Source organism: Schistocerca piceifrons, chromosome X (genome assembly GCF_021461385.2).
Source record: "Schistocerca piceifrons isolate TAMUIC-IGC-003096 chromosome X, iqSchPice1.1, whole genome shotgun sequence".
NCBI classification, from domain to species: domain Eukaryota; kingdom Metazoa; phylum Arthropoda; class Insecta; order Orthoptera; family Acrididae; genus Schistocerca; species Schistocerca piceifrons.
The window spans coordinates 94,200,406-94,777,121 of record NC_060149.1 but is presented as its reverse complement, the minus strand read 5'-3'; the positions used below and the strand labels follow the sequence as shown (position 1 = coordinate 94,777,121).

Here is a 576,716-nt window from a genome sequence, read left to right as displayed (position 1 = left end):
ATGCCCACTATACGCCCTCGCTCAAAGTCCGTCAACTGCACATACGGTTCACGTCCACGCTGTCGCGGCATGCTACCAGTGTTAAAGACTGCGATGGAGCTCCGTTGCCACGGCAAACTGGCTGACTCTGACGGCGGCGGTGCACAAATGCTGCGCAGCTAGCGCCATTCGACGGCCAACACCGCGGTTCCTGGTGTGTCCGCTGTGCCGTGCGTGTGATCATTGCTTGTACAGCCCTCTCGCAGTGTCCGGAGCAAGTATGGTGGGTCTGACACACCGGTGTCAATGTGTTCTTTTTTCCATTTCCAGGAGTGTATATGAAATCATTGCCGGATACAGCAATTAACAATGACGAATTTACTATCTTTGGATAGAAGGTCAATTTACGGGATAACGTTAGATCGTGATGGAGTGATCACTGGCTTAACAGGATGTAAAGTGAATACCTTTTAAATTCAAGTAGCGCAATTAGACTATTATATCAAGCCTGTTTGTCTTAAATTATGAACGTAAATTTCCTAATTAAACCAAGTCCATCTTCGTTTCAAGACCTTAAATTCCCATATCATTTGTATTTACGTCATCAGCAGCCTGGGTTTCATCTTTTAGAAATATATAAATAATTTTTTCAGCAATTAAAATACGAGTGTTATTCTGTATCGTTCGGAATAATACGAATATAGTATTAACAGTTTTATAATAAAGAATACACTGGTACTATTAATAAAATTTACGGAATCCAATTTCTGAATTTATTGAAAGCTAATAAAATAAGCCTCTTTCTTACCTTCACATAATTCTTGAACTTAACAATACATGGCTTCGCACGTCACATGAGCGAAATTTTTGGTACTGCTTTTGGATAATTTGAATATATATATAGAACTTGTACATAAATCTCGACGTACAAGCTGTGAAATTAACTGTCGATCTCTTCAAGAATTTGCAGAAACTTGAAGTGTCTTCCAGTGTACACAACAGATTCTTTGAGTAGTTATTCCGAGCATCAAAACTCACTCTGTCTACCATTTTCTCCTTCTTCCTTGTTTTCCGGGTTAATCACCAGAACTGCTTACGCGGGAGCACCTGAAGCTGTGGTTTTCGATGACCTGTTGAGATATAGGTCCAATTAGAAGTAGATTTACGGGCCAGAACAGCTTACTGAACATATAATTTTTTTAATTCTTTTAATTGTCCTTCGTACTTTAGTAATCAGAGCTCCTGCAACTGCCTCGTGGTCGCTGCTACCAGATTCGATGTGATCGTCCTCAAAGGGGTCAGGTTAATTTTTTGCTATCTAATATATTTCTCTCATGAATATACCGAGCGAGGTGGCGCAGTGAGCACACTGGACTCGCATTCGGGAGGACGACGGTTCAAACCCGTCTCCGGCCATCCTCATTTAGGTTCTCCGTGATTTCCCTAAATCGTTTCAGGCAAATGCCGGGATGGTTCCTTCGAAAGGGCAAGCTCGATTTCCTTCCCCATCCCTCTTTAATTCGATCTTGTGCTCCGTCTCTAATGACCTCGTTGTCGACCGGACGTTAATCACTAATCTCCTTCCCCTCTTTCATGAACAGTATTCCGGACCATGTGTTCTAGGTAGTTTCCAGAGAATGCATTTAATAATGTTTCACAGGGTGTCTTGTCACGCCCATCACAAACAAAACCTTAATCATCCCAACTAATTGTTGGATAATCACTTGTGGCTGCGCACCAGCTGTCTGCGTAACCACGGTAATGAATCACAACAGGTGTCGGACGGTCGTCGCTACCAAAAGTATTCTATACATGATCTCGTAGTGTGTTGTTCCACTGCACAGAGAAAGTGCAGGCCTTTAAATATTGGAGCGCTTGGTGATATGAACAGCGGAATGTAGCAGTGGTTCAATGCCAATTAAAGCAAATTCGATTCTTGCGGATGTGATGTGCCTTTATTAACCAAAGATCCATAAAAATCGAAATTGTTGCTAACTGGATGTGCTCTGCAAAGTCTATAATCTTAGAACTTTATCGAAATTAAAATTAAATTATTCACAAAAGCACGTCTGACACCACCGATGTAGCGTCTTGAAGTGCCCTCGATTCACATCACTAATGTTCCACAACCTCAAGCATCGTCAAGCTTCGTGTCTATTCATAGCTAGACGCAATCACTGTAAGGCGTTTTCCTATTTATAAGGCGTTGTCCAATGGAACACCGAACACTCGCCACAACGGGACCATGGAATTGTTCCATCCAAAAGTAATCGTCACACGCGTTAAGACATTTATCTCACTGGGAGACGAGACGATCAGTTCCTGTTTCGTAGAACGCGCTCGGCCGCTGACGGATGCACAAGCATATCTGCTCTTGCATTTCCCCTTCCGATTGAACCCTACCTCCACGCATGTCTATCTTCAGGTCGCCAAAGATGTGAAAATCACATGGTGAAAGATCCGAGCTGTATGGAGAATGCCGTAGTGTTTCCCAATCAAACCGTAGAAACATAGGCTTCGTCCGATTGGCAGTATCGGGGCAGGCGTTACCGTGCAATAAGATGATTCCATCCGACCGCGTTCCTGGGCGTTTTGACTTCACTACTCCTCGCAGTTTCTGCGCAGTGTCTTCATAGCGTTGTGCGTTGATTGTGATTCCACGCTCGAAGAACTCGACGAGAGGAGGGCCCCTGCAGTCGAAGAAGAAGTTCATCATGACCTTATCCTGTGTCACCATTTTAAGCCCGAGGGCAAACGACGAAGCCAGCAGCTGTAGCATTGACATATATCGTCTTCAGTACACTAACATGGACTGAATCAGTGCCATCTTTCTCAAGAGTTCTTAATACAGGTTTTGATGAAAATTATTCACAGCAGGTGTCGATCTCTAAGTGCTAATCCAAACTAAGTGCTCCGTTCTGTAGTTTCTTTCACGACTTCAAATGGTCCATTATGTTTGAACTAATTTTCACTGTTTGTTTCGTGGAAAACACTAGCTTATTTTGATATAATTCTTTTAGATGATTTACTGACAGCAGTGCCCTTCGGAAGTTCCAACCATTTCCTATTTTTCGGGTCACAAAAGAATTCCTTGGTAAAACAAAAAAAAAAAAAACAAAAAAAAAAAAGCTCACGTTCTTTTGAGGTGATCTACTCGTGCAGTCAGTTCTCGAGATCGTTAAAAGACACTGCTTCAGAAAGGCCATGCTGCAAAAACCGAAACAAATAATAATCGGAAGGGACGATGTCTGGAGAACACGTCGGCTGGGGTAACACATCACATCGAAGTCCATTCCAGGTTTCCTTCACTCGGTTACAACATCTGGTTTGGAATAGTCAAGACGCAAACTATCGTTGACGTGACTCTGAACGTATTTCGGGCGCTTGTCTTTGCTTGCACGATTCCGATTAAGTAATTAGGCTTCGTAGTGTTCAGTATCGGTCTCGGAAACCGACATACGGCCGGGAGAGCGGTGTGCTGATCACATGCCCCTCCATTTCCTCATCCAGTGACGCCTATGGCCTGAGGATGACACGGCGGCAGGTCGGTACCGGTGGGCCTTCTTGTCCTGTTCGGGAGGAGTTTAGTTTAGTTTTAGCATTCAGCATCGACCGTTTGATCCGCTTGCAGCAGCACTTGGTACACCACAAACTCCAGGGCATATTATGTCACTCACCTCAAAATCATTGTATCTGAATCGTCGAAACCAATGTCTGTACTTCATTTCCCACAGAGAAATTCTCCAGACACTTCCGCAAGCAACCGATGACTTTCCACTGGAGATTTATTGAGAAAACAGCAGATGAGTAACATCTCTCATAAATACTCTCTTGTAGGTATAAAACCTGATATATTCAAGGCAATAAATAAGTATGTTCACTTCACTTCACTGCGCACGAAAGTCACACACAGTACGGAAAGCCATAATGTTTCTATTGTTTAACATGTCTCATGTCGCTATCCGCTATAGACTGAGGTGGGGTAGTATTACCTAAACAAGGCATAAAAGCAGTGCATTGACAGATCTGTCATTTGTACTCAGGTGATTCATGTGATGGATTTCCAACGTGATTATGGCTGCACGACAGGAATTAACAGACATATGTGACATTCCATTTCGAAAATCTTTAGGGAATCCAGTATTCCGCGATCCACGGCGTCAACAGTGTGCCGAGAATACCGAATTTCAGGCATTACCTCTCACCATGGGCAATGCAGTAGCCGACGGCCTTCACTTAATGACCGAGAGCAGCTGCGTTTGCGTAGAGTTGTCAGTGCTAACAAACAAGCAGAACTGCGTGATGTAACCGCAGAAATTAATATGCGACGTACGACGAACGTATCCGTTAGGACTGCGCCTTGAAATTTGGCGTTAATGGGCTATGGCAGCAAACGACCGACACGATTGTCTTTGCTAACACCACGGCATCGCCTGCAGCGCTTCTCCTGGGCTCCTGACTATCCGTTAGACACTAGACGACTAGGAAACGGTGGCCTGATCAGTTGAGTCCCGATTTAGAATGGTAACAGCTGATGGTAGGGCTCGAGAGTGGCGCAGTCCGCACGAAGTCATGACCCCAAGTTGTTCAAACGTGTTCAAATGTGTGTGAATTCCTAAGGGACCAAACTGCTGACATCATCGGTCTCTAGACTGCACACTACTTAAAATAGCTTATGATAAGAACAACACACACACACCTATGACCGAGGGAGGACTCGAACCTCCGGTGGGAGGGGCCGCGCCATCTGTGACATGGCGCCTCTAACCGCGCGGGGGCACTAGGGGCGGTCTCCAAGTTGTCAACAAGGTCCGTGCAGACTGGCAGTGGCTCCGTAACGGCATCGGCTGCGTTTGCATTGAATGTACTGGGTGCGCTTGATGTCCGGCTACTTGGTGACCGTTTGCAGCCATTCATGCATGTCATGTTCCCAAACAACGATGGAATTCTAATGTTACAGGACAACAATTGTTCGCGATTGGTTTGAAGAATACTGTGGACATGTCGAGTGAATGCTTTGGCCACTCCATTGCCCGACATGTATCCCATCGAAGATTTGTGGGATATAATCGATATGTCAGTTCTTGAACAGAATCCTGCACCGGAAACACTTTCGTAGTTATGGATGACTATAGAGTCAGCATGGCTCAATATTTCTGCAGGGGCTTCCAACGACTTCTTGAGTCCATAACACGTCGAGCTGCTGCACAACGCTAGAAAAAAGGAGGTCCGACACGATATTAGGAGGTATTCCATGGCTTTTGTTCCTCAATGTACTGCACTTGTACAACTACTGCCTCACTGTGTCACAGCGAGAATTAATTCAAGCTTCCAATCTATTCACTCCTAAGCCAGCTTGTTCCCTTGCCTGATAAAAATCCAATTTTTTTATATGCATAGGTGATTATTTCAGGCTTGGTGATTATATGCATAGGTGATTACAGGCCCATATCGTTAGCGTCGACATGCAGCAGGATTTTGGAACATATATTGTGTTCGAACATTATAAATTGCCTCGAAGAAAACGGTCTATTGACACACAGTCAACATGGGTTTAGAAAACATCGTTCCTGTGAAACACAACTAGCTCTTTACTCACATGAAGTGTTGAGCGCTATTGACAAGGGATTTCAGATCGATACCGTATTTCTGGATTTCCGCAAGGCGTTTGACACTGTACCACACAAGCGGCTCGTAGTGGAATTGCGTGCTTATAGAATATCGTCTCAGTTATGTGACTGGATTTGTGATTTCCTTTCAGACAGGTCACAGTTCGCAGTAACTGACGGAAAGTCATCGAGTAAAACAGAAGTGATTTCTGGCGTTCCCCTAGGCAGTGTTACAGGCCCTTTGCTGTTCCTTATCTATACAAACGATTTGGGAAACAATCTGAGCAGCCGTCTTCGGTTTTTTGCAGAAGACGCTGTCGTTTATCGACTAATAGTCACCAGAAAATTAAAACAAACTGCAAAACGATTTAGAAAAGATATCTGAATGGTGCGAAAATTGGCAGTTGACCCTAAATAACGAAAAGTGTGAGGTCACCCACCATGAGTGCTTAAAGGAACGCGTTAAACTTCGGTTACACGACAAATCAGTCTAATCTAAAAACCGTAAATTCAACTAAATACCTAGGTATTACAATTACGAACAACTTAAATTGGAAGCAACACACAGAAAATGTTGTGGGGAAGGCTAACCAAAGACCTGGCAGGACACTTAGAAAATGTAACAGACCTACTAAGGAGACTGCCTACACTACGCTTGTCCGTCTTCTTTTAGAATACTGCTGCACGGTATGGGATCCTAACCAGATAGGACTGACGGAGTACATCGAAAAAGTTCAAAGAAAGGCAGCACGTTTTGAATTATCACGAAATATGGGAGAGGGTGCCACAGAAATGATAGAGGATTCGGGCTGGAAATCATTAAAGGAAAGGCGTTTTTCGTTGCTACGGAATCTTTTCATTAAATTCCAATCACAAACTTTCTCCTCCGAACGCGAAAATATTTTGTTGACACCGACTACATAGGGAGGAACGATCACCACGATAAAATGAGGGAAATCAGAGCTCGCACGGAAGAATATAGGTGTTCATTCTTTTCGCGCACTATACGCGATTGGAATAATAGAGGATTGTGAAGGTGGTTCGATGAACCCTCTACCAGGCACTTGAATGTGATTTGCAGAGTATCCATGCAGATGTAGATCTAGATGTACACACTACACGTAGTAGACTGATAGGTTAAAATGTCTCTAAGCTCTATGGGACTTAATATCTGAAGTCATCAGTCTCCTAGACTTAGAACTATTTAAAGGTAACCAGCCTAAGGACATCACACACATCCATGCCCGAGGCTGGATTCGAACCTGCGACCGTAGCAGCACCGCGGTTCCGGACTTGAGCGCTTAGAACCGCTCGGTTACTGAATGATAGGTCTTCACTTTGTTTTGGATTAATACGTACAGCAGCGTTTCAGGTTTGGAGAATTGTCTTCTATGTGCAAGATCCTTTTGTCACACATTGCCTTCAGTTTTGGCCTCTTCTTTTGAAAACCACTTTTGGGTACCTTCCTTTCCTTCATACCTCTAATGGATTTACACACAGCGTCTGGCATACTTCTGGAATATCATGATCAGCTATTGCTTTACCTCTTGAACTATAAAACATTTAAATAAATCTTCGAATACTTGGATAATTGTGACTTTGTTGTTAGTTACTGTGCCATATTAACTGATTAAATGTGGTGTCTGCCTAATATAAAAGTCTATTTCTGTTTCTTCACACTTTGTTGCTTACAAACTTTTCATTGCCAAATTTCCATCGAGTGAGATGGCGCAGTGATTAGGACACTGGACTCCCATTCGGAAGGACGACCGTTCAAACACGAGTCCGGCCATCCTGATTTATATCTTCTGTGATTTCCCTAAGTCACTTCAGGCAAATATCAGGTGGTTCCTTTGAAAGGGCACGGCTGACTTCCTTCCCCATCCTTCCCTAATCCAATGGGACCGATGATCTCGCTGTTTGGTCCCCGCCCCCAAGTCAACCAACCAACCAAATTTCCAGTGTAATTTATCGCATTTTCTTTGAGACATTTCTGAATAATTTTGTTTCATTTAGCATATTCTACCAAGTTTCTATAATCGTTTACTTTGAATCCTTGCCTTCTCATTAACACCTGATGTGCTAAACTACCGATTTTCTTTCCCTTTGCTATCTACGTATCTACAACTTTTTCTGCCCAGAAAGGTGCTTTTGTTAAATAATTACTTGTTTCGTCTATGTCTGTGTGATATTCATTTTATCAGCAGCAAAACGTTTTGTTTAATTTAATCTGGTGTACTTTCCCTATTCTGAAATAAGTGGGTAAGTTTGGGGAAGAAAATCGGCCTTGACCTAATGAAAAGGATCGCCCCAGAAGGTATCCGAAAAGATCTAGGAAAACTTCTAAAAACCGAAATCTCGGTGGATAGAAGGGTATTTGATCTTAGTTCTTCTCGAAAACTAAGCCACAGTCTTTTAACCGAGACGCCATTTCGCTCAGTATATTTGATTCCAAATAAGCACTGTAGCTGCAGACAGCTACCAGTTTCGTAAATGAACTGCATGATTTTTTGCCACGCTTCAGCGTGGCTCCCTTAGCTCGAGTTCAATGGCTATGGCCACAGCGAAGGGAAGCGCTGAAGCTCATGTGTAATTTAATTCGCACTGCCTTCGCCATAGCCGGCTCGCTACACTGCTATAACTAATCACGCTTGTGATGTCCGCAGCTCCTGGTCTAGTCGCTAGCGTTACTGCCTCTGTATCACGGGGTGCCGGGTTCGATTCCCAGCCTGGTTGGGGATTTCCTCTGCCCGGCGACTGGGTTTTGTGTTATCCTCATCATTTCATCATCATTCGTGACAGTTGCAAGACTGGATTGATTTAAAAATTTGAATGTGTTAAAATTGGGACTTTGTACGGGCGGTGATGACCGCGCAGTTGAGCTTGAGCGCCCCGCAAACCAAACATCATAATCATCAACGCTTGTGATACTGACTGCTGTTGGTTTAACGTCGTGCAGGTAGTGTCCAGAATTGCGGAGATTCGTCATGGAGAATGGCAGCGCTTAAAATGTCGAAACGAACGGGTGGAAGACTAAAATGCTGTTCTGTCCAAGTCGAGAAGAGCACCTATCGTCGTGTGCTTTACAGCGTCCTACCGTTTCCTGCGAGGAGTTTGAGTATCTTTAGACCACACTGGACATTAAAGTAAAGGCGCGCCGCCAAGAAAAAGGGTGGATTCTGGGTCACACCGTACTACACACACTAGTGCTACCCAAGCTACAAAGATCCCAAAATTATCAGAGCGGTACCACTGAACAGATATCACTTATAAAAATCATTATATTTTAGTGCAACAAAGATGAGATATTCGAACGAAAACCTCAGTTTTAGGACCGACCTCTCATAATCTCGAAATTTCTCAGTTAAAAGCGCATTGAGTGCCGTGGGAAGTAAAGTTTCTGATTATATTTTCTGGCCGAGCCTGTTTAGAACCATGGACCAACTGTGACGAAACAGCTTTTGTGTAACCTGGAGTATTGGCTGTGTGCCGGAAAAGGAAAGAAGAAACATCAGGCTCCAACCCAACTGTCGCTGACGAAGTCGCTACAGACGGAACACAATCTCGGACTGGGGAAAGGCGGGAAGGTTCATAGGCCTAAACAATCCGGCATTTGCCTTACTCGACGTACGGAACCACGGAGAACTTAAATCTGGATGCCCAAACGAGGAACTGTAGCCCGGTCATTCTGTTCAATCTCGTTAGCTGCTGTGCTACCTCCCTCAGATGAGACAACGCAGATGGCTGTACAGGGGTGACAGACTCGTTTTGTAAAACAGTGCTTCTCCTTTTATCTCCCATTGTTATATTTCTCTGTTGGTTCTTGTAAATGTGTAGTTTTCGTCTTCCTCTGCAGCTTTTACCTACTTTTATAATTTCAAACATCTTTCGCAATTTTATGTTTAATAACGCGTTTTATAGACCGATCAATTTTACGAGAAGTGTCTCGAATTCGTTGTCTTGCTTCAGTTATCAAGCACAACGTCAGAAATGTTTCTCTGGCGCCATTCCTGATGTCAAACAGATTGTCATCTAACAGATCTCCAATATTCTTTTCAGTTGTTCTGTCGATTTTTCTTGTCAGCAATTTAGACGTTTGAAGTGCTAAACTAATTTTGCGATAGTTCCCTATTTATCAAGCTTGTTATTTTTGAAATTGAGTGGATGTTATGTTTCCGAAATTTCGATATGTTTCTCCAATCTCATACATCCTACACACTGACTTGAATAATCGTAGCCACTTCCCCAAATCATTGCAAAATTCCGAAGGAATGTTACCTGTACCATGTACCTTGTTTGATCGCTAACCTTGTAAAGCTGCATCTTCTATGTCTTCCGAATGGACACCAATTTCTTCTTTCATCAGGTTAGCACTCAGTTCCTCCCCCTCATAAAGGCCCGCAGTGTACTGTTTCTTACTGTCCTCTCTCTCCTCTGTCTTTAAAAGTAAAATTATTTTTATGTGTGCTCCAATCTCTCTTATTTTAGATTTATGGTTTTTCCGCCAGTTATATACCAGAGGAAACTACATACCGAGGTGACAAAAGTTATGGCATACCTGCTAAAATCGTGTCTGATCTCCTTTTTGTCCAGCTTCACGCAGCAACTCGACGTAACGTGGACTAAACAAGTTGTTTGAAGTCCCCGGCCACACAATTCACTCGAAGTATCCAGATGTTCTTCAGACCAATCACTAACAACTGTGGCTCGGTGACATTGTCATCCATAAAAATCCTATCTTTGTTTGGGGACATGACGTCCATGAATGGCCGCAAATGGTCTTAACGTAGCCGAACACAACCATTTCCAGTTCAGGAGCGCTTCGGTTGGACCAGAGGACGCAATACATTCCATGTAAACACAGCCCACAGCATTATGGAGCAACCACCAGCTTGCACAGTGCCTTGTTGACAACCTGGGTACATGGATTCGTGAGGCCTGCCCCACTCTCGAACCCTACTCTCAGCTCTTACCAACTGAAATCTGGACTCTTCCGACCAGGCTACAGTTTCCTCGTGTGGTGTCTAACCGATACGGTCAGGAGCCCGGGAGAGGCACTACAAGCGATGCCGTGGTGTTAGCAAAGACACTCGAGTCGATCGTCTGCTGCCATAGCCTATCAATGCCGAATTTAGCCGCACTCTCCTAACGGATACATTCGTCTTACGTCCCTTATTGATTACTGCGGCTACTTCTCGCAGTGCTGCTTGTTTGTTAGCACCTACAACTCTAAGCAAACGCAGCTGCTCTCGGTCGTTAAGTGAAGGCCGTCGGCCACTGCGTCGTCCGTGGTGAGAGGTAATGCCTGATAACTGGTATTCTCGGCACACTGTTGACACTGTGGATCGCGTAATATTGAATTCCCTAACGATTTTCGTTGTGGAATGTCCCATATGTCTAGCTCCAATTAAAATTCTGCGTTCAAAGTCTTAATTCCTGTCGTGGGGCCATAATCATGTCAGAAACTTTTCCACACGAGTCATCTGAGTACAAAAACAGCTCCCCCAATGCACTACCCTCTTATACCTTGTGTATGTGATAATACCGCTATCTGAACATATCGCTATCCCATGATTTTTGTTACCTCAGCGTCTGTTGCTTGGCTCTTCTGCAGGACTCTCAGTACTTTAACAGTCAACCTCGCTGTGATACACAGCGGCTCTTAGTTGTCGTCTACCACCGGAAATGGACGAGCATGTCAGTGACGTTTCCGCACTTAGAAACCATCCCGCTCTGAAGCACACCCATCTTCTTCATATATTCCCTGTTTCCTCTATAAATGCTACAACGGAAGTGTCCCAAGCTGACGAGCACTCAACATTCGGGCACAATTACGCGCCAGAAGATTTCTCTGTGTTAAGAACAACATGTTGTATTTGTATTTGCTAGGAATTCTACAGTCCAGTCACAAAGCTAGTATGGTATTGCGTACGCTCTTATATTTTTCATTTGGTGACAGTGCACAGTTCTTTCGAACGCCTTTCGGAAGTCAATAACACAGCAGCAACCAGAGCGCTAATGTCTACTTCCTTCTGAGTCTCACAGACGAATGGAACGAGATGGGTTCCACAAGACTGACGTTATCCGTATAGTCTGTAATACCTCACCACCTGGCACTCAGAACGAAATGGCGCCACTTACCCACATCTGGACATAGACATTCCAAAAGGCCAGACATGTACGGTTTAAATGAGGTGTTCACTTCGCTCTGAAAGGATTTTCACATTTAAATGTTAACTGGCAGCAGAGAGACGCAACAGAGTCTTAAGTGCTTGGGGACACTTGAGAAAAGCACATGCTTTCCTGTTACAAACAAGGGAGTTTTTTATTATGTCACAGCTTTCTTAACAACTTAGAAATGCAGGAGAATACTTGAAGCATTCCGATTTAAAGCCAGAATGAGGAACATCGGAGAGTGGCACAGGACATGCCAAGTTACACGCCAGGCATCGCAAGACTGGAAATTTGGCCACCCTGTATGAAGACAGGGAGGTGTGGCTAGACAATGCTGATATTTCATTGGGTGAGGTTACAAATTCAGCCTTACAATGGGGTAGACGATACAAGGGAATATTCAGTGCACTGGAGGACAGAGCAGAGGATCAATGAACATAACTCTGAGGAGGGCAGCCCCAAAGAGACAGGAGAGCAAAAAGTCAGTTACAAAAGAGACAGGTAGTGAGACGGCCAGTGAGTGAAGGTCGATCGAAAACTGAGAGGTGTCTGAGAAGAAATGATTTTCGTGCTTTTTTGCAAAAACAAGTCTAACTTTGCCTTCTGGAGGCATACAGCCTCTGTTGAGTCCGTTTCAAGACGTTGAGTGGGGTCTCTGAATTCATTGTGACCTTGTGACGTACACATCTTCCATTAATTGACAAATGGACTTTCTTGTGGTCCGGTACTTGAATCTTTAGGTATTTGACTGTCTTCTCCTTGTCTAACTTCACCTTCAAAATATTTCATTGACCCCAACTCAGCGAGTTAGTCACATCGCACAACAGCCGGCAAGCACGAGGGCAATAACACTGTGCAGATTAATGGGCTATGCTCTACCTTGAGAAGGATTAGGGAGGAAGAGCAGGGTTAAGCTGCCCAGGTCTTCGCCTCAGAGCTGCGAAACTTGGAAGAAAAATACAGCCATCCGTCAACGAGCAAAAACACAACACGAGAGATCAACAACTTATGCTGACATCATATCATGCGTCCATGCTTGTAAGTGGTGAGATGAAATGGTTAATTCCCCCTCCCACTTACCGAGTTACTGAGCTGTGTATATGCCCAGTCAAACTGGCCCTGAGATGTAATTTACATTGTTGATCTGCTTATTTCAAGCTACTTATAATTTTTCAAATGAATTAAATGATTACATTTTGGCGCTCAGGGTGGGGTAACCTCCTTTTCAATATATAAATGAATATAATTCGCTATGAGTTCTATGGTTGTGTGCATCTGTTCGATGACCAGTATTGAAAATGAGAATGCCTTGAGCATCTTTGCAGACACGTTTCTTCGTCCACTAACCTAAAACAGACTGCTGCTGGAAGACGACAAGTTATTCCACATACACCAATGGCCATAAAAATTGCTACACCAAGAAGAAATGCAGATGATAAACGGGTATCCACTGGACAAATATATTATACTAGAACTGACATGTGATTACATTTTCACGCAATTTGGGTGCATAGATCCTGGAAAAACAATACTCAGAACAACCACCTCAGGCCGTAATAACGGCCTTGATACGCCTGGGCATTGAGTCAAACAGAGCTTGGATGGCGTGTACAGGTACAGCTGCCCATGCCGCTTCAACACGATACCACAGTTCATCAAGAATAGTGACTGGCGTCTTGTGGTGAGCCAGTTGCTCAGCCGCCATTGACCAGACGTTTTCAGTCGGTGAGAGATCTGGAGAATGTGCTGGCCAGGGCAGCAATCGAACATTTTCTGTATCCAGAAAGGCAGGTACAGGACCTGCAACATGCGGTCGTGAATTATCCTGCTGAAGTGTAGGGTTTCGCAGGGATCGAATGAAGGGTAGAGCCGCGGGTCGTAACACATCTGAAATGTAACGTTCACTGTTCAAAGTGTCGTCAACGCGAACAAGAAGTGACCGACACGTGTATCCAATGGCACCGCATACCATCACGCCAGGTGATACGCCAGTATGGCGAAGACGGATACACGCTTCCAATGTGCGTTCACCGCGATGTCGCCAAACACGAGTGCGACCATCATGATGCTGTAAACAGAACCTGGATTCCTCCGAAAAAACGACGTTTTGCCATTCGTGCACCCAGGTACGTCGTTGAGTACACCATTGCAGGCGCTCCTGTCTGTGATGCAGCGTCAAGGGTAACCGCAGCCATGGTCTCCGAGCTGATAATCCATGCTATTGAAAACGTGCAGATGGTTGTTGTCTTGCAAACGTCCCCATCTGTTGACTCAGGAATCGAGACGTGGCTGCACGATCCGTTACAGCAATGCGCATAAGATGCCTGTCATCTCGACTGCTAGTGATACGAGGCCGTTGGGATCCAGCGCGGCGTTCCGTATTACCCTCCTAAACCCACTGATTCCATATTCTGCTAACAGTCATTGGATCTCGACCAAAGGGAGCAGCAATGTCGCGATACGATAAACCGCAATCGCGATAGGCTACAATCCGACCTTTATCAAAGTCGGAAACGTGATGGTACGCATTTCTCCTCCTTACACTAGGCATCACAACAACGTTTCACCAGGCAACGCCGGTCAACTGCTGTTTGTGTATGAGAAATCGGTTGGAAACTTTCCTTATGTCGGCACATTGTTGGTGTTGTCACCGGCGCCAACCTTGTGTGATTGCTCTGAAAAGCTAATCATTCGCATATCACAGCACCTTCTTCCTGTCAGTTCAATTTCGCGTCTGTAGCATGTCATCTTCGTGGTGTAGCAATTTTAATGGCCAGTAGTGTACTTTATACAGTTTAGTATAGCTATCGCATCAATTCCAGTCTTCTTACGTTTGTCGAATGTTGTAGTTGATATCTTATACCATGGTCACATATCTCTTTATCTGCATTTTGTTGCTCATGCTATAACTGTAAAATGAGCCAGGAGCACACCATGTGAAAAGGGAGAGAACCACTGTCCAGACTAGTTAAAAAAAATGGTTCAAATGGCTCTGAGCACTATGGGACTTAACTTCTGAGGTCATCAGTCCCCTAGAACTTAGAACTACTTAAACCTACCTAACCTAAGGACATCACACACATCCATGCCCGACGCAGGATTCGAACCTGCGACCGTAGCGGTCACGCGGTTCCAGACTGTATCGCCTAGAACCGCTCGGCCACTCCGGCCGGCCAGGCTAGTTCACGACTAATCATTATATAGGAAACTACTTTACTATCATTGAGTTCGTTCACATTTAGCACAACTATTAATTCATTATGGCACACGGTGCTCTTTTGTGATGGGAATACCCACACTTAAAAAATGTGTGTGAAATCTTATGGGACTTAACTGCTCAGGTCATCAGTCCCTAGGGTTACACACTACTTAACCTAAATTATCCTAAGGACAAACACACACACCCATGCCCGACGGAGGACTCGAATCTCCGCCGGGACTAGCCGCACCGTCCATGACTGCAGCGCCCCAGACCGTTCGGCTAATCCCTCGCGGCACCCACACTTAGACGGTAGGCTTATGGTTTCATGATTATGAACAGAACTGTCTGGGCAATGACAACTGAAATTTTTCCTACTACCCACTAGATACGAGCTAATATACTGTGCCATTAATATCTCCAATTTTTTAAAGAAATTGTAGTACATAGGATGTGGATAGATAGCTATGGTGCGGTCGGAAGAGGTCGGAGGAGTCACATCCGTTCTTCTAGTTGTCAGAATTGGCGGGAGTTTGATGTGTTGCCAAGGGCTACGAGAGCCAGTCGCGAGGAGAACGTGACTACATCAAGGCAGATGGCGTGCATGTGAACTCCTTAATACTCCCACAAGCTACAGCGGTGACAAGTACACGCTCTCATTTGGTACCGCGGCCTGTCATCGACGCACACCACTCTGGTTCCGTGGCATCTAATGCGTCTATCTCGTGGTCCACGGCGGAGACCAAGCTGTGTCACGAGGATGCCAGCAACTGCTGCCCCAGCACTACCAAGGCCTCGCGTGGTAGTCATACCTCGGCAGCGGCCTGGTATTATGCTGCTGGCAGGGCAGTGTCGTGCCCAGGTGAGGCGCCTGTCGGGTAGCTGGCAGTTGCCCCGTGGCTGTGTGACTTCGTTCCTCAGCCCATGCGGCGGCAGCACGACTCCCGGCAGGTGGTCCTTACGGGATGGCGGAAGGGTGATAGCGACCTCGTGCCTGAAGCGAACACACCGCGGACGCCGAGTCGAAGTCCATCTGTCTCAACCTGCCCACTCTCACTGGACGGCCAGCTTTTCTATACGACAGGTCAGGTCTTGTTGCCACTAAGACCATGCGCGCGGCCAGTCATCTGGCACCGAAACGTCTTTTGTAAGTAGGCTGTTTATGTTTTCTTATTGGCGCTCTGTGTGAGAATCACTGGCTGTGCTGTGTGCAGTCTGTGGCTGGTTTGCATTGTTGTCTGCCATTGTAGTGTTGGGCAGCGGCAGCTGGATGTGAACAGCGCGTAGCGTTGCGCAGTTGGAGGTGAGCCGCCAGCAGTGGTGGATGTGGAAAGAGAAATGGCGGAGTTTTGATATTTGTAAGAATGGATGTTATGAACTCCTATATATATTATGACTTTTGATGATATTAAGGTAAATACATTGTTTGTTCTCTATTAAAATCTTTCATTTGCTAACTATGCCTATCAGTAGTTAGTGCCTTCCGTAGTTTGAATCTTTTATTTAGCTGGCAGTAGTGGCGCTTGCTGTATTGCAGTAGCTTGAGTAATGAAGATTTTTGTGAGGTAAGTGATTTGTGAAACGTATAGGTTAATGTTAGTCAGGGCCATTCTTTTGTAGGGATTTTTGAAAGTCAGATTGCGTTGCGCTAAAAATATTGTATGTCAGTTTAAGCACAGTCATGTATAAATTGTTCTAAGGGGACGTTTCATATGTCGTCCCTTAGCCGAGGATACCTCACTGGAATCTTCTCATTTTTTTCTTGTAGTTTGTGTAATTAGTGTAGCTTTTGTTTATTGCTAGCGCGTAATTATATAGAGAATTTCCATTGTAGTTGTAGTTTTTCATTGTTGTACAATAAAACATTTGTGGCATGCATGTAGATTTGCACCAAGTATTTCGCAACTGCGCTTGCAATTAAGTAGACATTATTTCCATTGCTATGTTATTTTATTTTGCTCTTCAAATTGTGCTTTTCTGTGTTATCGTGTGAAATATTGTGATAATTATGGCGTGTGAAAAACGTAATACTAGGCTCCAAAGTAAACTGAGAAATGACAGTGAAGACGAAAGCAGTGTGTTAGCGCCACCGAGTAATGAATTAACTGATAATCAAAGTAGTAATTTGGTAACTGTGCATAGGGAAATGGAGCGGGCGTCAAATAATGGTGTAGACAGTGAAACAGGTAGTGAACAGGGAAGCGTTATCGATCGATCGGTCGGCAACAGCTCGCCTCAGGAATCGGAAATGACAGAACACAATATTGCAAATACTGTAGACTCAGGTTTTGGGTTCTCACCGTTTTCTCAAATGAGTCAAGAAACATTTTCTGCTTGTCAAAATGTGAATGTTGCCGGTGCAACTTCACTGCCGAAAAGCACTGAGGAACATGTTTCAGACACCAGTGCATTGTTATTACAGTTAATGCAACAAATGGGACAAAGGCTACAAAAATTAGACACAATGGAACATAATCTTCGAAAGTTAGACACAATGGAACAAAATCTTCAAAAGTTAGACACAATGGAACAAAATCAGAGACAAACACAGCAACAGTTAGACATAATGGAACAAAATCAGAGACAAACACAGCAAAAGCTTCAAAAGTTAGACACGATGGAACAAAACCAGAGACAAACACAGCAACAGCTTCAAAAGTTAGACTCATTGGAACAAACTCTTGAACAAACACGTGAAGATTTAACTACTGAGTTACATAACATTGAATCGAAATGACAAAAAGTCTGTAATGACGTAAAAACTCAAATTTGTGAGCATTTTCAACCTATTTTTTCGCGGCATGAAAATGCATTACAGAATCACGAAGCAGCCATAAAAGAACTGTAAACTATTGTTCATGAAAATCATGAGACCTTGCAAGCTAAATTTGACTCAGTTGCATCTACCGATTCGGTTACGCAAATTGCAAAAACTCAGGAAAACTTAAAGGACACAGTAGATACTCTGAAACTTGTTTCAGAAAAACACACTGAGGAAATAAGTACACTATCGGAGAAAGTAGCCGAACTTTCGGATCAATTCACTAATTTATCTACAAAGGTAGATGATGATCTGAATGATACAAGACCCGTAGCCTTCACTGACACAGAAGAGTATGAACAAATTATAAAATTCAAACAAAATCAAAATCAAATTAATACGCAATACAAAAGAGAAATCCGGGAAGTACAAGATCAGTTGGCACAAGTAATACAAAAATTTCATATTTCAGAGGACACTCGCGCTCCAACACGGGAAGAGGAACTTAGAAATACGGAAAAGCCACAAAATAATAACACAGGGCATTTCGGAAATTATGAAAGAAATTGGCAAGGTGCACCGAATTTTGAGATGGAACCGCCGACACGACCTAACAATGACCGATATGCTACTCGCCGACACGATGATTTTGACTATAAGCTGTTCATTACTACACGTAAATTCAAAACATTTAAGAATTCTGGCAACGACATTCATCCACAAGCGTGGCTTCATAAATTCTCTCATTGTTTTCCTCCCAACTGGTCATTGGAGCACAGGTTAGAATTTATGTGTGGCTACTTAGAGAATGAACCAGCTGTAAGAATGCGATCGGTCATTCACGATTGCCACAGTGAAGGAGAATTTTACCATGCCTCCCTCTCAGCATATTGGTCTCAAGCCACACAAGACCGAGTAAAACATGGCATCATAATGATGAAACATTTCGAACAATCTGAATTCTCCAGTCTTGTGAAATATTTTGAAGACATGTTGCATAGGAGTCAGTACCTGTCAAACCCATACAACCCCTCAGACCTCATCCGCATTTGCTTAATCAAATTACCTGAACATTTACGACACATTATTTTGGCAGGACGTTGCAAAGACGACATTGAAGCTTTTCAGGGACTCTTACAAGAATTAGAAATTGACACAGGCAGTCACCGGATGCGAAAACAGGAAAACAATCACTACAGGTCACATACGTCACAATTCCCCGATGACAGAAACAATAACTGGATGCGACAAGGCTATTCTCACAACAAAAATCGTGACCAAAATAGACACCACCCATATGACAACCACTGGCAGAGTAATACTAGTTACAGAGAAAGATCGCATTTCCATAGTAATGAATATGACAGAGATTACCATAGAAACAGACAATATGGGAACAAAAACAATTATTATCAAGGGAGACAGAATAACTTCAGACGCAACAGTTCAGCGCACAGTTACGATTCCGGGAGAAATTCTCCACCACATGACCGGCAGAAAGAAACTACAGGAACTACCGACATGACGACAGACGATGTGATCGTAACGACAGACCTGAATTGCATCAGAACTGGCGGGATTCAAACAGAGCAGGGCCCTCTCGAGGAGGTGAATTTGTAGAAGTTAGGTCTCCAAATCCCAATAACGACGCGCGCCAACAAAGAGACAGTAGGCAATGACTCACACCGCTGGCAGCCACAAAACGTACTTATGAAACTGACGACGCAACTGCCGTAGCTAGCAATTACGTAAAAATGGAAGACATTAGGGACATCTTACTCCAGGAACACGACGTAAAACATAACAACATTGCATATCCTGTGATTCACATTACTGTAAATGACGTAAAATTTATGGCAGTACTTGACTCTGGCAGTCCCATTGTGGTATCACCGCCAGACACCACACTTGCTAGGTGGTAGATTAAATCGGCCGCGGTCCATTTAGTACATGTCGGACCCGCGTGTCGCCACTGTGTGATCGCAGACCTAGCGCCACCACAAGGCAGGTCTCGTGATACGAACAAGCACTCGCCCCAGTTGTACGGACGACCTAGCTAGCGACTAGATGTACGAAGCCTTTCTCTCTCATTAGCCGAGAGACAGAATAGCCTTCAGCTAAGTTAATGGCTACGAACTAGCAAAGCGCCATTAGCCTTACAGTGATTGTAATTAAAGTCTCCTGTGTATAGTCAAGAGCGATGTACCACAATGATTGATTAAAGATAAGTATTAATCCAGCTACGTACTTTTCTTCATAGCATTAATTACGTAGCCTGTTCCAGTACTTCACGCCCGTCTGCGTTAGTCTAGCGTGCATTTTCAGCCACCTCGATCTACAAGGTGTTGGCCCAGCGGCCGACACATCACCCATTTCAGTAATTAGTGAAACAGCTTTTAGCAAATGCAACAAATCGAACGACTTGTTGTTTTAACAATATGGAAAAGAGAATTAGAAGAGTCTTGTCTATTTGTAAACTTTGTCAAAAGGCGAAACCATCTACTATCTCCCATCGTGCTCCGCTGTTTCCTATCATTCCTTCTAAATTAAAAGAATTTGCTGCTGTTGATCTCTTGGGACCGCTTGTCAGAACATCTAATGGATTTTCGTACGTTCTAGTCGCTGTTGAACTTAGTTCAAAATTTGTTTCTTTCACTCCGTTACGTAAAGCCACTGGACGGTCTGTATCCAATGCCTTTGTTAAAAATTTCTTACGTGAAGTTGGACACGTTAGCAAAGTCATTTCAGATAACGGACCTCAATTCAGATCTGCTGTTTGGTCACGCATGCTTCGGAATCATAAAATGAAACCTGTTTTTATTTCATTGTACTCACCACATTGTAACCCGTCTGAATGGATTATGAAAGAAAACAATAAGCTTTGCAGACTTTATTGTCACAGAAAGCATCAGCATTGGGACAGATATTTACACTTATTTCAAAATGTGCTGAATGAAATGCCTCATGATTCCACTGCTTTACCGCCCACTCTTGTACTAAAGAATGAAAACCACCGAACAGAATCAGAGAGCTTGTACCTTTCCCGAATACACGTAAACTTCGACACAAAGACATAATTGATTTGGCTCTTAAAAATATAAAATCTGCAGCAGACAAAAGGAGAAAACTACACGGTAAAGCAAATGCAAAGAAACTGTATATTGGTTAGAAAGTTCTCATTAAAGCTCATTCATTGTCACATAAGAAGAAACACTTGAGTCACAAATTCTTTCTAGTTTACAATGGACCTTATAGAATCCGACGTATACCACATGATAATTGCGTTGAAGCTGAAACTCTGCGTACTAGGAAGAGTAAAGGTTTACACCACATTTCACATGTAAAACCGTTTATTGAAAGATAATCTGCTTTTTAACTTTGTCTTTGCCATATAACTTTTCACTTTACATTGCTAGTATGCTTTGTCAGACTTAGACTCTGTTAACATACAACAATGTTTGAAGTTAAATATCCAGTCAAGAACCAAGAGAACTTATTTAAACAAAAATTACGAATGCATTGTTATAGTGAACAGACGATGCAATGTTGTTATTTGTACATTCTTGCTTGTTAGTTGTACGATTACGTAACGACTATAAGGCTTACATACTTAGAACATTTACCAGTACTGCTAATGAGATTTTAATGCAAGATTTTGGTTTACTTGAAAATACATTCTGGATTTAAAGTACTTTCTGTGAGACACCAGATGACACATTGGTTAGTTTATGTGACAGCTACACGATTTTATCACGACGCTACTAATGAGTGACAATTTACAATGTTGCTTTTGCAGTGTTTCTGTTTTATATCTGCACAGTTTTCTGTATTATTCTGGAAAGTAAAGCATGTTTTAGTAGTAACTTCTGTGGTATAGCTACAATGAGACAGCCTTTTCTGTAGCACAACAATACGTTACAGCACAGTAATTTCTTCATCACAACAATAAGCGTAATAACTAAGATATCTATACGCAAAGCATTTCACTTTTGTTTATCATGAGGTAAGTACATTGGCTTCTGCAGAACTTAGCTTTCGAAGGACAATAACTACGACACTTCCACAGAGATTATCTTACAGCAAGACGCACATTTAGCGCTACAGGACACGTATTTGAGTGATTAATTTTGCACTTAAATCATTTATTTTTAAAGATATTTGAAGCACAATGATACAAAGGTTTTCCGTGACACATTTCATTCCATTGCTGTAATCTGTAACACCTGAGAGTATTATTCATTAATCCTCAGGGGGGTACATGCCTACTTTGTGTACCATGTGTTTGGCAAGCACAAGGAGCCCTAGCTAATATGGTATTTACTTATACAAATTTACACATCGGTACCATATTTCTCTAACACACAAATTACACAGCTATCTGATCATTTAACTGAGAGATAAAGTTTTTTTATTACATCAGTGACACATGTTTACGCAATTACACAGTTGGATAACTTCACACTTATGAAACTGTATTTTGTCTGTACTTTGTGAACTGTTCATATTTTTTCGGAACCATTGTGATACTATGAGAGCTTTGAATGATGTATTTGGTATGGGATCACGATTTTTAAAGTACGTTTGAGGTAGATGACACTATTGAAATGTGCAGAGAATTTTTCTAGGTTTTGAAATTACTGGAGGAAGCTACGACGATTTTGAGATTGGACTGAGGTGTTATGATGTTATTTTTACGACGACGATGTGTATTATGCTGTTGAGGTATGTTTATGATCAATAAGCTGATGCTATATGAGGAATTTGATTATGCTATGTATTTATTATGATGAAATATTGAAGTGTCGTCGCAAGATTGACGTGTCGACGAATATATATATGTGTAATAACGTAACGAGTAATGAATACTGATTAGGGACTCTGACTTATGGAAAAGGATGTTGGAAACCAAGAATCATACTTTAGAATTATGAATTGTGTGTACATGTGTGAATCATGTGTGAATGTATCACAATGCCACTGAAAATTTTTTGGACACTGTTATATTCATAGGATTTTGTTTCTACACATTTGCAACGCAAATTCTTGACCTGTGAAATATTTTTATATGAGACTGTCACTGTAGCGGAAACTGGTGTCGTAAATATTTCGGTAAGAAAGTTAAGCGACCACCTGCACGTAATGCGTCGTGGGCACCCAGCTGGGCGACAGTCGCCTGAAAAAAAAAGCCATTAGCGTGTGCCTTTCAGAGGTACAGGTGGAAAAAAAAGGGAGGCCATTATCCTCGGTATTGACATTCCTTTGTAGAAAGCATCGCAAATACGACACGCTCATAACTTGGAAACATTCTTACATCTGCACACCTGATTAGGGCAAGTGTCTATCTACGAGAATTGAGAGAATTTCTACTAACTTATGAAATGCCTCATGACTACTGAATGATTATTTTATGCTTTACTTTGTACATAGTTGCTTATTTCATTTGATATCTGGTTTCCAGCTGTCTTGCAGCATTGGTTTCATAAAATGAAATTAAATGCATTTGCTAATGCGAACACTTTCTGTCAACAGATCTATTAAATAATTATTTTATGACCCACATTCTTCGAAAAAGGAGCTCTTGGAATGGAAAGAACAATAAGAAGGGACTAATAACAGTAACTGCATATATCATTTTCTTTTCAAGTACTTGGTAACTTTTTTGGTAGAATAACTTCTTGTGGTGCACCACTTTAATTACATAGACATTAAGATGTGAATATACATTTCCCTTGTCTGCATTGTTGTCTTTAGTGTAATATTTTTTTCTGCTTGAGCTTTGTCATGTTTAGATATAATTTATTACCTTTGCTTCTGCTGTTTGCCAGGCATAGTGCTACTGAATTTTAATTTGTGTTACTCTGCTAAGCCAGTTTACTACTGATTGCTGCTCATTGCCTTATATTAGTTGTAATTTATGCTGCTTGCTTCGCCATTTGTATTTTTGATTATTGCTGTTTGTGTTAATTGTTTTGTGCTGCTGCATTGCCTCATCCCTTAGTTCAGCATCTGAGCTCAGTAGATTTAAGTTAGCTTAAGAGGGGGTAGACTACATAGGAAACTGACTATGGACAATAGGAAAAAATGCATTGAGAAGTTATACGAAAAAACGTACAGAAAGCAGGTATAGATAGGACTTTTGGGAATAATGATGAACCAAGGGAGATCTCCATGCAAAATACTGCAGTAAAACAAACCCAGTCCTTTCCTTTTGTATTATTTTGCTATGTGTGTATGTACCATTGTGTATTTGTCTTTTTCCTGTCTTTAAGTGTTTAGCTAATAAGATTTATGTTGTAGAATTTTTCTAATACTATGTCATTTACTTTGTAAAGATGTTTAGACATTACTTGTTCTGTTTTGTTTTAATGCTCATGTGTGAAGTTGATGTTTCGAAAGTTATTCAGACCTTTTATGTATGTACTCATGTCACAATTCCTGTAACACTGATGTATATGTTATTTCGATTCTCTTGTAAAGCTTGTACTACAGATGTTATCTGTATTGTTATGTTCTTTAATGATGTATTTTGTACCTTTGTAATTGTATTCTTACGTTATAAAATTGTAATTGACACCAGTTCATCAAATTCAGTAACTTGTAAGTTAAATTTCACTGCACACGTTTCTGTTGGTCATAGTATATGGACAATATGTGAGAAGTAGGGACTGATAGTGTTTGCACATGTGTTAATGATTCAGCAAGGGACTGGATAACAGCATTGCTGGTTCTAAGGACAATTCCAAAAATTTCGTGAGTGGACATGTGGTGGTTTATGGACTTGCTATATTCTCCACAAGACTCTTCGATGGTGATTGTGCACCTGCACATTTGCAACAGATGGCTGCTGGCAGTCTCTACAAGGACTACAGGGGGTCTGCATCTTTGATGACCCACCAATACCATTATTTCTACAAGGACTACAGTGAGTCTGCATCTTTGATGGCCCACAAATACCATTATTTCTACAAGGACTGCAGTGAGTCTGCACCTATGGTGGCCCACCAATACCGTAATCTCTACCAGGACTACAGTGGGTCTACTCTGTGATGAACTACCTACCAATATTCTTCAAAACTTCGACTGATTCTGCGGTGGGTTTGCTCTGTTGTGGCCCATTACCTGTCTGCATGTCAAGAGTCAGCACTGTCTTTTCGTTGGAAGGACAACACTACTTCTTCAAGACTGCTTGGAAATCCACTACTTCTGTGTGCATTTTCTTTTGTTGCTCACTTAGACTTTGAGAAAAACACTGCAATGTTACTGTGATGAATGATCAGGACTGTCTTTATGGACTGTGAGAAAATTTTAGCTTTTGACCAACATTGTATGAATAAGTGTGTGCATTTGATATCTTTGTTATTGTAATTATGAAAAATTTTACCAAATCATTGTTGGCCACTGCCCAAAACAATTTGTAAAATTTTTTTTGGGGAGCATGGGGGCTATGTAAGTAGGCTGTTTATGTTTTCTTATTGGCAACGTTACATAGCGCTCTGTGTGAGAATCACTGGCTGTGCTGTGTGCAGTCTGTGGCTGGTTTGCATTGTTGTCTGCCATTGTAGTGTTGGGCAGCGGCAGCTGGATGTGAACAGCGCGTAGCGTTGCGCAGTTGGAGGTGAGCCGCCAGCAGTGGTGGATGTGGAGAGAGAAATGGCGCAGTTTTGATATTTGTAAGAATGGATGTTATGAACTCCTATGTATACTACGACTTTTGATGATATTAAGGTAAATACATTGTTTGTTCTCTATTAAAATCTTTCATTTGCTAACTATGCCTATCAGTGGTTAGTGCCTTCCGTAGTTTGAATCTTTTATTTAGCTGGCAGTAGTTTGCGAAATACATGTTGATTTTTATAGAGGAGATCTTCATTTTCCAAAAACGTCATAATTCTTTAACATAAAACATGTTCCATAATTCTACAACAGATTGACGACAACGATATAGGTCTACAATTGTGTGGATCTGTCTTACGGCGCCAGCCAGCGTGGCCGAGCGGTTCTAGGCGCTTCAGTCTGGAACCGCGCGACCGCTACGGTCGTAGATTCGAATCCTGCCTCGGGCATGGATGTGTGTGATGTCCTTAGGTTAGTTATGTTTAAGTACTTCTAAGTTCTAGGGGACTGATGACCTCAGATTTTAAGTCCCATAGTGCTCAGAGCCATTTGTCTTACGGCCTTTCTTAGAAACCGGAATGACATGCACTTTTTTCCAGTCGTTAGGTACCTTCCTTTGCTCAAACGATTTACGATAAATTACAGCTACAAATATAAAACCAAAATTAAAAATTAAAAAAAACACTGTCACAAAAACGCATCTAAAAATTAAAAATAATATGTATTGCGCCTTTGAGTTTAGTATAAGTAATAATATTTTGATCCAAGAGTCGTCCCGTCGGTATACCGCTGAGTAAAGGCGTAAGAAAAAGAAGTTAACAGCAAGGTATCCTTTCTAATACAGCATACTTTCATTATTGCTGGGTATAAGCCTCTTCCGTTTGGCGTCATCTCTTCCAGGACTGCGCGGCCCTCATCCACAGCTCAAAATAACTAACGAATTTGTAATTACTCATTATATAAAACATGAAAACTATACCGTCTTTAATTAGCCTAACATTGTTATGCAGTATAGTTACCTATTTATTTTATATTACATTTTTCCGTAATAACGTACGAATTTAGTTTCATGAATAAATCTTCCTTACGATACTTACGTCCTGCAATGGTTTGGTGACAGCATGCTAACTCAGGCTTCGTCAAACTGCGAGCGCGAGTCGCGAATTTTTCGGAGTAAATTAATTAAGACTTAAACTCAACGATTAGAGATTGTTGTTTTGATATTTACCTACGTTGCCTAGGTAGCTTACTAGTATTTGAATTTTATACATCACCATTTTTAGAAGTATTCTGTTATTATTTTATTTACTTAGCGGTTCTCCGGCGTGACGCCGCTAGGCTTTAAGTATTGCTAATTACACTTTAAGGGGCAGAACATATTACATATTTACGTTTTAGAGGTTTTTTGTCTTTTTTTTATTTCCAGTTTAAGTTTTATTTCAAGCTTTTTAAACTTTATATTTTACTAGTAGACACGGTACGATCGGCACTCTATCCCCACATTCACACAAATATTTTGCAGGACGAAACACGAATTTGTGTTGCGAGATCTTTTTTTTATCCGCCATTTGCGTGTTTTCAATTTTAATTCACGCATATATTCATTGACTACATTTTAGTATATACACTGAAACGCCAAAGAAACTGGTTAGGCATGTGTATTCAAATATAGAGATATGTAAACAGGCAGAATACGATGCTGCGGTCGGCAACACTTATATAAGACAACAAGTGACTGACGCAGGTTTTACATCGGTTACTGCTGCTACAAAGGCAGATGATCCAGATGTAAGTGAGTTTGAACGTGGTGTTATAGTAGGCGCGCGAGCGATGGGACACAGAATCGCTGAGGTTACGATGAAGTGGGGATTTTCCCGTACTGTGAATATCAGGAATCAGGTAAAACGTCAAATCTCGGACATCGCTGCAACCGGAAAAAGATCCTGCAAGAACGGGAGCAACGACGACTGAAAAGAATCGTACAACGTGACGGAAGTGCAACCTTTCCTCGAATTACTGCAGATTACAGTGCTGAGCCATCATTAAGTGTCAGCATGCAAACCATTCAACGAAACATCATTGATATGGGCTTTCGGAACCGAAGCCCCACTCGTGTACCCTTGATGACTGCACGATATACAGCTTTACTACTCGCCTGGGCCCGTCAACAGCGACATTGGACTGTTGATGAGTGGAAACATGTTGCCTGGTCGGACGAGTCTCGTTTCACATTGTATCGAGTGGATGGACGTGTACGGGTATGGAGACAACCTCATCAATTCATGGATCCTGCATGTCAGCAGGGGACTGTTCAAGCTGGTAGAGGCTCTGTAATGGTTTGGAGCGTGTGCAGTTGGAGTGATATGGGTCCCCTGATACGTCTAGATACGAGTTTGACAAGTGAGACGTACGTAAGAACCTTGTTTGATCACCTGCTTCAATTCATGTCCATTGTGCATTCCGACGGTCTTGGGCAATTCCAGAGGGACAATGCGACATCCCACATGTTCAGAATTGTTACAGAGTGGCTCCAGGAACACTCTTCTTAGTCTAAACACTTCCGCTGTCCACCAGACTCCCCAGATATGAACATTGTTGAGCATATCTTGGATGACTTGCAACGTGCTGGTCAGAAGACACCTCCACCGCGTCGTACTCTTACGGATTTATGGACAGCCCTGGAGAATTCATGGTGTCAATTCCCTCCAGCACTACTTCAGACATTGGTCGAGTCCATTCCACGTCGTGTTGGAGTAATTCTGCGTGCTCGCGGGTGCCCTACACGACATTAGGCTGGTACACCAGTTTCTTTGAATCTTCATTGCATTTATTTAACAACGGTATCGTAAGAAATAAGCAGCCGCTATAATTATAAATCAAATAGGAAGAAAGTCTCCTGTCACTGTGTTCTGTTGCAATAGGCTGCCTAGATTATTAGGGCAAAATCTTTTGGTTTAGTACTGAACTTTAGACCTCAAAACTTACTACAAAAAGATCTTTTACAGTTGCGTCACAATCGCTCTTAATGTGTTTTGTAGGTGCTGAAACTGGCGACTTCATTATTGTTGGTCAACCGTAAAAGATAAACATATGTCTTCACGGATTTTTTTAGATCTTGTTGAGAGCTACAGTCTGGTATTACGTAACTTGATGTACATAATATGGCGGAAAACATTTTTACTTAATTTACCTGATGAAATTTAAACGCCTGAACAGGCTTTCATGCTACAATTTCCGATTAAATCAGCTTTCCAATAATAAGACAAAGACTCCATTAAAATCGGGCCTTTCGTTTGGGAGTTACGACGCCACAGACAGATTCATAGATACAGATACACACGTTAAACTTTTAACACCCCTCTGTTTGCGTTGGGAGTCAATGAAATCAGTTTAATAAGGGTCGCCAGCTTCGCTTTGACAGTCGATACAGGGGTAAATTAATCACAACCCCAAAGTCGATAATTAAAAGCTACTTTCAGGAAAAGAGTCCGAGATCCGACCACTGGACTGTAATATAAGAGTATTCACCGATAACAATTCAACACACCGCATGCGACTGGGTACTAGCAGCTCCCGCCGATAACCACAACAAAAAAACAGGAACACAGTTATGTCAGTAGGGAAAGAAGTACTTAAAACTCACTCTCAAACTGGCGTGGAAGGAAATGAAATTTATTGGTATCAATTAACTGTAATAAAGTCTGTCACTTTTATCCAACAATACATCCAGATAGCTAATGTCGCCACGCTCTGCTCAGAGGCCTTCTTTTACCGCCGGCCGGAGTGGCCGAGCGGTTCTAGGCGCTACAGTCTGGAACCGCGTGACCGCTACGGTCGCAGGTTCGAATCCTGCCTCGGGCATGGATGTGTGTGATGTCCTTAGGTTAGTTAGGTTTAAGTAGTTCTAAGTTCTAGGGGACTGATGACCTCAGAAGTTAAGTCCCATAGTGCTCAGAGCCATTTGAACCTTCTTTTACCGAACACGTCTACTCATTATTCCGCAACACTCAAAGAAAAAAACAGTAAAGCGGTATGTGAAATACCACGCTCATTGCCGGAAGCACACTTCCATACTGCATTGCGTATCTTGGTTGATCGCGAAGGATCACCAAGTCCCGATCTCTGATGTACACAATGGAAAACACTAGCTGTGCCCAAGAGGAATAAGGACTTCGCCCCATGAGGGCTGCCGGCAAATCCTCGATTTCGCGAGCTCCAGACCGCTCCAAGAAATAATTTAATGTTCAGGCCTTCCAGTCAATCCGAAACAGGAGAATTCTCATTGGCTATTTCCTGCTCCTGCTCACATCGCTTCTGGAAGCTGCTGCCTCGTTGCAGGACTTTAAAACTGTTCTGAATGTTGGAAACACACGCTGTCATGGGGAAATTCCTCTTCCTGTATGTCAGCCTATTCGGTTCTGACCGGAACCCATTTAGGAGGATTAGAAAACATCCAGCTCACCTTCTTCACCCCGAACAAAAACCCCTTCCCTTGCTGCTGGAAACTGACAGAGGCCAGTATAAAATTAGACAAGGCTAGCACACATGGGCGACAAGGAAATGATTTGCTACACATGTAAGTACGCTGTTTAGGTTTTTATATTGGTAACGCCACGTAGCGCTCTGTATGAAAATCACTGGCTGTGCTGTGTGCAGTCTGTGGTTGGGTGGCATTGTTGTAATATTCGCTATTGTAGTGTTGGGCAGCTGGATGTTAACAGCGCGTAGCGTTGCGCAGTTGGAGGTGAGCCGCCAGCAGTGGTGGATGTGGGGAGAGAGATGGCGGAGTTTTGAAATTTGTAAGACTGGATGTCATGAACTGCTATATACACTCCTGGAAATGGAAAAAAGAACACATTGACACCGGTGTGTCAGACCCACCATACTTGCTCCGGACACTGCGAGAGGGCTGTACAAGCAATGATCACACGCACGGCACAGTGGACACACCAGGAACCGCGGTGTTGGCCGTCGAATGGCGCTAGCTGCGCAGCATTTGTGCGCCGCCGCCGTCAGTGTCAGCCAGTATGCCGTGGCATACGGAGCTCCATCGCAGTCTTTAACACTGGTAGCATGCCGCGACAGCGTGGACGTGAACCGTATGTGCAGTTGACGGACTTTGAGCGAGGGCGTATAGTGGGCATGCGGGAGGCCGGGTGGACGTACCGCCGAATTGCTCAACACGTGGGGCGTGAGGTCTCCACAGTACATCGATGTTGTCGCCAGTGGTCGGCGGAAGGTGCACGTGCCCGTCGACCAGGGACCGGACCGCAGCGACGCACGGATGCACGCCAAGACCGTAGGATCCTACGCAGTGCCGTAGGGGACCGCACCGCCACTTCCCAGCAAATTAGGGACACTGTTGCTCCTGGGGTATCGGCGAGGACCATTCGCAACCGTCTCCATGAAGCTGGGCTACGGTCCCGCACACCGTTAGGCCGTCTTCCGCTCACGCCCCAACATCGTGCAGCCCGCCTCCAGTGGTGTCGCGACAGGCGTGAATGGAGGGACGAATGGAGACGTGTCGTCTTCAGCGATGAGAGTCGCTTCTGCCTTGGTGCCAATGATGGTCGTATGCGTGTTTGGCGCCGTGCAGGTGAGCGCCACAATCAGGACTGCATACGACCGAGGCACACAGGGCCAACACCCGGCATCATGGTGTGGGGAGCGATCTCCTGCACTGGCCGTACACCACTGGTGATCGTCGAGGGGACACTGAATAGTGCACGGTACATCCAAACCGTCATAGAACCCATCGTTCTACCATTCCTAGACCGGCAAGGGAACTTGCTGTTCCAACAGGACAATGCACGTCCGCATGTATCCCGTGCCACCCAACGTGCTCTAGAAGGTGTAAGTCAACTACCCTGGCCAGCAAGATCTCCGGATCTGTCCCCCATTGAGCATGTTTGGGACTGGATGAAGCGTCGTCTCATGCGGTCTGCACGTCCAGCACGAACGCTGGTCCAACTGAGGCGCCAGGTGGAAATGGCATGGCAAGCCGTTCCACAGGACTACATCCAGCATCTCTACGATCGTCTCCATGGGAGAATAGCAGCCTGCATTGCTGCGAAAGGTGGATATACACTGTACTAGTGCCGACATTGTGCATGCTCTGTTGCCTGTGTCTATGTGCCTGTGGTTCTGCCAGTGTGATCATGTGATGTATCTGACCCCAGGAATGTGTCAATAAAGTTCCCCTTCCTGGGACAATGAATTCACGGTGTTCTTATTTCAATTTCCAGGAGTGTACATTAAAACAGGTATGGCACGCATGTAAATTTGCACCAAGTATTTCGCAGCTGCGCTTCCAATTAACTAGATATTATTTTCAGTGCTATGTTAATGTGTTCTCTTATTTTTGCTCTTCAAATTGTGTTGTCGTATGAAATATTGTGACAATAATGCCGTGTGAAAAACATAATACTAGGCTCCAAAGTAAACTGAGAAATGAAAGTGAAGACGAAAGCAGTATGTTAGCGCCACCATGTAATGAATTAACTAATGTTCAAAGTAGTAATTTGGTAACTGTGCATAGGGAAATGGAGCGAGCTGCAAATAATGGTGTACACAGTGAAACAATTAGTGAACAGGGAAGCATTATCGATCGATCGGTCGGCAACAGCTCGCCTCACGATTCCGAAATGACAGGACACAATCTTGCAAATACTGTACATTCAGGTTTTGCGTCCTCACCGTTTTCTCAAATAAATCAAGACACATTTTCTCCTTTTCAAAATGCGAATATTGCCGGTTCAAATGCACTGCCGAATAGCACTGAGGAACATGTTTCAGACACCAGTGCACTGTTATTACAGTTAATGCAACAAATGGGACAAAGGCTACAAAAGTTAGACACAACGCTTGAACAAAATCAGAAAGAAATGGGAGAAAATCTTCAAAAGTTAGACACAACGCAACGAAATCTTCTAAAGTTAGACACAATGGAACGACAACAGAGACAAACACAGCAACAGTTCGACACAACGGAACAAAATCTTCAAACGTTGGACACAATGGAACAAAATCTTCGGAAGTTAGACACCACACTTGAACAAACACGTGAATATTTAACTACTGAGTTACATAACATTGAATCAAAATGTCAAAATGTCTGTAATGACGTAAAAACACAAATCTGTGAGCATTTCCAACCTATTTTTTCGCGTCATGAAAATGCATTACAGAATCACGAAGCAGCCATAAAAGAACTGCAAACTATTGTTCATGAAAATCACGACACCTTGGAAGCTAAAATTGACTCAGTTGCATCTACCGATTCGGTTATGCAACTTGCAAAAACTCAGGAAAACTTAAAGGATACAGTAGATACGATTTCAACACAAATGGACACTCTGAAACTTGGTTCAGAAAAACACACAGAGGAAATAATTTCACTAACGGATAAAGTAGCCGAACTTTCAGATCAGTTCACTAACTTATCTACAAAGGTAGATGATGATCTGAATGACACAAGACCTGTAGCCTTCACGGACACTGAAGAGTATGAACAAATTAGAAAATTCAAACAAAATCAAAATCAAATCAATACACAGTACAAAAGAGAAATCCGGGAAGTACAAGATCAGTTGGCACAAGAAATACAAGAATTACATATTTCAGAGGACACTCGCGCTCCAGTACGGGAAGAGGGACATAGAAATACTTAACAACCACAAAATAATAACACAGGACACATCGGAAATTATGAAAGAAATTGGCAAGGCGCATTGGATTTTGAGATGGAACCGCCGAAACGAAGTAACAATGAGCGATGTGCGACTCGCCGACACGATGATTTTGACTATAAGCTGTTCATTACTACACGTAAATTCAAAACATTTAAGCATTCTGACAACGACATTCATCCACAAGCATGGCTTCATCAATTCTCTCATTGTTTTCCTCCCAACTGGTCATTGGAGCACATGTTAGAATTTATGTGTGGCTACTTGGAAAATGAACCAGCTGTAAGAATGCGATCGGTCATTCACGATTGTCACAGTGAAGGAGAATTTTATCATGCCTTCCTCTCAGCGTATTGGTCTCAAGCTACACAAGACCGAGTAAAACGTAGCATCACAATGATGAAAAGTTTCGAACAATCTGAATTTTCCAGTCTTATGAAATTTTTTGAAGACATGTTGCATAAGAATCAGTGTCTTTCAAACCCATACAGCCCCTCAGAACTCATCCGCATTTGCTTAATCAAATTGCCTGAACATTTACGACATATTATTTTAGCAGGACGTTGCAAAGACGACATTGAAGCTTTTCAGGGACTCTTACAAGAACTGGAAATTGACACTGACAATCGCGGAACGCGAAAACAGGAGCAGAACAATTACAGGTCACATCTGTCACAATTCCGCGATGACAGAAATAATACACGACAAGGCTATTCTTACAACGTAAATCGTGACCAAAACAGACACCACCCATATGACAACCGTTGGCACAGTAGTAATAATTACAGGGAAAGATCACCTCTCCGCGGTAATGACTATCACAAAGACAATCAGAGAAACAGACAATATGGGAACCAAAATAATTATTATCAAGGGAGACAGAATAACTTTAGATGCAACGGCCCAGAGCACAGCTACGATTCAGGGAGAAATTCTCCACCACGGGACCCACAAGAAAGAAACTATGGAATCTACCGACATGACGACAGACGATATGATCGTAATGACAGACCTGAATTGCATCAGAACTGGCGGGATTCAAACAGAGCAGGGCCCTCTCGACAAGGTGAATTTGTAGAAGTTAGGTCTCCAAATCCCAATAACAACGCGCGCCAACAAAGACACAGCAGGCAATGACTCATACCGCTGGCAGCCACAAAACGTACTTATGAAACTGACGACGCAGCTGCCGTAGCTAGTAATTACGTAAAAATGGAAGACATTAGGGACATCTTACTCCAGGAACACGACGTAAAATATAACAACATTGCATATCCTGTGATTCACATTACTGTAAATGACGTAAAATTTACGGCAGTACTTGACTCTAGCAGTCCCATTTCAGTAATTAGTGAAACAGCCTTTAGCAAATGCAACAAATCGAACAATTGTCCCACACTTCCGTTACGTAAGATTAAATTACAAGGTGCAATCTTTGGAAGAAGTGTAGATGTACGCCAACAAACCAACTTAGAATTCTTTTGTCAAAGCCACAGCTTCTCTATGAACTTTCTTATTGTTCCATTATTGTCGACGGAAATTATACTGGGAGTAGACTTTTTGAATGAATACAAAGCAATCATAAACTTTCACGATGCTGAAATAAGTTTAGAGAAAGAAGGTAAGCCAATAGCTTTGAAATTTGAAGATTGGCTCTCAAACCATGACGAGGAAATTAATCGGCTTTACCTTCTGTTAGACAACAGTTCGGAATTTTCTACGGAACTAGACACTAACAATCACTCTGCAAGTACTGACAGGGATGATATCGACGGCATATTTGAAAATAATAAGTTAATTCAGAATAAAACTCAAACAATTGATAGTTGTAATGACAGTGATAGGCAGGACCTTTTTGAGATTTTACAAGCACATTCCACAGTTTTTACTCACAACACAGGAACAATCAAGGGATTTCAATACCAATTTCGTGTTCGTGAGCATACTAAATTTTGTGTTAGACCATACGAAATTCCAGCACATTATAGGGACCTCGTTAGAACAGAAATACAATCTATGCTTGACGAGGGCATTATTGAGCCTGCAGTAAGCTCATACAACAATCCATTACATGTTGTTGAGAAGAAAAATGGATCGATCAGGCTTGTCTTAGATTCGAGACAAATCAATACTATCATTATTCCTGAAACAGACAGGCCGCAAACGTTGGAAGAACTTCTTCAAACTTTTAATGGTGCAAATGTGTTGTCTTCCATTGATCTCAGATCCAACTTTCAGCAGATCGAACTTCATCCAGAATGTAGAAAATATACAGCTTTCCTTTGTTTCGGCGTTTGTTATCAGTTTCGGAAACTTCCTTTTGGTTTGAACATTTCTTCGGCAGCATTCATTCGCGGGCTAAATTCCATATTACCTGAGTTCTTAAAACGTCACATCATCTTATATGTGGACGATATTCTGATAGCAGAAGCCTCATGGGAACAACATAATCGCATCCTCAACAGTTTGTTACGTGTTTTTGCAGAATCTGGAATTACAGTTAACTCGGAAAAGTCTGAATTCGATAGGACAAAGGTGAAGTTTTTGGGACATATTATTTCATCTGAAGGCATTCAGCCGGATCCTGAAAAGTTAGAAGCAATCAGAGCCATTCCAGTTCCATCAACAAAAAGTCAAGTCCGCAGTTTTCTAGGTCTCGTAAATTTTTACCGTCGTTTTCTGAATATGCAAATTCTAGTTACACCAAAACTTTGTTCTCTCACTGGAAAAAATACTATTTGGAACTGGGACGAAGAAGCACAGTTGGAATTCAATCCTTTGAAAGAATCGCTACTTAACGCGCCAATACTAGCTCATCCAGATCTGTCACAAGATTTCTGCCTTAGCACGGATTCTTCTGAAGTCGGTCTTGGTGCCCATTTATTTCAAGAAGCCACAGAAAATGACACTACTGTTCAGCAAACCATTGCTTTTGCTAGCCGAGTGCTAACAAAATCTGAAAAAAATTATTCCGTTATTGAATTAGAAGCTTTAGCTATCGTTTGGGCATTTTACAAATTCCGTTTCTTTCTTTCTGGTAAGCACGTAAAAGTATACAGTGATCGTCGTGCATTACAATTTCTTACGTCTTCAAAATTAAATCATGACAGGTTAAAACGTTGGGCATTGTTTCTCCAAGAATTCCACTTCACAATAGTCTACATTCCCGGCAAGGAGAACATTGTTGCGGACGCACTGTCACGCGTACCGGCTGGGCTTGAGAAAAGTAACACAGAAGGCAACCTCGAGAAAAATTTCAGTATTCTTTACATTCAGAAAGTCGCCTTTGAAAACTTCATCACCACATCTTTAAAGGACATTGCTCATGAACAAGATAAAGATCCGATTTGGAAAGACATCAAAAGTAAATGGCATGAAAAGACACACACTAAGATTCGGCATTATTATCTTGTTAGAGACAACATACTCTTCAAACGTTGCACTGTTGATGACAAGCTATGGGTACTTTGCATTCCAGACGATTTTGTTAATAAGCTCATTTGGTACATTCATTTCAGCTACGCACATTTTGGTCCACGTAAATGTTATCATATTCTTCGAACGACTTGTTATTTTAACATTATGGAAAAGAGAATTCGAAGAGTCTTGTCTATTTGTAAACTTTGTCAAAAGGCGAAACCATCTACTATGTCACATCGTGCTCCATTGTTTCCTATCATTCCTTCTAAATTAAAAGAATTTGCTGCTGTTGATCTCTCGGGACCCCTTGTCAGAACATCGAATGGATTTTCGTACGTTCTAGTCACTGTTGAACTTACTTCAAAATTTGTTTCTTTCACTCCGTTACGTAAAGCCACTGGACGGTCTGTATCCAACGCCTTTGTTGAACATTTCTTACGTGAAGTTGGACACGTTAGCAAAGTCATTTCAGATAACGGACCTCAATTCAGATCTGCTGTTTGGTCACGCATGCTTCGGAATCATAAAATGAAACCTGTTTTTATTTCATTGTACTCACCACAATGTAACCCCTCCGAACGGATAATGAAAGAAATCAATAAGCTTTGCAGACTTTATTGTCACAGAAAGCATCAGCATTGGGACAGATATTTACACTTATTTCAAAACGTGCTGAATGAAATGCCTCATGATTCCACTGCTTTACCACCTACTCTTGTACTGAAGAATGAAAACCACCGAACAGAATCAGAGAGCTTGTACCTTTCCCGAATACACGTAAACTTCGACACAAAGACATAATTGATTTGGCTCTTAAAAATATAAAATCTGCAGCAGGCAAAAGGAGAAAACTACACGGTAAAGCAAATGCAAAGAAATTATATATTGGTCAGAAAGTTCTCATTAAAGCTCATAAGAAGAAACACTTGAGTCACAAATTCTTTCTAGTTTACAATGGACCTTACAGAATCCGACGTATAGCACATGATAATTGCGTTGAAGGTGAAACTCTGCGTACTGGGAAGAGTAAAGGTTTACACCACATTTCACATGTAAAACCGTTTATTGAAAGATAATCTGCTTTTTAACTTTGTCTTTGCCATATAACTTTTCACTTTACATTACTAGTATGCTTTGTCAGACTTAGAATCTGTTAACATGCAACAGTGTTTGAAGTTAAATATCCAGTCAAGAACCAAGAGAACTTATTTAAACAGAAATTACGAATGCATTGTTATTGTGAAGAGACGACACAGTGTTATTGTGTGTGTACATTCTTGCTTGTTAGTTGCATGATTACGTAACGACTATAAGGCTCACATACTTAGAACATATACCGTCACTGCTAATGAGATTTTCATGCAACATTTTGGTTTACTTGAAAAGACATTCTTTATTTGAAGTACTTTCTGTGGGATTAAAAATGACTTAGCATTTGGGTTCTTTGACAGCTACACAATTATATCACGACGCTACTAATGTGTGACACAATTTACATTGTTGCTTTTGTGCTGTATCTCCTTTATATCTGCACAGTTTTTCTGAATTCTTCTGGAAAGTAAAACATGTTTAATAGTAACTTTGTGGTATAGCTACAAGGAGACAGCCTTTTCTGTAGCACAACAATATGTTACAGCACAGTACTTTCTTCATCATGGCAATAAGCGTAATAACTAAAATATCTATAGCAAAGCATTTCACTTTTGTTTATCATGAGGTAAGTACATTGACTTCTGCAGAACTTAGCTTTCGGAGGACGATAACTACGACACTTCCACAGAGATTATCTTACAACAAGACGCACAGTTTAGCGCTACAGTACACGTATTTGAGTGATTAATTTTGTACTTAAAACATTTATTTTTAAAGATATTTGAAGTACAATGATACAAAGGTTTTCCGTGATACATTTCATTCTATTGCTGTAATCTGTAACACCTGAGGGTATAATTAAATTAATCTTCAGTGGGGTACACGCTTACTTTGTGTGCCATGTGCTTGGCAAGCACAAGGAGCCCTAGCTAATATCGTATTTGCTTATACCGCTTTACACATTGGTACCATATTTCTCTAACACATAAATTACACAGCTATCTGATTATTTGACACAGAAACAAACATCTTTTTACTACATCAGTGACAGATGTTTACGTAATTGCACAGTTGGATAACTTCACATTTATAAAATTGTATTTTGTCTATACTTTGGGAACCATTCATATTTTTTTGGAACCATTGTGATACTATGAGAGCTTTGAATGATGTATTTGGCATGGGATCATGATTTTTAAAGTACGTTTGAGGTAGATGACACTATTGAAATGAGCAGAGAATTTTCTTTAGGTTTTGATATTATTGGAGGAAGCTACGACGATTTTGAGATTTGACTGAGGTGTTATGATGTTATTATTACGATGACAATGTGTATTATGCTGTTGAGGTATGTTTATGATCAATAAGCTGATGCTATATGAGGAATTTGATTATGCGACGTATTTGTTATGATGAAATATTGAATAAGTGTCGACGAATATGTATATGTGTAATAAGGTAAGGAATAATGAGTAGTGGTTAGGGACTCTGGTTTGTGAAAAAGGTTATTGGAAACCAAGAATCGCATTTTAAGAGTTATGAAATGTATGTAAATGCGTGAATGTATTACAATGCCAGCAAAAAGTTTTTGGACACTGTTATATTTATAGGATTTTGTTTCTACACATTCGTAATGCAAATTCTTGACCTCTGAAACTTTTTTTATATGAGACTGTCACTGTAGCGCAAACTGCTGTCGTAAATATTTCGGTAAGGAAGCTAAGTGACCCAGGTGGCGCCCAGGTGTGCCAGTTGCCTGGAGAAAAAGCCATTAGTGTGTGCCTTTCAGAGGCACAGGTGGAAAAAAAGGAGGCCTTATCCTCGCTATTGACATTCCTTTGTAGAAAGCATCGCAAATACGACACGCTCATTACTTGGAAAGATACTTACATCTGCACACCTGATGACAAGCATCTTTCTACGAAAGTTGAGAGAATTTCTACTAACTTATGAAATGTCACATGACTATTGAATGATATTTTTATGCTTTGCTTTTCATAGTTGCTTATTTCATTTGATATCTAGTTTCCAGCTGCGTTGCAGCATTGGTTTTATAAAATAAACTTAAATGCATTTGCTAATGCGAAGACTTTCTGTCAACAGATCTATTAAATAATTATTTTATGATCCACATTCTTCGAAAAAGGAGCTCTTGGAATGGAAAGAACAATAAGAAGGGACTAATAACAGTAACTGCATATATAATTTTCTTTTCAAGTTTTTGGTAATTTTTTGTAGAATTAGTTTTTGTGGTGCACCATTTTGATTACGTAGACATTAAGATGTGATTATACATTTCCCTTATCTGCATTGTTGTCTTTAGTGTGCTATTTTTTCTGCTTGAGCTTTGTCATGTTTAGGTATAAGTTATTTCATTTGCTGCTGCTGTTTGCCAGATATAATGTTACTGAATTTGACTTTGTATTACTCTATTAAGCCAGTTTTACTACGGATTTATTTTTCTTGTTTGCTGCACATTGCCTTATATTAGTTGTAATATTGCAATTGCTTTGCTAATTTATTTATACTGCAGCTTGCTTTGCCAATTTGAATTTTTTGTCATTGCTGTTTGTGTTAATTGTTTTGTGCTGCTGCATTGCCTCATCCCTTAGTTTAGCATCTGAGCTCAGTAGATTTAAGTTAGCTTAAGAGGGGGTAGGCTATATAAGAAACTAACTATGATGAATTGGAAGAAATGCATTGAGAAGCTATAAGAAAATGGTTTCGCCAAAAAAGTAGTGCACAGTGGAGAAAAACTATTTTTGAAAGAGGATGTGAACAGAATACAGAAAGCATGCTTGGATAGAATTGTTTTTGGTGGAAACAAATGTTGAAATAAGACGAAAGACCTATGGAATGAAGTTTTGGGTTGGACTGCAGTACCAAATGTTACACTGAAAACAAACCCTGTCCTTTTCTCCTGTGTTATTCTGCTATGTGTTTATGTACCCTTGTGTATTTGTCTTTTTCCTGTCTTTATGTGTTTAGCTAATAACATTTATGTTGTAGAATTATTCAAATACTATGTTATTTTCTTTGTAAAGATGTTTAGACATTATTTATTCTGTTCTGTTTTAATGCTCATGTGTGAAGTTGATGTTTCGGATGTTATTCTGATCTTTTATGTATGTACTTATATCATAATTCCTGTAACACTGCTGTATATGTTATTTCGATTCTTTTGTAAAGCCCGTATTGCTACAAATGTTATCTGTATTGTTATGTTCTTTAATGATGTATTTTTTTACCTTTTCGATTCTTTTGTAAAGCCCATATTGCTACAAATGTTATCTGTATTGTTATGTTCTTTAATGATGTATTTTGTACCTTTATTATTGTATTCTCATGTTATAAAATTGTAATTGACACCAGTTCATCAAATTAAGTAACTTGTAAGCATTTATTTCGCTGCACATATTTCTGTTGGTCATAGTATATGCACAATATGTGAAAAAAAGAGGACTGTTAGTGTTTTCACATGTGTTAATAACTCAGCAAGGGACTGGATAACAGCGTTGCTGGTTCTAAGGACAATTCCAAAAACTTTGTGAGTGCACAAGTGGTGGTTATGGACTTGCCATATTATCCGCAAGACTCTTCAATGGTGATTGTGCACCTGCACAGTCACAACAGTTGGCTGCTGGCCATCTCTACAAGGACTACAGTGGGTCTGCATATTTGATGACCCACCAATACCATTATTTCTACAAGGACTGCAGTGGGTCTGCACCTCTGGTGGCCCACCAATACCGTAATCTCTACCAGGACTACAGTGGGTCTGCTCTGTGATGACCTACCTACCAATATTCTTCAAAACTTCGAATGACTCTGCTGTGGGTTTGCTCTGTTGTGGCCAGTTACCTGTCAGCATGTCAAGAGTCAGCACTGTCTTTCCTTTGGAAGGACAACACTACTTCTTCAAGACTGCATGGAAATCCACTACTTCCGTGTACATTGTCTTTTACTGCTCAGACTTTGAGGAAATAAACGGCAGTTTTACTGTGATGAATGATCAGGACTGTCTTTATGGACTGTGAGAAAATTTTAGCTTTTGACCAACACTGTATTAATAAGTGTGTGCATTTGATATCTTTCTTACTGTAATTATGAAAAATTTTTTCAAATCTGTGTTGGCCAGTGCCCAAAACAATTTGAAAATTTTTTTGTGGGGAGAATGGGGGCTATGTAAGTAGGCTGTTTAGGTTTTCTTATTGGTAACGCCACGTAGCGCTCTGTATGAAAATCACTGGCTGTGCTGTGTGCAGTCTGTGGCTGGTTGGCATTGTTGCAATACTCGCCATTGTAGTGTTGGGCAGCGGCAGCTAGCTGTTAACAGCGCGTAGCGTTGAGCAGTTGGAGGTGAGCCGCCAGCAGTGGTGGATGTGGGGAGAGAGATGGCGGAGTTTTGAAATTTGCAAGACTGGATGTCATGAACTGCTATGTATATTATGAGTTTTCAACACTATTAAGGTAAATACATTGTTTGTTCTCTATTAAAATCTTTCATTTGCTAACTATGCCTATCAGTAGTTAGTGCCTTCTGTAGTTTGAATCTTTTATTTAGCTGGCAGTAGTGGCGCTCGCTGTATTGCAGTAGCTTGAGTAATGAAGATTTTTTGTGAGGTAAGTGATTTGTGAAAGGTATAGGTTAATGTCAGTCAGGGCCATTCTTTTGTAGGGATTATTGAAAGTCAGATTGCGTTGCGCTAAAAAATATTGTGTGTCACTTTAAGCACAGTCTTGTATAATTGTTCAAAGGGGACGTTTCACACAACCTGACCATTCGCTTGGAATGATCTACGAAACTATGGAAAATCCAAATCAGGATGACTGGAATAGGTAACTATGCCTTGTGTATTGCGACAGCGAATAGAGTTCTTCTGAGACAAAATCCTTCAACCTTATGTTAAAAATATGCGGTTAATGAGTCAACACATTTAATTATTTTGGAATAGCGTCGAAATACTAAAAAGTATCGATATCTTTTTGTTGTAATGGACAATCCCGTAGGTGCAGTTTTTCGTTTCAGATATAACCAGAACCACACATTAGCTACTTCTATAATTTTAACCATACTAACGCATATAGGAATATTTTACTGTTAAAACTGTCAAATGACTTCGGATTAACGATGCCACATTCTTCTCCAACTTCACTAGTGCGTAAACATGCAGACTGTCAAAATATAGTGATGCCTCAAAGCGTGCAAGCTCAGTATCACATGCAGGGTGTCCCAGGTGGAGTGAAGTCTAGCAAACACGAGATCTAGGAAGCATACCTTTAGAACTATGAGCATTTGTTCATCTTCACTACTGTGAAACATATTTATTCCACTGAGGAACTACTTATAGCACTTACGATGTCAACTTGTAAACTTTGGAGCCCATATTTATTAGACTTTCTTGCTTCGAATGATCATTCCTGCCATTCCCCTGAATACTGACCATTCTTCTTGGGACTCCCTGTACATGAAAACTCTGGACACACGAGCTGTGGAAATTTCCGGCTTCCGCTCGGCTCGGAAGCAACGTGAGCGCCCGCAGTGGTAAGCCGCGCAGCCACGTGCCCGGCGAAGTTCGCCAGACCCTCAAGTGTTCGCTAAGTGGATCAATTGTGGAAAGTCAGAGGCATCACCCATTTCTCCTGCCGAGGAATCCCTAGCTCAGGTTCAAACGAATACGAGAAACTAGCAGACCGACCCTATAATCACAATTTTGCACATAAATTTCTCACTCGTAGAAATGGAAACATTTTCTAAAGATTAGATTTCCGTAGAGCTGTCTCCATGAGCAACGCTACCGACGGTACGTTTAACTGATCTTCCTTCCTTCCTTTTACATAGCGAGTGATCATGTCGACAGGGCATCAACAGTTCACTGTCAGATTAAATATCTCAGTAACTGTTGAAAGACGCTATTACTACATGAAATACAATTGTGACATTTGCGGTAGATGTGCTTTTAATGGTATTTAAGGGAAAATGATACTATTTCAGAAGGCAATTGTGTGGAAAATTTCGAATTTTCCGTGCGAGTGTGGGTACGCTGCCTGAAATTGCCACTTGCAGATAGAAATGCCCGTCCAAATTTGAAACAACAGTCTAGCATTTACAACTGTCACGTCTCAATCTACCGAGATTATAGTTTATAGCTCATTGTCTCCATTAATACCGCAAGAACCGTATTCGAGATTGGTACAGTTCCTAGCATACACTTTACTTCCGAACGTGGGTTTTAGTGAATCTTGATGAGGTGGAAACCGTTTCTTAGTAAGTAGTAGTCCTACAACAATAACACAAAGAATTTCAAATTACATCGATGTTCCAGATACAGTTGTATGACGAAAAGTAGGGAAGACAGCTTTTCGCCATATCTTTATGGACACGATGAATTTTCACAACTGGAATTTTATCGAAAGTAGACTGCTAACCAATTCATACTGTTCAGTGTTGAAAATACATTCGCGTGTGACACAGATCGGTATTCTAGCGGAAAATCACACACCATAATGCGGACGTAGTTACAACATCGCTTTGTAACGGAATCGTCAGGAAGGCATTGTTATCGCACAGTAAGATTGTTGACATGCAAGGGTTGGGATAAAAATACGGAGACATCAAAACCACAACACATTATCAAGCCTAATACGGTGTAGGGACCCGCTAGTATTCAAAATGCTAGCAGTCGTCTCGAAATTGAAAATAGATGTCCTATACGGTTTTCAAGGGAATCTTATGTCATTCTTCCTGCAAAACAGTGGCTAGTTCAGGTAACGACAGTGGAAGTGGTTACCCATGACGCAGCGTTCTCTCCAAAGTAGGCCACAGAGTCACAAAACCAGTCCTTGACTATGCTACCTGTGTGAACAGGGACCCTGTCGTCTCTGGAGACAGCATTACCATTGGAGTACAAACACTGTACCTTGGTATGGACTTTATGAGCCAAATGGCAAATGGTCACAGTTTGAAACAAGACTTTTCGTACCAAATGAGATTGCTTCCATTACTCCATAGCGCCATGGCTCGACACCATATCTTTCTGTTACGGGCATTTGCATCACTGTAGAGTGGTTTTGTAATTCCCCCCCCCCCCCCCCCCCTGCAATTCCCTGCTTCTGGGATTCCCTTCGTGTTGTTTTGCTGCTGTCAGGATTCGCGAGTGCGACATTCAGGTACGCTATGACTTACAATTTGTACAGAAACCAGATGGCAGTTGTAAGAGTCGAGGGGCATGAAAGGGAAGCACTGGTTGGGAAGGGAGTGAGACAGGGTTGTAGCCTATCCCCGATGTTACTCAATCTGTATATTGAGCAAGCAGCAAAGGAAACAAAAGAAAAATTCGGAGTAGGAATTAAAATCCATGGAGAAGAAATAAAAACTTTGAGGTTCGCCGATGACGTAATTCTATCAGAGACAGCAAAGGACCTGGAAGAGCAGATGAACGGACTAGACAGTGTCTTGAAAGAAGGATATAAGATGAACATCAACAAAAGCAAAACGAGGATAATGGAATGTAGTCGGATTAAATCGGGTGATGCTGAGGGAATTAGATTTGGAAATGAGATGCTTAAAGTAGCAAATGAGTTTTGCTATTTGGGGAGCAAACTAACTGTGGATGGTCGGAGTAGAGGAGAAATAAAATGTAGACTGGCAATGGCAAGGAAAAAGTTTCTGAAGAAGAGAAATTTGTTAACATCGAGTATAGATTTATGTGTCAGGAAGTCATTTCTGAAAGTATTTGTATGGAGTGTAGCCATGTATGGAAGTGAAACGTGGACGATAAATAGTTTAGACAAGAAGAGAATAGAAGCTTTCGAAATGTGGTGCTACAGAAGGATGCTGAATATTAGATGGGTAGATCACATAACTAATGATGAGGTATTTAATAGAATTGGAGAGAAGAGAAATTTGTGGTACAACTTGGCTAGAAGAAGGGATCGCTTGGTAGCACATGTTCTGAGGCATCAAGGGATCTCCAATTTATTATTGGAGGGCAGCGCAGAGGGTAAAATTCGTAGAGGGAGACCCAGAGATGAATACACTAAACAGATTCAGAATGATGTGAGTTGCAGTAGGCTGTTTTTTGTATGAATATGTTGAGATTTCAGAGATCCACTCACTTTAGATATTTAACCCTGTTTGTCCACCATGTTATCAGTGGTGCTAACTGCGCTGAATTTGCTGTGAGCTTCAAACAGACCAACAACAAACGAAAGCGAGAATACAACGCTCATGTAACTTAGTTTAAAATCTAAACCAGCATGCAGGTGAAACAGTGCTTTGCAATTGGCCTTCTACTTCGGACTTATCGTATGTAGCTTGGTTAGAGCTCAGACACCATGGTTGTGAAACTGTTAGAACCCTTGTTATTTCTGTCATTGCCAAAAAGTTTGTCTTCAAAATTGATACAACGCCTTCATCTGGATGTGCTAATGTGTGTGAGCTGCATCATCTCCCATGTTTTGCTGTGGGAACAGTCTTTTAGAACTCATCCAAGAATAGTTGATGAAATCTGTAGGGTCGTGGTTACAATTTTAGTCATTAAATTAACAGACGACAAACCACTTCTTTTTCTAGTCATTATTGGATCATCCTTCCCTTCTTCTTGTCAGTGATCTCCATATATTCCTTTTCATGCCAATTCTGCAGATAACCACCTCATTCCTTATCTTATGAGTCCACCCAATTTTCACCACTGTTCTGTAGCACCACATCCCTTATGCTTTGATTCTCTTCTCTTCCAATTTTCCCACAGTCCATATTTCACTACCACATTCTCAGAAATTTCTTCCTCAAACTAAGGCCTATATTTGATACTAGTAGAGTTCTCTTGGCCATGTATGCCCATCTTGCCAGTGCTCCTCAGCTTTTCACGTCGTCCTGGCTCCATCTGTCATGGATTATTTGAAGAGTATGGGGAAATGTAATGGTAACCCACATTAGCTATGAATAGAGATATTCAAGAAGCTTGCACAGGATAGAGTAGCATGGAGAGCTGCATCAAAGCAGTCCTTAGACTGAAGACCACAACAACAACTACATGACTTTAGCAGCTGCCGTCGTCTTATATTTCGTAACAATCCTCTTCAGTGGATGGCACTATTACCCAACACATATTTTCGTTCGAGCTGTTACTTAGCTGATGATGTTTCTCCCTGTATGCGGTATAAATCGTAGGTACCGTGTCTCTTGAAACACTAAATACGTCGGCTAGCTCGGTTTCGGTAGCACCCACTATAGGAGCACCAACAATTTGAACATGTTCGAAATTACTGAGCTCCGACATATTGTACCCACAACAACACAGAACACTGTTCTGACCACGACTGAGGTAGGTGGTAAGTTCCTATGGGACCAAACTGCTGAGGTCATCGGTCCCTAGGCTTACACACTACTTAATCTAACTTAAACTAACTTACGCAAAGGACAACACACACACTCAGGCCCAAGGGAGGACTCGAACCTCCGACGGGAGGAGCCGCGCGAACCGCGGCAAGATGCCTAAGACCGCATGGCTATCCCGCGCGGCCCACGACTGACACTGGCAATATATTGAGGACATTGCTAAGGTACCATTCGTGATCAAACATATCAGCGCAATCTGGAGGCTTGTTTAGCATCTGCATTTGTGTTCAAGCATGCATTTTTTGCGATGGATCCATAGTTTTGTCCAACATCTGTATAATATGTTTATATTTCATGCCTGTGATAATGAATTTAGTCATGATATCGAGACTGATTATTTATGAACTAATGTGGTGAGGTTATTTGAATTTCAAGCAAAGTATGAACTATGGTCGTTATACTGCAGTACCCGTCGTATGTAAACTTGGAAGGAAATAAATACATACTCACTGTTCACGAAATAAGTGAAATCTCACAAACTAATTTGAATCCGACATGAATACGACCAGTAATCTGGCAATACGATTTTAATATGAATGTGGAATTTTATTTCAAGCAGTAAGAGTGTTTTATGTAGCACCCAGCTATTAGTTAAGGATACTCAAAGGTGTTGTTAATTTCAGAATGACGAGGATTAATACTCTGTTTGGGTGTTCACAATTTTTTGTGAGAGACTATTGCATTGTAATGAACTACGCATTAATCTGGAATAAAGACTCCAGTCTCCCTTATATTCCTTATTCATGTAGATATCTATGAAATATACTCGCAGCTGTGAATGTGAGCAATTATCAGCTGTGTGAGGGAATGACTATAAAGAAAATTTGTGCCGGACCGGGTTTTGAATGCGAATTGCCCGCTTTACGCGAGCGGTTGTCTTAACAGCTTTGGCTATCTGTGTACGACTCACTGCTAGATCCAGACTTCCATATGTAGTCCTTCCTGCGTCACAACTTGTACTCGTACTCACAGTATGTAGTTTCCGTTCAGGGGAGGACATTTTAACTGGAAATTGCTGCCTGGTGTCGGTGGATGAATATGATATTGCAGTGACTATGTTGTCAAGAAGAGCGATGCAGTGTTCCTTCGGACATATGCAATATCGGTTGTAGATATCGTCTTGCCGTGCTGAATTTCAGGGCGCTTTTAGTGGCTGCTAATGTTGGCAGCGCTTCGTCAAGCAGAGCGCAGCAACATCTTTAACCGCGTTGAACTATTAGACGAGAGGTATACTGCTAACTCAAACTTGCGCGATATTAACTCTTTCAAATTCGGAAACTCTATGAACAAGATTGATAACACTAATAAAACCGATAAATAAATAGTTACCATTCACTTCTTCATAGAAGCAGGTAAGAAATCTGCTAAACTAAGCGATGAAAACGAAGCAGGTACTACTACTGCCGCGCGGAGTGGCCGCGAAGTTTGAGGCGCCATGTCACGAATTGCGCGACCCCTCCCACTTTAGGTTCGAGTCCTCCTCGGGTATGGGTATATATATATATATATATATATATATATATATATATATATATGTGTGTGTGTGTGTGTGTGTTGTTCCTAGAAGAAGTTAGTTTAAATTAGTGTAAATAGTCTGTAAGTCTAGGGACCGATGACTCAGGAATTCACACACATTTGCACTCTTTTTTTTTTCTTTTACTACCACTACTACTGCTGCTGATGCTGCTGCTACTGCTCTGCTCTCATAGATAATCACTTTCTTGGCCGTACTGTCGTAGCAAGTATCTTACAAACCTCACAAACAGAAACTCCCTACAAACTGAGTTGTCACTATTACTGGTAGAGGTTCTTTCGATAACGAAACAGGGCTTATTCTTTCAGCATGACGGAACTCCTGCATATTCTACTCTTCATCAGAAATTCCTTCGGAATCAGCCATACAGGTCTCGTTAATTATTCGCGAGGACTGCAGTCAGACTGTCTGTGAGTATGAATGGATAGAAGCGTCTACGGACAGGAAGTAAAAGCATAAAAACAAGACGTTCGCCTTATGAACGATGGCACGATAAGATGTCATTATAACAGTTCACATATGGCAGACTCGAAAGGATTCTAGAAGTTAGTGGTATGGTTTTCCTACATTTTATGTAATCTGTAACCTACTACTCGCATGTTTCTGTTTCAATAAATCCCTTCAGTAGATTATTTCCGTGTTCCTATCCATTTTGGGAGATTTCTTTCAGGTACAACACTCAAACAACTGCCACAGCACATCCACTGAAAACTGGGCCTACGTGTGGGGTTGGGTTGTTTGGGGAAGGAGACCAGGCAGCGAGGTCATCGGTCTCGTCGGATTAGGCAAGGACGGGGAAGGAAGTCGGCCGTGCCCTTTGAAGGGAACCATCCCGGCATTTGCCTGGAGCGATTTAGGGAAATTACGGAAAACCTAAATCAGGATAGCAGGGCCTATATGTGTATGTAAATTTAATAAATAGAAATTACCCTCGTAACAGATGGATCGTGCTGAAATTGACGTCTGAATGACGTGAACTCCGTTATAACCTCCCTTAATCTTTCCCTCTTTCTTCCCTGAGGAAGGAGCTAACAGTTACGAACGTTGATACAGTTTTTGTACTTTGCTGCCTATCGGTACTACCTGGAATTTCGTCTAATGAAGGTAACAACTGTCTACCCATTCTGCCTCCCTTTAATTTTATAGGAAGACAGAATAATTTTACTCATACGTTACTTTACGCTTTTTAGAAATTAGAAGTGCCTTGCGCCATTTTCCAGTCACATGGAATTCCTGCTGGATGAGTGATCGCCTTACGTATTCTTCAACGCTTACATCAGTACTAACATGGATGCCATCTGGTGTGGGATAAAGCAGGATAACACAGGTGAATGAAAATACCTGCAACATGAGGACATCACGTGTTTGTACCGAAACCGCTCTGGTATGCAGTTTAAAGTAATTAAGGTTCTTAGCAGCAGGAGAGGGTACTCTAGCGAGCAAGCTGAGCCTCGTCAAAGGGCAGAAACCAGCAGGCACCAACGTATCTTCATTGGTGTACAGAGGCAGCTCTCATCACGAGAGACTGGCGTGGAAATTACATCAGATCAAACTTACGACCACTGAATGCACCCACTCCGCAGTATGCAAAACTAGATCACCTTATTTATAAATTTCCATAACCTTACATGACATTTAAAACACGCAGATCACTTATGTTTTAGGTCAGCAACAAAATTTCGTGTTAACGAAATGGTATGGTGAACTGAGGTATCTAGTACTGAACCATTAAATTTAAGTATATTTATTAAGTTGGTTGAACTTCGTGACTGAACAACAGATAGAAAACATAACTGACTGATTTACAATTGTTAACGCAGCGAAAGCGATAGGCTTTATAACGTAATGTGTTATGAGAAGCAGTTCGTTTAGTTGTCGGTACATAGTATTTGATATCTTTTTGATCTGCATTTTTTTTTTGAGCTTCCCTTATTAACGTGGCCAACTGGTTCAAAAGCTCTCTGATTAAATTTTTATCTAGTGTGTGTCGCTAGTATGTACCAGCGCAGTAAGGGAGAGAAGATACTGCAGCCAATAGGAAGCAAGCTAACAGACGTAGCGGATGGGAATCGTAGTAATCTAGAATTCGATGTTGAGACTCTGGGAGACATGGTGTTTAGACTCGAAAGAGACAGGACCTCTGTCTTCAGGATTCGAGAATTTGAAGTTGGTGTTGAACTTGATTTCTGCGAGCAAGTGGCCGCGTAGCACAAGCGTTGGGATAAACACCATCTGATCAAAATATCTGGACACCGAAACGTAATGTGGAATTGACCACTCGATGTCGAAAGATCCGTACCTAAAGACTGGAAAAACTGCACAGATCACACCAGTACTTAAGATAGGAAACAGGAATAATCCGCTGAATTGCAGACCCATATCACTAACGTCGATTTATAGTATGATTTTGGAAATATACTGTGTTCCAACATTATGAATTATCTCGAAGAAAACGATTTTTGGCTAATAGTCATCACAGATTCAGAAAAAAAACGTGCCTGTGAAATTCAACTAGGACTTCATTCTCACGAAGTAATAGAGATATTCGAATTATTTCACTTCGTTTGGTAGTCAGGGATGGTCATGCTAATTCTCTTGGGAATAATTTCATGTGAAGATTTAGTATCATTCTGGAGATTTTTGATAAGAATATTTAGTTATAAGTGAACTAGGCTCCATCTGTAGAGTAGACCAAAAAGACTTTGGCTTCCCATGTGGGTAGTGTAGTGGATTCATTCTCATTGTATAGGGTGCATCCATTAAACGAAATTTAGAGAGGAGCGAGACTGAATTTTAGATCGTTCATGAGTTTTTGGAACTTGGCAGCCTTGTGCAGCCACACTGCCACGTGGCCAATGGTAGAGCCTAATCCCATTCTTTGTTAAGTTGTTGTAAATGTATGCATCATCAGTGCGTGAGTCATGTGTGACATGCAAGCCAAATTCCTGTTGGTGTTTTCTGTCGTAAGTCGATGGCTTTTCACTGTGGTGATTTGGGTTTCTAAACAACGTCTGAGCAGAGTAAAGTGTATCACATCTTTACAATCAGTAAGTAGACTGATTGTGGTGTCACCGCCAGACACCACACTAGCTAGGTGGTAGCCTTTAAATCGGCCGCGGTCCGTTAGTATACGTCGGACCCGCGTGTCGCCACTATCAGTGATTGCAGACCGAGCGCTGCCACACGGCAGGTCTAGTCTCGAGATACTCCCTGGCACTCGCCCCAGATATACAGCCGACTTTGCTAGCGATGGTTCACTGTCTACTTACGCTCTCATTTGCAGAGACGACAGTTTGGCATAGCCTTCAGCTATGTCATTTGCTACGACCTAGCAAGGCGCCATATTCAGTTACTATGTATCCTGAACAGATAATGTTGCGAATCATGTACCGTCAAGAGCGACGTTCATCATTAATGGATTGAAGTTAAGTATGAAACTAATTCCGTCCGCTTTCTGAATTATAATTCCTTGTCATGTTCCAGACCTCACGTCAGTATAGTTCTTCCCTCCTCACGCCAGTCTCCGTGAGCTAAAAAGCGTGCATTTCGGCCTCCTCTAGTAACATGGTGTTGGCTCTGCTGCCAACACTACACTGATCTCATTCTGTAGTATGGAACAAGTATTTGCTTAGCCAGCTTATTTTTGTTTTTCAAGATTTGAGTACTTTAGAGAACTATCGTGGTTTATGGAACTTGACCACTTTTAGTTCGTCCCTCCATTAATTTTACTCACATGTGCTAACGCCTACAGCGTTCGTAGATCGTTTGTGCGCTTTAGTATATTTCTATTAATTTTGTCATAGCTAAAACCAAGGTTTTTCTTAGTACGTATTGTCCCATGTGCGAGGCCGTGTTGATAAGCCCACGTCCTATCTCACATCACTAGAATAGATATTCTCTACTGAGTAGCCACTGGGTTTTGTGGCAGTTTTGGTAGTAATAACACGGGGTTTATCTCGGTGTGTTGTGGTCTGAGCGAGAGTACGAGTGCTGGATTTGTTTTCCAAATTCCTGTTCCACTTGGTTATCCCAACCACCCCACATCATTGGTCCCATTTGGTGCACTGATGTATTTCATTGAACCATCGTGTAAAATAGATAACTACACCAACGTATTATTTTTAGAATACTGTTGTTTTGTCTGTATCTTGGTTCAAATGGCTCTGAGCACTATGGGACTTAACTTCTGAGGTCATCAGTCCCCTAGAACTTAGAACTACTTAAACCTAAATAACCTAAGGATATCACACACATCCATGCCCGAGGCAGGATTCGAACCTGCGACCGTAGCGGTCGCGCGGTTCCAGACTGTAGCGCCTAGAACCGCTTGGCCACCCCGGCCGGCCTGTCTGTATCTGGTATACGCTCAACCAAATTGTTTAACAAACCTTTCGGACCATGCGTTGAAGAGTGCACTATGTTATCAAAAGTATCCGGACACCTGGCTGAAAATGACTTACAAGTTCGTGGCGCCCTCCATCGGTAATGCTGGAATTCAATATGGTGTTGGCCCACCCTTAGCCTTGATGACAGCTTCCACTCTCGCAGGCATACGTTCAATCAGGTGCTGGAAGGTTTCTTGTGGAATGGCAGCCCATTCTTCACGGAGTTCTGCACTGAGGAGAGGTATCCATGTCAGTCGGTGAGGCCTGTCACGAAGTCGGCGTTCCAAAACATCCCAAAGGTATTCTACAGGATTCAGGCCAGGACTCCGTGCAGGCCAGTCCATTAAAGGGATGTTACTGTCGTGTAACCGTTCGGCAACAGGCCGTGCATTATGAACAGGTACTCCATCGTGTTGAAAGATGCAGTCGCCATCCCCGAACTGATCTTCAAATGTGGGAAGCAAGTAGGTGCTTAAAACATTAATGTAGGCCTGTGCTGTGATGGCGCCACGCAAAACAAGGGGTGCAAACCTCCTCAATGAAAAACATGACCACATCATAACAGCACCGCCTCCGAATTTTACTGTTGGCATTACACACTACACACGCTGACAGGTGACGTTTACCGGGCATTCGCCATACCCACAACCACGGTACACATCGCCATATTATGTACCGTGATTCAACACTCTACACAATGTTTTTCCACTGTTCAATCGTCCTATGTTTACGCTCCTTACACCAACCGAGGCGTCGTTTGGCATTTTACCGGCGTGATGGCTCGACCACGAAATCCAACTTTTCTGACCTTCCGCCTAACTGTCAGAGTACTTGCTGTGGATCCTGATGCAGTTAGGAATTCCTGTGTGATTGTCTGGATAGATGTTTGTCTAATATACATTTACGACCCTCTTCAACTGTTGGCGGTCTCTGTCAGTCAACAGACGAGCTCGGCCTGTACGCTTTTGTGTGTACGTGTCCCTTCATGTTTCCACATCACTATCACATCGGAAACAATGAACCTAGAGATGTTTAGCAGTCTGGAAATCTACGGGCGTACGACGTATGACAAAAGTGACACCCAATCACCTGACCACGCTCGAAGTCCGCGAATTCCGCGGAGCGCCCATTCTGCTCTCTCACGATGTCTAATAAGTACTGAGGTTGCTGAGATGGAGTACCTTGCAGTAGGTGGCAGCACAATGCACCTAATATGGAAATCGTATGTTTCTGTGGGTGTCCGGATAGTTTTGATTACATAGTGTAATTCATGATTTCGCCGGCCGCTGTGGGCGAGCGGTTCTAGGCGCTTCAGTCCGGAACCGCGCTGCTGCTTCGGTCGCAGATTCGAATCCTGCCTCTGGCATGGATGTGTGTGATGTCCTTAGGTTAGTTAGGTTTAAGTAGTTCTAAGTCTAGGGGACTGATGACCTCTGATGTTAAGTCCCATAGAGCTTAGAGCCATTTGAACCATTTGAATTCATGACTTCTGTCTTGCAATCCCATCCCCCAACTGTAGTATGTTTGTGGAAGAGGGAGTTGAAAACCTCATTAATGAATTTAGACGTTCTATTCTGTCTCCTCGATTAACATGTTAAATGTAAAAGGTAGCTATACTTTTGCTGAACCCTTTTAAGTAATTGTCAAATGCAACCAACGGGTCGGCCTATGGTTAAACTCTAAAGGAAAGGAGGTCTCCGCAAACTGAAGTAACTATTTTTATGTATCCTCCATTTAATAGTAATATTAAAGGGATACATTTCACGGTTGCAACATATTTCTACGCGACGACCAAGTGGATGTTTGCAATTGAACTCACAAAAAACTGGCCACCATTCATATCACAGACATCCTGCGACTAGAGTTCCCATACTTCCTGAGAGTTAAGCACAACAGCTACGTATGACTGGTGTGTAATTTGGTATCATGACAAGGTTGTGGAATAAACTGCGAAAATATACCTTTACAAGATGTCCTTTGAAGCCATCACCCAGCTGAGATAGTTCCCGTCTAGCGAAGGTCACCTGGGAAAAGTACAAAAAAGTTTCTAAAGATTTAGAATGGAAAAATGATGATGTTATTTTTCATTCTGCCAGAGTGTATATTATATTGAGGAGATACAGTTCGTGCACTCCATTTAAGCCAGTCAGGCTGGTAAGAAATGAGATTGTTATATTGATGATCGCAGTTTGTGGTAGCACAAGGAGAAGCTCTGTGAAACAGTCCACTCACACAATGGCCATTTGGATCTAAAAATGCATTTAAACTGAGTTTTACTTTACTAGTCACACTTCCTTAGTCCTCCCTTAGCTTCTTATAAAACTGAGTGAATGAAAGAGTGATTATTTGGGTTGTAGAAAAGATAGGACTAACCATAGGTGAGTGGAGGGTAGTGGTTTTGCGAAGAGTAGTCTGTGGGCAAGTTTGAGTAAAGAGGTTTGCAGAGGTTTTCACAAAGTACCGCAAGTTTAAAGGGCATCAGGCAGCTCAGCAAATGGGAGACTTCTTCCCCCCAGCGGCTCAAACTGGAAGACTTTGGTCCCTGGTTGTGCCATTTTTAGGCACTATGTAGTTGGAGAGCCAAGACTGCGGAGGTCTTCACGCCGGGCGTACTAGCATGGTGAGAAAACTAGATAAAATGTACTCTGTTACCCAGGACCACGCTCAAAACGCTTGAGTTAAAGGCAACTTAGATAGGAAAATGTTCGAAAACTATGTCATTTTCGTGTTTTGGACAATTTAGATGATCGTAATTGCTTAGGTACGGCAGTTAGGGTGTGTACAGAAAGAAAGCGGGCTACCTGCGCAAGGGGGCCCACCGCGAAATGCTTGACCCAGCGAACCGGGTGGCAGCACCGATCGGCTCGGCCCCGCCCCTGCCAGCGAACTGGAATGAAGGAGACATTCATCGCCCGCTTTCGGTGCGCCGGTTGGCGACGCTCTGGGCTGACTGAATCAAGGCACACGCCCTGCAATTTTTTCAAACGGTTTTTTTGAAACTAATTGGTATAAAAATTGATTTTCACGTTACTTATAGCTTCATATGTCATCTCCATGGTGGAGTGCCCAAAATTTCGACAATGGTTAACGTCTTGTGATATTCTCATCGAAGTAAGACGCTGCGAGAAATTCGAAAAAAATTGCAATGAAAAGTATGGGTCGCTATGAATTTTCGTTTAGTGCATTTTATTCCATATACTGCCGAGAACGAAATTTAGCCATGACATTGAATTTTTCTTTAGACTTGGGAGGAGGTCTCTATCTGTCTCCAGTCTCAGGTAAATGGAATTTATGTAGGACGTACACTTCCGAGCGGACGCCCTTAAGAATGAAATATTCATAACATACTTCATATCTCCTAAACCGCTGGAGATATCGATGCAAGATTGTGGCAAGTAATACCACGCAAAGAGGAGAGTATTTTGCTATACGGTTAACATACGGAAATTTCTTATCTACGGCGATATAGCAAAAGCTATGGATTTTATTTTATTTTGTCAATCCATAATTTTAATGTTTTAAGAGTCTTCGACAGCTTTTGAAAAGAGAACTTTCTACTACGGAAATAAACGTGAAATTTATTCTCTTATACTACAATAAATTGACAAAAAGGCTTCCTGGAAGGTATTGACCGCCCTGGTCGTCTATTGCTTCTTTAATAAGACATTTTGTTTCAAGATTCTGTCGCAGTAGCTATCGCAAGGTGAGTTTGTTGAATTTATACTGTCTTGAAAAAAAAAAAAAAAAAGGAAAATTAAACTCGTCAAAAAGAAAAATGTATGCGTCACTCATAACTCATGAAGGTTCTTCAAATGAGAAACGGTTAACAATGCAGATGAAACTAAATCTCCAATTCTGTTGCAGTTTTGGCGAAATCCTGTAACCCACTGTATTTTTAATAGTGAACAATTGGAATGGAAACTTACGAAGGGAACTCTCCCTGTTTTCCAACACATAAATATGAAAATAAATCAAGTAAATAGCGCACCACATTTCTGTTCCTATTTCCATTTAGAGCGAACTGGTGAACTTCTCTACCATAATTATCTTTTAATGTATTGAAGATAGATTGTATATATGTATAATTTATTTTAAACTTAATGAGTAAGTAATGGTTCACAAAGAAATGACTATCGCGTTTTTGTAACATTCTTATCCACAGATATACAGGCAGGAAATTTTTTATTTCTAATAAATTAATACTTCATTTTTACTGCAGAGTAGAACTGACCAAATAAGACTATTCCGTTACACTGAATCTGTGAACATATTGACGACTAGCAGAACCTTGCCAATATTCGTCGAAGTCAGTATCACTGAGGAAATAAAAAATATTTGTAGCAATAGGATTCACTCCTCACTCAGTACAGGGATAGGAACGGATAGATTGTATGGTATGTGTAGTACTTTCTCATATGTCAGATATAACTGTGATGTAAAAAGAAAATCCTTTGGTAAGTTTCAGTACCAGCTGTTCATTATTGAAGATACACCACGTTACAATATTCCCCTGAAATTGCAACAGAACTGGCGAATTACTGTCATCTGAATGGTTAAACTTTCCGAGCCAAAAGTCGCCATTCATCACGCTTTTTGGTAAGAGAGAAGGTTAACAAATCAGGCTAAAACGAATTGTTCCCTTTGTTGCAGTCTGAGAGTAATCTTGTAACTCGTTGTCTTTCTAATAAGGAACGGGAATTACCAAAACTTAGCAAATTATTTTCTGTCTGCATCTTAAACATGCTGAAAAAGTGTTTTATTGAGTGAGGAACTGAGGACAAATCAGGTCAACAACTTACCAAGAAGTACACCCTCGATAAGGAAATAAACGTGTAATTTCTTCACTTATGTTGTTGCAAAAATCCATACAAAACTCGTTTCGCCATCTATCGATAGCCCTTCAAAATTACATTCTTTCATTTTCTTTATCAACCGCTTGAGACTACTCATTAAGGTTATAATAGATTAAAAATACATATAATCTATCATAATCGCAACCATAGGTGCGTACAGGCTACCGGCTTTCTTTCTGTTCTTGCACGTAAGAGCTCTCAGCGTGGCACGTTTGTGTTTGCAAATCAGTAGTTAAAACTTCTTCAGTTAAGAGAGCGGATAAAATGCTTTATTTCTGTGTATGTCTTTATAAATTTTGTTTGGTTCTGATGATCTTTGCCGGCCCGAGTGGCCGTGCGGTTCTAGGCGCTACAGTCTGGAGCCGAGCGACTATTCCGGTCGCAGGTTCGAATCCTGCTTCTGGCATGGATGTGTGTGATGTCCATAGGTTAGTTAGGTTTAATTAGTTCTAAGTTCTAGGCGACTGATGACCTCAGAAGTTAAGTCGCATAGTGCTCAGAGCCATTTGAACCATTTTGATGATCTTTTCTTGGTGTGATAGTGCTGAGTGTACTTTGCACTGAACACACAAAGGGGCCTTAAGCTATAAAATTTGAAAGTTTTATCAGCTATTACCCACGACTAATAATTTTTGTTTGTATCAGAAGGTTAATCAGAACCGTTTAAAGGGATCAATTTTGACATTTCGTGTGTTGTTATTGTGATTCCGCAATGAATAACGGTTTTGCACCCTTGTTGGTAAATGGAGACAAACTGTATAGAAACGCCGTAAATGTATAAGAGCGTTTGCTGGAACAGTTACTGGGTGGGATATAACCTGACGTAACATAATTTTCCGGCATTACTTTGCTAATTTGAGATTAATTTCTTTCTAAATGCTTTACAACCACGTGTTTCGTGCCAAGTTTGGAAGCCAGTTTGTGGGGCAGCGGCGCCGTCTGTTTTTTACGAGAGCCTGAAAACTATTTTTGTGGTCAGCCAGAAAGCGATGGCGAACATACTGACCATAGTTTCCGGTATGCAAGTCCACATTCTTCTTTTGTTCACTGAAAGATATGTTCCTACTCTCCATTTACTCAAAAGGACCAGGAACTATGATTATAAATGAAAGTTTTGAGTTTTAACTGATCGATATATTTTATAGACTTTCACACGTGCAACATAGTAATATTCCTGATAATAAAAATAATAGTAATAATAATAATATAATAATAATAATAATGTCTTTGAAAGACAACCTATACGGTAAGTTCCCAATAAATGGTCTTTTGCCTTGATTTTTAATAATCTAAATTAATTGCTCTCCACAAAAGTGGAAAATAATGTCACTACTGGCCACGCGGTTTTGTTATCATTACGGGCGGCACATAAACAGTTTCTTCCGCGAAATCTAAGAGTATCCAGGACGGCGTACAGTCCTCGCGAGTTCACTTCCAATTTGTACCGAAAACAAGCGTTTAGTTGCAGCCTGGCTGTGACGTCACACGAGGCAGCGCGTAAGCCGTCGTTTGACGCGGACCGTATGGTAGCTGGATGTGAAGTGAAGTGTCGCTGCCTCTCAGGCCGTATTTATGCACTGAAGAGCCAAGGAAACTGGTACACCTGCCTAATATCGTGTAGGCCCCCTGCGAGTGCGCAGAAGTGACATGGACTCGACTGATGTCTGAAGAGTAGTGCTGGAAGGAATTGACACCATGGATCCTGCAGGGATGTCCAAAACCCGTAAGTGCATGAGGAGGTGGAAATCTCTTCTGAACAACACGTTCCAAGGCATCCCAGATATGCTCTAATGTTTGTGACTGGGGTGTTTGGTGGCCAGCGGAAGTGTTTAAAGTAAGAAGAGTATTCCCGGAGCCACTCTGTAGCAATTCTGAACGAGCGGGGTGCCGCATTGTACTGCTGGAATTGCCCAAGTCCGTCGGAATGCACAATGGACATGAATGGATGCATGTGATCGGACAGGCTGCTTACGTATGTGTCACCTGTTAGAGTTGTATCTAGACGTGTCAGTGGTCCCATAACACTCCAACTGTACACGTCACACACAATTACAGAGCCTTCACCAGCTTGAACAGTCCCCTGCCGACATGCAGGGTCCACGGATTCGTGAGGTTGTCTCCATACCCGTACATGTCCATACGCTCGATACAATTTGAAATGAGACTCGTCCGACCAGGCAACATGGTTCCTGTGATCAACAGTCCAGTGTCGGTGTTGATGGGCCCAGGCGAGTCGTAAAGCTTTGTATCGTGCAGTCATCGAGGGTACACGAGTGGGGCTTCCGTTCCGGAAGCACATATCAATGATGTTTCGTTGAATGGTTCGCATGCTGACACTTATTGACGGCTCAGAACTGAAATCTGCAGCAATATGCGGAAGGGTTGCACTTCTGTCACGTTGTGCGATCCGCTTCAGTCGTCGTTGGTCCCGATCTTGAATTATCTTTTTCCGACCGCAGTGATGGCGGAGATTTGATGTTTTACTTGATTCCTTATATTTATGATACACACGTGAAGTGGTCGTACGGGAAAATCCCCACTTCATCGTTACCTCGGAGATGCTGTGTCCCATCGCTCTTGTGCCGACTGTAACACCCCGTTCAAACTCACTTAAATCTTGATCATCTGCCATTGTAGCAATAGTAACCGATTTAACAACTGCGCCAGACACATATTGTCTTAAATAGGCGTTGCCAACCGCGGCGCCGTATTCTACCTGTTTACATATCTCTGTATTCAAATACACCAGCCGGAGTGGCCGAGCGGTTCTAGGCGCTTCAGTCCAGAGCTGCGCTGCTGCTGCGGTCGCAGGTTCGAATCCTGCCTCGGGCATGGATGTGTGTGATGTCCTTAGGTTAGTTAGGTTTAAGTAGTTCTAAGTTCTAGGGGACTGATGACCTCAGCTGTTAAGTCCCACCGGCCGCGGTGGTCGTGCGGTTCTAGGCGCTCCAGTCCGGAGCCGCGCTGCTGCTACGGTCGCAGGTTCGAATCCTGCCTCGTGCATGGATGTGTGTGATGTCCTTAGGTTAGTTAGGTTTAATTAGTTCTAAGTTCTAGGGGACTGATGACCACAGCCGTTGAGTCCCATAGTGCTCAGAGCCATTTTTTTGTTAAGTCCCATAGTGCTCCGAGCCATTTGAACCATTTTTTTTTTTTTTTGGTATTCCAATACGCATGCCTATACCAGTTTCTTTGGCGCAACAGTGTACATGGGCGCAGCGGACGGCCGAAGCGAACACCTGCAGTTATCCGGTCTACGGCGCGGTAGTAGCCTCTAAACGGCCGTTTTCTCGGACACACAATATTTTATAACACTGTTGTGTATTAATTTAGAATCTTTGTAATTTTTGAATGAATGAAGTTAGTTGGCTATCATCACAGAAAAAGTTATAGCTCGACTGCATTTAAACTTTGCCGGCTAGAATTTTTAGAACGGAACTGACAGTAGAACATTACCTCTGAACTACATCTTTAAGAGACCTTGTACTGATTGTTAATTACATCAAGGTCTTTAAACTTTTTATAGCTGTATTATTTACGGGGTTCATCAGGTGCTGTAATTAGAACTTTCTATCCCTTAATTTAAGTGATACGTAATCTATTACACATAGGGATGTTTTTGTCCCAAATTTAATTTTCAGTAAATTACTTGAAAAATATTAGAGGTTGCTTAATGTTTTTATATTGAATTGAAGTTTCATATGAATTTTCATCTTTCTAAGTCTAATATTTAGTGCCTTCAATTTTTCGTAAAAATGTGGATCCTGACTAAAATATTATTCCTATCAATTTGAGACTTGTAACAGTTTATTTTGACATACATTTGCCCATTCTGACCAATTTTTGGATTTCTAGCTTTATTATTTAGAGCCACTTTTTTTTCTTAAAACGATGTATTTAGGCAGAGATATTAATATGATCACTCTTAGATTTGACAGTTTAAACATTAATTACTGAAGCATATGTTGACAGAATTTGGAAAAGCTTCTTTAATTTTTAATTTCACTCTTAAATTATGGCGGTTGCGTTATGATGACGTAGCGCTGTAAGCAGTGAACTGGGGTAAGTCCCGGCACACTCGACCGCCTCTGTATCCCTTAAATGATACAGCGCTCGTTTCGCCACATGTTCTCAGTAGTTACTAATCGTTAGTGTGTGTTCTTTACTAATGTTCAGTCATTGCTAGTTAAAATAGCAGCCCAGCGCACTACTACACTCCTTCGTCCCAATTTGCATGTGTGCGAAGTACTCACCACGTATGTGATTATTGACGAACTTCATTCGCAGCAAATGTCCCCAGGAAGCCGGTAATGAGCGATCCAGTGGTCCTATTCTCATAACCGGTGAATGCTGTTATTCGCATCCTGAAACACCGAATATGTCTGCACTGACACGAAGCGCCTGCGACTCTCTTTCTCTTCTACATCGATGGGCTTCCTGTGAATTATACAACTCTCCGTCCTCCTGCCACCGGCGCTTGCATCCTGCAGGTTCACTATAATTCGTATCCTCTTGCTTCTCTTTCTTATGGCGTTTGTCAAACTGTGTTCACTATTGGAAACCCACGATTGCTTTCAGATTTCTACGGTTTACTTTGCTCTGAACTTCTTTAAAGCGAAAAAGTGAACGTACTTCTTCACTGTCCACCATGGGCAAAGGTTGTGTTCGGTCTGACGGAGTGTCATGGTTTAATGCAATCTGTTCCACGGCGACTGCCAACTCGTCCACGTTCTACACCACCTTATTCACTACGTTTTGTGTCATCGGAGAAGTCTCACTTGTTTATACACTCTATCCTGGAAACTGCTACGCAAAGGGACATAGAAGAGATAATGAACAACAAAACGGTGCAAGAGACACTGATTTGTTAACAGCCTATGAGAAAGGGACCTTTAATGATACTGTACGAATCCCAGAGGATACAGATGCAAAGACACTAAAAGATACAATATACATGAAAAATATTGAACATGAACGAAGGAAAGCTTCGAAAGTAGCTTTACGGCATGATTCAGGACACGATCAGTGGGAAGACAAGTGGGCCATCAAGTTATTGAAGTGAACCCTGAGGTTAGAACAGCTCTCGTGAAGCGGCAAAAATATATTTTATGTCTCGTTCGGTTTCAGTGAAAGAATAGAGTAGTGAGGCAGTGCATTTAATGCCAAGACCTTGGTCACTTGACAAAAAGTAATTTGCAGACATTGTGGGGAGGAAGGCCGTATGAGAAAAGACTGCAGTAAAATTCAGAACTACGTGGTATAACAGAGAAGTGAGGTCAGAGGCGGATATAGGAGTGACATATGACATAGGTGATCAGGATATAGTGACACATCCTGAGGAATACACTGCGCTGCTTACAGAAGTAAAAGACGATTCACCAATGCAGGACGTGAATCTGCAACAAAAACAGTACGTGAATCAGAGGCAGTTCGTAAAGGAAACAAACGCTCACTACAAAGAAGTAAACAATAAAACACAAACCAGAACGGATTTACGGAAGCGTAGCGAACGTTATGCCGCTCACTAGGCTTCAAGAGCCGATGACGCTTACAACAGCGTTAGGACATCTACTAAGGAATAAGCATCCAAAAGAGGAGTATATTACTTTTCCTCTGCGTGATTTCCTAGATATAATCCATCTCAAAGTGAACATTCTGCCAACAGAAGTGGAAAAGCTGGAGAAGCTACTGAAAAACTACTGTGCAAAAGATAACAAGATCAGAGACTGCTACACGGGATGAGCCCCCGCCAGTAAGGTTTTAGAAGAGCCAAGTCCACTGAAGTCGCAATTAATAAGGCGATTTCGCTATCGACAGATACTCATTGTACAGTCAGACAGAAAAACTGACCGCCGGCCGGTCGCCACAGAGACAAAGTCCGAGTGGCCAATAAAGTGGCCAATAAAACCGACCGCCTCTGACAACGCCAAGTCCGGCAATCTGCACAATCTGGTAACTCTGTAAGATGCGGAAGTGTCAGGAGGAAGTTTTTCAAATGGCTCTGAGCACTATGGGACTCAACTGCTGAGGTCATTAGTCCCCTAGAACTTAGAACTAGTTAAACCTAACTAACCTAAGGACATCACAAACATCCATGCCCGAGGCAGGATTCGAACCTGCGACCGTAGCGGTCTTGCGGTTCCAGACTGCAGCGCCTTTAACCGCACGGCCACTTTGGCCGGCTCAGGAGGAAGTGTTGTCTACTTCCGTGATGTTGTTATGTTGTGTGAGTCAGTGGTCTACTGGTGCCGGTACAGTACCTCAGCGTGTTCGGTCAGAGAGCTGGTTGGCCTCTGTAATAAAAAACCTGAATGGAAGGACCAACATACGAACTTGGCCGGATGTCATGTGACGTCCGCACTGACCAAACACAACTAACAAAATCAAAAAAAAAAAAAAAAAAAAAAAACAAGGTGGTAAACATCGTGCTTTCTAACTTCATAGTCACGTGTTCGCTTCCAAGGGTGTCTCCCTTTTGTTTTTTACCATATTTCGGCCCTTGTGTAAAGTTACGAGTCTGAGTGAACATCGAAGATGATTCGCTTCACATTCTACCCACCAGTAATAACAAATACTTCCAGAAACAATTCCGCAGGACAGCTCGTGGCTGCGTCGCGATGAGAACAGCTTAAGCTCGAGCGTTTGCTCGCGCTGCAGCGGCTACCGGCCACCGGCCAGACGCCACCTGCCGCCTGAAATCGGGCGCCGCTCAGGTGAACGCGGCGCGACGCTGTCAGTGTGTGTATCAACTGTCATTTTCGAATTTGAAGCTCTAGTTATAATCTTGCAGTTTAGCACTGGATTTTGCATACTTGAAAATCATGAACTACAGTTAAGCGTTGCAAAACTGGGTCACAAGTGAAAAAAGGTGTAACATCTGCAACCCAATATTTACTTTTGGCATATTAGAGGGGTGAATGCAGAGGAGACAGCTCGGAAGATTTGAACTGTGTGTGGAGCGAGTGCTTTTGGAAAAAATACGCCAGAAAAAGATATTCTTGTTTCAACAAAGATCGTTCTGGCATGAATGATTTTCCATATTAACAAAGTCTCGGCTACTGATATAAGTGATGGATTACCATTTAACCGTCATGTGACATTCGAATTCAACTGACAAGGGTCATAAATCTGGTGTAGGAGTACTGCATGCTCTAATTCTAAACAACAAAAATCATCGGATTGACTATTATTGCAATTTTGCTTGGACGTTATCAGGTCGCTCATTGAACGTTCCTATGCAATACTGTTACTGGTGTTATGATGCCTTTATCGTTAACTTCCTAAGAATAAATGAAAGGCTGAGCCCTACCAAAGGACGAAAACTGGAGCAAAGAGTAGTGTGAACATAATATTTTCCTTCTGATAGCTCCAAAAGTGTGTTTTGCACTACGAATTCGTCCCCAAGGGTGTGTCCATCACAGCTGGAATTTGTTGCCGTCAATTGAGACACCTTTCGGTCACAATGTAAGAAAATCGACCGACAAACTACATGACGTGTGCTGCTGCATGATAACGCACTCTGTTGATTTAAGAAACAAAACTACCCAGGAGACTGATAGGGAAGTCATCTCTCAGGCACTTGTATTGGTAGGGAAGTGATCTCTAAGGCGCTTGTCTCTCTGATCGTATACTCGTAAACTTTTACCTTTCCCACTCTTGATCCGCCAACCATCAAGGCAATTCATTTCTAGTCGATAATGCTCTTCAAACTACGTTGGTTTAATGACATCGTTAGAACCAGTAGGTTTCTACAGGTGTAGAATTTGTAAACTACTTTAGCACTGTAAACAGTCTTCACGGGTTTGCCACCGGATCACGCTGTGCAAATTCCACAATATTTCCTCGGAGCAACTGTCCGACATCTTCAGGTGGTTCAACCTTGTTCGTGGCGAGGTACGACTGACGGTATCCGCTCACCGCCGCCCCGTTTTTAGGACACGCGCGAGGAGAATGCGCGGCCGCGGAAATCGAGCATGCGTAATGATTTGCCATATTCAAACTCCCTCTGACGAAAATCGCAGAGCGGCTCTCCCGCGCGTGCGCTGTACCCTGCGTTTGTCAACAGTGCGACCAGACTTAACACACCAGCGACCGTACTAGGCCAGTGTTATGATGGGCCTGTTATCGAAGAATGTTGATTTCGCGTCGTGATTTAATAGCAGCCAATGCAGGGTTCCAGGCTGTACGCAGTTGAAATCCCGTATCTTTGTTGATGAGATTATCGGTTGTACGGATATGTTGTTTGTTGTTGTGGTCTTCAGTCCTGAGACTGGTTTGATGCAGCTCTCCATGCTACTCTGTCCTGTGCTAGCTTCTTCATCTCCCAGTACCTACTGCAACCTACGTCCTTCTGAGTCTGCTTAGTGTGTTCATCTCTTGGTCTCCCTCTACGATTTTTACCCTCCACGCTACCCTCCAATACTAAATTGGTGATCCCTTGATGCCTCAGAACATGTCCTACCAACCGATCCCTTCTTCTAGTCAAGTTGTGCCACAAATCTCTCTTCTCCCCAATTCTTTTCAATACCTCTTCATTAGTTATGTGATCTACCCATCTAATATTCAGCATTCTTCTGCAGCATCACATTTCGAAAGCTTGTATTCTCTTCTTCTCCAAACTGTTTATCGTCCATGTTTCACTTCCATGCGTGGCTACACGCCATACAAATACTTTCAGAAACGACTTCCTGACACTTAAATCTATACTCGATGTTAACAAATTTCTCTTCTTCAGAAACGCTTTCCTTGCCATTGCCAGTCTACATTTTATATCCTCTCTACTTCGACCATCATCAGTTATTTTGCTCCCCGAATAGCAAAACTCCTTTACTACTTTAAGCGCCTCATTTTCTAATCTAATTCCCGCAGCATCACCCGATTTAATTCGGCTACATTCCATTATCCTCCTTTTGCTTTTGTTGATGTTCATCTTATATTCTCCCTTCAAGACACTGTCCATTCCGTTCAGCTACTCTTCCAGGTCCTTTGCTGTCTCTGACAGAATTACGATGTCATCGGCGAACCTCAAAGTTTTTATTTCTTCTCCATGGATTTAATACCTACTCCGAATTTTTCTTTTGTTTCCTTTACTGCTTGTTCAATATACAGATTGAATAACATCGTGGAGAGGCTACAACCCTGTCTCACTCCCTTCCCAACCTTTGCTTCCCTTTCATGTCCCTCGACTCTTATAACTGCCATCTGGTTTCTGTACAAATTGTAAATAGCCTTTCGCTCCCTGTATTTTACCCCTGCGACCTTCAGAATTTGAAACAGAGTATTCCAGTCAACATTGTCAAAAGCTTTCTCTAAGTCTACAAATGCTAGAAACGTAGGTTTACCTTTCCTTAATCTATCTTCTCAGATAAGTCGTAGGGTCAGTATTGCCTCACATGTTCCAATATTTCTGCATAGACCCTCTATATACTCCTTCCACCTTTCTGCTTTCCCATCTTTGCTTAGAACTGGTTTTCCATCTGAGCTCTTCATATTCATACAAATGGTTCTCTTTTCTCCAAAGGTCTCTTTAATTTTCCTGTAGGCAGTATCTATCTTACCCCTAGTGAGATAAGCCTCTATATCCTTACATTTGTCCTCTAGCCATCCCTGCTTAGGCATTTTGCACTTCCTGTCGATCTCATTTTTAGACATTTGTATTCCTTTTTGCCTGCTTCATTCACTGCAATTTGATATTTTCTCCTATCATCAATTAAATTCAATATTTCTTCTGTTACGCAAGGATTTCTATTAGCCCTCGTCTTTTTACCTACTTGATCCTCTGCTGCCTTCACTACTTCATCCCTCAAAGCTACCCATTCTTCTTCTACTGTATTTCTTTCTCCCATTCCTGTCAATTGTTCCCATATGCTCTCCCTGAAACTCTGTACAGCCTCTGGTTTAGTCAGTTTATCCAGGTCTCCTTAAATCTCCTATGTATTGCTTCCTTAATGATGCAGTCCCAGAAAGATGATGACGGGGATAAAACTTCCGTCTTTTCGTAAATCATACGATGTCCTGTATTCAGGCAGTGTTCCGCAGTTGCCGACTTTTCCGGTTGACGCTGGCGTGTATGACGCTGATGTTAATCGCAGCGTTCTTGTACGGTACGGCATGTCTGGCCTATATACGCTGCCCACACTGACAAGGAATCTTGTACACACTACATTTCCCCAGTCCAAGGTCATCCTTAACCGAACCCAACAGGTTTCGCAGTTTTGCAGATGATTGAAAAACACACTTAATTCCGTACCTTCCGAGGACTCTTCCGGTTCTTAACGACATGGCACCAAAACACGGCAAAAAGGCCAAAGTGGTGGGGGTCTTCGTATCTTCATTCTGCTCCATAGATTGAACTCGCCTGGGCCTGAATGCATTACGTATGTGTCTCTCATAATAACCGTTTTGTCGGAACACAGTCTTCAAATGTTGTATTTCACTCGACAGGTTCTCGGGATCAGATACCACGTGTGCTCTGTGAACTAACGCACGTAATGCACTACCGCATTGTGCAGGATGATGGTAGCTTGTGGCCTGCAGATATAGATCTGTATGTGTTGGCTTGCGGTAGACGCTGTGTCCCAGGGTTCCATCTGCTTTCCTTCGTACCAAGACATCAAGAAAAGGTCAAGTACCATCTTTTTCCACTTCTATTGTGGAGTTTATACTCGGATGGAGCGAATTCAGATGCTGAAGAAACGTAGGCAGAGTATCAAGTCCATGTGGCCACACCACAAATGTATCATCCACATACCGCAGAAAACAAGAGGGTTTGAGAGTGGCTGACTATAGTGCTTTTTCTTCAAAGTCCTCCATAAAATAATTGGCCACCACGGGAGACAGAGGGCTTCCCATGGCGACACCGTCCACTTGTTCAAAATACTGGTCTTGAAATAAGAAGTATGTTGAAGTAAGCACGTGTTTGAATAATGCTATTATGTCCTCCTCAAACTTGTTGCTAATGAGCTCCAAAGAGTCCTGCAAGGGCACCTTTGTAAATAAAGACACAACATTGAACTTACTAACAGATCCGATGATTGCAATCTAAGGGTTTTCAGGCGACCTATGAAATCTTCAGAGTTTCGAATGTGATGGTCGCACTTGCCTACGAGAGGTCCCAATAGTGATGTCAGGTATTTGTCAACAAAATAAGTAGGTGCTCCTATGTTACTTACAATGGGACGGAGAGACACCCCATTCTTATCGATCTTGGGTAGGCATTTAGCATTGTCAGATTGTTTTAGATATTGTGAAAGAATATACTGTTGTCGATTAACTTCTCTTTAAGATTACGCTTGTGTCCAATAAACTAATGGAAAACGCGACTAAAATATTCACTGTACTGATATAAATTAAATTCAACTTACTACAGAGACATCATGACGGCAGTCTATCTTAATAAAGCATTAAGTGTCTATAAGACGATTGCGCCTATTTCAACACGAATTAATAGGATATTGCCGACTTTTGATTTTCAAAAGGTCTGTATTTACTTCACGTCCTGTATCACACTCAAGTGTTATGAAAATGTAAAGGTTTATAGATAAAATTATGTATTTACAACAACAAAAAACATGTCGGCGGAAAATAAAAGTGGCATTATGAATTTTGCAGTACGATAAAGGTTTTGCTCTGGCACTAAGGGGTACTGAAAGTAGCAAGACGAATTTTGCTCGAGCGTTGTCTCACGATTACCTTATTGAGTTTCTATCTGCCTGCTTGTAGCTCCGCTACAAAACAATTTAAAATATGGTTTTCAGCGGGTCTCGAAAGCAGTTTGCACCTCGTATGCAAGCACGTTACCTTTTTTATTTGTTCGCTTTCGTTCGTTGTTCGTTGCATCTGCTCGGGGCAGACGTCGTAAGACAGCCATTTAAGTTCGTTGTTGATCGAGTAACTCAGTTTTTTTTATTACTGAGGGCAGCTAACCCTCTGACCGAACACGCTGAGCTACCGTGCCGGCTTCGGAGCTAGCGAGGAGGTGCAGAGTCTGTGTCTTACTTATTGGCACAGTAGGCGCTATGACAGATAAACCGCAACAAAAGAGACGAGAGTAGTTGTATTTCCCGTTTGGAACGATATTCGTTGACTCAAAAGAATTAACTGATATCCTCATATCACATCTCAAGAGAAAATCATTCACATTATTCAACTGAAATGACACGATAATATCAAGTGAATTTAGTCGGATAGTTCTGTGCCATCAAGGAAGTAACTCGTCGGTCACAGAGTTGCCAAACATATACTGCGTTGTTGCCGAATTTCAGTTATACTACTAGGAAGGATACCAGCTGACGTGTTCTGTGAGTGACCTCGGAAGTGACTATAGCTTTCTCTCAAAGGTGTGGGTGACAAAGGCCGGAAGACCCTCATTATTTGTCAATGAGTCTTATTCACATTTCTGTAACAAGGCTTAGGGGATAGAGTGTAATTACTTGTAATACACCGATGCACTGAGTGCAATGAGTGCAAATGAAACGTCATAAATTAATAACTGCGACAATTTTTGTGTTTTACTGTCTTAATCGGACCGAAACCGTGAAAGCGTGTCCACCAGACGCGATTCTCAATTTTGGGTGCTTCTCCAGTGGTTCAGTTAGCAAAGTATGTTTGTTATTATCATTTGGATCACTGTCATTGGCACACCCGCCAGAAGACAGGCATGGCCTGGCTTCTTGTTGTCAGATTTTCTGACGGATATTCTGCAGTTGCTCGAAACTTGAAGACTTAAAGATGAATTCGAATAATCCATATGACGAAAATCTGATGTTTCTATTCTTCCAGCTCTAACATTCAAAAAATAGTTACAATAATCTGCAGAAAAGCGCCTGTCAACCAACAATTAATAATTAAGTCGTAATTAGTGAAATCTGATAAACTCCATCTGTCATTTGATAATTGTGAAAAACTACTTTTTTCGTATGTACAGCACCACAGTATGAACTCAAGGGATTCGTTGGATCCCTATACTTGATTTCGTTGTGATCGTTTTCAATGGTAGTAGAGGAGAAGCAAAACTATTTGACTGGAAATATTATTTTCCAGTGGGGTTTGAATCTTTGGCTACAGTTGCAGTAGCACATCCAGTGAGGTATCAAGAATGTGATCATTCACTCATTGCTGTAGTCTAGGCTAGGGTAGAAAGAAGCAGGTTACCCACGAAATAAACGATGGGAGGCACTGTAATTAACGTATAAAGTAACCATCTCGCAAACGTAAATTTTCCAAATAGCTATCACATATTAAACATAAATTGTTCAGAAAATAACAACTCTATCTAGTGAGATAAGTAGGTTAATGCAGCTCCAGTCCGTCACTATCTCTGAGTTGCCAAACATTATCCGAATAGCACTTAAGACATAAGTGTGTGTGTGTGTGTGTGTGTGTGTGTGTGTGTGGTGTCTGTTCTTTCGGACATGTCTGAAAGAACAGACACTACGAACCGAAACAGACAGCCTTGTTAATTAATTAAATATCGAAGAACAGGTGTCCAGGCTGTCACAGGGTGTTATAATCAGCTACGGCGGCAGATGGAAATTTGTGCCTGACCGGGTTCGAACCCAGATTCGTGGTGCCTTTTGTTTCGGATATGTCCGAAAGAGAAAACACCACGCATATATGCATATACAGGGTGTTTCAGAAGGAATAGTAGACATTTTAGTACGTGGTAGTATAGACGAATCACATTAAAAATTCTATATAAATGTGTCCACTTTTTATTGAGTACAGAGATACAGCTGTTAGTAACCAACCCTAACAAACTCAAAGCGAAGTAAAATGACTTTCAAAGTGGATTTTCAAAAATTCCCCCATCAACCTCGATGCGCTTTTGACTTCTCTTGATAACACCACGTGTAGCTCTTCTAAGGTCGTCTTTGTGTTCTTTTATAAGGGCTGTACTGTTTATAATCCGAACGATCAAATCGGCTCGTGGGTTTACTTTTCTTTTAGACTTCGCCTTTCAACCATCCCCACAGGCAAAAATCCAAAGGGAGAAGATCCGGGGACCTTGGTGGCCAAGGAAAGTGCCCACATCTACTGATCCATATTCCAGGATATGTTAGCTGTGGATGATGTGTCACCTGACGACTAAAATGTGCAAGACCCCGTCATGCTGGAGGGACATACGCATACTTGTAGCCAAAGGAACCTCTTCCAATAGTGCTGGAAGCTCATTCAAGGAAGTGTAGAAAACGGAGTCCTGTAAGGACCAACAAACAAAGCAAAAATGCATTGAAACCAGCTGTATGAACTCAATAAAAATTAGACACATGTTATATGGCATTTTTTCTGCAATTTGTCTATACTACCACCTCCTACAATATTTACTATTCCTCCTGAAACATCATGTATGATTATTCACATCTCGACGGGCCATCGAAAGTTTCCAGTGTTAGACTCACGGCATCGTCCGAACCCTCGCGGGAAAACAGTGTAGCTGCCAGCGAGAGGGATAATGGACGGAGGGGGGGGGGGGAGGAGGTGTGCCATATCACGTATGTGATATGCGGCAAAGATGGGAATTTGCATCTGACACGGAGCGTGTGTAGATAGGTCCTGCAGGAGAGTTAGCCATTGAGTCACGATAGTGCAATGGGCAGCGCGTCTGCCTAATAAGCAGGAGTTGCAGTTTCGAACCCCGGTCGGATACAAATTCTGATCCGTCGCCGTTGCTGTATTTCAACGCCCTGTGACAGTGTGGACGTCTGTCCTTCGATATTTAAAATGCAATTGTTTTTTGAGGCAATACAGGTGATTTGCGAACATTTGTCTTGTCACCAATGTAACGTGACTTCAACGGCATTCAGTCCTTAGGCATTGCTTAGTGATGGCGCGGACCCAAGTGATATACATGCAAATCAGATTGCAGCCCATATTTAGTCAAATAACGAATGGTCAGTGTACAAGCATTTACGAACAGTAGAAGCAGGATTCCAGCGAGATGGTCACTTAACCAAGTGCAACCTGTGTAGTGAGTCATTTCAGCTGCATAGCCGACGGTAATATTTGTCAAGCAATTCACTGCAGAATAAATGTAACACCCGCACGATGATCTCTGTAGTCATCCTGTATCATTAGCAGCTCGCGAATGGAGTACTATGTCCGTTAAACCAGATTACTCAACCCGATGCCAAATAAAGAGAAGCGACGACGCCACCACACTGTCTTTACTAAGGTAGTCAGCGCTAGATTATATGTGCCATTATTAACGTTACTGTAAGCAGTTTGACAGCATAACACCACCACATCCACTGACAGCCTGTATCACTATCATCACACAGTTGTTACAGTGATTACAAGTTGCTGATATTTGTGAAGAACAGCGGAAAGCGCCTCATGAATGTGAAGTTCCACTTGCATTACGCCTAGGACAGAGAGAATCCTAAATAAGAGTAAGAGGCTATCCAGAGAAGGGAATAGTTCACTTATTGTCTCGAGTTCTTGCAGTTTGATATTAATGTAGCTCCCGATGGTTTCACACTAACGGGTTCTTTTGTCTATCGGAATACTCATGTCGTAATTATCGAGTTTAATTGCTCAGCTACCGTAATAACACCTCATTTTGGATTGAATAAGATCGGAAAGTGACGCTAATTTGACGTTTCCGTCCGTCTCCTTACGACTTACTGAATGAAGTCTGAAGTGCACTCACAGTTGTGTTGCCTGCAGCATGAATTCTGTTAAGTGTTGTGGCAGCTGGCAGTCATTGCTTAATACAGACATGTGCAAATATCTTCACTGCTCCAGGGGAACTCGTCTGTGTTGCATTTTTTCCATACCATAATTAGCACAGTAATATAAGGCTCATTCTGCTGAAGAACTTCATACCAGCAAATCCTTAAATAAGAATCTGCGAGCGGTAATAATGCAAGAAAGGAAACAAACTGTTGGACAAAAGACTGGAGAGCTCCCTGCTAGCCGGCCGCGGTGGTCTCGCGGTTCTAGGCACGCAGTCCGGAACCGTGTGACTGCTACGGTCGCAGGTTCGAATCCTGCCCCGGGCATGGATGTGTGTGATGTCCTTAGGTTAGTTAAGTTTAAGTAGTTCTAAGTTCTAGGGGACTGATGACCACAGCTGTTAAGTCCCATAGTGCTCAGAGCCATTTGAACCATTTTTTTGAGCTCCCTGCTTTTGCGTTTACGATAGGGCCTACGATAAGAATCTGGTGTCATATTATACTTCAGCCATTGTCTGGTGGACACCTTGAGCATCGGGCAGCACTTCAGCAACGTGTCACTATAGCAAGCAATTCCACCTAGCACTGTTGTGTCTTAAAGTCCACACGTCCATGGTCACTTCCACCAATGCAATGTACATTCTTGGGCAATATTTCATTCGATAGCCTCTGATCTCGGTTATCTTCTCTCCATATGCAGACTATGTTGTCTATCCTGGATGCTGCATGCTGATTTAGGATTGTACTTCACGTGAAATGTAGTTTTCTTCGAGAATGTTCATAATTCCACGTTCAGGCGCTGTATGCAGTATTGTAAGGGCTTAATCTATGTTGATCATATGTTTGTTCTCACTTGAATATTTGCTAAAGGTAGAGGTACTGCTCTCTGTCTGTTTGATACGTTCTTTCAGTCTGTCACTGAAAGCCCGCCCATTTCTTCCAACATAACAATTTATGCATGTGCCACATTCTATTCTGTATACACCCGATCTTGCAAAGTGGTTGGTTCTACCAGTGCTGTGCCTGATTATCTTACCTAACGTATTGTTTGTGTGAAAACTGATCGCTACATTAGTTTTCTTGAACAGCTGTCCGATTTTCTTCGAGATTGCAACTAAGTATGGTAATTTGGTAAACTTAGTATTTTTACATTTAGCACTTTCTTTTCTAGCGTAATATCATCAGTTATATCTGCACTGTCTTTTTTAGCTTTCCGCCCACATGACGAAATTATACTATAACGACGAAGTGTTAAGTACAAACAGACCAAATTTACCAAATTACCACACTTAGGTACAGTCTCGGATAAAATCAGACAATTATCCAAGAAAAACAACGTACGAATAAATTTTCACACAAACAACACATTAGGTAAGAAAATCAGAACATTCTCGAAGTAATAGAAATTTACAACTACGTTAAAAATCATCCTGACGACTAACTTAATGATCCAACTGACTTAAAAAACAGAAGATTTTTAGACAATTGCCAATCTATCTCACGAGCAAATGACGGAAAGTAACATAGAGTAAGGACACATAGCTTTTCCCATCTGATGTGAGTTTACTGTCTTAACATTTTGAGCAGAAATGTGTGTACCCTGATTTCATAACATGTATGATGCTTACGACGCTTTTGTTTGGTAACATGGAAGAATCATATGCGTTACCACTTTTTATTTTACTTAGTTTTAGAATCTCTTATCTTAAGTGATGTATTTTTCCAGCTCTTCATAAATGCTATGTAACAAGTTTTATCCGTGCTACCGAAGTTTCCTATTGTAATGCAAGTTTAATACATGATAACGAGGGAGGATCAAGTACCCTCTCATACATTTTACTTTTGTAAATTAATTTTATCCTCTACCTTTCATTTTATCCTTAGAGTGTCGATCGTCGTGCCTAATCTATTTGAGCAGTAAATTATATAATTACTAATTACTTTTTACACTTTTATCGAAAGGATTTTAAGCATTCTGGAATTTATTGTCACAAGTACATATGGTTTTACATGTCTAAATTTCCAACATTCTTGTTTTGTAAGCATACGTATGCTGTATTTCCGAGGTAGAGTCTTGTGACGTATTGTCCACATTTGTTGTGTTGTGCTGTGCTGTTGGCTGCATCAATGGCGAGAATTCTGCGTCTTCTATGTTTTATCATCAGTTGCAATGCATACGCAAAACGAGGTAATATGTCAGAGTTCTATTTCCATATTCTGTGTGAGTACCCAAGTCAGTGTGGGACATATGAACGGATAACAATGTAGGTTTACGCTACTCTGTTACAAATAAATTTTCTTATCCTGTCCCCTTGCACCCTAACACTATATCATCACCTAGAAAGCTGTATGTTGTCAACAGATGTAAAAATATGTAACGATATGAACCTTATAGCTGTTATCGCTGAAATGTACCATCTATAATTAGTGCACCGACACTCTGACTTGTGAATGTATTTTCGCACCAACGGCCTTACTAAACACGTAAACAGTCCGTTAGAACATTTGAACATTACTAATATTTCACATAATTTACATCATTTCACTATGCACAGAGCTTCACACTCATCTAACGTTACTTTATTTCTACAGTAAAAATGTTTGTTTTTGACGATGGCAAGTATGTGTATCGGAGGATTTTAGTCTGACATGTACTGAAACAAAATGTAAGTGATGCGTTATTTTCACTGTTTTTGTAATATTCTGCTGTCTGCATGACATGTTTGCGTAGTCCTCCGATCCCTTCTGGGAATTATAAATTTCTTCAGTTGGTTCATACGAATGGACAAGCTAACCGTCCCACATTTATGCCGATTAATAGGAAAGTGAACGTCTTGGAGATGGCATGAAAGAGCACAGCACGAGTTTGACGAGCTCAAAAGAGCACCGTCAGACGCTCCTTTGCTCATTCAGCTGGACCTGAATACAGATTTCTGCATGTCTTTCGACAGTTCTCGGAATAGAATTGCTGTGACCACATTTCAAGAGACTGAGAAAAATGGCAGAATTATCCCACAACCAGTGGCGTTTTCAAGCAGAGTGTTGGACAAGGCAAAAGATCAACAGAGATCAAAGCGCTCACCATAGTGTGGGGCCTTGCCAAATTTTGTTATCTTTTCGGAATACCATAGAGCGTAACAATTTTTGCTGTCAGCAAAACTTACGCACCAATGGCTTTTGAGATGTGTGTTTTATATGGAGTCACTCAGATTTCGAACTGTGTGTATCCCTGTGTATATCGCTCCCAATGTTTTACCGCCTAATCTCGTGAGGCTCTTACGAGGAACGACGGAGAAATTGAAGAGAATCCGTGCGATATAATGTATATGAAGAATGTAAACTTTGAAAACTATGTTGGTGCAGCTTTAAACAATATATGCAGATAGCAAGAAATTGACGAAAACCTGAAAATTACATGGGCAAGAATGGAGGATATCAGTGAGAAACAGTTGAGCATATACGATATGCTAAGGAACGAGGTGCTATGTTTTCGACGTCACGTAGATAGTGCCCAATGGTTAATGTGTATCCCGGACGAAATGGTTAATAAACTCACATGGTACACTCACTTGTGTTAGGGTAACCTTGTGGTGCGAAAATGCTGTATGAAGCTACGTGAATCCAATACAGTATGGACGGCAGGGTACAAAAAGTGCTCATAAGTAGTAAAACATATCAGAGGGCTAAACACTCCGCATGTTTAGTCGAGCACCCATGTGCCCCATTACTCCAACAAAGCTAAAAAAAACCAGGTGTCACGAATCTTCTAGGCCCTTTCCTCGAGTCGAGTAATGGGTACCGATATGTACTACTGCTCACTGAACTCGTGTAAAAATACGCAATGTTTACGCCATTGCGAAGCGCGACAGCGAAGGCGGTTGCCAGTGCAATTCAAATATATTTTTTGAGAGACGTCGGCAAGAATGAGAAAATTATTTCTGATAACGGCTCGCAGTACAGATCAAGAGTGGTTGACAATCCTTAGAAGAAGAAAAATAAATTAAATTTTTTTCCACACTGGCACCGAGTCTCAAGTCTGGCGCAGCATGTAATCGAGGAGCTAGTCAAGTTTTGTAGAATATATTGCCACAGTCAACGTCGCAAACGCTACATACATCTAAGTGACTTTGAAAATATGTTAAATGAGAGGCTGTACGGTGCCACAGGCCTCTGTCCTACAGTGGCACTAAAAAATATGCCATCAGCTGATAGGATTAGGAATTAGCAGATTTCCCACACAAAACAAGAGCTAGGCACAAGGAGGTCTTCAGACTATCTATCGAAAACACAAAGAAGGAAGCATGATGGAGAAAATGCGACCATAATGGAGAAATCAGGAAATTATATCTCCAGATTGGTGATAAGAACTTAATTAAGATGCATAAATTGTCGAATGAGAGCCGTTTCATATGCAGAAAATTCTTTAACATGTATTAAAAACCGTATAGAGTTAAACATGTAGCACACCTCAGTGGAGTCAATGTTGAAACAATCTGAATGGACAAATCCAAGGGAGTTCACAATGTATCGAACATTAAGCTATGGAACGAGTAAAAGGTAAAATGACAACTATAAGTAAGGTAAAACTATCCGTTCCTCATACTGAATAGATGGTGTTTAGTAATGTTGGTCGATGACTGAAGGAGTATAAGTGGATCTGTATTGTATCTATTAGATTTTGTTGCTCTGTGGGAGTTGTACACTGCAAGAGAGTGAAAATAGCTGGATAGGTACCGCATAAGTAGTTAGTCTGAGAAGAGGAACTCAGTGGTGTTAGAGGAGATTTGTAGGTTAGGCATTGGAGACACCACTACTGAAGTTACGCTGAGAGAGTGGTGTGAGTGTGTGTGTGTGTGTGTGTGTGTGTTTTAGTCGGTGGCCGATGGCGTCGAAAGTTTTTTCTTTATGATGTTGCGGTATGTAAATATGTTACAGGAGACTCAGAGTAAGACCAAACAGGAAGTATTTAGTACTTGTGTTATCATGATTATACTGAGATAATGAGCTTTACTTTACATGTTTGTGATAACTATGCCCTAAGGAAGGATTTAAATTTTGTAGTGTGCTTTGGTTTAAAACTAATCTCTGCAAAATTTTTGTTGGCAGAAAATTGTGAACTGAGATGTGGGGGATGTGCATAAGTAAGAGCTCTCATTTTAGGATGAGAGAGCGTTCAGTTTCGACGAGATTTATAGGAGATGCACAATTTCTGCTCATCGTCTAACTTATATTCCACTTTATATCATTTGTTACCAAATACAGGTATTCGTATGAGAATGACGCGCATAAAATTGAGGACTGGTAAAGCTGATCTGATGTTTCCTTTGCATTTACTTTATGCTGCTGGTAGTACAGATATCTATCGTGACATTTTATGATAAAGCCTTATTAAGATCCTACACTTGCTAAGTAACAGTTTGCTATAAATTTTTCGATGTGATAAGGTTTGAAGGGACAGTTGAGGCGTCCATAACATATGATGATGGCTGGACTACAGCACGTTAACGATTAATGATGTTGGCTTCTCCTTTTTTTAGGATAAAAATTAAGGATATGTTAGAGTGATAATGTAGTGGTGACGGGGTAACAAATAAAACCAGACATCACATACCTATTCCAGCAGCTACCCAGTCGTTACGTTCTTCTAAAGTAACAAGGAACACCTCACATATTTGTAAGTGAGGAATGAATCAATTTTATGAGGCTGAAATTTTACATTCTGAATGGCTACATGAGTAATTCTGATTGATAATTTACGTACGATCATATCAGCATTAAGATTTATTAGAATTAGACACATCCTCCGTCAACCTGTGTAAAGTGAATCAGGAGGAGCACTCTGTGAGAGTATAATCAAACGAGTAATTATTTTATTTGTATAAAAAATAGATTTAATAAAGAAATTATTTTGTGCTCGGAGATATATGAGAGGCTTCACGAGTACTTTTAATAATGTGTAGTTGTCTGCATTTTATAACCAAGCGTTGGAGAGGAGAAAGACAGGACGGTCAGACTTGAGCGACGGGTGGCGGTAACAGACGGCAACGCCGCAGCCATACCATTCTCGGTGTCTGCATTACGGCTCAAGATGAGCAGCCAGGGCATCCTGCAGTGGCCACCCGCTTCCCCCTTCCGACAACAGCACTGCGGCTTAGCCGAGGGGCGCAAAGCCCGAGCTGCGGCAGTGACATCAGAGCGGGCACGCCTAGTCAATGGCGGCACGCCCCTTTCCACGCCAGCGCTCAGGCGTCACAACAAGGGAGCGCTCCACAGCGGCACGCCCCCTTGCTGCGTCCGCGACACAGCAAACACGGCGGTACTGAGCGGCGACCTATACAAGCGCGCGAAGCCAACATAGTGATCCAGAATGAGAAGAGGCGTCGTAAGTAGTACCTACATCACGGTACTCATATGAACTTTAGTTGCCATATTGATTGAGAGACAGGAACAGGGGGTGGTTGATGAATGTTTTGATCGCTACAAGAGCAGGCCTGAAGGTGAGCCACATTCATTACTGGAATGTATAGCACAGGCAACGGTCTTGCCGGAGTGGATACACCGGTTCCCGTCAGATCACCGAAGTTAATCATTGCCAGCATGGTAGCTCAGCGTGTTCGGTCAGAGGTTAGCTGCCCTTTGCAATTAAAAAAAACTGAGTGAACGGATCAACGAAGAGCCTGTACGAGTGTCATCAGACGTCCGCCACGGACGAATTCAACGAACAACAAGAACAAAATGAGATCAACAAAAATTTAAAAAAAGTGGTCAGCGTGACAGAATGTCAATCCTAAGGGCCCGGGTTCGATTCCCGGCTGGGTCGGAGATTTTCCCCATTCAAGGACTGGGTGTTGTGTTGTCCTAATCATCATCATTTCACCCCCATCGACGTGCAAGTCGCCGAAGTGCCGTCAAATCGAAAGACTTGCGCCCGGCGAAAGGTCTATCCAACGGGAGGCCCTAGTCGCACGACATTTACATTTATATAGCATTTGTTGCGACAAACATGGCAAGGAGATACTATTGGTCATTCTAACTGCAAGCTAAATGATGAGTTGGAATGTCTTGTACTTATACACGGACGGGAAAAAATTACAACACCAAAAAGGAATTGTGTGACAATCAAAAGTCGTTAGGCGTGTTTCTAAATTTGGAAGATGGTATCTATTAAAATTTCGCACCAGTCACTTAAGAGTGGCGCTATTAGCGCCACTAAAAGGAAGCAAATCAGGTTTGTTTTAAATATACGTTGCAACGGTCGTGATCGTTAGTTAGCTTTGAGATTAGAAGTGGTGAATTGATGTTAGTCAAGATCGCCTTTAAAACGATAAAGATGCTGTCACCAACACCTCACTGAGTTTGAACGAGGTCACGTAATAGGGTTACAAAAATCTGGATGTTCCTTCTGCGATATTACAGAAAGACTTGACAGAAATATAGCCACTGTATATGACTGCTGGCAGCGGTGGTCACGAGGAAGTATGGCCGCAAGAAGACCAGGCTCCGGACGGCCATTGACACTACCGAGAGAGAAAATCATCGTGTTTGGCATATGGCTCTGGTACATCACAATGCATCTGCTGCAGCAATTTGAGCAGCAGTTGGCACCACAGTGACACAACGAACTGTTATAGATCGATTATTTCAAGGACAGCTCCGAGCCATCGCCCTGTAGCGTGCATTCCACTGACCCCAAACCACCGCCATTTGCGACTTCATTGGTCTCAAGCCAGAACTCATTGAAGGGCAGGGAGGAGGTCTGTTGCGTTTTCTGGTGCAATCTGGTTCTGCCTCGGTGCCAGTGATGGCCAGGTGTTGGTCAGAAGGAGGCCAGTTGAGGGAACCAACCTGTCAGTGAGGTAGACACACTGCACCGACACCTTGAGTTATGGTCTGGGGTACGATTTCGTACGACAGCAGAAGCACTCTAGTGTTCACCCCACGCACACTGACTGGAAATTTGTACTTCAATCTGATGATTCCACCTGTTGTGCTGCCATTCATGAATGCCATTCCAGGGTGTGTTTTCAAAGAGGATAGCGCTCGCCGACATACTGCTTTTGTAAACCAACATGCTCTACATAGTGTAGACATGTAGTCTTGGTCTGATCTGGTGAAGACCTGTCTTCAATGGAGCATATATGAGATATCATTGGACGACAACTCCAGCGTCATCCACGAACAACATTAATCGTCCCTGTATTGACCGACCAGGTGCAACAGGCGTGAAACTCTGTCCTACAAAGTGACATACCGCAGCTGCACAACACAGTTCATGCACGTTAGCATGCTTGGATTCAACATTCTGGCGGTTACACCTGTTATTAATGGACCAACATTTCTCATTTGCAATGGTTTATCTCCCGCTTTCATTAACTTTTGAACTTGCAATGTTAGTCACTTAAATATATTACCTAAACAAATGTAATCCCGAAATTTCATTACTCTACACTGATTATTTTTTTGGTGTCACCAATTTTTTTCCGTCAGCGTAGTTGCACCCTAGGTCGTGATGGGCTCCTCTGAATTTATCCATGACGCCGAATAGGTAATGGTCTAGGTCATGATGAAGTCACTTGAATCCTCTGCGATCCATGACAATGAACCCATTTAAATTGATCCATTATGGGAAACAGTTGATGCATAGGTCATGATGAACTCACTTAAATCAACGGTGACCCGTGACAGTGTACATGTTTCGTTTTGCTTCAAATACACATGTCCATGTGTACCTGACCTGAGTGCTATTGGTTGTGGTACAGCAACATAATTGTTCGATCAAGCTCTTGTAACATTGCCTTGTGCCATAAAGACGATGATACACAGCTACGTTGCTGTGGATTGTAGTTTGCAAAGTTTTCGGTTTGTCACTTGATGGACTAGTGTGACGATATGGAGGAGGAAGGAATAACAGCACAATGATGACGAATAAAGGTGGCCTTGCACAGGCGCGGAGACTGTACAATCGGCGGAATCGGAGAAAAAATTGAAACCATGGAGAAGACTAACGTCGATTACATCAAGATAGGGTCACCTCAACGTTTCTTGGCAAGGATGTCCTCCCCAACTGATCGCCTAGAAGGTGATTCAGAATCAGCGCTTTCTGTGTGAAAATTTGGGAGTAGTAAATTGTGAAACTGTGGAGCTATGTATTTAGTGTGTTGTGTTTTGAGTGAAAAGCTGTCACGACTGTAATACGCGTTTTATATTACTTTCTTTGCGCCAGTAGGCTTATTGTTATAACATGATTTAGTGGCTTGAAGTGTCATTCTCTTGCTTGCTTGTTTATTTATTTCATTTCCATATTGATGTTTGAATCTGTACTGTTTTTTTTTTTTGCCATACTGCTATAATTAGCTTCCAATAGTTATTCAATTAATTGTCTGTACCCGAAATGATGTTGCTTCACTAATGAACAATTGTAAAGTACATTTCTTATATCGAATTTACCTCTAGGGAAAAGTACTATGGAATAGTTCTAATGTTGTACTACTTTTATATTTAAGTTTTGTGTTGAACCAGAATATTCTCTACAAGGCTAGTAACGTGTAATATTGTTGACAGATCAGTGGACCGGTCTATTCCTTCGTAATGCACTTCTGATTTTTGTATTGAACATTACTGTAAAATGTAAATGTCTTCACTCATTCGTTTGTGCCAGTTCCTCTTTGACAATTATTATATTGTTGGTGTTGACAATATATTTTTGTTAATAACTCATGTATTCTTGCTTTAACATGTAAATTAATACACTATTCACAGTTCTTCAGTGCTTGTTACTGTTCTACGTTACACTCACTACTCAGATTATCATGTCGGTTACTTTGTGGATGTTCGTCTGATATTTTTCTTTGGTGGAAATATTTGTGTTAGTTGTTCATTGATGCTATATCATGCTGCCTTTCGAAATGCCTCCATCTCAGTGCCGTATAGGCTGGTATTATGCTACCAGTAACAATGTATATGTTGATCATGTCTTCATTGTCTTTGTTGTTGCAGTGATATTCACTCATGCATTTGGCACAATATTCATAATGATTCTTGTGTTAATAAAGTTGTACTGAGGTACCGCGGAGATTAGTGGACTCCTTCACGTTATTTCAATTAAGAAAATTACTAGGACTGTCATTGCAAGGGAAACACAGGCCGTACAGCATTTAAAAAACAGTTAGGCGGAGAGTGATGAAGAGGTACTGTTTGCAGGCTCCATTTAAGGTCTTCAGGCTGATAATATACGAGTTTTTCATACTGATCATCGCAGTTTGTGGTAGCACAAGGAGAAGCCACGTGCAATAATTCGCTCACACCGTGATTATTTGGATCTAAAAATGCATTTAAACTGTCTTTTATTTCACTAGTCACACTTCCTTAGCTCTCTTTTTACCTTCTCATGAAACTGAGTGAATGAAAGTGTGAGTATTTGAATTGTAGAAAAGATAGGACTAAGCGGATATGAGTAGAGGACGGTGGTTTTGGGGAGAGAACTCTGTGGGCAAGGTTGAGCAAAGAGGTTTGCAAAGCTTTTCTCAGTGTATCGATAGTTTAAAGGGTGTTGTCTTTCAAAGGTTCTACATATTTTAAATAAATTTTGATTTAAATTGCCAACTATTGACTAGTAGTGATTATTACATATTTTGCACAACTCTGATGGATAAATATCAGTTTCATTCTTACACAAGAGAGATATAGTATGAAACTTCCTGGCAGATTAAAACTGTGTGCCGGACCGAGACTCGAACTCGGTCCGGCACACAGTTTTAATCAGCCAGGAAGTTTCATATCAGCGCACACTCCGCTGTAGAGTGAAAATTTCATTCGAGATATAGTATGTTCAACACCCACATCTTGCCTTGATACCTCTTTCATACCTGACCACATGGTTTTAATTTTGTTCTAAGAACTTTCTGTTCTCTTTATGTGATGCAATGTTTTACCCTGTGTAATGAAATTCCTCAGCACTTTGCAGTATTGTATGTAGTAAAATTATGTTACTGGGCTCCGACTGTCCTTCCTATTATTATACCTCCTACTTGATACTGTAATGTCATTAGTTATCCAAATCGGTTGGTTATGAGTACTAAATACGTGTCTCCACGTTTTTAGTGGAAAGTAGCTATTTACAAAAGTGATGAAGCTTTGACAAAAGTATTGTATTTGTCATTTAAGTCGTGTATATTATAGACTTTCTTTCCGAGTTATCCCTTGGAGATTAGCTTTAAATGTGTGCGTTGTAAGTGCACTCACACCTCAAAATCTGTTGTTTACTACTTTGGGGTATGACTGTCCCATGATTCCTTCCAGTACTTCTGCCTGTGCATCATGGTCTGACAGACCTTTACTAATTTTTCTCACACTGTGTCTATGATCGAGGTGCTGTTTCCCTGAACTCTAGCTGGAAGGTGTACTGTCTGTACTAGGCTGCAAGATTCCGGTAAATACGTTAACATTATTTCCACTGGAGAATGGGGTAGGAAGTTTACATTGAAATCGCCACACAAATCCACAACACGTCTTTAGTAAGAACTGATCTTAGTAGTGTCAAATCTGGAGGGGAAGACCCTATATTTTGAACCGATGGATTTGTAGAAGAAAAGCTTTTTTCCCTGAAATTTCTAGTTCTCCTGCACACCTTTCAAATATTTGCTCTTCACAAAGGTTTTGATACATTTACTCGTGCTTATACAGGAATCAGGTAAGATGTACCTCTCCAAAGGAAGTCTTAGCATTTTTTTCGCTCTTAAGTTATACTCTGAGATACAAATATTGTCAGTGTCAATCTCTATTATCATTTCATCTACTTTGCCTTTAATTGCTCCAATATTTGCTTGAAATAGGCTTACTGCGCCAAAGTATCTACATCTTACATTTATTGAACTACTTTTCAGCGTTAAAGGAACGTTCCTCAAGCATGGATACGCCTGCCTGTCTTCATCCTAGGAAGACCTAGTCCTTCTACACGTTATCAACGAACTTTAGCCTTGAGTCGTCCGTCCTCGGTAGCTGAGTGGTCAGCGCGACAGAATGTCGATCCTAAGGCCCCGGGTTCGATTCCCAGCTTTGTCGGAGATTTTCTCCGCTCAGAAACTGGGTGTTGTGTTGTCCTAATCATCATCATTTCACCCCCATCGACGCCCAAATCGCCGAAGTGGCGTGTAATCGAAAGACTTGCACCCGGCGAACAGTCTATCCGACGGCTGGCCCTAGTCACACGACATTTACAAAAAATGGTTCAAATGGCTCTGAGCACTATGGGACTTAACCTCTGAGGTCATCAGTCCCCTAGAACTTAGAACTACTTAAACCTAACTAACCTAAGGACATCACACACATCCATGCCCGAGGCAGGATTGGAACCTGCGACCGTAGCGTTCGTGCGGTTCCAGACTGAAGCGCCTAGAACCGCTCGGCCACTCCGGCCGGCCGACATTTACATTTATAGCCTTGAGTCAGCCCAGATCCTCTTACTATTGTGTCCCGTATAAGCTTCACCAAGCACCCCTCCTTAACCCTATAAAGATATAGGCCGTGTCTAGTATAGTAGGACGTATGAATACTCTGAACTAGTACCAACGAAATGAGCGCCTTGTTAGCAGTCATCAGTGCCCTCTCAAGTTCCATATTGACGTGCGGCACGGCACTGTCAAGATGTGGTTGACCGTAACGACGGAACAGCTATACAAAACGAATATCAGTAGTCGCAGTTTCAATAGCAATCTAGTCCAAGTCACGGCCTGTGTGATAAGCCCAGTCCGTACCCAGACTATTCTCAGCGCCCACCTCACCCCATCGCTTCCCCTCGCCACTATAGTGACCCGAACAACTTTAGTAAAATCCTTACTCACAGCCATTACGTGTTGGATCACCTTATTAAGCCCAATACCTGTTGTAAAACTGCTGGTGACTTGGTATACGCTTTCGCACGACGCTCCCGATAAACCGTTGCTGGCCATTCGCCTTCCTTACAACTGAACGTATGTGTTCGATCCATTTCATGCTTTTTCGCACTTTATTGCAACTTTATCACTTGCTTATTTAATCCACGTGAAATAGGCGAGCATTATACCATTAATACTACATTCGTACGTTACAAGAATGTTTTCCCTATGAATTAACTCACATTTATCTACATTTAAAGAAAGATAAAATTCATCCTACCGAATATAATTTTTGTACCATACTGTAAAGCCTCCTCAAGATATTTATTAGAGCTCAGTTAAGTGCATTTCTGACAACATGCAGATGTTTTCTGCTGGAATCATTCCACAGTGGAGATTCTGTGAGTATAAAGGTGACATGACTGTTGAGATCCACTGGTTAAGGCAAAATTAACAGCAGTTACTGTATCCTACGTCTACTGATCACCTTTTGCAGAAGACTTCCGCTGTAGACAGCTTCCGCCCCCAGGAACGTAATAATTCTTAGACAGGTGATAGGCCCCGAATTTTACCGACGCACTGCTGCCCAGAAGCAAGAAAGCTTGCGCGATGTCGCTTTACAGAGACGAGCTCTCAACCCTGTTATATGCTTGTGAAGGAAATGACGTTTTTACGGAGGTGTGACTCCGGTACGTAATATGGCAGACAGATACGAGTGTGGAGACCTGCTGGAAACCTGGAGAAAGAAACTGAACGTTGTCTTGTTGTCACATTCAGATGCAGTGAAAGTGTTCAATCTGTGGGTCTTTCATCGTGTCTGTACTCTTAGCTATCTCTAACAGAATATGCCACAATAAACGCAAGTGTATATGGAAATATTTTAAACAATGATATATGTTGTAGCCACACTACATGGCCAAAGCAGGATACTGACAACAAACAGCGAAGGTGCTGCTGATGTCAGTGTAAACAGACACGCCACTCCCAACTTCTCATCAGTCACGCGTACCTATCAGCACAGCAACTGAAGTGACTATAATCCTGTTTCCAAAAATCACACATTTATTTAATGAAACACGAATATGAACTTGAGCATATCGTTGTACAACATTTCTAGCCTGGGACAGTCTTGTTCTGAGGCTAACTCTAATTGTTTCACAATACAGTCCTCTATTTGTTTCGCGTGATGAGTGACGTTGAATATAGTTCCGTGCTGTTACACACCCCTGCAGCCGGCCCTAACAGGTTGCTGGTGGACTAGCTTCTCCTGGGCTTGGAAGTTGCCCATTCACCCTTAGTGCATGGAGCGAAGTCTGTCTGGCAGAGGTTGCGACTTGGTCTCACAACAGAATACACTGTGTTGACAAAAGCCATGGGACAGCAGTATGCACATACACAGATAACGGTAATATCGCGTACAAAAGATATAAAAGGGCAGTGCATTGGCGGAGCTGTTAATTGTATTCAGGTGATTCGTGTGAAAAGTTTACGATGTGATTATACCCACACGGCAGGAACTGACAGACTTTGAACCTGGAATGGTAATTGGAGCTAGATACTTGGGACATTCCATTTCGGAAATCATTTGCGAATTCAATATTCCGAGATCCACAGTGTCAAGAGCGTGCCGAGAACACCAAATTTCAGGGATTATCTCTCACCAAGGACAACGCAATGGCCGACGGTCTTCAGTTGACGACCGAGAGCAGCGGTGTTTGCGTAGAGTTTTCAGTGCAAACAGACAAGCAACACTGCGTGAAAACCGCAGAAATCAATGTCGGACGTACGACGAACATATCCGTCAGGACAGTGTGGCGAAATTTGACGTTAATGGGCCCTTTGCTAACACAGCACGACATCGCCTGCAGCGCCTCCCCTGGGCACGTGACTATATCGGCTGCACACCAGACGACTGGAAAACCGCGGCCTGGTCACATGAGACCCGATATCAGTTGGTAAGAGATGAAAGTAGGGTTCGAGAGTGCCGCAGACCTCACGAAACCACGGACCCAACAAGGCACTGTGCAAGCTGGTGGTGGCTCCATGACGATGTGGGTTGTCTTTACGTGGAATGGATTGGGTCCTCTGGGCCAACTGAACCGATGATCGACTGGAAATAGTTGTTCGGCTAATAGGAGACCACCTGCAGCCATTCATGGATTTCATGTTTCCAAACAAAGATAGGATTTTTATGGATGACAATGGCCATGTCACCGGGCCACAATTGTTCGCGATTGGTTTTAAGACCATTCTGAACAGTTCGAGCGAGTTGTTTGGCCACCCAGATCGCTCGACATGAATCCCACCGGACATTTCTGGGACGTCATCGAATGGTCAGCTCATGCAGAAAATCCTGCACTGGCAATACTTTTGCAATTACGGATATGGACGGCTATAGGGGCATCATGGCTGATTATTTCTATGTGTGGGGTGGTGGTGGGTTTTCCTCTCCTCCACCCCTTTTTCCCTCATCTGTCCCCCCCCCCTCCCGTCACCACTCTGCCCTTGAATGTGGTGCGTCATCTTCGTGCCGACATTTTAGTGCTGTGAGTGAGTATTCAGTGTTGTGCGTCTTTTCCGAAGTGTTGCGAACGGAAATCATACTGTCGCTGGGTGTGATTTTTTTCTATCTTCTATCTCTTGCGAACAGAAACCAGGCTGTCGCCGTGTTTTTTAATTGTCTGTCTACTATTTTACCCGTCTGCTTCCTGTACTTTATTAGCATCACCAACCCTTTGTTTTATGTTTTAACTTTACACAATTTTCCGCCGTTTTACAATTTAGGTCACCGTTTTATCGCCTGCTTTTATTGTTTCTTATCTTCTTATGTTTTAAAAGTTCTGTAGGCTGAAGAGCAGCGTACTAAGCTGCTTCAATGAAGGAAACAGAAAAAAATATGCGGAGGCATGGGGCAAAATTTTTGTTTCATCGAACAGTATTTTATGTTTGTTCGTGAGGCTGTGCTCCGCAATTGCCGATTTCTCCAGTCCCCCATTTTCAATATAACGTTGCTGCTCTGCACAGCGGTCGGAAACGGCACGAATGGTCTCATCTATATAACTGCTTCCACACTCACAAGGGGTCTTATAAATTCCAGGGACCCTGAGGCCGAGACTCTCCTTAACAGGGCGCATAAATTCTTTAATTTTCTTAGGAGGACGAAAAATCGGTCTTATACCCCCGTCTACCCAGGACTCCTCCTATTTTGCTGGATATAGCGCTACAAAAAGAAAGAACCGCAATCGGTGTTCCATCCTGTGAGCGTGCAGCATTTTGATGTTTCGTTTTCTTGGAGAACGCTGCCTTTCTATCGCGTGCACGATAGACATTCTTTCGGAACACGTACTTCGGATGGTTAATTTCGGACTTCAAGTGGTCCTCGTCAGAAACAGATTTTGCTCTATATACCAATGTGTTTAAAACTGCTCCCTTCTGAACAGGGTGGTGAAAACTCTGTGCATTAAGGTATAAATCGATATGCGTCGGCTTACGGTACACAGAGTGGCCGAGACGCCCGTCCGCCTGTCGTTGTACTAAAACGTCTAAGAGTGGCAATCTTCCTTCCTTCTCCGTCGCAACAGTGAACTGGATGTTCAGATGTATGCTGTTCATGTGTTCCGTGTTGTTCGAGAGCTTCTGCGTCGTGTGGCCAGAACATAATTGTATCGTCAACATAATGATAAAACAAAGATGGACGGAGGGGAGCCGAATTTTATGCACGTTCCTCAAAATTCTCCATAAAAAAGTTAGCCAGTGATGGAGACAACGGAGAACCCATCGCCATTCAGTCCGTCATTTCACAAAATTTATTACTATACAAGAAGTAGGTAGTCGTCATCACAAGCCAGAACAATTTTATAATTTCAGGAGGAAAAAGATCAGCCAGCATTCTCAATGTGTCCTCCACGGGAACCTTTGTGAACAGCGATACCACATCCAGGTTGACTAAAATGTCATTTGGACCAAGTCTAATCTGTTTGATTTTCTCAAAGAACATCTGGGAGCTTTTTATGTGACGTTCGCAGCAGCCGACTATAGGAGTCATCAACTTTGTTAGGTATTTGGCCAGCTTGTAGGTAGGAGAACCAATTCAGTGACAAGAAGTCTCAAGGGGACATTAGCATTGTGGATCTTCGGTAGTCCGTAAAACCTGAGAAGTCTAGGAGCTCGGACTCTGAGATTCTTCGTAACATCATCTGGCAGACTGGAATTGTTCAGTAACTCCATGGTTTTTCTGCTGTACGTCAAAGTTGGGTCCTGTTTAAGACATTTGTACATACTGTCCTCCAACAGTGATGTCATTTTGATATGATATTCGGTGGTATTAAGTACGTCAGTGGCATTTCCTTTGTCAGCTGGTAATACGATAAGATCTTCATCTCTCCAAAGTAAACGGAGACCCTTACTCTCTTCTCTACTGATATTACATCTGGGAGGCTTAGCTGAGGCCAAAAAGCGAGTGGTAATAAGTCTCATTTCGTCGGCGTCGTCCTGTGCAAGATGCCGCACCGCCTGTTCTACTCCACTGATAAGATCCACGATGGGTATAGTACATGGTGTGGAAGCAAAACTCAAACCTTTATTAATGGCCGAGATGGCTCCTATGCCCAGGTTCTTGTCCGACAGCTTGACGACAGTGCATGCTGTTTCACACGATGACTCCAATCTTTGCCTAGCTGCAAGACGCTCAAATTTCTTGCTTGTTTAGGCGATGCATTATTAAGATGAGCTCTTTGATAAGCAGCCGTCGTCATATCGACCCACTCCAAGTCCAACGGCCAGAGGTCCGTAGATAACATTTTTTTATGTGGTACGTTACAGTACAGCATCATTGGTCGTTGGTGGTTTAACTGGGTTGGTGAGGCAGTAAATTCATTCACGGGGCAATGGCGCTGCGTCACTGTAATACACTTTTGGAGGTGTGGCGGTGAGGCTTGGAGTCCCGTACCACCCTCGAACGGTGACAGTACTACACCAGTCAGGCAGGGTAGCAAAGTAGTGGACATAGAATGGGGGACTAGTCCTGCCAAAGGATGCATCCGTGGTGGGCCTGCCAGGCCAATCATTAGCCGTGGTCGGAATCCGATTCCTCTAGGATGGTTAGAGGAACCGGATGTCGATGCCAGCGGCCTGGAAGTGTGGCCCCAATGTGGCGTAACCCATGGGCAGCGTCCCGCAGCGCATCCACTTTCTCATAGAGCCGCCACACGTTGTTGCGTATAGTCGTCTTCAGGGGGACGATATCGCAATTCTCGTGAGTGGCGGGGTGTGCAGGATCCACTTGAGAACCTTCTTCTGCAGGTGCTGCAACGTCCGCATCCTGGTGACACTAATTGTGGCCCATGCAGCGGAGCTCTACGCGAGGGCTAGCAAGATAACTGCTCGGTAGATGCGGAGTTTTGTATGCAGGGTAAGTTCACTACTGCGGAAGATTGGGTACAAAGCCCTGGTCAGCTTTTGCCCCTTGTTGGTGACATACTCCGCATGACAGTGGAAGAGCAACTTGTGGTCCATCCGGACCCCGAGATAGGTGGTTGTCGGGGACCAGGGCATCTGCACACCTGCAATTGAAATATTGCAGCGGAGGACTGGGCGCTGTTTAGAGAAATAGACGGCCATAGCTTTGGTGGCATTGAGGGCTATTTTGTTTGTCCAGCACCAGGTGATGGTGGCTCCACCTGTTGTTGGAGGCAGACCATGACGGCATCAGTAATATGACAGTGGTATATAGTGCTGTGTCGTCAGCATATTGTGCCAGGTGGCACTTGAGGAGGACCGGCATATCATTCACATAGATATTAAAAAGAATGGGAGACAATACCTATCCTTGTGGAGTGCCCACCGACAATTGGCGAATGCTGGAACGCATACCCCATTGAGCCACTAGGAAAGTGCTACCACAGAGAAAGTCATCCATGATCTTGACATATACATCTGGGATAGGGGTCTGCGCCAGCATCTTGTGTACTAGGTTGTCTTGCCAGATCTTGTTGTAGGCGTTCTGCAAGTCCAGAAAAACGGCAGCTGCCGACTTGGTTGTGTTGAAGCCTTTGTTGACGTGTTCAGTGATTCGTAGGCCTGAAGTTCGACAGAGAGGTGCGAAGTAAATTCGAACTGTTGAGATCGGATCGTCGCAGCCGCCGCCAGATGATTGGAAAGTCGGTGGAGGATCACAGATTCAAGGACCTTTGCCACAGTGTTTAGGAGACTGATGAGCCTGTTGTTGGTGGGGACTGTAGCGTCCTCGTACCGTTTGGGGATCGCAATCAGCTTGGTTTGTTTCCACTGATGGGGGAAAGGGTCAGACATGAGACAACAGTTTAAAATCTTGGTGAACAAGATGAAAGGCGTGCAGGGAAGGTGGCAAAGATGTTCATTTAAAATTCCGTCCAATGCAGGGGCCGACCATCTATGTTTTCGTCGTAGGATACGCTGAATTTCTGCCATGAACGTAAGGAGGGGGTAGACTGGGGTAGGTGGTTTCAGAAAGTGGCAACAGCTGTCAGGACATCATGTTCGTCCTGTAGTTTGTCCGGAGAAAGGTCCTGGACAAGGGGGTGATTTTGGGCCACGAACGCATCCGCCAGAATTTCCTCAATTTGGAGGGTATCATACGACAAGCCTGCTGCTGTGCGAATAGGACGGGCAGTCATCAGCATAGAACGCCGCAGGGCGCGAAGGACAGCCCAGTCAGACTTATGGTGGAGGAGGAAAGTGGACATCCTGTCCTCCCATTGATCGGACCTCCAGCCACTGGCAGAATTCGCACTGGAGGCGTCTCATTTGGCGTTTGTCCCAAGGATCACGAAATTGCTTCCACTGCCAGCGCTAGTGGCTCTTTTGCACCTTCAGCTCCCGTAACAGGAGAGGTAAATCGTCCAGGGGGGTTAAGGCCCGAGGTACAGAGGATCTGGAGAGTTTCACTGCTTTCTGTATTTTGGCGGTAAGGTAATCCATGGCATGGACTATATTGGCCAGAGCTGTCAAGTCGAAGTCATGTCGAGTGGTGTATTAAGCACCCTGGCAAACTTGTCCCAATTGGTGAGAACCACAGTGGAATGAACATCAAATGAAAGGGCAGCATCAGTGAGGCGCAGGAGGACTGGGTCACGGTCAGAGGCCAGTTCATGGAGAACTTCCAGTGAAAACTGAGTGGCGATGTTTTTGAAGATGGCCACATCCAGAACGTCTGGTTGTCAGTTAGAACGGACTGGGATATGGGCAGGTTCGTGGGGGCCCTAGACTGATAGTGCTAAAGTATCTTCCAGGTAAAGGAAGAGCTGGCATTTGGGGTTAGAGACCCAAGAATGCCAAGCTGGGTGGTTGGCAATGAGATCCACCCCAACGATGAGCCTGTCAAAGGACGTCAGTGTGCACAGGTCCACTTCCAGCAGTGGCTTGTTTGGGCTCAAATACGCTGCTGGAGACGATAACCGTGAGGCCTCTGCGTGTTCCATTGGCTGGAGAGGTCTCTTGGGTATGGACAAGAGCTTTGTTGAGGAACACCGCTGTGCCGCCACCACAGTGGTTGAGGCAGTCATAGCTGTAACACACCATGTTGCGAAGGCGGAAATCATCCGTTGGTTTGAGGTGTTTCTGTGACCAGTAAAACATCCACACGATGGTCATGGAGGAAGGCGTTCAACTCTGTCTTCATCCCTTTTATGCCATTGGCATTAAAATGCAGGTAACAAGATCCCAAGGGGGCAGGTGGTGGCGTGGTGGTTGATTCGCCATTACAACAATATTTGACTAAGCCCTTTCACTAGGGTGATGACCTTGGAGAGCCTGTCCTCCTACCGACGGATTTAGTGTGCAGTGTCACGAATAACAGCCCAGATGTGGGGTTTCATGAAGGAGGTGACCTGGAGGATTTCCCACATGTCCTCCCGAAAGGACGCATAACTGTCCACCACTGGGGAAGGGTCCCAGGTGGGCTGCCTGCTCCTGCAGCGGGCAGTGGCGGGTGGAACGATAGGCAGAGTGAGGGTAGGGGCAGAGGGCCAGGATGTGGTCACAAGTAGACTGGAGGGGGCTGCATCTGGCTCCTGTAGTCGGTGAGAAGTGGAAGCCATCATGGAAGACGGACAATGAGGAGGAGACCAGGCTGCAGCAGCAAAGGATGTCAAGGTAGTCTGGGCAGAAGGGGGCACAGATGCCACAGAACCATCTGGTGCCGCAGTGGCTGGTACCAGAGCAGCTGCTGAGGGCAGCACACCAGGGTGGCCCCACAAAACAGGTAAGTTGGTGGTGTCCCATTGCAGTGGGGAGGTCGATTTGCTGTTGTTTTCCTTTTGGGAGGACGTGAAGACTTCAGTGCCTTCTGGTAAACAGGGCAACCCTCCAGGATGACATGTGATGGAGATCATGGGCCGACCCCGAACACCTGGCGCAGGTAGTTTTCTCCAGGGCAGGGAACGTGCAGTTCTTCACTAAATGTGGGCCAGCACACTTTACACACCGCAACGACAGAGAGCAGTAATTCCCAGTATGTCGTAAACGTTGGCATTTGCTATAGATGACTGGCCTGTTGCAGCCCTCGTACTATTCAATCCGGACCTTTGTGTACAGAAGGTATTGGTTTTGGTAAATCCGCTCTATGTCCCCCCGTTGGGAAAGGGAGACGACGTAGATAGGGCAGGTGATCAACGTCTGGGTCTCAGGATCCCTCTTGCTATACTGGTGGACAAAATGGTCTTCGAAACGGAGCCAAAGCAGTGCCTCCTTGACCAGCTCTGCTTTAACGTCTGGTGGCAAGTCCTTTACGACGATTTTGGTTCGGCGATTACCCAACGTATGGTGAGTAAAGTAAGGCATCGCCTATGATTTGTCAAAGTTGCGAATGGTAAGAGAGTCATCCCTACTGTCGAGTAGGTATTTCACGTGATCTTTTTGGTAAACACCTCGTAATTGGCCGAAAATGACTGCTCAGTGTTCAGTTTTGTATAATTTGTGACAGTATATGCCACAATATGAGGTATCTTCTCTTTCTTCAGAGCGCTCTTGAGAAGGAGGGTCGGGAGCAGGAAATATTTTCTCATCCACAGGACCATCCGGTGCGGCGTCCCCAGGGCAGGGGGTATCGGAGCACAATACGCCGTCGCCATGGCTCGCGAAGGTTAGGGAGCGCCTGGAGCGACGTCCTGAGGACTTTCCGACTGGGTCAAGGTGCCCAGAAGACTCGCCGCGGTGGCGGGACAACGTAGGGAGAGGTGCACCCATAGGTACGGCCGGGGGTGGTGGTCAGACACAGCCGAGGCGTTCGCCGCCTCACTACGAGAAAAATCAGTTGCTAAGCGGTCAGGTGAGTCGTCGGACGACGATGACACGGAAGAACGGTTCCTGACACGGGACAGTGGACAGTCGCCACGGTGATCACTGTGATCGGTTTCGGTGCCGGTGGTATCCGCCGGCGATTTGTGGCGATTGGCGCGATTCAAGCAACCCTTCGCCCGCTACGAGGTGGGCGGAACATCAGGCGCGACTGGAAACCGGGGTGAGCCGCGTTTCCGACGCGATTCACCCTGAGGGGCGGCAGTGGAGGAGTCGGAGAAACGAGAAGATCGCTCCACAGACTCCTCCATGGTAGACATGGATCCACCTGACGTAGCCAGGGGCCCAGCGCGAGAGGGCTACGAACACCAAAAACTTCCCAGCTATTCTGGGGCAAAAACTACGAAATACCAACGCCGAAAACGCAGGTAAACAACGCTGATATATGGTGAGAAGTAGAACGATACGACACGGAAACGCACTCGTACAAGGAAACACTTCCACCGATCCAACCTGTAGCACGTGTAGATAACAAAAGATGGCAACTATATAAACTTCGTGCATTAAAATCCAGTTCGTACCTTGTGTGTCGTAACCCTTCTTCGACGATCGCCCGACTTGTCTTCTGTAATATATTCTTCATTCCAGCGTACTTGATATGGTGTTCAACCACAGCAACTTAGGTACAATCTCCTTATCGCGACAGAGTTGTAGAAATGCCAAACTACTCCGCAGCTGTGCATATTTGACGCACAGCTTCTCTAGCTGACGAACCTTCCAAGGTTTACGTTCCAACGGAATCGGTGGCCCCACCAGCGCACACACTGACACCGTCTGCGACAGCAGTACATAATCGCCGACCAATCACAAGCTGACCAATCAGAAACCGTCCATGGGTTATAAAAGGCCACCACAGCAGCAGTGAAGACAGTCAGTTACTCCTGACGATGACGATGGAGGCTTTTGTCGGAAGCTTGAGATTTTATCCCGAATTGACGAGGCAAGAAAACTGAGAATGTGTTAGGAATAATCAAGTAAACCGTCGCCAGCCTAATTAGGCAAAATTGTACACGTATTGACATGGTTAATAAAGAATGTTAACTACTGGGGTTGAATTTAGTTGATACTGAACATCTCTTTTGTAGATAAGATCCAAGACAGTAGCACAGTTTTGCAACTAATGTACCAGTGATTTGACTTGAACTACTCAGGAGTTTTAATGCGTTTAGTCAACAACTGGATCTCAATAACACTCACTATCTGTAAATTACAGTAGAAAGGTAATGATAATTATGGGTAAATTATTACTGATGGTGGAGAACTACTGACATGCACAGGAGATTCTTTTGCCTTTTCAATTATAGGACGTTACTACTTTGAAATAGTTATTTAGTAATCATATTTTTGTACTGATTATTATTTGCATTCTCAAAGGCCATTCATTTCCTAATATTATTTATGTCAAGTGGGAAGTATGAAACCTGGATCTAGTATAGTTTGAATGTTTGTAGTCAGTTGCACATTACTGATTGCTGTTACTGTAATATGACAATTAAATCTGGCTCAACTATCAGTGTGGAATCCCAGAAACTAATCTATGGGTAGACTCACATCGAGGCTGAACACTTCAGTCACAACGCACTATAGGAAACATTGTTAATTACGTAACACATGAAATTGTAAACACTATTATTTCAATAAGAAAATTCTTTGATTGAATACATTAAATTTTCTCTTAGTACTTGCACTTTGATGAAACTTTAACTGTTCATTTATGAAACCTACGTGAAGTATTTCAAAACTGACACTCACTAAACAATTATGTACTTTACAACTGCACAAAGGTTATTGGTTCTTGTTAAGGAAGATAACTGCTATTCAGCTGAGTAAACTATGATAGTCGGATTTATCGTGGCACTTTGGATAGGACCCTGTCTAGGTAAACGACTATGGGTAAAATAATGTGGCTCGACACAAAGTTTAAACACAAAATTATTGTTGAAAGCGAAACCATATAACTGGTCCAGGCAATTATCCAGTACTCAGCTATTAATCTGGAATGAAGTTGGTGGCAGCGTCGATCCCCTGTGCTGTTCAAAAAAGGCGGCAAAAGTATCCATCGGACTCCCTGTGTAACAAGCTCTGAAAATTCTATTCTTAGCGTCGGATTTTCATAGTACAGAGGTAGCCAAAGCATACCATGATTAATAAGCCGAATTACTTCCGCTTCCGAGGCTATATTATATAATCTTGCAATTCTTCTCGCCTCCTTCAGTCCACAAGATGCGTACCCATCGCCTGCTAGCTACTACTTGCAGTTCGGTCACCAGATCCAACTTTCCTATTACCGCCTAGCTGGTTCCGTTGCAGAGAGACTAAGATTTAAATGATTACAAACCTACTTTCCCTATGCATGAACCAGTATTACAATTAAAGTTTTAACTTTTACATTCTTTTACAGCACATTACTTTTGAAATTACATTAATTAGAATTACATAATATATCATAAATAATGAATAAAACATTTACATCGATGTTACATCACGGAACATAACTATACAGAAGTCACATTAAGTAAAAACAGACAGAGAAGTTAGATAAGACCAGTATAGGTAATACTGATGATAGTGTTGCATATGCCCCATGTTTCAGTGATGTTTTCTTTTAGGGATTCATCAGTGAAACATCCATAACACTTTCAATAGTGTTAGTTGAAGAAAACTTGAAAACACATCACAACAGTATTCGCTCTACGTAAACAGTGATACAAAGAATACCATTTTACCTCATTCACATAAGAACAACATTAGTTGCATTACACACAACATTTCACCGTGGAAAATAAGTTCTGTATTACAAAGAGCAGTGAATAACGATGGGTAAACCAACATGAGAATGACACATATATAAGAGAACGCATAATACATAAAAACAGGGGATTAATTATGACAAAACCTTTATACAAGCATTATTTAAATATTGTTCTGTATTTACAGTTTTTTTACTACAAACTTTAAACGGTTCTGAAACCTCTTGGCAGATTGAAACTGTGTGACGGGCCGAGACTCTAACTCGGGACCTTTGCCTTTCGTGGGAAGTGCTCTGCCATCTAAGCCACCTAGCGGTTCGTTTGTTTTCCTTTAAAAGAAATATTTGCTTTTAAACTTTTATTATTTTCAAGCTACTACTAACGATTTTACTTTTACTTTGTGTGCATGAAAAACAATTAGAAAAAAGCTATCACTTGCACTAGATAAGAGTTTCTGGCTGCGTTAATCCTCATGCAGTTTAACAAAACAACACAACACTTTTTACAATAAGCATAGATTTTCTCACTGTCCCTTCATTATTTACAAACCTTGTTTACCATTTGACTGCCCACTGAGATTTTTTGGCAATCCTTTAGAGACACCCTTTCCTGCTCTGTTTACTTAGCAAGAAATTATGCTGCATATTTCACAGATTGGCAGTCCATTTTATTGAGCTACAACTCATTATGCAATACAACCTTTTAGCATGTGGTTACACTGTTTTGGAATGTCCATTTCAATCTATACACAGTCAGTGTTAAGAATCTGCAACTTATAGACATATATTAGAAAAACTATAACAGTAAATCTTCATAACGTTTGCAAAACATATTTTGTAAACAAAATAAACATATTATAATATAATAGGCCTACATGTTACTCATTACATGTTTTAAAACAGTGCTCCTTTTTATTCTGTTCTGCGAACATATGGTTTCAAGTTCGCTATGTTACGAACATGTGGGCTTCTTTGATTTTGGATATACTAAATAGTATGCGTCAGTGTGATGAGTTCCTTGCACTTCAAATGGGTCGTTGGAAATAATTTTGGAAGTATATCTGCTCCACATCCTCTAATTATGGTGGCAGCGTGTGCTACTGTACACAGTATGATTTCATTTTCCTAATTGTGCCACAACAAGCCTTAAAGAGGTCTAATTTCATCGTAAGAGATGTTTTCTATTTGCACAGTGTCTATATCATTGGGTTAGCCGGCCGCGGTGGTCTCGCGGTTCTAGGCGCGCAGTCCGGAACCGCGCGACTGCTACGGTCGCAGGTTCAAATCCTGCCTCGGGCATGGATTTGTGTGATGTCCTTAGGTTTGTTAGGTTTAATTAGTTCTAAGTTCTAGGGGACTGATGACCACAGCTGTTAAGTCCCATAGTGCTCAGAGCCATGTGAACCATTTGAACCATTGGGTTTCTTTGGTTTTGGGATTTCAAAGTCTTTTGCGACTTGAAGCCGTTTTTGATAATATGTCATCGTCTGGTGGTTCTTTCTTTCTCGGTTCTGTTTTTCCCTCTGGTTCTTGTTTTGAAGTTTCTTTGTCTGGTGATACAAAACAACATTTCGTCACGCCTTCCTCGATTTCTGTCACTACAATATTTTCTTCATCTGAAGTGTCTTCTATATGTGATCATTCTAACAGTGACGCTTTTCTTAGACAGTTGTTAATTTCCTCATCTGATCTTTTGTCGGTTCTTAAATACTCTCGATCACGGTTTCCTCCCAATATTATTAGTTATTTTTCTTTCCCAGCAGGCTCTTCGGCTGAAGTGTCACATCGGCTCTAATGGAGTCTACCTTTACCTCGTATTTTTTGTAGTCTTCGTGAACTTCAGTTACTCGTAAACAGTCGTCTGTACTTACTTCTTCCGATCTACTGATTACAGTTTGTTCTGCTGGCGATTCCTTATCGCTGAGGATTTCATCTACTTCCGTTCTCCTCATCGCGACCGTATTTCTATTCTTGCCTTTGATCTCAGTATTACAGGCAGCTCGCATACTTTGTGCGGCGCTATTGTCCTCACTATTTTCACGGTCTTTACTAATTGCTGCTCGCGAACTTTGAGCGGTGCTAAATATTTCCATTTCCTTCTTGCTATCGAACCACATCCTATACTGGACTTCCCTTTTTCTCCCTTACTACTCCCTAAGCTTTTGGCCACATAATTCCTTTTGAAATACTCCCACTCGCACTGCTTTAGCCCCTGGTACGGATAATCGATCTGTTCACACCAACTAGTAATGCCTGACGACTCATTTTCGCAAATTTTGTCCGTATTCAAATTGTTCACGTTTTTTCTTGCTCCGGTGCCGTTATCTGCCGAAGCAGGTTCAATGCAATCTACTGTGCTGTTCTCATTCTGTTCTACTACCGTAACTACAGCTTCCATACGAACAGCTGATACATCTGATGTATTCTTCGCTAGCCGTCTCTCTGTCTGCACGTTGGTGTAAGTTTCATCGCCTGCCTTCCCTGACTTATTCATGAGCACACCTGTCACTTTGCTTGCAGCGACCAGCGATCTCTCTCGAGTTAAGATTCATTACTTCTACGCCGGCATTGTTTCTTACGTTTGGGCCGTGAAAACCTATCCGTGTTAGTTTGGGCCATAACATACGAGGTCTTCATTTATTCGCGTTATTGCTATCGTGGTAATTTCAAGGTGCAAATCCCCTTCCGCGAACGGCTGAAGCACTTTGACCTCTGCCCCTATCTCATTGAACAACATTAACACGACATCTGTCGCCGTCATTTTGTTCACGGTCACTGTGATTAACCCTACTTTTATTATTATGGCGATAATCACGATTACCTTGACAATGATCTTCGACTCTACTATTTCCAAAAACGCAGTAAAGCCTTTATGATTGCTTCCTACGTATGTCTTCGAATCCACTGGCAGCTTTTTCCACAGCTACCAAATAATCTCGGACTCGGATCGTCTACTTCTTCGAGTGTGTCAATTTTCGGTACCAGGATTCACAGAAATCTTCCTAGAGTTTCTGTCCCTATTGTCATATAATCTAGCCATTATGAATTATCGCATAAACAGTCTTGTTTTCGTCCTGACCACCATTCATTGGTAAACTTTTGTTTGAATTCGTTAAACGTCATGGAATCTGTGTCCAAATTTACTCCCCATCGTTTAGCATCACCTGCTAATGCACTGATAACTACATTAATAGTATCCTGCTCCGTCAAATATTAAGGAAGAATCCTTTTGCAATTTTTCGGAAAATCCAATGAGTGCCAGCCAGCATGTATTTTGACAGGATAAAAGCGTTCTTCGCCCCCTAACAGTTGTTATGAGGTATCCAATCATTGACACAACTGTACTTGTCTCTTATTTTCTTTTCAAGGTCACAGATATTGTCATGAATTTTTGAAGTGTTTTGGTTACACTGCTGTTTGCAAATATTTACCTGTTTGCTTATTTCTCAGCATAAACCACTGTGTCTCGAATGTGAGATTTCATTTCTACATTCGTCACCAATTTCGATTTTCAGACCGAAAACTTTTTCGTCGACTTTCGTTACTACTAAAGACCCTAACGTTTCTTGCAACTTTACGATTTCTAAACCGAACCTTTCGTTTATATCAGTGATCTGCCCTCCATAGTGGTCACATTGGCATTTATGGCATTTATTTCAAGTTTCATGTCTTTGATTGCAGTACTCAAAACACCTACTTTCTGGTCTACTTTTTTGATCTGTTTTTTTATCTTTATGCCCTGTGTTTTCATTTGATTCTCAAGGTTATTATTTTGTGCCTTCAGCTGGTTATTAAGGTTACTAACTTGTGTTTTGAGATGACTGTCAAGGTTACTAACTTGTGCCTTAATTTGACTGTTAATGCTACTGATTTATGTAGACAAAACCTATAACAGGCCGTTCATGCTTAATGGTTTTTCACTATCCTGCTCTACTGCATCCTCATGCTCTGATTCTATATCATGTGATTCTATTGTTTCTTTCTCTGTTTGCGGAGTACTGAACATATCAATCGATTTATTTACGTAATCATTATCTTCCTGTAAGTTTCCTCATTCGTTCCGTTCTTTTATTCCTGTTTTATTTGTGACGGCCTCATCCTATGAATCTGATCATTTACGTACGCGTGGTATTTCGCGTAAGCATCGCTTTGTGACGCTACCTGTGTTTTCATTTCGGTAGCAGCTATCTGGCTCCATGATGTTTCTCGGTACGCCCCGTGCTATCTCGTTCTGTTCACTTTGATCTACTATTTTTGTTTCCATTTAATACTGACTATGAATGACAGTTTATTTTCTAAACTCCCGTAATATATATTATTACTTGCTTAATTGAATTTACTGCAAGTTCGTGCCGCTGGACATTTAGTGCTCGTAATAAGTTTTTTTCGCGCTAAGTACATATGGAATGGTCTGTATTTCACTGCAGCTTCCCAGTTTTTGTTGGTTGTTAATTGTTGTGACTCGAAATTCTCGAAAGTATCAAAGTGTTCTTACCGAAGCGTGCGTCGTTAGTCAGTTGTGTTTTTCGTGTATTCTCGTAAGTATCTGCGCAATTGTGTTTTTCACGGACGCGTCGGCGGACGAGTGAAGGCGATTGCAAGCTGCTATCGGTTCCGTATCTGATGATGACATGGCTCACGTCACGGGTATAGCGTCGGACACTATCCTGGATGACACTGTACTGAAACTACAGCATGAAACCGCGAAACAAAGGCTGAAGGCTAGGTCTATAACAGACACAAAAGCTGAACACCGGGTGGCGAAGTACGACGACTACCGACGTCATCGGAAAGAGCCTTTAGAAGAAATACGTCGTAGCCAATAACTGCTTCAGGAGGATACAGGCGATGATTCTGAGGAAAAACTGTCGTCTGACTGTAGCTAAGGAGCGACAGCAACAGGTCCTCATAGGACAATAAATACGGATGGTGACTCTATGGAATACCAACCTGTTTTTGACACCGTGTCTAACAAGGGGTTTCAACCAGTTCAACGCAGGAAGACCCTCCACTGCAGTGCTGCTCAGACACTGGAACGAGCTGCGCAACCGACCCTTGTCACTACAAAAACATATGACGCCCTAACTGGAGCGGCGGTGCAGGATCCCACGACCGCCAATCCGGTGCCCCGACTTACGTCGGTCCCAAAAGCGCCGAAGATACCATCCATAGTGATTTACAACTGTGTCAACCATGTTAAGCTTTGCCGCGACGTTAAGGAACAGATTTCTGGTGGTTTACAAACTGCATACACGGGAGATGGTGTAAAATATACGTGACACTCTCGAGGATTATCAGAAGGTGTTCGACTTTTCCAAGAATCAACAGTTACCATTCTATACGCACCAGGATGTCAACAACAGGGATATGAAGGTAGTAGTCAAAGATTTGCCGCCATCAGTTATTGCAGAGTTGCGGAGGAAGTGCACAAAGATCTACAAGAGCAAGGCTTTTCCGTAAGGATGTACACCAATTCAAGCGTAATAAGCAGGGAAGCTCCACACACTGCCAGTGTACGCTGTGACACTACCAAAGGGGGATGAATCTGATACCACCTATGGACTGCGCCATGTGCTGTAGACGAAAGTGCGGGTGGAGGATTACCGGTCCCGCAACGAACTGTCCCAGTATAAACGTTGTCAACATTGGACGCAGACATCTAATTACTCTTGGCTACCGGCACACTGTGTTAAATGTGGCGCCATGCACCCTACTACTGAATGCACAATACCTCCAGGCTCACCTCCTAAATTCGCGGATTTCCAGGGCCCGCATGCAACTTCTTGGAAGGGCTGTAACGAATTTAAAACAGCTCTCAAGAAGTTCCACATATCAACCTCATGTCCCGCAAAACCACAGAGGGAACGTCCAACTGTTCCTCACGGTGTGAAACCCGTAATGGCCCACACGACTGGCCTGCCTGCTCAAAAAGCGCCCTCTCCATCAGCAGAGGACCAGATGTGGACTGTAACTATAACACGGGAGGGACGAACGTTTGCTTCAGCAATGCAGGGTCTACAGCCTGACACTGGTCGTTCAACATCGAGGGCGTCTCGGGACAAAGATGCGAATGCTACACTTACAGAGATGACAACTGCTCTCAAATTTCTTAGCAGCCAGAAATATCTATACAAACTCATCAATGCCGGGAAAATGATGTTGGCAGCTAAAGACAAGCTGTCTATAATAGTTATACTGGTGGAAACACTGGCTCAACTTGAGGAGTCAGATTAACATCGTGGCCACACATGCAACGGATCTTTTCATCTCTCTATGGAATGCTAATGGAGTTCGCAATAACAAACATGAACTACCGAAACGTCCCCTTAGAAAAATTATAAATGAATGTGCTTAAACTGATACACAATATTTTTAGCGCAACGCAACCTGACTTTCAATACTCCCTACAAAAGAATGGCCCTGACTAACAATAACCTATACCTTTCATGAATCACTTACCTCACAAAAATCTTCGTTACTCGAACTACTGCAAAACAGCGAGCGCCAATACCGCCAGCTAAATAAAAGATTCTAACTACTGAAGGCACTAACTACTGATAGCCATACTAAGCAAATGAAAGATTTTGATAGAGAACAAACAACGTATTTACCTTAATAGTGTTCAAAAGTCATTATATATATATATATATATATATATATATATATATATATATATATATCAGTCCTATCAGTTCATGATATCCAGTATTACAAATTTACTCTTTCTGGCGGACACACGTCCAGATCGTCCGCTCTCAAAATTCTGCCATCTCGCTCCCCACATCCACCACTGCTCGCGGCTCACCTCCAACTGCCCAACGCTACGCGCTGTTCACGTCCAACTGCCCAACACTACAATAGCGACTATTTCAACAATGCCACCCAGCCACAGACTGCACACAGCACAGCCAGTGATTTTCATACAGAGCGCTACGTGGCGTTACCAATATAAAAACCTAAACAGCCTACTAACACTACAAGGATGAGATTTTCACTCTAGAGCGGAGTGTGCGCTGATATGAAACTTCCTGGCAGATTGAAACTGTGTGCCGGACCGAGACTCGAACTCGGAACCTTTGCCTTTCGCGGACAAGTGCTCAACCAACTGAGCTACCCTAGCACCACTCACGCCCTGTCCCCGCAGCTTTACTTCTGCCAGTACCTCGTCTCCTACCTTCCAAACTTTACAGAAGCTCTCCTGCGAACCTTGGTAGAGCACTTGCCCGCGAAAGGCGAAGGTCCCGAGTTCGAGTCTCGGTCCGGCTCACAGTTTTAATCTGCCAGGAAGTTTCATTATGGCGCACACTCCACTGCAAGTGAAAATCTCATTCTGGAAATATCCTCCAGGCTGTCTCCACAATATCCTTTCTTTCAGGAGTGCCAGTTCTGCGAAGTTCGCAGGGCCCAGGCGAGTCCTAAAGCTTTGTGTTATGCAAGTCATCAAGGGTACACGAGTATGCCTTCGCCTCCGGAAGACCATCTTGATGATGTTGCGATGAATGGTTCGCACGCTCACACTTCTTGATGGCCCAGCATTGAAATCTGCAGCAATTTGCGGAAGAGCTGCACTTCTGTCACGCTGAATGATTCTCTTCAGTCGTTGTTGGTCCCGTTCTTGCAGAATCTTTTTCCGGCCACAGCGAGATCTGGTGTTTTACTGGATTCCTGATATTCACGGTACACTCTTGAAATGGTCGCACGGGAAAATCCCCACTTCATCGCTACCTCGGAGATGCTGTGTTCCATCGCTCGTGCGCCGACTGTAACACCACGTTCAAGCTCAATTAAATCTTGATAACCTTCCATTATAACAGCAGTAACCAATCTAACAACCGCGCCAGACATTTGTTGTCTTATATAGGCGTTGCCAACCTCAGCACCGCATTTTGCCTGTTTACATACCTCTGTATTTGAATACGCATGTCTATAGGCCGGCCACGGTGGTCTCGCGGTTCTAGGCGCGCAGTCCGGAACCGTGCGACTGCTACGGTCGCGGGTTCGAATCCTGCCTCGGGCATGGCTGTGTGTGATGTCCTTAGGTTAGTTAGGTTTAAGTAGTTCTAAGTTCTAGGGGACTGATGACCACAGCAGTTGAGTCCCATAGTGCTCAGAGCCATTTGAACCATGCCTATACCAGTTTCTCTGGTGCTTCAGTGTAGAAGCAGCTCATAAACCGACGACAACCTCGCACAACAAAGTAGACAGTCTGCGTAACTCGGTGTATCCCATAAGAACTCTGGGCAGGACAATACGACTCCCATGGCATCGGTATAAGATACCACGTTCGTTGCTACTATGACGTCCTAACGCGTTCCAAGAACACGTGGTATCTTACGGACCGATATACAGGCCCTAAGAAGTTGACCCCAAACGTTTGTTCATAATAAAGTGAACCTGAGCACCTAATTACCTTCCACCATGAAGTCTGTATCATCGTCGATGGTGACACTTCGATTTACATGGTATCATTAAAAAGAAAAAAAAGAAAGAAAAGAAAAAGATTCACTGCATGACAATACCAGCTACTATTAAATAAGTATTATGCCGATAATGTTATGTCTGTGAAAGAATTTGAGAAAATACTACTGTGATCGTGCGTAATAGAAATATATCGGACTAATTTTGTTTCCCTAAAGATTCCTGTTGGAATGAAGCAATGGCAAAACAAACCGGAATCGAACCAAGGTTCTATTAGTAACCAATTAAACCGTAACTGCGTAAATGGAAACGGCCGCCAGCCTAATTAGGCAAAGCTGTACCACATACTAGCATGATTCATAAAGGAAGTTAACTATCGGGATGCACTGTACTTGATACTAGACTTCTGTTTTGTTGATAAGATACAAGAGAGCAGCACAATTTAGCAAGTAATGTACCAGTGATTTGACTTGAACTACACAAGAGGTGTTTTATTCCCTTTAGTCAACAACTGGCTCTCAGTAGCACTTAATAATTGTAAATTACAGTAGGAAGCTAATGATAATTATAGGTAAATTATTACTAATGGTGGAACGCTACTGACGTGAACAAGGCGTCCTTTGTCAGTTTAATCATAGGAAATTATTACTGTTGAAATAGTTATGAAGTAATAGTATTTTTGTACTGACTATTTATATGCATTCTCAAGGGACATTCACTTTCTAATATTATTTAGCTCAAGTGAGACATGTGATACTTAGATCTAGTATACTTTGAATGTTTGTAGCAAGTTGCTCATGACTAGTTGCTGTTATTGTAATATGACATTTATAGTATCTCAACTATTAGCACGGAGACCCAGAAACTAATCTATTAGTAGACGCCCATCGTGAAGTACTTCAAAATTTATGCCCGCTAAATAATTATGTACTTTACAATTCCACAAAGTTTATTAACGTCTGTTAAGGGATATAATTGCTTTTCAGTTCAGTACAATGGGATACTCGGATTTATCGTAGCACTTGGGATAGGACCATGTCTAGGTAAACGACTAAGGGTAAAATATGGATGCTCGAGTCGAAGTTTACAAAACACAAAATTATCATTGAAAATGAAACCACATATGTACCGCGTAAACGGATAACACTGTTTCCTGCTTCGTAGTGAAACACACGAGAGGAACGCCGCTAATAGCTAGAAACAAGCTGTTCTTAACGTTATTCACAGCATGACACAGCAAAATCAGGCCTGACGTTTTTCGACAATTGTACAGTACTCAACTGATAATTTGAGGTGAAACTAGTTTCAGCGTCGATCCCCTGTTCTATTCAAAAAAGGCGGCAAATGTATTCATGGTCCTTCATGTGTAACAACTTCTGAAAATTCTCTTCTTAGCGTCGGATTTTCATAGCGCAGAGCAAAGAAAAGTGCACCATGAATAATAAGCCGAATTACCACCGCACCCGAGACTATGTTATACAATCTTGCAGTTCTTTTGGCCTCTTTCTGTTCAAAAGATGTTCACTCGTTGCTGCTAGCCACCGACTGATACACTACTGGCCATTAAAATTGTCCATATGCTCTTACTTTGTTCATTAAACGACTGTGGGGAACTGTATCAAACGCCTTGCGGAAGTCAAGAAACACGGCATCTACCTGTGAACCCGTGTCTATGGCCCTCCGAGTCTCGTGGACGAATAGCGCGAGCTGGGTTTCACACGACCGTCTTTTTCGAAACCCATGCTGATTCCTACAGAGTAGATTTCTAGTCTCCAGAAAAGTCATTATACTCGAACATAATACGTGTTCCAAAATTCTACAACTGATCGACGTTAGAGATATAGGTCTATAGTTCTGCACATCTGTTCGACTTCCCTTCTTGAAAACGGGGATGACCTGTGCCCTTTTCCAATCCTTTGGAACGCTACGCTCTTCTAGAGACCTACGGTACACCGCTGCGACAAGGGGGGCAAGTTCCTTCGCGTACTCTGTGTAAAATCGAACTGGTATCCCATCAGGTCCAGCGGCCTTTCCTCTTTTGAGCGATTTTAATTGTTTCTCTATCCCTCTGTCATCTATTTCGATATCTACCATTTTGTCATCTGTGCGACAATCTAGAGAAGGAACTACAGTGCAGTCTTCCTCTGTGAAACAGCTTTAGAAAAAGACATTTAGTATATCGACCTTTAGTCTGTCATCCTCTGTTTCAGTACCATTTTGGTCACAGAGTGTCTGGACATTTTGTTTTGATTCACCTACCGCTTTGACATAAGACCAAAATTTCTTAGGATTCTCTGCCAAGTCAGTACATAAAATTTTACTTTCGAATTCATTGAACGCCTCTCGCATAGACCTCCTCACACTACATTTCGCTTCGCGTAATTTTTGTTTGTCTGCAAGGCTTTGGCTATGTTTATGTTTGTTGTGAAGTTCCCTTTGCTTCCGTAGCAGTTTTATAACTCGGTTGTTGTACCACGGTGGCTCTTTTCCATCTCTTACGATCTTGCTTGGCACATACTCATTTAACGCATATTGAACGATGGTTTTGAACATTGTCCACTGATCCTCAACACTATCTATACTTGAGACAAAACTTTTGTGTTGAGCCGTCAGGTATTCTGTAATCTGCTTTTTGTCACTTTTGCTAAACAGAAAAATCTTCCTACCTTTTCTAATATTTCTATTTACTGCTGAAATCATCGATGCAGTAACCGCTTTATGATCGCTGATTCCCTGTTCTGCGTTAACTGTTTCAAATAGTTCGGGTCTGTTTGTCACCAGAAGGTCTAATATGTTATCGCCACGAGTCGGTTCTCTGTTTAACTGCTCAAGGTAGTTTTCACATAAAGCATTTAAAAAAATTTCACTGGATTCTTTGTCCCTGCCACCCGTTATGAACGTTTGAGTCTCCCAGTCTATATCCGGCAAATTAAAATCTCCACCCAGAACTATAACATGGTGGGGAAATCTACTCGAAATATTTTCCAAATCATCCTTCAGGTGCTCAGCCACAACAGCTGCTGAGCCAGGGGGCCTATAGAGACAGCCCATTACCATGTCTGAACCTGCTTTAACCGTGACCTTCACCCAAATTATTTCACATTTCGGATCTCCGTCAATTTCCTTCGATACTATTGCACTTCTTATCGCTATTAACACGCCTCCCCCTTCACTGTCCAGCCTGTCTCTGCGGTATACATTCCAATCTGAGTTCAGGATTTCATTACTGTTTACGTCTGGTTTCAGCCAACTTTCTGTCCCTAGTACTATATGGGCATTGTGACCGTTTATTAATGAGAGCAGTTCTGGGACCTTTCTATAGACGCTCCTGCAGTTTACTATTAGCACATTAATATTGTTATTCCCTGTTGCATTTTGCCTACTCCTACCTCGCCGCGTCTCAGGAGGCGCCTTGTCGGGCCTCGGGAGGGAATTCTCTAACCTAAAATACCCACATGTGCACTCCACGCGTACTGCGCTACCCTTGTAGCCGATTCCGGCGTGTAGTGCACGCCTGACCTATTCAGGGGGACCCTACATTTCTCCACCCGATAGCGGAGGTCGAGAAATTTGCACCCCAGATCTCCGCAGAATCGTCTGATCCTCTGGTTTAAGCCTTCTACTCGGCTCCAAACCAGAGGACCGCGATCGGTTCTGGGAACGATACTACAAATAGTTGCTCAGATTCCACCCCGCGAGCGAGGCTTTCCGCCTTCACCAATTCCGCCAACCGCCTGTACGAACTGAGGATGACCTCTGAACCCAGACGGCAGGAGTCATTGGTGCCGACATGAGCAACAATTTGCATTCGGGTGCACCCAGTGCTCTCTATCGCCGCCGGCAGGGCCTCCTCCACATCTCGGATGAGACCCCCCGGCAAGCAGACTGAGTAAACACTGGCCTTCTTCCCCGACCTTTCCGCTATTTCCCTAAGGGGCTCCATCACCCGCCTAACGTTGGAGCTCCCAATAACTAATAAAACCCTCCCCCCGGTGCCTGCTCGGACCTTGCTGAAGGAGCGGCCACATGTCCACTCACAGGCAGAGCGGGCGATGCCACACGGCCAGCCTCCACATTTACCCTCCGCCTCGTGCGCCGCGAACGCCGCTGAACCCGCCACTCCCCTTGGGGAGAGGGTGGCCCAACCGTGCCCGGTACCCGCGAAGATGTCTCGACAACAGGGACAGTGGGTGAAGCATGTAACCCCTGGGGTGTACCATGCGACGCACCAGACTCCCCACTGCCGCTGAACTCCGAGGCAGCAGCCTGAAGACGGCTGACCGCGGTCATCAACACGTTCAGATGTTCGCGAACCGTGGCCAGCTCCTCCTGCGTCCGTACACAGCAGTCACACATCCTATCCATCCTAAGAAATCAATTTACTGTAGAGAGTTAATCAACTTTTAACTAGACTGCTAATTCACTAAAGGCGGCTGATTGTTGACTAAACTGTGGTTGCTGGGCACTTCTTGTAGTAAACAATGAAAATTGGAAAAAAAATGGTTCAAATGGCTCTGAGCACTGTGGGACTTAACTTCTGAGGTCATCAGTCCCCTAGAACTTAAAACTACTTAAACCTAACTAACCTAAGGACATCACACACATCCATTCCCAAGCCAGGATTCAAACCTGCGACCGTAGCGGTCACGCAGTTCCAGACTGAAGCGCCTAGAACCGCTCGGCCATGAAAATAGCACTACCTGTCTCTGGACTGTATTGAAAACAAACACTAGCACTACTGGCACCATGGTTGACGAAGGGGACTTTCTCTGACTATTAAAAATAAAGACGAAATCTATGGAACACTATTACTAGCACTCGACAATTAAAGCTTCCTAAAAGCAAAAACACACGGAATAAGAAGTGACAAGTAAGAAAAATACAGTTAATACTTAAATTAAGGTAGCTCGCTGCACAGCAGACGTGAAGCAGACGCAGTTACGACGATGTTCCACGATCATTCCTCTCTTTCCAGTACTTTCTTGTTATGGCCACGAAACACTGGAACTATACTTCAGAATTGTTAGCACAAGTGATTTACATAAAACGTTTCAAACTCCGCCCATCTGGAGCTCCATCATACATAAAAACCACCCGTTTCTTGCTCTTAACCATCTGTTATATCATCACAACACTTTCCTATTTACTATAAATCGATAAGGGGTGCTAACCCCCTCGACATTCGCGCATCTCGAGAAATCTTGTGCTGTTGGATGGGTCTGGGACAGCAATTATGGACTCGGTTCGCTCTGTTCCTTCACGAGACGTGAAATGTAGCCGACTTCTGGTCAGCTGAAAATTAAATCGGTGAAAGTGTTGCATGTAGGGTTGGCCGAAGACAATGCAAGGAGATCTTCCAATCTCCAACTTTATCCTAAGAATGCGAGATTACTCTGTGACTCCCATCCACACATGGATAGGTGACCAATCGTAATCTTAAATTCTGCACTATGATCGAAGTGCTAGAAATATGTAGATAATCTAACCGCACCGTTATAGGACACTGTCTGGTATACTTTGATGTATATGTCTAAGAATTAACCATTAATGGATGTACTGCACAGTCATCTATCTACATTTGCGGTCTAGTAAATGGCAGTCACAAAGCAGTGTAGGAGTGGTTTAGTGATGATACAGCAACTGGGAAGCATGCTGCCATGTCATTGTTTGGCATTGAAATTACGGAGAAACTGATAAAATTTCTAAAATTGATCGCACTATCAACTGTGGTGCTTATTACAGTACATCATGCCATATTGTCGGTGTGTATTCCATCCCATCTGTCCACTGGTAAGCTGTTGATTATCACATAATGAGTGACTGACACCACCTGTTTGAGATGGAGAGAGTCTTGGTGGGAACAACACATTCCAGGGATAGCCAGCACCAAAACCGTGATCACATGCTTAGCTGTAATATGAGGAATCAGTGCTCGGGCTCTCTTCAAAACAGAACAGCGAGACATCTAATACTAGGTTGCTGTGGAAGATGAGATTAAATGTGGAGGTCATCACCTTTGGAGAATTGTTTGTAAATGCTCCTCAATGCTGAAAACTCTTCCAATTTCCATATGTTGCGATGCCTTCCATATTTCTGTGAATAAGAAACACCATCTCTGTCTTTTATTTCAACCATCGTGTGTGTTTTGAGAGCAGCATAGTTTACACCATGCCATGTCAAGCTTTCTGTGAGAGCCAATGAATCGAAACGTGTTGATGTCGGTCTAGCATCTGACACAGGCCTCCAAGAAATGGTAGGAAAACAAAATGTATGGTTGTGTACACAGCTCTAGTCATACACAACTTGGGTGTGGTACGGCAAAAAGCAATGTATCAAACTGCTTATGAAACAAAACAAGAACTCTCTCCTTGTGAGTGATAATCGATATGGTCTTCCTCCAGTACAGGTGACAGAACTTTATACAGGTCCGCGGGAGCAGGTTCGATCACTGGTCGCCTGCTCCAGTGGACCAGTTCATGTACACTCCTGGAAATTGAAATAAGAACACCGTGAATTCATTGTCCCAGGAAGGGGAAACTTTATTGACACATTCCTGGGGTCAGATACATCACATGATCACACTGACAGAACCACAGGCACATAGACACAGGCAACAGAGCATGCACAATGTCGGCACTAGTACACTGTATATCCACCTTTCGCAGCAATGCAGGCTGCTATTCTCCCATGGAGACGATCGTAGAGATGCTGGATGTAGTCCTGTGGAACGGCTTGCCATGCCATTTCCACCTGGCGCCTCAGTTGGACCAGCGTTCGTGCTGGACGTGCAGACCGCGTGAGACGACGCTTCATCCAGTCCCAAACATGCTCAATGGGGGACAGATCCGGAGATTTTGCTGGCCAGGGTAGTTGACTTACACCTTCTAGAGCACGTTGGGTGGCACGGGATACATGCGGACGTGCATTGTCCTGTTGGAACAGCAAGTTCCCTTGCCGGTCTAGGAATGGTAGAACGATGGGTTCGACGACGGTTTGGATGTACCGTGCACTATTCAGTGTCCCCTCGACGATCACCAGTGGTGTACGGCCAGTGTAGGAGATCGCTCCCCACACCATGATGCCGGGTGTTGGCCCTGTGTGCCTCGGTCGTATGCAGTCCTGATTGTGGCGCTCACCTGCACGGCGCCAAACACGCATACGACCATCATTGGCACCAAGGCAGAAGCGACTCTCATCGCTGAAGACGACACGTCTCCATTCGTCCCTCCATTCACGCCTGTCGCGACACCACTGGAGGCGGGCTGCACGATGTTGGGGCGTGAGCGGAAGACGGCCTAACGGTGTGCGGGACCGTAGCCCAGCTTCATGGAGACGGTTGCGAATGGTCCTCGCCGATACCCCAGGAGCAACAGTGTCCCTAATTTGCTGGGAAGTGGCGGTGCGGTCCCCTACGGCACTGCGTAGGATCCTACGGTCTTGGCGTGCATCCGTGCGTCGCTGCGGTCCGGTCCCAGGTCGACGGGCACGTGCACCTTCCGCCGACCACTGGCGACAACATCGATGTACTGTGGAGACCTCACGCCCCACGTGTTGAGCAATTCGGCGGTACGTCCACCCGGCCTCCCGCATGCCCACTATACGCCCTCGCTCAAAGTCCGTCAACTGCACATACGGTTCACGTCCACGCTGTCGCGGCATGCTACCAGTGTTAAAGACTGCGATGGAGCTCCGTATGCCACGGCAAACTGGCTGACACTGACGGCGGCGGTGCACAAATGCTGCGCAGCTAGCGCCATTCGACGGCCAACACCGCGGTTCCTGGTGTGTCCGCTGTGCCGTGCGTGTGATCATTGCTTGTACAGCCCTCTCGCAGTGTCCGGAGCAAGTATGGTGGGTCTGACACACCGGTGTCAATGTGTTCTTTTTTCCATTTCCAGGAGTGTATATTTATGTGATAACCACATATGGTCGATATCAACACGCAGACTGTATTTGTTTCCCAATGTATCTGAAGGAAGAGACGTGGTAAAATCTTATTTAGTTCTTTACAAAATGACGTTGGTGAAGTTTTCATAGTTCGTAGTTTTACTCTGTTGGATGTTACAAAAGTAATAAGGGATGAGAGAGAGAGAGAGAGAGAGAGAGAGAGAGACACTGTTCTGTCAATGAAGACTCAGATGCCACTACACTGTCGTATTTCTAGTGTGACAATCAGAGGAAGATGATCAAGGAGATTAGGACATGTATAGAGTGATATTTATAGATCGTCATTTGATATCGATTAATTGTAGGTGTTATGCTTCTGAATTTCGTGGTTCAGTCTGCGTATACTCTTCATGGTTGTGAATTTCCTCCTGCACGTTAGTTTGCTGTTTTTCTCATTGTGATAGATATTGAGAGAATTATCAGGTGTCTGTAACTTGGTGGAGGACATCTATTACTTAACGAAATCAGCTGGATTCTAATACACTATTGGCCATTAAAATTGTTACACCAAGAAGAAATGCAGATGATAAACTGGTATTCATTGGACAAATATATTACACTAGAACTGACATGTGATTACATTTTCACGCAATTTGGGTGCATACATCCTGAGAAATCAGTACCCAGAACAACCACCTCTGGCCTTAATAACGGCCTCGATACGCTTGGGCATTGAGTCAAACAGGGCTTGGATGGCGTGTACAGGTACAGCTGCCCATGCAGCTTCAACACGATACCACAGTTCATCAAGAGTAGTGACTGGCGTATTGTGACGAGCCAGTTGCTCGGCCACCATTGACCAGACGTTTTCAATTGGTGAAAGAACTAGAGAATGTGCTGGTCAGGGCAGCAGTCGAACATTTTCTGCATCCAGAAAGGCATGTACAGGACCTGCAACATGCGGTCATGCATTATCCTGCTGAAATGTAGGGTTTCGCAGGGATCGAATGAAGGGTAGAGCCACGGGTCGTAACACATCTGAAATGTAACGTCCACTGTTCAAAGTGCCGTCAATGCGAACAAGAGGTGACCGAGACGTGCAACCAATGGCACCCCATACCATCACGCTGGGTGATACGCCAGTATGGCGACGACGAATGCACGCTTCCAATGTGCGTTCACCGCGATGTAGCCAAACACGGATGCGACCATCATGATGCTGTAAACAGAACCTCGATTCATCCGAAAAAATTACGTTTTGCCATTCGTGCACCCAGGTTTGTCGTTGAGTACACCATCGCCGGCACTCCTGTCTATGATGCAGCGTCAAGGGTAACCGCAGCCATGGTCTCCGAGCTGATAGTCCATGCTGCTGCAAACGTCGTCGAACTGTTCGTGCAGATGGTTGTTGTCTTGTAAACGTCCCCATCTGTTGACTCAGGGATCGAGACGTGGCTGCACGATCCGTTACAGCCATGCGGATAAGAAGCCTGTCATCTCGATTGCTAGTGATACGAGGCCGTTGGGATCCAGCACGGCGTCCCGTATTACCCTCCTGAACCCACCGATTCCATATTCTGCTAACAGTCATTGGATCTCGACCAACGCGAGCAGCAATGTCGCGATACGATAAACCTCAATCGCAATAGGCTACAATCAGACCTTTATCAAAGTCGGAGGGGGGCAGTGCACAAATGGTTTAATTCATACTTAACTGGAAGAATGCAGAAAGTTGAAATAAGTAGTTCATGTAATGTTAAAACAACAGCTGATTCCTCAAACTGGGGGGCTATCAAGTACGGGGTCCCACAGGGTTCGGTCTTAGGTCCTTTGCTGTTATTGATATACATTAATGACTTACCATTCCACATTGATGAAGGTGCAAAGTTAGTTCTTTTTGCTGATGATACAAGTATAGTAATAATATCCAAAAACCAAGAACTAAGTGATGTAATTGTAAATGATGTTTTTCACAAAATTATTAAGTGGTTCTCAGCAAACGGACTCTCTTTAAATTTTGATAAAACACAGTATATACAGTTCCGTACAGTAAATGCCACAACTCCAGTAATAAGTATAGACTTTGAACAGAAGTCTGTAGCTAAGGTAGGATTTTTAAAATTTTTAGGTGTGTCCATAGATGAGAGGTTAAACTGGAAGCAACACATTGATGGTCTGCTGAAACGTCTGAGTTCAGCTACGTATGCTATTAGGGTTATTGCAAATTTTGGTGATAAGAATCTCAGTAAATTAGCTTACTATGCCTACTTTCATTCACTGCTTTCGTATGGCATCATATTCTGGGGTAAATCATCGTTGAGTAGAAAAGTATTCATTGCTCAAAAACGTGTAATCAGAATAATTGCTGGAGCCCACCCACAGTCATCCTGCAGACATCTATTTAAGGATTTAGGGAACCTCACAGTAACCTCAGAGTATATATATTCACTTATGAAATTTGTTGTTAATAATCCAACCCAGTTCAAAAGTAATAGCAGTGTGAATAGCTATAACACCAGGAGAAAGGATGATCTTCACTATGCAGGGTTAAATCTGACTTTGGCACAGAAAGGGGTAAATTATGCTGCCACAAAAGTCTTTGGTCACCTATCAAACAGCATCAAAAGCCTGACAGATAGCCAACCAATATTTAAAAATAAATTAAAAGAATTTCTAGATGACAACTCCTTCTACTCATTGGCTGAATTTTTAGATATAAAAGGAAGGAAGGAAAAACACCAACTTAAACATTAGTGTCATGCAATATTTTGTGTAATTTAATATCTTGTACAGACATCTTTTATTAACCTGACACGTTCCACATCATTACGAAGTGTCGTATTCATGATCTATGGAACAAGTATTAATCTAATCTAATCTAATCTAATCTAATCGGAAACGTGATGGTACCAATTTCTGTTCCTTACACGACGCTAAACAACAACGTTTCACCAGGCAACACCGGTCAACTGCTGTTTGTGTATGAGAAATCGGTTGGAAACTTTCCTCATGTCAGCACGTTGTAGGTGTCGCCACCGGCGCCAACCTTGTGTGAATGCTCTGAAAAGTTAATCAATTGCATATAACAGCATCTTCTTCCTGTCGGTTAAATTTCGCGTATGTAGCACATCATCTTCGTGGTGTAGCAATTTAATAGCCAGTAGTGTACTATATATCAACGACTGGAGAATACGGCAGTTAATCAATAGTCTAACGAAAGGGGCTTGAGAGGTGAGCTCTACTCCTTTCTTCTAAGTATAGTGAGAATACATATTATAACTCTCACATACGTCTCATGAGGTGACTGCAATGAGAATATTAGGGGCTAATACGAAGGTTTCTCCAAACAGACAATCAGCAGCTCAAGTTCTGTCTTTTTTTTACTCGGTAAATAAAGGACGACATTCTTCCATGAGTTTTGTGAGCCTACTAATGGATGGAGTGACATCTTAATAGATAGTCTAAATTTACATTTAGGTGTCTATGCTTGCTTCGGAAGCCATCGTACGGTGTGTGGTGGAGGGTATCCCATACCACTACTGGTCATTTCCTTTCCTATTCCAGTCACAAATAGAGTGAGGGAGAAAAAGTCTGTCTATATCTCTCTGTATGAGCGTTAATTTCTCGTATCTTATGTTTGTGGTCCGTAGGTGAAATGCATGTTGGTGACAGTAGAATATTTCTGCAGTCAGCTTCAAATGTCGGATCTCAATAATGTTCCTTGAAAACAACATCGCATTCCCTGCAGGGATTCCCATTTGAGTTCTCAAGGCATTTGCCCGCTTATTTACAGAAGGGATAAAGGGACGCATATTGTTCAACATCCTGATATTTACCCCAGCGGCATTTAAATGGCCAGTCCCTCTGAGAAGCATAGGAAAACTTTCTCGAGTCTGGAATCATTAACAGCTTGCTGGCACGGTGAGCAGTGGGTTGTTGGCCGGGAGCAGTACAATCCTGACACGTGGATGGAGGCACGCAAACCGATGGCCATGGTGGCAGGTTTTTTCATGCAATCCAGTGGCGAAGGCGGCGCGGGCGGGAAGGGTGGCGGGGAGAAGAAGAGAGTGAAACATCCTACTGCTCTCACAGACCGACAGGTTTTAGCAGGTTTAGCTCAGGAGTAGTATACCAGAATTCTAAGTGACTTAATTCCACCAGTATGACAAGGCAACCAAGACAAAGAACACAATTAGCACGGATGTCTTCAGCTATTTGACCACAGTTACCACCCATTTTGGTATCACGGGAAGTGACTATACAGGGTGTTACAAAAAGGTACGGCCAAACTTTCAGGAAACATTCCTCACACACAAATAAAGAAAAGATGTTATGTGGACATGTGTCCGGAAACCCTTAATTTCCATGTTAGAGCTTATTTTAGTTTCGTTAGTATGTACTGTACTTCCTCGATTCACCTCCAGTTGGCCCAATTGAAGGAAGGTAGTGTTGAATTCGGTGCTTGTGTTGACATGCGACTCATTGCTCTACAGCAAGCACATCAGTACGCAGCATCAACAGGTTAGTGTTCATCACGAACGTGGTTTTGCAGTCAGTGCAATGTTTACAAATGCGGAGTTGGCAGATGCCCATTTGATGTATGGATTAGCATGGGGCAATTGCCGTGGCGCGGTACGTTTGTATCGAGACAGATTTCCAGAACGAAGGTGTCCCGACGGGAAGACGTTCGAAGCAATTGATCGGCGTCTTAGGGAGCACGGAACATTCCAGCCTATGACTCGTGACTGGGGAAGACCTAGAACGACGAGGACACCTGCAATGGACGAGGCAATTCTTCGTGCAGTTGACGATAACCCTAATGTCAGCGTCAGAGAACTTGCTGCTGTATAAGGTAACGTTGACCACGTCGCTGTATGGAGAGTGCTACGGGAGAACCAGTTGTTTCCGTACCACGTACAGCGTGTGCAGGCACTATCAGCAGCTGATTGGCTTCCACGGGTACACTTCTGCGAATCGTTCATCCAACTATGTGCCAATCCTCATTTCAGTGCAAATGTTCTCTTTACGAATGAGGCTTCATTCCAACGTGATCAAATTGTAAATTTTCACAATCAACATGTGTGGGCTGACGAGAATCCGCACGCAATTGTGCAATCACGTCATCAACACAGATTTTCTGTGAACGTTTGGACAGGCATTGTTGGTGATGTCTTGATTGGGTCCCATGTTCTCCCACCTACGCTCAATGGAGCACGTTATCATGATTTCATACGGGATACTCTACCTGTGCTGCTAGAACATGTGCCTTTACAAGTACGACACAACACGTGGTTCATGCACGATGGAGCTCCTGCACATTTCAGTCGAAGGGTTCGTACGCTTCTCAACAACAGATTCGGTGACCGATGGATTGGTAGAGGCGGACCAATTCCATGGCCTCTACGCTCTCCTGACCTCAACCCTCTTGACTTTCATTTATGGGGACATTTGAAAGCTCTTGTCTATGCAACCCCGGTACCAAATGTAGAGACTCTTCGTGCTCGTATTGTGGACGGCTGTGGTACAATACGCCATTCCCCAGGGCTGCATCAGTGCATCAGGGATTCCATGCGACGGAGAGTGGATGCATGTATCCTCGCTAACGGAGGACATTTTGAACATTTCCTGTAACAAAGTGTTTGAAGTCACGCTGGTACGTTCTGTTGCTGTGTGTTTCCATTCCATGATTAATGTGATTTGAAGAGAAGTAATAAAATGAGCTCTAGCATGGAAAGTAAGCGTTTCCGGACACATGTCCACATAACATATTTTCTTTCTTTGTGTGTGAGGAATGTTTCCTGAAAGTTTGGCCGTACCTTTTTGAAACACCCTGTATAGCCTGTGGCAAGCCTCCAGAGACGTCACGGAAGCTTCTATCAGTTACTTGGGGAGTGTAATCTGACAGCAGGAAAAAGTTACTCGCCATGCAATGGGACTCTCACCATCAACTTAATTAATTGGCCTATTAATTTGATATCAATGAGGTGTCGCTAGGTGGGAGGCAGCGAGCGTGAGAGTACCACGAATATGATTCCAGAGTTGGAGCGATAATCAGGTGTTTTGTCTTTGCTACGAGATCTTTTAACGAAATTTCAATCTCTAACCCACACAGGGAGAGGTGACTATCGTAATAAAATCAGCTATATTACCGCATTTGTAAAGTCATCGTAGTATGAACCTGATATTTGCAACTTCTCTGTGCTGTTACCTTGAGAGAATTTATGTGATGAAACATTTGTTTACTTTAAGAGAGTTTGAAAGCGAGGAGGCATCGTGTGACAGAGGTAAAGCATGTTCTTAGCACTCCGTCATGTGCCAAATATGAATTTAATATTCTAGTCCTGTGATGCAGGACGTAGCAGTTCTTAAGCTGATAAGAAAAGATATTTTTGTACCTGATGACAGAATTCTTAGAGGAAATGTAACCTAAGCCATAGTGTTGTACAGGATTTTCACAAGTAACGATACTTCAGCGATGTGAAAACGCGTGTATGGTCATGTCTTCTGTCTTCAAAAATAGCTCCCCCAAAAGGGAGGAATCTAGATTTCACGTGAGAAATTCGAGGTGTATTGACAAAACAACTTTCCCATTTTGGATTTTGTAAATTGAGGAGTCTATGTCAGAGTAGGGCTGGAGTTACTCCCAGTCAAGCAGCATTCTGACAGTCAGAGATTGGAGTGGTCACGAGGGGGTCGGGCAACCAGAAGTTGAGGCTTATGCTCATTGCGAGCAGCGGTTTCTCGGCTGGCCAGCTCTTTAATTACACAATACACTCGGTATATGGTGCTGGACTAGACTGGAGGTGACTGGTCAGTTTTTTTCCCTCTTGAGACACTGTGTTCAGGTAAGACAATGAGCACCACATTTGTAAAAAATATCGTACAATATATTTCTCATGGTTTCGTTAGTATGTGACATGTCACTCGTAAATAGGTTTAAGTGTGCTTCATTCCCAAATGATGTTCCCACAGGAGTCCTGTGTATAGGGGCAGGGAGTTACGCACACTGAGACAGTGGGTCACTGTCCTAATATTATAACACATCCTTATGTTTCACCCAGGAGCAATTCACTTGTAGACCTGCAAAAAGCTACTCACCTGTCCTTCAATGATAGCTTGCTGTCCTATTATTATTACCCATCCTTCCTATAGAGGGATATTGGCTCGACTGGTTGGAGCAACTGTCTAGTGCTAGACCAGGGCTTCCTAACCTTTACAGCTGGCGGACCCCTTCTTCAGTCGATAATCCATGGCGGACCCCTAGTCAGTCAAGACCACAGTAACTTTAAATTTCAGAGCGAAACCCATAGGAACTGAAAGCTTCTTAATGCAAGTGCCATGTTCCCAATGACCTCCCCCCCCCTCCCCCCCAAAGTATCAATTGTCTTTGGTTTAGAGATGAATGAAAACAACTTGAAATTAACGGTCCAGTTTGAATTCCCACTGTATCCAGACACTTACTAGCGGATTTACTCCCTTTCTTCAACACACTATAGCCTGATTAAAATACTTAGTAATTGACATTTCACATGCTGGAGCTGCCTTCCTCCAAGAGCAATCAACGTCACGTCCAAACTGTTCGCTGTTGACAAGCTGCCGTTTGTGGTCTGTTCACTTCCACTGTTTGGCTACTGTTGTGTAAGGACCATGCATACTTCGTAACAGTCGCGCGCGCGCGCGCGCGCGCGTGTGTGTGTGTGTGTGGTTTTTCGTGAAACCCAAAGAAAAATGTTCAAATGTATGTAAAGCCTATGCGACTTAACTGCTGAGGTCATCAGTCCCTAGTCTTACACACTATTAACCTAAGTTTAACTTCCGTTAAGGACAACACACACACACACACACACACACACACACACACACACACACACACACACACACACACACATGCCCGAGGGAGGACTCGAACCTCTGGCGGGAACGGTCGCATAGTCCACGACGACATGGCGCCTTAGACTGCACAGCCATTCTGCGCGGCTGTGAAGAAAAGAGGCAGACCCATGACTGAGGATTCAAACACATCACGAAAGAAAAGAGGCCAAGGAATTGCCTTTAAAGGACTATTATGACACTTCCTGGCAGATTAAAACTGTGTGCCCGACCGAGACTCGAACTCGAGTCTCGGTCGGGCACACAGTTTTAATCTGCCAGGAAGTTTCATATGAGCGCACACTCCGCTGCAGAGTGAAAATCTCATTCTGGGACTATTGTGACATTTATTGTGCAATGTGTGGGAATACATTTACCCAGTTTACATGCGTTGCCAAAACCGGATTTCGTAAGCCGATGTCTCAGTTCCGCTTTTGGTTGGTCAGGTAAACACTTTAAAATCGATTCTGGAAATCTGCTTTTATAAAGCCGTTTTCGAGTTCCACAATCGATTTTCGTGCCCATGTAAACAGCTCGGAAAGTCTAGTTATTTTTACGTCTTTGCGTATCTACTGAATGGTAGCTGTCAGTCCATAACCGGCAGCTAGCAGGCGGCGTTGCAACAGTGTACTGTCAGTTGGTAGCTGGCAACTGGCAGGCAGCGTGGCAACAGTTTAGCCACAGCTGACAACTTCAACTACTACTTGGACACTATATCTTGGCAGTCAGCCTCGACTGTAAACAAATTAGGAAAACAAACAAACAGACTCTCTTATTTCTATATAAGAATACAAAGTGTTTCACAGAACGTAAGACTTTTTTCTCAAAGGAAACAATTCTGGCAGAAGAGGTTTACCTTTTACAAGGTGGCACGTGAAAAGTCCTCATTTGTTTACGCTCGCAGCCAGTTGCCACAATATAGTGTCAGAGTAATACCAAGTAATTGTAATTGAAGTAGAGGCAGGCCATACTTTTAACTGAGAGGACGGAATATATTATAAAGAAAAGAAATTAGCTTTAGAGCTCATTTTAATTTTCGTAACAAAAATATCAGTCCCAACAGAATTCAATTAATAATTATTTTGTAAATGATAGAAGACAGAAACAAAATTCCTACAGAGTTATAGTTCAGGAGCGTTCACTGAGCATCTACGAAGAAAAATGCTTTCTTCTTTACTATAGATGAGTCTGTAGGACTAATAATGGAATCCTAATGTAATGGTTGAGGGTGCTTCTGCTGACGCAATTTTGAAAAGTTGGGTTCAATTCTTGAGAACTGGAGACAGATGTCTGGTTCCGCATCTAGACAGCTTCGGTATTTAGTTTTGTGGGCAGCATAGATCGAGAATCCAGATTCACACATGTATGTTGTGGCAAACGGAAGAAGTACCCGTTTTGCCTTTTCAACAAGGGGTAGTATTTCTTCTTATCCAAACGGATCCAAAAGTGTGAGTAACCGTCAATGTCAAAACTTGATTTCATGGCAGTGTCTGTGGCAATTTATATCAACAACTCATATTCATTTGCTGATATAATGTTCGGCTTTTTGGATACAGTGAATGAATTGACCACCCATTCGTATTTCTGCAGCTGTTGGGAAATTACGTTCCAACAATGACATCAAGCTTCGGAGATGTTCCAGGATTTAATGAAACAAATTCTTCCCAAGCGCCAATGTTTTGTTTTTCAAAAACTCCTTGAGAAGAGGAAAACACTCGACCTCCCCCTCCTCGACACTCTCTGCCCAAAAACTGATTTTCCTCTTGAATGCTCGAACTTTGTCGATAGCAGTGACCTTTGTTTCACTTTGCCCTTGGAGTGAAATATTCATTTCGTTAAAAAACAAAGTTCAAATGTGTGTGAAATCTTATGGGACTTAACTGCTCAGGTCATCAGTCCCTAAGCTTACACACTACTTAACCTAAATTATCCTAAGGACAAACACACACACCCATGCCGAGGGAGGACTCGAACCTCTGCTGGGACCAGCCGCACAGTCCATGACTGCAGTGCCTAAGACCGCTCGGCTAATCCCGCGCGGCATTTATTTCGTTCATTTTGGAGAAAATATCTGGCAAATAGGCAAGTATACACTGCAATTTTCGTCATTAATAAGGTCTGCTAATTTGGTGTTATGCTCCAAAAGGAAAGCTAAGACTTCCAATCTTAATTCGTACAACCGAGAGAGTGCATTCCCACGTGAGAGCCATCTCACTTCTGTGTGGATAAGCAGGGAATGATGAAGGCTTCCCATATCTTCACACAGTATTGTGAAAAGTCTTGACTTCAACGGCCTTGATTTTATGTAGTTAATGATTTGAATGGATTCGTCGAAAACTTTCTCGAACGAAACAGGCATTTGTTTCGTAGCTAAAGCGTATCTGTGGAGAGCACAATGACTACTGCTGCAATTCTTGGCGTTTTCTTTTATTTTCGTTATTGCTCCGACTGTAGGACCCGTCATAGCTTTTGCACCATCTGTGCACACATCTATGCAATTAGACCATGAAACTTCGTTAGTCCTTAAAAAATCATCCAATAGACGGAATATTTCAGCACCTGTTATGTTGGCAGGTAGTGGTATGCACAATAAGAGGTCCTCCTCAAAACATCCAGAATAACCATAACGGACAAATGCCAATAAAATCGCTAATCGTGCAACATCAGTGGATTCATCTATGTGCAGAGGAAATGAATTGTGTTGGATGCGAGAAACAAGAGTGTCTTTCACATCATTTGACATGTCAACAATGCGTCTCTTGACAGTATTGTTTGATAATGGCACCGAAGATACAAGCTTTATTGCCTTTCGTCTAGCATGCAAGAAACAATATCATTAACACACGGCTTTATGAGATTTTCTGTAATGGTATGAGCTTTGCCTGTTTCTGCGACTCGATGACTAACCAAGAAAGAAGCTTTTAATGAATTTTCATTAATTGTTTTTGCATGAGTTTTCATACAATGCTGATAAGCAGCTAGTTCAGCACTCTTCCTTTTGAAAAAAATCGATGTCTTTAGCCTGGAAATCCGGGTGAGTACCTTCAAAATGACGGTGCAATTTAACTGTAGCCATTGAACTGTTCGGAAGGACTCGTGCACAAATTACACACTGAGCTTTACCCTCCTTTGTCTCCATAAAGCCCATTTCTGAACAGCTTTCGTTTTACTTACGCTTCTTGGTTATTCCACTTCCACAGGATGTTGAAACCAATGGAGTACTTGCAGCGTTTTCACATAATAAATCCGGCTGTGGAGCATCTTGTGATTGTTCTTCCTTCGGTCGTCCTCCCTTCTCATTCATTTCAACTGGAAACTCCCCTTGTTCTGAAGGCGATAGAGAAACTGCACCCTTCTTCAATGATCCTGACTTCAGCCACCGATCCATGTTAGAAGTAATAAACTGGTCAAAAATCGACTTATGAAATAGGTAGTGCACTGATAAAGCAAGTTTAACATTTAATGATGCCTGGGGCCGCATACGTGCCAGCGAGCGCTGTGATTGGTCGACAAAGCTCGCTCCGCGCATGCGTAAATGGTTTCAGAGTATCTAGCGCCGTGAGCCGGCCCACAACGACCCCCGTATTGTCGCGAAACAGTCGATCAGAGAAGCCACATTCTCCGGCACTGAACTGTGTATGCGTTCTCACTTACGAACCGCAAAGGCTGCTTGGGAATACGACCTAAAGTAAAAGTACACGTTTTTCACACAAAAAATAGTGATGAATTTGATTTTCACATTTTTATTCAATAATTTTACTCATTATTTTACACGATTTGGTGAAAGGTGGCCGCGGACTCCCTAGAAAGAGCCAGCGGACCCCTAAGGGGTCCACGGACCACACGTTGGGAAGCCCTGTGCTAGACTAACAGCGAAAATATCCACTCCACATCCAGCAGGTATTGACGAAACTGGATGGAGCTACAGTCTAGTGCTCGATCAATGGCAGCTACCCCTGCCAAACTCAAATGCTTTAAATAAACAATGTTCTGCACTGTGTACAAAATAAAGACTTATGTCCATCCTACCGGGCACAGACTGAAGCTCGCTCACAAGAGGAGGAGAATAGGGAAAGAGGGTTAATGGTGGATAGGTTATTGGGGAGGTTTAATGGCGTTCTCTGGTAATAGTGTTGCGAACTATCTTAGTTGGTCCCTGAATCTCAAGGTGAACACACAAAATTTGATATTCCCACGAATAAATTTTAATTTCTCGCCAAAATTTCAATTTCCACCATTTCGTCGGGAGGGGAGGGGAAGGGGAAGAAGGGAGGAGTGGGGTGCGGTGGAATGGGGTCGGGTGGGGTGGTGGGGAAGTGAGCCACCTGCCGGCTTAGGAAAACCCATGATGGCATAAGGGATTGGGATAATTAAACGATCAGTTAATTAATTTGCATAATTAATTTGATATCAATTTGTTATGAAAAGTGACGTAGAATACAGTTTGCTCTACTACTTCTAGATTCAATATGAATAACAAAAAATACTTCTTGGATAGGTATAGAAACTGATGTAATGCATTAAAATTTGTGCCCAGGCCAGGGCTTGATCCCAAGTCTCCTGCTTTCTAGGCAGATGAGCCATCCTCTAAACCACTCTGACATTCTTGCTAACACACGTGCGTGGACTGCCCTATTCTGAAGCCCTCCCTAACACAAACTTCAATTCAGACCGCAATCCATCTTGATTTTCCCCATCTTAAATCGTCAGTATTGCCGAGGCTATCCGATATTGGAATAGCACCCCAGCTTTGTGTGCAATGGGCTGCTATTCCGATATTGGTGAGCCTCTCCAATACTGACGATTTAAGATGGGGAAAATCAAGATGGATTGAGGTGTGTATTGAAGTTTGTGTTAGGCAGGGCATTAAACAAGGGTAGTTCATGCAGCTGTGTTAGCCAGAACGCCAGGCTGTTGCAGTGGATAGTACATCCACCTAGTAAACAGTAGACTTGGCACAAATTTTAATTCTTTGCCTCAACTTCTATCCTTATCGGGTGTGTGGCTTGGTGTTAGCATAGTATTCGTTACCGTATAGTGGAATGTTCTTGGGCTGGTTGTACTTCATGTCCCAAGAGGTTGGCAGCTTGAAGATGAAGTCAGTGGTGACACCTCGCGATATGGTGCAGAGAAGGTACTCTATGAGGGCCAGAATATTGGACTCGATAGACGATGTACTCCTTCGACTGCTTATGCTGGCGAACGTTAGTCAGGCGAGTCTGGTGCGCTCGGCGATGACAGCTCCGTACTCAGGAACCGTGGCGAGGCAGCCACAGTGCAACTATTGATGAGCAGCAACAGCAGCTGTTGCTGCTGCTACTACTTCTACTACTACTACTGCTGCTGCTGCTGCATTCGGTGGGGAGAACTTTATACTGAGGAACAGTTAATGGTTTTCAGCTAGCTATGAAGTTACTCTGGTGTGCAACTGTCATAGACTCTTATTTTTGTTGGAGGTTGAAATACAGCTTCACCGGTGGCTCACGGTCTTACTATCTTGATGGATGTGAAAACTGTTCCATTCGGCAGTGATGTACCATACCACCCTCTGACGGTGGAAGTTCAGGGTGCAGGCAATAGGTCACAAAACCACTACATCTGCATCTACATCTACGTTTATACTCCGCAAGCCACCCAGCGGTGTGTGGCGGAGGGTACTTTACGTGCCACTGTCATTACCTCCCTTTCCTGTTCCACTCGCGTATGGTTCGCAGGAAGAACGACTGCCGGAAAGCCTCCGAGTGCGCTCGAATCTCTCTAATTTTACATTCGTGATTTCCTCGGGAGGTATAAGTAGGGGGAAGCAATATATAGGATACCTCATCCAGAAACGCACCCTCTCGAAACCTGGACAGCAAGCTACACCGCGATGCAGAGCGCCTCTCTTGAAGAGTCTGCCACTTGAGTTTGCTAAACATCTCCGTAACGCTATCACGGTTACCAAATAACCCTGTGACGAAACGCGCCGCTCTTCTTTGGATCTTCTCTATCTCCTCTGTCAACTCGACCTGGTACAGATCCCACACTGATGAGCAAATCTCAAGCATAGGTCGAACGAGTGTTTTGTAAGCCACCTCCTTTGTTGATGGACTACATTTTCTTAGGACTCTCTCAATGAATCTCAACCTGGCTCCCGCCTTACCAACAATTAATGTTATATGATCATTCCACTTCAAATCATTCCGTACGCATACTCCCAGATATTTTACAGAACTAACTGCTACCAGTGTTTGTTCCGCTATCATATAATCATACAATAAAGGACCCTTCTTTCTATATATTCGCAATACATTACATTTGTCTATGTTAAGGGTCAGTTGTCACTCCCTGCACCAAGTGCCTATCCGCTGCAGATCTTCCTGCATTTCGCTGCAATTTTCTAATGCTGCAACTTCTCTGTATACTACAGCATCATCCGCGAAAAGCCGCATGGAACTTCCGACACTAACGACAATAGGTATCAGCATTGGTGGATTACGATGGTCCACACCCATCGAGTGGTCAAGGCAATATTAGCGCTGCATGAGTGGCCATAACAAGGCTATGATGGTGAGAGGAACAATTTGTCGGTGCCAGTGCCGGGAAGGTGTAGTGCCGATGTTTTGTAAGCCAGCGACCGTGTCGCGTAGGGCTTCCACTTTGGCATAGAGGCGCCTTGCCTTCTCTTGCATGGACGTCTTGAAAATGGCCATGTCCGTTTCCTCGTGGAAGGTACTACCCTCATGAGGGGAGGGGCATGCAGACTCCACCGAAGCACCTTATTCTGCTGGCACTGGATGGTCTGCATCTGGGAGGCACTAACTGTAGCCCACGCAGTGGAGCCATATGTTAGGGAAGGGTGGACTACCATCCAGTACAACTGGAGCTTGGTTTCGAGGTTCAGTTCCCTGCTGTTGAACACTGGGTACAACGCTTTTATCAGCTTCAATCATTTTTGGTTTACATATTCTGCATGGCGATGGAAGAGCAGTTTTTTACCCATCTCGACACCTAGGTATTTGGTATCAGGGGACCATGGGACCTAGACGCCTGCAATAGTGATGTTGTGGTGGAGGACGGGCCGCCGTTTAGTAAAGTAGACTACCGTAGTTTTTGCAGCATTGAGGGTAATCTTGTAGGAACGACTACAGGTCACTGTCGCGTCCACCTGCCTCTGGAAACAAGCAAAGAGCTGGTCTGTGTTGCGACCGGTGGTGTAGAGCGCCGTATCATCGTCATACTGCGCCAGGTTACATTGTGGGAGGACTGGCTTATCATTAACATAAGTGTTATAAAGTGTGGGAGTCAACACAGAGACCTGAGGGGTACCCACCGACATGTGACGTAAACTAGAGCATTGACCTTGCTGAGTAACCAAGAAAGTCCTGTCGTGGGTGAAATTATCCAAGATATTTACATAGATGTTGGTGATGGTCGTCTGTGTCAGCATTTTGTACACAAGATTGTCTGGCCAGATCTTGTCATACGCGTTTTGCAGGTCCAGGAAAACCGCTGGTGGAGTTAAAGCCTTTGCTGACATGTTCCATGATCCTAAGGACTTAGAGTTCGGCCTACAGGTGGAAAGCGAATCCAAGCTGCTCCAGACGGATTGTACCAGCCGCCGCCGGTAGCTAGGAAATGTGGTGGAGGATCAGAGATTCTAGAACCTTGGCCATGGTATTCAGAAGGCTAATGGACCTTTTGTTGGTATGGACAGTAGGATCATTCGAGTGCCTGGGGAAGACAATTATTTTGGCCTGCTTCCACTATGGGGGAAAAACGCCAGTTGTGAGACAGCAGTTCAGGATGCTGGTAAATAAGAACAGTGACTTGCGTGGGAGGTGGCGCAGGTTTCCGTTTAAGATACCATCCAAACCTGGAGCCAACTGTCCACGCTTCTGCCGGAGGATCCGTCGGACTTCCGCTGTGGACGTAAGGTGAGGGGCAGTGAGAAGTGGTCTTTGTCTGAAAGCGGCGACAGCCAATAGAATATCGTGTTTATCTTTGAGTTCATCAGGCGTGAGGTCCTGGATGAGCAATTGGTTTTGGGCCTTGAACACATCAGCCAGAGTTTCTACCACACAGAGGGCATCATAGGTTAAGCCATCCACTGTGCGATGAGATGGTTGATCTTCATTGCGGAGTACTGTAGGGCTCGGACAAAAGCCCATTTAGCTTTATGTTGGAGGAGGAAGGCTGACATCCTATCCTTCCATTGTTCTATTTTCCAGCCGGCGAGCCGGTGGCAGAATTCACGCTGGAGATGCTTCGTGCGATGCTTATCCCGAGGACCATGAATCTGCTTCCACCGCCTGTGGTAGCGGTTCTTCTGGATTTCAAGTTCGCACAAGAGGGGAGGCAAGTCATCGAGTGGGGTTAAAGCCCTTGGGATAATGGGAGTAGAGGCCTTCATCGCCTTTTGGATTTTTGTGGTGAGGTAATCAACAGCACTAACCAGATTGGCAGGTGTTGTTAGGTCGAGATGTTGCCGAGTGGCGTTATTAAGGATCTTGGAAAATCTGTCCCCGTCCATGATGGTCAAGATAGAACAGATGTCTAAAGACAGAACGACATCGGTAAGGTGCAGGATCATGAGGTCGTGGTCAGAGGCCAATTGATGGAGTGTTTCCAACAAAAACTGCACCACAATGTTCTTGAAAATGGCCACATCCAAAACGTCCGGCTGGCAGTCAGAGCGGACTGGTATATGGTTGGGAATGTACGGGCCATAGACCGACAGCGCCAGAAGATCTTCTAGGTCAAGGAGGAGTCTTCCTTTGTGATTAGCAATGCGAGAATACCGAGGCAGATGCTTGATATTGAGCTCTGCCCCAACAATAAGTTTGTCAAATGATGTCAAGGTATGGAGATCAGCTTCAAGAAGTGGTAGATTAGCGTTCAAATACGTCGCAGCAAAAGTTATAGCACCAAAGCGGGTAGAAACAGTAAGTGCTGTAACCTCTATATGTTCGAGTGGTTGGAGAACCTCGTGATTTTGGATGAGTGACTTATGCAGAAACACTGCCAAGCCCCCACCTTGCCGCTGGAGTCGACAAGTGCGACAACGAACCATGTTGTGGAGACGAAAACCGTCGGCTGGTTTCAGGTGGGTTTCTCAGACAAGTAAAATGTCCACATGGTGGTTGTAGAGGAAAGCGTTCAGTTCAGTCTTCATATCTTTAAGGCCATTAGCATTAAAAATATAGACAACTTGATCCTGAGGGGGCTGATGGTTGTGTGGTGGGCGATTCGCCATTATAACAAAATCTGGCTGAGCCCTTTAACAAGGGTGATGACCTTAGTGAGCCCGTGCTCCGACCAACTGGTCTTTTGACCATTTTCACGAACGACAGCCCTGATTTGGGGCCACGTGAAAAGAGAGATCAGCTGGAGGATCCATCGCATGTCAACCCCGAAAGAAACATCTGTCCCCATCACTGGAGGAACACCCTGGAAGGGCTGCTTGACCCTGCGATGGGCAGGGGCGTCGTCATGGCTGGTGGAGAAGGCACTTTAGCAGATGGGCAGGAGGAGGCCACAGACAGTCTTTCAGCTTGGTGGGCGTTGGTATGCGTCACAGAAGACAGATGAACAGGGGGAGACTGAGCTGCAGCAGCGAATGTGGTCGTAGGGGATGGAGCTGGAGGGGGCTCCTGTGTAGCAGATGCATCAGGCGCCTGAGCATCAGTGGTGGGATGGTCGTCGGATTTACCCCGTAAGATGGGGAAATGGGTGCGGTCCTGTGATGACGGGGGTGGCCGATTCGTCCTTGGTTTCCTTCGTGGAGGGCGAGAAGACTTCATAGGCTTCTGGTATATAGGACAACCCGTCCAGGAATCCAGATGGTGGGGATCGTGAGAGGTGCCCAAACTGCGGGTACACGCGGGTTTCTCTGAGGCCAGGAGTTTGCAGTCCTCTGACGGATGAGAGCCAGCACACTTGACACACCAAATAGGCAGTAAACAGTAATTGCCAGTGTGGTGTAAGCGTTGACACCTATGGCAGATTGAGGGGCAAGTGTGGCCTTCATATGATTCAATACACACCTTGGTGCACAGGAGAGACTTGATTTGGTAAATGCGTTCGATGTCCTCTCTCCTAATAAGGGAGCCAACATGGGTGGGCATAGGAATTAATTTCCGGGCCTCAGGGCCCCTCTTATTGTATTGGTGGACCAAAGGGTCCGGGAACTTGAGACAGAGTAATTCATCCCTGACATCTGTTTCTGTAACTTCGCAAGGAAGGTCTTTGATGACGATTTTTGTTCTTCTGTCGCCAGAAGCCTGATGAGTGTAGCAGTCCATAGCACTGGACTTCACAAAGTTGAAGACTTGGAGATAATGCTCCATGCTGTCAAGCAGGTACTTGACATGGTCTTTCTGGTATACGGCCCACAGTGGGCCCCAATAAGGCGCTGCAATTCAGTGTTCAGTTTAATGTAGTTTGGGGAATTGTAAACAAAGAAAGGAAGGATCTTCTCCTTATTAGGTGGTGGTGGCAGAGTATTCTGAGAAGTGGGGCTGGGTGGAGGACCCACGCCCTGTTCCATGGCAGCATCAGGTGCTGCTGTGCCAGGTGTAGAGTCAAGCGACGCTGTGTACAGGGTTCACGTGAATCGGTATCGCTCACAGTGGTTATCGGTGACTTGTGGCGGGAGGCACGATGCGTGCGGTCCTTAGCCCGTTGGGTGGTGTCCGTATCAGCGCAGCCGGCAGCTGCCCGGGAGGCCGTCGAGTGGCCGGTGTCACATTGCCGCGAGAAGGGGCGGCGGAAGAGTCCCCTAGTCGCAGATTCCTGTCCTTGGCCCTATTCATGTTTAGCCCCCGCCCGACTGCCGACTGACGTAGTCAGGGCGCTGGCACGCTATAGGCACGAACACCTATCTCCGATATGTACCAGGTACAAAGGGTCGCGTACGAAATAACAACGCTGCCTTACAAGTAGAACGACAAACCAACGTCGACTCAGACACTACAACTACACAACGCTGAGCAACACTCGTGACCGTAGTCGCAAGTAAAACTTTATCGGGGCTCCTACCTGACTGGCTGGTTCAAATGGCTATGAGCACTATGAGACTTAACTTTTGAGGTCATCAGTCCCATAGAACTTAGAACTACGTAAACCTAACTAACCTAAGGACATCACACACATCCATGCCCGAGGCAGGATTCGAGCCTGCGACCGTAGCAGTCGCGCGGTTCCAGACTGTAGCGCCTAGAACCGCTCGACCACTCCGGCCGGCCCTGAGTGGCGTGTCGTAGACTGTCCGAGCCGCGACCTTTATAGCCAGATACCTGAACTAAACGGCCCAGTTTATGGCGGGTCATGGCCCATCAAACATAGGCCGGCGTGAGGTGGAGCGTACACCATTAAGTTAAGTAGTGGTTTTGACTTTGTACGTATGTACTGTTTGTGTTTTCCTTTTCTTTTTCGTTTATAAATGTATAGCTATGGTGTTCTTTTAATCATTGACAAAGATCTTCTTAGACACTTGTGGGTTTTATTGTTCTTCTGAAGAAGGCGTAGTTATCTACGCCGAAACCTGGGTTAACACTTAACACTAGGTGCTTTTTCCGCAATCGAGGCGGGTTTTTAGTTTTGTAATAAATTACAGAAACGGAAGAGGCCTTGTAACAATAATTCCCTGTGTAATGAGATCCCTGCTGTCATCACTTTAAGAGAAATTTTAAAAAAATGTTCAAAATAGCGAGGGCCTTTAAAGAGATTAAACTTTAAACGGAAAGTCTTCTCGTCTTGAGGCGTGCAAGAACACACAACATCCCGTCGTCCCAACGCCCGAGGCTGCGTCCGGTTAGGAAACTTCTGGGACAGATAGCAATCGACATGGTCTATGACCCAGCAGGCAACAGCTAGCCGCTGGACCACCCAGCAAGTTGGCACAGCAACTACGTTTTCAACCGTAGACACACTAGTGTAATGTGCCGACCAGCTAACAAAAGCCCTGAGCATAACCGCTAAAGCCACATTCTGGAACGTCTTCTTGGAAAGTCCACTAGGTACCCTCTCGCCCGCGACAAACCTATTGTCCGTACGTACACTCCACCATGCGGTGGGAAACCTTAACGCTTCGTGACTCCAGGTACAGTCTAATAACGAAACTCGGATTCGATCCCCGTTTCAGTCGGTGGGCGATCACGATTCAGTATTCTCTCTTTGAAGTGTCCTCGGTTTATTTTGTGTAGCTGTAGGTGAATGCTAATTCTGTATGTCATTCTGTGAACGCGCCTATGCCGGAGGAAGCTGCCCTCGGTTAGGCGTACATTGTTCTGTGCTAATTTCATAATATGTCTCTTTTTGCTAGTTTCTAAATCTTTTATTTGTGTTGCGATTTCTACCACCTTCCCCCGTATCTATTCAAATCAGTGGTTCCCTGCGAATAATAACATGAGAACCCGATGGCCTCTCACTAACTGAGTCAAACTATTTTCATTCAGGCCTTCTGGCATACGAAAACCGTGGCAGTCCATTTAGGTGCGGAAGCGCAACTTGGCGACCGTTTTCAGGACCCGTTTCGGGCCCACGTTAACCACAGGGTTCACTGCCATCACAGTGAGCTGCGAATTTTACTGCTCCCTGTTGAAGCGTTTCCTAGAATTCCGGCCCTGTCTGATATCCGAGGAACGTAGCCGCGCTGACAGCATTACACTCCTTCCCGTTGGAATAAACATATCCTTCGACCACGTTTGGCGATTTTGGACAGGCGCTATCGCTGAAGAACTTCGGAGAGAGTGGGAGGGAAGGGGAGGCAGATGAGGGAGAGAGAGAGTCATCGTCTATAGAGAATTAAACTGGTGTCATGAGACAAGGTATAAAGTCTAAGGGGGATAGGCTGGTGCAGCAAGAAGATGCATAGACAGACCAAATACTTTTCTGCCTGCACCGGCCACGCCACAACGGACAAAAACTTGCATGGCGACCGCCAACCGACCAACGGTGGCGTCGAACCACAGCCTCCAGCCACCGCATCTAGATCTGAGGGGAGCACAGCGTCGCGTAGCGATGCCACCACAGTAGCGGCACCTGCAACTGTGGATAGACGACTTAGCCACCGCCACCGCCGTCGTCTCCGACTTCGCTGCTGGAAGCAGAGGAGGCGACGAAACGATTACAACAGTGTTGGTCAGTCACCAGCGATTATAGACCTTGCCACTCCGGCAGATCAAAGTGCTGACGGCATTGCAGGGTTTAATCAATCTCCAACAGTTGTAGAAGGCCTTAGAGTTAAATTTAGGTCATCTCTCTTTCCTGGATTGCCGAAATGCGGCAGCGGAACATTGCAGCACTTCAGACAAGTTTCTGCCATGCTGCCAGAAACGCGGAAGAACAGTGTTTTCAAGAGATTGAGAAATTAGCCAGAAAATCGTAGATGTCCATTCACGCTTGTAAGAAGACCCGGACAACGGCTCTGAAAAGGTTTTCAGGACGTAAGTAACCTGAAGATACTTTTTTGTTGAGCTGAGAAAGAATCCTCAGATGGACTGCCCCTTTTATCACATTAGTATATCGCAGAATAATTACTGATTATTTAAAGAAGCATCCAGTTATTTATGTGTTATTCCAGCGCTGTTATTAAATATTGTATGTACAGTGTAATATCATTGTTCATTTCAGTCGCTTCTGTGCAAATTTAAATCTAGTAAGATTGTATTAAATGATGCAGAATACTGTAAGATTGTCTCCTGAAATTCAGCCATTATCCCGTCCTAGGTCATTCACTGATTCCAGTCTTGTAAGAGATAATGTCCCATTTGGGTTGGTTTTATTTATGGGTGCTAGTAGGCAGTGCACCGAAAACTTCTCGCAAGGTGCGACCAGCGAGAAAAGGTAGTCAGTCGCCCTTAGAGTTGACTACTCTAGTTTGGATAGGACTCGTCCGATGTGTGCGACTGCTGCAGCAGACCAATGTATGTACCCCAAGAACCTGCAGGTTTGTTTTTCTTTTTTTTTTCTTTTTAGCCTGTGAAGTAACTGACGCATCGCAATTGATTTACTAGTTAAGGAAATTTTGACACGAACATTCAAACGTTCACTCGTGTCAGAAGGAGGTTCTTGCTCAACTAACAGTTTCCGAAAACCGTCAGGAAAGAGACAAAACTCTCGTTGCCCCAAGAATCCACTTGCTGTCGCTCCCCAAAAACTTCGACGATCTGTACGAATTTCAGCGTCTCTTGTGTTAGAATCGGCCGTCGCTGAGTCGGCACGCTGAGAGAAAAAATTGAAATTTGTGGTAAGGTCTTATGGGACCAAACTGCTGAGGACATCGTTCCCTAATCTTACACACTACTTAATCTAACTTAAAGCAACTTACGCTAAGGACGACACACACACCCATGCCCGAGAGAGGACTCTGACCTCCGACGGGGAGAGCGGCGCGAACCGTGACAAGACGCCCTGAGACCGCGCGGCTACCCTGCGCGGCAAGCTCAGAGAAAGAGCTTGTATGAACATTTCTTTGTATTCCTCGTCGCACTTGTTACTCATAGAAAGGGTCTACATGCCATTCTGTCACTGAATTGGTAACAATTTTAGGTTCAAATCGCTTCACTATTTGCTATACAAGGGTCAAAGTGTTCACGTTTGCTTATAATAATTTATAAGTAATGCGTTAATGTCCTGCTATGTGTCCTGTCCAGACAGCTCGGAGGATGTACATTGTTTTAGAAAAGTAAGAATTTAGGTTAATTTAGAGACTTTAAGCAGTAAGAGAATAACTAGTGAACCCTCCCAAGTTCCTGGAAGATTATAGCTTAATACTACTTTCAAATTTAATGTGTTTAAATGCGTTTTGCCCGTTTGATCAAAACATTGTATGATTCGAAATCAGAAACATGAATTCATTAGGACCCAGATTGTAGTGTTCATTAGTGAAATACACTCCTGGAAATGGAAAAAAGAACACATTGACACCGGTGTGTAAGACCCACCATACGTGCTCCGGACACTGCGAGAGGGCTGTACAAGCAATGATCACACGCACGGCACAGCGGACACACCAGGAACCGCGGTGTTGGCCGTCGAATGGCGCTAGCTGCGCAGCATTTGTGCACCGCCGCCGTCAGTGTCAGCCAGTTTGCCGTGGCATACGGAGCTCCATCGCAGTCTTTAACACTGGTAGCATGCCGCGACAGCGTGGACGTGAACCGTATGTGCAGTTGACGAACTTTGAGCGAGGGCGTATAGTGGGCATGCGGGAGGCCGGGTGGACGTACCGCCGAATTGCTCAACACGTGGGGCGTGAGGTCTCCACAGTACATCGATGTTGTCGCCAGTGGTCGGCGGAAGGTGCACTTGCCCGTCGACCTGGGACCGGACCGCAGCGACGCACGGATGCACGCCAAGACCGTAGGATCCTACGCAGTGCCGTAGGGGACCGCACCGCCACTTCCCAGCAAATTAGGGACACTGTTGCTCCTGGGGTATCGGCGAGGACCATTCGCAACCGCCTCCATGAAGCTGGGCTACGGTCCCGCACACCGTTAGGCCGTCTTCCGCTCACGCCCCAACATCGTGCAGCCCGCCTCCAGTGGTGTCGCGACAGGCGTGAATGGAGGGACGAATGGAGACGTGTCGTCTTCAGCGATGAGAGTCGCTTCTGCCTTGGTGCCAATGATGGTCGTATGCGTGTTTGGCGCCGTGCAGGTGAGCGCCACACTCAGGACTGCATACGACCGAGGCACACAGGGCCAACACCAGGCATCATGGTGTGGGGAGCGATCTCCTACACTGGCCGTACACCACTGGTGATCGTCGAGGGGACACTGAATAGAGCACGGTACATCCAAACCGTCATCGAACCCATCGTTCTACCATTCCTAGACCGGCAAGGGAACTTGCTGTTCCAACAGGACAATGCACATCCGCATGTATCCCGTGCCACCCAACGTGCTCTAGAAGGTGTAAGTCAACTACCCTGGCCAGCAAGATCTCCGGATCTGTCCCCCACTGAGCATGTTTGGGACTGGATGAAGCGTCGTCTCACGCGGTCTGCACGTCCAGCACGAACGCTGGTCCAACTGAGGCGCCAGGTGGAAATGGCATGGCAAGCCGTTCCACAGGACTACATCCAGTATCTCTACGATCGTCTCCATGGGAGAATAGCAGCCTGCATTGCTGCGAAAGGTGGATATACAGTGTACTAGTGCCGACATTGTGCATGCTCTGTTGCCTGTGTCTATGTGCCTGTGGTTCTGTCAGTGTGATCATGTGATGTATCTGACCCCAGGAATGTGTCAATAAAGTTTCCCCTTCCTGGGACAATGAATTCACGGTGTTCTTATTTCAATTTCCAGGAGTGTAGGTATAATTATATTAATGTGTGAAATTAAGAGCAGTTATTATTATGTAAGTTATGAAATAGTAGCGGAGATAAAGCATCAGCCAGCGACCCATCATTGTCTGCGAGGAATCTAGCTTCACGCAAGAGATTAAGTGAAGACATTAGTCATTACCGATTTGAGGAATGACAGCTCCTGGCGGTAAGAGACAGACGTGGCTGAATTTCAAGCGCAGCTACGTCCAAGGCAGTCTGCTACGAGAGACGTCTTGTTGTATGGTGTCTACTGTTTATAGTTGTGCAGCTGGGCGTCTTCGCATGTCTGCCGATCGCAGGAGGTGGGCCCGCACACAGACAGCCGACCCGTCTCAGTCTCGGCGTGGGGGATGGCTCCGACGTCACTGGGCGATCCCCAGCTGTCGGCTGTCAAAGCAAGCGACTGTCACGCCCACTTCTGCCCCTCTGTGTAGTATTACGCCAAATACATCTATAGGCCACAGTGCTCCCTCTAAGAGAGAACGGAAAGCCATTTCCACCCTACTCCCTCTCACAAACGCTAAATCGCAAGTGATGAGTTGGTGAAATGCCATTTTATCTTTCTTTTCATGAGTCAATTTAATAGTGTTTACCTTGTTTTTGAAGAACTCTTCGGCCTCGACAATAGTCTCACATGTGCTACTCACCATCCATACTTATTAATTTTGAGTGTGTGGGTGGGGGGCGAGATCTTTTGTTAATGACACTCTGTGTTAATTCATGTAATAAAGATGATGCATTGTAGAAAAAATGTTTATTGTTGCTACTTCCAAGTAGCTTTGAAATATGCTTATGATTTTGTTTGTGTTTTGTTTTCAGTGCTCTTGCTAATAAGTGAGAATGAAAAGTACCGATATATCTTTTGTGTTGGTGTAATAATTGTGTTCCTTTCTTCCATTGACTCATTCAAGTCTTAGGTTACATAATTTTACGAAGGGGGGAGGGGGGGATCACTGAATCATAATTAACCGACCTGCCTCAGACTCAAAGTTCTTGAGGGTGGCGGCAGGGGGGGGGGGGGGGCATTGTAATGTAACATACTGTTACGAGCCGTCTCAAGAACGTTACAGGCAGTGATAAGCACCTGGGCGGCCGTGCAAGGCCGGAGACTAAGGATAAGCCAGGATGAGATTTTCACTCTGCAGCGGAGTGTGCGCTGATATGAAACTTCCCGGCAGATTAAAACTGTGTGCCGGACGGAGACTCGAACTCGGGACCTTTGCCTTTCGCGAGCTATCCAAGCACCACTCACGACCCGTCCTCACAGCTTCAATTCTGCCAGTACCTCGTCTCCTACCTTCCAAACTTCACAGAAGATCTTCTGCGAACTTAGCAGAACTAGCGCTCCTGGAAGAAAGGATATTGCGAAGACATGGTTTAACCACAGCCTGGGAGATGTTTCCAGAATGAGATTTTCACTCTGCAGCGGAGTGTGCGCTGATATGGCTGAGCCACAGCCTGGAGGATATTTCCAGAACGAGATTTTCACTCTGTAGCGGAGTGTGCGCTGATTTGAAACTTCTCGAACTCGGGGCCTTTGCATTTCGCGGGCAAGTGCTCTACCAACTAGCCCGCGAAAGGCAAAGGTCTGAGTTCGAGTCACGGTCCGGCACACAATTTTAATCTGCCAGGAAGTTCCAAAGAATGAGTCGAGAGTAATTAATAAATATGAAATCACGTGACAGATTCTGGACCTTTTGACAAGGAATAAACCGCTGGTCTATCCATAATTCACACATCAATTTTATTTCGAAGTATCTGTAGATTCCACTGAGAAATAAAACATCTAAATAATTACAGAAATGAAAGAAACCTTGTAATAGTAATTGCGTGTGCACAGAGGAATCGTTATCCGTAAACAGACCTCGGCTGTCGTCATTTCGAGAGGAATTAATCTATTGTTCGAAATAGTAGTGGCCTTTAAAAAGATTCAGCTTTAAACGGTGAGTCTTTTCTTCTTGAGGCGCGCACGAACACACAACATCCTGCTGCGCCAATGGCCGAGGCTGCGCCAGGTTAGGAAAATTCTGCAACAGACAGGAAGTGGCCAGGTCTGTGGCCCAGCAGGGCAACAGCTAGCCGCTCGATCACCCAGCAAGTTGTCATAGCAACTACTTTTTTCAGATGCAAACACACTAGTGTAAAGTGCCGACCAGCTAACAAAAGCTCTGAGCATAGCCGCTCGAGCCCCATTCTGGAACATCTTCTTGGAAAGTCCACTAGGTGCCGTCTCGCCCGCGACAAACCTGTTGTTCATACGCACGCTCCGCGATGCGACGGAAAAGCTTAACGCTTCGTGACTTCGGGTACAGTCTCATAATAATGCTCGAATTCTATCGGCGTTTCGGTCGTTGGCCGATCACGATTATTTCACGATTCTACGGGAGAGCAGCAGCGCCAGCCATGTGGTAAGGTTCACTGAATTCTCCCCCCCCCCTTTTTTTTTGCTGAAACCTATTTCTCATGATTCAGTATTCTCTCTCTGACGTGTTCACAGTTAAATTTGTGTATCTATAAGTTAATGCTATTTCTATACGTCATTCTGTGTATGTGTCTATGCCAGTGGGGGCTGCCCTCGGTTAGATGTGCATTATTGTGTGATAGTTTCCGAATATACCTCTTTGTGCTAGTTCCCAAATCTTTAATTTGTATGGCGATTACTACCACCTTCCCCAATAACCATTCAAATCAGTGGCTCCCTGAGAGTAGGGTCGTAGTCCACGCTTTTCTGAGGTCTGATACTGGGCAGAATAATAACATGAAATCCCTGCGACCTATCAATATTTATCTTACCCACTAACTGCGGCAAGCTCGTTTCATTCAGGCTGCCTGGGACACGAAAAACGTGGCAGTCAGTTTAGGTGTTGTAGAGCGCTGTTACTGCAATTTTACTGACCAGTAATGTAATTAACTCTCCAGACACGCCCGGCCAACCGAAGGTGTTGAAACGCTGCTGCCGGAATACGGGCAGACGGGCAGACGAACCTGACCCGGATGTAATCCGCCTCGCAGATTAACTACAAGCACTAGTGTGCCAGCTAGCACGGATGTGGTTTTCAGGCTGTTTCCCATATCTTCCAAGGTAAATAAAGGTAAATACCGAGCTGATAACCCCCCCCCCCCCCCCACACACACACACACATCATACTACGTATCTATTTAGAAAACATTCTCACTCTTGAACATTAGGTTTACTCTAGACGCCCACAGATGAGGCACACAGATTCTGTCCGGGTGGGAGGAGAAGGAAGTGGTGACGTCAGGAAGGGCATCCCGCCACCAGATATCGCTAACATTGCCACAACCCGTATAACAATGGCGACCTCGTAGAAGAAATGAGAACAGGCAAATGAAACAGGAGAAGTATGCCTTACACAACATAGTGGGAGGTAAAATTAGACGCCCATTAGGGTGTGTCGTCAGTACAAACGAAGCACTAAATAGAATTGCACAAGGCTAAACGAAGCCGTTGGCTGAAGGGTGACACGGAGTACACTCGTGAAGAACGAAGTCCAGAGTTTAGCGTACTGTAGACGTCGTGGTAATGAGAAACGGGGCACAAGCCACAATTGAACACTGAAGTGACAAAAGTCACAGGATACCTCCTAATATAGTGTCAAAATTCCTTTTGCCTTGCATAGTGCAGCAACTCGCCGGCCGCTGTGGTCGAGCGGTTCTTGGCCCTTCAGTCCGGAACCACACGTCTGCTACGGTCACAGTTTCGAATCCCGCCTCGGGCATGGATGTGTTTGGTGTGTGGTATCCTTAGGTTGGTTAGGTTTAAGTAGTTCTAAGTTTAGGGGACTGATGACCTTAGATGTTAAGTCCCATAGTGCTTAGAGCCATTTCAACCATTTTTTTTGGAGCAACTCGACGTGGCATGGACTGAACGAGTATTTGGAAGTGCTCTGCAGAAATATTGATCCATGCTGCCTCTATAGCCGTGCATAATTCGAAGTGTTGCCGGTACGAGATTTTGCGCACCATCTGATCTCTCGATTATTTCCTATAAATGTTGGGCGATCTGGGTAGGCAAATCATTCGCTCGAATTATCCAGAAAGCTTTTGATACTAATCTCGAACAATTGTTGCCTGTTGACTTGACGCATAGTTATTCATAAAAATTCCATCGATGATTAGGAACTTGAGGTCCATGAATGACTTCAAATGATCTAAAAGGAGTCGAACATAACCATTTTCGCCGGACGGAGTGGCTGAGCGGTTCTAGGCGCTACAGTCTGGAACCGCACGACCGCTCTGGTCGCAGGTTCGAACCCTGCCTCGGGTGTGGATGTGTGCGATGTCCTTAGGTTAGTTAGGTTTAAGTAGTTCTAAGTTCTAGGGGACTGATGAACTCAGCAGTTAAGTCCCATAGTGCTCAGAGCCATTTGAACCATAACCATTTCCACTCAATGATCGGTTCAGTTTGACCAGAGAGCCCATCCCATTCAATGTAAACACAGCCCACTTCATTATGAAGCCACCACCAGCATGCACAGTGGCTTGTTGATAACTTGGGACCATGGTTTCATGGGTGTCTGCGCCACACACTAACACTACATTAGCTGTTAGCAACTGAAATCGGGACTCATCTGACCAGGCCTCGGTTTTCCAGTCGTCTGCAGCCATAGCCCATTAACAAATGGTTCAAATGTCTCTGAGCACTATGGGACTTAACATCTATGGTCATCAGCCCCCTAGAACTTAGAACTACTTAAACCTAACTAACCTAAGGACATCACACAACATCCAGTCATCACGAGGCAGAGAAAGCCCATTAACATCAAATTTCGCCTCACTGACGTAACGGATGCGTTCGTCGTACGTCCCACATTGACTTCTGCCGTGATTTCACACAGTGTCGCCTGTCTGTTAGCACTGACAACTCTACGCAAATGCCGCTGCTCTCGGTCGTTAAGTGAAGACCGTCAGCCACTGCGTTGTCTGTGCTGAGAGGTAGCGCCTGAAAGTTGGTACTCTCGGCACACTCTTGACACTGGGGTATTGAATTCCCTAACGCTTCCAGAAATGGAATGTCCAATGCGTCCTGCTGGTCTGCGTCCAAATTCTGTTAATTCTCGTTGTGCGGCCATAATCACGTCGGAAACTTTTCACACGGATCACCTGAATAGAAATGACAGCTCCGCCAATGCACTATCCTTTTATAACTTGTGTCTGCGGTACTACCCCCATCTGTATATTGCATATCGCTGTCCCATTACTTTGTCACCTTAGTGTAAATTGGCCAAGGTCTTATTTAAGGAACTATCTTCGTCTACTTCCTTTCTGTGCGAACCTCTGTGAAATATATAGCAGAGGTGTCGCATCATGGTACCACACGTTAGCGTTTCTTCCTGTTCCAATCAAGTATGAAGCGTCGGGGCAATGACTGTCTAAATGCATCTTTGAGAGCTATATTTAGTCTTCATGATCGCTATAGTAGGCATGCGTATCGGTCTGAGTAATATCATTAGAATATTCACTTAAATCTCGTTCTTGAAACTTTGCGCGTAGTCCCGCAAGATAATTGGTATCTATCTTAAAGGGCCCGCCAAATCATGTTTTTTAGCGTTTCCATGACGGTCTCCCGTGAGTCAAATAAATCGGTGACCATTTGTGCTGCTCTTCTTTCTATTGATCAGTGTCCTCGGTTAGTCGTATTTGCTACAGATCCTACACACTTGAACACTACTGTAATACGGGACCCACAAGTGTTTCGTAAACAGTCTAATTTGTAGACTGGCTGCGTTTTCCACGTATCCTACCAATGAACCAAAGACTACCACCAGCTTTACCTATGACTGAGCGTAATTGATCATCCTATTTCATGTCGCTACACCTTATTATTCTCAGTCATTTGTAGAAGGTGACACTAGAAGGAAAAATTAGCTTTATTATCCATAAGTAAATCTGTCATTTGCTCAGAAGGAAGGTCAATATGCAGCAACAAAAACGTTTGATCTTTCACCGAGTAACATAAAATGGTGAGAAGCAGCAAAGTAAAATTTAAATCTAATCTAAAATCATTTCTCCTGGATAATTCCTTCTGTTCCTTGGACGCATTACTGTTTAAAACAGTTAGTTGAAAAAAGTTGTATGAGTATCACTAAAAATTAACGTGTTTTTAATGTTACCACTGATCATGTATATATCCTGTAGACTGACACGTTCCACATCATTTCTATAAAATTATCTTTCAAATTATCCATGGAACATGTAACTAACTAAGTGACCATCTATGACTCATTCTCCATCTACATGACTACTCTACAAATTACACTAAAGTACTTGGAAGACGGTTCATAGAAGCATTTTGAGATTATTTCTCCAACGTTCCAATCCTGAATAGCACGTGTAATAAATTAATACCTTCTGCGAGCTCTGATTTCTGTTACTTTAATACGATGGTGATTTCTCCATAAGCAGGTGGGAGTCAACAAAATATTTTCACATTCGGAGGAGAAAGTTAGTGATTGAAATTTCTTGAAAATATCTCGCCGCAATGAGAAACGCTTTTTTTCAATGATTGCCACCCTCGCTTGCATACAATATCCTTAACACTGTCTCCCCTATTTCACGATAATACAAAACGAGGTGCCCTTCTTTGAAATTTCTCGGCGTCCTCCTTTAATACTATCTGGTAAGGATCTCACAGTGCCCGGCAGTACTCCAGTAGAGGGACAAGTGTAGGGTAGGCAGTCGCTTTAGTAGACCCGTTGCATCTTCAAAGTGTTCTGCCAATAAACGCCAGTGTTTGGCTCGTCTTTCCCACCACATTATCTGTATAATCGTTCCAATGTAATTCATTCGTAATTGTTATACCAAGATATTTAGCTGAACTGGCAGCCTATCGATTTTTATAGACACATCAAAAAAAGTTTTGCATTATCCGCGGTTCCGATGGTTCCGAAGCCTGTACAGAAAATTGGAACTGAGATTAACTTAAACATCATTTCCGCCCTTTTTATTCCTCATGAAAACCACACATAGCATGTTGTGTCACCATACAGCGAGACCTTCAGAGATGGTGGTCCAGATTGCTGTACACACTGGTGCCTCTAATACCCAGAAGCACGTCCTCTTGCATTGATGCATGCCTATATTCGTCATGGCATACTATCAACAAGTTCAAGAAGGCACTCTTGGTCCAGATTGTCCCACTCCTCAACAGCGTTTAGGCGTAGATCACTCAGAGTGGTTGGTGTGTCACGTCGTCCATAAACAGCCCTTTTCAATCTATCGCAGGCATGTTCGATAGGGTTCATGTCTGGAGAACATGCTGGCCACTCTAGTCGAGCGATATCGTTACACTGAAGGAAGTCATTCACAAGATGTGCACGATGGGGGTGCGAATTGTCGTCCGTAAAGACGAAAGCCTCGCCAATATGCTGCCGATCTGGTTGCACTAACGGTCGGAGGATGGCATTCATGTATCGTACAGCCGTTACGGCGCCTTCCATGACCACCAGCGGCGTACGTCGGCCTCACATAACGCCACCACAAAACAGCAGGGAACCTCCACCTTGCTGCACTCGCTGGATAGTGTGTGTAAAGCGTTTAGCCTGACCTGGTTGCCTCCAAACGCGTCTCCGACGACTGTCTGGTTGAAGGCATATGTGACACTCATCGATGAAGACAACGTGATGCCAATCCTAAGCGGTCCATTCGGCATGTTGGGCCCATCTGTACCGCGCTGCATGGTGTCGTGGTTGCAAAGATGGACCTCGCCATGCACGTCGGGAGTGAAGTTGAGCATCATGCAGCCTATTGCGCACAGTTTGAGTCGTACACGATGTCCTGTGACTGCACGAAAAGCATTATTCAACATGGTGGCGTTGCTGTCAGGGTTCCTCCGAACCATAATCCGTAGGTAGCGGTAATCTACTGCATTAGTAGCCCTTGGGCGACCTGAACGAGGCATGTCGGCGACAGTTCCTGTCTCTCTGTATCTATGTCCGAACAACATCGCTTTGGTTCACTCCAAGACGCCTTGACACTTCCCTTGTTTAGAACCCTTCCTGGGACAAAGTAACAATGCGGACGCGATCGAACCGCTGTATTGACCGTCTAGGCATGACTGAACTACAGACAACACGAACCGTGTACCTCCTTCCTTGTGGAATGACTGGAACTGATCGGCTGTCGGATCCCTTGCGTCTAATTGGTGCTGTTCATGCATAGTTGTTTACATCTTTGGGCGGGTTTAGTGACATCTCCAAACAGTCAAAGAGACTGTGTTTGTGATACAACATCCCCAGTCAACGTCTACCTTCAGGAGTTCTGGGAACCGGGATGATGCAAAACTTCTTTTGTTGTGTGTATATGTGGTGTCTGTTCTTTCGGTCATGTCAGAAACAACAGACACTACAGACATAATTGAGGCGAGGATGGCTAATGAGCCTTTCAGGTGCAGATGCACACCGCGCTCAAACTCTTACGGGAATAGGCGAAACGTCGCGAATAGTGAGGATAATGGACAGGGGCACTCGTCAGTAGCGTGTGGATAAGGTGAATATTTGGGTCTGACTGCAGGCAAGCTATGGTAGCTGTGCAGTTGCGATGACCACTATGTTCAGATGGCAAAGGGAAAAAAGACAAAAAACAAAAAATAAATAAATAAAAAGAGAGATGGCTTTCTGGTCAGAGCATCTGCCTAGTGAGCAGGAGACCGGGGTTCGAATCACGGTCCGGCACAAATTTATAACTTCCTGCTTGATGTAAATCAATGCCCGCTTGCAGCTAAACGTCGTTAATTCCTTTGTGTCTTCAGATTTTTGCGATTTATCATGTAACTCAAATGTATCTGGATGTAGCCGGCCGAGCTGGCCGAGCGGTTCTAGGCGCTACAGACTCGAACCGCGCGACCGCTACGGTCTCAGGTTCGAATCCTGCCAGGGGCATGGATGTGTGTGATGTCCTTAGGTTAGTTAGGTTTAAGTAGTTCTAAGTTCTAGGGGACTGATGAAAAATGGTGCAAATGGCTCTGAGCACTATGCGACTTAACTTCTGAGGTCATCAGTCGCCTAGAACTTAGAACTAATTAAACCCAACTAACCTAAGGGCATCACACACATCCATGCCCGAGGTAGGATTCGAACCTGCGACCGTACCGGTCACACGGTTCCAGACTGAAGCGCCTTTAACCGCACGGCCACACCGGCCGGCGGGACTGATGACCTCAGAATTTAAGTCTCATAGTGCTCAGAGCCATTTGTATCTGGATGTCCTCACATTTTCCATGATTTAGGGCCAACTGCCACTTTTCGCACCATATAGATAGATATGTTGTCTAAATCATTTTCTAATTTGTATTGATCTTCAAATGATTTTATTAGATGGTAAACGACGGCATCGTCCAAAAGGGTTGCTCAGATTGTCTCCTAAATCGTTTCTATCGATTAGGAACAAGGAAGGGCCTATAACACTTCCTTGTAAAACACCTGATATCACCTGTGTTATACCAGGTGTCTTGCTGTCAGTTTCTATGAACTGTGACCTTTCTGACAGAAAATCACGAATACAGTCGCACAACTGACACGATGCTCCGTAGGCTCGAAATTTAGTTAGAAGCCGCATGTGAGGAACGGTGTCAAAAGCCTTTTGGAAATGTAGAAATATGGAATCATCTTGAGATCCTCTGTCGATATCACTCGTTAGTTCGTGTGAGTAAAGAGCCAGTCGTATTGGTGTCGCAGTCATATGACGCTATATTTATTCGTTCTGTGAAGTGCATAATTTTATACTTTTGAACATTTAAAACAAGTTGCGAATCTATGCACCACTTCGAACTCTTGCCAAGATCTGATTGTATCATCAACATCAGCTACCTATGGAGTTGCCTCAGAAGATTTAGGGAAACCACGAAAAACCCTAATCACGTAAGCTGCGAGGCAATGTGAACTCCGTTTTTATTTAATACTAGGGTCCCACACGCTGCACCATCTCGTTCATTACCGCTGTAGAGTACGCGAAAGAACTTGCCCTCCTTCTAAGAGCCGTGTACCGCAAGTCTCTAGAGGAACGGAAGGTTCCAAATGATTGGAAAAGAGCACATGTAGTTCCATTTTTCGAGAAGGGTCGTCGAGCAGATGCGCAGAACTATAGGCCTATATCTCTGACGTCGATCTGTTGTAGAATTTTAGAACATGTTTTTTGCTCGCGTATCATGTCATTTCTGGAAACCCAAAATCTACTCTGTAGGAATCAACATGGATGTTGTTCTCAATGGAGAGACGTCTACAGACGTTAAAGTAACCTCTGGCGTGCCACAGGGGTGTGTTATGGGACCATTGCTTTTCACAATATATATAAATGACCTAGTAGATAGCGTCGGAAGCTCCATGCGGCTTTTCGCGGATGATGCTGTACTATACAGAGAAGTTGCAGCATTAGAAAATTGCAGCGAAATGCAGGAAGATCTGCAGCGGATAGGCACTTGGTGCAGGGAGTGGCAACTGACCCTTAACATAGACAAATGTGATGTATTGCGAATACATAGTAAGAAGGATCCTTTATATTATGATTATATGGTAGCTTAACAAACACTGGTAGCAGTTAGTTCTGTAAAATATCTGGGAGTATGCGTACGGAACGATTTGAAGTGGAATGATCATATAAAATTCATTGTTGGTGAGGCGGGTGCCAGGTTGAGATTCATTGCGAGAGTCCTTAGAAAATGTAGTCCATCAACAAAGGAGGTGGCTTACAAAACACTCGTTCGACCTATGCTTGAGTTTTGCTCATCAGTGTGGGATCCGTACCAGGTCGGGTTGACAGAGGAGATAGAGAAGATCCAAAGAAGAGCGGCGCGTTTCGTCACAGGGTTATTTGGTAGGCATGATAGCGTTACAGAGATGTTTAGCAATCTCAAGTGGCAGACTCTTCAAGAGAGGCGCTCTGCATCGCGGTGTAGCTTGTTGTCCAGGTTTCGAGAGGGTGCGTTTCTGGATGAGGTATCGAATATATTGCTGCCCCCTACTTATACCTCCCGAGGAGATCACGAATGTAAAATTAGAGAGATTCGAGCGCGCACGGAGGCTTTCCGGCAGTCGTTCTTCCCGCGAACATACGCTACTGGAACAGGAAAGGGAGGTAAGGTTGGTGTTACACTATCAAATTTCTTTGTCAAATATCTTTGTCCAATATCTTTGTCAAAGATATTTGATGGTGTAATAGGGAACATTGTCAAATGTCGTCCAATATTTAATCAAATCTAGGGCCTCGCTGTAGATTTGATCAAAGAAGTCGCTTGTCTTCTGTTCACTGCAATGTGACATGTTACCACATGGAGCGCTAGTATCGCTGCATTCTGTTGTCTGTAGTGTTTTTATAAACATTGTGGGTAAATACAGTTGGTGTGTGCCGACAACTACAAAATTAATAGGGATGTATGAAGCTGATGAGGCGCTTTACAATGTGAGGCACGCTGAATACAAAAATAGATCACGAAAATTGGAGACCTGACCTGACCTAACCTAACCTAACCCTCTCCTGTAGCAAGGAATCGGAGTGTTACAGTGAGCCTGTCTTCTGCAGATGTAGCAGTTCCTAAGTGAGTATTGTGCTTTGTGATATGAGGATACACTTCACTGAGCACATACAGAAATGTATGCTGATCCATTCTTAAGTAATTGATGTGCGACTTGACGTCCTTCACTATAAGCTCACGTAACAAGTTTTGTTGAATGCTTTTATCGTGTCGTCGTAAAACCTACGGCTTCACCCAGCTATGTTTCCTTTTTTTCCCCCCGCCTCTCTTCCGCATATGCACACAGTGCAATTGTGGTACATGCAACTGCTGCGGCTAATAACAAGTTGTTGTTGTCAGCCATCTTGAACTTTGACGAAAAATATGACTGTGTAATATCCCTTCTAGCGCTAAGTCAAAGATCTTTGTCAAATATATTTGACGGAATATTTGATCACATCTTTGATCAAATCTTTGACAAAGAAATTTGATAGTGTAATACCGGCCTAATGACAGTGGCACGTGAAGTGCCCTCCGCCACACACCGTTGAGTGGCTTGCGGAGTATAAATGTAGATGTAGATATAGATGTTGTAGACACGTGTTCGCTCATTTCTGGGAGCACTGGAGCAACGTTCTCATTGCGTCTCCCATTCCAGCTGAGGTGCGTGTATGTAGGGCTCGTTCTTCTCGCAGGATCGATAGTTTATGGAGGAAAAGTGCGTCTTTCCGCGCTGGCGACTTCAGAGACAGTGCGAAGGAAAGCTATAGGCGTGTGTACATAAGCGAGGCCGGGTCTGAGGCAACAACTTTACTGAAATACCCCAAAATAAACGCGCGCCGATCCACGCGCCTCGGCAGCGGCGGCGTTCGCGTCGAGCTGGGGCGGGCCGCGCGCGCTGCGCTGCAGTCTCGCGTCGCGCTATGAATAGCCGCGTGGCTGCGCGCGCGCACCGCGCACCGAATAAATGGCCGCCCGCTTGTTTATTTTTCCGCATTTGTGAGGCGGCGCGCGCCAGTGAATGAGCCAGGTGCGAGCCATGGCGACCGGCACCTCCACCACGATGCTGCGGGCGCGCCGCAAGGACATCAACGTCAAGCCCAACCGCCGGCTAGACCGGCGCTCGTCGCGCGGCATGATCTTCGAGAACGAAGAGCTGCGCCTCCGCACCATCAGCATCAACGCCGAGGTCGAGAAAGGTACGCGGGCGCCGGCGCGCTCCAGCCACCGGCTCCTCACTTCCGTAGTCTCGCCGGGACCAGATGCTTTTGGCGTCGACCCCGTTAAAGCACCGACAGAAGTTTCCTGTCGTCCCTTCCGTTAATTACATACATCCCGTTATTCATCGTGTTGGCGTGACAGCAGTTTACACACTTTGAGAGAGAACAATCTTACAAACACAGACACGGTTTTTCAGATAAACAAAAGTACTAACGAATACTGCACTGGTTGTCTTTCTCTGCTGTGACCATAAGCAATATAAATATCTTTTAATTTCGAGTAACAGATACCACTAGGAGTAAAGTAGAGTATCACTAAATCTGGTATGTAGCTGATGATTAAATAATAGTGTATTTAAGGAAATGAAGTACGTAACTCTACGTATAAGATCACAGCTATTGACAAGATAAGGAAGAGATATTTTCCTAGTCTTCCTACTAATTTCAATAATTTCAAGTTACAGATAGCACTCAGAGTAAACTAACGCAACAATAAATATGACAGGTAGCTGAGGCCTAGCTAATTTTTTTTTTTTTTGAATGAATAGGTTTAAGCAGCTCTACGTAAAAGATCATGACGATTACTAAGATAGGGAACATTTTCTTGAAGAGAGTGAGTTTTTCTCTGTTGGTTAAAGGAATCTTTGAAAAGTATCCCCGATTTTGCTTCGTTCCATGATTTCGTCAAAAAGTATATCAGTATTCGGTTATTTAGCATATTTCGTTAAAATATGTACGCGAAGCAACCTTATGGCGCTTAAAACGCAGATCATCACAGGGAGAAACCGACCTCTTTTTTAAAAGTTTTCTATAATTCTTAACAAAAAAAATCGGTTCTGCCAAATCTTCGCTCAGAAAATACCATTAACACGGCAGTAAAAGACGGAAACAGGAATATTTTGAACATTTCTCATTGCACGATCATGAATGATATATGATCCTTTTATTGTGGAATCATACATTTTTTCTTTGTCTGAGGCGTAATACATTTGTTTCAGCAGATTTGCAACATTTTTGTATTATAAATGAATGAAAATTAAGCTCTGTTAGTACCAGATTTCTTTGTGCACAATCGGGAAAAACTTGTTAAATTTTCTTACTGCGTATCTCGTGCTACAAGACATTAAACACCAAATGTAAGAGTAGTTTATTCTAACGAATTCAGTGTATAATACTCTTAAAATTTACCTAACTGCAGAATAAAGTAAGATGCTACAGAAATTTCTCCGCAGTTAAATAGACAAACGCTACACGTTAAACCATTACATAGTTCCATCGAAAATGTAGAGACTCAGATTCAAAACTTCTTTACTGTATTCAGATATTACCTGCGGCGTCAAGCGTTGTCACATTACCGACAATTTACCCTGTATTTCAAAATAAAGACACAGGCATCAGTGAGTACAGAAATGACTTGTTCTGTACGTAAAATTTTACGTATTAAATGAAGAAACAAGTTCTATTCAGTGTATAAAGTCTTAATAGGCTAATAAAGAACTGTATATAGCAGAGGACAGTTTGAGATATTAATTACTTTGTTAGCAAGCGGTTCTATTTTCACACATAGTAGTAATGCCGTACATAAACTGCACGAGCCCTCACGTTGGGGAATATGAATTTATTCTGAGAGTGGCTTCATTGTTGGAATGACTTCACTGTGATGTACGTAAGACATAGCCTCCGGCAGTGACGTAACAAATCAAAACAGCCGAACGGCTTCCAAACTCTGAAAAGTAGGCCGATAGTCTGTTACAACACAATCGTACTAACAATAAGAATGGCAGGAATAAATTCTCGAGGAAATTGTTTCTCTTCTTAGTATGCTGCTCATTTTTTCCCTTGCGGTTTTGTAGTATCTCTTGTCTTTCCATCTAGCTTCAAGTTTCATTTCATTGGAGAGCAAAAGTCCCATCTGAAAAAGACAAACGTCGATGATTTAAAGTTATAACCACAGCGTTAGTATTAGACAGAAATGCATTTTCACTGTCGCAACGTAAGTCAGTGCTAGCTACTGCATTCTTATGGTGCTACAGACTTCCACAGAAAAGTTGCGATTATTTCGTAGGCATCCGCATATTTAATACCTCTGGAGAAGTAACATATGTCGCCGGCCTACATAGAAGCGTGTGTACGAGAATACACTGACGTTACCACGCCTGCGTCTCCTGGCGGTGTACCACTGCGCGTTCAGCAGTGTACATCTAGACATGTTATAACATGCTCTATAGCACATAAAACGAAAATAAAGATTTTTCTACTTGTTGGCAACCCATGTGTACTCTCAACAAAAATTTAGTTCTGTAATTCCTGTTCATGTATGGGATGTACTACCACAAAATCTCCCTCTGAAAATAATTCCGACTGCCAGTTTTGGAATCTACAGTCTTGCAGCTACTAAAACCTACAAAATATTATCTGCCGCTCTTGTTAGATAGTTCTTGAACAAGATTTTACAAAGCAGTACTCGATATTACGAAGATAGGTTACTAGAATGAGCATGAATAGAGAATTAGCATGAATAGAATTAGCATGAATAGAGAGTAATAAATGCTGATGTATGCGACGTATGAGTACTGAGAGAATTTCTTGAAAACTGTTGCCGTTCGCACTGAGTCAGTTGACTGGAGGGTAAAGATAAGACAAATGAGATGACTTTTTGTTGGTATTCGGAAGCACCATAATTCAAATAATGGTTTATATTTGGTTGGCTTCTCTAAACTTAGCCAGAATGACTTCATACGCAAACTAGTATAATATTCGTTTTATTCTTGACAGCCCTCATCGGTTACTGTATCCTCACAGACACGCTATTGAATTTGATGAAAATTTTATGTTCAGTTTCAGGCTGACATGAATTAATAAGGTAACAGCAGTATACACTACTGGTAAACGAGGTTTTAAACGAAAGATGGTTATAGTTAATGATTCATCGACATCGATTTATGTTAACATTAACTACTGATACTTATGTTCAAACTCAGAAAATTAAGAACTGTGGAAAGAAATTTTGTCAATGAAACAGAAAGAGAGCGGTCAGCGACAACATAATAGAAGGGAAAGCTTGCCAGCTTGCAATGAATGGACACGAGTCGTGCGTATTTATTTCTACAAAATTTCAAAACCTTGAGATCTTTATAGCACCCGAAATATCTGCGCCCACTCGCCCAAGCCGACAGACCATTCTGAAGCAGGTTATATTAATAACAGCGAAAGTATTTCTGTGACCGATACTGCAATACACAATTTCTTTCTCCGATATAACCATTTTATAGGTCCCCATGATACAAAATGAGAAATATTAAGGGTAAATCAATTTAATTGAATAATAAATTTTAATTTATTTGGCTTCTTCCTAGAGGACGCGTGTTCTCATCTAATAACGCGTCGTAAGTTTGTTCCTTCCGGACTATGAGGAAGTTTCCCAAAACCTCTCAGTAAGTAGGTTTATTGCTCCGACACATGCGCCATTAAAACAGTTGTGGGGCACCCCGTTTAATGTTTGTAAACAATCCCGACATACTCCAGCGTAACAGCGGCACGCTACAGTAGCTTCCCACTAAACGAAGAGCACGTGCAGTTTGCTATGCTTCACATTTTATCCTCAGTTAGGAATATACTTTTAACATACATGTACATATACACTTTCTTCAACAGAAATTTTGGAAGAAGTCAGCGAGTGCAGTACCTGAGTGCTTGACACAAGACTCATGTTGTGAAGATTAGAGATGATATTCCAGATCCGTGATTCATATTTAAGCCTTGCAATGTTTTCGTAAAACGCTTACAAAGCAGAAAGTAAGATTAGCGTCTAATGTCATGTCGACGACGAAATCATCAGAGTCGAGCACACCCTCGGATTGGCGAAAGCAAATTGGTCTTATCCTTTTCAAAAGAACCAGCCCGCCATATTCCTGAAGGGATTTGAGGAAGTTTTGATAAACATAACTTCTGATGGCCGGTCGAGGATTTGAACAGCCCTATTCGCCGAATACAAGTCGAGCGTGACAACCGCTGAGCCACGTCGCGCGGTCTAAATAACTTAAGGCTGATGTCACGATGGTCCGTTTGAAAATGAATACCATTATTCTGCCCCATCCTGTGACGGTCCGAACTTGTGTTCAAAAACTCTCCTCCCTCGTCAGGAAGCTAAAATCTAAAATCCCGTCCTTCAATAAAAGTCAGGAGTAGCTATCATCTAAGACAAATGAAACGATTGCTACAGCCGGCTTCCATTAGTAATTTACTCACAAAAGCTGACAATTAAACTAACAAATGGATGACAATGAAAAGACCTGGTGAGGCGGTGAAGCGGTGTGATATTCAACTCACATTTGGAAACAAAATGGTTCCCAGCCCTGTCCTGCAACCCAGATTTAGCTTTTCCATGCCTTCCCTAACTCGACTGATTCGAATGGCTGAATAGTTCCACTGAGAAAGCAATTGCAATTTTCTTTGCTATTATTGTCCAGCCCAAGCTTCTGCTCCCTCTTTACGTTGTCAGCGTATAGTGAACCGTAATCTTCCTTTCCTTCTACATCTACATACATACTCCGCAAGCCACCGTACGGTGCATGGAGGGAGGTACTTTGCACCACTACTAATCATTGGCTTTCCTGTTCCACTCGCGAATGGAGCGAGGGAAAAGCGACGATCTATACCAGTCCATACGAATTCCAATTTCTCTTATCCTGTCTTGGCGGTCCTTACGCGAAATGTACGTTGGCGGCAGTGAATAGTCCTGCAGTCAGCAGCAAATGCCGGCTCTCTAAATTCTATCAATAGTGAACGTAGTCTGCCCGCTGGGGATTCCCGTTTAAGTTCACAAAGCATTCCATAATACTCGCGTCTTGATCGGACCTATTGGTACCAAATCTAGCCAGCATCCAGCCTCTGAATTGCTTCGATGTTTTCCTTCAGTCCTACCTGGTGGGGATCCCAAACACTCTAACAGTACTCAAGAATGGGTCGTAGTAGTTTTGTATTCGCGCTCTCCTTTGTAGATGAGCTACAATTTCCTAAAAGTCTCACAGTAAACCGAAGTCGACAATTCGTCTCCCCTATTATCGTCCTCACGTGCTAGCTCCATTGCAACGTTACGCCTAAATAATTAATCGACGTGATTGCGTCTAGCAGAGCACTACTAATGCTGTATTCGAATATTACTGAGAGTGTTTCTCCCTCTCATCTACATTACCTTAAATTTTTCTACATTTAAAGCAAGCTGCCATTCGTCACACCAACAAGAAATTTTGTCTACGTCAACGTGCATCCTCCTACAGTCACTCATCTTCGACACCTTCCAACATCTAAGTGACATCAGCAAACAGCCGCAGATAGCTGCTCACCCTGTCGTCAGATCATTTATGTATATAGAAAATAATAGCGGCCCTATAACACATCCCTGGAGCACTCCTGGTGGTACCTTCTTCTCTTGTGAACACTCGCCGTAGAGGACAACGTACTAGGTTCCATTACGTAGAAATCATCAAGCCATTCACATACCTGGGAAAGTGCTCGTACCTTCTTCAACAGTTTGCATGGAGCACCGTGCCAAACGCTTTCCGGAAGTCTAGGAATATAGAATCTGCCTGTTGTCCTTCATCCATAGTTCGCAATATACCATGTGAGAGAAGGAAAAGCTTAGTTTCACACGAGTGATGCTTCCTAAATCCGTGCTGACTTGTGGACGGAAGCCTTTCTGTCTCAAGGAAATTTGGTATATTCTAACTGAGAATATATTCAAGAACCCTGCAGCAAACCGATGTTAAGGATACTGGTCTGTAATTTTGCGGATCCGTTCCTCCTACTCCTCTTATGTACATGAGTCACCTACGCTTTTCTCGAACCTCTTGGAACGTTGCACTGAGCGAGAGGTTCGCAATAAATGCAAACTAAGTAAGGGGCCAATGCAGTAGGTCATTCTCTGTAATACGGTATTGGGATTCCATCCGGATTTGGCGACTTACTTGTTTTCAGTTTCCTTCAGTTGCTTCTCTAGACCACGGATGCCTATTAATATGTCCTCCAAACGGGAGTCTGTGTGACGCTGAAACGACGGTATCTTTTATGAGTATATAAGTTCAAAAATGGATCTGAGCACTATGGGACTTAACATCTATGGTTATCAGTCCCCTAGAATTTAGAACTACTTAAACCTAACTAACCTAAGGACAGCACACAACACCCAGTGATCACGAGGCAGAGAAAATCCCTGACCCCGCCGGGAATCGAACCCGGGAACCCGTGCGCGGGAACGCTACCGCACGACCACGAGCTGCGGACGAGAGTATGTAAGTTCGTAAGCTTCCACGGCAGGTGTCATTTTGAGTACAATAATTTTGGGTATTATAATAACCCGGTCCATTACCCAAATTTATTTTACTAAAAAGGACGGTATGTTTCTACGATCCTCCTGTTAGAATGATATCTTAAACGCGAAATTTAAAACTTCAGCTTTCTTTTTGCTGCCGTCTATTGCCACACCAGACTGGTCAACGAGTGACTGGATAGAAGCCTTCGACTCGCTTTTCTCGGTTTTTTTGGCTAAAGTATGACAGTGGAAATTTTTGTATGCTTCGCACCTCGATCTTTTTACAGACACACCAATTTCTACTAACCTTTGTTTGTCATCGTTTGCCTGTACCTTTTTGATCCGAGAGTGCAACCGTCTCTGATACCTCAACATTTTCCAGATTTCGTTATTAAACCAGGTTGGTCTTTTCAATTCAGCATCTACTTGGAAGAGCAGTTGAACGGAATGATGGTGTCTTGAAGGGAGGATATAAGATGAACATCAACAAAAGCAAAACGAGGATAATGGAATGTAGTCGAATTAATTCGGGTGATGTTGAGGGTATTAGATTAGGAAATGAGACACTTAAAGTAGTAAAGGAGTTTTGCTATTTGGGGAGCAAAATAATTGATGATGGTCGAAGTAGAGAGGATATAAAATGTAGACTGACAATGGCAAAGAATGCGTTTCTGAAGAAGAGAAATTTGTTAACATCGAGTATAGATTTAAGTGTCAGGAAGTCATTTCTGAAAGTATTTGTATGGAGTGTAGCCATGTATGGAAGTGAAACATGGACGGTAAATAGTTTGGACAAGAAGAGAATAGAAGCTTTCGAAATGTGGTGCTACAGAAGAATGCTGAAGATTAGATGGGTAGATCACATAACTATGAGGAAGTATTGAATAGGATTGGGGAGAAGAGAAGTTTGTGGCACAACTTGACCAGAAAAAGGGATCGGTTGGTAGGACATGTTCTGAAGCATCAAGGGATCACCAATTTAGTATTGGAGGGCAGCGTGGAGGGTAAAAATCGTAGGGGGAGACCAAGAGATGAATACACTAAGCAGATTCAGAAGAATGTAGGTTGTAGTAAGTACTGGGAGATGAAGAAGCTTGCACAGGATAGAGTAGCATGGAGAGCTGCATCAAACCAGTCTCAGGACTGAAGACAACAACAACAACAACAACAACAATCTACTTACTCGGCACATACCTTTCCAGAACGCGATTTACAATTACTTGAATCTTTTCCTATAATTGCTCCAAGTCCATCATATTGGAACTAAATGATGTCCATTCACTCTCTGCTTATTTGCCGGCCGGGGTGGCCGAGAGGTTCTAGGCGCTACAGTCTGGAACCGCGCGACCGCTACGGTCGCAGGTTCGAATCCTGCCTCGGGCATGGATGTGTGTGATGTCCTTAGGTAGTTAGGTTTAAGTAATTCTACGTTCTAGGGGACTGATGACCTCAGATGTTTAACTCCCATAGTGCTCAGAGCCATTTGAACCATTTTCTAAATTATTACCATCGCGTGTGGACTGTCGAAGTAGCCGCTCAGGACGTCTTTCTTAAAACATGTTCAAAACTACTTCACAGGACAGTCCGTCCCACCTACAGCGAATCCGTAGACTTCCCTGCCTATAGTCGGTAGGTGAAAGTCGCCTCCAACCAACCGAAGCATGATCTGGGTATTTAACTGCAACAGAGCGTAGACTTCCTTTGAATCACTCCTGAACTGTCATGGCGAAATCGGGGAATAGGTGCTCTATGCAAGCTGAAATCTTACTTGACAAGTCAGAGGTTTCGAGTTTTTAATGAAATAATGTGAATGGCATCTTCCATGTACAGAAAGTGCCTCCTTATGTCTCTCTCTCTCTCTCTCTCTCTCTCTCTCTCTCTCTAGTCCTTTCCACACACACACACACACACACACACACACACACACACACACACACACACACACACACATACACACATACACACATACACAAACACCCGCGCGCGTGGGCTTTAATTTACACGTTCGTGGGAAATCGCTTGTAGCAGCCAAACAGATTACGAAACCTTACGCGGTAAAGGTTGTCACAGAGTGACGAGGATGATTTTTCAAAACGATCTTCTGACTTTTTTTAAAGTGGTTTGTATCTTGATTATTTGAGTGACGTGTTTCGCTTGTTTAGCGATACGAAAGAGTTTCAAAGAGCTCTGGTTCCATTCAAAATTCTGAAGTGGAAAACTCAGCGCGCTTTAACCCTCCGTAACGTATACGCTGTACACCACCATCAACGTGAATGTGCATCTATCAAAAGTATTTACGAAGGTGAAAGTCATTATATGTGAAATACTCGATTAAAAATTTACGACACATGAAAATGGTTCGTCGTTTCTTATAGTTGTTCATTATATTGCACATTCGTGAATTTTGTGTTTGCATCGATGAATAGCGGAATTAGAGGCAGCTATGAAGATAGAGCGTTAATGTTTGCCCCACTTCAGTAATGGAATGGTACCAGATCATTATGTCACCGGAAATCATACTTGTCATTAGTAAGTGTCACAAAGAGGTGATTGAGTATGGGATAAACGCACCACAGTAACAAAAACTGCTGTGATTAACAACATGTGAATAATAGGGTCTCGCAGGCTAGCTCAAATAGCAATAGCGGATAGAAGAGCGACAATGACGATCACTAGTAGCTTATGTTATGGACAGCAACAAAACATCATATGATCTGCCATACATTTGAGTGCTGTCTCCTCTTTGTGAAATACAGAGCACATAGCTAAAGGAGTTTTGCGTTAACTGTGCACAAAAATTAGCATGTACCTGGTAACACTGATATCCCCACTCCTGTACTCTCGCACAGGGAATGTTTACGTGAGTCTAAACTACTCAGTCACATGCAGAACTTGTATCCATAGAGAAACACGCAGTAAGCTTCTACGTTCAGACGTTCAGCAAGACATTGTACTGTCTCGTCACCCCTGATTACTCAGAGAGATTCTACACTGACATATGTGTTCTTGGAAATCCATCGGGTTTACGTAGCCTCTGTTTCCTTCGGCACAACGGAGCTACTGTGAAAGATGAGATGTGCGCCTTGGAGCTCTTTCAGACCAACCTCCGGTTGAGTGCCAGTGGAATAGCACGGCTTCCCAACACACCCGGTGGTCTGCGAAACGCACCCCATGACGAATCGACACTAACGAGAACGAAGATGACCACTGCACGTTACCCACCATGTTAACCAGCATCTCTAAGGCACGCTAGTGGGATGGTTCTCCATGAGGAAGAAATTTTCATCCGTTATATTTGACCGGCAAGAGGAAACGAAGTGATCGTGGAAAGTTCGTCATGAGCAGATTGCGCAGCATGTATTACTTAGCGACCTCTACACAGTATCTCGTATAGTGATATGGAACTGAGGTCATTCTGATGGATAAACTAAGTCTAGCCCCCATTTCAAGAAGGGTGGACTATGTACCAGCACCAACACTCAGCCTCTCTAATCCGTCGTCAACGACACAAAGTTAGTGCTACAGTCTGCTTGAATTCATCAGTCACTTGCACGAAGTAGATACATTTGAAACATAAGGTTCAAACTTTTCAAAAGAAAGTTGTCCAGTGCGTGTCAGTAAAGAAACATTTTTCCTATTTGGTGATATCATTGCCAACAACGACATCTGTCATTGAAAATTTTATTAAATGATGCCAGAAAGGTAGATCGGACGAAACCCAGCTGTTAATAAGTGTAATGTACGTCTAAAATTTTTATTACACTTATACACTGTCTAGTCTCATTAATGTGACCACCTGTCAGAAGCCTGAATAACTACTTTTTGTAGCAAGGAAGTGTTGCAAAAGTGTCAATAAGATTCTGGAAGGCACCGACCGGAATGTGGAGTCATTCCGGCTCCAGTACGGTGGTCAGGTTACTTCGCTGAGGATCCATGGCGCGAACAACCCGATAGACATGGTCCCACAGATTCACGATTGGGTTTAAATCCTGGGAGTTCGTTGACCTGGGAAGTACGGTAAACATCCTGGCGCTCTTCGAACCACGTACGTACACGGCAAGGTGTGACACATTGCATTATCCTGCTGGTAGATGCCACTGTGCCGAGGAGAAAAAAAGTGCGTGTAAGGGTGGCTATGGTCCCTAAGAATAGATGCACACTTGTATTGATCTATTGTGTCTTCCAGAATGACGAGATCGCCCAGGGAATGCCACGAAAACATTCCCCAGATCATAATGCTTCCTCTATTGCTGCAGGGTGTTTACTTTCAGACGATTCATGTCATACAGCCCAACGGACATCTGTTCGACGGAGCATTAAACGCGATTCGTGTGAAAAGGCCAGCTGTCGCCACACAGTGGACATCTAGTATCGGTATTGGTGTGCAAATTCCAGCCTTCGTCGCTGATGAACAGCGGTCAACATAGGTGCATGAACCAGGCGTCAGCTGCGGAGGTCAAAACGCAGCAAAGCTCACTGATCGGTCGTTGAGGAGACTATTGACAGTCCCTTGTTTCCTCTGGGCGGTCAGCTGCTCAACAGTTTCACGTCTATTCAACCGTTCACATCGCCGTAGTCTTTGTTCACCCTTGTCATCTATGGCCCTTGGTGCACCACAGTTGCCTCCTCGCCGGTTTTGAATAGCGCCATCTTGCTATGCGCGGTATATTTTAACCATGGCGGCACGCGGTCAGCTTACAAACTTGGCCGTTTCGGAAATACCGCATCCTTGGTTCGAAAGCCAATGATCAAGCTCTTTTTGGATGTCAGATAAATCGCTTCGTTTCCGCAGTGTACGGACTGCACTGTTTTCCGCATTCCCTATGCACGCTTTATACAACCTCCACTGCTGGTGCTGCTACGTGCCACCTCTGACAAGAAGACGGCACGACCGTGGGGTTGGGGATTTGTCCGCAATTTTGTGTGGTGAAAGAGGACCCCTAACACCTCACGTGGTTAAAATATTAGGACGCACTACCCGGAAAATCCCGAGAAAAATCGATCCAGAATTTCTTAGGTGCCTTATGAGTCCTTATGTTAGTCCACTGTCGAGCCGCCGTCTGGCCTACATGGTTAACGCTCCACCCTTACGGCAAAGGTCTCGGGCGATTCCTTCTCCGGAACTTTTTTTTCTTCTGTTTCTTGCAAAATTGCAGCGCACTGTTACAGGAGAATCGTGAAATTAATTCCCAGGAAGATTGTACAAAAATTCATTCTATAATTCACCATCAATTATCGTCACCAATATTCCGAGACATGATTCAATATGCCTGGTTTGCCTCAAAATTGTCAGAAACTCGAAACATTTTCGTAAATGTTAGTGGGGCATGTTTTTGTACAGATTTATTCCAAACGCTCTGTGAATGTAAAAAATCTGCTTTTATATGTTGCGCAAGATGTCGCAAAAATTATTGATTTGTTTGTTTTTACGGTAATTACCACTGCGGCTCTTGTTTATAATTATTATATGTATAAAAATTGGATGTTTTCCAATCGACTTTGTTATTCTGATTAAAAAGGCAATGTTTCTCCTCGTATACTTTACAATGAAAAATGGAAAACCCACCGCCATGAATTGTGTTGTTGGACAAAAAGAAAATAATTTTTATTCAATAATGAAACTAATTTGTTAAAGATAATGTAGGTTTGGGAAACTTTCTGAATAATTGGTGGAATAACCAAAGAAAATAAAGCAGAAGGAAAAAAGTGCCAGAGGAGGAATCGAACACGAGACTTCTGGTGTAAGAATCCGAGCTCTAAACACCTTTTTTTTTTAATCTCATTTTGTTCGTTTTCGTTCATTGTATCTGTTCTGGGCGGACGTCGAAAAACACCCGTTTCAGTTCGTTGTTGATCGATTAACTCAGTTTTATTGTTATTATTATTATTATTGTTACAGAGGGCAGCTAGCCCTCTCACTGAACACGCTGAGCTACCGTGCCGGCGACACCTAGGCCAGGCGGCGGCTCGGCAGTGTACTAACATTTTATACTCATAAGGTACCTAAAAAACTTCGGATCGATTTTTCCCGGAATTTCCCGGGTAGTGAGTCCTAATATTTTAACCACGTGATGTGTTAAGGGTCCTCTTTCACCACACAAAATTGCGGACAAATCCCCGACCCCACGGTCGTGCCGTCTCCTTGTGAGTGGTTATTGCACGTTAACGTCGAAAAGAGGCGGTGCTCACATTAATGTGTATGGACCGCGTCTTTAATTAGAATTTCTCTCTATATAGCTCTTTATCTTGCTGCTTGTTTGAATACAATTGCAAGAAATCACATACGCTTGTTTCTGAATCACAGCATCTATTCCTCTTACTGAGGTTCATTGTCGGAAGATGATCTTCATTAACCTTCGTATTCAAAAGCGGCATCCAGTAGCTCATTTCATGTGAATCTAAAAGAAAGCTTGCTTTACTTAACTGCACATTGACTCGAGTTTGTATCCCTAGACGACAGGAGGAGCGAGTACCAATTTACCCTATTATTTCAAGGTAGGGGTATAAAGAAATCGCGGAAAATCTTTTGAAGATATAACAGACGACAGAGATGCAGAGCCTTAATTTTAAAGAACTGAGTGCTGGCTTTAAAGAAGACGAAGACGCAACAGTCTTGGTGGTGGTGCCAATCCTGTTAGAAACGGGGAAACAGAATGAAGCCATACTCAGCGTAGGCGCAGAATCGATTTCCTGGTACGCCACTACAGCTTGAATTTCATAACATTCTAACACTCTCTTCTTGGCACTACGTCTTTTGCTGTTCACCAAGGACAATCATTGCCATGTATGAAGTGCATTAAAATTGACGTCACATTTGCTCACCTTTATATCAATGGAATTATTCCTTAGTGTTAATCCAATAAGATTTGAATTTGACAATAGACGTTTATAAGCTCTGTAATATTAAACCCGCCTTTGACCTATAAAGAACACCTCATTCACCACTAGGCTCTAAGTTGCTGTCAGAAAATGTTGACGACCAGTTTCAATCGTACAGGTAACATAACATGTCTCTCAGACATACTTAACAAGAATAAGAATATCTCATAAATAACAGAAATACTAGCTGTGAAATTTTTGTATAATCATAAACACTGATAAAAGTTCATACAACATCACACCTTTGATATCTATTTAGCGCCGGTCACAAGTTGTGAACAATAGTGCTCAACACAAACCATTGCCATTACTGTCATCAAGGATCATTTTCTGTACAAGCGCCGGCCGTGGTGGCCGTGCGGTTCTAGGCGCTCCAGTCCGGAGCCACGCTGTTGCTACGGTCGCAGGTTCGAATCCTGCCTCGGGCATGGGTGTATGTGATGTCCTTAGGTTAGTTAGATTTAAGTAGTTCTAAGTTCTAGGGGACTGATGACCACAGCAGTTGAGTCCCATAGTGCTCAGAGCCATTTGAACCATTCTGTACAAGCATACAGGCACTGCAATGAACAGGGTAGTGAATGCCGTATGAGCATCTTGTGTATTCATTTACATATTCTGCATATATTTAATGCAGTGAGTTACATCAAAAAGAGTTCTATTAAAATTATTCCCTGAGGGCTCTTTAAAAATGTAATATTTTCCGACGAATAAAAGCATACTTTCATTGATTTTAATTGAAATGTATTATTACAATGAATTCAGAATCAAACTGGCATTGTCGTACTGATTTCTACGGAGCAGTCTAGCTTGAATGTGGGTGTTTGTATGGCGATCTAGGATACTCATAAAACACGCCTCAAGCTGTGTATGGCGTGTCCAAAAACAAAGAGCCTTTTATGTAGCTGTCGTCGTCCTAACGTGGTGCTGGGCCACCTTTAGCAGCCAAAAGAGCCTGAATTTACAAGATTTGACGCATAAATCTGAATGAAGGTCAATAGAATTTTTTAAAAACTGTTACAGATCTTTGAGCGAAGCTTGAAAAGGTCTCCGAACTCTTAACTGTCTTTTCAGTAGAGTTAAATTTTTTCAGATATTATTACATAATTGATTCTTGGGGCCAGGAAGACTTGTTTTATCTTTAGGGAGTCTCGGATATTTGAGATGATTGAGTGTAGGTATTATCATCATCTTGTGAGATGGAATGCTCGACTGGGAATAATTAGCAACGGCAATGACTGAAAAATAAGAACTCTATTAGTTAGTTTTCCTGTCACTGTGGCACTGAAAACATGATATGACACCCCTATGTACTACAGAACTTTTTTTTTTTTTTTTTTTGAGCGTTTGGTGTCGTTGGCCGGGAGCCCCTTGCGGGGCAGGTCCGGCCGCCTTGGTGCAGGTCTCATTACATTCGACGCCACAACGGGCAACCTGCACGCCGGATGGGGATGAAATGATGATGAAAACAACGGAGAAAATCTCCGACCCAGCCGGGAATCGAACCCGGGCCCGTAGGACGGCAATCCGTCACCCTGACCACTTGTTTTGTTCGTTATTGATCGTTGCGTGTTTGGTCGTTGCGGACGTCGCAAGACATCCTGTTCAAGTTCGGTGGTTGATCCTTCCACTCAGTTTTTTATTACAGAGGTCAACCGGCTCTCTGACCGAACACGCTGAGCTACTGTGCCGGTACCACTCAGCTATCGGGGTGGACAGAACTTTAGCTAAGCTGCACTGATGGAATCCCACAGTATGTATTCTACGTTTCTACGGGTGTTCACTCTATGTACAAAAATACTACATTAGGAACTAGTGTAAAAGTGCGTTTGTTATAACTTTCCCAAGTTTCGTGTTCTTACACTAGTAAAGTCTGTTCTGTGCATGTCTCGAGTTTAAATGAGCTTTGGCAATAGCAGCTCTGCCATGAATGAGGTGTTTATGCAATTGATGTTGCAATTGTTTAGTTGACAATGAGTTCTCAGGATGCGTATTGAACTGAAAGGTCACTTTCATGGCAGTGGTTTTCATTACTTTAGGTAATATTCCTCTTTTAACATCTGCGTTCTCTGGGTAAATTTCGTGTTTCCTGCACTACTATGTTAAATTAAATATACCTCCGAGTGTTATATGCCGTCATGTCACTATATATTGGAGCTATAAGATACGCCGATGGATGACTTCTGCCACCGTCTAATCAACGAAGCGAATACCAACAATTTTCCATCGTTGGAGGTCTTTCTATTCCGATAAGTGCAATGATCAAGACAAAACTACAAGAACGCAAATGAGAGGCAGGACAGTAACCTACCAGACATTTTGTAACACATCAGTGCGTTGCTGTCTGAAATGAAGTGCACGTACCATATACTATGGTTTGCGAAAGAATCTAAGCTCACCGAGCGAGGTGGCGCAGTGGTTAGGACACTGGGCTCGCATTCGGGAGGACGATGGTTCAAACGGCGTCCGGCCATTCTGATTTAGGTTTTCGTAACTTCCCTAAATCGCTTCAGGCAAATGTCAGGATGGTTCCTTTTGAATCGGCACAGCCGACTCCCTTCCACATCCTTCCCTAATCACATGGGACCGATGACCTCGCTGTTTGGTCCCCTTCCCCAAATCAACCAGCCAAACAACCGAAGCTCGAAGGATGCGCAGAGCAGTGTACCAGCAGTATGTTCAAACATGTTCAAATGTGTGATTTCCTGTGGGATCAACCTGCTGAGGTCATCGGTCCCTAGACTTACACCCTTCTTAAACTAACTTATGCTAAGAGCAACACACACAACCATGCCGGAGGGAGGACTCGAACCTCCGGCGGGAGGTGCCGCGCAATCCGAGACATTGCGCCTGTACCCGTGCGGCCACCCCGTGCGACCAGGCAGTATGTGATTAAGTCTATAGAGAGGTAGCAGCCAAGTAGGCCCAGCAGACTTCTCCTATTTGACCGACACTCGTACAAACCCTAGTCGAAGTCAAAGAGCGCAATATCACCTTGTGAGTAACTTCGAACGTGGAACGATGATTGGCTTCCTGGAAATGTGTGTGTCATAAAATGAGATTTCTACTCGTACAAAGAATGCTACAGCGTTGCACGCGCGCACTTGTGTGTGTGTGTGTGTGTGTGTGTGTGTGTGTGTGTGTGTGTGTGTGTGTGTGTGTCAGTGAGAGAGAGAGAGAGAGAGAGAGAGAGTATGCTGGATGGAGCGGGTACGGGACGGCGTAATGCGCAGTAGTGTTTATAATGGTCATCCTTCCTGCATGACCGTAAAGCTCGCATACATCGACGTACGGACTGCTGAATACTACAGACTCTATCCTGGTAGCATATCTGACAGGCAAAATGTCCAGTAAGTACGCAGATCTTAAATTGAAAGGAAGGTCAGCGTTGGCCGTAATATTGATGTTTTATTGATGGCAGAATCGATTTTCAATCACATAGTGATCTTCTACAGTGCTGATATGTCCAAATTAAACTCAGACACTGGTATCAACTTATCAATAACCAAAACTGAGAAGCGATCACAATAACTCCAATTGTGAGTTATTGTGATCGCTTCTCAGTTTTGGTTATTGATAAGTTGATACCAGTGTCTGAGTTTAATTTGGACATATCAGCACTGAAGATGATCACTATGTGATTGAAAATCGATTCTGCCATCAATAAAACATCAATATTACGGCCAACGCTAACCTTCCTTTAATTTAACATATATGGTCTTTGTGCACACAGCACTCCATGGAGTCGCCAATCAATATGCAGATCAGCCGGCCGGGGTGGCCGAGCGGTTCTAGGCGCTACAGTCTGGAACCGCGCGACCGCTACGGTCGCAGGTTCGAATCCTGCCTCGGGCGGGGTTGTGTGTGCTGTCCTTAGGTAAGTTAGGTTTAAGTAGTTCTAAGTTCTAGGGGACTGATGACCTCAGAAGTTACGTCCCATAGTGCTCAGAGCCATTTGAACCAATGTGCAGATCTTTCTAAATTACTGCATGCCAATTTGCCAGTTGGTAAGTCAGGTCTAGGCGAAACCAGGTTAATTGTTGGATGTTTCTACCGGCCATCCGATTTCGCTGTAACATTTCCAGAGTCATTCAAAGAAAGTCTACTGTCAGTAGCGCGTAAATACCCAGATCGTGCAGTACTAGATCGAGGCGACTTTAACTTACCGAGTATAGACTGCGACGTTTATGGATTCATTGCAACAGGGACAGACAGACAGTCTTGTGCAGTACTTTTGGATGCATTTTCCGAAAATTGTCTTGAGCAGCTAGTTCGGCAGCCACACGCAATGGAAATGTCTTAGACCTTGTAGCTACAAGCAGGCCGGATCTTATCGACAGCGTCAGTAAAGAGACGGGGATTAGTGATGAAGATGTCATCATATCGAAGGAAGGAGGGAAGCAAGACAGGGTCGACATCGAGGTCATTAGAGACGGAGCACAAGTTCGGATGGTGTCAAGAATGAGGAAGGAAATCGGCCGTGCCCTTTCGGAGGAACCATCCCAGTGGAACAATTTAGAAAAATCACGGAAAACCTAAATCTGGCTGGCTGGACGCGGGCTTGCACCGTCGCGTCGTCCCTCTGAATGCGAGTCCAATGTGCTAACCACAGCATCATCTCGGTCGGTCATCATAGCGACTATGGCTACAAAAGTTAATAAATCAGTCAAGAAGGCTAGAAGAGTGTTTCTGCTAGAAAGAACAAATAAGTAGTTGTTAGCATCTCATTTAGACAAGAATTGACATCATTTAGTTAGGGTGTGATGGACGTAGAGGACTTATGGATAAGGTTTAAACAGGTTGTGGTTCAAATGGCTCTGAGCACTATGGGACTTAACAGCTGTGGTCATCAGTCCGCTAGAACTTAGAACTACTTAAACCTAACTAACCTAAGGACATCACACACATCGATGCCCGAGGCAGGATTCGAACCTGCGACCGTAGCAGTCGCGCGGTTCCGGACTGCGCGCCTAGAACCGCGAGACCACCGCGGCCGGCTAAACAGGTTGTGCACTGGAGAAGTATGTACCTAGTAAGTTCATCAAGGACAGAAAAGACCCACCGTGGTTCAACAACGAAATTCGGAAAATGCTGAGGAAGCAAACCATGTTGCACACTAAGTTCAAAAAAGAACGCACAAATGAAGATAGGCAAAGGTTAGTAGAGATACGCGATTCAATGAAAAGATCGATGTGGGAAATATAGAACTACTACCACCGTCATACCTTAGCAAAAGACCTTGCAGAAAACCAGAGAAAATTCTACACATATGTTAAACTACCAAGCGCATCCATGGCTTCCATCCAGTCACGACCAGCCTGGTGTGGCAGTAGAGGGTAGCGGACGGCACGGTAATAAGCACCCCTGGCGTAGAGAAACAACTGAAAGAGTTGAAAGCCAATGAGTAGTCAGGTTCGTATGGAATCCCATTTCGGTTTTACAGACAGTACTCCAAGGCATTGGGCCCTTACTTAGCCTGCAATTTGTCGCGAAACTCTCGATCAGCGCAAAATCACAAGTGACTGGAAAAAACGGCATATGACTCCTGTGTATAAGAAGAGCAAAAAAAGAGGGCCGCTAAATCACAGGCCAATATCCTTAACATCTGATTTGCTGCAGAATTCTTGAACATATTCTGAGTTCGAATATAATATATTTTCTTGAGGTCGAAATTCTTAAGTCCATGAATCAGCGCCGTTTCAGAAAGCATCGCTCGCACAAAACTCAGCTTCCCGTTTCCCACATGATGTACTGTGAACTATTCATGATGGGCAACAAATAGATTCCGTATCTCAGGATTTTCAAAACGCATTTGTTACGGTGCCCGAATGCAGACTGATGATGAAGTAGGAGTATATGGAATAGGTTCCCCGATATGTCTGTGGCTCGAAGACTTCTTAAGTGACAGAACCCAGAACGTTGCCCTCGATGGCGAGTGTTCATCAGAGACGACGGTATCGTGACGAGTGTCCCAGTGAAGTGTGATAGGACTGCTGTTATTCTCCATATACATAAATGATCTAGCAGACAAGGTGAGCCGCAATCCGCTGTTGTTTGCTGATGATGCTGTGGTGTAAAGAAAATTGTCGATGTTGAGTGTTTGTCGGAAGATACAAGATGATAGCCAAAAGTTTGTTGTTTGTATGATGAATTGTAGATAGCAGTAAATGTAGTCAATTGTAATGTAATGCGGGTGAATAGGAAAAACAAACTCGTAATGTCCAGATATAGCATTAGTAGTGCTCTGCTTGACACAGTCACGTCGTTTAAATATCTGTGCGTAACGTTGCAAAGCGATATGAAATAGAATAAGCATGTGAGGATTGCGGTGAGGAAGGTGAATGGCCGACATTAGTTTATTGGGAGAATTTTAGGGATGTGTGGTTCATCTGTAAAGGACGCCGCATGTAGGACACTAGTGCGGCCTACTCTTGAGTACTGTTCGAGTGTTTGGGATCTTCGCCAGATCGAATTAAAAGAAGACACCGAAGTAATTCAGTGGCGGGCAGCTTGATTTGTTGCCGGTGGGCGTAAACAAAACTCAGGTATTACGGAGATGCTTCGGAAACTCAAATGGAAATCCCTGCAGGGAAGGTGACGTTCTTTTCGAGGAACAATACAGAGAAAATTTAGAACACTGCCATTTCAATCTGACTGCAGAACGATTCTACATCCGCCAACATACATTTTGTGTAAGGACAGCAAAGATAAGATAAGATAAATTAGAGCTCATATTGAAACATCTAGACAATCGTTTTCCCTCACTCTATTTGCGAGAGGAACAGGAAAGAATAAGAGTAGTACTAGTACAGGGTACCTTCCGCCACGCACTGTACGGTGTCTAGCGGAGTATGTTTGTAGATGTAGATATGTAACCCTAATGCTATCTGATTCATGGTTCAGTCGTTCGTTTGTCGTATAACTTAGGCTTAACCTATGGTACAGCTTCGTCCAACCTATTGGTTCGATGCTGGAGCGGTGACGTTATGTAGACCTATCTGTGTCTACGGTTCGATACAGTATACTGTGATCTAGACTGGTAGCATTATGTCGAATTCCATAGTTCATTTTTCTCAAAGACCTTACGCTGTAATGGACACACTAACGTCGTCATGGGTGTACTGAATGGCAAAGCCTAAGATACTACTCAAACCTGTCCTTCACTAATGGCCGTAGACCACTCGGCTGCTACTATAATGACAGAATGTCGGAGTCGGAATTGTGGAGTGGAATGGTAGATAAATGCCAGATATACTGGTTTGGGGTGCCACTGGAGGCTACATACGATCTCGAGTCTTACATGTGGAGGCAATCTGAACCGTTATACATCAGATAGACATCATAACGCAGCATTGGTGGGTCAGTAGTTTGTGGACAGTAACATTCCTGAAATGGGTGGCCTGCACAGAGTCCCGACCTGAACCAAATGGAACGCGTTTGTAAAGAGTTAGAATGTTGACATGCCTCCAGACCCAGCATCAAACACCACTGCCTTCCCTGCTTTCAGTTCTTGAGGAAGAAACAGATGTCATTCCTGCATAGGCACTGAGACACCTTATTGAAAGTGTCCGCAGCCGAATTCCAGCCCTCATAAAGGCGAACTGTGGACATACCCCATGTTAATGTCCACTAAAAGTGTTGGGGTACTTTTGATCAGACGGTAGAAGACGACTTTATTTAGTCTTTATCAGCAGAGCTCATAAGAAAACATCTTAAGTGCATTAGGTGAACTGTTAGTAACAGACAAGAGTAGGTTGCATTTATAAAATCATGGCTCCATTCGTTCACATATGAGAGAAGAGCATATGGCTCGGTTCAGCTCCAAACGGATACTTGAAATTAAAGATGGAGTGACGTGTACGTGTCAGCTTAAGAACGATTATTGAGTACGCTGGCGGTGGGAAAATGTTACCTACGTAAGTGCCAAACTGCCAGTAGTTTTTGTTAATTGTTAGCTGGAGTCAGTAACTATTAAAGACATAGATCTCAGTGGAAATGTTGTTCGTAAATTGGACATGCCACGGTAATATGCAAACACTATTATATATCACTATTAACAAAATCAATTGTCGTTTTTAATGTGAAATGATAGTTCCAAAACAAACATAAAAGTGTTCATATTTGCCATGTTATTGGCAGAATACATCACTGAGAACATTATTTTATAGTTAAAAGTTTATTCTAGTAAGTTCTCACATAACTTGGAGATGTTGACTCCTAACAAGCTTTCACGCAATCACTGGCCAAGAGGTATTTACTGGGTATTACAGTGATTAGTCAGTCGAAACCTGTACAGCAATTAATCAGTTTACGAGCATTGACTGAAATAAACTTTACATACTCATAGGTGTAAGAACACTTATTCAAATTATGACGTATGTACGAGGTTAATATAAGTCAACAGTCGTTCTTCACACATAAGCTAGCTAAAACATCCGTGTTGCGCTGAGCTTTGTATGATAGTAACTCGTAGTGCTGCGAGCAACGGTAAGTGCGAAGTAATAAGTTACATATCAGTGTCAGATCTTGTAATATTTATGAATTTATTTTTATTTTGGCAGTTGTGTGTTACGTGCGAAATCTGTACTTCAGTGGACACTCGTACAAGATGAAGTGCAAAGTAAATGCAGTGTTCCATAATCAGTCTAATTTATTTGTATAAAAGTATGTCCACATTCAAAGCATAATCTATCTATTCATTTACATTCATGCACATTCAGGCCGCAGGAAGCAACGGAGCTGATGCCGACTGGTAAGTATCAATGAAAAGTATGTGGTAGCGAGTGACTTTAGAAGCGGCAGATGGTTCTTTCCTAACTGTCACTCCCACTATACCAGGCATGCTTCGTACCTTGTAGTGAGTGCAGAAATTTAATATCCGGTACTAGGAGAATAAAGAGGCAGTTCGGTTTTGATTTCAGTTCTCATTTAGAAACGATGCACAGCTCTGTAACGCTTTATCTGTGATACATAACTCATTTGTCACATGTAAAATTCTTCGTGTAAAAATTTCAGCAAAGAATATTGTTTAATTCAGTGGCTGCGTGTAAAAAATGTTTATGTATTCAAACTACCATGTTCGTTTCAGCTTAAGGACAAGAACTTTAATCTCCCTTATTTGTTCTCTGACCCACCAGCAAATGGTTCTTAAAATGATGGAAATATATGAATGAGTATGATGCAAATGGGCTGTCATTAAACTTTAACAAAACACAGTATATCATTTCCATACAGTAAATGGAATGACACCATTAATAAATATAAACTTCGATCAGAAATCGGTAGCTAAGGTAGAATATTCAAAATTTCTAGGTGTATGCATTGATGAGTGGCTGAACGGGAAAAAACACACTGAGGATCTGCTGAAACGTTTGAGTTCAGCTACTTATGCTATTAGGGTCACTGCAAATTTTGGTGATACACATCTGAGTAAATTAGCTTACCACGCCTATTTTCATTCTCTGCTTTCGTATGGCATCATACTCTGGGGTAACTCATCATTGAGTAAAAGAGTGTTCAGAATAATTGCTGGAGCTCATCCAAGATCATCCTGCAGACACTTATTTAAAGAGCTAGGGATCTTCATTGTAGCCTCACAATATATATATTCACTTATGAAAATTGTTATTGACAATCCGAACGAATTCAAAAGTAATAGCAATGTACATGGCTACAGCACTAGGAGAAAGGATGATCTTCACTACTCAAGGTTAAATCTAACTTTGGCTCAGAAGGGGGTAAATTATGCTGCCACAAAAGTATTTGGTCACTAATAGCATCAAAAGTCTGATAGATAGCCATATAGCATTTAAAAGGAAATTAAAAGAATTTCTTAATGGCAACTCCTACTCATTAGATGAATTTTTGGATATAGTAAGTAGGTAATTTCCCTAACCCCCACAAAAAATTAAAATATAAAGTGTCATGTAATATTTTGTGTATTGTGATATCTTGAATAGACACCTTTTATTAACCTGACACGTTCCACATCATTACGAATTGTCGTAGTCATGATCTATGGAACAAGTACCAATCTAATCTAATCTAATGAACCACCTTCAGCTGACATTAAAATTGTTGTTTCGTTGTGGTTTGCTTCAAGGCTAATTTCCAGGGCGATTTTGTACCATTAATCGTGCAGTGCAGCGTTTAATCCCGTCATAGCTCATAGAGAAGCAGTATATATCACAATAGCTGTTTAAAGCCTCTTATTGATAATGTGCAGTAGGCTGACTAAGTAGGACATCAAACTTTAATTGTACATTCATCACCATACAATTGATACTGGCTTCTTCGAGAGGGTCCAGTGCCTAATGCCTCATTCTCTATTTAATAAGGAATGAAGATCCTTCTTATGCAATGATAACCTGGTGCTAGCAGCACAAGATTTAAATTTAATAAAAGAGGATAACATTTAACTTGTGTTAAATATGTAAAAGTTCCCATGAATTGATTTGTGAATGTTTCGGGAACTTGTGTTAAATATGTAAAAGTTCCCATGAATTGATTTGTGAATGTTTCGTTTATTTTGGTACCATGTTTAAACTATAAGTAAGATCTTTTCCTTCTTACGTATACGTATCAAATTGAAAATTATATCAAATGGTAAGATCTGCGGTCCTTTGGAGGTGTAAAAAACTTAAGCTTCCAAGGCAACGCAGTCACATATTTTGATACTCGCAAACTCACTCATCAAAACCTATAGATGAACTACACTATCCAATAGAATCAGGAGAAAACATGCATAACGTCCGGTGTGGTACGTGTGTCTCATTGCTTGGCCTGATCGCTTTCTTTGTAGGCAACAATTAAAGTCATTCGCCTTCTATTGATGTGATGCGCATTACAGTTTCATGTGACCTTTTAGAAGGAAGTGAGTACCGGTGTCCAAGTGATTTCTGGCGAGATACATAGACGGCAGTTGTCATTTATGGACGTTGCATTCAATCAAGCAAATTCAGTAAGACATCTTAATGCAGTGCAAGTGGCACTTTTTGTACCAAAAAGAATGGACTTTCGAACGTTTTGGTGCAGATGCCAATACCTTTCCATGTGTCATCCGTAGGTTGTGGACTCGCTTCATGGGACAGGTCAGTGCGCAAGGCAAGTTGACAATGTTACCGACGCATTAGAAATCTATGTGAAAACCGATATCTGACAGTCTCTGCGTAGAGGCGTCGTACGGATACCGCCAGATCTCAGTAAGACGATCTCAGAAGGGCGGCTGTGTCCGATCAGACTGTAATGAAAAGGTTCCGAGAAAGGACCTTACGACACAGACGTCCTGTTTGAGTACATCGCTTGACATGACAACATCTTGCAGCTCATTCAGTTCTGCTGTCCCCATTCCAAATGGCAACTTCATCACTGAGGAAACGTGTTATTCGCAGACGAGTCCAGATATCCTCAGATGATGGCCGTGTTCGTGTGCGGAGACTCGTGGTGAGCGGTACCTGCCAGATGTTGTCCATCAAATAGACAGATTGCCAAAGTTCTGTGATGTGGGGAGTCTTCAGTACTGACAGTCGTACGTACCTTGTCTTTGTCCATGGTCGCCTTACCGCCAGGCAGTAAATCGAGCACATCCTGTTGGACCGTGCTGCATACGGTGGTGGCCCTGAACTTCTAATACTAGAGATTATGTGGCGAGCGTCACCAGAGATATATTGCGAAGCCTGGACTTTGAAGTAATGGAATGGCCTATGGTGAGTGCCCACCTAAACCCCATCGTGCATATGTCTAACATGCTTGGCTGACGTGCTGGTGGTCGTCCTTTTCCTCAATACACTCTCCAAGAATTCTCATGGGTCCTCATTGAAGAATGGGAATGGATACCACAGGGTGACCTCCGCAGACTTATGCGGAGCATGCCACGTAGATGTCAGACAGTGACAAACGGTTACGGAGGGCATATACGTTATTGAAACTCTCAAAGTCAAATGAAAAGCATCCAGGATGACAGGATGTACGATTGTTTCCACATTGTTTTCGAAGCCTGTCTCACATTTCAGTTTTTGTTTATGTAAACGATCGAGGATGTAATGACGTTTTGTTGTGTACTTTGTTTGTGAAAGATAAAGATATAATTTACTAACACTCCCAGTTCTAAGTTATTGCTCAGTGGAATATTGCAGACGCCCAGTCATCTTCACCTAATTCCTTTGTGCAGTGTATTTACACTACTGGCCATTAAAATTGCTACACCAAGAAGAAATGCAGATGATAGACGGGTATTCCTAGGACAAATATATTACACTAAAACTGACATGTGATTACATTTTTACGCAATTTGGGTGCATAGATACTGAGAAATCAGTACCCAGAATAACCACCTCTGGCCGTGATAACGGCCTTGATACGCCTGGGCGTTGAGTCAAACAGAGCTTGGATGGCGTGTACAGGTACAGCTGCCCATGCAGTTTCAACACGATACCACAGTTCATCAAGAGTAGTGACTGGCGTATTGTGACGAGCCAGTTGCTCACCCATCATTGACCAAACGTTTTCAATTGCTGAGAGATCTGGAGCATGTGCTGGCCAGGGCAGCAGTCGAACATTTTCTGTATCCAGAAAGGCCTGTACAGGACCTGCAACATGCGGTCGTGCGTTATCCTGCTGAAACGTAGGGTTTCGCAGGGATCGAATGAAGGGTAGAGCCACGGGTCGTAACACATCTGAAATGTAACGTCCACTGTTCAAAGTGCCGTCAATGTGAGCAAGAGGTTGATACGGGTGATACGCTAGTATGGCGATGACGAATACACGCTTTCCATGTGCGTTCACCGCGATGTCGCCAAACACAGATGCGACCATCATGATGCTGTAAACAGAACCTGGATTCATCCGAAAAAATGACGTTTTGCCATTCGTGCACCCAAGTTCGTCGTTCAGTACACCATCGCAGGCGCTCCTGACTGTGATGCAGCGTCAAGGGTAACCACAGCCACAGTCTCCGAGCTGATAGTCCATGCTGCTGCAAACGTCGTCGAACTGTTCGTGCAGATGGTTGTTGTCTTGCAAACGTTGACTCAGGGATCGAGACGTGGCTGCACGATCCGTTACAGCCATGCGGATAAGATGCCTGTCATCTCGACTGCTAGTGATACGAGGCCGTTGGGATCCAGCGCGGCGTTCCGTATTACCCTCCTGAACCCACCGATTCCATATTCTGCTAACAGTCGTTGGATCTCGACCAACTCGAGCAGCAATGTCGCAATACTATAAACCGCAGTCGCGATAGGCTACAATCCGACCTTTAACAAAGTCTGAAATGTGATGGTACGCATTTCTCCTCCTTACACGAGGCATCATAACAAAGTTTCACCAGGCAACGTCGGTCAACTGCTGTTTGTGTATGAGAAATCGGTTGGAAACTTTCCTCATGTCAGCATGTTGTAGGCGTCGCCACCGGTGCCAACCTTGTGTGAATGCTCTGAAAAGCTAATCATTTGCATATCACAGCATCTTCTTCCTGTCGGTTAAATTTCGCGTCTGTAGCACGTCATCTTCGTGGTGTAGCAATTTTAATGGCCAGTAGTGTGTATGCCTAATTTCGAACGTTACCCCCAGAGTGCGAGTCCTACTCGCGCTTGTCCATCTTTTCCCTTTACTTAACAGTTATGAACGCTGTAGATCTCCCTTATGATATTTTTCCGTTTCCATTCAATAGAATGCCCCTTACCCACCCGAAGTAACGCATAGATACAGTAATAGCTACCAAAAAACTTTCACACCTAAAGTACGCGACATCTGTGAATAATACCTTTGTACGGATCGCTCCATTGATTTTTGTGAGGATGATGAACTATTTTCGGTTCCCGTGGAAGAGAAAAGATAAGCTCACCGGAAAAAATGTTAGTTCACCCCTTAGAAGAGCGCACTGGTCACTCTGGAGTGCTGTAGACTGTGTAGAACATCAGTCAGGCGGTCGTAATGATTTTCTACTGCTGACGTAAGTCTTGACAGTATATGCCAGACGGTTGTATGGCATCATCACACTAAGGTGGGTCGACAAGAATACGTGACACATTGACAGAAAGAACTACTGCGTTTGGACATCTCCATGACTACACTGTGTTAGAAGTTCCCAATTTGCCACCGTAAGGTGCGTGGCTGAGGGTACCCTATCACACTACTAGTCATTTCCTTCCCGCACCACTCGCAAATAGAACGAGGAAAATACTACTGTCTATATACCGCCGTATGAGCCTTAATTTCCCGTATCTTACATTCGTAGTCCTTACACGAAGTCAGTGTAGGCTGTCCGCGTGTCTACAAAGAAGAGTACTACTCGCAGCCATTTTAAACCGCATAAAGTGTTCCGGGACCGGGAACGAGTGTCACACCTTGTCAGTGACAGTCGGTTTCCAGACATAGGGAAATTTCTCTCTTTTAGCGAATGGAAGTCCATATCGACTCGAACAAACATTGTGAAGGGAACTATATAAAATTGATATCTGGAGTCGGGTACTGCACCAAAGGCTATTACTCACAGTGTCTTTCATGGACCAAACAATGCAAAAACTAGATCGTTGCTGACTGGAGGCGTTTAGTGTGAGCCGACAAGTCGCCGTTTTGCTTTTTTTTTTTTTTTTTTTTCCAAAAGATACAAGATGTCTAGTGCAACGAGCGTTCAGTAAGGCGTTTCATTCATATCGCGCGGACGATTAGTTCTGCCCATAAGAGGTTTTGCGATGCTTGGGAGTGTTTTTCGTACACTCACCCAAGTTACCGTAAAAATGTGTCAGGATCTTTGTAGATATTATCGGTAATAAAGTGTTGCTCTTCCTTCTGCAATTTCATGATGGAACACTTCAATAACGGCCGGTGTGGCCGAGCGGTTCTAGGCCCTTCAGTATGTAGCGGTCGCAGGTTCGAATCCTGCCTCGGGCATGGATGTGTGTGATGTCCTTAGGTTAGTTAGGTTTGAGTAGTTCTAAGGTCTAGGGGACTGATGACCTCAGATGTTAAGTTCCACAGTGCTCAGAGCCATTTGAACTATTTGAACCACGGACCCTGCAACTCAGCAGGAGACTATTCAAGCTGGTGGAGGCTCTGTAATGGTGTGGGGCATGTGCATTTGGAGTGATATGGGACCCCTGGTACATCTAGAAACGACTCCGACAGGTAACACGTACGTAAGCATCGTGCCTGGTCACCTGCACGCATTCCTGTCCATTGTGCATTCCGACGGACTTGGGCAGTTTCAGCAGGACAATGCAACACCACCCCACACGTCCATAATTGCTACAGAGTGGCTCCAGGAACACACTTCTTTTAAACACTTTCGCTGGCCACCAAACTCCCCAGAAATGAACATTATTGAGCATATCTGGGGTGCCTTACAAGGTGATGTTCAGAATAGATCTACACTCCCCACCCCTCCCGTACTCTTACAGATTTATGGACAGCCTGCAGGATTCATGATGTCAATTCCATCCAGCACTCCTTCAGACATTAGTCGAGTCTATAGCACGTCGTGTTGCGGCACTTATGAGTGCTCGTGGAACCCTACACGATATTAGGCAGGTGTACCAGTTTCTTCGGCTCTTCAGTGTATAAATAATTAAATGTTGATGGTTGCTTAGTGAAGTTTTTTCCCTTAAACGAAGTTACAGCTTTATGTACATCCACATCAACATACATACTCTGCAGGTCACAACACGGCGCATGGCGAAGGATACTTTGTACCACTAGTCATTCCCAGGACTGTTCCAATCGCAAATGGAGCGAGGGGAAAATGATCGTTTGATTACCTCCGTACGAGGACTAATTTCTCTTATCTCATCTTCGTGGTCCTTACGTGGAATGTAAGTTAACGGCAGTAGAATCGTTCTGCAGTCAGTTACAAATGCCTTGTCTCTAAGTGGCTCAAAAGCGTATCGCTAAAAGAACGTCGTCCCTTTTGAGTTCAAGAAGCATCTCAGTAACATTAGCGTGATGACAGTACCTGCAGATAACATATCTAGCAGCACGCCTCTGAACTGTTTCGATGTTTTCCGGCCTAGTGGGGATCAAATGGCTCTGAGCACTATGGGACTTAACTGCTGTGGTCATCAGTCCCCTAGAACTTAGAACTACTTAAACCTAACTAACCTAAGGACATCACACACATCCATGCCCGAGGCAGGATCGAACCTGCGACCGTAGCGGTCGCGCGGTTCCAGACTGTAGCGCCTAGAACCGCTCGGCCACTCCGACCGGCCCTAGTGGGGATCCAAAACACTCGAGCAGTAGTCAAGAACGGGTCGTACGCTGTCTTCTTTGTACATGAATAACACTTTCCTAGAATTCTCCCAGAAAACCGAAGTCGTCTATTCGCATTTCGTACAACCGACCTTCCGTTCTCTCGCCCAGAAACGTTACTCCCAGATATTTAACCGACATGATTGTGTCGAGCTGCACACCACTCACACTGTATTCTAACATTACATTGAATTGGTATTAAGGATCGTTTTTACTATTTGTCATTAGTATGTAGGTTTAATAGAGTGTCTTTGTGACTTCTTCAATAGAAAGTCTTTTGTGAATCAACAGAGTAGTTATGGATCACATGTACTGCGCTGTGAAAAGTGTCGTAATATATGAAATGTCATATGTGACAGCCAGACGCAGTCAGTGTGTATGCTCTTGTCGCGTTTTGACGTAGGAAGTGATTTCGCAAAAATTTGAGCTGCCACATGAGAACGAGGAAAATCTACAGTTGAACGAATGTGTATCGTCCTTTCTCAGTTTACCTACTGTGTCTTCCAGTAATTATTACGTTCATAGCATGTACATTCCCTTTTTAACTGTTTTTTATCCCTACATCGTAAATAATGGTGCTAACCGGAAAATATTTCTTACACGCGCAGCAGTAGGTAATATGTTGATGAAAACGTTTACTATGTGGTAAACGTATCTGAAGCCATCTGCAGAATTGCATAGCTGCCCTAAACTGATAAAGGCAATAAAATGGAAACTTTCCAGAACATACGTGTCTAATTGAAGTCCTTCTCTATTATGTTTAACAGAATGTACTTCTAAGTTAAAAACATGAAATAATATGTTTCACTGTGCATAGTAAACCAGGCCTAGCGCGTGCACAGCGAACCACACGCAACACAACAAGAGAACAGTTGAGGAAAGTGGTTGAAATCAAAATAAATTTTGAACAATGCACATTGCTCATCGAGAGAATTCTTCTGGATCATAACTGAAGCGAGCGAGAAATATCGCAAGGAATTCATGGATGTATTTATGAAAAGGATTTACAAGGTAAGCTTTCGAATTCTGTTGCTGCACGTTTTACATCAAACTGCAGTTATATAAAAAAGTTCATTTTCAGAAGTTCTGCTTTATTCTACTGAAATGTTGAATTTGAAGTTTTCGTGACAATATAGATGAACATGGGGTGGTGGTGGTGGTGGTGGTGGTGGTGGTGGTGGTGGTGGTGGTGGTGGTGGTGGTGGTGATGATTATGTGTTTAAAGGAACTGAACTACTGGGTCATCAGTCCCTCCGAACATAGATATCTGACTCATTTAGTGACATGTGATTTTATCAGATACTATGTACCTTATTGCACAGTGATTATGTTTAAAGTTATGAACCTTGATTAATCCAGTCAACTTGTAGGGAAGCACCCTACTCACGCTGTATAAAATTCACATCAGTCTTTCCATTGTGTGTCAGCCTAGCTCTGACGTCATAAATGTTGCGCAATACTTTAAAAATCAAGTAAATAACCTGAAACGTTTCTAGCATGTCAGGAGTAATACTAAATCAATATGTGTTGAATGTCAGTTCAATAACTTTAACCATTTTCGAAATTTGGACGTTTTTCTGTAAAAATCATTGGCGCAACAGAAAAGAGCTAGAGACTTAAAAATTTATATTTAGATTCCTTTTTCATAATAATTTAATAGAAACAGTACTTTGGATCTCACAAATTAAAATTTTAGTAGAAATTCATTATTTTCTGGTTTTTGTCTTAAAAATTAAGGAAGCAAGACAGATTAAGTAGGCTAATAAATAAGGCTAGGATGTTTAAATTTAAGTAGAAGGGAGATCCGCTATAATCATAAAGATGTGAGAAGTTTCAACTCAATAACTATATAACTATAGCGATAGCGTATCTCCAAAGGGCAAGTTCAGAGCTCGTCTACTGCGTGTAGTGTAATTAAATTAATTCTCTCGCCCAAAAGATTTGACTTAGCCACGTCGGACTTTTATTATGATTACTTACCTGTGTGCTGAATGCACATTTAAATTAAGAGCTTCATCGGCCATCAGCAAAGGAAGCGATGATTTATTCAATAACTTAATGTGGTGCATTACTAGCCCAGCGGCTAGTCGGGAGAGCCGATTTGATCAGGCGTTCCCTTAGCGGCCGCGGCTTTATATATAAGAACGCTGCGCGAGGAAGCAAGGCCCCAGTTCTCTCTAAACGCTGAATAGCAGACCATCTGTGTCGGGAGTCGTGTCGCGTCGATATCATTGTTATAAACAGCCTCGGATGCCGTATTAAGTTACTCGGGATACGAGTAACCATGAAATCATTTTCGAGTGAAGTGTTAATTCTGGGATGACTTTAATGATATATCTTCAGTTGCGTATGTCGTATTTTCACGTGCCGTCGTGGGACAAACATTCTACCATTATTTAGCGTGGCGTTTGTTGAACATTATCATCGAATTATGGCGAGCATTCACTTAAACATTTAATTTGGACAGTTATAGTTGCATCAGCGCATTAGACTCTGAACTGCTCTGTTAGTCAGAGTGTGTGGATTCTTTTTTTTTCATCTGTGACTTTCAGAATATAGCGAACGTTTTTTCACGATCGTTTTTGATTATGAATCCCAGACAATCTCCTAATTCCTCAGAGCTATAAGCTGTAGCTATAAGTGTATTTCTCAGATGAAGTGGACACTAGGAATTCTAATTACAGGCTTCACGTTTTGCTAATCACTTTGTGGTTGCCAAAATTGTAGTTAGAGAGCCAGTGTTGAGAACGGCAAAACAGCAGCATAATTAATAGGAACATTTATATAACAATTAATTACACCCGCCGCCCCACATATGCTTAATCGGCCGGGAGACTGCAGTGTTTCTACATTCAAACATTTATACAACAGTAAATTTTCCACCAGCCGCCTCACATATGTTGCTAGTCGGCCGGGAAAAACATTCAACATTTTATATAAACAAATAATAATTCCACCCGCCGCCCCACAAACTATACATCCACAAGTATCACCTTTAATTTCCCATTTTCTTCATACATCTCATTAATTCGTAGCGTTCATTTAACAAACATATTCTGGTTTGAAGAGGAAAAAAGGAACGGTCCGTCATCGTAAACGCTCCTATGCCTCACTCCGCAGTTGTCATTCTGAGCTGGATACTGCTTTAACGAAAGCAAATTACGAGCCGGATTTGTTGATGAAGGTTCTGGAACGGGCCAGCTGTCAAACACGGTTGCGAGGCCGACCTAGCGGATACGCTGGGCTGTGAGCGACGTGCTGGCAGCAGCGGTTGTCAGCAATATTAAACATGTGGTTCACATGCGCGCTGCCCGTGCCACTCATTGCACAAAAATCACTCAACACTCATTTCTTCACCACCAGACGTTAACAGATAACCAAGTGTTACGGTATTACTGAAGCAGTAACCGCTGAAGCAGTAGTTGCTATACCTCCAAAACCTATCTAGAATAAGAAACATGTAAATGTTCTTACTATTTTATTTAAATGAAAATTTCCGCCTGTTTCCAAAATTAAGTAATGATATTTCAACAAAGAATGTATAGGTCCTGAGCTATATCTGTTTCATCTACCTTCGCACTCTATAAACCACTACAAAGTGCTTGGTAGAAAGAATTTTTTTTTTTAAATTATACTATGCACAAAGGTTTCTTCCCGTTCCAAACATGGATGGAAAGTGGGAATAATGAGTGCTCAAATACGTCGGTGCACTCTGTTATTAGTTTAAATGTATCTTAACAGTCTTTAAGAAATGGGCCTGTTAATTCCTTGATTTTCTGCTGAAAATCAATTACAGGAATGTTGTAATTAGGTTTCCGCGAGATATAAGGTGCCTTTCATGTAGCACATACAGGGTGGGGCAGAGGAAAAGCGATTTTGAAAACGCTGTATAAATATTCAATTTGTTTTTCCAGGTTGTATTTTTACCACCTTAAATTAAATAAAAAATGTTTAAGGAAATTAAGTAAATACCTTAAATTAAATAAAAAATGTTTAAGGAAATTAAGTAAATGTAACTAAGTTTTAAAAATAATTCTAGTAATATGACGTCCGTGAAGGTGTAGAGCAACCAGATGAGCATTGAAGTTATTCATCACATTCAACAGAACTGCCAGAGGAATCTGGACCACCTCCTGTCGGATCCACTCTTTAAGTGCTTCCGCTGCTCGATGTGGGTTATCCTGATAAACTTTTCTTTTCAAGTAATCCCACAAGAAAAATTAGCAACACTCATGATTACACCTACCGTGTGGGAAGTTGCCCTGTCTTGTTGAAAAGATCTCTTCATTTACTTCGTACTGAGGAATTTGTGGAGTACAAAAGTTTTCAAACATACCTGCGTAGCTCTGTGAACTCACTGTCACAGCACTGCCTAAAGCATCTTCGAAAATGTAGGGTCCTATGATCCCTGATGAAGACACACCACACCACACAGAAACATTTTGTGGAATGGAGAGGTTTCTGATGCTGTTGTCTAGGGTTCGCTTCACTCCAAGATCTAAAGTCTGCTTGTTGACATAGCAGGAAAAATGGAAAAGGGCCTAGTCACAAATCCACAAACTGTTTACAATGTGTTCGTCCTCAGTAATTAAACTCAAAATTTCTTCCCAGAACCGTCTTCGACTCGCGTAATGTCTTTAAGAGCCTGACCAATTTGGATATGTAGGTGGACATCGTTGTGTAAAATCCGTCTAATCGGTCGTGTAGTGCCACGCCGACTAGCTGAGCGACACGAGTTTCTTTCGATTACAACTCTTCCACGCTTTATGTTTTCAAAAGTCCGGGTGCGCACTGTCTTTGGTTTCCCAAACGTCTTTATCTTCGTTGACGAAGTCTCTTCAAAGTCATTAACGCCCTTTTTTATCGCACAGGCAGAAAGACTCCTTCGATTCCAATTAATTTGAAAATGGGTGTGAAAAACACAACGTGCCTGCACGTAGGAACTACCTTCTTGGTACAACGCTTCACCAGTTCGCGCGACGCTGAGGTGTCTATCATCCCAGTAATACGAAATGCTAACGTACCAGAAACATGGCCCACCATCTTCGGTTAGCAGAGCACGATTTCCGCCCTTTTAAAATCAATCATTTACTCTTGCAAACCCTGTATCATTTTCTGTTTTCAATATTTGTTACATTCTCGCCGAGCGAAGTGCTCATTGGTTATCACATTGGACTCGCATTCGGGAGGACGACAGTCCAAATCCCCGTCCGGCCATCAAGGTTTAGGTTTTCCGTGTATTGGTCCAAATGGCCCTGAGCACTATGGGACTTAACGTCTGAGGTCGTCAGTCCCCTAGAACTTAAAACTACTTAAACCTAACTAACCTAAGGACATCACAGACATCCATGCCCGAGGCAGGATTCAAACATGCGACCGTAGCGGTCGCTCGGTTCCGGACTGTAGAGCCTAGAACCGCTCGGCCACTCCAGCCGGCTTGTCCGTGTATTCCCTAAATCGCTTGAGGCAAATGTTGGGATGGTACCGTTGAAAGGGCACGGACAATCTCCTTTTCCATACCTACCTAATCCGAACATGTGCTCCGTCTGTAATTACCTCGTTGTTGACGGGACGTTAAACTCAAATCTTTTTATTCTCTCACCTCATTTGCGCAGCCCTCGTCTGTAGTCGTTAGATGTCCACTGTTATTCTAACTTCATGTGGTAGAATTCCATTATTACTCGTATTATTTTATTTTTTAAAATTTTTTAAATTTTTTAAATTTATTTATTTATTTATTTTTGTAAGCAACGTCTTTCATAAACAGACTGCAGTTTCTCAGTAGTCTGACAGAATATAGAAGTCTACCACTTACTTTTTTTATATTTAAATACGCTTATGAGAACGTTCGCGTTCTCACGTACACGCAGTTTTATGCCTAGCTATCATATATCTTAACTGATTACAGTTGGGACTCATTACGCTGTGGTGAAAAGTTTCTTTACGTCTGGTAAAAAGTTATACTTTTCTACATTAAGAACTGACGAACTCGGCATAGTCCAACTGACGAGAGAGATGCCGTAAACGGAGTCTATTTGCAGTGGTGGTGAGACGACGGTAGGGTAACGTTTCTGGCGATGGTCTGCTTGAGGTGGCTGCCCGAAGAGAAAGTTGACTTCCGCGTGCTCTTTGGCTGGTTACATCCCCATCTGTTTACAAGGGCCCCTTGCGTGCGAGGCCGTAACTTCAGTCCTTAGTAAGGCTCATTTGAAATTTTTGTGTCAACAATTGTGACAGGAAAAATATTAGCTGTTAATGAATCACCATATGCACCAGGAGGCCGACAGAAAGCGAGTCTCGTGGAAGTGCAGAGATCAACCTTTTATGGGTTAACTCTTGCACTTCACAAAATGGACACCGCTGACGCTCAAGAAATGTTCAAAACAAATCATTAGCTTGGGTCATCTACGCCACAGTGATCACAAAGATACGTATGATCAAGATCGGCGGCGAACTCCTTGGGAGTTACAAACAGTGCAGGATGATCAGCTAGGTATCCACTCTTTAGAAATTCATATTGAATTACATTGGTGTAACGCGGTGATAAGAACTGATGGAATGCGATGGCACACAGCTGAATGAAAAACGTTCTGTCTTGGAGCTTATCGTGAAAGTGACTATCCCTTGAGGCGTCGCTGCTGATGTGCGACGATATGTTTTGTAGGCACGGAAAAAAAACGAACACCCTGGTGGCTGAATTTGTCAAGTGGTTCAAGGTGGTATGAATTGCAATGTCACTCGCTTTTCAGGAGGGATAGTTTGATCTAAGAGAGTATGATTTTTATACATAGACCACAAATGAAGCATAAGCAAATTATTTTGACCAGCTATCGGCCAAAGGTAGTGATCATACCATAGTTGTAGTTCTCTTACACCTATTTCCCCACTCTTGGCCGCGGTGGCCGAGCGGTTCTAGGCTTTTCAGTACGGAACCGCGGGACTGCTACGGTCGCAGCTTCGAATCCTGCCTCGGGCATGGATGTGTGTGATGTTCTTCGGTTAGTTAGGTTTAAGTGGTTCTAAGTTCTAGGGGACTGATGACCACAGATGTTAAGTCCCATAGTGCTCAGAGCCATTTGAACCATTTTCCCCACTCTTGCTTGCTGTGCGTAAATATCCCCTTCTGCCCCAGCAGGGTCACGCACACAAGAAATAATCGTAGGGGGAGAGCACCCCCAACTTCTCGCGGCGCAATAAATAACTTTCCAACCAATTTAACATCCAGATTAACAGTCTGTATAATTGTATACGGATGCGTTAAGGCATTGATGTTAGTTGATCTTGATACAGCAGTCTTGGTTCTTCTGATTTCCATGGTTCTTTTCATATGCATTTCCTCTTCAAACCTCGATTGGCCGGAATTGAAAACAAATTCTTCGCTGAACGATGGGATAAGTTTGTTTATTTCATCTCCAAATTTTCTGGCCGATTCCGGAGTTTGTTGTGCAATGTCCAGTTGACGCTTTGTTTGAAATTTCGTTATCTTACGCCTTCCATTTCTCCAGCACTGTTTGAAATTATGCAACCATCCTCAGCTTCCCTTGAAATCATTGCAATCCACGTCGCGCGCAATTTGATGTGTATAACGTAGTAGGTCACTGTCATGCGCGTCCTGTAAATTATATCGAGCATCCTTGAAACATGCAGACACCAGTGTTTGTAACAAGTGTGCCTTGTCCTCCCCTGAATATCCGTAGTTTTTCGTATGCACTACACGGTCATATTGCTGCAGACTTATTCGAGATCTGTTCATAATTGTCTTTTACTGTTCTACGGATGATCTTCCATATATGTAATTATGTTTAGCACCCGCTCCTTGCGCAACGATTGTCCTTTACTACGTTTCACTGGAGACGGGATTTGTGGCTCCCTGTCCGACATGGATGATGAAATACAAAAATTTAAGCGATTCGCACAAGTTTCAAACAAAGTGGCGCGCGTAATAAAACTCATAAAAACGTGTTTTTTGCACGTAAAATCCGAATGAAGCTAGAGTTTTGAAAGTGAGTTTTCAATTTTATCGTAACAACAATTTTTTTATTTATTTGAGTCACTTTAAACAGTGTCCGCATTAAGTTCACGTAAGAATGAATATTACGCGCTACATTTAGCTCGACTTTAAATCATCGTATCTCGACAACGGATAAAGATTATTGGATAAAAAATTTCATTTACCCATTGGTCTACCTTCATGCATCGTTTGAACCGATTCATCCAAGTTTGAAGTGTAGAGGTGGAGCGCTTCAGACATATCCCAGAAAACTGTGTTTTATGCACGTAAAATCCCAACGAAACAAGATTTTTTTCAAACGCTTAAAACTTAGACTAAGGTCCGATATACTACTGGATGAAATTTGAACCATCAGTCTCACTCCATTTATTTATTTAGGGCTAACTGCTTTTGCGTGTAGCTGCTTTTGTGTGTAATATCTGAACGCTGCACATACAAATGGTGCCACTATCTGACCAATAATTTCAGCCCAATTAAAATCTTTTGCGAAAGGAATTAATCGATTTGCAAAATTTGCCTGGGTGCCAGCTCCGGTTCGTCGTTCGAACCTCCTTTAATATACTGCAACATAGCTGCAGTAAGGTGTATTTTCGAATGGCTACACAAATGCCCGCTGCTCCGAGCTAAACCAAAACCTTTTCACCCCACGTTCCTAGCTCAAACAGGAACTGAATGCCAACAGTGCCACAAACAGAGTTTCTGCGTGCGGCCTTTTCAGACATAATGGTTTACACACCAAAGGGGGTTTGTTGTGGTATTGTTGCCACTACACTGAGGTGGCAAAAATCGTGCGATACCGATATGCACGTACAGGGTGGTCGGAAATTCCTGTCACAGATATCTAGGACTTGTAGAGAGGAGTGAGTACATTGTATTTTGAATAGGAACCCACGTCCGGAAACGTCATCTAACGAGGCTACAGAGCATCAAAGTTATAGGCGCGGGCGTCTGTAAACGTACGTATACAAGGGGTGATTCCGTGATGATGTTACAGACTTTCTAGGATGATGGAGAACGAACGATAAATGTATAAATTTGAAGTAGGATCCCTGTACCGGAAACGAACGAGTCGAAAATCATAAACGAAAACCGTTCTGATACGTCTGACAGTTGAATACATGTACCGGTTCTTGTGTTGCAAAGGGTGTAGGGCTGGTAACTTTCAGTGGTAGCAGTGTGGACAAAAACGAGAAAAAATGTCCAATAAACGTGGGCTTTAAAGTGCGTACCATAACAGCTATGAGCACTTGCTCAGTAGAGGAAATGTGTTTCACATTAGCGAAGATGAAAGAATGGTCATAGCTCCTCAGGTATGCAATTTAGTGCCCACGTTCATCGGACATTTTTTTCTCGTTTTTGTCCACACTACCACCACTGAAAGTTACCAGCCCTACACTCTTCGCAACACAAGAACCGGTACATGTATTCAACTGTCAGAGGTATCAGAACGGTTTTCGTTTATAACTTTCGATTCGTTCGTTTCCGGTACAGGGACCTTACTTCAAATTAATACATTTATCGTTCTCCATCATCCTAGAAAGTCTGTAATATCATCACGGAATCACCCCGTGTATACGTACATTTACAGACGCCCGCGCCTATAACTTCGGCGCTCTGTAGCCTCGCTGGATGACGTTTCCGGACATGGGTTCCTATTCAAAATACAATGTACTCACTCCCCTCTACAAGTCCTAGAAGACTGTAACGGGAATTTCCGACCACCCTGTATACAGATGGTGGTCCAATAAGTATAAAAGGACGGTGCATTGGCGGTACTGTCATTTCTATTCAAGTGATTCATGTGAAAAGGTTTCCGACGTGATTATGGCCCGATGACGGGAATTAACAGACTTAGAACGCGGAATGGTAATTGGAAGTAGAAGCATGGGACACTCCATTTCGGAAATCGTTAGGGAATTCAGTATGCCGAGATCCACAGCGTCAAGAGTGTGCCGAGAATACCAAATTTCAGACATTACCTCTCACCACGGACGAACGCAGTGGCTGACGGCCTTCACTTAACGACCGAGTGCAGCGGCGTTTGCGTAGAGTTGTCAGTGCTAACAGACAAGCAACACTGCGTTAAATAATCGCAGAAATCAACGTGGAGCGTACAATGAACGTATGCGTTAGGACAGTACGGCGAAATTTGTCGTTAATGGGCTATGGCAACATATAACCAACTCTTGTGCCTTTGCTAACAACACAACATTGCCTGCAGCCCATCTCCTAGGGTCAAGAGCCCAGGAGACCGTATCGATTGGACAGTAGATGATTGTAAAACCGTGACTTTGTCAGACGAGTTCTGATTTCAGTTGTTAAGAGCTGATGGTAATGTTCAAGCGAGGTTAATACCTCACGAAGCCATGGGCCCAAATTGGCACCAAGGCATTGTGCAAGCTTGTGGTGGCTCCATAATAGTGTGGGCTATGTTTACATGGATTGGAATGGAATAGGTCATCTGGTCCAACTGAACCGATCATTGACTGAAAATGGCTATGTTCGGCTACTTAGAGACCGTTTTCAGCCATTCATGGACTTCAAGTACCCAAACAACAATGAAATTTTTATGGATGTCAGTGCACCATGTCAGAACATTGTGGACTATTCGGGCAAATGATTTGGCCACCTGGATCGCCCGATATGAGTCCCATCGAACATTTGTAGGACATAATCGAGAGGTCTCTCCGTGCACAAAATCCTGCACCTGCTACACTTTCTCAATTATGGACGGCTATAGAGGCAGCATGGCGCAACATTTCTGCAGCGGACCTCCAACGACTTGTTGAGTCGATGCCACGTCGAGTTGCTGGCCTACGCCGGGCAAAAGAACGTCCGACACGATATTAAGAGGTATTCTATGACTCTTGTCACCTCAATATGTGCCGAAGTGTCTCTTGTTTCACTAGCTTTCCTGGCAACGACCGTTAGGCGGTTCGTGGAAACAGTGGGTGCTGTGGCGTAATGCCGTGCCAGCGCACTGCTGCAGTTCTTCACAGGAATCTGGTACAATTCAACGTATTAAAAAGTTGCGTAATAGATAGACACACAGTTGCAGTAATAGATTATGGATGTAGCAGATGTGATTACAATAAGATTCCAGCATAATAGCAATGTTTCACGTTCCATGAATATCACTTAATAAACTATCCAAATAAGAGCGAAACTTGAGTTTATCCTGGCCTATAAATGGTCAAAAGTTTAGGGCAATACTGGCAGGCGATGTCTTCAACAACCGCCGATACTTCGACAGGTGCACACCCCATCATTTTGAAGGCATAGTTGCAGCCGGGCGCGGTGACCGAGCGGTTCTAGGCCCTTCAGTCCGGAACCGCGCGACTGCTGCGGTCGCAGGTTCGAATCCTGCCTCGGGAATGGACTTGTGTGATGTCCTTAGGTTATTTAGGTTTAAGTAGTTCTAAGTCTAGGAGACTGATGACCTCAGATGTTAAGTCCCGCCGCTGCAGTCTGGAACCGCAAGACCGCTACGGTCGCAGGTTCGAATCCTGCCTCGGGCATGGATGTTTGTGATGTCCTTAGGTTAGTTAGGTTTAACTAGTTCTAAGTTCTAGGGGACTAATGACCTCAGCAGTTGAGTCCCATAGTGCTCAGAGCCATTTTTGTTAAGTCCCATAGTGCTCAGAGCCATTTGAACCATAAGTGCATTCGTGTCTTGAAAATGTCAAAGGGGTGCGCCTGCGGAAATACCGCCGGTTGTCAAAGACGTCACATGGTTGCATTCCCGTAAGTCGTATAAACATACACAGAAAAATTTTCGCGTCACAAACATGACTTGCGCATTTCCAGTTTTTATGATCGTAAACTACAGTCCCAGTACACACCGGATGAAACCTCAACAATTAATCGCAGCTGGAGGTGACAGTTAACATGCATTCTCAGTGCATCTCAGTGGAGCACGGTGTGTCAGCAATTGTGAACGACACATGCGGCTTGTGTCGCTGTTCAGTCCTTCAACGTGCCTCGAAGGATCATTTCAAGCTTAGATCGTGCGCACATAATCACAGCATGGCAAGAAGGGTTCTCACTATGCGTTACTGTCTGTCAATTTGGCGTACAGCAACGTCATTCGAATATTCTGACCCTATCGTGAGTCGCGAAAGTTGAAGATCTGCTTCATAGTGAACGTCCGCGGTAGTTACCTACAAATTATTGCCCGTAGATAGCCCGACTAGAATAAAACAGAACTGCGCACTACCATTTTGGTGACAACTGAGCGACGGGTGGTGGGGGCGGGGAGGGGGGTGTCTGTGTCGTCTCAGAAAGCACAGAACCATCTCCATCACGAACAGTAATACAAGCGTCCAAGGACCGCTGTCTGCGAAAAAATGTGAGCAAGTAAAAATCTCGAATGGAACATGGATCAATATCGTCGAGTTCCCTCCACGGAATAATGCAGCAATTGTCCGGCGCTATTGCGTGTAGAGGCGGCCAGATACCAATGCACAGTCATACACTCCCACAGGTTCAGATGAGGGGCTGCTAGATTTGTCCTGTTCTGGTCCTGTATCATGTACGTGTGTGTGACGCCTATCGTCGCCATAGAGGGTAATTTGAGGGCTGTGGAGCATCGGGAAAGGATTCTCGACCCTATTGTCTTGCCCTACTACCAACAGTTCGCCGACGGTAACAATAACGCAGGAACACATCCAGCCCATCTCGTGAACACCGTCCTCCAGAAGGTGAAATCCGTTGAATGTAACGACTTGTGGTATCATTTGAGGTAAATTCGTCTGGACGCGTCTGAGTTCAGTTGTAACGTCCAGTACGTCGTCGCAGGAGTCCACCTCACAGAGTAAATGATTTCAAGAAGGCCGCTGTCGATAAGACTATGTCGCGACCACGTACCAAGGAAGATAAAAGCTTGTCGTAATGCACAAGGTAGAGAAATATAATATTAAATGCTACCCATCAACACATTCTCATTTCACAGGTATGAACTTTCGAACAGACTATTTTATTTTGGTTATTATTTCGTTTTTACCTCACAGTAATTTTTTTAAAGTTCCATTAGGCTTCTTCATTCCTCCCTCGTGTCATTTGAATCTAAATCAACACATGTTTGCAGATATACAGCTTGTGAAGTACTCCTTGGAACATTTTTTTTTTTTTTTTTATGCAGAGAGAATCTTTATTTCTTGAACCATGTGAGTTTCCCTGTTCCGGTTGTAGAGTCCCACAAACACATTTTATCGAGTTTTAAAGATCATCTTTATTGTTGTGGAGTTTGTGTGCTGTGCTGACAAGAGTCTTATTGTTATAAGCAGAGAAATTGTATCACCAGCAGAACAAGAAGCACACGTGCAGAATAGCAGCAGTACATACTGCCACTGAAAACGTGTCAATAAACGGGCAAAACGCGTCTTGAGAAAGGTAAACTACATTAACTCAGTTGCACAAAAATATCCCAAAAATTATTCCTATAATTTTCACGCCAAATTTGACCCAAGGTCCTCCTTTGCAGCAAATCTTACTTGCTGCTAGATCTCACATTCATTGTAGACCTCAAAATACGGTCACATAGTTGCATTTGCTTTGAGGGTATACAACCCAAACGCTGGCGGTGGAAATGCTTTTTGTCACAATTTGTTGATCGTGGGATTACGGATGCCAATATACATTACATGATGAAATTACTACTGTTAAATCTCGAATTCCTCTGTAATCTTTTACGAACTGACTAAGACTGTTAAGCGTATTACGTCCTTCTAACGTGCCGTTTGACTTTGATCTCGCCTTCTCTTTTAAAACGAACAAACGTACTTTTTTTTATCTTACTCTAGTTATCATACTTTTGACGTAATACATCCGCATGTGAAGAATTGACTCTTGTAATTAGGGAAAAGGTGGTACCAGCTAAGTTTTAATTTCTTAGGAGTGCTGTGTTACTCAGTAGCACAACAATCAGTTTGAAAGCCGCCGTAGGGAAAACAGAGTGTGAAAAGCTTTACTCGGTATGAAGCGTGGCTTTCTCCAGTTCAAAAACACTCATCTTATAGTCCGATATACACGAGTCAGGCACAGGTGCGTTGATATAACTGACATGAGCTCTACCTGTCATCTATAACAGGTGGTGAGACATTTGGCACCATAAGAAGACTGCAACTTTCCTTAGGCGACTACTTAGGCTCTCGACTCTATTTCCTACGTTTCAGAAACTTATCATTTCTGTTGCTGTTATGTTTTGAGAAACTACTGTGCAGCTTAGCTTCGAGTGGCTGCAACAGACACTATTCTGAGAACACCCAAGCACGTGCCCGCGACCAATGCAGGACAGTATTTTAACAACTTGGAACGTTCTTCGCGCACCGGAGTGAGCAGCGCCCTCCCGTATTTTTACTGATGTGTAAAGTTAAAACTATTCCAGGTTATATTCGGCTTAGAATAAGATTTTACGTTAAGAGAGTGAACACTAACACGCTTAACCATGTACGAGTATATAAACCAAGTTTTCAAAACAGTGGAACTAAAACAAGTTTAACATTACTTTATAAATGCGAATATATGCAAGGAACAGATGTAAACACCCCTTTATGAAGCATTTTATACACTGATAGCAAAAGAAAGTGCGTCTAAAATCTTCTGAGAATCAATCGATATCGAAAGAACAAAGTGTTTAAAATGCATAGATGTTCATGCGCTTGGAGACACACAGCAATAACCACCGTAGGGCGTCGAACATTGGAGTTTCTTGTTACGGTCAGCACGTAGTGATTATAACAGTTGTGTCTTAGCACAATTTAACAACTTTTCTTAGAAACTACGAAAAAGTGAAACACGTAGTTTGCGATATATGTGTAAGCAAAGGGAGTGAAAATTGTGACCCGAAAATGTGAACACGAACCGGAAACACTGCATGTTTCATCGACATAAGTGTTTTCCACAAATTGTATTCGGGTTGGGGATTTTCTGCCAGCCGCGGTGGCCGTGCGGTTCTGGCGCTGCAGTCCGGAACCGCGGGACTGCTACGGTCGCAGGATCGAATCTTGCCTCGGGCATGGGTGTGTGTGATGTCCTTAGGTTAGTTAGGTTTAAGTAGTTCTAAGTTCTAGGGGACTTATGACCTAAGATGTTGAGTCCCATAGTGCTCAGAGCCATTTGAACCATTTTTTGGGGATTTTCTCTGCACTGCGACTGGGTCTTTGTGTTGTCCTCATCATTTCATCGTCATCATCATTTGTGACAGTGACTAGATTGGATTCTGAAAAAAAATGGACGGTGTAAAATTGGGACTTCGTTCGGGCGCAGATGACCGTGTAGTTGAGCACCCCACAAACGAAACATCATCATCTAGAAATTGTTGTGCTTGGGTAGCTCAGTGGTAGAGCACTTGCCCGCGAAAGGCAGGGTCCCGAGTTCGAGTCTCGGTCCGGCATACAGTTTTAATCTGCCAGGAAGTTTCATACCAGTGCAAACTCCGCTGCCGGCACGGTAGCTCAGCGTGTTCGATCAGAGAGCTGGTTGGCCTCTGTAATAAATAACTGAGTGGTATGCTCAGGAAACGAACTTTAACGGATGTCATGTGACTTCCGCGACGACCAAACACAACGATCAAAAAAAAAAAAAAAGTTTGTCAATCTTCTGGGCCCGGGTTCGATTCCCGGCTGGGTCGGGGAATTTTCTCCACCCAGGGACTGGGTGTTGTGCTGTCCTCATCATCATCCTATCATCCTCATCGACTGCATGTCACCGCAATGGCGTTAAATTGAAAGACCGGCACCCGGCCAACGGTCTGCCCGACGGGGGGACCTAGCCATACGATTAAATAAATAAGGCTTCTACCGATCTGAAACAGACAACAATTTCCAGAATATTTATGTATGTTACCGTATATTATGTTCAACAGAGATTATTTTGCAGCTAATAATTTCTGGATTTTTAGCTTTCTTCCTTGTACAATACTGTTAACACGACTTTTCATAAGAAATTTATATTTATACTACGACTAACCCAATGAGATAATAGATCGACTACGACTGCTCGTATAGGTACGAAAAGAGGGTCAATATGCCTTCAGGTACCTAGTTTCAACTACTTTTCAACTAACCACTTCCTCCATCTGAAATACATACACACAGATCATTGTATGTAGGAAACGTCTTAGGATTTTTGGTATGTTAGCGAATAAGACAGGTAAATATTTCCTACAAACTCCTTATTACCAATGCATATAAATTTACAGACAGAAAAAAATCTTTCCTTATATTTGTTAGGTGTAGTTTTAATAACGTCGCCGGCCGCGGTGGCCGAGCGGTTCTAGGCGTTTCAGTCCGGAACCGCGCGACTGCTACGGTCGCAGGTTCGAATCCTGCGTCGGGCATGGATGTGTGTGATGTCCTGAGGTTAGTTAGGTTTAAGTAGTTCTAAGTTCTAGGGGACTGATGACCTCAGATGTTAAGTCCCATAGTGCTCAGAGCCATTTTTTTTAATAACGTCAAATTTAATTTTTAACTTGTAACCTAAATCCACATCTGAATCACCAGTTTCTTTCTCCACTGAGTAATTTTAAAAATACGGACAAGGTCCTGTAAAATACTTGTTTTGTGATGTTAATTATTGGTTCTGTTCTTTCCTGCAGTTCTTCTAGGCGAGAGCATTCGCGGATTTCAATTTTTCCTCTTATCTCCCCCATGACGCTACTGTTAAAGCGTTCCATACCTTCCTGTGTGTATGTCGGCAACACTTCTGCTCTATATCTTACTAAATTTCTGTATAGAAGTTTAAGTTTACAACTTCTGCAAACGAGTGTCCATTAAATGTAATTACTCCATCAGTTTTAAACTCGGCAAATGGCTGTTCTGTTGCTAAGTGTACAACATCCAGTTCGCCGCACTTCGATAGAATATCCTTATTTAGCTTATCCGAATGGGAATACAGCTTAATACAGTAAACATTCTCGAGTCCATTGATTTTGGCCAGTACTCAACACGTGACCAGTTTCCATTGCCGTTTACTGTAAATGACAATATTTTATATTCTATCTTTGTAGCCAGATTTCTCCATACAGCATCTTTAAAACCATATGTAAAGCTGGCCTGCAAATCCGTAGTAGCTTCTTCCTTTTCCAGTTGCAGCTTATATTCTTTCTTTATGGCAGTTGTCTTCTCCATATATCCCAGTTTTCTTTGCTTTACTTCGACGTCCTCCGTTTCCAGTTTCCTTTTCCTTGCGCACAACACATTACCTGTACTTAAAGGTGTAATTTCTTTAATGGGGAATGGTTTAAGCCTGTGTGATACATTTACTCTTTTCCTGAGGACTTGTGGAATAACGTTGCTCGTGTCAACCAAGCCCAATTCTGCAATATCTATATTGGACGGTATTGTGGAGAACAATGTTCTAGGCTAAAAAAATAAGTTTCTCCTGTTTTAACATAACACTTCTGTATAATGCTTATATCTACTTTACTGGAATCAAAGTAAAGAATTTATAGGTAGATAATTAAAAATGTATGCAGACCGAACATAGCTGATAAAATTTTCTCGGGCTTGAGTATCTGGAAGAGTTACTTTTACACCTGTCAATTTTCAGGTATTCTTATTACCCCAGTTCACAAACTGCAGAACGTTATTAAATTCAACATAACAGTTATTCTATAAGTTATCTGTTAATGGCCACATGGACGCACCTGGCACAGAGTAAAGTGGAGAACATTGTAAATACTGTTTGTCGGTGTTTAATAGACGTAAATATTCTTGTATTGGATCGAATACACGATCTATTCTGCACCTGTATATTGTAGCCTCCAGCCTGATAATGCCATGCTGCATAGCCAAGGAAGACCTAAAAGTTTCTCATAGTCGCATGTGAGGACACTTCATAAAATCTATAATGTGGCTACTAGTATCTTTGTTCACTCCAGGTCTTGTGATCTGACGTATAAATTTGTTATATATCTTTACTCTACAGCTGAAGCTTAACCACGTTAGACAGTCTATCTCCTGCCATGCAGAAGTTGTGGTTAGATATTAAGTAGTCCCACATTTCCATTTTATTAAAAATTCCGGCAAAGTCTTGCGCTATGTCCAAATCCAAAAGATAATAGTCGTCTACACTTAGGTGTTGCAATTTCCAGGAAGCTCTCCCATTAGAACATCCATTTTAACGTCAGCTAATTCCACTTTATGTCGTATAACCACAGGATTTTTATATTTCCTCGAAATAGTCTCCAGTGCTTGCTTGCCAATTTTTTCCCATATCCCCCTTGCTGTCACACTGTCGTTCTCTGTAGGAGAAAAGACAGCTTCGCCTTAACGCCCTGTCTCGCAGTAACGAAACTTGAGAATTTACTACATAGATAATAATTAAATGAGCCACAAATCTCCTTCTTTAACATTACAAAAAATTCAAATGGCTCTGAGCATTATGGGACTTAGCATCTGAGGTCATCAGTTCCTAGAACTTACAACTACTTAAACCTAACTAACCTAAGGACATCACACATATCCATGCCCAAGGCAGGATTGAGCCTGCGACCGTAGCAGTCGCTCGGTTCCGGACTGAAGCGCCTAGAACCGCTCGGACACAGCGGCCGGTTTTAACATTACAGACCGTCCTCTTTCTAATTATTGTTGACAGTCCACTTAATCACAGATTTTAACTGCAATAATGTTATCACAAAATGGTTCTGTAATAGATGTCAGCACATTTACATTCTTCTTGCTAAGCAGTATTCCATTTTCGGTGTAATTTATGTTGCCTGTGTTAGTAGCCAGACTATCCAGGTTATACTGTAATAACCACAAACCTAAGCGTTGGTCTGTTGGTCTTGTCTTCTTCCTTAATAGCTGAGGGATGTTTAGCACTTAGGAGGAATTAATGTGGACTCTTTCAACTACCACGGAAGACTAATCAGTTGAGACTCTCAGGCCTCCTTTTATACTCCAAAGTCCCAAAGTGGCGACGTCCGCTGTGGACGAGCGGTTCTAGGCGCTTCAGTCCGGAACCGCGCTGCTGCTACGGTCGCAGGTTCGAGTCCTGCCTCAGGCATGGATGTGTGTGATGTCCTTAGGTTAGTTAGGTTTAAGTAGTTCTAAGTCTACAGTACTAATGACCTCAGATGTTAAGTCCCATAGTGCTTAGAGCCATTGGAACCATTTTGAACCCAAAGTGGCGGCACTTCCGGTCACTTGATTTCCTGTCGTACGCTCTGGTTCATATGCACTAATTCGCGTGCAAAGTGTCCGTGGCAGGGAGTAGACTGCCCCTCGCGAGTACCATTCCTATGCCGCACAGCATAGCTATCATGGTCTGGTACAGTGCTACACTATTTCGTCCGTCTGTTGCACTGTACCACCCATCCCGAAACCGTGTCTGGGTGCAGTGTTATACGCAACTGTACGAATACTACGCTGTACCAGCCCATCCAAAGAAATGCGTCCATGTACAGTGCTGTACTATACATTCGGGCTAACGTGCTGGTTCTGTCCCATACACAAGGACGGTACTGCGTGAAGTGATGCTACTCCACGATAACGCCCGCACGCGTTCTGCTAGACTTACAAAAAACACTATACAGGAGTTGGGTTGAGAAGTCATTCCACACCCATGTTATTCACCGGATTTTGGATCCTCAGATTTTTACCTTTTCAGGTTTCTATCGAACAACCTTCCAGGAACTCCTTTCCGGGGTAAAAATGCGCTCAGAACATGGCTCGACGGTTCTTTACGTAAAAACCACGTGAGTTCTACAGTCGGAATCGAAAATCCACACCAGCTGTAGCAGACTGTTATAAATAGTGAAGGAAAATATATTATTGAAGACTAAAGACTGCCTTATGCGTATCTGTTGTGGTCATTAAACTTACGGAATGTGCTCTGAACTTATGGATCAACACAATAAATGCGACGTCGTGCACATAAACAGGCCAAGAGATCCACTTCAAATCAATTAAACTGTTGGCAACAAATCCCTGGGAATCAATAGGTACAGTAAAATACGGCGGCGTGGTGAGAAGTTCAAAAAAATTTCCATTGTGTGTGAAATCTTATGGGACTTAACTGCTAAGGTCATCAGTCCCTAAGCTTACACACTACTTAACCTAAATTACCCTAAGGACAAACACACATCCATGCCCAAGGGAGGACTCCAACCTCCGCCGGGACCAGCCGCACAGTCCATGACTGCAGCACCTGATACCGCTCGGCTAATCCCGCGCGGCGTGGTGAGAAGTAATTCCTCTAAATTTTTAATGTGAAAACTCTTAAACTACATATTTTCAGCCTGACGCCTTGTGTTCACTGTCATCGATCATCCTCTGTACAGTCCCGACTTGTCCCCGGCCGATTTTCATCTCTTTCCAGAACTCAAAAAGCACTACCTAGGACTTCCCTTACACTATGTGATGAAAAGTATCCGGACACCTGGCTGAAAATTACTTACAAGTTCGTGGCGCCCTCCATCGGTAATACTGGAATTCAGTATGATGTTGGCCCACCCTTAGCATTGATGACAGCTTTCACTCTCGCAGACACACGTTCAATCATGTGCTGGAAGGTTTCTTGGGGAACGGCAGCCCATTCTTCACGGAGTGCAGCACTGGGGAGAGGTATCGATGTCGGTCGGTGAGGCCTGGCACGAAGTCGGCGTCCCAAAGCATTCCAAAGGTGTTCTAAAGGATTCAGATCAGGACTCTGTGCAGGCCAGTCCATTACAGGGATGTTATTGTCGTGTAAGCACTCCGCCACAGGCCGTGCATTATCAACAGGTGCTCGATCGTGTTGAAAAATGCAATCGAAATCCCCGAGTTGCTCTTCAACAGTGGGAAGCAAGAAGTTGCTTAAAACATCATGTAGGGCTCTGCTGTGATAGTGCCACACGCCAAACAACAAGGGGTGAAAGCCCCTGCCACGAAAAACACGACCACACCGTAACACCACCGGCTCCGAAATTTACTGTTGGCACTACATACGCTGGCAGGTGACGTTCACCGGGCATTCACCTTACCCACACCCTGCCATCGGATCGCCATATTGTGTACCGTAATTCATCACTCCACACAACGTTTTTCCACTGTTTTCCAATGTTTACGCTCCTTACACGAAGCGAGGCGTCGTTTGGCATTTACCAGCGTGATGTGTGGCTTATGAGCAGCCGTTCGACCATGAAATGCAAGTTTTCTCACCTCCCACCTAACTGTCATAGTACTAGCAGTGGATCCTGATGTAGTTTGGAATTCCTGTGTGATGGTTTAGATAGATGTCTGCCTATTACACATTACGACCCTCTGCAACTCGGCGGTCTCTGTCTGACAACAGACGAGGTCGGCACGTTTCCACTTCACTATCACATCGGAAACAGTAGAACGAGGTGTGTTTAGACGTGAGGAAAACTCTCGTACAGACGTATGACACAAGAGCACCCAATCACCTGACCACGTTCGACGTCCGCGAGTTCCGCAGAGTGCCCCATTCTGCTCCCTCACGATGTCTAACGACTACTGAGGTCGCTGATTACCTGGCAGTAGGTGGCAGCACAATGCACCTAATATGAAAAACGTATATTTTTGAGGTTGTCCGGATACTTTTGATCACATAGTGTTTATAGTGATGAAGCTGTGGAATTTGAGGCGAGGTTGTTGCTCCGTCAACAAATTGAAACATTCTACAGTTGGAATACAAAAGTCGCCAGGGTCACTATGGTGAGAAGTAAGCCGGCCGTGGTGGCCGTGCGGTTCTAGGCGCTCCAGTCCGGAACCGCGCTGCTGCTACGGTCGCAGGTTCGAATCCTGCCTCGGGCATGGGTGTGTGTGATGTCCTTAGGTTAGTTAGGTTTAAGTAGTTCTAAGTTCTAGGGGACTGATGACCACAGCAGTTGAGTCCCATAGTGCTCAGAGCCATTTGAACCATTTGTGAGAAGTAAATATGTAAACATGAAGAATAAAGATGTGGAATGTTAATAACGTTTTATTTTATTTGAAAAGTTTTAAGGGTTTTAGGATGAAAAAGTTGGAGGCATTACTTTTCAGCACGCCGTCATACTTAAGAATAACCTTCAGGAGCGGCCTAATGTTAAATGATCACAGAGAATAAATAGCGTGAAAATGCAAATGTTACACTACTGACCATTAAAATTGCTACACCACGAACATGACGTGCTACAGACGCGAAATTTAACCGAAAGGAAGAAGATGCTGTGATATGCAAATGATCAGCTTTTCAGAGCATTCACACAAGGTTGGCGTCGGTGGCGACACCTACAACGTGCTGACATGAGGAAAGTTTCCAACCGATTTCTCACACACAAACAGCAGTTGACCGGCGTTGCCTGGTGAAACGTTGTTGTGATGCCTCGTGTAAGGAGGAGAAATGCGTTCCATCACGTTTCCGACTTTGATAAAGGTCGGATTGTAGCCTATTGCGATTGTGGTTTATCGTATCGCCACATTGCTGCTCGCGTTGGTCGAGATCCAATGACTGTTAGCAGAATATGGAATCGGTAGGTTCAGGAGGGTAATATGGAACGCCGCGCTGGATCCCAACGGCCTCGTATCACTAGCAGTCGGGATGACAGGCATCTTACCCGCATGGCTGTAACGGATCGTGCAGCCATGTCTCGATCCCTGAGTCAACAGATGGGGACGTTTGCAAGACTACAACCATCTGCACGAACAGTTCGACGACGTTTGCAGCAGCATGGACGGTCAGCTCGGAGACCATGGCTGCGGTTACCCTTGATGCTGCATCACAGACAGGAGCGCCAGCGATGGTGTACTCAACGATGAACCTGGGTGCACGAATGGCAAAACGTCATTTTTTCGGATGAATGCAGGTTCTGTTTACAGCGTCATGATGGTCGCATCCATGTTTGGAGACATCGCGGTGAACGCACACTGGAAGCGTGTATTCGTCATCGCCATACTGGCGTATCACCCGGCGTGATGGTATGGGATGCTACTGGTTACACGTCTCGGTCACCTCTTGTTCGCATTGACGGTACTTTGAACAGTGGACGTTACATTTCAGATGTGTTACGACCCGTGGCTCTACCCTTCTTCGATCCCTGCGAAACCCTACATTTCAGCAGGATAATGCACGACCGCTAGTTGCTGGTCCTGTGCGGGCCTTTCTGGATACAGAAAATGTTCGACTGCTGCTCTGGCCAGCACATTCTCCAGATCTCTTACCAATTGAAAAAGTCTGGTCAGTGGTGGCCGAGCAACTGGCTCGTCACAATACGCCAGTCTCTACTCTTGATGAACTGTGGTATCGTGTTGAAGCTGCATGGGCAGCTGTACCTATACTCTTGATGAACTGTGGTATCGTGTTGAAGCTGCATGGGCAGCTGTACCTATACACGCCATCCAAGTTCTGTTTGACTTAATGCCCAGGCGTATCAAGGCCGTTATTACGCCCAGAGTTGGTTGTTCTGGGTACTGATTTCTCAGGATCTATGCACCCAAACTGCATGAAAATGTAATCACATGTCAGTTCTAGTATAATATACTTGTCCAATGAATACCCGTTTATCATCTGCATTTCATCTTGGTGTAGCAATTTTAATGGCCAGTAGTGTATTTCTCATTATTCTACATGCAATCATGTCCCCTGCATGCAGATTTAATATCTCTCAAAGAGCATCCATCACAGAGTACCACATACACCGTCTATGTTCACCCCTGTAATACTAAATTTCTGCAGGGGTTCTAGCTAATTAAAAAGTAATCACGTAGTCGACTAAGACAACTGATAATTTTGTTGCTTAGCTATACTAAATTTCTGCAGGGGTTCTAGCTAATTAAAAAGTAATCACGTAGTCGACTAAGACAACTGATAATTTTGTTGCTTAGCTACATTTCACAGAATAGTTTAGATTATGACAAAGATCAATCCATAGAAGCAATCTAAACATTTCAGCAATAAAAAAAATAGGAAATGAGTACAACAAATAGCTGATAACTTTAAGTCCGTATCAAGTAATTTCTAGATGAAGACCTATTCTTGTGCACTAAATGTTTATTTAGTTTTGAAGCCAAGTATTTCACATGCTATTAAAGTCTGTAATTTAGTATTAAACTACAGTATTTCGGTCTTTTAAATGTTATGTTCTCCATTCAGATTACAGCCTTATGGAACAACTGACATTACACAAAAACAGAAACTATATATTCATTTCAGTGAACTATGAATAAGCATAGTAGATACATGGAGGGAAGTAACTTGGACATTGACGAACATCAAATTAAAGTGTGTAAAGATTTCAAGTATGTGGTTACTATCCTACTCGTGATGGATGATGTGACAGATATAACCAACAACGAATCAGGTAGGAAAGGGCAGCTATCCAAAAATAAAATCCTGTAGTTTTCCTCACAAAAACGCGTTTAAGGGTTAAAATAAGAGTATTCAAATCCATCGTGGAATCAATAATAAATTGTAGGAGTGAGTGTTGGAAACACACATAAACTAATAAAAAGACTTAAAGCCTTAGAAATAGACCATCGAGAATAGCATGTAGAATTTCCATACTTGGCCGCTTAAGAAATGAGGAAATACAAGAAAGGACACAGACTCATTACAGTATTACAGGCAGAACAGAAGAAAGACAGCTAGAATGGTTAGGGCGTGTGGAAGGAGACTGATAGCCAAAGAGAGCACTTTCATGGAAATTTCCTGGAAGAAAAATGAGAGGAACGCCATGACAATGGCGGATAAGGGGTATCTAAGAAGCGATTGGGAGAGGAGATGTACAAGATGATGAGGAAGACGGCGAGTTTGCGGCGTCTGGCGACAGAGATGCGGGATACATTGACAGTTGTAGGACCCACTCCAAAAGAAGAAGAGGTACATTCATCTTTAAATAATGTTTAATGTAGAGTTCCATGCACCATTCATTATACACGATACTGTGTTGCCCCAAAGTATATAACAGTTCCAGTAAATGATAACTTCAAGGCTAGTCACTAAATGATTAATTGTATATTCGGTAATGTAAATATATACTATAAAAGACTGTATTTAACGGCATATACCTTAGTCAATTAGTGAAGTTATGAAACAACATAACAATTTAGCATTGCAGACATACTCTTTTGTATAGCAAGTGAAAACAAAATTATTTATCATAGTAAAATACGAAGCGCACTAGGCTGTTAATGAGATTACACACTACTTTTCAGTGTACAGGGCTATTACAAATGATTGAAGCGATTTCATAAATTCACTGTAGCTCCATTCATTGACATATGGTCACGACACACTACAGATACGTAGAAAAACTCATAAAGTTTTGTTCGGCTGAAGCCGCACTTCAGGTTTCTGCCGCCAGAGCGCTCGAGAGCGCAGTGAGACAAAATGGCGACAGGAACCGAGAAAGCGTACGTCGTGCTTCAAATGCACTCACATCAGTCAGTCATAACAGTGCAACGACACTTCAGGACGAAGTTCAACAAAGATCCACCAATTGATAACTCCATTCGGCAATGGTATGCGCAGTTTAAAGCTTCTGGATGCCTCTGTAAGGGGAAATCAGCGGGTCGGCCTGCAGTGAGCGAAGAAACGGTTGGACGCGTGCGGGCAAGTTTCACGCGTAGCCCGCGGAAGTCGACGAATAAAGCAAGCAGGGAGCTAAACGTACCACAGCCGACAGTTTGGAAAATCTTACGGAAAAGGCTAAAGCAGAAGCCTTACCGTTTACAATTGCTACAAGCCCTGACACCCGATGACAAAGTCAAACGCTTTGAATTTTCGGCGCGGTTGCAACAGCTCATGGAAGAGGATGCGTTCAGTGCGAAATTTGTTTTCAGTGATGAAGCAACATTTTTTCTTAATGGTGAAGTGAACAGACACAATGTGCGAATCTGGGTGGTAGAGAATCCTCACGCATTCGTGCAGCAAATTCGCAATTCATTAAAAGTTAACATGTCTTGTGCAATCTCACGGTTTAAAGTTTACGGCCCCTTTTTCTTCTGCGAAAAAAAACGTTACAGGACACGTGTATCTGGACATGCTTGAAAATTGGCTCATGCCACAACTGGAGACCGACAGCGCCGACTTCATCTTTCAACAGGATGGTGCTCCACCGCACTTCCATCATGATGTTCAGCATTTCTTAAACAGGAGATTGGAAAACCGATGGATCGGTCGTGGTGGAGATCATGATCAGCAATTCATGTCATGGCCTCCACGCTCTCCTGATTTAACCCCATGCGATTTCTTTCTGTGGGGTTATGTGAAAGGTTCAGTGTTTAAACCTCCTCTACCAAGAAACGTGCCAGAACTGCGAGCTCGCATCGACGATGCTTTAGAACTCATTGATGGGGACATGCTGCGCCGAGTGTGGGAGGAACTTGATTATCGGCTTGATGTCTGCCAAATCACTAAAGGGGCACATATCGAACATTTGTGAATGCCTAAAAAAACTTTTTGAGTTTTTGTATGTGTGTGCAAAGCATTGTGAAAATATCTCAAATAATAAAGTTATTGTAGAGCTGTGAAATCGCTTCAATCATTTGTAATAACCCTGTACATGTACATCTGTTGGTAACAGGGAACATCATAGTACCACTAAACAAAGCCGAACTAAGCTCCATCTGAAGTGGCCTCGGAAGCCCCAACGGTACCGACCGGCCGCCGCATCATCCTCGGCCGATAGGTGTAATTGGTTGTGGATACGGAGAGGCATATGGTCAGCACACCGCTCTCCCGGGCATTGTCAGTTTTCGTGACTGGAGCCGCTACTTCTCCAAGTAGCTCTTCAATTGACCTCACAAGATTTGAGCGCAACCGACTTGCCAGACGTTCATCCATCGAAGTGCTAGCCAAGCCCGACAGCGCCTAACTTTGGTGGTCTGTCGGGAACCGGAGTTAAAACTACGGCAAGGCCGTTGGCACATAATTACAAATCAAATTCGAAAAATATACTAAGGAAAGCCGCTGATCATTGCCATATAGTCGGAAACAGAATACATGGGTGTCCAAGTCATTAATAAAAAATGGTTCAAATGGCTCTGAGCACTATGGGACTCAATATCTGAGGTCATAAGTCCCCTAGACTTAGAACTACTTAAACCTAAGGGCATCACCTACATCCATACCCGAGGCAGGATTCAAAACTGCTACCGTAGCAGCAGCGCGGTTCCGGACTGGAGCGCCTAGAATCGCTCGGCCACCACGGCCGGCCATTAATAAACAAGCTCCTCATAAGTATAAAGGATTGTAAGTTGTAATAGCGTCGTCGTTCAAAGGTAATTACAAATAGTATCTGTCACACAATACATTATGACTTATATTGTTTTCAGCAATTAAAATATTCACCCTGGATGGACTGCGAGGGGAAAAGCAGAAACTATAATTAATATAAAGTGTATGCCATTCTCAGACTCGCTGTAATTATGCTCGTACTTTGATAAGATATAGGTTGTGAATTGGTACTACGAGAAGGTCCCGTTTCTTACTACAAAAAAACACTGTTGCTGTCATTCTACAAGTGAAATACAGGTTCACACGCAAAGAGAACGATTTTCCCTCGACCTGCAGTGTCTATTGGAACTCTGGAATCCCGTTAGGGCTAATCTCCCTGAGACATACCATCGCCACAAAGACTTCTCAGCACTATGTTACCAACTAAGTATATAATACTTCAATGTATTACATTGATCTGTACCTACAGATTGGAAAATAGCACAGGTCGCACCAGTGTTTAAGAAGGGTAGTAGGAGTAATCCATCGAACTACAGACCTCTATCATTGACGTCGGTTTGCAGTAGGGTTTTGGAGCATATACTGTATTCAAACATTATGAATCACCTCGAAGGGAACGATCTGTTGATACGTAATCAGCATGGTTTCAAAAAACATCGTTCTTGTGCAACGCAGCTAGCTCTTTATTCGCACGAAGTAATGGCCGCTATCGACAGGGGATCTCAAGTTGATTCCGTATTTCTAGATTTCCGGAAAGCTTTTGACACCGTTCCTCGCAAGCGACTTTTAATCAAGCTGCGGGCCTATGGAGTATCGTCTCAGTTGTGCGACTGGACTCGTGATTTCCTGTCAGGAAGGTCGCAGTTCGTAGTAATAGACGGCAAATCATCGAGTAAAACTGAAGTGATATCAAGTGTTCCCCAGGGAAGCGTCCTGGGACCTCTGCTCTTCCTGATCTATATAAATGACCTGGGTGACAATCTGAGCAGTTCTCTTAGGCTGTTCGCAGATGATGCTGTACTTTACCGTCTAGTAAGGTCATCTGAAGACCAGTATCAGTTGCAAAGCGATTTAGAAAAGATTGCTGTATGGTGTGGCAGGTGGCAGTTAACGCTAAATAACGAAAAGTGTGAGGTGATCCACATGAGTTCCAAAAGAAATCCGTTGGAATTCGATTACTCGATAAATAGTACAATTCTCAAGGCTGTCAATTCAACTAAGTACCTGGGTGTTAAAATCACGAACAACTTCAGTTGGAAAGACCACATAGATAATATTGTGGTAAGGCGAGCCAAAGGTTGCGTTTCATTGGCAGGACACTTAGAAGATGCAACAAGTCCACTAAAGAGACAGCTTACACTACACTCGTTCGTCCTCTGTTAGAATATTGCTGCGCGGTGTGGGATCCTTACCAGGTGGGATTGACGGAGGACATCGAAAGGGTGCAAGTAAGGGCAGCTCGTTTTGTATTATCGCGTAATAGGGGAGAGAGTGTGGCAGATATGATACGCGAATTGGGATGGAAGTCATTACAGCAAAGACGTTTTTCGTCGCGGCGAGATCTATTTACGAAATTTCAGTTACCAACTTTCTCTTCCGAATGCGAAAATATTTTGTTGAGTCCCACCTACATAGGTAGGAATGATCATCAAAATAAAATAAGAGAAATCAGAGCTCGAACAGAAAGGTTTAGGTGTTCGTTTTTCCCGCGCGCTGCTCGGGAGTGGAATGGTAGAGAGATAGTATGATTGTGGCTCGATGAACCCTCTGCCAGGCACTTAAATGTGAATTGCAGAGTAGTCATGTAGATGTAGATGTAGATGTACAAGCAATGATCTGCAAAGGTATCATATTTCACTGCTAGTTATTCCACAATGAGTTTGTTTCTGCTACTTTCCACACAGTCTTTTCCAGATCCGAGTTCTTTACATCGGATTCTCCCTTCCCATCTTCGCAGAAAGTCTGTATCGTCATCCCGAAACATCGCCCAAACTGTCCATTCTCGTGTTTTGTTCTCTCGGTGTCACCACCGTATATCTTAGTTATTAACGTATAGAGAGAGACAGGAAACATTAAACACACATGCTATATGAAGAAGATTTTAGATCTACACAGGTGCATAATACCGATGAAGCACAGTTTTAGAAAATAAAGTTTGTAATTTCACATGTATAACGTTCTTAAACATTTGGAGGAGACGTGAGACATATTTAGCGGAAACAAAATGATGCTACAGGTTAGTCATGTCTATTAGTTACTTTATTACTGATTTTATTTACTTTTGTTTGACTTTCCCTTCATAAATGTGGTCAAAGGACACAGAATATATGCTCTGATCTAACAAAGACAGGATCGAAAAGATACCGTGACGCATTGCAGAAAGTAATATTGTAACCACGGAGGGGATTTTTTTAGAAATCATGCGTAACTTAATATCTTTCTCTTGGATCATATCCAAACTACTATCTTTTAGATAGAAAGTTCAGCATTTTAATACTCAGTCGTTCTTTGTTGTACAGCAATGTCTAATCCATGATTGTAGCAACTCCCGGGGAATCTGTGACTTTTCGTTAATGTGAAACGCGGTATTGTGTATTCGCTCTCGAGTGTTGGATTATTTGGGAAGCAGAACGCCAGGGAATTTCTTCCCTGCAGGTGTGGCACACGGACAGGCACGTGCGTAAACACACACTCCATAAACAATAACAACACAGCTTTTTCCAGGGCGTCTCGTCTCCGAAAACGAGCCACTACTGCTGTTCAGATTATAAGTGGAGGAAAGTAAGAAAATAAGCGAAGTGAACTTCTTGTCCAGCCTAGCCTTCAGCCCATCTACATCCACATCATACTCCGCAAGCCACCTACGCCACCTACCTGTGTGTGAGGGAGGTTACTTCTGATACCACAAATTGAAGCCCCCTTTCCCCGCTCCCTGTATCATTCGCGGATGGCGCACGAGAAGAATGACTATTAGTAAACCTCTGCATTAGCTCTAATTTCTCGAATTTTCTCGTTGTGTGTGTGGGGGGGGGGGGGGGGTGTAGTACGTCGTACTACTCATCCCGAAACCCCCCCCCCTCGAAAAGCCGGCCCGTGTGGCCGAGCGGTTCTAGGCGCTTCAGTGTGGAACTGAGCGACCGATACGGTCGCAGGTTCTAATCCTGCCTCGGGCATGGATGTGTGTGATGTCCTTAGGCTAGTTAGGTTCAAAAATGGTTCAAATGGCTCTGAGCACTATGCGACTTAACAGCTATGGTCATCAGTCCCCTAGAACTTAGAACTACTTAAACCTAACTAACCGAAGGACATCACACAACACCCAGTCATCACGAGGCAGAGAAAATCCCTGACCCCGCCGGGAATCGAAACCGGGGACCCGGCTCGTTAGGTTTCAGTAGTTCTAAGTTCTAGGGGACTGATGACCTCAGAAATTAAGTCCCATAGTACTCAGAGCCATTTGAACCCCCTCGATATTTCAGTAGTAAACCTTTCCTTAATATGCTTCAGCAGTGGTATCATCAGGAGCTATTTTTAATCAAAATCCATCGTCCTAAGTACTATTACTGCTAACGTGCCTGCTCTACGTTATTTGATCATTTAACTCGGGCACATAAACCTGGGGAGCCCTAGTGACTCACCTTCAGGTTAATAATATTGGGCTCGTGGGTTTGATTTGTAACAAGTACCTTCATATTTGGCAACCTTAAACAGTAGAGGAAAGAAACAGCGAGTTTGCAACAACAATTTACAATATTAAAGGAGTTGCTTATAATGTGCAATGAATGCATTCTGTGTGTCGTCGGCCTAATCATAGGAGGGTGCATAAGAGCTGCCAAAACGCGTCATAGCTACGGGTCTTGTTTCTGTGAAAACGATGTAAGGAGGCAAGTAACTGAGTTCTTATGTGGCGTGGTTTTAGGGGATCATAACTTTGGACGTTCCGCCAAAGACGTTTTACAACAAATTTGCCCTTGCACGCTGTTGATGTTTTCGTAGAATCAAAACGTGCGTTAAGCGCTGAAGCCAGTAATCGCTCTGGAAAGTCTAAGAAATAACCTGAATTGAACGCCAAAGCACGTTGTATAAACTAATCGCAAACACTGATGTTGCGTATTATTGAGTACTTCACATGTGGTGATCCCATAAGAAACGACAGTAAGGTACAGTGGCTTAAATGAAAGGTATTCCTTTAGAGCAGACGGCATCATTTGGCTCGTCCTATTTATTCCGCAACTGAGTACAGAAGAGCTCATTGAAAGTATTTGCAACGTCACCCGTCAGTTTCAAGTTACTATCGGTAGTTACTTCCCTTTATGGAATTATTGAAGTCGGACATTTATGAGATAGGGTCGCACGAAGGTATAAATTCGGAAAACGGAAAATCTCGGCCCACAACGGGGCTAGAACCGGAGAAGCATCTATTCTTCAGAGCGACAATACAAGAAGGCAGCCTCTTAGTGTCGTCAGTTGATCAGCGGAGAATCTCTTTGATTTTCTGCCCTCAAAGCGCCCTGACGCTGTCCAGTCACATGGCTAACGCCGGTAAATAGCATTCAGCAATCTTGGATCAGGCACGTGTACCTGACAGAAACTGAAGTATTTAAATTTTAACGGGACAGAAAGCAAGGCAGGCGTAACGAGCTATACAGAACAATAACGAATGAGCAACGTCGCTTAAGAGTGATACAGACGAGGTGTAACTGGTCCGCCGAGCAGCAGAACAAAGTTCTATGGAGCATTCAAAGAGGCCTGCGTCGACCTGCAGGCTATCTAACGAGCAGTAATAACTAGAGTGCGTTATAACGACTGTGAAATTCGCCTCTGGTATTACCCAGCAAAGGCAAATGAAAACTTGGGCAAAGTGGCAGCATAGCTGTGTTTACGACCAAGAATCAGAGAGACGAGGTGTTAACCACGTGCAGTGTAATATTCTTACAAGTGTAACGGTGCCACACGCTACAAGTCTAGACGTCTTATACAGAGTGATACCGTGATGATGTTAAAAACTTCTAGGGATGATGAAGAAAGATAAATGTATCAATTTCAGGTAAGGGACTCTGGTCCGGAAACGATCAAGGCCAAAGGCAGAAGCGAAAAACGACTCAAGTCTCGCTTCGGCCTCGCGCAGCGCTGAAACTAAGAACCCCTAAACTCTGATCATGACGTACAGAATTCCCGCTGAATACTCCCCAATACCCTCAGATGATTTCCTCTGTCGACGGACTAGTAACGTTGCACGTAAATTGATGTCACAGAGACGGAAAATCCTAAGTCTACGGTAAAGTAATTATGAATTACATGTACCTGCACAAGTTTCACAAGCTGCAAGATTTACAACAGTTGTTCAAAATGGCGTCCGCCAGCATCAATGCAAGTACGGCATCGTCGCACAAAATCCTGTCCTACCCGTTCTAATATCTCCGGTGTCGTTTTAAGTGTCGCAGGTAGCGAGAATTCTTGTCAGGAGATCCACTTCAATCTCGAGAGGCGTGTCGTGCACAATATTTTTCACATGGCACAACAACAAGAAGAAATTAAATGGAATGAGATCAGGTGAACGTGCTGCTCACGAAACATGACCTCCTCTGCCTTTCCAGTTTTCAGGGAATGTCTGATCCAGATGTTCAAGAACCCTCAGTCCAAAGGGAGATGGGGCTCCATCATGTTGGAGCCACATCCGTTAACGAATAATAAGTGGAATACGTTCCAGGAACCTGGTTACACAGACCGCGCCGGCCGGAGTGGCCGAGCGGTTAAAGGCGCTACAGTCTGGAGCCGCACGACCGCTACGGTCGCAGGTTCGAATCCTGCCTCGGGCATGGATGTGTGTGATGTCCTTAGGTTAGTTAGGTTTAAGTAGTTCTAAGTTCTAGGGGACTGATGACCACAGCAGTTGAGTCCCATAGTGCTCAGAGCCATTTGAACCATTTGAACACAGACCGCAGTCTACCACAGTACAGACGTTGTACACCAGGACTGCTCATGTCAGTACACAGTACGCGATCTACATTTGATTAGTTGAGTTATTACCTCTGCCTCTACACCTAAGTGATCGTCGCTATTGCCTGCCCTGCAGCTTAGCAACTCGGCTGCTGTGGCCGAGTGGTTCTAGGCGCTTCAGTCCGGAACCACGTTGCTGCTACGGTCGCAGGTTCGAATCCTACCTCGGGCATGTGTGTGTGTGTGATGTCCTTAGGTTGGTTAGGTTTAAGTAGTTCTAAGTCTAGGGGACTGATGACCTCAGATGTTAAGTCCCATAGTGCTTAGAGCCATTTGAACCATTTTTTGCAGCTTAGCAGTAATGGTACCAGTATATGTATTCAAGTGTCAGAGGTATCAGAAAGATTTTACGCTTATAACTTTCGACACGGTTGTTTCCGGATCAGGGTCCCTTAGCTCGGATTAATAAATATGCCGTTCTCCATAATCCTTGAAATTTTGTAACTTCGTCGCGGAATCGGCCCGTATTTTTACCATCGATGGGCGAAGTATCGATGGTACAGACAATCGACATCGCAAGTTTAGCGTGTCTGCCAACATAGGTGGTAACTATGTCAGACTAGTCGGCCGCCTGTGGTACCACGAAGATGGAAATGTAACCGGCCGTAGAGCAGATTGAAGTTCGATTCTCGGCGAACAGTCAAATCTAGCAGATAATTGCCAGCTACGGTAGGCCATCGTCCGCCACTTTCACTGTCACTGCACACTGTTAACGACATGGCTCCGCTCCTCTGGACTCTGCCGAATTCGGCGTCCCGTCCTGCTGTACTGCCACCGGACTTTGACTTTGTCAGAAGTGTTTGAGTACAGCTGATCGCCTTGAAACAGTTTCTGAGGATATCTCTGGTTCCGTGGCCTACGTCGTGTGGAAGACTCTAAACCTACTCACATTATTATCAAGTGTCACTGATAGCATAATGTGATACACACTGAACTTCTGGAACTTAAAGAGTCAGTTCGTCCTACTTCTTGTGAACTTTAAATTTTCACAGCTACAAGGCTTCAGGGAGTTAAGCTGTGTTAGTGTTTGATGGCCAGTAAAAACTGTAATCAGGAAGGTGTTTGGTGGTTTCCTGCAGGTTGCACAGATACGTAATGCTCAGCGTAGCACAATAATAAAACAATGATCGGTACTTTTGTTTTACAGTACTTTCCGCATACTGTGACAAGGTTATCCACAGCGTAATGGGGTCGAGGAATCCGCTGTTCACTTTAATTCTGCTGTGTCCTCAGGAAAGTACGGAACACAGCCATACATAGAAGAGCACCGAGCTGCCTTCTACTCAGTTGCAACTGAGGTAAGCCTAGCCTCCAGCAGCGTGCACAGCAAGGCAAGAACTATTATACGCTTCCGCCTCACTCAAGTAGTACCCAAACGGATATCCCTCCGCCAAAAGCGGACATAAGCGGGCACACGCCACCACTCGCCGGTCAGTATCGCGTAGTATCCTCAGTATCTCAAGACAGCATCAGTACCCATCTATAGTCGCCACCAAGAAGAACCAAATTGGACATTCTACAAGCGATCGTAGTTATCGTTCACTGGACTCAGGACTAAACCATAGCGAAAGACAGATCAGTGTACGTGAACACTCAGTTATTAACACGCCCTATCTTCGTACTACAGTTAAATTTTATAAATTTTCTATTAATAATTTATTGTAAATTTTTTGTATTGTCTTCATTTTGCCGTAGCTATTGCCAATCCCCATTTGACCCTGTGATGAGGTTGTATAGTTGCTGCGTGCAAGCAAGCCATCTCTTAACAGTCACGGCTTAAGGTGGTAAGGGTTTCTCTTACTGCCACATTTATATGTTTGACACCAAGAGCATTTGGTGAATACAACAAATTCTAGTATTTCGTTTTCTTTCGAAATAATCCAGTGTAGTATGCCGTTTTTGAAAGTGGCGTCTTGTTTGCGCATGACGACTTATTTATTCCAGCACCTCTAAAATCAAATCCCATAAACATTGAATTTTTCTAGTAGCGTCCTTTACAGCCTTGATATCCAGTTACGTGTAACAAAAGCTGCGTTGTTTTCGTAAAATTAGTTTTCCTTTGTTCTGCTCATAAAATCGCATTAATTTCTGCTTAATAACATACCCATATCGGCAGCGTGTAAGTTTCTCTCCATCTCTCTGTTATTAATTTAATTCGCGTACTTCGGCTGCCTGAATTTTTAATAGGCAATTTGACTTGATGGTTACAACAGAATGGAAGGCGAAGCTAAAACAGAATGTATACGAGCCAGTTCCTGAAAGTTCTTAACCGTATGCCTATTGAGACGTCCCCGGTCTACAATTCCAGTAATTACAATCAAAGCCCTCGAAAATACTATCGTCCGCAGCTCGTGGTCGTGCAGTAGCGTTCTCGCTTCCCACGCCCGGGTTCCCGGGTTCGATTCCCGGCGGGGTCAGGGATTTTCTCTGCCTCGTGATGACTGGGTGTTGTGTGCTGTCCTTAGGTTAGTTAGGTTTAAGTAGTTCTAAGTTCTAGGCGACTGATGACCATAGATGTTAAGTCCCATAGTGCTCAGAGCCATTTCAACCATTTTTGAAAATACTACCGTTAACGTTAGGAGGTTAAATGAAGTTTACACTGATTTGACAGTACTCGATTTATTATATTTTGAACACAAGCAAGATTATTCCTACAACCCTAATCACACTCGCTCTGCTACCATATTCATTGACTCAACAGTGTTTCAACCAGCATAGTCGTTGCTAGTAAGTTCTTTACGGTCGGCTTTAATTTAAGTCATTCTGTGACTTTCTAAATAACGTCAATTCCACAAATTAATGACTTTTATACTAGATCGCGTACACTGCGCAAACTCGCGATCCTCCCTTTATGAAGGCTCAGGCGGACTCATTTACATTCCGAAATATCTCAATAATACGTAAATGGCATAACATCACACTACTTCTCCTCCTACGAGCTATTTTACTTTTTTGCGTAATTGCGCGGATCTCGAGCACCCGACACTTGACTGTAGTTTGTCGGCCGGGGTGGCCGAGCGGTTCTAGGCGCTACAGTCTAGGACCGCGCGACCGCTACGGTCTCAGGTTCGAATCCTGCCTTGGGCATGGATGTGTGTGATGTCCTTAGGTTAGTTAGCTTTAAGTAGTTCTAAGTCTAGGGGACTGATGACCTCAGATGTTAAGTCCCATAGTGCTTAGAGCCATTTGAACCATTTGAACTGTAGCTTTTCTCAGGCTCGAATAATTCACTTCCGCGCCAAATCGAACGGCTGACACTAAGACGCATCCTCCTAGCACAGTTGGGCTTCCCCGTCAGCTGACTCGCTGGTATAAAGATGCGTAAAGATAGATGCAATCTGTCTAGGACAGAATCGATATCTATTCCCTCATCTTCTTTGGTGCAGTTACTTGAATTCTACTCCGATAAGCATAGTTATCCCTTCTGCCGCAATTTGCACAGCATCGACTTACTGAAACTTAATATTTGCATCCACGTTCCGTCGCCTTTCCCTTCAGCACTGTTACTCCTGTGCCCTCCTCACACTTAACAAACTTATTAACAGCAAACATTTGCGGCTGCCTGCGAAATCATTTTTCGTTATTACTTTCAGTGCTTCCATTGCAAGGTAACAACGTGCACTACTTTAAACTAGAACGTGGCCGTATCTAGCCACCTGACCAAGTTACTTCCCGAAGCGGTTCTGTACATGGATCTCCTTGTTGAGTAATAATATAATGGTCTGTGTATGTTTTCCAGAATCAAGCACCAATCATTAATTGTTATCGAGGGCAAAATGAACACAGGTGTTTATTAACACAGACCTAAAACGTTATAAACACAATTGAGGTGAATTAATGCTTCAGACCGAATAGCTTATAAACTAGGTCACAACTGTTCACGTTGCTTCAGAAACAATGGAAACGAATTTCATGTTCAGTGTTTCGCAATGAAGTGGAAATTCTTCATCGAAGATCAAACGATATATTCGTAACAACAGGAAATCCTAGTTCAAAATGGTTCAAATGGCTCTGAGCACTATGGGGCTTAACATCTGAGGTCATCAGTCCCCTAGAACTTAGAACTACTTAAACCTAACTAATCTAAGGACATCACACACATCCACGCCCCAGGCAGGATTCGAACCTGCGACCGTAGCGGTCGCGCGGTTCCAGACTGAAGCGCCTAGAACCGCTCGGCCACACCGGCCGGCAGGAAATCCTAGTAAGTTTTTTAGTAACTTTGAAACAAATGGCAACGGATGACGAGAGATCTTCAGTCATACAGTACATCTAAGCATGACCTAGGCTTTGTTAGTAAACTGTGTGATTTTTGAACATCTGGTAGGCCGTAGAAACCAAAGTTTGCATTCCGTAAGCAAAACAATAGTAGCGCAAGGAATAAACACTGAAACGGTTCGAATTTCTTGGGTAAGAATAGCGGTAGGTTTTTCTTGTTTGTCAAAACGTCCTTTCAAAGTTTAACGGTGTCTACATACCAAAACTTGTTGGCGTTCATCACTTTAGCATTATCGCTTTGTAACAACAACAACGCTGTACTATTGTACATATAATAATTTTTTTATTCTGAATTTCGATAAATTAGTGTAATCGATGTTCTGATTTCATTTCTTTTTTTTGTTTCATGTCATTGTGTTAAGAAAACTGTAAACAAATTTCAATGTGAATATTAATGGTTATGTCAAATGTCAAGCAATATTGTAATAGAATTGATAGGTAACAAATGTTGAAACTGTTGTAACATGTTTAAAATTGTAACTGTGCGTGTGGTCCATACGTAGGCAATGTGTTAGAATATGTAGAATGCAAAACCTCGGGTGAATACCCTGTCTGTAAGGGAGCGGTAAAAGGTGGATGGCAGACGAGCACGGGAAAATGCACGCGGGCGCTGCATGGCATAACGGGCTCAGCGGTAGTAGTCGGAGTTGGGCATTGGTCTGAGCAACACGTTCTGGATCGAGGAGGGTCTCCTGGAAGACGTAGTTTCATTGAGCCTCGGATATGCCGTTCCGACGTCTATACAGCATGGCAAAATCCATAGGCACTAAATGGAAAAGTATTGCGACGCTAAGAAGCAAAGTGCCGATACATCAAGAGCCATTGCTGTGGTTGCAAGTGTGCCCTGTGCTTCGCCATCTCGCTGCCCGCCAACCGCCACAAACAGGTTGAAACTTTTAGTACTGTATTCGTGTGGACCAGTGTTACTTTTGTTCCATACTGTTCAATAACAACTTAAATTTTACCAGAACTATCCTATCATTTAATTATCCTCACAACTAACCTAGACAGGGTCCTTTCCAAATGTTGTGCAATCCGAGTGTCCCGAAATGAAGAATTAAAGTTTATGTTAATAATAATTACCTGCAGACCTAGCTATGTTAGAATGATGTTTAAAGAACTTTTTTGTTAATGAACCAATAGACGAATAACAAAGGTCTGACAAAGTTGGAAGATAATTTTGATATTGATTTAGTAATGAAGTTTAATTATTTCGAGACAGATATAATGGTATTTAAATGAGCAGGAAATAAGATAAAAAGAGCAGTAACTCATATATTGGAAATCTTGAGCACACAATGATTTCAGTAATCAAATTTTTTTAATACAGTGATCATAACAGTTTCAGGGTCCCCCCTTTTTTATTCATTTGAATTCTGAAGTGTTCTAATCTGATTTGACCAGCAAAGTTAAAGCCAAAATAAAAACCAAAATTTATCAGTGTTTTACCTTTATCAAAATTGACATTGTGTGTGTGTTTCGAAAGTGCTATTTCTAGGATAACCTATGCCCGATTTTAATCAGATCAATAGACAGTACGAAGTTTTGTAGTAAACATTATAGTGTAATGTTATGTATTTATGGTTCATCCATATTAGTACAGAAAGTGAAATTATCGGTTCAGTAGATTTTCTGGTTCTAAAATTTACCATATTATGCAGTGTTATTACGGGTGGTTTTGCATGAACGTACATCAACTTGTACAGGGAAGAAACTCAGTTAATGCCTAATTAGGCTGGCGACCGTATAATTAACAAATTGGTAGCATCTTCTGTGTTGTTTCTTGTCCGTCCTGACGTGTAGTTGCATTTCGGACTTGCTTGACGTATCATTGTTATTACCGAGTGGGTGTAAGTCTGATTTGCCTCCATTCAGGTACACGCGGTCAATTTCTATACAAAAATCCTTTCTCATAAGGTGAAGCCCGTCAACTTACCATAGTACAGGCTTTAAGGAGTATCGTGTGCCCCGAAAGCGCAGCGTTACAGCTTCTTGGTCACATTGAAATACGAAATTTTGGACCTGGTGTTACACAGGATGTTCAGAACACGATGCATCGAATTGTTACACTCGTAGCACCCTCTCAGAAGAGCAGCTGACAGTTCATTATAAGGCTTTCATGATGCTACGGCAGGATTTCATGCGTTAGGTGACGTTACCGAGTCTTACCACTATTCTCGAATGGTAGCGGAGTACTTCCCGTCGCAGGCAGTATGAGTTATTCGATTCTGGTTCTACTGTGATTTCTTTACACGTCTGGTGTTAAATGGGACGCAGCCAATAATAATCAAGGAGTGGGAAAAACCAGTTACTTTTACCGGAGTTCGGACGGGGAACTCACAATCGATATACGCCGTTTTCCTCCGATGAGTTGACTTACGTGCACATAGTACTTGGGACATCTCACTCTTCGTTCATCACAGTTTCAATTGTGCAGGGTTTCCTTAAATTTAAGTGATATTTTAGCATTCGCGATGATGGTGTTACCATCCGCTGTGCTTGGTTTATGCAAAGTGTTTAAGTTAGTCAGTTTATTATACGATGCCACTTCTCTTAACTACTTCAATTGCCTGGGTAGCTATATCCGATACTAAATTATGCTTACGGACTGTGTCGATAGTGACAGATGCAGAAGAAGTTGGAACCTTTGTGGAGACAGTAGACAGGCTTTTCAGATTTCGCCCTGCGCTGTTAACGGGTCTGCGACGAGCATTTCAGTGTCGCTCTCGCCAACTGACCTCTATCGCCGCTGTGACTTCCGGTATGTTTGGTCTCATCAGTTCGTCTTTACTCAAAGCTGAATGGTGGGCAGCGACTGGGTCGAGAGGTCGGTGATGAAGCCCCTCCGGTGGATGGAAGACCTACGTGGGAGTGATAATTATGCTTGCCAATGGCTCTCGTCCGTTATGTGAAAAAGGCACCGCTGGCAGCTATTGAACGTATTGGAATCTATCTCGTGTAAGGCGGGGTTCGCGATTGCGTGAATGACGTGAGTAGCCAGTTCCCCAGTGTCGAAAAGTAGAGCAAAAGTTCTCATTCCATCTTCTCTCTGTCACGCTTCTTTCGCTTCTCATTTCTCAATCGCTGTCGCCACTTTTATCTCGTCTCTCCTGACTGGTTGTTTTTTATCGCTTCCTCTTTCTGCCCCCCTTTGACCCCTCTACATCGCAGCGACTGCTCATAGTTTTTAAACTGTCTTCCTGTAATTTGTCTTCATTATTGTATTTGTGATGAACGAATATAAACAGTTTTTCTTTTCTATTTGTCACACTAGTTTCTAAATATAAACTGAAACACGTTTGACATTAAACGTCCAGAATGCCTGATAATGTGTAAGAGAGGGGCGTAACGGCTCTAACATTGCCAAGTTAAATAAGAAATTTTGTGATGCATGTTGAAACGTCCCCGTAGAAAAATTTATGTATGACTGTGCTGATAAACCTCTTACATTATTTGCTTTTCAAACAGCTGAGCAAAACTGAACGTACTCAGACATTACTCTCTTTACTTATTCTGATCAACACTAAACTGACACACAATATTTTTAGCGCAACGCAATCTGACTTTTAATAATCCCTACAAAAGAATGGCCCTGACTAACAATAACCTATACCTTTCATAAATCACTTACCTCACAAAAATCTTCGTTACTAAAACTACTGCAACACAGCGAGCGCCAATACTGCCAGCTAAATAAAAGATTCTAACTACTGAAGTCACTAACTACTGATAGGCATAGTTCCCAAATGAAAGATTTTGATAAAGAACAAACAATGTATTTACCTTAACAGTGTTCAAAAATCATTATATATATATATATATATATATATATATATATATATATATATATATATATATATCTCAGCTCATGACATCCAGTCTTACAAATTTACTGTCTCTGATGGACACACGTCCAGATCATCTGCTGTCAAAACTCCGCCATCTCTCTCCCCACATCCACCACTGCTGGCAGCGCTACGTGCTGTTCACATCTAACTGCCCAACACTACAATAGCCAATATTACACAATGCTAACCAGCCACAGACTGCACACAGCACAGCCAGTGATTTTCATACAGAGCACTACGTGGCGTTACCAATATAAAAACCTAAACAGCCTAATTACAATGTCTTCTGATTTCAGAAGCCATCCTCAGGTACTATGGCTGGCTGACTTAAGAGGTGGTAACGACTACCCAGGCTCGCGATGTGAAAGCACAGCTTGGGATATACAGAGTGATCCATTGATAGTGACTGGGCAAAATATCTCACGAAATAAGCATCAAACCATCAAACGAAAAAACTACAAAGAACGAAACGCGTCAAGCTTGAAGGAGGAAACCAGATGGCGCTATGGTTGGCCCGCTAGATGGCGCTGCCATAGGTCAAACGGATATCAACTGCGTTTTTTAAATTAGGAACCCCATTTTTATTACATATTCGTGTAGTACGTAAAGAAATATGAATGTTTTAGTTGGACCACTTTTTTCACTTCGTGATAGATGGCGCTGTGATAGCCACAAACGTATAAGTACGTGGTATCACGTAACATTCCGCCAGCGCGGACGGTATTTGCTTCGTGATACATTACCCATGTTAAAATAGGCCGTTTACCAATTGCGGAAAAGGTCGATATCGTGTTGATATAAATCCCTCCAAATCCTTGAACGCCATGCTCTCCGCCTCGCCTATCGCATCCGTCTCCCCTCCCCCATGCAGATCCTGTACGATCTCATCCCCTTCCCCCACCTCATCCGCTTGTCTCACCCATCCTCTCCCACCCCCGCCCGCTGCCATGCATGTATTCCCACGTCCCACCCGGTCTCCATCTCTCCACCCTCCTTACCCTCTCCCAAGGTGGCTTCCGCCAGCTCCCCCTCCCTGATGATGTCCTCCTCCCCTCCATCTAATCCTCCAATCAGCTTTGATCCTCCTCCCCCACTTCCTGTGTCCTTTCCTTTAGGCACCCTCCCTCCTTTCTCTTTCCTTTTCCCCCGTCCCCTCCCTCCACCCATCTTCCCCTGGGCTTCCCCTCCCCCTTCCTCCCTCCCCCTATCACCCATTCCCCTGGCATCTCTGCTCTCCCCTCTCCCACTCCCCTTCCTCCTCCTCCTCCTCTCTTGGCAGGTCCCCGGACTCGCACACGCTCAGTGAACATTCGCGCGCTGGAGATCTTCGCCATCACTGTCTCGTGTGTGTGCCTTCGTTTGTGTTTAGTGTTTGTTCACCGTCACGCCACCGCTGTTCACGTGTGCCGTCGCCATCATCCATGTTATGTGCGCCGTGTCAACTAGTGTTAGCGATGTTTCTCGTCCAGCATGAACGGCTCCATGTTTTTTTTTGTTTTTTAGTGTCTCCATTTTTTGCCCGCCGTTTTGATTGTATTCTCTGTGCCACCTATATGTACTCCTTATTGTCAAACTCAAGGCTGAAGAGCGGCGTACTGTGCTGCTGACAGCCCGCCTTTGTATAAGGTGTTTAAACTCACAATAAAGAAAAAAAATTGATGTATGGCTATTGTGATCAAAATGCCCAACTGGCGTGTGCTATGTATGCTGCTCGGTATCCTGGACGACATCATCCAAGTGTCCGGACCGTTCGCCGGATAGTTACGTTATTTAAGGAAACAGGAAGCGTTCAGCCACATGTGAAACGTTAACCACGACCTGCAACAAATGATGATGCCCAAGTAGGTGTTTTAGTTGCTGTCGCGGCTAATCCGCATATCAGTAGCAGACAAAATGCGCGAGAATCGGGAATCTCAAAAACGTCGGTGTTGAGAATGCTACATCAACATCGATTGCACCCGTACCATATTTCTATGCACCAGGAATTGGATGGCGACGACTTTGAACGTCGTGTACAGTTCTGTCACAGGGCACAAGAGAAATTACGGGACGATGACAGATTTTCTGCACGCGTTGTATTTAGCGACGAAGCGTCATTCACCGACAGCGGTAACGTAAACCGGCATAATATGCACTATTGGGCAACGGAAAATCCACGATGGCTGCGACAAGTGGAACATCAGCGACCTTGGCGGGTTAATGTATGGTGCTGCATTATTGGAGGAAGGTTAACTGGCCCCCATTTTATCGATGGCAATCTAAAAGATGCAATATATGCTGATTTCCAACGTAATGTTCTACCGATGTTACTACAAAATGTTTTACTGCATAACAGAATGGCGATGTACTTCCAACATGATGGATGTCCGGCACATAGCTCGCGTGCCGTTGAAGCGGTATTGAATAGCATATTTCATGACAGGTGGATTGGTCGTCGAAGTACCATACAATGGCCCGCACGTTCACCATATCTGACTTCCCCGGATTTCTTTCTGTGGGGAAAGTTGAAGGATATTTGCTATCGTGATCCACCAACAACGCCTGACAACATGCGTCAGCGCATTGTCAATGCATGTGCGAACATTACGGAAGGCGAATTACTCGCTGTTGAGAGAAATGTCGTTACACATATTGCCAAACGCATTGAGGTTGACGGACATCATTTTGAGCATTTATTGCATTGATGTGGTATTGTAACAGCATGCGTTCTCAGACATGATAACTTCATAAAGGTACATGTATCATATGGAACAACCGATATAAAAAGTTCAAACGTACCTATGTTCTGTATTTTAATTTAAAAAACCTACCTGTTACCAACTGTTCGTCTAAAATTGTGATCCATATGTTGTGACTATTACAGCGCAGTTTATATCCGTTTGACCTATGGTGGCGCCATCTAGCGAGCCAACCATAGCACATCTGGTGTCCTCATTCAAGCTAGACAAGTTTCGTTCTTTGTAGTTTTTTCGTTTGACCCTTATTTCGTGAGATATTTGGCACGGTCACGATCAATGGACCACCCTCCATAGCAGCGTTTCCAGACTGTATGCAGTCCTCTGTTTCGGATCAGTGCGAATTCTAATACCAGACGCTCCGTCTAATCTGAAACGATCTTTGGCTTAAATTTCTAGACCTGGACTATCAGATGGAGAATTTCAGGGGCTTCCTCTATGTGTCAGATGAGCGCTGCGGCTACTCCGGTAGCAGAGGACACACACGAGGTATTTTAAGTTGGAAAACCACTTCTTTAATGCCGATAATGGCTTGCCGTAATACATGACAGAGCCAAGAGTGGTCCTATTGTTTTCGTTACAAAGGCGAATAAATACTCTCCATCAGATACTGGAGACAGGCTTTGGCTTCCACAGCAGCCAAGGTAGAGTCGGTTACCTTAACCTTCAGGCACGCTCTTAACCCGTTACCGTCGTGAGTCGTACTCGCGGCCTCGGGGGGCAATTGGGACCGGGCGAGGCTGCCGCGGCTCGTCTCCTACGAGTTTCCACTGCGCTCGTGAGACTCGTAAACACTCCAGTGCCTTTCTTACAGGTCTATGACGACGAAAGAAGACTTTCTGCGAATGTTAGCAGACGGTACGTACGTTATGCTAGACAGACTCGGAACAAGCCGGAGTTGTTCCTGCTGAGATGAGTTCAAGGTGCTAGTTACTAATTTTATTACGAATTTGTGTCATTTCGTGTTAGATGAACGAAGTGTCCACGATAATGTTATACGATTTTCCTGAAGTTTACTCTTAGCACCATGTTAAACAAGAGCGTTCAACATTTATTTTCATATCTGTTTGACTTTCTGAATAGTGACTGGTTAAAGCCTGTAGCATTTATCAGTGCGTTCAGTTTATTTGCGAATGTTTTTACGAATATCGACCTTGCGCGCTCGTAACAGATATGCCCTGCAAGTAAGTGAACAAAAAACGCTATGCTGAGATAAAACTTTCGGATTCCATGCTGCTAATTGCTTCCACTTGCTGATCAGAAAAGCTAGCAACACTAAATGTCATTTGATCTGGTACTTACGTCAAGTGTTCGCTTCGTTTGTTTAAGACTTCCTAGGAAATGTATGATCAGTATTTAATAGTAGAAATAAATCAGTGTCCACCAGATATTTTGAATGCGTGATTTAAATTATCACGTCATCACATAAGTTGAGTTAATTAGTGATGCACTTCCCTGGATACATAGTTTTTTGAAGAGCCATCAGCTCCCTTGAATGAAAGTTTATGAAAGAGCCTCTTTCTATTAAACCCCAAATTTCCTTTTTGCTCTAGTGAATTACTAATGTTGTGGTCTGTAATGCAACGTTTCGTTATGTGCTGTGTTTTTATTACGATAACACGACACAATTTAGAAACTGCGCTGTGTTTTTACGAGCCCGATGCCAAATTCATTCAGATTTAATTGAAATCTTTAGAAAACACGGCTAACTCCAGACGGCCATGACGTTGGGCGTGCACATTACAAACTAAAAAAAAAACTGATGCTTTTCTTTCACTCGTAGTGTAATTTCAGTTAACTCGGTTCCAGATAAAACTGAAAAGTTCAGTCACGACCGAAGGCCGCTGTTAAAAAACAATAAAATAAAATAAAATAAAATGGACAATACTTTTTGTGGGCGGAATTAGAAAATGTCTTACTTAGACTTCATCGAGAGTTGAATGTTATTCATAATGTACTGAAGGGACTTTCCACCAGATTCAACTTGGATACATTGTGTGAATAATAATCATAATACTTCATGCTTTACTTTTTGTTGCCTTATAGTTTCCAAAAAAACTGCTATATTATATTAAATAAGAGCTTTATTCGACAGAGCAGATGTTTATCTTATGAAGTTTCGGGATTGCAGCCGGATTATGTTGACTTCTTACCACAATATTTCGGCTGGCAACATCACCGTGAACTAGCAGTCTCCAGTGGCGGACACTCGCCTGAAGATGGCTGGACGGTTGCCAGCAGAAATATTGTGGCAAGACGACGACATGATCCGGTTGCAATCCCCAAACCTCATAGAATACTCAGTACGCCGGAAAAGCTTCAAGAATCACATCAGACGTTTGTTACTGCTGCTTTTAATTTCAGGTGTAGCTGAAAGGGCTAATTGTGGTTCCGTGGGCTACGTTCAGTGCCGAAGAGAAGGATGCAAAGTGTTACTCGCACACAAGGCAAGCACCGAAACCATAAAAAGACATACGTGCAAAAGTGTCACACAGTCGACATATGCAACAGTTCCGAACAGCGATAAAGAGACAATCAGAGACAAGTATGTGCAAATGTGTGCATTGGATCTACAGCCGCTCGACATTGTTTAGTAGGAAAGGGTTTATCAACCTTTAACAAGGACTAATCGATATTGGCGCCAAGGACGTGACAGTGAGAACAAAAGAGATTTTGTCTTCTCCGAGAACTGTCTCTCGACACATACAATATATTGCCGATCAAGAGAGAAACGAGATCTTGGCCCAAGTAAATAAAGCTACTGACCAGAACGAGAGTTCTATGACGTGCGACCTTTGGACTGACAATTATCGCAAAATATATTACCTGAGTATCACATTTAGTATTGTTGCAGACTCTGAGAATAAGTGTGAACTGAGAAACAATATGCCCTCACAGCGTAGTTAGCCGACGTCATAGAAACGAGTAAAAATAATCTTACGGAGGTACATGAAAAATTGTCTGAGATATCTGTCTCCTCTGGAACTAAAGAAAGTGACATTTGTGACGAATCAAGAACATAAAGAAGGCTCTTAAAAACCACAAACGTCTGTCATGCGCCGTACACTGTGTAAACATATCGTTAAGGTACGTACAGGATGACAAGTTCCTTAGTGGAGAATTGCCTCATATTTATGAATCCATCCAGGAAGTTTGTAGAACTGTAGGATACATGAAACGAAACGCTCCAGTTTGCTGACAAGATTAGGAAAAAAAAGAAAAAGTTACATCAAGGTGATGAAACGAGATGGAAGAGCATCTACATGATGTTGCATTCGTTTCATTCACAAGGGAATGAAATTGAGATTTTGCTGTTGGAAAAAAAGCAGGAAATGATACCTTCGTATCAGCCTGATGTAATGGAGGGCGTAATTAAATTATTTTAACCTTGTAAAGGAGCCACAAATGACTTGGAGGATGAAAGAGAGCCAATCCTGCCTTTCGTGGTGTCATGGCCATTTAGTTCATGACATGTCAAACTGAAGATGGAAATACAATAGCTAAATTGCTGAAAGGACATACAGAAACCTACCTAAAAGAGAAAGTCGTTAACGAACTACAGGGTTCTCACTGCATGGCTACAGTTTTTCATTCATATTTCAAGGAGTACTGGGTGATGAAAAGAAAGAAAATGAATCTTTTCGTCAGAATCTGAGTAGTGTAGTCGTGGAATTGGAGAAAGAATTTCTCATTCCCTCTCCCGTAGAGAAGTTTCGAAACTGGCGCCCATGAACTTCGAAACGCAGAGATGAACTTCAGAAATATTTGAACATGGACGCCCCATGTTATTATGCGAAGAAAGTTTTGCGCGGTGTAAGGCCAGTGTTTGGCCTTCCCCAAGCTCTTAGTGGCGAAGGAAATCCTCTGCATTCACTCTTGTAGCACTGCATGCGAAAGAAAGTTAGCCGTGTCGGCTTAATTGTATCCGAGAAGCGCTGCTGTATCGATCCAGAACGTGTCAATGACGTTTTGTTAATTCGTAACGAGAAGAGCGTCAAGGAGATTATTATATGAGGACAATCGTGTCATGCGAGATGGAACACAAATAATCTGTATAAACAGCTCAGATGGCTCTGAGCACTATGGGACTCAACTGCTGAGGTCATTAGTCCCCTAGAACTTAGAACTAGTTAAACCTAACTAACCTAAGGACATCACACACATCCATGCCCGAGGCAGGATTCGAACCTGCGACCGTAGCGGTCTCGCGGTTCCAGACTGCAGCGCCAGAACCGCGCGGCCACTTCGGCCGGCCGTATAAACAGCCTCTACTTGTATAGTATAAATGCAATATACGGGTTTGTATTCAGGAATTTCCGTTACCAATAGATGTTTGCATTCTAGACACATAGATGTTACGTGCTGTGTTACTTTATCTTCAACCTCTACTTCATCTACTGATTCCATTTGACCATCGATTACTCAAGTAGTTTGAATCTTATTTTTTATTTAAGTATAAAGAATCTCATTTCTTCTATTAAAAAATCATGAAATTACTTCATAAATTGAGTTTGACTATAGCAGAGAAAAGCTTTACTTCTTGGCACATGCCCAACGAAAAACTCGAGTGCCTATTTCCTGCTTCTACGATATTTCTGAACAAGATAGCATGAAAATGCAAAGATCAAAATATTGTGAAGATGGAATAATTAATTCATCAAACGTGTACACATCATACGTAGAGCTTTCATCATAGGCCTTTGATTACCACATTTGGCAGATTTCCTTTCCGCTATGACAAGAGTCGCCCCGCTCGTGAGCGCCTGTGCTCGAGCAAAGAGTTCCGATTAATACAGACTACTCTGACGTGGGCTAACGTCATAATGCGCGTGATATAAAATGCTATACAAGGCTTTGTGCGCATATGTTTATATTGAGCTGCGTGATGTGGGAATGCGTTGGATGATGCAATCTGAGGCAACAAGTCTTATGTCGCGTAGGAAGAATATGAAAAAAACTAGAATTTTCGTCAGTAGTGGTAACGCGTCAGAAGAGTCAAGTGGTTTCCCCTGTACCGTTTCCAGTTATTATCGGAAGATGAATGACATGTTGATTGAGTACGTTCAGTCAAATCCGGTGCTGTACAATCGTACAAAACGTGAATATCGTAACCAGCATTCAAGGAAAGAGGCTTTGACGAAATAGGGGAAAAACTCAATATTCCAGGTCAGTGAAAACATTTATTTTTTCCATATATTTTTATTAGTTTCTTCTTTTTCATTATATTTTTTTAGTTTCTTTTTTTCTTACAATTTTCCGTCCAAAGTTTCTATGCAATGAGGATAATTTCACTTCTCATCATAATTCTTGGCGATCTGTTTCCATTCGTCTTTGTTTGGCTCTGGCATGTAAATCGGTTGTAGAGTTTTTCAAATTACCTTGCAACACTCTTCTAACTATTTCTCCAATAGTTGAAAATCTAATCCGAAAAGAAAAATCCAATGTTCTGTAAGAATTTACACTTGCCAAGTACCTGTGAACAGCGAAAAAAACCCAATTATTGAAGTATTACTCTTTACGTTGTCCTTTCGCAAGTAGGCGGCCTTTTATTGTCTTTGGGAGCCAAAGGAGAATAAATGAGTAACTAATAAATAACTAAAGACTAACCTAGAATTATGAACTAATTTCTCTGTCCTAGGTAATGAATGTAAAGACAATTGGAATAAATTACGGAATGCGTACATCCAAGTTAAACACCGTAGAGCTACAAAATCTGGTCAGGCAGCAAAGAGGTTGAGCAAATGGAAATTTGAAGATGAATTGGATATTTGAATCCACTCTCATAACAACAAAAATTCGAGAAAATGCGGAAGACAGCCCCAATAATGAAGATTGTGATGGAACACGGGAAGAGATTGGCTTATGTCCGATTGATGAAACAGACTCACAAGTGATCTCGTCAGAAAGTTCGAAATCCAACCCACCAACAAACGACCTATTGCAAAGTGCAATCCCTACAATAACGGAGGTCATCGACGATCCCACGGCCAATACTTCAAATTCTCCGACAGCTTTTACTCAACCTTCAACGAAGCCCATAAGGCCTTATGTTGGGAAAAAAACGTTTGTTGTCATCCATACAAGAAATGGTTACAATTATGAAAGACAACCAAATCGTGCGCTCCCAAGTACTTTTTCAAAGTGCACCCGCTGCATCATGTAACAACGTGGAAGATGAATGCGACCTTTTTCTCCTCAGCATGGCGAAAAATGTGAAAAAATGCGTTCTGATGAGCAAATCAGAGTGAAGATGGAAGTGAGCAACATTGTTTTGGGGGCACCGTTGCAAGCTGCACGTGGGAGCTCATTTCAGGTCAACCCTGGTTACCACAATACTCTTATTACAAATCCATCATCATTACATCAATCCTCCTCAGCATCATCTCCTCAGCGATCTGAACACAGCTTGGACTGCTCAACGAACTCAACGTTCTCCTACACCTGACAAAAAAAACAGCAAGAAAACTTTACTAATTTGTAATTACTTTTCTAATGTATAACAAAACGAACTTTATTTCCACAAAATCAATAAAAATTCCAAAATGTCACTGTGATAATTTTTCCCTCCCAGATATATAATAAAATAAAGTGTTAGCACTTACCTCAAGCAAACTGCAAGTCGTATCTCAGCTGGAATGCTTTCCCTGAGTTGAGTGGAGCGTTTCTCTATTATCGGACCAACCAAGCTCAGGATATGGTAGAATTCAGTTTTTGTCATTCTGTAATACGACTTAAACCGCTCTTCGCTGTCTATTAGTTGAGTCATTAAATTTTGGAACTCCCGGAATCCGTCTCGATCCATACTGATAAAATGCGCCCATTCTCTAGACGAGCAAATGGATGCAACACATAGAGGAGCAATTTCTTCTTCTTCTTCTTCCAACATGTCAAAACCACGGAGTGCATTCAAGGTTGCAGGTTCAAACAAACTGTCGGGAAATGCAATGCACACGATGTAGTTGTTTCGTGTTCACCGGCCGCGGTGGCTTAGCGGTTCTAGGCGCTTCAGTCCTGAACCGCGCGTCTGCTACGGTCGCAGGTTCGAATCCTGCCTCGGGCATGGATGTGTGTGATGTCCTTAGGTTAGTTAGGTTTAAGTAGTTCTGAGTTCTAGGGGACTGATGACCACAGATGTTAAGTCCCATAGTGCTCAGAGCCATTTCAACCATTTGAACCTCTTCCTTAGTACCCTCTTGACAATAAGAAGACGCTGTGTACAAACGCTTGTGTAATGGATCTAAAAGTAAACCTCTGTTCTCAGTCACAGCAAGACTCCAGTCGTGAGGCGAACGCTGTACACACTTCAGTTTGCCAGCATGCCCCGAAGGATCATTTCCAGCTTTGAAGCTGAGCACATTCTCACGTTACGGCAAGAGGAGTTAGCAGCATGTGAAGTTTCCCACCGAACTGGAGTACACCACACCCACGTTATTCAAACATACGAGCGCTATCGTGAGACACAGTACATTGAAGACCTGCCTCACAATGACCTTCCCTGGGCAACAAAACCAGCTGACGACCGTAACCTTCAAATTTGGCTCGTTGGCATCCCGAAAAGAATTCAACACAACTCCGTGCTGCCGTTTTGGGGTCAACTGGCTTGGCTGTGTCGTCTCAGACAGTACGACACCGCCTTTGCACGATCAATTTTGGCTCTACTCGTCCATTACGAAGGAAGTACAAACTCCGTGGAGTGTGAAGAAGGTGAGCACGGCAACACCTGGAATGGAACCCGTATCAGTGGCGTCGGGTTGTCTTCTCCGACGAGTGCAAGATTTGTGTGACGATTTATGATCGTCTTCGAAGAATATGAAGGCGATCAGATACCATACAGGTCCAAAACATGCAGTAACACGAGTTCCGCAGACAGGTTGGAGACATGTTCAGGGATGTCGGACGAGTTTTATCGCTGTCGAGGTAATATGAAGGCTGTACAGTATCGGCACAGTATCCTAGTCTAACGAGTCTAACCTACATGTGGATGCTGCAAAAGGATAGTAACGACCACATAATACTTCAAGAGTACATCTACATATACATCTACATCTACTTGATTACTGTGCAATTCACATTTAAGTGCCTGGCAGAGGGTTCATCGAGCCACAATCATACTATCTCTCTACCATTCCACTCCCGAACAGCGCGCGGGAAAAACGAACACCTAAACCTTTCTGTTCGGGCTCTGATTTCTCTTATTTTATTTTGATGATCGTTCCTACCTATGTAGGTTGCGCTCAACAAAATATTTTCACATTCGGAAGAGAAAGTTGGTGACTGAAATTTCGTAAATAGATCTCGCCGCGACGAAAAACGTCTTTGCTTTAATGACTTCCATCCCAACTCGCTTATCATATCTGCCACACCCTCTCCCCTATTACGCGATAATACAAAACGAGCTGCCCTTTTTTGCACCCTTTCGATGTCCTCCGTCAATCCCACCTGGTAAGGATCCCACACCGCGCAGCAATATTCCAACAGAGGACGAACGAGTGTAGTGTAAGCTGTCTCTTTAGTGGACTTGATGCATCTTCTAAGTGTCCTGCCAATGAAACGCAACCTTTGGCTCGCCATCCCTACAATATTATCTATGTGGTCTTTCCAACTGAAGCTGTTCGTAATTTTAACAACCAGGTACTTAGTTGAATTGACAGCCTTGAGAATTGCACTATTTATCGAGTAATTGAATTCCAACGGATTTGGAACTCATGTGCATCAACTTTTCGTTATTTAGCGTCAACTGCCACCTGCCACACCATACAGCAATCATTTCTAAACGCTTTGCAACTGATACTGGTCTTCGGATAACCTTACTAGACGGTAAAGTACAGCATCATCTGCGAACAACCTAAGAGAATTTCTCAGATTGTCACCCAGGTCATTTATATAGATCAGGAAGAGCAGAGGTCCCAGGACGCTTCCCTGGGGAACACCTAATATCACTTCAGTTTTACTCGATGATTTGCCGTCTATTACTATGAATTGCGACCTTCCTGACAGGAAATCACGAATCCAGTCGCACAACTGAGACGATACCCCGTAGGCCCGCAGCTTGATTAGAAGTCGCTTGTGAGGAACGGTGTTAAGCCGGCCGCTGTGGTCGAGCGGTTCTAGGCGCTGCAGTCTGGAACCGCGCAACCACTACGGTCGCAGGTTCGAATCCTGCCTCGGGCATGGATGTGTGTGATGTCGTTAGGTTAGTTAGGTTTAAGTAGTTCTAAGTTCTAGGGGACTGATGACCTCAGAAGTTAAGTCCCATAGTGCTCAGAGCCATTTGAACCATGCTGATTACGTATCATTAGATCGTTCCCTTCGAGGTGATTCATAATGTTTGAATACAATATATGCTCCAAAACCCTACTGCAAACCGACGTTAGTGATAGAGGTCTGTAGTTCGATGGATTACTCCTACTACCCTTCTTAAACACTGGTGCGACTTGCGCAATTTTCCAATCTGTAAGTGCAGATCTATTGGTGAGCGAGCGATTGTATATGATTGCTAAGTAGGGAGCTATTGTGTCAGCGTAATCTGAAAAGAACCTAATCGGCATACAATCTGGACCTGAAGACTTGCCCGTATCAAGCGATTTGAGTTGCTTCGCAACCCCTAAGGTATCTACTTCTAAGAAACTCGTGGTAGCAGCTGTTCGTGTTTCAAATTCTGGAATATTCCATTCGTCTTCCCTGGTGAAGGAATTTCGGAAAACTGCGTTCAATAACTCCGCTTTAGTGGCACAGTCGTCGGTAACAGTACCATCGGCACTGCGCAGCGAAGGTATTGACTGCGTCTTGCCGCTTGTGTACTTTACATACGACGAGAATTTCTTTGGATTTTCTACCAAATTTCGAGACAATGTTTCGTTGTGGAACCTATTAAAGGCATCTCGCATTGAAGTCCGTGCCAACGCGCGTCTATAAATCCAGTTGAAAGCTGAAACATGTAGTAGCAATGTCTTAAATTCCGACTGGAATACAGTCGCGAAGACAAAGGTTATAGTATAGCGTTTCTGGCACCTATTGACATTAAGAATCGAAATAGTGGAGTGGTCCATTGAAAGGCTGGAAAACGTCGTGTGATAATTCCTCGATTGTGTAAGAGTGGGAAATCTTTAATCTACCAACTATACACTGAGAGATGCACCCTGTTATAATGGAAGAAAGGTACAAAGATATTTGTGATGTTATAATAAACTTAAGTAGTTATGAATGGTCGTTTCTGGGTCCAGATTGGCTATAACCGGTTTATTATCACTAGATAAGATAAGGATATCCGGTATCAGGTTATCCATTCGGGTTCCTTGGTTCCCCCACTCCCTCTCCCCCTGGGAGCCACTGGGAATTGATCTAGGTCACCCAGGCAATTGCGCTAGTTATAATCAAGGTCATGATGTACCTCTATAGTCGTCACGGGACATAAAAACGGCGGGAACGCCTCTTAGCCAATGAGGATAGAACACTCTCTCCCTCCCCCCCTCCCCTATCTTTTATACCTAGCTCAACACTGTGTGGACCTCTTCATTCGAGATCTGAACATCATGGTGGAGAGGTGCAAGTTTGTTATAAACAATAGCAAGAATTTTCTCAACGTAGCTCAACTGCATGAGCCTAGTCAATTTTTATTATTTAAAATCATTTCTATTAATAATTTGTTCTTTTATTTACAATTGGTTTTTGATGTTATATGAGACACTGTTTTTCTTATACACAATAACTCTGTACAGTTCTTGGTTTTGTATACATTGACATTTTTATTGCTTATATGTACATTAGTTTTATTTGCAAAATTATTTTTTTCTGATGATTGTGAGATACATTTATTTACGCTAACTCTAGCAGAAGTTAAATACATTTCACATTTTGTTTCTATACACACTTTTATGCAATATTTACACCTGTTTTCTGATTGGTTTCTTTTAATATTAACAGTTCTTTTCCTTTTCTGATCATTCTATTAATATTTCCTTAATCAGGTCTTTCCATTTACAATATATACAGTTCTTTCAGTACATCCAATATTTAAACAATGATTTCTATTGGAAACGGAGGCTAGCAGTAGCAAGTGAAGAAAAAACCATACACACGTACCCACATATTATTACATATATTTTTTTTTTTTTTACAAGCACACCTATTGTCGAGGCAATATATACGCAGAGACAGTGTGCAGTGAGATACTCTCTCTCTCTCTCTCTCTCTCTCTCACTCACTCACTCACTCACTCACTCACACACACACACACACACACACACACACACACACACACACACACACACACACACACACACACACACACACCTATGACAAACGGCTTATCAAACTATTCCACACATATGCATCAACTATTTACAAAACCACACACTCAATCGCTCCAGTGAATAGTGTGAGTACCGGAGGGTCTCGATCCCGACCTCATAGATGGACCGTTTATCGTGATGACGGGAAAGCTCTAATTTCAGTTGCAGTCGCATGGCCCTGCGATATAAAGATTACCTGGTGCATCATGTATAAAGCTGCATCAACGCCCTCGAGAAGGTATCTCTTGTAATCTTCGATCGTGAAACCCTTTGAGCCCTGACGATGAATACCCTTAGCCCGACTCTGGGTCGCATCTTCACCTATTCTACACAGTAGGCGTACATCTTGAATCTGAGACCCATAAACTCCACAATCTATGAACCATTCTCCTCGTCTTTTAACAAGTCGATAACCTTCTTGATCTTAGGTGTTATCCCAAAAGGATTACCGGCCGCACAATCGGACGTGTTGAATTGTTCTGCTCATGGTCGTCTTCTTCTTCCGGCTCATCAATTCCCAGGGTGTATAGATGAATCGGATAGTCGGGGTTCTTCCTCTCGAATTTTGGAATATCCCCGAGTTTTACTGAGAATTCGATGTTTTGAACCTTATAATGCCCACAGACATCAGATGCTTTGTATCTTCTCTATCGCTAGCCAGAAGCTACCATGCAAAGCAAAATACATCCCCCTTAGCAGTGTTCTGGACATAAAAGCATATATGTTTAGCGACAATATCTTCCGGAAGTGTTATGTAATTGGACCCCTTATTAAGTGAATCGTAAACATGTGAGTACAATTCAATGCGGAGTACAGGACTGGGTGCCTTACCGGACACCCTTCCCCGCATTACCCAGTACGACGCTCTCACTAAAAGTTACGAATCATTCAGCGATCGACTCATCCTGCGACAGTCTTTCCCAAATTTGGACAATGTTCCTCTCCTCAACAACGCCCTCCTTTTTTTTGCTTTAGGTGGAGGTGTCTGAACTCATAGTACAGAACTGCTTCGTACTTAATAGCGGGATACCGCGGGTCGTTGTGTCATTGACGTATCTTTGATGGGCTCCCCTTCCAAAACAGCTTCACAAGCATAAAGGAAGGCTGCAGGATATCGGTAGCCAGTGTTCGAATTATCATTTGGGCAAGAGTAATGCGGCACCCAAATGCACCAGCGATCACTGAATAGTCCAGTGCGGCTGTAGGACGCACCTGGCAATACTTAGCATGGGTGGGGTGCTGCTATTGCTACACCCAACGCAGTGTCGCAGCGATCTCCGTTGGTGACGCTCGCGAGACGGGCCAGGGCGCGGCCCGTGGTAAACGAACGAGAGTTGTCATCTCGTGCCACGGACTGACCTGGAACGTCGACGGCCAGAGCTGCATCTCAGTTTTCGATGGTGTCGTGTGCTGCTGTTGCATCGTGGTCGGTCCATGGTACATCGTCGCAGACGTCGACGGGGCCGGTTACTGCTACTGTTGCTTCAAGATCGGCGGTGGACACATCATGGCTAGCTGCTGGTACATCGTAGATGGTGTAATTGCTGCAGGAGGGGCAAGGGCGCCACCCAGCATCACCTCACCTGCACAGACAGGAGGAGGAACAAAATTAAGTATCACGTATAATTAAGAAAAATAAATATGTGTGTAGGGATCTATAGTTTTTGAAGTTATTTTAAACATTAGTCAGCGGACTGGGCTGCATTGTGCGCGGCGGTGGGTACATCAGTGGCTGCTGCTGGTATGTCATTGGTGACAATGAGTAATGCCATGAGCCAAGCTGCACGACACGCTGTGGATGCATCCACTTTCCTGACTGCAGCTGCTGCATGGCCAGCTTTGCATACAGACGTTTTTATAGGTGTCTGCACCATCACTGACAGGGTTAGTGCCGACCGCGGTGGCCGTGCGGTTCTAGGCGCTTCAGTCCGGAGCCGCGTGACTGTCACGGTCGCAGGTTCGAGTCCTGCCTCGGGCATAGATGTGTGTGATGTCCTTGGGTTAGTAAGGTTTAAGTAGTTCTAAGTTCTAGGGGATTGATGACCTCAGATGTTAAGTCCCATAGTGCTCAGAGCCATTTGAACCATTTTGACAGGGTTAGTACAACCCCCCACCCAGCTTATCACCTGCACAGACAGGAGGAGGAACAAAATTAAGTATCACGAATAATTTAGAAAAATGAAGTTCGTAAGGGTATATAGTTTTTCTGCTTACATTCAAAATTAGTCAGTGTGCTGGTCTGCATCATCTTGGATGGCGGAGCAGGCTGCAATAACGGAGATGGCGTTCTGGGCTGCTGCACCTCAGACCGTGGCTGCATCATCGTGGACGGGGCTGCAAGTTCACCACCCGGCATCTCCTCATGATCATCAGCACAGACAGAGGAATGAACAATATTATCAGGCATAATTAAATATATATGTAGACACACACTGCGTTTCTACTAATGTTCAAAATTAGCTTCTTCTGAATGGGGCAGTGGGATCTTATTGGCCGTTATCTCCAGCAAAAGCCAGTCAATCGCAACCTGCTCATCGAGTACATCTACAAACAAACGTCACGTTAGTAATACATACACGCAATTATGTTAGAAGAAGAAAACGAAGAAGAAGAAGAATTACTACTCACTGATTGGGTCCTCGATGATCGTCGTCATGTGCCAAGAGGTGATGTTGCAGAAAGGGGTCAATACATCCACTTGTGACTCATTAGCGAGTGTACCTACAAGAAGATAACAACACTTAGTTACGAAATTGTAGCATGCTGCAGGTGACAAACAGGTCAGCAATTTGTCTTATAATCGAAACAAATGGTTGTAGCTTCGCTTTAAGTTGCATTAAGAAGTATCTATTTTTTATTTTTTTATTTTTCGATGGTGACTAGTTTCGGACACCTGAGTCGATTATCACATAATCCTACAAAGAAGACGATAGTTGACATGTCAGTGTTATACAAACGAGGCACATATTCGTAACACAATTATAGTACACTAATATAAGTGTGAGGTATACAAATTTGTCATGGTTCTACTATACAAGTTGCCTTACCAGTTAGATACCGTGCTGAAGTGTGAGAAAAACGGGCGATAGCCCATGTACGGAAACTGCACTTGCAGTAATCAAAGCGGTATATGGCCGACTTAACAACAGCAAATTGCACCACATTGGACGGACATCAGCGAACTGGTTTGCAGAGACACCAGTGGTTACCAGGTAAACTCTAGAGGTCACTGACAGCGGCGAGCGTCGAATATAAAATGTTTGCAGACTAAACAATACATTATTTTTCGTTTTATTAACTTAACATATGTTTTAAAAGCCTATATTGCCAACAACTCTTTTTTTTCTTCTTCTAAGACCACTCATTGATCACCAATGGGTCGAATTATACGAAACTGCTGTGTGTTACGTCATTTATTGACGTCACCTTGAGAACAAACTGTAGTTGCATGAGTCACGCTCAGTAGTAACGCTGTTATGCGCTACACATAATGTGTCCAGTCCCTAAAAAATTACATGTCTGAGCGTTTTCTGGAAGTGACGTCATGTAACGACATAAGGCAGAGCTTTCTGGTGTAATTCGCCCCACTGCAGACCAATGAAAAAACAGAACTAAAGCTTAATTCCACCCTGAACAGGCCATGAAGGCCAAAGGGTACTGACCGGCCGCCGTGTCATCCTTAGACCATATGCATCATAATCGGATGCGGATATGGAGGGGCATGTGGTCAACACACCGCTCTCCCGGCCGAATGTCAGTTTCCGAGACCGGAGCCGATACTTATCAATCAAATAGATCCTCAGTTTGCCTCACAAGGGCTGAATGCATCCCGCTTGCCAACAGCGCTCGGCAGACCGGATGGTCACCCATCCCGACAGCGCTTAACTTTGGTGATCTGACGGGAACTGGTGTTACCACTGCGGCAAGGCCGTTGGCCCTGCAGACAAATGAGTGGTCTTAAAAAAAAAATTTTTGGCATTTTAGTATTTTCAAATCTATATGAAGTTAATAAAAATAAAAATAATGTACTGTTTAGTCAAAAAACATTTTATCTTCGACGCGCGCCGCTGTCAGCGGCCTCTAGAATTTACTTGGTGACCATTTGCGTCTCTGCGCACCAGTTCTCGAATATCCGTCCTATGTGGTGCAATTTTCTGTTATTAAGTCGGCCATATACCGCTTTGATCACTGCAGGGGCAGTTTCTGCACATGAGCTATCGCCTATTTTTCTCACACTTGCACCGCGGCCGGCCGGTGTAGCCGTGCGATTCTAGGCGCTACAGTCTGGAACCGCGTGACCGCTAGGTCGCAGGTTCGAATCCTGCCTCGCGCATGGATGTGTGTGATGTCCTTAGGTTAGTTAGGGTTAAGTAGTTCTGAGTTCTAGGCGACTGATGACCACAGATGTTTAGTCCCATAGTGCTCAGAGCCATTTTGAGCCTTACACCGCGATATGTAACTAGTAAGGCAACTTTTATAACAGAACCATAATAAATTTGTATACCTTACACGTATATCGGTGTACTATAATTGTATTATGAATGTATGCCTCGTTTGTATAAGATTGACATGTCAACTGTAATCTTGTTTGTAGGAAGGTTTGAAAATGGACACAAGTGCCCAAAACTAGTCACGAGGTGGTGTCGCCGCTATCAAGCGAGCCCCACCCACACAAATAGATAACTTCAACTAGCAGCGACTTACGCCGGCCAGGAGCAGGCAGTTATCTGAAATCCACACGTCGTCAGAGCCGTACGACGAACACGATGGTCTTGCCTCTCGGTAGTGACGCGTGGTCGTCCGGAGCTCTGTCTTCTTGAGACCGAACATTTTCGTGACCATCGCTGCCAGCAATCATTTACAGTGTCTACATTCCTGCAAAGTCTTCCTGCAGTACTGCAGAAGGACCATCCAGCTTCTGGTAGCTCTATTGCACCACCTCGTTCAAAGTCAGTGAGGTACTCATAATGGCCTCTTTGTCGCCTTAAAAGCAGTATTGACTAACATCACCTCACCACGTCAAATCTCAAAGGTAACTAACGTTCACGACCGTTGTAGCGAGTATTTAAAGTAAACTTGATTTGCATCCTCGTAGTGGCGCTACTAGCTCCACTCTTATGCGGCTGGCGCGAAATCTGAATAGCCATCAGCCTTCAGATGTACGTAGAAATACGCCTACCAACTTTCGTTTGTGTCACACAACCACTTTTTGGTGTTGCGATTTCTTTGCCGCCAGTGTATATTTATACAGGTTGGACCATTGATCGTGACCGGGCCAAATATCTCACTATATAAGCGCCAGACGAAGAAACTACAAAGTACGAAACTTGTCTAGCTTGAAGGGGGAAACCAGATGGCACTATGGTTGGCCCGCTAGATGGCGCTGCCATAGGTCAAACAAATATCAACTGTGTTTTTTTAAATAGGAACCCCCATTTTTAATTACATATTCGTGTAGTACGTAAAGAAATATGAATGTTTTAGTTGGACCACTTTTTTCGCTTTGTGACAGATGGCGCTGTAATAGTCACAAACATATGGTTCTCAATTTTAGACGAACAGTTGGTAACAGGTAGGTTTTTTTAAATTAAAATACAGAACTTAAGTACGTTTGAACATTTTATTTCGGTTGTTCCAATGTGATACATGTACCTTTGTGAACTTATCATTTCTGAGAACGCATGCTGTTACAGCGTGATTACCTGTAAATACAACATTAATGATATAAATGCTCAAAATGATGTCCGTCAACCTCAATGCGTTTGGCAATACGTCTAACGACATTCCTCTCAACAGCGGTGGTCTAGCGGTTCTAGGCGCTCAGTCCGGAGCCGCGCGACTGCTACGGTCGCAGGTTCGAATCCTTCCTCGGGCATGGATGTGTGTGATGTTCTTAGGTTAGTTAGGTTTAAGTAGTTCTAAGTTCTAGGGGACTGATGACCATAGATGTTGAGTCCCATAGTGCTCAGAGCCATTTTTTTTTCCCTCTCAACAGCGAGTAGTTCACCTTCCGTAATGTTCGCACATGCATTGACAAATCGCTGACGCACGTTGTCAGGCGTTGTCGGTGAATCACGATAGCAAATATCCCTCAACTTTCCCCACAGAAAGAAATCCGGGGACGTTAGATCTGGTGAACGTGCGAGCCATGGGATGGTGCTTCGACGACAAATCCAACTGTCATGAAATATGCTATTCAATACCGCTAAAATACCGCTTCAACCGCACGCGAACTATGTGCCGGACATCCATCATGTTGGAAGTACATCGCCATTCTGTCATGCAGTGAAACATCTTGTAGTAACATCGGTAGAACATTACGTAGGAAATCAGCAAACATTGCACGGTTTAGATTGGCATCGATAAAATGGGGGCCAATTATCCTTCCTCTCACAGTGCCACACCATACATTAACCCTCCAAGGTCGCTGATGTTCCACTTGTCGCAGCCATCGTCGATTTTCCGTTGCCCGTTAGTGCATATTATGCCGGTTTACGTTCCCGCTGTTGGTGAATGACGCTTCGTCGCTAAATAGAACGCGTGCAAAAAATCTGTCATCGTCCCGTAAATTCTCTTGTGCCCAGTGACAGAACTGTACACGACGTTCAAAGTCGTCGCCATGCAATTCCTGGTGCATAGAAATATGATACGGGTGCAATCGATGTTGATGTAGCATTCTCAACACCGACGTTTTTGATATTCCCGATTCTCGCGCAATTTGTCTGCTACTGATGTGCGGATTAGCCGCGACAGCAGCTAAAACACCTACTTGGGCATCATCATTTGTTGCAGGTCGTGGTTGACGTTTCACATGTGGCTGAGCACTTCCTGGTTTCTTAAATAACGTAACTATCCGGCGAACGGTCCGGACACTTGGATGATGTCGTCCAGGATACCGAGCAGCATACATAGCACACGCCCGTTTGGCATTTTGATCACAATAGCTATACATCAACACGATATCGACCTTTTCAGTAATTGGTAAACGGTCCATTTTAAAACGGGTTATGTATCACGAAGCATATACCGTCTGCACTGGCGGAATATTACGTGATACCACGTACTTCTACGTTTGTGACTATTACAGCGCCATCTATCACAAAGCGAAAAAAGTGGTCCAACTAAAACATTCATATTTCTTTACGTGCTACACGAATACGTAATAAAAAAAATGGGGTTTCCTAATTTTAAAAACACAGTTGACATCCGTTTAACCTATGGCAGCGCCATCTAGCGGGCCAACCATAACGCCATCTGGTTTCCCCCTTCAAGATAGACGAGTTTCGTTCTGTGTAGTTTCTTCGTTTGATGCTTGTTTCGTGAGATATTTGGCCCGGTCACTATCAGTGGACCACCCTGTATATGATACATACATTGAAGAAATATATAGCCTGTGTCCATCCAAATATTCATTACGCTATCGCGTAAAAACTTGAATTAAATCAGCCAAGCACTTTCCGACATTTTTTGTAACAACGTTAAACAACGACCTGTCTTTACACTGGGTGTTTCCCCTACAAGTCTTCAGGAGCATTTTCTCTGCTGTGTCAGCCGATATTTGTAATTTCATTCTGACAATGTGTAGCTGGAATGAGCCCAAACAAATGCTGCTCATTAAGTCTCTCATGCGACGGCGAGGCCGGCCGGGGTGACAAGCGGTTCTAGGCGCTACAGTCTGGAACCGCGCGACCGCTACGGTCGCAGGTTCGAATCCTGCCTCTGGCATGGATGTGTGTGACGTCCTTAGGTTAGTTAGGTTTAAGTAGTTCAAAGTTCTAGGGTACTGATGACCTCAGATGTTAAGTCCCATAGTGCTCAGAGCCATTTTTTGCGACGGCCAGTTTAGACGGAAAGCTTCGGTTTGTTTTCCATTTCAAACAAAATGATTTTTAAATCATAATTTTACGTGCCCATTCGTCAGGGCTGTCCCAAGTTAGTCTAATGTGGTATTCGTTTTACTGATGTGTATTAACAGGGACACTGAAACACGAAGAATAACCTAGAACTGCAGCAGCGATGCTGCAGGGCGGTAGCAGTCACAGCGAACTAGTGCGGTGCTGTCACTCTGGAGTACTCATTATGCTTCGTCTTATCGCGCTAGACTAATCTGTGATCTCTCTGTGGAACAGGCACGTAAAATTTCCATTTCAAAATCATTTTCTTTCCAATGGGAAACCAACCGACGCTTTCCGTCGGCGTTAGGCGTCGTATGAAATACGCGTTGAACAGTGTTCGCTTAGGCTGACTCCAGCTACATTTTGCAAAATCGAAACTGCAAATATCTGTTAAAACACCACAGATAATTCGCCTGACGACTTAACTGAGACACGCTGCATAAACTTGACATTCTTTGTGAAAAGTGACATCTAATACTAAGACTTAAATTTTTGGGTGAAGTTTAACCGAAAATTTTAAAACATTTCTAGAATCTGGTAGAAGACGTCATTCATTCATTACTTCATTCATTACCATTTTATGGACTTCATTGAACCACTATAGCCAACTATATACAAATAATTTTTCAGAGTCCTGTCAGCCCAGTACTTCTTCATTCTCTCGGATCTCATCCTTCTTTCCTCATCGGAAATCACCCTTCCTATTGTCTGTTTGTTGATTCTCGTTTGCAGTCTGGTTTGTTTGTCTGTGAGTTTCCTGATATTTTCAATTTTGTTCCTTAGGTCTTCCAGTGTAATCTGTAGCTCATCCATATCTTCCTTGATTTCTGTAATCCACTTAATGTTGCACTTACTATTCCACAATTTTTCTGTTATTCTCCTGAGGATCCTGTTCTCTGGTGTTCTGATTAGATGTCCGAAAAATGAAATGCGTTTCTTCCTGATTGTCCTCATTACCAATTCTATTTCCTTGTAGACTGCCGGCCGGAGTGGCCGTGCGGTTCTAGGCTCTACAGTCTGGAACCGAGCGACCGCTACGCTCGCAGGTTCGAATACTGCCTCGGGCATGGATGTGCGTGATGTCCTTAGGCTACTTAGGTTTAATTAGTTCTAAGTTCTAGGCGACTGATGACCTCAGAAGTTAAGTCGCATAGTGCTCAGAGCCATTTTGAGCCTTGTAGACTGTTTCATTTGTAGCTACTCTTCAGTGTCCATCTTTCTGGTACTATTTGTTAATTCACGTTCTGATGATTCTTCTCTCTACTTTGAGTATTTTGTGCAGTGGTAGTTGTTTTGAAGATGGTTTCAAATGGCTCTAAGCACTATGGGACTTAACATCTGAGGTCATCATTCCCCTAGACTTAGAACTTCTTAAACTTAACTAACCTAAGGACATCACACACATCTATGCCCGAGGCAGGATTCGAACCTACGACCGTAGCGGCTGCGCGGTTCCAGACTGAAGCGCGTAGAACTGCTCGGTCACAGCAGCCGGCAAGATGGTTTCACTTGCGTATGTTATTTCTGATTGAGTAGCTGTTCTGTAATGTTTTAATTTTGTTGCTATTGGCAGGCTCTTTTTGTTGTAGGTGTTCTTGGTGATATATTGTGCTCTAGTCAATTTGTTTTTCTGTTATGCTATGTTGGCTTTTCCTTGAGGTTATATGTTATGATTTCTCCCAGATATTTAAATTTATGTAAAATTTTGATTTCTTGATTTCTTATGGCAATTTTGTCATTAAAAACAAACATTTTTCAGAATTTTAAAATGCAAAGTAACTGACTAGATTACAATAATTTAGAAAGATGGACATAAACTATCAGCCCAACACCCTGCCACCCTCGAATTGCGAAGGTTAATTACTGCTTCCCTACAGTCATTGTTAAACTGTCGACCACCGTTGCTACAACGGTGACTATCGCTGTGTAGATACACCGATGTTTTGCAATGTCACCTTGGGCTTACGAAAACCGAGGGATTATATAGTCGATATGATACAGAGATTTTCGTGCGTAATCACCACCACCACCCTTAGAGAAATGGAAAATGGTAGCAGGCAATACGCAGGCTACTTTTTTAACTTGAAGAGCTGTCTATTACGTAGCTTGAGAAAGAATCACGAAAGTAAGCATCACAGAAATCTATACTAGAATAACATTATGCACTAATTCCACGAATGAGCAGTAACCTCAATTCAGTCCTTTTCCTTGCTTTATGTTCTTCATTTACTACCAGCATAGGATAATACATGAGGTTTTCACTCTCTACAAAACGTGCGTTCAATACGATATGGATACCGGTAGTCAAAGTTCCTCACAAAAAGTTGGGACACTATCGAAAAGTTTGACTACGCTAAAACTAGTTCTAAAGCTGTTCTCACTTATGCTGAATAGTAGGCAGTTTAAGAAAGCTGATATCTGATCGAGCTTCGTGACACAAAACGAAAATGATTACCCCGCCACGCAGAAATGACACAGGTGGTCTGGTACAGTGGTAAGACACTGGAGGACACTGGTTCGAGACCCCAAACGGTCATCCAAGTTTAGGTTTTCCATGATTATGCCATAATCAATTAAGGTGAATGCCGGGATGATTCCTTCAAAAGGACACGACCCATCTCCTTCCCTACCTTTCTCCATAACCGAGCTTGCTCTCCGTAGGTCTCTAATGAACTCGACCGTTTACCGGATGTTAAACCTAATCCTTCGTTTTTCACGGAGTAATGGCGTTACTGAGACCTTACCTTTGACTCTATTAAGTGTGGAAACTTCTAAACCTAGTTTAACGCAAATTTTCGGACGCACTACGCCATTTTCAGTGGCTTCTGCTTTCTTAACTAATGTAACAAAACTGATATTAAAATTATGAATGAAAAAACACACGACACAGGTGCAGTATTCTACAATATTATCTTACAGACAGATTTTCGGCTATTACGATAGCGTCAGGTACAAGGATAAATATGTATGATTGTGAAATTTTTGTTTAGTTACAGATTTTGAAGTAATGGAGCTAGAGAATATCTCAGTTGGTTCCAAAGAGAGCAGTTATTAATGTTTTATTTAGGACGAAAAAGAAATTGAATATTTCAGCAAATATGCGATGTGGAAATACACTGAAGCGCCAAAGAAACTGGTACTTTCATGCGTATTCAAATACAGAGATACGTAAACAGGCAGAATACGGCACTGCGGTCAGCAACGCCTGTATAACAACAAGTGTGCGGCGCAGTCGTTTGATCGGTTACTGTTGCTACAGTGGCAGGTTTTCAAGATTTAAGTGAGTTTGAACGTAGTGTTATAGTCGGTGCACGAGCAATGGGACACAGCATCTCCGAGGTATAGAAGAAGTGGGGATTTTCCCGTACGACCATTTCACGAGTGTATCGTATAAGGAATCCGGTAAAACATCAAAACTCCGACATCGCTGCAGCCGGAAAAAGATCTTGCAAGAACGGGACCAACGACCAGTAAAGAGAATCGTTCAACGTAACAGAAATTGCTGCACATTCCAATGCTGGGCCATTAACACGTATCAGCTTGCGAACCATTTAACGAAACATAATCGATATGAGCTTTCGGAACCGAAGGCCCACTCCTGTGCCCTTGATGACCGCACGACACAAAGCTTTACGTCAACATCGGCATTGGACTGTTGATGACTGGTCGGACGAGTCTAGAGTCAGATTATATCGAGCGAATGGATGTGTAAGGGTTTGGAGACAACCTCATGAATCCATGGACCCTGCATGTCAGTAGGGGACTGTTGAAGCTGGTGAAGGCTCTGTAATGGTGTGGGGCGTGTGCAGTTGGAATGATATGGGACCCCTGATACGCCTAGATACAACTCTGACAGGTGACACGAATGTAAGCATTCCGTCTGACCACCTGCATCCATTCATGTCTATTGTGCATTCCGACGGACTTGAAATTCCAGCAGGACAAAGCAACACCCCACATGTCCAGAATTGCTGCAGAATGGCTCCAGGAGCACTCTTCTGAGGTTAAACGCTTCCGCTGGCCACCAAGTTACCCAGACATGAACATTATTGAGCATATCTGGGATGCCTTGCAACGTGCTGTTCAGATGAGATTTCCACCCCCATGTACTCTTACTGATTTATGGACAACCCTGCAGGATTCATGGGGTCTGTTCGCTCCAGCACTACGTCAGACGTTAGTCGAGTCAATGCCACGTCGTGTTACGGCACTTCTGCGTCTTCGATGGGGCCATACACGATACTTGGCAGGTGTACGAGTTTCTTTGATTGTTCAGTGTATTTAGGTTAGTTAAAATATGACACATTAAATAACGAACTACATGACAAATTACAGTTGTTCAGAGACGATTAGTAATTTAAACAATATACAGTAAAATTTGGTGGCATGTCCAAGGGGATGATTGAACAAGATAATGTCCTTCAAAGATCTAATAAATGAGAATAAACAGGTAAATGAAACAGCAGATAAAAAAAAAAAAACAAATACAAAGTAAAATTTTAACAGTTCGAATGAAGTATAGAATGTGAAATAAAGGAAAGAAGCGGGCATGTTATTCCCTTGGATATTTCACAAACACATACAACCACAGACTGTATATAATACGCATTACCTCTTATCATGCAAACGTACACAAATGTGCATATTTTCCAACTTTTATAAGTAATAAGGTATTCATTGACTAAAGGAAATATGACATCTTAATTCAAGATACTAAGAAGAATGCGAAAAATTACAGTTTGTAAGAAAAAAGTACACAAAAATGAGGAGAAAGTAAAAAACAGCATTACGTTAACAAGGACAGATTGTAGCAGTGATACATAATTCACTGTCATACAAGGTTGGGGAAAAATTTCATATAAAATGAAACTTAAACTACAGAAAACCAACCTAAAAATAGGATTAAGAACTCAAAACACAGTGCAGTCACAAATCAGTCGTAAAATAGAACAATCCTGTAAATTTACACCTTTCGGAGTTTTTAGGTTAAAATGCGACAACTGTGAGAGAATTTGTACCATTTGCTACCATTCTCGTAAGGCTTTCAACGTAACTTTACTGCATTTGATAAGGGTATTCCTTTATCTGTACTTTAATCGAATATCGTATAACCATTTCCAGTTTGATTGTGATTTCCTTTATTAAAGAAACATTATTCTGCATAATTCTCTGTGACTACATCAATTACAGACATTAGAATAGACCCATTGCTATTAAATTAATCATTTGACTTTTATTTTGTATTTCTGTGTATTTTATTAACTGGCAATTCTAGACAATGCCTGTACTATTTGTCTGCAGGGTCACAGCTACGGGTTATTATTTGCAGTAAATTAGCTGCGAGACATGAAAGCAGACGTCCGCGATCGATCTTGTGACTACATCGATCTATTGTTTTGAAACAGTCGTGCATAGGCCAAGTACCTAAAGTATGAGTAACAGCCGATAGAGGCGCAACTGGTTTGCAGGTTTCGGACGCTGTTAGGAGGAGCAACTACTCAACAGTAACCGTTAGGTACCATCGCAAAACCTCCAAGACTGGCTAAGTTTCACGGAAGCTCGAAATTTAGTGCGGACGTCAATGCGAGATGCTTTTAATAATTTCCACAATGATAAATTGTCTCAAAATATGGTAGAAAACCCAAAGAGATTCTGGTCGTATGTAAAGTACACCAGTGGCAAAAAACAGTCAATACAGTCACTGCGCGATAGCGATGGAAATGTTACCGATGATGGTGCCATTAAAGCGGAGTTACTAAATACAGTTTTCCGTAATTCCTTCACGAAAGAAGACTAAGACAATATTCCAGAATTCTAAACCAGAACAGCTGTTAGCATGAGTGACATAAAAGCAGACATCTTAGGTGTTGCGAAACAACTCAAATCACTTAAGAAATGCATGTCTTCCGGTCCAGATGGTATACCAATCAGCTTCCTTTCAGAGTATGCAACACAATAGTGCCTTTCTTAGCGATCATACACAACCGCTCACTTGACGAAAGGTCTGTTCCTAAAGACTGGAAAGTAGCACAGCTCACATCAATATCCAAGAAAGTAAATAGGAGCAACCCATTGAATTACAGACCCATATCACTGACCTCAATTTGCAGTACGATTTTGGGGCGTATACTGTACTCGAACATTGGGAATTACCTTGAAGAAAATGACTTATTGATACATAACCAACACGGAGTCAGAAAATCTCGTTCTTGTGCAACACAGCTAGTAATAAGTACTGTCGACAAGGGATATCAAATTGATTCCATGTTCCTAGATTTCCTGCAGGCTTTTGATACCGTTCCTCAGAAGCGACTATTAATCAAATTGCGTGCATATGGAGTATCGTCTCAGTTGTGTGACTGGATTCGTGATTTCCTCTGAGAGGTCACAGTTCGTAGTGATAGACGGTAAATCATCGGATAGAACAGAAGTGATATATGGCGTTTCGCAAGGTAGTGTCATAGGCCCTATGCTGTTCCTGTTCTTTATAAATGATCTAGGTGATAACCTGAGCAGCTCCCTTAGATTGTTTCCAGATGACGCTGTAATATACCGTCTAGTAAAATTATCAGACGATCAATTCTAATTACAAAATGATCTAGAGAGACTTTCTGCATGGTGCGAAAAGTGGCAATTAGCACTAAACAAAGAAAAGTGCGAGGTCATCCACATGGGTACTAAAAGAAATCCGATAAATTTTGGGTGTACGATAAATCGCACAAATCTAAGGGCTGTCAATTCGACTAAATACCTAGCAATTACAATTATGAGCAACTTAAATTGGAAAGATCACGTAGATAATATTGTGGGGAATGCGAAACAAAGACTGCGCTTTGTTGGCAGAACACTTAGAAGATGCGACAAACCCACTAAAGAGACAGCCTACACCACACTTGTCCGTCCTCTGCTGGAATATTGCTGCGCGGTATGGGATCCTTACCAGGTAGGATTGACGGAGGACATCGAAAAAGTGCAAAGAAGGGAAGCTCGTTTCGTGTTATCACGCAATAGAGGTGAGAGTGTCACTGATATGATACGCGAGTTGGGGTGGCAGTCACTGCAACAAATGCGGTTTTCTTTGTGGAGAGATCTATTTAGGAAATTTCGATCACCAACTTTCTCTTCAGAATGCGAAAATATTTTGTTGACATCCACCTACGTAGGGAGAAATGATCATCGTGATAAAATAAGTGAAATCAGAGCTCTAACGGAAAGATTTGGGTGTTCCTTTTCCCACGCGCCATTCGTGAGTGGAATGGTAGAGAAGTAGTTCGAAAATGGTTCGATGAACCCTCTGTCAGATACTTAAGTGTGAATTGCAGAGTAACCATGTAGTTGTAGATCGCATTCCGACTGCATATGGCATACGCTAGAAAACATTACGTATAAGGTTAGTCACATTACAATAAATTGAAAAATCAGGTATACATAAAACATCACCATAAACACTGTCAGTGACGCAGCATAAGAAATTTGTGTCTCTTGCAACACAGATACCTCCGATGATGGGCTACTCCCTAAACTTGTCCGGTAACATAAAAGTTCTTCTACCAGCTAACAGCTTATGTCAAACAATTAATTATTAATATGACACCTTCACAATTTCTACAAGCTGCAGGGTATCAAATGTACAAGACAACAATTACCGCGCTTGAAAGTAGAACAGTGTGGTAGTTTTGTCAGTATCATTACGTCACATACATTAGGCTTATTTTAGTAGACAAAAGACGTCCCCTAAATTCGGCGATGCGTCGCTACACTGACGTCATGACCAACAATGCACAAACAAACTTCCCTTGTTGCTCAAAGTTAAAGAAGAAAATTACGACTGTTAGAAGCACGCACCACAGCTGTCATCAGGCGCTGGCCGGTGTTTATATGCTTGCTTGCGACGGAAGTCTTAAAATTTTCGAGCTTAGTGACGCTCAGAATTTTCAGCTTTACACAAACACCTGTGGTGCTGATAGCAGCAAGACATCATCTGTGAACTTTCTTACACAGCGAGGTCACGTCTGCGAACTTCGGTGGCGCACTGTCTAACACACTGGAGTCGAATTCACGAGAAGCGGGGCGCAAAGCTCATTCAGGCGTCCATATCTAGATCTTCCGTGGTTTCCCTGAATCATTTCGGGCAAATGTCAGACGGTTCTTCCAACAAGGCCGTGGCCGAAGTTTATATCCCCCCCCCCCCCCCCAATACTTCAAGTGTCTAACGACTTCGCTGTCAATAGCGTTTTGAATTCTAAGCTTTCTCCTTTCCTTCTTTCCATTCTTCATGCAGAAATTTATAACAATGGATTCATTATATGATCAATCTGGGGGCAATCTGCAGTGTATGATTGGTTGTTTTGTTGTTTTGGGGAAGGAGACCAGACAGCGTGGTCATCGGTCTCATCGGTTTAGGGAAGGATGGGGAAGGAAGTCGGCCGTGCCCTTTCAGAGGAACCATCCCGGCATCTGCCTGGAGTGATTTAGGGAAATCACGGAAAACCTAAATCAGGATGGCCGGACGCGGGATTGAACCGTCGTCCTCCCGAATGCGAGTCCAGTGTCTAACCACTGCGCCACCTCGCTCGGTTGCAGTGTATGATAACTGAAGAAAACTTCACAAGCCAAGATTGCTAAAAAAAAAAGCATTTTATTGGAAGATCTGTTTCGACAGAGCTATGCTGTCGTCATCGAATCTTATACTTTGAAATATTACAACATATTGACCATTAGTGTTGCAAGATGCTTTACATTGGATATACACTTCCCTCCATCATGAAGACCACTACACATCGGCATGTCATATGTAAAAGTATTACGAACAAACATAAATATAACTGTATAACGCCGATTACAAGTGTTCATGTTCACCACCAGTTGCAAGTTGCCTTTCCACCAGTTGACATCTGCTGGCGAACATGAAAAGTTGTAATAGGTGCAGTATGCTTATGTTACTGTTTGCACGCTCTGGGGCGCCTTGCAACGGCTCGCGCAACTTCCCCCGTCAGAGGTTCGAGTCCTCTCTCGGGCATGGGTGTGTGTAATGCCTTAGCGTAAGTTAGTTTACGTTAGATTAAGAAGTGTGTAAGCCTAGGGACCGAGGACCTCAGCAGTTTGGTCCCATAGGAACTTACCACCACCATCATCACACAAAATTGTTATACAGGATGGAAAGTATTTAAACTCTGGGAGGTTGTAGAGGACATTAAAACAAATATTTTTCCCTAAAGTCATTTTTTCCTATGAGGAGTATTTAAACCGGTAGAGGAAGATTTCTCTGGCGGCAAATTAATTAAACCAACAAACACTTTTCCATTTTTTTATGACCAAGAGACAACAACTAGGTAGCAAATACGGCCCAATTAAATAGTCCCCAACAACACTGACCCACACATTAATGAAGAACCGCATTTGATGGGCGCTAGTAACTGTGGCGTGTGGGTTATCCTCACTCCAAACATGCGAATTGTGCTTGTTGAAGACTCCATCACCCCCGAACGTTGCTTCATCGGTAAACAACACAGAGGATGGAAATGTAGGATGCATTTCACATTGTTCCAGGTACCACTGCGAAAACTGTGCTCTGGGTGGATAATCAAAAATGGTTCAAATGGCTCTTAGCACTATGGGACTTAACTGCTGTGGTCATCAGTCCCCTAGAACTTAGAACTACTTAAACCTAACTAACCTAAGGACATCACACACATCCATGCCCGAGGCAGGATTCGAACCTGCGACCGGAGCGGTCCCGCGGTTCCAAACTGAAGCGCCTAGACCGCACGGCCACACACGGCCGGCGGTGAATAATCAACTGGTTCTAGGTTGTGGACACGCTGTACGTAAAATGAACGTAACAACTGCTCTCGTCTGATTCGTCCCCATGTTACGTGCAGTTGTACGAGTGCTGATTGAAGTATCCCGCTCCACATGCTGCAAGACAGCTTCCTCAACTTGCAGCGTTCTTACCGTGCGACGGCGTCCCAGTCCAGGTAATCTGCTAAATGACCCGGTCTCACGCAGACGTTGGTACACGGCAGCGAAGGTCGTATGATGCGGGATAGAGCGATTAGGATATTATTGTTGATAAACCCGCTGTGCAGCTTGTCCGTTGTGGTGCGCTACGTAGTACGCACCAACCATATCAGTGTTCTCACTCCAGGTGTATCGCTACATTAGTAAACAGAGACAATGCACTACTGCACTGGTGGACAACAATTGCCTACAACTGAAGTGCGTAATACGCCCTCTAACAACTGAAGATCGTAATACGGCCTCCACTGGTTTAAATAATCCTCATAGGAAAAAATGACATTAGGGAAAAATATTTGTTTTGATGTCCCCTACAACCTCCCAGAGTTTTTCGGTTTAAATACTTTTCACCCTGTATTTGAGATGCCACTGTATAGTAATCTTCATGGTAGTACGAAGCGTATATGCAATGTGAAGTAACTTGCAGCACTAATGGACAATATACTGCAAACATTTTAAAGCATAAGACCCGATTTTGACAGCATGGTTCTGTCGAAACCGCTTACCCAATAATACGCTTTTTAGCGATCTTGACTTGTGAAGCGTTCTTCAGTTATCATCACACTCTGTCATTTGAGTGTTCCTACCATTTGACGGTTACAGCACAGTTTTTTTCGTATACCTGTAGTTCATTTGTGTATTAATGCTATCCGTAGCTGATGATTAATACAGAAATGCATAATGGGAGAAGCAACCGCATGGTGAGGATAAGGAGGAGGCTGGGAGAGTGAGGAATAGCAGGTTAGAGGTGGGAGACGGTAAAGTGCTACTTGTGGGAGCATACAGAGATGTGGTGGAGAGAAGGTAGGACAGCTAGGTGCAGTCGGGAGGTTTGACGGAGGGCAGGGAGGGAAGGGGTTAGCGGAAAAGGAAAGAACTAAAAAGACTGAGTGCATTGGTGGAACAGAGGATTGTGTAGAGCTGGAATGGGGACAGGGAAAGGGCTAGATGGGTAAGGACAATGAATAGCACCGGCTGAGACCAGGAGAGTTACGGGAAAATAGGACATATTGTTGGGCGAGTTTCCACCTGCGCAGTTCAGAAAAGTTGGTGTCTGTGGAAAGGATCCAGATGGTAAAGGCTGTGAAGCAGTCATTGAAATGAAGAACGTGTCTTTGAAATGAAGAACGTGTTGGGCAGCGTGCACAGCAACTAGGTGGTCCAGCTGCTTCTTGACAACAGTTTGTCAGTTGCCGTTCATTTGCACAGATAGCTTGTTGGCTGTCATGCTCACATAGAATGCAGCACAGTGGTTTCAGTTTAGCTTGCAGATCAGATGACTGGTTTCACTGGTAGCCCTGGATCTGATGGGGTAGGTGATGCTTGTGACTGGACTGGAGTAGGTGATGGAGGGAGGATGTATGGGACAGGTCTTGCGTCTAGATCTATTACAGGGATATGAGCATGAGGCTAGGGGTTGGGGGCAGGGGTTGTGTAGGGATTGCATCCTCCATATGTATTCGACAATGTTGATTCCATTGTTCTCCACTGTCACCGCCTGGAATAATTTTTATAGCATAAGGGATATCAAATGCATCACTCTGGCCTCAGCTCTTCCAAAATCTGAAGAGTCCCAGAGGCTTAAATTGTCTCCCTCTACCAGAGGATTAGGTCACATAGGTGTTACAGAACTTCAGATATTTCAAAACAAGTCAAGCAATTCATTACAGCAGATTCCTGTTCTAGACTTGAACGTGCTCAGTTCCATTCCATCAGACATTCACAACTAACTTGGAAGATACACTGTAAATGTGTGGAAAGTGGCTCTACTCAGTGCAGCCCTCTCTACAAAAGCCAGTAGTTCCTGAACGGAAAATATTTGTGCTGGCTAGCAGCAGCACAGTTAATGGTGAGAGAAGTGCAATAACTTTTTGGTCATTCATTAATTCAGCACCAAGTAACTATAACACTATTACACAGCTTTACAATACACTGTCAATAGGCATTTACCAGTCCAGTTTCTTTACCACCAACAGTACATAAATTACTGACAACATTACACTAACAAGTTAAACATTAGGAATATATTTCACGTAGCAGCTCACTTACAACCGCAAATAAGTACTCAATAAACTGAAAATAACTCCACTATACAAACACGTGCTCAGTCAAGTTATTTTGTCGACTTGCGTAAGAGAACTGCACAGGAAACTTTGGGAAGGTATAGTCTGTGAACAGAAAAGGGAGCAGCGGCTATGGTGGGGAAGTTGCCTTTCCCGGAAGAACACTGCAGCAACCACACAGGATGCCTAAGAATCAATTTCCCCTCCAGCAGTGTAGAACAGTGTGCAGAGATTTACGTAGATTTTGTCTATATGCATTACCTTGATTAGTGTTGTTAATAACACGTATCTTCACTCAATGTAAGTTATAACACAATTGTGAAAAATAAACACCCCCAAGGCAGGTCTGCACACTGCATCACTAGTGATTCATAAGGTACCATGTGGAAGGCCTGTATAGATTTGTGAAACACCCTGTAGTTGGTTCTTGTGTCGTATTTGGGTAGATAGAGAGGGGAATCACCTGCTCGTCCATCGGTTTGGAGCCCTCTGAAGGAGGGAAGTGCTACTTACTTTCCCTCGCACTTCTACCCCACAAATCTCCCCTCTCCACCCAGTTACAGCCCCGCAACACAGATCATCCCTTAATATGGCTCTACTGCAGCTAGATGTGGTACACACATTTAATATTCGTTTCTAACCCATTTCATTATGAGATAGACATTAATTTCATGCCCTTAGAACAATATTTTTAATAATCTGATTTTTCCATCCCCTGAAACGCCGTAACTACTCCTCCTAGAGAACAGATGAATAGGGTCGCTTTTTAGGAAATTTAATGTAGTTTGAGTCTATACTGAGAAATATCTTCGCTAGAAGCCGCAATTTTAGAGTTATTCGAGAAAAATATAAAGAAGTGACTCTTAAAACCCAGCCCAACACCCACACCCCACCAGTCAGAATTTTTAGTATGTTGTTCCACTCCCTCCTAGCACTGTTCCAAAATTTGGGACTACCTGATTCCCCCCCTCCCCCCCTTCCCCCTCCCCAAATCGAACTGTTTTGGTCTTCGTTGATTGGGCTAGAATGGGTATAATTCTAGCTGCGATACAGGCCACAAAACAGGAAATAAATTGGCTATGCGACTTTAACAAACGGCAGATTGTGATCGTCTGTCGCCCAGAAACTACGAAGTTGGTCGGTTGTTGGCGTGTTACTGTTACTGCTGTGAGTATGTATGGAAAACGGTTGAGGATGGTGAACCTACGAGTAGCCGGCAAGGTGTTGTGTGTCTACACCTCATCGCTGGAGGAGGAAGTCGGAGCCTTGCCGCTCTGGAAATCAGGATAGACGGCGATCTATGACATATCTGATGACAGAGTTCGATTCTGGTGCAGGCCACCATTCAGCACACGTTACTGAACATTGCGCTCAGCACGAGTACACCCCTACCTGTTTCCATACTAACTACAAGGAAATCGTCAATTACGATTGCAGAGAGCACGGTATCTTCAAGATTAGACAGTGGATCAATGAAAACGTGCCGCCTGGTCGGATAAATCACGTTTCTTGGCACTCCAGCTCGCTGGATATGCCGCCATCCTGGCGAGAGGCTGAGCGAAACGTGCACCGTGCCATGGACGCATGCCGATGAAGGCAGTATTACGTTGTCGGGGACATTCACCTGGGCATCCATGACAACTATGGTATCAGTCGAAGGCACCATGGCATGTGTACTACGAGGACATCATTATGGGCCACCTATATCCTTGCTTGCTTGGTGCGTTCCTCGAAGGCTATGGCATCTTCCAGCAGGGTACCTGACCGAGTCACAACGCCAGAATCGTGGAACAGTGGTATGAGGACCGTGACAGCGATTTCATATCAATATCTCGGTCACCAAATTCGCCCGAACCCAATGTAACACATCTGGGAGGGTATTGGGTACTTCATACCTCCAGTAACCGACCGAGATCTTGTCGATTAGCAGGCCGCGGTGACCGAGATGTTCTAGACGCTTCAGTCCAGAACCGCGCTGCTGCTACGGTCGCAGGTTCGAATCCTGCCTCGAGCATGGATGTGTGTGATGTCCTTAAGATAGTTAGGTTTAATTAGTTCTAAGTTCTAGGGTACTGATGACCTTAGCAGTTAAGTCCTATAGTGCTCAGAGCCATTTGAACCATTTTGACAATTCTCTCTCGTATATCGTGCAAATAGTAAATATTCGCCGAATACGGCATATTCATCTAACGCGCCATTGACATGTAAGCACTATTCGACGGTTCCGCAATGCAACACTAATAGGAACGGTAAGACTAGTATCATCGAATCAAGCGAATGTTGATGATGTATTCCTGCGAAGAACAAGTCAATATGCTTCTCATTTACGGATAATGCCAACAGAATTCAGTGAGAGCTAGAGACTTGTACGCTGAAAGATATCCTCAACGAACTCACCCTACACGTCATACATTTAAATATTAGTATGATAAATCGAGAACAACCAGATCTTTAACGCATCGGAGACATACCTAGCAAAGAAAAGTTACTAACGAGGAAATAGAAATTGGTTCTCTTGCCACTGAGGTTGGAGATCCTTGTGTTAGTTTTCGTCAAATCGCAAGGGAATCTGGCATGAGCCAGAGTAGTGTCGTTCGTGTTCTGCATCGCCATAAATATCCTACTTACCATATCAGTCTCCACCAAGAATTAACTGGTACGGATTGTATGCGTCACATTGAATTCTGCCGATGGGCTCAACTTCAGATCCAGAGGGCTAACACACTTATCAATTCGATTTTATTTACTGGCGAAGCTACATTCACGAACCATGGAAATCTTAATTTGCATAACACGCAGTATTGGGCAACTGAAAATCTATATTGGCTGCGGCAAGCTGCACGCCAAAAGCCGTGGTCGGTGAATGTATGGTATGAGATTCTAGAGGACAGATTTATACGCCCCTATTTCATCGAAGGAAATCTTAATGGCACGAGGTATACCACATTCCTGCAAGAAACATTAGGTCTGTTATTGGAAGAAATACCTTTAGGAAATGGAACAGAATGTGGTATCAACATGATGGGTGCCCGGCACATTTTTCGCTGATGGCTAGAAACGAATTGCAGAGACAATTTCCAAATCGTTGGGTTGGACGCGGAAGAGATGTGTCGTGGCCGGCTCGTTCGTCAGACTTGACGCCTCTCGATTTTTGCTTGTGGGGATTCGTAAAAGACATTGTTTATAAAGACGTTCCAACTGTATCTGAAGATATGTGAGAGAGAATTGTCAGAGCATGTGCTTCGATAAGTGCCGATGTGATAAGTCCATGATAAGAAGATTGCAGTACCGCATTGATACCAATGGTCGTGACTTCTTGTTCGTTGACCTTCAAAGACCTTACTCTTACACATCATTGGATTCGTCTGGATAGCCGCTATCAGATAACAAGTACCAAACTATAGAATCCCATTTGAAAAAACAAAGTTGACCTTCATATCTCTGAAGTGACCCCACCTAGCAACAAAAGATCAACGTCACATTATGGCCCCCGGTGTCCCATGCAACTTTTGTCCCACAGACTTTTCAGCCCCTATCATACTTTCGGAGTTATTCTTGATGGCAATGGTTAGTGACTCATTCTATATATATATAATGTAAACAAAAAATACGGTTTTCTTCAAATTACCGTTTTTCTTGGGCGTGCCTTCCACTATTGCACATTGTTGCGCCCTCTTACTTCACCCCAACTTGTAAAAATGTTCGATCTTTACGTGGACAGGAAGCTCAGTCAAAATATCATCATACACTCTGATCAGCGGTTGTGTCTTAGACGACTGGAGCAAAAATGTGCAATAACACAACAGTAGGAAGTAAAAGGCCATTTCGATCATTAAACACAATGACACGCTGGTAAGTAGGAGGGGACATGGGGCACTGACCAAGTACGGGAGCACTACTAGTCATCGTTGTTCAATGTTGCAGTTCATTGCCGTGTTAATAAAGCCGGTGCAACGTCGGAGTACCTTAGCAACGTGGTCATCGAGATGTGTGAAATGGGAAACCACGCACGGGATAGGTACTAGTCAATAGAGAGTTTCGTGAAAAGTGCCACTGGATCCAAGTGCACTCTCTTTGAAAGAGGATGCCAGGAGGTGGTCGAAGAGTGTCAGGAAAGGTCAGCAACAAGTAGCTACAGACAAAGACGATTGTCATGTTTTGCTTACAGCAGACGGAATAAGTAGCAGAGTGGGAATTAATTGCAGTGAGAATTTCAGAGCAAATACAGGACACAGAATAGCAATGGAAGTGGTGTTTGTGAAGCAGGCCGACAAAACGTTACAATGGGTGGAGGAACATTTGCAGTGTAGACACACTGAATAAGGCCTTGTTTCGTACTCAGATGACACACTTTTATGTCAGGCGTTACAATCAATACGTTTACAACTGAAGTGAAGTGAGTGTGTAACACGAAATAATTCCGTGTTTTCCCTATAAGGTTCGAACATCTTGGTGAAAGTCTAGTGATGTGGATAGTTAATAGAATTGCTGACCGTACAACCACCGAGTGATTGGTCATTGTCATTAGACAGATCGTAGAAGTAGAGACTCTTTCCTTTAATCGACAACATCGTTAATTCCCATACCATCCGATGGGTGGACGACGTGCTTCACGCCGAGAGTATCACACGAGTACTATGATCACCTTATTTTCTTGACATCAGCGCTGTTGAAATTTGTCTAGTATTCGACTGGAAGACGCACTGCAAGAAAACAGCTACTTTCTACAAGCTGCAGAATCTGTTATTAAAGAGCAGTATATTATTCCTTCGGAATCTCAATGAATATCTGTAATATAATCGCGCAACAGTACAGATCGTTCGCGGGGAACAGCACACCGTTTCAGGAAGATAGTACATACAGTTGCTTAAACTATTTAGAACTATTCTACATGGGCAAAGTTTCTCCTTATGCCTTCGTATCATTCGAAGCAAGTATAATTTTTAATTTAATCGTATGGCGAGGGCCCCTCGTCGGGCAGGCCGTTCGCTGGGTGCCGGTCTTTCAATTAGACGCCACTTCGGCTACCTGCAGTCGATGAGGATGGTAGGATGAGGATGAGGGCAGCACAACATCCAGTCCCTGGGCGCAGAAAAATTCCCCGACCCAGCCGGTAATCGAACCAGTGCGCAGAGTATTGACAGTCCGTCACGCTGACCATTCAGCTACCGGACAGCAATTATAATGCACTTACGTTAATGTAATCCAAATCTTTATAACTAATTGTAAAATATATTGCAGTATAGCAATGATATCTGACTGAGTTAAAAGGTACAACCAAATGTTAACGTGCAGTGGTTGCACAAAAATAAAAATAAAAAAAAAATTACCGAAACGCCTTTAGAAATTCGTACATGAACATAAATGGACACTCTAGCTAATCTGCAGGTTGCACTGCTTTATTTGATCACGAACGGCGGCAATTATGGGTCGTGGTCAGAACAGTGCTGTGTGAGTATGTTATGTCAGAGCCATGGGAATACAAACGTGGGCAAATTATTGATGCCCGTACGGTGGGTGCTTTCGCAACCAAAGTAGTAGGAAATGTTGGTGTTTCAAGAGGCACCGTATCGAAGATTTATACCGCATACAGTGAAAGAGGAGAAACATTAACCGCCATGTCACAATGCGGACGAAAGTGTATGTTGAATGATCGTGACAGGATTGTGACGAAAAATAAGAGGATGACAGCTTCAGAAGTCACTACATAACCGACTGTCGAACTCGCGAACGCTGTCGGGACCAAAACAACATGAAGGAAATTCCAGAAGCAGGGAACTCCAGTGTGAGCTGGAACTCCTAACCACTCATCACTGATGCAATGTCCGTAACAGGAAAACTCGTTGCCGAAGCGTAACGCATGCCACATGGGGCAACAGAAGAAAGTAAATTGGTCGAATGAGTCTTGCTTCACACAGTTTCTAACTTCTGGTCCAAGAGGGAAATATAACGAGGGTCCGGCGATGATCTGGGAGGCAATATGATGGTATTACATGGGCCTCATCTTTACGCTGCTAGGTTGCATCATTGCCAAGGATTATGTGACCGGCCGGCCAGAGTGGCTGAGCGGTTCTAGGCGATACAGTCTGGAACCGCGCGACCGCTGCGGTCGCATGTTCGAATCCTGCCTCGGGCATGGATGTGTGTGATGTCCTTAGGTTAGTTAGGTTTAAGTAGTTCTAAGTTCTAGGGGACTGATGACCTCAGCAGTTAAGTCCCATTGTGCTCAGAGCCATTTGAACCATTATGAGACCATTTTGGCTGATCGCGTCCATCCTTTGACATGGTAGTTGTTTCCTAACGGTGATGGTGTCTCCCAAAACGACAGGGTTGCTGTTCAAACAGCTCGCAGCATCCAGTAGTAGTGGTGTGAGCACGAGGATTAATCGTTGTATCTCCCCTAGCCACCGTAGTCAGATCTTAATATTATTGAGCCTCTATGGTCCGCTTTGGGGAGAAGAGTGCGTGATCACTACCCACCTCAATCTTGTTTACATGAGCTTGCTACTGTTTTGCAGGAAGGATGGTATAAGATTCCCTTGAAAACCGTTCAGCACCCGTATTTATTCATTCCTAACATGGTAATGTGTTGTGTTTTTTGATTTTTCCGTATTTTTGTCCAACCCCTGTGTATAAAATGTACACTGACGGAAAAAAATCGGAGCACCCAAATATAATTAATTTAGAGTAATGAAAATTCGGGGTACAATTGTCTAGGTAACATACTTCAGTGATTAACGCTGGAAAACCACAGGTTATTTAAGTGAAAGACACGCCTTTGCAACTGTGAAATGCTGGTAAATTAATAACCGCTGTAACCGCCACAATTTTGAGTGCAAGCATGCAGACGTACACGCATTGTGTTGTACGGTTGCGGGATGTCCGATTTTGGGATATAGTTCCATGCATGTTACTCTTGGATGGTCAATTCGGGGACGGTTAATGCTGTTTGTGGATGAGGCTGGAGTTGTCGTCCGACGACATACCATACTCGTATGTGCACGATTGGAGCTTGGAGACAGGTCTGTTGTCAGTCAGGCCAATGCAACATGTCGACACTCTGTAGAGCATGGTGGGAGAGCGTTACCCTGTTGGGAAGCACCCCCTGGAATGCTGTTCATGAATGGCAGCACAACAAGTCGAATCACACTATTAACGTACAATTTTGCAGTCATGGCGCGTGGGATAATCACTAGGGTGTTTCTGCTGTCACACGAAATCGCACCCCAGACCGTAATTCCAGATGTAGATCCAGTGTGTCTAGCACACGGACTGGTTGGTTGCAGATCCCGATCTGGCCTCCTCATAATCAACACACAGGCATCACTGCCACCGAGGCAAAAGCAGTTTTCCTCAGAAAACACAACAGAACTCCACCATGCCCTCCAATGAGCTCTCGCTTGACCCCACTGAAGTCGCAAATGGCGGTGGCTTGGGCTCAGTGGAATGCACACTGCAGGGCGTCTGGCTCGGAGCTGTCCTTAAGGTATCCGATTTGTAACATTTCTTTGTGTCACTGTGGCGCCGGCTGCTGCTCAAATTGCTGCTGCAGATGCAGTATGCACCACAGCCATGCACCAAACAAGCTGTTCTGGTCTCCCTTCCAGTTAGCGCTACGTGGCTGTCCGGATCCCGGTCTTCTTGCGACCGTACATTTCGTGACCACCGCTGCCAGCAATCATGTACAATGGCTTGATTCCCGTCAAGTCTTTCTGCAGTATTTCAGAAGGAACATCCAGCTTCTCGTGGTCCTATTACACGACCTCATCCAAACTCAGAGACAACCCATCACGTCCAATCTCAAAGCCAACTAACGCTCACGACCGTTACAGCGCGTATTTAAGAGAAACCTCATATGCATCCTCATAGTGCCGCTACTAGTGCACTCCTATACGACTGGCGCGAAGTCTGGATAGACTTCATCTTTCAGATGTAGAAACACGCCTGCCGACTTTCGTTTATGTCGTCAACTCCTTCTTGATGTGATTTTTTTTCCGTCAGTATATTAAAGAATCTTACAATGTACATATAATATTAAGGTTCGGGTTTGATTCCCTTATTGTTTGAACTACTGTAGAAAGGTAATCCATCCCTTCCTTTAACGACTAGTGATACCCACATAGGGTCAGACCGAGACAATTCTGTTCCTTTGTGGCGCTGTAAAGTAAGACAACCTTTCCAATATTCTCGTTACATTCTTGGTAATGACCCCAAGCCAAAATTAAATAAATAATGGTAGAGGAAGTGTTCCTTTATGTCGGTAGGACTTGAAAGCAAATGAAAAAAAACGAGGGTTATAAATATTTTTCGAGACGTGAAGACTATAGCTTCTCTTTCTTTATTGGAATAAGAAGCGAATTTTCTACAGATAAAGAAAATCAATAGGCACTACTGAGTACAAAAGCGTGCTACGCTTCTCATATTGTAAATCACACCGCAGTTAGATGAAACTGTAGTGCTCGTGAAGTAATGGAAACGTAATAATTACATTAAGGCTGACGTTAAGAATTAAAAATATTAAAGTATATATACGGTTATCCCTGGAACGAGCATCGCGACCCAATAGATTTGTTGTGCAAATTAAAGGGGATAGTCTGCCCTTACAAAATGCTTCCATCGTCAGAGTTTATAATCTTCTTTCATTCATACTGACCGAGCGACGTGGCGCAGTGGTTAGCTCGGGAGGACGACGGTTCAAACCTGCGTCCGGAATTCCTGATTTAGGTTTTCCGTGATTTCCTTAAATCGCTTGAGGCAAATGCCGGGATGGTTACTTTGAAAGGGCACGACCGACTTTCTTCCCAATTCTTATCTACTCCGATGGGATCGACGACCTCGCTGTTTGGTCCCCGCCCCAAAATCATCCATCAATCCATTCATAGCCGGCAGGTGTGGCCGAGCGGTTCTAGGCACTTCAGTCTGAAACCGCGCTGCCACTACGGTCGCAGGTTCGAATCCTGCCTCGTCATGGATGTGTGTGATGTCCTCAGGTTAGTTGGGTTTAAGTAGTTCTAAGTTCTAGGGGACTGATGACTTCAGATGTTAAGTCCCATAGTGCTTAGAGCCATTTGAACCAATCCATTCATATTGAGCTGGAGTAATACGCTACTTTGTTGCTATGCCGGCCAGATCATGAATCTCGTAGGTTTCAGACAACCAGTCAAAACTCTACATGAATAGCTTAAAGCATCATTAACCTGGTGTGCACTTACTGACTGGTACCACACAGAGGCTGAGATATTCGCTTTGTGACTAGCACAAGGCACATGTGTGGAGGTGCACCTCAGGTTGCGCCTGACAGTTTGCTACGAACGTTGTTTCCCTTTGATACCTTTTGCTCTGTTTGCTGTATATGTGCCCTGAAATCCAGTGCACGCTCTAGGGTTGCATCCAAATGTTTCGGCGTAAAAAAATGATCCAGCTCATATACGTTCCAATTAATTTTGAGTCTGCTTGCAACCTCCTTCTTAAAAGAGTCACCATTTAGAAAGCATTACAGTTATTTTCATTCTTATTTACAAGTAGTCTTCATGAGCAGGTAGTGTGTCGGACAACATCTACGAAGTGTGCTTGCCGATCTATCAACGGCCCACACCGCACGGTAGCTCGGTACTGTGACATTATGAACTCTCTCTTTCTGAAGCTCTTCCTGCCAAAAAATATCTGGTAATGACATGAATTACTACAAGCTCAGGCTACGATAAAGGTGAAATGAATAAAAATGTTAGTTCATTTCGTTTAGTCTCCACTCCTACAGACGACGTCAGTCCGCACACCAACTGTTGAACTTGAGGTCTCTCCAAGCAGGTGCTCCGAGAATGCCGCGAGAACAGTAGAACGGGACGGACTGCGGTTTATTTTAGCTAGGCACACGATGAAACCGTGAGCGACTCGGCCTATCTCCCTGGAAGTGGTGCAGTTACTGCAGCTTGACAACAAAGTAACTACTCCACGCTCCTCAGAGTGAGGACCAAGACTCTTCTGATATACAATTCTGTTACGACACGCTAAGCATTGTGTAACTTACACCAATGCATTCGGCGTATTAAGAGTGTCACTTGTTGGACAATTGCTCTGTAACAGTTGAAAGCACCCTAATATTTGTTGAATAGGTGTCTGTCTTCTTTGTAAACTGCAACACTGGTTCCCACTTCCTACAGGTACACGAATGATGTTTTGTTATTTGAGCAATGCCTGAAATTCGCTGATTGTAGTCTCCTACCCCTGCCTCTCGTAACCGTATTCTACTCAAACATACTGAAATTCTGGTGAAAATATTCTATTACAGACATGTTCTAGTAAACGTCGGTAATATAGTATGATTTCTGATACTAAAAATGCACATCTTTGACTGCAGTGGTCATAGTACATAATTTAGTTTTCGGTACTTCATATTGCAGAAAAATTCTTCCAGCACATCACAGCTAAATTAATAAAGATTTCCAACCGATTGTCAACGTCCTAATGAAATCCTCGATACTCTGTAACACTCACGTGCTGGTAATGTCAGTGTAATACATCTTTTCACGGTTTTAATCACGATATGTGCTAACTGCTCGTAATTTTCTCGCCTAATTGTCTCGCGCTGAGGCTGAGTGTTGAGCACTCAGTTCGGTACTCATGGTATAAAACTTATCATTCGTGTCACATTTATACACTTAAATAGGCAATATGCAATAAACGATGTATCTGTTTGATCCAGCTAAAATAGAAGACTAACGCTGCGGCAAACGTTAGCTTGCGAGCACGGCGCCACAGGCAGCAGCCAGTCAGCGGAATGTCAACAGACCAGTCGTGTTATTGATAAAATAAGTGCAAGAGAAAAGTCATTATTAAAAACACAGCTCAAAATGTTACATCTATGATTAATTGAGAGCACCTAAATGGTTCAAATGGCTCTGAGCACTATGGGACTCAACTGCTGAGGTCATTAGTCCTCTAGAACTTAGAACTAGTTAAACCTAACTAACCTAAGGACATCACAAACATCCATGCCCGAGGCAGGATTCGAACCTGCGACCGTAGCGGTCTTGCAGTTCCAGACTGCAGCGCCTTTAACCGCACGGCCACTTCGGTCGGCTGAGAGCACCTAATTGTTATTAAAACTGTTAAAGTACAGTAACGATAAAGTGGAGTGAGATTAGGTTAAAAATGTCCTCTACTGGGCTATGAGGTAACGTTATAGTATTGTGAATACCGTAGTTATTAGGCAACATTGGCATGACAAATTATTATATGAAACTTATATTTACCTTAAGACCATCCGAGAGATCAGTCTGTCTTCATTGCTTATCTTGTTGCCTTTAATGTAAAATTATCGCCAGAGTTGGTAGTTGTATTGTGCTTCATCCGTTTCACTTTCTCATTCCATCCTTATCTGGGAGAAATTCCATTATGCCTTTTTCTGGGATTTAATAATTACGCACAAGCTACGAGAACGAAAGCATTCTAATAGACACGGAGAAAAGATGTCGTCCGTACTCTCCCTTTGTTCATGTCGTTCTACTGTTGTATCTGACCTGCGGTTATTTCCAACTCCCGATCACTATAATTAAAGCTGCATCATCTCTTGTTTTGGTCTATTTTTGCCACTGTTTATAACTTTATTTCCGGTTGTCTTATGTTTTTCTCTACTGGTTTTAGTAAAGTAACTCTGCGAGCAGGCCCAGGCGACCATGCGATGTTGACTGGCATCCTCGTAATCGTGTACTGTACGACGTCAAGGTGTTGAACGGAGGGGCATGGAGTCAACACATCGCTTTCCTAGCCATTATCAGCTTTCCAGACCTCCAAGTCTTCATTCCCATTCAAGTAGCTAATCAGTCGGTTCCAGGAGGCTGAGTTCATCCTGTTCCAGCCTCCCACTATGGAAGAAATTGATGCCAGTGCCAGGAACTGAATTCTCATATCTTTCATATTTAATTTACACATCCCTTAACTAATTTCTTTGGCAGAAGACTTCATTTCCCCTACATCGTATAGTGCTCTTTCCTTCCTCTATCCTGTTTAGGAGTTGAGGCGTCTCAAATATTCACTTTTGTTTCTTTGAAGGGATATGTGTACTCTGCTCTCACCGCTCTATAGTTCATGTGGTATATCTTGTATGTTGCTTATTCCGGCGAGGAGGAAAATAGCATAACGCTCTCGAACCGTCGCCTTAATTGCACATTCTAGCGACAATAACAACAACATTGTCTGCAACTGCACAACACACCGTACTCCTGATCACCCAACTATGTGCCCATACTTGTGTAGCAGAATAAACTGAGGTGACAAAAGTCAGGCGATAGCGATGTGCACATATACTCTTGGCGGTAGTATAGCGTACACGAGATATAAAAGGACAGTGCATTGGAGGAGCTATCATTTGTACTCAGGTGATTCATGTGAAAAGGGTCCGACGTGATTATGACCACACGACGAGAATTGACACTTTGAAAGCGGAATGGAAGTTAGAGCTAGAAACATGAGACATGCCATTTCGGAAATCGTTAGGGAATTTAATATTCTGAGATTCACAGTGTCAAGAGTGTGCCGAGAATACTAAATTTCAGGCGTTACCCTTCACCACGGACAACGCTGTGGTCGATGGCCTTCACTTAACGACCGAGTACAGCAGCGTTTGTGTAGAGTTATCAGCGCTAACAGACAAGCAACACCGCGTGAAATAACCACATGGATCATTGCTGGACGTACGACGAACGTAACGGTTAGGACAATGCGGCAAAATTTGGCATTAATGGGCTATGGAAGCAGATGACCGACGCAAATGCCTTTGCTAACAACACGACATCGCCTGCAGCACCTCTCCTGGGCTCGTGACCATGTCGGTTGGACCCTAGATGACTGAGAAACAGTGGCCAGGTCAGAGGAGACCCGATTTCAATTGTTAAGAGTTGATAATAGGATTTGAGTGTGGTGCAGTCCCCACGAAGCCATGGACCCAAGTTGGTGGCTCCATAATAGTGTAGGCTGTGTTTACATCTAATGAACTGGGTCCTCCGATCCAACTGAACGTATCATTGACTACAAATGGATATTTGCGGCTACTTAGAGACCATTTACAGCCATTCATGGACTTCATGTTCCCAAACAACATTGGAAATTTTATTGCTGGCTGTGTGACATGTCACTGGGACACAGTTGTTCGCTATTGGTTTGAAGAACATTCTGGAGAATTCGAGCGAATGATTAGGCCATCCAGATCGCTGGACACGAATTCCACCAAACATTTATGGGACATAATCGCGAGGTCAGTTCGTGCACAAAATCCTTCACCGTTAACACTTTCGCAATTATGGATGGCTACAGACACAGCCCGGCTCAGTATTTCCGCAGGGGCTTTCCAGCGGCTTGTAGAGTCCATGTCACATCGAGATGCTACACTGCGCCAGGGAAAAGAAGGTCGAACACGATATTAGGAGGTACTTCATGACTTTTGCCACCTCAGTGTCTTTCTTCGAGACCGTGTTTTTATTACTACTGGCTCTTCTGTGAGTCAAGTTCTTCCGATTCTCCTTGCTTGTGTAGAAAGTCGTTTAGGTTAGTTACTAAAAAACAAACGCTTACAATTGCAAGTAACAACGGCTGTTTTCACCAGGGCAGAACGATATCAAGAAGCTGAGGCGCGAGAACGAACAGCTGCGGCGGGAGATCTGGGGCCTGCGCGACGAGTACGACCGCCTGGAGCAGCTGCTGGCCAAGCTGCAGCACCACCAGCAGAACTCCGGCTCTGAGGTCAGTCCCACTGTCCACACATATAGGCATAATAGGGTTTCGGCCCTGCAGATAACGAATCTGATATCAAAGTTGAAAAATTCAAAATGGCAGAACCAATATGGCGGACAAAATCGGAAATAAACATGATTATTTTGTAGAAAAATTGGTTCTTGGGACATCAAACCATGGTAATTACCAATTTGTTATACAAACTGTAAAAGTCAAATAAGTAGTCCAATATGACCAATAAAATAGCAAACCGCTGTGTTAGGCCAATTTCCGTACAATTAATATTGTCCTCTTCATAATACAGTGTGAAAAATAATAGCCACACATTCATTTCCCACAAGTCTATCTGCAGATTCTGCATTTTAAATCCTTTTACTTATTTTTTCCCTGAATGGGCTTGAGGATGGAAAGCCTTTTACAACCTAGGAAATGTCCAATTTTCCTGAAGCTGGGAAACTCATTGCACAGTGTGCGATAGCTCAGCTGGACTTAACTTCGACGAGGATGCCCAATCATCCTGCTTTTTGACGTATCGAATAGATCTTCAGATTCTTTCTGGTATCGAGCTCATGACATCTTTTCCGTTTTCTCAACAACAGAAAAGGATACCTTACTATTCAAACAGCTTTCGAACTTCTGTTAAAGTAATTGGCTCCACACACTGCCACCTGATATGTGGCTTTCAGCTTGCTGAAATAATTTGTCTCGTACAGTCAAGCGCTGTAGTGGAACGTCCATTTGTTTCGGTCACGGTCTGTTGCTAACAATCACGTGAAATTTGCTTTACAGGTGACTTCCCAGTAACACGGAAATTTCTTTCTTTGCAACACCGACTGAGATACCGGATGAACTGAAAATTGATATTGACGCGTAGTAGTTACTTCTTATTCTTTTTTTACTGTTTGTACGTAACAGATCTGTAGAAAATACGCTCATGTTGAGACAGTTATGCTCTGAAAGTTGATTAATAACGTATTTGTAGAAATCTGTGCTGAATACAATACTTTTTAAAAATGTTTCACAAAATGCTCAAACGACTAAATACTGCAGCTGCCATTCCAAATGTGACTTTTCACTAGAATAATGTACAAGTGGTTCATAAGGAAAATAATACGTACTTAATCGGCCAAACTGAAATACAATGGAATGTCGAAGACTGTTTCTATGAGCGGGAATTTATAGTGCTAACTTTATTAAGGCCGGAATATGAGCTCACTACCAATTTTATTTTTCTCATTTTCGGCCACTGTGCGCCATAGACACACTCGTGAGTTACGACTGACTGGCTTTCGCCCGCCCAAGTATAGAACTTGGACCGTATGTTGCTAGGCAGTGGAAATCACGGCCACACACTTTCACCTTCGACGTCTCCACAGTGCAACGTTCGTTGCTGCTCGTTGCGTGTGGATCCGTGCAGTAGTTGTACACTACTGGCCATTAAAATTGCTACACCAAGAAAAAATGCAGATGATAAACGGGTATTCATTGGACAAATATATTATACTAGAACTGACACGTGATTACATTTTCACGCAATTTGGGTGCATAGATCCTGAGAAATCAGTACCCAGAACAGCCACCTCTGGCCGTAAGAACGGCCTTGATACGCATGGGCATTGAGTCATACTGAGATTCGATGGCGTGTACACGTACAGCTGCCCATGCAGCTTCAACAAGATACCACAGTGAGACCTGAGTTTCTCCTGGCGTATACAACTTTCAAATAACTTCCGGGAATTCAGCCAGGTAACACTCAGCGACCGCCGATATTTCGGCGGGAGAACACCCCGCCATTTTCAAGGCAAACTGCAACGGACAGGCGGCGTACATGCAAATTTAATACCTCGGTTCTCGGAGAGAAGCAGGAAAGATAACACACACACACACACACACACACACACACACACACACACACACACACACACAACACTAGTGCCACCAAAGATGACCAAAGTCAGAGCTATCGATAGTGAGACTATGAATTCGCAGGTGAGGCAGCATTGACTCTGTTCCTCTGTTTTTTGACAAGGGAGAGAGCCGGATTGCAAACAGAGTTTAAACAGAAACCTCCATCCCTGTTAACGAGGTTGCTCGCTAATTTAATCTCAACTGCCTCCCTAATAACACTGTCCCAATAGCTGGACGTGCATGCCAATATCTCGGTGTTATTATATAACATGGGGTGACCAGTATCCAAGCAATGTTCGGCAATAGCAGATCTATTTGGCTGCTGTAATCGTGTGTGCCGTTTATGCTCAGTACATCTGTCCTCCACGGTCCTGATAGTTTGACCAATATATGCCATGCCGCAGCTACAAGGAGTACGATATACACCCGCCTTACGCAGTCCAAGATCATCCTTAACGGAACTCAAAAGTGCTCTAATTTTAGATGGAGGTCGGAAAACACATTTCACATCGTATTTCCGTAAAATACGACCGATGTTATTGGACGTGTTTCCTACGTAAGGCAAAAAGGCAGTAGACTTAAATGTTGATTCAGAATTATCATCAATCACCCGATGTACAGTTGGTCGATAGCGCAACGCACGTTCAATCTGTCTATCACTATAACCATTTCGACGAAATGTAACTTCAATATGGGACAGCTCAGCTGGCAAAGTCTCAGCGTCAGAAACGACATGTGCCCTGTGTACCAAGGTACGAAGTACCCCTTCACGCTGAGCCGAATGGTGACAACTATTAGCTTGTAAGTACAAGTCGGTGTGAGTACGTTTCCTGTAGACTGCATGTCCCAATGATCCATCATCCTTCCTCCTAACCAACACGTCGAGAAAGGGAAGGCAACCATCCTCTTCCAGTACGGCGATGACGAATACACGCTTCCAATGTGCGTTCACCGCGATGTCGCCAAACACGGATGCGACCATCATGATGCTGTAAACAGAACCTAGATTCATCCGAAAAAATGACGTTTTGCCATTCGTGCACCCAGTTTCGTCGTTGAGTACACCATCGCAGGCGCTCCTGCCTGTGGTGCATTGTCAAGGGTAACCGCAGCCATGGTCTCCGAGCTGATAGTCCATGCTGCTGCAAACGTCGTTGAACTGTTCGTACAGATGGTTGTCTTGCAAACGTCCACATCTGTTGACTCAGGGATCGAGACGTGGCTGCACGATCCGTTACAGCCATGCGGATAAGATGCCTGTCATCTCGACTGCTAGTGATATGAGGCCCTTGGGATGCAGCACGGCGTTCCATATTACCCTCCTGAACTCACCAATTCCATATTCTACTAACAGTCATTGGATATCGACCAACGCGAGCAGCAATGTCGCTATACGATAAACCACAATCGCGATAGGCTACAATCCGATCTTTATCAAAGTCGGAAACGTGATGGTACGCATTTCTCCTCCTTATACGAGGCACCACAACAAGGTTTCACCAGGCAAAGCAGGTCAACTGCTGTTTGTGTATGAGAAATCGGTTGGAAAATTTCCTAATATCAGCACTTTGTAGGTGTCGCCACCGGCGCCAACCTTGTGTGAATGCTCTGAAAAGATAATCATTTGCATATCACAGAATCTTCTTCCTGTCGGTTAAATGTCGCGTCTGTAGCACGTCGTCTTCGTGGTGTAGCAATTTTAATGGCCAGTAGTGTATTAGACAGAGGGGTTATAAGAAATCGCATGAAACCAACGGAAGGAATTACTCCTGAATTCCAAAGTGCAACCAGCAGTCGATCTAAGCACAATGATTATACTTAGGAAGTTAAAAAAAAAAAAAAAAGAGATTAATGCTTGAGCAGCTTCTCATAAGCCAGACATTTCTGCAGTCAGTTTCAAGCAAATCTAGAGGTGGTGTAAAGAGCACCACCACTGGACAACGGTGACTGGAAACGAGTGATCTAGAGTGATGAATCACGCTACAGCCTGTGACAATCTGATGGAAGGATTACGGTTTTGTGAATGACTGGAGAATGTTGCCTGCTACCAGGTGTAGTGCCTACAGTGAAGTACGGAGGAGTTAGCTGAGATATTTATTGACGTCCTGTCACATTGGTCGCCACTGAGATATTACTTCAGGGTGATTACGTCGCAATCACTTTACGATGATACTAGGGAACAGCGGCATACGTAATCTTCTGGCCGATCGTATTTTACGTAGCTCGTTTGCAAAACTCAGTTCCGCTACCTTCTTTCCGTGGGTCGCGCCTAACCACAGATATTCAGGATGGGGCAGATAAAAGTGGCCCGGAGAACAGAGTTCCAGGGTACAAAGAACTACAGCAGAGGAAAGGAAATACAGTACTAACCTGACTATGGCAGGTGTTGAAAGTGGCCATCGCCCATCTCTTGGCACTTTTGGGCTCTGGTCAGCAAGTCGCTGGAACTGCTGCAGTCTCATCCGAAATGTTCTGTTGCAGTTCCTGAAATCTACGAGGGTTGTTGCGGTACACCTTAGACTTGAGGACTCCCCACACAAAGTAATATCACACTGACAGATCGAGTGATATGGGTGGCTAGCTAGGGCCTCGACCAGACTGACCTCTGCTATCAACTCTGTCAGGCGTGAAGACTGTGTGTATGTGCCCAATAGTTCGGACGACTGTATAGGCAGTTGCTCCATCCTATTGGAAGCAACAGTAGGCCTTCTCCTCCTCCGCTAATGCAGCCAGAAATGGTTTCAAAATAATGGCGATGTAACGCATCGAAGGCAGCGTCTAATGAAAAAAGCTGGGACCAATAATGCGGCGTGCAGTCACTGCGCAACAAACCCAATCTTCTGATCGTGCAACGATGTTTCATGGAAGTTATACGGATTCTCGGCTACCCAGAACCTGTGATTCTGTGAGTTGACATAACCACTCAGGTGAAACCACACTCACAAAACTGGTGGCGCTGAGTAGCAACTGCTGGTTTTAATGCATGAACAACAGACACTCGGTAGGGATGCATGTGCAGGTCGAGGTGGACTATTCTTTCGCATGACCAACGCGATATGCCGCTCGCTTGTGACAGGCGTCTCGTTGATTTGGTAGGACTCTAAAGCTATTTCTGGTGAATTGGAGCCACATTTTCTGGTGTGTGCGCACGTTTCGGAATGTTTTTTGACTGGTTCAAAACTGATCCTGTCTGACGCCATTTTCGGACTAAGCATTGCATTGGCACTTTTTGTTGGCACTTCGACACCATTAAACTTCTCAGCAAACAACTGACCGCACCGTTTCCACGACTTTGTTTTCACGTAACTTCCCACAACGGTCACCCACGTCTCCACTGTGAGTACCATCGTCCACTTCGCACCGCACCGCTTCACTCACACCGATACAGCCCGCACTATGGTTTGACCGGTGTTGATCACGTGGCGGGAGTGCAGTTGGTGTATGCATCACAGGGAGTGGCTGCATACATACATTCACGTCCAATAGTATCCACTCATCCGGGGCAATTTTATTTCCTACAGCCTATATTCGAAGATTAGTAGGATTATTATTTAGACAGGTACATACCGCTATAGAGGTCGAATTGTGGGCACAGAACGGTATTCGTTCTTCAGAAATTACCTTCCAAGTATAATTACCTGAGTTGCATCAGAGATTCTCTCTATCACTTTATTTCGGTTACTATGCCGACCAACGACTGCTGTTAAACACCAAGATCAGCGTGTGCAATTATCTATGGCTGGAGTATTAAAAATTCTCAAGTGTGGAAAATTAATATGCGTAAATCTTGATCACTTTAGGTAATTCTTGAATAATAGATAAACCGATTACTTTTCAATGATATATTCTATGCTCGCCGAAATTTTCAGTTCAAATGGTTCAAATGGCTCTGAGCGCTATGAGACTTAACATCTATGGTCATCAGTCCCCTAGAACTTAGAACTACCTAAACCTAACTAACCTAAGGACATCACACAACACCCAGTCATCACGAGGCAGAGAAAATCCCTGACCCCGCCGGGAATGAACCCGGGAACACGGGCGCGGGAAGCGAGAACGCTACCGCACGACCACGAGCTGCGGACGAAATTTTCAGTAATCACAGTTCATAACCATCTTTCATGATTTCGCTAAGTAAGAGATTAAGTTGTAGCTTCCTACAGCGTTGTAATGGATTTTAAATTTTCACTCCTAAAATATCAGCCCTTTTCATGACCTCGAGTCACATTTCAGTATAAATGAATTAGACTCAACATTTTCCAAAAATAATGAATTAAACAATCTCTTATCTTCTTTTACAAAAACGCATTCTGTTTTATTTTTTAACTCTACACTGAGACTACTGCCACGTAAGTAATTTCACACACACATCAGCGAGCGTGGCTGTCGTAGAACTGAACTTACATATTTTATTTTTCGTTTTGAAACATGTTTATACTGTTTAAATAACATATCCCATAGCGCCTCAGGGAATCTTCCTACATTTTCTTGCATACGGTGGCTTCGTCTCTGAAGTTTACGTCCGGTGACGTCAACATTCCGGGCAAGATCGAAGATCCCTCCGGCTGCCGTTGAGCAACTGCGCCTCTCATGAAACATAAGAAACGCACAAATACGCACATTTGTAGTTAAAAAAAATTAACACAATTAGTATAAATATTTTCTTTCTTACATAATACATAAAATTAGTACACTCAGGTGGACACTTACCTTATGTCGTCGCTGCGATAACTCATTGTGTAGAACACCATGTTTTAACTCCTTAATAAAATTATTAACGTGATTAGAATTTCCATTCCGTCTTGGACAATGATCTCTTTGTGTAAAATATCATTTAACCGTCTACGCCTACATCACATTAAAATGTTTGGACTACCTCTAATTTACAGTTTCATCATGTGGAAGCTTCATCTTTTCAGCTGTAGATCAATGGTGTCTAACCATTTCTTTTTATCGGACTTGTTGCTAACATTCCTAATCTCATATTCTCTGAATACGCTAAAAACGAATGTATATATTACGACACGACGAAGATTTGTCGTTTTTTTTATTCTTAAATTAAATGAAAGATAATTTTATCCCATGTTGTTTCATTGCATCTAAGCTAAACAGGTTGCTCTGATCCGTCTTTTTTTTTTTTTTTTTTTCAAAATGGTTCTAATGGCTCTGAGCACTATTGGACTTAACAGCTGAGGTCATCAGTCCCCTAGAACTTAGAACTACTTAAACCAAACTAAACTAAGGACATCACACACATCCATGCCCGAGGCAGGATTCGAACCTGCTACCGTAGGGTCGCGTGGTTCCAGACTGAAGCGCCTAGAACCGCCCGGCCACAACGGCCGGCTGTTAGTCAGAGTAATTACTTTGTTGTGCTGTTTTTATGAAGCACGTATGTGTATGACTCAGTAAAATTACATTAAACTTCATATTGTCATTTCTGTGAAGTAATATTGGGACTTGGATCTATATTCATTCCAGGCTCAACATTCACCTGGCATAAACTAGTATATTTCTTAAACAAATCTTGGTCTTTTGCTTACTGTACCTTATTTAGTTATACAGTTCGGTCAATGGGCTTACTTTTCATTTGTAATCCCTTCCTTAATACAGTTTGCAAAACCGTATCTTACATTATTAATTGATAATGAAATACTGTATATAATTTGTTTCGCAATTCTACCACTATTAGGATGTCAGGCTTTTGAGCTATACGAAAAGTATTTTTGTTGCATTTCTGCTGCCTCATTAAAGCTGTTACGTGTATACTGTTAACTTACACCACAAGCTAGTTGCTCCTCATAACATTTACAGTCAAACAATTTGGTTTCTCGGAAATCGTTGCAAGATGCCTACGGTTTTAGGGGTTAAATTATATGTTTCTATTTTTCACATTCCCATTAGCTTTTTACTTGGTTAGTGGAGTGGGCCATTGAAAATTCTTGATGTACCTTGTGGGCGGGATAACTATATTAATAATTTGGTTAGTAAGCCTCGATATCGTCTTCTCCTTAATGACTACTAATGCTTGCTTCTTTCTGTTTTAACTAATAGCACGTAGGGTCTCTCATTATTCTTGGTGGACTTATCTACCTATGTTACAAGTTTATAGTAAATTAATTTACCACATTTAATTGATCCAGGGTCAATTATTCGACCACTGTTCACACACTTCCTGTCTTAACCTCCTTGCTTCAGCAAGATAGTACTCAAGCGAACCGCTTATCTGCGGCATTCCCACAACTAATATCCATATCAGACCACAGTGACAAACTTTTTCTCCACTTAGCCACTAAAATACATACACTCGTTACCGGAAGGGCCTGATTTTAATTAATCTCTGGATATCTGTAACATAGCGTAATGCTCTTTGGCCATACTATTTGCAAATGAACTAGGTACAACGAGTTACTTTGCTTAAACTAGACTCTATTACTGTAGTTCCACCCCTAGGTTGGGGATCGTACACACAGATAATTCGAATTATCATTAATGAGGGTATTGTCTCCCAGCGAAACTATAAATTATTCCGGTATCTGCATTATCGTCTACTCTTCCTGACGTTACTTTCTTACATTCTTCCCTTGCAGAAGTGGCATTGGCCAAGATTTATCACAATCACAAACTGGCTGACTCGTCCACTTCCTTTACCTCTATGGCCGGCACTGGTAATTTTTTCTTACGTTTTATAAAAACCCGGAAACCTTTTACCTGTTCTCTTTTTCTTCTGATCTGAGATTCTAGATACCACTTCACGTCTCCTTTTCTTTTAGGTTTGTGAAACCCACGATACTTAAATAATTCTTTTTCCTTTTCTTACCATGTTACCATTAGAACTTTAATAGACACAGGCAATATCCTCCTGTTTACACTCAGACCAATACGTTTTTCTAAATAATCTACAAAATTCTTTCCATATAGTAAACTTCTATTTGTGACGCATTTCCCATTTCTCAGCCCCTCTAAGTGTTACATAACAGACTGAATCTTTCTCTCATCATTCTAAGAGCTGAAAAATGTACCCTTAAGTGCCTTTAAAAATACTTTTGGGTGTATTGCATCATCATGATTAAATGTTTCCATATCTTTTGGTATTTTAGTGTTATCTCTAAAACGTAATTCTTTCCACAAACTTTTATCCATTTTATCTGACACAAGGTAACAAGACATATCAAGATTTACGTGCTTCCCTGCTATTTCACTATTACTAATAGTTAAGCTGTCTTTCTTTTCCTTAAGACCTGTGTCCATCTTACCATTACCTGTAGCTAAACGATTATTCATTTCTTGCATATTTCCTGTATCTCATTTCCAGCAGCTAAGCGATTATTCATTTCCCGCAATTTATGACTCACCAAACGATTAACTGCTGATGATAACATAACATATAACCCTGCTAGCTAAGTTTTATAGGGTCTGTTGATGTAGTTTGCCCTCAATAGCAAATTAAACATTGACACCAGAGTACGTACACAATGTAAGGAATATTAATCAACGTTCCAGCTATGAATCTGACTCACCGCATCTATTTATGGTCAACGTTGGGGAGGGTCGTTGCGAGGGCGTCTGTTAGTACTGTTTCTAAGCGGCGATGTGCGTCGACTGCCTTGCTGTACTGCGTCAGCTGCGAGTTTCTCTGCGTCACGATGCGAGTAGTTCTGCGTCAGCGGTAAGTTGCTACGGCACCATCCCGTAGCGTGGGCGACAGGTCGATGTTGCAGAACGCTCGACCCGCCGACCCAGAAACTCCACCAATGCAAAGCAAATCGCTTTCTGCCCCCTTAAAAGGACTCTTCTTGAGCTACCGTTAACTGCTTTCTCTTCGTCTCTTACTAGCCTCACTTTTCTTTCGGGTGTCTTCTTTCTTCAGGATGTGTCTTCCTATTTCGTATGTCTTGGTTTTCGCCAAAGACTTTCTCTTATATCTTTCTGATGCCCACAATTTCCATCGGTTCCAGGGTCATCACTGAGATAATGTGGACGTCCTGTCACACTAGACGCCACTGAGATATTATCTCAAAGCGGTTACGTCGCAATCACTTTATAGAAATAGTAGGGAACGATAGCTTACGTAATCTTCTCGCCAAGCGTATCTTATGTACCTCCTTTGTACAACTAAATTCCGCTACCTTATTTTCAGAGATCACGCCTAACCACACATATACTCACTTTATTTCGGTTGCTCTGCCGACCAACGGTTACTGTTTACAGCGAGTGGAATTATCTCTGACTGGCGTATTAAAAATTCTCAAGCATGGAAGATTAATATGCACAAATCTTGATTACTTTAGATATTTTTTGAATATTAAATAAAACGATTACTTTTCAGTGATATGTCCTATGCTCACCAAAGTTTTCAGTATTCACAATTCATTACCATCTTTCGTGATTTCGCTAAGTCATATTGGTTTTAAATTTTCATTCAGAAGATATTACCCCCCTATTCATGAGCTTTAATCACATTTCAGTATAAATGAATTAGATTCAGCATTCTCGAAAATTAATTAATTCTACAAACTCTTTTATCTTCCGTAAACAGGTTCTGTTTTCTTTCACAGCACTATATACAGACCACTGCTACCTAAGTAGTTTTACACGCATGTATCGGCAAACGTGGCTGTCATAGTACTTAACTTACAACATTTTATTTTTCGTTTTCAAATTCATTTACCCTATTTAAAGAACATAGGCCATAGCCTCTAAAGGAAGGTTCCGGCATCTCCTCGCGCGCGGTGGTCGGGCCTCTGAAGTTCGCGTCAGATGACGTGAGCATTCCAGGCAAGCTTGAAGATCCTTCGGCTGCCACTTAGCTAGTGCGCCCCATAGGAGCCATAAGAAACAAATAAATAAACACTTTTCAGCTCTTAAAAAAATTAACATCATTCGTATAAACACTGTCTTTGTTACGTAACACTTAATAAATTCAGAGGGACATTTAACATGTGTCGTTGCTGCTATAAGTGATACAGCAAAACGCCCTGTATCATTGCATGGTTTTACGGTATTTGAATGTTTTTCTTGGTTAGGGTGTGATCTCCCTATTGTGCTTTAGAAAACGCTAAGTGTGTAAGGATATGAACACATTTTATATTGCGTACAGTAGAGGAAAATTTCGTAGACTATGACTGTTTGTATCAGGATGAGAATGCACTCTGTCATAACGTAGAATCTGTGAGGCAAAGGTTTGGGGACAGTAACATCCCTGAAATGGACAGCCCTTCCCACAATCCAGACCTGAACCCAATGAAAGACCTTTGAGATGAATTAAAGAGTAGACTTTGCTTCATAGCCCAGCATCCAACATCAGTATCTTCTCTTGTTTCGCCGGCCGGAGTGGCCGAGAGGTTCTAGGCGCTTCAGTCGGGAACCGCGCGACCGCTACGTCGCAGGTTCGAATCCTGCCTCGGGCATGGATGTGTGTGATGTCCTTAGGTTAGGTTTAAGTAGTTCTAAGTTCTAGGGGACTGATGACCTCAGATGTTAAGTCCCATAGTGCTCAGAGCCATTTGAACCATTTTCTCTCGTTTCGGTTCTTGAGGAAGAAGTGGCTGCCATTCATCCACAGAGATATACACACCTCACTAAAAGTGCTCCCAGCAGGGCTAAAGCCGCCATAAAGGCGAAGGGTGGACAAACCCCATACTAGTGTCCACTAATAGGTGTCTGGATACTTTTGATCAGATTGTGTATATAACAGGAAACCATTCTATCCGCAATACTGGCCAGAAATGGGGTAAAATCTACTGACATCAGCAACTTCGGCGATGGGCACTTTTTATTGCACAACGCCTCAGGACGAGCTACTTTGAACAGACGAAATTGGTCGGCTGTTTGCGTTCCACTGCCGTAGGGATGCATAGAAAGTAGTTGAAAGATGCTGGAACTACAAGCAGGAGACTAGCTGTTGAACGACCACACTTCAGTACAGTACGTGGAGGTCGAAGGCTTGCCCGCTCTCTGAAGCAGGATAGGCGGCGATCTGTGGCAGATCCGACAAGTGCTGGTGCATGCACCGTTCACCGCACGTTGTTGAACATGGGGCTCCGCACCATACCACCCCTACCTCTTCACATATTGAATCAACGACATCGTCAATTACGACCGCAGTGGGCACGGGATCATCGAGGTAGGACTGCCGGCCTGCGTGGCCGAGCGGTTCTAGGCGCTTCAGTCTGGAACCGCGCGACCGTTACGGTCGCAGGTTCGAATCCTGTCTTGGAAATGGATGTGTGTGATGTTCAAAAAATGGCTCTGAGCACTATGGGACTTAACAGCTGCGGTCATCAGTCCCCTAGAACTTAAAACTACTTAAACCTAACTAACCTGAAGACATCACACACATCCATGCCCGAGGCAGGATTCGAACCTGCAACCGTAGCAGTCGCGCGGTTCCGGACTGAGCGCCTAGAACCGCGAGACCACCGCGGCCGGCGTGTGTGATGTCCTTAGGTTAGTTAGGTTTAAGTAGTTCCAAGTTCTGCGGGACTGATGGCCTCAGATGTTAAGTCCCATAGTGCTCAGAGCCATTTGAACCATTTGAGGTTGGACTGTGGATCAATGGTAACCTGTTGCCTCGTCAGGTGAATCGGAACATTCACCACGCCAAGGACGTAGGTCGACTGGGACAGTATTATGCTATGGTGGTCATTCATTTGGACTTCCATGGGATCTGTGGTAGTAATCGAAGGTACCATGACAGCTGTGGACTACATGAACATTTCTTCAGAACACTTGCATCACTTCTAGGCCGATGTCTTGCCCGACGGCGATGGCATCTTTTAGCAGGATAACTGTCCCTGTCAAAAGGCCAGCATCGTTCTACAGTGATTTGAAGAGCATGATAGTGTACTTGTTTGATGTCTTATCCACCAGATTTACCTGATCTGAACACGATGGGAAACATCTGGGACCCTAGAGGGCACCTGACCAGCATTCATATACCACCGTCCCGTAATTTACTGTGCACAGATATTTGGTACCATGTACTTCAGGAAAACTACCATGGACTTGTCGAAACCATGCCAAGCAACATCGCAGCTGTATTGCGGTCCAAGGGTAGCCCACCACGTTACTAAGCAAGTGGTCGTAATGTTTTGGTTGCTGATGGTAAAATACATATGAAAACAAGAAAATCAATTTTTAGTAGGGAAATACAATATAAAAATCACAAAAAATTTAAAATGAAAATACGAAGCTTCTGTAATGGTGTGTTGTTTGTGATTCTCTCCGATTGTCATTCCGCGTTCAATCCGTTTAGAATTACAAGATTCGTGAGGTACTTAGAGAACAACTTGAGATTTGGAGGAACTTTTATTTATAAAGGCTTATTAAGTAACAAAAATCGAAAGCGATCGCTACAAGAAGAGTGTGGAATAGCACTTATGAGTATACACAGAATATCAAAGTAAGAATGGTGAAAACAATCAAAAAAAGAAGGTTGTAAGGAAGCAAGTTTGAATTTGACTGACAGTCGGGTTCTTGATTGTTAGAGACTTATATCTATCACAAATGGTTCAAATGGCTCTGAGCACTATGGGACTTAACATCTGTCGTCATCAGTCCCCTAGAACTTAGAACTAATTAAACCTAACTAACCTAAGGACATCACACACATCCATGCCCGAGGCAGGATTCGAACCTGCGACCGTAGCGGCCACGCGGTTCCAGACTGAAGCGCCTTTAACCGCACGGCCACACCGGCCGGGTATCTATCACAGACGCACGAGAATTGATGGACAATTTGTTCCTGACTTCTTTGAAGGGCACGTTCTGGCATTCATCTTGTTGTTGTTGTGGTCTTCAGTCCTGAGACTGGTTTGATGCAGCTCTCCATGCTACTCTATCCTGAACGCATTCATCTTAACTGAATCAAATGTTTTTAATCATGCACCGTGTCTTTAATAACGACAACCGTTAGTAATTTGATGACATATTACTTAAATTTTATCTACGTGACGCATATCGGTGCATAAATAACACAGTCTGACATTCATCACGATACAAAGATTAAGAGAAACATATATTGGTTATTTAAAAAAGTAATATTATCGTGACGTGTAGCTAGAAACGCATGGGACATCATTTTGGTTAGACAGGAAGGAATAACATGTTTTTGATACTAAGATGTGGAAGTGGGACTTCGTTACAATGCCAGTAAGTCGCTTATTCCCATACCACCGTCCTCTACCTTTCACAGAGGGTAAAACTCAGAGTACACAACAGGACGCTTCGGATTAGATATTTATATGCAGCAAATCCGTGAAATTAACTATTTATACAAGATATAGTAGCTGTCGGGTAATACTGTTTACTTCCAGTCAAAATTTAGTCTCTTGAAATTATATAAATAAGGAAGTTGTTAATTGAAAACACGATGTTTACTGTTAAAATATATCACCCCATCACAGAATTTTAATTATTCATGTTATAAAAATTACCTCTGACACAGGAGTGCAGTGGCAATTCCACAGTTTTATTCTTATAAAGTTTCAAAACATACTTCGTGCTATTCCTTTCCTTGATTTTCTAATGTTTCATCATGGCGCAATATTAAAGAGGTGATCTTACTAACAACAAAAGATTTTTATGATATTGTGTATATTCAGGGAGGAATAAAATTCTGAAGCAGTGTCCAAATTCCCTGAAGGCCTTGAGGATACCATGGTTAATAGACCTCAAGACTTGAAATATGCACATAAATTATAATTAGTATTTGCCACATGCGGATGAAAACAATGGAATCATATTTTATTGTATCGTATGTTAACCGGGGCCCTAGAAACGACCCATCCCCGCCGCAGCCGCAGTGGTCCACAACCCCACCACGACTACCGCAGTCCACTTCACCCTTTCGCCGCCCCACACCTAACCACTCTCTCAGTATTATGGTGCGGTTCGGCCCCCTGTGGACCCTCCAAGGGAACGTCTCACACCAGACGAGTGTAACCCATATGTTCTCGCGGTAGAGTAATGGTGCTGTACGCGTACGTGGAGAACTTGTTTCCGCAGCAATCGCCGACATAGTGAAGCTGAGGCAGAATAAGGGGAACCAGCTCGCATTCGCCGAGGCAGATGGAAAACCGCCTAGAAACCATCCATAGACTGGCCGGCTCACCGGAGCTCGAGACAAGTCCGCCGGACGGATTCGTGCCGGTGACCAGGTGCTCCTTCCCAATCAGGAAAAAAATGTTCAAATGTGTGTGAAATCTTGTGGGACTTAACTGCTAAGGTCATCAATCTCTAAGCTTACACACTACTTAACCTAAATTATCCTAAGCACAAACACACACCCATGCCCAAGGGAGGACTCGAACCTCCGCGCCGGCCTCAGTGGCCATGCGGTTCTCGGCGCTACAGTCTAGAACCGCGAGACCGCTACGGTCGCAGGTTCGAATCCTGCCTTGGGCATGGATGTGTGTGATGTCCTTAGGTTAGTTAGGTTTAAGTAGTTCTAAGTTCTAGGGGACTGATACCAAAGAAGTGAAGTCCCATAGTGCTCAGAGCCATTCGAACCTCCGCCGGGACCACCAATCCGGAAATGGAATCATATTACATTCGTTGTAATTATATTTTCGAAGATCCAAAAGTTCCTTCGTGAAAATTTATATGAATGCCACAAGTGCACTTTGTTATTTTGGACGATGCAAGTAGGTGCAGACACAGAAGCTTTCCGACCTCCAATTCCTGAAAAACTTTTGGTACGGTTCTTGGGTGAATCTATGTAACCAAAATACTCTTTTACGCAATTTCAGACGAGGAACTGGGTGAGGTTGAAGGGAGGCCGCATAATTGTGAACTTGTTTCGAAACACACGAAGACCGACATATAACCAGTACTGAACATAAACAAATGTAGAGGTTTGTGTGTAAATAGTCGAAGATACTGATGTTTGAACTGTGTCATCACAAATCAATCACTAGAAACAGTAAAACAACAAATATCTAGAATTGCCTAGCCAAGGTGGTTTAAGGTGAAATATTTGTATATATTTCCTTATAGTGAGACCCAGTGGAACAACGTTAAGCAAGTTTAGTTCATCCACGAATGCAATCGCTTAAAAAACTAATATCAGATCAGATTTTGAGTATTTGTGCCAGTCTGGGACCATTAACAAATTTTACTAACGGGAAAGGTGGCGAACATTCAGGGGAAAGTAGATGGACGCGTCATAGACTTCTTCCGTGAGCTTGAGAGCGTGGCAGAAATATTCAACAAACTCAAGTTACAGAAAGATTCACTATTTCATGAAAGGACTTATTCTTAAAACTTTGAGAAGGGACGTGAGTCACCTCAGTCGCCCTCGGAAGGAGGGCTTGGATTACCGGCTCGGCCAAAGCTCTAATCTGACGGAAGTTTCACAACTGACTGCGGTCTTCTGCAAAATGAAAGACTGATTCCGAAAAGTAAACTTATAATTTTTCAGTATTTCATGGGAGGAGTGTAATAAGAGCGTGAAGTTGTCATGCTGCTCCTGGAACGTCTGGGGTGTTTCGCAAAAGAACTTAGCCTTAACTTAGTCAGTCAGAACTCGGGAGAGAACCAATACTTGTCAAACGAAAGTACAAGAAATGATGCATCACTGCCAACAAACAATTGGGAGCTAACCACTCAAGCAGGCAGAGAATAAGTTTATTCAGCTCAGTATAATAGTAGAAGTGTATGATCCTGAGGACCTGCATCAGGACAGACACAAGAGAAGGAAGACAGCCTCTAAAAAGCGAAACATTAACTTGAAGGTAATAAGATACACTCCTGGAAATTGAAATAAGAACACCGTGAATTCATTGTCCCAGGAAGGGGAAACTTTATTGACACATTCCTGGGGTCAGATACATCACATGATCACACTGACAGAACTACAGGCACATAGACACAGGCAACAGAGCATGCACAATGTCGGCACTAGTACAGTGTATATCCACCTTTCGCAGCAATGCAGGCTGCTATTCTCCCATGGAGACGATCGTAGAGATGCTGGATGTAGTCCTGTGGAACGGCTTGCCATGCCATTTCCACCTGGCGCCTCAGTTGGACCAGCGTTCGTGCTGGACGTGCAGACCGCATGAGACGACGCTTCATCCAGTCCCAAACATGCTCAATGGGGGACAGATCCGGAGATCTTGCTGGCCAGGGTAGTTGACTTACACCTTCTAGAGCACGTTGGGTGGCACGGGATACATGCGGACGTGCATTGTCCTGTTGGAACAGCAAGTTCTCTTGCCGGTCTAGGAATGGTAGAACGATGGGTTCGATGACGGTTTGGATGTACCGTGCACTATTCAGTGTCCCCTCGACGATCACCAGTGGTGTACGGCCAGTGTAGGAGATCGCTCCCCACACCATGATGCCGGGTGTTGGCCCTGTGTGCCTCGGTCGTATGCAGTCCTGATTGTGGCGCTCACCTGCACGGCGCCAAACACGCATACGACCATCATTGGCACCAAGGCAGAAGCGACTCTCATCGCTGAAGACGACACGTCTCCATTCGTCCCTCCATTCACACCTGTCGCGACACCACTGGAGGCGGGCTGCACGATGTTGGGGCGTGAGCGGAAGACGGCCTAACGGTATGCGGGATCGTAGCCCAGCTTCATGGAGACGGTTGCGAATGGTCCTCGCCGATACCCCAGGAGCAACAGTGTCCCTAATTTGCTGGGAAGTGGCGGTGCGGTCCCCTACGGCACTGCGTAGGATCCTGCGGTCTTGGCGTGCATCCGTGCGTCGCTGCGGTCCGGTCCCAGGTCGACGGGCACGTGCACCTTCCGCCGACCACTGGCGACAACATCGATGTACTGTGGAGACCTCACGCCCCACGTGTTGAGCAATTCGGCGGTACGTCCACCCGGCCTCCCGCATGCCCACTATACGCCCTCGCTCAAAGTCCGTCAACTGCACATACGGTTCACGTCCACGCTGTCGCGGCATGCTACCAGTGTTAAAGACTGCGATGGAGCTCCGTATGCCACGGCAAACTGGCTGACACTGACGGCGGCGGTGCACAAATGCTGCCCAGCTAGCGCCATTCGACGGCCAACACCGCGGTTCCTGGTGTGTCCGCTGTGCCGTGCGTGTGATCATTGCTTGTACAGCCCTCTCGCAATGTCCGGAGCAAGTATGGTGGGTCTGACACACCGGTGTCAATGTGTTCTTTTTTCCATTTCCAGGAGTGTAGAAAGAATGTTGACAAGGTGAGTAGCCTGGTGGGACGACATTTTATTGCAATGGTTTGTGTTAGTGGGATTAAAACACAAGTTGACGAATGAAAATGACGCTGAGTACGGGGTTAAGCTGGCTGGACATGATGAAAGTGACAGACGCTCTCTTCCTGTCGAATACAAGACTTCAGAGACAGACGTCGACTAGACAGTCTGTTCTAGAAACTTGTAATGGATGAACACTTTTCGAAATTTATGAAATGGAATTGAGGGCCGTCAAGCAACTTCAGTTTTGACTTGTCGCATGTTCGCTAGAGACCATAGCCGGCGCTGCAACGCTCGTCGTGCTCTGACTGGGCAAAGTGTGTTGGTAATTTCGTCAATAGTTACTTCATCTACACCTTTACTACGTTAGCCATCCTACGGCGTGTGGCGGAGGATACTTTCTATACCACTGTCGCATCCTCCCTTTCCTGTTCGGCTGCGAATGGTTGGCGGCTAGAACGATTGTTCGTAATCCTCTGTGTGAGCTCGAATCTCTCTAGGTATACGTAGAAGAAAACAACATATTGTTTAACTCTTCTAGGAACGCACGCTCTCGGAATTTTAACCGTAAGTTGCACCCTGTCGCAGGAAGTCTCTCTTTCAGCGTCTGCCACTGAAGACGGATGAGCGCCTTGTAAGCGAACGTATTTAATTCCCACTCACCTTGAGCTGTTCAGACGACGTTCGCTTCTTCCCTCGTACTACTGCACTGTAACGATGCTGGATCGTCCCTGCAATGTTCTAATAAGTAAAGAGGGTAATGCGGGGGATGTGCTTCACTATCGAGTGACGTCGCACTAGTCTGGTAGTACTTTGATTATTATTAATATTTGTGCACTTTACAAGGTTCCACTGCTTGAGGTCACATAATACACATCTATTCAATGTAATCCACCACAACGACGTTCATGGCAATGTAGTTAATCCATTTCTGATGTGCCACGGCGCGGGAGAAGCGCGAGAACATCAAATCTTATTTCTCGCGTTTTGACTCGATTCAGTCACTTCGCGAAGTACTGCTGCCTTCGCGTGATGCGCACGAACGATTGCACATCGATGATTGTACTTTTGTCACAGTGTTTACAACATTTCTGTGACCCAAGATTACAGCAATAACGTCGCGTTAGACAGCCAACCACACACTACGCATCACTTACCGCCAACCGTTAGCAAGACGCTTTAAACAAATGCGAAACCGATAGCGCAACCGCACTGACGTTAGCACCGATGCTACTGGATATACGCTTACATTCCACTACGAAAAAAGTTTTTCCAAATTCAAAGCGAATTTAGAAAACAGGAGACCTCTCGGGGTGGGTTGGTAAGAGAAGGGTGGGAGGTAGCGGTATATCTAAGACAAAAAGAAACAATTGACAAGTTAGAAAAGTAATAAGAACGGAAAATAATTTCTAAGAATGTCGTTTGGTGTACTATTCCACCATTAGGTGACAGTACTCGGTCAGCCATTCGCTCAAAAATTGTAAAATTTCTGCCGGCCGCTGTGGCCGAGAGGTTCTAGGCACTTCAGTCCGGAACCGCGCTGCTGCTACGGTCGCAGGTTCGGATCCTGCCTAGGGCATGGATGTGTGTGATGTCCTTAGGTTAGTTAAGTTTAAGTAGTTCTAAGTCTAGGGGACTGACGACCTGAGATGTTAAGCACCATAGTGCTTAGAGCCATTTGAACCATCTTTTTTTTTTTTTTTTTTTAAATTGCTGTTGAAATTTTATGGAATGTAATACGTGAAAGAAAAAACAAGAACAAGAATTCCAGTCTGTAACGAAATGATTGAAACCAATAAAATTTATGTTGCATAACAGCGCTACCGCACACAGTCAATTTATCAAAACCACGACACACATGAATCATTCAATATATCAAAAATACATTGATTGCATAAATAAACCTAAGTCACAACGCTACCACACGCAGTCTTAGTGATCACTGAAATAGAAACAACACCATGAGCCTATCATTCATCAATTATCGGCACACGCAAACTTTCACTGGTGCATGAGTGCTTGCTGAAGAGAGAAGAAACAAAAAAACTTAACGCTGACTCACTAATTACTGCTGGAGGAGGTGGGGTTCACTGACCCCAAATTGCAGTCTGCACGGCCAGCTGTTCCAAGTGGCAGGTGTGTCGGCCGCTGCCGCAGAGAAAAAGCGAGCGCGCAACTTCGTATTACACCCGTAGGTTCCCGCAGGCCGTGAAACACAGTTAGCGCCCCTTTACAATTTGACTTACACTCAGCCTTACACACAAATTTTTGAGGTTAACAGTTGTGGTTTTTAAGATACTTGAAATTTAACGTAATAAATCCATAGTTTAGCCAAAATTACGTGACACTGAATTATGCTCAAATCTTCATACTGAAGTTAAAAGGCAACAATATGAGAATATGACACACACAGAATCGTATTAGTAAACATACTATAACATAATACATGACTTAACAGTTTATACAGCACAAGAAATATCATTATTACTTTACAATACACTTCATCCTCCTAACATTAATTCCAGCACAACACACATTGCTAACTGACCGAGTAGACTTATATATAAGCCTACTTACATCACTCATCTTTACGATAGGCTTTAATATTTTCAACAGGATGCTTTTCTTCATTATTTCCCTTAGTTTACAATTTCAAGATCGGCTCAATGCCAAGGACACCCGATTCCAGTGATTTTGTGTGGACCCTTATACTCCAAATTAAATTTCCTTATCTCATCTGTCATCCTAGATGATTTTGTATGAGTATTAATCAACACTAATTCGCCCGCTTAATATTTAAATGGACGAACGATTTTATCATGACGATCTTTTCTTTGCTTCGCCTTTCTCTCCAATGTTTGCATTGTCAGATGTACCTTGTCATCCCATGACACAATAGACTTTGGAACATCTCTTATGAATTCACCGTAAATGGTTTCAGGTTCCTGGTTTAGTAACAATTCACAGGGTTCAAAAGCAGTGTATACATATGGCAGGTTGTTAATCACACTCTCAAAATCTTCAAGGTACTATTTCCAATGACTATGCTTGTGATGACAATGGGTCCTAAACATTCGGTTGATTTTTTTCTTTACACATACTGCCAGGTTCGAAGCAGGCCAGTATTTCGCAGTTAGTACTTGCTCCATATTATGCTGATGCAACGTCTTCACCCATTCCTTGAAAACAAATTGTAGACCATTTACAGATATTGAGAAAATAATGATTGACCATCTTTGTCACTTCACTGACAGATCTTCACACAGCTGGTCTGATATTCCGTACGCTCTTACTTTGTTCATTAGACGGCAGCATGGAACTGTATCGAACGCCTTTCGGAAGTCAAAAACATGGAATCAACCTGAGCTCCGGAACCCTCTGTTTTCTTGATCTTGTTGACGAGCATAGATTGCTGGATTTCACACGATAGTTGTTTTCGGAATCCATTTTGATTCCCATTGAAGAAATTTTTCGATCCCCAGCAATGTCATAATACGCGAGCGTAAAACATGTTCCAAAATTCGACAACATACAGTCGTCAGAGTTTCGTGCCTATAGTTTCGTACATCTGCTCAAAGACCCATCTTGAAAAGAGGAATGACCTGCGCATTTTCCAAATCAATGGGAACGATTCGGTCAGCCAGGGACCTACGGTATACTACGGTTAGAAGAGGAGCAAGTCCTTCCCCATACTCTATGTAGATTCGTACTGGCATTCCGCCAGGTCTAGTGGCGTCACCTCTGTCGAGCAAATTCAGTAGCTTTTCTCTTCCGTGGTTACATTTTTCAAGGTCTGTCATTCTCATGCTCGTGCGACGATTTAAAAGACGAACATAGTACGAGCTTCCCGCACGACCGCTACGGTCGCAGGTTCGTATCCTGCCTCGGGCATGGGTGTGTGTGATGTCCTTAGGTTAGTTAGGTTTAAGTGGTTCTAAGTTCTATGGGACTGATGACCTCAGAAGTTAAGTCCCATAGTGCTCGGAGCCATGGTACGAGCTTCCTCAGTGAATCAGTTTTGGAAAAAGGTCCTCTAGAATTTCGGTATGCCTTTTCTCTGTCATGCTCCGCTTCGATGCTGTTGTGGGCGCAAAGTGTCTGGATAGCTGTTACCTGTCGTCAAGCCATCGTAACACTGCCTCACGTATCAGTATTGAGAACGTTGTGCACCAGTTGTCAAATGTTCGATATATTCACTACAACATATTTCAGGATTACGTTATCCAATAATCAAGTGTTATAAAGCAAGGAGACACAAATCAGCACATCCCAATACTACACTTCCTGACAACCAAATAAATATCAACACTGAGGTGACTAAAGTCTTGGAATACCTCGTAATATAGTGCCGGTGAAGTGCAGCAACTCTACGTGGCATGGACTCAAAGTCGTTGGAAGTCCCCTGCTGAGATACTGAGTCATGCTGCCTCTATACCCGTCCATAACTGCGAATATGTTGCCGGTGCAGGATTTGGTGCACGAACTGATCTCTCGATTATGTCCCATAAACGTTCGATGGGATTCACGTCGGGCAATTTGAGTGGCCAAATCATTCCCTCGAATTGTCCAGAATGTTCTTAAAGCAATCGCGAACAACTGTGGTCTGGTGACATGGCGCATTGTTATCCATACAAATTACGTCGTTGTTTGGGAGTATGATGTCCACGAATGGTCTCCAAGAAGCCGGACATCCAAAGGATCCAATCCATTCCATGTAAACACAGCCCACATCATTACGTAGCCACCACCAGCTTGCACAGTACCTTGTTGACAACTTGGGTCCAAAGCTTCTTTGGGTCTGCGCCACACTCAGATCTTACCATGAGCTCTCTTACTAACTGAAATCCGGACTCATTTGACCAGGCCACAGTTTTCCAATCATCTAGGGTCCAAACCGTATGGTCACGAGCCCAGGAGAGGCGCTGCAGGCCAGTCGTCTGCTACCCATTAACGTCTTATTCCACTGCACTCTCCTAACGGATACGTTCAACGTATGTCCTATATTGATTTCTGATGTTTTTTCACGCAGTGTTGCTTGTCGGTCAGCACTGCCAACTACACTCCAGGAAATTGAAATAAAAACACCGTGAATTCATTGTCCCAGGAAGGGGAAACTTTATTGACACATTCCTGGGGTCAGATACATCACATGATCACACTGACAGAACTACAGGCACATAGACACAAGCAACAGAGCATGCACAATGTCGGCACTAGTACAGTGTATATCCACCTTTCGCAGCAATGCAGGCTGCTATTCTCCCATGGAGACGATCGTAGAGATGCTGGATGTAGTCCTGTGGAACGGCTTGCCATGCCATTTCCACCTGGCGCCTCAGTTGGACCAGCGTTCGTGCTGGACGTGCAGACCGCGTGAGACGACGCTTCATCCAGTCCCAAACATGCTCAATGGGGGACAGATCCGGAGATCTTGCTGGCCAGGGTAGTTGACTTACACCTTCTAGAGCACGTTGGGTGGCACGGGATACATGCGGACGTGCATTGTCCTGTTGGAACAGCAAGTTCCCTTGCCGGTCTAGGAATGGTAGAACGATGGGTTCGATGACGGTTTGGATGTACCGTGCACTATTCAGTGTCCCCTCGACGATCACCAGTGGTGTACGGCCAGTGTAGGAGATCGCTCCCCACACCATGATGCCGGGTGTTGGCCCTGTGTGCCTCGGTCGTATGCAGTCCTGATTGTGGCGCTCACCTGCACGGCGCCAAACACGCATACGACCATCATTGGCACCAAGTCAGAAGCGACTCTCATCGCTGAAGACGACACGTCTCCATTCGTCCCTCCATTCACGCCTGTCGCGACACCACTGGAGGCGGGCTGCACGATGTTGGGGCGTGAGCGGAAGACGGCCTAACGGTGTGCGGGACCATAGCCCAGCTTCATGGAGACGGTTGCGAATGGTCCTCGCCGATACCCCAGGAGCAACAGTGTCCCTAATTTGCTGGGAAGTGGCGGTGCGGTCCCCTACGGCACTGCGTAGGATCCTACGGTCTTGGCGTGCATCCGTGCGTCGCTGCGGTCCGGTCCCAGGTCGACGGGCACGTGCACCTTCCGCCGACCACTGGCGACAACATCGATGTACTGTGGAGACCTCACGCCCCACGTGTTGAGCAATTCGGCTGTACGTCCACCCGGCCTCCCGCATGCCCACTATACGCCCTCGCTCAAAGTCCGTCAACTGCACATACGGTTCACGTCCACGCTGTCGCGGCATGCTACCAGTGTTAAAGACTGCGATGGAGCTCCGTATGCCACGGCAAACTGGCTGACACTGACGGCGGCGGTGCACAAATGCTGCCCAGCTAGCGCCATTCGACGGCCAACACCGCGGTTCCTGGTGTGTCCGCTGTGCCGTGCGTGTGATCATTGCTTGTACAGCCCTCTCGCAGTGTCCGGAGCAAGTATGGTGGGTCTGACACACCGGTGTCAGTGTGTTCTTTTTTCCATATCCAGGAGTGTATATGCAAACGCCGCTACTCTCGGTCGTTAAGTGAAGGCCGTCGACCACTGCGTTGTTCATGGTTAGAGATTATACCTGAAATCTGGTATCCTCGGCACACTCTTGACCCTGTGGATCTCGCAATATTGATTTCTCTAACGATTTCTTAAATGGATTGACCCACGCGTCTAGCTCCAACTACAATTCCACGTTAAAAGTCTGTTAACTCCCGTCGTGCGGTCATAATCGCGTCAGAAAGCTTTTCATATCATCCACATGAGTACAAATGACAGTTCCGCCAACGCACTACCCTTTCATACCTTGTCTATGCCGCATTACCACCATATATATGTGCATATCGCTATCCCATGACTTTGTCACCTCAGTGTTTATTGTACTGTAGTATAATTTATCGTAAAGTTATTATGCCATTTGGCAGCGAAGAAAGTAAAAAGCCAGCAGCAAAAATACATTGTCACACATCTCATGTTGGCACATAATATGTCACTAAGCTCAGCTGTAAACTAACGGCAGCTGCCTTCACCTACCAAAGGCAGTACAATCCTGTAGCGTACACTGGGTGAAGCAGAATTCAACAAAAAGAATTCTGCTGATGTTCATTGACACCACCTGAGTATTTTGGCATAAGAGACCCACGGTTTCAAGCATCTCGTTACAGATTAATAATTTAATAATACTTTATTAGGTTTGTTACTGCAGTTACCCTTGTTTCTGTGAAAATTCCTACACAAAGATCAAGAAACCTGTAAAATCCAATAAGCGAAATGTACAACGCCCAAAATAAAGTAATACAATAACCCTCAGGCGCAAACGTAGTGTGATATGGTTGCCATCGTGCGGGAACAGCTCAGCATAGCGTCGTTGTGCCGCTCTTACGCTGCATTCAGTGAACCCACACACCAGGTGCATATCGGCCAACTCGGCCTGCCCTTAGTACTGATGTGCCTCACAGCTATCGCAAAAATAACACAGCCTGGTAACAAAATCCTAGAGAGAACAGATCACTACTGAATTTAAACATGCCACGCACGGGGGACAGGGTTGGATTCTCGGCTGGGGTGGCAGATTTTCTCTCCACAGGAACTGGGTGATGTTCTGTCCTCATCATCATTTTGCCGGACGGAGTGGCCGTGCGGTTCTAGGCGCTACAGTCTGGAGCCGCGAGACCACTACGATCACAGGTTCGAATCCTGCCTCTGGCATGGATGTGTGTGGTGTCCTTAGGTTAGTTAGGTTTAAGTAGTTCTAAGTTCTAGGGGACTGATGACCTCAGAAGTTGAGTCCCATAGTGCTCAGAGCCATTTGAACCATTTTTTTGAATTTAAACTTGAGTACAACAAGGTAAGGAGCGCGTTAGTGTTGCTCAAAATTGTTCAAATATGTGTGAAATCTTATGGGACTTAACTGCTAAGGTCATCAGTCCCTAAGCTTACACGCTACTTAATCTAAATTATCCTAAGGACAAACACATACACTCATGCCCGTGGGAGAACTCGAACCTCCGCTGGCACCAGCCGCATCCGCTCGGCTAATCCCGCGCGGCGTTAGTGTTGTCAACAGCAGTTACTATGAGCGAACTGAAACAAGACATACAGCGCATACTGTTGACATTTTGAGTGGTGTGCACTATTGTCAGTGCAAGACAGATACAAAGCTAACTGGTCCAAGAATCCAAACGAAATGCAGTAACTCTGTAATGAGCCGCCGGATACCGTGGGGCCATAAATGGTGCGGCTATGGGGCTTTTGGATCACTTTGCACTTAAATGTAGTGTTAAAGTGTATAATACAAGTGACGCTAGAATCCAATATGGCGTCCGCTCGACAACGAAAACTGCATGCAGATTATGCAGTGGCAAGGTCAATGACATTTGACCCCAATACGTGCACATATGACGTCATAAAGAGGGGAAATTTAAAAAACTCAATGATGCGCCCCACACACACGCGCGCACACACACACACACACACACACACACACACACACACACACACACACACACACACACACACACACACAGAGCAGACACGTAAATGTTTATCAAATACTGTAGCCTCAACTATGCTTTACTCGTTTTCATTCTTAAGTCCCACACTGCTTTAGCAGTAAATTTCACAGCTCTCTCTCTCTCTCTCTCTCTCTCTCTCTCTCTCTCTCTGTTGTTTACATTCTCCAACGATATTTATGTCAAACACAGTACTAACACATCATCAACATAGTACAGAGGGAATGGGAAACAAAATAAAAATTCAAATAGAAGTAATCTAGATAATAAATTTATTATATTTCAAGGGAAGTTAGACGCACACTTGAATGACTGTGCACATTTACATACAGCAAGGCATATTCAGAGCTTAAACTGTACAATTTTCTAACATCCAGTGCTTTTTTTAATTCTTTTTTCACAGATTTGATGTTTTTTACATTTTCAACACTACAAAAATTCTCTAGTATCCTTAAAACAAGGTTGTTATATCGAAACAAACTCACTTTGTTTTCATACACATTCTTATTCATCTTTGACAGTTTTCAGGATATATTCTATTGTAAACAGTAGGTTGTTACAGTTTGAGGAAATATATATTTGCAATATCTCCATGAACTGCTCGACATTGTAACGTCTCAGGTTCATGATCAACACCTTACTGAACTGAAGGAACTTTCAGATGAAATGAGACTGATGTATTATAGTTTTTCCACACAAGCAATTAATCATCAGATTTAATAGTTTTACATTCTCACACACGCATGCGCACACACACACACACACACACACACACACACACACATATGCAGTAACGTCTACTACCTCCATAGCCGACTGCCATTGGTGCAAAAGTACCTGTGTTCCGTTCCTGATACGTCCTCAGTTTAGGTTAAAATCAGCAGTCGAGACGTTTACCGGTTTCGGCTTATGTTAAAGCCATCTTCAGAATGTTTGGCCTCTTATGGCTAGTGCTGGCTGCTCCTCGGTTTTCTCGTGATACCATAATCGTACTACGACAGTGCACGATCGTGGTATCACGAGAAAACCGAGGAGCAGCCAGCATCAGCCATAGGGGGCCAAAAATTCTGAAGATGGCTTTAACATAAGCTGAAACCGCTAAATAGGCAAATATGATTGAAACCTCGACTGTTGATTTTAACCTAAATATAGCATCAGATCGCTGCACTCCATAGACAATATTGTCTAAATTTATGAACCTCCTCAAATTAGTTTGAGGTAGGGAAGTCTGGAACGTGCAAAAGTAGGTAGTGATATCCAGTTACAATGAAGCATAATTTTCTTTTGCAGTATTCATTTCAGGTCACCGTTTTTACCTTATCCAAATGTCTGGAACTACATTATGTTTGTTATCCTGCTCAGATGAAGAAAGTTTAAGATGATTAATAGTCAAAACAACATACTACTTCTACTGAATGACAAACTGTACAACTGTTTTTACATTCGAATCCGAGATGCCCTATCGGTAATCATCAATGGTTAACCTAACTACAGAAGATGTTCTTATGTCCTTTACTCAGCGTGTTATGGGCCCAGACTCGGTGTCTAATACATTTTTGCTCTTAGGCCAACAACTTCTGTAATAGTTTCACAGCTCATTTCGTCTTTGATTAACCCAGCCACATTTTTATTCACCAGAGGAATATGGTAGGTTTTTTTTTTTTTTTTTTTTTTTTTGCGAAACCCGACGTAACAAACCTTATATGCACATGACTGCTGTTACCCTCACAGATATTCAGAGGTATACTGTGATGTATGAAGCTACCTGTGTCTATTTAGTACAGTTTTATACGATTTGACGGAAACTTTTTTAGTATATATCCATAGTGGAAGTCAAAAAGAAACGTCTTAGAAATATCCAAAATTGTTATTCCAACAGAATTGGGTTTATCGAAGACCACATTAAGCCAGCCCAGTTTAATGGCAACTAAATTTTCGTTAACAAAAACACACATTTGAATATTTGCTTTAGTAATTAATGTAGCTTCCCCAAATCTGCCTTCCCAGGAGGTTACTAGTATTATGTCTCACATCTGTCGCACATTTTGCATAATTTTTCCAAACACACTATAATTCTTCAGTTTGAAAACGTTGTTCTGTAGCTCATAAGTTGCATCCATGCGGTTCTGTGCGTTAATCTCAATGTATGGCTTTATCCAAGAGCCTATCTAAACGATAAGAGTCGATACACCTATTTTAAAACTAATTTCTGTTATAAATGACATAGTTTTTCTTATCGTTCCATAATGAAAACATTCCCCTTGGTTTCTTATTGTCTGATGATGGCGCCATTTTTTCTGGACAAAAGAGCAAATTCAAATGTAAATCGTAAATACTCTTGAGGTATTCGATATCTACTTCTAGCATGTACCCTGTGTCTAGTATGTCTTCTACGTCAAAAATTTTCACACTCTCCGGAGGTAGCCACTCAAAATTAGATACCACAAGTTAGTGCAACATCGCCCAGCTGATTAGTTCAGTCACATCACGATAAATGATATGATATTCAGCAATTTTGTCATCATAATCGGCAAAGAATGTGTTGTTGGCAACTACATGTCTGCAAGAACAATGCACAATACCGCCTCTAATACCTCTTTCAGTAAACTGGAGTTGTTCGATGTCGGTTATAAGCTGCAACTCCTCAGACATTGAGCATCCCATCCAAATCCAAGTGAAGAAATGTAATGTGCAGTATCCAGGTCATATATTTTGAGACACTTAAGTTTTCGAATACGTCAGCAAGGAGCAGCACTTTAATTTTTAGATATAAATCAGCATACTCTCCTACTGTCTTACAATCGAATACTTTCTACATACTGCAAGCTCTATGGTACCCAGCTTCTGTTATTGCTTCCCCTTTTAACAAACTTCTAACCTTCTCAGTATGGCGTAAGTGAACTTCCAGTAGAAATGAGCCATTGCTTACGTATTCATATGGAAAAACGTCCTTCTCATTAACTAAATTAAATTCGTGATCATAAGGAAAATTCATGATCTTGAGTTCATTGGATTTCGTGTCAAATGACCAGTTTTCAAGAGAACTTAGCAGGAAATAAAGCGAATCGATGGATCTGAATTTCTATTGAATCTCTACTCCTGCATTACTTATATACTTTTTTAAAAGATTTATATCTTCCCATCTTAGACGGAATCAGAGAAACACGACCTGGATTTATCTTAACTTCTTCTTCTTTCTCGTCTATCGTCCTTTGTTCACATGGGCACGTGATCAACAAATGCCCATCGTAATTGCTAGAGTTGTAGAATATGACAGGATCTGTATATTAACGCCTATATTTCACTGCAGCTGGCATGAGCAGCTCCACTGCATGCATCGGTTAAACGATTGTGGTCTCTGTGCTTTGCACCACCATCCTTAAATGCTGCATCATAAATATGGCAAATTTCAGTCGAACAAAGTGCCAATTCTTCCTCATCGCTCATTTCCATCTTTTTATTTTGTAATAACAAACCATTTACAGTCTCAGCGATTGTAAACAGGCGTTCAGTGAACATTGTAAATTTTAAAAGCTGTTTCTTCCAAGTAGGCATGTACTGAGGTCTAAGATGACTGGATATAAACCTGCTAGAATAGACCACTTGATTCAGGTATTACCCTTTGACTGGATGTTTATTGTTGCATGTTCACCTGCTATCACTTGCGTAGTTTCACATTTACTCCTACATAAATCCAGTTATTTTCGTTGATATTGACATTATCCCTTCAACGCCCAACCAGAATCTCTTGTCTGAAAAGTGTAAAGTTACTTTAATAGCTATCAATAACATCAGCCACGTTTCTTCATTGGTTGGTAAATTTCACTAACTTTGTTTTCAAAAATGTGAAAACATACATCCAAGAAATGTGTAAGTTTCTTAAACCCAAGCGTATTATCTATCATACACCTATACACTAAGTGATCAAAAGTGTCGGGACACCCCCAAAAACATACGTTTTTCATATTAGGTGCATTGTGCTGCCACCTACTGCCAGGTACTCAATATCAGCGACCTCAGTAGTCATAAGGCATCGTGGGAGAGGAGAATGCCGCACTCCGCGGAACTCACGGACTTCGAACGTGGCTAGGTGATTGTGTGTCACTTGTGTCATACGTCTGTCCGCGAGATTTCCACACACTTAAACATTCCTAGGTCCACTGTTTCCGATGTGATAGTGAAGTGGAAACGTGAAGGGACCCATACAGCACAAAAGCGTACAGGCCGATCTCGGCTGTTGACTGACAGACCGCCGACAGTTGAAGAGAGTCGTAATGTGTAATAGGCAGACATCTATCCAGACCATCACACAGAAATTCCGGACTGCATCAGGATCCACTGTAGATACATAACAGTTAGGCGGGAGATGAGAAAACTTGCATTTCATGGTCGAGCGGCTGCTCATAAGCCACACATCACGGCAGTAAATGCCAAACGACGCCTAGCTTGGTGTAAGGAGCGTAAACATTGCACGATTTAACAGTGGAAAAACGTTGTGTGGAGTGACGAATCGCGGTAAACAATATGGCGATCCGATGACAGGGTGTGGGTATGACGAATGACCGGTGAACGTCATCTGCCAGTGTGTGTAGTGTCAACAGTAAAATTCGGAGGCTGTGGTGTTATGGTGTGGTCGTGTTTCTCATGGAGAAGGCTTGCACCCCTTGTTGTTTTGCGTGGCACTAGCACACCACAGGCCTACATTGATGATTTAAGCACCTTCTTGCTTCCCACTGTTGAAGAGCAATTCGGGGATGGCGATTGCATCTTTCAACACGATCGAGCACCTGTTCATAATGCACGGCGTGTGGCGGAGTGGTTACACAAAAATAACATCCCTGCAATGAACTGGCCTGTATAGAATCCTGACCTGAATCCTACAGACTACCTTTGGGATGTTTTGGAAGGCCGACTTCGTGTGAGGCCTCACCGACCGACATCGATACTTCTCCTCAGTGCAGCACTACATGAAGAATGGACTGCCATTCCCTAAGAAACCTTCCAGCATCTGATTAAACGTATGCCTGAGAGAGTGGAAGCTGCCACCAAGGCTAAGGGTGGACCATCACCATACTGAATTCCAGCATTACCGATGGAGGGCGCCACGAACTTGTAAGTAGTTTTCAGCCAGGTGTCCGGATACTTCTGATCACATATTGTATATTAGTCTTCTAAAGGTAGACGACATATCTGTATAAGTAGAAGAATCAGTAGGTGAAAGATATCAAATTTACATTTTTTGTGGAGAGTTGACGCTAACATCAAATTTTGTCGACAGTCGATGCAGTTCTTCGACCACTGCTCCAATCTGGTACTACACTCGTGTCCAAAATTAAAGCAATTAACCGCTTTTTCCCCGTCCAGTGTCTAATTCACGATATAATCATACAGACTGTCACAGTCCGTACTATCATCGTTTGCACCGACGATCGCATTCCGGTTAACAGACAATCACGATGTCGTCATGGCACCTCTCAAACGCGGTAGTATTTGGCGGATAGACTCACATCGACAATCGCTGTGCACACAGTCATAGAGGGTGCGGTATTGCACAAAGAATACGCCTACCACACTCTCTGCTGTAGAGGGCCACAGGAAGAATGGAAGCAGGACAGTCGCAAACTGGCATCTGACCTCGCAGCATCCACTGGACGTGTTGCAACGAGGCAAACGACGTACAGAGGGCTTCGGCGGAGTGGCCTTTACTATCAAAACCCGCTGTTTGTGTACCTCTGACGCATCTTCACAGAAGGAAACGTCTAGAGTGGGGTCGTCAACATGCCAAGTGGACGGTTGAACAGTGGGCCAACGTTTTTGTCACAAATGAGTCCCGATTTGGATGTGGATTCTTATCTGGAAGGAACGTAGAACACGATTTTGGAACCCAAACATTATGTAAATAGAGAGAAATCGGGGAGGACCCCTAACAGTGTGGGCAAGGAATTTGTTGCCCACACGAACACCTCTTCATGAAATTGTACTGGTGAATCGGCAAGGCGTAAGTGCTGTCAGGTATCGTGACGAGATCTTGGGACCTCAAATGGTTCAAATGTCTCTGAGCACTATGGGACTTAACATCTGTGGTCATCAGTCCCCTAGAACATAGAACTACTTAAGCCTAACTAACCTAAGGACAGCACACACATCCATGCCCGAGGCAGGATTCGAACCTGCGACCGTAGCGGTCACGCGGTTCCAGACTGAAGCGCCTAGAACCGCACGGCCACACCGGCCGGCTTGGGACCTCAGGTGCGGATGTTGCGAGATACCGTGGGCCCAGACTTCATATTGATGGACGATGATGCTCGAACCCATAGAGCACAGGTGGTTGATGTTTTCTCGGGACGGAAGATATTGCACGCCTGGCGTTGCCTGCTCACTCTCCCGATTTGAATCCCATAGAGCACGTCTGGGACACCCTAGGGAGATGGAATGCATCACGTCATCATTCACCAACCACTCTCCTAGACTTGCGAGCAACTCTGTCGGGTCTAAGGCGCTGCAGTCGTGGACTGTGCGGCTGGTCCCGGCGGAGGTTCGAGTTCTCCCTCGGGCATGTGTGTGTGTGTTTGTCCTTAGAATAATTTAGGTAAAGTAGTGTGTAAGTTTAGGGACTGATGACCTTAGCAGTTAAGTCCCATAGGATTTCACACACATTTGAACATTTGAACAACTCTGTCGGAAGAATGGGCATTGTTGCCTCAACACGAGATTCATGACATCATTCACAGCATGCCCCGTCCTTGGCAGGCCTGTATTGCTGCCAGAGGTGGTAACACCCCATATTGAGCACATTAACCAGGCAGGCCGCAGTGGCCGAGCGGTTCTAGGCTCTTCAGTCTAGAACCGCGCGACCTGTACGGTCACAGGTTCGTGTCCTGCCTCGGGCAGGGATGTGTGTGATGTCCTTAGGTTAGTTAGGTTTAAGTAGTTCTAAGTTCTGGGGGACTGATGACATCAGACGGTAAGTCCCATAGTGCTCAGAGCCATTTGAACCATTTTTTTATACTATTTCGAGGCAAAATATAAGCAATTTCGCAAAATTTCCGTTTGTTGTTTTAATTTTGGAAACCAGTGTTTATCGGCGATAGCCGGTGCTGTTTCTGCGACACTGAATGAGAACGTATGTCTTAGTTTCAGCACGTAATCAGTAAGTGATAACATAAGCGACAGACAAATGAAAGAAAGTAAAACGTAATGAAAGTAAGTAAAACGTTTATTTTTTCAAAAGAAATCGTCATAACTGTTAATAGATCTATCCGACTGTGAGACAAGACGGTTAATGTCCTCGGAAAAATGTTTGCGGTTGCCTACGGAACCATGAATGTACCAAGGTGTGTACCCCTTCGTCTGAAGCAAACATAAGATATTCAACGAAGAGTTTTATGTTTGACATTGCATGTTTGCAGCTGGTTTTCTGCTACTGACAGTGCCCAAAAGCACAGTAACTTAAGGTATAATATACTGTAGGCCAATATATATTTACATAGTCGTCAGTATGTTTAGTACTGCGATGTAGTGATGTTTCATATAGTTCTTGATAATGGGATAACGTAGTACAGAAAGGTACTGCGGTAAATATATCCCACATTCGACAACATTCTCAACTGCGATTCAGGACAGATCACTGCAATCCATTTAGTGATATAACAAAGACCAAAACTTCCTCGATATGTAGAATATCTGTTTGTTTTTTCTTTGAATTTTATGTCTTTGACAGATATATTAACCTATTGGTTTACAGTCTCATCTGATGGCTACAGTGAAATATAATAATCACTCAGTCTCGGTTCAGACAGACATAGTCAGTGAGTAAATAAAAATTGATATTTATGTTGCTATTTCTTTCACCTGGCGCATCGAATCACATTTTTTATTTAGCTGCTGTGCCGCACTTACGTTAGAATAGTAATTAATTGACTACCTTAAAATCACGATCTCCTGTATCGTTCTTTTCGTCAGCATGTCCAGAAGACCCGCAAATCGTTAAAATTGACGTGTAACAAGATGTCAGTTCTTTAGCGTAAGTTACGTAGAACCATAATTTATTGAAAACTGTTAGTCTGTCAATGAAAGCTTGCCAAGTAGTAAAACGAGGTCGAATTAAATTGAGATACCGCAATAGAAACTGAACGCTGCATTCCTACACTGTGTTCGCTGTGGTTTCTCCGCATTACCATAGTCTATTGCCCATCTCACTACTTAATAATGCCCTTTCACTCTCAAGGAATGTCTAATACCTGCAGTGACTTCTAGCTAACTCGCACGAAACATACGTGTAATTTAATAGCTCAAAATGTTTATGTGGTATTAATTAAAGCTGGGTGTTAATATTATCTATGTATTTTTTTTCTTAAGGCAATCCATTATTGTTCCACACTTTCGCTCATCAATTACTTTATAACAGTAATTTACTTGATCCAAAGTTCCTCTGCAAGTTATAATAATGTGTCCCTAGGTTACTGTATATGTGAACAAAGGCTGTAAGATGCTAATGCAGAATCCACTTTTCTGAAATATATGTTTTAAATTCTCTGTAACTACATTACATTTTCTAACACTTAAAACCACCAATTTAATTACCGTATTTAAAAATAGGATATTACAGAGATGAAATGATATCATTTTTACGGGGCGTTAGGCACAAATCTTCCATTACTCTTCTAATGACCCGACATGGATTGGATGTTAAGCTATAAACTTCGATCCTTACCCTTGACGTAGTCAATAAAGACGTGTCAGGCAAACTGGAAACGGTTTCCTGGTGAGGTTATAACCCCGATCTCCCCTTTTACATAATTAACTGAAACTTTGCACCTTTCACATACATAGAATAATATGATGTTTTACTGCAAGAAGATAAAACACTCTTGCCTTACAGGAGATTACGCCAATTTGGCATTTCGTTTCATTTACAAAATACACTATCGGCGTCATGGTTTCCTGAATTTTCCGCAGCCAGTATGCCTTGTTTATTGGTGTAAATTAGGCTAGTTTGGTAGTTTGCGCTAAATTACATATTATTCGTCGTATGATTAGTAATAGGTAAAATGCTACAAATAAATAAGTAGTGCGGGGCACTCGTTCTGCCGCACAAGACTCCTTCAACTATGCCACCTCTTACATTTTTCTGCTACACTAAATTAGTTGAATTATAATGAAGGTTCGTCTTTGAAAGACCCGAAATACGTCAATAACCTAATAATTCTCCACACTCATACATGAAGGCGGCGTTTTGAACAAATATTCCCCCACTGAAAGGAATTGCGCAAGCTAGGGAACGTTCGCTGAGCCAACATGGCGGATCCTATTTCTGGAGATGCTAATTCAGATATTTCCGGTGTAACCAAGTCAGCTGTCAAAACTAATAATCCTCTGACGCGCAAATAAGATTGTGCCGACATCAATTCCGATTCCAGATTGCCAATAGTTTCAAAATTGACCGTAGCGAGCAACTTTTATTTCAGACGTATTTGGCTATAGTGCCACTTTTTATTTAAAGTTGTTGGTGATAGAATATTGATCATAATGGGTATAGATCTGGTGATATAATAAAATATCCCAATGTTAGGAAGTGAGTCCTTTTCTATATTTCTGTTTAATACCATACATTTATTTAATATTTAGTACTACAGAGCATGTGGTAAGTTGAAAGAGCCAGAAGTCGTTGAGAGATTCAAAGAGAGAGTTAGGAAACGATTGACTGAAACAGGAGAAACGAATCTGGTAGAAGACGGATGTGTAGCTTTGAGAGACGAAATAGTGAGTGAAGCAGAGGATCAAATAGGTAAAGAGACAATGCCTATTAAAAATCTTTGGGTATCACAAGAGACATTAATTTAATTGCTGAAAGGAGAAAAAATGCAGCAAATGAAGCAGGCGAAAGGGAATACAAAGGTCCAGAATGTGAGACTGACAGGAAGTGCATAATGGTCAACCAGGAGTGGCTAAAGGACAAACATAAGTCTATAGCAGCATGTATAACTAGAGAAAAGATAGACACCACTTATAGAAAAATTAAAGAGGCAATTGGAGAAAAGAGAAGCGCTGTATGAATATTAAGAGATCAGGCGGAAAACCAGTACCAAGCAAAGAACGAAAACGTAAAAGTTGAAGGGAGTCTGTAGATGGTCTGCACAACGGAGATGAACTTCAGGGTAATATTATAGAGATGGAAGAGGATGTGAGTGAACACGAGGTGGGACGTATGATAGCGCGAGAAGAATTTGACAGAGCGCTGAAAGACCTAAGGCGAAACAAGGCTCCAGGAGTAAACGACATTCCGTCATAACTACTGATAGCCTTGGGACAGCCAGCCATCACAAAGCTCTTCCATTTTGTGTGCAAGGTACATGAGACAGGCGAAGTACCCTCCGACTTCAAGAAGAATATCCTAAATAAAATTACAAAGAAAGCAGGTACTGACAGGTGTGAATATTATCTAATAAGTCACAGTTGCAAAATACCAACACGAATTCCTTAAAGAACAATGGAAAAACGGGTAGAAGTCGACCTCGGGAAGATCAGTTTTGACTCCGGAGAAACTCGTGAGGCAGTACTGACTTATCTTAGAAGATAGGTTAAGGAAAGGCAAAGCTACTTTTATAGCATTTGTAGACTTAATGAAAGGTTTTGACAATGCTGAGTGGAATGCTCTCTTTGAAATACTAAAGGTTGTTGTTATTGTGGTCTTTAGACCTGAGACTGGTTTGATGCAGCTCTCCATGCTACTCTATCCCGTGCAAGCTTCTTCATCTCCCAGTACCTACCGCAACCTACATCCTTCTCAATCTGCTTAGTGTATTCATCTCTTGGTCTCCGTCTACGATTTTTACCCTCCACGGTGCCCTCCAATACTAAATTGATGATCCCTTGATGCCTCAGAACATGTCCTACCAACCGATCCCTTCTTCTAGTCAAGTTGTGCCACAAATTTCTCTTCACCCTAATTCTATTCAATACCTCCTAATTAGTTATGTGATCTACCCATCTAATCTTCAGCATTCTTCTGTAGCACCACATCTCGAAGGCTTCTATTCTCTTCTTGTCCAAACTATTTATCATCCATATTTCACTTTCATACATGGCTACACTCCATACAAATACTTACAGAAATGACTTCCTGACACTTAAATCTATACTGGATGTTAACAAATTTCTCTTCTTCAGAAACGCTTTCCTTGCCATTGCCAGTCTACATTTTATATCCTCTCTACTTCGACCATCATCAGTTATTTTGCTCCCCAAATAGCAAAACTCCTTTACTACTTTAAGTGTCTCATTTCCTAATCTAATTCCCTCAGCATCACCCGAATTAATTCGACTACATTCCATTATCCTCGTTTTACTTTTGTTGATGTTCATCTTATATCCTCCATTCAAGACACTATCCATTCCGTTCAACTGCTCTTCCAAGTCCTTTGCTGTCTCTGACAGAATTACAATGTCATCGGCGAACCTCAAAGTTTTTATTTCTTCTCCATGGATTTTAATACCTACTCCGAATTTTTCTTTTGTTTCCTTCACTGCTTGCTCAATATACAGATTGAATAACATCGGGGAGAGACTACAACCCTGTCTCACTCTCTTCCCAACCACTGCTTCCCTTTCATGTCCCACGACTCTTATAACTGCCATCTGGTTTCTGTACAAATTGTAAATAGCCTTTCGCTCCCTGTATTTTACCCCTGCCACCTTCAGAATTTGAAAGAGAGTATTCCAGTCAACATTGTCAAAAGCTTTCTCTAAGTCTACAAATGCTAGAAACGTAGGTTTGCCCTTCCTTAATCTAGGTTCTAAGATAAGTCGTAGGGTCAGTACTGCCTCACGTGTTCCAACATTTCTACAGAATCCAAACTAATCTTCCCTGAGGTCGGCTTCTACTTGTTTTTCCATTCGTCTGTAAAGAATTCGCGTTAGTATTTTGCAGCTGTGACAATACAGGGAGGGAAAGGCTAATTACAACTTGTACACAAACGAGACGGCAGTTAAAATGAGTCTGGGGGCACGAAAGAGAAGCAGTGGTTGAGAAGAGAGCGAGACAGGGTTGTAGCGTATCGTTGATTTTATTCAATCTGTATACTGAGCAAGCAGTAAAGGAAATCAAAGAAAAAATTGAAAGAGGAATTAAAGTTCAGGAGAAGAAATAAAAACTTTGAAGTTTGCTGATGACATTGTAATTCTGTCAGAGACAGCAAAGGACTTGGAAGAGTGGTTGAACGGAACGGACAGTGTCTTGAAATGAGGATATAAGATGAATATCAACTGAAGCAAAACAAGGATAATGGGAATTAGACGAATAAAATCATGTGATGCAGAGGGAATTACATTAGGAAACGAAACACTCAAAGTAGTAGATGAGTTTTGTTATGTGGACAGCAAAATAACAAATGATGACCGAAGAGAGCAAGTCGAGAAATCTGCATCCGAGATCATGGCAGTAACATCAGAGGTTATGATTTAAGAGCTACACCACGGTCCACGAAAATAACTGCGACCAGATCTGGGTATGTTGCTGCAAATCTGTCATGAAGTTATCTGTAATGAAGCAATGTTTTATAGAAGCTGTATAAATAGTCAGTCAGGTCTCGATAAGATTTAAAAGTGATACTAAGACTGGCAACTTGCTTTAAATGTTCAGAAATGTAAGACTGTCCAATTCACAAAACGTAGTATGCTATGTCAGTAATATGAATGAGTCACTGTTGGAATCGGCCAGCTCATACAAATACCTGGTTGTAGCACTTTGTATGGACATGAAATGGAATGGTCACATACGCTCAGTTGTGGGTAAAGCAGATGGTAGACTTTGGTTTACTGTTAGAATACTGGGGGAGTGCAATCAGTCTACAAAGAAGATTGCTTTCAAATCACTCGTGCGACCCAGTCTAGAATATTGGTCAAGTGTGGGACCCATACCAAATAGGAGTTACCGGAGATATTGCACGTATACAGAAGAAGGGCACCACGAATGGTCACTGGTTTGTTTGATACGTGGGAGAGTGTTACAATGGCGCTGAAGAAACTGAACTGACAGGCTCATGAAGCATAGACGTAAACTATCCCGAGAAAGTCTACTAACAAAGTTTCTAGAATTGGCTTTAAATTATGCCTCTAGGAATATACTACAACCGCCTACGTATCGCTCAGATAGGGAACGTGAGGACAAGATTAGAATAATTACAACATGCACAAAGGCATTCAAACAATCATTCTTCTCGCGCTTCATACGTGAATGGAAGAATGGAAGAAACCCTAATAACTGGAACAATGGGACGTACCATCTGCCACGCACGTCACTGCGGTTTGCAGAGTATGGATGTAGGTAGAAATTGTAATCTGTAGTCATCACCACTCCAGCCAAACGTCTAATGTATTCATATAATGGCTCTGGAGCCACAAAATGTGTGTTACTGATGCCGACATGAACCACGAATCGCAGCCAGCTGCACGTAGTTCACTCAGGAGATGCTGGCAGAGTCTCCTTTACGTACTAAACGGGACCGTCTGGCAAACGTTCTTAATGAAACTGGACATTCCTCACAATCCTGAGGGCCTCCCGGAGTTTAAATTTGTAATATGTGCCGTAGCGTAGTTTCATTAGGAAGAAGACGTGTCAGACAAATCTTCCGCCCTGTATTACAGCATCGAATTAGTTGCGCCTACATGTAGGTAAACCAATGTACTGAATTCCAAGACGGGCTGCTGTCGCGTGTTTCCGGCAATTCGTGCCAGTGACTTCAGTTAATTCCACGCACGCATTGACGTTCGCCTTATCATGAATGGCGCCCATGTTGAATGCCTCTAACGTGAATATGAAAAGATATGTCTATTTTCTGTAAGTCTTGTAGTTCTTACGCAAACGTCTTCTGAAGCCACGGAGGTACTTTTCAGTTGTTAAGCCATTTCTAAAACCAAACTGTACATTTGACAGCAAATTATGTGAATTTAAATGCTGCAGTAACCTTGTATATACAACCCTCTCGATAACTTTAGCAAACACCGATGGCATAGAAATAGGTCTATAATTGTCAACATTATCCCTGTCTCCCTTTTTATAAAGTGGCTTCACTACCGAGTACTTTAATCGGTCAGGAAACCGACCACTCCTAAAGGAAAAGTTACAGATATGGCTAAGTACTGAGCTAACATACGTGGAACAATACTTCAGTATTCTGCTAGATACCCCGTCATATCCATGAGAGTTCTTGGTCTTTAGTGATTTAATTATTAACTCAATCTCCCTCTTGTCAGTATCATGGAGGAGCAGTTCAGGTAACAGTCTCGGAACACTTTTTTCTAAGAGCGCTATATGATTCCCTGTTGGGACTAGGTTTCTATTTAGTTCACCTGCTATATTCAGAAAGTGATTATTAAGTACTGTACATATATGCGACTTATCAGTAACACGGACATCCCCACTACGCACTGATTCTATATTCTCGACCTGTCTCTGCAGACCAGCCACTTCCTTTACGACTGACCATATGGTTTTAATTTTATCCTGAGACTTAGCTATTCTATCTGCATACCACATACTTTTTGCCTTCCTAATAACTTTTTTAAGCACCTTACAATACTGTTTGTAATGGGCTGCTGCATTTAGATTTTGACTGTTTCTAACGTTTTGATATAATTGCCACTTTGTTCTACAAGATATTCGGAAATACGGAAATCCCTTTAGTCAGCCACCTAGGCTGCCTGTTTGTACCAGCCCCACCTACAATCACTACCTGATTCTCTTTAGTAAAATCCCTACGTAACCCCCCTATGTCAAAAGTCACCTGAGCCAATCCTGCATTAGGCTTCACAATGCTGGTGACCTGGTACTCACTCCCCAAAACTTCCTGCAACTGCTGGCCTACACCTCTACCATGAGAACTACCTAACAGCAGAACCTTCTTCTTTCTCTTAGACTTTGCAACTGTCCTAGCCACCGTAACTGCTGAGGTCTGCTGCATACTGCCTACATCTACAGCTACTAGAGATTCCTCTCCACTAGACTCTGACAGTTGGTCATATCTATTACAAACACCAATAGTAAAACTATCTGAAAATCTCCTTCTCCTAGCAGATCTCTTGCCAACAGCCAGCTCCCATTCCCCAACCCCCTTCTCCCTCCTCATCCTATCTAGCTCCTCCTGTGCGTTTTTCAACTGCACCTGAAGGGCACAGATCTTACGCTCCTGCTCCTCTATCAACTTACTCTTGCTACATAACCTGCAGTTCCAGGAGAGGATCTCACCAGAATGCCCACTGGCTTCCCCACTGCATTCCCCCCAGTGAAAATACTTCGACTGCCTCGTGATGGCTGGGTGTTGTGTGCTGTCCTTTGGTTAGTTAGGTTTAAGTAGTTCTAAGTTCTAGGGGACTGATGACCATAGATGTTAAGTCCCATAGTGCTCAGAACCATCTGAACCATCTGAAAATACTTCGAACAAGTCTCACACCGCAATCCACTACTCACGACCCTACGGCAAAGCCCACACTTCTCACTCATGGTAAAATTTTACAATTATTGAAACAAGAAAACAACTTTAAGTTCCGCTACTACAATAAGAAAATGTTAAAAACTGACTACAATTATCACAAACTTGCACTACAAGGGAAGTAACTACTATTATTGACAGTATTAATCAGCAACAAATGAGAATATAACAAAATACTAACACAGAAAGAAAATCAAACGTCTAATGACAGTAACGAAACTGAAAGCAGTTCGCAAAAATTTCTTCTGAAGTTATTTCACCGGAAAACACCAAGAACACCGGTTGAAGACTACTAAAGTTCCTAAATAAACTACTATACACAAACAATTAATTAGTACTTAGCTTTCGATGCGCCGCTACAGCTGCAACTGGTCAGCGCGGAATGTAAACACGGGTAAGAGGTTAAGTTGCTCGATACGAAACACTCACAAATATCAGGCCACAACACAAGAAATGTAGAGGTGAATGAAGAAACCACTAATAAGTCACTTATATAGTAAATATTATCACAAAAACAGTTAAAATATATATCTGAAACCTAAAAATAGATGAAAACTTAGAGAGCGATCTCACACGCAGTCACGCGCTTATAACGTCACACCAAAGCCCATGTTCAGGATCTTGTTCAGAAACTAAATGCCGCTTTATTTACCATTAGAACAGTATCTGAAATAAGTGACATTTCAACACGAAAAGTAGTATACTTCGCATATTTTCATACGCTTATGTCATATGGTATTATTTTTTGGGGTAATTCTTCTGATTCAAAAAGGATATTTTTGGCTCAAAAACGGGCTGTTCGAGCTATGTATGGTGTAAGTTCGAAAACCTCTTGTCGACCCCTATTCAATAGTCTGGGAATTTTGACATTGCCCTCACAGTATGTATTTTCTTTAATGTCTTTTGTTGTTAGCAATATTAGCTTATTCCCAAGAGTTAGCAGCTTTCACTCAGTTAATACTAGGCAGAAATCAAATCTGCATGTGGAATGCACTTCCTTGACTCTTGTGCAGAAAGGAGTGCAGTATTCTGCTGCATCCATTTTCAATAAGCTACCACAAGAACTCAAAAATCTTAGCAGTAGCCCAAACACTTTTAAGTCTAAACTGAAGAGTTTCCTCATGGCTCACTCCTTCTATTCTGTCGAGGAGCTCCTGGAAGAGCTAAAAAATTAAGCAAATTCCAGTGTTACATTCTTGATTTTCTTTATTTAAACTAACGACTTGTCGCCTGAATATGTTTCTTATATTTCATTTTATCTGTTTCTACAATCGTGTTATAATTTCATGTATTGACTCGTTCCATGACCATGGAGACTTCTCCTAAATGTGGTCCCACGGAACAATAAATAAATAAATAAATAACTCAGTACTTTCAGCCCCGTGCAACAAGTCAGCTATGTTGTTTAGGCTTACGACGATAGCCGTGAGACCAGTACCTACATTTGACTTCCACCCAGAGATCTCAGACCCCAAAATTGGCTCAGGCGAGGCTGAACCAGCGAGGTCAAAAGCATCGGGTAGTGCAATGGCGTCGTAAGGCATCAAGCGACACTAGAGCCACCACTGATGTCACAGTCGTCGCTTCAGTCTTCCCTCGCCTGTATAGCTCATAGAAACAATCGTAAGCATATCGACAGTGGCAAGCACAGCTTTCAGATGTTGACTGATAGTGGTCACCTCCTGCATTCGGACAGAGCAAGCAGGGTCGCTACACTGTTTCAGAACGTACAACTAGCTGACAAGATGAAAGATAGTTTTAAGCCTAACTTTTGGGGATGAACTGAAGAACAACAGTGAGATACCTTCACCAGTTAATCTAAAATTATGTGATTTGACTGACACTCAGCCTTGCGATAATCGAGCTGCACAGTTACGGTGGTCTAAGCGATACAAAGATAAATTAGTGAAATTCGAACTACAAAATGTAGAAGTAAGACGATGACGAACAGTATCAAAATTATTTAATCAAAGCAATGTGCAAGCTAAAGAATAAACGCTGAGCATTGATCACAACGGCATTGGGAAATAAAATAATTATCGAAGATAAGAATGGGAGGAAGACTGTTGTATGATGTAATGCCCAAACACTATGTAAAAAAGGCAGCGTGATATCAACAAACTGCATAGAATGTCATAGGAAGACAGTATTAAAGATGGCAGTTAATGTGAGCTTTCGAATCGGATCCACTACTACTTCAAGTAGCTCTTTAGTTGTCGTAGGGGACAACAACTTGATTCCTGGTCCTCCCACCAAGGGAAAATTTCTGCCATACAGGGAATCTAGTCCGTGTCGTGTGTATGGCACTCAGATATGCTTACCGGTCAGTTATCATGTAACGAAGAAGAGAATGCCAGTGACTACATGACTGTTATTGTATTGATATCTGCCGTAGTGAAAGGGATATTAAGAAAAATAATTCTGCTTATGCAGAGCGACAAGAATCGTGTAGCCATCAACATCAAATGTCTAACTCTGCAGCTGAATATGTGGAATTTCATTGTGAATTTCGAGAGTTTTATACAGTACACATGAATAAGTTATTTTCCGAGGAAAGTGTTAAGGGTTGAAGTGCACACTTTGGCTCAATATTCGTGTTAAAAAGTTGTTACGAAAGAGAACATCAGAATTCATGGAATTCAAACCTTGTTGACAAACAAAATGTGAACGAAGTCAAAACAAGCATAAAGTACGAAATGCACAGCGTGTTCAGCGAATATTCTACATCTACATAAATACTCCGCCTACCACTGTAGAGTGCGTGGCAGACGGTACATTGATCAATATTATCAATTTTCTTTCCTCTTCCATTCACGTATTGAGGGCTACAGGTCTCTGTACGTATCCCAGTTTCTCTCATCTTTTCCTCACAATCATTACGCTTACGCGAGATATACATTAGTGACAACGTAATGGCAGAGCAGTCTTATTCGAACACGGATTCTCTAAGTTTATCTAACAGGCATTCGCAAGAACTATGTCGTCTTTCCATCAAGGGTTCTCATTGAAGTTCCCCAAGCATTTGTGTTACATTTTCATATGGGGTATGCCGACCTGTTAACGATACTGTCTCTGAATTCGTTGACATGTCTACTACATAAGGACTCCAAAACAAAAACTGGAACAATATCATAGAATTGGTCGCACTATTTCTAGTAAGCGATTTCCTTTACACATTCGTCGCATTTCCCTGAACCCTTTAAAAAGATCTAAGTGTTCCAGTGGCCTTCGCTAATACTGAAATAACATGACAATCACATTTTTATGTCGCTTGTTAGTGTTATATCATAATACTTACACGATATGAAGTGTTCAAAATGTTCTCCACTATTCTAGTAATAACATAGCATAGAATTCTTTCTCTCCGTTACAGACATTCTATCGCTATCGCCTTTATCCCGCATTGTGCGCGGGGTTGGCGTGGTTAAATCGAATTTGGCATGTTAAATTGAAGAGGTGGCCGGATGCCCTTCCTGCCGCCACCCCGTACCCCTGGGACGGAATCAGGGTACCCCATCTGTCTGCGTCTAGTGTAAATCATGGAAAAGTGCAGATGTGTTTCAAATGTCTGCGAGTCGTGTAATTGAGGCGGGGCGTGGGGACCAGCCCGGTATTCACCAAGAGGGATGTGGAAAACCGCCTAAAAACCATATCGAGGCTGGCCAGCACACCGGCCATCGTCGTTAATCCGGCGTGCGGATTCGATCCGGTGCTGGCGCGCCTACCCGATTCCAGGAAGCAGCGCATTAGCGCTCTCGGCTAACCTGGCGGGTTCTTCGTTACAGACATTGTGTTGTATTTATTCCCAGTTACAGAGAGCTACCAATCATTACATCAAGTGGAAATTTTTTCAAGACTTTGTGGAAGTCCTTATTATCCAACGACGGTACTTCCCTGTACACAGATGAACCTTCGACGAATAATGCTGCATTGTTGCTGATTCTACCTAAAATTGTAATTCTGACTACCGAGACGGCAAAAAATCAGAGGTGTTTGATTTATGTTAAACCATTAAAGAGATCGAAATTGTCTGTACTCTCGCACAGTGACGACAGAGAACCGAAACGGATGATTAGAGGGGATGTGAACGAAGCGTTCCAAACGACTGAAGAAGGGGGCAGATCAAAACCAGTATCCGCGTAGGACTTTGATAGATGTACGTAACTGAATACCTATATCTCTGAAATCCGCCTCTTTTAGAATTATGGGACATATTTTATGTGCGAGTGACTAATCAGATTGGAAGATAAGAGTTCTGTGACACAAAGTGACTATAACAAAGACCAGTGTGATAAGTTTGGTAATGGAGGGAAGTGTTTGCAGTAAAACGTTTAGAGGGAGACCGGGGCCGGCCGTGGTAGCCGAGCGGTTCTAGGCGCTTTAGTCTGGAACTGCGCGACCGCTACGGTCGCAGGTTCGAGTCCTGCCTCGGGTATGGATGTGTGTGCTGTCTTTAGGTTAGTTAGGTTTAAGTAGTTGTGAGTTCTAGGGGACTGATGACCTAGGATGTTAAGTCTCATGTTGCTCAGACCCATTTGAACCTTTGTTTTTTTGGAGACCGGGGAAAACATGTTCAAGTGCACGGAGGTTACGATAGTTACGCGGAGATGAAGAAAAAGGAAGCAAGTAACAAAATTAGATTTAACATCCTTTCGACATCGAGGTCATTAGATACCGAGCACAATCTGGATTATAAAAGGATGGGGAAAGAAATCGGCCTTGCGCATACAAAGGAACCATTTGCATTCACCAATTTCTGTAAATCATGGAAAACCGAAATCTGAATGGCTGGACGTAGTTTTGAACCGTTGTCCTCCCGAATGCGAGTCCAGTGTATTAACCACTTCGATACCTCGCTCTGTGCAGAGATGAAGAGCTCTCACTGGGTAGACTAGCGTGGAGAGCTGCATCAGAAAAGTCTTCGGGCTGAAGATGATGAGAGCAGGAAGAACGTCAGTTCACGAGACAGAGACCCTCTCTAACCTCACCTCTCTTTGTCCATACATGATATAAGTGTTGATGTTATATTCCTTCACTTCTGATAGGCGTTGATTGCAGTTCCGCACTGTCCTTTACTGAACAAACTACGAGCTTATTGAGTATCTGACGTGCTTTTTGACTGGGTTCAGGTCTTCCTGTCAGACAGGACTCAAGACGTTCTTAACGGGACATCATCACTTTTAAAAGAAACTTCGAGAGTATAGCCATGGAGTGTTACAGGGCCTTCATTGTTCACTACATTATATATGATCCATAGAAAGTAGCAAAATCAGAAAACTGTACCGAAAAGCAGAAACATCTGCAATTGTTCGGAGTTTGGTATACGAACTGACAATTGTCTTTCAACACAAATAAATGTAAATGACTGCTCGCAAATTGACAGAAATACATTGAGTTCGATTACTCCATTGGTCATAAACCTTTGCAAATAGTGAAAACAATAAAATATCTGATAAAAATCATATAGAGCGGACTAGAGTGACGCGACCGCATAAAACTAGTTGTAGGAAAACCAGATGCCAGGCTGAAATTTGGTGGGAGAAGGAAAGAAATCTGATTATCCACTCTGTCGGCAGATTACTCAGTGCTGCTCGTCAGTGTGGAACTCCTACCCGGTGGGCTTAATTGAAGACAGAGAGAAGATCCAAGAGCATTTACCCCATATCTTCCTTGGTATACATTGTACCCACACAAACCATCAACTGAAGGCGACTGATTGAATTAATAGTGTGCATTTTCCTCGTGATTCCATTAAGACGAATTACTATCCCGACATGCATCTGCACTGTGTACTAGTGCAGGAGAGTCAGACTCAGTTTTGTCTTACGTTTACAGTAACGTCATGTTTACGTGACTGGTGCACTGTTATATACTTTTTGAAAGATATTGGAAAGAGGGAGGCGATTTTCAAATAAAAACAATAGGGAGCTTTTTAAAAAATGTGTAGTGCTGATCATATGTTTGTAATAACCAAAGATACAGACGATACAGGAAAGCCAGTCGTGTTGATTAACGCCTCCTAGTATCCAGACATTTGTTTGATATATTTCTTATTTTGCTTCTGGACAAATTGGTTCAAAATGGATCAAATGGCTCCAAGCACTATGGGACTTAACATCTGAGGTCATCAGTCCCCTAGACTCAGAACTACTTAAACCTAACTAACCTAAGGACATCACACACATCCATGCCCGAGGCAGGATTCGAACCTGCGACCGCAGCAGCAGCGCGCTTTCGGACTGAAGCGCCTAGAACCGCTCGACCACAGCGGCCGGCGACAAATTGGTATTCGGGATGGTGTTTATATCCTACTCTGCGTTTGTAGAACACAGTTTATGATTACTCACACTGGCGGTCAGCCCAGGGACCGGTGGAACAAACAGGCCGTTCCTGAGGTCGATAATGAAGAAGTTGAAGAAGTCAAAGACTACGGAGGAACGAAGTTTAGATTGGAGCAAAATCGTAGTTAAGTGTGCCAAAACAGTCCAGGGAACTATCCGAGCCGCGCGGAGTGGCCGCTTGGTTTGAGGCGCCAAGCCACGGATTGCGCGGCCCCTCCCGCCGCAGGTTCAAGTCCTCCTTCGGACATGGATGTGTGTGTTGTTCTTAGCATAAGTTAGTTTAAGTAGTGTGTAAGTCTAGGGACCGATGACCTCTGCAATTTGGTTCCACATTTGAACATTTTTGAACAATCCGAATCGAAAATGTCAAACTGGCTGCGTCAATTACGCTACAACTAACGGAGCGCATTGAACACTTACAGCAAGGTGACAGGAGTCATGGGATACCTCCTCAATCGTGTCGAACCACCTTTTGCCCGGCGTAGTGCAGCAAATCAATGTGGCATCGACTCAAAAACTCATTGGAAGTCCCCTGCAGAAATACTGAGCCAAGCTGCCTCTATAGTCGCCATAATTACGAAAGTGATGCCAGTGCAGGACCTTGTGCATGAAGTCACCTCTCAGTTGTGTCCCATTAATGTTCGGTGGGATTCATGTCAGGCCACCTGGGGGGCCCAATTATTCTCTCGAATTGTCCAGAATGTTCTTCAAACCAATCGTGAACAGTTGTGGCCCGGTGACGTGTCTTGGAACATGAAATCCATTAATGGGTGCAAATGGTCTCCAAGTAACTGAACATAACCATTTTAAGTCAATGATCGGTTCAGTTGGACCAAAGCACCCAGTCCGTTCCATGTAAACACAGACCACATCATTATGGAGCTACCACCAGATTGCACAGTGCCTTGTTAACAATTGGGGTCCATGGCTTCGTGGCATCTGCGCCACACTCAAACCCTACCATCAGTTCTTACCAACTGAAATCGGAACTGATCTGGCCAGGGTACGGTTTTCCAGTCATCTATGGTCTAATCGATATGGTCACTAGCCCAGGAGAGGCGCCACAGGCGATGTCGTGCTACTAGCAAAGGTACTCTCTTCGGTCGTCTGCTGCCATAGCCCATTAACGTGAAATTTCGCCACATTAATACGTTCGTCGTACGTCCCACACTGATTTCTGCGGTTATTTCACGCAGTGTTGCTTATCTGTTAGCGCTAACAATTCCAACCAAACGCGGCTGCTCTTGGTCGTTAAGTAAAGTCCGTCGGTCACTGTGTTGTCCGTGGTGAAAGATAATGCCTGAAATATGGTATTCTCGGCACATTCTTGACACTGTGGATCTGGAAATACTGAATTCCCTAACGATTTCCGAAATGGAATGTCCGATGTATCTATCTCCAGCTACTATTCCGCGTTCAAAGTCTGTTAATTCCCGTTGTGCGGCCATTAATCACGTCGGACATCTACTCACATGAATCACCTCAGTAAAATTGATAGCTCCGCCAGTGCGCTGCCATTTTATACTGCGTGTTCGCGATACTACCGCCGTCTGTATGAGTGCACGTCGCTCTCCCATGACTTTTGTCACTTCTCTGTAATAGAATATGGAGAACAAACTGACAAACGTGGGCCGCGGTGTCTGCAGGCACTCTAGCCCCAGTGGACGGCCCCACGTGACACGCATGCGGCTGCAGTGGTGAATCCCGCGCCTCTCCGCTTCTCCCAGCGAGCAAGCTGCAACCGGAGTGTGAAGCCAAATTATCTCTTACGAAATTCAAACCACTGTCGAGAACTAGAGTGAGCAAATCAAATAAGGCATGCTTAACAAATAAAATGAAGCTCCCAGAAAACATGGTCAGACGTGTGTGTAACTTCGTACATGCGTCGGAGGTTTGAGTCCTCCCTGAGGCGTGTGTGTGTGTGTGTGTGTGTGTGTGTGTGTGTGTGTGATGTCCTTAGCCTAAGTTAGTTTAAGATAGATTAAGCAGTGTGTAAGCCTAGGGACCGATGACCTTACCAGTTGCCGGCCGCGGTGGTCTCGCGGTTCTAGGCGCGCAGTCCGGAACCGTGAGACTGCTATGGTCGCAGGTTCGAATCCTGCCTCGGGCATGGATGTGTGTGATGTCCTTAGGTTAGTTAGGTTTAAGTAGTTCTAAGTTCTAGGGGACTGATGACCACAGCAGTCGAGTCCCATAGTGCTCAGAGCCATTTGAACCTTAGCAGTTTGGTCCCATAGGAACTTACCACAAATTTCCAAATTTTCTGTGGTCATCAGTCCCCTAGAACTTAGAACTACTTAAACCTAACTAACCTAAGGACATCACACACATCCATGCCCGAGGCAGGATTCGAACCTGCGACCGTAGCAGTCGCACGGTTTCGGACTGAAGCGCCTAGAACCGCTTGGCCACCGCGGCCGGCACGAATGTATGTATGTGTGTGTGTGTGTGTGTGGTGTGTGTGTGTGTGTGTGTGAGAGAGAGAGAGAGAGAGAGAGAGAGAGAGAGAGAGAGAGAGAGAGAGAGAGAGTGGGTGAGTTTTAGTGTGGAGTAGGATTCGGAGGTGGAGTGGATCCACCAGCATTATGTCGTGGGTGGGTCAGTCACTTCCTGAAACATTTGTTTCCATCTGTTGCGTACAGCATACGAAGCTCTGACAGCTGCAATTGATCAGGATTCTGTGTTACTAACATGCGAGAAATTGAGAATGGGTGTCGCCTTTGTTAAGTGGTCATGGAGCGAGATTTTGTAGGAATGCGTAATATTACTCCGGTGTGCACGATCATCTAAAATGCACTACTACCATTGCAATGCACTGCACGCCCACAACCATCCATATGAAGTGTATACAATGGATGGCTTTGGCAGTTAGCATTGTGTGTTTCTACTGCAGTTTTTCTGGCGAGAGATTTGGAGGACGAAGAAGTAGTTCTCTTGCAAGGATTTTGTACATACTCTGTCTGGCTTCGGAATCCATATCACGACTGGATGCTAAAGAAACCAAACGACATCTGGTACGATAACCGATAAGAGCACAATTATTCTTTTACAAAAGCTTTATTAGTTTGTATATAATCTACACACAGAATATGGAAAAAAATCTGGATACGAAATAAGAGATATTTACTTTATTGTAAATACTGGTGGAATGTGATCACATGTAGGCGTACTTGCAGGGAAAAAGTAATATATTCTAGAGTGTTTACTACATTAGAGGATACACGAAAAATCTGTTTATCAGACTCAGTTCCCATTTTGACTCCTTATAAAGGGTGGTGGACTGGACATTTCGCATTTTGTTGTTCAACGGATCTTAAGGAAAAAAGTAACATAAAGTGCTACTGTCTCCACAGATAATATTATTTCACAGCTCTCAGAAAAAAGAAGCAATGTATAGAACAGACTAAGGCACTTCCTTACTAAATAAATTTCTCCTTTAAATGTAGGTAATGTAGAAACTATAAACTGCGACTCAAACAAGAACAGGCCGTTGCCGATGTGTAAGCAAAGTTTACAAATTACTTTAGACAAATATAAGGAAACAATCTGGATAGGGAAGAGGAATACACGATATCTGTATTTATTGTAAATACTAATGGAAATTGGTCACTTATTGGTGTATTCGCAGAAAAATAATGGAGTCGAGAGCATTAGTACATTAGAGCATCTTCGAAAAAAATTGTTTGTAAACCTTCATTCTCATTCATATCGGCTTAAAAATGAATGAAATAAAACCCGAAATTAAAATCTCCAAATATTCTTGGTTACTGAAAGGTGTGGTGTACCCAGTAGCACTAAGTCTACACTGTCTTCTAAGTGTTTAAGTGTTCCAGTGATAAAACATGGTGCTACTGTGACATATAGCAATGGATATCAGCTTACATGACACTCCAGAAATGAGAAAGAGATATAGAGGAGAAACAGCCGCTTTGTATATTCAGCATAGTTTATATGCATTACATATATACAGTCACAGGGGTTAGCAAAATATGCTATATAATTATATTTATACACTCCTGGAAATTGAAATAAGAACACCGTGAATTCATTGTCCCAGGAAGGGGAAACTTTATTGACACATTCCTGGGGTCAGATACATCACATGATCACACTGACAGAACCACAGGCACATAGACACAGGCAACAGAGCATGCACAATGTCGGCACTAGTACAGTGTATATCCACCTTTCGCAGCAACGTAGGCTGCTATTCTCCCATGGAGACGATCGTAGAGATGCTGGATGTAGTCCTGTGGAACGGCTTGCCATGCCATTTCCACCTGGCGCCTCAGTTGGACCAGCGTTCGTGCTGGACGTGCAGACCGCGTGAGACGACGCTTCATCCAGTCCCAAACATGAACAATGGGGGACAGATCCGGAGATCTTGCTGGCCAGGGTAGTTGCCTTACACCTTCTAGAGCGCGTTGGGTGGCACGGGATACATGCGGACGTGCATTGTCCTGTTGGAACAGCAAGTTCCCTTGCCGGTCTAGGAATGGTAGAACGATGGGTTCGATGACGGTTTGGATGTACCGTGCACTATTCAGTGTCCCCTCGACGATCACCAGTGGTGTACGGCCAGTGTAGGAGATCGCTCCCCACACCATGATGCCGGGTGTTGGCCCTGTGTGCCTCGGTCGTATGCAGTCCTGATTGTGGCGCTCACCTGCACGGCGCCAAACACGCATACGACTATCATTGGCACCAAGGCAGAAGCGACTCTCATCGCTGAAGACGACACGTCTCCATTCGTCCCTCCATTCACGCCTGTCGCGACACCACTGGAGGCGGGCTGCACGATGTTCGGGCGTGAGCGGAAGACGGCCTAACGGTGTGCGGGACCGTAGCCCAGCTTCATGGAGACGGTTGCGAATGGTCCTCGCCGATACCCCAGGAGCAACAGTGTCCCTAATTTGCTGGGAAGTGGCGGTGCGGTCCCCTACGGCACTGCGTAGGATCCTACGGTCTTGGCGTGCATCCGTGCGTCGCTGCGGTCCGGTCCCAGGTCGACGGGCACGTGCACCTTCCGCCGACCACTGGCGACAACATCGATGTACTGTGGAGACCCCACGTGTTGAGCAATTCGGCGGTACGTCCACCCGGCCTCCCGCATGCCCACTATACGCCCTCGCTCAAAGTCCGTCAACTGCACATACGGTTCACGTCCACGCTGTCACGGCATGCTACCAATGTTAAAGACTGCGATGGAGCTCCGTATGCCACGGCAAACTGGCTGACACTGACGGCGGCGGTGCACAAATGCTGCGCAGCTAGCGCTATTCGACGGCCAACACCTCGGTTCCTGGTGTGTCCGCTGTGCCGTGCGTGTGATCATTGCTTGTACAGCCCTCTCGCAGTGTCCGGAGCAAGTATGATGAGTCTGACACACCGGTGTCAATGTGTTCTTCTTTCCATTTCCAGGAGTGTATATATATGCTCAGTTGATATAGTTCTTGTTTTTCGTTAAAGTGAGGCACTTACCAACAATCTATAATGAGACAGATAATACCTAGAGAGGTCAACTCTTAATATGATAGCTAGAATTACACTCAGATCTTAACACTTCCATCAAATAAAAACTAGTCAAAGTTAAAGAACCATAATTTAGTGCCAAAATGTAGATCTGTTGGACACGAGTCTGCACAATACAATCATTCATCGATGTGGACAGTCTTCCACAGGGTAAAAAACACCATTTTACCCCTCAAAGGGTACTATTGTTAAGACATTAAGGTCTGTACTAGACAGTTCCGTACCATTTTTTAACAAGCGCTGTGCGATGTAGGGATAGTACATCATTTAGAACCCAACTAAAACATATTAGAAAGAGACACCTTGTACCTCGAGACTGCATTGAAAATTATGTTACGGAAAATATCCGATTCTGCACTTACAAAAACGATGTGTAGGGAAGTAATCGAAATTTGTAGCAGAAGATGTGCAGCTTTAATGTAGGCACGAGGTCTAAGAGGGAAATGGCACCACGTATGTGTGCTTTAATAGAGAAAAGACAAAACATTCTTTAGACGTGGTAAGACGAAACTACTATTCTCCTACACAAAATCAATAATGCGGCATCAAGAATCACATAGGAGGAAACTGGAATAGGGACACTGGAAACCATTTCAAGGAAACGTAAAAATCCTGTGGATATACCATATAAAGTGGAACTGGCCGATGTTGATATGGATTCTCTGGCAGAGGAACTGCATGGACTATTGCAACTGCTTCGTGTAGATGACTACGGTTATAACGCAAGACTTTGCTGCGATTTTTAACAAATCAAGACTTCAGTCTGCAAGAAGACTTTTAACGTCACAGTAATATTATTGTATGCAACCGTAAGCCTCTTCATTATGGAAAAGCTCACATTGTAGAACAAAGATACATAATAAATTAATGTGTCAAATAACAAGCCTAGGATTGGAAAAAGTTATTGGTAACCTTCTTATCACGTTTACAATGTGCCCTGATATGCATCTATGAGAAACGTTTATATCTTCCATGTCTGAAGAACATGGTATTACCGGACTACAAGCTACGATTTATAACTACAGAATGGACTGTGTTTCACACAATATGATATTGTTTAACTGTATTAAATACAAAAAAATAATATTTACAATTTTCTCTGCTGTTCTCTGTGACGATCATTTCTATGTGGTGTAAATTATCAGGTACCTTACATAACAGCTACTGTCTTATATGGAACAGTTTTCTGCGGTTTGTATACTGGGGCTATAAGAGCTCACAGAACTTTACTGGCGTACAAGTAAAACTTCCAGACAATCGAAAGCAAGAAGATACTATAAACTATGTTCTGTCTGCTTACAGTTTTAATAATTTACCTGTAAGCAGTATGGAGATTGTTGACAAGACGATATAATTATTATACAGAAGTGTTGTATTATAGATGGAGAAACATATTTTCCGCAATCCAGGAGTTTATTCTCCAAAATACTGTCAAATATGGTTATTACCGAATTAGGATTGGTTCCTACAAACGACGTTATTTCACAGGTCTTACGAAAAAGAGTAAATATATCAGACAGAGGTAAACAATTCCTTATTTTCAAAACCACTCCTTTAAATACAGTTAATGTGTTCTGTGTATTATATAGGAAACTGGAAATAGAGGTGGTCTAAGTATAAATACTAAAACTGGAATATACAGATAAACTATTGCCACAAAGAAAGATTATGAACCCTTACTGGAAAAACGAGCAGTCCATTACAGATGTGCAAGCATGGCTTATAAAGTACTTTAAATACCATGTATGGAGTAAGCTGCATACAACAGGGACATGTAAGACTTCTACATTTGCTGTAAATAGCAATGGAAAGACAGCACACATTAGAGTAGGTGTTAGGTGAGTAGAGTAACAATATGTGTACAAAAAAAAAAATGCATGTCTCTTGTCGTAATACCCAAGTATGGTCACACACTGATGGAAAAAAATCACAACACCAAACAATAATTGAAATAAAATAATGAAATTTCGGGAATACAATTGTCTAGGTAACTTGCTGAAGTGATTAATATTGCAAGATCACAGCTTAATATAAGTGCGAGATGTGCCATTGCAAATGTGAAACGCTGGTACATTAACAGCCGGTGTAACCGCCAGAATGTTGGCTCCAAGTGTGCATGCATTGTGTCGTACAGGTGCCGGATGTCAGTTTTGTGGGATGAAGTTCCATAGCCATTGCACTTGGTTGGTCAATACACGGACCGTTAATGCCGGTTGCGGATGACGCTGGAGTTGCCGTCCCATATGTTGTCGACTAGTGACTGAGCAGGCCAAGGCAACAGGTCAATACTCTATAGAGCATGTTGAATTACAACAGCGGTATGTGGGCGAGCGTTATACTGTTGGAAAACACCGCCTGGATTGTTATTCATGGCGGGGTCAGTGATTTTCTCTGCCTCGTGATGACTGGGTGTTGTGTGATGTCCTTAGGTTAGTTAGGTTTAAGTAGTTCTAAGTTCTAGGGGACTGATGACCATAGATGTTAAGTCCCATAGTGCTCAGAGCCGTTTTTGAATGTTATTCATGAATGGCAGCACAACCATCGAGTCACTATATTGACGTACAATCTTGCGATCAGGGTGTGTAGAATAATCACTAGGGTGCTCCTGCTGTCATACGAAATCATAACTCCATGTGTAAGACTAGTGTGTCTAGCACGCAGAGAGGTTGGTTTCAGGCCGTCAACTTGTCTCGTCCTAAACAATTCACGGCCATCACTGCCACCGAGGCACAAGTAACTTTCATCATAAAACACAACAGATCTCCACCCTGCGCTCCAACGAGCTCTCGCTTGACACCACTGATGGTGGTTTCGAGTCAGTGGAATGTATGCTACAGGGCATCTGGCTCTGAGCTCTGCTTGAAGCAACGGAATTGTAACAGTTCGTTGTGTCACTGTGGTGTCAACTGCTGGTCAGATTGGTGCTGCAGATGCAGAAGCCAATGGTCTTCCCTCTCGACAGTGTCACGTGGAAGTCTGAAGCTCGGTCTTCTTCCTACCGTACATTCTCGTGACCACCGCTGTCAGCAGTGATGTACAGTGGCTACATTCCTGCGAAGTCTCTCTGCAATACCGCAGAAGGAACATCTAGCTTTTCGTAGCTCCGTTACACGACCTCGTTCAAACCCAGTGGGGTGTTGATAATGGAATCTTTGCCGCATTAAAGGCACTCCTGAGTAACATCAACTCACCACATTTAATCTCAATGTTAACTAACGCTAAAGACTGTTACAGCGTGTATTTAGAGCAAAACACATTGGCATCCTCATAGTGGCGCTACTAATGCCACTCCTGTGAGACTGATGCGAAATTTGAATAGATATCATCTTTCAGATAGGGGAACTCGGGGCGGAACTGGATACTTAATGTTTAACAATTTCTATAAAATAAGGGAACACAAGGAAACACTTCAAGTGTTAAAAGAAAGCACCTTGTAGTGTAACCTAATGTACCTTATTTTAAAATCAGTTAAAACAATACATTTTGCGTTTTTTACAATTTTTCAAAGAAAGTCTTGCATATTTCCCGTTCCGCCCCACCCATGGGGCAGAATGGGATAAGAGTATTTTTTGTTAAATTGTTGAATAAACATTGAATTTGAATTACGAATATCGTATTAAACTATAACAAAATGTTGTATAACAGGCAATTCTGACTGAGGCATGTGTAATTTAAACAATTAAAAAGTCATTCTTCAAAAATAAGAAAATATTTTAATGTCATTCTGAAAAATGTACAATGCTTAATAACCACCAAACCACTAACTACTAGCCCTTTCGAAAATAGTCACAAATCAGTATTTCACCGTCTATGCCAGTACATGAATTGTGTGCCCACTCTGGCATGCGACCCAGCCCTCATTAGAAACGGAGTAGTAGTCCCCACAGTATAGACACTCAGCATCCTCTCTCTCTTATTCTCTCTTGTCCATCATCTTCGTCCTTTTATTTTTCTTAAGGTCTTTGATGTCCTCTGATTTGGCTTTTTTTTGGGTGTACAGTTCGATATTTTTGCCTTAAATTGCATTGCACCTGACGTCTCTGTCCTGACATTGTTTATATTTTTGCACCCTCCTCCATTCTGTAGGCCTACTTTACGTGCGACAGCATTCTGCAGTTCCATCTTATAAGGAGAATATGTTAATACGACGGTTTTTCCTTTTCGTCTTGTAGTCCGCCGTGTATTTTGACAGATTAGTGGGATTGGAATGACAGCCTCGGGCGATATCTGGAAAGCTGAGTTGTTCGGCGAACATAGCTGGTTGGGAGAGTCTGGCATCCATGAACATCCAGGCTGGGTTTGCTTTCTACTTGCATCAAAATATGACGGGGCAGAACGGGACACTATCCCTTTCTGGCCCGTCCCGTTCCGCCCCAAGAGCACTTTTGAGGTTAACAACTTTTATGGAGTGTAATAACTGACGGATTTAAACGCATTAAATAACTAAAGTATAAAAAATGCCATGCACTTTAAGGGAATGTGTCATTTTAGGGTATACAATTAACAATTAACAGCTTACCTGGCGTTGAAATTCACCAAACGTTAGAACAACGCAAGCGGTAACGTGACGGACAACAATTCACTTAGATCTCGCACTTCAAACTAAATCAGAATGGCTGCCCTCACTTCCCTTCCATTCGGAGAAATAGTTACAAGCCCATACAACAGGCTGCAACACTGTCCAGTCTAGAAAAGAGCAATTTCCCATTGTGCCCCGCTATCCCGTTCTGCCCCGAGTTCCTCTATAGAAACCCGCCAACCAACTTCCGTTTACGTCGTACAGCTGCTTCTTAGTGTTACGATTTTTTCCGTCCGTATAGGTCTCCGATTGAGAATAAAAAATATTTAATCATGCGTCCAGAAGTAATAATTGTCTGTAACACTTTATGCCTCCCTCACTCTGCAGTAATAATGTGGAGTTACGTCTCATATAAAAAAGTAATACAGTGAAATATATTAATGAGAACGAAAATTTTTAAAGAAAGTATTATATTTATTACCCTATACAAACTTGTTAACACATGCTTATCATTCTTTCGTCCCACCATTCACTATGTGGCAACATTTAGCATAAGAGCTAGACATGAGCGAGAATTTTCTATATATCCTGTAGAAGTACAGGACAGAACTTGATAGCAGAAAACTGTTAAGATGTCTGAATTATTCATTAAAACGTCTTCCTGATCGGGTGAGACTCGAAATCAGTGAGGTTGTGGTGAAATCAATGAACTTTATGTCAAAATCGATTTGTGTAACAGATTCTTCTAGGATTTCCGATAGTATTCACAGTTACAAATAAGCAAACAGAACTATCATTTTTACTTCATATATCGCTACATTTCAGAAGAAGAAATGTAACGAACTACTCTGCTTGCACCAAAATCTTGGTGTAAACGTCTTAGGGTATTTAGTAGAATACTACACCAACTGCAGATTACAACTGTCTCTCTGTAAGTTGTACGGAAACAACATGGCATTGGTAAATGCAAGATACGTCAGTATCAAACTTCTTTGTTTTAAAACTGTACCATTACCTTTTTTAATAATCTGAAGAAACAGTACTGGGGCGTCAATTATCTGTAAATAATAAAATGTGGTTTTCAGACATACGAATTACACAGCCAACCAGTTGCAAATAATTGTTTGTTACACTGACCTAGGTTTCGACGCCTCTACAGGTGTCTTCATCAGAATTAAATTTTGAGGAATCCTATAGAATAATACATATAAAATTAAGTATGAAGAAAAATCATTAACGAAAATGACAATTGTCATGACATACAAAGATTACTGACATTGCAAGAAAGCAATGGTAGCTGCTCTAATCTCTGTCCATTGCTCTTAATAAAAGAGGTAGAGGAGATCCAGCGAAGAGTGGTACGTTTCTTCACGGGATCGTTATGGAGATGCTCAACGAACTCCAACGATAAACGCAACAAGACAGGCCGTTTATTTTTCTCGTTGTCATATTGGTCTACGTAGTGAATGAGTGGGTGAGTGAGAGATTGGAGGTTAAGACAGCTTTCTATCTAGTGGAATGGTACTGTTGCACTGTGATCGGATTCCAAGAGAATCGCCATGCGTAAGTAATGAGCTTGTTTATGAATTACTTCCTTTTTACTGTCAGTTGCGACTTTCATTTTTAAATACCGACGATATAGCAGTTGTTGATACATTACACATCAAATTAAGAAGTGCATGGGTCGAGTAAATGATGTAGGCATACACTATCAAATAAGATTACACTACCGTCTAATAGCAATTTTTCGGGTGACAGATATTGTGACATTCTCTGCTGGAGCACGTCACGGGGATTGCTGCGTTCGAATACGACAAAAAAGGCGCCGCAACGGTAGAAGGTAGAGATCAGAAATGGACTTCGTAAACTCGCTTTAAACTCGTCACCAGGTCCGAACGCGATGTCTCTGTATGCTCAGAGACTCGCCAGTTTCCGCGCTGCCCGTTTGTAACCGAAAACACTCACTTGAATCGTGTCGGGTATAAGTAGACTCTACCAGCGTAGCAGGGAGACCGAGTGCATGATTCCGTGACTATAACACAGGACTCGCGGTACTGCCGCTACACTGTTCGGGACCAAGGAGCTATACTGGCCTGTAACGAAATTGTGACGTCACACTAGTCGGCTTCTCCGCCACATTTCGTGAACGCTCGGCTCCGTGCAGAGCCCACACGCAGGAAATAAATTTTTAACTGCTAACGTACCCACTAAAGGTCATAATTTTGTCGTGTGCTATCGAGAACTTGCATGCATTTAAACAAGCGGATAAGAATTTTAAACTCGACCGAAATGGTTACTAGCTCCGGGCCGGACACAAAAGGAACATTTTTCAAATCAAGACAGGACCTTAGTACAGTAAGTGAAGATAACCACTTTGAAATATCAGCTGTTGAATTAACAGGGCTTGATATCACCAACCAATTAATCATTGTGTGTGTGTGTGTGTGTGTGTGTGTGTGTGTGTGTGTGTGTGTGTGTGTGTGTGTGTGTGTTTAGATCTCCCAGTGGTAGTGTGGACACTTTTTTACATAAATTAACAGAAGTTCTAGATAAAGTTTCAAGTACAAAGGTCAACATAATTGTGTGTGGGGACATTAACATCAACACTAATATCATAAATGAATCCAGCAGCACCCTCATAAATATCCTTCAAAGTTTTGGCATGTCCCTATTAGTCAATAGTGCAACAAGCGTTACTACAATGACTGCATCAGTAATTGACCATGTGGCCACAAATATGGACAGGGAAAAATGTGATGTAGTTGTAAAAGATCTAGGACTATCAGACCATCTCTGTCAAATAACAAGAGTAAAATCAAGCATCGAATCATTCCCTAAACTACAAGCCTACAAACGACATCTACCAGAAATCAAAATAAGAGTTTTCAAAAGAACTAGCAAAACAAAGCTGGGATGAAGTGTATAAGGAAACCAACGTGAATATGAAATTCTTTAAATTCTCCACAGTATTTAAATTGAACTTTGATAAGGTATTTCCAAAGTATGCATGTCTGTATCAACATGTCACAAAAACAGATGGATAACAGCAAGTATCAAGAAGTCCTTTCAAACACTTAAATACCTCAGATCCACGAAAAAGAGTCGCAGCGATCCAGAATTCTTAAATTTCTATCATAAATACAAAAGATCTATAGGAAGGAGCTGATTGCTGCAAAAAAGTCATTTAATGACAAAATAATATATAATGCAGAGAGTAAAAGCAAAGCAGTCTGGGATGTTATAAAAAAGGAAACGGGGAGAGGCAAACAAACGCAGAATAACATACTGCTAAGGGAGTGGGGCAAGGTCATAAATGATTCACAACACTTAGCAAACTATGTAAACGAGCATTTTTTAAGTATTGCAGAGAAGTTACAGCAAAAATTCCCCAAAACAAATACAACACCTGTAAATAATGTTGCACTAAATACAATGATGTTACTTCCAACCACAGAGAACGAAGTCAGAAGGCTTAGATGAAGTACCAATATGTGTACTGAAACAATGCATAGAGAATATACAAGGCTCTTAACAAATACATTAAATGAATCGACATCGGTGGCGTTTCCAGAGCAGTTAAAACAGGCAACCTTTGCTTAGGAAAGGTACAGTAGAAGACAGAAAATTACTTGCCCATTTCCCTGCTGTCGCCATTCTCAAAAATAGTAGAAGCAATTATGAAAGACAATCTTTTAAGCGAACCGTAATTTGATTTCTGAAGTGGCAAAAATATGGAGTCAGCCCTAATAGAAATCACAAAAGTTGTACTTGATGCTGTTGACAAAGATGAGTGTGTCACTGGCATATTTTTGGATCTTTCTAAGGCCTTTGATACAGTCGACCACAAGATTCTATTAAATAAATTAGAAGCATTAGGAATAAGAGGGGTAGCTAATGACTGGTTTCGAGCATAACTAGCAGATAGGGTACAAATAGTAGAGGTAACACATACTTCAAATAGATTTAAACATATAGTAAAACACTTATCAGAACCAAAATACATTAATATAGGGGTTCCACAAGGTAGCGTATTAGGACCAATACTATTCCTGAGATACATCAATCACTTTCCCAGCAGTGGTACGCGTGGTGAAAAAATTCTCTTCGCTGATGACACCAATATTATAGTCACTGAGAAATCAAGAGAACTCCTTGCAGAGAAAGCAAATGAATCTCTTTAGGAAGTTTACGATTGGTCAACAAGCAATAAAGTGACGTTGAACATAGAGAAAACTAATGCCATAAATTTCAGTTTGAAGAGGGAAAATGACAATGTCAAGTTAAATGTAGATGGCACTTCTATAGACTGTGTAACAAATGCAAAATTTCTAGGAATGAATATCGATTCTCAGTTGAAGTGGTGTGAACACACAAAGGTACTTGTAAATAGAATGCCATCAGCATGTTATGCCCTTAGAATCCCATCATCAGTGTGTAACATGCAGTGTCTTTCAGTTACATACTTTTCATATGTACACTCAGTACTTAGCTATGGCATTCTTTTTGGGGAACTAATGCACAAAAAAAGCACAGTTTTCAAACTCCAGAAGAGAGCCATAGGTATAATAACCAAAAATAGTAGTCGAGCTCATTGTAAATATCTGTTCAAAACACTGGGGATTTTAACTGCGCCGTGTGAATACATTTACCGGTCAGTTGTACACATCAAAAATAACATTGCTAATTGCACAAACAGCTCTGTCCATGACCATGGAACAAAAGCTAGACTCAACTTACATTTACCAAGAAAAAATAAACATAAAACTCAAAACAGCATTTTCTATGAATGAATAAAACTGTACAATAAATTACCAAAAGAGATTAAAGAGATTGCAAAAATTCACTTATTTAAAAAGGCAGCAAAAAGGTACCTGTTATGCAATACATTTTATACGCTGAAGGTTTACGTAGATAAAACAGAGTAGGGGTTTGGTAAAAAAATTCTATACAAATAAATAATAATGATGATGATTATGAAACATCCAGCATTCCACATAACACTTTCACACTATATTTTTTCCTTCTTTTTTTCCTTTTCTAGACAAACGTACCCCCAAGCTATGCATGGCACAATACTAACACCTCTTCCTCTTTCTGATCTCAACATCTCACTCACTACAGAGGGATGCTAACTGAGTTTTTTAGCATAGCAAATGGGAAGCTGCGGTACAGAAAATGGACCAAACATTACCAGTGTGTGTGTGTGTGTGTGTGTGTGTGTGTGTGTGTGTGTGTGTGTGTTTATAGTGAGTGAATTCTTATGGAACAATGTGTGTATAGTGACTGATAGTGAGATATGAATGAACAGTGTGGCATTACATTATTTAATAAGTTATTTGTAAAGAAAGTATTGTATACCAGGAGTAAATCTAATGATTGTCTCTAACTAGAAGTCTGTAAATGTATGTGTATACGAATTAGCTTATTTTAAATTGGTCTAAACTTGTAAATACTTTGACATGTCCTATATCCTTGTAAAAAGACATCTGCGAATGGAAAACAGCTACTACTACTATTACTACTACTACTACTACTACAACTACAGTTCCTGGCACTCGTAAGACCTGCAGTGTCACGTGCTGTGACGTACCCGCCACGGCCTGTCTTTCTCGTGGACCTCGAATGGTTGGGCATGACGATTACCTGCACATATCATTAACTGAAATCCCACCGCGTTTTTCTGTCTGTGTGTAAGGGACGACCTCAGGAACTATCGTGAGGATTCTGATACTGCTTCCACTAATAGATAGAATGATTCACGAGGAATATTTGTGTATTTGATTTATTACCGCTAATTGTAAGCCAGAGAGCTTGTCTGGCGGTAGAACTTAGTGCTACATGTGGGATTCCGGGGTGGGCCGCTAGTTATTTACTAATACTGATGAATTAGCAATGAATATTATTCTTTACGTGTGTGGGGATGGTGGGGTGGGGGGGGGTGTTTGTGTGTTTCAGTAAAACTTTTTTGAAGACTGCTGTAAATATTTTAGTATATTATTATAGCGATTCTACGGGGGAGTGATAGCATTACATAGGGCTGCAAGATTACTGAAAAGAAAAAAAATGTGAATTCAAAATATGATTAAGTTTCTGGAAGAAAACAAAAGCATGTTGACATCATAACAAATAAAAATTTCCATTTACACTGATAAAAATATGCAATGATTGTATGGCATTTACCGAAAGGCTCATTAAATTTAAAGAACATTATATCATAATATCGCTTAAATTTCTGAATAGTATCGACATCAACAACAACCGAAGTCAAAAGCATTTAACAGATCATTGTTGATGCGAAGCAATAAAATGACTTCCACCAAATTAGGGTCCAGACGGGTTATGTTCTTCGCTACATGTACCAGAGAAGGCAATGTTTTTTCACATTCTTTCCACCATTCAAGAATATCAATTTCCGACTCCGCATATTTTTCGGTAGCAGCGATTGAGAGGTACAACAATACTTGGCAGTGTTCGTCCACATGGTCCAGGACGTCTCGCATACTTCTGGAATTTTAACGGACGCGGAAATTTCGATAGCTTGACATACTTTCGTGCGAATTATCAGTAACTAGAAACAACGGAATCGTAATTTGTAGCAACTTTCATTATCATGTTACACGATCATAGAATAACAGGCTATGTACTTGCTCACTCATCTGAAATGTTTAGTCACAAAGCACCAACCTCTTTGAAAGCATTGTCTCTGTTTCCAGCGCTCAGCATCAAAAGATCACGATATGAGTGATACAAATATGTAGCAATCTTATGGAAAAAGTGTAGTTTAATCTTATGATTCCTTCCGTCCATTTAACTGTTGCATCAAAATTTAAGTATTGCCATGGCATCACTATCTAATTCATTAGGACCACGAGCAGAGAGGTACCAAATGTAGAGTTGGATAGTTCACTCGTTCTAGATTATTACTAGCACGTTTCGATGGCAATAGAAACATGATAAGCTCGTTTCGGACCTGCTCATTGATATTCTGAAGTCTACTCAACTCTTTTCGTGGAAGCAACTACTTAACCTCGATCGCAGTATCACATACTGTAACCAGCATATCAGCTTTGGAAAAAGCTGTTTTATCGGTATCAGGAGCAGCAAATTGTGACACCAGCAATTTTATAAGAGCGTCTCCAATGGATTTTACTCAATCATAACTGCAGTCGGTTGGGGTTTACTCTCCACATCAGCTGCGCAATCCACTTCAGGACCTACAGACATGTGTGGTTGGGTAACCTTTTTTTAAACATGAGCATTAATAATACAAATGGTCTAAGATCTTCGCAGCACATGACTGCCACTGAACCACAAATAGCGCGCTTTTACACTGAAGCGCCAAAGAAACTTGTCGAGGCATGCGTATTCAAATACAGAGATATGTAAACAGACAGAATACGGCGCTGCGCTCGGCAATGCCTACATAAGACAACAAGCGTCTGGCGCAGTTCGATCGGTTGCTGTTGCTACAGTGGCAGGTTATCAGCGTTTAAGTTAGTTTGAACGTGGTGTTACGACATAGCACCTCCGAGGTAGCGATGAAGTTGAAATTTTCCCCTACGGCCATTTTACGAGTGTACCGTCAATACCTCGAATACAGCAAAACATCAAATCTACGAAATCGCTACGTCCGGAAAAAAAATCCTGCAAGAACGGGAAGAGAATCGATCAACGTGACAGAAGTACAACCCGTCCGCAAATTGCTACAGATTTCAATGCTTGGCCATCAACAAGTGTCAGCGTGCAAACCATTCAAGGGAACATCATCGATATGGGCTTTCGTAGCCGAAAGTACACTCGTGTACCCTTAATGAGTGCACGACACAAAGCTTTACGCCTCGCCTGAGCCCGTCAACATGGACGTTGGACTGTTGATGACTGGAAACATGCCGGACGAGTCTCGTTTCAAATTGTATCGAGCGGATAGACATGTACCGGTATGGAGACAACCACATGAATCCATGACCCTGCATGTCAGTAGGGGACTGTTCAAGTTGGTGGAGGCTCTGTAATGGTGTGGGGCGTGTGCAGTAGGAGTGATATGGGACCCCTGATACGTCTAGATACGACTCTGACACTTGACACTTACGTAAGCATTTTGTCTGATCACCTTCATCCATTCATGTCCATTGTGCATTCCGACGGACTTGGGCTTTTCCAGCGGGACAATGCGACACCACACACGTCCAAAACTGCTACAGAGTGGCTCCAGGAACACTCTTCTGAGTATAAACTCTACCACTGGCCACCAAACTCCGCAGCCATGAGCATTATTGAACATATCTGGGGTGTCTTGCAACGTGCTGTTGAGAAGAGAGAGACCTCCACCTCCTCGTTTCTTGTGGATTTATGGACAGCCCTGCAGGATTCGTGGTGTCAGTTACCTCCAGCACTACTTCAGACATTAGTCAAATCCGGGCCACGTTGTGCTGCGCACTTCTGCGTGCTCGCGGGTGCTCTGCAGGATATTAGGTACGTGTACCAGTTTCTTTGGCTCTTCAGTTTCATATGCAATACTTCATTATCTAGTGCAGTATCCAAGCAAATACGATAATTTTTTTCTCACTGGACTAATGTAATTTTCTAAGGGCCTTCGATGATGAAATTGAAGTGCGTGTTGGTTTGCAACAACATAAAAAGTTTATTTTTATGCTAAGAATGAGCTATGTTATAAGCTGGAGCTTATGGGCGCTTAACGACGAGGTTATCAGCGCGTTTTGTAAGCCGCTGACCTGTCGTGTCCTCTGCTCCTTGTTTAATAAAACGCTGTTTCAGGATTCCATCGCAATTACAACTGTATTGTTACAAAGTAAATCTTTGTAAACTGTGCTTAGCTTTTGCGAAAGGCGCAAATTTCAATGTGTTAAGAAGAGAAGTGTAGAAGATACTGAAAACTCGCCACTGATGACACACTCCTGCACACTTTCATAAGGAAAGGAATCAACTAGAAGGAAGCGACCGCAGGTCTCAGACTCGTCATCCTCTCGAAGGGAGGAACCGGACAGGGCTGGAACTGGGCTCACCTTGCTACGTATTTTTACGTGCGTGCGTGCGATGCACCAGTTGCGACGGATTATACGTTGCTGCTGCAATGCAATTTCTTTTATAATTTTTGTTCACCTACCTCTTTACAGCGGTAGATCTTCGCACGTAGACTCTTGACTGCAGCTACTTACGAGATCACAGAAAAGCAGTGTTGAGGGAACTGTAACCTCATAGCTACACGCCGGAGGCCGCTATAAGTAAAATTTGTTGAAAATTGTCTTTAAAGAAATGATTCGGAAAGGGGATGTCGCTCGTACTTTAAACATGAAGTTCAAATTTAAACCTTCAATAGATCTTTATTGCCGTTAAGCAAGATCATCAGCCCACATTTACGAAAATTACTAAAGTTTCTGCTCACAGTTATCACCATACCGAAAACAGCCAGAACTTTTACCTTCCCAAATTCCGAAACCAATTACTTGTAACACAGTCAATGATCGGCCAATTACTTCTGCACACGATATTCAGTGGTTGTCTTTAGTAAAAGTTTATGCTCGCCATAAAATACTCAGTAAGAATATACTCAGTACCGCCATGCTATATAATTCAAAGTTTACTCCCGATTTTCGTCGGAACGAATTATCACAACACTCTATAAAGTTTTCATAAACTGTTTCTGGTCACTACCAGATACCATTAACACTGGACCATAACGCGGAAGTCATCCCAAGACTTCATCTTACACATAATGCGAAAAGTCACATCCAGCATAACCGCCTCCAATCAAAGCTAGCTCGCGACTCCCTTCTCACTCTCCCACACTCAAAACTATATCTCCTCGCTAGGCGGCCAACCGTCTCGCTTCTCATTGGTTGTCAGCACTTATGACCAATGAGAACTCACTTCTAGGGCGCGGCTCGCGCCAAAATCTAGCAAGCACCAACCACTTCTCTAGGCTCATTGACGTCATCAAATTAAGTAACACAAAACTCTCTAATTAAATAAACAAAACAAAATGAACTATAAGCTTTATTCTATATCTGGAAATTTATTATGTAGTCGCGCTGTCTTATACATAAGCATACATACTTGGACATCCGACATTCACTAGTAGGGGAACCACTAGTGGATTCGTTCACACGTTACAGAGTTGGAACACTTGCCAGTTCCTGTAGAGAATTGCATGAATGATTTTTAATAATGCCGAACGTTCCACATACTCTCACGCACGCATTCTCATTCACACGCACTCTAACACACAATACACATATTTACTTAGAATTCTTGAAGTTATTATTATAGAAAAGTCACAGAGGTTTTCTGAAATTAAAAACTTTCCAAATTTATATATGAACACTGAAAGTGTTATCCGATCATCGTACATAGTCACTGAAGGTGAACTATTACATCACTGTATTTATTTAAATTCTTGACTGTCGGAAAATTACGTTTTTTCTTGGAATTTTACCAACTTCCAAAATACTACTATTGTTGATCTCAGACTTTGACATATTGTTTGTTTTCACAACAGAAGGATGTACATCAAATATGACGTTCCTTTATTAGTTATTAATATTTTTAGTTTCGTATTATGTAAGTGGCCTGCCAGCGCTGCTCCACTGCTTTCACAGGCGCAGCTGCAACAGATGGTCGTGACGTCAGTCTGCAGGACACAACTCGTCCATTACTGACCGTATAATACTCTACCGGCTTACATTGCAGCCCAAATACATTCTGAAGTAAAGCTTTTAATAGACAAATGGGCGATCGCACGCTAGTTGCGACGGCACAACCTCCACTGCCGCAGAATTGCGGGGACTGGCATGGGTCAGTGCGACTACATAAAAAATCGCTTGTGGTAATTTTTAAACATCTAGGGCTGTCAGTGTATTTTGCCTAAAAATAGAACCTCAACACTTCCACATTGCAGCTGTTACGTAGCAAGATTGTACTTCACGTAAGAAAGGCGGCTACACACATACGTTCCGAAGTGACGATGTGTTACAATGCAGTAGGACAGTGGTAGGCAGCCTGGTCCCCACCGCCCACTAATTGGCGTTGCAGCTTTCACAGTGGATTGTAGGCAGTGGTGGTTTCAAAACCATTTTCATTAGAGTTTCATAAAATTTTGACATGAAATATTTGGTAAGTAGTTATTATTATGTGCTTTAAGTTGCTGTAACCGTAATTTATAAATTTTATAAAGTAATATTACTCCATACTTTATAAATCACCATTACCTTAGAACCAGCCGATGGTTAGAAAATTATGTTACTAACAGAGATGCAAAAGTGGGCGGTAAATATAAAAGGCCAACTACCCCAGCATTAGATCGTTCCAAAATGTGTTAAAGAAATAGTCCATGCAACATACAACTGCAAAGCAAGCTATCTCACTTGTATTTTGTTTAAATTTTACACTCAGCACAGCTCCGGTCATGCGTTGTTTGACCATTAACGTGTTTTTAATGTGTTATTGCTGCACAAACCTGTGAGGGGTTCAGAAACGTTCCTATATGCATAGATCATTCTGTACAGTGCTGAGTCAATCTGATACCTGGCAAGCCTAGACGCTGTGGATGAGTGATAGGGATAGGTGACTGGAGTGCTGTGGAAATTTGAACAGTTGTTTTGGATTGGGTGGGTGGTTTATGTATCCAACATCTTCGGTGACAGTGTCTGATAGTGATATCATAGTTCCATCATCTTAGACGCCATCATAAAGTATGCTAATTACATAATAACTATCAGTGATAAGGACACTAAATTATAACAATAAGGAAGATGGTAATCCTAATTGGGTAACAAATTACAGCGATCACATAAGGAAATCGAATGCTTCAGCCGACAGGAAAGCAGCCAACCACTTATGTTACCCACTGACTGAGTGGGGAGGAGGGTGAAGGGGAACTGTCTGGACATCTAGGGGAGAAACTGTCCCAGAACTCCCATGGCTCGACTATTTATACCATCCCATGTACAGGCTGCCATTAACACGAGTGGCTGCATTTGAAGTGGTGCCACGATCACGTTGCAGGGACTGCTGACAATGCCATCGTATTGTGTTCAGTGATGTATCGCAGTTCTGCATTATCCTGATTCACCATTGTCGACGAGCATGGCAGCAGCCAGTCACATTCTTCCAATGTTTTGGAGACTCACGTCATGATGTGAGAAGCTCTTTTGTATGACTTCAGGTCACAGCTGGAAGTCATTGAGGGAATTCTGAGGACCCAGTGGTATGACACGAACTTCCTACATCCTCAAGTGTTACCTGTCATGTGACAGTATCATGGTGCCATTTTTCAACAGGACACTGTTTGTCCACACATGGCACGTATTTCTACGAACAGTTTGTGTGATGTTGATTTACTCACGCGTCCAGCAAGATACTCAGATTTGTCGGAAATAGAACATGTGTGGGATCAGCTCTGGCCTCAAGTCTTCCCAGGGCTAGTATCCAGAATATCAAAGATCAGACAAAACAGTCGTGGGTCAGGTTGTCACAGCAGAGGATACAATGACTTTATGAGAATCTACTTAATCGAACTTGGGTATGTATCCAGGCCAGAGGGGTTGCAACGTTTACTGAAAAACAGGCTCATACTGCTTAGTTAATCAAAAACTTTACTCGACTTTGTAATCACTGAAGTAACACCACACACCCTTTCTACTCATAAAGTTTCAGTTCTTTTCCTCCTCCGCTTATGGGTGCTTCGCTTGTTTTGTGCGGCAGTGAATATGTTGTTGTTGTTGTTGTGGTCTTCAAAAAAATTGTTCAAATGTGTGTGAAATCTTATGGGACTTAACTGCTAAGGTTGTCAGTCCCTAAGCTTACACACTACTTAGCCTAAATTATCCTAAGGACAAACACACACACACCCATGCCCGAGGGGGGACTCGAACGTCCGCCGGGACCAGCCGCACAGTCCATGACTGCATCGCCCTAGACCGCTCGGCTAATCCGGCGCAGCTGTGGTCTTCAGTCCTCATGCAGCTCTCCATGCTACTCTATCCTGTGCAAGCTTCTTAATCTCCCAGTACCTACTGCAACCTACATCCTTCTGAATCTGCTTAGTGTATTCATCTCTTGGTCTCCCTCTACGATTTTTACCCTGCACGCTGCCCTCCAATACTAAATTTGTGATCCCTTGATGCCTCAGAACGTGTCCTACCAACCGATCCCTTCTAGTCAAGTTGTGCCACAAACTCCTTTTCTCCCCAATTCTATTCAATACCTCCTCATTAGTTATATGATCTACCCATCTAATCTTCAGCATTCTTCTGTAGCACCACATTTCGAAAGCTTCTATTCTCTTCTTGTCCAAACTATTTATCTTCCACGTTTCACTTCCATACACGGCTACACTCTATACAAATACTTTCAGAAACTACTTCGTGACACTTAAATCTATAGCCGGCCGAAGTGGCCGTGCGGTTAAAGGCGCTGCAGTCTGGAACCGCAAGACCGCTACGGTCGCAGGTTCGAATCCTGCCTCGGGCATGGATGTTTGTGATGTCCTTAGGTTAGTTAGGTTTAACTAGTTCTAAGTTCTAGGGGACTAATGACCTCAGCAGTTGAGTCCCATAGTACTCAGAGCCATTTGACCCATTTTGAACTTAAATCTATACTTAATGTTAACAAATTTCTCTTCTCAGGAAACACTTTCCTTGCCATTGTCGGTCTACATTTTATACCCTCTCTACTTCGACCATCATCACTTTGCTCCCCAAATGTTAAAACTCCTTTACTGCTTTAAGTGTCTCGTTTCCTAATCTAAATCCCTCAGCATCACCCGACTTAATTCGACTACATTCCATTATCCTCGTTGTGCTTTTGTTGATGTTCAACTTATATCCAGTGTATATATTACTCTTCAAACCACACACACTGATGAGTCAAAATACATTGAAGAGCCAAAGAAACTGGTGCACTTGCCTAGTATCGTGTAGGGTCCCCACGAGCACACAGAAGTACCGCAACACGATATGGCATGGAGTCGACTGATGTCTGAAGTAGCGTAGCGCTGAAGGGAATAGACACCATGAATCCTGCAGGGCTGTCCATAAATCCGTAAGAGTGTGAGAGTGTGGAGATCTCTTTTGAATAGCACGTTGCAAGGCATCCCAGATATGCTCAATAATGTTCATGTCTGGGGAGTTTGATGGTCAGCGGAAGTGTTTAAACTCAGAAGAGTGATCCTGGAGCCACTGTGTAGCATTTCTGAACGTGTGGGGTGTTGTATTGTTCTGCTGGAATTGCCCACGTCCGCGGAATGCACAATGGACATGAATGTTTGCAGGTAATCAGACAGGATGCTTACGTATGTGTCACCTATCAGAGTCGTATCTAGACGTAACAAGGGTCCCATATCACTGCAATTGCATACGTCCCACACTATTACAGTGCCTCCACCAGCTTCAACTGTCCCGTGCAGACATGGATTCATGAGGTTGTCTCCATACCCGTACACGTCCATCCACTCGATACAATTTGAAACGAGACTCGTCCGACCAGGCAACATGTTTCCAGTCACCAACAGTCCAGTGTCGGTGTTGACGGGCCCAGGCGAGGCGTGAAACTTTGTGTCGTGCAGTCTTCAATGGTACACGAGTGGACTTTTGGCTACGAAAGCCCATATCGATGATGATTCGTTGAACTGTTAGCACGCTGACACTTGCTGATGGTCCAGAACTGAAATTTGCAGCAATTTGTGGAAGGGTTGTACTTCTGTCACGCTGAATGATTCTCTTCAGTCGTCATTGGTCCTGTTCTTGCAGGATCTTTTTCCGGCCGCAGCGATGTCGGAGATTTGATGCTTTGCCGGATTCCTCATATTCACGGTACACCTCTGAAATGGTCGTACGGGAAAATCCTCACTGCACCTCTATCTCGGAGATGCTGTGTCCCATCGCTCGTGCGCCGACTATAACACCTCCTTCAAAGTCATTTAAATCTTGATAAGCTACCATTGTAGCAGAAGTAACCGATCTAACAGCTGCGCCAGACACTAGCTATCTTACGTAGGCCTTGCCGACCGCAGCGCCGAATACTGCCTGTTTACATATCTCTGTATTTGAATAGGCATGCCTATACTAGCTTCTTTGGCGCTTCAGCGTATTATGGCCAGTGCCCACGGCAAGGCGTAATGCAACCTGAAGGCACTGCGGGCACGGGACACGGTAATGAAAGTGTACCGCCAGAGCAGAGACGAATGACGAATCATTCTAGCGACGATGCGTGCCGCAAATGGAAAATCCACTGACATAAATGATTTTGGCAAAGTTTGAATTCTTAGGGTCTGATGCCTGGGTAAAAGCATGATGGAAACGTCAAAGCTTATCAGCTGTTCACGTGCTGCTATCGTGAACATCTATGGATAATTTTTGAAAGTTGTGGAACCACGTGTAGGCGAGATGTTGGATGTCTCATGACAGAAATGGATGTCGGAGGCTTGTCTGCCCTCTAAAGCAGGATAGGCGGCGATCTGTAGCAGATTTCACTACCAGAGTACGATGCCACTGCAGACTCACGTGGGAGAGTGGAGATCTCTTCTGAACAGCACGTTGCAAGGCACCCCAGATATGCTCAATAATGTTCATGTCCTGGGGGTTTTGTGGTCAGCAGAAGTGTTTAAACTGAGAAGAGTGTTCCTGGAGCCACCGTGCAGCAATTCTGAACGTATGGGGTGTCGCATTGTTCTGCTGGAATTGCCAAAATCCCTGGGAATGCACAACATTATGCAACATTGGGCTCCCCAGCAGAAAGCCTTACGGGTTCCAATGTTGACCCAACGACATGGTCAGTTACGATTACAGTGAGAACAGAATTATCAAAATTGGGCCTGTGAATCAATGGAGACACCTTCTCGGATTAATCACGTTTCTTGTTACAGCACGTCGGTAGTACGCTGCCATCCAGCCGAGCGGCTGCTCGGAATACACACAGCGCAACGGAATAGTCACGTGGCCTTCCAAGGGATCTGTGGTACCATTCGAAGTCACCATGATAGCTGCGGATTACGAGGACATTATTGCGCACCACCTGCATTTCTTCATGCTTGATGTCTGCCCCGTAGACAGTGGCTTCATCCAGCAGAATAATTTTTCGCGTACCAAGGCCGGAATAGTGGTACAGTGGTTTTAGGAGCACGTTCGTGTCTAGTCGACCAAATTCGCCTGATACGAACCCTATGAAACACATCTGAGAGGCTATGGGGCGCTACCTCCGGGCTCGTAAACCACCGGCCAATAATGTACAGGAATTGACTGACCTGTGCGTAGACATATGTACGATTGGCGATCAGACTCTGAAACAGTCACGGACTCTAGGTATCTAGGTGGCTCGTAGATTATAGACATTGATGCAAAATTCATTACTGCTCTGTAAATCGAAATACACTACTGGCCATTAAAATTGCTACACCAAAAAGAAATGCAGATGATAAACGGGTATACATTGGACAAATATATTATACTAGAACTGACATGTGATTACATCTCACGCAATTTGGGTGCATAGATCCTGAGAAATCAGTACCCAGAACAACCACCAGTGGCCGTAATAACGGCCTTGATACGCCTGGGCATTGAGTCAAACAGAGCTTGGATGCCGTGTACAGATACAGCTGCCCATGTAGCTTCAGCACGATACCACAGTTCATCAAGAGTAGTGACTGGCGTGTTGTGACGATCCAGTTGCTCGGCCACCATTGACCAGACGTTTTCAGTTGCTGAGAGATCTGGAGAATGTACTGGCCAAGGCAGCAATCGAACATTTTCTGTATCCAGAAAGGCCCGTACAGGACCTGCAACATGCGGTCGTGCATTATCCTGCTGAAATGTAGGGTTTCGCAGGGATCGAATGAAGGGAAGAGCCACGGGTCGTAACACATCTAAAATGCGAACAAGAGGTGACCGAGACGTGTAACCAATGGCACCCCATACCATCACGCCGGGTGATACCCCAGTATGGCGATGACGAATACACGCTTCAAAATGGTTCAAATGGCTCTGAGCACCATGGGACTTAACATCTGAGGTCATCAGTCCCCTAGAACTTAGAACTACTTAAACCTAACAAACATAAGGACATCACACACATCCATACCCGAGGCAGGATTCGAACCTGCGACCGTAGCGGTCGCGCGGTTCCAAACTGAAGAGCCTAGAACCGCTCGGCCACCAGCGGCCGGCAATACACGCTTCCAATGTGCGTTCACCGCGATGTCGCCAAACACGGATGCGACCATCCTGATGCTGTAAACAGAACCTGGATTCATCCGAAAAAATGACGTTTTGCCGTTCGTGCACCCAGGTTCGTCGTTGAGTACACCATCGCAGGCGCTCCTGTCTGTCATGCAGCGTCAAGGGTAACCGCAGCTATGGTCTCCGAGCTGATAGTCCATGCTGCTGCAAACGTCGTCGAACTGTCAGTGCAGATGGTCGTTGGCTTGCAAACGTCCCCATCTGTTGATTCAGGGGTCGAGACGTGGCTGCACGATCCGTTGCAGCCATGCACATAAGATGCCTGTCATCTCGACTGCTAGTGATACGAGGCCGTTGGGATTCAGCACGGCGTAACGTATTACCCTCCTGAACCCACCGATTCCATATTATGCTAACAGTCATTGAATCTCGATCAACGCGAGCTGCAATGTCGCGATACGATAAATCGCAATCGCGATAGCGTACAATCCGACCATTATCAAAGTCGGAAACGTGATGGTACGCATTTCTCCTCCTTACACGAGTCATCACAACAACGTTTCACCAGGCAACACCGGTCCACTGCTGTTTGTGTATGAGTAATCGGTTGGAAACTTTCCTCATGTCAGCACGTTGTAGGTGTCGCCGCCGGCGCCAGCCTCGTGTGAATGCTCTGGAAAGCTAATCATTTGCATATCACAGCATCTTCTTCCTGTCGGTTAGATGTCGCGTCTGTAGCACGTCATCTTCGTGGTGTAGCAATTTTAATGGCCAGTAGTGTATATATACACGACCGTTATTCTGAAGTTTTATATGGAAGTTTTATTTCTGAATGTAAGTTATGCATTTGTTCATTACCACAGATGGGTGTCATTTTCTGCTGAAAAATCAAATCGAATAGGTGTCACGAACGGCTGCACATATCACAGAGATTCCTCTGGAGAAGTCGGCCAGCTGGCAGCTTGCCCTCTGGCCGGCCTCGCGGCCGCAAGCAGAGTAAACGTAGGTGTGGACAAGGCGCCTCGGCAGCGTTGAGTGGACCTCGCCTGCCGTCGCTCACAGAGAGCCAACGCGTGAAATTATTTCCGTGTCGCTTCCCTTCTGAACGCACTCAGAGACAAGGCAAATCATCAGAGACAGGTACAAACTTAGCATAACTTTACTTTCCTCTTTCACTAACCACTGGTAAGTAAGCTTACAGATGAATTGGTGTTAACAATAAGTGGTAGTCGAGGAAATGGGTACTTTGAAATGCCTTGTGGTAGCTGTGTGCAGTTGGTAGCACTGTGGAGTAGAGACCCTGAGTTGCAGCCAACCTCGCTATGTATCGGTTACGGCGCAGTGGAATGGGTAACATTGTAATTTTCACATGAATTAATTTAAAGATTCAGTTATGGTAGGGAATCTACTACGTGGACTTATGAATTTTTTTTTTTTTTTTTTTTTTTTTTTTGGTAGCACGTCATTATAGCCTATCATTAAATGTGTGACACAGTCTGTATTAAAAATTTGACGTGACTGGATCAGCTGTGAAGGGAAGTGTTAGCAGTGTGTGGTTTATGATGGTAAATACAAAAAACAATTACATTGTTCGTACAGGGTGGCGCACGAAATGTGTTACCATTTTGTTTTAGAATATAAACTTTATTGTCAATACAATCTGAAAGGAACATTTACTACAATGAAGAGCCGCCCATGGAGATTTGTTCTAACTCAGCACATGCTCAATATGTCCACCATTTCTTCAAAGAAGAAGGGTCCAATAAGTCCGTGACTGGAAATTTCTGTCCACGCTGTAATCCTCGGAGCACTTGTGGGTTTTCAGTGGCCCAGAAGCATACATTTTGTTTGTTAACCACACCGTCTAAATGCAAATGTGCCTCGTCTGAAAACGAAACGTTGTTGAGAGTTTCTTCCCTATCCTCCGCCCACTGAGCAAACATTAGTCTCTGCTGCTTGTGTTCTTCAGTGAGCTTCTGTGCACAGGTCATCTTGTATGGGTACATATATATCGAGGTCACTTTTAAGAATGCGTTGAACGGAGCGTCTGGATATTCCCAGTTGCACTGCTGCCTTTCTACACGATTTCCCGGGACTTCTCTGTACAGCAACTCGTACCGCTTCAATATTCTCCGGCGAACAAACAGGCTTAGGCCGAGGTCACTTCGCTTCCTATACTGTTCCTTCCTGTACAAATTTATGGTACAACCTGTGGATGGCCATCTTGCAAGGGACCCATCGTGTGTTAAACTGTTGTCGAAAACGCCTCTGAGTCACAACAAGGCTTTTCCTTTCATGAAAAAGTAACACAATTGTCGATCGTTGCTGTGTCGTCAGTCTTCCATTGTCAGCCATTGCTGCTTACTAGTCTCCTAGCGGCAGTATCGTGAATTACACGTCATTTCGTAACTCATTTGTTTTTCCAAGCTCTGCTGGTACTGCTGTGGAGATTGCAGCGGGATATCTAATGTGCATCGTAAATTGTGAAAGAAACAATTGGTAACATATTTCGTGCGCCGTCCTGTAATTCGTGCATTCATAGAAACGTAGTATATTACAAGCACTGAAAAAAGCGAAAACTGCTCAAAGAAAATCCACACCCTATATATAGCAGTGAGAAAGAAGAAACAAGGAGACATATTACCAGCGTAACAACACTACTACTTAATATGGTGACAGTTTCAACTTACGAATTAGATATAAGTGTTGCCCTCGAGTAAGTGGTTTAGCTAAGAGATCAGCTGGCATTTCCTTTATCTGCAAGTACTTTGCAACAGTCTCACTTCCTTTTACACATTCTCTAATGAAATGTCCTGTGTCACAAACATGTTTCAATGTAGAATGTTACGCAGATTTTGTGACAGTCTAATAGAACTTTGGTGGTCATGAAAAATGATTACAGGATTTTGACGCTTGTTATTCAACATCTCTCATGTCTGCTGCCTGAATTACACTGCCTCTTTGGCTGCAGTCTTTAAAGCTTCATATTCAGCTTCAGTAACTGAGCTTGCCCATACTTTAGTTACTTGATCTCCCAGGAAATAGTTTTTTTTCCAACAGAAAAGCACTCACATATTGTGACAACCAAGAAGTGACATCATCTCCAAAATTTGAATCAACAAGACCAGTTACATACAGATCTTTAAAAGCCCTTCAGTGAACGAAATGCCGTAGTTCATAGTACCGTCGACATAACGAAGCACTCCTTTTGCTGCCCTCCAATGAACACTAGTAAACGTACAATTATACTGGCTTAAAATACTAGCTGCATAAGCTACTGTATATCACGTCTCGTATTAGTACTGATATGTAGGCAAAATTTCACACATTCCTCATATGGCGCATGAACTTGATCACCTTATACGCCTGAAATTTTTAATCCAGCGTCCATTGGTGTTTCTAGGGAAGCGCAGTCAACATTAAAGCATTTCAGCAGATCTGCAGCATAACCATCCTGGTCAAGTTTTAAATCACCTTCCTCCCAATTTCTAGTTATACACATACTATGCACGTCGTCACTTCTCCTGTATCATTAACTTCAAAATGCTGAAATAATCCCTCATAGATTTTTCGTTGCACCATATTGTTACTACAAAACACATAAAAATCGCCTGCACACATAGCAACAATTATCAGATTTTTACTTGATCTTTTAGTGTACACACACTCTTAATGAGTATCTGCAACACAACCTTGGTCTGAAAGCACACTTTTTGCCATTTCATTCCGTTGTCTAGGGTACTGTTTTAAACAATGGCCTTTATAGTTCAGAGACTTGGCACTCATTCCATTTTGATACAAAACCATCTGGTTGCTTCATCAGAACAGTTTCCTCCAGGTACCCGTATAGAAAAGCAGTATTAATATCAAAATAATAAACCTTAATGTCAAGAATTACAGCAAAACTAATGAGAAATTTAAGAGTACTACGTCTCACAATTGCTGAAAAGGTTTCTTCATAATCTACACCAAACGTTTGTGTAAATCCTTTAGCAAGTAGTCTAGGACGATACGGTGCTGTACGATCCGCATTTCTTTCATATTTAAATACCCACTTGTTACATGCAATATTTTTATCCTTTGGTGGGGTCACAAGTTCCCAAACTCTTCTGGAAACACTTCATTTGCTCTTTCATGGCCTTTATCCAGTTTTCTCTAACATTCCTTGACATGACGTCTACAACTACATCTATATGATTTTTCTGTAATTCACACTTAAGTGCCTGGCAGAGGGTTCTTCAGACTATTTCTCTGCCGTTCCACTGTCTGACAGTGTGTGGGAAAAATGAGCACTTAAATATTTCTGTACAGGCTCTGATATCTCTTATGTTATTATGATGATCATTTTTCCCCGTATAGGTTGGCAACGATAAAATGTTTCCACATTCAGAAGAAAAAGTTTGTGATGAAATTTCGTGTAAAGATCTCGTCGCAACGAAGAACACCTTTGTTTTAATGACTGGCATCCCAACTCTCTTATCATATCCGTGAAACTCACTTTCTATTTCGCGATAATACAAAACGAGCTCCCTTCTTTGAACTTTTTCGACGTCCTCTGTCAATCCTATCTGGTAAGGATGCCATACAGCACAGCAATACTCTAGCAGAGGACGAACAAATATAGTGTAGGTAGTCTCTTTAGTAGACCTGTTGCATCTTCTAAGCGATTTGACAATAAAACGTAGTCTCTGGTTTGCCTTCTCCACAACATTATCTATTGATAGTTCTAAATTAAGTTGTTCGTAAATGTAATTCCTAGATATTAGGTTGAACCGACAGCCTTTTAATTTATGTGATTTATCGTGTAACCAAAATGTAATGGATTTATTTTTATACTCATGTGGATGACCACACACTTTTCCTTATTGAGAGACAATTGCCACTTAACGCACCATGCAGATATCTCACCTAAACCATTTTGCAATTGATTTTGATCTTCTGATGACTTTACTAGATGGTAAGTTACAGCGTCATCTGCAAACGATCTAAGAGTGTTGCTCAGATTATCATCTAAATCGTTTATGTATATTAGGAACAGCAGAGGCCTATAACACTTCCTTGAGGAACACCGGATATTGCTTATGTTTTACTCGATGATTTTCCGTCGATTACTACGTACTGTGTCCTTTCTGACAAGAAATCACGAATCCGGTCACACAGCTGAAGTGATATTTTTTTTATTAATATTGTGGTAACACAATGGCAAAAGTTGAAAATTTGTGCCGGACCGGACCTCAAATTCGGATTTACCGCTTCTTATGAGGGTCTGCATCAACCGCCTCTGGCATCAGGACTAAAATTTCCAACTTATCGCTCGCTGTAATGCAGCGTCCCTCGTCCATTAACCCCCTACTTGCAAGCTTCTGATTCCCTTACGACTTCAGGCCTTTTCCGACAGAACAGACACCACTCATCATGACGCGGCTGGTGCAGACATTTATATGAAATAGAGGATTTGGGAAAAAAAGGGTAGGGTTCGAGTCCATGTCCGGCACAAATTTTCATCTTTCGCCGTTGCAAAACCACAATGCCCTGTGCGGCTGGAAGCCACGAATCCCCACACTTTATTTTATATAATGCATGCACCAGCCGCGTCATCACAAGTGTTGTCTATTCTGTCGGACATGATACAACTCAAATATAAACAGAAGTCATACTATAACCCTACCACTACTATTTAATTTAGTATGCTTTTACCTAAATAATAGAAATCCTGTCTCTGTGTTGCCACGTAAAGCCCTCTTACTAAAATTTAGTATAGTTTCCAAATAAAGTACACTATGGGAGGATAGCCCTGTTAATAGGAAAAGCTAATCAATAGAATCGCTCTTTTTACATTATTTGACCGTGTCTTGTGTCTAATGGATACGTAAATCAGACTATTCAATTCTATTCCTAAGATCTTACCCAGGGGTTGGAAAGAAACGCAGTATGAATAGTATTATATTGAAGCTAGGACAACTCAGTTCCAAGTTCACTTAGTGGTCTAAAATATGTACTAACGGTCGCCAGCCTATCCAGGCAATGAAACAGTGAAGTATTGGAAAGGCAGAATTATGAATTTTGCCTACTTTCTTCCTAGTGTTTAAGTTGCTTCTTCAAATAACTATTATTCCACGAAAACAGTGTTGAAATATACCCTTATACATTATGTTTTTAAAAGAGAAATAGCCCAGTTGATAACATCAAGGATGCTAAAAAAATTTTGGCCAGAGGGGACCTTTAGGAAAGCACTTTCCATAACCAACCAACTTGAATACTAAAATACTTAGATGTTAAAGCACACACTTTTTATACTGAACATTTCACTTCAAGAAAACCTCTTTCTTACTGCTAAAAAAATTTTGGCCAGAGGGGACCTTTAGGAAAGCACTTTCCATAACCAACCAACTTGAATACTAAAATACTTCGATGTTAAAGCACACACTTTTTATACTGAACATTTCACTTCAAGAAAACCTCTTTCTTACTGGAATTTATATTCAAAACTTATTACTCTTTGAACTAACTCTGTATAATCATTTAACAGATTCCAATAACTTTGCTTCACTCTCATTGAATTTTATGTAAGCAAACTTTCACTATAACACTTTTCAATAGTTCAGAAAACCTATAAAACAAGAATAATTTCACTTCATTTCTCTATACTTTACTGAAGCATGGACGTGTTATTGTTCTAACTAAAATTCTCATTACTCCTTTCAGTGAAACAATTAAGACAACCTTTTCACACAAAAACAATTTAAATGGTGCCTCTTTATACACACATTTAAAAAAGTTTTGCATCACCCCGGTTCCCAGAACTCCTGAAGATAGACGTTGACTATGGATATTGTATCACAGCCACAGACCCTTTGACTGTTCAGAGATGTTACTAAAGCCGCCCAAAGATGTAAACAACCATGCATGAGCAGCGCCTGTTAGACGGAGGGGCCCGACAGCCGATCAGTTCGTCATTCCACCAGGAAGGAGGTACACGGCTCGTGTTGTCTGTAGTTCAATTATGCCTAGGCGGTCAATACCGCGGTTCGATCTCGTCCGCATTGATTCTTTGTGCCAGGAAGGGCTCTCAAGAAGGGAAGTGTCCAGGCATCTCGGAGTGAACCAAAGCGATGTTGTTCGGACATGGAGGAGATACAGAGAGACAGGAACTGTCGACGACATGCCTTGGTCAGGCCGCCCAAGGAGTACTACTGCAGTGGATGACCGATACCTACGGACTATGGCTCAGAGGAACCCTGATAGCAACGCCACCATGTTGGATAATGCTTTTCGTGCAGCCACAGGACGTCGTGTTACGACTCACAGTGCACAATAGGCTGTATAATGCGCAACTTCACTCCCGACGTACATGGCGAGGTCCATCTTTGAAACCACGATACCATGCAGCGCGGTACAGATGGGCCCAACAACATGCCGAATGGACCACTCAGGATTGGCATCACGTTATCTTCACCGATGAGCGTCGTCTATGCCTTCAACCAGTCAGTCGTCGGAGACGTGTTTGGAGGCAACCCGGTCAGGCTGAACGCCTTAGACACACTGTCCAGCGAGTGAATCAAGGGGAAGGTTCATTGCTGTTTTGGGCTGGCCTTACGCGGGGCCGACGTACGCCGCTGGTGGTCATGGAAGGCGCCGTAACGGCTGTACGATACGTGAATGCCATCTTCCGACCGATAGTGCAACCATATCAGCAGCATATTGGCGAGGCATTCGTCTTCATGGACGCCAATTCACACCCTTATCATGTACATCTTGTGCATGACTTCCTTCAGGATAACGACATCGCTCGACTAGAGTGGCCAGCATGTTCTCCAGACATGAACCGTATCGAACATGTCTAGGATAGATTGAAAAGAGCTGTTTATGGACGACGTGACCCACCAACCACTCTGAGGGACGTACGCCGAATCGCCGTTGAGGAGTGGGACAATCTTGACCAACAGTGCCTTGATGAACTTGTGGATCGTAGGCCACGACGAATACAGAGGCATGCATCAATGCAAGAGGACGAGCTACTGTGTTTTAGAGGTACCGGAGTGTACAGCAATCTGGACCACAACCTCTGAAGGTGTCGCCGTATGGTGGTACAACATGCAATGTGTGGTATTCATGAGCAATAAAAAGGGCGGAAATAATGTTTATGGTGATCCCTATTCCAATCTCTGTACAAGTTCCGGAACTCTCGGAACCGAGGTGACGCAAAACTTTTTTTGATGTGTGTATTAACTTCATAAGTCTGTAAAACAGTATACTCGGACTAATCAAACACCAGGAAGGAACCCTATATAGGTGTATGATTAGGATGCTGGTGAAGCAGTTTCTTTGAAGTTCAGCGACAAGACGACGCTACCACCCGGTTGATAACCCGAGAAGAATTCATCAGTTGAATAGGCCGAGAAAGACTGCAATCGCATAAATTCTCTTATTATCTCATAATATCGGTCGGTAAAACTGTCATTCGACAAGTTATCAGAGCGAACTGCAATACCAAATGGCCGAATTCCTTGATCCCAAACCCTTCTTTTCGTGAATACGACAGACCGAACGTCAATGCGTTAGCGACCAACGTTCGGCCAAACCCATTGGCTGTAGTTCGTTTGTCTTCGTAGGCTAATGTGTACGCCCCTTTATATTGCACACACAGACAAAAGTAACAGCACACCTCATAGACAGCAATGACAGAGGAAAAAAAGAGCCAGATTACCAACATAAAAACTGGAAGTGAACACAACGACCAAAAAATCCACACATTTCACGGAATACCGACGGTGTGCACGTTTCAGTCTTACGAATTTCACGCCGATCTGTTCATTCCTACAGTTGCAATGATAGTCTTCACTCGGGATCATAGGAGCTATTTATACTTAAATATGTAGCTTATCTCGACGCTGTCATTTCATATCACTGTGTTTTAATGCTTTACAGCTGTGCTGCAACTGTATTTTGTAATACTTCACGACGCCAACTTTCATCAAGATATTGTAGCACGGCAGAGCACTCAAAGACCTAAGTCGAAACAAGGACCCGGGGGTAGACAACATTCCATTAGAACTACTGATGGCCTTGTGAGAGCCAGCCCTGACAAAACTCTACTATCTGGTGAGCAAGATGTATGGGACAGGCGAAATTGCCACAGACTTCAAGAAGAACATGATAATTCCAATCCCAAAGAAAGCAGGTGTTGACAGATGTGAAAATTACCGAACTATCAGTTCAACAAGCCACGGCTGCAAAATACTAACATGAATTCGTTACAGACGAATGGAAAAACTGGTAGAAGCCGACCTCGGGGAAGATCAGTTTGGATTCCCTAGAAATGTTGGAGCACGTGAGGCAATACTGACCCTACGAGTTATCCTAGAAAATAGAATTAGGAAAGGCAAACCTACGTTTCTAGCATTTGTAGACTTAGAGAAAGCTTTTGACAGTATTGACTGGAATACTCTCTTTCAAATTCTGAAAGTGGCAGGGGTAAAATACAGGGAGCGAAAGGCTATTTACAATTTGTACAGAAACCAGATGGCAGTTATAAGAGTCGTGGGACATGAAAGGGAAGCAGTGGTTGGGAAGGGAGTGAGACAGGGTTGTAGTCTCTCCCCGATGTTATTCAATCTGTATATTGAGCTAGCAGTGAAGGAAACAAAAGAAAAATTCGGAGTAGGTATTAAAATCCATGGAGAAGAAATAAAAACTTTGAGGTTCGCCGATGACATTGTAATTCTGTCAGACACAGCAAAGGACCTGGAAGAGCAGCTGAACGGAATGGACATTGTCTTGAAAGGAGGATATAAGATGAACATCAACAAAAGCAAAACGAGGATAATGGAATGTAGTCGAATTAAATCGGGTGATGCTGAGGGTATTAGATTAGGAAATGAGACGCTTAAAGTAGTAAATGAGTTTTGCTATTTGGGGAGCAAAATAAATGATGATGGTCGAAGTAGAGAGGATATAAAATGTAGACTGGCAATGGTAAGGAAAGCGTTTCTGAAGAAGAGAAATTTGTTAACATCGAGTACAGATTTAAGTGTCAGGAAGTCGTTTCTGAAAGTATTTGTATGGAGTGTAGCCATGTATGGAAGTGAAACATGGACGATAACTAGTCTGGACAAGAAGAGAATAGAAGCTTTCGAAATGTGGTACTAAGAAGAATGTAGAAGATTAGATGGGTAGATCACATAACTAATGAGGAGGTATTGAATAGAATTTGGGAGATGAGAAATTTTTGGCACAACTTGACTAGAAGAATGGATCGGTTGGTAGAACATGTTCTGAGGCATCAAGGGATCACCAGTTTAGTATTGGAGGGCAGCGTGGAGGGTAAAAATCGTAGAGGGAGACTAAGATATGAATAAACTAAACAGATTCAGAAGGATGTAGGTTGCAGTAGGTACCGGGAGATGAAGAAGCTTGCACAGGCTAGAGTAGCATGGAGAGCTGCATCAAACCAGTCCCTGGACTGAAGACCACGACCACAACAACAACAACAACAACAACATTTTAGCATGGCACACTGAAAGTAACTGGATAACAGACGCGCGAGAGTTGTTCAGTAACCGTGTCATCTTAAGATTCCCCGACGGTCCCTGGCTACCACAATCACCGAATTTATTCGCATGTGATTCTTTTTTCTACCTTAAGGTCTGGTCGACACGGCTTGAACTGTGACATTAGATGCCTGAAAACAGTGAGTCCAAGACGCTATCTGTGGTACCTCAGCTGAGATGATGCAACAATGAATGGGGAACGTCAAACATACAGTGAGCGAAAGCGTATGTACAAGAAGACGCCATCCGCTGGCTGTAGTTTACAAACAATGAAAATTTGGATTTTTGTATTTAAGGTAAAACCTAAGTTGCATTTGTAAACATTTACCACTAAAATTCTGTCCCTTAACGACTCTTACTTTCATCGAATTTCTTAAGAGGTCTCGCTTGTTTGTTGTCTTGGATATTGGTAAATTGTGAAAGCGCATCAGTAATGCTCGATAAGTGATCTTCCTCCTTGTTAAATCTGTTCTTACCACACACAACTATCTAAATCACGTGATTCATTGGCCCAGATCGAAGTTGTGTTTGAGAAAGAGCTGACCAGATTGTCCTCTGTGGGTCCCACACAAACACTTCCTTTCCACCTACCAGCCTGTGTTCTTTACTCTCAGCGGCAGGGTTATTCATGAAAAATAAATAAACAAGTGTCTTTCTTTGGCTTCTGGCGTGGGAAGCCATCACACGAATACGTCAGTTCATTGGTGATCACTTCATGTATAAGGCACCGCATACTGTACGATGGTCAGTAAAGTTGAAGCACTTGGGTTAACACTCAGCGTACACAATATAATATTCAAAGCCATTGTTAATAAACTGTACAATGAGACATGACGCTGGTATTTGATTCGCCGCTGATGTGAGCACTTATTGTTAGTTACACAATGAATTATACTACCTGATGAATCTCGACCGGGCACAGATGACCTCTCAGGGACATGTCTGAGCAAGGACAGTCCAATTCGAGTAACCTTGGAAGTTCTTCACAGTTTCAGCGACGTCTTAGTGTACTTTCGGAGACAGACGTTTCATGTTATTGACGTCAGTTCTTTTCGTTAGTGATATGATAATGCTGACGTGCTATTGTCATATGGCAAACATAAATAAATATACTTTCCTTGGGATTTGTATGTTTAACAATTACCGGCTTTTGTTAACAACAAATGATAAATTTCTGCATTTTGGCGCCTACTTGATTAACCTTTTGTCGCTGTAGTGCGGTCAACAGTCGTTCTCACGCCTTCAGCCATACGCTCCGCTGCTACGTAAGCTACAAGGGGCGCTCAATAAGTAATGCAACAAATTTTTTATCGGCCTGTTTCGGTGGAAAAAAATGCGGAATTTGTTGTGGAACATGGAGAAATATTCCCACCTTTGCCTTATAGTTTCATGAAATTTAGATAGGTGGCGGAGCTATGCGTAGCCTTCAAAATGGCATCTGTAACGGAGGTGCGTTTCAGGCAGAGAGCTGTCACTGAGTTTCTTTTGGCGGAAAACTAGAGCATCACAGACATACATAGGAGCTTGCATAATGTCGACGGAGACCTAGCAATAAGCAAGAGCACGGTAAGTCGTTGAAACAGGTATCTGTCATCATCGCAACAAGGTCGCGCAAACCTGTGCGTTCTCCCTCGTGCCGCCCGCCGCACACAGTTGTCACTCCTGCAATGTTGGAACGTACGGACACTCTCATTCGAGGTGATCGGCGGATCAGTCAAACATCTCGCTGCCCATCTGGACGTCTCTGTTGGTAGTGCTGAACACTCACCCACCAGTTGGGGGTACTTACAGGCGTGTGCCCACTGGGTTCCTAACAAAAGACCATAACGAGCAACGGAGGACTATCCGTGTGGAATTCCTTCCGCGTTATGAGGGTGATAGCGACAATTTTTTGTCGTACATCGTCACAGGCGTTGAAACATGGGTTCATCACTTCGAACCGGAAACAAAACGGCAATCCAAGGAGTGGCGCCACGCCCCTCTCCTCCGAAGAAAAAAAAATTCAAAGCCGTACCCTCAGCCGGAAAAGTCATGGCGACGACCTTCTGCGACTCTGAGGGGGTTATTCTGTTTGATGTCCTCCCTCATGATACAACGATCAACTCTGAAGTGTGTTGTGCTACCCCCAGGAAACTGAAGAAACGACTGAGCGTGTTCCTTGCCACTAAAATACAAACGAACTACTTCTTCTCTGTGACAACGCTACTTCTCACACAGGTCTGATCACGCAGCTTCCTGGTCTGTTCTTCCTCATCCACCCTACAGCGCGGATCTCTCGCCTTCAGAGCCGGCCGCTGTGGCCGAGCGGTTCTAGGCGCTTCAGTCTGGAACCGCGCTGCTGCTACGGTCGCAGGTTCGAATCCTGCCTCGGGCAAGGATGTGTGTGATGTCCTTAAGTTAGCCAGGTTTAAGTAGTTCTAAGTCTAGGGGACTGATGACCTCAGATAATAAGTCCCATAGCACTTAGAGCCATTTGAACCATTTTCCTCGCCTTCAGAAATCTATCTGTTTGGTCAACTGAAGGATGCACTCCACGGGAAGCAGTACGTGGATAATGATGCAGCAAGACGTTGGATCCGACGTCGACCGGTAGAGTGATACCATGTCCATACAGGCCCTCCTAGTAAGGTGTCCTCAGGCTGTCGCATTGTTAGAAGATTACGTTCAAAAATAAGATTTGTAGCCAAAATAGTGGGGAATAATATGGTGTACTGGAATTCTGAATAAAACTAACCTACTTCCAGAAAAAAGAGTGTTGCCCTACTTATTGAACTCCCCTCGTAATAGCCTGTAGCCACAGCACCATCTACTGTCTTTCACCATGTGAGACAGAAATAGTATCTGGGCCGTGCTGTTACCAAGCTGTTTTATTCCTGTTGTGTTTACTGTGCTTAAAACGTCTCATAATGGAGATGTTACATTGTATTTAATTTAATGTAACTTGTTCCTTTGATCAACTTAGAACTTGTGTTATTTGAATTTTAGGCATTTGCATGATGTACGACACAGTTTTTAACACATGCCACGGTACATTGTTGAAAGTATCTGTGACTATCACGCCGATGAAACACACCCACCAGAAAGGAACCGGAAAGGAAAGATTATGGTTTAAAATCCAGTCGCTAACAGTTGTACTCGAGTGGGAGAGGAAGCTCAGAGCAAACAAGGATAGGAAATGAAATAAGATCTGTCGTTTTCAGAGGAACTATTCCAGCATTTGCCTTAACTCCTTGAGTCCCAAAAATATGGAAAAATATAATTTTAAAATTTTTCACATAATTAACTTTTATCATCGTGGTAAGCAAGGAATACAAGAAGAAACTGAAGAAACTGACAAAAAGTAAACAACCAGTTGTTTAAAGAAGGCGATTGCACTTTGAAATATAAATGTAAAATTTTTCACAATATTCAACTTTATCATCATTGTAAGCAACGACAATAAAATGAAATTGGCAAAAGGAAACACTCAGTTGTTTTAAGGAGGTGGTTTCACTTCGGAGTCACTGGGACTTAAAGTTTTCAGCCAATTTTCCTAGACAAAATCCCACATCTCGAAACTTCCATAAACTCATAAGACCTGGAACAAATTACAGTGCAAAATAACAAGCAAAAATGGGTCTCAAATTTAATAAACTTCGTATCGCATCTTCATACTGTGCCAGTGGTTTCATTTCGACACTACTCATAGAAGAAGTAGTAGGAACTCAAATTTACGTTACAAGAACTTAGATGTACAGACTTTCGCTGTCACTGATCTCCTCAATATGGCCACTGCAAAAAAAAAAAAAAGACGAGCATATCAGAAGCTCGTACAATAACATTAGCACTACTTCAGCGCTGATTATTGCTTTGAACACTGTGTCTATTACAATGCATTACGTTCATAGAAATACCTCAGTGTACCACTAGAAGTCTCTGCCGTGCCATTACATCGGCGGTTTCAAGCGAAAAGCACTGGTACTTAAAGAAAGATAAATAAAATTGTGGTTTGAGGCAGAAATCACTGGGGCTCAAAGGGTTAAACGAGTTGTAGGAATGTTTTGGGCATATACGCTGACAAATTTGTGTGGAGCGATCGAGACGTGGACGAGTAGCTAGTAGCTAGCTGTAAAAAAAATGAATTAGCGAGGTAGCTCCAAACGATTACCATGTGTTCACCATGAATAACTGCAGTCACATTAAAGGCGAACGAGGAAGCGTAATTTTCACGAAAATTAGCAAATAAACTTTCTTATGCGTGAATAAATGCACTATGTATTGCGCCAAAAATGCATCTACGTTCTGCACAAAAATTCGATTCTAACCGTATAGCGTGGGGTTCTTCCTGCAGGGTCAAACACTCCCGTGCTGGAAACCCTACTGTTTTGTTGAAGACCGAGGAACCTGTGTGGCGGCGCTAGACGCAATCAAAGAGAATTAAATATTACTTCCTTATTTCTCTGTATACAACTCGTTGCCGTATCTTCAGCGGCGGATGGTGGCTTAGCAAGCCGGTGACGAATCTGCTGAACCCAGCGACTGGCTCAGGGTGCCGTAGTCCTGTGCATCAGCCCTGTGCCCAGATCAGTGATTTCTAGTTAGCCTCCAGTGGTGCGGAAGGCAAGCTCTGCGCATAGATGGCTGTGGCCATGGAGTGTGTGTTGTGTCTCACACGCCGTTCTGAGAGCAATCTGTCCGTCCCACGTCAATACCCGTGTTGTTCCATGAGATGGGCCACGATTTCGGATGCGGTAAGGTCGTGCTTAATGCTGATCCTGGCCCTTGCTCAGTAGGCCGTCTGCCCCAAGAGATGCTAGAGTTTGGAGCAGTCTGTGCCCCAGGCTTCCATGGTGTTGGCAAGCCCCTAGACTACCAATCAGTGATGTCTGGTACTCGAGGATGTCTTCTATCGTCGGTGGCTACATGTATTTGGTCGTCTCGTAAGGCGGCAAGAGTATGACCAGTACTGGAACAATATAATATACAAGATGACACAATACAATAATCAGATAAACAAGTGCGGACGGCATGAATACAATCGATCCTACTGATCGACTGACTCTAGCCTACCGAGGTGGAGAATTTATAACTTCGTGGGAAGGCGATACTTTTTCACGTCATTCGTCATAACCGAATCGGTTCCGCCCTTTACGAGTTTTGCTTTGTCAAACCCTTGATATACGTTGTTGCATCCTCCTGAGCGTTTCTTACATAATGCTGTGAGGGTAACGGAGGCGCGTTGGTTTGCACTAACAATTTTCTGCTGAGGTCGCTCGCTCTCATACACAGAAGTGTCGATCCCGCAGTCAAGTGACAGCCTAACAGTTATAATGATACATATCCCTTACCATCAAAATTTCATAGATCTGCAGAAAGTAAATATGCTACGTTCAACTAACTATTCTAGTGTTGTCAACGTTTATATAATTTCATAAGGGCAGAAACATAATATTAGTAGATATGTGTTACGTATCTTTCTATGGCTGTCTCGTTGTCTAGAGTGTCGGTTGCTGTTTATGCTTTCCAAATGATAGGTCCAAAGTTTTTTTTTTTTTTTGTTTCAGTAAAAGTCGCTGGAATATTGTCGCCATTTGACACTTTTTACAACACCTCTTGTTAAGTAAATGCATTGTTCAACATTTCAGCACAACACAAAGGACATGATAGTTACATTGATCAGGCTCGACAACAACTGAAACTGTTATGGCGCGTTCGGCGCCTAAATTTTCTATAAGTATTACGTGCATGGCTTCCAGACCCTTTTAGAAAAAGATGTAGTTTAAATGACGTTTATTGTGAATGTTTTGTGGAAATAATTATTTATATGAATATTTATGCACCTAATAATTAATAATGAAGGTTGCAAATTTTGACAATAAAGTAAACAGTATCAACTTCCCTTCTTTTTGTTATTGTTGACTGGTTGACTGAATTATCGATGGTAAATTTTATAAAATTAAAAATGTAAATAGAAATTTTGTTTACATAAAAAATAGAGCATAATAATACTATTTTCACTGTTCAAGTGGTTTTTCACACATCTGCGTTAGCAATTGTGATACTATTTTCATAATTCAATATCGCTGTTGCTAAATGGATCGAAAATAAAATTATATTATCAGAAAAATAGTGTTTTTGTGATCAAACATATGCAAAATTATCTTTAAATATGGAATATTTAATTCAAGTATTAAAATTTAATCAAGTCAGACCGAAATTTATACGGAATCGAACATTTCAACTGAAGTACGAAAGTTCTGAGGAGGCAAGATTCATTACACTGTGTCGAAATCCTTATGCCTGGCAGCTGGCTTGTGTTAATACTTCCGTGTGAATGAGCGATGCCGTTCTGTTCAGACAGAAAATTTCACTCTCCTGTTCCCTTACCTTCTTCATTCGTAACATTGTCAAAGACTGCATTAGTATGCCCGAAATTTAGTTTTCCTGAAGGAATACTAGACCTTAAAACGTGTACAACAGCGCTCAAAAACAATGTGGACAACTAAGATATTGCTGCAGTAAAACGACTGGTATCCACTTAAAACATGTCCACCACATGCTGTTTTAGAAATAGGGCACAAGCCGTACATAGTGGTGCAGTAGTTAAGACGCTGGGCTCATCATTAACGGGGTTCTAACTACCTTCTTGCTAAATCGATAAGGCAAGCTGTGAGGTGTTTTCTTTGAATAGGCCGTTGCTGAAATCCGGCCCCATCCTTGTCCAACGTGAGCATATGCTCCGGTTTTAGCTGTCTCGTCGCTAGCGGGACGTTAACTCTTAATCTCCCTTAGTTTCTCACATCATCCACCATAAGTTCAAATGGTTCAAATGGCTCTGAGCACTATGGGACTTAACATCTATGGTCATCAGTCCCCTAGAACTTAGAACTACTTAAACCTAACTAACCTAAGGACATCACCCAGTCATCACGAGGCAGAGAAAATCCCTGACCCCGCCGGGAATACACCATAAGTTTAAGATAAAATTAATCTGGAGGACTGAATAAAAAAAAAACTGCCAATGTCGTAAAATCAGTAACTGAACGACTAACGATGTTAAAAATTATTTCTGGTGGCATAATTCCAGTCAATTGAACGATTTATTTTGTCGTGTGTGGAGTGTGTCGAGGGGTGGGGAAGGGGGAGTGGCGTGGGAGGAGGCGGGATTGACATAGAAAGAAAGAGACGCTACATGTCTGCACTTTATTTCTATTAAGTCACGTACGAAATAAGCATTACAACATCTGAAACGTCCAGACTGTTTGCTTCTTCCACGAATGCTCAATGACATTTCGCTGTAGACGAAAAATTAAACAGTACACAGATAGTGTTGAAATGGACTGAAAATGTATGAACCATTTTCCCATGTTAATCAATATTCCTGGAGTTACTCTACTTTTTGTAGCTCACAAATGAGAATTCGGAAGAACAGGAAAATATGTAATTCGTAAGTACACTACTGGCCATTAAAATTGCTACACTACGAAGATGACGTGCTACAGACGCGACATTTAACCGACAGGAAGAAGATGCTGCGATATGCAAATGATTATCTTTTCAGAGTATTCACACAAGGTTGGCACCGGTGGCGACACCTACAACGGGCTGACATGAGGAAAGTTTCCAACAGATTTCTCATTCACAAACAGCAGTTGACCGGCGTTGCCTGGTGAAACATTGTTGTGATGTCTCGTGTAAGGAGGAGAAATGCGTACCATCACGTTTCCGACTTTGATAAAGGTCAGATTGTAACCTATCGTGATTGCGATTTATCGTATCGCGACATTGCTGCTCGCGTTGGTCGAGATCCAATGACTGTTAGCAGAATATGGAATCGGTGGGTTTAGGAGAGTAATACGGAACGCCGTGCTGGATCCCAACGGCCTCCTATCACTAGCAGTCGATATGACAGGCATCTTATCCGTATGGCTGTAACGGATCGTGCAGCCACGTCTCGATCCCTGTGTCAACAGATGGGGACGTTTGCAAGACAACAACCATCTGCACGAACAGTTCGACGACGTTTGCAGCAGCATGAACTATCAGCTCGGAGACCATAGCTGCAGTTACCCTTGACGCTGCATCACAGACGAGAGCGTCTGCGATGGTGTACTCAACGACGAACCTGGGTGCACGAATGACAAAACGTCATTTTTTCGGATGAATCTAGGTTCTGTTTACAGCATCACGATGGTCGCATCCGTGTTTGGTGACATCGCGGTGAACGCACATTGCAGGCGTGTATTCGTCATCGCCATACTAGCGTATAACCCGGCGTGATGGTACGGGGTGCCATTGGTTACCCGTCTCGGTCACCTCTTATTCGCATTGACGGCACTTTGAATAGTGGACGTTACATTTCAGATGTGTTACGATCCGTGGCTCTACCCTTCATTCGATCCCTACGAAACCCTACATTTCAGCAGGATAATGCACGACCACATGTTGCAGGACCTGTACGGGCCTTTCTGGATACAGAAAATGTTCGACTGCTGCCCTGGTCAGCACATTCTGCAGATCTCTCACCAATTGAAAACGTCTGGTCAATGGTGGCCTAGCAACTGTCTCGTCACAATACGCCAGTCACTACTCTTGATGATCTGTGGTTACGTGTTGAAGCTGCATGGGCAGCTGTACCTGTACACGCCATCCAAGTTCTGTTTGACTCAATGCCCAGGCATATCAAGGCCGTTATTACGGCCAGAGGTGGTTGTTCTGGGTACTGATTTCTCAGGATGTATGCACCCAAATTGCTTGAAAATGTAATCACATGTCAGTTCTAGTATAATATATTTTGTCCAATGAATACCCGTTTATCATATGCATTTCTGCTTGGTGTAGCGATTTTAATAGCCAGAAGTGTATTATGATCACACTATAAAGACTTCAAGGAGTATCTCCATCTTAACGAAGCTCGTTGGCCGCGAAATGCTAGGAAAATCGGAGTCGTGAACAAAGCGAAAAACGTCTGTAGCCTTGGAAACACCTAACTTCCCCGGGCTTGGCCAGTAGCGCTATGCTTTCTCTTGATTGTGAGTTCCGCGTTTAACATTTTCAGGCTCGGTTGCCTATTCCGGCCTTAGGAGGTTCCAAATATCGTTCCTACAAACAAAAACGTTAACGTTTTTTGCTGAATAAACCATGTGCCAAAAAAGTAGAAATTATCTGTACTATGGATAAGTGATTTTTCTGTATGCCACCCTATACACACTGATGGAAATGGAAAGTGTTACGCAGTCAAGTACCAGTACAATATTTATCATACTTTATGGAGGTATTAATAATTTAACAGATATTTAATGATTGAACTTTCATCTTATTTAGAAGTGATGTCAGTTATCAACATGATAACGAGTTTTGACTCCTACGGGCATGAGTACAATCCAACATTTGTTTTGTCATGGAAGCTAATAGCTTCCAAATGCCTTCCTGAAGAATTCCTTGCCATGCCTCAAACACATGCCTTGTCAGTTCTTGAAGACTGCTGTCTGGAAGCTGATATGAAACTATACTCTTCCCATCGCATCCCTTACATGCTCTTATGGGTGGTAAATCAGGCGACAGTTGATTCTGGCTCTACAGTTGCCTGTGGTGTGGTGTCACCAGTGAATGACGCATGAAAACTCGAGATCTCAATCCAGATCCAAGGCAATATAGCCAACGGTCTGTACGAGCTGTCGATATGATGCTCCCGTGTTCCTTAAGCCAATGATTGGACCTTTCCCAAAGTCTGAAAGATGACGATAAGCTGCACGTGCACGTCATCCAAGTACGTCGCGTTGCGACCTCAATCTGACACCGAGTCTGATGTCGTAGTGCTGAGGCACTGGACTGACATTCGGGACAAGCCGGTTTTTAAATCCCAATTGTTAAGCTTCGTCAGAGTATTTAAATAACAATCTGTAGACTTGGTGCATACACTGAGGTGACAAAAGCCAAGGCATACCTCCTAATATCGGGCCATACCTCCTTCTCCCCGCGCAGTGCAGTAAGTCGACGTGATAAGGGCTGAACAAGTCGTTGAAAGTCCCCTGCAGAAATATTGATCCATGCTGCCTCTATAGTCGTCCATAATTGCGAAAGTGTTGCCGGTACAGGATTTTGTGCACGAGCTGACCTCTCGATCATGTCCCGCAAATGTTCGATGTTATTCATGTCGGGCAATCTGGTGGGCCAAATCATTCTCTCGATTTGTCCAGAATGTTCTTCAAAGCAATCGCGAATAATTATGGCCCAGTAACATGACACATTGTCATCCATAAAAACTCCATCGTTTTTTTTTTTGGGAACATGTAGTCGTTGAATGACTGTAGATGGTCACCAAGTACCCAAACATAATCATTTCCAGTCAGTCATCGCCGGCCGGTGTGGCCGTGCGGTTAAAGACGCTTCAGTCTGGAACCGCGTGACCGCTACGGTCGCAGGTTCGAATCCTTACTCGGGCATGGATGTGTGTGATGTCCTTAGGTTAGTTGGGTTTAATTAGTTCTAGGTTCTAGGCGACTGATGACCTCAGAAGTTAAGTCGCATAGTGCTCAGAGCCATTTGAACCAACCAGTCAATCATCGGTTTAGTTGGACCAGAGGATCCAGTCCATTCCATGTAAACACAGCCAGCTTCATAATGGAGCCACCACCAGCTTGCACAGTGCATTGTTGACAACTTGAGTCCATGACTTCGTGGGATCTGGGCCACACTTGAGCCCTATAATCAGCTTTAAACAACTGAAACTGGGACTCATCTGACCAGGGCACGGTTTTCCGGTCGTCTACAGTCCAACCGATATAGTCACTAGCCCGGAAACGGCGATGTCGTGCTGTTAGCAAAGGCACTCTCGTCGGTCGTCTTCTGACATAGACCATTATCCCCAAATTTCATCGTACGTTCCTAATGGATACGTTCATCGTACGTCCCACATGATTTCTGCCGTTATTGTATACACTGTTGCTTGTCTCTTAGCAATGACACCTCTACGCAAACACTGCTGCTCTCCGTCGTTAAGAGAAGACCGTCGGCCACCGCTTTGTCCGTAATTAGAGGAAATGCCTGAAATATGGTATTCTCGGCAAACTCATGGCATTACGGATCTCGGAATATTGAACTCCCAAACGATTTCCGAAATGATATGTCCCATGCGTCTAGCTTCAACTACGATTCTGCGTTCAGTCTGTTAACTCCTGACATGCGGCAATAATCATGTCGGAAAACTTTTAATGTGAATCACCTGAGTGCAAATGATAGTTCCTCCAATGCACTGGCCTTTTATATCTTGTGTACCCAATACTACCGCCATCTGTATATGTGCATATCGCTATCCCATGACTTTTGTGAGCTCCGTGTACTGGGGAGTATGACCATTTGTAAGTATTTTTTCTTTTAATATGCGTTCTTTTATCTTCGCTTGCGTCATGTATGAAACGTTTGTGCACACCGCGCAGCACAGTGAAATGTCAAAGTTCTCATCCACATGAAGTGTTCTAATGAACAGAGGATTGATGAACTTGCTATTACCTTTTATGGCAACAAAATTAATTATTCTGCAGTTGCTTTAGTGTTGGAAGAACTCTGGTATTATAAGCCTAATTTGGATGATTTAGTGCGTCAGTTTAGGGACGCTTATAGAGAATATGTATTTATGCCAAACGGTATAAGGTGTGCAAACAGGTACTTTGATTTTAGGCAAGGCCGTTATTGGCCATTGTGGTACAATTATTAGAACCTCAATAAAATTACCTCAGAAGTCATACCTCCGACGCATGTCTGTCAATGTTCTCAACACAGCTAAATAGCTGCGGGATCCACAACATGCGACGGACTCCTCAACACCTTTGCATAGCAACAGCTTCAGATTCTACGTGTATTTTCTAAATCACTTCAGAAACCTGTCGGTATGCTTTCTGTAGCAAATCCATTTACGGTTTCCTTACGCATCTTTTACCAAAGGAGTTTCTGCTTCGTCTCTAGTAACATCGATATCGACAGCACGTAATAATAAAGCAAACTTTCTTCCCCCAAAACTGGCATACTGCTACGCAATCGAGGATTTTCCTCGTAATTTCTTTGAATACAGTTTATTTTTAAAAGTCGAAATTCCGTGTCGGTTACGTAACTACACAAATGATTGCAGTGCCTTTGATGCCAGAGATGAGTGCACGCTGGGCTGGGAGTGAAGCGAGGCGGCGCGTCGCCTGCTTGGCACCTGTCGCTCACACACGGGCCAACTCTTTCTTTCTGCCTGCAGGTTTAAACAATATGTAGAATAATACCAACCTAGAGACTGTGACGCTGTAGGGAAGCACATACGAGACGATGGTGCAAGTTAGTGTACGCTAAGTGAACTTTTTACAATTACTGAAAAGCTCAACTGGTTGTATCACAACGATGGTACTTTTTCAAAAAATCGTCAGTGTTTTCACTTCCCCTCTTGTTTGAAACTGGGCGTAGCAAAACTGTCGTGGTCATTACCCGTCAGTTAGTACACTACTGGCCAATAAAATTGCTACACCACGAAGATGACGACTTTGATAAAGGTCGGATTGTACGCTATCGCGATTGCGGTTTATCGTGTCGCGACATTGCTGCTCGCGTTGGTCGAGATCCAATGACTGTTAGCAGAGATGGGGACGTTTGCAAGACAACGACCATCTGCACGAATTGTTCGACGACGTTTGCAGCAGCATGAACTATCAGCACGGAGACCATGGCTGCGGTTACCCTTGACGCTGCATCATAGACAGGAGCGCCTGCGATGGTGTACTCAACGACGAACCTGGGTGCACGAATGGCAAAACGTCATTTTTTCGGATGAATCTAGGTTCTGTTTACAGCATCATGATGGTCGCATCCGTGTTTGGCGACATCACGGTGAACGCACATTGCAGGCGTGTATTCGTCATCGCCTTACTGGCGTATCACCCGGCGTGATGGTATGGGGTGCCATTGGTTACACGTCTCGGTCACCTCTTATTCGCATTGACGGCTCTTTGAACAGTGGACGTTACATTTCAAATGTGTTACGATCCGTGGCTCTACCCTTCATTCGATCCCTGCGAAACCCTACATTTCAGCAGGATAATGTACGACCGCATGTTGCAGGTCCTGTACGGGCCTTTCTGGATACAGAGAATGTGCGACTGCTGCCTTGGCCAGCACATTCTCCAGATCTCTCACCAACTGAAAACGTCTGGTCAATGGTGGCCGAGCAACTGGCTCGTCACAATACGCCAGTCACTACCCTTGATGAACTGTGGTATCGTGTTGAAGCTGAATAGGTAGCTGTACCTGTACACGCCATCGAAGCTCTGTTTGACTCAATGCCCAGGCGTATCAAGGCCGTTATTACAGCCAGAGGTGGTTGTTCTGGGTACTGATTTCTCAGGATCTATGCACCCAAATTGCGTGAAAATGTAATCACATGTCAGTTCTAGTATTATATATTTGTCCAATGAGTACCCGCTTATCATCTGCATCTCTTCTTGGTGTAGCAATTTTAATGGCCAGTAGTGCAGTATTAAGTGAGACAGCCTGGGCTAGCCCGATTGATAGATGGTTAGCCCAGGGGTCAAAGAGGAACCAGTGGCTGCTGCTCCGGATACGCCCACGTCGTGGCGCGTCCAAACTGTACTCGCAGCACTGCACTGAACCTTTCTAGCACTGGCAACAGTGTGGGTGATCAACTGTGCTCCACGCATCACAGGCGAACACGATCCACAAACTGACCGTACATCAAAAGAAGCGGTCCGTTCGGGAGCGTTGCAATAGGACGCTTTTCAGGGATCATCCACGAGCGCATTTTACTGAGTGCGTGCTTTGGACTCGTACACTGACGCTGGTGTCACTGGATTAACTAAACGCGTACTGAGTGAAACCGCACTGAACTATTCATAGATCTTTACAAAGAAACATGGGCATTTTGGAGCTTCGAAGGCAATTACTTTCACACAAAAAACAGAACGGATACCTAGAAGTGGTTCGCAAAGTGATATGTGATGTGGAGTGGATAAAGTGATGAACAAAAGAATCTCATTGTCTTATTTGATCTCTGATGAAGAGTTGTATGTGTATTAAAACGCAAATATACACTGCCTGGCAGAAAAATAAAACTAAATGAAACTTCACGAGTTGAGAGGGTATGTAATACCATTTCAGTGAAAGCAATATGGTCTCAAATTAACAAAGAGAGTGTCTGTATGATCTCACATATCAATATGATGTGCACCATCTCTGTCCTGGATGCATGCACTGATTCTGTTGCGAAAAATGACTAAAGTCGTTCTTTTCCTCTCCTGAGTCAAGTTGGCGAACAACTCTTATAAGTGATCTTTAATATCCTGGATACTGGCATAATGACGAAGATGACTTCCGAGCTGGTCCGACACGTAGTGTATCTGGGAAAGATGAGGCGATCTTGATGGCCACTCTAGTACCTCAACATCCTGCAGACAGTTGGAACGGTAGGTGTGTGTGTGTGTGTGTGTGTGTGTGTGTGTGTGTGTGTGTGTGTGTGTGTGTGTGTGTGTGTGTGTGTGTGTGTGTGTTCAGAATGCAAATTTCTAATGCCCAACAGAGCGAACTTGAACTGACTCGAAAATACGAAGAGAATGATCTCATGACACACACTTTCATAAATTCAGTGCAGTGAAAAGAAATGACAGCTTGCATATGTAATATGCTTCGGTAGCACTAAATGAATAGGTTTGTGAATGCAATAGATTACATTTAACATGTATCAGCACTCCGCTTACAGCATAGAGTTGCGCAAAGGGACTGTCTGTGTCCGTGAACACATAAGTTCGGAATGCGAAATGCGTATATTCTGATTCCTTGAAAAATTAATCTTACAGTTCAGGAAAAGTTAACATCGAATAATTTACAATCACACAGACTTACATTATCGACGAATGATGCAGTAACCAACTTCCAAGCATTTAGTGACAACTGTCTATTGCAGTGTACGGAAACATACGACTGTTTACCTACGCGCTGAGTAACCCAAGCAAGCATTCCCAAGCTATTGTCGCCACGTAAAACAAGCCTGAATGATACGCGCTGAGTTCACAATCAGTAAACAGTTGGTCTCACACAATCTTTATGCACTGCAGTGTTTGCTCAACAAAGTAGACTTCGGACAGACGAAAGCAATTTCCTCCTCAGCGTCAGAAACACAACGCAGTGCCTCTTCCTCTACACTATACCAACCCGATACCAGAAATGACCAAGGGTAATCGTGAATTACTTCCAGAAAGAGGAAAACCACATGTTACTCACCCGCGAACGAATAGCATTGGTCGAAAGCAAGGGACTTACGCTTGGCACAAGAGGTAGCTAAAGAATATATCGAAAGTGGTTAGAGTAAGGTCTCGTAGATTATGCCAAACATAAGCATCGCGATGCACAAAAAGGTAAAATATAGTGCAAGGAAACGAAAGTGATGAGTAACAGGCAGAGACACGCGCCATGCGTGGACGGGCATTTTTATATTGAAAAATGTCACTACGTTACTGTCGTAATTCGGGTAACACATGCAGCCGCAGGATGTTCGTGACATATCGTTGTGCCGTCATAGCTCCTTCAGCCACCATCAGCCGTGGCTTGAAGTCATACCTGATGACTTCCCAAACCATGTCAGGAGTAACACAACTTTTCCTCTCCAAAACACTGGATGAATTGGGCCTTCCCCAAGTCACCCCCATACTCGCCGACGATTATCATCTGCTGTAGTGCTGAACCGCAACTCATCCCTAAATGCAGTTCGACACCATTCTTCATGCTTCCCGGTCAAGGAACCGTGCCAGACAGAGTCATTTGTGTTGTGGTGTTAACGACAGCCTAGGCATGGGACTGTAATTCCCCAGACCGGCTGCTGCCAGTCTCCAGCCAACGGTGCGGGATTACGCAGAACGCTTCAGGGAGTCCAGTGCTTGTTCTCGGATAGCAAGTGCGGGTGTGACGGGTTTACGATGTGCTTGGTGCACAATACGGCGATCTTCCTTTGTGATCGTCAGACATGGCCGACCAAAATGTTGACTACATGTATACCTGCCCTCACAATCCCGTGCGATCCGGCATCGTGCCACTGTCCCATCCGAATGAAACACAAATCGTGTGCAACAATACTGTGCTACTGACTATGGGATACGATAGAAGAATAATTTTGAATCTTACACGGATGAAGTAGAGATGATTCATAATGACATGGACTCGACAGTGATGTGCAATACAACGACAATGGAGGTGAGTATGAGACAAGATAAGATACGCTATCTGATCCACACTACCTCACCTAAAAAGAGAAGAACCTGGAAGATTTGTTCGGGTGTAAACGTAACTGCGTACACATACACACTATGGAGGGGGGGGGGGGGGGGGATTGTATGTAAATGCTTAGAGTTGCAGCACTCTGTGGCACAAATCGAGCAGCCAGCCAAATGGAGACGCACAACAAGGCCGCTTTCAGACACTGCCGGATGCTGATAATACTGCCGCACACGAGTAAACGGCATCTCCGTGTCCTTCACGGCGATCACTCAACATCTGACGCTGTTCATACCCCTTATATACCCCACCAGGACCGGCAACAACACTAAATACAAACAGCCCTAGTACACTCTGGTGGCCGCTCTACCTGCCACAGAGTGCGCTACAACTCTAATCGTTTACATACAACTCTCCCTCCCCCCATGGCGTGTATGTGTACGAAGTTACGTTGACGCCCGACCATATCTTCCAGGTTCTTCTCCTTTTTGGTCAGGCAGTATAGATCAGATAGCGTATCTTATCTTGCCTCATACTCACACCATTTTCGTCCTATCGCCCAACATCTCTGTCGAAATCCATGTCATTCTTGATCATCTCTACTTCCTCCACATAAGATTCAAAATTATTCTTCTATCATATCCCATAGCTAGTAACGCAGTATTGTTCCACACCACTCTCATCCATTCAACGACAGCCAACTCCGCTTTATTCCTAATAGAAACTCCAGGAACCTCACACATCTACAATTTTCCACTGTTTTATAAAGTTTTTACACTAAGCAAGCTGCATTTACATTCATGTGTTAAGACATTCCTATGAAAACTGAAAATTAGGGATTCCAATAACTGGGCAGTCTGTTAAATAATATATTATACAAATTATACAAATATATTATACAAATTTTTGCGAAGATTAAGTAGGAAACTTTTATTGGAGGACATAGATCAATTTTCTGCACTATTACAATTACGTGATAGTCCTAACAAGAGTTCCCAATCTCTCTTTTACCTGCGAGGTAGAGTTAAACTTCAATGTATTTTTCGGATCAGTTTTATTTTTACCACCCTGTAGTACAGAAAAAATAATTAAAAGACCATTGAATTCAATTTACTGTTTTTATGCATCAATCCTGAAGTGGATAGGCTGCTTTGACTATTAAGGTAGCCTACACGCAATTTCGTTTGTTGCATTTTTGTTTTGTACAACTTTGGTTTTCACTTAGAAATAGCACCTCTGCATACACTGACGGAAAAAAATCACACCACCATGAACGAGTTAGGCTACATAAACGAAAGTTTTCGAGCGTGTTTCTAAGCTGAAAGATGATGTCTATCGAAATTACGCATCAAAAAAAAAAATGGCTCTGAGCACTATGGGACTTACCTGCTGTGGTCATCAGTCCCCTAGAACTTAGAACTACTTAAACCTAACTAACGTAAGGACATCACACACATCCATGCCCGAGGCAGGATTCGAACCTGCGACCGTAGCGGTCACGCGGTTCCGGACTGCAGCGCCTTTAACCGCACGGCCACTCCGGCCGGCAATTTCGCATCAGTTGCATAAGAGTGGAGCTAGTAGTGCCACTGTGACTATGCAAATAAAGTTTGCTTTATGTACACGATGTAACGGTAGTGAGCGTTAGTTACCTTCGGAACGGGGTGAGTTGATGTTAGTCAAGAATTCCTTCAAGGTGACAAAGCGCCATTACCAATAGCTCACTGAATTTGAACGAGGTAGTGTTATAGGGCTTCGAGAAACTCGATATTCCTTCTGCGGTATTCCAGATAGACTTGGCAGGAATGTAGCCAATATACATGATTGCTGGACACGAGAGGGAAGAGCATCGTGTTCAGCGTATGACTCCAGCGCCTCGCATAGCCTCTGTAGCAGCAATCTGAACAGCAGTTGTCACCACAGTGACACAATTAACTGTTATAAATCTGTTTCTGCAACGACAGCTTCGAGCCAGACGCCCTGTGGCTTGCATACCAATGACTCCAAACCACCGTCATCTGCGGCTTCAGTGGTGTCAAGAGAGAACTCATTGGAGGGCAGGATGGAAGTTTGTTGTGCTTCCTGACGAAAGCTGGTCCTGCATCGATGCTAGTGCTGACCGCGTGTTGGTTAGGAGCAGGCCAGTTGAGGGCCTGCAACCATCGTGCCTGCGTGCTACACACCCTGGACCTACACCTGGAGTTATTGTCTGGGGTATCATTTCGCACGAGAGCGGGAACACTCTCGTGTTTATGCCACGCAACCTGACTGCAAATTTGCACGTCAGTCTGGTGATTCAACCTATTGTGCTGCCATTCATGAACAGCATTCCGGAGGGTGTTTACCAACAGGATAACTGTCGCCTCCATACCGCTGTTCTAACCCAACATGGTCTACGGACCCTGAAAATGTTGCCTTGGCCTGCTGTCTCTAATCGAGCACATATTGGATATAGATGACGTGTGACGAGGGCCTTCCGTCGGGTAGACCGCTCGCCTGGTGCAAGTCTTTCAATTTGACGCCACTTCGGCGACTTGCGCGTCGATGGGGATGAAATGATGATGATTAGGACTACACAACACCCAGTCCCTGAGCGGAGAAAATCTCCGACCCTGTCGGGAATCGAACCCGGGCCCGTAGGATTGGCAGTCTGTCGCGCTGACCACTCAGCTAGCGGGGGCGAATATTGGACATCATCCCCCAACATCTCCAGCGTTATCCACAAACAGCATTGACCGTCCCTATATTGACAGACCAAGTGCAACAGGGACGGAAATTCAACCAAGAAACGGACATGCGACTCCTGTACAACGTAATGCATGCACGTTTGGATGCTTTCATTCAACATTCTGGCAGCTACACCGGATATTAATGTACCAGCATTTCATATTTGCAACGGCTTATCTCGCGCTTGCATTAACCTGTGTTCTTGCAATGTTAATCACTTAAATATGTTACCTTGACAAATCTATTCCGGAAATTTCATTACTCTACATTAATTATTTCTCGGTATTGCAATTTTTTTCTGTCGGTGTATATCGCTTAAAATACGGCCTCTGCATCGACCATTCAAATCATTCTTTTTACACTTATCCGAGTACTATAGTTCAATTCTTTTATCTTGGCGATTCGAGCATGCCCGCCCAGACGCGGGAGATTGCTGCGTTGCCAGTTGCACGCGCCAAGAGAAGCAGCGCCATAGTTGAGTTCGCACGGCCGGATTAACCCTTTCGCTGCTACAGAGACGTGCTCCCCGCATTCCGCGCTGTGGGCGATTTTGTCATCACTGTACTGCTCGCCTGTGCAGACACATGGTGTTTCGACTGCTTTGACACACTTTATCATTCGATTTCACAAAAACTATTTGGCCCAAAAATTTGATTTTTACACATCTTCTTGACTGATACCTTCCCCCCATAAATGACTTAATTTTGTTTCGATGTTCAACGCAGTTATTGTGCAGCATTAGATGTTGTAAACCATGGCACGAAATTTTGAAGAGTTTGCAGAGGTAAAAGTCCATAGTGTATACTTTCCGTACGGTCGATTTTAGTTGCCACTAGAAATTTCAAAAAATTACATTCAAACGAATAACATTAATGAAGTAAGACAATTCGATATTGTTTTTAAATAAAGAAAATACTAAGCACCGAACACGGTTTGAACTCAGCACCTTTTTCTTTTTTTTCATTGTTGATCGTTGTGTTCGGTCGTTGCGGACGTCGCAAGACATCTTGTTCAAGTTCGGTGGTTGATCCTTGCACTCAGTTTTTTATTACAGAGGCCAACCGGCTCTGGCCGAACGCGCTGAGCTACCGTGCCGGCGCACCTTTCGCTTGGCAGCCCAACTCTTTCAGCATTACGCTAACGCAGCTCGTCATTCAATAAGCCTCCCGGAGGACTTTAAAATATCGCGCAAAATACCGACAAACACTGTTGGTATAACTATGAATTACTCACGTTTCGTCGAAGTACAATACGAAATAAACAATTACCGCTGTTCTTTATTGCGAAAAAGCGGTTAGTGAGAATGATACAAACACCTTTCCTTGCTATCTCCTGAATTGGGAGGCTTATTGCTTGTTTGGTTTTATTAATTAATAGAATGTGAAGCAATTGGTATAAAGAATGCTTTTTCCAAACTTTCTATAAAAGAAAGTCTGCTATCAAGACATTGCTTTTGTTCAATTACTTTATTCATGACGGAACGTTTCTAAAACTGAAAACACTCGTCCGTGCTCTGCACTGCAGTCGAGCTCTGGCAACGTCGTTCTCTGTTCATTGGCTGGTAGGCAGTTACATCTCTATCACAAAAACTTTCAAGAACAGGTACACTGGAAACTCCGCTACCACCTCTTACAATGGCAACGGTGAACCATCTGTTTCCATGTGAAAAAGTGTCGTTTATATCCTAGCTGAAATTAAGAGAACATCCAAAAAATACGCAGGGTCCATCGACGAGGGCATGGGCTGCACCACTTGTAGTGTTGGCAGAAGAGCCAACACCGTGTTTCTAGAGGAGGCCGAAATGCACGCTTTTAAGCTCACGCAGATTGGCGTGAGGTCTGGAACAGTTAAAGGATTTGAGTCTAGTAAATAAAGTACGTAGCTGTTGGAATACTTAACTTTAATCCACAATTGGTGAACATCTCTCGTTACTGTACAAGCTTCACAATATTAATTATCAAATGCTATGGCGCCTTGCTAGGTCGTAGCAAATGACGTAGCTGAAGGCTATGCTAACTATCGCCTCGGCAAATGAGAGCGTAGTTGTCAGTGATCCATCTCTGGCTAAGTCGGCTGTACAACTGGGGTGAGTGCCAGGACGTCTCTCTAGACCTGCCGTGTGGTGGCGCTCGGTCTGCAATCACTGACAGTGGCGACACGCGGGTCCGACGTATACTAACGGACCGCGGCCGATTTAAAGGCTACCACCTAGCAAGTGTGGTGTCTGGCGGTGACACCACACCACTCTTCACTGGAATGCGATTCTTCTTGTCTCCTGATGTTGTTGTAAGTTCAATATTTTCTATAGTTTTGTAGACAACTGTCTACAAAACTATAGAAAATATTGAACTTACAACAACATCAGGAGACAAGAAGAATCGCATTCCAGTGAAGAGTGTTGCAGCCCATGCCCTCGTCGATGGACCCTGCGTGTTTCTTGGATGTTCTCTTAATTTCACCGTTGCCATAGTAAGAGGTGGTAGCGGAGTTTCCAGTGTACCTGGTCTTGAAAGTTTTTGTGACAGAGATGTAATTGCCTATCGTACTTATCATATGTTTGAAATTGATAGTAAAGGTTTTGGTAAATCAGCTTATGACTCAACATCTCCTCTTGTCTTGTATACATGTAGTAAGAGAAAAATTAATCAAAATGAGTCTGTATTTACTTGGGTTAAAGGTAAAGCTGTATGTGAACATGTAAAATTTGTAGCTTATAGTACTTTATATTTCCATAAATAAAGATCTGTAGCGTCAACCATTAACTGGACAAGGGTGCATCTAGAACCGGAGGCTCAAGGATGCAACAGTTGTGTTATGTAAACACTGTTATCTCTTGGCGTTGGCGGCGCGCCAGCGGGGATGCGCACACCTAGTTCTGTCGTAAATGACGCGCACTTTAGTAAGTTAGCTTCAGCGCTACAAATTTGTTTGCAGGAGGAGAACGAGGAAGAGGGTGAGCTGGAGCAGGAGCAGGAGCACGAGAGCGACGGCAACGGCACGGTGGCGGAGAACGCGCGGAACCAGCAGAAGATGTCGCGGGAGCTGAGCGGCGAGACGGAGGACGGCGAGGAGGAGGGGGAGCCGGCGGAGCGCATCGCGGCCGAGCTGGTGGCTGCGCACCGCGTGCACGAGCTGTGCGCGCGCGTCGGCGGGCCCAGGTGCCGCGCCGGCCTCTGCTTCCGCGACGCTAGCGCCAGCCCCAGCCCCCCGCCGCGCGTGCGCGCGCTCTTCCAGCTCGACGAGGTCCCCGAGCCCGACGAGTACCACACCCCTCCCGACCCTAACCACTCGGAGAACGGCTCTGCTCGGACCGTTGCTAGCCCCCTGGCGGACGCCGCCGGAAGCGCGAACGTCACCCGCCCAAAAACTGAACCCGCCCCCGCTCCTACAGAACCGGACGTGTGCGCTCCTGTAGGCCATTACCCACCATTTCCCGTCGGAGGTAACCTGGAACAGTTGCTTTTAGAGGAGCAGGGAAAACGTTCGAATGTCTGTGGTCGCGTTTCGAACGAAACGGTGAAGCAACCCGTTGACGACCAGAAAGCAGACACAGCGTACCTCGTCTCCAACGTAAGTATCGCAGTTCTGTGCACCCATTCGTAAGTTTTCTTTCCGAAATAAAGCAAATTTGACAGCTCTTGCTAAATCTTCCTCAATTTCAATGACACCAAGAGCAAAAAATACACTACTGGTCATTAAAATTGCTACACCACGAAGATGACGTGCTACAGACGCGAAATTTAACCGATAGGAAGAGGATGCTGTGATATGCAAATAATCAGTTTTTCAGAGCAACTCGAGGTTGGCGCCGGTGGTGACACCTACAACGTGCTGACATGAGGAAAGTTTCCAGCCGATTTCTCATACACAAACAGCAGTTGACCGGCGTTGCCTGGTGAAACGTTGTTGTGATGCCTCGTGTAAGGAGGAGAAATGTGTACCATCACGTTTCCGACTTTGATAAAGGTCGGATTGTAGCCTATCGCGATTGCGGTTTATCGTATCGCGACACTGCTGCTCGCGTTGGTCGAGATCCAATGACTGTTAGCAGAATATGGAATCGGTGGGTTCAGGAGGGTAATACGGAACGCCGTGCTGGATCCCAACGGCCTCGTGTCACTAGCAGTCGAGATGACAGGCTTCTTATCCGCATGGCTGTAACGGATCGTGCAGCCACGTCTCGATCCCTGAGTCAACAGATGGGGACGTTTGCAAGACAACAACCATCTGCACGAACAGTTTGACGACGTTTGCAGCAGCATGGACTATCAGCTCGGAGATCGTGGCTGCGGTTACCCTTGACGCTGCATCACAGACACGAGCGCCTTCGATGGTGTACTTAACGACGAACCTGGGTGCACGAATGGCAAAACGTCATTTTTTCGGATGAATCCAGGTTCTGTTTACAACATCATGATGGTCGCATCCGTGTCTGGCGACATCGCGGTGAACGTACATTGGAAGCGTATATTCGTCATCGCCATACTGACGAATCACCCGGCGTGATGGTATGGGGTGCCATTGGTTACTGTCTCGGTCACCTCTTGTTCACATTGACGGCAATTTGAACAGTTGACGTGACATTTCAGCAGGATAATACACGACCGCATGTTTCAGGTCGTGCACGGGCCTTTCTGGATACAGAAAATGTTCGACTGCTGCCCTGGCCAGCACATTCTCCAGATCTCTCGCCAATTGAAAACGTCTGGTCAATGGTGGCCTAGCAACTGTCTCGTCACAATACGCCAGTCACTACTCTTGATGAACTGTGGTATCGTGTTGAAGCTGCATGGGCAGCTGTACGTGTACACGTCATCCAAGCTCTGTTTGACTCAATGCCCAGGTGTATCAAGGCCGTTATTACGGCCAGAGGTGGTTGTTCTGGGTACTGATTTCTCGGGATCCTATGCACCCAAATTGCGTGAAAATGTAATCACATGTCAGTTCTAGTGAAATATTTTTGTCCAATGAATACCCGTTTATCATCTGCATTTCTTCTTGGTGTAGCAATTTTAATGGCCAGTAGTGTACTAGCAGGGTGTTCGAAATTTCCCTTGAAAGTTCCCCGTGCTTGTAGAGGGCTGTGGACAGATAATGCTTCGAATAGGAGCTATTTTCGGGATCATACTCTTGCCGCTCTGCAGGATCAAGCACGTGAAGTAATTTATTGCACACTACAGAGTTTATTTTGTGAAAAAGTTAGAGTAATGTCACGCGATTCTGGTAGTTACTACACTTCTAATCAACTAACAAGGGGAGGCCACGACGTTTGTAACGTGGATTTACTGCAAACTTCGTACACTCGTAGTACTCCATGGGGACAACAAAATGTGTAAGCAGTAGCGCGTACTTCTCAATTGTTACTGAGAAAATTACATGATAATTTCACTCGTCAAATATACATATATAGCTGTGCCTGGCCATTTTTACCATAAAGCGGCGGCAGCCGCGTGGTGCCGGCAAGGTAACTCTGCGTGTTAGGTCAGAGGGTTAACTGCTCTCTGTAATTAAAAAAAAAACTGAGTTAATGGATCAACGACGAACTGAAACGGGTGTATTGCGACGTCCGCCCCGAGCAGATGCAACGAGCGAAAACGAACAAAATGAGATAAAAAAAAGTGGTTAGCGTTCAAGCCACGTAATCGCTGGATCGAGTCCCGTTCTCCAGTTTTTCTTATTTTCAACACAGTAATTTTCTTTACTACTTATATTGAAATTGATATAACGGGAAAAATACGTGTAATCGGAGAACTATTCTTAAATTTACAATGTTATTTGGCGGTCTACAAATTTTTACTATAACAAATAATATGATATTCATAACTATCGACTAGTAAACGACCAAACGCATAAAGGGATACTGAAAATTATGCTTGTCCGTGATTTGAGAAATCGCTTATACCTGGAAGGAACCCGAAACGACTTGCTACCTGCAAGTTTTGACCGGCACAGACGGCCTTCGAAAGATGTACATTTAATCGTCGCTTTCGACATTACAAGTACAAGTTGCAGGATGGTATTTTTCGTAACAACATGGAAAACATAAAGATAAACAGCTCCAGCTGCATTGAATGAATGCTATGTTTCCGCATACACGAGGTCTTTTGAGGTTTTCTGTGGAAAACAAACCTCGTTAACGTTTTCAAAAACCTCTCTTTCAGCCGATAATTTGGAAGCAAACCCTGCATAACGCAGTATTTCCTTAAATATCGGCGCTGATAGTTGGTCATGCTGTATCGAATGTATTTTAATAGCGTCTTCACGAGAAGCAATTGCTCGTTCTCTTTCGATTAAATACGAACAGTTTTGTAGACACGAACAAGCATACATTTTCAGTATCACTTTATACGTTTGGTAGTTTACTAGTCGATAGTCATGAATATTATATTATTTGTGATAATAAAAACTTTTAGACTGCCAAATAACATCGTAAATTTAATAAAAGTTCATCCAATTACACGTATTTTTCCCATTACATCAATTGTTATATAAATTGTAAAGAAAATGGCTGTGTTGAAAATAAAAAAAACTGACGAACGAGACTCGATCCAGCGATTACGGGGCTTGAACGCTAACCACTCGGCTGCCGCCGCTTCATGGCAAAAATGGCCACGCACAGGTATATATTTGACGACCGAAATTATCTTGCGATTTTGTCAGTAACGCTTGAGAAGTACGCACTACTGCTTACACGTTTTGTTGTCCTCATGGCGTACTACGAGTGTATGAAGTTTCCAGTAAATTCGCGTTCCAAACGTTGTGTCCTCCCCTTGTAAGTAGAATGGTAAGTCTCTAGTGTTTTCTGCTGTTCTAGTGAAGCTGGATGCGAATTGTAATAGGAAGGAAAGTCAACGAATGTGTAATATGCTACATCAGTACTTTGTTTCATTTGTCCTTTCGAACTGACAATTGTTACGTCATTAGTTTATTGTTACGAGGGATATTCGGGGAGTAAGATCCGACCGCTCGCGAAATGGATACCACAGTGAAAACCCGATGAAGCTTTCCACAGACGTGTTAGACAGTGTCTCTAGTATGCCCGGCTATCGCGTCATGCCGCTTTTTCAATTTTGAGCGCACAGTGAGCACGTAAAAATACCGAGAAAATAGTGTCTCCCTCCAAGTTTGAATGCGTGTGAGAGATTTCGCCAATTTCATGCAACCCAGACAACCAAACTGCCATTCATTTCCTTCTTCATGACAATCCTCGGTCACATACCGCAGCGTTTCCGATGGGAAGTATTCCATTACCAACCATACAGCCCGAACGTGGCTCCCTCTGATTTTCATCTCTTCCCACATGAACCGCGGGCGGCGGCAGAAAACATGCTGCAGATCAGCGTCGAGAATTGGCAAAAGCATGGGCGACTGCGGTCTATGACGAGGCTATTAGAAAGTTAGTAGAATGCTACGAAAAATGTCTCAGTCGGAGCGGCGAATATGTAGAGAAGTAGCCAGAGGACGTAGCTAACTGTTGCAAACAAAACATTTTGGATTTTCACTGTCGTTTCCATTTCGCGACAGATCGGACCTTACTTTCCGAATAGCCCTCGTACTAATGCAATAATTACCAGTCAACGTAGGACGGTTGTGGCTATTGCAACGAGCAGTGACAGAGGAGTGGAACTCTCCGGTTTGCGTGTTTATTAATATAGCACAGAAACGATATATCTCCGGATATGAATTCCTATTCAAACGATTATCTACACAGCGCCATCTGCACGTCAAAGGAGCTTATAAGGGGAAGTTACAAACACCCTACACAGCTTAAAAACCAAAAGAAAATAAAAAAAAAACATTCCCCGATTCTGTATTTCAATCTGCAGCATGCGAAACCCAGAGTTCTTCGTTACATTAAAAATTTTCCTCCTAACTTCAAACACGTTTCAGATGGGTACAGTTGTGACAGTCAGTAAATGTTATTACCAAAGAAAATAAATTTCCTCACTTAGTTTGCGATCATTGTGAAAGTTTTGTGATATAAAGCATCTAGAGTGTGTAATATATGTTTTTACTTATAACGTCGGTTCGGCTAAGCCATCATCAGACCAAAACAACGTTCAGTGTGTGTATCGATAAAAGGTTTTATTGATACTGATTCTGAACGTTCTTTTACAGCTTCTAAGTTTTGACCTGATGATGGCGGTAGCCGAAACGACGTTATAAATAAACATATATTAAGCAGTCCAGACGGTTTTATTCACAAAGTAGGCCGTGGCGCCACGAAAGGGGCTCTTCAAGGACATGTGCACTTTCAAAACTCTTGTTAAAGTGCAGGCACTTCCACACAAGCTTTTTATAGTTTTATTTCTATGTCCTTCGAAGCACATGAATTACTTACACTATGAAAATAGTGAAAAGGAATAATGGGACATGTTTTTCCAAATAATAGGCGCTAGGTAAAAGGGGTATTGAACTTACAGAAGCACAGATTTTTAGCTTTTTTAGAAATATACAGCTCTTTCTATTATCACCTTAAAATAATGAAATTAGTATAACAGGAGTCACCATACGCTTTTCTCACTATCCTGAAGAAAAAAAAGGCCAAATATGGTACGCAGCAATTGCTGGTTAAGATCTTGGAAGAATTATCCAATGTGATATACACCTAGACTCATAGGTTGGGCTATTTCAGGTTTTAAGACGGAATACTAAGCAACTCTTCTTTACTAGCTGGTTTTCGAATGTTAAAACAGTTCATTTACTAAAAGGCAAAAAAATCATGACAGTCTCTTCAGATTATTCATTACTGTGATAATTAGAAAAGTAGCGTTGTTTCCCAGGATCTTCAGTATCTGCTGCCAGCAGGTAACAGCTTTTCTTGATTTGACAAGGGTGATGTAACGTAGCCATAAATGGTTGGCTTTCCGTTTACATGACCAGGATTTCAATCGGAACGGTTCCACAGCTACTACCGTAGTGTTTGGTTTGCTTTTCTAACTCCCTTATACAAATCTATGGATGGTTACTACCCGAAAAGCACTCTGACATCCTGTCTTGTGTTAAATACCCTAACTGAGACATTAGTCACTATTCCGTCTCCAGTGATGCTGGGAATAGGTACAAAGAAGGTAGCTGTCTTTTGCGTGCAGTCTGTACATAACATCGTTAAATTAAAGAATTCGTAGTCTTTGCTTGTGTTTATTGTCTGAGATACAGCACTTTTCCCTTGCTTTTCAATTTTTTGCGCGGAGTTATTCTGACAAAAGAACCATCGATAAGTACAAACTCTCTCTCTCAGGTTAACACTGAGATTAACAATTAACAATATTTTTAAATACATACAATAGTCCACACTTTACGTTTGTCTTTATATGCGGACAAGACATCTAAACGAGTCGTTAATAAACGAAAAGTAGTTTGTTTGTAGGAGCTGAGTCTTCTCTGAAAATCACTGCATCCGTTGAGTCCTTAGTCTTACGCGTGCTTATCGCTGTTGGGTCTGCAGTAATACTGAACTGTGCAGATGGCATGTCATGAGGTTGATACTTTCGGCGCTAGGTAGAGAAATATACATCGACGAGAAGCTGTTCGATTGTGTTGAAAATTCTTAAACAGTCTGTTTCTGTGGGAATGGTGACCGGTGAGAGGTACCCATAAAAGTATCGTTAATTTCTTCCACATCTCCACACTCATAGTTAGAGTTGTCTGTTCCACCAATTCTACACAGATGTTTTCCGAAACCGCAATGTTTCGACTTCAGCCGATTAATGGTTGTATATCGTCTACTTGACATACTCTTCTTCGCCAACCTGTGTTCTGCAGGTACTTCCATATTTATTTGCCTGTAATGTCAGCCTCTAGGTAGCGATATTTTCCACTTCACATTCAGTCTATTTCTCTGTTGCTCTTTGAGCACGGTGTGTAGACTGGAATACGGGATCATATAGAGTTCTTGACGAATCCCCGTTATACAAATTTATCTGGCCATTCATTGCCACAAAAATCGCATTGTACCATTATTCACAAAATCGTCAAGCTTTTGCACAAAAAAACTCCTGAAAGTAGTATGTGAGTCATCAGTTTGCTATCGCAGCGATCTTTTCAGAGCAAAAGAAGGATCGCCTGACCAGCTCAGCACCCAGAAAAACGAAAGACGAGAATAGGTAGTTATAGCATTTAGGTAGTGCGAATAGTAAGCCTCAATGAAAATCAAGATTTTATAAACTCTACGCCTGACCATGGCCGAGTCTACAACACCTAAAGCCATACATTCCATCCTCTACTAGTTGTCCTGCGACTAACGTGTATTACGTAATTAGAACACCTGACTATATCATGCACCGAAAAATTTACTCAGAATCAGCTTTTCCTGCCAGATTTATATGTAACAAATGGCACACCCAAGTTACACTGTAGTTTTGTCTGTGTAATCCTACTACACACAAGCTTGCAAGCATAAATGTTTGTTGCTTTTCAGATTTGGGCAGTACTCAGTGATAAAACAAATGGGTGACTCTTCTGCCTAGTAGTGCAAACCCCTGACGTGTGGGGTTTTTAAGAAAAATTATCTAATATCCTACGCCACCGTCATGGATTGCTTTTCAGTCTTACAAACATCATCCCGTCTCTGGCCATCCTGATTTAGGTTTTCCGTGATTTCCCTAAATCACTTCACGCAAATACCGGGATGGTTCCTTTGAAAGGGCACGGCCGATTTCCTTCCCCATCCTTCCCTCACCCGAGCTTGCGCTCCGTCTCTAATGACCTCGTTGTCGACGGGACATTAAACACTAATCTCCTCCTCCTCCTCCTCCTCCTCCTCTTACAAACAGCATTCAAGAACATTTTAGGTTCGCTTTTTGACAGGTAATGATAGTTCTGCTTCATCACCTATCCTACGAGGGTTGGAACTTAAATAGTGGCAACTATTTATTCACAACCGATGCAAAAGAGTTACATGTTTGCACCTGTTACTGTCCTTCAAAGTAGTCACCAGCGTTGTGTAGAACCCGTTGCCAGCGATGTGGAAGGCGTAGTACACCGTTAGCAGAGCCTGTTCTGTTGGTGGTGCGAATGGAGCGGTCTAGTGCCTGTCGAATCTCTGGAACATTTCTGAAGCGAATGCCACGAAGTGGTTCCTCCATCTTCGGAATCAAATCAAAGTCACAAGGACTTAATTCCGGGGAGTATGGTGGATGGTACAGTACTTCCCAGTCCCATCGATCGAATAGAGCAGCCACAGCTTGCGGTGTATGCGTCCGCGCACTGTCGCGCAAAATGATGGTTGGGTTGCGCAGAAAGCGTCGCAGCTTCTTTCGCAAAGCTGGTCGCAGGTGATGCTCCTAAAACGAACAGTAATACGACTTAAATCCTTGTGACTTTGATTTGATTCCGAAGATGAAGGAACCACTTTTGCTTCAGAACTGTTCCAGAGATTCGACAGGCAGTGGACCGCTCCATTCGCACCATCAACAAAACAGGCTCTGCTAACGTTATACTATGCCTTCCACATCGCTGGCAACGGATTCTACACAACGCTCGTGACTACTTTGAAGGACAGTAACAGGTGAAAACATGTAACTCTTTGTGTTGGTTGTGAATAAATAGTTGCCACTATTTACGTTCCAACCCTCGTAGATGGATTGTGGCAAAAATAGAAGTGAAAAACCCTTCTTGGACTAAAATACTAAGACAATTTTCGTCAGACTTGGATTTCATTTACTTTCTGCAATAAATTACACAGGCTGCTTGTCATAAATTTCTCCCCGTCGACTATAAAAGATAGCTGAACCAGAGTAATGCAAATTACTAGTCAAGTCAGTCTTGGTTCATCACCTGTGAAGAACCACTCTATCCAGAACCACCTGTTCGCTACCTGGAGATGATGTCACCGCCCAAAATGTTTACCTCTGCTCACCGCTCGTCACGGGGCACAGAGAATATCGGTTTTGAATGAACACAGCCATTCAATCCTTGGAGCATGGTAAAAGGTCCTCTGGAACAATTAATCGCGCTAGACTGTGATGGCAGGGTACAAGTACGTCGTCAACTGCATGTGGCGATGCATTCGCATGCTGACAGGGAACTGTTCACGTAGGTGGTGGAGGTGCTCTCATGTCAGGGGTGTTTACTAGGCTGAAGTCGGTCTTCTGATAGGCCTACCGTCACTTACAGCGAATCAGTGTCTAAACATGTGTACCGGTTTATCAACAACACACCACCTTACACTGAAGTGACAAAAGTCATGGGAAATCACTTGATATCATGTCGGACGGGACCTCCTTTTGCCCGGCATAGAGCAGCATCTCGACGTGGCTTGGACCCAACAAGTGGTTGGAAGTCCCCTGCGGAGATAAGCCATATTGCCTCTACAGCCGTCCAAAGCTATGAAAGTGTTGCCGGTGCAGGATTTTGTAACCGAATTGATCACTTGATTATGTCCCATAAATGGTCGATGGGATTCACGTCGGGCTATCAGTGTGGCCAAATCATTCGCTCGAAGTGTCCAGAATATTCTTCAAACCGATCACGAACAATTGTGGCATGGTCACATGGCGCATTGTCATCCATAAAAATTCCATCGTTGTTTGGGAACATGAAGTCCATGGATGGTTGCAAATGGTCTCCAAGTTGCCGAACATCACCATTTCCAGTCAATGATCGGTTTAGTTGGAGCAGAGGACCCAGTCTATTTCATATAAAGAAAGCCCACACCATTATGAAGCCACTAACAGCTTACACCGTGCCTTGTCTGTCGGGTCTGCGCCACACTCGAACCCTACCATCGGTCCTTACAAACTGAAATAGAAACTCATCTGACCAGGCCACGTTTTACAGTTGTCTAGGGCACAACCGATATGGTCACTAGCCTAGGAGAGGCGCTGCAGGCAATGTCAGGCTGTTAGCATAGGCACTTGCGTCGGTCGTCTGCTGCCATAGCTCATTAACGCCAAATTTCGCCGCACTGTCCCAACGGATATGCTCGTCACACGTCCCACATTGATTTCTGTGGTTATTTTACGCAATCTGCCTGTCTGTTAGCACTGACAGCTCTACGCAAACGCCGCTGTTGTCGGTCGTTAAGCAGAGCCAGAGGTGCCTATGCTGCCCATGTTAAAATCACTAAGTTTGAGGAACGTTTATGAATAATCTACCATATAGAAAAATTTGAAATTTTTTCAACATATAGAGTGGTCTTGTATTGCAGTTACGGTGGAGGGATATTGGAGTATCTTTTCTAGTTTTCTCTCAGTAATTTTTTTATTAATGACCCAACTTTTTTACAAGCCAGCGGCCTTGCTCCAGTGGTAACACCGGTTCACGTCGAATCAGCGAAGTTAAGAGCTGCGGGCTGGGCTAGCACTTGGATGGGTGACCATCCAGTCTGCCGAGCGCTGTTGGCAAGCCGGGTGCACTCAGCCCTTGTGAGGCAAACTGAGGAGCTACTTGATTGAGAAGTAGCGGCTCCGGTCTCAGAAACTGACACACGGTCAGGAAAGTGGTGTGCTGACCACATGTCTCTCCATATCCGCATCCAGTGACGCCTATGGGCTGAGGATGACACCGCAGCCGGTCGGTACCGTTGGGCCTTCATGACCTTTTCTGGAGGAGTTTAGTTTAACTTTTTTACAAAAAATTGCTTTATTTAATCAAACTGAAATGAAACGACTGAACATATGCCCAATAGCTGCGTTACAATGTAAGTTTGATCATTAGGAGTGCTGTATAAAAAATTTATCTCCCTAGTTTGAGTGGATCTTGAGAAAATGTTCCTTACGTTCGAAAAATTCTAATTTACAGGAAATGGCTGTCAAAGATTCTCAATACGTTCCTGCACTATAGGATGGATTATCAGGGCGTTCTTCTTCATCCTCCAAAAGTTTTCTTTTTGGTCTTCTTTTCTGGCCTGTTATTCTACCATATTTCATATCTCTTTCTCCTCTTTCTGCTCCTCTTATTCTCTCTTTGTCAGTATTTCTTAGTGCTTATACAGCTGCAAATCCTAATGCCTTCAGTACTTCACACTATTACCTTGCTATTCCATCATAAATGCCAAAGTGCAGTGTTTTAATGCTTATAAACATCCTTTTAGGAATCACTGTCCAAATTAAATTGTTAAAACTCTTATTAGGATTCTACGTTTTTCCGTGTAGACACGTGTGTAACAGTTCTGGCTGTGCTAAGTCATGAAAAATTGGTTTTATTGCGTTTATCACAGCTCCTGGCAAACCATGCTTGGGATCAGAGTCATTTTTGGCATTATATTTGCACCAGGAACCTTTTGGGCACAGGCTGTGTTGAGGACATTCATTGGAAGAGGCAGTATGAAAGAACAACGCCCACACCGCTTTTCGCATGTCACTAGCATTACTTTATTTTGCCTTACTGCATACCCATGGAATCTCTGTAGACATTCAATCACCTCATCAATAAACCTGCCTCTCCCTCCAATTGACTTTCCTTCACTGAGCTTACTTGAACCCAAAGTTTGTTTGGACCTTCGAAGTCTTGCACCCATACGCTTTTGCACATGCCCAATGCATTCCAACTTCTCAACTACAAATTCATTTCCATATGGTTTCATTTCCTCTATAGCCTTGAAACCTTTGGAGTCACCATCCCCAAGGTAGTATTTGTACCTAACATTGTATTTAGAAACTGCACATTAAAAAATTTGTTTCACTCCTTTCACTTCCATTGCTCCACTTGAACCACTAAAATTTGCCTCATAGGCACTGCTGTGCTCTCCTTTAATTTTATTTTTGCACCTTCAATGTTTTGACAATATTGCAACATCTATCACTTTTCCACTATCACCTCAAGTAGCAGTTACGACCACATTCAGAAATTTATGACCCCTCTTTTGCCAAGAACCATTTAATACCACTACCAAGTTCCTAGAACCACATCTTCAACAGAGGATCCTACCTGTTCACAACAGTACCCAAATTTGCTTGGAGACGATGGCAAGTTCGTAATATGACAAAACAGTTTACCAGCAGCAGACCCTTTTCTGATGGATCGAAGATCATACAAAAGTCGAACACTCACATCAAACACTCTAGATCACCCATTCTCACGAAAGAGACTGGCATGTGAATTGTAGAAAATCACTTCATACTTGCAACATGTACAGATTATCTTCATCTCACAAGCTTAACCAAAGTTCTTTGTTACCTCTAATCCCACTCCTACACTTGAACAAATTTTGCACAGAACACTTTCTTTCAGAACAGAATATAACAGTCCAATATTTAGCACTTCGTTAATATTACCACTGTCACTCGCATATTCACAAAATCTGCCACTTCCACCAGTCAACGTCTAGCTAGAAGATGTCTCAGGGCTACGGTCAGCCGTGTGTTACTTAGCAGAACGCATTCTTTCCGTAATTACAATATCAAAACTTGATATTAGTGTTAATTTGCTTTTCCCTACGTTCTTCCTCTTTTTATGTACACGATTATTAAAACGTGGCATCATAACCAGAGGAACGCTTTACACTAGAAGTATAACATTACTAAAAACAGGCGCAACACTGAAGTAATTCGAAACAATCAGTAACAAAGGGACCATGTTCGACACTCTTAGCGATTCATTTGTCACAGAAAACAATGTAGCCAACCATTGAACACTCGTTGTATGGGTAACATAAGAAAATATTCAATTTCAGGACGAGAAAGTGTCAAGTAGTTCGCACAAGAACTCACGAAAGGGTGTTAGATGCATCAACAGCCCCACCCATTTCCTCTGCAGGCGTGGGAGAAAATGGTAATACCTGCACTTCTACGGCGAGTACAACAATAATTCAAAGTTTGAATTAATGAGGAATGTTCCAATTAATTTCTGATAGAAAAAAATCGTAATTTTTTGGATTTTACCGCCTCCGGCTCCCCTTAAGTGAAGGCTATCGGCCACTACTTTGTCCGTGGCGTGTGATAATGCTTGAAATTTGGTGTTCTTGACTCACTCTTGACACTGTGGATCTCGGAATATTAAATTCCCCAACGATATCCGAAATGGAATTTGTCATGTGTCTATCTCCAACTACCATTCCGTGTTCAAAGTCTGTCAATTTCCAACGGGCCGCCTTTTCACATCAATCACCTGTATACAAATGACAGCACTGTCCTCTTACACCTTGTGTACGAGCTACTGCAGTCATCTGCATGTGTGCATATCTGTATCTCATGACTTTAGTTACCTTTGTGTACATTTAGAACCGACCCATTTCTTCCCAGTTGTGTTAGAATGGTTTGACGAAATTTCTGCGGATATGAGTGTTTTGCGTGACTTCCGCAGGTCACCTAATCTCACAAGACCGTCAGACGTGTTAACCACGGATTTTTATGAGCCTGCGGTATATTTTAGAGAGATCTTTCCTGAGTATATGGCTAGCGGTTCTTCATGTGACGGCCCTTAGGTTCCGAGAAAATCGATGTTACCTCCTATAACTGTAACGTTAGTCATATTTACGCGAAGCAAGCGTAGCACAACGGTTAAAGATCACGGCTGCCACGCTGGTGGTACGGATAAGCACATCGTGCAGTATTAACGTTTACAGACAGATTAAAATCTTTACGGAAAAAATTTAATATGCTCCTGACTTGTTACAGACTAATAAAGTAAATGCTTAGAGGGAAGATTCCATAAAACACAGTCATTTATTCTGCATCAATTTACTGAACCTGCTTTCACAGGAATGATCAAATACGCGTGGTTCGTATCGAAGTTGATCGAAGAAAGAACAATTCTTTGAATCCAAACGAAGTGTTTTCTGGTGTCGATTCTGAAAAATCTGTGTGCCTCCAAGGCGGTAGTTTTCATTAAACTCTCATGGTGCTCTATGAATTTGAGTTTCGGTTGCTTCTGCAACAAACACTATTCAGAATTCTGTTCCAACAGGGCAAGTAATGTAAGCGACAGCGAGTAAGACGAATCTGTAATCTATTTTGTAACAATCTGAATACACATTTCAACAAAGCTTGCTATAATTATTGATTTATTAGTGAAATTACTACAGTAAAAATGACTACTTTTGAATATTTTTAATAACATATACTATATAATGATATTATGTACGATGGAATTGAAAACACGTGTCCATGAAAGGTGTGAACCCTAACCACCAGCTTCGTAGGTGTGAACCCTAACCACCACGGTACACTCGCCTGGTCGAAACTTGACGAACATTACTGATATAGGAGATACCCACAAAATTTCACGATAGATTTGCTCGAAAACTAGGGGTCGTCGCATAAAAAGCTGCTAGCCATGTTCTCAGGACTAGCCCCTCTACAATATATCCAAGACTCATCGAAATCCGTGATTAACAGATCCGATGCTTCCCTTGTCAGTCATACTGAATGCATTTGGGACGTAACTGCTCGAGATGTGCCAGCTACGACCAGTTTCCGTAAGTAGCGGGCGGCGGTAAAGTGGACGCGTATGAGGATGGCACACTAAAAGTTTTACTGTTTTGTGAAAAGAATGCCACGAGACGGCTCTGTTGTCATCAGGGTGAAAGTGATTGCTACGCGTTACTAGGAACGTGTCACTCATTCAGTTGCTCACAAGTGTGCACTTTCTATCAAGCAAACCGGGAAAGCTTCGGAAGTAATGCTTTTGCATGTAATCTTCTCTCTCATGCCCGAGCTGCAGTTCGCCATTTTATTAGCTACAAACCGAGAGTTACAACTTTCTTTTTTTCCGTCTATACCAGTATAATTGTGTGCTTCGCAAAGCAATTGCTGTCGCTCCCGTGTATTTTTATAACTTGAATTGCGCCATTTGCGATTCTTAAATACTGCACTCAAAAGCTACTGCAGTTTCACTTTCAGTAATGTATACATAACTACATCTTTCTACATCTGAAGCTACCTACAGATTGCTAAACAAGATTTAAATCTTGTCAAAATCACACGAAATTATACCTGTGTATGCAGTTAATGTTAAATATATTTATAGAGATGCAACCTTTACAGATTGCTTTAAACATTCACTATTATCTGAATTTTGTTCATGACTTTGAGACCGATTACTGCGCACGCTTCATATACTGTACTTATTATGAATGTCATCTGAATAATGAGGCACTCTCATTTATCATCCTAGGGGCTTAGTCAATCTTAGACAGAAAAATAATGAACGGATCTTATGACAGACAACGCAACTCACAAAACGCTCATATAGTTTCTAAGTTACTAGTTAATAAGGCTTTCGTTGACGCTAATGTGTAAATATGCAATGAAAATGATTAAAAGATTATTTCTATGTTTTAAATGTTCCATTTTCAACACCATAAATCGGAGGACAGTTAAGCATAATACACTGCAGCTATATTTCAATGGTCCCTCGATAAAACTGTTTGCTTATGAATACAACAGAATTGCTCCTACATGTTATTTTCCTTTTTGATGCTCCATATGCTAAGAGGTATTAATTCGCTAATTATATTACACGGCCTGGTTTTTAGTACATGTATTTATTTATAGCCGCACCTTGGAGCTTTCCTTGTGCTGCTATAGCGGCGTTTTAATGAGTTGGGCAGTCAGCCAGCTAAACGAATTTTTATCATTTGATGAGAAGTGCTATAATTGGCGTCATCGTCGCTAACGGTTATTCTCTAATACCAAAAGTTTTACAAAATAGACGTACCAGTAGGATTGCTATTTCCAAAACTTATGCACATTAATGAGCATTTGAATTATATACACGTTCGGACATAGCGAGTAGCACGTAACTTTACGTCCTTTTGACAGTTATTACTTCACAAGACACCAGACACGTCATGTTGATTCATGACGGCCCAGAAAACACTCCAGCGTCACAGTGGATGGAACCAAGGTGCTACAGCCTCTCCCATCTGGATCTTAAATGTGCACAGTAGACTTTGATGTCAGCTGTCCACGAAGAAGCAGCTCATGTGCCCGTCGCTACATTACGACACAGTTCAAGAGAAATAGATCGGTACAGTGTCTCGATGAATGTAATACTCTCGATGAATGTACAAGTCACTAGTGAGATGTTGATTTATTGGCATCTAACCATCTCCTTAGAGCGATCCGACAATCTTATACAGAATCATTCCTAATTAATTTTCTACTGCACATTTCAATAATTATAAAAGGTTGGGAAAATCTAGATGGTGAATCCTGGTTCCCATGAAATCGAGTCCAGTTCTTTTTCCAACTAGTGTGCAATAAAACAGCAGGCTAGTGATAGATTAACATTTTTATAGACAATTCTGAAACAGTTAATGTATATCCAATTGCAAATCGACTATATGATCATGATGAATAATGAATGGATATAAACAGTATGGTACCTTACAACTCTGCAGCAGCTTCATGCAAAGCAGTAAGGCTTATTAATGAGAACAGGATACAACGTTTTAAGAGTAAATGGGATGGTGTGGGATGAGGTATATGCAGAAAGTAATGCTAATATCATATCCAATTACTTCATACTACATTTGTGTCGGTATTTGAAACCTACTTTCCCATAAAATTACCCAGAAGATCCATTACAAAAAAGCCTTAGATATCTAAGGAGATCCAAATCTCATTTAAGAGGAAGAGGCAAATTTATATAAAGCGAGAGTATGTCAACCTTTGAGATTACTTGCATACTGCAAAAATATTGTAGTATTTTAAGGAAAGTCATTAAAATGTCCAAAAGTATGCAGGTCCTGAATGCAGACAATAAGATTAAAACTCTATGGGACATTGTCAAATGAGAGATAGTGTATAAGGGGATTAACAACTAAATTAAATGACACGGTTGTTACTGATAACCCACAAGTTGCAATTACTTTTGACAATCACTTTCTAAATGTAACAGCAAATATAGGATTAAATGGTTTAATTGAAGAAACGAGAGGCTGTATTAAAATGCTATGTCACAAAACTTTAAGCAAGTAGAAATAGCACCAACATCCTTCATTGAAATTAATAAAATTATATAAAATCTAAAAAAGAAAAGCTCTTGTGGGGTTGGTGGTATTTCAGATAGAGTTCCTAAAAGTTGTCCCAACTCAATAAGTATTGTCTTATTGATATATGTGTGCAATACATCATTCGCACGGGGGATCTTACCAGATAGGCTAAAATGTGCAGTTATTAAACCACTTCACAAGAAAGGTGACATGACAGACTTAAACAATTATCATCTACAATCATCTTGATGTTGAAGCGCTTTTGTCTGTGTTTGCTTCAACAATAACATATGTTTTTGAGTGGGGTCTACCTTTAGCAAAACACTATTTTTTTTTATCCAGACATGTTTCACTGCAGTTGCAGTATCATCAGTGGTTTTTTATTGTTATGGCTGTTAAACATAAGGAATGTTCTTTACTGTTTAAATAATACAAATATTAGTTTCTAAATCGTAATTACAGGTTTTTGAGGCGCACATAAAGTTGTGTATTCATACTTACTTACCACATGGTGTGATTTTACTGCTGTATTACTTTTTTATAGTGTCTGTTTTTCGTTACAAAAAAAATGGCTCTGAGCACTATAGGACTTAACTTCTGAGGCCACCAGTCCCATAGAACCTCAACTACTTAAACCTAACTAACCTAAGGATATCTCACACATCCATGCCCGAGGCAGGATTCGAACCTGCGATCGTAGTGGTCGCGCGGTTCCAGGCTGTAGCGGCTAGAACCGCTCGGCCACTCCATCCGTTTTCCTTTACAGTTTGTCACTTGCAGCTATATACAACTCAATGTAGGCAAAACATTTACGCAAAAATTACGATTTCTAAACTGTTGTGGCTACGCCTGAGATTAATAATTTATGTATAAGGTTGTGTGTGTGTGTGTGTGTGTGTGTGTGTGTGTGTGTGTGTGTGTGTGTGTGTGTGTTTGTGTATCTATTTACATTATGTTTCACTTACAGTTTCTTTTTTTTTTCCATCTTCTTCATTGCCATGTTCAGTAATCTGAGTTGTCACTTTCACTGTCTATCAGCTGTGATAACAAGATGGTGGACAGTGGAACAGTAGAAGGTGTGAAAACAAGATGGCAGACAGTGGAACAGAGACAACAACCAACACCAATTCTCAATATTCAGAAAAGTAACCACCACCAGCACAGCCATTCACAAACATTCCAATCATCCGCCTACACACAAACTATCCGGTTTCCAAAATATGCTACACAGACTGAACAAAACTCCACTCACTGAAAGCAACTATAACAATGAATTGCAGACAGTCAGACAAATAGCTGTAGAGAATGGATATAAGACAAACACTGTAGATAAACTGAATCACAAAATTAAAATAAAATTAAAAAAGAGACCCAACACACAAAAGCCTTTTCACCAGCTTACAAACAGACAGAACACACAAACGAGCACTCATGAACAAGAAACACCCACAACAACAAACAAGTGGTTCACTCTCACCTACAACAACAAAGCAGCCCACAGAATAGGCAACATACTCAAAAAAAAGAGCTAAAAATAGCCTACAGGACAGACAACTCAATACAGAGGAAACTAAGGACAACCAACATAAGCACAGACAAACACAACACACCTGGTATTTACCAACTTTCATGTCAGGGCTACTAATCAGTTTATATAGGACAGACAAGCAGAAACTTTAATACCAGATACACAGAACATAGGAGAGCATTAAAAAGTAACAGCTGTCACTCCACATTTTCTGAACACCTTTGGACAACAAACATATCCCAACAGATATCAACACTGATTTGAAAATTCTTAAATGCAGCAACAGCCCCCACAAAAACTAATAATTGAAAAAAATTGTCAAATACAAAAAGCCATAGTTGAAGAAAGCAAGTAATAAATGAATACACAGCTCTCTGCACAATGTAACTCTGTTCTCAGCCCTCAAAAAATTAGTAGATAATACTAACCTACAGGACTCCCCCCACACGCACACACATACATACATACATACACACACATAAAACTAAAAATAAATAAATAAATAAATATACATAATTATAACAATAATGATAAATCCTGATACCTACTCTATGCCCGGGTTCCCGGGTTCGATTCCCAGCGGGGTCAGGGATTTTCTCTGCCTTGTGATGACTGGGTGTTGTGTGCTGTCTTTAGGTTAGCTAGGTTTAAGTAGTTCTAAGTTCTAGGGGACTGATGACCATCGATGTTAAGTCCCATAGTGCTCAGAGCCATTTGAACCTTTTTTTTTTGATACCTACTCTCTCCCTCCCTCTCTCTACCTCTCCCTCTTTCCTTACACACACACACACACACACACACACACACACACACACACACACACACACACACACACACACACACACACACACTCCCCCCCCCCTCTCTCTCTGAGAAATTCAAAACAACCGCCAGTGACATCTTCAACTGTTTCACTGCCTGACATCTTCTTATCACAGTGACAGTGACAACTCAAAACACTGAATTTGCCAACGAAGAAGATAACGAAAAAAGAAACAGTAAGTGAAATACAATGTAAATAGATACACACACCTAACCTTTCACATAAATTATTAATCTCAGGCATAGCCGCAACAGTTTAGAAATCGTAATCTTTGCGTAAATGTTTTGCCTACACTAAGTTGTATATAGTTGCAGGTGACAAACTGTAAAGAAAAACAGACACTATAAAAACGTAATACAGCAGGAAAACCACACCATGTGGTAAGAAGGTATGAATACACAATTTTATGTGCTTCTCAAAAACCTGTAATTACGATTTAGAACCTAATATTTGTATGTATTTAAACAGTAAAGAACATTTCTTATATTTAACAGCCATAAGAATTAAAAAAAAAACACTGATGATGTTGCAACTGCAGTGAAACATGTCTGGGACAAAAACAAAATAGTGTTTTGCTAAAGGTGAACCCCACTCAAAAACATATGCTAATTATCATCCAACTTCCTTGCTGACATTTTTTCAAAAAATTCGAAAAAGCAACTTACTCAAAACTAATTGCTCACTTACGTGAGAACAATTTACTTAGCATATCATAGTTTGGATCCAGAAAGATTGCCCAACTGAGAATGGTATTTATACATTCACACATCAAGTAGTACAAGCCTTAAATAATAATATATCTCCAGGTGCAACTTTTTGTGATCTTTTCAAAGCGTCTGATAGTGTCGATCATCATACTCTCTTAGAAATATTCACGTTTTATGGAATTGCTGGGTATATGCACACTTGATCTGAATCATACTTGACAAACAGAATGCGAAAGGTTGTCCTGAGTAATTCAGACAATGCTGGAAACGAAGAAAATTTTTTTAAGTCGAAAAAAGGGTCACAAAGGGAGTCCCACAGGGTTCAACTTTGGGTCCACTCTTGTTCCTTATGTATGTGAATGACCTTCCAGTTAACATTTAACAAGCAAAATTGGTACCTTTTACAGGTGATGCTAGTGTTATAATAAAGCGGATTGGAGACAAAGTGACAGACGAATTGGTAAATGATATTTTTCAAAGAATTATTAAGTGGATTTCTGCAAATGGAATCTTCATAAATTCTGAAAAAGCACACTACATTCAGTTTTGTACAACAAATGGTCAACTGACAATTGATGTAGCACATGAGCAGGAGTCATAAAATAGTATAGAATGCTCCGAATTTTGGGCATACTTACTGATGAAAACTTTAATTGGAAGAAGCATATTACTGACCTTCTCAAACAATTAAATTCAGTTACTTTTGCTCTTCATATAGTTGCTAACTTTGGAAACAAACTATCAACCTCCTGACAGATTTTTGCATATTTCCACTCAATAGGGTGATATGGAATAATTTTCTGGAACAGCTCATCATGTAGAAAGAAAATACTGATTGGACAAAATCGAGCAGTAAGAATAATATGTAGTGTTCACCGATGGATGCCATGCAGATACCACTTCAAGGAGCTACGCATTTAACTGCGCTGTCACAGTACATAAATTTGCTTATGAACGATGGAAAACTTTTTTGCTGAAAATACCTTATTATTAAGTTTTGTAGGGTGGAAAATCCAAATATGATACTTAAAAAACTGTATCACCTGCAACTTCTTCACATTTTACAGTTAAATTTATTAAATTAAGAGATTTTTTTAAAGAATTTAACAGCGTTGTATAGTTAAAGTAATTTAAAAAGGAGGTGTAGTGAACGTAGATGAACTTGGTAGCACTGCTGAGAAACATTTGCTGTCAAAAAAGGTCGATTCTATTTTTGTGTTAACAGATGGTGTTTTCAAGAATGAGGTTTTAACTCTGTAGTGGAGTGTGCATTGATATGAAACTTCCTGTCAGATTAAAACTGTGTACTGGACCGAGACTCGAACTTGGGACCTTTGCCTTTCGCGGGCAAGAGCTCGTGGTAGAGCACTTGCCCGCGAAAGGCAAAGGTCCCGAGTTCGAGTCTCGGCCCAGCACACAGTTTTAATCTGCCAGGAAGTTTCATATCAGCGCACACTCCGATGCAGAGTGAAAATCTCATTCTGGAAACATCCCCCAGGCTGTGGCTAAGCCATGTCTCCGCAATATCCTTTCTTCCAGGAGTGCTAGTTCTGCAAGGTTCGCAGGAGAGCTTCTGTGAAGTTTGGAAAGTAGAAGACGAGGTACTGGCGGAAGTGAAGCTGTGAGGGCGGGGCGTGAGTCGTGCTTGGGTAGCTCAGATGGTAGAGCACTTGCCCGCGAAAGCAAAGGTCCCGAGTTCGAGTCTCGGTCCGGCACACAGTTTTAATCTGCCAGGAAGTTTCAGATGGTGTTTTGTTTACTGTCAACCTAATCTCACTTTCCAGCTTCCTGTACATGTGCTCAGTACAATGTCTAAAACTCTGCTGACAGTTTTTGTTATATTGGAGGTGAATTTGTGATTAAAAATCACAAAGAAACATTACAGGCTTTGTGAAAAAGGTTTATCTAGCGTACTTTGGATCTAAGCTTGGTGGTCAAGATAAATCTTGGGCGCCACACAAGGTATGTTATCTTGCGTTGAAGATCTGAGAAAATGATCCAAAAAGGAGAAAAAAGCCTTTAGATTTGCTGTTCCTATGATATGGAGGGATCCAAGAAATCATTCCGATGATTGCTGCTTTTGCAGTGTTTATATTACTGGTCATAATTCAAAAAACAAGAAGGTAATAAACTACCCTAACCTTCTGTCCGCCATCCGACCAGTAGGGCATGGTGTAGATTTGCCGGTTCCTGAACCACCAGATGATTTAAATTCTATTCCAACAGAAGTATTTTCTGATGTACAATCTAATTTACATGAACCAGATGATGATGAATTCCATCGTAATACAGAAGGTCTAGAGCCCAAATTGTTTACTCTGACCGAGCTTAACGATTTGGTTATGGATCTGGTCTTAACGAAAGAAAAAGTTGAATTGCTTGGCTCTAGATTAAAAGAAAAGAGCTTATTGGCAGTTGGAACCAGCATATACGTGTGTAGAAAGAGAGCAGCAATTTTCCAAGTTCTTTCAACAATAAGGTGATTTAGTGTACTGCTCAGACATTCCCAGTCTGATGAATGAGTTTGGTATTGAATACAAATCGGAAAGACTAGAGGCTGTGGATTGATTCATCCAAAACTAGTTTAAAGGCTGTTTTATTACACAATGGTAACATGTATACATCTATACCTGTTGGACATTCTGTACGTATGGAAGAAAGCTACGGAAACCTAGAAATAGTGCTCATAGTTGGATGATATGTGGCGATCTAAAAGTAACATGCACGCTCCTTGGTCAGCAAGGTGGCTTTACCAAATTAAAATATTTATTGTGTGAATGGGACAGTAGGGCTAGGGATCAACATTGATGCACAAAGAACTGGCCTGTGGGGGAGTCTTTAAAACATTCTACGCAAACACCTTGTAGATCCAAAAAACGTACTCCTACCACCTCTACATATAAAGTTAGGCCTAATGAAACAGTGTGTAAAGGCTTTGCCTAAAGATGGACCATGTTTTAAGTATCTCTGCCAAAAGTTTCCACACCTTTCAGAAGCTAAACTAAAAGAAGGCGTCTTTGTCGGACCTGACATTAAAAAATGTATGTTTAATGTTAGCTTTGAATCTAAAATGACCTTAAATGAGAAAGAAGCATGGGTATCATTCAAGCAAGTCGTTACAAAGTTCTTAGGACATGTAAAAGACCCAGAATTGTTTCTATTATAGCTACAACGTTAAAGAAGTTTAAAACTTTAGGATGTTTAATGAGCCTGAAAGTTCACTTTTTAAACAGTCTCCTTGATTACTTCCCGGAAAATATGGGAGATGTTAGTGAGGAACAAGGAGGGCGTTTTCACCAGGACAGTAAAGTGATGGAAAAACGCTGCCAAGGCCGCTGGAACACCAACGTGATGGGGGACTATTGTTGCTCACTTCACCGAGAAGTTCAGCAGGCGACTCAGTGAAGAAATAGCTACGCAAGAAGCTTCAAAGAAAAAAGAGAAACAAAGTACAAACCAATTCCATCTGACAAGTGAAACCTCTACTAACACATATCATTGTATTAAGTCGCTTACTGTTAATACAAGCCATGCTTATGTTATAACAAAGCGTTTCGTTAATTTCCCCGTTTACCGTATAGCACAAAATTTTTATACTGTATAATAAAAAGCATATTGTTCGAAAACTATGGGTGATACAGGAAAACTAAGTCTAGATTTGAATTCAGCTCATAGAAATCTATGAAGATCAGCTATCAAAGTAAAAAAAGTTTTTCAAAAAAATTTTTCGTTGGCCTGTGTAATCCATCGCAGTTCTATAAGAACAATCATGTGTCTACCTACAACACTATATGGAAAAAGGCTTTTATTACCCACTGTTAAAGCTGCCAGTCGCTCATAGAGGAGTTCAGTATGCAGCAACAAAAATATTTGATCATTTGTCCAGTAACGGCCGGCCGGTGTGGCCTTGCGGTTCTAGCGCTTCAGTTTGGAACCGCGTGACCGCTACGGTCGCAGGTTCGAATCCTGCCTCGGGCATGGATGTGTGTGATGTCCTTAGGTTAGCTAGGTTTAATTAGTTCTAAGTTCTAGGCGACTGATGGCCTCAGCAGTTAAGTCGCATAGTGCTCAGAGCCATTTGAACCATTTTTGTCCAGTAACGTAAAATATCTGATAGGTAGCGAAGCAAGTTTTAAATGTAATTTAAAATCATTTCTTCTGGACAACTCCTTCTATTCCATTTCTACTTAAAAATTAGTAGCCAGTGAAAAAAATTAAGTGTAGTTGCCTGATTAGGACTAAAAATAATGTGTTTATTAATGTTAATACTAATAATGTTCCGTATGCATACCCTGTGAACTGGCTCGTTCCACATCATGTCGATAAAAGAATCTTTCAAATGATCCATGGAACATGTAACTAGGTAACTAACCACAGGACCACTACACTCGACGCAGATACCTTTCTGTATGGGCCTATATCATTCGATTTGATGTAACGTAGTATATGCATCACAAGTCCTATTTCTTACCACCTGAACATCCCCATACCACCATTGGCTAGCTTTTCGATACACTAGTATTCCGCCATCGGCATACAAAAACATAAACGGTCAGTAATCAGTCAGGACGACGGTTTTAGACGCTTCGAGTGTTTAGTGGCTCCCTTCCTACAGTAATACAAATCCGTCAGTCCTGTGACGCGTGGTTAGAAGAAATACTTGTGTGAGAGGCAGATTGGCAGCACACAGCGAGTATATGTTTCTGGATGATATTGCTGTTCACGTGTTGTCCAGCACTGAATTGGTGATACGGAGGTCCTTGCACAGTTATTTAGGCATATCTCAATCTCAGTAACCTGTCAATAGCCCGTTGTCAACAAAACTTGAAATATGAGAATCTCTATTCATCTGACTGCAATGCTGCGGCCGCAGTCAATTGCGCTAACGAGAGACAGCGTGTCTTGCACTTCCTGTGTGCGATTATCACTCAAATGCTAATCGTAAGGCCTGAAGACGATTTTTCTCCATTATGGTTCCTATCTCTTCTCACTTGTATAATTAGCAGAATCTTTATATTGTGAAAAATCAATCTTCTAGGAATATCTCTTAAGAAAGACAAAGATGCCTTCTACCCGCAGGTTGGTTTGAACGCCACAGAGACTTTCTAGACATTGCTCTTTAGGAGTTGGTACGTCCGTCACTTCCTCCGACTTACCAATAGTCTCACCCAAACTATTTATAAACGAAACTAAAAGTCATCGTGGAATTTCAAATGCAATGCAGTTTGAAATTTTTATCAGAGACAAGCAGTGGTGATCGAGCTTCGCACGTTAGTTCTTGTAGTATGTCACAAACCACCATACCACTAAGCTAAAATGACCGACAGTTACCACACTAAAAAAAGTTTGGTGTTTAAATATATGAAGTCCAATATTCGAAGTACATTGTGCAAGGAATAATAGCTTTTCCTTTCCTGTTTACGATCACTTCACAGTCCATTGCAAAGCTGCTGCAGAGTGAGTACAAACTCAATTTTACGCAAGCAGAGAAAAGATTCCGTTGCAGCCTTGCTTCAGAAACGATCCCAGTTTTACACGCACTGATGTAGGAAAAGAAATGAAAAATAACACCCGAACCTTACTCATTCTAGCTAGAGAATTAAATGTTTATTGCTTTGTCTCCTATTTTAGGTATCGCATTTAGTGACGGCACAGTAAATGTTTCTCCCTGTCTCTTGAAAACACATTCTCTCGAAAACATTTCCGTTAAAATTGCTCTGTTCATGTCAACTTAGAATTTTCGTTTTAGTGCTGAACATAAGGTAGATTTCTTGGATTTATTTAAGTGGAATAAAGTGCTACCATAAGCTCACTATGCACCTTAAACTCTGCCATCCTTAAAGATATCACACAAGTCAAATTATCATGCTACCAAAACAACGCAAGAAGTAGCAACTGCGAGATGCAAAGCCAATTATTGCATTTATTGAAATAATAAGGTTCATCTAATTTAAAATACATTTTCATTCCTACAAAATTACTTTCGTTCAACAATTATTTCGTGAAAGCTGGTATCAGTACTATCCTAAAAATTACGAAGACAAATTAAAATACACTCCTGGAAATGGAAAAAAGAACACATTGACACCGGTGTGTCAGACCCACCATACTTGCTCCGGACACTGCGAGAGGGCTGTACAAGCAATGATCACACGCACGGCACGGCGGACACACCAGGAACCGCGGTGTTGGCCGTCGAATGGCGCTAGCTGCGCAGCATTTGTGCACCGCCGCCGTCAGTGTCAGCCAGTTTGCCGTGGCATACGGAGCTCCATCGCAGTCTTTAACACTGGTAGCATGCCGCGACAGTGTGGACGTGAACCGTATGTGCAGTTGACGGACTTTGAGCGAGGGCGTATAGTGGGCATGCGGGAGGCCGGGTGGACGTACCGCCGAATTGCTCAACACGTGGGGCGTGAGGTCTCCACAGTACATCGATGTTGTCGCCAGTGGTCGGCGGAAGGTGCACGTGCCCGTCGACCTGGGACCGGACCGCAGCGACGCACGGATGCACGCCAAGACCGTAGGATCCTACGCAGTGCCGTAGAGGACCGCACCGCCACTTCCCAGCAAATTAGGGACACTGTTGCTCCTGGGGTATCGGCGAGGACCATTCGCAACCGTCTCCATGAAGCTGGGCTACGGTCCCGCACACCGTTAGGCCGTCTTCCGCTCACGCCCTAACATCGTGCAGCCCGCCTCCAGTGGTGTCGCGACAGGCGTGAATGGAGGGACGAATGGAGACGTGTCGTCTTCAGCGATGAGAGTCGCTTCTGCCTTGGTGCCAATGATGGTCGTATGCGTGTTTGGCACCGTGCAGGTGAGCGCCACAATCAGGACTGCATACGACAGAGGCACACAGGGCCAACACCCGGCATCATGGTGTGGGGAACGATCTCCTACACTGGCCGTACACCACTGGTGATCGTCGGGGGGACACTGAATAGTGCACGGTACATCCAAACCGTCATCGATCCCATCGTTCTACCATTCCTAGACCGGCAAGGGAACTTGCTGTTCCAACAGGACAATGCACGTCCGCATGTATCCCGTGCCACCCAACGTGCTCTAGAAGGTGTAAGTCAACTACCCTGGCCAGCAAGATCTCCGGATCTGTCCCCCATTGAGCATGTTTGGGACTGGATGAAGCGTCGTCTCACGCGGTTTGCACGTCCAGCACGAACGCTGGTCCAACTGAGGCGCCAGGTGGAAATGGCATGGCAAGCCGTTCCACAGGACTACATCCAGCATCTCTACGATCGTCTCCATGGGAGAATAGCAGCCTGCATTGCTGCGAAAGGTGGATATACACTGTACTAGTGCCGACATTGTGCATGCTCTGTTGCCTGTGTCTATGTGCCTGTGGTTCTGTCAGTGTGATCATGTGATGTATCTGACCCCAGGAATGTGTCAATAAAGTTTCCCCTTCCTGGGACAATGAATTCACGGTGTTCTTATTTCAATTTCCAGGAGTGTATATATCTGACCCCTCCATTCTGTTAAAAGTAATGTTAATATTGCATTGTTGTGTTATACTATTACACTGTGTTTCTATACACAGAAGAAGTTGAGTTAGCCATACCCTCTTTTTAAAGCGCCCTTCTCCGTAGCTGAGTGGACAGCGTAGCTAAATGCTATGCGAAGGACGCAGGTTCAATTTTCGGTACTGCCACGAATTTTTCCTTGATGGGAAAACTTGAACGGGGTACACCCAGCCTCGTGACGCCAGCTGAGGACCTCCAACGTCTGCAACGCCGACAACAGGGGAAGCGGTGTACTCGCCAAACGCTCCTCCATACCGCATTCAAATGACGCCATTGGCTGAGAATGATACGGCGATCGTTCGGTCCGGATTGGACCATCTGAGGCCAGAACGTCGGGCTTAACTAAATTTATAGCGTGGGGCAATCCATTTAGGCATGATTATAGTAGCGCCGTGTTGTGACTTGGACTACACGAGACACCGTAAGCGTTGGGAAGCCATCTTCATCCATTTCCGTACAGTCGCTGCTCACAAATCACGGTGATTGTCAGAGGTAGAACATTTCACTCTATGGCGTCCCGGATGTGTTCAATGGAATTGGTGTGAGATCTCCTGCAGAGGCCTCACAACGCCTTCATGACCGTGGAGTCTTCCTCAATTCATTGTAATACAATTCTGGAGGAATGGGGTGGGGTAAGGGTAAGGTGGGGTACTGCAGCCGAAAAAACGGATGCACTTAGTAGGATAGTACGGTCTCGTATCGTCCGCACACCACAGACAATGGTAGACGTTGCAGAAGCCCAATTTAATCCCATGTAAACAATCCCCACACGAAAATACTTACACCATTCTGCTTCATCAGTTAGTTGTTTATCTGCCTGAACAGTGTCCTGTTGGCAAGCTAGAACTTTGCCTTACGTGCCTTTCGAAGCTGTCGCAACATGCAACCGATGTGCACCTACGTTATCGTGAAGCCACAGTCCAAGCGACCTTTTCCCGTGCTTGGAGTATCCAGTGACTCTGTTTTAGTGCTATCTGTGCCCTGTGATGTGCGATGAGTAGGGATGCCGAGTGGTTATAATTAAAGTCCAGGTGCTCAAGGAGGTCGTTCATGGTGCTTGTCTTTGGTCCTGGAGGTCCGAGTTCAAAAATGGCTCTGAGCACTATGGGATTTAACATCTATGGTCATCAGTCCCCTAGAACTTAGAACTACTTAAATCTAACTAACCTAAGGGCAGCACACAACGCTCAGACATCAAGAGGCAGAGAAAATCCAGGTCCGAGTTGCTCACAACGTCGCCGTACCAGTAAGTCGTAACACTACCAACAACGCAAATCCTGCAGTGCAGAATCTGAACGTCATACCTATAATATTGGGTGCTTCTACGGTAAATAGTTTTCTGTCTACACTGGCTCAAGTAGCCAAAGTCTGCAAATAACGATATAGGTTATCATTTGTGGATTATCATGTGCTGTCCGGGCTCGTCTCTTTACTGTGTTTCGGAGATGTATTACTGATAAGGCATGGTTCGGATCGGATTCCCGTCTGCCGTTTCGTCCAAGGTTTTACCGAGGTGTGAAATGTTTTTACGCGCACTTGTATCTTAAAATTCGTGGTACATGAAGTATTAGTTTTGTGAGTACATGGCTTTACTATCTACTTTATTCGGTAGATTATTTTGACCGGTAGTGCTTTTACTTGTGTAGTTTTATTTTACTCTGGTGTCCAAACTTAAAGCAACAAACCACTATTTCCCCGTCCTGAGTCTAATTCACGATATAATCAAAGAAAATGTCAACAGATGTTCGTACGATCGTGTCCTGCACGGAGGATGGCATTCTGATCAACAGACAACTGCGCCAACGATGACGTCAAGGCACCTATCAAACGGGATAGTGTTTGCCGGGTAGTCCCACATCCACAATCGCTATGTACGCAGTAACAGACGCTTACCAGGCTCTCTGCGGTGGAGGGCCATGGGAAGAATGCAAGCAGAACAGTCGCAAACTGACGTGGCCCCGTGGCTTAATGTGAATCGTTCCGTTGTTTTTCGGATGTGGCGACAGTTTATAGAGATCGAAACTGTATATCGAAGACCAGGGCAGGACCGACCACCCATAACACCAGGAAGAGAGAACTGCTATTTGGCTCTAAGGGCTCGACGGTACCACCTTAGTACTGCACGGCAATTTGCATCTAACCTCGCAGCATCCACTGGACGCACTGTAGCAAGGCAAACGGTGTCCATAAGGCTTCGGCAGAGTGGCCTTTATTGTCGGAAAGTTACTGTACATGTATCTCTGACGCGTCTTCACAGAAGAGGACGTCTAGAGTGGAGCCGTCAACATGCTACCTGGATGGTCGAACGGTTGGAGAATTTTCTTTTCACAGATGAGTCCCGATTTGGTCTACAGAGTGATTCTCGATGGATTCGCATCTGGAGGGAACGTGCAACACGATTTCGGAACCCAACCACTATGGAAAGAGACTGATATCGAGAATGACCCCTAATGGTGCGGGCAGGGATTATATTGACCACTCGAACACCTCTTCATGAAATTGTACAGCTAAATAGCGAGGTTTAATTGCTGTCAGGTATCGTGACGAGATCTAGCGATCTAATGTGTAGTTGTTGCGAGGTGCCGTGGGTCCAGACTTCGTATTGCTGGGCGATAGCGCTCGAACCCATAGACCACGCATGGCTGATGTTTTCTTGGAAACGGAAGATATAGCACGCATGGCGTGCTCTTTGAATCCCAAAAAAAGGCTCTAAGCACTGTGGGACTTAACATCTGTGGCCATCAGTCACCCAGACTTAGAACTACTTAAACCTAACTAACCTAACCACATCACACACATCCATGCCCGAGGCAGGATTCGAACCTGCGACGGTAGCAGCAGCGCGGTTCCGGACTGAAGCGCCTAGAACCGCTCGGCCACAGCGGCCGGCTTTGAATACCATAGAGCCCGTCTGGAATGCACTAGGGACACAATTTGCATCACGCCAGCATCCACCAACCACTCTCCAAGATTTGCGAGCAGCGCTGCAGGAAGAGTGGGCGTTATCACCTCAACATGAGATTGATGGCATCACTCACAGCATACCCCGTCGTCTGTCAGCCCTTTACTGCTGCCAGAGGTGGTCACACCCTATACTGAGCGCATTACCCAGTTGTGTGTGTAAATCCGTTAAGTTAGAAACAACGAAGAACATTTTTGTCTGCCGTTATGCATGTTGTTGTTGTTTGCGTTCTGTATTCTTTACATTGTTTCTACTTTAGTATCATCTAATCATACTGTTTTGTGGCAAAATAAACGCAACCTTGCAAAGTTTTGGTTTGTTGCTTTAATTTTGGAGACCAGAGTATATGCAGATATGACCTGAAGATATACCTCCAGGGTATGAAACCGGTCATAATTCAGTGAAAACACAATAAACAGCTATCGCAGATTTGGACTTCCACTCAGTTTGAATATAGGCTATTTTGCCTCTCTGATTTTAAATTGTTTGACTGTTCTTCACACAACGTACAAGAGAAATTTTAAATATAACCACCCTGTAGGTTTTAAATTTAAGAAGACTTGAAGCACAAGGGATGATGCCTTCGCCGACCGTGGTGGCCGAGCGGTTCTAGGCGCTACAGTCTGGAACCGAGAGACCTCTACGGTCGGAGGTTCGAATCCTACCTCGGGCATGGATGTGTGTGATGTCCTTAGGTTAGTTAGGTTTAAGTAGTTCTAAGTTCTAGGGGACTGACGACCTCAGAAGTTAAGTCCCATAGTGCTCAGAGCCATTTGAACCATTTGGTAATGCCTTCTATACATCGCCTAAGCCAACTGATTTCGCATTAACCACTATCGTAGTCGCAGTTTTCTTAGGAAAAATATGAACAAACAGTCGCGCTTGTTTAAAAACTTTTTCACGTGCGGAAACAATTTATGAAGCACAACGTATTTGATTATTTTTGTAGCTCTAAAAGAAGCGTACATTAACCATATTGCCCAGGTTCCTCAGCCTTGTTATCTTCATCGCTAAGTAAAGGTTTCATAATGTAAGAGGCGTTGTTTACACCGTACGGTGCGCTGATGTGCTGGTCAAGGTGTTAAAAACGCAAAACACGTCCTCGAGCGACGATGTACAGCCGGACGGGGCGTCGTGTGTTTGAACCGTGGAGAACGTGTGGGACCGCTGACGCTAATGAGCAGATGTAAACGCTTCGCAACCAGACACATTTAGCCCATTGGGTTAAGAGCTCTCACAGGCTGGTTTGAAACGGAGAAGGGAGAGAAGGGGGTCTTGGGAGAGCACCTTAACGTCTTTGTAAATTCTGAGATGAAGTATGACTTTCACGCGTGAGAATATCAACATTTACGTTTTCGTACGTTTCAAAGAAATGTAGAAACCTGCAGATACCAGCCGTTTCGTAACATAGCGTCACTACAAGCTATCTGAAATGTCCTCAGCACGAAAACCGTTATTGTTATACTTCAATTGAATAGAAAATACGCATCGATTTTTTCTTGCTTATAAGCATCAACAGCATCAACGCATAGAGAAAGGTGCACATCATTCGTATTCGTACAGCTATGGGCAGAATTAAAATGGAGCCTACAAATACGAGAAAATTTTAAAGTATATTCTTTGTAACATGACAAAATTCGTATGAGTTTGAATTTCTAAAGCAAGGTGTACTCACTATGAGACAAACTACAGATCGGAAAGGAAATCACATGGACAAGTGTGTCTGGTATTCGTACACTAAAACTTGGCGCTTACGTAAAATACATGACGTGAAATAACAGCAAAATATTTAACGTTATCTGGAAAGCTCCGATGTCGCCATTGCCCTCCGGCGTATTCGCAGCTTTGTCTGAGGCGTATATTCATCCATCCATCCCATCCATCCTAACTGAGGTTTTTGTCCCCCCTAAACCACTTTAGCAGAATGCTAAGATGTGTCTTTCAAAAAGGCCATAGCAAATTTCATTCCCCGTTGCCGGCCGGTGTGACCGAGCGGTTCTAGGCGCGTCAGTCTGGAACCGCGCGACCGCTACGGTCGCAGGTTCGAATCCTGCTTCGGGCATGGATGTGTGTGATGTCCTTAGGTTAGTTAGGTTTAAGTAGTTCTAAGTTCTAGGGGACTGATGACCTCAGATGTTAAGTCCCATAGTGCTCAGAGCCATTTCATTCCTCGTCCACGTTCAACTAAGCAATCATCATGTTGTCAGAGAGGCTTTACGAGTAAACCCAACATTGCTTTTGAATGAGGCGTGCAGGAAATACATGTTTACCAATAATTCTGATATATGCAGAGAGTAGTTCTATGACTGATGGTGCCCGGTGTCTATATGTGTGTAAGAGCGGGAAGGTGGTGCGGCCATCATATTACGTGGGAAAAGTGGCGCCACAGCTTTCTTAGTGATTGAAGGAATGCTATTAATAAGCAGTGGCACAGCTTCGAGGTACTGTAATTACGTGTGCAACTTTTAGAACGTGCAGTTGGTCTAGAGTTACACTTTTTGTACGATAATGCCCGCTAACATCGGTTTACTCTGACAAGGTGAATATAACCACCGAATGAGCAGACCAGCGGAGTTTCCTGATGAATCATGTAGACCGTAGAGCATGGTGATTGCAGTAGGGAGACAAATTACTGACCTCTAACATGAACTCTTCCACACCTCCGCACAGCTCTTAAGCCACTTCGTATGGGGCGTTCCACGTCTCTGCCAAGCACACAGGCAGTTCCACAAGAAAGTGTACGCCATTATCAGTATGAAATAATATACCATTATAAATACATGTTTACATGAAAATATATATGTTATTACTAATTGCACAATTACCTAATATTTAATGGAATCGCCCCCATTATCGATTATAGCTTGGCACCTTGTTGGCATGCTTTTCACGAGATTTTCTGTATATTCTCTCTGTAACGATCTCCATATCGTCCTGATTTTGTATGACAGCGGCTTCAAAGTATATACTGGCTTTCCTTTAAGCTTCATCTTCATATACGACCAAACATTTTCGATCGGATTTGCATCCGGAGACATAGTAGGCCAATCCATCATAGACACCTCTTTCTCTTGTTTCCACGCTGTACATAGACGGCTGCGATGTTATCCTCTTGAAGCACCCAGTTTGCCTCGGTCGAACCAAACAGCTTCTTAATGGACCTCAGAAGGAATTTTAGAAAAAATTTTGCACATTTTTTCAACACTCACTTTTTGCATTCATTTTAAACGGCAACAAAACATTCAACTCTCACACTGTTTATCTATACACTGTGCAAAAGCGCATTGAGTACAGATTCGAGACCACTGCCAGAGATGTCACTGCGGACTTAACATTAAAATTATGACGTACACTTTCTTGTGGAACTGATTGTATGTGGAATTTAGACCTAACAATAGCCCATATTAACTGTTTATAAAGGATTTTTCAATTGTATTACTATTTCAAAGGTGTCTCTTCAGAGTTAGGTTGTATCTAACGTATTTTTGACACTTTCGTGCGTCAAATAAGACGTGAGTATGCATTTCCTTGTTCTGTAACCCTCTGATATCCTTCCTTCAAATATGTGGTTCAAAATGGTTCAAATGGCTCTGAGCACTATGGGACTTAACTGCTGAGGTCATCAGTCCCCTAGAACTTAGAACTACTTAAACCTAACTAACCTAAGGACATCACACACATCCTTGCCCGAGGCAGGATTCGAACCTGCGACCGTAGCGGTTCCAGACTGTAGCGCCTAGAACCGCTCGGCCACTTCGGCCGGCTTCAAATATGTTTTCATTTCTTAGTTGTGCTTACTTTTTGGAAACTAGTGTAATATTTTCATTCTCTCTTCGCTCTTTTGGCATATTTGCTCATTCTTTATTGTCACCTTATAGGACCACTAAACTGTTTTAGTCTCAAACACGACGTTTCCACACTGCGTGAGGTTAGGAGCTATGTTATATTGGTGTCTTCTTCCGATTGTAAACAATATTCGCTGTTGAAACGAAGTAATTTTACAATAGAATCAAGTAAGTATTTAACTGTGAAAGAGATTAGGATTAAGGGTCGTGATATTTTTACTTCTACAAATACTATGTGCTGAGATAAATAAAGCGTTTTCGAGAAAAGACAACGCCCAGTTATACAGGCAAGTGTGCTTCAGCTAGTTTAGGCATGGTTTAGACGGTATACAAACATTTAGATTTTAATTATTTATATAATACGTCTGATTAAAAAAAATATAATGAGTTAATTTTCTCCTAAAAGTGATTGATTCACTAGCGTATAACGTACCCAGCAGTGGCTTATGTTAGGAGGAGAAATTCCGCTGTCACGTCCCAAAAACAACGCCATGCTAACCAGCAGCCGCGTTATCTTTGAAATGTAACGCGTCGTCTCTATGCGCTTTGGAGGAGCATACGGTCAGCACACCGCTCTGCCAACGTTGCCTGCTTTCCGAATCTTGGAGGCACCACTCCAGTCTAAGTTACTTCTCACTTGGCCTTACGAGGCTGAGTAAAGACTATTCCAGCCCACGTAATGAACAAAAGCCCCTGTCTGTAGAGGGACTTGAACTACAGCCTTCCACATGAGAGTCAAACATCCTGACTGCTCAGACGTTGATTTGGAATTACCGGGCTCATGCTCCTTGTTTTCGAAGTAATGTGGAAGAGCTTAAAGACATTGAAGTCGTAGTCAGAAAGAGAGAATCTCAAAACCCTCTCGTGTATCACGATTTCATTATTTATGCTTTCCGTGTCACCCTCAAAAATTCCTCTACCATTTTGCTCCATCATGTTTGTTGAAGAACCTATCTAGTGCTCATTCTCTAACGTTACCGACGTTAACTTTCATTATCTCATTCCTTCCAACGTTTTTCATCTTTTTCCCAACAATGACGCCACGGTTAGTTTTCCCTTCACAAGCTCTGGTAATTTTGACGATGCTACTGGTCCGATAGAAATACTTACTCCTCTCCTCGTAGAGCACGTGCACTGACATCATTATGTGGTTCAGCAAGTCTGTTGATGAGCACAGTCGAATCTAGTCTTCACTGTGCAACCAGGAAGAGTATGCGGGCAATCAAACCACACTGTTAGAAGCATTACAAAAAGAAGCGCTCTGTATTGATGCACACTTCAAGTGTTGATTCCCTTAGTGACCTCTTTTTGCTAGGTCGCCAGGAGCTGTGGATATAACCATAGCCAGAAATGCGTTAGAAACACACTTTTTTTACAAAATAAATTGGGAAGCAGATCTGATAGCGTGTCGCTCGTAGCATTACTCATCTGGTCCTACGCAGCGTCAGCGCGGTGATTTGTCAAGCAGGCAGCCGTGACGAGCACCTGCTGCAGCAGACATTGACAGATGCATTACCAGCTGTGGCAGTAACATGAGGACGCGGGGGTCCTGCCACTCAGAGATATCAGTACAATATGACGAATTCCCTAAAGAATTATATGTTTAAATACTGCAAAATTTTCGCACACCAACTTCTCTGGAGATCGGCTACAATAAACAGATCGAAAGACTACATAATATAAGCACTTACTCTCCATCTACTACAGAGTGAGGTAGCGCATTGATAAGACATTGAACTCGTGTTCGAAAGACAGTTCATTAAATCCCCTTTTGGCAATCTAGATTTAGGTTTTCAGTTATTTCCCTCCATCGCTTGAGCTGAATGCCGGGAGGCCGACTTTCTACCCGTCCTTAACTAATCAGAGCTCGTGCCCCAGCTCTAATGACCTCGATGTCGTTGGGACATTAAAGCCTAATCCTCTTGGCTTCCATAACTGCGGAAAAATCAGATCATTCTTCTCACGACTTGTGAATTACGAAAGGACTCTCCAGTAGACAACGTCCCCCATAAAAAAAACAGCAAGTACAGTCTCTTATGTCGTTTACGCAAACCTGGATCGTTTTCTGATCACTGATGAACTGATTTGTGTCGACATTACACTGACGAAAAAAAATTTCTCAACCCCAAGAAAGAGTCACGCTTCATAAACGAAAGTTGGTAGGCGTGTTTCTGCATCTGAAATATGATGTCCATTCAGATTTCAAGCCAGTTGTATGAGAGTTGCTCTAGTAGCGCCACTATGAGGATGCTAATCAGGTTTGTTTTAAATACGCCCTGTAACGGTCGTGAGTGTTAGTTTCCTTTGAGATTGGACTTTGTGAGTTTGCGTTAGTCAAGAATGCCTTTAAGGCGACGAAGACGCCGTTATCAACACCTCGCTGAATTTGAACGAGGTCGTGTAATAAGGCTACGAGAAGCCGGTTCTGCGATATTGCAGAAAGACTTGACATACGGTCGCAGGTCCAAATCCTGCCTCGGGCATGGATGTGTGTGATGTCCTTAGTTTAGTTAGATTTAATTAGTTCTAAGTTGTAGGCGACTGATGACCTCAGAAGTTAAGTCGCATAGTGCTCAGAGCCATTTGCACCATTTTGAAAGACTTGACAGGAATGTAGCCCCTATATATGATTACTGGCAGTGGTGATCACGATAATGTATAGTCGTAATAAGATCGTGGTCCGTACGGTCACGTGGTACTCCAAAGAGGTAATACCATCGTATTCGGCTTGTGGCTCTGGCGTATCGTACTGCATCTATTGCAGCAGTTGGTACCACAGTGACGCAACGAACTGTTACAAATTGGCTATTTTAAGGACAGCTTCGAGCCAGAATTCCTCTGATCGCAAGCGGCATTTGCGACTTCGATGGTGTCAAGCTAGAACTCATTGGAGGGCGGAATGAAGGTCTGTTGTGTCTTCTGATGAAGGATGGTTCTGTCTCTGTACCAGTGATGGCTATGTGTTGATTAGAAGCTGGCCAGGCAAGCAGCCTGTCTGCGTACTAGACACACTTGATCGACATTTGGAGTTATTGTGTGGGGTGCGATTTCGTATGACAATAGGAGCACTCTTCTGGTTACTCCACGCACCCTGACTGCCGATTTGTACGCGAGTCTGGTCATTCGACCAGTTGTGCTGCCATTCATGAACAGCACTCCAGGGGGTGTTCCTCAACAGCATAACGCTCGCCAACATACCACTGTTATAATCCGAAACGGTCTACAGAGGCCGGCCGCTGTGATCGAGAGGTTCTTGGCGCTTCAGCCAAGAACCGCGCTGCTGCTATGGTCGGAGGTTCGAACCCTGCCTCGGGCATCGATGTGTGTGATGTCCTTAGGTTAGTTAGGTTTAAGTATTTCTAAGTCTAGGGGAGTGATGACCTCAGATGTTAAGTCTCATAGTGCTTGGAGCCATTTGATTTTTGGTCTGCAGAGTGTCGACATATTGCCTTGACCTGCTCGATCACTAGATCTGCCTCCGATCGAGCATGTATGTGGCATCATCCGAAGATAACTTCTATGCCATCCACAAACAGCATTAACAGTCCCGGTACTGACCGACCACGTGCTACAGGCATGGAATTCCATCCCACAAATTGAAGTCCCGCATCTGTACAGCACAACGCATGCACGTTTGCATGCTTGCATAGAACATACTGGCAGTTATAAGAGTTAATAATGTACTAGCATTTCACATTTGCAGTGACTTTTCTCGAGCTTATATTAACCTGTGATCTTGCATGTTAATCACGTAAATATCTTACCTAGACAAATGTATTCTCGAAATTTCATTACTCTACATTAATTATTTTTTTGGTGTTGCGATTTTCTGTCCGCCAGTGCATTCTAAATTGTTGGGATATGAGTACCATTCCTCCTTTATCTACCATGGGGCAGTAAAGATCCACGGAAAATCCTTTCATCCCAAGCCCTTACTGGCCCACATGTTGACGTAATTGTAGAGACGAAATGAGGATGATATTTCTTTAGAGGTTTATGATTTTCAAACGACAATTCTCTCAAAGTTACAAGTAGATAATACGTACGGGAGAAAATTGCATTTAAAGTAATAATGGTCTTTTATTTCTTTTGTCTTTTACAGGTTTTCCCTTCGTCTGAAGATAATTATTTTCCTTTTTTGTCAAATGTTTGAATCGAGCGAATACAAGACTCTCTAGAAATAACCCAATCGATTTTGGTCGAAATTTTCGTAGCTAAAAATGAAAAAATGTGGTATAAAACGGATCAGCGTGAGATCTAGTTTTTTAAAGAAATATGTAATTGCTTGAAAGTAATCAAGGTAAACGTAATTAGTGATTTGAGGGTAAATCGAAATATTTCATGAACAACTGCTGCTAGCTATATAAATGAAGTGTCAAAAGATCATCTCGTCAAAACAGTGCTATTTTGCGTACAAAAAAAAGAGACATTGTTTTAATATTTGATTTTTAAAATGGTTGAATCCGAATCAAGGAGTAAAGTTAGAACATTTCGAAGACTGGTTTCTGAAATAGGCGTGAAAATAAAAAACTGAAAAAAAAAACGGTCAAATGTTTTGTAAAAAGATTTGTGCAAAAATGAGAAGCAAAACAGATTAGAGGAACGTTTGACGCACCTTTAAACTCTCAATCGGCACCTCATTTGCTGTACATTATGTCGAGCACCACTCGATTCAGCTTTTAGATAAATTGTTTCACTAACCATTTGACTGTTTCTTCAACTTTTTATTATGAGTACAAATACACACTTTACCACATTTTAACATTAAAATGTAGTTCAGCGAACTCGGCTGCTTATTACGTGTATCAACAACAGCACTTCCAACATACGTTTAATTGCTGACATTTTCGAAACAAACCATTACACTCATCTTCTTGAGCTTCTATGATGGCTTTCAGCGTCATTATCCAAATTGAAACACTGCGCGTTGCTCTGAGCCGCATTGTGCTGGCTCTGTCGCCAGGAACGCCATATTGTCAACGGGGAAATTTATACTTAGCAGGTGTCGAGTGGCAAAATAATTAGGCGTTACCAACATTCATTACACAAGAATGTGGAATCAAAAGTCTGGCAAACGCTGGAAATGTGAATATGCTGTTGGAAAGACGGGTTTTATTTTACTTGGGGTCCATCTTTGGGGCTCCTGTTTATAGGAAATAACCTCCTGAAACCCGTAATATGAACTGAAGCACCTAAATTCTATCAAGAAATTTTACCTTTTACTAGGTGTACTGAACCCACTGCGTATTATAATGAGCTTTTATCTATCCTTTCTCCTTCTTCGCCCCGAAGGCCATCTTGAAACATTTGTGTCCTTGTGTTCCTACCAAAGCTCATTCATTTAACTAAAGAAAGCTTTCCTCTTCCTCTCAACTCTACTTTTCACGAGCCCACCCATTTTGTTTGCTAAATAATAACATTACATCAGTTTCTCTCCTATTTCACTCCCAATTTGCTACTTAAACATGTTGTTATATGTAATTCTTCATTACCTTCACCAGGTGCGACCCTCATTTTTTGTTAGTTTTATGTCATCATTCATGTATGTCTTCATTTCTCTTAAAAGTTCTACCAGCTTAGCCTTAGTTTCAGCAACATCTTCTTCCAAAGTTACGTAATATTGCTGACGTTGTCGCAGTCTATTTCCGTTCTAGTTTCAGGTTTACTTACCCGCTTCTTCAGCAAACATCTCTAATGACAAAGATGACAATGTCCGCTGATGTCTTCACCAAAATTTCGTAGTGCGTGAATTTATAAAGCTTCCTACTTCAATTTTAAAACACGTTTTATACAATGGATGTAACGTGTCAGTTGACTTTGCATTTTTTTTTTTTTTTTTTAGGTAGCTTCAGATAAGGAGGTAATGAAATTTTGCAGCACCGTTATACAGGAATACAACAGAAAAAAATTCTGTACTCCACCTCAACAGTTAATGGATGTCGAGGGCTGATTATTTTGGGAAAAAAAAGGAAAAAAGAAAAGTTACTTTCACATCCCGATCAGCAGGGAGCAACTGTTCCGTATGAACTTCCCAATAAGGCAGTAACGAGTTTGATGATCGAATTTAGACAAAGCTGTAGTTCTAAGTACTGTAGTTTTTCCCACAGTAACTGCAGTTCTACTTGAAAACATGATTTGACACATATACACCTGTACTTAATATTGCTATAACATGAGACTAGCCATTGCACAGGGAGGATTTTTTGTAATTCATGTAGGTAAAAATAAATGATTCTGTTAACATATTAGGTGAATAGTTTAGTAATATAACCTATACAATGTGATTCATTAAAATTAATAGTGAAATATAGTGTAATTTGTACTTGAGTTATTGTGTGTGAGTGAGAAAACAAACATAACAGGGAAAATTCAAGAGTTTATCGGTGCACGTGCACATCCTCTCGCAGGGCACCAACGAGACCAGATGATGGACAGTATTTTACACCCTCACCCCATAACGCACACTGACGCTAATCTCAGGTTAATGGAGGAAATTAGCTCGGAGGTAAGGGAGGGATCCATCCGAAGACACTTTCATTGGTACGGCGAAAACACGACTCTCGTCGAACATCATACTGCCCTTTCACAAATACCAGGTACGACATCGTAACCAGGAATAATTGCCCCACTCCTCCCGCTCAACAAAAAATCACAATTCGTTCTCCGTAGCCGACAGTCATCTGGCAGTGTGTTGTGTTTCTGCAATAGAACGAGCGAAGTGGTGCAGTGGTTAAGACACATGACTCCCATTCGGGGGGGACGGCGGTTTAAATATCAGTCTAGCCTTCTTGATTTAGGTTTTCTATGGACAATACTAAATCGTTTTAGGCGAATGCTAGTATGGCCATTTTAACAAAGATGCGGCCGAATTTCTACGCCAGTCCGAGCCTGTGCTGTCTCTGATGGCTGCGCGGCTCCCACCGTCGGAGGTTCCAGTCCTCCCTCGGGCATGGGTGTGCGTGATGTTCTTAGTGTAGGTTAGTTTACGTAGTGTGTAAGCTTAGAGACCAAGACCTCAGCAGTTTGGTCCCATAATATGTTACCACAAATTTCCAATTGTCTCTGATGGCCTCGACGTCGACGGAGCTGTAAACTTGAACCTTCCTTTCCACAGTATGGAACAGGGATTACCAGCAGTAATTTCCTAGAATCTGATGCGAAGGTGTTCCGATGGTGTTCGCAGCCGCCGACTGTTCTCCTGAAACAGTTACAGCCGTCAGCATCCCGTGGTCTTGTGGTTTGCGTTCCTGACTCTCGAACACAGGGTCCAGGGTTCAATTCCCAGCCGGGCTGGGGCCTTTCTCCGCTCGGCACCACCACCACCACCAACACCAACACCACCCCCATCATCATCATCATCATCATCATCATCAAGCTCATCTGGCTAGCCGCGCGGTCTAACGCGCTGCTTCCCGAGCGGGAAGGCGTGTCGGTCCCGGCACGAATCCGCCCCGGTGCGCCGGCCAGTCTGTGGATGGTTTTTAAGGCGGTTTTCCATCTGCCACCCTGGGTTTGGCGTTGGGCGGCGGTGGCGTGGGTGGACTGCTGTGGCCTGTTGTGGGATTGTGAACCACTGGGGGCTAAGGCGGGAAGAAGCCTCTCCATCGTTTCTAGGTCCCCGGTTCAACACCCAATACATAATACACACCATCATCATCATCGACGTACAAGTCGTTGAAGTGGCATCAAATAAAAAAATAAAGAGAGAAAGAATAAGAAAAGAGACTTGCACCTGGAGGCCAAACTCCCCATAAAGGGACTCCCGCCCAAAAATGCCATACGCACGTTTCAGTTACGGCAAAAGATGGGAACAACACAAGCTCCCACCCCAGGCCCTGGCGTACCCATCGGTGCCGACCGACCTCTGTGTCGTCCTCGATCAATGGCGTCCTTGGATGCGGTATGGAAGTCCGTGGGGTTAGTACACCGTTGTACTGGCCATTGTCAATTCTTGTGACCCGAAGTCACTACTATTCGGTAGAGTAGTTTCTCAGTTGGCCTCACAAGGCTAAATGCACCCCGTCCCAGTCCCCCCGCCAAGGAAAAATCTTGAGCAGTAGCGGGAATCGAATCCAGATCCTTCAGCTATAGAGGTGGACACAAGATGTGAGCAAATCTGTTAAAATTATTGATGGTTCGCAACTAGTTTGATCTATTACATCTTCCCACCATTGTAGGCCTGCAAATACAATTGTGTTTACACCACTTGCATGGTTATCTATGATGTTTTTTGACGTATTTTCGCGTCTTCCAACACAGTGTAGCGATTTCAGTGTGTGACTTTTCTAGAGTCACTGAACAGGCTAACATACGTAATAATTGAGTCTTTCTGTCTGCTTTCTTCTTACGAGTTGCTATATGATTCGAATGTTTAATTTGGAAACATTAGGTTACACCGTACGAAAATTCTGAAAAACAGCCGGAAGCTGCATTTCTCGATACCTTGCAGTTCAATATGCATTTTAATTATATTGTTTTACGTATGTCTGCATGTAGCAAAAAATTGTTCAAATGGCTCTGAGCACTATGGGACTTAACATCTGTGGTCATCAGTCCCCTAGAACTTAGAACTACTTAAACCTAAGGACATCACACACATCCATGCCCGAGGCAGGATTCGAACCTGCGACCGAAGCGGTCACGCGGTTCCAGACTGAAGCGCCTAGAACCGTGAGGTCTTCAGGACGTAGACTGATCTGATGCAACTTCCCGTGCTACTCTATCCTGTGCAAACTTCTTCATCTCTTAGTAGCTGCTGCAACATATATCCTTCTGAATCTGTTTACTGTCTTCATCTCTTAGTCTCCCCCTACGATTTTTGCTCCCCTCACTTCCCTCCAGTACTAAATTGGTGAGCCGGCAGGGGTGACCGAGCGGTTCTAGGCGCTACAGTCTGGAACCGCGCGACCGCTAAGGTCGCAGGTTCGAATCCTGTCTCGGGCATGGATGTGTGTGATGTCCTTAGGTTAGTTGGGTTTAAGTAGTTCTACGTTCTAGGGGACTGATGACCTCAGAAGTTAAGTCCCATAGTGCTCAGAGCCATTTGAACGATATTTTAACTAAATTGGTGTTCCCTTGATGTCTCAGAATATGTCCTACCAACCGATCGCTTCTTCTAGTCAGGTTGTGACACAAATTTCTTTGCTCCACAATTCTATTCAGCGCCACCTCATTAGTTACATGATCTAATCCTTAGCATTCTCTGTAGACCACATTTCGAAATCTTCTAGTCTCAAGTTCAAGTGCCTCTGAGCACTATGGGACTTAACATCTGAAGTCATCAGTCCCCTAGAACTTAGAACTACTTAAACCTAACTAACCTAAGGACGTCACACGCATCCATGCCCGCGGCAGGATTCGAACCTCCTTTTATCTAAATTGCTTACCAACGTCCATACATGGCTACACTTGAGACGAATATCTTCAGAAAAGACTTCCTAACATTAAAATCTACATTTGATGTTAACAAATTCCTCTTCATCAGAAATTCTCCTCTTGCCATTGTCAGTCTACATATTATATTGTCTCTACTTCGACCATCATCAGTTATTTTGCTGCCCAAATAGCAAAACTCATCTACTACTTTAAGTGTTTCGTTTTCTAATCTAATTCCCTTAGCATCGCCTGATTTAATTCGACAACATTCCGTTATCCTTGTTTTGCTTTTGTTGGTGTTCATCTTATATCCTCCTTTCAAGACACTGCCCAATCCGTTCAACTGCTCTTCCAAGTCCTTTGCTGTCTCTGACAAAATCACAGTGTCATCGACAAACCTTAAAGTTTTTATTTCTTCTCCCTGAACGTTAATTCGCACTCGTAATTTTTCTTTGGTTTCCTTTGGTTTCAATGTACATATTGAATAACATCGGAGATAGGCTACAACCCTGTCTCACACCTTTCTCAACCACTGCATCCCTTTCATGCCCTTCGACTCTTGTAACTGCCGTCTGGTTTCTGTACAAGTGGTAAATAGCCTTTCGCTACCATTACCCCCGCTACCGACAAAATTTCAAATAGAGCATTCCAGTCAACATTGTCAAAAGCCTTCTGGAAGTCTACAAATGCTATGAACGTAGGTTTGCCTTTCCTTAACCTATCTTCTTTGATAAGCTGCAGGTTCAGTACTGCTTCGTGGAGTTCCTACATTTCTCCGGAATCCAAACTGGTCTTCCCTGAGGTCGGTTTCAACCAGTTTTTCCATTCTTCTGCAAAGAATTCGTGCTAGCATTTTGCAGCCATGACTTATTAAACTGATAGTTAGATAATATTCACATCTGTTAGCAATTGCTTTCTTTGGAATTGAAATTATTATATTCTTCTTGAAGTCTGAGGGTACTGCCTTTCTCATACATCTTGCTCACTACACGGAAAAGTTTGGTCATGGCTGGCTTTCCAAAGGCTATCAGTAGTTCTAACGCAATGTTGTGTACTCCCGCGACCTTGTTTCCACTTCGGTCTATCAGCACTCTGTCAAATTCTTGTCGTAGTATCATATCTTCCATCTCATCTTCATCTACGTCCTCTTCATTTATATAATACTGCGCTCAAGTACGTCTCCCTTGTATAGACCGACTATACACTCCTTCCACTTAACAGCTTTCCCGTTTTTGCTTAAGACTGGTTTTCCATCTGAGCTGCTGATATTCATACAACTGCTTCTCTTTTCTCCAAATGCCTCTTTCATTTTCCTATAGGCGGTATCTCTCTATCGCTTAGTGATGTTGTTGTTGTGGTCTTCAGTTCTGAGACTGGTTTGATGCAGCTCTCCATGCTACTCTATCCTGTGCAAGCTTCTTCATCTCCCAATACCTACTGCAACCTACATCCTTCTGAATCTGCTTAGTGTATTCATCTCTTGGTCTCCCCCTACGATTTTTACCCTCCACGCTGCCCTCCAATACTAAATTGGTGATCCCTTGATGTGTCAGAACATGTCCTACCAACCGATCCCTTCTTCTGGTCAAGTTATGCCACAAACTTCTCTTCTCCCCAATCCTATTCAATACTTCCTCATTAGTTATGTGATCTACCCATCTAATCTTCAGCATTCTTCTGTAGCACCACATTTCGAAAGCTTCTATTCTCTTCTTGTCCAAACTATTTACCGTCCATGTTTCACTTCCATACATGGCTACACTCCATACAAATACTTGCAGAAATGACTTCCTGGCACTTAAATCTATACTCGAGGTTAACAAATTTCTCTTCTTCAGAAACGCTTCCCTTGCCATTGCCAGTCTACATTTGATATCCTCTCTACTTCGACCATCATCAGTAATTTTGCTCCCCAAATAGCAAAACTCCTTTACTACTTTAAGTGTCTCATTTCCTAATCTAATACCCTCAGCATCACCCGACTTAATTCGACTACATTCCATTATCCTCGTTTTGCTTTTGTTGGTGTTCATCTTATATCCTCCCTTCAAGACACCATCCATTCCATTCAACTGCTCTTCCAAGTTCTTTGCTGTCTCTGACAGAATTACAATGTCATCGGCGAACCTCAACATTTTTATTTCTTCTCCATGGATTTTAATACCTACTCCGAATTTTTCTTTTGTTTCCTTTACTGCTTGCTCAATATACAGATTGAATAACATCGGGGAGAGGCTACAACCCTGTCTTACTCCCTTCCCAACCACTGCTTCCCTTTCTTGTCCCTCGAGTCTTATAACTGCCATCTGGTTTCTGTACAAATTGTAAATAGCCTTTCGCTCCCTGTATTTTACCCCTGCCACCTTTAGAATTTGAAAGAGAGTATTCCAGTCAACATTGTCAAAAGCTTTCTCTAAGTCTACAAATGCTAGAAATGTAGGTTTGCCTTTCCTTAATCTTTCATATGGCTTTAAATCCTTACATTTGTCCTCGAGCCATTCCTGCTTAGCAATTTTGCACTTTCTGTCAATCTCATTTTTAGAGGTTTTTATTCTGTTGTTTTACCCAAGAATTTCTACTAGGCCTTGTCTTTTTACGTATTTGATCCTCTGCTGCCTTCACTATTTTATCTCTCAAAGCTACCCATTCGTCTTCAACTGTATTCCTTTCCCTTGTTCTTGTCAATCGTTCCCTAATTGTCCCCCTGAAACTCTCAACAACCTCTGGTTCTTTCAGTTTATCCAGGTCCCATCTCTTTAATTTCCTTTTTGCAAATTTATTCAGTTTTAGTCTACAATTCATAATCAATAAATTCTGGTCAGAGTCGATATCTGCCCCAAGAAATGTCTTCCAATTTAAAATCTAGTTTCGAAATCTCTGTCTTACCAGTATATAATCAATCTGAAACCTTCCGGTATCTCCAAGTCTCTTCCACGTATATAGCCTTCTTCTCTCATGATTCTTAAACCAAGTGTTAGCGATGATTAAATTATTCTCTGTTAAAAATTCTAGCAGTTGGTTTCCTCTTCAATCCTTTCTCCTAGTCCATATTCTCCTACTATTTTTCTTTCTCTTCCTTTTCCCACTTGTCCCACTTCCGCATCACAGCTAAATTTTCATCCCCCTTAACTATCAATAATTTCTTTGAACACATTATACATTTCTTCAATCTCTTTATCATCTGCGGAGCTAGTTTGCACACAAACTTGCACTACCGTGGTGGGTGGGTGTTTGCTGTATACATTAATGCGTTCACTATACTGTTCATAGTAGCCCACCCTCGTTCCTATTTTCTTATTTATTATTAAACCTACTGCTCCATACCTCTATTTGATTTTGTACCTATAACCCGGTATTCACATGACCAGAAGTCCTGTTCCTCCTGTCACCGAACTTCGCAAATTCATACTGCATTAGTTTTCAGCCTATCCATTTACCTTTTTAAATTCTCTAACCTACCTACCCGATTAATGGATCTGACATTCCACGCTCCGATTCGTAAAACGCCAGTTTTGTTTCTCCTGATAATGACATGCTACTGACTAGTCCCCGCCCGGAGATCCGAATGGGGGACTATTTTACCTCCGGAATATTTTACCCAAGAGGATGCGATCATCATTTAATCATACGGTAGATCTGCATGTCCTCGGGAAAAGTTACGGCTGTAGTTTCTCCTTGCTTTCAACCGTTCGCAGTACCAGCACACCAAGGCCGTTTTGGTTGATGTTACACGGCCAGATCAGTCAATCATCCAGATTGTTGCCCCTGCAACTACTGGAAAGGCTGCTGCACCTCTTCAGAAACCATACGTTTGTCTGGCCCCTCAACAGATACCTCTCGTGGTTGCAACTACGGTACGGCTATCTGTATCGCTGAGGCACGCAAGCCTCCCCAGTTAGAGCTAGAATTTTTCTTCGAATGTCATTTCCTGTCCCTCACTAGTGCACTAATCGCGTAAACAGCGGTTTTATGCCTCCTCGTCTACCATACTTCTTTCAGATGAAATTTGGGCAGCTAATAGGCTATAACCTGCATTTTCAAAACTCACAAGTAGATTACCAAACGGGTAGATCGACAACTTTGGTCACACTGAAAAGCATTGTGAATAGCCCCTCAATGTTGCCAACCGATGCTGCTAAGCCGTAGGACACAGGCTTATGTGATATTTATTTATTTATTATCAACTTAATTTTAAAAGTGAGGAGCTAAGAACCACAAGGACCTAAAGCACACTGTCATCGATTCTGGGATTGTAGCACTTGCGCACGCTCCTGACATCTGTTGATCTTACGATGAACCAGCTTGATCAGTGCTGTAACCATACGCTGTATATAAGAACGTTTGTTAAAAGCTGGATGAACCAGCTTGATCAGTGCTGTACCCATACGCTGTGTGTATGAACATTTGTTAAAGCTGTCTCGCCGATTTCCGTAATACTCACATCCATACGGGCCCAAAGCACAAATTATCATTACTGTAGTAACGCTCGCTGGCTATACTGACGCCTATTTCTGCATTAAAGCTGGAAGCTCATGAAGGAATGTCTCATCCATAACTTCACTTTCCATGGTTTCAGCATTCCAGCCTGTGAACTAGACAATGAGTATTTCAGAACTATAGAAAGTGTTAAGGGCTTCACTACCAGATTAAAAGTTGATGTTCGTGGTAACAATTTACGTTTTAAAAATTTTACAATAATGAAATTTTCAACTGGTTACCGTGAACTGTTGTTGAAAGTAACATACCTTTCATCGGAGCCGTGGGAGGCCATTATTGTCTTCAAGTCACACCGAGGGAGAACATAGTTTGTCATTTCCCCACAGTTTGTAGATGCCCAATTTCATTAGTGGAAGACAAATATCAACCTCGAAACATAAAGACCTAACATTACCTCTAGATCGAACTTAAAACACATAGACTTAACGAAACTACTATCTTTCCGCCTGAAGTGAACAGACAGTTCCTGCTAAACCTCAAACCAGAGACTGAGCTTAATGAAAATGATGATAACGAGGACCATGAAAGTGATGGGATAAGTCGTAATTGTTTTTGTGGTGCACTTGGTATCTTTTCTTTACGTTCTGATTTTAGTTTCGCATCAGTTACAAATTATACAACACCCAAAAAGACACTAATGCCACTAGCCTATATATGAAAATTTTGTGGATTAATACCAACAATAATAATCCTAAATGTTAGTTAAAATTTCATAAAATAAAGCGCGTGCATTACTTTGTTATAGGATATATAGGATGTTGAAACCTAGTTTAAAAAAAAGTCACACCTATGAGACTGGTGGTTTGCCTACAAATTTGGTTTTCACAAATATTTATTTTACTCAGAATTTTGTATCTGTGCTTTGGGCCCTTATGGTTCTCAGTGTCTCAATTGTTTTCACATTTACGCAATTGTTACATAATGTTTATGGTTATTAATAAACATAGCCATTAATATTTGAACAAAAATTTATTTCATATTTTATTATATCGTTTAGTTAATAACTGCTTTAATCATTAATATCTGTACAAAGAGCGTAAAACAAATAACAGAGAAATTTTATGGAAACGTTTCCCGAGATAACTACAATGACGGGAAAGAATTCTAACACAATGGAGCAGCCGGCCAGTGTGGCCGAGCGGTTCTAGGTGCTACAGTCTGGAACCGCGCGACCGCTACGGTCGCGGGTTCGAATCCTGCCTCGGGCACAGATGTGTGTGACGTCCTTAGGTTAGTTAGGTTTAAGTAGATCTAAGTTCTATGGGACTGATGACCTCAGAAGTTAAGTCCCATAGTGCTCAGAGCCATTTGAACAATGGAGCAGTTGAACGAGGTAAATGAGAGTCGGTAGGCGTGTTTCTACCCCTAACAGATGGTTTCTATTTTAATGCCGCGCCGGCCGCGTAAGACTGGCACTAGTGACGCCACTATGAGCATGCTAATCAGGTTTGCTTTAAATACGCGCTGTAACGCCAGTGAGCGTTAGTTACCTTTGAGATTGGACTTAGTTGCTGTTAGTCAAGAATACCTTTAAGACGACGAACAAGCCATTATCAACAGCTCACTGAGTTTGAACCAGGTTGTGTAATAGGGATACGAGAAGCTGGATGTTACTTCAGGGATACTGCAGTAAGACTGGCCAGGGATATAGCCACTGTACATGATTGAGGGCAGTGATGGTCACGGGAATGTACGATCGCAAGAAGGCCGGAATGCGGCCTACCACGTGGCACTACCGAAAGGCAAGACCGTTGTGTTGGGCATATTGCTGTGGTGCATCGTAGAGCCTCGGCAGCAGTTCGAGCAATAGTTGGCACCACAATGACACAACGAACTGTTACAAGTCGGTTACATCAAGGACAGTTTCGGGACAGACGCCCTGTGGCATGCATTCCATTGACCCCTGATCACCGCCGTTTGCGACTTCAGTGGTGTCAAGCGAGAGTTCATTGGAGGGTGAAGCGGAGGTCTGTTATGATGAGAGCCGGTTTTACCTCCATGCCAATGATGGCTGTGTGTTGGTTAGTAAGCAGCCAGCCTGCGTGCCAGACACACTGGACCTACACGTGGAGTTATGATCTGAGGTGCGATTTCGTATGACAGCAGGAGCACTCTCGTAGTTATCCTACGCATCCTGACTGCTAATTTGTACGTGAGTTTGGTGATTCGACTTGTTGTGCTGCCATTCATTAACAGCACTACAGGGGATGTTTTCCAGCATGATCATGTTCGCCCACATACAGCTGTTCTAACCCAACATGCTCTACAGAGTGTTGACATGTTGCTTTGGCCTGCTCGATCACCAGACCTGTCTCCAATCGAGAACATATAAGGACATCATCGGACGACAATTCCAGCGTCATCCACAAGCAGCATTAACCATCCCTGTACTGGCCGTCCAAGTGCAACAGACATTTAACTCCATTCCCCAAAGTGACATCAGACACCAGTACGACACAATGCATGCATTTTTGCGTGCTCGCATTCAGCATCCTGACGGTTACACCAGTTATTAGTGTACCAGCATTTCACTCTTGCTATGGCTGTTCTCGCACTTACACTAATCTGAACTTCCAGCGTTAATAGCTTAAATACGTTACCTAGACAAATGTAATCCCGAAATTTCATTACTCTACATTAATTATTTCTTTGTGTTCGGATTTCTTTTTCGTCAGCCTATATATACTATGATAGTTGACCATTACTCCTAATATGAGAAGTTATTATTGAACCATATTTAATTGGTATCACCGTCAGCATTTCCATGTCATATGCGTTTATTCAGATGAGAGTGCCAATAAGTAAAAGTACTCAGTACCTTCAGAAGCATAAAGTGTTTACATATTAAAACATACTGCACTAAGTACCATATCTGTTAATACTTATCATGAATAGTTGTTAGTAAATTTAAATAATTGTATCCGATAAATTTCTCTACTGCTAACCGTCCGAACTATAGTACGAAAGACTGTTAATTTTTGACAACTGTCTATTAAAGTAAATCGGCAAAAATTATTTCATTCGATTGTTATTGAAGTAAGCCCTACAACGTAAGTACGCACACCATTAAAATCGAAAATACAGTTACAGCTTTCTTTTGGTATGCAAGCTCTGTAAGTCATCTTATCATGCAAACTAAAACGCAAACTAAAATTATTACAAATTTAGTGAGAACAATAAGGCTTTTTTAAGATATTTGTGGAATTCATCTTGATGGAAATACTCCACATCTCACACGTGCGAGTACGGGAAAATTCATAAAATGGGCACTGAGATCAACACATGTACCTTGTGAACAGCCACCTCTTACATGCCAGTACGCAAGAAGAAGCGAACTAGTAAAACTAATTATTTAACATTGTCTATTGATGGAAGAAACGAAGAGAGAGTGAGACAGTAAAAGCCTTGGTATTCATTTACTCGTTGGGAACGGAAGACATCTTGTATACATACAGCTTGCGGCTGAAATAAAAGCGCGGAAGAAAAGACTTATCGTCCACCGATGGCGTGGTCATTACATACGGAGCACAGGATCCGAATGTGGGAGGGACAGGGAGATTGGGCAGGAAGTCGGCCACGGTGTTAGGGAAACCGTGGAAAACCGAGATGGTCCTGACGAATGCCAGTTCAGTGTCTTAACAACGCGCCACCTCGCTCAGAAAGGAAGAGTTACGTTACACAACTGTCTACTCTACTACTCGAGTGTCAGTGCTTTTCAGTGGGCGTCTTTCTTTGCGTTTACAGTGTTCAACTTCCTGCAAAAAACAGTAAAAGAAAACAGTCGGAAACGAATGTCAGAGATTCTGACAGCAGAAACCAGAACGTTCTTGTGGCATGGTCTGCCTCGTGCACCAGTAACGCTGTGCTTACGAAAAGCGGAAATAGCACAGTATCAGCGAGCAACAGAGCGCAAAGCTCTGAAAGATGATACTTCGACCATTGCACTCCAGTCGACTGAACACACGTGGGAGAAGATTTTCAATTTTTCCTTTTTTCCATCTACATCCAAACTTCTTGTTTCATTTTTGGAGCGTTTTACATTATTACGCCGTTAGCTCATATTAATCACAATGTTGAATCATTTCTAGAAGGACAGGGAAAATAATCCAATCAATCGTGGATGTGTTGACTGAACTACATAGGCATTCTCCTGATCTAATTTTGGACAACCATTTCATAACAGTTTCACAATATCTGGACATAGGTTTGAATCTGGCCACTCCAAGGAAGTCCTTGCATTATATTCATCAAAATTGCGATATTTACACTACTAGCCATTAAAATTGCTACACCAAGAAGAAATGCAGATGATAAACGGGTATTCAATGGACAAATATATTATACTAGAACTGACATGTGATCACATTTTCACGCAATTTGGGTGCATAGATCCTGAGAAATCAGTACGCAGAACAACCACCTCTGGCCGTAATAACGGCCTTGATACGCAAGGGCATTGAGTCAAACAGAGCTTTGATGGCGTGTAGAGGTACAGCTCCCATGCAGCTTCAACACGGTACCACAGTTCATCAAGAGTAGTGACTGGCGTATTGTGACGAGCCAGTTGCTCGGCCACCATTGACCAGACGTTTTCAGTTGGTGTGACATCTGGAGGATGTGCTGGCCAGGGCAGCAGTCGAACATTTTCTGTATCCAGAAAGGCCCGTACAGGACCTGCAACATGTGATCGTGCATTATCCTGCTGAAATGTAGGGCTTCGCAGGGATCTAATGAAGGGTAGAGCCACGGGTCGTTACACATCTGAAATGTAACGTCCACTGTTCAAAGTGCCGTCAGTGCGTACAAGAGGTGGCCGAGACGTGTAACCAATGGCACCCCATCCCATCACGCCGGGTGATACGCCAGTATGGCGATGACGAATACACGCTTCCAATGTGCGTTCAACGCGATGTCGCCAAACACGGATGCAACCATTATGATGCTGTAAACAGAACCTCGATTCATCCGAAAAAATAACGTTTTGCCATACGTGCACCCAGGTTCGTCGTTGAGTACGCCATCGCAGGCGCTCCTGTCTGTGATGCAGCGTCAAGGTTAACAGCAGCCATGGTCTCCGAGCTGATAGTCCATGCTGCTGCAAACGTCGTCAAACTGTTCGTGCAGATGGTTGTTGTCCTGCAAACGTCCCCATCTGTTGGCTCAGGGATCGAGACGTGGCTGCACGATCCGTTACAGCCATGCGGATAAGATGCCTGTCATCTCGACTACTAGTGATACGAGGCCGTTGGGATCCAGCACGGCGTTCCGTATTACCCTAACAGTTATTGGATCTCGACCAATGCGAGCAGCAATATCGCGATACGATAAACCGCAGCCAGCCGTGGTGGCCGAGCGGTTCTAGGCGCTAAAGTCTGGAACCGCGCGACCGCTACGGTCGCAGGTTCGAATCCTGCCTCGGGCATGGATGTGTGTGATGTCCTTAGGTTAGTTAGGTTTAAGTATCCAGAACGAGATTTTCACTCTGCAGCGGAGTGTGCGCTGATATGAAACTTCCTGGCAGATTAAAACTGTGTGCCCGACCGAGACTCGAACTCGGGACCTTTGCCTTTCGCGGGCAAGTGCTCTACCATCTGAGCTACCGAAGCACGACTCACGCCCGGTACTCACAGCTTTACTTCTGCCAGTATCTCGTCTCCTACCTTCCAAACTTTACAGAAGTTCTAGGTGACTGATGACCTCAGAAGTTAAGTCCCACAGTGCTCAGAGCCATTTGAACCATTTTGATAAACCGCAATCGCGATAGGCTACAATCCGACCCTTATCAAAGTCGGAAACGTGATGGTATGCATTTCTCCTCCTTAAACGAGGCATCACAACAACATTTCACCAGGCAACGCCGGTCAACTGCTGTTTGTGTATGAGAAATCGGTTGGAAACTTTCCTCATGTCAGCACGTTGTAGTTGTCGCCACCGGTGCCAACCTTGTGTAAATGCTCTGAAAAGCTAATCATTTGCATATCACAGCATCTTCTTCCTGTCGGTTAAATTTCGCGTCTGTAGCACGTCATCTTCGTGATGTAGCAATTTTAATGGCCAGTAGTGTAATTGCCGCGTAAAATACCAAAACAGACTGACAAAGACAGGGAAAAGACGAGAAAATCGCCCGTAATCTAGTTAACAGAATCATCCCAGCAGAAGTTGGAAGTGATTTAGGGAAATCGTAATAGATTTAAATCAATAGGATATGAGCTGGGCCGGCCGTTGTGGCCGAGTGGTTCTAGGCGCTACGGTCGCAGGCTCCAATCCTGCCTCGGGCATGGATGTGTGTGATGTCCTTAGGTTAGTTAATTTTAAGTAGTTCTAAGTTCTAGGGGACTGATGATCTCAGCAGTTAAGTCCCATAGTGCTCAGAGCCATTTGAACAATTTTTTTTTATATGAGCTGGATTTCAAGCCTGCCCTCCTGACGACTAATCCACTACGTCACATCATTATTTAGTTCATTGGAGACTGTGGGGATGATTACCTGCTTCTTTTACTCACCTATCATCTAATTCATTGTCGACTTTTAAGCCTATCGTATTTCGTTTCTCAAAACAGATATTTGGAGTGATACATTCATGCTATCCCGAGTAGTACGAGAATGTTGTTAGGAAATAAGCCACACTGCAACATAGGCACACGTGGTTTGCAGTCAATTTCCGGATCTGTTATGGTATATTTTACTTTACAGGGCGAAGAGATATTTAAAGTTTAATACTTAGTAAATTTTGAGGAGCCAGTTTATTTACGGACAACAAATTGCGATAACTTGACAGCTAAAAAAGAAGTATAGAAGATGTGGATTTTACTGTCAGTAAACTATTAGGTACTTAGAAAACTTAACGTGTCCGAGGTAGCAAATCGGCCGCGCTTTGTTTATAAGACGCCTGAGGCTAGAGACGATGGGGATTTGTTCCTTGATCCTCTCCAACTTGAGGCCAGTATCTTAAAACCGGCATCAACTATGTAGGTCTGAAGCAAAGACGTGAAAATTTCATTTGTGTAACTTTAACACTACTAGTGGGAGAAAGAGAGAGAGGGGGCATAAGAAGTAACAAACACAGGTAAAAGTTTTAATACCTCACCGCCACCGGTTTGGGGATTTCATACTTCCTTTCTTTAGAGAGGATTTTTCCTGCTCATGATACTGTTTAGCAGTCACACAGAGCATGAGTCAACATGAAATATCGTAACTGTTCAATCGGTAACCATATCCACTATCTTTTGTTCTTTTGATACCACCAGAAAACCACATATTTTTTACAAAGAACTGTAGCGCCGTATTTCGTTTCTGTGCATGTTTTCCCTCTACACTTCACTGGATGTAACTTTTATGTTCCTTTTCTGATGTTGGCAGTGTTTACACATTTAATTTCCTCGTGTGGTCCCAGATTTTCACCAGTGGTATTTCTGTATCATTATTGAGCCACACAGTATGACCATGACCAGCGCCCTGTCCCATGTAACGGTTTAACCAGTCGCAGAATGCTTCTCTCCTCTCTCCTGTACGATAGCTGATCGCCAGCTCATTCTCCAATAACTGTAATTCCTAACGAAAAATCCAGCTCCTGATATGCTTGGCTGTGTTCAAAAACGCTGGAGCTTGGTGGTCAGTACGTTTGATAATCAGTACGCTTACTGGTCAGTGCAGTGTTATTGATGTTCTCTTTCCCAAAATCTGTTCGCAGAATTGCTTCACAGCATACAGAATCGCGAACATCTCTAACTCGCTTATGAAATACCGGACCTCCACATCGCATACATGTGCTTATTGTCAACATACTTTCCGTATCATACAAATCACAATTTCTGTCATCGTATTGTATTGTATGGAACTGGGGATCTAGAAACGACGGAGAGGCTTCGTGCCCGCCGTAGCCTCAGTGGCACACAACCCCACAACAGGCTACAGCAGTCCATCACCCCACCGCCGCCCCACACCGAACCAACGAACCCAGGGTTATTGTATTGTGCGGTTGCGGTTCGGCCCCCAGTGGACAAACCCCCCCCCCCCCCCCCCCCCCGAGAACAACGCCTCACACAATCACACTAGACGAGTGTAACCCCAATGTTTGCGTAGTAGAGTAATTATGGTGTCTGTGTAGTACATGGAGACAGTGTTCACACAGCAATCGCCGAAATAGTGTAACTGAGGCGGAATAAGGGCAACCAGCCCACATTCGCCAAGGCATATGGAAAACCGCCTTAAAAATCATCCACAGACGGGCCGGCACACCGGACCTCGACACTAATCCACCGGGCGGATTCGTGCCGGGAACCGGCACGCCTTCCCGCCCGGAAAGCAGTGCCTTAGAGTGCTCGGCTAACTGGGTGGGCATTTCTGCAGTACTTGCATCAGTATTTAGATGGAGCTCTTTAGCAAATCAGGATGAAGTAAGCATGTAATCATGTGAAAAGAAAAGATTATTTCATCTTGTAAAATAACACCTGCTGCTTGTGGTGTCATGTCAATTTCTTCTTAGTTTTTTCAGTAACTCTTATAAAAGACTAAGAAGGTGGTTATAGTCGATTGGCTGCCTTTTCTAAAAACAGTTTTTCAACTGAATAATTTGCTATTTTTTTTCTTCGGCTGAGCGTATTCCTTCAAGGGAATTTTACAAAACCAGAATTTTGAGAGACACAGACGGAAATTGCGGTCTAGCTGGAGTATCATTCTATACTTTCCTGACACCTCTAACATGCAATTTACATGACCCTGGTGTTACGTCAACTACACAAACCACAGAGAACTGCCTCAGCTCCGATGTAAATATTGCATTCATTTCTGCCAAAAACGGAGAGCTATAGTATTTTCATCTGAATAGATCTCTGTGATAAATATACTGGTTTCCTGTGGAGGCATAAGTCGTGAGTTTTTGGCAAGGTGCGCGTAGTTCAACTTGGTCGACGCCAACATTAAAACCTCGTATCATTGACCAGATAATTCCTAAAAATTGTTTCAAAATATCTTGGAAGGGTTCAGGAGTTGCCCTCTCTGCTTCCATGCAGCTAAAGAAAAACAAACTATTACATCTTTCATAGGCACTATAGCCGGCAGATTCACATACTCTGAGACGACTCCTGATATGGTACCGCTTTCATCAGTCATTCATCAGACTTGAGTTTTTGATTTGTGGTACTTCCACATAATGCGATACTTGCAAGTAAGTGAGGGCTTGTCATCGAATATTCTGAAACGGTCTGAAGCTTCATTTTTCTTGGTTAATATCAGAATACCATTGAATGCGTCTGAATAATTCTCTCCACCTCCTGCATTTAAATTCTGTGAGCACCTATCGTTAAAACCACAACAGTATCTGTTTCATCTATATGTAGTAAAGTCACTTGCATCGTCGTCTGCTCCCATGGTGCGCAAGAAAAGACTACTTTTTCAGCATTAGCTTCTCTTACATCAAATGTTCTCCTAGCTTCTCGAAATCATTGTCGTACCTCTCTCTGCGCCACATACGGAATTATTCAGTCATCTCACATCTAATAAGGCTCATGACAGCACAGCACTCAACCACGTACAATCTCATCCCATGCTATCTAAATTATTTTCTTGTTGTCCACAATCGTTACCAGACTTTATTTTTCCGTTTTCCGTCCATTAATTTCGAATGCTATAATCACAACACCTCCTCACTCCAGGATAACTTTCAGAGGCTAGTCTAACTCCGTGATCCTGTTGTGTTTATCATTTGATATTGCTGTGACTCCAGATCCAGTTTTGACATATCTAACATTTTTCATTCAATTTACATGTCATTTGATTAAACAACACCTCAGTGTACACTTTATTTGTATGTCAGCCATGACCAGTTCTTTGACCATGGACAGTCAACATTTTAAGCTCATCTACATTTCAAAGGACTTTGTCTCCCACATTCCTCTTTTAATCTCGATTTATGTCTCATGCTCCTCTTGTGTTTCATAGTTTCTCTTTATTCACACCGTGCTGCAGTTTTATATTTATGTCAAACTCTTTCTGATTATGTTTAGGAATGGCATTCATTCTATGTGACTGCTGTGACAGAAGGTCTCAACTATCACAGCACTCTTCTATTTTCCTTCCGTTTGTTCGGTAGTAAGGTTACTTCCTTTTCTTCACTGCCTGGATTCCTCAGGCTGAATTTTCAGTAATGTTTATCTTGACTTCCAGGTGGCTTGTATTTGTATTATATTTTATTGCACTGGGGACCTAGAAACGACGGAGAGGCTTTGTCCCCGCCGTAGCCTTAGTGGTTCACAATCCCACAACAGGCTACAGCAGTCCACTCAGCCCACCGCCGCCCCACACTGAATCCAGGGTTATTGTGCGGTTCGGCCCCCAGTGGACCCTCCCTCCCCCCCTCCCCCCTCCCCCCCTCCCCCCTCCCCCCCTCCCCCTCTCCCCCCCCTCCCCCCACCCTGCGGGAACGTCTCACACCAGACGAGTGTAACCCCAATGTTTGCGTGGTAGAGTAATTATGGTGTACACTCACGTGGAGAAAGTGTTTGCGCAGCTACCGCCGACACAGTGTAACTGAGGCGGAATAACGGGAACCAGCCCGCATTCGCAGAGGCAGATGGAAAACCGCCTTAAAAACCATCCACAGACTGGCCAACACACCGGACCTCGACACTAATCCGCCGGGCGGATTCGTGCCGCGGAGCGGCATGCCTTCCCACCCGGTACAAGTGACTGCTACGTCCATTCTGTTCTAATTCAATCATGTTCAGTGATTGTTAAGTCTCCATGAATGCTTGATCGTTCAGTCAGCAACCTTCTATGGATGTGAACAGAAAGTATAAATGCATCGCAGTCCATTGTTTGGAGTCCTGCTTTCTATCTCTCAGATAATTCGCCAGAATCGCTAGGTTTGCTGCACATGTGGCCTGAAATGCTCCAGATGTTTGCCACGGGTATTTGTAACTCGAGAGAGCAATCTGTAAAGTCATGCCATAGATTAGCCAGAAATGTATCTCGTGGCTTCTCATACGCTACTGATTTTACGCAGGGCACTGTTAGCTAAGCTGATTCCTTTTGGTCTTGCCTCTGTCGAATATAAAGCAAACTTGTCCTCCTCCAAATTCCTTATCACATAAGTACGTTTCCAGATTTTGCATGCATAATTTTGGATTTTCGCTTTTACAGCTTTCAAATGTAGGCAGTAAACGATCAGTGTACGTAATTTGTTGAGGAAACTGTGCTTATTCGTCGAGAGGCAGTTCACGTCCACCACAGTGTTATTTCTTAACATCTAAATTTACTTCTAAAGTTTCTCCTCCTCACTCTTTTGGACTGTATTTACTCTTGTGGACGTAAATTTTACTCATTGCAGTACATTTTGAAATTGCGGCTCACTCTGTGCTCATAACTTTCCAGTACTCAAATCTGATTCTTCATCACACTGATTCTCTGGTCGTCTAGGGTCTGCTTCCTTTTCATCTTTGTAACATATGCACTGTTTTTGTATCCAGTTCAGTATGATCACGATTCGTCGTCACTGTTTATTCTGATAGATCTTGCTCTATCTTCATAACGCGTCCGTTCATGGTTTATTTTTCCTTTTTCCATGCGTTGAACGAGTTCATTGTTTATCAACCCGTTTCCCGATATCCTCACTTTTACTTCTATCCACTACATACTGATCACATTTTATGGAAGTTTCTTGATGAGCTTGGTGTAGATTTACGACATCTTTTTGAAAACTGAATCAAATGTACCCCACAATAATTCATTTATCTCCTCTCCACAAAATCTGTAGTATTCAAGCTCAATCACAGAAAAATTCAGATTATGTTAATTTTAATTTATTTATAGATTTAAATAGATGGTATGGAGCATAAAGTGTTTTCTCTTTGTTAGGAGAAACCCTATATTAGGAGAAATTTATTTTAATGCCGGGCTACACGAGAATTAGTTTCAGGTAGAACAAAACCATTTTAACGTAATTTCTACGTGCAAGATTTTTTTTACAATTATTAGTATTATTTAATGTAATGTTGTGCAAAGAATTCTGATCAGGACTGAAACATTACCAGTTAATGAGGTGCATTTATGTTTAAATAGCCACCTAAATGAAAAATGATTGCAGTATTTACAAAAAATTCCTCTCAAAGTGCTTTTCCTGAGTACTGAAATCTCGAGCATGACACATAATAATATTACAAAGTTTGGTCACAAAGACACAAAAAGACGCCCACTGTGCTACAGCAGTAGAAATATACACTGACCAGCCCGACCACTACGACCACAGACCTACTATCGAAGTAAACCTGTCCAGGCGATAGCAGCGTCACCTGACGAGGAATGACTGCTAGTCAGACACATGCTCGGTGCACGTAATATCAGTGAGCGTGCTGTGTTTGGAATAGGGGAAGCTCGCGAGCTATCTGAGTTTCACCGAGGGCAGATTGTGATGATCGGCGGCTCGGCATTTCAGAAACTACACGACTTATCGGGTGTTCGAGGAGTGCTATAGTGAGTACCTTCAACACGTGGCGGAACCAAGATAAAACCACGTCCGGAGGTCATGTGGCTGGGCGGCCACCCCTCGTTACAGATGTCGGACTTCGTGGGATGGGCAGACTGGTAAAGGAGCACAGGTGGGGAACTGTGGTGGAGTTAATATACTACCGGTCATTAAAATTGCTACACCACGGAGATGACGTGCTACAAAAAATGGTTCAAATGGCTCTGAGCACTATGCGACTTAACTTCTGAGGTCATCAGTCGCCTAGAATTTAGAACTAATTAAACCTAACTAACCTAAGGACATCACACACAACCATGCCCGAGGCAGAATTCGAACCTGCGACTGTAGCGGTCACGTGGTTCAAGACTGTAGTTCCTAGAACCACACGGCCACTCCGGCCGACCCAGCTCGGAGACCATGGCTGCGGTTACCCTTGACGCTGCATCACAGACGAACCTAGGTGCACGAATAGCAAAACGTCAGTTTTTCGGATGAATCCACGTTCTGTTTACAGCATCATGATGGTCGCATCAGTGTTTGGCGACATCGCGGTGAACGCACATTGGAAGCGTGTGTTCGTCATCGCCATACTGGCGTATCAGCCGGCGTGATGGTATGGTGTGCCATTGGTTACACGTCTCGGTCACCTCTTGTTCGCATTGACGGCACTTTGAACAGTGGACGTTACATTTCAGGTGTGTTACGACCCGTGGCTCTACCCTTCATTAGATCCCTGCGAAGCCCTACATTTCAGCAGGATAATGCACGATCACATGTTGCAGGTCCTGTACGGGCCTTTCTGGATACAGAAAATGTTCGACTGCTGCCCTGGCCAGCACATCCTCCAGATGTCACACCAACTGAAAACGTCTGGTCAATGGTGGCCGAGCAACTGGCTCGTCACAATACGCCAGTCACTACTCTTGATGAACTCTGGTACCGTGTTGAAGCTGCATGGGAGCTGTACCTCTACACGCCATCAAAGCTCTGTTTGACTCAATGCCCTTGCGTATCAAGGCCGTTATTACGGCCAGAAGTGGTTGTTCTGCGTACTGATTTCTCAGGATCTATGCACCCTAATTGCGTGAAAATGTAATCACATGTCTGCTCTAGTATAATATATTTGTCCAATGAATACCCGTTTATCATCTGCATTTCTTCTTGGTGTAGCAATTTTAATGGCCAGAAGTGTATCAGACTTCATTGCTGGGCGGAGTACAAGCGTGTCTGAACAGACAAGCGCCAAACACTATAGCCGGCCAAGGTGGCCGAGCCGTTCTAGGCGCTAAAGTCTGGAACCACGCAACCGCTACGGTCGCAGGTTCGAATCCTGCCTCGGGCATGGATGTGTGTGATGTCCTTAGGTTAGTTAGATTTAAGTAGTTCTAAGTTCTAGGGAACTGATGACCTCAGAAGTTAAGTCCCATGGTGCTCAGAGCCATTTGAACCATTTTGAACCAAACACTCCTAACGATGGGACTCTGCAGCCGGCGACCCTTACATGTGCCAATGTTAACACCACGACATCGGTAACTGCAACAGAAATGGGCAGGTGACCATCGGCACTGGATGTTGGCGCAGAGAGAGAGCGTTGCATAATCTGATGAATCCGATACCTCCTTCATCATGAATATGGGAGGGCGCGAATCCGTCGTCTTCCCGGGAAACATCTTCTTACACCTGTACTGCAGGACGTAGACAAGCTGGCGGCGGCTCTATTACGCTCTGGGGAACCAAAATGGTTCAAATAGCTCTAAGCACTATGGGACTTAACATCTGAGGTCATTAGTCTTCTAGAGTTAGAACTACTTAAAGCTAACTAACCTAAGGACATCACACACATCTATGCCCGAGGCAGGATTGGAACCTGCGACCGTAGCAGCAGCACGGTTCCGCACTGAAGCCCCTAGAACCGCTCGGCCACAGCGGCCGGCTCTGGGGAACATTGAAGTGGGCATCCATGGGGCCAGTGGAGCTCGTGCAAGGCCCCATGACGGCCACGGAGTATCAGACACTGGTTTGCAGACCACGTACACTCATTCATGACGCTCATATCTCCCAACGGCAGTGGTATTTTTCATCAAGATAATGCGCCATGTCACAAGACCAGGGGTGTGATGGAGTGGTTCGAGGAACACAGTGGCGAGTTCCAATCGATGTTCTGCCCCCCCCCCCGCCCCCCCAAACTCGCCAGATCTGAACCGGATCGAACACATCTTGGATTTGATTGAGCGTGGCGCCAGAGCTCATCGCCCCATGTCCCGAATTTAAGGGAATTACGGGACTTGTGTGTACAGATGTGATGCCAATTCCCTCCAGCGACCTACCAAGGCCTCGTTGCTCCCATGCCACGGCTTCTCGCCCCTGTTATCCGTATCAAAGGTGCACATATCGGCTATTACGAGGGTGAGTCAAATGAAATACTTAAATTTTTTTTAAAATATTGTTTATTGTGCAAAAGTGGTACAAAGCTGTATCACTTTTCAACATAATCTCCCCCACGCCCAATGCAAGTCCTCCAGCGCTTACAAAGTGCACATATCGGCTATTACGAGGGTGAGTCAAATGAAATACTTAAATATTTTTTTAAATATTGTTTATTGTGCAAAAGTGGTACAAAGCTGTATCACTTTTCAACATAATCTCCCCCACGCTCATTGCAAGTCCTCCAGCGCTTACAAAGTGCATAAATTCATTTAGAAAAAAAAAATCATTTGGTAGTCCGCGCAACCACTCATGCACCGCGTGGCGTACCTCTGCATTAGAAAGGAACTTCTTTCTTCCCATTGCGTCTTTGAGTGGTCCAGACATATGGAAATCACTTGGGGCAAGGTCTGGTGAGTATAGTGAATGAGGAAGACACTCAAAATGCAGCTCTGTGATTGTTGCAACTGTTGTACAGGCAGTGTGGGGCCTTGCATTGTAATGTTGCAAAAGGACACCAGCTGACAGCAATCCACGTCGCTTTGATTTGATTGCAGGCCGCAGATGATTTTTAGGAGATCTGTGTATGATGCACTGGTGACAGTGGTCCCTCTAGGCATGTAATGCTCCAAAATGACGCCTTCGTCCCAAAAGAGATTCAGCATAACCTTCCCTGCTGATGGTTCTGTTCGAAACTTCTTTGGTTTTGGTGATGAGGAATGGCGCCATTCCTTGCTCGCTCTCTTCGTTTCCGGTTGGTGGAAGTTAACCGAGGTTTCGTCCCCGGTAACGATTCTTGCAAGGAAGCCATCACCTTCTTGTTCAAAGCGCCGAAGAAGTTCTTCACAAGCACCAATACGTCGTTCTCTCATTTCACGAGTCAGCTGCCGTGGCACCCATCTTGCAGACACTTTGTGAAACTGGAGCACATCATGCACAATGTGGTGTGCTGACCCATGTCTAATCTGTAAACATGCTTCAATGTCATTCAGTGTCACTCGGCGGTTTTCCTTCACTGTGGCTTCAACTACTGCAATATTCTGTGGAGTGACAACTCGTTGTGCCTGACCTGGACGAGGAGCATCTTCCACTGAAGTCACACCATTTGCAAATTTCCTACTCCATTCGTAGACTTGCTGCTGTGACAAACATGCATCACCGTACTGAACCTTTATTCGTCGATGAATTTCAATAGGTTTCACTCCTTCACTACGCAAAAATCGAATAAGAGAACGCTGACTGCCCTGGTGCAAGTCGCAAGTGGGGCGGCCATCTTTATACTGATACTGCGATGGTATGTGTGAATCTGCTCTATGCTGCCACCTACAGGTCATTCTGTACGCTGTTTGCAGCACGCTTACCAACTTACAGAATAATGGCGCGAAATTTCGATTCGTTATTATGAATTTAAGGTTTTCATTTGACTCACACTCGTAGGTAGATGGTCATAATGTTCTGTCTGATCAGTGTATGTGGCTGTCGGTCTGATTATGGCACAGTGAACGGTAATACCACGGGGGTGTTATTGGTGACTGCTTCTACATCTACACTTACATCTGCATCTGCACCTACACTCTACAAGTAACTGTGAAGTGCATGTCAGGGGTACTTCCCTTTGCAACACGAGTTAGGGTTCCTTCCTGTATGGATAGTGGGGAAAGTAACTGCTTAAATGCCTCTGTTCACGGTGTAATCAGACATATCCTGCCTTCGTGGCCCCTAAGGCAGCGGTAGGTAGAGAGCTGTAATGTGTTTCTAGATTCTACACTTGGTATCGTTTCTTCAAATTAGGTGTTGGAGGGATTTCCGTCTTCGTAGGTGATTGGTCAGTGTGGCTGATTGCCATGTATAGGAACCGAGTTCGATTTTCGGTGCTGACAGGGATTTTTCCTTGGTAAGAGGACTGGAAAGGAGTGCACTTAGCCTCGTGAGGCCAACTAAGGAGCCAACTGACCGAGTAGTAGCGGTTCCAAGGCGAAGATATCCTACAAAGACCGGGAGAGCGGTGTGTTAACCGCATGCCCGTCCATACCGCATCCAATGACGCCATTGTCAGAGGATGACACGGCGGTCGGCCGTTCCCGATTGGCCCATAGAAGACCAAAACGGGGAGCTTTATGTTTAATATTCGCGGGATAGTTTGGCTATTCCAGGCCTCTGCCAGTTCGATTTTCTAATCATCTCATATGACAAACGAGCAATTTGTATCTCGCATGACCAATGTTTTTGAATCTACACTGGTTTGCATGAAGAAGGTCGCTCTGTTCGAGTTACTCCATTATGCTTTAGCCCTAAAATTCTACAAGACACGGATGTCAGAGATGCTGAACAGCAGTTTTGTGTGCTAGCCAACTTGTATATGGGTGAACATGTGGGTCCTTGCAAATAATAGACACAGCTTTGTCTTCGAGATCTACGTATATGATGGTTGAAAGAGAGTCTAAACCAGCCGTAAATTATGCATCAAATCTGATAGGGATTCTATGAGCCCCTTAACTTTGTTCAGTTTTAGTGATTTCAACTGTTTCTGAACGCCAGTGACAATTGTTACATTAGTCGTGGTGGCCGTTACAGGATACCGCTCCCAAGCTGTTTCAATTACTATTCATCGCTATCATCTTACTAATGGTCGGTCAGATTATGTAGTATGATGCGACAGATATTCCTCAGGAATAGACCGGCATGACACATGTAAACTCGCACAGCGGCTAGAGTCCTATCAAAACAGTAACAATAATTTAATCACAAGAACTCGTATTCCAAGAGTTACCATATTTCATAAAGTCTTTTCCCACTACCAGCTGAACCAGAAAGTTTAGTTCAGCTGTGTTTAATTTTTAACATTTTTATGCAGCGACAGCAACTGATATTGTTTATATAAGAATATACAGCCTACAGTTGCAGGTTAATAATAACCTTCAACTGTAGGCTGTATATTCTTATATATCAGCTGTGATTTGCACAGAAACTGTTCCATTTATCAGACTGAATCTTCTCTGTTCCATCAGCTGTGCCGCCAGCTACACAGGGTCTCGTGATTCATGACATTGTTCATCCGAAGTTCTGGCCTGCGGGACCCATATCCGCGCTTCGCGGGTCATTTTATTGTTTAGTCATTGTTCCAGGCTATAGTAACAGGGGTCGGATGTTGCACAGCCTTAGACTGTGTAGAATCTCGAACGAAAATAGCTCGAATTAGTATCTTTGTTGAATTTGAGTAATGATAATTTCTTAAATTCACGATGGAAAGTCGCCTTTTTTAACTCCTTCTAAGAGAATCTCTTCTGCTAAACCTTCATGGATAGGGTACTGCAGTGCATGCTTATGTTCAGAGAATTTCACAAGACCATACACAGAGGCGCAATACTGACGTTACGGTATGTGTTAAAATACATAAAATATACACAGTGAACAAAAAATTCTACACTTGGAGGTCGGCATGCGATTCATCATCTAGATTCAAGACAAAAGTTCATCTAGCAAAATCAGACCGGGTCCATTTTAAAGATACATGTATGAAAACGTGGAGCTGGCTACACTGTTACATCGTGTAGCGCATCGGAATGTACAGAGGAGAGAGTATCACGCCGCCCTACCATACTATCTGACGTACCTCACTGAGTATACTGTTGGGGCATCAAACCCGCATCCACCATGGGGCTATGGTTCGAACCCTCTTCAGCTTCCTTTTTTTTATTATTATTATTTAGGCGTTCGTTCCCTAGTTCACATCGTTTATGAGCAGGACATCGTATTGTCACATGATAATAGCCTATCAAATGACAGAGGGATCCATTAAACTGCACGCATGTGTCTAGTAGCTGCACAGTGCACAACTGTAACTGGTCCTTTCAAGTTCATGTAGGGCGGCTTCCCGATGGAGTACACTTGCGATGAATACGTCGATATGCTTTTGGTTCTGGGTACATATGATAACCGAGCTGCTGCTGCTGCTGCTCGCGCATATCCATCACGTTACTCTCAAAGGCGCCATCTTGAAAGAATGTTTTCCGTGGTCTGTGATAACGCCTTCGCGAAACCGGTAACCTTCGTCAACAAGTAATGGACAGAGGCCGTATGAGTACAATCGTACTCCACAAGCAGAGGACGCGATTCTTGAAAGCGTTCACCAATCACCTCGTCGAAGTATCGGTGATATTACAAGGTAGTTCCAGGTGTCTCAAAGACTGATTGATGAAGTGTCGTACGATTAAGAACTGCATCCATATCGTTACGCGTTAACGCAACACCAGCGGCCAGAAGGCCGTATTCGACGAGTACAGTCCTGTGACTGGCTCTTGCACCGAGTGGAAGATTACATATTATAAATAATGTGATAAGGACTGACGAATTCTTCACTCGTTAAGGTATTTTCAGCTTCCAAAATAGCCATTATTGGCCCAAATACAACCCACAAGTCACCCGTGAACGTGGCTTTCAGGCATGCTTTGACATAAACCTGTGAGCTGGAATCGTGGGATGAGTGCTTTTGGGCCCTTACCGATCACCGGACAAGTTGAATGCGCGCCTGTACCGTACGTTTCTTTGCACTACTTTGCCTGACGCGTTAGAGAACGTTCGACTTGGTGTTCGGCGACAGCTATGTTTTCAGCATGATGGTGCACCACCACACTTTGCAAATGAATGTGAATAACTGTTTAAATGAAACGTTTCCAGGGAAATTGACTGGTCGTGGAGGTCCAATGTTCTAGCCTCAGCGTTCCCCAGACTTTAATCCATTAGATTTTTATTTATGATGACACTTAAGTGAACAAATTTAGCAACCCACCCATGGGTGTACAAGACCTAGTAGCATGCTCGCTTTGGCAGTGATGGATGCAGGTATGTCTAGCAAAACCGGTGATTGGCGAAGTGTTTGCAAATGCAAGGTGGTCGCTTTCAACATCTCTCTAAAATGAAAGTTGCTAGTTCATGTGTGAGCTGATTCTGTGAAGACAACCCTAAACATCAAACTTACAGAACTAAATTATTGTGTCTAGTATATTGTACAATCTAGTGTAACCAACCTATTGTGTTTTTTGTACGTCATTGGATGAAGACGATGTTACTGCATTCATTATTACTTTCTGCTGGCATTTTGTTATGGACGAAATAAAGTGGTCGTTAACGTCTGTACGAACTTCATGTTATACAATGAAGCGGCAAATAAACTGGTATGGACATGCGTATTCAAATACAGAGACATGTAAACAGGTAGAATACGATGCTGCGGTCAGCAACGCCTATATTGGACAAAAGGTGTTTCGTGCAGTTCTTAGGTCGGTTACTGCTACTACAATGGCAGGTTATCAAGACTTAAGTGAGTTTGAACCTGGTGTTATAGTCGGCGCACGAGCGATGGGACACAGCACCTCCGAGGTGCCGGCCGGAGTGGCCGAGCGGTTGAAGGCGCTACAGTCTGGAACCGCACGACCGCTACGGTCGCAGGTTCGAATCCTGCCTCGGGCATGGATGTGTGTGATGTCCTTAGGTTAGTTAGGTTTACGTAGTTCTAAGTTCTAGGGGACTTATGAACACAGCAGTTGAGTCCCATAGTGCTCAGAGCCATTTGCACAATTTTTGAACCTCCGAGGTAGCGATGAAGTGGGGATTTTCCCGTACGACCACGTCACGAGTGTACCGTGAATATCACGGATCCAGTGAAACATCAAATCTCCGACATTGCTGCGCCAGGAAAAAAGATCCTGCAAGAACGGGACCAACGACGACTGAAGACAATCGTTCAACGTAACAGAAGTGCAACCCTTCCGCAAATTGCTACAGATTTCAGTCCTGGGCCATCAACAAGTGTCAGCGAGCGAACCATTCAACGAAACATCATCGATATGGGCTTTCGGAGCCCACTCGTGTACTCTTGATGACTGTACGACACAAAGCTTTACGCCTCGCCTGGGCCCGTCAGCACCGACATTGGACTCTTGATGACTGGAAACATTTTGCCTGGTCCGACGAGTTTCGGTTCAGATTGTATCGAGCGGATGGACGCGTACGAGTTTGGAGGCAACCTCGTGAATCCATGGATCCTGCATGTCAGCAAGGCACTGTTTAAGCTGGTTGTACTGGTGTGGGGCGTGTGCAGTTGGAGTGATATGGGACCCATGATACAGATAGATAGTACTCTGACACATGACACGTACGTATGCGTCCTGTCTGATCACTGCGTTCATTAATGTCCATTGTCCATTCCGACGGACATGGGCAATTTCAGCGGGACAATGCGACACCCTACACGTCCAGAATTGCTGCAGAGTGGCTCCAGGAACACTCTTATAAGTTTAAATACTTCCGCTGGTCACCAAACTCCTCAGACATGAACATTATTGAGCATATCTGGGAAGAGATCTCCACCACCTCGTACTTTTACAGATTTATAGACAGCCCTGCAGGATTCATGATGTCAGTTCCCTCCAGTACTAATTCTGACATTAGTTGAATCCATGCCACGTCGTGTTGCGGCACTTCTGCGTGCTCGCGGGAGCTCTTCACGATATTAAGCAAGTGTACCAGTTTCTTTGGCTCTTGAGTGTATCTTAATGTGTAAATAAAGATAACAGTAACAGAAAGAAATACACAAGATACAATACAATACAAACACATTGTGTTAGTGAATACTGGGTATAATTTGATGCTTTAACTGAAAAAAACAGTGTGGCGCGAACGCGACACATATATAGGAAAGTTTCATATCCGTTCCCCAACCGAGTGGTGTAACGCAGTGGTTAGCTCATTGGATTCACATTCGGGAGGATGACGGTTCAAACCGCGTCCGGCCATCCTGATTCAGGATTTCCGTGATTTTCCTACATAGCTTAAGGTAAATGCCGGGATGATTCCTTCGATTGGGCACTGCCGATTTCCTTCTCCATCCTTCCCTAATCCGAAGTTGTGCCCCGTCTCCAATGACCTCGTTGTCGACGGGGCGTTAAACACTTATCTCCTTTTCCTTCTCCGTTACCCTACGGCATTACCACGTCTCACTCAGCTAATGGAACAGCTCCAGAGCAGCGCAAAGTTCATGCTACATATTCTTGGCCACGCTGGGCGCAGTTACAGCGTTGCCGGAGCCTTGTTTTTTAAATCGCATTTCTATTAAATCTATTTGCGGGACTAGGTTTTACTATAACACTTTTGTCTTGAACTGGGGTGAGGTATCACATGCCGAAAGCTAAGAGAGGCATTTTTTCTATGGCAGACAGCTCACCTCTCTGTATCGAAATTCCACAGTATAAGGATTCAGATAAACGGAACTAAAAACAGATATTTTCCGATCCTCCTTGCAGACGAACAAAAAACCCGAGCAGAGACCGTTATGAAGTTCTCCGTTATATTCGTAGCCATAAATTCACAGAACCCTGCCTTTAGCCATGCTTTGCTGTTCGTAATTTAGTTTTTTATCAATATCCGATTATTAGTATTACTGACACATGGCAAGGTAGTACTCCGCTCCAATTGATGCTTCAATGCGCCTTAAAACTAACATTTCTACTCGAGTTAGCCTCTATTTTCATTTCCCTATTTACAAATTTTCCGAAACTGGTTATTAATACCCACTCTACGCTTTTCAACGTCTGTCTCTGCGCTGTAGGTATCAACGATGCTTCTGCCTTTAACGCTATATCTCTGCTTCACACTGAGCTTGCTGAAATTCATTGCTCCTTTTGAAATTTTTACTGTTTCATAGAATATAACAGAAATACTAGAACGCAAATATTTTGTCAACAGGTGCTGCTTAACCAAAGGCCGAGGGTACCAACCAGTTCACAAAAGCTCAAAGATTCTTTGCACCATATTATAAACTGGACAACGTGATTATTGTGCCTCATCTCTCACAATAACGTACATCGTATAATTACGTTCTTGTAGATAATTTGAATGTATAATACAAATGCATAAATCAAAACATTCCCTTTTAATTAACATTGAATGTGAATATATTTATAAAAAATAAAGTATTCTTTATAAAAATCGTAACGTTGTTTTAATTGAACGTTTAACCTAATTAAAGATAATCATAAAAATTTAAGGCGATGTTTTTACCCTTGACGTTTGCTTTATTTTAAAACACAAAATGAGTGTTTTTCCCCTTCTCTTCATTGTATTCCATAGTCCCAAGCATATTCATACCCCCAGGATAACTGGTCCTGCTTTCAAAAACGTACCTTTGTTTATTCTTTTAAATTCGTAGAATGCAATAAGATAGAATATCACCACAGACTTTCCAATTTCAATTACCAGTCATCTTGTTTTTCTGCTTAGTTGTACGTCTAGGAGAGTGTGATTGTTTGCAAGATCTACCAAACTGCTACTAGCAAGCTCTGCAACAAGCTGTATTAACCTGCAATCAGCAAAGACGATAATTATCTGCGAAATTTTTGAATTTAGTTGGATCGAATTTGCACTCTGTGGTCTGGAGGATGTGGGTACCCTGTCTCGCGAAGTACCCTGGCAGCCCATACTAATGTTCCTCTGGCAGTAAACTTGCTGTCGTCAATGTCCTGCACCTTGGAACACAGTGAAATACTCGCCAGCTAGAAGTTATTCAATCCTGTATGACAATTATTATTTCCCAGTAGCAAGCAGACTGAAAGGTGTTACGAAGTTGTATCACAAGTATCTTTCATTTTTTATAGCAAAAGGTAAATTACACAAAATTTACAAAGAAAGAACTGTTGAGAAGCCAAAAATCGTCGTAACTGCGTTCTAACTTACCGCAGAACGATTGTCAAAGCGAACTGCTCCTTTTTGTCACTGTAGGTTATGCGGCCCTCAGTTTCTGCAGTGCTCCTTCATAGCGCCACTGGTGATGAACTTAAATTCGGCCGAATCTTTCAGTGACTCGTCTAGTAAGCACAGAATCAGTGACAACCTCAGATTCAGAATTTGTATCATACAATGTATAGTTGTAATTAGACAGTATCTGTTATGAAAATTGCAGTCCCACGAGAGAAGCACCATAAATGAATGAAATTCTTTCACTTTATTTAAAATTACACAAAGAAATGATTGAAAGTGCAGAGCAATAAAAAAACTACTGCATTTACAAGTTGAACATTTCGTGAAGCCAACACACTCTGCAATAATAGAATGTATACAATAAAAGAGTGTATACGTATCATGTCAAATTAAACGAGCTTTGCATGTATATTTGAGAAACGACATTCCTCATAGCCAGGGGAGAAACTATACTCTTCGTATAGACAACATTCCTGGCAACAAGTGAACTACTACTGGCATATTGGAATATATCTTCAGTAATGCATTGAAGGGAATATATTACTCCGAGCTCAATAACTTTCCTGCCTATTGGTCGCTGTGGTCACTGTTTAGAAACAGAAGATTCGTAACATCTATGGACGCCCGTCATAACCTCTGATACCTAGGTCACTATACCAGATATCGCGCGACATGGCGTTATATAACGTGGCGTGAGAGATTGCATCCATTTTCATAGCGTCTTGTACGTACTTATCAGTCACTGTAGTCCAGATCAAAGCGAAGTTCGATTTTTCTACATTAATGAACCCATTTCAGCCTGATGTGCCCGTAGATATCGCGTGCAAAGGCATATGTTTACGTATTTTTTAGCGCAGGAGATGTTAAGTTGGAGAATAATAGTACGATAGATGATTATAAGACTTACGAAGTTGTGCCAACACTTGTAAGCTCCATAATTCTTCACACACGCAACATGCACGCACTCCCACGCACGCACAAATCGCTGCACTAGCGTTACGTCCGTTACGAGTTGCAGTCATACAACACGACAAACTACTTATTTTTCAGGAGAAAACCTTTTCCGTTGTGGGCTGTAACATTTTCTGTTTATTTGCTATTGACCAATTTCGACTTTAAGTCATTATCAAGCAACACACACACATTACCTCTTTGCAACAATTGTGGCATAAATTAACTCGTCAGTCCGTTTGTGGACTGCAGACACATACCTCAAACAATCACAAAAATTAATTACACAAATTTATTTTTTCTAGGTGATAAAAACATATTGTCTATCTCCTTATTTGTTCATCCAAGATCGATCTATTGCATTACCCGTAGATACTTAGACTATGTGACAGGGTCCAGATACTTTCGAGCTCTTTCTCTTTGTTCTGACCATTGTCTTAAATTTATTCGCATTTAAAGAGAACAGTTATTCATTAGAACAAGTGGAAATACTGTCAAAGGCGTTATGCACTTCCTTGCGATCATCAAATGATGATACTTTCCTACAGACAACAGTATCATCAGCGAATGATCTGAGAATGCTGCTCACCCTATCTGATAAAGATTTTATGTGTACTGAGGACGTCAGTGGGCTCATTATGTTATCCTGGTGCACACGCGATATTACTTACGTTTCTGCTGGACAGTCGACAAGCAGAATAACACATTGAGATCTATTAAGCAAAAATTCTGCAAGCTGTTCACCTATTTCTTAAGACAATACACGTGACCGCATATTCGCTATCAGTTGACAATGTGGTGCAGTATCGAGCGGCTAATTAGAAGAAATCTACCTATTTACCTGTATATCGATTACAAGAGAACCGAGCAGTATTTCATTCCTCATACCCATGCTGAATCTTTGAGAACAAATGTTCACCTGTAAGTCTGCGAATCCGTTATTTCACTCTTTATTTAAACAGAAGTTTCGACGTTCTTTCCAGTTATGAAGATATTAGGAGCTAATACACTGGTCTCGATGGGTGTTCAATGTAAAATTGAGTGCTATTTCTGTTACAGCCTGGTGCCTTTATTTGTTTTGAGTTGTTTCAATTGTTTAGCAGCACTACTGGTGTCCATTTGAATATATCTCATTATTCATACACTGAAGCGACAAAAGTCATGGGATACCTCTTAACATCGTTTCGGACCACCTTTCGCCGGCGTAGTGCAACAATCCGATGTGGCTTGGACTCAACACGTCGTTGACAGTTCCCTGCAGAAATATTGAGCAATGCAGTCTCTATAGCCGTCCATAATTGCGAAATTGTTGCTGGTGCAGGATATTGTGCATGAACTGACCTTTCGATTCTGTCCCATAAGTGTTCGATGAGGTTCATGGCAGGCGATCCGGATGACCAAATCATTTTCTCCAACCGTCCAGGATGTTCTTACAACCAGTGATATGACGTATTGTCATCCATAATAATTCGATCGTTGTTTGGGAACATGAAGTCCATTAATGACTGCATATGGTCTCTAAGTACCCGAACATAATCAATGCCAGTCAATGATTGGTACATTTGGACCAGAGGATCCAGTCCGTTCCATGTTAACACGGCCCGCACCATTATGGGGCCACCAACAGCTTGTGCCTTGTTGACAGCTTGTGTCCATGGCTTTGTGGGGTCTGCGCCACATTCGAACGTTACCATCAGCTCTTACCAACTGTAATTGACCAGGCCATGGTTTTCCAGCCGTCTAGGGTAAAACCGGTACCGTCAAGAGCCCAGAAGAGGCGCTGCAGGCGATGTCGCGCTGTTAGCAAAGGCATTCGCGTCGGTCGCCTGCTGCCATAGCAAATTAAGGACAAATTTCGCCGCACTGTCCTAACGCATACGTTCGTCGTTACGTACCACGTTGATTTCTGCGGCTGTTTCACGCAGTGTTGCTTGTCTTTCAGCACTGATAATTCTACTCAAACGCCACTGCTCTCGGTCTTTAAGTGACAGCTGCCGGCCACTGCATTATCCGTAGCGAGAGGTAACGCCTGAAATATGGTATTCTCGGCACTCGCTTGGCACTTTTGGATCGTGAAATATTGAATTCTCTTACCATTTTCGAAATGGAATGTCCCAGACATCTATCTGCAACTGCCATTACGCGTTCAAAGTCTGTTAATTACTGGCATGCAGCCATAATCACGTGGAAGCGTTTTCACATGAATGACCTGCGTACAAATGACAGCTTCGCCAATGCACTAACCTTTTGTACCTTGCGTACATGATACTACCGCCTTCTGTATATTCGCATATTGCTATCCCATGACTTTTGTCACCTCAGTGTATGTCTTCTTTTTCATTGCCTGTATCCTGTATCGTCCCAGTCGGAATTTGGCTCTGTTAGTTCTATAGGGCGGCCGACTTCCCTTCATGTCGACACACCCAACGCGCGCGGCTACACGAGTGAGCTCTCATTTTTAAAATGTGATGCGATTAAATATTGGCTTGGTGGTGTACTAACCCATAAACACACTTTTAAACGCACAATAGTTCGGCTTTCTTGTGTGTTTTCTTCATTTTTGAAACCAGAGTAAATCACAAGAGACTGAATTGAATAATGGTATCCGTTTATTGATTTTGCTTATGGCCAGAAAATCCTAAGGTTTTCCTAGAGATATTTCGCCAGAATTTGGGTCTGCAAATTATTCGAAACTTCACGCATAACCATTATTACAAATGCACAAGTTTTTTCTTTACCAGTTTGCGCCACCATTTTCATTACAATCTCTTTTGTAACGATGGTTAGCAAGTGCTGCTTTCACAACATATTTGACATAGGAAAATAACCCATACACGGTTTTTACTGTCTACTATTGCTCACTAGCTAGTTCCCTACGTCTTCATATAGGTCGATTTAAGATATATTTGAGCTTCAAAGAAAATCTTCAAAGGCTGTCGGATTTGAACAAAATGTTTTCAGCTTGTCATTTAACAAGATTATTAATGACTGTTTTTCAGTAAAGTCATCATAAACTCTCTTCTAGCTTTCTTGGTGTACTTTCTGTCTCTGATGATCGTCACTGCTGTAACAGCATCAGAGTCGATCATTTCTGTCTGACTGGTGATTCATCTCAAAAGGGTTCGATTCTGTTTATAACCACGAGGTCTAAGACACAAGAGCTTTTCGGAAAGTAAGGCCCGATCGGTCGCGAAATGGAAACCAGTGTGAAAATCATTGTTTTTTTATTTTTACCAATTAACTACACCTTTATCTACTTCTGCACATGGCCGACGCTCCGACTTAGACATTTATCGTCGCGTTGTACCAACTATCGAATACTCTCGCCATAGAAGGCAGCCGCCTGCACCTCCCGCAAATTCTTCACGGTAGTTTGCAGTTCGTTGTCTGTGTCAAAATGTGGTCTACATAGCCAGCGGTTCATGTCAGCAGAGATGAAACTCAGGGGTTGTGCTGTGCGTGATCAAACACTTCCCATCGAAAAAGTTGCAACAGTATCTTCATTGCCCCTGCAGAGTGAGGCCAAGTATTATCATGAAGAAGAAAATGCATGACAGTTATGTTATGTGGGCTGCAAGACATCAGGCGAAATCTCTCACCAGGCCCTCATACATGGCGAGAGACACAATATCCAGGCACCTTTATGTGCTCAGTGTGCGCCTAGAACTGAAAGGAGCGGCGTGACGCAGTCAATGGGCACACTAGAGAAGCTGCCCAACACAACTGTGCAAAGCTTCATCCGATTTTCACTGTTGTTTCCATTTCGAACCTGATCTTACCTTACTTTCCGAATATCCCTCGTATATGTCTTGTGTTGGTCTAGCAAACACTCTGAACGAAGCGGCACGCTACTGTACGACCATGACGTTCTTGACACGGTATGGACACATTGTGTTATCCAGTACCTGCTTCTGTCCACTACCTCCACGCATGCAGCGCATTGCAACACACAGAAAAAATTGGCCTGATTTATCACGAACACGTAATATATGTACAACAGTGGGATAGCGTGCACGTAGTCTCGTCACAGTTATCCCATCTGTGACTTGAGAGGTTAGAGTTGCCCCAAGCTCGGGCAGTAAAGAGATGCGAAAGGAAGTGGAAATTTGAAACGAAGTACCAATACGCTAGGCAGCCTTCGAAGTACACAATGTCAGTAAGTAAGGGGGTTTTAATGTGGCGGAATGTTCAGCGTTTCACAAGTCATGTGTTTCTGCTCGTACACGTCGGAATGCTGTGTCAGGGATGGGATGCATCTACATCTACATCCATACTCCGCAAGCCACCTGACGGTGTGTGGCGGAGGGTACCTTGAGTACCTGTATCGGTTCTCCCTTCTATTCCAGTCTCGTATTGTTCGTGGAAAGAAAGATTGTCGGTATGCCTCTGTGTGGGCTCTAATCTCTCTCATTTTATCCTCATGGTCTCTTCGCGAGATATACGTAGGTGGGAGCAATATACTGCTTGACTCCTCGGTGAAGGTATGTTCTCGAAGCTTCAACAAAAGCCCGTACCGAGCTACTGATCGTCTCTCTTGCAGAGTCTTCCACTTGAGTTCATCTATTAGCTCCGTAACGCTTTCCCGGTTACTAAATGATCCTGTAACGAAGCGCGCTGCTCTCCGTTGGATCTTCTCTATCTCTTCTATCAACCCTATTCGGTATAGATCCCACACCGGTGAGCAGTATTCAAGCAGTGGGTGACCAAGTGTACTGTAACCTACTTCTTTTGTTTTCAGACTGGGTTTCCTTAGGATTCTTCCAATGAATCTCAGTCTGGCATCTGCTTTACCGATGATTAATTTTATATGGTCATTCCAGTTTAAATCACTCCTAATGCCTACTCCCAGATAATTAATGGAATTAACTGCTTACAGTTGCTGACCTGCTATATTGTAGCTAATTGATAAAGAATCTTTCTTTCTATGTATTCGCAGCACATTACACTTGTCTACTTCTTCTTCTTTATCGTCGTCTTGTCACACGTCACGTAGGTCGGCGTTGCTCTTCTGGATCCTTCTCCTCCATAGTTGCCTCTTCCTTCTTCCATCCTTTCTCCCTTAGGTCCCCGGATATCTTATCCTTCCACCCCATCTTCGGTCTTCCTCTCCTTCTCGCTCTTTCAGTCTTTACATCTTCAACTCTGTTTCCGATATACTCTTCCCCTTTTCTCTGTAAGTATCCGTACCGCCTCAGTCTGCTCTCTTGTATCTTTTCCCCGTGGGTCCCACTTTTACAGCTCCTCTAACAAATTCATTTCTAATCCTGTCCTTCCTTGTTACCTCACACATTCACCTCAGCAGCCTCATTTCCGCCACTTCCATCTTCCTTTTCTGTGCTACTGTGATTGGCCATGTCTCTCCCTGTATATCATAGCAGGCCTTACCACCGACTTGTACACTTTCCCTTTCAACCCAATGCTCACCTTCTTGTCACACAACACTCTACTAATTTTCCTCCAGTTTTCCAACCGCAATTTATTCGGTGTTGTATCTCGCTTTCCAGTCCTCCGTCCCTCTGTATGTACGACCCCAGGTATTTAAACTTGCAGACCGATTTCCGCTCATCATCCTGGATCTTGCAAGATCTCATCTGCACATCCTTCAGTGCTAAATATTCTGACATTACACTTGTCTACATTGAGATTCAATTGCCATTCCCCGTACCATGCGTCAATGCGTTGCAGATCCTCCTGCATTTCAGTACAATTTTCCATTGTTACAACCTCTCGATATACTACAGCATCATCCGCCAAAAGCGTCAGTGAACTTCCGATGTTATCCACGAGGTCATTTATATATATTGTGAATAGCAACGGTCCTAAGCACTGTGTGAACTCAACGGTGGGTGTTTGTATCGGTGACTATAGCACACGATGACTGACATTCTGTCCATAGGGCACAGCTTCTTATACTGTATTGGATGGAACATCGAGTACTGCAACGTTTATGGACCAGTCTGCATCGGCGATTCGAAGCTCGCCTAGCTGGGCTGTTGGCACGCATGTCATAGCGACGACGTCGTTAGAGACGGCGTAAAAGTTCGCATTGAGGAAGGATAAGGAAGAGAATCGGCCTTGCCCTTTCAAAGGAATCTTCCCGGCATTCGCCTTAAGCGATTTAGGAAAATTTTATTTCCATAAAATGTCCAGGAATATGCATACAGAGAGATCTGAAGTGGAACGGCAACATTTAATTAAATGCGACTAAGGCAGATGCCAGACTGAGAGTCATTGGAAGAATCCTCAGGAAATGTAGTCCATCAACAAAGAGAGTAGTTTACAAAGCGCTCGTTCGACCAATACTTGAATAATGCTCGTCAGTATGGGATACGTACTAGATAGGACTGACCGAGAAAACGGAGAACATGCAAAGAAGAGCTGCACGTTTCGTTACAGGATAATTTAGTAAGCGCGAAGGCGTCATGGAAATGCTCAGCCAACTCCAGTGGCAGACGATGCAAGACAGGCATTCTTCCTCACAGTATGGTCTACTATTAAAGTTAGGAGAGCGCACGTTTCTGGAAGAGTCAACCAGTGTGTTGCTTCCCCCTACGTATATCTGCGAAAACATCATCACGAAAAAGTTGTGGAGATTCAAGCTCACATGGAGACTTACCGCCAGTCGTTCTTCCTGCGAACCATACGTGACTGGAACAGAAAAAGTGAGAAGTAACAATGGCACACAAAGTACCCTCCCCCACACACCGTAAAGTGGCTTGCGGAGTATAGATGTAGATGTAGAAACTAAATCTGTATGACCGGATGGGGATTTGAACCGCAGAAGCTACCATAGTGGCCACAATCTCGCAACCTTGCATTCTTGAGGCAAAGTTGAGGAACAATATACAATCATTTGGAGTGGCATACAACAGGTGATCATGATTTCTACGTACTGAGGCCAATTTGAATAACAACTGTCATATTATCAGCGAGCTCTTAGAGCTCGAAGTATAGCAACTCCAATCGTCTCCAGATATCACATTTTTAATAGGACAATGCCTGATCACTTGCGGCGTGAAAAGTGCTTACCTGATACAAAAATTTCCCGTGTCAGTAGTTTCGTCTGACACAGCGCCCGTCGGCACATGTAAGCTATGGCTTGTCTGCAGTTTCTTTTTTATGGACATCCAGCGACCAGTATTGATGCTCTGTTGACTATGAAACAAACCACATGGGGATTTACTGCCCAAGAAAGAAACCACGCCCAGTATGATTCCATGCCACGCCGTTGACAATCTCTGACTGTAGCTTTTCGAGCCTTCGCCCATACGAAATTCTTAAATTCAATGATCACATACATCTCCGTAATTCTAATAATTTGTGCATTGTCACGAACCTTATCTTTGGTGCAATGCGCACTTCAGTCACGTGTATCCTTCTTGGTATTACAGTTCTCTCTGAGCTTACGGCGTAGAACAAAATTTTCAGAACATTCATAAATTTTGACTACTTATTCTTATCAAATTTTTTTTACTGTCTTCAGAATTTACTGCATCATAGTCTTTCATTTGGTGAATTTTTCTTTCGAGAAGTAATACTACTCCTTTAGTTTTTTTTTTACCATCGATTCTTTAGAGTTTGAAGTTGAATAGGAATATGTACATTAGATGTGTGGTTACATTTTTAACTCCTCTATTTATGTTATCACAATTTAATCCCTAAAGCACACCTTTAAGGGCCAATTAGGGTTTTAGTATTGTTAGTATCAGTATTTTTAATAGCTGATCGATCACTCGTTTTCTTCACAATGTCAACTGAATAAACAATTCACAACTAACTTACAGCAACTGTTCAGTGATCTAAACTAAATTAGTGTTACCATTTCACTCTATTTCTCGGTATTTTTTCTGTTGTGCATAAAAAACTATTTGGACATTGTCCTCAAGATTACAGCACATTTGAAAATGCACAGCCGTAGAAAACTTCTTCTTCACACACAGCTAATCACTTTATCAATCTCTTTCTTCTTTAATTGATAGTAGACACTATTTCGACGTATGTTTTATTTTAGCTGCCTCACTTGCTAATTGTTGCGTTTACCTCCTATCATTAGCCCCTTAAGTGCTAATTTTTTCCTAATTGAGATTCAACGGCACGGCAGTCATTATTATGCCTCATACTTTTAAGTTGTGCTCTGACTTAATTTCATATAAACATTAAATCTCAGTGCTGCCTTTCTGTGATTCGTTTTGAAGACTACAACAGCCTTATTTCTGGGTTACTACGCGAGTCCACGAATGTAAACCGCTGACGGGCTACAAACTATGAAATGATCTTCAAACATGTGAACTGTCGTACAGCGTTTTCCACAAGCATTACGCATTTGACATGACTGTTACGCCGCACTTGTATTACTAATTCTGCCAATCCTGATCCATTCAACAAATCTCCAGTCTGAAATCAACCACGACATTTTCCACTAGGAGAGACAGATAAATATCCAGTTGTCATTCTTTCACTAATATCCCTCTCATACATTTTCCCCCGTGATTTTCACACTTGTCATACGAAAGAAATGAAATGAAATGAGCGTTTAGCGTCATTGGCCGGGAGGCCCCTTGCGGGGCAGGTCCGGCCGCCTTGGTGCAGGTCTTATTACATTCGACGCCACACTGGGCGACCTGCGCGCCGTATGGGGATGAAATTATGATGAAGACAACACAACACCCAGTCCCTGAGCGGAAAAATTCCCCGAGCCAGCCGGGAATCGAACCCGGGCCCCTTAGGGCTGCAGTCAGTCACGCTGACCATTCAGCTATAGGGCGGACGTTATGTCATACGAATAGACGATGAAGATGATGCTTGGTTTGTGGGGCGCTCAACTGCAAGGTCATCAGCGCCCGTACAAAGTCCCCATTTTTATACAGTCCTAGTTTTACACAATCCAATCTAGCAACTGTCACGAATGATGATGAAATGACGAGGACAACACAAACTCCCAGTCCCCGGGAAGAGAAAAATCCGCAACCCGGCCGGTAATCGAACCCGGGACGCCGTGAACCAGAGGCAGCAACGCTAGCCACTAGACCACGAGCTGCGGACGTCATACGAATAGGACACCCCGTTTCAGTTGGAACGTGTTCTGAAAGTTAATTCACTTTCCCTTAGTACTTCAGTTTTGGATCGAACCAAGTTGATTTTTCCTCTACCTTTGACATATCTCAGTAACATCTAAACTGCCCACTTGTCATATATCGTTTCAGTGTAACAGTCCTGTCTCTGGTAGCCTTACAACTTTCCTTTACCATGAACCCCAGACACTGCCAAAGTGGGGCGGCTTGCGTGATTCGACCATACACATAGCGGTACCATAGGTGCAACCACAACGGAGAGGTATGTATGGAGAGATCAGACAAACATGTGGTTCCTGAAGAGGGGAGGGAGCCTTTTCAGCATCTGCAGGGGCAACAATAGCTCTGGCTTGGACTACGCAGGATAATGTCGTCATCAGGAGGAACAAAACTGGCATTCTACGTATCGAATATTAATCGGTAGGTAGGTTAGAAAATCTGAAAAGGGAAATGGAGAGGCTGAAATCTGATATACTGGTGATTAGTGAAGTTCAGTGGCATAATGAACAGGACTTCTGGTCAGGTGAGTACAGAGTCATAAATACAAAATAAAATACAGGTAATGCAGGAGTAGGTCTAATAATGAATAAGAAAACAGGAGCTATTATAGTGAAGGCAATATCATAGACAAGACAGACACAAAGCCAACATCCACCACAGTAGAACAAGTTAATAGGCATACTAGTAGCGCAGATGATGAATAGGTTGAAAGTGTACATGATGAGACGAAGAAAATTATTCAGATAGTTTAGGTAAAGGAAAGCTTAATTGCGATTGGTCACTGGAATTCGGCAGAAGAAGAAAGAGGAAGATAATGAAAAATTAGTAAGAGAATATAGACGGACGGAAGGGGGAGGGGGGGGAGTGGAGTGGAAGGAGTGAAAGAGGAAACCACATGGTAGAATTTTGCACAGAGCGCAATTTAATCATCGCTTACACTTGGCTTTAAAATAATGAAAGAAGGTTAGACACGTAGAAGATCCTGGACACATTTTTAAGTTCCACTCTGATTACATAACGGTAATACAGAGATTTCGAGACCATATTTTAAACTATAAGAAATTTCCAGGGAGTAATGTGGACTCTGACCATGTTTTACTGGTTATGAACTGTCGATTAAAATTGAAGAATTGGCGAAAAGGTAGCAGATTAGGAAGATGGGATGTGGATAAGTTGAAAGAACCAGAGTTCTTTGAAAGTTTCAAATGGAGCTGTATACAATGACTGAAACAGGAGAAACTAACAGGAGAAACTAATACAGAAGACGACGACAAATGGGTAGCTTTCAGGGATGAAAAAGTGAAGGAAGCAGAGGATCAAATAGGCAAAAAGACAAGACCTACTAGAAATCCTTGAATATGACAGGAGATGTTGAATTTAATTGATGAAAGGAGAAAATACAAAAATGCAGCAAATCAAGCAGACGAAATGGAATACAAATGTCTAAAAAATGAGATTGACAGGAAGAGCAAAATGGCTAAGCAGTAACGGCTAGAGGCCAAATGTAAGGATTTGGAAGCATATTTCACTAGTGGAAAGAGAGATACCACCTACAGGAAAATTAAAGAGGCCTTTGGAGAAAAGAGATGCAGCTGTATGAACATCAAGAGCTCAGATGGAAAATCGGTGCTAACCAAAGAGGTGAAACCTCAAAGGCGGAAGAAACATATAGAGAGGTCACACCAGGAAAATGAAGTTAAAGGTAGTACTATAGGAAAGGAAGAGAAAGTAGATGAAGATTAGATGGAGATATGATAGTGCGAGAAGAATTTGACAGAGCACTGAAACAAGGCCCCTGGAGTAGACGACATTCCCTCAGAACTGCTTATATCGTTGGCAGAGGCTCTCATTACTAAACTGTTCCACCTGGTGTGGAAGATACAGTATATGAGACACTGAAAATACCCTCACACTTCAAGGAGAATGTAATAATTATAATTCTGAAGAAAGCAGATGCTGACATTTGAATATTATCGAACTATCATTTTAATAAGTCGTGGTTGCAAATACTGACACGAATTATTTACAGAACAACGGAAAACTTCGTTATAGTCGACCTCGAGGAAGAATAGTTTGTGTTCCGAAGAAACGTTGAAGCACATGAGACCACGCTGCCCCTAAGACATATCTTAGAAGACATCTTAAGGTAAGGGAAACCTAAGTTCATAGCATTTGTAAATTTGGAGAAAGCTTATGACAATGTTGGCTAGAATACATTCTTTAATTTTCTGAAGGTAGCAGGCTAAAAAACAAAGAGCGGAACGTTATTTACAGCTTGAAGGCTGTGGTTGAAAAGGGAGTAAGACAGGGTTGTAGGCTATCGCCGATATGTCATTCAATCTGTAAATCGAGCAAGCTGTGAAGGAAAGCAAGGAGAAATTTGGAGAATTAAAGTTCAGGGAGACGAAATAAAAACTCTGAGATTTGCCGATGACATTGTGATTCTGGCAGAGACAGCAAAGGACTTAAAAGTGCAGTTGAATGGAGTCGACAGTATCTTCAAGACACAAATTAAATCAGGCTATGTCGAGGAAATTAGAGTAGGAAATGAGACACGAAAAGCAGTAGACGAGTATTGCTATTTGGGCAGAAAAATAACTGATGATGGTCGAAGTAGAGAGGATGTAAAATGTAGACCAGTAATGGTGAGAAAAGCGTTCCTGTACAAGAGAAATTTTTTAACATTGATATAAATTTAAGTTTTAGGAAGACTTTTCTGGAGACATTTTTCTGGAGCGTAGCGTTGTATGTAAGTGATACGTGGACGATAAGCAGTTCAGACAAGAAGAGAATAGAAGCTCTTGAATTGTGGTGCTAAAGGCTAACGCTGAAGATTAGATGGGTAGATCATGTAATTATAGCGTGGTGTAGGGAACTGCGTCAAAGCAGTCTTAGAGCTGAGGCCCACAACAGCAACACTACAACCCTCCGAAAAATTTTATTCACTAAGAACCGTTCCTAGCTTAATATACTTAGAAGGTTTCAGTAGTTTACTTTTCGCCTGTATCTATACTCGTAACACTGGTTTAGCCGACTGCCTCTTCTCTCACGAGTTCAATCTTTACTAGACCGGTGTCAGATCTTAATGTGTGTCAAAAATGTGATCACTAATTCACTGGCGTTACTAATGTTACTACTACTACTACCATTTTCTCCTCTGTCTCAGGCTTTGGTATTTCAAGAAACTTGTATTTTACTCTCCTCGACACATACTTCATGTTACGCTTCCGTTTGAAAGCGTAAGGCAAACTATAGTTCTTCATTTTTATTGTGTATTGTGCTGCACCACAAATTCTTGTTGCCTGGGCCTTGATGGTTAATTAGACCGCCAAATCGCGCAGGGTCGTTTCTAAAAATTTGATTGTGATCAGTTTCACTAACTCAATGACGTAAACAAGAACGAAAAATTTACACGAAGGAACACTAGCAAAAAATATATGTAAATACATAATGTACGGATTCGGCTGTGCCTTGATATGGAACCACATAAGCATTTAACTGGAGTTAATGGTGACATGGATTTGATTAGTTCAGACAGAACAAGGATGGAGAAGGAAATTGGTAGTGGCGTTATTTAAGAAACCATAACGCCCTTCACCGGAAGTGATGTAGGGAAACTTTGGCAAACCTAAAAGTGGAGGACTGGAAGGCATTTGACGACGCTCCTCCGAAGCGCGAACTCAGTGTCTTACCCACTGCCCATCTCGCTCGATGGGGCGATAGAAGCAAGATACTGAAAATCTAAATCAGGATTCACGAACAGAGAGGTCGTTCCATTTTCTTGCAAATGTAGCAGTTCACTGCTGCGACACTTTGTTTAGTCTGCCACTAGCTGCAAGACAGCATCATTTGCGAGTCACTTGCTGAAAAAGTTGTCTATTCTTCATAATTATTAATAGTCCGATGCAGTAAAGTCGCAATAAATTTTTCTTCAGCCATACTCACTAACTCTTACGGATTTCTTAATGTAGACTACGCGTTCAGAAATAGTGTGTCAAAATTCTTGATTGATGGAAAACGGTGTCATCACGTCTTCTGAAAAGTCTTGGAATCACAAGTCCTATTTCTCTGTGTTGATAACAGAGTTACAGTTTTCCATACGCTTGTTCCTTAGGGAGAGATAAGGTCGTAGAAAAACGTTTTGCTACTACAGGGCCGGCCGCGGTGGTCTCGCGGTTCTAGGCGCGCAGTCCGGAACCGTGCGACTGCTACGGTCGCAGGTTCGAATCCTGCCTCGGGCATGGATGTGTGTGATGTTCTTAGGTTAGTTAGGTTTAAGTACTTTTAAGTTCTAGGGGACTGATGACCACAGCTGTTAAGTCCCATAGTGCTCAGAGCCATTTGAACCATTTTTTTTTTTTTTTTTTTTTTGCTACTACAGGGAGGAATATTTGCATCCTGGCTTCTGACGTAAATTCTCACTCTTCCTTATTTCAGTCTCCTTTTATTTCGTTTATTTGACTCGTTAGTTTAAATAATTTAACACCATACTCTCTCGTAACAGGAAAACACTTTCCTATGATCTCATCAACCATGAGCAAGGGAACTAATGTAAGAAACTAATTACAACAGAACATGGACTCACGAGGTACGAAATTTGTGAGCGAAGTTTTCAGAAATTATGCTTCGTGTGTAACCGAAGTGTGTAACAGTGTGGAGAAAACGTCAAAAGACTGCATGAAACATTTTGATGTGATCGCCTTTACAATATCAAGCCACTTCTTTCGGAATTTTTCATACATCAAATTATCGAATTAATATGTCTGCACACTTAGTAATACTTCTCTGTACCTCGGTTGTTCGTGAGGCAGTAAAATTTTACGTTAACGGAGCCACTCTTCTGAACATTAAACTGCGTAGACGTGACAACATGTGGAATCCGTTAAGACGAAAAACATCCGACCGTTACAACTCAAGGGTTTTCACTGATCCACCCACCAATTTTTAAGCTACTGGAAGAAAATTATAATGTAACGGAGGTCTCTGAGAATGGATGACGAGCTCAGAGTGTAACTGCCTGCTCTGTTGGCAGGGCAGCGAAGCGGCGGCTACTGAGAAGATCGCTGACCAACAGACACGTAAGTTCCTCCACTAGTTTGCTTCCTCCAGCATGCTACACCTATGCTAAAACTATAGTCACGCTTTTCTTTCTAACAGAGTAGTATATAACTCATGCCACTTAATGTACAGGATTCGCAGTATAAAAGCACGTGTTTCAAAAGCAAATAGCGAAGTGAATTTCTGGAAAAAAGCTAACGAAAGGAACTAGGGAGTTTAAGAGTTCCTACAGTCTTTAGTTTCCATGTCTTTCGAAGACAAGATTTCGTCATAATACACGTAAGATTTCACTTTCAGTTGTACGGATGGCAATCCAAAAATTTCTGAGGTCTTGGGTGTTCCACCAAAACGACTTCAGTTCAGTGAGAATCATCATCCGAAGCACAAGTCGCTATCTCTCGGTAATGTAGTTGCGCTGTACCCGGAGTTGCCGGCTCGAGTCCTAATGGTGGGAGAAATTTTGGTCGCCAGAACTTAGCCGTCAGCTGGAGCAGAGATAGTGGAGTACATTTCCTGATTATCAGTCTATGCACCTGTGTTCTGGGGTAGACGATAATGTGCCATGGAGTGAGAAGCACGTGATACTTACGTTGTATGGAAACGTTAAGTTCGGCGGCTCCTTTGCTGATATTCAAGCGGAGTAGACTATGCGACGACATTGCTTTTCGGTCTCTCCCGTGTCTCTCTATCTTCTCCCATAGTCTTCAACAACATAAATAGGACACTAAACGCTGCGCACACTCATCACAACCGAAGATATGAGACGATTACACTTTAAAAACAACACACACTTTGTAAATACACGGAGAGTCACAAAAAATTGGTTCATAATTATATAGACCGTAAAATATCCTAAACGGAGTATTTTGGTGGGAAATGAATATTTCATGTGGGGCGAGATCTTGAATAACCAATGCGGCTTGCTGTTTTCTATCCGTGTTAGTGGGGCTAGCTTACAAACACAATCGTTTGTGAAGGGCCCATGGCAGATTTGTTTTACCTGTGGGGTTAGATGAAGATATTGGTGTACGAAACCCTAGTAAAAACTGAAGAGCAACTGACTGATACGATCCTAGCTGCCGATTTCATTGTAAAATAGGAATATATGAGACAATGCGGCAACATTTTACACGCCACTGTATAGCAATAAATCCACTGACACTGACGGTTTTCACTTAGAAGAACTGCTACGAGCTTGACTTGTCAGTAAACGATGGATGTTCTATAGTTCAATAAAAACCTAAATAATATATTTGGACCATTAGTCCCTTATCTCTAAGTATCTTCTGTAAGTCATAACCGTGAAACTAATCTGGATTAGTATTGGTTTCGGCTTCGAAATAAAAACCTGCGAGCATTACCCACTGGCCAACACAATAAACAATTTTGCATGTTATACAACATTCTGTTAATAATTTCACGGTCTGGAAGGTCTGCTAAACGGACGGGAGAGCGATGTGCTGACTACATGCCCCTCCATACAAGGACGCTGCGAATCAGAGATAACGAGGAGCTTGTTATTAATAATTAGGTCCCTGCACACATTGGGAACACCATCATATTGGAACAACATCTTAATGCATTCTAGATTATATTTCTTATGTGAGGGCCACCCAATCATGGGAGAACTTGTAGGAAATAGGGTTCACACATGGAAGTTGACAACATAAATTATTAAATTCTTATTCATATTTAAAAACCACATGGGGTCATATTCGAATGTTACTCTTGGAAAACAAAAGCACAGAAAATTAATATCAACACGGAAGCTAATAATGTAAGACTTTCATTGATATCGTCAGGCCGGCCGGTGTGGCCGTGCGGTTCTAACCGCGTCAGTTTGGAACCGCGTGACCGCTACGGTCGCAGGTTCGAATCCTGCCTCGGGCATGGATGTGTGTGATGTCCTTAGGTTAGTTAGGGTTAAGTAGTTCTAAGTTCTAGGGGACTGATGACCTCAGTAGTTAAGTCCCATAGTGCTCAGAGTCATTTAACCATTTTGATATCGTCAGGAAGACTGAAAGAAGAACAAATCAGAGTTTCACACGTACGTAGCTCGCATTTTCGAATAAACAAGAGAAATAAGCCAATTACTCCGACTCCAAGATGGACAAATAACTACATAAATGTGAGTTGCTCAGAGTGCGGTCTCTAAAATGTGAAACACCCCTTGCACTAGCAAAAAGCGACACTTTCATCTTCAGATTGCACCGTCAGCATTGGACGACAGCCAGGAAGTGAGTGACTGTCCGCACGGGATGACTCCTAAGTCATCCATCCATGATGGCGTCATGTAGACTTGGCAACAGCACATGACGTCATCTAAGATGGCGTATTTTGGCGGGAACTTTTAATTTTCGCGGGAAAAAGGTAAAATGTGGTACCTCAACTAACCTAACCCCCAACCCCCTAGAAAATGGTGGAAAGTTCAAATTCCAACATAATAATGCGTCACACCTAAGAAAATCGCCCGCACCAACGTGGTGACCAAACCAAAAGTTCTACTGTCACCTCCGTAGACATGTTAGTTGTCTAGTAAGTGTATTACAAAATGCTGGGCTGTGACGTTGTCCGCGCGTCTGGGTAAGGCTACGCATTAACACGGTCCATCAGGTGATAGATAGTGGACGAAACGCGAGTGAGGGTAGCGATTTGAAGAGCAGAGGGAAAAAAGTGCCATGGCTCGTGCCGTGGAAAAAAAAACCTCTGCGACAGTGGGATGGGTAGTAAGAGCAGTAGTGGCTTACTAGCTGCGATAGCTCATGCAAGGTTGGATTTGTTAGTATAGGTATCATGCATCATTACCATGACAAGCGATGGCGATGTGTCCCAGTTGCTGCGGCTGCTACATTGCTGGAACAATCAAGATCGTTATACAGTAGTGGGAGATCGGCCATAGATTATCTCACTGTGTGGGGGATGTGTGGAGCTTGTTTGCATGCAGTGTACGGTACGGCTTCCCTGTGTGGTGCCAGTTATTCGACAGTGTATTCCAGCTGGATATCCAGTAATGGCGTCTGATTAACAGGGGCTCGCCTGTGCCGTTATGTTTGCGTATGCTTGGCCATAGATGTTATGTCCTTACAAGTATGTCTTTTGGTCTTTTATGTTTCCATCTATGGTTGTGGTCGTAATTCCCCAGATTCAGAATAAACGGGTTCTGCGAATGTCTGGAGTTTCTGTATAGTCTTGTGGTGAGTTTGTGGATTACCTCCCTGAGAGTCTCATGTCGGTATTCCCGGTGAAGGTCCGCGATGCGTGTGTATCGTGGAGCATTGCTTATGATTTTGAGTACTTTGTTTTGTATGAGCTGCAGACGGCGCAGGCGTGTAGGCGCAGCGTATCCCCAGACAGGAGCTGCGTACGTCATCAGGGGTCGGATAAGAGTCATGTACATGGACCTCGACACCCTTCTGTTCAGTGTGCTACGCCTGTTGAGCATAGGATAGAGCTGTTTGAGCCTCGCGCTAGCTCGGTTGGTCATGTGTTGTATGTGGTCCCCCCAGAGTAATTTCCGGTCCAGCCAGACACCGAGGTATTTGACTTTCTCGCGGAAACGTATTGGAAGTGCATGTAGAGTTATTGGTCTGCAGTAGCGGTGTTTGCGCAGTTGCTTCGGTCTTCTAGTGAACAGAACGGCTTCGCACTTGTCGACGTGTACTCTAACACGCCATTTCTCCAACCAAGGCTCGGCCACTCTGAGTGCAGTCTGTAGGCGTGACGTAATGTTTGATGGTTTCCAATCTTGCGCAAGGATGGCTGTGTCATCCGCGTAGATTGCCATCATTGTGTTGTGTGTGGTTGGGAGATCGTTTATGTAGAGGTTAAACAGTAGGGGCCCTAGGATGCTTCCCTGTGGTACTCCCGCGTGTATACCGTGTCGTGTTGATTGCTTTCCCTGCACGTCAGTGTTGAAACTCCTGTCTGTGAGGTATGAGTGTATTAGACGCAGCAGCCCGTCGGGGAATCCCGCGTCGCTGAGTTTGCGGATGAGGCCGTTGTGCCATAGACGGTCGAAAGCCTTTTCGATGTCCAGGAACACTGCCCCACACCTGCGGCCACGCGCCGAGTCGAGGAGCCGACTACTGAGTGGAGCGCCATTGCAGCACAACACGACGCTGCGCTGACGTCAACGGTCGTGGCCTTCAGAGACTGCTGAACCTCTGCTGCGTGAGGCGCCGTCTCAGTGGCACCAGGCAGAAGCTACCACCCGTTAATCAGTCCCACCAGGATCAACGATTAGAGGCGTCCCTGTCTCACTACGCCATGTCCTTTGCAACTGTCAGCTGCGTTTGCGCTGGACGCCGCGTCTCTGTCACCACCCCTATGATGCTACAGAGTGGTGTCAGGAAGGCCGATGTCACCACAATCGACAGTGGAGGCGTGCCACCCCTGTAGTACATTGTCCGAGCTACAGTCCACAGTATCATCGTTAGGGTTTGTAAGACTATTTTTGCTCTTGTGTGGTGATAGTCACAGGGTCGAAGTTTAGGGGATGTAATTATACAAGATATCTCCTTATAAAATCGGAGGATCCGACTGATTTATCGCAGTTTCAGTGGAATTCTAGAGAGGAATGGTTGCACTCAGTGTAATTTAACTGGGCACTCTAGCGCTTGTGGTGAATCAGTAGCAGTGAACTGCTTAACATGTAATGTTTTGAGTCGTGAACATTAGTAAAGTTGAGACAGAGGCAAAGCCGGATACTCGAAGTGTCGCCAGTGATGTTTTACGATGGCTAGTGAATCACGTAGCTCAGTTGAGAGAGGATAATGTGGTTGCGAATAATGTATTGGCAGAGAAAGATCAAGAAACGGAGGTGTTGAGGTCTCTGACTCTAGGGGTCGATCTGGCTATTGCTGACCTTGTTTCTACCTTCTATGGTAGTGTGTCTAAGAATGTGGGAACGTTTGTAGAAGATCTCAACTCACTGGCCAACTTAAGGGGGTTGGTCAGACAAGCAGTTATTGTAGATTGCGAGGTTGCGTTTGACGGAGGAAGTGAAGTTGTTGGTAAGGCGCACAGAAGCATTACGCAACGTGGAGACTGTTGATCAACTGAGGCAGAGTTTAGAACAATGGTACACGAAGCTGAATAGTAAACGGTATTTTCGTGAGCAGTTGGGTATTCTATCCAGAAGGTATAGGGAGGCAGTGAAGGACTTCGTGGTAGGATTGTTACAAAAGGACGAGATGAACAAAGTGGTGCTGCAAGAGGCAGAGTAATTGGCACTCGATGCTTTTCTGGAGGGAGGGGGATTGACACCACAGATGTCTAGAACTGTGCACACAGGAGCGCCTACAGATCTCCATGATGGAATTATATTAACGCTGGAATACGAGGAAATTGATAGATCGGCAGGGATGAGGGACCGAAGACATGTGTTTGCATCGAATGTGAACTGTTGTAATTGTGGACAAATAGGATGTATGTAGAGGCAGTGCTACCAGCCACGAAGAAACTATTGGATTAATGGAGGTGGCCAACAATTTAATGGGAATGGTAGTAGGTGAGTTGTAAATCATCGACATGGATATAGGGGCAATAATAGAGGTGGTACAGGGATAAAAAGGGACTGTTAAACTTAGTAGGGAACTCCAGGGCTGTCAATAGGAGTTCCCGGTAAAAATAAACTCAGTAACAACGGTTACAAAGGCGGAATTTGCCATGATGGGTATGACAAATGCTAGGAAATATAAAATTTTGGTGGACCCAGGGTCGCATGTGCTACTGACCTCAGGAGAGTCAGCAGATTAGAGGTATTGTAACCCAGTTCACGTGAGTAGGGGATAGTGATGCATGACCATTAGGCTCAGTAGTTATGACTTTTTCGGTCAAGGCAACCAAGTTTAAGTAATGTGTAGAAGTAGTGTCCCATGTAAGTGAGGGCTACAGCATAGTCCCTTGGGTTGGACTTTCTGCATCAATATCTTGTCATAATTGACCTTTGACGACGTGTAGTAGTACTTAGTGGGAAGACACTGCGGCTAGGGAAAACTATTGTCAATTTTGATCTGCCTCAGTGAATGTCTAGATTGTTCAATCCAGTTAAACTGTGGGCAATGACATTAAGGCTTGATTCACATGTGTCAGGAGGCACCGGAAAGTCGCTATGGGTGAATGTGGAATCTGAATTACCGGTTGCTATGTTATGTGTAATAGAATCTCTGGAGGGCTGTAAGATATTGGATACAGCGTGTTGTGTGGCAAAACTTAGTACTGTACACATACAGGAGAGGGATGGAGGCAAGAAAGTTCCTGTCAGTGTGGATAATTGTGATGCCAAAGACGTTAAGTTGTTAAAGGGAACATTATTGGATACACCAGAGGTTCTAGATGAGGAAGATTGCCACAAGGGGGTGTTGGCTATGATGAGACGCAGGATGCTCTTAGGACTGAGAATTTGAAGGGGACAAAGACGACGCAGAGGGAGCACCTTTTGCTAGAATTTCAAGACTTATTTTTTCCACAAAGGCCATTGCCTGCTATGCCAGTAACACAACGCAGGACTCTGCCAGGGAAGAAAGCATTGCTATACTGGGGACCATACAGAATACCACGATCGCTGCAACTAGTTTTGGAGGTATTTATAATTTAATAGTTGGCTGATGGAATTATAGAAGAGGGTACTAGTCCCTGGGTGACAGGAATTATGATCATGTTGAAGAAGTCTATGGATGGTTCATAGAAGTACCGGTTTTGTTGCGATTACTGTCATTTGTTTAGTAAGACTACGACAGATGCCTAACCAGTTCCAAACATCACGGAGATGATATGTAACTTCTGGCAAAGTATCTCAATTAACATAAGGAGTGGACAATATCATAAGTTGCTTCGAAAAATAAAACTAAAACGGAATTTTCAGCACCTTGTGGTCACTATCAATAGATAAGAATGCCATTTGAGTTGAAAAATGCACCGGTAATATTCCAACCGTTGCTGGATGGAATACTGAACGGGTTGAAGCCACATCAGTGTCTCGTATATCTTGATGACATAATCAACTTTTCAAAGGATGTTCAAGAGCATAGACAACGTCTGAGGCAAGCGTTCAAGAGGTTAACAAGCAGCCCATTTAACACTCAGCATGGAAGAATGTCACTTTGCACTGGAAAAGTTTAACTGCCTGAGCCATATCATTAGTAAGGATGGTGTAAGAGCAGATCTGAGGTTAACAGAAGCGGTGCAAGAGTTTTCGGTACTACAAACAACCAAGGAATTTCAATCGTTGCAACGATTATAGGAACATCGTGAAGGGGTTTGTGGATATTGCCAGACCGCTTATGCAGTTGTTGAATAAGGGGTCTAAGTTTGTATGGTCAGAAGAAAGCCAGAAAGCATTCGTCGAACTGACGACAGTAATGATGTCGAGTCCAGTGTTAGTGTTCCCCGATTTCCTGAAGGACGGAGTTCGTCTCAAATCAAGCACTTGAGTATGTTTTGAGCCAGGAGGTCAATGGTCTAGAACAATCTCTTTCCTTTGCATGAAGACAGTTGAACCCAGAGGAGAGGAATCATTCCACAACAGAGAGGGAAATGATTAGCTCGATATACAGAATGACGTACTTCCGATGTTGATTGTGTGGAAGGACCTTCAAGGTAGTTACGTACGATGCTGTTTTGAAGTGATTAATAGGCTTGAAAGACCCATCCAGTAGACTGATAAGGGGGACATTGAAAACCAGAGAATTGGACTACTAAGTGAATGGCAAACAGCACAAAGCGCCAACGAAGAATGCAAACATTATGACAAGCAACAGTAGACAGATTATTATGTTGAGAGGCGACATTAGAAGCACGAGTGGTGGTGCCGGTGAAGCTGAAGCTAGAAGTGTTACGTAAGATGTATGATCACATTTTGTGTGCCATGAAGGATGCTGGGCAACGAACTGGTCAGTGGCAGAAAGGTACTGATGGAAGGGAAGGAAAGATGACGTCGATCAATACATCAGGAATTGTGTGGATTGTACACAATGAGCGGATTTGAGTCGGAAGCAGGTACTGTTACAGAAGCTGCCAGATGTAGCATAACCGTTCAGTTTCATTGGGGTGGATGTGTTAGGCCCATTCAACCGAACACCAGCAGGTAATCGTTTTGTGCTGAACATAAGAGACCATTTTTCTCGTTACATCAAGATGGTACCGATGTTGGACAGACAGGCGGTCGTAGTCGCACAAGTGTTGGTGAATAGGTGGATGCCGAAGTTTGATGTGCCAGAGATGATAATTATGGCAAACTAATGAAAGAATTTTATCGTTTACCAAAGGTGAAATATCTGAGAATCAGTCCACTTTACCCACAAGGTAACGGAGGGATGAGCGACAGGAGAGAAATGTTCAGAAACCTCACGCTCTTTCTACATTAATGTTAAGGACTTGACTGATATATGTTCTGATTTTTGCGATTTCTGAATATTTTTTTATGTGTAGTATAGAGTATTGCCACTGTTTTGGATAACGTTATATGTCTGTGTTAGCGTAGGTTTTATCGTCAGTGTACCCAGGCATGAAGTTCACATACGGAAGGCTTCAGGGGGAAGCAGAGATGATATTGGTACCTGTCTTCACTTTTCTGTGCAGGAGAAAGACTGAAGAAAAAGAATGCTTGTTTTGCCAGAACTGTACCTCTTTGCCGGATGTGTTGTGAGGGCACTGCAGGATCGTCACCTGGATGCAGGAGTTTTGTTTTCCAGGCAAACAGACACGGTGTTATCCCGTCCACAGGTGACCATTAAGTTTAGTGTTTAATATGTGTGAGCTGCTGAACCTAATTAGAAGGCTGGAGGAAGTGTTTTCTGGGATACAACAGTTAGCAATTAGTAAAAAAAATGTTCAAATGTGTGTGAAATCTTATGGGACTTAACTGCTGAGGTCATCATTCCCTAAGCTTGCACACTACTTAATCTAAATTATCCTAAGGACAAACACACACACACACACACACACACACACACACACACACACACACACACACACGCGCGCGCGCGCCCACACACACACACACACACACACACACGCCCGAGGGAGGACTCGAACCTCCGCCGGGACCAGCCGCACAGTCCATGATTGCAGCGCCTTAGACCGCTCAGCTAATCACACGCGGCAGCAATTAGTAGCGGGAGGCTGAAAGAGGTCTCAAAAGAGCGCAGGATTTGCTTTGGGCATATGTCCGATTGAAGGAGCACATGCAGGAGTTGATCGGAATGGTTCCTCACAAATCCAGGAGAGGGAAAAGGGGATGGATAGACGCTGGGGGTAGAATATTAAGGACCATCTCCAGGACAGCACACGTAAGTGATGTAAGCAAGTTAAATGAAAAGGCAGAGTACGCGAAGGGGTTAGTGCAGAAAAATAAAGCAGCTGTCAAGTGGCATTCCACGCCGATTGTAAGCTTGTAGAACAGCGTACCAAACAACATACGCGTGCTCTGGGAACTGACTAAGGAAGTTGTAATTATGTTGGATCTCAGCAAGCACTCTGAACCGGGATCTGGGAGCAGTAGAAGCCCGAACGCAGGTACTAGATGAAAGACTAACGATGGCGGAGCTATTTCAGTGACTGGGGGACAGTATAGAGGGCGCAAGAGTGGAGTTAACGAGTTTGTAGAAAACCGTCCACCAAGTGCTACATGGATAGTTAAATCCTTAAATCCTGTCTTGCTGTCACATGAACAGTATTTGTGAGGATTGAGGAAGGTTCAAGGAGAATTGCCGCCGGAATTCCAGCTAGTTGTGCAGCACAGCAGCCAGAACTTGCCATTCTGCTACTATGGTGCTACAGTGGGTGTAACAATGAATATAGCACACAATTACACAATTGTATGTACTGATGAAGGCAACGATAGTGAGGAAGCACATGGTGCACAGGTGTTACACAGTGCACATCCAGCCAGCAAAGTTATCAGAAGTTGGGAAATTTAGTGCAAGTAAGAGAGGTAGGGGTGTTACTATTAGCAGAAGATGGGGATCAGTACATGGTGATGAGCAAGGGTCAACTCCAGCAATGCCAGAGTGGGGTAGTCACCATATTCCTAACCCACGAAAGTAGGAGTACATGCATCATACAACTATTCAGGGGTAAAAAAGGGACGTCCTTGCCAAAAAGATTTGATCAAACCAGAATCATATTTTCAGAAGGCGGGTTTACATTGGATATACTCGGTGTACTACGACAAAGTGGTGGTTGCTAGTTGCTCTGAGCAAGGGAAATCGTGGGGACGAGACGTTTAGAATTACAATGGAGTGTACTGTTGATAAACATGACTATGTGTGTTGTTACGGGACCCAAGTACCATTTGCCAGCTACTATGACAGTAGCTACTCTACCAAATGTGACACAGCCACAACTGTGTTAGCCAGACGAACCTCTGAGTTGTTCAAACAAAACCTTGTACTTTCTTTACGACATTTGAGAACCTATCCTGAATTATTCATTAAGCTGGATGGTAGCAGCCGAGGAGGGACAATTCACTGCAGAGCAGTTGTTGCAGCATGTGGAACAGTATCGGGATAGTAGACGTCAGGTTACTGTGACCTTGAGTGCCGCAGTACCTACCGCCATGGTAACTCTTATTTCGCTCTGCCTAGCCCTCATGTATTTCAAACGGCGAACCGATGGAGGGCTAACTCTGGGCTAATCCAAGTTCTTGCGTAGTAGTTAAGAATAGACAATTTAGGACTGCATACTTCTTGTACGAATTAAGGGTAGCAATAATTACAATAGAGCCAAAAGAGAACTGTACCAGAGTAAGAACCGAGGGACTGTTTCTTCTCCATTAGGGAGGCCAGTGTAGTGTTGTGACCCAGTCTTTGATTATAAAATTACTAGCCTTTAACATAAGTAAGAAGAAGTAGTATGGAAGCACCACAGAACGTTGCATTTTCAGCCACAGGTAGGTAGCCTCTAGTGCGGCGATATGTGGGGTCACAACAACAGATACGCCAGCGGATTGCACAGCGAGGGTAACCAGTCTCAGTGATAAATGGCGCCGTGCAGTAGTAACCGTATAGCAAGCTTCATTGCAGTAGGGGAGACAACCAATTCCCCAGAGGTGTTAGCGGTACTGTCCGCACCGTGGTGTCTGAGTTACGGACTGCAGTGCAGTAGTAACCGTATAGTAAGTGTGGGGAGGTGATACCACACAAGGGCGAGTCTCTTGCTATGCCAGCGTGATTAAGTGCCGGGCTTTAGTGAAACAAATGAGCATTGGAGGCATATAAATAACTGAATTTTAAGACAGGGATCAATTGTCATGGCGGAAGCCAGCAGTGCCGCTCTGATGCCAGGGTGTCCCCGGACAGTCACACAATTGGGCTCCGCCAGATGCAGTCATGGGTTCGAGACCGCCCTGTGCCTGCCGACTGCACTAAGTCCTCCACAAGCCGCCACCACGGCCATCTGCGTAGCCAAGGGGACCTCTCCTGAGTGGGACACCGTCGCAGAACAACACGACGCGCCGCTGACGTCGTAGGTTAGAGAGGCTGCCGGCCTCAGCAATGTGAAGCGCCATCTCAGCAGCCGCCGCCCGTTAGTCAGACCCGCCAGGGTCAGCGAGTAGAGGCGTATCTGCTTCATGACACCATGTGTCGAAATCAAAAAAAATTTGTTGTAACTGTTAGTTTTTGCCATGAGCCCCACGGCCTGTCATCACCACTTACTCATCCCCCACTGTACCCAACATGCTTCTGGGGCTAAACACCCCTGTAGCCGCCCTTAATTAGTACCTGGACACCATTACTTTAGAACACAGCAAGCAGGTCTTGGTAACTTGAAACCATCCAGCTTGTAACAAACTTTTCCACCGCTGCTCATCAGAAATTACAGGTTTCTTCGCCGATTTATGCTTCATTAGCTACAAACAGATCTGATGTTATCGAGTCAGATAACATGGAGTTGGGCATCAGTGATCACAAGGCTGTTATAACAACCATGACTAAGGCGAATTAAAAGGAATGTTAAGAAAGGTAGCAAAATATTTTCACTTGCCAAGTGTGACAGGATATAAACTGCAAAGCATCTGAGGAGTCAACATGAAATGTTCAGTGTTCAGGACTCGGGTGTGGAGCACAAGCGGAAAAAAAAACAAAAGCATGGTTGTGTACGTCTTAGACGACTATGTTACGAGCAAGGTCTTAAGGGATGGGGAAGAGTCACCGTGGTTTAATAGTCGTGCTAGAGAACTGCTATGTAAACAAAGAGAGCTTCATGATAGATTCAAGAGAAGTCAAAAATGAGCTGACAAACAAAAGCTAAACGAAGCGAAAATGAGGGTAAGAAGAGCAATGAGATAAACTTTCAATGACTTTGAAAGTAAAATTTTGTCGATCGATCTGACTAAAAGCCCTAATAGGTGCTGGTCAACGTAAAATCAGTAAGTGGATCGAAATCATCTGTACAGTTACTCAGTGACCATACTGACACCGATACGGAAGATAACAGAGAGAATGCCGAAATTCTAAATTCAGTCTTCCGAAGTTGTTTCCCCGCGGAAGATTGTACAATGACCCATAATTTTAATCGTCGTAAGGACATCGAAATAGCAGATTCTGGGGTAACCGATAGCGGAATAGAAAACCAACTACAATCGATTAGTAGTGGAAAGGCGAAGCATCAGGACCTGATGAAATACGTGTAAGATTCTACAATGGTCACGTGAAAAAACCAGCTCCCGTTCTACCAGCGATTTATCGTAGTTCGCTGGTGCACCGAACGGTATCTAGTGACCGGAAGAAACTGCAAGTTACTCCCGTTTTCAAGAAGGGTCTTAGGGCATATGCACATAATTACGGAACAGTATCGTTGACGTCACTCTGTTATAGAATTACGCAATATATTCTATGCTCAAAAATCACAACGTTATTGGAGAAAGAAAATGTCCTCAATAAAATCTACATGGATTGTGTAAACAGAGATCCTACGAAACTCAGTTCACTTTGTTCCTCGGTAGCGCTGGAGACAACGGCGCTCAGGTTGATGCCCTTCCCCTGATTTCAGGAAGGTATATAGCACTGTCCCGCACTGCCCTTTAGTGAATGAATGCGAGCTTACTGAGCATCGGGCCAGATTTGCGATTGGATTAAAGGTTTCCTTGGAGAGAGAAGTGTGATAGGGCCGATGCTGCTTACAATGAATATAAATGATCTAGTAGAAAACGTCGGAAGCTCTTTAACACTGTTCGCAGATGATGCGGTTGTCTATAAGAAAGTAGCAACGCCAGAAGACAGAATCGATTTGCAGAATGACCTGCAGAAGATTGATGAATGGTGCAGGCTCCACCAGTTGATCCTGAACGTAAAGAAATTGTAATGTTTGGCGTATGCATAGTAAAAGAAATCCACTACGGTTCTACTACTCTGTTGCTTACAGTTTGTTGGGAGCGATATTTACCGTAAAATATCTAAGAGTAACTATCCAGAGCAACGTTAAGTGGGATGCCCACATAAAACAGTTAGTAGCAAAAGCAGATGCCAGACTGAGTTTCAAAGAAAGAATCTTAAGGAAATGTAGCTTATGAGCGGAAGAAGTGGCTCACAAGGCACTTGTTCGGCCGATTCTTGAGTACTGTTCATCAATGTGGGACCCTTACCAGATAGGACCGATAGAAGAGATCAAGAAGATCCAAAGACGAGTGGCACATTTGGTCGGCGCGAGAAAGTTACACAAACTCCAATTGCAGACGCTACAAGAGAGGAGTTGTACATCAAGGAGAAGTATTCTATTGAAATTCCGAGAGAGTACTTCCCGGGAGAGTTGGAAAACATATTACTTCCTCCCTCATACATCTCGCGAAATGACCATGACGAGAAAATTCGAGAAGTTAGAGCTAATACAGAGGCTCATACACAATCATTTTTCCCACCCCCAATTGAGAGTGGAACAGTGTAGGGGGGGAGCAATTGGTTGGTTGGTGGATTTGGGGAAGGGGACTAAACGGCGAGGTCATCGTTCCCGTCAGATTAAGGAAGGATGGGGAAGGAAGTCGGCCGTGCCCTTTCAAAGGAACCATCCAGGCATTTGCCTGAAGCGATTTAGGGAATTGGCGGAAAACCTAAATAGGAATGGCCGCACGCGGGAACGCGAGAATGCGAGTCCAGTGTGCTAACCACGGCGCCACATCGCTCGGTGGAGGGAGCAGTTAGTAGTATCATAAGAACCCTCCGCCACACACCGTCCGATTGCTTGCGGAGTGTTGGTGCAGCTGTAAAATTGTTGACCTTGCAACATCTACTGCACATAAAATCAAAATAAGCGATCTTGATGGGAGATAGAGCAGACACATCACATTTTGAAATAATTTTTATTCGGTTTTAGCCGTTACTGCTGAGTTACTTATCTTGGATGTTTAAGACCCGCCACCATTTTGATAAGGTTCGGGCACGCTATAGATAACGCTACCCACTGAGGTAGCCGATACCTTTGGGGATATACTAGACAAGGATTAGACATGAAATTTTCATGTATATCACTGACATTAAGCTCTCGAATATTATTTAAATGGGTCCTGGTGAAGAAGCTACCATTAATGATTGAGATGTTCGAAATCGGCATAGAGAACTTCTCTGTGTCCTTGCTGACTTTTAAACGATTTCTATTCGGTGGACAATAATGACAAAAAACACATCAGTCGCCTTGGAAGTGTTCTAACCTTTTTTATGGTCAATTGTTTCATGCAGAATTTTAAAGAGAAGCCACCGAAATCGGCGGAACTTTATCTTGTTTGCTTCTTTTAATTTTCTTAAAAAAAAATGTCATCGTACATTTCTAGTATGACGGCTTGGATGGAATAGGTTAAATGTTTTTCCTTGGCCACCTCATTTCTATCGATGTTACAATTACGTTTACTATACAGAAACTCTGTTGCATTTCTCGCCTGCAGAAGAACGATTGGATCTCTCGGAAATAGTGTCCCCCACGAGCCTGCGCTAGCGGTATTCAATTATGCACCTGTCGATGTGCAATGTGGTAAGTTGTCATCCACAGAGCCGACGTGTTAGCGACGAGAAGAGTTTCAGTAGCACAATATGCTTCATCAACTGAACTGTTGGCCACTGAAATTACAACATCGTGAATGAAGCTGGCAGTAGACATCAAACTGGCTGGAAGTGCACTACGCCGACAGGAGTGGCCGTGCGGTTCTGGGCGCTGCAGTCTGGAGCCGAGCGACCGCTACGGTCGCAGGTTCGAATCCTGCCTCGGGCATGGATGTGTGTGATGTCCTTAGGTTAGTTAGGTTTAATTAGTTCTAAGTTCTAGGCGACTGATGACCTCAGAAGTTAAGTCGCATAGTCCTCAGAGCCATTTTTGAAAGTGCACTACATTCTTGAATATCCAAATTCCATCTTCACTTCTACCGCAGCCAAACATGCTTCCGCTACAATGATCACCTTACTGCACATTGTAAAAACCCACCTACCTGGTCACACTACAAAGCCTCCCATTTCCTTAATCAGCGCCCTAACCTAGTTTGCCCTCCTACCTATAACACCTGCAACGAGACCCGCCCCATCTACTCTGCTAAATGCGAAGCTATGCCACAACCTACCATATCTGAACTCCCTGTCTCAATAAACCCCAACAATCCCCTCCCTCCGACTCCCACTGCTGCAGACTTTATGAAATTCATGACGATCGTCCTCCAAACAAATGTTCCTTGCTCCCAGCTCCATTTATCACCTTAACACTCAAACTACCTACTCCGACAAACAGGTCCACTTCGTCTTTACCCGCCTGGAAGCCCTTATCTAAACCTCCTCCAGTCCTCACCCATACAAACCACTCTTATCCCTTTTAACGGCGCGACAGCACTGCCAAATCGTGTACCAAAACACCCGTTCCAAACCCACCAATAAACATCTTTAATGGATGTCGATACTTAATGGCATGCATCACATCACGTGGCAAGCGTCTGAGAAGACAGATGTAAACTGAGGTGACAAAAGTCATGGGACTGTCATATGCACATATACAGATGGCGACAGTATCACGTACACAAGTTATAAAAGGTCAATGCAGTGGTGGAGCAGTCATTTGTACTCAGGTGATTCGTATGAAAAAGCTACCGAAGTGATTATGGGGGTACGACGGGACTGAAAAGACTTTGAATGCGGAATGGTAGTTGGAGATGCATGGAACATTCCATTTTGGAAATCTTAGGGAATTCGATATTCCGAGATCCACACAGTCAACAGTGTGCCGAGAATACCAAATTCTAGGTGTTACCTCTCACCACAGACAACGCAGTGGCCGACGGCACTAACTTAACGGCCGAGAGCAGCGACATTTGCGTATAGTTGTCAGTGCTAACAGACAAGCAACACTGCATGAAACAACCGCAGAACTCAATGTGTGATGCACGACGAACGTATCCGTTAGGACAGTGAGGCAAAATTTGGCGTTAATGGGCTATGATAGTACACAACCGATGCTAGTGCCGTTTCTACCGCCAGAACTTCGTCTGCGCTGCCTCTCCTGCGCTTGTGACTATATCGACAGGCCCTCAGACGACCGGAAAATCGTGGCCTGATCAGATGAGTCCCGATTACAGTTGGTATGGGCTGATGGTATGGTTCGACTGAAGCACAGACTCCACGAACCCATGTACCCAGAGTAATCGACAAAGTACTGTGTAAGCCCTCAAGTCCAAATGAACAGATCATTGACTGCAAAATGGTTCTTTTCGGGTACTTGGAGACTATTTGCAGCCAGTCATGTACTTCATGTTCCCAAACAACGATGTCATATCACTGGGCCACAACTGCTCGCGATCGGTTCCTTTCATAGTATGCTGATGCAACAGCTCCATACTTGATTACCGTATATAACGGCTTGCTCGACGATAGATCCGTAACCAAAGACTGGAAAGTTGCACAGGTCACACCAATATTCAGGGAAGGTATTATGAGTAATCCATTAAATTACAGGTCCATATAATTAACGTCGATATGCAGCAGGATTCCGAAACATATATTGCGTTCTAGCGTTATGAATTACTTCGAAGAAAACAGTCTGTTGTCACACAGTCAACACGGATTTAGAAAACACCGTTCTTGTGAAACGCAAATAGCTCTTTACTCACACGAAGTGGTGAGTGCAGTCGGCAAGTGATTTCAAATCGATTTCATATTTCTTGATTGCCATAATGCTTTTGCCGGCCGGAGTGGCCGTGCGGTTCTGGGCGCCACAGTCTGGAACCGCGTGACCGCTACGGTCGCAGGTTCGAATCCTGCCTCGGGTATGGATGTGTGTGATGTCCTTAGGTTAGTTAGGTTTAAGTAGTTCTAAGTTCTAGGGGACTGATGACCACAGCAGTTAAGTCCCATAGTGCTCAGAGCCATTTGAACCATTTGAACCATAATGCTTTTGACGCTCTACCAGACAAGTGAAATTGCGTGCTTATGGAATATCGTCTCAGTTATGGCATTGGATTCGTGATTTTCTATCACGGAGGTGACAATTCGTAGCAACTGACGGAAAGTCATCGAGTCAAACAGAAGAGATTTCTGGCGTTCCCCAAAGTATTGCTATAGGCGCTTTGCTGTTCCTTATCTGTATAAACGATTTAGGAGACAATGTGAGCAGCTGTCGTAGATTGTTGGCAGATGATACTATCGTTTATCACCTAATAAAGTCATCAGAAGATTAAAATAAACCGCAAAACGATTTAGAAAAGGGGGGCTCTGAGCACTATGGGACTTAACATCTATGGTCATCAGTCCCCTAGAACTTAGAACTACTTAAACCTAACTAACCTAAGAACAGCACACACCACCCAGCCATCACGAGGCAGAGAAAACCCTGACCCCGCCGGGAATCGAACCCGGGAACCCGGGCGTGGGAAGCGAGAACGCTACCGCACGACCACGAGATGCGGGCAAAACGATTTAGAAAAGATATCTGTATGGTGAGTAAATTGCAATTTACCCTAAATAACGAGAAGTGTGAGATTATCCACATGCGTGCTAAAACTAACTCGTTAAATTCGGTTAATGATAAATCAGTCAAATTCAACGGCCGTAAATTCAAATAAACACATAGGAATTACAATTATGAAAAACTTAAATTGGAAAGAACACATGGAAAATTTTGTGGGGATTGTTAACCACAAACTGCGATTTATTGGCAGAACACTTAGAAGATGCAACAGATCTACTAAATAGATAGCTTACACTACACTTGTCCATCGTCCTTTGGAGTAGTGCTGTGCAGTGTGGGATCCTTTCCAGATAGGATTAACAGAATACGTCGAGAAAGTTCAGTGAGGAGCAGAACGTTTTGTATTATCGCGAAACAGGGCAGAGTGTTAGTGACATGATACAGGATTTGGGGTGAACATCATTAAAACAAGTGCGTGTTTCGTTGCAGCGAAATCTTCTCACAAAATTTCAGTCACCAACTTTCTCCTCCAAATGTGAAAATATTTTGTTGACCGACATAGGGAGGAACGATCATCACAATAAAATAAAAGAAATCGGAGCTTGTACAGAGGGATATAGGTCTTCGTTTTCTCTGCACACTTTTCTGGATTGGAATAATGGATAATTATTGTGAAGATGGTTCGATGAATCCTCTGCCAGTCACTTAAATCTGATTTGCAGAGTATTCATACAGCTGTAGACGTAGATGGTTCGAAGAACATTCAGGAGAACTCGAGCGAGTGATTTGGCCACCCAGATAACCCTACATGAATGACATCTAACATGGGACATAATCAAGATCTCAATTGTACAAAATTTTGCACTGGGAACACTTTCGCAAATATGGACAGCTATAGAGGGAGCAGGACTCAATATTTCTGGTAGACGAAAATTATGCCAATGTCCTAACCCTGCGCCATGCCCATCATTTTCATCTATCGCTACAGATCTTTTTTCCACATGAACCCATACACTTTTATTCATTTCAAAATAAATTTAACCAAATTTCAAAAGCAAAGCTAAATAAAAAAACAGTTAAATTATAAATTAAACAGAATATATAAAATGATATCGAATTTAGACAAATTATAAATTTTAACTAGACATGAAAATAATTAAACCCAGTTAATCATAAACTTTTAGCTGAAAAAATTAAAAATCCTTAAACACGAAAAATAAATGGATAAAAATATTTCAAATGCATTAATATTTTTAAATAAATTTTTCTATATGTTAATGAAGATATTTCTTAATGTCCTCACCAATACTAAATCATTATACAAATTTTGTGAGCTACAATTAATTTTTTTTCATATCAAAGGTTGTGAAAATTTAAATTCTAATATCTTGAAAAAATTTGTGGGGCACTTAAAAACGAGTTTGAAATGATTTTGCCAAACAAATATAAATTTATTAATATCATTTTTAATATTTCCAAGAAGGAAATAGTGCACTAAAATATTAAGGAAAAAATATCAAAATAATAAGTTTCATGATATAAAAATCATGTCACAAATATATGATATAGAATTTTCAAACAAAAAATATGTGCCCCAAAAATGTAAACCTAATCAAAAACAAAAACTCGTCTTTTATCATCTAATAATTTTTTGTTTTTTTTTTAATTTAATAATTTTTTTTCATATTAATTAGCTCTCACAAATTTTGTACTCAAATATTCAGAAATTGGTTTTCTTCATTTTCAATATTAGTAAATATGTTATTTTTCATTTTCATCAATATATTAATATTTTCCTTATAAATGAGTGAACATTCAACAAGACCACTGTGGTCGAACTTCATAGATATTGTAAATAAGTAAATTGAGAGGATATTATAAATTAATAAATGTTAAATTAACTTATTTCAGCACTAAATACATTAACACTCAGAGAGGAATGTAAAGAAAATTGGAAAAAATTACCTTACACTAATACTGCAAATAGTGAAGAAGTTTTTAAGAATGATCAAGCTAAATCACTAAAAGAAATATCTACTTTATCTATTAACATATTTTTATGAAAATAAGTAAACGGAACAACAGTTGATGAATATTTAGTTTGAAACTCATTTAACTAAATTACAAACTATAAATTTCGAAAATAATGTAAATTCAGTTGACCGTAATTATTTCTTAAATTTAAACAAACATTTATGATAGTAGTCAAATATAATTTCAAGTTACATAATGGACTGTAATGTATATTATATTTTATTATGAGTGTAGAATGCAGACATAAAATAAATTTATGGAATTTGAGCATAAAACTCAAAATTATATAATTACTAGAATTAAAGATATATCTAAAAAAATTAATAGAAGATAGATATAGATTGTTTCAGCTCAGATATCAAAGCATAAATAATCAAAATTTATTTGTAATATATATTTATTATATTAACATTATTAAAAAATTACAGATGGACTCAAAAAATTGTTTAATTCATAATTCACTAATAGTAGAATTATCAGAAAAAGGTGAATCCATAAAACTTAAAAATCACTCATATATTCAAAATGTTCTTCATTAAATATGCATATTTTGAAAATTAGTTATTAAAATTAATTAAAAATCTCTTGAATTAACAGCTGATGATATTTCTAAAGTTTTCTATAGAGGAAAATTAAAAGACTTATAAACATAAAAGTAAACAAATGTAACGAATTGAATCAAAATTTAAATTAAATAACCGACCTCATACTACAAACTACCAAAAACGTGTACCAAGTGGTTTTTGTTATTATATTAGATATATAAATGAAGAGTATAATGATCCTGTTGTATAGATAGGACCCAACTGTCATAAAAAAATTCGTTGACAGTACTAACAAAGAAGTTGAAAAAAGTGGAGTAATTTGAACCAAAAAAGAAAAAAATTAAACATGTAACTTATGACAAACAATTGATCTATAAAAAATTAAGATTTGTTCTTTGTGAAAAATACTATTCAAAAAATAATAAAAAAGGTCAGTATCATTGTGATTTCACAGCAATATATTTAAATCCTTTATGTTATAATTGTAATGTAAAACTAAAAACCTTCATTTTGTTCCAATTTATTTACATAATTAATCAGCTTTTGTCCATTTATTTTCAAAAGAAATTGGTTTTGATGAAAAGAAATAGATTTAATACCAAATAATGTCAATAGACATATCAGTATTGGTAAACAAAAAACAAATTTAAAAATGAGATTTATTGATATATTTAAATTTGTGATTTCAAGCCCTGATAAACTTACTTCAAATTTAAAAAAAGAATCGAACAAAAAATATTTAAAAATTTATCAGTATATTTAATGAATATAGTTAGGTAAAAAGCGTTTATCCTTATGAATACACAGATCGAAAAAATTTTAAGAAAAAGGACTTACATCAAAATAAGAATTTTATTTTAAATGAAATGAATATGGTATTAATGAGGAAGTTTATAAACATGATAAAGTAATTTGGGAAAAGTGTTCTATAAATCTAGGAGAATATCACGATCTGCATGATGTTTTTTTATTAGATGACTTTTTTGCAAATTTTAGTAAAACTTGAATTAAAACTTATCACTTACATCATATTTGGTATTTTATGCTCTCAAGATCTGCCTTCTGATTCAGTGTTAAAAATTACTAACCAAATACTCGAATTCATTGTCATGATATGATTTCAGTGGTAGAAAAAGTATAAGAGGAGGCATATTATTCACAGTTTAAACAAATAACAAATAATCGTGATAAAACTGATATTGGAATTTTTATTGTGTTTACAGACAAATACTTGAAAGTTTATGCCATGAGTCAAAATTTCACTTATAGAGATAGCAAGTGGGTAGAACGAAAATTGTATGACTCTAAAAAAATAATTGACATTTCAGACACTTTCAAAGTAGTTCATATTTTTAAGTGGATTTAGATAACTCAAACATTTACATGATTAATATCAATATTTACCTCTTTCTACCAAAATAAAAAATAAAACATTATTAACTACTTTAGCTGTTATCATAAATTATATTTGTCTGTAGAAATGAAAAAAACAAAAATACATAAGGTTTTAAAATTTAAGCTATCTGATTGGTTATAACAGTACATAGATATAAATACAAAAGTAAAGACTAAAGCAAAAAAGTTGTTTTGATAAATACTTCTACAAATTAATGAATAATTCAGTATTTGTGGAAACAATGGGAAATATAAGAAACAGATTAGATATAAGACTAATCATAGATGCAGAAAAATGTAATAAATTAGTAGCAAAACTAAATTTTTAAAACAGAACATTATTTAAGAATATTTTAGTTAGTATACATATATTTATAGGTAAATTTTTTTTAATAAATCAATTTATATAGGTATGATCTGACTACAGAACTGGAGGATAATTTTCAATATGATATTATGAAACCAAGATGTAGAGAATATAATGAACATCACTAATCAATTTATTGATATGTATTTCTACAATCTAAAACTAAAGATCTGTATTGATATTTGAAATCTGTGATCGATTGTTTTGAAATTACTCATCATTCAGAAGACAATAATTATGAAATTTCGTAGTCTAAATGCAAAAATGTATTCCTATAAAACTGGTAATGAGGAATAAAAATCAAAAGGAGTAAATAAATGTGTTGTTTAAAATAAAACAAGTTCACAAGATTATAAAGAGAGATTATTTAACAATCAAGAACAACATAGAACTATGAATTTAATATCAGGATTTAAACATGAAATTTATTCTCTAGACAGTAATAAAAATTATTAAATCAACAAAATAGAAAACAAAATAGATACAGTATCTTATAACATTACAAATTAATTATTTTTTTGTAAAACCTTGAAATATTTTAATTTTCCTTATTTTTGTGTGATATTCTGTAGTACATTCCTTACATTTACTTGAATATTTATCCTTAGAAGTAGGTTAGTTATCCAAACAGTTTTGATCTTTAATATCTTCACAATTTATACATTTTTTAATTAATTTTGCAGAATTTATGTTTTCGTCTTCTGAATCGATAGTAATGTTTTTGAGTATTCTTCAGTCATAATCTGTTTTAAATGCTTCTTCTAATTTAATTCGGATACATGTTTTGCACATACACAAATAATTTAATTTTGTTATGTATTTTTTCTGATATTCATTTAAACAACATCCACACATTATTCTATGAACATCATCTGTGTATTTCTGTGAAGAAAGGTTGTGTGTTGATATCTTGATCCTGCAATTTTTACAAAACTTAGATTTGATGCCTGCCATTTACTTGGATATTTGATGGAGAAAATAAAACTGAAAAACAAAAATAATAATATAAAAAAACTCAATCTACAATTAAAAATTTCTAAAAAAGAAGTCTTCTAGTAAATGGACTCATTCACAGAACTCGTCAACAAGAAATTAAATTGTATAGACAAACAAGTTTTAATTATTATTCATGAAAAAATAATAAATTGTTAAAACTAAAAATTTTAGTGGAAATTTTGATATTCAAAGATTATAAATAGCCATCAGAATAAATATTGATGTAGATAACTCAAAAATATTGGCAAATATCAGGGGGACTGTCAATCTCCCCAACCCATAGTGAAAAAATAAAAAAATTATCAGTGAATCAGGCATGTATTCATTAATTTTAAAATCAAAGAAAAAAGAAGCCAAATAATTTACGAAATAGGTTAGACATGAAGTTTTACCACCAGTTTGCAAACATGAAATATATATAATCAAAAAAGCAGTAAAACAATTATATAAAGGTCATGTAGAACACACAGAAGAAAAACGAAAGTCAAGTAACGCATTTAACACAAGTCAATAGCTGTAAGGATGATTATATACAAATATTATGTAAACAATTTGATAGAGCTATAGAAATATTAACACACAAAAATAATATAACTGAAGAAATGGATCCACATGTTGGGTAACAAACCACTAATGATTTAAACCCTACATTTGTTATTTTAGGATTATACGACGATGTGTTTGGATATAATAATTATATTATTATCACACAAACAATTAGACAGAAAAAAATTAATGAAATTAGAATTAGGCATCCTACTGTGAGAAATGTTAAGACTGTGTTATTATCGAAATTAAATAAATTTGTATCAATGAATTAAAAAAATTTAAGAATTCACTATCATAGAAATTACTTAAATATATCACACACCAGAACAGTTTATTTATGATGTAGTTCAATAGATTCCTTCATGATTTTTCTTTTAATTTTAATATTAATCACATATAAAAAACCAATTCTATAAAAAAAATTTAATTCATTTCTAAATTAACTGAGAAATCAGCGCCATTGTAATCGGTATTTATAATACGAATTTCAACAAATCAAGGATATTTTGGTTCACAAAATTATTCAAGCACCAATTATAAATTAGGTTTAAAAGAAGCAACAATATTAATATCTTGATGAAAATATTTATCTTTTTCTAAGGTCATCCCAGCAGCTAACTTATAATTTATATTAATTAACTCGAAAAGTATTGGATTAGTTTTAGTTTTATATGTATGTAAAAATATTTATATTAGGTTTTTAAGACGAATAAATACTTTAAACTTCTGAAATTATGTTGTCCAGTAGGAATTATTATATTTTCTAAATTCCAATGTAATTTATTATTTTTTGAAGTTAAATTTGGTGTTAAGAAAGTTGTATTAAATCAACCAAAGTAACATTATGTCAAACTATCTGCTATAAAAACAGATATCTTTTTCGAACTACTAAATTAATTGTCAATTGAAATAAACGTCTCCTTTAATATTGATGAAAATTATTTAATAAAGTAATAACTGATTGGAAACCAAATGTAAGAATTTCAGAGAAGCAGTCAAAAAGTAAGCCTGCCAAACTCTTGTCTAATTCTATTGGATGTGCAAAAATAGATAATCCAGCTGTTAAATTTGATGATTTCATTCTTGAAAAATGAAGTTATAATTAAAGAATATTTTACCAGCAGAAGAAATAGGGGATTAGTTTGTTTTTATTTAGCCCAAAAATTTTCTTTACTATCCAAACTATCAGTTAGAGATAATCTAAATTTTTAAAATATTTTAGACAAGATGTTACAAATTTAAATCATATATCCTATGGGCTTGTTGGTAACTGTTTAAAATTTTACGATTTTCTAGAAATGTGTAGTAAAGGTTGAAATAATGATAAATTTGGATTTGTTACAATAGATATGACAAGAAATATGAATGAAATTAAGTACAGATATAGAATTAAAGATTTTTTTACCACCATATGACATACAATTATTAAAATATAAAATATTAATCATAGTATTAGTATTTTTATTTCTTTATTAAATATCTGCAAATTGCGATAATACAAATGGACATAAGTAGACTTTCAGTCTACAGGCTGGAAATTATTCAAAATGATGAATGAAATAGATAGATAAAAGAAGAATTAACAGAAGAATATGAAAGATTTAAAAAAGAAGATGAACCTATTATTGATGCAACAGAAAAAGCTAAGGAAGGAATCGAAGGCTGAGGTGATGATTTAATGAAAGCTATAGAAGAAAATAGGGAATTGGGAATTGAAATGGTTTATTATCACGATTATTTAGAAGAATTTAACAACATACCAACAATCAAGAACTACGATAGTGAGAAAAGGTACTATACAATAATCAAATCTGACATACAAGATGCAGTGACGAAATGTTAAGAAGCAGTTAAAAAAAGAAGAAAGTTAAAAGATGAAGAACAAAATATTAAAATAACACGACTGAAAGAATGACAGAATGTATCAGCCACAGTGAACATCAAGTTTTTGGATTAAGACTTGTTGGTGCATTAAATGTTTGGTAAATTACCAATTAAATTTGATGGAGATACATGAACTGTTGCTGATAGAAAATATGAAGATACAGATGGATTTATCAATCTTCTAACTAAAAAACAGATTAATATTGATGATATGGGACAAAAATTTACTTCTGCAGATTAATCAAAATATACAGATATATTATTCCACCAAGACCAATATATCCTTATAAAAATTAAAATTAAAGAAAATCAAGTAAAGACATTGAATACAATAGTTTAATAAAAGAAATTGCCAAAGTTTACTTTCCAAAACTATCAATAAATTTAGACCCAAGTGTAGATGAGAAACTAGATGAAGTTTTAATAAAATAAATGTACAGAAAAATCATTTGTATATATTTGGATCAATGGTGTTAGAGATTTAATCGATAGATTAGCAGCAATTCATGGTAGAGAATTAACAGGAAATAAAAATTACATCATAAAAAAGCTGCAATAACACAAATGTAATAAAAATTTAACAACATTATTATTAATAATTCAAAAGATATAGCTCATTGCTTAGATTTATGAATAAATTACCTCACAATTATCCAAAATCAGAAAAATAATTTGTTAATACTTTAATTGATCTTCTGATGTAATTACTGTGGCTAGAGGACAAAATAATACAAAAACGATTTGGTAGAGGTGAGCTAGGAATCAATTAGACAAGGCTAGTAAAAATGATATTTTAATACAGATAATAAAGAATTAGAAAAAAGGCATGAAGCATGCAAATAGCTTAAAAAATGCAAAAATGAATGTATGCTGAAGATCTTCATTAAGATAAAAGTTAGCAGTAATGGCAGTAAGAGGAATAAAGTTTGGTTTTCAAACAAATTAATTGTATAGTTTTTAAATAAGATAATTTTCCAATTCTTTAAATAAGATAATTTTCCAATTCTTTAAATAAGATAATTTCTTGTTGTTGTTGTGGTCTTTAGTCCAAAAACTGGTTTGATACAGCTCTCCCTGCTACCCTATCCTGTGCAAGCCTCTTCACCTCCAAGTAGTTACTGCACCTACGTCCTTCTGAATCTTCTTACCGTATTCATCTCTTGGTCTCTCTCTACAATTTTTACCCACCAATAAACTGGTGATCCCTTGATGCCCCAGAATCTGTCCTACCAACTAATTCCTTCTGCAGTCAAGTTGTGCCACAAATTTCTCTTCTCCCCAATTCTGTTCAGTACCTCCTCATTAGTTCTGTGATCTACCCACCTTATCTTCAGCATTATTCTCTAGCACCACATTTCAAACTCTTCTGTTCCTTCTTGTCTAGACTGTTTATCATCCATGTTTCACTTCCATACAGGGCCACACTCGATACAAATACTTTCAGTAAGGGCTACCTAACACTTAAATCTATACTCGATGTTAACAAATTTCTCTTCTTCAGAAACACTTTTGTTGCTATAGCCAGTCTGCATTTTTAGTCTCTCTACTCTGATCATCACCAGTTATTTTGCTTCCAAAATAGCAAAACTCATTTACTACTTTAAATGTCTCATTTCCTGATCTAATTCCCTCCACATCACCTGATGTAATTAGACTACATTCCATTATCCTTGTTTTGCTTTTGTTGATGCTCATCTTATATCCTCCTTTCAAGACACTGTCCATCCTCTTCACCTGCTCTTCCAAGTCTTTTGCTGTTTCTGACAGAATTACAATGTCAATGGCAGACCTCATAGTTTTTATTTCTTCTCCCTGGACTTTAACTCATACTCCAAATATTTCTTTGTTTCCTTTACTGCTTGCTCAATATGCAGATTGAATAACATTGCGGAAAGGCTACTGCCTTGACTCACTCCCTTCTTAACCACTGCTTCCCTTCTGTAGCCCTCGACTCTCATAACTGCTATCTGGTTTCTTTACAAATTGTAAATAGAGAGTATCCCAGTCAACAATGTCAAAAACATTTTCTGAGTTTACAACTGCTATATGCATTTCTTCTAACGAGCTTGTTAACACCATCTCCCACACTTCCTGCCATCAGAAACCCAGAATACTGTACAGCCTATGAAGTGTCAGTGCAGTCTATCGTGCCAGTGTACTTGAATTGAAAGTGATTGGCGTTACCAGTAACAGTACAGTAATTTTGTTAGCGGTTAGTTTCGTAATGGAAAAAAGAAAAAGCATTCATATAATGCAAGCTATAAATTGAAACTAATAGCATATGCAGGAGAAGATTGAAACAGAACAGCTGCATGGCATTTTGTCCCTCCACCAACAGAAAAAGCAATTTGCAGTTGGCATGTTGGTACAGAAGAATTGAAGAAAATAAGGAAGACTAAAGTGCAGACAGAGGACTGAATGCCAAATGGCGAAAACTAGAATATGTCATATTGTAATGGATTCAATGACACTATCAAAATGTCACTGGAATTAATACAAAAGTGATCCAAATACAGCCCCATAAGATAGCTCTGCAGTGGAACTTAACAGATTTTTAGGGTGGAATTAGCACAAGAAAGATTAAATAACATAAATATTAATATCTTTCTATAAATTGCAAACTTCAGAAATCTCTGAGTTGAATAAATAAAGTAGTTTTGGATCAGATATAACGAATCATTATAATTCTGCAGAGTTGATATGCCTTATTTTATTTGTATTGTATTTGAAACAAAACGAAAAAATAATAAGATGGTTGATTTGCCATTATTTTATGTTAAGTTAGAAGATATTTTTTTTAAATGCAGGGAATGAAATTTTCCTTCAAATGATGTGAGATTTAGATGGATCAAATGAGTTTTAAAAAGTTTATAAGTCTTTTCATGATTTTAGATGAGTAACAGAGTTGAAGTATCGTATTTGTGTAATGAATACGAAACAAAGCAAAAATATTGTAGGAACACAGAAAACTACTATGCAGCTAATGCTACTTTTAATGATAAAATACCTAATGATACTTTAGCTTACGTAATTTTTATGGAAAAAATAATTCAACTTATTATACTCATCATAAATAATTTTCTGAGAATTTTTAAATCTAATTTTATCTTTATAGAGGTTTAGATTCCTTGTTACTTGCAAAGCATCACGATGGATGTATCCTTGTCTAGAGACTCCAAGGAGAACTATCATTGCCAGACTGCATTCGTCATCAATCGTTCCCAGCAGCTGACATGAAGATAGGGGATGTCATCAGATACACAGCATAACTATCTCTGGTTTGCATAGCCGGTAATTCGGACAGCAGGCGTTACATCTCTGAAATGCAAACGCCAGTAACTATGCCCTACCTTCGTGTTCTCCATGACGTTATCTTTCAATAAGGTAACGCAAGACAACATGTTTCCCACGTTTTTCTAACCTGCCTCGATACAGATAATGTTAGAATGTTCCCATGTACAGTGCGTCCTCCAGATCTCTCACCAATTTGAAATGGGTTGCTGAGAGACCAGCAAGCCACCATTTTCCAGGCACTGCGATTAATGAACTCTGACACACAGTTTAAGCAGAATGGAGTGATGTACCCATATCTGTCACTAAGTACGATGCCCAGCCACGTTAGGGCCATTGTTGCTGCAAGGAGTGGCAGCTCTGTTTAATAAATTTCGCAATCTGTATAGCTTCAAATCGCCTAAAAATTTATTCTTGTAGTCTTCCTGATCTCTATTATTTTCTTTATTTGCTACCCACACTAGCGTTGCACTTTTAATGGCCAGCGGTATATTATAAAGCGAATATCCCCACGTAGAGCGTGTGTTCGAAGGGAAGTGCCATTCTAAACTGAAACCTATGCTCATATTTTTTGTAAATATTAAGTAGAGCGCCTCCTCGCCCACACTTGCATCGTGACCATCCAGAAAGATCTACTGTCACTTCTGCTTTGGTTAGTATTTAAAAAGAATTCCTCTAAAAATGCAACAAAAGCGTCGATTTATTTTCCCCTGACTTGTTAATCACTTGTAGCTTTCAGAGAAGGATCATGAATGGTTAATTTTGAGTAAAACCTACATTTCTCTTATCGCCATGTTAAAATTTTCTTATTTTCCAAAACACAGCGGAGTTTGCACAATGCCACTTCACTAACATGTCGTGAAGTCACAGTTGCGAAGGAATTCTGAAACTATAGCTTATTAAGTAGGGAACTAAGGACAAGTAAGATTGATAGCAGATGAAAAGACACATCCTTGGTACAAAAATAAACTTGTAAAGTCTTCGCTTACTTTGTTCCAAAAACCACAATATATATTCTTTCACCAGCCATCGATGGCCCTTAAAAATTACATTCTTTCATCGAAATAGTGGAATAACATGGTGGATAATGAAGTTTCGTATAATAACCATATCGCAGAATACTCTGCCCTTTGCGTGCTGGTTTTGATATTTCAAACTGTTTGTGGGGCATGAGGAATGTTATGGATACTTAATTCTGCCTTTATTGCGATGGCAAGTGAGTGAGCTACAATAGATCAGTTTCCTCGAGACTGGTGACAGATAGAGACCTCAACCCCAGTGTAAAAAAAAAAATCAACATGTTAGCTAAATTTCATAGCCAGCTGGATATTATGTAATAGGCAGCAAAAACGCAAAATTACTGCATCCCTTATTTTGCATTGCAAACTTTTTAAAATTTCGTGTGGTGTCTTACTTAAATGCGAATACCACAATAACTGTGACCATTAAAGAAATGATGGACACTTTATCGTGAAGCTGAGATATAAAGCTATAAGTGACGAAAAAATGAAATTTTTTACCAAATAGTTCCCTTAAAATCGTTTGAGAAAAATAGCAGCACGTGTGCCTCGAATGTGTCATCACAGCTGGCCGAAATCGGGCAAACAATGTTAACCTCCACTACCGAACAAACAAATGAACTCGCCCTGAGCTTCGGACAAAAACTAGTCACTACACATCTGCCATGGTATCCTGAGTGGACTCTAACTGGTGCCTCTCCTATGGGTTGTAAGGAGCATATTCTCTGTTGTTTCAGCAGATATTTGAAATTTAGTTTTTGCAGTGTGTAGCTGTAGTCAGCCGAAACAAATTCTGCTAATCACGTCTTTTGTACAACGCCCAGCATCGACAGAAAGCGTCGGTATGTTTCCCGTTGCAAACAAGATAGTTTTTAAATCGGAATTTTACGTGCCCATTCGACAGAACTGTCCTAAATTAGTCAAGTGCGTTACTCGTTTTGTCGACATACATTCACAGAAACAGTAGAACATGTAGAATAATCAGAACTTCTGCAGCAAGTGAGCAGCGCTTCTGCAAGGTAGTAGCAGTCAGCACGGGCCAGTTACCAGCCAGGTTTAGCCTGGTATCAAGAGTATGTTACTTCCTTACCATGCTTTTATAATGGGAGAAGGGAGTTGTGAATCAGCTGGATCATTTCCCCTGCTAGGTACATCTACTTAATTGTTTGAAGTGTACTGACGGTATAAGGTCACATGTCATTAGGATCACAAAAATTCAATGCTGTAAACTGCGAATTCGTCCGGCAGTTGAAGCCTGGAATGTACAATGGAATAAAATTGCAGTGCTTAATGAAAATACTAAATAACGAGGCTTTAAAAACTACGTTTGGAGCATTTTATTTCCAAAAGTTGTGAAGTCTAAAGCAATTCAGGAACTTGTAAGAAACCAGGCTGGAGATTCCCTCCACCCTTGTTTTAACACATTAACATCTACAACACCGATTTCTCAAAGGTAGCTCGTTGCAGGAATCCCAAATGGCCTAGTCACTCACAACCTGCTGTAAAAATTTAGCAAAAGATGACGTGGTCAATGATTACGGCGATCACTATGTTAAATAAATAAATAGTTCCTTGGTGGGACATCCACAAATGTCACTTGGATTGTTCATGATGAATAAAATCCGCTGCAGTTTTAACATCAGAGTTCCATTATTTAGACAAAGTCATGTACACTACCTGAGTTTCAAGACACTACGCACGAAAAAACCACATACGTCACGTGAAAACATTAACAAATTCATCCAATAGTATGAGAGAACCTTTGCAATTCACACTTAAGTGCCTGGCAGAGGGTTCATCGACCATTTTCATACTACTTCTCTACCATTCCACTCTCGAATGGCGCGAGGGAAAAAGGAACACCTAAATCTTTCCATTCGAGCTCTGATTTATTTTATCATGATGATCATTCCTCCCTACGTAGGTGGGTGTCAACAAAATATTTTCACATTCGGAAGAGAAAGTTGGTCATTGAAATTTCGTAAATAGATCTCGCCGCAAAGAAAACTGCCTTTGTTGCAGTGACTGGCACCCCAACTCGCGTATCATATCAGTGACACTCTCGCCCCTATTGCGCGATAACACGAAACGAGCTGCCCTTCTTTGCACTTTTTCGATGTCCTCCGTCAATCCTATCTGGTAAGAATCCCACACCGCGCAGCAATATTCCAGCAGAGGACGGACAAGTGTGATGTAGGCTATCTCTTTAGTGGGTTTGTCACATCTTCTAAGTGTTCTGCCAACAAAGCGGCGTCTTTGTTTCGCCTTTCCCACAATATTATCTATGTGGTCTTTCCAATTTAAGTTGCTCGTAATTGTAATTCCTAGGTACTTAGTCGAAATGACAGCCCTTAGATTTGTGCGATTTATCGTATACCCAAAATTTATCGGATTTCTTTTAGTACCCTTGTGGACGACCTCGCACTTTTCTTTGTTTAGTGCCAATTGCCACTTTTCGCACCATACAGAAATTCTCTCTACATCATTTTGTAATTGGAATCGATCGTCTGATGATTTTACTAGACGGTAAATTACAGCGTCATCTGCAAACAGTCTAAGGGGGCTGCTCAGATTATCACCTAGATCATTTATGTAAATCAGGAACAGCAGAGGGCCTATGACACTACCTTGCGGAACGCCAGATATCACTTCTGTTCTACTCGATGATTTACCGTCTATCACTACGAACTGTGACCTCTCTGAGAGGAAATCACGAATCCAGTCACATAACTGAGACAATGCTCCATATGCACACAATTTGATTAATAGCCGTTTGTGAGGAAATATGGAATCTATCTGAGATCCCTTGTCGACAACACTCATTACTTCATGGAACAAAGGGCCAACTGTGTTGCACAAGGACGATATTTTCTGAATCCGTGTTGGTTATGTATCAATAAGTTATTCTCTTCAATGTAATTCATAATGTTCGAGTACAGTATATGCTCCAAAATCCTACTGCAAATTGAGGTCAGTGATATTGGTCTGTAATTCAATGTGTTACTCCTATTTCCTTTCTTGAATATTGGTGTGACCTGTGCTACTTTCCAGTCTTTAGGAACAGACCTTTCGTCAAGTGAGCGGTTGTATATGATTGCTAAAAAAAGGCGCTATTGTGTCTGCATACTCTGAAAGGAACCTGATTGGTATACCATCTGGACCGGAAGACTTGCCTTTTCTTAAGCGATTTGAATTGTTTTGCAACACGTAAGATGTCTACTTCTATGTCATTCATGCTAACAGCTGTTCTGCTTTGGAATTCTGGAATATTTACTTCGTCTTCTTTCGAGAAGTAACTACCGAAAACTGTATTTAGTAACTCCGCTTTAGTGGCACCATCATCGGTAACATTTCCATTGGTACCGCGCAGTGACGGTATTGACTTTTTTTGCCATTGGTGTACTTTACACACAACCAGAATGTCTTTGGGTTTTCTACCATATTTTGAGACAATGTTTCATTGTGGAAGCTATAAAAAGCATCTCGCATTGACGTCCACACTAAATTTCGAGCTTCCGGGCGGTTCTAGGCACTTCAGTCCGGAACCGCGTGACTACTACGGTCGCAGGTTCGAATCCTGCCTCGGGCATGGATGTGTGTGATGTCCTTAGGTTAGTTAGGTTTAAGTAGTTCTAAGTTCTAGGGGAATGATGACCCCAGATGCTGAGTCCCATGGTGCTCAGAGCCATTTGAACCATTTTTTGAAACTTAGCCAGTGTGGGGTTAGCCCGCGAGTCTCGAGGTATACGTGGCCATATAAGCGCTCGGACAGCTGGATTTAAGTTAAGTGAAGTGTTAAAAAACTATCGTTTTTGGTGTGGCATGACTGTAGCCAGGAGTCAACAAGGAAAGAACAAAAGAATTTGCAACAGCATCAGTGTATGTCTACACCAGATAGACCTTATAAAAACTGAGACCCATTGGTTACTTACCTTTCTTGTTACCACCCAGGCGTTTAGAGCATTCTCATATCAGGCGTGTTATGGTACATGAACATGATGCGACAAACTTTTTCTATCACAAAATCATAGATATGTTACTTTGCTGTGTCTTTTAACGAATGTATTTCTAATTCTGTCATGAACTACCTGTGATAAATATAGCACGTTTGTTATTTCTAGCGTAAATATTTGATTATGGTAATTGCATATCGAAATCGGTAATTCTTGTACATTTTACTACGCTAAAGATGGCTACTCATTTTTTTGCTAAAATATTGTTCTGTTGGTGAACAAGTACGCACTTAACAGTAATGATTAAATTTAATTTACTTCTCATACCATGAGGAGATACCGCCTGAAGGAGAGAGGCAGCTCCCTTTGCTCGTCTCAGAGTCTACGGATGGTGCTGATTCTGAATCCTCCCATGGCCAGGCCTGCGTACGTCATGGTGGATTGCACCAAGGCTCTTCGCTTGGGACGTCTCAACAGACCCGGAAACCAAAACTCAGCTGGGATGGTATAAAGACTTTTTATACCTGGATCAGACGTATTCTGTCCCCCCCCCCCCCGCTCATACCTTGTGGTTAACACAGATTACCATTCTGAGTCCTAAGCTCCGCGGTGTAGGAGTGCAACCAGATACGATTATCAGAAAACTTATTGAATCTTTAAAATTTAAACTGGTGTCCCTTATTCCAAGATTAACACTGGGGCGCAAACGTTTAAAAGCAAGTCTCACTGATATTTCAGCAGAAAAATTAAAACATGTCTTTTCTCGCCGTTCCTTCACTCTCTTGACTGTTAGTTTCTATCGCCATGGCCTCGCAAGAAAGGTGGATAATGAGCCATTTAAAAAAGGAGCGCAATGACATTACTACCCTGAGGAATACCGTTCTTCTCTACAAGGCGTTCGTGTAAGACCTCAACGGCTCTTTATGTGAAATAGCGTGAGAAAAGAAAGAACCTTAAAAAATACGGTAAGACGTCCCATGAATCACCACGCTTGGAGCTGTACAAGGATATTACACCTGAAAGAGGGATACAAAACCTCATATACATCAAGTAAAGTACCTATTAGGTGAATTGTGCGCAGGAAAGCCTGTTCAACAGCCGTCTCCAGCACGGTTAGGCTATCAACGGTGGCGTATACCACCTGAAGCCATACAGAACGTGACAAAAGAGCTGTCTGGATTCTAAGATCCAAACATATTGGCACTTGATATGCTGCCGCATAGTTAATTCCCATACATCTGGCGAGAATAACATTACATTGCGACCGCTACTAGGGCGAACAAGGTCTGTTCCACCTTTTAGATGCGGTATTAAGATTGCTTCGTTCCTTCGTTTAAGAAATTATTCTGTTTCATTCATGAACTAAACAGTATGAAGGTGACTTCCCATAGCATTTCGAGTTAGGTCTAACAACATGATGTAGTGAATTTTGACTTATTGATGCTCCAAAATGTAAAAAATAGGCTTTTGTAAACTTAGTCGTTGCTATAATTCAAGCTGCAATCGACCCTAACAGCGATAGCTCGATGGCAGCGAAAGCCTAGATCCAAGCTGAAGGAGCGGCGATTTGCGCAAAGTGATCCATCATATTCTGATCATTGTTTGTAAAGTCCTCACCACGGCATTAATAAGAGACCTTGTGGTCCTCTGTGAAATCATCCTGATCGCCTCCCATACACTAACTGTTATTAGTTCATGGAATACCGACACTATCTCTATCCGATTTCCTTAATAATTCAGCTACATTTTGCCCTCGTTAACCAAAAGGCTATGAGGTATTCAACAAGTGATTGGCAGTTAAATCTCAAAAATGCTGTACTTGAGAAAAATCGACTTAAGGAATTCTATCAAATTTATACAGAGGCAGTATAAGCTTCCTTCAAATTTTCAAATATTTTTGGGAGCCAATTTCATTACACTCTATACAACAGTAATATGAACTTGTAGTTCTGTTCTCGTCGAATGTGAGCTGTTACCAGGTAATTCTTAATTAGTCCTTTGAATTGTATCACTTCTCTTGCTTTTCTAAAAACTTTTTTATTTTTGCTATGATCCCCTGTGTAATACTTGCCTCTTTTCCATCCCAAATACTTTCTTTACTTTCTGTAATATAACACGACATTCAAACTTCAATCAGGCAAAATTAGTACTTAACTTGGAATAAAAAATGAAAAAAACAAGTTGAAATTTTTCTATTAGAAAAATCCAGAAAGCAAAATTATAATTTATGCAAATTAATACAGTTAAATAAGAAACACGAATTATCAACAATTTAAGGAACACAATTTACGTAAGCATAGAAGAATAAATTGGCTTGTATGGTGTAGGAATAATTTTCGCCGAGAAGAGGGATACACACACTGAAATAAAGAAAGTGCTGCCCTCTTCGAATGACCCATCACACCTTCTAGTAGGAACGCTGAAGCGACACATCTTGCTATAGCGAAGCAGGAAGTAGCCTCCAACTAAACTGACACAACTGCCCTAAAGTTGACAAACTGCGAGATACAGATGTGATGTTTTTCGTGTACGTTGGGGCACTTCGCATGTTTTTTGCAGTAACATAAACTAAAAATGCTCGTTTTTTTATTTGTGTTAATTTTCTTGTCAGGGTGTGATATGCTGATCGGGAAGTGGCCACCGGAGCTCCATTCGGCGACATCTTCCCATTGAACAACGTATGTGAGGCAGGACTGTATAACGTAAACTCTATAGCGCAGACCATTCCCACAGCAGAGCTGAAGCGTGTGGTCTGTACGATTCTCAAAAGACATACATACTCTGTCAACGATAGGCTCTCAACAGCTCTAGTCCAGAGGCTGATGATAGCGGAACTCCACATCACGTGGCATTCATTACCACACACACAAACAATGGATACCAGATACTCCTTTCCGAGATATTTAATGGATTTCACTGCATCCAGTGATTGTTCATCTATACAATAATGGGTCTTTCCGACTTCTTGTGCACAATACGTTACATTTCTTTATGTTGAGGGTCAGCTGCCTGTCCCTGCACCAAGCATCGATCCTTGCAGGTCTTCCTGAATTTCATTGCGACTTCACTTTATACAACAGCATCATCAGCGAACAGCTTCAGTTTCCAACGTTACCCACAGGGTAATTTACATACACTATGTGATCAAAAGTATCCGGACACCTGGCTGAAAATGACTTACAAGTTCGTGGCGCCCTCCTTTGGTAATGCTGGAATTCAATATGCTGTTGGCCCACCCTTAGCTTTGCTGACAGCTTCCACTCTCGCAGGGATACGTTCAATCAAGTGCTGGAAAGTTTCTTGCGGAATGGCAACCCATTCTTCCATTCTTCACCGAGTGCTGCACTGAGGATAGGTATCGATGTCAGTCGGTGAGGCATGGCACGAAGTTAGCATTCCAAAACATCACAAACGTGTTCTATAGGATTCAGGTCAGGACTCTGTGCAGGCCAGTCCATTACAGGGATGTTCCTGTCGTGTAACCACTCCGCCACAGGCCGTACATTATGAACAAGTGCACGATCGTGTTGGAAGATGCAGTCGCCATCCCCGAATTGCTCTTCAAGAGTGGGAACCAAGAGCTTGCTTAAAACGTCAGTGTAGAGCTGTGTTGTGATAGTGCCACGCAAAACAACAAGAGGTGTAAGCCCCCTCCATGAAAAACACAACCACATCATAACACCACCGCCTCCGAATTTTACTGTTACCACTACAGACGCTGGCAGATGTTCACTGGGCATTCGCCAAACCCACACCCTGCCATCGGATAGCCACAATATGTACCGTGATTCGTCATTCCACACAACGTTTTTCCACTGTTCAATCGTCCAATGTTTACGCTCCTTACACCAAGTGAGGCGTCGTTCGGCATTTACCGGCGTGGTGTGTGGTTTATGAGCAGTCGCTTGACCATGAAATCCGTTTTCTCACCTCCCACCTAACTGTCATAGAACTTGCAGTGGATCCTGATCCAGTTTGGAATTCCTGTGTGATGGTCTGGATAGATGTCTCCCTATTACACGTTACGACCCTCTTCAGCTGTCGGCGGTCTCTGTCAGTCAACAGACGATATCGGCCTGTGCGCTTTTGTGCTGTACGTGTCCCTTCACGTTTCCACTTCACTATCACATCGGAAACAGTGGACCTAGGGATGTTTAGGAGTGTGGAAATCTCACGTACAGACGTATGACACAAGTGACACCCAATCACCTGACTAAATTCGAAGTGCGTGGGTACTGCGGAGCGCCCCATTCTGCTCTCTCACGATGTCTAATGACTACTGAGGTCGCTAATATGGAGTAATTGGCAGTAGGTGGCAGCACAATGCACTTAATATGAAAAACGTATGTTTTTGGGCTGTCCGGATACTTTCGATCACATAGTGTATATTGTGAAAAGTAATGGTCCTAAAACATTCCACCGAGGTATGTTCAAAGTAACTTTTATACCTGAAGATTAATATCCATTAAGAATGAGGTGCGAGATTCAGTTTGTAGCGAACTTTTCAATCCAGTCACAAAGATGGTCTAATTTTCCAAACGCACGTATTTTGTTTATTAGACGACAGTGCGGTATTTTATCGGAAGCGTTCTGAAGTCAAGATCTCGCAGAGGAACAAGCCTGATGAGTTTCACACGATCGTTGTTTGCAGGATCCAGGTTGATCCTTACAGAGGACACTTCTGCTCTCCTGATAGATCGTAACACGCAGACATAAAACATGATCCAAAATCAGCGATATTGACCTATAGTGCGTGTCGACCCTTCTTGGAAACGGGACTGACCTGTGTATTTTCTAATCACTTAGAATGCTTGGAGCAACCGGTTAGATTGATTTCAGTAGCGGTATGGTACGCACAGAGTAGTGTTTCTCTTCAATCAGTACCTTATTTCTAAATCTCAACGTGAATTCATACCCCTACTATTAATTCGCCGACTTACTTTCGTGCAAAGGATATGATAGCTACCCCTCACTAGACCCTTGCTACCTAATAACTACAAACATGTCCTGTGTGATACACTATTTTCTGTAGCTTTAAGAAGTATTCAGTTTATACAAGGCACGTTTAAGCGGTTAAATCCACCCAGTTCTATGGAGCAAGATGAATATTATACTAGCGGGAGTACTATCACAACTCGGCGTGCCTAGCTAAGGCAGATGCAATTGAAGTTTCGTTCGGTGTTTCGCACCTCCACTGTTACGCATTTCTCGGTAGCGATTATGTTACACATTCAGCTGCTAAGGAAAAAATTGGCGGAGGCCAGTTCAATCATATCCACACAGTTTCACCTCATACATAGTTCGGGGTTTCGGTTGTGCTGTTTTGCATACCCCTATGATGCTGAAGTCCGATTTCTGATGACCTACAGAGAAGGGAATCGCCCTATATTATCATGCAAGTTAATCGAGGGAAATGAAACTTCGGGCAGTGGAAACTTCTTACTCAATAGAAGGTAATAGGTTTTGGGCCAATCAAACAAGATGATATGGGTACCACACCACGCACATACACATAGTAATGAGATGAGGGATCATCTAATCTATGACGTAAGCAAGAGGTCACTCTAACAATAAAATATATTATCGTAAAGTAAAATTTGAGAGTTACCCACTGTTATAAACAACTGGGCATTAAATACTTGGAAAAGTGGGCTCTAATGGTTAAATGTAATCTTGGCACGCGTGGGTGCGCGAGATAAATGCAACTTTATGCAGATAATCTACGAATATGACCAGCGACTGCAAGCATGGTTAGTGAACCACAGGAAGCCCACAGTAAAACAGGATCGAACACCAGTGACATCGCCAAAGCGCGTATTGAAAGCAAACTAGCTGGCTGAGAAGTACGAGGGTGGGTAAAAAAAAAAACCTTAAATATTATTTATTGTGCAGAAGTGGTACAAAGCTGTATCACTTTTCAACATAATCTCCCCCACGCTTAACGCAAGTTCTCCAGCGCTTACAAAGTGCATAAATTCCTTTAAAAAATTCTTTTGGTAGTCCGCGCAACCACTCATGCACCGCGTGGCTTACCTCTTCATCAGAACGTAACTTCTTTCCTCCTATTGCGTCATTCAGTGTCACTCGGCGGTTTTTCTTCACTATGGCTTCAACTGCTGCAATGTTCTGTGGGGTCACAACTCGTTGTACCTGACCTGGACGAGGAGCATCTTCCACTGAAGTCATACAATTTGCGAAATTCCTACTCCATTCGAAGACTTGCTGCTGTGACAAACATGCATCACCGTACTGAATATTCATTCGTCGATGAATTTCAATGGGTTTCACACCTTCACTACGCAAAAACCGAATAACAGAAGGCTGTTCTTCCCTGGTGCAAGTCGCAAGAGGACACAGAGGATAGTGCAACTGCAGGGATTTATCGCTGGCACGCTCCCCGTGAGACTCGCATTCTCCACTTATAGTCCACACACTACATTCGTAGTGCCCCTGCCATTATACCCATTACTCACGGCAGACAATCCACCGAGCCCCGTAAGAGTTCAGGCAAATCGTGTGCATCCGCACTGAAGAAGGTCATGTCCGAAAGAACGGATGCCATCTTCATATCATTTCGTGAGAAGGTCACGGCGCAACGAGAAATGCCTTTGTTTTAATGGGGTCCAATCCAAATCTAAATCCTGTATCATGACCGTGACATTCTCTCCCCTATTTCTCGATGACACAAAACGAGCTGCTCTTCTTTGAACTCTCTCGATATACTCCGTTAATCCTATCTGGTAAGGATCCCACCCCACGCAGCAGTGCTCCAAAACAGGACGGACAAGCGCAGTGTAGACAGTCTCTTTAGTACATCTGTTGCATCTTCCAAGTGTTCTGCCATTAAGTAGCAGTCTTTGGTTCCCCTCCTAAGTGTTCTTTCCAATTTAAGTTACTCGTAATTGTAATTCCAAGTATTTACTTGAATTTACAGCCTTTAGATTTAACTGATTTATCGTGTAACCGAAGTTTAACGGGCTCCTTTTAGCACTCATGTGGATGACCTCACACTTCTCATTATTTAGGGTCAATTGACAATTAACGCACCATACAGATATCTTTTCTAAATCAATTTGCAGTTTAGTCCGATATTCTGATGACTTTACTAGGCGATAAACGACATCATCTGCAAACTTAGATGGCAGCTCAGTTTGTCTCCTAAATCATTTATGTAGATAAGAAATAGCAGAAGGCCCATAACAATACCTTGGAAAACGCCAGAAATTTCTTCTGTTTTATTCGATGACTTTCCGTCAGTTACTAAGAACCTCTCTGACAGGAAATCACGAATCCAGTCACATAACTGAGACGACATTCCATAAGCACGCAATTTGATTACAAGCCGCTTGTGAGGTGCAATGTCAAAAGCGTTCTGGAAGTCCAGAAATACGGAATCAATTTGACATCCCTTGTCAATAGCACTCAACACTTCGCGTGAGTAAAGAGCTAGCTATGTTTCACAAAAAAGATGTTTTCTAAAGTCGTGTTGACTGTGTGTCAATAGACAGTTCTCTTCGATGCAGTTCATAACGTTCGAACACAATATATGTTCCAAAATCCTGCTGCATATCGACGTTAATGGTATGGGCCTGTAATTTAGTGGAGTACTCCTATTGTCTTTTCTAAATATTGGTGTGACCTGTGCAACTTTCCAATCTTTGAGTACGGATGTTTCGTCGAGCGTTGTTAAGTATGGAGCTATTGCGTCAGCATACTCCGAAAGGAACCTAATTGGTATACAGTCTGGACCGGAAGACTTGCATTTATTAAATGATGTAAGTTGCTTCACGATTCCGAGGATATCTATGTTTGCAGCTGTTCTTGATTCGAATTCTGGAATATTTACTTTGTCTTCTTTGGGGAAGAAATTTCAGAAGGCTGTATTTAGCAACTCTGCTTTAGCGGCACTTTCATTCATAGTGTTTCCATTGCTATCGCGCAGAGAAAGTGTTGATTCTGTGTTACCGCTAGTGTTCTTTAGATACGATCAGAATCTCTTTGGATTTTCTTTCAGGTTTCGAGACAAAATTTCGTTGTGGAAACTATTATAAGCCTCTCGCATTGAAGTCCACACTAAATATCCAGCTTCTGTAAAAGATCGCCAATCTTGCGTGATGTCCGTTCGTTTAAATTTGGCATACCTTTCTCGTTGTTTCTGCAACATTGTTCTGACCCGTTTTGTGTACCGAGGGTCTCCGTTGTTTGTTAATTTATTTGGTATAAATCTCTCAACTGTTATGGATACTATTTCTTTGAATTCTAACACATCCGGTCTACACTTACAATGATCATTTTAAAGGAGTGGAGATTGTCTCTCAGGAAGGCGTCAAGCGAATTGTTTATCGGCTTCTTTGAATAGATACATTTTTCGTTTATTTTTGGAGGATTCAGGAGTTACGGTATTCAGCCTCGCTACGACAACCCTTTGTTCACTAATCCCTGTATCCGTTTTGATGCGCCTTATTATCTCAAGATTATTTGTTGCTAAGAGCGCAAGTGTGTTTCCACATCCGTTTACTAATCCAGTGAGCTCATGAACTAACTGTTCGAAATAACTTTCAGGGAATGGGTTTAGCACAATTTTTGATGATGTTTAGTGCGTACCTGCAGATTTAAACATGTTATTTCGCCAACATATCGGATGTTAATTAAAGTCACCACCAACTATAATTGTATGAGACGGGTACGTGTTTGAAATTAGACTCAAGTTTTCTTTGACCCTTTTTGCAATTGTATCAGCTGAGTTGGGAAGTCGGTTAAAGGATCCAGCTATTATTTTATTCCGGTTGCCAAGAATGATCTCTAACCGTACTAACAGGAATTATCCACTTCAATTTCGCTACAAGATAAACTATTTCTAACAGCAACAAACACCTCACTGTGTTATTCTTTCTGAACACCGTTAGGTCCTTCGTAAAAATTTCGGCTGAACTTATCTCCGACTTTAGACAGCTTTTCAGTGCCTATTACAATTTGAGCATCCGTGCTTTCTATTAGCGCTTGGAGCTCTGGTACTTTCCCAACACAGCTACGACAATTTACCACCGTTATACCAGTGGTTCCTAGACCTACGTTTTTCCTGTGTTCTATCTGCGCCGTTTGAGACTGAAGCCCTTTCTGTGTTTCCCTGTGACCCTCTACCCTAAAAATCCGCCCAGTCCACGCCACATAGCCCCTGCTACCAGTATAGCCACCTCCTGCGTGTAATGGACTTCTGACTTATTTAGCGGAACCCGAAATCCCACTACCCTATGGCGCAAGTCGAGGAATCTGCAGCCTACACTGTCACAGAACCGTCTGAGCCTCTTAATCAGACCCTCCTCTCGGCTCTGTACCAGAGGTCCGCAATCGGTCCGGTCAACTATGCTGCAAATGGCGAGCTCTGCTTTCATCTCGCAAGCAAGACTGGCAGTGTTTACCACATCTGATAGCCGCTCAAAAACAGAGTGAATCATCTCTTCTGATTCAAAGCGACACACATCATTGGTACTGACGTGAGCCACCATCTGCAGTTGGCTGCACCCTGTGTTCTTCATGGCATCCAGAAAGACCCGTTTCACTTCTGGAGTGACTGCACTTGGTATGCACACAGAGTGCACATTGGCTTTCTTCCCTTCCTTGGCAGCCATGTCCCTAAGGGGCTCCATAACGCGCCTATCATCGGAGATCCCAACTACCAATGATCTCACCCTTTGTGACTGCCCAGATCTTGCAGGCTGAGTGGTTTCTACTGAAACAGGACAAGCGACTGCATCTGGCGGAGGGACAGTGTCAGCCAGAGACAGCACCTGGAACTTATTTGTCAGACTAACTGGGGAGGCCTTACGTTGGGCCCCCTGGGAAGTCTTTCACTACCTCCCACGCCCTGAGGCGACCTCCCACGCGACCACAGGTGAGAGGTCAACCTCAGTGCGAGCAGTAAGTGGACTGGCCACTAGTGTGGACCGATCGGCGGACTCATGAGACGCGCTGGACTTACGCTAGATCCCCACCGCCAGCCGACAACACGTTCTTTCGATAGAAGGCGACCGTCCCAAATTTTTCCTCGAGAGCGTCGAGTGTGGGAAATGAATGGTTGTGTGTCTACCTGCCGCTGTGACTTCGTCTCGGCTTGTAACAATTTTATGGTGGCCAGTTGCTCTTAAAAGGTTTTTCACTTATCGCTAGCCAGCCTGTAGGCTCCAAACTCGGCAGCCCCTCCACAATACTAAAAAAGATAAATGAACAGAAAACAAAGGAAGAATCGCTGGAGGTACTGAATCGCAATAGCAATAACAGTCTAAGATAAAAGAACCACGCACCACAAAAGAGTTCGCAAATTTGTTTGAATTTGATAGTTGTGCAGGTATCGACGGAAAATGCAAAACCGTAAACTTCGGCGGCCGATTGACGAATGTATGACGCTGCAGCGCAATTTCACCGCAGGGCAGCTGGCAAGGATAGTAAACAGGGGACATGTCGATACCAAGGCATAAAGTCTTTGCGAGTTTCAGTCCGTGTATTCACTTGGACAGTAACTATGCCTCTCAGACAGGCGCTTGAGCAATATACGCAGATGTGCGCATTTAAGAGAGGACGTGTAGTAGGGCTCAAAGAAGCCAATTGGAGTAATCGACGAATCGCTCAACATCTGAATAGGAGCAGAGAGACTACGCGACAATATTGACAGGGATGGGTGACCACAGCCAAAACACAGGGTCACGGAGGAAGCGGTAGATCTAAAGAGTCATCAATTTGATGAATCCGACGAGCAAATGGTCCACAAGCACGATTAATAGGTGACTCACAGGAAGGGCGCTGAGCTCAAGGTGCCCCTTGCGCCGACTACCAATGACCTCTGTACACCAACCGTCCATTTGCAGTGGTGTCAGGCACATTCGGCCTGGAATCTCATGGACTGGAGTATAATCGTCTTCAGTGATGAATTCCACTTCGAACTGAGCCCCGATGGCCAGGAAAGACGTGTCTGGGGACGCACTGGACAGCAGTGGGCTACCAGCCCGACTGTTGCCCGCCATACGGCCTGACAAGTGGGAGTGATGTCTGGGGTGTCATTTCATTTCAAAGCTGAACCTCTTTGGTCGCCAAATGCGGCACACTTACGACACAGAGGTACTTCGACGATATTCCACGACCCGTTTTGTTGCCCTTCAGGGCAAGCCATCCTGGGCTTACATTTCAGCAATTTGGTGCGAGTTTCTACTGTTTGTCATCGTGCTTGCAAACCCTACCTTGGCCAGCAAGGTTGGCGGATGTATCCCCAACTGAGAACGTTTGGAGTATTATGGGCAGGACCCTCCAACCATTTCGGGATTTTCACTACATAACTCACCAGTTGGACAGAATCTGGCATGATAACCCTCAGGAGGAGATCCAACGACTCCGGCAGTCACTGCCAAGCTGAATAACTGTTTGCATATGGCCATAGTTGGACCAACGCGTTGTTGACTTGCTCAATTAGTGAAGCTCCTGCTCTTGAATAAATCATCCAATTTTTCTGAAATTGTAATCATCCGCCTTTCTGTAAGTGTACATCACATCTAACGATTTCCAACCCACCAGACAATTCCTTCGTGGTGCGTCGTGTCTTAGAGTGTATTATTATACTCACCGTCGGAAATCGGCTGTTCGATCGAGGAAAATGAGCACAAATATTCTAAAACACGTTGCAGAACAGTTTCAGAGAAGACTAGCCACATAACAGTAGGGAAGTGCACATGATTGTCAGTTGCATGAAGAGATTAAAGTCGGCGACCTCCTTGGTGCTAAGAAAGAAAAGTATGTGTGATACAAGTACCATCTTTCACCGTTTCCTCTATCTTTCGTCGTCATCCCAGAAATCAACACTACTCTCCATTCTGTACGTAGACCCCACTCATACCCATCACACTGCCGTATTTGAGACACAATAATAATTCTCGGTGCTGGTGAAATACAAATGCGCGGGAAGAAAGATGAGTGTTACCGTTTAGGTGGATAAAACCTGTCATAAAGATATCCGTACAGCGTCACAGGACTTTTCTAGTTTTACTTCACACTACGAGCTGGGTACTGCTAGGTCCTGCTTGAGTCATATTGGTCATTATCACTACGCAGCAAGCACCTGCAGGTCAAGAATGCTTAGAATAAGACTGAACACCTTTTTTTTTGTTTATCAGAATATTGCAGTAACTACAGTACTGACTCCTTCGAGCGTAAATTTTTCTGTCTGGTTGACAATATGTAAACATTTGTCTGCTTTTCATACTTAATGTCTGCATTCCGTGCAGTACTTTAACTGAGGATCGTAAGACATCTTGGTTGTCAATGGACATCAAGCCTTCATCCTCATCCTCCGTTTTCTTCTCCATCTTCTGTTCAACAGGTGGCTAGGAATGCCTCAACAATGTTGTAACAGCGGTTTGCCCAGATGTATGAAAGGAATCATTGCTTCCACTGTATCCGTGAATGAACCGAGAAGTAAAAGGCATCCTCTGCTACACATTTTATGATGATTTGCAGAAACAGATGTGTGTCACTGGTTATAATAATTGATTTGCTCCTTGTGTTTCCGGGTTACTTATCTGACACGAGGTATGATTGTATAGTGTAACCTATGAACAGCTTGTCAACTTAGGAGAGAAGTGGTTGGGTGAGCACACAAAAATTTAAGAGACACGTTTTTTACTGATTTTTTGCCTGAAAGACACATCTTCCTTATAATGAAAGGACAGTCGCTGGAAATCACCCACTTCTGAGTGTTCAAATGGTTCAAATGGCTCTGAGCACTATGGGGCTTAACATCTTAGGTCATCAGTCCCCTAGAACTTAGAACTACTTAAACCTAACTAACCTAAGGACATCACACACATCCATGCCCGAAGCAGGATTCGAACCTGCGACCGTAGCAGTCCCGCGGTTCCGGACTGCAGCGCCTAGAACCACACGACCACCGCGACCGGCACTTCTGAGTGACTGCAACCTCGGGCGAAGGACCAAAGATTAGGAACGAAAAAGTTGCTGTTATGCCACCCAAATGTGTCAAAGTCTCTGTACCAAGGAGGAATGTTTCTACCAACTGTATCACAATCTCCACAATCTGAACATATGTTATAATACTGTGGAACATTCTTATGAATACCGTTTAGTGAGATTCTCTGAACAGAAAATGGCCAGCTGATCCATGACTAGATTCTAGTTGATCATTTCATGCCCAATGGTGGATGACAGCAGGGGCCTTAAGCAGGTCTGTTTGTGGGACAGGCGACCAAATAGTGATGATTTCCGGCCATTAGAGTACCGGGGGATGGCGTGGATGAATTTAAAATTTTGACTGCCAAAATTTTGTCGACAGTTAGAGGAATGGTTGTAGTGGTTCCTGATCACTACATTGACCGCAAGTACCTTAATGGGAATTCGTATGTTTTCGTGAGTTTGCAACGAGTCATTTCCATCACTTTTCCTTTTAGTCATCCATGATAACGGAACACTTAACGAACACCCACAAAATCCATTAGCGTTATCACAACACGGCTAACAAATCACATGACCAACACCGGGGAAAAGCAATGACGTACCATCTCCAGACAAGTCCTGAGTATGTAATGATATATTGTCTCCAGACAGTTCTGCAGAGCTGGTGGAATTTCTTCCATATTTTAGCTCTTCGTGAAGTAAACACTGCTGTTAGTGTTGTGCGCACTCGTGACATTCCAAAACTAGAAGTATGCCAGATATACAGCATTCAGAGAGTAAATCTCGGTACTCACTGGAGGACCGATCTTCAAGCAACTCGTCGTATCGATCTTACATCACCCTTTCTAGCTCAGTGATGCCATATGGCATCCTCGTATTTAACTGTTCCTCAAGGCCAAACTATTTGTCCGAAGATTACAAACAACCGTGCAGGACTTCCCAAAATTCATTGTGATTAGATTGGCAACCGTGAGTTCGATAAACAGAGAGCACCAGGCCACAATATACTGACAAATGTATTGTTGCATGGCGCCTAAACTACAGTACACGCAGCAAGACATTCAAAACATCATGTCGCTGTATAGCAAGCAAAATAATTTGGAAATTGGACTAATAAATTATTGTCAAATGTGTAAATTAACTAGTAAATAGTTTGAAAATTCTGTCAGTTATGGTAGTTTGTTGCTTGGAAATCACAAACATTAGGTTGCTACATAAGTTCGTAGCGTCTTTGTTTTGCATTTTGGTGTTACGGTTGTTATGGATTTATTTATCGATTGTCATTTTTTATTCGTAGTTCACTGTTGCTATTTGAGTTTACGTGTAGTCATTTTGTTATTTGGAAATAGTCGGTGGAGCTTTGGACGCTAGAAAATAGAGTGACAATTGGAGAAATCGGAACATTTCTGACATATTTTTGTGTTTGGGTTCATTAGAGAGGTGACAGGAGCGGAGGCAGCCAGAAACATCTGCGTAGTGTATGGGGATAATGCCACTAGACAGAGCACGGCAATAAATTAGTTTTCTCATTTTCAGGAGGATCGTTTTAACGTTAGTGACTCTACACGTTCAGGAAGACCTTCGGGGTTTGACGAAGATCGTTTAAATGGATTAATCCACGATTATCCACGTCAGCATGCTCGAGAACTGGCAAATGTGATGAAGTGTGATGATTCTATCATCATGAGACGTTTGTATGCAATGGAGGAGGTTCAAAAATCGGGTGTAAGGGTACCGCATGTTCTAAGCCAAAATCACAAAAATCAGCGGGTGGCCACATATGCATCTCTGCTTGTTGGTCATCAATTGGCTCGTGAACAACACCGACCATTCCCATACTGTACCGTTAGTGGTGACGAGAAATGGCGCTTTTATGCTAGCATAAGGATAAGAAAGGAATGGTTGAGCCCAAACAAGGCAGCAATTGCCCTTACAAATACCTGCGCACATCCACAAAAAATGATGTTACACATCTCGTGGAACAGCGACGCTGTGGTGTTCTACGAATTGCTTCCCCGAGGTGGAACCATAACTGCTGACATTTATCGTCAAAAATTAGACGTCTTGCAGGCGCAGCCCAGGATTAACGACCACGAAGACTGCTTGAAATGATGCTACCCCACGATAACAACGCCTTCGTTCTGCTATACTGACAAAAGTAGTATATAGGAGTTGGGTTGGGAAGTCATTCCTCACCCACCTTATTCAGCTACTCTTGCATGCTCGGGTTTTCATCTTTCCCGCTCTCGATCGAACTACGTTCAAGGAACTTCCTTTCCGGAGGAAAATGCGCTCCGAACACGGCTCGAAGAGGTCTTCGCCTCAAAATTACGTGACTTCTATAGTCTCGCAATCGAAAAGTTATTTCAGCGTTACCCCAGTTACTGTTGTAAATAGAGAAAGATAATGTATTATTGATGGCTAAAGTCTCTGTTACTTGTATCTGTTGTGATTATTAAACTTATGGAAAAACCTACGAACTTACGCACAACCCAATATGTGTGATTCTATCTACCGGCATTGGGAATTTGTAATGTTACCGAATGCAGTAGATGCAAAATTCTCAACTAACGTTTACCGTAGAGCGTAGCTCCAATATTTTTAAGTTCATTTTGACGCTACGATATACTAATTGTGATATACTAATTGTTCATACTAATATTTTAATAACAAGTTTGTTTGTGTGGCCATCATCCGCAGCAAGTACAGAAATATTCACGCGGCTTTTATTTACAAAACTAATATCTTAACATTCAGTGTTAACTTAATTTACCAGTATTTTTGTTGCTTTATTAAATATTCCTGGTTTGTTTACCAGACGATTCGCAACGATAAATCACTTTCAGAGGAAGTAATATTGTTGCTTCTCGAAGATGATTTATCCAATTTGGATCTTGATAGCCTGATGTGGGGGAAGATACTGAAACTGCTAACCAGTAGTACCCTACTTCATCGGACGTACAGGTTCTTCAAGGACTGGTGCTGTATATGGTTGAAATTCTGTAAACTTAAAGCAGTGTTGAAGATAATGTTCCCTTTGTTTCAAGGTGTTTACTTGATGTGGATAATTCATGAAACGCAGTTTTCTCTGATCCTTCAGAAGATGAATTTACAACTTTACAGCATTTCAGAGCAATGTGTAGTGTTGACATTATTCACAACTTTATAGATCAGTCTAACCCACACTATACACAAAAAAACTGATGCATCTTTGGATACAAATGCCGTGAAATAGAAAAGCATCTTGAGATACACATCCTGGCAGGTGCTGTGAAAATGCCTAGTTACAGAATTTACTGGGCCGTGATTTCCTCCAACAGTTGACTCAATGCCTCGGAACAGGTTTGATAAGCTAAGAAATTATTTACATGTGAATGACAACACTAAAATGAAACAGAAGGAAGACCATGATAGTGACAAGTTCTCCGAGGTGAGACCATTTGTTGACAAGATCAAACAAATTTTTTTCGCTTTTTGACCCTGAGGAACATAATTCAGTGGACCAACTAATCACTCCTTTCAAAAGTTGTTTATCCCTGAAACGATATGTAAAAAACAAACTGCACAAATGGAGTATAAAAGCTTTTGCTCGTGCTGATTCCTTTGGAATTGTGTACGATTTTGAAATATAATGAGGTAAAGGATCCGTAGATAATGATTCTGATCTTGGTGTAGGTTGTGATATAGTGATAAGGCTTGTGGAAAGACTATCTAAATATAAAATTTTTAAAGTGTTTACAGACAGTTGGTTCACCTCTTACAACCGCATTTCTCCCCTGAAAAACAATAGAATCTTGGCACTGACACTGTTAGACCCACAAGACTTCAAGGGTACACTCTAAAATTGGACAGTGAGCTGAAAAATTGGGGACGAAGACCATATGATTACAGGATTGAAACACAAAGGAACATCATAGCGCTGTAGTGATATGATAACAAGTCTGGCGCCTTACATCGTCATACAAATCTAGTGGAACCTGTGAAACGATGGACAGTGGGAGAACGAAAATATATTAATGCTCCAGAGCCAGACATAGTCAAGGACTATACCTGTTTTGTGTGTGGACTTGGCCTACACGACATGCTGGTTATTATGTATAGGAGTAATATTGGCATGAAAAGATTTTATCTAAGAATCATATTCCATCTCATTGACCTATGTTGTGAATGCGTAATTCCTATACCGTCGACACTGCGGGCACAGAGGAATTCCCAATTTTTCGATCTGACATAGGTCATGGACTACTAAAAGCAGGAGACACATTGTCAAGAAGATGAGGAAGACCATCAGATGACAGTTGTAAGGAAAGAAGCCCCATTTGTTCCCAGCCCAGGTGATGACATAAGGTTCTTATGTAAATCCCCAGGTGTCGGTCTACATACGGCGAATGTATTATGAGTGGTTGCCTAATATTGTATCCACAACGGAAATATCACGTCTGTAAATGAATTAAAAACAGCCCTGCCATTGATTTCTACACCTAGAGGAATACATTGAGGCACCTAGTAATGATGATATTCTACTCTAGCTTAATTACGAGATCGATAATGACGAGTGGATATCCTGCTAGAATGAATACAACTAGGTACCGTAAAATTATTTAGCTTCAAACAACAGAAAAATGCAAAATTGTATAAAGTCAATATAGAATGCCAAATTCTTCTCTTAACCTAGCTTTCAGAATGGGAGAGCATCCGTAACTTTCCTCAAAATCGCGCCCCCTTTTATTAGACAGACACACGAAGTTGGCTGATACTGATTAGCCCCAAGAAACAGAAGATCTCCACCATGACTGGCACTGACAGTAAGGAGCTCGGAGAACAAGCAATAGGAACTACTGATTGGTTCCTTATCCGCCGAGCTATTGTGCGATATCACCAATTGCAGTGCTTGGAGGAGTGGTACTGCAGCATCGATATGCTCAGTAGCGTTGGTCACCGTGTAGAGGATGTACGTACCTACACTACGTGATCAAAAGTATCCGAAAACCTGGCTGAAAATGACTTACAAGTTCGTGGCGCCCTCCGTCGGTAATGCTAGAATTCAGTATGCTGTTGGCCCACCATTAGCCTTGCTGACAACTTCCACTCTCACAGACATAAGTTCTATCAGGTGCTGGTGGGTTTCTTGGGGAATGGCAGCCTATTCTTCACGGAGTGCTGCACTGAGAAGGGGCATCGATGTTAGTTGGCGAGGCCTGGCGCGAAGTCAGCGTTCCAAAAAATCCCAAACGTGTTCTATAGGATTCAGGTCAGGACTCTTGCAGGCCACTCCATTACAGGTATGTTATTGCCGTGTAACCACTCAGCCACAGGCCGTACATTATGAACAAGTGCTCGACCGTGTTGGTAGATGCAATCGCAATCCCCGAATTGCTCTTCAACAGTGGGAAGCAAGAAGGTGCTTAAAACATCCATGTAGGTCTGTGCTGTGATAGTGCCACGCAAAACAACAAGGGGTGCAAGCCCACTCCATGAAAAACACGACCACACCGTTACACCACCGCCTCCGAATTTTACTGTTGGCACTACACACGCTAGCAGATGACTTTCACCGGACATTCGCCATACCCACACCCTGCCATTGGGTTGTCACATTGTGTACCGTGATTCGTTATTCCACACAACGTTATTCCACTGTTTAATCGTCCAATGTTTACGCTCCTTATTCCAAGCGAGGCGTCGTTTGGCATATACTGGCGTGATGTGTGGCTTATAAGAAGCCGCTCGACCGTGAAATCCATGTTTTCTCACCTCCCGACTAACTGTAAAAGTACTTGCTGTGGATCCTGATGCACTTTGAAATTCCTGTGTGATGATATGGATAGATGTCTCCCTATTACACGTTACGACCCTCTTCAACTGTCGGCGGTCTCTGTCAGTCAACAGACGAGATCGACCTGTACGCTTTTGTGCTGTACGTGTCCCTTCACGTTTCCACATCACTATCACATCGGAAATATTGGACCTAGGGATGTTTAGGAGTGTGGAAATCTCGCTTACAGACGAATGACACAAGTGACACCCAAACATCTGACCACGTTCGAAGTCCGTGAGTTCCGCGGACCGCCCCGTTCTGCTCTCTCACGATGTCTAATGACTACTGAGGTCGCAGATATGGAGTACCTGGCAGTAGGTGGCAGCACAGTGCACCTAATATGAAAAACGTATGTTTTTGGGGGTGTCCGGATACTTTTAATCACATAGTGTATCAATTCTATCTACACAGTGGACGTAATATACAGTCTGTGAACTCCTAGGTCTGAAACTACCTCAGTACAACACAGAACATATGTCAAGATTTCTGTTTGCTCATATGCCAAGAACAGAAAGTATTCGTTCGTAAAGGTGCGCTTCAAAATCTCTCGGACTCCACAAAGAAGCAAACAATCGCCACTCTGCTTACAGAGAAACGACTTAACTCGCTCCTAGTGACGAAATCGACACTTCGCAAATTCTGACAGTAAGACCCTTGACTGACGCTCTTGTCAGAGAACTCTCTAAGTAGCTTCCCCCACCAAGTGCCCTCTTTCGACACCCATAGGAGAATTCCTTTACACGCAGTACGCCGGCTTCCAGCAAGGCTCACAGAGTCTGTGTGTGAGCTCAATGCAATGAATCCCCATGCTCATTGCAAAAGCAGTACCTCCCACTGCACAGATCATGAAGCTGAGAGCCAATCGTCCAAAGTTTATACTCCTCATAGAAAACTGTCATAGAACATTCCACAGCTGATCTTATAACTAAGGACTCCGCCAGTCAAATTCATTTCTCAGCTTTCTGGCGGGAAATATGGTTTGCCGTCTGCCGTGAGAATGTTTGCAAGGAGTCAACCGCCGTTCGTGATAGCTGCACGTTCCTTCGTACTAAAGGGATGCCGCCCTCTCGTGTAAGATGCTATCGCTCTCCAGCCCTAGGTTCCAGCACCTGGCTGTTGCCACCGATTTTTTAGCGGCAGGAGTGCGTCTAGCATACACCTACTGACCTCGTCATGGAGGAGACCACCAGCAAGGCTATAAACCCGCTGCCTCCACTCTGTTCTCTTCAGAGAAGTAAAACCATCGATCACAGCACAGCTTGTTTTTTAACCTTCCTTCTGCCGATCACGGCTCTCACAGAACGTGTGACCATCAGCGTCCAATTAAAATTAATTACCAGACATGCAACACTAGAGAAAATGTTAGTACGTGATGCTCGCCAGCATCATCCAAAGAAATGATCAACTATCCGATCACCAATCGTAAATCGCGATCTCATATGGAATGAACCATGGACCTTGCCGTTGGTGGGGAGGCTTGCGTGCCTCAGCGATACAGATGGCCGTACCGTAGGTGCAACCACAACGGAGGGGTATCTATTGAGAGGCCAGACAAACGTGTGGTTCCTGAAAAGGGGCAGCAGCCTTTTCAGTAGTTGCAGGGGCAATGGTCTGGATGATTGACTGATCTGGCCTTGTAACATTAACCAAAACGGCCTTGCTGAGCTGGTACTGCGAACGGCTGAAAGCAAGGGGAAACCACAGCCGTAATTTTTCCCGAGGACATGCAGCTTTACTGTATGATTGAATGATGATGGCGTCCTCTTGGGTAAAATATTCCGGAGGTAAAATAGTCCCCCATTCGGATCTCCGGGCGGGGACTACTCAAGAGGACGTCGTTATCAGGAGAAAGAAAACTGGCGTTCTACGGATCGGAGCGTGGAATGTCAGATCCCTTAATCGGGCAGGTAGGTTAGAAAATTTAAAAAGGGAAATGGATAGGTTAAAGTTAGATATAGTGGGAATTAGTGAAGTTCGGTGGCAGGAGGAACAAGACTTTTGGTCAGGTGATTACAGGGTTATAAATACAAAATCAAATAGGGGTAATGCAGGAGTAGGTTTAATAGTGAATAAAAAAATAGGAGTGCGGGTAAGCTACTACAAACAGCATAGTGAACGCATTATTGTGGCCAAGATAGACACAAAGCCCATGCCTACTACAGTAGTACAAGTTTATATGCCAACTAGCTCTGCAGATGATGAAGAAATTGATGAAATGTATGACGAGATAAAAGAAATTATTCAGGTAGTGAAGGGAGACGAAAATTTAATAGTCATGGGTGACTGGAATTCGTCAGTAGGAAAAGGGAAAGAAGGAAACATAGTAGGTGAATATGGATTGGGGGGAAGAAATGAAAGAGGAAGCCGCCTTGTAGAATTTTGCACAGAGCATAACTTAATCATAGCTAACACTTGGTTCAAGAAGCATAAAAGAAGGTTGTATACCTGGAAGAATCCTGGAGATACTAAAAGGTGTCAGATAGATTATATAATGGTAAGACAGAGATTTAGGAACCAGGTTTTAAATTGTAAGACATTTCCAGGGGCAGATGTGGATTCTGACCACAATTTATTGGTTATGAACTGCAGATTGAAACTGAAGAAACTGCAAAAAGGTGGGAATTTAAGGAGATGGGACCTGGATAAACTGAAAGAACCAGAGGTTGTAGAGAGTTTGAGGGAGAGCATAAGGGAACAATTGACAGGAATGGGGGAAAGAAATACAGTAGAAGAAGAATGGGTAGCTCTGAGGGATGAAGTAGTGAAGGCAGCAGACGATCAAGTAGGTAAAAAGACGAGGGCTAATAGAAATCCTTGGGTAACAGAAGAAATATTGAATTTAATTGATGAAAGGAGAAAATATAAAAATGCAGTAAATGAAGCAGGCAAAAAGGAATAAAAACGTCTCAAAAATAAGATCGACAGGAAGTGCAAAATGGCTAAGCAGGGATGGCTAGAGGGCAAATGTAAGGATGTAGAGGCTTGTCTCACTAGGGGTAAGGTAGATACTGCCTACAGGAAAATTAAAGAGACCTTTGGAGAGAAGAGAACCACTAGTATGAATATAAAGAGCTCAGATGGCAACCCAGTTCTAAGCAAAGAAGGGAAGGCAGAAAGGTGGAAGGAGTATATAGAGGGTTTATACAAGGGCAATGTACTTGAGGACAATATTATGGAAATGGAAGAGGATGTACATGAAGACGAAATGGGAGATAAGATACTGCGTGAAGAGTTTGACAGAGCACTGAAAGACCTGAGTCGAAACAAGGCCCCGGGAATAGACAACATTCCATTAGAACTACTGATGGCCTTGGGAGAGCCAGTCATGACAAAACTCTACCATCTGGTGAGCAAGATGTATGAGACAGGCGAAATACCCTCAGACTTCAAGAAGAATATAATAATTCCAATCCCAAAGAAAGCAGGTGTTGACAGATGTGAAAATTACCGAACTACGAGTTTAATAAGTCACAGCTACAAAATACTAACGCGAATTCTTTACAGACGAATGGTAAAACTGGTAGAAGTGGACCTCGGGGAAGATCAGTTTGGATTCCGTAGAAATGTTGGAACACGTGAGGCAATACTAACCTTACGACTTATCTTAGAAGAAAGATTAAGGAATGGCAAACCTACGTTTCTAGCATTTGTAGACTTAGAGAAAGCGTTTGACAATGTTAACTGGAATACTCTCTTTCAAATTCTCAAGGTGGTAGGGGTAAAATACAGGGAGCGAAAGGCTATTTACAATTTGTACAGAAACCAGATGGCAGTTATAAGAGTCGAGGGGCATGAAAGGGAATCAGTGGTTGGGAAAGGAGTGAGACAGGGTTGTAGCCTGTCCCCGATGTTATTCAATCTGTATATTGAGCAAGCAGTAAAGGAAACAAAAGAAAAATTCGGAGTAGGTATTAAAATTTATGGAGAAGAAGTAAAAACTTTGAGGTTCGCCGATGACATTGTAATTCTGTCAGAGACAGCAAAGGACTTGGAACAGCAGTTGAACGGAATGAACAGTGTCTTGAAAGGAGGATATAAGATGAACATCAACAAAAGCAAGCCCGCATCTCGTGGTCGTGCGGTAGCGTTCTCGCTTCCCACGCCCGGGTTCCCGGGTTCGATTCCCGGCAGGGTCAGGGATTTTCTCTGCCTCGTGATGGCTGGGTGTTGTGTGATGTCCTTAGGTTAGTTAGGTTTAAGTAGTTCTAAGTTCTAGGGGACTGATGACCATAGATGTTAAGTCCCATAGTGCTCAGAGCCATTTGAACCATTTGAACAAAAGCAAAACAAGGATAATGGAATGTAGTCAAATTAAATCGGGTGATGCTGAGGGAATTAGATAAGGAAATGAGAGACTTAAAGTAGTAAAGGAGTTTTGCTATTTAGGGAGTAAAATAACTGATGATGGTCGAAGTAGAGAGGATATAAAATGCAGACTGGCAATGGCAAGGAAATCGTTTCTGAAGAAGAGAAATTTGTTAACATCGAGTATAGATTTAAGTGTCAGGAAATCGTTTCTGAAAGTATTTGTATGGAGTGTAGCCATGTATGGAAGTGAAACATGGACGATAACTAGTCTGGACAAGAAGAGAATAGAAGCTTTCGAAATGTGGTGCTACAGAAGAATGCTGAAGATAAGGTGGGTAGATCACGTAACTAATGAGGAGGTATTGAATAGGATTGGGGCGAAGAGAAGTTTGTGGCACAACTTGACTAGAAGAAGGGATCGGTTGGTAGGACACGTTTTGAGGCATCAGGGGATCACAAATTTAGCATTGGAGGGCAGCGTGGAGGGTAAAAATCGTAGAGGGAGACCAAGAGATGAATACACTAAGCAGATTCAGAAGGATGTAGGTTGCAGTAGGTACTGGAAGATGAAGAAGCTTGCACAGGATAGAGTAGGATGGAGAGCTGCATCAAACCAGTCTCAGGACTGAAGACCACAACAACAACATATGGAATAAAATATGCAAACTAACTGGTATAATATTACATGCATGGAAACAAAGTATTGTCGCCTTAGAAAGTATGACAACGTTGGACATTGGCCAGAGCATCTGAAAAACAAGAGAAAGAAAACGTGCTTTACTGCATATTCTCGAACGAAGTACATTAAATGTAATAAATCTCTTTGTTTCACCAAAGACAGGAACTGATTCTTAAATGTTCATGTAAAGTAACAACCATGCTCTAAAAACCCTTGTTAAGTGGTTTTAAAATGGAATTTGAATTCTTTTATATATTATTTTCCTTTTTTCCTTTATTAAACTGCGTCTAATTGTATAATTAAAATTTTTATTTGGATTCTATCACCAGGTACTGTGAAATCCCAAACCTCCTGAGTGAAAAAAACAAATCCTGCCCAATGATGCCATATGAATTCGTCCCAAATTTCTCTCCAAAAGCTAAAAAGCTCACATAGCCTTACAAATATGCATTATTCCAATCATAATGCATGCAGATACGTAAAAAATATTTTTCTCACAAATTAATGAAATTTTGGCTAGAAAGCGTCTCGGTTCTGCAGAGTAGCTTCCAGTGTGGAAGAAAAGTATTCATTTCGTTTTGGTGAACACTTTTAAGGGATTACGAATTTGATGCATACATAAGTGATCCATCAGCCAAATGAAACTTGACATCATTCCGATATGTCTGTCGTATTTTCAGACCTTAATGTGATAAACTCCTTTTCATCTAACTAAGAAACATGCTGGCTAGTAAGCAGATTCCCAAAACTTAAACTGTCACCAACATTTCTACTGTCGTTTGTGTGTTAGTCTGCTTAATATAAATTCTTTATAAATAGACTGATAGACTGGAAAGTACTGTAGTTGCCTTCCTGAGGTAACATCTAGTGAGAATGTGAAACTAAACGTAACAAACAACATGGTGGAAAAAATAAATAAATTAGAACATCAGCAAAAGAGAGACGTATCAATGGGCACAAAAACAAATCACGGCGAAGGAGGAAAAGTGTGCCATTAAAGGTTCAGCCAAAACCCACAGCAGTTAACGATACCCAAACGATTCTTCAATAATGCCCTATTAGTGTTCAACGTCGTTTCTGTGCTTCACGATTCTGTTTATAAAGAAATGCTCTCTCCCCCCACCCCCCTCCCCTCTCACACTCTATCTATCTTTCTATCTATATTTGTGTTCTAAACAAATTATCTCATACTTTTTGCATTATGATATACACTAAAGCGCCGAAGAAACTGGTATAGGCACGTGTATTCAAATACAGAGATATGTATACCGAGCGAGGTGGCGCAGTGGTTAGCACACTGGACTCGCATTCGGGAGGACGAAGGTTCAATCCCGTCTCCGGCCATCCTGATTTAGGTTTTCCGTGATTTCCCTAAATCGTTTCAGGCGAATGCCGAGATGGTTCCTTTGAAAGGGCACGGCCGATTTCCTTCCCAATCCTTCCCTAACCCGAGCTTGCGCTAGGTCTCTAATGACCTCGTTGTCGACGGGACGTTAAACACTAACCACCACCACCACAGAGATATGTATACATGCAGAATACGACGCTGAGGTCGGCAACACTTACATACGGCAACAAGTGTCTCGCGAAGTTGTTAGGTCGGATACTGCTGATACAATGGCAGGTTATGAAGATTTGAGTGAATTTGAACGTTGTGTTATAGTGGGCGATGGGTCACAGCATCTCCAAGGTAGCGATGAAGTCGGGATTTTCCCGTACGACCATTTCGCGAGTGTACTGTAAATGTTAGGAAATGCGGTTAAACATGAAATCTCCGACATCGCAGAGGCCGGAAAAAGATCCTGCAAGAATGAGACCAACAACGACTGAAGAGAATCGTTCAAAGTGACAGAAGTGCAACCCTTCCGAAAATTGTGGCAGATTTCAATGCTGGGTAATCAACAAGTGTCAGCCTGCGAACCATTCAACAAAACATCACCAATATGGGCTTTCGGAGCCGAATGCACACTCGTGTACCCTTGATGACTGCACGATACAAAGCTTTATGCCTCGCCTAGGCCCGTCAACACCGACATTGGACCGTTGATGACTGGAAACATGCTGCCTGGTCGGACGAGTCTCGTTTTAAATTGTATCGAGCGGATGGACGTGTATGGGTATGGAGAGAACCTCATGAATCCTTGGACCTTACCTGTCAGCAGGAGGCTGTTCAAGCTGATGGAGGCTCTGTAATGGTGTGGGTCGTGTGCAGTTGGAGTGATATGGGACCCCTGACACGTCTAGATACGACTCTGACAGGTGACAAGTACGTAAGCATCCTGTCTGATCACCTGCATCCACTCACGTCCATTGTGCATTCCGACGGACTTGAGCAATTCCAGCAGAGCAATGCGACACCCCACACGTCCAGAATTGCTACAGAATGACTCCAGTAACACTCTTCCGAGTTTAAACACTTCCACTCGCCACCAAACTGCCCAAACATGAACATTATTGAGCTTATGTGGGATGCCTTGCAACGTGCTGTACAGAAGAGATCTCCACCCCCTCACACTCTTACAGATTTATGGACAGCCCTGCAGGATTCATGGTGTCAGTTCCCTCCAGCACTACTTCCGACATTAATCGAGTCTATGCCACATCGTGGGGTTGGGTTGTTTGGGGGAAGAGACCAAACAGCGAGGTCATCGGTCCCATCGGATTAGGGAAGGATGGGGAAGGAAGTCGGCCGTGCCCTTTCAAAGGAACCATCCCGGCATTTGCCTGGAGCGATTTAGGGAAATCACGCCACGTCGTGTCGCGACACTTCTGCGTGCTCGCGGGAGCCCTACACAATGTTAGGCATGTGTACCAGTTTCTTTGGCACTTCAGTGTACGTGGTGTGGCCACAAGTCTCCACTACCACTACAGGTCGTCCCAAAGACTATTTCCACTGGACTAATATGATGTAGGGTCGTCTTTTACAAGTAGTACCGCGCTTAATTTTCGGGGAAAGCTTTAGACTGTATTTTGATACAGAGAAGACGAAATTTCCATCCATCCTGAAGAATAACGTGGCTTGGCATACAATCAGAAGTCTAGTTCATACCAAATAATGACGTTGCGATTTAGGTCGTGGCTTTGAGCAGGCCAGTGCTGCATATCCTCCTGATTTTCTTCAGGTCACAATCCTATCGGCCTCTTTTATTTTTTGGGTAAGTATTTTCATGGCGCAGTGTAGGAAGTACGCCGTTGTCTCAAATTGCGTTCATTTTACTCGTTAATCGTCCGTGACATTACATCCTCTGTGTTTCACCAGGTGCCCGTCATCTCCACACACAGCCGTATTTCACCTCATCGCTTGCATTACTCCACGACTAATGGCGGCGTTTCGAGCACTACTACTGACAAGGTGGCTCAGTGGTAAGACGCTGGATTCGTATTCGTATTCGAGTTCAAATATAAGTTCGGCCTTCCTGATTGAGATTATCTGCAGTTTCCCTAAATCGCTTAAGGAAACTACGTGGATGGCTCCTAAGAAAAGGGCATGGACATTTCCTTCCTCAACTCGAGCTCGTGCGCCGTCTTTAATGATCTTATCGTTGACTGTACGTGAAATCTTTATTTCCCTTCCTTCTTTTAGCACATCAAGCGGCGACGAGCATTCGTTCTTGTGACCAATGGCATCCGGTCAGAGCATGACCATGGAAATTAAATCGTATTGTTGGTGGGTATCACCTTGATTGTATAAGGGGCAGTGAAATGAAAACGAGACAGATGGAAATGAAAGTAAATAAACTGTATATTATTTCAAAATTAATGGCCGTAACTGCTAATACATTAATCCTATCGTGAGACAAGAGAATCAATGCCTTCATGGAAAAAAGTCTGCGATGCCTACGAAACCACCATTGTACCCAGGTATGCACTTGTTCATCCGAAGCAAACCTACGCCCACGAACGTCTTTCTTCAGACCTCCAAAAATGTGTAAATCGCATGGGAAGAGTTCGGGACTGTATGGAGGATGTATAAGGGTTTTCTAGCGACACTTATTCTAAGCAACAGACACGCCAGCTCTCGGGAAGTCATGATGGCCTTTTTCTTTGGATGCAAGGGCCCACTGCATTTGACTTTCTGAAACATGGCGCCACGATTAACGTACGGCGGTACGAGGACACTGCAAAAATTGAAGAGCGTCATCTAGTCCATAATCCCAGGGATAGTATCACTCCGTTGCAGGATAATGCCCGCCCGCATGTTAGCAAGGTTGTTCCGAGTACGCTGCAGAAGCTTCACTGGGAAGCCCTTACACAACCTGCATAAAGTCCCGACCTCTCCCAATGCGATTTGGATATTTTGGGGGTCCTGAAGAAAGACATTCGTGGCCGTAGTTTTGCTTCGGACGACACCCCTGAGTACAATCATGGTTGTGAAGGCAACAGCAAACAGTTTTTCATGAAGGCATTGACCGTCTTTTCTCACAGTAAGATAAATGTACTAACAGCTATGGTGATTACTTTTGTAATAGTAAAGAGTTTACTTACTTTTTTTCCATCTGTCACGTTTTCGTTAGTCTCCTCCTTATGCCTGAATCGTGTCGAATATGCTCTGCTATAGCTGGCAAGAATATATGACGAATGGTTCGTACAATGCACACGCAAAGAGATAGTTGTTGGATGACCCTGGGCACATACACTACTACCCATTAAAATTGCTACACCAAGAATAAATGCAGATGATAAACGGGTATTCATTGGACAAATATATTATACTAGAACTCACATGTGATTACATTTTCACGCAATTTCGGTGCATAGATCCTGAGAAATCAGTACCCAGAACAACCACCTCTGCCCGTAATAACGGCCTTGTACGCCTGGGCATTGAGTCAAACAGAGCTTGGATGGCGTGTACAGGTACAGCTGCCCATGCAGCTGTACCCCGATACCACAGTTCATCACGAGTAGTGACTGGCGTATTTTGACGAGCCAGTTGCTCGGCTACCATTGGCCAGACGTTTTCAATTGGTGAGAGATCTGGAGAATGTGCTGACCAGGGCAGCAGTCGAACATTTTCTGTATCCAGAAAGGCCCGAACAGGACCTGCAACATGCGGTCGTGCATTATCCTGCTGAAATGTGGGTTTTCGCAGGGATCGAATGAAGGGTAGAGCCACGGGTCGTAACACATCTGAAATGTAACGTCCACTGTTCAGAGTGCCATCAATGCGAACAAGAGGTGACCGAGACGTGTAACCAATGGCACCCCATACCATCACGCCGGGTGATACGCCAGTATGGCGATGACAAATACACGCTTCCAATGTGCGTTCACCGCGATGTCGCCAAACACGGATGCGACCATCATGATGCTGTAAACAGAACCTGGATTCATCCGAAAAAATAACGTTTTGCCATTCGTGCACTCAGGTTCGTCGTTGAGTACACCATCGCCAGCGCTGCTGTCTGTGATGCAGCGTCAAAGGTAACCGTAGCCATGGACTCCGAGCTGACAGTCCGTGCTGCTGCAAACGTCGTCGAACTGTTTGTGCAGATGGTTGTTGTCTTGCAAACGTCCCCATCTGTTGACTCAGGGATCGAGACGTGGCTGCACGATCCGTTACAGCCATGCGGATAAGATGCCTGTCATCTCGACTGCTAGTGATACGAGGCCGTTGGGATCGAGCACGGCGTTCCGTATTACCCTCCTGAACCCACCGATTCCATATTCTGCTAACAGTCATTGGTTCTCGACCAACGCGAGCAGCGGTGTCGCAATACGATAAACCGCAATCGCGATAGGCTACAATCCGATCTTTATCAAAGTCGGAAACGTGATGGTACGCATTTCTCGTCCTTACACGAGGCATCACAACAACGTTTCACCAGGCAACGCCGGTCAACTGCTGTTTGTGTATGACAAATCGGTTGGAAGCTTTCCTCATGTCAGCACGTTGTAGGTGTCGCCACCGGCGCCAACCTTGTGTGAATGCTCTGAAAAGCTAATCATTTGCTTATCACAGCATCTTCTTCCAGTCGGTTAAATTTCGCGTCTGTAGCACGTCTTCGTCGTGTAGCAATTTTAATGGCCAGTAGTGTATAACTTTTGTGCTAAAAGTATGCGTCGTTGTAATTCAACTATCTCCGTTGACTAATTGTGACATAAACTGCATCTGTCACTTTGACATGTTGCACTTGGATTTAATATCATTAGATGAATAGCCTGAAGTCACACAAATCTAGAGAGGTATCTGGAGACTTTTCGCCAAATGATGTGTGAATTGTACCGATATAAGGACATTAACAAGAAGTAGTATTCCAATGCTAACACAAGAAGGAAGCGAGTGTACAGCACAGTATGTCAAAGAAAACAGGTGCTACTCCGCAACACAAGGAATATAATTACTTGTGTCTTTTGATTTGTTTCAGAACGATCGAACGATGTGTCGAATATGCCACCCACAACCGACGGCGTCAGCGCAGCGCCACAGAACTGCATCGAAAAGTCTTCTTCGTCACCTTGCCTCAGCACGCCCAAGTTCCGGTCAGAGATTCACATCCAGCTGCAGCCCCCTGCTGGTTCGAGAGCGAGCGCCGGTTCGTCGGTAGGAGTAAGTGCAAGTGCGAGCACCTCTGACATTCACCAGACAGGCCACTCTGTCAGGAAATTTTGCAGCGGACCTCAAGTGCCCGACGTTACCGCAACCTCACATCGACCGACGATTAATGGTACTTTACGTAGTCGAGAAGCCTCCATTCACCGAGACAACGATTGCGCGAGACTCCACGCAGGCAGTCGAAGTAATACGTTAGCTGTGTCCACGGCCACGGGTGTTCGCTGTAATAGCGCCGTCCGAGGCACAGAAAGCACCGACGCGGTTCCGGGTTTGGACGGGGCGACGACACGTGACCTGGCGACGGGTTCAGTGGACAATATCGGCAAGCGCCCGGCGCACCACGTGCGCATGTGCAGCAGTCCGCTGGAGTCGGCGACCGTTTCGCCAGACGTGGTCCTCCAAGTGAACCAGAGGAGCGCTCCCACGCCGTACCTCAACAACTCCCTGGACTCCTCCGTGTCGCGAGGCCGCAAGAAGGCGGGCGTGCTGCGGCTGAGCTGCGACTGGCCGGCAGACGGACACTTCCGCAGCGCCAGCACGCCGTGCACGCCGCTGCACGCCCACCTGCCGCCCCCGCCGCAGCCCGCGTCAGCCGATGCCGCCCACGTCAACTCTGCCGCCCCCGGCGTCTTCTCCAAGAAACCCGAAGGCCCGGTGGCGGTGGCGGCGGCAACAGCGGCGTCCCCTGGGCGAGCGCACAAGCGGGCCAACGTCCCCGAGGACGCACGTCTTCACAGCCCCCGCAGTCGCAGTCCCGTACCCTGGTGCTCTTGTTGGGGGAACGGTTGCATCTAATTCGTCACTCCGTTCTATCCTTTCAGACTCTTTTCTGAACTGTCTACGATTAGTCTCCTAGAATCTAGTGAGGTTGACGGCTACAATGTCTTTCGCGATGCAGTCCTCGGATAAAAAGCTGTCGGTTAACTTGCCGCGTCAAATTCGATAAATTCCCAGGCTTTTGAAGACTGTCTCCTTGACTGTCGTCAAGAGCTAAGTCTGACGTGAAACTGGGGACGCAGCCGAATTTGCCCAGTGCTGTACTGAACATCGAGTCAATTCGAGTACAGAAATTTTGAAAAACCGGGAGTGGCCGAGCACAGTCTAATGAATAAACGCAAGTTTATGTTTAACATACGAGGACTATCGTTAATTCTTCGAACTACTGGAACTCTGTGTTTAGGGAAGCTGTGGAAATTACACTGTGCGGTAGCAACTTCATGAGAAACATCGGCTATGCACTTAGCAATGCACGGAAACGGGGCGCTCGGCAAAGAAAGACCATACAGGAATTGAAGGCTTCATACAGCTTACTGCTTCTACATCTACATCCATACTCCGCAAGCTACCTGACGGTGTGTGGCGGAGGGTACCTTGAGTACTTCTATCGGTTCTCCCTTCTATTCCAGTGTCGTATTGTTCGTGGAAAGAAGGATTGTCGGTATGCCTATGTGTGGGCTCTAATCTCTCTCATTTTATCCTCATGGTCTCTTCGCGAGATATACGTAGGAGGGAGCAATATACTGCTTGACTCCTCGGTGAAGGTATTTTCTCGAAACTTTAACAAAAGCCCGTACCGAGCTACTGAGCGTCTCTCCTGCAGAGTCTTCCTCTGGAGTTTATCTATCATCTCCGTAACGCTTTCGCGATTACTAAATGATCCTGTAACGAAGCGCGCTGCTCTCCGTTGGATCTTCTCTATCTCTTCTATCAATCCTATCTGGTACGGATCCTACACTGCTGAGCAGTATTCTAGCAGTGGGCGAACAAGCGTACTGTAACCTACTTCCTTTGTTTTCGGATTGCGTTTCCTTACGATTCTTCCAATGAATCTCAGTCTGGCATCTGCTTTACCGACGATCAACTTTATATGATCATTCCATTTTAAATCACTCCTAATGCGTACTCCCAGATAATGTATGGAATTAACTGCTTCCAGTTGCTGACCTGCTATATTGTAGCTAAATGATAAGGGATCTTTCTTTCTATGTATTCGCATCACATTACACTTGTCTACATTGAGATTCAATTGCCATTCCCTGCACCATAAGCCAATTCGCTGCAGATTCTCCTGCATTTCAGTACAATTTTCCATTGTTACAACCTCTCGATATACCACAGCATCATCCGCAAAAAGCCTCAGTGAACTTCCGATGTCATCCACAAGGTCATTTATGTATATTGTGAATAGCAACGGTCGTACGACACTCTCCAGCGGCACACCTGAAATCACTCTTACTTCGGAAGACTTCTCTCCATTGAGAATGACACGCTGCGTTCTGTTATCTAGGATCTCTTCAATCCGATCACACAATTGGTCTGATAGTTCATATGCTCTTACTTTGTTCATTAAACGACTGTGGGGAACTGTATCAAACGCCTTGCGGAAGTCAAGAAACACGGCATCTACCTGGGAACCCGTGTCTATGGCCCTCTGAGTCTCGTGGACGAATAGCGCGAGCTGGGTTTCACACGATCGTCTTTTTCGAAACCCATGCTGATTCCTACAGAGTAGATTTCTAGTCTCCAGAAAAGTCATTATACTCGAACATAATACGTGTTCCAAAATTCTACAACTGATCGACGTTAGAGATATAGGTCTTTAGTTCTGCACATCTGTTCGACGTCCCTTCTTGAAAACGGGGATGACCTGTTCCCTTTTCCAATCCTTTGGAACGCAATGTTCTTCTAGAGACCTACGGTACACCGCTGCAACAAGGGGGGCAAGTTCCTTCGCGTACTCTGTGTAAGGATACGAGTGATGGCGCTGCAAGGGCCGCTGCACTAGAGGGCGTCTGTATACAGAGTCCCTAGGCTGGACAGGGAGTGCAAACGAAATCTCTTTGTTCAGAGGGTGTCATCTCAGCATTCATCGTGTTCTTGATGCCATTACTATATAAGCTACTCATCATCCTCTGGGCATAAATGTGGAAGTTTCGCCAGCGTCACAACAGCAGTGATGATTAACGGAGGCACTCATCAAAAGCTTTAAATTTTGGCCATATTTGACGCTGCAAATTAGCAGAGAACTCTTTATCCTAATGAGACTGATATTTTTGTCGACTGGTCTCATTTCTCATTTACCTATATCAGACTGTACTGCACCGTTCTCAATAGTGTCTCTGGTCCAAAAATCCAATGCACCTCTCATTTCTAGTTCATAGAGGTATCCCTATATCCTATTTGGCACTGATATATTAAAACTAAAAGTAAACTAAACGTTCATTAAAATAACTTTGTGACTGACGCGTCAGCGAGTCAGTATTCGAGCTGTAAGCTCTTTACACTGCTTTCCTGCAGGATGTAGGCCTAGCGTTTGATGGCGTACGTTGTCACTGTAGGAAGGAAACGCAATCAGCACATTCTTCTTCAGTCCGTTAATCCAAGCTTTCTGAGCTGAAATCACTATTTTATGTCCAAGTATTTCCTCAGTTGTCCCGATAAAAATAAGTGCGACCGCTTTTCTGACGTGTCGCTGAGATGTCCTTTCCAGTGCTAGTTTCTGCTTCTGGCACTCATTGGATCTAATGCAGACAAGATAGAGTTTCTCATATACTTCCATCAAAAGACAAAACTTTTATGAATGTGAGTGGTCAGAGATAACTGATACCTGTTACATGCTGGTCATGTGACTCCACGTAACACTCGGCAAGCTGGTGAACTCCTAACGAGTGTGCGTGTGACTCTCATTAAACTGCTGTAACATTCTCCGCTTTTAAGACACGATGCCTCATAGACCATACTAGATCTACTCATTTCAGGCTCACACGACGTATTTTGACCTTTTCAAAAGCTTACCCCTCAGGCAGGGTCAAACTTCTTCTCCTCCCCTCATTAGAAAATGGTCCCATAGGATATGTATGTCTTAAGGCATGGACTTAGGAACTCACAATAAATCACCTACAAACGGAACAAAAAAAACCTTAGCTATTTCGTTGATGGAAGCCTGTTCATTTCAAACCCACCGCTTCCCTCACACTTAAAGCAAAGTGCTACAAACCAACTGCCAATTTCCATCAGCGATTCCTGCTGATGTGGCACGCCAGTGCTGTCGGATCCCCTACTGGTGATTTCAAGTTAACTACAAGCAGTGTTTAAACAAAGTTCATCCAGCGTTCTGGTGAATAACAGCAGTTATCAGATCTGGCAGATAAGAGAAAATGGTAAACAGCCACAAACTTCGTATATGTAGGATAACTACGTAAGCTTATTATACAATAAGTTACAAAAAAACTCTAGGGACAGCAACCAGATGTGACAGCCAAGTATCGTAGTGATGCTACTTCCCTTATATTGCTAAAAATATTTCAGCAGTTTCCAGCCAAATAAGCTCTGTCTCTTACAATTATTATTTATAATGATTCCAGGTCAACTGAACAAACTGACCAACTCATAGAATGAACCACAAATTTTAACTAACAGAATAAACTTAATAGATGTAAATAAAACCAATTTCCTTAGCAGCTGAAGCTTATCCCATTAATTTAAAGTGAACAACATGTGTTGCCAAAAACTGATGTAATAATCCTGTGGCATTATTTCCGAATATATTGCGAGATTCTTGAGACAGAGGATATCTTAAAACTGGCTTTCTTCCTTGTACCTGCTGTCATTTACAACACGTCTATGTTCTGAACACTGCTGAAAGTCGTATCTCTTATGTCAGTACGGGTATAAACGAAAATTATTGAAGTTCATCTATTTGTAGCTCTATTGTAAACCAAAACCAGACACACTTGCAGGTCGTCTCTTCGTTTACCATGCAATATTAAATCACCAATGAATGTATTATCTTTTACATACTGTCTGAAAAGTGTAATCTATTGTGGTTTTTTGAGTCATTTCTAGTGCTTTCAGTGAGTGGTTTTCTTTAGAAGGCCATATCAGGTAAATTTCCTTTCAAGGACTAGTACATATCTGTGCATAAATGACTATGTCACGACTCTAAATAATAAAGCGGATAGTCAAATCGGTGTTCCTTCGTTGAGAAATTTTCTAAATGATATGCAGTAGAATGTCTGGTTGTAGGCTGTAATTTGTTCAGGACTGGGAGCAGTGAATGTGAATTACTAAGGACAGGAAACGAAGTGATATGTAATAACGTATGAAATTTTCATATTGAGGTTGAGGTGATGCTGTTGTGAATAGTGTCTTTGACATTTGATTGTTTTATTGATTCATATTCCATATGCCAGTAAAAAGTTTTGGCATTTTTTATACACTTTGTCAATAAAACTAGCCATGGAAATAAGCGTATGTTCTTTTCACATATCCCTTCAATGCACAGTAAACTGATGTCGTGTGTGTGTGTGTGTGTGTGTGTGTGTGTGTGTGTGTGTGTGTGTGTGTGTGTGTGTATGTGTGGCGGGGAAGGAGTGTGGCGGAAGAGAGAGAGGAAGATTTGTGAGAGAGTGATCGAAAAAAAGATAATGTATATTTATTTGCATTAGATGGGCCTGATCCCAGCATTGCATCATTTGTATTCACTACTTGAAACTATCACAAGACTGAGTGTAGCAGAAGTGTTTTGATAGATTAGAAGAAATACTTGAAGAAAGATTTGTTTCATTGAAACATATTTAGAATGGAACTAAATATAAACAAATAACATCGCATTTTTATTTTTATTTAATTCATACTCCTACTTTCTATCATCTATCTACAAATGTATTGTATTTTCAAACACATGATTCAGAAAATTATCACTGGAAAGCAACATGCAGCAGAACAAACTGTAAGATGTCTGCCATTTAAGATTACATTATATAATATTCTCATAAACGTTGCGATCACAGATGATAATTCATGCTACCTTTCATTGCAGGTATTCAACCTTCTATACAAACTACACTCTAAGACAAAAAAAAAAAAAAGATGTAGCACGAAGGAGTTACGAAAATTACGCCCGCCATACGGCCCGGCAATCTGGAGTGCAATTTCGTCTCATAGTAGGACCTCTTCAGCAAGATAATGCCCGCCCTCATACGGCGCGAGTTTTCGTGCTTGACGGACACTACCTTGGCCAGCGAGGTCGCTGGATCTCCCTTCAGCTGAGAACGTTTGGAGTGTTACGTGAAGGGCCTCCAATTAGCTCGGGATTTTGGCGATCTAACGCGCCAGTTAGACATATTTTGGCACGACATTCCTCAGGAGGGCATCAAACAATGCTATCAGTCAGTGCCAAGCCGAGTAACTCCCTGTATAATGGCAAGAGGTTGACCAACGCATTAAAAATGACTCTGAGCACTATGGGACTTAACATCTGAGGTCATCAGTCCCCTAGAACTTGGAACTACTTAAACCTAACTAACCTAAGGACATCACACACATCCATGCCCGGGCAGGATTCGTACTTGCGACAGTAGCGGTCTCGCGGTTCCAGACCGAAGCGCCTAGAAGTGCTCGGCCACAAAGGCCGGCTGACCAACGCATTATTGATGTACTCAATTTGTGAAGCTCTTTCTCTTAATAAATCATCCGTTTTTTTCTGAAATTGTAACCATTTGTTTGCCTGCACATGTTCATCACATCTGCCGAAATCCGCCCCGTTTGCATTCTTTTTTCTTTTTTTTTTTGTCTTAGAGTGTACTTAAAATCTGTACTCAGCATACCTTAACGAAAGGACATAAATTATTGAAACTAAAGCGTAATTGGTATTTTAATTTAAGACAACTTTTTTCATTTAAGCTTGCTTTCACAATCATTGTCTGTTGTTAAGCATTTGCTTTGTAGATAAGTGCGTTATTTCCTGTTCTACAGTAGTTGGTGATTGGTAGTGCCGTCTGCATACTGTACTAGCTTCTTTAAGGCATTCTCAAGCAGGTTATGAAGCCTCCAAATGTTCCATCTGGTTTCGTTCATATTTATTTATTTCACAATTGGTCTAGCGGTGCTGCACAAACTTTTTCTTTCGTTTGTCTAGTTAATTCCTCATACACAGGTGCGAAAATAATATTGGCGTAGAAAGTGTTTTGTGCCATCGTCAAAAACATCATTAGAAATTGAATGGATGCAGTTACAAAGAAGGATTGGAAGCTATCTCGCTCAAGAGTCTCGAGAGAAATGGCCAAAGTCTCAAGACTCTCGTAAAACATCACGAGAACTGTTGAAATGTGCTGTTGTTTCTTGACCGTGTATGCAAATGGACGTATTTTTAGTGTAAAAATTACTTCTTAGGAGTGCGGCTATAGCTGTGCATACAGAGATTTAGTTGTGTATCTAGGCGGCTGCCTCGGACTGAGCCGCGGCTCTTACGCGTACGAAACGAACGCTCACGACAGTTGCGCGTATCGATATGACGCTTTAAACGGCCACATTTTTGGCTCATCTACCGGGATATCTGTGGTAAGTTAAGATGGAAACAACAGAATATTTACAAGAAAAAATGGCACAACTAAACCCAGCCTTCAGAAGCAAACGCTTTTTAGTAATTTCAGTTGGATATAGTTGTATTTGGTCTTCCACTGAATCTATGGCTTTTCATTTTTTAAAACTTTGTATTCAGAATCATAGCTACTAAGGAAAAAAAAAAGAAAACACGCCAAGATGAACAGAAAAGATCTTGTTATATGTTCAGTAAGAAAAAAAACAAGAACACAGTTTATTTAGCTCCTAACGTAAGCAATTTAGGTTTTCCTATATCGAAGCTATTATTTAGTTCGGCAATTTCCCTTATATTTTCAACTTTACACCTAACACGTCCAGAGCTGAACCTCAAACATGAAAAATAATTCCAGTCGAAAAGTATGCATGTGTGTCAAAGCATGTTTGGGGGTGCGTAATAAGTTGCAATGGAATCGGAGACTTGTAATTCATTGAAGGAATAACAGGGAACATGGCGTATAAAGGCAAACATGAGCAAATTCGAAAGAAAACTAGTTTTTGATTTGAAAGAGAGGTAAATTTAGTACCCACTGCCACACACCATATGTTATTTTTCTGAGTATAAACATAGATGAAAAAAGTTTTGTCTCCCAATATCACAGTGATACTAAGAATACTGCCACAAATGTTATATTGCAATTCCAATACAACACTCCAAAATAGCCGCAGACATTCAAGTCACGTGATTTGCATACGCTACAATTTATCACCTGTCTTAGGATCGTACTCTAAAAACAATCAGATTGCAAATAAAAATGATATTGTGGGGCCATTGCAGAAGCTTGAGACCAAATTTTGGCAGTGAAGAGAACGAAAATGCTAAATTCCATTACTTTTCATTTATTTGTCAGGTTCCGTTGGACCATACCAGCCAAATTTATTTAGAGATGTAACGAGTTAGTAGGCCCTACATAGTTTAGGGAATGCTGATCAGAAAATTTATAAACAAAAGAACTAAAGAATTAACAAAACACGGAAAAATTATGAGAGGAAAGTTCTCAACTACAGCGAGGAACTTCTGTAAAATCACACCACCGGGAAAAAGAATGCTACACCCTCAAGCACTGTGTTCAATGGTACCAGAGTATATGCAGATAACGAGGGGCTGTAGATTTAGTGATTCATTTGTCAAGTCATCGGCGATCGGATGGCGCTCCGGAAGCCAATCTGTGCGTCCACTGCTTTGACTCTGCAGGCAGTAGCCGTGCAACGTTCATTCTAGGATATAACCATACCCCGCCCACGAGTATGTACTCCTGTTAAATAGCTAACCATTTTAACAGAGTCGCATTATGAGCCTGCAGGAAGCTGTATAGACGTATGGACGGATCGCTGATAAGTTGGGCACAATGTATCGGTGGTGTGTCGCTGCAATATACCGTTTGAAGGCAGCTGAGAATTCAAAATTTATCACAAACACATCATCCTTATCATAAAATGTCAGTTATTAATATACCAACTACATAAACTTTTAAGAGGTACTAGATAACCAAAACAGGAGAGTAAACTGTCACGACACTTAATTAGCGTAATGGATAGTGAACTGCATTACCAAGCCTCAGGATAAGAGTTCGTATCCGGCTATATGCTAATATTGTTTTTTTCCATCATAGCGTTGTTGACATATTCTGGGACTTTCTTATGAAGTAATATAAATATGTTCTTCAAAATTCGATGTTATTTTTTTGCATTTCCGTCTGGTTAGAGAGCGAAAGATAAAATAAATATTTTGCTGTTTATTTCTGAACATGTGTAGATTTCCTAGTGTGTAATTGGCTAGGAACATAAGGGAAGAGCTTAAATTACTGTGAGTGAAACGAGGAGAAATAAAATTTATATTCTTCTTGGTCACAAATATTTCGCAGTTTATTTTTGAATATGCGCCGATTTCCGCGTGTACAGTTAGGCAGTAACGTAAGAGGACAGCTTCAATTGCTGCGATCGAAATGAGCGGTAGTAAAATTCATATTTGGCTGTTTATTTCTAAATATGTGGCGATTTCCAAGTGTGTAGTTAGGCTATGGTTGGTATAATTTCAAAAACAAATAATACAGTGTCCACTTGGCATTTTTAATGACCGTTCTTTCCAGCTCACATTGGTACATTACATTTACCCCTAAACAGGTACATTGGTAACATTAATACTTGTTCCTTGAGGGTCACATCACACATTTTTCAATAAGCAACTAAATGAAAAGCAAAATATTACATAAATACTATACACTTAATTACTATAATTTCATACACTATCAGAGTATCACATTATCTTTCGATATTTAGTTATACTGTGCAGGAATAAATCCTGATTTTTTTATTCCACTTTTCTTCAGTTGTATTTTGTTGATAATTTGGCACCTTTCATCAATTTTGTATCACCTTTTGCAAATTTATAAATCTGAAAAATATCTTCTCTGTTATGGACCAGGTTAAATTTTTTCACAACTTTTTAAAAAAACCTAAAATTATTGGCTCCGAGTAAAGAAAAAACGCAGGGGTGAAATTAAAGCCAAAAAACGGCGGAATCTGTTAAAGACAGGTTATTTGGCAACCCTGTGTTAGGCAGAAACCTAAGGAGAGCTTAAACTGCTCCTTAGCAAGTTGTCACAAATTTTTGGATATTTATATCGTAGCACAAGCAATGATCATGAAGAGACAGATACTTCACATGCCACAGCCAGTGGCGTTTCTGGTTTGCACATTTCTGCTGCTAACGTGATGTAACATCGGACGTCCACACAGTGCAGACGCACATCGAGATCGACACACTGCCAAGAGGAGCAGTGGCCGACTGAACATCATCCAGGTAAGAAATCTGGGCACGTATTAGACTTGATGTGTCACAAAGGACTACTGGGAATCGTCTGGTTGCAAGAGGAATAAGATCACGACACAGCCTACCACGGTTACTCTGGAGTCGTGAGAGAGTCGATTGGAGAATAGAATGACACTCTGTTATTCTCATTGATGAAGGAAGGTTCTGTCTGCATGCAAGTGACGAACGAACACATGTATGGCGTGGGCGCTGTGAGTGGCCTATTCCGGAGTGTATTCGCCCACGACACACGGGTTTCACCCCAGACTTCATGGAAGGGGGGAAGCCATCAGTTACAAGTCGCGGTCACATTTGGTTTGTCGGCAGAGTAAGAATTATGTGAGACACACGAATACTTGCCTACAGAAAGTTTGCCAGCTGGCGCTGCAGTTCTGACTGGCTATTCTTCATTTAGTTTGGATTACGAAGTACTTAACTACTGGCCCAAAATCTTCTATCCACCCAGAGCGTCGGATCCATCATACACTTCTCCTACTGACGTCTCCCATTTTCTGGCATCAACGTGGCCATTATTGGTCAAAATATTCAATGACTGCTCCAAAACAAAAGATGGCATCGGCTTTGCTTACTTCTGCGGGGATCTACTGTCTTGGCTACGTTTAAGATTCCGTCAGAAACCAGCATCTTCACTGGCGACGTTCTTGCAATTAAGGAGGCCCTTTCGATATGCGGCAGATCAGTTCGAATACAGCCTTACTGTCACGGATTCTGGGAGTGCACTGGAAAACATAAAAAAAGCAGCAATGGCACTCTAACACTAATCGCCATGCACTCTATGTACTTAAACTAATCTACCAGTGTGAAGGCCAATATAAATGCGTCCCGTTATTATGGATCAAGGGGTACTCTAGTATCTCATGAAACGAGTTGGCAGACCTCCTGGCGAAACAAAGTATGATTAATGGTCAATCTTACTACTCTTGCAGTCCTCATATAGATTTTATTTCTGGCGTAAAGAAACAAGTGCTTCAAGAACGGTCACAGACGTGGCAGATCTCACAACAGTCCAAAGGAAGACATTATGCCACAACACAGCCGAGCACTCCGCACAAATCTTGTTTCTCCCAAATCAAGCTCTCTCGACGCCATACCACTAAAATAACACGGCATCTGGCTGGGTCAGGCTGCTACCCTTCTCATCTTTATAGGATGAAGGTTCAGACATCTCCATACTGTAAATTAAACCCAACTGAGATTGCAGACCTCAGCCATGTGACCCTAATGTGTTCACATTATGACAGATAACTCCGCAAATTTCTCAGGGTCTTGATCAGGACAAGCATTCCCCAACCTACATATGTGGCGGACCTGTTTTGGCAGCTCTCAACAACAGTTTATGTCAGTATTGCCCTGTTTTTGCAAGTCGCGGGTATCCAGTTATAAGCCAGACCCAAAACATCCAACGTGAGAAGTTGTTATATCTGGACTTTGTTGAATGCATGAATGTACAATGTGTACCATGACGTTTAATTGGTATTAATGTAATTTCCAGTGCCTAAGTTGTATATACAAAATTGTATATCAAATCTTCCCTGGATAAATGGTTAACGGCAAAAGCCAATAAATAAATAATAAATCTATCTAGCTACCATTTTCTTGGTCAGAGCACTATCAGATCTTATCTCCATTCCCTGTCTAAATTCAATATATTTGTCACATTCAAACAGTGTCTGTTCAGGCGTGCCTGTCAATGCATACTTGCACGTCTGTGTTCTAGTAAACAAGTGAAGAGAAGTATGAGAAATAGAACGTCTGGTAACTGGTGTAACCAGAAGATGCAGACGGTTTGCACGGTAAACCGTCTAGTAGTTCTAAGTAGAGCGGGCTGTTCAAAGCAGTATTGCAAGGAGACGTAAACATCGTGAGATGCATCGCATTCCTAGATAAGGACTTCCAGTGATAAGATAAGAGGGGTATCATATTACACACCCAACGCAATTAGGCAAAGCAGATTCAAGGACAATCCCATCTCCTGCTCCTCTTCTCACTAAGTCAGTAAAATTCAAGCTCCTCTAGCCCCCTTCCAATTTTTTTACTAGAGCAAATATGTGGGAAGTGTCATTCATGATCTCTGCACTGTAGTGGAAGGATCGTCGGAAACTCCCACCAGATCCAAGCACCATCACCCTAAGCAGAATAAGATGTATCTAAGTACAATTAACCCCTTCCTCTTATAATTAACTGCTATTTACAGTTATTAGATAATTTGTTGGAATTTTGCCCTTTTTCCCAAATACTTACATCTCTATCTTCAGATATATGTAAATACAATATTAACCAATTACAACAACATTTTATTTAACAAATTACGTCGATATCCTGAGTTAAATAGTTACCACAGCGCATTTTTTTTTACCAATTATATCAATATCCCGAGTTAAACAAGTTCCGCAATCCATTATTTAACAACAAATATACTCATGGTGAAATATTAAATGTTTTACAAATAGAACAGCGTGATATTCAAACAAATTACGCTGCTATTCCATGTTAAACAATTTCTATAATGAAATGTTAACAACGAATACATTTTTGGCGAGACTTTAAATGTTAACAAATACCACAACACGGTATTTAACCAAATAAACACTTGCTATATACCAAATCTACATCATCCCCACAACAGTAGTGTGTGTGTGACGTCAGTGCATAAGTTGAAACAAGTGCGTTGTCTAGCCTCTCTGGTGCCTTTACCTTTCCTAAAGCAAAACTGATCGTCATCTAACACATCCTCAGTTTTCTTTTCCATTCTTCTGTAAATTATTCTCGTCAGCAACTTGGATGCTTAAGTTGTTAAGCTGAATGTGAGATAATTCTCGCACTTGCCAGCCCTTTAAATCTTCGAAATTGCGTGGATGATATTTTTCCGAAACTCAGGTGGTTTATCGTCAAACTCAAATATTCTGCACACCAACTTGAACAGTCTTTTTGTTGCCACTTTCTCCAATGATTTAAGAAATTCTGATGGAGTGTTATCTGTCCCTTCTGCCTTATTTGATCGTAAGTATTCTTAGTGTGGAGCTCGTGGTCTTGCGGTAGCGTTCTCACTTCCCGCGCACGGGGTCCCGGGTTCGATTCCCGGCAGGTGAGGGATTTTCTCTGCCTCGAGATGACTGGGTGTTGTGTGTCTTTCATCATCATTGACTCGCAGTGGCGTCAGCTAAAAAGAACTTGCAATTTCGGAGGCCGAACACCCCGCATGGGGTCTCCCGGCCAACAATGCCGTACGATCATTTCATTTCACTCATTCAGTATTTTCATATATTCTCTCTATCTCTTCATCCTCTGTTTGCGACGTCGGCATGTATACCTGAATTACTGTTGTCAGTTCTGATGAGAACAACCCTATCACTGAACTGTTCACAGTACACACTCTCTCTGCCCTACCTTCCTACTCAGAACGAATTCTAGTCGCTTTATGCCATTTTCTGCTGCTTTTGATATTACACTATATTCGTCTGACCAGAAATCCTTGTCTTATTTTTGACTTAAGCATTTTCTATATATTAAATTTTGGGGTTTCTCGTTGGAAGTACATAAAAAGTACTTAATCTCTACATACAAAGTCATCGGCTCTCCATGGTGATTGGTGCCTCTTCCGAACCTACCGCCGTATGAGAACACTCAGCCGTACAAAGTTGCAACGCCCGCACGTCGCTTCTCGATAAGTTGACAAGCAGTGATCAAAAGCTGTCGACGGCTGCGTGTGAGACACCTAAGCACCCTAAGCACCTGAGAGAAACGAAATCACTACTCTGAGTTGCCCTGGCTAACGGTCGAATTCTCCCCTCCATGTGCCTGCCTGCCGAATTATGTACAGGGTGTCTCTCCTAAGAGTCTTCAGGCGCGTTTTCTCTGGTGTTTCGGCAAACATTTTCAATTTCGTTTCTGCAATGTGTATCTCGAGTCAGCTGAAACAGATGCTGCTCACCATCTGTTTCTTGCGACGCCGAGTATCAACAGGAAGCTTCGGTTTGTTTCCTGTTACAAACAAAATGATTTTTAAAGCGGAATTTTAAGTACCCATTCGATACAGCCGTCCCAAATTAGCCTAGTGCAATAGTCGTTTTATCGATGTGTGTTAACGAGGACATTAAATGCAAAGAATAACCAGTACTCCACAGCGACTGAACAATTTGCTGCAATGCGCTAGCTACGCCGTGGACCGGGACACTGCTGCCGCTGCTATGGTACTGGTTATTTCTCGTGTTTTAAGACCCCTGTTAATACATTTCGATAAAATGACTATTTCACTAGGCTAATTGATGACCGCTCTATCGAATGGGCACTTAAAATTCCGTTTTAAAAATCATTTCGTTTATAATGGGAAGAAACTGACCCTTTCCAACAATGAGCATGAAAGACGTGAAAAGCAATATGTGTTTTGGCTGACTCCAGCTACACACTGTAAATACGAAATTGCAAAAATTTACTAAAACACCAGAGAAACGGCACCTGACGACCGTTTGGAGGGACACCCTGTAGCAGCACTCCTAAAATGCCCAATATGGTAGACAGAATCAACTGACAGGAAATAGCGATGATAACACTATCAAGTTGCATCTTGTCAGAGCAACTAACATGCACAGTATGCTGGCAGTTCAAAAACATTTATTACAAATCTCTTCAAACACTGAGAATATTTCCAGTGATGAATCATTATTAAAATCATTACATCAGAAGTGAGCAATCATCTATCAGTGTACTATTTTTTAATTAATTTCCTACGACTACCGCTATCTTCTAGCGGAGAGCTTTCGGTGATTTTAGGTTTATAACTTATTTCCTGCGTAACACTACTGTTCTTGGGTGTATGCTGACAGCTCTCCCGCCCCAGTTGTGTCGTGGTGACAGGCTGACCACCGTGATGGGATCGTCAAATACGCGTTTTGTTTAGGTGTACAGTGGTAAGCTACACCGTTATGTGTATCAGACAGGCAATTTGTAACGGTGGGTGAACTACCTTCATACATAACCATGCACGTATTCACTTTCCTTGTGCTCTCCCTCTACTGCAATAAAATCGTTAGGTTTAAAGTGCCCAAGTCAAGGTTTTCACGAACCTTCTTTTCTGTTTCAAATGTTGATTATATCGATAGAGCAGTAAAGGCTCCGACAAGCAGGTGAAGGTGACCTCACGAACATGTCGCATGTATTAATCCAACCTATTAAGGGTCTCAGGTCGAAGATCAATTATGGTATCATGATGCAGTTTTAGGTAACACAGCACGAAAAATGCACTTAAAAATCCGAATCATTTCCTGAAATGTGTTATGCAAGTGATAAACAATGATAGGTTAGATCGATAATGATGGGTAATCACAAGTATTCTTACGACAGCATATTGACATTAGTGTATCATGGTGGAACTGTAACACATTTCTACATACACTGTTGTCTGCTTGTATCGTTAGAGCAGTAGGGCAGGACGACCGAACTCAGATCGAAATAAACACGTAACGCGATTTTGTCAGTATTGTCAATGTGTGTTCTAATTTTAGGAGTTGTAACCTGAAGTGACGTCATCATCACGTGATCAGCTTACAATAAATACATTGCAGTTGGTAATGCTTGAGATGTGGCTGCAGGCATCCGTATGTAGCCTAGGTTTTATACCACGATACTCTGATGCAGCCTTTAGTGTTCTCCGGGGTTATAGAGGTAGAAACACTTCGACACCCATATGCATCAATATCTTGATGTTTAGAGAAGTACAGCTGTTCTTTACATTATCAGATCCACTGTCATGGAGACACTGACTTTCACTAGCTCTACTAAATTCTTAACATTGCATTCATCATAAAAACGTTTCTCTTCTTTTGGTTGTATGTGTTTTTCATACATGTGCAGCTCTGTCTTCAGCTGTTCTTGAACCTCTTTAACTTTGCCATCCCTATGGATTTTTCCACCAAACGATGAGAATCACGGAATCGTTCACACCCCCTCTTGAGAATATTTACTCCTTTGCTTCGTGAAATGTTATATATCGCACATCCTTCACCTTTGTTAAGTTTATTTTCTTCTTATAGGCCAGTGCCAGCCACGGAGTGCCATATAGCTCACGAGCCGGATGTGTGAGCCGAGTGAGGGCCGAGGCTCACCCTGTCTCGGATTTGCCGAATTCCTCTTGGAGGTACTTGGTGCAGCGCGACATTTCATGTAGTATTGCGATGTGAGATTTTTCGGTTGGCACAACTCTCCTCAGTTCGACAGAATCGTGGTGTTAGCACTGTTTACCGCTTGCTATTTGTTCATGGTATGGAGCACGTTCACATGTCCAGTCGTCGTTCGCACAAAAAGAAGCAGTCCAGCGACCTAGCGCAACAAGCCTTTAAAATGTGTAGGAATAACAGAAAAGATGGACGAGAACTCTCAATATCTGTTATGCAGTCGCATAATTGACGTTGTCACAAATTTGCTATGAAACTACATTATAGTACCACTCAGATCATGTCAAGAATACTATACAACCGCTGTAAGGATCAACTAGAACTGGAACTGGGAGAATATCAAGGAGGATTTAGATCCTGGAGAAGCTGCCCAGAACAGATAATCACCTTGATGTTAGTTATGGATGTCTACAAAAGAAGGCAAAAACAACTAGTCATAACCTTTGTAGATTTCAAAAAGGCGTATGATTGCATCCATAGATCTTCAATGATGAAAATATTAAGGAATTTTGGACTTCATCCTAAATTAATAAAAATGATACAGTTAACCTTAACAAACACCAAATCCAAAGTAAAATTTAGAGGAGAAATATCTGAACCATTTACGATTAAAACAGGGTTGAGACAGGGAGATTGTTTATCACCATTGCTATTCAATTGTGCTCTTGAATATGTAATGAGAGAATGGTACAAGGAAAATCCTATGAATATTAAAATTGGAACTAAGAAAGATAAAATAAACCTAAATTGCTTAGGATTTGCTGATGACCTAGCATTACTAGCTAATAATATTCAGGAAGCTACGAAACAAATAACAAGCTTACAAAATATATCACAAAAATTAGGACTCCAGATATCATTTGAAAAGACTGAAATAGTGGTAACGGATCCACTTGTAATAGATCACATCACAGTGAACAATAGGGAAATTAAAATAGTGAAACAATTTAAATACCTGGGTGAAATTATAACACATAAATTGGACGAGAAACCTGCATGGCGAGCAAGAACTAATAAAATGATAAAAGCTCAAAAACTAACATGGTCTACGCACAATAAAAAATGTCTATCAATTAAAACAAAATTAAAACATTACAAGACGGTGGTTCAACCAGAGGTTACATACGGAAGTGAAACTCTTTTTAAAGTCACCCAGAAAAACAGAATTGACAAAATTTTAAAAGTAGAGAGAAGAATTGGTAGAACATGCATAAATAAGAAATATCAAAAAGCTGGGCAATGGCGGATAGTTCCAAATGAAGTGGTATACAGAGAACTGGAGCCCATCACTGATACTATACGAAAGAAAAGGATCTCTTTTTGTGGTCACATTCTGAGGACACCAGAAACCAGATTATCAAGGAAAATTATTGAGAAACTCTGGAATTTGAAACAACAAGGAGGATGGCTTAAGGAAATAAGAGAGGATATGGAAGAACTGGAAATAACTCTGGATGATTTGCAGACAAAACGCCAAATTTAAAGAAGTTGAGGGACACAGAAATAAGATTTAAACCAAAAATTGACAAACGACATACAATGAAAAGGGTATTTACAGGTAAGGAACGACGAAAAGCATCGGAACGAATGAAGAGATACTGGGCCACTCGGAAGGGGAAAATACCAAAGAAGAGGACCAGAAATGATTGACTGAAGTGGTCCAATGAGGCCGTAAAAGCAGAAGAAGAAGAAGAAGAAGAAGAAGAAGAAGAAGTACCACTCAGAAATAATTCAAAATTTATTTTGCAATGAAAAGTTTTTTGTACATCAAGAAGCACTTTGTGCTAAATTTTCAGGCATGGAGCACGTGAAGAAATTAATGGTATGAATACTAAAATTTCTGATGCCACATGCATTATACCACTGTCAGTTGCAACAGTTTTCAGTGGAGCTGATACAAGAATCCACAGAGGCTGTATGTATAATACTTAGAAGTACGTTGGTTATGTCAAGAGGCATTCCTGGAACGATTTTTCACTTTAAGACCCGCTATTGCTGAATTTATGAAGGTTAGTGATCTGCAGTGAAATTCCAGTTTTGAAAACAAATCCTTCTATGTTAAAATTATCGAGGATTGTTTTCTTCAGGTAGAGTTTCCACATCTCCATAATGTTACAAAAGTGCTACAATATTTCGATGAAAATATGTGTATGAAAGACCTTTTACGATTGTAAAATAAAATAAGTCACAATTACGTGGCAATCTGAGTGAAAAAATCTGTGAAAGTGTCCGCGTCTGCCCATGTACCGAGTGTTTGTACCATCAGTACATTATCGTACGAGAATGGTAATTATGCATAAGTACGTTATTACAAGCATAATGACAGTGAACAGTTTAATGTGACCTCCAGTACATCATCGTACGAAAAGTAATAATACCAGTGCATAAGCACGCTATTCAACATCATGATAGTAAAGAGCAAAAATTCGTGGGCCCCTGTACAGTGACAAACATAACAAGAGTGGGTGGCATCATCAATATCTCAGTACAGCCAAACTGACAAATGAAACTATATGCACAAAAAATGTGTAATACAATTTTGAGGAAACGAACCACTTGTATAGGCTAACGGCAGTCGTACTACGGCGTGGCGGGGTTCGCTTATTTCCGTGTGCTGTGCAGGCTGCAAATTAGAAATTCACCTACCTCAGAACAGCGTCTGCTCGATGTCCCTTCACTCGGCAACGTAGATACTTACAATATGATGTAAAAGCAGCGTTGATAAAAAACACCATCTAATATCAACAATTACTGAGGCCGCGCAACTCTACTAATGAAATAAAGTTCTGTAGAAAAACTGTCAATAAAAATTTTATCGGGCGGTAAGATAATGGATTGGCTTCTGGAAAATAATGTCCGAAATTTCCACACAAAAATGTCTATTTGTTCTTATAGCCAAGGAAACGGTACTATTCAGTCCACATTTAAACTACTGATTATCTTCGCCAAGTTCACAATTCATACACTCATTTCGCACACACAGCAGCCAGAAATCTGTCCAAATCCGACCCGAGCTAAACAACATTTCCACAGTCATTAATTCCACCACTAACATGAGTTATTACATTCGGTCCTTCTGGTGGATTTCAAAAAAGAAATTGCTCGTCAAAAACGCTCCGTGGTTGAACACTGAAACATGCCACGCGGATACTACGAAGGACAAATTTTCACACACAAATAGATAATTCAAACAGTACCGTACAGTTCTAAAACTTCCAAACTTCACAAAATTGTCCGTAACTAAATCAGCATTAGTCACGACACGTATCAAACGCGAGGAACTCAATATTACTTAATTTTACACATTATTTTGACTCGCACTAGTAACATGACCGTCCGAGTTCAAAGCTAGCGAGAGCCTTCCTTCTTGTGGCCTCACTATCAGTATCACTCTCAGGTAACGAGCGGGAACCGTCTCAATTCTGATTGGCTAACCATAGTCGCAGCCAATCAGAGTGCTCGCTCATGATCATACTCGCACCAAAACTGGCCTGCACCAATCCTTACATACAGATGCATCTATGACATTCTAATATACTAATATTAAAGTAATGTTTGATAAACGAAAACGAAAAGTCAATAAATCCGGAAATATCCTTTAGATACAGATAATACGCCAGCTGACTTTCTGGCTGCTCTGTTACAATAGCAATCACACCTAGACATGCGTCATCAGCAAAGTGGATAAATTCCCTATGAACATTTTCCCAGGACAGGCTTGCATAACTCTTGCAGGTTACTTAAGACGATATATAATGCAACATTAAAATTTGACGAATATCTCACGTACACAGTCTCATTCACTCACAAATACTCCCACAATAATCTTAGAAACCATTAATAAGTTTGTCTGATTTTTATATTACGAAAAGGAAAAATAATTAAAGTTTTAATATAAAAACCTCAATTAATTAATTCTGCACACTGAGAGTTCTGTTTAGGTTTTCCAATTATACCAAATGATAAACTATTACATTTCCTAACTGAATTTAGTTTCCTAAGTGTCGATTTTTTACTTTTTTTAGCAATTTTTTCTATCTCTGAAACTATGATAGTTATAACGCTGAAGTATACCTGCAATCTTCTCTTGAATGTCAAAAGGTAGTGTACCGAGTTTGAAAATGATTGAATAATATTTAATATCATTTATTTAGGTTCTTATAGGGGGTGAATGCACGCGTCCAGTGAGAGACATTGCATAGCTTTCCCACGGCAGGTAGTGACAGATGCTCGTGTGTCTCCCGGTTAGGCCGGCAGATGTCAGACCCCGAAGTTATACGCAGCTAGCTAGCTATCCTAAAACAAACGTTCGCTCGGAACAAACCTGCGACGCTACAGTACGAAGACTTTTTTGCGAACAGTATGGGTTTGAAACCGTCGGAAAGTTGTCTACAGGGAAGCTGCAACTGGTCTTTTAGTAAATTCCCATTTTTACGCTCTAGATGTTTATCAATCTCTAATTCTTCCAAAAGGTCCATCCTACGCCTTTGACTTTTCTGTGAAGAATAATTGTGTCTTCCAAATTTTTCACTGTGTGGTTGACAACCAGTAGATGTTCATCAAACGTAGAGTATGTATATTTGCTCCTATCTTTCCATCTTTTCCTTACCGCTCTGCCTGTTTACCATTGTAATAGCACGGGCAATTGTGAAAGTTAATTTATAGACACCTAAATAGGAAAACGAGTCGCCAGTATTTTCCACTGTATGCAAAGTCTTCAAATGGTTCAAATGGCTCTGAGCACTATGCGACTTAACTTCTGAGGTCATCAGTCCCCTAGAACCACTTAAACCTAACTAACCTAAGGACATCATAGACATCCATGCCCGAGGCAGGATGCGAACCTGATACTGTAGCGATCGCGAGGTTCCAGACTGTAGCGCCTAGAACCGCTCGGCCACTCCAGCCGGCTGCAAAGTATTCTCTGAAGTCAGTAGAGATCGAGGCATTGCAGTATATTCACTAGAAGGTGTTTAATCCTATAAAAAACATTTCCTAAGAAGTGAATGCATACGAAATTCTTATTGCAGGAGGAAAGGTCGCTGCACTTCGTCAAACATTTTTGAGAGGTTTTCTTTCTGAGGATGTAATCTACCATGCCCTGGTCATACCCGTGATTTAATGCGATAGATTTAATGACACTTAACTCGTTTAGCTGATTGGCAGGTAATGAAGGAATAGTTACAAGACGGTGTATGGCGGAATGGAAAAACAGTGACCTATGTTTTTTTGTCATTATGTTTAATAACGTGCTTATGCACTGACACTATTACGAAAACTTTTACACTATGATGTATTGGACGTCATATTGGTCCGTTTATTGTCATTATGCTTGTAATAATAATAATGTACTGATGGTCCTATAAGGGTCTTAATATACAGTATGCTAGTATATTTTTTGTATTTATCTTTTTCAACAGGTTATTCAATACTCGTTGATTTGCTTGGAGTATTTCTATAATTCTGTTAGTAATTTCAATGTGCTTACGCGTATAGGCTGTTTATGCCGCCAAGCGTACTTGTTTGTTGGCGCATGCACCTTGGGATTTGTTTTCCCGCTATCCACGCTCACCACTCTCTCTCAGTCAGTGTGTAGCTCTTAATATGGTCTGGCATTTTATATGACAATCCCTTGATTTTAGGGGCCTTAACATTTACAATGGTCTTTTTTGGTCTTACGTCAAAGCGGTAGGTGGATCAAAACAAAATGTCCAGACACTCTGTGACCAAAATGGTAGAGGAAAGGTGTCTATTATGTGATAGTTCCCTAAAATGAGACACTCCAACTGTGCTCATGATAGGGGTTGCACTCTGGTGGAGAGTTTCTTAAACACGTCTACTGCATGCCAGACGACGACACAGCGAGGAGGACGCCATAGTTGAGCCGGACACAGTATGTAGAGGTTGATACAAAATTTCTTGTGTTTGGAGTTTTTGCGACATCGATGTTAAGCCAATATTCCAGCTTAAAGCTGAGTGGATATTACTGCACTCTTTAATTGTTGTTATTTGTGACGCTATTACCTTAATTATTGACAATCAGGTTCATTTTCCAACGAACGTTGTTAGCAAGTTCGTTATTCCTTTGTAAGATGGCGAAATTCCTAATATGCGATAGTATGGGGATCCAAATAAGCGACAGTGTCGCATATTACGATACCTATCGCATATTGGGGGATCTCCTTCTCTCACGATTTGTTATATGTAATTTACGCTATGCTATCATGAGATAACAATATTTTATCATTTATTGTAGTAAAATTTTGGTAACTGCGTTTATTTTAATTCGATTAAATTATCATAAACAAGAATTACTTTGACTAGTCTTATGATCAGAAATTGGAGTTTTTTCTGGAACTTTCCTGCAAGGTAATATTTATCTCAGAAGTTGATCAATATTACTCCAAATTCAAAGTACTCCGTTCACAGTACTTATAAAAAATAATCTAAAAAATAAAGTCATAGACGTTGAAGTCCTTTAAGAAGTATGTCTGATTATTGTATTTATTCTTTGTAGATAGCACTGGCACCTAAAAGGAAAACGTGGGATAAAGACACCATGGTTCGTGCCATTACATGTGTGAGAAATGGCGAGATGGGGTACTTAAAAGGGTCAAAAGTTTTTGCTGTACCAAAATGTAGTTTGGAAAGGTATGTGAAGGATAAAACTCTACACCTGAGAAGCTGGTTGGTGTTAATCATGGCAGAGGGCCTGTTCTCTCATCTCAGCTGGAAGATGAACTAGTGAAATACTGCCTTGCAATGGAAGAGCGATTTTATGCTCTTAAATTTAAGGACATACAAAGCATGGCCTTCCAGTTAGCTGTCAGGAATAGGCTGAAAAATCCCTTCAATTCAGAAAACGCTTCTGCAGGAAAGAAATGGCTCCGAGCTTTCCTTAAGAGACATCCCATTTTGTCAATGAGAACTCCTCAGGGGCCGGCCGAAGTGGCCGAGCGGTTAAAGGCGCTACAGTCTGGAACCGCACGACCGCTACGGTCGCAGGTTCGAATCCTGCCTCGGGCATGGATGTGTGTGATGTCCTTAGGTTAGTTAGGTTTAAGTAGTTCTAAGTTCTAGGGGACTTATGACCACAGCAGTTGAGTCCCATAGTGCTCAGAGCCATTTGAACCATTTGAACTCCTCAGGGTCTTGCAGCAGCAAGAGTGAAAGCTTTCACTCCAGAAAATGTGGGGATATTTTTTGGTATTTACGAATCTATGCTATCTAAAGTCAACCATAACCTGCATCGAGTCTTCAATGTTGACGAAACTGGGGTGACGTCTGTGCAGCACAAACACAGCAAGGTTATTGCTATGAAATCTAAGAGACAAGTTGCTGCCTTGACTTCAGCAGTAAGGGGAAATCTCATCACAGTTGTAACGTGTATGAACGCAACTGGCACTAATGTTCTACCACTAATCGTCTTCCCAAGGAAGGATATCAAGCAGGAATTAATGGACGGTGCACGTGCAGGATCAATATCAGCTTGTCATCCATGTGGCTGAATACAAACTCACGTTTTTAATCAGTGGTTTGATTATTTTGTGAGTCATGTAAAACCATCTTCAAATTACCCTGTCATATTGATTCTTGATGGGCGTTATTCCCACACAAAGAATCTTGATGTGTTACATAAAGCACGAGAAAACAATGTTCATATTGCATGTTTGCCACCTCACTCAACGCATAAAATGCAGCCACTTGACGTCGGATTTATGGGACCTTTGAAAACCTACTATGCCCAAGAGAGAGAAACGTGGTTGGCAAGTAACCCAGGTCGTGTTATCACCCCATTATTAACAGCCAGGTTATTTGGGCAGCTTACAGCCGAACAGCAACAATGGAAGTATCTGCGAATGTCTTCAGAAAAACAGGTCTCATCCCATGCAACAGAAACATCTTTAGGGAACATGAATTTCCAGTTCATCGCCATGCTGACGCTCTTCAAGAAAGAGATGCCAAAAACGAAAATGAAGCTACTGACGGTGATGGTCAAGCTGTCAGCCCGGCAGACATCAGACCTCTCCCACACATCGCAAAACCACCTGGAGATAGTCAAATAGGTCAAACATCGCGTTTGTGCTGTGCTCCTTATGTGAAGCAATTGCAAGATTCTAAACAGAAGAAATTAAAGGCTGAAGCTAAGAAAGCAGCCAGAAAGTTATTTGGGGAGAAGAGTGGAAAATCTTCAAATCGTAGACCTAAAGCAGAAGAACCATCTAGTAACTCGGCATCCAATGTACATCTTGATGGCAGTGGGGATTCAGACAGCAGTGATGACGATGACGCAGAGCGTCTGTTTGTACTGGGCGCTTTTCTGAAGACAAACACGGGGAGAAATGGGCACAGTGCACGAAATGTTATCGCTGGGCTCATGAAGATTGCGGTGTCACAGAAGACAATTTTGTTTGCCCCAGATGTCGTTAATATAAATATAAGTAGTGTGAAATGAGCGAAGGATAACATAAATGAATGAACATGTAAAAATTATATATTCATATGTCATTATTCTGTAATAAAACAATTAAAGCAAAATATTATTACTGTCTCATATTAGGAAACCTTGATCTCATTTCTACGAAATGCCTTCTTTGTGAAGATTTAGTAACTACTCTGAAAGATTGTTTATTATTGCAAATACTATAATTGTATGATAAAATTAAATAATACAAGATATTATTATCATCATAAAAATACAATTGCAATTACTTTTAGGTCTTTCAATTGGGTTTACAAAAGTGTTTGTCATATTAGGCACCTTTCTTCTACTGAAACAGAGGATGACAGACTAAAGTCCGAAATACTAAATGTATTTTTCCAAAGCTGTTTCACAGAGGAAGACTGCACTGTAGTTCCTTCTCTAGATCGTCACACAGATGACAAAATGGTGGATATCGAAATAGATGACAGAGGGATAGAAAAACAATTAAAATCGCTCAAAAAAGGAAAGACCGCTGGACCTGATGGGATACCAGTTAGATTTTACACAGAGTACGCGAAGGAACTTGCCCCCCTTCTTGCAGCGGTGTACCGTAGGTCTCTAGAACAGCGTAGCGTTCCAAAAGATTGGAAAAGGGCACAGGTTATCCCCGATTTCAAGAAAGGACGTCAAACAGATGTGCAGAATTATAGACCTATATCTCTAACGTCGATCAGTTGTAGAATTTTGGAACACGTATTATGTTCGAGTATAATGACTTTTCTGGAGACTAGAAATCTACTCTGTAGGAATCAGCATGGGTTTCGAAAAAGACGATCGTGTGAAACCCAGCTCGCGCTATTCGTCCACGAGACTCAGAGGGCCATAGACACGGGTTCCCAGGTAGATGCCGTGTTTCTTGACTTCCGCAAGGCGTTTGATACAGTTCCCCACAGTCGTTTAATGAACAAAGTAAGAGCATATGGACTATCAGACCAATTGTGTGATTGGATTGAAGAGTTCCTAGATAACAGAATGCAGCATGTCATTCTCAATGGAGAGAAGTCTTCCGAAGTAAGAGTGATATGAGGTGTGCCGTAGGGGAGTGTCGCAGGACCGTTGCTATTCACATATAAATGACCTTGTACATAACATCGGAAGCTCACTGAGACTTTTTGCGGATGATGCTGTGGTATATCGAGAAGTTGTAACAATGGAAAATTGTACTGAAATGCAGGAGGATCTGCAACGAATTGACGCATGGTGCAGGGAATGGCAATTGAATCTCAATGTAGACAAGTGTAATGTGTTGCGAATACACAGAAAGAAAGATCCTTTATCATTTAGCTACAATATAGCAGGTCAGCAACTGGAAGCAGTTAATTCCATACATTATCTGGGAGTAGGCATTATTAGTGATTTAAAATGTAATGACCATATAAAATTAGTCATCGGTAAAGCAGATGCCAGACTGAGATTCATTGGAAGAATCCTAAGGAAATGCAGTCCGAAAACAAAGGAAGTAGGTTACAATACGCTTGTTCGCCCACTGCTTGAATATTCCTCAGCAGTGTGGGATCCGTACCAGATAGGGTTGATAGAAGAGATAGAGAAGATCCAACGGAGAGCAGCGCGCTTCGTTACAGTATCATTTAGTAATCGCGAAAGCGTTACGGAGATGATAGATAAACTCCAGTGGAATACTCTGCAAGAGAGATCCTCAGTAGCTCGGTACGGGCTTTTGTTGAAGTTTCGAGAACATACCTTCACCGAGGAGTCAAAAAATGGTTCCAATGGCCCTGAGCACTATGCGACTTAACTTCTGAGGTCATCAGTCGCCTAGAACTTAGAACTAATTAAACCTAACTAACCTAAGGATACCACACACATCCATGCCCGAGGCAGGATTCGAACCTGCGACCGTAGCGGTCGCTCGGTTCCAAACTGTAGCGCCTAGAACCGCACGGCCACCCCTGCCGGCACCGAGGAGTCAAACAGTATATTGCTGCCTCCTACGTATGTCTCGCGGAGAGACCATGAGGATAAAATCAGAGAGATTAGAGCCCACACAGAGGCATACCGACAATCTTTCTTTCCACGAACAATACGAGACTGGAATAGAAGGGAGAACCGATAGAAGTACTCAAGGTACCCTCCGCCACACACCGTCAGGTGGCTTGCGGAGTTTGGATGTAGATGTAGATGTAGATGGATGTACAGATCCCTACCGACACATTTCATGTGCAGATGTTAGACCGCTTTACTAACTGACTGTTGGCTTATGTGAAGTTTGTAAGTACTACTTGTTCTATGTTGGTATATATCAAGTAGTTTCTGTATGATACATATTATGGGTCCATGATTTCTTTTTTTTGTAATTTATGCTGTCGTAGTGTATGCAGGTTTCTTGTCCTTCTGAAGGAGACTGGTTTAAATCCGTTGAAACCATGGATAAGGTTAGCTGAAAACCACAATTTATTGCAACTCGTTGGCTGTCTTAATCACTTGCGGTTCTGTAACCGTTGTTGAAGTGCAGCTGCGTTCAAAATATCAAAAACTGTAGTTATAAATCGAAGACTAATACTATCCGCCTCCACCATTGCTCCATTCATCTTCACATGCTTGGACTGCACATACCATAGCAGTATGATCAGAATGCATACCGACTGCAAATGCTTTTTGTTGAACACGATTGTCCATACCAGCAGCAGAAACCTCTGTAAGTTGGAACTGTTGCTAGTGCTTGACACCAAATGAACATGTTACACACAGTTTTGTTTCAGTAGGTAATTAAGCATGGATCCGACCCCACTAACGTGGTTGCTGAAACATAATGTGTAATCAGTTTCCACGTAGTCCACGACTCTACCAAGAGAAATGTTCGTCAAATATAATTACTCCACTCCTCAGTAAAGAACCCAAAAAGTGATCCTCTCTAAATCTACATATTAGCTACAATTCCCAGGAATTTCCCCTTAGGAAACGTATACAGAAGCTTATCTTATAGCTACGGAGTGTACTTGGGCTGTCTAGCACAGCTACATTTTGTAGTTAATATGCACCTACTCCATAAGCACTGAAATTATACACACTAACAAGAACGACTTTCTCATTGTCTATGTATCCTATGATTTTGTATGTGAAACACAGTTATCCACCATTCGTTCTACTTTATAATGTGAATTGAGCCTTAGTGATTTCGCCCAAAAATTTAATGGATCATTCTCCTTGATGAATGAACTGTGGATACATTTTTGTAGTATTATGTCTTGAAATAAGATAAATGTTGTTCCAAATGCATCCTAGATTAACAAATTTTCCATTAAAATAATACAGTCTTCTACAGTATATATACAAATATATACTACAAGGGAGGCCAGTTACGATTTGATAACTATAGGGGGATCACATTATTTAACTTGTAATACGAGGGATGTTCGGAAAGTGTTCTTTGCACATTTAGCTACACCTTCCAGGTACTTCTCTACATAGTGGCCGCTCCTACTTAGTCATTTGTTGGAATGTTATACCAAATTTCCTACACCATCGCCATAGAAGGCAGCCACCTGTGTTTTCTGATAATTCTCCACACTGGTCTATAGCATGTAGCCTGTGCCCGAGTGTTGTCTTTGTATCCAGCGTTTCATGTGAACAGAGATGATACTCAGGACAAGCCAATTAGGGCTGTGTTGTGGGTGATCGAACACTTCCCATCGAAAAGGCTGCAGGAGCGTCTTCACTGCCCCTTCAGAGTGCGACTGTGAATTGCCATAAAGAAGGAAGTGCGTGGCAGTGGTGTTAGGTGGGCGGCGTTCATTAAGGCGAAGCCTCTCAGCGGGCCCTCCTACTTGGCAGGAGACATTGTTGTTCTAGGCGCCTATACTCGCTCACAGTGCGCTCACAACTGAAAAGAGCGTCTTGATGCGATCGACGGGCATACTAGAGACATTGCCCAAAACATCTGTCAAAAGCCTCGTCGAATTTTCACAGTGGTTTCCATTTCGCGACCGATCGTTCCTCACTTTCCAAACAGCCCTCGTATAAAGTGTTCTCCAACATACTGTTCAACCATCTACTCCCAATAATTCAAAGATGGATGGGACAATATCAGTATGGATTTCTCCCAGGAAAGTCAAGTTTAGACCAGTATATACTCCAATGCAAAGCTTAGAGAAGACAATCGAATTTGGGATAGACACACTTTACCTTTTTATGCACATCAAAGCGGCAGGTGACAGTATTGATAGAAAGCGATTATACTGTCATGCCCCAGGACAGTATCCCAAGCAGACACTAAAAATTCGTCCAAATTCTACCTTGGCAGCTCCTGGAAGGCGAACCACCTCAATCACCAGCAGACTGTCAGCTAGGGGGAAATGCTGAACGATTTGCTGCAAACACAGAAGCTATCAAAGCATGGGGGAATGGTCGAGCACCCAAGTCTGCAAGGGAAGCATAATGTTATCATGGAAGCTGAGAGATACCATCATACTAGTAACAAAGCAGAGCTTCTCAAGAAAGGCTGCATACAATGCAAAAATAAATATTCAAGTGTCGAGTCAGTAGAGAAGAGCCCCTGAAAGGTGAAGTTACGGAAGTCTGAAGTCACTAGGAGAGCTGCTGGCGAGGGAGAAATCATGACACATGATGGCATACTCACCCCAACTGCCACAGATCACATCGGAAGTGTCAACATAAATACTCCACCTTTGTTAACAAATGTCTCATTGCCGAGTGATGAGTGCTGATTGCAGTCTGCCCAGTGCGTAGTCTGAGCCCATTTTTCAGTTGCAAATATCCATTGAGTGGGGAAGCTATGAAAATCAACCCTTGGCACATCTATTTGTCTTCGATTGTCAATGGAACCATGAGTCTGGCTTGAAGGACGCTGCTGCTGCCAGTTGCAATACCAACTTCTGAGGCCACACTGATCACCGATGGGGTGTGGCGGGTGCCATCAAGCTGCAGATCTGCTGGTGGTTTGACCTGTGTGATTTGAATGTTTTCCGTTATCCACCTTTGAGTGGGTGGGCACCTCTGCTGCTCATCCCATTCCTGTGACAGACACTGATGCTGATGGCTTTGGTTCCCAAAGCTAGGGCTGAGAACCGACCTCTGCAAGCCAGTGAGTACATGAGGTGGACCTGATGTGAGACTCCTGAGTGCAAATCTTCGACTTCCACGAGAGCACTTTGTAAAACAATATGCAGAGCTGGATGCCGTCGGATTCCACAGTCAACTGCCACCCATGATGTAGCAGCCGCCACTCAGTGCTTTGCTGTGCTTCTGACACCACAAGACAAGCACACGCCAGTTTTCCACTGCTCATGAGGCACTGCTCTACTCACCCAACTGGGACATGTCACTTTGGAAGACAATCCTGTACTGCTGCCTAATAAATGTGTTATTGTCAATGGTGTTTTCTTGGTGCTCTCGAACGTAACTAGGATCTTACCACCACATCCCATCTGGCTCCCTGTCCTGTCTACTGTAGGAGTCTGGGACCACACCTCTATATCTGTTGTCAGAAAGTGGTTGCCAGTGGTAGAGATTTCCTCGCCTGGTGCCACACCCATACATCTAGTACGACTGCAACCGACCATCTATGCAGGTCTGACGTAAGGTCAATAGCTACAAGCTGAATTTTACAACAAAAGCGGTGTGGTGAACAACTGATATTTGTTTACTTTCCTGTTTGTATGACCATGTTGAACCATAGGGACCTTCACAATAAGTTAAACTTGTAGTTTTTTAGACTGCAGGAACCTACCGACTTGTTTCAATGCTGTGGGAACACTAGAGAAGTTTACTTGCAGCCAGTTAGGTGTCCACAGTGTAATCTGTCTGGGCATGACTTACCACGAGTTCAACCTGTGTAAGCTACTTGTAGTACGTGTAGAAGGGTTCGTCACGAAGCACACCAATGCACAAAATCTCGTTGGGCTTTGATACGGCATAAAGATTAAGTTTCTTTTAATTCCTTTTTTTGCCTATTGTGTGTGCAGTTTCCCTCTTTTCTGGTATAATGGCAGAAGGACATTACACAAATGCCAGAAACACCAACAGCGACTCTGAATGAAATGGGTTAAGCTTTGAAGAGGCGGATAACCGCATTGTTACAAATTGCAGCGAAACAGGGTCAAGACAATGAAGCATTGCGTAGGAGAATAGAGCAATGGGAAGCATTTGGGGGGCAAGGACTCCTCAGTTCAGGAGAAAATGAAACCATGTTGAGTGTACCTGCCCATTCCATCGATCCCAAAGCAACTAACCCCATGACGTCATTTTCAGGGAAGTCGACCTAAGGCGTATCCACTTTTATTAGTGATGTAATGACTTTTAAGGTTATTGGGTGATATGAAAACATACATCATGAACCACGAGATCCTCAGTAAGGCCCAAATATTTGATGAACTGACCGGTAGTCTAATACAGCACTATCAGAAGCGGAATACTGCAAGGATATTTAGGGAAAAAGTCAATGGACTATCTCAGGCGAGCGCCGTGAAATCCTTCCCTGAAAGAACTAGGAAGCTGAAGTCGCACATGAATGAAATACCACAGAACGAGGAGGCCAATGGATCGATTCTGTGTGAGGCAGAGGATAGGGCCTTGGATCTGATTCTAAGAGGTATTTCCGCTGATATGTCAAGGAGGGTCAGGATGGAGAACCCAAGTGACTTATCTGCTGCCGTTAGGACTGTTGTGGAAGTGGAGGAGATCGACGTTGCTACACGTAGACAGAGTATCGCCGTGTTTTTTCTTCTGAAGCGAAGTGTTTTAGATGTGGGCGCATGGGCCACATCAGGAAACAATGTCATCAGCCCGAATGCTATGAATGTGGGGAGGTGGGCCACAAAGCGCGTGAAAGTCCGAAGAAAGAACAGGACAAGCAATATTCTAAAAATCTGTCGTTAAACGGGAACGGGAGTGCCTCATCCGTCCGACGACATTCCCAGTACAACTCGAGACTATAGAAATGCATTTGGAGATGAAGCGTTGCTTGCTAGGCAAAGTAAATGGTATGAACATAAATTTCTTGTGGACACAGGGACTCACATGTCACTAGTCAATATGGACCTCACGGTAAGAAAGAGACTGCGGTCGACAGGGTATAGGTTTTTGCAGAGTAGGTGAGATAATGACATGAAGTCATTGGGGACAACACTAGTCAGTTTAAACGTGGAAAAAAATATTTTCGAGGGCCTGTAGAAGTATTGCGGCGTGTTGGCGAGGGGTATTGTGCAATCCTGGGACTCGACTTTCTTGATAAACACCACGAAAACATTGACCTTTTGTAGCATACAGCTGAACTTCGGGAGACATTGTTTCCGCTAGGGGCAACATCTGCAAGTGCTACGCTGTCGCAAAATTCATCAATCGTGAAGGTGGTACCCAATAAATTGCAGAAGCAGGCACTAAAGATCAATTTGCGTGATACGATACCACAGGGTACAGCGAAATTTATCTGGGTCAGCATAGATGTGGACCTACTTAAGGATATATTACATGTTGTAGAGCCATTGGAAACTAACAAAGAATTGGATAAGTCACACTGTTTTACACACGGAAGCATAGTACATGTCAGTGACGTGGAAGGAGATTTTATAGTTCCGGTCGGTCTTGATAATTTTGGCAAGGACAAAGTGAGTCTGCCAAAGGATTTACTAATTGCAAATTAGGATGTTTTGGAGAAAGATGACCTGCATAAGTCAAGTGACGACCTATGCCACAGGCAAAAAGTAATGTATCTGCATTACATGAGGAAGTGAAACATTTATAGGGAAATGATAGAGAAGCAATGGAAACTTTGTTACTGCAGTTCATGGATTTGTGTAATTCGAGTGTTCCATTACCACCAACGCCACTCGCACAACACAGAATACCAACAAGGAATAACGCTCCAGTATACAAGAACCCATATCGAGTTCCAAAATGTATCCACCTGATAATGGAAGAATATATCGACCGGAAACTAGCTGACTGTATTATTAAGTATAATGATAGTCCCTGGGAAGTACCTGCAATTTTGGTCCCAGAAGAATCACCAGATGGCACTAAAAAATACAGATTTCGCTGTGACTACCGATACCTTAATGCACAAATGATCACTGATGCATATCCAATATGAAACATAACAGAGACTCTTAACTATTTCTCCACCATCGATTTAAAAAGTGAATATCATTTAACAGAAATAGCGCTAGAGAATCAACCAAAGACAGCTTCTTCCATTGCAAGAGTTCATTTACAATATTGTTGAATGCCATCCAGACCCAAAAATGCACCTTCCAACTTTCAAATATTATTGGATGATGTATTTGGGGGACTGAAACCAGAACAATGTTTGATTTATCTGGATGACATAATAGAGTTTTCAAAGGACATGGAAGAGCCAGTACAACAGTTGGAAGAGGTATTCAGAAGACTGAGAACAGTACGACTAAAGTTAAGCGTCGATAAATGCCATTTTGCAGCAACATCAGTAAATTATATTGGGCATGTAATTAGTAAAAAAGTTGTGAGAACAGATCGACACTTGGTTTCAGCAGCTCACAATTTTTTGCCACCTAAGACAGTTAAACAGTTGCAGAGTTTCATTGGTCTCTGTAATTACTATCTTTGATTCGTAAAAGACACTGCTGAGATTTCCAGGCCTTTGAACCGTTTGTCATAGAAAGGAGCAAAATTTGAATGGTTTATCGTATGTCTGATGGTGTTCTATACTTTAAAGCGAACATTAACATCAGACCCAGTTTTGATATTCCCCGATTTTGAAAAAGACTTTATTCTGTTTTGTGATGCAAGCAATAGGGCTCTGGGGCTTGTCCAAGGACAGAATATAGAACCCACAGAACGTCCTGTAGCGTAAGCATCCAGACAGTTGAACAAATCAGAGCAACATTATTCCACTGCTGAGAAGGGGGTGCTAGCAGTAATCTATAGTATTACGTGTTTCCACTGTTATTTCTAATGCCAAACGTTTAAGGCAGTGACTGCTCATGCTGCTCTCAAATGGTTATTTGGACAAAAGGATCTTTGCCACAGATTAACAAGGTGACACTCCGTTTGAGTGAATGTGATTATCAGGCACTACACAAGCAAGGAAAAAGGCATGCTAACGCCGACAGTTTCAGTAGAAAAATGGCAGCTCTGCAAACACTGGACAGGAGAGTTGCTGAATGGTAAAAGGCTCAAGCTGTTGACGCTGGCTGTCAGAAATTCAAGTCGCAACCTCAGTTTGTGATGCACGACGGCTTGCTGTACAGAACAACAAAGTGTGGATTCCGAATGATAGTACCTGCAGCTTTCCGGGACGAAGTCTTAGAACAAGCACATGACCATACGTTGTCAGGCAATGGGGGGGGGGGGGGGGGGGTGTAGAGCAACTGATAGTCGAATTGCTGAAAAATTTTGGTGGAAGACTAGAAATCGAGATGTCGAGCAATACGTCAGGAATTGCGTACGTTGTGCACAACGAGCTGATCTTAGCCACTGACCGATTCCATTACAATATCTACCGGAAGCACCTAACCCATTTGAAATTCTTGGATTGGACATTTTATGCCGATTTAATAAAACATCAGCAGGAAATAAATACATATTGACTATAATTAACCATTTCTCACGTTATATAGTAATGGCTGCAACTCCTGACCAAGAAGCGAGTATAGCTGCTCAAGTGTTAGTAATAACTGGTTGCTTACATTTCGCATTCTGGACATTTTAATTGCAGACGAGAGTACCAATTGCATGTCCGATCTTATGAAGCGATTGTGACGATTGCTCTGAATTCGCAAGCTGCGAACAAGCACCTTCCACCCTCAAGCCAATGGAAGAACACAGAGAGTTCATCACACGATTTCGAAGAAGTTGAGCTATTATGAAAGTTGGGATGTATATTTAACTTTTGTAACCGCCGCATACAACCCTAAAGACCATACAGCTACTCGTCTTTCGCCATACGAGTTATAAGGGAGGAAGATACCTTCACCTTTCGAAGCGATTAAGTTGAAGCTTGGATCCGACGTTCAATCAGTAAAAAAGTTTTCTAAGAAATTGCGAGACCTTTGGCAAGAAGTGAAACGTGCAAATACGAAAGTCTTAGAACGACAAGAGCAGATAGATCAATGCGTAGGGAAGTTACCGCAATACAGGATTGGTCTATAGGTATTAGTAACGAATTCGTATGCAACAGAAGGCAAAACAAAGAAATTCATGACCCGTTACCATGGACCATACCAAGTAGTGGAAATGACGTCACCTATCAATGTTAATATACAGATGCCAACGAAGACTCCGATTACTCACATTTATGAGAGTTGTCGATGCACTGCCACAGATACCAGCACCATCTGCAGTACAGAATGCAAAACCTCATGTAACGAAGAAGAAAGAGACGATTGATGATCTACATTTGTATAAAATGCCTTACACCCTTATATTTGAGATTATTGTATGCTTATATTGCACTTAGTTTGTTCTTGTGTAGATTGCTAGGAAGTCATCTAGTTTTATTGTTCTCTATCTACAGTATGTTTTAAAATGTTTATATTTTTCATTATCGAGAGAGCGATACAGTTTCCAGAATGAAATTTTCATTCTGCAGTGAAGTGTGTGCTGATATGAAACTTTCTGGCAGATTAAAACAGACTGAACTCAGTGATAGAACTGCCCCGCCAAGCTTAGTGTCACCCACAGGAAAACACTGCTAACAGCAGGCCTGCAGATACAACATGTCGCGAACACCCTATGGCAACTGTCTGCACTAGTCCACTGCACTACCCATGCCAGCTCATCTGCCTCCATTGAAATGTCTACTGATATGGTCATTAAATGCGTCCCATCCGAAAAGGGTACATAAGGCCAAAGATACCCACCCTTTGGCCATGACATCCAGTTCAGAATAGGAGAGACTGCTAGAGACTCAGCCAATGCACCAACCAATGAAGAAGATTTATTCATTTATTTATTTCATTAGCAGTACAGAGTAACCCACCGCCTTGAAATGTAAGGTGGGTCCGATGCTTCTGAATCCAACAGCAAACACTTCTCAGTTTTACAAAGTTATTGGTAAACAATTGTTAATGCTTTTTTTAAAAAAATGGTTCAAATGGCTCTGAGCACTATGGGACTTAACTTCTGAGGTCATCAGTCCCCTAGAACTTAGAACTACTTAAACCTAAATAACCTAAGGACATCACACACATCCATGCCCGAGGCAGGATTCGAACCTGCGACTGTAGCGGTCGCGCGGTTCCAGACGGTAGCGCCTAGAACCGCTCAGTCACACCGGCCGGCTTTAAAAAAAGAAAAAATAATATAAAGAACATACTAAAAATGTCTCTAAGTTTACAGCGAATTGAGTGCTTAACAGTTGTTAAAACGGTACTATACAATTTGTTTCTGTCTAGTTGATGAGGATATAATTTATACATGCGAATGTCAATGAAAAATAAAAAAAATGTGACACAATGAGTGTGATGGAAATAATTTGCAATATGTAGAGGGAAGTGATATACTGTATCTGGATGTGTAATATAGCCTACGTAGCATGTTGGTTGGAAATGGCCTATTTCTACCTATTTCAGATGAAAAGGTCTCGATAGAACCTCGAGCGATTTTCATCTGAAACGGTTTGTGCTTATGCATGTTTACTGTGTTTTATGTATTGGTATATTACTGGGAGTGTTGCAAGTCAGGACACTACATGACATTCAGCAGCTGTTTGTTTGTCCTATTGTTGGTAGTTGTGGTACGTTCTACGTGATACGTTAGATATATACATCTGGTATTATACTGATAAATGCTGACTGAGCATTTGATACATGGTATACATCAATTTTAGCTTTACATAAGAAATACGCTTATGTTTGTAAATATATTAGTAGAAAAACAATGTACTACATTGCCACTTGCGTGCATTATTCCTTAATAAACTTAATACATTACATTTTTATGTTTTATAATGAAGAAGGGAACACCGACGCCGGCCGGGGTGGTCGAGCGGTTCTAGGCGCTACAGTCTGGAACCGCGCGACCGCTGCGGTCGCAGGTTCGAATCCTGCCTCGGGCATGGGTGTGTGTGATGTCCTTAGGTTAATTAGGTTTAAGTAGTTCTAAGTTCTAGGGGACTGATGACCTCAGAAGTTACGTCCCATAGTGCTCAGAGCCATTTGAACCAAGAACACTGACCCCCACTGGCTCTACCGGAGGGGCAGAAGGGTATGGAGACTGTGGGAATGGTCAATCCACCTGCAGTGCACATCTACCAGTGGGAGGGGAGAGGTCCAATCGTTCAAATGCCTCTGAGCATTATGCGACTTAACTTCTGAGGTCATCAGTCGCCTAGAACTTAGAACTAATTAAACGTAACTAGCCTAAGGACATCACACACATCCATGCCCGAGGCAGGATTCGATCCTGCGACCGTAGCGGTCGCTCGGTTCCAGACTGTAGCACCTAGAACCGCACGGCCACTCCGGCCGGCAGGGGAGAGGTGGTGGAGGATGAGTAGGGGGAGGAGGGTGGGTCAAAATCCAGCACATCACATCAGTAGGCACAGGAGTGTGCCTCACGCAGATGGCAGAATGCGCAATGTGGGGGCGGAGGGGGGGGGGGGGAGCAACGGGGAAGTGCATAACTGCAAGTGGGAGCCCACCCCTGGAAAAACATCGTGATCAACCCTGCCACATGGCTGACCGGAATACCATGGCAGTGATGACCCAGCAATGTGGGTCCAACTAATTTGCTGCTGCTCCAGAATAACGACCCAGACAAACGACGGTCAACTTTTGTGGCCCATCACAGCACATGGTAGCCACCCCTGCTGCTGGTTGAAAGGCTAGGCCTAAACAGTAGTCCCAGGGGGAAACACAGTGGGCCATGGTGGTCCAGGCTGTATGATTCAGGAGGCAACAAATCCAGGAGACCCTGCAGCTGGCGCCAGTGTAAACGTACCACAAGACAGCATCTGTTGTCGATCATTACCCGTAAGTAGATAGAAAACTAGATGGCAGATCGTCATGGAAAGAGGCAGACACTGACTTCTTCATTTTGGTTTTGAACATATGCTCGAAGTGTTCTACCTCTGAGTTAGAGGCCAGGTGAACGAGGGTGGTAGTCAGATTCTTGATACCATTGCAAATGCAAAAGTCATCAAACTCTCGTGGCACAAATTGCCAATCATTATTGGACACAAGCGTCCTGGGCGATCGCTCGATAGGAAAAATAACTGGCAAAGCATGAACGACGGCTATCAACGATATGGAAGACAACTTGATCATGCATGGGAAATATGATAAGGCATCGAGCACCAGCAACCACATGCTGCCCAAAAATGGACCCATGAAATTGATGTGCGCCCTGTCCCCAAGAGTACTTTGGGACTGGCCAAGAGGAAAACTGACATTGCGGCTCAGCCCAGTTCTGTGGACAGTCCCTGCAAGCCTGGACCAGATGTTTGATGTCGCAATCGACCGCCGAACAGTAGATACGTCTGGAGTATGTGAGGATGCAACGCTGGTGAACTGCCACCTGACAGGTATTCTCCTCTGTGGCAAGCAAGAAGACCCACTGGATAATGCTGAGCCAGTCACAGAGAAGAACAAACGAACGCTACACCAAATAGGCACCCAAATAGGCGTACTCTGGCCAACCACCTGGACAGCTGAAAGGATTGTCTGGGAAAGTTGGTAGGTGTGCATGGTGGTCACAATCCCTCACGCTGTCAACTGAAGATCAGGCTAAGTTTGCTGCAAGGTATTGTCCAACATGTACAAGAGAGCCTCCTGCCGATCGAACAACAGATCAGGCCCCTCCGACAGCCACGATACAAGAGCAGAAACGCTGCTTGAGGAACTGCAAAGCCCATTGACAACCCGCCCTTTTGGCGAAGCCGGTTAAGAGGATGGCAGATGTGCATGGCCTGGGTAATGAACTTAGCATAATATGAAATTTTACCCAAAAATACCTGCAGCTCCTTCAGGTTCTTGGACGCCAGCAGGTTGACGATGCCTTTAATGTAGTTGTCTATAGGGACTATAATGCAACTATTCAATACACCTCTTTTCTCGTTAAGACTCAGGAAACCTGATACATTATGATTCAAAACAGTATCCAAAAAGATCGTATCTGCAAATTGTAAATTTTCTATTCTATTGATGTAAACATATGTTGATGAAGCGTAATGCTGTCTTAAAATTAACTATTTTGTATTAAACGTAACTATTTTTGTATTGGTAATATAATGGGCGGTTTTGTTCATTTATGAAGTCGAGAATATTTAGATTTAGTATTATAATCATACTTATTGTTTTCCATGATTGTTCAAAAAGATAAAATCTATAGAATACTGTATTTCTCTTAGCTTTAATGAAATATTAATCAACTGTAATTCTGCACACTGATTATCTAATCATATATTTGTATTTAAACTATTATTTTCTCTGTATTATTCACTTGGTGTCTGTTTTACGTACAATGTGAGATGGCTGGAAGTTAGCTGTTCTCGTTCAGAAGTGTGTTAATTAGTGGAAACTGCAGAATATGGAATAAGGTAATTCTGAAGCGAATATACGATCCTGATTCATGATGAAACTTCCTGGCAGATTAAAACTGTGTGCCCGATCGAGACTCGAACTCGGGACCTTTGCCATTCGCGAGCAAGTGCTCTACCATCTCAGCTACCGAAGCACGACTCACGGCCGGTCCTCACAGCTTCACTTCTGCCAGTATCTCGTCTCCTGCCTTCCAAACTTTACAGAAGCTCTCCTGCGAACCTTGCAGGAGTGCTAGTTCTGCAAGGTTCGCAGGAGAGCTTCTGTAAAGTTTGGAAGGTAGGAGACGAGATACTGGCAGAAGTGAAGCTGAGAGGACCGGGCGTGAGTCGTGCTTTGGTAGCACAGATGGTAGAGCACTTGCCCGCGAAAGGCAAAGGTCTCGAGTTCGAGTCTCTGTCGGGCACACAGTTTTAATATGCCAGGAAGTTTCATATCAGCGCACATTCCGCTGCAGAGTGAAAATCTCATTCTGGAAACATCCCCCAGGCTGTGGCTAAGCCATGTCTCCGCAGTATCCTTGCTTTCAGGAGTGCTAGTTCTGCAAGGTTCGCAGGAGAGCTTCTGTAAAGTAGGAGACGAGATACTGGCAGAAGTGAAGCTGAGAGGACCGGGCGTGAGTCGTGCTTCGGTAGCACAGATGGTAGAGCACTTGCCCGCGAAAGGCAAAGGTCTCGAGTTCGAGTCTCTGTCGGGCACACAGTTTTAATATGCCAGGAAGTTTCATATCAGCGCACACTCCGCTGCAGAGTGAAAATCTCATTCTGAAAACATCCCCCAGGCTGTGGCTAAGATGTCTCCGCAGTATCCTTTCTTTCAGGAGTGGGGAGGAAAGAAACTGCACTTTTTCCGTTTCCAATCAAAGCCATTCTACAAAAGGCGATGGAAAACTGTCTGGAGGCTTCGCAAATTCTCATGTAGAGTCCGTAATCCAAATGTCACTAAGGTAGTTTACATAACAGCGAATGTCCTGACTCAACTGCTTCAAATATCGTTGATCAATTCCCAGTGAACACGAGATTCCATAAGGCAAGCGATTAAACTGGTGAAGCCCAAAGAGGGTGCTAACCACCAAGAAAGTCCGAGAAGCTGCATCCAATGGCATCTTCGGATATGCACCGCTCAAGTCTATACATGAAGAATAGTGGCTCCGCAACCACTTCGACAACAACTCCTCCGGCTACAGAATTGAATACGAAGCCGCGACACATTGTGCATCGATTGTCTGTTCGAAGTCGCCACAAAGGCACATTATGTTGTCAGGCTTCTGAATCGCCGCCAAAGGAGTGGCCCCCTGACCCGATGGAATAGGAGAAACTATACCCTGATTTTTGCCTTGTTATTCACGAGGAAAGGAATGGGGTGAAGTAGGGACGACAAAATTTAGGTACCGCCGACGGCTTAAGAGAAACGTGTGCCTCACAATTCTCTGCCCAGCCCAAGGTATTCTCAAACAGCTGGTTGTCTGACCATAGTAAGGAGTCCAAATCTTGAAAACGGATTAAGTGAGACACTAAATGGACATTGTCAATTATATGGAAACTAAAAAAAGAAAAAGTGTCTAAATTAAAAATATATATTCGCCAATGAGGAATTGAACACTATCAATGTAAGCTGCTGTTCCACATTCTTATAACGTACAGAGATGGAGAATTGCCCCCTCAAAGGAATACACTGTTTACTATAAGACGCAACTTGATGTAGTAGTCGTTGCAGTTCTGGGCAGCCCAATATGCTGTACATACCTAAGTCAATGAGGCTGAACGTCGCTCCCAAGTCTACCTGAAATTCAACTAGTCCCCATCCAATACCAACATCAGCAAAATATGCCGGGGTAACACATGCAGGGAGTCGGAGACAGCCCCCGCGTTCATTAGCACAGAGGCTTCTGATAACCAACGCGTGGTTCATTAACAGTCACAAACAGTTACCAAATTGCCTATCTGAAAACATATCCCAAACAAGACCTCCAAGTGTAAGCCATCTCGTCGAACATGCGTCAAAAGACAATCGCGACAGACTCCTACGGTCGCAGGTTCGAATCCTGCCTCGGGCATGGATGTGTGTGATGTCCTTAGGTTAGTTAGGTTTAAGTAGTTCTAAGTTCTAGGGGACTGATGACCACAGATGTTAAGTCCCATAGTGCTCCGAGCCATTTGAACCATTTGAAAAATCGCGACAGGATCGCTGGCTAGCCCAATGAACGGAAGAAGAGGGCTGGAGAGGTCCTGAAAAACGCCTCAATTGGGAATTACGACGCCGTGACAGTCGCGAAGCCGCCGAGCTCAATGCAGGCGAAGACGGGTGGCACCGCGACGCCACTGCACCGTAATCGTTAATGGTGTCAATGCACGGCTACTTGGCAGAAAGGAAGGCTACATGGGAAACCCTGCAGGGCACCAGAGGTTGTTTACTATCCAAACCTCATGTGCAATCTACCTGTTTTTGCAAAGGCCGTCCCTTGCCGCCTTTGAAAGCGAATGTGATTCCCCAGTCTGGGCAACATCAATTAAAGAAGTACACTACTGGCCATCAAAATTGCTACACCACGAATATGACGTGTTACAGACGCGAAATTTAACCGACAGCAAGAAGATGCTGTGATATGCAAATGATTAGCTTTTCAGAGAATTCACACAAGGTTGGCGCCGGTGGCAACACCTACAACGTGCTGACATGAGGAAAGTTTCGAACCGATTTCTCATACACAAACAGTAGTTGACCGGCATTGGCTGATGAAACGTTGTTGTGATGCTTCGTGTAAGGAGGAGAAATGCGTACCATCACGTTTCCGACTTTGATAAAGGTCGGATTATAGCCTGTCGCGATTGCGGTTTATCGTATCGCGACATTGCTGCTTGCGTTGGTCGAGATCCAATGACTGTTAGCAGAATATGGAATCGGTGGGTTCAGAAGGGTAATACGGAACGCCGTGCTGGATCCCAATGGCCTTGTATCAATACCAGTCGAGATGACAGGCATCTTATCCGCATGGCTGTAACGGATCGTGCAGCCACGTCTCGATCCCTGAGTCAACAGATGAAGACGTTTGCAAGTCAACAACCATCTGCACGAACAGTTCGACGACGTTTGCAGCAGCATTGACTATCAGCTCGGAGACCGTGGCTGCGGTTACCCTTGACGCTGCATCACAGACAGGAGCGCCTGTGATGGTGTACTCAACAACGAACCTGTGTGCACGAATGGCAAAACATCATTTTTTCGGATGAATCCAGGTTCTGTTTGCAGCATCATGATGGTCGCATCCGTGTTTGGCGACATCGCTGTGAACGCACATTGGAAGCGTGTATTCGTCATCGCCATACTGGCGTATCACCCGGCATGATGGTATGGGGTGCCATTGGTTACACGTCTCGGTCACCTCTTGTTCGCTTTGACGGCACTTTGAACAGTGGACGTTACATTTCAAATGTGTTACGACCCGTGGCTCTACCCTTCATTCGATCCCTGCGAAACCCTACATTTCAGCAGCATAATGCACGACCGCATGTTGCAGGTCCTGTACGGGCTTTTCTGGATACAGGAAATGTTCGACTGCTGCCCTGGCCAGCACGTTCTCCAGATCTCACACCAATTGAAAACGTCTGGCCAATGGTGGCCGAGCAACTGGCTCGTCACAATACGCCAGTCACTACTATTGATGGATTGTGGTATCGTGTTGAAGCTGCATGGGCAGCTGTACCTGTACACGCCATCCAAGCTCTGTTTGACTCAATGCCCAGGCGTACAAGGCCGTTATTACGGCCAGAGATGGTTGTTCTGGGTACTGATTTCTCTTTGATCTATGCACCCAGACTGCGTGGAAATGTAATCACATGTTAGTTCTAGTATAATATATTTGTCCAATGAATACCCGTTTATCATCTGCATTTATTCTTGGTGCAGCAACTTTAATGGCCAGTAGTGTATTTCATGGGGTACCTCGTTTTTAAGATGTTGAACATATTTCAGTAAGACATCCTACATTGTGTGCGGCTTTGTGTAATATAGTGTGTTTCCACCGTCTCCATAGTGTTGAAAGTTTTTCGCGAATATAAAATGTTTTTTGGTCGAAACCCAGGTCTTCAATTGCGTGTGCGCTGATTCCCGCCTCTGTGACTCTCATGCGTTCGATATTCTGCGAAACATCTTCCCGTCGACTATTATGGCCGTGCACCTCACTACTCCCGACATAGATTTGCCCGTCGAACCTTCTCATCGGCAAGCATTTATGCGACTGCTCCGCTACTGTGGCGAGGCCCGCCACTTGCGTTGCACAGGCTTGTGGTGGGCAAACGAAAGTAGATCTCTGCTGTGGGGATTCAACGATACTTACCGGTTCAGTAACATAGTAGCGAGAGCCAGTCCTACTCGTCTCCGGTCCGATCCGTCTCTGACGTTCCTCGTCCCCCTTCTGTCTATTAGCGCCTTGTATTTCCAACTGACTTATGCGGCCGCGTGTGTTCGTAACATCCTTTATGATCTCAATTTGTCGCTCGTAGATACGCTCATGATCTTCCTCCAGCTGTGACAGTTTTGTCTGTTGCGCTCCCAGTGTCTTAAGTTTCTTAGATTGCTGTGAAATCTGTTGCTGCGTTTCCCGAATTATCTCGCGTCCCTGTCCCTGCATCGTGGTAAGAACTTTCCGAGTGTGATGGGCGACACTTTAGGCTGTCCTAGCATACTACTTGGTCACCAGAGCGTCTTTCTGTGCACCAATTACCTCCACTGTAGCCACGCAAGCGTACCTTTTGGCTACCGTTGCGACTTCTTTTGCTTCGCCTGCTTGCCTCTTGCACGTAGTTACCTCTCCTAACACATCGCTGAAACTTTGTGTTAACCTATCTTCCAATGCTGCAACGACTCTTTTTGTCTCTTCTGCTTCTCTGCACCTTTGTTCTGGTTCTCTTCTCAAAAAATCGGCAGCGCGGGGTAGCCGTGCGGTCTGAGGCGCCACGACCCGCGTGGCTCCCCCAGTCGGAGGTTCGAGTCCTCCCTCGGGCATGGGTGTGTGTGTCGTCCTTAGTATAAGTTAGTTTAAGTTAGATTAACTAGTGCGTAAGCTTAGGGACCGATGACCTTAGCAGTTTGATCCCATAAGACCTTACCACAAATTTCCAATTTTTTTCAAAAAATCGAGGATACTGTCCGTCGCTTTGCTGTCAGGGATGGGACCACCCTTCTATCGCCAACCACTGACGGGGTTTCTACTGAGAACTACTACACTGACATGACATGTGTCTTCCATTATCTTCACCCTCGCTTATTTCACTGTCGGCTTCAGAGTCCTCTAAACGTGGCACTGAAACGTACCTATTAGCTACCTCTGAATTTGATTTTTCCGTGGGAAAAACAACCACTTCGTCTCCTGATTCGTCCCGATCTGTACTCTGATTGTTCTCCATGTTAAGAGAGTCCACTACTTCACGCTTTGCATTAAAGGCTCTCGCCCAGCTCCTAGTCATCATTCAGACGTCGAACAACCATCCCAAAACACGAACATACAGTGAAGACATTTCCTCCAAATACCTTCGCTATTCAAATGCGCAAACACATCACGAAAATAACCCTCCAAAAATTCACAACTCCATTGTCTAACCCAACAATCAAAGATCATACACGACGCAGAAACCACAAAACACAAAGATACGAAACATACAATACATTAAACACCTGAAAAGAGAGTGTACATATGAGTACATATCGCGACAGCAACTTAAGATTATCGCGAGTCTAATTTGTTCACAATCGCTTTCAGGCACCAAATATTAAAAAGCAAACGCTACCTGTCTCATCGCATATCGTTAGATTCTACCCGTAAGATATTGGCAGGTGTCTGTAATTTATAAGGCTTCCCACCCTTATCTCGCACTCTCACAAGGGAACCTCCCCATCGCACCCCCCTCAGATTTAGTTATAAGTTGGCACAGCGGATAGGCCTTGATAAACTGAACACAGATCAATTGAGAAAACAGGAAGAAGTTGTGTGGAACTGTGAAAAAATTTAGCAAAATATACAAACTGAGTAGTCCATGGGCACATATGCAACATAATGGACGGTCTTAGCGCAGGAGCGGCGTGGTCCCGTGTTTGTGTTAGCTGCTGCGGAACGAGAGGTCCTTGGTTCAAATCTTCCCTCGAGCGAAGATTTTACTTTCTTTATTTTTGCATAGTTATTATCTGTCCGTTCGTTCATTGACGTCTCTGTTCACTGTAATAAGTTTAGTGTCTGTATTTTGCGACCGCATCGCAAAACCGTGCGATTAGTAGACGAAAGGACGTGCCTCTCCAATGGGAACCGAAGACATTTGATCGCAAGGTCATACGCCAAGCGATTCCTCCACAGGAAAACACATCTGATATATTCTATACGACACTGGTGACGGCGTGTACGTCACATGACAGGAATATGTTGTCGACCCACCTAACTTGTACACTTGGCGAATGGGTAAAAAGATTCTTCTACCTTGCCCGATTTAGGTTTTCTTGTGGATGTGATAATCACTCCCAAAAAAGTGATGAAAACATAAGAGTTTGTCACATAAACTGAAAATAAATAATTAAACTTTTCACTCGATGGAAGATTTGAATCAAGGACCTCTCGTTTCGCAGCTGCTCACGTTACCACGAAACCACGGCGCTCCTGCGATCTCGATATCCTTGATATTGCCTATCTTGCCATGAACTACTCAGTTTGTATATTTTGCTTATTTTTTCACAGTTCCACACAACTTCTTCCTGTTTTCTCAATTGATCTGTGTTCAGTTTTTCAAGGCCTATCCACTGTGCCAACTTATAACTAAATCTGAGGGGGCTGCGATGGGGAGGTTCCCTTGTCAGCACACAAAAATGTATTATAATTCAAATGGTCAGGACGAATAGAGTACTGAAATGAAATATTGCTTCTTTCAGACTTAGTTTATGACAAAACCAACATGTGAATTCCCTGAATTAGCATACAGATCAAATTACAAGAAAACAAATACACGACAAAAGTAAGTGGTGACAGATGATGTTTACGGTTGGCAAAGTTATTAAAGAGGAAGATGGTCAAGATAAAACGATGCCTTCAAAAATGGTTCAGATGGCTCTGAGCACTATGGGACTTAACATCTATGGTCATCAGTGTCCCTAGAACTTAGAACTACTTAAACCTAACTAACCTAAGGACATCACACAACACCCAGTCATAACGAGGCAGAGAAAATCCCTGACCCCGCCGGGAATAAAACGATGCCTTCCTCAAGGTAATAGCAACAACGCTTTCTGACTATACGTGAGGTACTGACCGAGATTGTGAACCGCTAGCTGAACGCCAATATGACGTAGGTTGGTTGAAATACAGTGCTGCAGCAGAGACTCGATTTAGTAAAATCTAAGTCCTCAGACAACGACTGCTAATAGGCCCAGGCTGCCGATATGCTCACCACTGAACTGCACAATGGGTGATGCTGAGACTGGTCGTAGGTGCACAACTGCAAAGGCCACGGCCGGCATACCCTCGTTCCGAGATGTGCAGAGAATCACTGATGCGCGCCGAAAACACCAAAACTGTCCTCTGTGGCTGCTTTCCGCCATTTGACGAGCTTACAGCGAACCTCGTCCAAATTGCACAGACTGTCCTCTACGGTGGACATCCACCAAATGCTACGAAACTCTCTCTTCTCTTTTCTCCTCGACACCAAACCCATGTGGAGTCGCAAAAAAATTGCGCCAATGGCGTACTTATAACACCACGCCAGAACTCCCATCTCGACGTGGCACAGAGGTATTCCTCGAATGAGAAAGTTTGCCGCCAACATCTATGTTCTCTCCCGCTAAACTTGGCGAAACATGCGTGCATTCCACACCTGTCATATAAAATGCTCCCCTTCTCAGAGCAGTCATAAAACTCGGAGCCCAACTGCTGTTCATACACCTGAGGTGGACAATACGCCTCCAGAATGCAGGCCTCTGGCCGTTATACTGCTGAAGACTGGGCTGCCATCGTGGGCCGATTTTATGGCGAGAGGCTGCCACCTGCTTTCACAAATAAAGCGGGCACGCTTTTGTAGAAGCCCGGATGCTTTCCTGGAAGAGCCTACGGCTGTTTCTTTGACTTCTGCCACTC

At 42.8% G+C, this 576,716-nt stretch overlaps 1 protein-coding gene and 1 pseudogene across 1 annotated transcript; one reads left to right on the top strand and one right to left on the bottom strand.

Moving 5' to 3' along the window:
• Positions 1–120,891: 120,891 nt before the first annotated feature.
• On the bottom strand, positions 120,892–121,065 carry LOC124723882 (annotated as a pseudogene).
• Positions 121,066–151,303: 30,238 nt separating this feature from the next.
• Positions 151,304–449,106, top strand: LOC124723022 (retrotransposon-like protein 1). The gene is made up of 4 exons (XM_047248198.1): positions 151,304–151,491; positions 269,840–269,976; positions 378,078–378,301; positions 448,934–449,106. Exons 1-4 carry the CDS (start codon positions 151,314–151,316, stop codon positions 449,004–449,006), a joined length of 612 nt encoding a protein of 203 aa, XP_047104154.1. The 5' UTR covers positions 151,304–151,313; the 3' UTR covers positions 449,007–449,106.
• The last annotated feature ends 127,610 nt before the right edge of the window (positions 449,107–576,716 follow it).

What these genes read in the sequence shown, in the direction of transcription:
- LOC124723022 (XM_047248198.1), top strand. Translation starts at nt 151,314, where the DNA reads ATGAGCCAGGTGCGAGCCATGGCGACCGGCACCTCCACCACGATGCTG. An exon ending in CAACGCCGAGGTCGAGAAAG is followed by an intron (nt 151,492 to 269,839) that starts GTACGCGGGCGC and finishes TGTTTTCACCAG; the next exon opens with GGCAGAACGATATCAAGAAG. An exon ending in GCGCGCGTCGGCGGGCCCAG is followed by an intron (nt 378,302 to 448,933) that starts GTGCCGCGCCGG and finishes TTTTGTCAACAG; the next exon opens with GTGCTGCTTAACCAAAGGCC.